This window comes from Balearica regulorum, chromosome 1 (genome assembly GCF_011004875.1).
Source record: "Balearica regulorum gibbericeps isolate bBalReg1 chromosome 1, bBalReg1.pri, whole genome shotgun sequence".
Classification (NCBI taxonomy): Eukaryota; Metazoa; Chordata; class Aves; order Gruiformes; family Gruidae; genus Balearica; species Balearica regulorum.
In genome coordinates this window covers 196,729,303-197,306,018 of record NC_046184.1, presented here as the reverse complement: position 1 = coordinate 197,306,018, position 576,716 = coordinate 196,729,303, and the positions used below count along the sequence as shown (strand labels likewise).

General features: G+C 41.0%; 6 protein-coding genes across 21 annotated transcripts; 3 read left to right on the top strand and 3 right to left on the bottom strand.

The window, feature by feature from the left end:
• Positions 1-20,130: 20,130 nt before the first annotated feature.
• MTMR6 (myotubularin related protein 6) lies at positions 20,131-45,374 on the bottom strand. Its single transcript, XM_075742151.1, has 14 exons — positions 45,263-45,374; positions 40,407-40,523; positions 38,591-38,753; positions 37,440-37,597; positions 36,598-36,726; positions 35,391-35,525; positions 34,013-34,145; positions 29,508-29,617; positions 27,777-27,902; positions 26,495-26,544; positions 25,506-25,706; positions 24,669-24,803; positions 24,469-24,595; positions 20,131-21,487 (listed from the first exon to the last, which is right to left on the bottom strand). The coding sequence occupies exons 1-14, from the start codon at positions 45,284-45,286 to the stop codon at positions 21,230-21,232; spliced, it is 1,866 nt and encodes a 621-aa protein (XP_075598266.1). The 5' UTR covers positions 45,287-45,374; the 3' UTR covers positions 20,131-21,229.
• Positions 45,375-47,854: 2,480 nt separating this feature from the next.
• Positions 47,855-85,920, top strand: NUP58 (nucleoporin 58). 2 transcript variants are annotated; one of them, XM_075742148.1, is made up of 16 exons: positions 47,855-48,217; positions 52,099-52,238; positions 53,554-53,592; positions 55,035-55,187; positions 56,242-56,376; positions 57,108-57,218; positions 60,031-60,055; positions 60,471-60,536; positions 61,307-61,481; positions 62,783-62,862; positions 63,529-63,647; positions 66,543-66,625; positions 69,394-69,595; positions 75,447-75,545; positions 78,396-78,491; positions 83,844-85,920. In XM_075742148.1, exons 1-16 carry the CDS (start codon positions 48,102-48,104, stop codon positions 84,011-84,013), a joined length of 1,809 nt encoding a protein of 602 aa, XP_075598263.1. In that variant the 5' UTR covers positions 47,855-48,101; the 3' UTR covers positions 84,014-85,920. The 2 variants fall into 2 exon arrangements, with proteins under 2 accessions (XP_075598263.1, XP_075598264.1); XM_075742149.1 differs by having other exon boundaries at positions 47,953-48,217; positions 53,557-53,592.
• Positions 85,921-97,653: 11,733 nt separating this feature from the next.
• SHISA2 (shisa family member 2) lies at positions 97,654-103,316 on the top strand. Its single transcript, XM_075742147.1, has 2 exons — positions 97,654-98,365; positions 100,429-103,316. Exons 1-2 carry the CDS (start codon positions 98,062-98,064, stop codon positions 100,980-100,982), a joined length of 858 nt encoding a protein of 285 aa, XP_075598262.1. The 5' UTR covers positions 97,654-98,061; the 3' UTR covers positions 100,983-103,316.
• A 13,661-nt stretch (positions 103,317-116,977) lies between these two features.
• On the bottom strand, positions 116,978-457,334 carry ATP8A2 (ATPase phospholipid transporting 8A2). Of its 5 annotated transcripts, none has more exons than XM_075742143.1 (37): positions 457,197-457,334; positions 417,282-417,426; positions 402,560-402,659; positions 401,854-401,952; positions 400,978-401,023; positions 396,668-396,708; positions 394,553-394,626; positions 391,663-391,732; positions 390,106-390,233; positions 388,976-389,087; positions 388,223-388,388; positions 386,096-386,223; positions 384,832-384,909; positions 382,708-382,796; positions 381,904-381,948; positions 381,266-381,341; positions 373,295-373,400; positions 371,896-371,978; positions 370,181-370,230; positions 367,949-368,018; positions 366,157-366,241; positions 364,648-364,787; positions 361,217-361,355; positions 354,796-354,860; positions 317,805-317,977; positions 266,332-266,515; positions 262,242-262,352; positions 223,568-223,642; positions 220,727-220,849; positions 219,582-219,660; positions 216,161-216,222; positions 215,822-215,878; positions 211,488-211,595; positions 147,622-147,710; positions 141,814-141,918; positions 126,489-126,580; positions 116,978-118,309 (listed from the first exon to the last, which is right to left on the bottom strand). In XM_075742143.1, the coding sequence occupies exons 2-37, from the start codon at positions 417,380-417,382 to the stop codon at positions 118,212-118,214; spliced, it is 3,447 nt and encodes a 1,148-aa protein (XP_075598258.1). In that variant the 5' UTR covers positions 417,383-417,426; positions 457,197-457,334; the 3' UTR covers positions 116,978-118,211. The 5 variants fall into 5 exon arrangements, with proteins under 5 accessions (XP_075598258.1, XP_075598256.1, XP_075598259.1 ...); XM_075742141.1 differs by lacking the exon at positions 457,197-457,334 and adding an exon at positions 456,721-456,968; XM_075742144.1 differs by lacking the exon at positions 457,197-457,334 and adding an exon at positions 417,572-417,671.
• A 16,991-nt stretch (positions 457,335-474,325) lies between these two features.
• On the bottom strand, positions 474,326-483,182 carry RNF6 (ring finger protein 6). 4 transcript variants are annotated; one of them, XM_075742140.1, is made up of 4 exons: positions 483,075-483,182; positions 479,085-479,292; positions 478,412-478,519; positions 474,326-477,194 (listed from the first exon to the last, which is right to left on the bottom strand). In XM_075742140.1, exons 2-4 carry the CDS (start codon positions 479,275-479,277, stop codon positions 475,459-475,461), a joined length of 2,037 nt encoding a protein of 678 aa, XP_075598255.1. In that variant the 5' UTR covers positions 479,278-479,292; positions 483,075-483,182; the 3' UTR covers positions 474,326-475,458. The 4 variants fall into 4 exon arrangements, with proteins under 4 accessions (XP_075598255.1, XP_075598253.1, XP_075598254.1 ...); XM_075742138.1 differs by having other exon boundaries at positions 479,085-479,297; positions 483,075-483,179; XM_075742139.1 differs by lacking the exon at positions 483,075-483,182 and adding an exon at positions 482,798-482,924 and having other exon boundaries at positions 479,085-479,297.
• A 7,347-nt stretch (positions 483,183-490,529) lies between these two features.
• Positions 490,530-575,901, top strand: CDK8 (cyclin dependent kinase 8). Of its 8 annotated transcripts, none has more exons than XM_075742130.1 (13): positions 490,530-490,887; positions 518,873-518,948; positions 530,225-530,335; positions 533,530-533,670; positions 552,933-552,990; positions 555,787-555,918; positions 557,794-557,937; positions 560,008-560,077; positions 561,515-561,587; positions 568,515-568,612; positions 570,027-570,105; positions 570,228-570,383; positions 574,618-575,901. In XM_075742130.1, exons 1-13 carry the CDS (start codon positions 490,760-490,762, stop codon positions 574,741-574,743), a joined length of 1,392 nt encoding a protein of 463 aa, XP_075598245.1. In that variant the 5' UTR covers positions 490,530-490,759; the 3' UTR covers positions 574,744-575,901. The 8 variants fall into 8 exon arrangements, with proteins under 8 accessions (XP_075598245.1, XP_075598244.1, XP_075598246.1 ...); XM_075742129.1 differs by having other exon boundaries at positions 490,533-490,887; positions 570,225-570,383; XM_075742131.1 differs by having other exon boundaries at positions 490,592-490,837; positions 570,225-570,383.
• Positions 575,902-576,716: the final 815 nt, after the last annotated feature.

The following is a 576,716-nucleotide window of genomic DNA, read 5'->3' as shown; positions in this document are numbered from 1 at the left end:
TTATCTCATAGTTTCCTCTTGCTGTTAAAAGGCAACACCATCAAGAGAGGAATCTGGCAGCGTGGGAAGTGGCTGAGCTTCACAAGAAGTCCCAGGTAAAACCCCTTCATCTGGTTTCTGTTTCTGATCACTTCCTTAGTTATGGCCATTTCTTGGCTGTATCCTTTAAAAATTCCTTGAGGGAAAAATATCCCTTGTAAAATAGAGTTACCCTTGGTACTCTTCAAAGGTTGAGTGTAACACAGTTGATTTGTTCACTTCTTTTCTTCCCACGCATCCAGATGAGAGACATTGTGTTCAGTATTACTTTCAAACACAGATGCTTCATATGCTTGTCCTCAAAAGCAGCACACATCTTTATTTCTTTGAGGCAGAAAAGAAAAAACAGGAAAGGACAAGGTTTTTTGAGGACCACCTCCAGGAGCAGAAGATAAAACGTGGTGCCCAAAATGGACCAGTTACAAAAAAGGAACAGGAGCAAGAGAAAAACCAGGAGTAACAAGCAAAGGGCAGGGAACAACAACCCAGCGTGCAACACAAGTCTGAGTAATGGCTGGACCCGACAAAAGGCACAGACATGCATCAGATGGGCTGGAAAGCCAAGCGAAGGGCCACAACGGCCGCGCTGCAGTGCTGCATCCCGAGACGGTCCCCCCCGTACCTCGGGCGACGCAAAGGAGAGGAGCAGGGACATCTGTAACCAAAGCCAGCAGCTTCTCCAGCACACACGCTGATGGAAAAGTCATCACCACCATGCCCATACTGCAAAGGTAGCCACACCATTTCTCTTTGGAGCTGAAAAGGGCATCGGAAACACTTTGAAATTAAACAGCTACTGTGTAATGCACACACACGCATGTATGTGTGTGTCTCTTGCTTGAGGATATGATTGATTCAATGGCCATGTGTCTGTGACCGGCAATTTCATTAAAATATTAAAAAATACTTAATTGCCAGTTTTTCTAAGTGACAAAGACTTGGAGAGTCAACGAGGAATTCACAAGAGCTCAGTGAAAACACAACCTCAAACCCCAGAGCTGCCAGCTGACAAGAGCAGCCTGGAATTATTTGTCTCAATTAGTTAGATTTGTGATTTCCCTTTCCCCAGGGTGGTTTTTTGTATGTTTACAAAGTAACTTCCTTAAATCCTTACATCTTGACAGAACAGCTGAATGTCAAGACTCTCAATTTATATTACTTTTTCTTTCACCAATTTTGTGGAAGAACACCGGCACATCATTTCAGTACTCAGGTTTCTGTTTGTCCAGCTATTCAACAGATTCGTAATAAGGTGAATTAATGTTTTTATGGTAATTTAGGTTCCCCAAATTGATGATGCTGTGCAAGTGGAAAAATAATTTGTATGAGACCTCCTGATAGACAAAAAACTCACTGCAATTGTGGCTGTAGAAGGTCATTAGTTTTACTTTACCAGAGAATTTATAAGTTAATGTATTGAAACCTTTTTTTCTCGCTGTTATTGGCTTCATCTATGTGAGAGCTGTAAAAGGCTGTGGCTGTTTCTTGCTTTCCAAGTACAGAAAAACAATCTGTTCCAGCACAACAGTTTTTATGTTTCTGTTAGTCGGTGTAAGGCTGTGCCTATTTGCCCTTGATTATGTGTTTAATTAGGTCTACAATATTCCATAATTAATCTCTTAAACAAGATCTGAAATGGAGATTAGTTCTTGTTAGGATTCTCAGCTTACTCATCTCTTTTTACTACATGAAAGAGCCAATACATTTATCTCAGATACTCTGTTAACTCTTTGTGCTGTTGCCCTAGTCCAAATACTCCTTCCAACACTTCCAATCAATATTTACTCAAAGTCTGGCAATCACAATAAAAAAGCAGCTAACGGCATTCTAAGATGGACTGGATTTTCTCTCTGGCCAGGCTCACACCTATAAAATTTCTTCCACCAGCAGGTCTCCTACACACCCTTCCCTCCCATTGAAGCAAAATAAAAACCACCCTGCATGATCGCTCTGCTGCAAATTTTCCCTCTTTCCACCCCAGCTCCCAGCCTGAATGTGCTTTGTCTGGGCTGCTGCTTTGATGTTGCATCAAGCAGCTTTGAAACAATAACTTGAAGACAGCATTAAAACCAGCCAAGGGTAAAACGTCCAGCCGCTACTGTGCAATTGTGCTGATACACGCCATGGCTTTGCAGGGAAGCTGAAGATGGCCACATAAGCCCCCAAATTTGAGACCCCGGGCTGCCTGGCTGCCTCTTGCAAGGAGCTCTGTGAAAGCTGGGCAGGAGCAAGGCTCCGTCCTCCCATTTTGAACCGTTTACTACTTTGAGTGCAAACAGGATGCATGCAGCCTTGCCAGGGCTGTCGTCATACGTTGGTTTGGAACAATGGAGGATTGAGAGAGAGGGAAAAAAAAAAGTTGTTTGTGTGTGTGCATCTGTCAGTAAGGGAGCTTAAGTTGGGGAAGAGAGATGAGTGCTGGAGAGGTACTCAGGGAGATTAAGTGCAGCAGATTTATAGGTGAAATCTGGTTAGTGTTGATGCAAAAGGTTGTGGGGGAGATTTTCAAAAGCACATGTGGGAGGAGACTGCTTGCATACTATTGATTTTCTATTTTGGGGCCCAGCTCACATCACTGTATTGCAGTCTTGTGAAGCATTGGAGCTCCTGGAGATAGTGGAAGATGCCCAAGAAGCAAGCAGGTTGATGGGTCAACACACACCACTGCAGAAAGGGAGGACAAGGGAACCATGGGAAAGACCCCCCCCTTCCCCCCCATATTGCAAAGTGAACTGGTAGCTGAGATGTTCAAGAGCTGTGGGCATCTTTCCAGCTTTGGGAGCAGGAGTCATCACTGTGTCAGGGAGCACTAACAGGGGATTGCAGCCCCCGAGTCCACTTTCCCTGTAATGAACCCACCCTCATCTGTAGGCAATCCCTTCTTCTCCTCCGTTTTGTCCACACCTGGGTGATGGCACCTGAGCACTAGAGACAGGGCTGCAGCAAGTGCCCACGCACACAGAGTGGGGAGACAGGGATGCCAAAGCAGGAATCTGTTTAGCAAAGCTCTGAACCAGGGGCACTACAGCTCCGTGCTTGCTGTCAGGAAACAGCAGCTGCTGCTCCACCACGTGCACTGTGTTGTTTGGTTTGGTTGTTGTTTTTTTTCTGAAGGCAGAAAAATAAAGTAGGTCACTATTTTATTTGCCAGAAGCAGAGATTAAGGATATTAGGGAATGCTGCAGTATCATGTAAGCTGCTGCTGAAAACACCAGAGATCCAACCTCTGTGGGTTTATACATGAGATGAATGAGAAACTCAGTTGCTGACATCTGAAAAACAGAGATCATGTTTAGATACTACATGAAGTGATGTCAGGTGTACTTGGTAATACAGAAGATATGCATTAATTAGAGGCTATTAAAGCAAAGATCTACGGTTTCTGTCTCTTGAAAAAACAGGAGACAGTAGAAAAAGATTAGCTGAAGAGTGGTACTCAAGTCTTTTATTTTCCTTAAGAGGTCTCAGTTTCTAAAACACTGCACACCTACAAAGCCTCTTCAGGTTGGTGAGAGCTGTGGGTAACCAACAGCATTTAAGATGACTAACCTAGTGCAGGGAGCAGCAGAACATCACCACTGCTATAAATCCATAGTGATTAGGCACAAGAAGCATTGTCGCATGCAAAGGACTCGGGTGTTTTGCAGTTAAATCTTCACACACACAGAGATATTTGTTCATGCTCCCTGTTTAGGCATGTCCCATCGAGCAAGAAACAGGGAACATTATATCTAAGACAAGTCCAATTATAAACAATTAGCAAAGTCTAGGAAAATGAGAGAACAGAAAAACTTTATTTTTTAATAAGAAAAAATGAAGACATTAACTGCGGAACTACAGGAGATCATATGCACAAATTATACAATGCAACAAGAATTTGTACACAATTCTCCTAAGTATGAGTTATACATTTCAGTGAAGTGTATAACTTGAAACTTTGAAGTTCTCTCTCCCTTAGACTCCTCTCTTGCAACTATGTCCACACCGACTTGTCCTTACGCAGGCAAGAAGGCAGCAGCTCTAGTTAAAAGCAGTGAAGGTGTTCAGAAAACACCCCACCAGCATTTCAGTATTGGGACCTCTCCCAAGCAAGTGTGTCAGAGAGGAACCGAAGCTTTGGCAAGTGGTCAGAAGGCTTTAAGACCATCACGCTCATTTCCATTTGTGAAAAAGTAAGGATTTTAAGATTAGGCATTATTAAAATGTGTAATGCCTTGGAAACAGACAACAGCCCAAAGGAGGTGAGGACAGAGACTGAGTAGATTTATCCGTAAGTCATTATTTCAGTGGTGAGTTTTAATTTTTTTTTTTTCCCCATTTCTAAATCCCCTTTCTTTCATGATTTGAGGAGGGGCTCCTGGGAAACAGCTTGCGCTGCAGTCTCAGCCTGCATCCCTGTGCACGTTTCTGCCTAAACCCCTCCCGCTGCAGATACAAGCTTATTTGCCATGTAAACCCGAACCAGGGCTTTCACGTTGTTCAGGGCTCACCTACACAGCAGCAAGGATCCAAGCCCAGTTCCCCAAAGCTCAGAGCCCCCCTCACCCTTCCCACAAAGACACAGGGAGTCCCAGGACATGGGGCAGGATTGAGGGGTGACCCTACGTTCATACAGACAGCCGCAGGAAGAGCAAAGCAGAGTAACACACACCTGGCTGTACCGAGGGAGCCAGGAAAGGCAGGCACCAACGCAGGACACATCCCGGATATGGGCTTCGTGCTGCCCCTGTGTGTCACAGCAGAAGAGCCTCGAGCTGGTTTAGCCCATGGGGGACCAATAGATTCACACTTATCCTACAGAAGGGAAGAAAAATTATTTCAAACATGATTCATCCTTCTTAGTCAGTCAGTCATAGAATGGTTTGGGTTGGGTCCTTAAAGACAACCTAGTTCCAACCCCCCTGCCATGGGCAGGGACACCCTCCACTAGACCACGGTGCCCAAAGCCCCATCCAACCTGGCCTTGAACACTTCCAGGGAGGGGACATCCACAACCTCTCTGGGCAACCTGTTCCAGTGCCTCACCACCCTCACAGGGAAGAATTTCTTCCTAACATTTAATCTAAATCGACCCTCTTCCAGCTTAAGGCCATTATTACCCCTTGTCCTGTCACTCCATGCCCTTGTAAACAGTCCCTCTCCAGCTTTCCTGTAGGCCCCTTCAGGTACTGGAAGGCTGCTCTAAGGTCTCCCTGGAGCCTTCTCTTCTCCAGGCTGAACAACCCCAACTCTCTCAGCCTGCCCTCATATGAGAAGTGCTCCAGCCCTCTGATCAGCTTCGTGGCCCTCCTCTGGACTCGCTCCAACAGCTCCATGTCTCTCCTGTACTGGGGCCCCCAGAGCTGGATGCAGTACTCCAGGTGGGGTCTCAAGGGAGCGGAGTAGAGGGGCAGAATACCTCCCTCGACCTGCTGGTCATGCTTTTTTTTGATGCAGCCCAGGATACGGTTGGCTTTTTGGGCTGCAAGCACACTTTACTGGGTCATGTTGAGCTTCTCATCCACCAACACTCCCAAGACCTTCTCCTCAGGGCTGCTCTCAATCCATTCTGAACCCAGCCTGCAGCTGTGCTTGGGATTGCCCAGAGCCACGTGCAGGATCTTGCAAGTCAAGAGAAATATGAAGTGAGGAAGAGGTCTAAAATATGTTACATGGATGGCTACCTAGAAACATCTCTCTCTCCATTGTCTACAAGGGAATCCAGAGGACTTTCAAACACTGTCACCTAACATCTGGACATAAGCACTTAGATATCTACCCCATGCCCTTGTCCTGGCTGCCCTGTGCCCAGAGAGAGATGACCAAGACCATGCTAACAGGTGGGTTCGACAAGCTGGGGAAGGCGCTGTGGCTGGCAGCTGGGCCTGAGGACTTCCAGCCCACCAGGAGGAGCTGGCAGCTCCCATTAGCAGAACTTAGACTTTTGGTACCTACTTCACTGAAGGCAAAGAAGTCTGGCTCCTTGATGTTATTTTTTTCTGATTCTGAACAGCTTTATGAATTTCTTTTTATTTTTCTCATCTTCATTAACTACTACTAAATTTTGTACTTCTCAGTTTCTCCAAGGTCTCTGGATACGATTTTGATTCTTCTGTTTACAAAGGAAAGCTAATACATTAAAACTATGTATTGACCTTCCATTCACCTCAGAATTTTGTTTTCTGTGAAGTTCTTATTCTTCCTCAGTTTTGCCTCACAAGCAATGGAAGAGAAAAGATTTAATATCTTTCTTTTCACTTGTACTTATCTTTAGTATTATTTCTTACCTGATAGATCTGCTAGAACTGGTAATAAAGGATGATGCTTCTGTCTAGCTTCTGCAGAACTTACTTTTTTCTCCTTTAAAAGCTTTGTAAGATACAATGTTAAGATATAATAAATCCCAGCCATCTTAAAGTAAAATCAGCACTTTAGCATAAAATCTTCAGACTGTGCCAACATTGGGGACCTTCATCTGCCAGCTGTATGCTGCTGTTCTAATCATCTAGATATATTGCCATTCTGCACTTTGATAGAAATTTTAAACAGTTTGGGAGGAATTGTTATTCATTGTGATTTTAGTATCTCTTCATGAATTAATTGTAGATAGTTTCCAGATAATACTATTAGGAAATAGAATTATCTATAGATCGAGCTTCAGGGCCCTCAGTGAAATTGGTCCATATAAAATAGGACTAAATCTCTGACCTGAATAGATTGTAATCTAGGCAAACCAAAGGAAGAACTTGATGAAAAGAGGATATTATCTCAGTTTTCCACAGGCAAACAGGAGTAACACGGAGATTAAAAGACTTATCTGAGGTCAGAGAGAGCCTGCAGCAGACCCTGCCATCCACTCGCATCTCCCAAAGTTCCACATTTAACTATGAAGCTATCTTCCTACTCCCATGCAATAATAAGAGATAATTAAAAAAAAAAAGAGAGAATTAACCCTCAGTTTATTACAGCCTGGAAATTATTACAATATCTCTAAGAGAAACCAAGTATCTTTCTCCGAATCAAGTATCTGCTAATAATTTAACAGTTTTTCCAAAGAGCTGGGGTATGATCACATTTTTTTGCTTGCTCCACCTAAAGAATCTGGCATATAGGAATATTTACAAACTACTTTAGATGCTTTGGTGAAAGCAAATCACATAATTCACATAATCTATTTTGTTAAACTTGCCACATAAAAAGGAAATATTGCTTTCAGTACCAATTGCTACATTATTCCACACTTACCTTGAAGTGAATCTGCTTCACAGTGACCAAAACTAATAGGTAACAAATTCACACCTTTAGTGTATGGCCAGCAATTACTGACTATCACACAATATTTATCTGGGCAATTTATATCTGTTTCAGACTCTGCTTTTTGAGAGACAAGGGAGAGCAGGATTTCCTATGTGCCCAAGGGAATAAAAGCCTCACCTCTACACAACACGTGGGACTTCGTCACCAGTGAGGAACACCTCAGTGTAGCCAGCACTACAGACCCTGCTCCTCCACTTCCCAGTTCAATGCGTTCAACTACTGGCATCACTTCTGTCCTTCAGACCTCTGTATACCTACAGTATCATGGCACATCTGGAACATGGCTTGGAAAACCAGTATCACTGAGCCCTTTGGGAAACACAGGTGTATGGGGGAAGCAATATTCTTTGGCTGATGAGAAGCTCAGCATGACCCGGCAGTTCTAGCCTGGCTTTCCCAGCAACACACAGCACAGACCACTTCAGAAAACACTCCCCTTTTTAAGCCAACGTACCTATTTAGAATAGCCTCCTCTGGCCCATTAGGTTTGAATCTCTCTGCCTGGGTAGGACAGTGGTTGAAAGCCTTCCGCTTATCCAAGCTGGTCTCACTGCATCCCCTGAACCCCAAGGAGTCTCAGAGCACTTGGCCAGGAAGATGAAGACCAGGGTTTTACAGTGACCTTAGCTAAAGTACCCTCAGAGTTGTGCTCCCTCTTATGCCACCTTTTTAGTTCATATATCTTGACTAGTTATCTGGAGGACAGCTTTGCTCCCCTGGGGGGATGGAAAGTACCATGAGGCTCCATGGCAAGTTCTAGTCACCACAGAGAGGCCCAAGGAGAGACTGAAGATGAGAGGGCTGCTCCCTCATGCTTTCTGCTGTGCTGCAACTCTGCTCAGCCCAGCACACAGCCTGAGCGCCAGGACAGCCCTGCCAGAGGGGTGTCTGCCTGAACCCGCCCAGGTCCGTGAGGAAAATGAACTGGGGCCTCCCCTTTCACGTGCAACTCTTAACCAGTACATTAATGGCTAAAAGGCAGAGAAGAGGCAGGATTTCACACCCGACCTCCTTGCATCTTTCACCAAGCACCAGCATATCTTGCTGGCAGTCTCTAACCAGCTCCCTGCTCAGCACACCAGTTCTTTGAATCCTGTTCTTCAGTTTCACTTGCCAGCCAGGCAAAGCCATCTCTGGGCTGCAGCCCAAGCTTTGCTACCAGGAGGATGAGACATCAGTCTCTGGGGTCTACTAATAGTGTCCTGTGAGTCTCCCAACTCTCCATGAGCAGCACGAGGTGTCCAGGTACCTTGCAATGCTCCCCAGTGCTGCTCCGGAGGCCACTGCCATGAAGTGCTCCATCAAATAACCACTGCAAGGTTGAACATCTAGGCACCTTGCTCCTTCATCAGCACTTACTTTCCCAGGCATATTTTTTAGCTACTCCAAATTCTAGACATTCAACCTGTAAAAGCAGCAGGGACATGACTCACAGTGCCTGACTTCACACACAACTGAGTGGGTCACCCGAGGATCCCTGCACAATCAGATGACAGAAACAGGCATTTTCACCATGTGGCTCCTATGACCTATTTCAGATGTGCACCTTCGCCCGAGGGCAGCGGTGCACCAGAAGCAGCTGTTCATCTGTCCAAGGAGCCTAGGGTGACCAGCTCGGAGGTGGATGTCTGCACAGAAGTGGGCACAAAGCTGGAGATGAATCCCACCAGGTGCCACTGGAACCTGGGTACTAGCAGCTTGTGATTCCTCCTTCAGGTTTGCTGGAAAGAGTGCTTAAGAGTTTTAGTAATTTACATGGGTACTTGCTCATGTGAGCAGAATAATTTCATCTCTTTCCATTGCTTTTCTATGATTTACAGCTTTGGCACATTTCTGCACTACCTCTGTTTTATTAAATTAGTGCTACAATCTCTTGAGGCAACTTTAAAACACTTTGCATAACTAACCTAACATTACTTGCTTGCTCAAGTTCTCATATGAAATTCACTTGTATTCCACACACCTCTTCTAGCCAGTACAAATCTATTATTCTGCAAATGATGGAGAATTTCAGGATCGATGAACTTCTCAGTAACCTCATCATTATTCCACAGGTTTTCAGTCCTATTTGTAGTCTTACAGGACTTGATAAAAAAAAAAATAATCAGTGAGCATCTTCCCTAGGAAGTTATATAGATGGCTTTCCCTGCCATATTTCTGGCTTTCAGTTTTAATTAAAATCTGTTTTTCAGAAATCAACTTATACAACTAAATAAAGTCTGATAAAACATAAGGAACTACACATTAAAGTCTTCAAAAATGGCAGAAAGAGGTAAGAGGGCAGTTGCTATTATATTTGTACTAGAGAAAGGAAAAAAGTAATTTGATTTATTGGTACTTTAAGCATTACAGCTGAAAATGATAATGTAACAGCAGCATAACTGCATTACGTAAGTAGCCTCAGGCTCTTTCCATAGTTCTGACTCAGTCTAGACAGCACATAAAAGCTCATCAAACAAGGACAACAGTGGGTGTGTGCCTCCAATTACGCTGTCATTTGAATGGCAATAAAAACAAGGACCTAAACACAGTGTTGAGAGCTGCCTCTCAAACTCAGACACACAGTAGCTAATATTTCAATTTTCAAGTCACCGTAAAGACCATTTCCAAGTATTTTATGTTCTAGTAACAAGGTATACTTAGCTTTGATAGAGTTTTTTTGTAGAAGCTGTCTTCTCCCTCACCTGCCCCTGTTCTACTTAGCTTTATGTCGAGAGCGCCAGGGTCTCTAAAGAAGAGTAATCATAAGGATGAGTTTGTCATTACTGCATTTCTGTGCTGAGCCCTTCACCCTCAATGAAGGTTTAAAAGTGAAATGAGGCTTTGTTTAGTTTGTTAATATGAACCAGAGTATAGAGGCTTGACAGCTCCCTCTCCTAAACTTCAGTATACTTGAAGACTTACGCTCCAGAACAGGCAATTAAAGCATTGCAGCGTACATGTCACTATCATAGATTACATTATTTGATAGATATTAATAAAAATATTTCACAACAAAGTAAAAAATAATTGGAAAAAAGCAAGAGATTGTGAATACATCACTTCACCTAAAACGAGTCACTGCCTCTGCAGAGCATCGGGGTAGGAACATCTTCAAGACAATGGATCATTCTGAAACAATCCTTGAATGCAGGAAACCATCCCGTTCCTAACAAAGTGGCAAATGTTGAGGTCACAGTGTTCATTACATTGTCTTCAGAGAAGCATTACTTACCCACTTCAGGGAGCGTGACTCCACTACAAAGAAAAGTATTTAAAAAAATTACCCCAAATACCCAGTATTGTTTTCAGAATTAAGCCAAAAGATGTCTTTATTGTGATTTTTTTAAAAAAATTCTTAAAAATGCATGGATTAAAAAGATGTTTTACACAAAGTGCTACCAGTTTTAAATTGCTACATTTAATTCAAAAAATATTCAGACACAAGAATATACTGGACTTTTTTTTTTTTTTCCTCCTAGAAAGCATACTGTAGTTTGGGGCCAAATACAGAATATTTTTTATCCAAAGTGGAAAACTCAGTTTAGCCCAACCTCTACCAGAGAGCTGGAAGAGGAGTTTTTCCTTAATTTGGAAACTGGAATTAACATGAAGAGTCATGGAAAAGGTAAACATGATTTAATAATGAACCCCAAAGTCTCTCTGGAGCTGGTAGAGACTCACTCAGTGGCGTAGCTGTAGTTCTGTTTAACGGCCCAAATGCTGATAGAAAAGCAAGTTCCCTTGACCTTGTGAGACCTGAGATGCCTTAGCTCTTTCTAGGCTGTGATTACTGATTTCTAAAAACCTCCCCAGGGAAAGAGCATGTCCTCAATACACACGCTGCCCGTTTAACTAACACTAAAGGCACCCCATTATCTGTCACGCTCATAAGCCTACAAAGCAACAGACCGAGTATGAGCAGCACAATTTCGGAATGCCTTTTAATTGCAGTAAATCAGAGCAGTTCTCCCTAATCCTCACAATGACAGAGCACCACACTCTTCACATCCTCAAGTGCTGCTCAGAAGTGGTGCTCTTCCAGCACTTACCTAATGGTCCTTTTCAGAACGGGGTCAGGTCCTTAGCTCTTCTGCAGACCTCCCGTAATACCAGTTTCCAAATTACTGCGCTGTTCCGTGGCTCAGACCAAGCATGGTGTACTGTTGCTAGAAATCCCAAATGCTAGTTTTCTACCTTGCTGCACTTGGATAGCTATTACCAAGACGAGCAGCTCAGTAGTAAACCACTGTCCCTTGGCTGAACTCTGCAGCTACATATGAGCAGCTCTTCTCAGCCTCAGTTGCCTTGAAGTCTGACTGACTATAGGCAGATAAGAGAGAAAAAGCAAGAAAACAACAGAAATCACCAGAAACTGAATAGCCACAAGAGCGCTAACCACAACAGAGCATATAGTACTCAACGCAAATCTGCAGATAAGAGAGCAGTCTCTGCCAAGTTGTGCTCAAATAAACTTTTGGCAAGACTTTAGGATAGCAAAGCAGAATTTTACATATGGATTCTCATCTTGAAATAGAACAAGCCAAATTGAGACCCAAGAATTTGAATTTTTAGGGCTATATATAAACTCAGTTATAGGGTTATACAAATAGCTAAATTCCTCCATACATTACAATACCTCAAACACTAATAAGTTGAAGTAGTTCTTACTGCTAACCCTAATCCTTTCCCCACTGCTGAACTCCAGCTGGCCAGCCTTTCTCCTGCAACAGCCTAAGTAGAAATTAATTCTCTTACAACCTCGTGACCCACTCGTGGTATGCAATCTCTTCTACATGACCTCTGCTTGGGAAGCAGCTCTCCTTTCCTTTTCTTGGTTCATATCAGCAACCAGCCAGATACGAGTTATCTCTCTTCTCCCAGGCTGTCCTTTGGCACTGTGGATGGACCTATGTGCTATGGGATATAAGCAGCAGCAGAATTAGAGCACAGTTCAGTCTCTTTTTTTTTTTTTTTTAACAGCCACCATATTTCACGAAATCCATAGTGATGGTTACATCCAGTTGTGCTCCATATTCCCTCTTTACATTTTCCTGCCCCAAAACACGTTCACCATCCAAAGTCAACTCACTGAAAATGGTTTAAAAGAACCACTAGAATAGTATTTACAAATCTTTGTCTTGATACTGGCACTGAGTGCTTATGCTTCTTGAGACACTACTAACCACACACCTCTGTCATTCTAGCTGCATTCACACTGGGATTTCAATCATATATGAAGTAGAGTTAGAAAACAAAACCCTCCTTAGATGTAGATTTAACATGCATAAACATTCATCCTTTTTCTTCCACTAATCGTTCCTTTTCAGTATGCTTCATAAGAGCTGCCAGTAGTCTCCTTTGATGTTTCCTGCACCCACAATGAGCATTTAAGAGTCATTCAAATAAATGATATAATAGCAATTAGAACATTTTTCCTGCTTATGTGCTGTCCTTATCACATTCGAGAGAAGAAAGTAATCAAAGTTATTATGCTATCATAGTAGTCACACTTTAACCTCTCCAATATATTGTGGACCAATGGAACACTTGCACATCACCAGATAACCTAGACAGATAGTGCACATACAAAATCCAGTAACCAAGCAGAAAAGTAAACATTTGGTTTATTAAGAATCATTTCTTCCACCAGCATCCTACTGAAAACAAGTTTACTAAAAGGGGACTAGAAATTACAGAAGGATGCAATCACTGAGAGCATTTCCCCCACTAAAGCGTTCTCACATGAGTCTCAGAGCACTGAGCTGCAGCAGTCTCACACTTTCATAGAGGGACACAGCCAGAGCAGCTAGCATCACAGTTGAGGAACTCGTCTGAACGACATCCACACTCCTGAACAGTCAGGGAACACCCCTGTCCTCTGCTGAGCCATATTCTTGCAAGAACACAGCCATCTTTAGTGTTTTACCCAGGGCAGCTTCAGGGAATGGAAAAATAAACACAAAGCAGACAACAACATTTTTAGGATCACTCAATCTTGCAACAAATTCTGGAACTAGCTCAGGCAGCATCGAAGCCCTCAAGCCACTGCAACATCAGCCCTTCATCCCACAGCCCAGTGTGGCCACCACAAAGGTCAGGAACAACATATTCATCTCCAGTTTTGCCTTTATGTAGTTTTTATGTCCCACTTGCTTCTCTTTAACCATTTTGTGCAGTGGCCAGCTAATTCTCACACATGCACACTCCAAGTAATGCCTGAACTTAGGCTGTCATTAGACACTAGCAAGGCAATAAATGCTCCCTAGACTAAGTCAATAAATAATCGGCCTCCAGGCTATACTAAGAGCTGAAGTTAAACTTAGCATTTCTCTCCACTTACATATGCACACATGAAACTGCACTTTTACTACATCCCGTAGCATCCACACACTAGACGTGCAGGTGGATGAACACATAGCACTGCTGCTGGATACAGAGCCCAACTGACAGATGTTATGATTGTTGTGGCACACGGTTAAAACATACTGCTATGACTTCTGAGTTCTGACATTTTCCCCTGATGGTACTGTAGCCAAGAAGAAAGGCCTGTAATGAAGGCCTACTTGTATTATATGTGGTAAGAAACTATTCGTTATTACTTTAGGTAGAAGGCTAACAATTCTTAGAATGAGCACCTGCTACACATCGTGAGAAAAAGGAGGAGCTACAAGACACTTCAAGGTCCTTATTACATACCTTGCAGAAAGGGAGGACATTAATTGCCTCCAGCAACATCCTTATCTTTCTGAGGCGTATAGCAAACAATTGCCAACACCAAAATACTGAGAAACTAGGGGAAAGGTAATTTGGGCCAGGGTCCCCACGACCACCGACCCGTAAGCCCCCTACCCAAATTATACCACCTACTCAAAAGATAGAGGCAGAGAACAGAACTGAGCATGCGTTCTAGTTTGCATACTAGGCGAAGAAATATGAACCAATTATTGTAATGGGGAGTGTACCACTTTGTAATCTTTGTAACATTTGTGTATAAATATGACAAGAGAACCAGCATTATGTGTGCCTGAGTAGAGGAACTATCCTCCTGACACCCAGCACTGCAATAAAGGAAACGCCTGCTTCTTAATGCTAAATTGGTGTTAAGGAGTTTTCTTTCATTCCTGAATTTCGGTGACAGTACTAACCAGATTCTCCAACAGCACAGTTCCAGCATACAGCCTGCCTACCTAAAAGGAAGCCACTCAAAAACCTCCAACAGATTGAAGAGAGCCCTTTAAAGTTGCACCTGCCTACGGCAAGAAGGTCCCATTCTGCAAGAAAGATCACAACATTGACTCTACATTACCTAGTCCAGTGCCCCAGGACATTAGTTTCCCTCTGTGCTATGAGCAGAAACCATATTCTCAGTGCAGCTCAAGATGGAGCTGGATGTAGGTGAAGTAAGTAAATAGGAGCAAAATGCTGCTGGAAGAAGCTTGAGCATTGTGTAGCAGGTACTAGTTAGGAAGAGCTTTACTACCATGACAAAAAATGATTGCTATCTTTACTAAATGAAGGATACAGCCTCAGAACTAAGAATTAAAGAAAACCATTCTTAATAGTTAATGGCAGAGTCATTGAGAAGAAAAGCTGATGTTTTCAGAAAATTATTCCAATTTCATAGAATGGTTTGGGTTAAAAGGGACCTTAAAGATCATCCAGTTCCAACCCCCCTGCCATGGGCAGGGACATTCCACTAGACCATGTTGCCCAAAGCCCCATCCAACCTGGCCTTGAACACTTCCAGGGATGGGGCATCCACAGCTTCTCTGGGCAACCTGTTCCAGTGCCTCACCACCCTCACAGGGAAGAATTTTGTTCTAACATCTAACCTAAATTGACCCTCTTCCAGCTTAAAGCCATTACCCCTTGTCCTGTCACTCCATGCCCTTGTAAACAGTCCCTCTCCAGCTTTCCTGTAGGCCCCTTCAGGTACTGGAAGGCTGCTCTAAGGTCTCCCTGGAGCCTTCTCTTCTCCAGGCTGAACAACCCCAACTCTCTCAGCCTGTCCTCATAGGAGAGGTGCTCCAGCCCTCTGATCATCTTTGTGGCCTCCTCTGGACTCGCTCCAACAGCTCTATGTCTCTCTTGTACTGGGGACCCCAGAGCTGGATGCAGTACTCCAGGTGCGGTCTCAGAAGAGTGGCATAGGGGGGCAATCCTAACCAGACTTGTTGGAGCTATTGAAAACACTAACCTGGATTACCAAGTCTGGAATAATGGCGATGCTAAGTAAACACAGAGGTGTCTTCTCCTGACACTTAATTCCTGTGTTTGTAATTAATAGACCAGCGGTCTAAAGTCAATAACACAAAGCTGAGCCAGTCTCCCATATCTAAAAGTTACAGAACCATTCAAGAAACTAATAGGCCAACTAATTTCTGTACTCTGTAGCCTGTATCAGATATGATTCATCCATAAAATGAAAGTTTTATTCAATGTGTTTAATGTTCATATACTATTATAAATGGACTATTTAATGCCCAGTTAGATTGGCAATATTAAGATCATTTTATTTGAAGCTTTATGGATTTTCAAAACACATACAAATAAAATACTTATTACAAAATTCCATTTGCTAGAGTTTCTTCAGGAATATACATCAAGCATGATCCCAGCACACAGATAAATGACTTTTTACAGCGAGCGTTACATAGAGCAATAAATGCTAGTGAAACAGCCAGTCTTTCCTGATACATTACAATGAAAATAGTTTTCTTTCTCTTTGCCACATCCAACATTTGAATAATTTTTTTTTTTTTATATAGCCAGGTCTGAAGTTAACATGTGTAAGTAAACTGACTGTGGAAGTCAACAGGCACTCAGAAGCCCCAAAAGGGAGAATAAGCACTATTTTTCAAGTTCACTAGTTCAGGGGTAAAAATCCCTGAGAGACAGAACAACAACAAACCCGTTTTCTTTGATGGAAAGATGTTTGTCAAGAGACATCGCTGACAGACAGCCATAGAGATAAACCATAAGACTGAAGAGCAACAGTAAGACAGAGCAAGCAAACCAATCTGTAACGCTAGGTAATGAGGAAAGCCTTTGTGGGGCAGCACAGGACTTCACCAAGACTGCCTACCTGCAAGAACATTCAGCAGAGATACAAAGCATATGTGCGTGCTAACCTTGTCATTAAAGTGGGAAAGACTTTCATAGCATGTGTCAAAAACTGTAATACCACTTAATTATAAACAGTATGCAACTGACTTCAAGAGTTAAACTACAAACAAGAACAAAATATTGCACCCAAATTCCAAAGTCACCACCAGGAGTTTATTACTTGAAGCCAGTTGATTAAGAAACACAGAAGCATCTGTCTTTTCTGTTGCTTGATGCCAGTGCAGAATTGTTCAGCTACAAGTTTTAATAGACCAGGTCACTGAATTCTCTGGGACCTGGAAAGTGATCTCAGAAGCAGCATGCCTCTGACCTTCCACCTCAAGCCCCTGAGCTGCTACTGGACATCAAAACTGCCCTGCTGCTTCTTTTTAGGAGTCATGCCCCAGCAGGGTCCTGTTCCTTGCTACATGCTGGGACAAGGATCCCTGACTACATCCTTTTCCTTAAGCCTATTATGCATACAGAAGTTGCACCACTGAATTATGATGCTGTGCTGATTTTCAATGCTATTTAACACGTAGGCAGGTCAAGCTAACTAGATGAAACATAAGCCCACCCATACTAAGGCTGATCTGAGCCTTCAGAATAATGGCAGATAGTTGCACTACTTCCAGGTTTTTGAAACATCCAAAGCATTAAGAAGCCTGTTACATCTGACAGATATCAAGCACCACAATAAGCAACACTTGGAAGAAAGTGTGGCATAAACGGTGAAAGCAAGTCAAAGCAGGCTTCAGTCTAAGGATCCAAGACTAAAGGTTAATAGAGATTTCACAACCAGTATACTTAGCCTATGATCAGCTACAGGTTTGAAACTACTAGCAATTAAACAAGAGTTAAGAGCAACCTTTAGGTTCTGACCTAGAGATCTGTAAGTTACCACTGTGGAGGAATGATCTAGTTTGAAATCAGATTATATTTAAACTAACCAGAAAGCAGTCATCATGCTTATGCGAGGCCCTCATGCTAGCTATGTTTGCTCAAGAGCAGGGCAGGACTCTAGAGAACAGATGTTGATAGCATGTGCCCTGTGCCATTAACATCAAATTTCCTTGTGTTATTTATGTCACTTCCTTAAGAGAACAGTAGTTAAGCCAAGCTACTCCAACCCCACTTCAGCCCAACAGTGCACCCAGTTATGTGCTTAGTTTACCAGAATGGGAGCAGCAAGTTCTCAGAGATTTGCTGATGTGTGACTTTATCAAAAAGCCTTAGGAAGACAGCAGCTACAGAGGAAGAACACATCACCTTTCCCAACAAGGCATTCTCCGCTGTGCTTATCCTGAGGAAGAGACATCAAACTGTCACAGCTTGATTTGTGATAGCTTTCCCTCTAAAAAGCATTATATTAGGGCATTTGTTCCACACAGGGATGTGCGGTTTTATGGAAGGACTGCTGTTCCAGTTCTCTAAATGGACTCTCCAGACTTCAGGCTTTTGCCCTAGATTTAGGTCACTAGTAATTGGACATATGTGGAAAATGCACAGGCTCAGTTCAGTGTTGCTTAATTAATTTCTTAGTCTGTTGATTTGGCAGTCATCCTACAAAACAGAACAGTTGGATATTTAAACTTGTTTTGAGGAATACATTATGACAATAGCAAGCCTCCCAAAAATAAGCCCAACTCTTTCAGTACTAGTGAAATAAATATTTTCAATTGCCTGAAGTACAAAGTGAAAATTGGTTTTAGTTGCCCAGGGGAGACTATAAGCTTGGTTAATTAAAAAGAATATTAGAAACTCAAAGACTTTACCAGACCTTCTCAAGATGAAGCACAGAATTGACAGATGCCAAAGTCTTGCAATCAATGAAGCAGAATCAACTATAGCAACTTTCTATCTGGGACGTTGTATTCCCAAGCAACTGGCAAGTGCACCAACTACACATTAATGCCACAGCTTGAAAGTTCTGCGCATTATTTTGAGCTGTACCAGGCATCTTTCAGTATTGAAACTGCTCTTGATGCACTATGTTCACTATGAAGAGCTCATCCTCTGAAATAAGAATTCTGCTCCCAAAAGGCTTCTGCCGCAGGTTTTTAGTCAACTTCCTTGACTTTTTTCTTTAAGCCCTTCTTGAAGGGCACAGAATAGCCCCACTGTGCCAAGTCCTGGCCATTCTGCCAAGCTTTCTGTTGGAGCTCACTTTGCTACCATCTATTTACTTCACCACAGGTCCCATGTGCTTTAGGTAGTTTTGGCTTAAGCCTAAACAGCAAATGAGAACAGACAGCTGCCTCTCTGCAGGAACTTTGCTCACTGGTGACCCTGGGGGCTGAGTTGGCAGAGCTATCTGGACTTTATAAGAAGGCTGTTCTACTAAACAGCCTTATAAAACTCTATTCACATATTAAGTGGATAAAATATTTACTTCAGATCAGGAAGTATTGTATTCTTTGATGAAGAAACAGGTTCTGTGCCTGAGCAGTTAGTTTTATAGCATTTTAAAGCTGACCTAACATGCCTACCTTTAGTCAAAATAAAAAGGCATCCCAATTGCTTTTGCTAAGAAGCGAACTCTGCCAATAAAAGGGGCCTGAAGACTGAAATAAACTCACTTTAACAGTACTGAAGGGGAACAGATCTTCTCTTCAAAAGCCTTGTATACAGGGGTACTCAGATGGTCGGTAAAGTAAAAACAACATACAACAATATTTGCAAAAAAGCTTAATATAATCTTTTACATCTATAAACTCTAAACAATAAATACGAAGTGTACATAGCACACCAGAGCAGCTAAATATTAAAACAAGTACAGATTGATAACACTTACCTATATTGTCAGTGATAAATTTGTCACTACTGTGATACAACACAAGCTTAATATACAAGATGCTTCTCCAAAGGAAAACCACAGGACCAAGTTGATAGAGAAGGTGAGACAAATAACAAGGCACAAAAACCTCTCTTGCTGCAACCCTGTAAGGCACCACTGTGCAAACATGAAACCATCAAAACCTGTAGTGGAAAATTTTGAAACATGTTTAAATGACTGGATAATGTATTTTAAAGATGACACTATGCTCATATCTTTGGGAATAGAAATACTTATGAACCTTTATTTACACTTATAGGCTTTTAAAAAACAAATTAGTGAAACAGTTGAATTGATACTCAAATACAGGAGTCAGTTAATTTCTCCCAGACAGCTTCACAAGTGCAACTTGATCATGACCTATACCAGCCTTGTTAAGAGAGTCCTGGATCCAATATGGTGCAGAGGGAAATGCTGCCATTTGTGTCAAATTGTGTGTGGCACACCACTAATTTTAACAAACCAGACTTCAAGGATTAGGATGAGAATAGACTAATTTTCACTTGTAGCCAAAAGTGATCTAAATCCAGAAATAAAAGGTCAGTAGTATTAATCTAACATCATACCTACAGATCTTAATACCCACAATTCTAATTTATACCTCTATTTCAGAACTGGGCACCGGCATTTTTCTTCCCTATTCTGTCATCTCCTCAAAATCCACCATGAGACAAACTTCAGCAAAAACCTTTTCCCCTACTAGAAGGTTACAAGTTAAGCTTACACACTCCAAGTTTCACCCCTCCCTTTTTTTTTTAATCTCCCATGATCTTCACTGCATCCTGCTAGAAGAAGTTTTTGTCCTCTCTCCAACTACATAAAAATCTCCAGACTATACTGAAATTACTTAAAATATGCACAGATTGGACAAGTTTTTACAAGATGAGAAGGGGATTTCACGAAAAACTGAAGTTTTCTTCTAATGAAAGATTTAGGAGGCACTCAGTTTCTCATGAGATTCAGACATCTGAATGACTTCTGTACTTGAGGACAATGTCAGTAGACTATGCTTCCAAAACTTCTGCTTCCATTCTTGGAACTTGAACGACTGTACAGCACATAGTAAACAATCTGTATAGATGTGACAAGTTAGTTACTGGCTAAGTTTTGTTTTCCTACACGACATATTTTACTCCTCTTACTCTACACTTAAATACCTTGCCACAAATCAAAACATTGAAGGTCAGACACAACCTGTAGCTTCAATGATGCTCAGTCTACTGAGCTGCCAGAGAAGAAAAATCAGCCAATCTATTACATTTTAAACCATAGAGGAACTGGAAGAAACAGTCTTCAGTGATAAGTTAACATTCATATAGCTATTTGCTGAAAGGCTGTGCCAGCTTAGGCATGCTTCATTATATTCAGTCCTGTTTTAAAGTAGTAACAATTTGAGCAAATGCAATGTAAACAGAGTCAGGTAGACTCCAATAAAGGACAGTATCATTGACAGTATCTGACAGGTTTAAGGCCAACTATTTATGATTTGAAATATATCATACTTTTTCATGGCACTTAATACACTGAAAGTTAGTACTGGGTGACATTAAACAGTATACATATTCATATCATATGCGATGTATACATGTAGCTTCAGTTCCTAAAATAGAAAGTTCAAGTTTTCTTGCCCAAATAAAATCCATCTGTCAAAGACCACCTGTGTTTTCCTATACTGAATAAAGTAGTATTACTGTTTTAATCAATTTAGTGCAAACTGACTTAAGTCCAAAGACATACCATTCCTTGATTTTTAGTCACTACTTACCAAATACCCCCATTTCTTTTAAAACACAGCTATGCTTTTTTTCCTTAAAAGAACAGCAAACACTTGACAACTAGCATGCTGTTCTAGTCTACGTTAACAAAACTTGCCAATATACAAATCGTGTTTTGGTCATGCAGCACAAATCCATCCTCAAAATAATCCATCTCTTAATCAGTCTAGAAGAGGAGCACAGTGCCGGATTTTAATTAGCAGGTCATCCTGGCCACTCCGTACTCCAAGCTGACAACAGCAGGCTCAGCTTTCGAGAACTCGGCCACCAATTCACTGTAGCGATTGTCTGCTGTGTTGCTGCCCTCTATAGTTCTTACAGCATCGTTCATGGGGATCAGTGGCTGCTCCTTGAAGCACGGAGGGGCCTTCAGTGCCACGGGTGCAGGATGAGCAGACTGCTGATGTTCCTTCACAAGGACTGCATCTGACTGCCCATTTCTCCGCTTTATTTTCTGAAATATAGAGAATAGTTACTAACAGTGAGCACGGCTGCTTTGCTGATAATATTCTGCTTTGAAAGGAAGTGAATCCACTTTAGCTGGCTATCTCAGTGTCTGCAGAACCCTGTATTGCATACCCTCCATTAGGTATGCAACAGTGTTATTAAATGTTAGGCTATTAGGTAAGACATTTTCCCCCACAGTCTACAGCAGATGCTACAAGCACTATATGCTTAAGATTCACAGCTGAGCAGAAGGCAGAAAGGTTGCCTGTCCATGTCGATAGAGAAGGAGAGGTTCTTCCAGGCTTGCCCCTTGTTTGGTGGCTATCAGGATGAGAATACTTTCTGGAGTACAGTCAGAGGAAGACAGGCACTATTAGCAAGTAGGGAGCTTGCAGTAGATCATGAGTATCTTAAAGACAAAGAGTAGTTTCATGCCTAAGCCCTTATGCCCTTCCTACAAGCCTTTTAAAAGACTTTTCCTTTAGATCTGAAGGACATCAATACAGATCGTTCGAATGCAGGAATACACTAGAAGGTGTCAACTAGGAAGCAGGTCTGGAGGAAGGGACCTATCCTGCAAGCACTGAGCAAGAGAAGAGAGATTTGGATTAAGGGTTGGGTTGTTTTTAAACTCAAATAATCTCACCCACTAACTGGGAGCTTGAACTGAATTAATTTTTTTTTTGTTGTTGATGTGTTTGTGCTCTACTAGAGCTGAGACTGAGCCTAGAAGACTTTGGTGTCTCTTGACACCAACTTTTTGAAGATAGAAACAGCAGTACGAAAGTCTACTATCAAGATTTCAAACAACTACATCTCTTTATCACTCAAGTGAGAAACATGGGCTCAGGTGAAGTTAACACCTTGAAACAAGGTTCTAGAAAATTCAAAACTGAGATGTGGCTTTCTATCTTGCTTATTCTTCAGCTTGCTTCATCCTGAGTTTTCATCTTGCTGCTTCAGTTGTATAAAAACTTGTAAATATACAATTAAGAAACAGTTTAAAGTGACCTGCATTCATTACATTAGGATCAGTTTAATAAAATCTTTCCTCCTAGAAAAGTTGTACTTCCCACTTCCTCCCCAACATAACTGTGTTGGTTTTGCGTGGCAAGGTTTTGGTAGCGGGGGGGGCTACAGGGGTGGCTTCTGTGAGAAGCTGCTAGAAGCTTCCCCTGTGTCTGACAGAGCCAATGCCAGCCGGCTCCAAGACGGACCCGCCGCTGGCCAAGGCCAAGCCAATCAGCGCCTCTGTGATAACATATTTAAGAAAGAGAAAAACAGCTAGAGAGAGCTTTTGCAGCCAGAGAGAAGAGTGAGAGGATGTAAGAAACTCTGCAGACACCAAGGTCAGTGCAGAAGGAGGGGCAGGAGGTGCTCCAGGCGCCGGAGCAAGATCCCCCTGCAGCCCGTGGTGAAGACCATGGTGAGGCAGGCTGTCCCCCTGCAGCCCATGGAGGAAGGATGGGGGGGTGTAGAGATTCCACCTGCAGCCCGTGGAGGACCCCATGCCGGAGCAGGTGGAGACACCTGAAGGAGGCTGTGACCCCGTGGGAAGCCCAGGCTGGAGCAGGCTCCTGGCAGGACCTGTGGCCCCGTGGAGAAAGGAGCCCACACTGGAGCAGATTTGCTGACAGGACTTGTGACCCCGTGGGGGACCCACGCTGAAGCAGTTTGCTCCTGAAGGTCTGCACCCCATGGGAGAGACCCACGCTGGAGCAGTTCATGAAGGACTGTAGCCCGTGGGAAGGGCTCACGGAGAAGGTCATGAAGGACTTTCTCCTGTGAGAGGGACTCCAGGCTGGAGCAGGGGAACAATGAGAGGAGTCCTCCCCCTGAGGATGAAGCAGCAGCAGAAACAAAGTGTGATGAACTGACTGTAACCCCTATTCCCCGTCCCCCTGTGCCGCTGGGGGGGGGGGGGGCAGAGGTTTGAAGCCGGGAGTGAAGTTGAGCCTGGGAAGATGGGAGGGGTGGGGGGAGGTGTTTTAAGATTTGGTTTTATTTCTCCTTCCTCTACTCTGTTTTGCTTAGTAATAAATAAGATGAATTCCCTCTCTAAGTTCGGTCTGTTTTTCTTGTGATGATAATTAGAGAATGATCTCTCCCTGTCCTTATCTTGACCTGTAAGTTTTTTTTTTTCATTGTACTTTTTCTCCCCTGTCTAATGAAAGAGGGGAGTGACAGAGTGCCTCTGGTGGGCACCTGGCCCTCAGCCCGGGTCAACCCACCACAGTAACATACAGGAGTTGTGTTACTATTTCTAGCCACACAAAGAAGCAAAACTGATAATTCAAAAACTTTTTCATTTCTTAAAAGGTTTTATTCTGAAGTTTCAGCCCCTTAACTGACTAAAATGAAGTATCAATTAAAAGCCACTGATTAAGTCATAGTAGAATAAAGTGAGATACACTGTTCAGCCTTTCCTGGCTGCTTACTGTAGTACCGAGTAGAAATCATTTATAGAAATCCGATCTCTGGATTTAGCCCTGTTTTCAAATAAGCATTACAACGTATATACCCCATAATTATGGTGACTTACAACAGCATGCACCTCCATATGAAATTAAAAGAAGCACTATACTTACTGCTTCCATTTTAGTAGCTATAATGGAAATAAAACATTTTCAGTCTCCTCAGTTTAGGAACACAGCTGTAGCTATGATGGTTACCTTGTTATCTAAAGGTAAGTTTCACATAAATTTAACCTGCATTAAGCCACCTTCCATAATGCTTTGATAGTAGGAGCACTTTTACATAATAGAGTTCATCAGTAAAGCAAAATAAATTGCGCCTAAGAGCAAAACATTGGCAACATAGTCTGGCATTCAGCATAGAAGCATATAGTGAAAGTCAAAGTCGACATTACATAGATTTGCTATGCCATACAGCAGCGACACTCATGTGAATGCTAGTAGTATTGTTACAGACTATAAATGTGAATTTGAAGAACAAGTCACAAGTACACCCACATTTTGTAATACTTACAGCTTCCAGTTCTTTAATGTCTTCCTCCAGTTGTTTATTTTGTTCACTCATGTTCATAATAAGATTGGACACAGATTGCCTGGGATGCATACTTCGATCAAACTGATGGTACATATTTCTCCAAAACCTGTATAAAGCAGACAGCTTTAACTACACGAAGACAAAACTGAAGAAGAGATACTGTACATAATTTAACTTACTTAAAATTGAATGATACTGTGTTAGGCTCCAAAAGAGTTAGTTCTGGAGAAAAGTCTGGATTATACAGAGGATTCTGATATTTCTTTCGTTCACCCAGAAGAAATGGCCACAAGGAATAGGTCTTCTCTTTTAATCTTAAAGCAAGAAAAGATCAAGGTCAAGACATTGACTGCAAGCAAAAACCAGAAGCTGTTCAACTCAGCATAATAAAAATCTTAACTTTTTTAAAAAGTTACCAGAATTATTTACAAATCTTGAATTAAAGCTCTTAGTAAAATCAACTTCTTCCTGTTATATGCTAATGTGGGAGAGAACTGTCAGTTTTAGAAGTACTAGTGCTTATGCCGTGCAAGATTTGCCTGGTTGCAATAAATGCTTTTAAAATACTGTTTGAGCACAGATGAATTGACAAAAACTTCACAGAAGTTTTCCAACTGAAAACATTAGGAGACATCCTATTAATACTTCTAACTGACAGTAATTAGCATTGAGCAGGCAGGAATTTTAAGGTTACCTAAAAATAGATTGGAAGTATCACTTCATTCTGTGCCCCAAACTTAAGCTTACCTATTTTTAGGAAAGAAAAAAAATTAAGGATAAAAGAAGCTTTAACTTTCACTGTGAAAAGTGAGCACGGCATTTTCTCCTAGAATTAGAAAGACTTCCTTCAGTGTGCAAAAGCACGAGAAGCGCTGTTGACCCCTGATGCAGCTCGACATCATTTTCAGTACTACCAATCCTGTGTCTATTTCTATTCAGAGCCTAAAATGAAGATGACTCACAGGAGTCCTTAGTCTGCCAGAATACACAAAAGACACATTACAATATCTACTTACTTTAGTTCTTCTCGCTCTTTTTGGCAGTTTCCAAGGAAGTTACCAAACTGGCACGAATGGACATGTTCATGGATTTGAAGGAGGAAAGCTTCATTGTACTCAAAGGCTTGTGGAAACTGCTCGGTCAGATTCCACACGCTTTCTAAAAACTGGGTGAACACTGGTGAGATCTCTTTTGGATCACCATCCAACTGACAACACCTGGAAAAGATTCCATAAATAGACTGAAACAGTTTAAATTAGAAGTCAAGAAGAGTCTTAGTAGCACTTGTTTTTAAGTAACAGCACATTAATTTGAACTAGCTTTGCTTTGGAGATTAAATACCTAATTTTGAGAAGTAGGGCATTTTTTTAGTAGAAATAAGTCTATATTTAACCTATTTTTCTGACTTGTAAGTAATCACACATCTGTGTTCAGTACAGAAGAGCAACATAAGACAGTTAAGTTCCTTTGTATCAATTACTTCCATAGTCAACATTAGGCATATACCAGCTAAAAGCACATTTAAGCAGTAAATAGCAGCAAGACTATTGTCATAGCTGATGATAGGCAAATCAAGGGAAAAACAGAACTCTGAGCATACAGGACTTCTAAAAGGTAGGTATGACTTAAATGTAAACCCATTTTTAATGTTTATTTTTAATGATAAAGATATCAAAACTAAGTGGTTTATGTAGCCTAAATAGCTGAGATAGTGCAAAACCAAAAGCTATCTGTGCATACGTGCAGACCTAGCTGTAGTCATTGACATCTGAGAATGAGGCACCAGTAGCACTAGAAATTTACATCCATAATATAAATCAATTATCCAATAGGTATTTGAATAAATAACAATACACAAAATGCACTGTCTACTGAAAATAGCTTATTCACTGCAAAATTTGTAGGAACACTGCAGTAGTTTAACATCTACAAGTTGTCTTTTGTTTTTAAGAATACTTAGTTCAGTTCACTGCATGCGTTTTACTGTACTGGAAGAGGTAACTACCTGTCAGAGAACTTGTGCCCAAAAGAGATCCAGTCTTTCTCTATCAAGACCTAGAGGGTAAAAAACCAACAAGATCTCAAATAAAGCGTTACTCAATCTTACATCTACAGTATTAACCCCACAGGTAATCAATATATTGTATTTTAAATTTGAGTCAAACTACAGTAGGAGCAACTATTTGTCACTTTGTAGTTCCTTTATTTCCTTGGAACTCTTCCACAAGAGATTCTCAAAGCACATTTTTCAAACTAGTAAAAAAGTTTAGCAAGTTGACAATCACATAACTGCTGTTAAACCAGGCTCACTTTAAGCATACTAATGTTGCTTGACTTCACAAGCAGGTTATAAACCAACTAGCAAAAAAATGTGAAGTATAGTAAAACTTTTTCTATTGCATTCCTGCTGTCATAGTTTATGTAAAGCTACACAATATAGTTTTTGTAACATTTTATTGCTATAAGTTTATTACCAACACTAGCTTTTTTTTTATCACTTCAGTCACAGTATCAGGAACCAAAAGGAACACAGAACTGCCTGCCCATTGCAGAAGTTTTCCCGGAAGCCTAACTGACAGTGATGACTAAAAACCAAGAGATTAAATTACTTCCCTAAAGATTCCACATATTCTCACTATTTACAAGAAACAAATCCTCTTCTAATTCCTCCTCAACTTCACTTTTGTTGCTTGTAATATTTGTGGTAGTTCTAATCAATACATGGAACTAGTTTTATGTACTATCTTTTAGGAGTTCCCATAACACCTTGTATTGCCACCACAGAACACTGATTTTCCAACTCTAAAATCTGGAATAATCATATTGAAATTCCTCTTAGAAAGAGGAAGAAATTTAGACTGCTAAAATATCTTCAAGTCTCTATCACTAGGGGAGTTGTCATTTTTAGATTTTAATATTGTTGATTTTGAGACAATTGATAAAAGCACAGAGCTGCTATAATTTAGTACATCTCTCTCACATAAGCACTTTGGAATCCTTTTATGTCATAGATAAGGGGCTTTTTTTGGATTCAAAAGGCAATCATTGCAACATTTCTGCGGGGTGGCCAAAGCAATCTGCTATTTCTAGTTCAGTTTTTTGGATTTTAAATAAATGGTTCTTCCCAGTAGCAAAGTATTTCTAAAAGAAAGATTTGTTTGTATACTGCAAATCTTATTTTGTGTTTGTAACTACAAAAGGAGCATCTATGTTTATACTGCTCCTTTTCACACTCAAACATTTCACATCCTTTATTTATCAAGGAATAACTCAATACAACAGCTTACCATGAATCCTTTGATTGTTCTATAATAGGAATCTAGTAAGAGAGCTCCAAGAGAACAAACTTGGGAAGTTCTATCCCAGCCATCTGAGCAGTGCACTAACACACTCGCGCTCTCAACCGCTATTGCCTGCAAAACACAGTTGTTTCTTAGAGAATGTTCTATTCTAGACAGAAGTCAAAATTTAGCAAATACAAAAGCTACATTCATCCCAAACTCACAGCACAGACCATTTTACTTAAAGCTAGAAAAATGTTTAGTATCAAATCCTTTCCTTATAGTATTAGAAAGCTAGAAATTCCTCTCCATGGAAGTATAGAAAATTCCTTATAAAGAGAAGAAATTCCACGACTTTGCACAAGATAAGAACATCTACAGTGGTTTCTAGTTCTCTTTCTACTCCTTATAAAACTAAACTTACAAAAACTCCTTGCAATGCATACCAAGAAAGAAGTAGACTACACATTACAGACCAAACAGGTTAAAAAAGCCAAAGCAACACAATCATTAAAGATACCCACTTCATAGACTGGTTTGGGCTAAAAAGGGACCTTAAAGATCATCTAGTTCCAACCCCCCTGCCATGGGCAGGGACACCCTCCACTAGACCACGTTGCCCAAAGCCCCATCCAACCTGGCCTTGAACACTTCCAGGGAGGGGGCATCCACAACCTCTCTGGGCAACCTGTTCCAGTGCCTCACCACCCTCACAGGGAAGAATTTCTTTCTAACATCTAATCTAAATCAACCCTCCTTCAGCTTAAACCCATTACCCCTTGTTCTGTCACTACACTCCCTCATAAACAGTCCCTCACCATCTTTCCTGTAGGACCCTTCAGGTACTGGTAAGCCGCAATTAGATCTCCCCAAAGCCTTCTCTTCTCCAGGCTGAACAACCCCAACTCTCTCAGCCTGTCCTCAGAGGAGAGGTGCTCCAGCCCTCTGATCATCTTTGTGGCCATCCTCTGGACTCACTCCAACAGCTCCATGTCCTTCTTATGTTGAAGGCCCCAGAGCTGGATGCAGTACTCCGGGTGGGGTCTCAGGAGAGCAGAATCACCTTCCTCAACCTGCTGGTCACTTGTTTGTCATTATACTACACAAGAGTTAAAAGGACTAGGAAATGCTTATTAGCTTCAGATAAGAATTCAAATCTCATTAGCCCAGATATTTGAGGGTCATCTTTAGGAGAATCATCCACTTTAAACTTCTTATTTCACCTAGCAAAACAAAAATCTATTTTCCTTCACCTAGTCCCCCAGAGGTGAAGCCCTTGGCCTCAGGTGTGTCTGGCAAAGGCAACTGTTCCTCTGAATTCTTCAGAGAGTCCCATTTCCTTGCCAAATGAAGTCAGCATAGCTGGTTTGGCTTCTCTGCCATTAGTGTCCCAGGAATTCTGTTTTTCAGGGTACCTTAAGTAATAGTTTGTTCCATCCACCTCCAAACTAGTTACACCTTTCATAAATACTTAAAAGAACCAGGGAGCATAAGAATCCTTCATCTCCCAATAAGGTGACCAAACAGCACCAAAAAATATCTCAAAACATTAGCTTGCATATTTAACATCTCCAATCATAAAGAAACATGCAATACTTAAAACAGTATATCAGATGTATCAGTGTATACTAAGTATCTACCTCAAAAAGGTCAATTGCAGAATTTTACACATTACAATATTAAGATTAATTTTGCCTGTAGCAAGTCAGCTTCCCATCAAATAAAGAAGCAAGTTACCTTGACAAGGAAGACAGCAGCATCCAACACAGCTTTGATGTGACGCAGCCAGCCAGAATTCTCCAAACCAGACAAAAAGTCATTGACAGACAAACCCTTTGTGCCACTGACTGAAAGAAACCAAGAGTTAGAAAGCCTTAAGCAGTTGCAGCTACCTACATCCTGCAATGGAGAAAGAAGAATAATTGTATATTGTTTCCACTATCCTATGTTGTAAGTTAATTAGAAAACTTCCAGGAAACCACCACTCAAATGGTTGAGAGGAGTACTACAAAACATTCTCCATCCAAAATTCAACTCTGTAGAACTACAGTAACCATGAATGATAGGAGTAAGATCTTTGTGCCTTTTTGACAAAGTAACATTCAGAGTAAATACACTGGTTATCCCCAATAGGCAGCCTTACCAAGAAAGGCAAAGCAAATGTCAAAATCTTACCAGAAATAATTAAAAATTTCAACTACGTAGGAAGTAGCTGCATCCAGACAACATACACAGACTGCCAGTTATATCACCTTCTCCGCTCTGCTTAGGAGAATAAAATTAGTGCAGTACAAGGACATGATGATGAACTGAAAACTATCAGGATTTTGCCTACCTCCAGACTTGACATACTCCAACTCTGACTGATTGCTACCATTCTTCCCTAGTATACTTTGATCCTGTAACAATAATGCTGATTGAGAGGGCAGGGAAGAACTCAAGTTAAAGGAAAGATGCCTTGCAGCGTAGCAGCGAGAGGTGTAGAGGTAGGTTGAAAGCTTCTCACTCACACTCGTTCACAAGTGAGACAGGTAACCTGGCTCTTGTATGATTTTGAGTAGCAACTCACACAGTTACTTTACTGTCCAAACATCACAAGCTTCTGGCAACAAGAAACAAAATATTTGCTGCCTAATACAGCTTCAGCTATGGGTGATTTTAAAAGATACCCAGGGTTGTCATTTACAAAAATACCTACCCCACCACAGCAGAAGCCTACTTTCTTAATGGTTGGACTTGATGATCTTAAAGGTATTTTCCAACCAAAACAATTCTATAATTCTAAGCTAGTGGGCCCCAAATTAAAATAAAAAGGCTCTGCAGCTGAAAACTGTCAGTGGGGATATTAATACAGCAGCTGCAAAATAATCTTTATCTCTGACTATGGGAGGAAGTGAGTCAGTAGGAAAAGTAGAGAACAAAATTCTCCAAGTCATTCTGTGACACAGTTTCACATTCAGTCAAGTCCCCTGATGTAACGAAGGCTATAAGCTCTTAAACCAGTGCCTTACAGAGCTTTTCTGTGTCTGCACTACATGTTTCTCAGCTTTCAGCCATACAAGTTTTGGTATACTCCCCACTGCTCAGAAAGAGTCATAGTGCCAGTTGCAGCTGAATGCTGTAACAAAGGCTTCCAAATAAGCATCAGAGAACCTTTTCTAAAGCCCATAGATCTGTCATCTACAAAAATACCTAGCAAACCATAGCACAATGAGGTAACAAAAAAAAAATAAAAAATCAAGAAACCACTGGATACAAGACCTAATTTTAAAGGTTAGTCTGTAAATATCAGCAAAGGCTACACTAGTTTTCCCCGCTCTTTGAAAGAGATAGCATTGTTAGTCAAGAGTTCCACTTCCAAAAGCTCTAGCACATGGAAGAAGTCAGCTGAGAACTACTTGATCCCTTCAGCTAGCTCACACTCTCTTTACACCACTGGTTCCATACACCTGTTCAATCACAATAGTGCACAAACAGGTCCACCACTCTGTGGTAAAGGAAAAAAACTAAATACTCTAATAACTGGAAAGTCAGACATCTGCAGGGAAGGGATTGGACAGATGAGAATGTCTAGAAGCACTATTCATGGCTGCTCACCCCTATATTCTGTAGCTTACAGTTTAAATCACAAACTTTCAGCTAGAAAATAAAGAGGCTTCCAGCGCTTCATTTGTTTTCAGTCAGCTGCTGCTGTCAAAATCTGCTTTTGATCAGAATTTTCAGTTTGGTAGAAATATTTCACCATTGGTATTTCCCCCTTCTAGTTAGATTTCTGTATTTTTTACAAACCAAGGCAGAAATAAGAACAGATATGTTGAGCCCAAAGAATTACTTTCCATTTCTGTGAATTAAGACAGACATTTTTATACTACTTAATGATGAAATAAAGAAACTGCATTGACACTGTTTTGACACTTTATGCTAAAAAAATAATTTCTAGTCCCTTATGGTTCCTAAAGGGTCAAAGATGATTTATGGTACCACTAAGATGTTTAGCTACTTCACAAAAAACTATCATTCAAGATAGTTTTGGCTATCACTTCATAAAAATATATGTGCTGCATGCATGTGAGCCCCAAAACCTCAGTGGTCCATTGCTTGATTGTCCTTATCCACACTACTAGCAATGCCTCAGGCAGCAGTTCAAGAGGTGACTAGAACCTGCAGGCTGAAGCACAGTAAGTTGGGGGCAGAGGTGGTTTAACAAAGAAAAATAAAGAATCCCATTGCCCATATACATTCCACATAACCCACAAAAAAATCCTTAGTTAACACACTTCTGTCATCAAAATATGCACAGCAGACCACAGTGACTATTATTGAGCCTCTTCCTCAAATATTTTCTGCAGAAATACTGTTACTTGACATACACACAATCTTTTTGCTTATCAGAGTTCAATCTTTTCTGATATGTAATACTATGTTTTTGAATATATAAAAACTGGAGTTTATGTTTAATACCATAGCCACAAGTTTAGTCTATGCGAAGATTCTTCCATTAGTGTTGTATAGATGGGCAGTCTGCTCATCAGGGGAGCACAGTCATCACATCCACACTGAAGAAAATTTTAGAAGAGTTTTGTTTCACTGCATACAAGATATTTAAAGCAGCTGAATCAGATGAAGAATAGACTGTAAATCCCCCCAGCACGGTCCATGGTGTAATCCTTCCCAACATCCTTTTGCAATAGGACAATGTCTTACATTCTGCTTGCAAACGGAATCATTAGATTCTGAAGGAAATCAGGCAGATAGACACAGAACTTAGGAGCAGGACACATGCTGAAGAACGAACAGCAGTTGTTTGTTACAAATAAAACTGAGGACAGTCCCAGCTACAATGACTCTTGAAAGAATAGGGTCATTGGTATCACATTTCTGATTTGAGAACATTCAGTTCAGCACATCCAGGGGAAGCTGGTACACAGAAGTTAAATAGCATTTTCTTCATTTTAAGCTATAAACCATTTTTATAGCATTTTTTCCCTGATCAACCACTGATGGCACGTTTCTACAGGAGTCTGAAGTGTTATTGCATACTTCCCTAAATTTTAGGGATCTTTCCTACCCTCAAATATGTTTATTTCATGTTTTTCTGGAAAAATGTAATTCCCTTCTGAAGGGAAAGTCTGAAGTTTAACTGTGTGACACACACACTTCTGCATCAGACATTATTCCATAGGAGCAGGCCTCTAAAAAAGAAATCAAGATTTATTAGCTAGTTTTCTTTTGCTAGTATCTTCAATTCCAGAAATCAGGATTATCTCACATTTAAAATTGAAGTTCAGGTTCCAGCTGCTCATTTTTCCCTTCAATAACAACCACAAAAATACATATTATCAAAGCTTAGTAGCATTCCATACAGAGTGCCTGAAGAATAGGTTAGCAGCAGATACAGGCTTAATGAGAATGAAATCAGACTATACCACTAGCCTGTAAGATTTCTTGACGAGTATAGCCAGAATGTCTTCATCAAAACAGGCTTCCATACAAGTGTAAGGCTTCTCCATGACTGGAAGTATTTGCATAATTCCAGAAGGCAAGCACTTGTATATGTATGGTTTGTCAGGTGCGGAAGCCTGGCTTCTGCCACTGTACTCTAATCTCAGTATTAATACTCCACAAAGTGTCCTTTTTTTCAGCTGTTGACCTAAATAAAATATTAACAGAACTAATTAGTAGACTTCTGCCTGTCCATTTTCATCACCAGGTGGCAGGCAGTGGTATGGTGAAGTGGTTCACTTTTACCCCACCCACTTCCCTACAAACACTCTAAGATGTACCTACAAGCACAGAAGCGACTCACCGGGCCCAAGAGCTCAAGTTTTGTACAATTTTGTGAATTCTGTGGAACTAAGTGCTCCTTGAAAAATCAGTACTCTATATATGAAATGTACAGACACACCCATTTTGTGTATTTATATTACACATGTGTATATACATGCGTGTATACTTGGGACACACAGAAGTCTTCTCAACAAGCCACTAACACTCATCAAGTCCACCCAAGATTTATGTCCCACTCAATTTTCTTCAAAAATCATTGTATTCATTGGGTTTACAGTTTAAAGGTAAAATTTTAAGGTAATTCGTTACCACAGAGCACAGCAAGTTGCTACTAAACATAGAGCTGGGATAAAACATACAAATATCAATACAGTTTGTATAAGCTATTATTAAAGACTTCAGAAAAATATTTACCCTATTTTCATATACACTATTATAGCACAGTTAGAACATACCTTCCAGAAGTTTTTGTAAGCTGGATCTCATTACATGAATATTTTCAATGCCAACAAACTGGAACCTAATGTTAGAGTAGTTGTCTTCATTTTCATAGCCCTTCCCAGCAGCTCTGTTTGCCATTGCATTAAGCTTAAGAGAACAAAAAACACCACAACTGAAAAACAGTGCTTGACATAAAAAAAAATCTCAAAATAAAAAGTGAAAGACATGCAATTTCAATGGAATACACTGGAAAAAACCCAAACACACAAGAGTACATACTATAAACAGATTCTAAAATTAACAGTTTGTGGCAAATCAACTTGAAAGCATTCAAGTGTCAGAAAGGCACGGTGCATAAAGAACAGGCAGTTTATATTTAGAACTGACATCTGAATAATGCTTTTAATTTCCTATTCTCTCCTCCATATTCCTACAAACAAATCTTTACTTATTTCCAAACATTTCTGAGCAAAGATGCTACAGAGCCATTAACCTAAAAGGGAAAAAGCAAGACCCAGACTTAACCATACATTTAAGGGTTCTTAACATATATGCACTTTCCAGGCATCCTAAAAGTGTCAGTTTTGGGGGTAAGCAGCTAATAAATTGCTGCAGCTATAAAAATTAGAACTACAAAAACCCATAGTTGGCTCAGTTTCAGTCTGTCAGACCGACCTACTGCTGAACCCTGCCCAAAGTAAGTACAGATCCTACAGCATAGGATTTTCACTTTACTCCTTGTTTTCATAAAACCATAGAATTGTTTGGGTTGGAAGGAACCTTAAACTAGGTCGAAGTTTTCCAGCTCCTGTGTTCAGAGATTTGAGTGAAATGAATAGCAATTTAAATGCAGATGGTCTAAAGAGTGAAAGTTACCCCACACATTCCAACACAGGTCAAAACACCAACATAATTCAATTTAATTAGACAGTGATGAAGTATGAACTCAGAATGCTACAACTGAATTTTACCCACTTCTTCCTAGCTAAGACAGCAATAGCAGTTTTCACACACACAGCATACAGTTCTCCCTCCCATTCTAAAAGAAACCCCCAACACAGCTCGCTATTAATTTAATTTCAAACATTACAATGACTTAGATCCCACTCAATATTCACTTCTTAACTATGTTTTAAGTATATTTTTTAAATGCACCTCCCCAAAAGTTCACTAACGTATTCAGTCAATTCTAGCTGAGTCCTGAGAGGGGTTCAACTTCTTTAAAAAAGCAAGAAATTAGAAGACTGAACAAAGAGGCCTAGCCTCACATTTAAAGAACTTTTTTGCCCAAAATGGAGTCCTATTTAACTCCAAATCTTTCAGAATTACACTGTATCCCTGTACTCTAATGTTCAGGAAGATAGACTAGTCCGTAGAAGCTGAAGTACATACCTTTGGCCTGGTGTCCATGACATACATATAGCGATTTGAAGGATTTGCTTTACTGATGGCCTGCAACATGTGTTCATCTTCCAGGCATCTGGCACTGAAACCTGAGAGAGGTTGACTGCATCTGCAAATCGCAGCCTACCACAGAAAACAAAGAACAAGTCAGCATTGGTTTAATACCTGTAGTTGAAATGCTTTGCACAATACTAAAGAGACACTGAAACTAATTGTTTCATTCAGCAGACAACAGCACTGAACTGCAAATAAGTTTAGGTGTTCCAACTTTCCAAGCATGTCACACTTGCAAACCTTCAAACACAGTATCTACCACTTAAATCTAAAGGTTTATCAAAACATTTTTTCAGGCTCATCTACATGGGCAAGGTACCAGTTTACACGTGGACTTTCCCCAAGTATAAAAATTCAAAAGTATGGGCTGGAAAAAATATATTTTAGGAAATCATGAAATTGGCATGAAATTCATTGGTATGAAATGAATTATAGTTGAGTTTACTACTGCAAGTATGATTTTATTATTGCAAGTACAATATGTTACCATCTGATGTAATTTTCATCATGTCATTTTCAATGATCTACTGTATTTCAGAAGGTATCAGTTGTATCTTCCAACTAGTAATTATGTTCAAATGCATACAGTAGCTTAGTACTCATCCTTCATAAATTCAACTCAGTAAGGTGACACTCCTTCTCTCCCTTCACAGACACCTCCTAGCCAAGACAGGCAGATGCTGCTTCACACCACTCTCTACCAAACTCTGGAAAATCTTATTTATCATCCTCTATTTTTTTTACCTTATGAATTCCTCCTTAAAGAACCAGTTCTAATCTTTTAGTGATTTGTTGAGGTTTTGGTTGTTTGTTTTTTGCATTTTTTTTAACCCCCATTTTGACCTAACAGATTTTATTCTTGATATACCAAGGAAGACAGATCACTTGACAAAGGCTATCTTCAGGTCAGTTTCCGAAAGCTTTAAGAGATTCAACTGATTACTGAAGGATTTCTTTTAAACTGGCTTAGCTTAATTCAGCATCCTGTTAGACATCACTACTGTCAGCTGTATTTAAGGTTATCATGAGTTATACCATTCTCCTACAAGTCACCAATTACTTCCTTACTTGCCCTAAACTACTGCCAAGTGTTGAGAAATAATTCTCAGCACATTTGCATTAAGAGGAAGACATGCTATACCTCTTTATTTTTATGATAATATGACAACACTGGGAATCTTCCTTTGCTTCTGAACTTGGAGCTACCAACAATTATGGGCTTGCTTGCAGTTCTGGGAACATAAAGTTCTCTAGGATAGGTTTCACAAATCTGAAAGACACACATACACAAAAAGAATTTTATGTACAATGTACAAAGCCTATATTAGTTATTACATCTGAGAGATGTTAGGTGAAATAAGAGACAAAGAATAAATGCCAATATGTGTGTGTATATATACATACACACAAATAGCTCAGGAGACAAACCATGGATAAATAAGTATATATTGGTATCTAAGCTGTACAACCAAGCACTGCTATACTAGTGTTCACCTCAAGAATATGACTCTTCAGTAAAAGTACTAACAATATGTTTCAAATAAAATATTGAAATTATTTCCCTCACTTTTGTGTTTGCAGACTACAAAGTAAGATGAAATCTAATTTGGCAATCACCACAGCCAGCACTGTAAATACTAATGTAGAATCCTTCTCAGTGAAGAGAGATAAGAAAGCTGCAGAGCACCAGAATTGCTGGGGCTGGGCTTCAAACAGGTAAGTATACTCTAGAAACAATCCCAAAGAACACGTGCATCCATACACACATACTCTCTCAATGAGGCCTTAGAAAAAAAAATTCAATTAGAAAGTTGTGAAATAGCATACTGGTTAAGGAGTTAACTCTCTCCACCTACAAGTTTTTGCTTATGCTGCAAGCTAAGTGACTTCATAGTATTAGACTGTTTTCTATAGGGCTATAGAGTCAGAGGATAAAGTAGAAAACAGATGCAGAGCAAAACATGTCTCCATTACAATCCTTACCTTATAATCACGATTTGCATCGGACAACTGCCAGTTAGCATTTGGCACTCCCATTCTTTTATACTCTTCTGCTAGATCAATAAGCTGCCAACCTTTGACTTGCTCAGATTCATTTTGTTTTGGATTATAGGAGAAGGCATACAGTTCTTCATATTTTGCTAAAAGGGCAAAGAGTAAGACTGTGAGCTGTCCCCCAAAACATCTGAGTGGAGAAAGGTAGCATAGTTGGCAAGTCTTGAAATTGCCCAAATTGCAGAGAAAGTTTTAGGCTTCAAGATTCTCAGAAGCAAGACTAAATAGACACTTGACACTCTTGAAATATTTATTCTCCTACTATATACAGTTAACTGACACAATTATAGATATTTAGTTAAAGGTAGGTTACAAGAGCTTCCCTGAGTGTTTGACCTAGTTCAGCAGGGACAATTCTAAAGCTGTAAGGGCAAAGCAGAGGTCACAAAATTAAACAAGACAAGAGGCAGAATTATTAGAAGACTTCACAAAACCTAAAAGAACAAAGTTTTGAGAGGTAAGAACAGAAATTTACATCTACTGAGCTTTAGAAGCAGTAAGTTTTAAAGCTTCCTTTAAAGCAAAAGAGCTTTCAAAATATTCTGTGTTTTTTCCTAATACACTATTCACATATCACAGATAACAACAGTTTACATTGTTCTAAATACAAAGCAGAAAATGCAAAAGACCACATTAGGTGACAGAAGTCTTTTGTAAAGCTGAATTGGTAGTGCTATTTTAGCATCAAAACTTCAGTTTTATTTTTGAAACTGTGTTAAATCAGTAATAAGTTAGTGTTTGTTTAGCAGCATTTTGTCTATGAACACACCAATTAAGAGAGACTATACACACTTAGTGTCACAATTTCAGGGGTAACAGTAGAAATGCAAAAAAAGAGATACAGGAATCTCACATTCTGTTAGTGAACATCAGTGACCTACAAAAGCCAGACAACATACCTTCTGAATTTGTATGCAAATTAATACTTAATCATTAAAGTTCTTTTACGTACCAAATCCATTTAAGAGACTTCTACATAATGCACATTATTTTTAAAAATAAGAGCCATGGATTTTTCCCCAGCACCACCTTGTTATTCAGGCATATGCTGCAAAGTCTTTTACAGTTAAAAGTATTACCTGTTCTTGACAGCTGAAGCAAAGAGTTATAGATGTCATGACAATCTCTCTCTCTGGGAACGACAAAGTGAACTATCCTGAAGTTCTTGCACTGGATAACAAGGGGGCAGCCAGAAGTAGTCAAGGGAAGTTTTTCCACTGCAGCAATGTGATGATGTAATATCTATGGCATACAAGAACTCACAGCATAAGCACGCTGATAAAAATGAGAACAGCATACTGTTTACAAGAGCAGATATAAGATACATTAAGTGATGCTGAATATGGATTTTGACTAATTTTGTCAATCAGTTAAAAAAAAGAAATTTAGAAGAAAAAACCCCAAGACTAGTATTTTGGTCAGGATACCATAATATGACAAAATTTAATTATTCGCTTCCCTCATATTCTGAGGTGTTACCTAGTGTTTGTAAGGAACAGCAAATATCCTTCTAAATGCAACAGTGAGAAGTAAAACTACACTGCAGTTGTTCGGTCCTCTTCTATAACATTGCTAACTGACAAGCATACATCTAATTATACAGGGTCCAAACGGTATTTTTTTTTTTAAATGATCTACAGGAACATACTTCAGAATTTTCATGCAAAATAAAGCAAGTCAGGGAAAACAACTCAAAGTATAAGAGATACAGAAGATGCTGAAGATTTTAGAATTCCATCTACAGAACGAACAGGAGATAAGAAAAGCATCTCCTGTATTGCCCATTGTGCTATGTAGACATGACAGTCTATCAGCCAAATGCCTTTCAATCACTTTAATTGAAGACTTGTATATCCATACAGAGTCCTCCATAGATTTAGCTGTGCAGCAAATCTACACAAAATTTAGGAAAAATACAGCTGTTTAACCATGGGAGGAAAGCCACAGATATATTACCTCAACTGAACAAGATGTTCTTGACAGCATTTCAATTACCTCACTGAAACAATCATCTCCTCTTAAATATTGATCAGAATTAGACAGGCATCTGAAAACTATGCTGTCAAATATGCATTACAAAGAGACTATATCTTAGAGACATTATCACAATTATACTTGGTACTTGCATTATCATAGAAATGCAATACTCTGAGTATAGGTTCAATTCCCTCAAAATAAAACCTTTTAACATAGTGCACAGGGAGATGCAAGTAATGCTTCCCAATCATGTTCTCCCCAGTAACCCATTTTGTATGAAAGGTACAGGCCTGACACCACGACAGTGAGCAGAAAAACTAATGGAAGTTACTATACTTGCCAATTTTGACTGTATAACATTGGTAGCGGTCATCAAGAAGCTGCAGCCCCTTCTGAATTCTTTTATTCTGGAGATGAACACTTGGGAAGAAACAGTTGCTTACCACTCTAAAAAGGGGCGTGGGATCTTCAATATTTCACCAAAGCCTAGGTATTTGGATTTCGCTGTCTCAATTAACCTAGGCAGGATCTAAATACGAGGCAAGCTAATGCAGAAACTTAAAACCTGATGCTTAAACTAGCTAGCAGTCTCCCACTCCTGCCTCTGAATTGCAGTGCAAGTCAGTTGTTTAAAGAAAGCCACCACGCATTCACTCAGGAATACAAATGAAAGCTATAGAAGAAATTACAGTAGCTTGAAGAGAACCAATATTTTCAACATTACCTGTTTTCTGCTGCAGTAGTGTCATGGGAGAGTACAATCTGCAAATCATTAACTTATTATGATACCATGAACAAGGAGAGCATGGGGAATAACTTAGATGAACATTTTAGCAAACAAATTCAATCTTAGATCAGGAAGAAAACACAGATCTGAAGAACCTCTGCTTTCGAGCCACAAGCATTTGTTATCCTTACCCATGTTTCTCTCTGGCTTGAATCTATGAACAACAGATGAGTTGCCGTAAGGTATAGAGTTCCTGTCAGCGACTTATTGCTTGCACTGAACCTATCTAGTAATTTCACTTGTTCTACCTGTAAGAAAAAAAGGGAAGGGGGAAAAAAGTTTTTGTTTTTTCTTCAGAACACATAATCCTAACTTCACAAAAAGCTTTGTCAGTTTGTGCAATAATTTTGAAAGTGGTAGAAAACATAACACAGCACACAAGACCATTCAGGCCAAACTATTAAGAACACACTAGTGGTCACATAAGCTTTGAAAAGGCTCACTACTTAAAATATCCCCTTTCAATACAAAAGCACATAATGAAGGCATAAGGCTAGGCTCATCAGAATACTTACGCCATTTACATAACTACTATGGTTATTTGCTAGTAAAAGAGACTGGGGTATCAAGTTTTTAAAAAAATAATTAAGAGCAATGAATTACTAAGCTTTTAGACTGCTCCCCAAAGTAACGCAAACACACACTAACAATTTCCTGTTACTGAGATGCCAGCACTGAATTAACAGCTGATCTCAGCAACATGCTTCATTGGCCATTTGCAGACTCAAAGCTATAAAGATTATGTCCTCCTGACTCCACTTGTAGTCATCTACCATCTTTTATATCACCCCCAACTTTAAAAGTCTAGATCATCATAACCTTGCCTCAGTCAAAATAAATTCTAATGAAATGCAAGTATTATACTAATAATTATAACAATCTCCTAGAAATTCAAGGACTCTGCTGGCATTAGAAACAGCTATTTAAAGCTTAAGGCTTGCAAGGGCAGATTTCTCCTCCTGGATAAAATTAACACCATTATCTCAATACTATGGAAAAAGATTTCAAAGAAAGCAATTTTGAGATAGCTTGCATTTTTATCTGCTGCTCATACAGCAAACTGTGGAGCCCATGAAGGTATCTGAAGCAAACATTACATGATTCTTTGTGTGCAACAACAGGAAAGGAGTGTGGTGAATAGCTTATCTGCATGCATTCCTCTATTTCTTGGCAGCATGTCTTATCAGTGCCAAGTTAAAGCTCTTATGCTTGAGGCTTGCTGCTACTGCCATTAAATGCCTGGCAGAACTCCAAGAACTTCCACATCAGCAAGACCAGCACCCAGATGAGGTAACTAGGAAAGCCCACATCTACTGTGCTGATGTTAAGCTGGTTTTAATTCACATGTACAAACTTAATTATTTACTAAAAGCACATATAAACCACTAAAAATTTGTCTTTTCACTTCAGGTATTTCTTACCATGAACCACGACCTAGTTTTTTGTTTGAGAGTTAAAAAAGTAATTTATGCATGCAAAACAGAATGGAGGTACTAAAAACAAGTGCTACTATGATATTCCAGATTTCAGTTTAGAAAACAAAAAAAAATTGGAAGTTACCTGCACCAGTACATTATGCTGTAACCAGCAAGATACCAGTGCTCAGAGTAGCACAAATCAATATAGCACAGCCAAAACGCAGAATCCATTCTGGGCAGTTCTACAGCGGCAGCTGCTCAGGTACCTGGCACTGCACCTCCCCAGCAAATCGAGAAGCGCCCAGAAACTGCTGCAGTTTTGTTCCAGTAACACAACCCACAAAATCCTGGCATGAGATGTTCCATTCTCCTCCATGTAACAAGACAGAAATACAGCTTTGAGAGTAGCTATGTTAGATGAGGACACACATTAGTGCTCCAGCTTCCTCCTACATCAGTGAACTTGAAGTTCTACATACAGTTTTCTTAAAGACAACTGAAATGTAATTTAGATTCAGCCTCCATAGATTGATTTAAACTTGACCCAGGCTTGCTTTAATGGGTACTCAGCTAGATAAATACTTTTTTTTTTTGCTTTTTAATTGTAAAGTTTGGCAAATCCTTACTTATGAAGAACAAGTCAGTCATCCATTTTGAAGAGAACAGGTTCACAAGATTAAGAGATTGAAGACTGCTATTGAGTTTTAGCACATCTGTAAATAAAGACCACGTAAGTAGTCAGAAGCAATATTCTGACAGTAGCTAGCACTAACAAATCAGTGAGTTTTTACACCAGTAAGAATTTGATCAGTTACCTCAAGAATATAGATTTACGGTGAAAGAGTCACCAAACAGTTTATCGGGACTAGGAGTTACAGATTAAAGGTAGAAAAAAAAAGCAAAGAAATGTTTCAGTATAGGAGACAAGTTGGAACAGAAGAGAAAGCTATACCTCTGAAATCTTGCATTAAAAAAGCTTAAGGATTAAGTTAGAACAATTACACCAAGACAAAAACAATACAAGAATACAATTTTGTATGACATTCACTGAAGTTAAAAGGAGTTTTCCCTTCCCCATTTAAGTCTCAGGCTTGCAAGCATAAGCTTAGGATTTAGCAGTTAAGCTAACCAAAACTCTCCATCTCTAGTAGAACACTCACCAGTATTTTCACTAAAACTGATTTGACTTTAAATATACAAACAGATTTGACTGAAGAAATTCCAGTCTTTTCTACTGTTTTGCTTTAAAGTATTTTTAAGGACAGTTTAGTTCTAATGTTTCATTGCAAAATCACAATATTTTTATTTGTAATTTCCCCATCACAACCACTTATGACATTGTGAACTGGGTTTCATCATTTGTTGCTATGTGAGTATATATTCTCAGATAGAAGTGATTTTTAAGTTAACCTCACTTCTTTCTTAATCATAAATCTATTGGATAGTTTAATTTCACAAAAAGCTACACTTTATTTCAGGAAACTGTGCTGACAGTTCTAAGACAATTTTAGCTTCAACATTTCCAGCAAACAAGTTTGAGGAGGAATAAAACCTATTTCATCACTTCTCCTAGAGATGACAGCTTCCCTACACAGCAGTTAATTTGTGCAAGACTGCACTGTTATTTCAAGCTTATTTCTCTATTCCTTTAATAGAACAAATCTAAAAAACCTGAAGTGCTGTCAGATTAGAAACAGTAGATGTCTTAGAACAGCTGGAGTAAGATCCAACTTGAACCTCCACATGCAGTGAACTTAAGGCCCACAGTGCAGGCTGTACTTTAGTTTTCTTGCTTCCTATAACTGTAGTACTCGTAATTATTACCATCTAGCATATATGCTTTTTAATCCACCTGAATATTCAATAAACCGACAGCTTACAAAAAGCTAATCGAGCATCACAGTTATGACCAAAAACTTACCAATTTCATGGCTAGAAATAGCATATTTTTAGAATGGATTTTTTTGGTATGAATTATAAAAATAATTGTTTCAAGTAGTAAATCTGGTATTTCAGAGCGTCTCTCTTCAGTTATATTGCTACATGAAGTATTTGTTCCCCAGCAGGGGCCCAAAAAACATGCAGAAACACAATCACTTGCAGATGCAAAGAAGTCAATGCCCTATATGTAGCCTTTCTAGTCTCAATTTCAGGTTTGAAACTTAAACAGCTACTGGATCATCAAAAGACTTTGGGTTTAGTATAGTTTTTATTTTGAAATTACCTATTGACTGTAACAATACAATATTAAATTCCCAAACAAGAGTTTCAGGTTTATAAGTACATAGGCTGATAAAGAAACCTTATCTGCAATCTGTCAGCTTGGTGCAAGATTATTCCATCCAGTAAACTAAAGCGTCACTAACAGTAGCTTGACCAGAAACCTTCCTCCTGTTTCACACATATACTTACAAATATACATGAAAAATACTAGCTATACATATTATATAAAATTTATATAAGCTATTACTCAAAAAAATTAAAAGCCTGTTTCTTTATATAATTATTGGCTATAAACCTACTATTTGGAGCTGAAATATGACCACTCCTTTTCTCCACATATCTATAAATCTAATTTAAAGTCAGACTACCAGGTTAGGGAACTAATTGCTTGACAGTTTCCAGGACCCAACAAGGGGTCTGTCTTTTCAGCAGCCCTAACGGTCAGGGCTGATGGGCAAGATGGGAAAAATACTGTTAGAAATGTAATTCTGTAAAAGCTGACTTACAAACTTATTTTAAAACTATTTACAGAAAGACTTTTTTTTTAATCTTCGTTATAGAGAAAAGACTAACAAAATAAAAATAGAAAACCAAAATCAGAACTCTACAGTGTCAACTGCAGCTTAGCTAATTTTTTTTAATAGCCTAACACATTGCACATATACCGACAGCTTGTATTCCTAACAACACACACCAGAGCATTTAAAAGGAGTAATAATTAAAAAAAGTATTGTTTTCACAACAGATTCGGTCCAAAGCTAGAAAAAAGCTGCATGGAACCGCTCCCCAAGTACAAAACCCAACGCCGCCCTCTCCCAGCTGACCGCTTCTGCCCCCCACCCCACCACCCCTGTCACACCAGGAGAATTTTTAGCGCCTTCGCCTTATCAAACAGACGGTTCATTCCAGCGGGGCCCCACCGAGGCAGCACACACCGAGCTCCCCACGGGAGCTTTTACCCCTTCCAGGCCCTCGGCCCGGGGGGACCCAGCCGAGAAGGGCAGTGCCCGCTGCTCCGCGGCGGCCGGGCCGGGGGCAGCACCTGAGCCAGGCACCCCGCTGCCTCCACCGGGGCCCGAGGACACCCCGAGCGGCACGGACCTCCCCAGAGCCCCTCAGAGCAAGGCGCCAACGCCAGAATGGGAGGAGGAGAAGGACAACAACGCCCTCGCCCACAGCTGACAGCTGCGGGGCAGGGACTCGCCGAGCCGAACAGGCCCTCCCCGCCCCACAGTTACCGGCGCAGCACCGGCAACGCCGCCCCTCCTTTGTCGGCTGCCGCTTCCCTCCGCGAAGCGCCACACCGCGCCACCCGGCCTGGCAGAGGGAGGCCGAGGCGGGGGTACCTTGGTAGTGCGGATATGCTCCATAGCAGCGCCCGCTCAGCCGCAGCAGCCGCCGCCCGCCGTGATACTGCCGGGCCGGGCCGGCCGTCACCTAGAAACGCTTCCGGGACGGGGCGGGACCGCCGCTGGGGCGGGGCAAAGCCGGAGCTGACTCTCTGCAGCGCCCCCTCGCGGCAGGAGGAGGACATTACGTCTCGCAGCACTGCAGGCAGCGCGCATGCGTTGTACCCACGGCGTGAGGCGGCGCCATGGCCGGGGCGGGAATGGCTGAGGGGCTGCGGCGGTGGGGAGCGGCAGGCGGGGCAGGCACCGGGCCACCCTCTGTCCCGCAGTGCCCCAGGGGTTCTCTGAGAGATTCGGGGGCTGAGGGGGCGGGGAGGAAGGGCCTGGGATGCTGTGCTGGAGGCCACAGAACTCAGCACTGGCCATGAAACTTTACCTGGCAGCCGGCCCTGAGGAGAGAGCAGTTCTGGGCCCCGCCGTGGGGTGACAGTAGGTGCGTGGAAAACAAGAGCCATTCCCTGGTTACCCAGGCCTCTCTTTGTGGCATGGGAAGCTTCAGTCTTTTAGAGTCTCACAAATGAGGAAATTACTAGAAGATGGTCCTTTTTATTGTAGCGTCATGAAGGGGTTGAGGTGTGAAGGAACCCCCAGGAGGTACCTAGTCCAACCTCCCTGGTGAAGCAGGCCCCCCCAGAGCCGGTTGCCCAGTACCACGTCCAGGCAGCTGCTGAATATTGCCAGGGATGGAGAATCCACCTGTTAAGTGCTTGGTCACTCTCATAGCAAGCGTTTCCTGATGTTCAGGCAGAGCGTCCTGTGTTTCATTCAATTTGTACCCATTGCGCTTTGTCCTGTCACTGGGCACCACTGGGAAGAGTCTGGGTCCATCCTCTTCACACCTTCCCTTCAGGTATTTATATACATTGATAAGATCCCCCTGAGCCTTCTCTTCTCCCCGGGTCCTTTTCTGCAAAGCTGCTTTCTTGCTGGGTGTCCTCCAGCATATACTGGTTCCTGGGGTTCTTCCCTGGGGGCAGGACTTTGCATTTCTCATTGAACTTCATGAGGTCCCTGTCAGCCTGCGTCTCCAACCTGTCCAGGTCCCTCTGGACAGCAGCACGACCCCCCAGTGTGTCCCCCACTCCTCCCAGAGTGGTGTCTTCAGCAAATGTGCTGAGAGTATGCTTTGCCTCATCATCCAGGTCATTAATGAAGATGTTAAATGGGACTAGACACAGTATTGACCCATGCACAGTGCAGTGGCTCGTCCGTGTTGTAGTTGTGCGGGTGCTGGTGCACAAAAATCTTGTGTATACTGTATGGTAGTTGAGATTTGATGAAACTTAAAAGTTGTAGAGTAGGCCATGTAAGTCTTACTGTTTGCAAGATTATTATCTAAATTAGAAACAATTCAGTAGGATGGTTTTTATACAAAATTAACCTCTTTTACTAACATACAGGCTTTGTGATCTTGAACTTAAAGTTTTTGAGTGATGACATTCATAGAGTGTCACAAGTTATTAAAACCATACTACAAAGGCATCACTCTTCCCTCGACAGGCCCTCTTTTCCTGGTATGCCAACATATCTTGTCACTTTGTGGCCTGTCAGATCAGAAGAATTTGTTGACAAATGACTACATGGAAATCACTCTATAGATGCCATTTACCATCTCAGAGTTTTGGGACTCTTTTTTTTTTTTAAGATGTTCAGCGATAGGCATGTGCATGCAATATGTAAGTAAACAGGGACTAAACATCACAAATTACATTTAAGTATGTGCCTGAAGCTCTGCCTTGTGTAAAGGATAGCAATCCAGTCACCCATAAATAACCTCAAAGAGTTTTTCAGTCAATAATATGTTGGCCATCCATAGTCTTCAGCAGCCACAGCACTGAGCAGCAGAACATAGAGGTTTTTGTGGTGTTTTGGATGCTTTGGGAAACTCGAGGTAATCACATAAAACCTTTCATAGCACTACGATTCACCTAGACTACCAGGTAGATTTAAAAGAAAAGCCTAGTAATGCCTTTTCCTGAGCAAATGTGGCATGTAGGGTACTCGGAGGAACTCCCCTGCGTTTCAGCAGTGGCTTCTTAACAGTTCCCCAGCTTTACGTGTCGGGATCCAGTGACTGGACGGGGCGGGGATGGACCCATGTCACAGGTTCACGCAGTGGCGTACGCGTGTGACCTACAGCCTGGTAGGGAAACGGGAGCGGGCAGTAATTAGTAATTGAGTTGGTGATGTTCAGGTGCTGTAGTTTGTACTTCAGTGTTACCAAGTGATGGGTCCTTGGAGAGGCACACCAGAGCCACGTGCCGCTGTGCTGGCCGGGAGCCCGGGTTCAGCCTGAAATTAAGTGAGTTTTGGGATTTTCACAGAATTTGAGTTGGCCTTTTGAGCTGGTCTCCTGCTTCCTGGCCGGTCACCTGGAGGTAACCTCGGAGGTATCACAGCCTGTCCTGTCCGCCCGCCAAGAGCCGTGGGCCCGCCACAGCGGGACACCCTCGGCGTTTGCCTCGGCCTCGGCCAAGAGCGCTGTACCCGCCGAGGGGCCGCCGCCGCTCCGCGCGTTACTGTTCCTTTAAGGGCCGGCGGGCGGCGCGGTCCCGTGGTGCATTGCGGCGGGCGCGCGTAGGGAGCGTGGCTGGCGTCCGCGCGTTCGCTGCCGCCGCTCGGTTCGAAGTTGGCGCCGGGCGCGATGCGGCGCTGAGGAGGCCTCCGACGACGGCTCTGAGGAGGTCGTCGCTGCCGCCGCTCTCCCCGGCCCCCACCATCGGGGCTCGCTGCCGTCTCCCAGCCCTGCTCTCCGGCCGTTTCCGCCGCTGCCGCCATGTCTGCGGGCTTCTCCTTCGGCGCGGGGACCCTGGGCTCCGCGGCGGCCGCCGCCGCCGGGTCGGGAGGAGGAGGCGGGGGCGGGGGCTTTTCCTTCGGAGCCGCCACGCCGAGGTAACGCGGCGTCCCCCACCCCAGCTCTGCTCGGCCATGCTCGCAGGCCCTCGCCCCCAGGCTCTTACGGCCTGGGGGAGCCGAGCCCCGCGGCCCGGCCCGTACCGAGGCCGCCGTCGCTCCGCGGGCCTGGCCCGGGGCGGCCGCGGCTGGGCAGGCCCGGGCGACACGCGTGTGTGTGTGTGTGTGAGTGGGGGCTGGGCGCGGGGAGGAAGCGCAGCCCCCGGGCCGCGTGTCTCGGCGGCTCTCCTGCTGCTCTGGAGGGGCCCGGAGCTCCGGCACCTTTGGCCGAAAGGGCCCTTGGTGCGCGGGTGAACCGGCTTCGCCGTGTCTGCCCCGGTGCGCAGGGGGTGGGGGTGCCTTTCCTGCCTCATCTGCTTCAGCGCCGGCTTCGGGAATATAGACGTAGGGATCGATCTTTTCGGCAGCTAGTAACAAAGCGAGGTGCTCTTATAGTTTTGCTTTATTTTGGTTTTGTCAGAACAAGGCGTCTTCTTTCACGATTATCTCCAAGGTTCTGAACACAGAACATGAATCGTATACGTGTCGAGGTTTCAGCAGTCAGCCTGAGCTTGTGTGTGCGGCATGGAGCTCGTTGATGTCAAAGCCCAAATGTTTAATGTTCAGATGTGATCCCCCACCCCGAAGTTGGGTGCAACCTTATCCTTTCTGGCACAGATAACCTTGCACTTAGCATATAGTGTTTTGGAGTAAAAGGAGAACTTTGTGCATGTGACATAAAGCAGGCTCTGTACTAAAGGCATTGTTAGTATATAGGTTTCTCAGAATAATAGGTAAGTCTCTGTTGTTGCTGGGGCTTTTCCCCCCCCCCCCCCCCCTTTTTTTTTCTTTCTTTGCACACAGCAGTACCAGCAGAGATTGTTTTTTCTGACCTCCTTGCTATTACGCTTCTGTTGAAAAATAAGGCTATTGTAGTGGAGCTTTGTATCAGGGTTTTTCCCAAATCTGATCAGGCAAAATCGATCACTGTAATGTAAACAAAATGGGAACGGGAGCTACTCAAGGGAACGTTACCTGAAGCAGATATATTTGAAAATACTTGCTTGTCAGAATTGTCAGGAATTGGCAGCATGAAGGGAAGAGAGCAGAACATCTGGATCTGAACAAGTATCTCTGGATTAAATGGCAGTATTGCTATTTGGAAGCCCATCTGAGAGGGAACAAGTTTTCTGAGTGTCTTCTAATAATCTTAGTTTTATGGTTGTGACAGATTGATGGCATTCTTGTGTTACCTGTGCTTGTGGGTTTGTTTGTTTAACTCCACAGTGAAGCTTATATGGAATTGGTAAAGAACGTAAGTTTCTTTTGCTTCATGCCTGTTTAATGCAGATTTCCTGTGATTAAAATGATCAAGTTAAAATAATATTTGTTTATTCAAAAACACTCTTCTAAATGTACCCTGAAACACGGGAAACTCTCTTTTTCTATCTTGTTGATCTGCACTTGTTAAAAACTGCCTATTGAAATTAAATATTTTTATGGTTTTTTTTCTGTTCTAGCTGGCTTTTTAATCTCTTAAAAGTAATAAGTAAAAGTTTAACAGGTGCTAACTAATAGTAGTATGATACCCTGCATTTTTAGTCATGTATTTATTCTTACAAGCAAGACACATCTTTAGGGCTATTGGTCAAGGAGTATCACAGAGGAAGAGGCCTTTTTACTGCTGGATGAGTGAAAGAATCTTGATCATCCTTATGGGATAGTTTACTGGAGAACATGTTTGAGCCTATAGGAAGAAGCTGTTCTTCTTCTGACCTGGGTCGAAGACAATATTGCCAGATGTTGGGAGAAAAGGGGCTTTATTGTGTAGTTCAAGTGTAAGTATTATTGATGAGAGTGACCAGTATTCTAGTGGCCCAAAGCCTATGTGATATGCTAGTCTGCCTAATTCCTGCATAGCACCCATAGCCATTCAGGTACTTAAGCTCTTTCTTTTTGTTGATGTTCTCTATACAGTTACATGGTATGTTTTACCCAGGTGCAATGCTTTGTTCTAGTTCTAAAATTAGAGTTAGGACTTGACTTCAGTCACCTGAGCTCCTCTTCATCTGTGGGGAGTAGATAGTCCTTTTGGTACATGCTTTCTGCTGATGATGAGAAGCTGCCATTGCTTTGTTTCTACATTTTGGTTTTTCTATCTTAAAAAAATAAACAAAATGCCACTTCATTTTATTTGAGTTTTTGGGGTGTTTTTTTTTGTCCTACAGTGCTGAATTGCATCTTTTGTACCTTAGCTTTCTTCTACTGGAATGCTGAAACAAGAACTTTCACAGAAGAATCATCTTTGTATTGGAAAAAGATGAAAAACATAAATTCTTGACTAGTGAGAGAAGCACCATGTTGTGTATTTAAGTTTACAAGCAGTTAGGTCATGGTGCTGTAGTGTGGTATGTTGAAATTTTGAGAGTAAAGAAAGCTGAAATGATTTTGGTTCCTGTGGAGTTGGACAGTTAGTGGGTCTGTGTCCTTCTAAACTTTTTGGCTACTCTGCTTCCTAAATTACTTCTTCGAGAATAACTCACACCTAGATTTTTTTCAACTTGCAACCAACTTTTGCTGGGCTTGCCACAATCAGTTTTGGAGATATTTTGAAAACTTTTAATGTAAAAGCTGATTATAGTCTTTTTTTTTAAGGATTTATTTCTGTGTTTAATTTGTTATGCCTAATTAGAGCTGCCCTCATACAAAAAGGAGAGAGGAGATGAGGGAACAATGAGAGACTACTGAACACCTGAAACATAAAATATTTCTTGACAGTCGTCACTCTGAAGTCTAAATTGCATTTTGTTTTGGTGCTACTGTTGTACTATGCAAAATGTCATTTAAGTTAGAAAATTTACCTAGTTTCTAAAAAGGCTCACAAATGGGAGGAGGAAGTTACTACAAATAAATTTTTATAGTAACTCACCTGATCTTTCATCAGTTTAAGAGCAAAATTTTTGAAATCTTAGACTCACCTGGCTGTTAGTACCTGCAATTTCATTGGTTAGAGATAATCATGATTATTGTGTTCCCCCTGTGTTATTGTACCAAAGATAATGTGTTCTCCACTAAATGTAAAGCTTGTTCTCTATTTGTCATGAAACTTCTCAAATATGTAGTTAACCAGGAAAATTAAGCTTTTTTATTTATTTTGGGTGTTACTGATCTCTGACTCCTTCCTCTCTTTCCCTTCATCTGTGAAAATAGCTAAGTTTATTTCTGTAACTTTCTGACAAGTATACAGTCAGAAAAGAAAGTATGGTAGGCATGAGTACCTCTATAGTTTGCACCTGTGGGGAAGGGCAGCACTTTGATTAGAAAATTAATTCATACATCAGTGTGTTTTGGTGGTACTGTAGGGGAAAGTTGTGCTATTGATGTGAATGGCTGTGTGTCTGCTTATCACTTCAGAATGAAATAAAGTAACATTGGTTGAGGTTTCTGGTCAGAGGTATCTAACTGGACTTGCAGCCTGCTTTGAAAAGATGTTCTTACAGGTTTGTTGTCATCTTTGTGCTGCCTCTAGCATTTGTTCTCCCATTTCAGTAGTTCTGCCTAATTATTGTCCTTGAACTAATGAGATGATTTAACGGAGAAAAGTTCAAATTTCATACTGGTCTAGCAAGATGTATCAGCTCAACAAGGAGTTGAACAAATGCTGGAGTTGGTGTCAGGGAAGCAGTGGGAATTATGGAGTTGTAGAAGGAAAGAGGGAGATAGTCTATGGTCACTGCCACCAAGTCTATCTTGTCCAGCTGCACTATGTACGGTTCAGGAAAATGAATGATGGGGTGGGAAAGAAATTGAAATAAGGGAGGTGTTGGATTTTTTATTTATTTTGTAAAATAATTATTGCTAATAGTCTTATTTTGTAATAGCTCAACAGGAGGACTTAATTTTGGAACTCTGGGCTCTTCCACTGCAACAGCAACTACATCAGCTCCTTCAGTGGGTTTTGGGAGTGGACTTTTTGGATCAAAGTCAACCACTGGCTTTACACTAGGAGGCACCAGTACAGGTAGAAAAAATTCTTGTACAGCAGAAATATAAGTACACAAAAACTGGGTCATCAGGTGTTTGTTTTTTTACAGTAGTTCTGTAGCTCAGTGTATTGCTTAGGTAGCTTTGTAAGAAGGCTTCATTGAACAGTTTAAAAGGTCATTCGTTGAGAATTATGTAGTACTGATGCTGCAGAAACACAAATGCAGTTAACAGAAAACTGTGCCTATGTGTAAATTGTTCCATAACTTGAATCCTAATGTTTTCTAGAAATCTAACTCTTCATCCAGGATGCTCAAAATTATAATTTAAGATTGAGTTATATTTTGATCTGAAAAATATTTTAAAATATTGTGAGTTTGTCATGTTACAAATACTAATGTTTGTAATCCTGCAGTAGTAATCATTTCTGGTTTTGTTGTTTAGGTTTTTTAATACAAATGAAGAAATTTATTAATATTTTCATAGATCTCTAATTCAGTCTGTGAACATACAGATTCTTACAAGAGTATTGGAGCGCAAAAGAATAAAACTTTGACTGGAGGTGATTTGGTTTTTTTCAGCCATCAGGCAGATATAACTTAATGAATTTTACTTTGGCTTCAATATTGTTAACAAAATGATCTTTTTTTTTTCTCGTACACTTGTATGAGTAGATAGGGGAAGTTCTAAGAACCAATTTACTAGAAATAAATTTAACAGTAAACTGAAAGCCTGTACTACTGTGTTTGACTAAATTGGGGTAATTTTCTTTTAACTCTGAATGATTCTTTTGATCTTCTAATCTGATGGTTTTAAAAATATGAAATGGCATAGCACTGTATTCAAAAGAATGTTTTTAAATTACCAGTAGGGCAGAAACCCTAAACCATGACACAGGATATTACAAAGACTTTGGACTCTATAATCCTCTTCATTATACTGTAAATCTGCTGATTTACATGCTAATGTTATGTACTGCCATATGGCTGAAAAAAATATTTGATAGAATTACTAGTTTCCATATTTTTATTTACCTTCATTTATTTGAAATTTCAAACAATTTGCTATACTGCTGTGTTAACATCAGCTTCACTGTTAGCAGATTCTTAGAAAGAAAAATGACATTTTTTGAAGTCAGTTATGCTTTGATTTGTGCTGCTAGCACTTACAAATACTGTTTTCTATTAATGTTGTTTTGCTTTCAACATACTACATAAAAACCTTGTATAATAGTCTGCATACTGACTCATAATGTTGTATTATTTTAGTCTTTTGTTTCATGTTTTTTACTATCATAGCTGTTCTGTGGTCTTCAATTACTATTCTTATTCTGTTTGGTTTTATTCTTAAAGCAGGAACAGCAACAACAATTGCTACAGGACTGACATTAGGTAAGGACCTAATTTAGATTTTAACGTTAAACAGGCCGAAAAGAACAGATAGATCTTTCTTGTAATACAGAAAGTTAGTGGTCATATGTGAGCTTTTTCCCCATTACTAATAGCAGTCTGCTTTGCAGCCCAAATGGTGAGGCTGCAAACTAGAGGGGAGCCCTGCAGTTCTGGGCACTGTTACTCATTGGTAAAGGATTATTCCATTCCTGTGCAACAGTGACAGTGATCCTAGTGAAAAGTTAGACTTTGTATTTATTTTTCCCTGAGGAGTTTCATCCTTCAGCGGAGGGGAGAGAATACATTATCAAAGAATTCTTCATACAGAATTTCTTGCTGTTATGAACTTTGTGTGAACAGGTCTGCTAGGTAATTACCACTTCTAGAAGAATAAAGAGGGTTGAACTGGGAAGGGACCTTGGAAATATTTTACTTCTGTTTGATGCATCTTTAGTGACTATTTTTCAGCTGTCATTGGAAATACAGGAATGTGTGGCTACTTGTGGGTTTTGTTTTCTTTGTAAACACCAGCAACTGAGATCTGAGAAGAAACTGAGCTTGAGTATCACAAATGTTGGGTGTGGGGGTGGTGCTGCAATACATACTGCAGTCCAAGAACTTAGGAAGCCTTGCTGTGAATAAATAGGAAAAAATGGTGTTGGATAAAGAAGCAAATGAAATGAGCAGAAGGGGGGAGCAGCAGCTAACACAGAACAGGCTGTGTGGATGTGTAATGATACGGGGCAGTCAGTAATATGCAGATGAACATTAATTATTTTTTCAATAGCTGAATGAAACTATGTCATCCAAAACAGACACACAGCAGTTACTGAGAATACCAAGTATGCGCTTCTTATGCTTGCTGTTGTGGTTTGTGTATGTATCTGCACACTCCTCCTTACTTTGGAATATGGATTCTAGAGTGTAAAATGTATTCTTGCCATGAAAACAGCAGAAAGTGGAAGTGATCAAAAGCAAAGTTTGAGGGAATAACATTTCAATTTGTAAACAAGAAAACTATGTTGAAAGGATATGCATATTTCATTTTGGTATGCACATCCAGTTGAGAATTTTTAGTCTGTATTTTAGGCAGTATTGCTTATAGCTCCATCTACCAATACTTTGCTGCTTCTATTACATGCTCTTGGTGGAATCTCTTACTTTTACTTTTTTTTAGATTACTACTAGATATAATTGCCAGTCCATGATTAAAGCCCTTTGAATCACTAGGAATTCTGGAGCAAAAATGCCTGTGCAATTAATATAAACCTTTGCAATTTATCTGAAGGTGCTACAGGGATATTTTATTTGATGTGAGTGATCTTGCATGCCATGGTGCTCATGATGGTTAAATGGGAATAGTTCAGAAGAGAAGGTGAATTGAGGATTCATTCTCAGACAGAATGTTCTAAGAGTGACATTTGGTTTTTACTTTCTTTTAGGCACGCCTGCCACCACATCAGCAGCTACCACAGGCTTTAGTTTAGGTTTCAACAAACCTGCAGGTTCGGCCACACCATTTGCTTTACCTGTTACTTCTACCTCAGCGGGTGGCCTCTCATTATCATCTGCTCTTACATCGACTCCTGCAGCAGGTAGGAAGATGTTTAGGTGTTTTGTGGGGTTTTTTTTGTTGTTGTTTTTAACAATAAAAGTCTATGGTAAAACAGTTCTACACTCTATATTTTTCTAGTATTTACGTAATTTTGTGGTACTTCAATAAGAACATTCATTGGACTTCGCTGGTTCTAAATTTGGGTATCCTAATGCAGGTAGATTTATGTTGATATAGAGGGAGGCATACCATGTGATATAGGCAGCATATAAGTCATTAGAAATGTAGCAAGAGCTGATTTGTCATGTGAAGTGATTATTTTGTTATTGTTAACCCCGTGGAAGGTTGAAAGCTTCTTATGTGCGCAGCTGAAAAGTTTGAAAAATGTCAACCTTTTGTAGATGGCCTGAAATGGCTAACTAGTAGTGGAAACATGATTTTTTTGCATTGTAGTTCTCATACTGGCACACACCTGCCATCATATTTAACTCAGCTAAACTGCACCATGCACGATGATAATTAAGACTGGACTTCATTTTTCTTAACTTTAAGAGTCTGCATTTGAGCTCAGCTATCTGTGCCTTCTTTGTCCCCTTATGCCTGTGGTCTTTGTCTACTCAGTTCTTCCCTATCCTACCAAAAGCTGGGATGCTTAATTCTAGAAGGTGGCTCAAACTACTAATGAAATGTTCTTGTATCATCTGTCTTGTGTAATATATTTTAATGTTTCACATAAACCATTAACATTTCAGCATTTTAATATAACAAGTCAATAGCACTTGTTAGACCTGTTTTGCCATAAAATAAATTCTGTGCCAGGTTCTAGATTCTCCAGTGTTCTGGGGGACTCTCAAAAATTTTATATAGTTGCAGGTAAATATGGACTAATCAAGATTATAGTATTGTAGAACAAAATCATGTATAATTGAAGTCTCTATGGCTTTGTGTGGAAAATGTGCAGGAAATAAAAATGATGATTGAGTTTATTATCCATTAATGATACAGGTGCTCTTCAGACCCTTCAGTTATTTCAGGCTGTCTATGGATGTATTTGAGTGCAGTGTCTGCATGAAGCTGGTTTGCTTTCTCTGCAGGAACTACTGGCTTTACGTTAAATTTGGGTGGTACAACTGCTCCAACTACAACTGCCTCCACAGGCCTTTCCTTGGGAGGAGCTTTAGCAGGTTTAGGAGGTTCACTTTTCCAGAATACAAGCACAGCAGCGACAGGTGAAAGTTATTTTAGTTTTTTCTTCCTTCTGTCTCAAAAGATTGAAATTTAATGTGTGAATGTATTAAACTCATAATCTAAGATTTAGTTTATATAAAATCTTAACACTGTGAAAGTGTAATTAAGTGTTACAGTTAACATGGCTATGGAGTTGCTATCCATGGACAGTAGAAATGAAATCTGAAATCATCGGCGGCTTTCTCATTCTTAAATTCACTTGTACTTAATGCTTCTTTAAAAAATGAAAACACATGGAAGTCTTTGTCATTGCCATAATTGACTCAAGGAAGTTGATCATAAATGGGAGAGGGCAGTGATATACAAGTATCTCCTCCATTTGTGGAGAAGTTGAAAGCTACTTATCCCGATGGCTTTTGGTCTGAATAAAATCTTCAACTGTTAGTATTGTCATTTCACAGCTTCCTGTTTTTCAGCTCTGTTGTAGTGTGTTGGTAACACTGCTCTTTAAGTGAAACAGAAAGATTCTTAAGATGCTGATGACAAGTTAGCTATCTGATTAGCTACCTAGTAATGTGAAGAAATAACACAAAACACTTGTGTACAGTTACATGAAACTTCATGCAATCTGCTTCCTGTTCACTTTGCATTTAATCCAAATGTAGTAAATGGACACTGAAATTGCATGCAAGATTATATGTGCTTTTAGTTTAAAACCAGTTTTAATTATCAACATTTTTAAGTGCAGAAATTTTGTTTGGGTTCCTTGTAGGGCTTGGGCAGAATGCTTTGAGTTTGACTCTGGGGACAACTGCAGCTCCTTCAACTACTGCCAATGAAGGTCTTGGTGGCATTGATTTTAGTAGTTCTTCAGACAAAAAGAGTAAGTTTGTTTTAAAACATTCATAACTTCTTTTTAATCGAGAAAATTGAGAGCACTACAGCAAAGATATTTGTCAGCTTTAATTCCACACTGCTAACACAATGAAATAGTAACTCTTCCCCTTACAATGCATTTCACTTAATTTCATTCTTAGCTATTGTGCTTGTAGAGAACAACAAGATTTTGGGGTGCAAATGTTATGTAAATGTATTTAAAATGTGTGTAAGCCACTGTAATACTTGAGAACCAGGATTTAAACCCTTTAGCCTTTCGGGAGTGAATAGTCAGGGGCTGTTGCTGAAAAACCATGGCAGATTTCTGCAGCTATATGTCAAATAGCCACTAGAGGGAGGAGCAGGGTTGTGTTTGTCATGCATTGGAAATGCAAAAAGTACTCGTTTGAAACCAGCTTTCTCCAACTGTAACAGATTGTAAACTTTCTTTTTTTGAAAGCCTACACAATAAAATATCCTATTTTTAGCTGTTATTCTTCAAAGCCGTATTTCTGGTGGTGCATAGTTCTATCTGATACATTCTATCAGGTTATTAAAACCAGCTATAAAAACTTTACCTCTGTGGTAGCTTTGAAGTACTTAAGGGAATATTGAGTATTGACACATGGACACTTATTAATTTGTTTTGCTTTTATACTTTCAGACTAAGCTTAACTAAAGCTGATTCTAAAATATGCATTATCTCTGGGGAATCAATACTATTAATTTAATATCTTGATTCCATTCAGGAGCCAGATTTTAAAGTAGGTATACCAGTAGCTAGAAAAGAAGGAAGTACAGAAACTCCATGAAACCATCTTTACAGACTAACATATGTTGTGGAGACAGTTTTTCATACTTGTAGAAGAGATGGCATATTATTGACTGTCCAAACTGGAGCGCTGTGCATGGTCTTGATTGGTTTTGGAGATTATTACTGAAACTGGGAGTGATGAAAAAGCTCCAATTCCTAGGTTCTTATGGGATTTCCATTACTATAATATTAGGATGTTACACTTCCATAATATCAAGTATCTTACAATGAGGCCCAGAGAATCATAGACTAAAAATCTACTTCAGTCTGACATCTCCCAGCATTGTCTTGCCCAGCTTTTAGGGTGGAAACTTGATTAGTACCTGAACTCCCCATATGTTGCATAGTGCCACTGGATGTGTGGGACTATCGCTGTCAAAATGCTAAGCAGTAGGTCCCTTAGCTAAGCAGTGAGAAATATCAGAGGAGACTGTGTTTTGAGTTTTCTTTTTCTTCTTTTTTTCTTTTTTTTTTTTTTTTTAATTTGGGTTTTAATTTAGGAGTGATTCCCATAATGGATAGTGCTGGCTTAAGCAGCTCTGACAAATATCCCTACTTGTGTCCTCTGTCAATACAATTGTTTGTACCTCAGGGTTTGAGAGTGGTGCTTTTACGGTTTTGAAAAAATGCCCTAGGAATCCCGGAACAGATAGGTACTAGCACCTTTGTTCTCTCTTCTGGAATTGGTTATAAAAGCTTTTCCTTCTGGAGACTGAAGACTTAACTGTCTACTATTTCTTTAAAATACAACTGCAGGAAAAGAAGCTGATCTTATACATATTTTCTGATGTATTACTAAAAAGAATGCAAAACAACCCCCCAAAACTGGAGCATTCAACTTGCCCAGAAAGTAGCAAAATCTGATTTCAAATCTTTATCTTTTACATTGTAAATATTGTTCTGATGTACAGGGGGGAAAAAAAAACCCAGACAAAACAAAAACCCACCAAAAAAGTGGCTGGAGAGAGAAAACAAAGTATACTTAGTTTTCTGCCTCATTTTTATGTTATCAGCAGAGAAAGGAGTCCTAACTTCTGGGGTTTATGCCTTTTTTCTTTTTCCTCCCAATTTTGTGTAGATTTCCCCCCCCCCCCCCCTTAGCAAAAGGCATAGGGAATGGTTTGAGACTCCAGGTTTTCTAAATGTCCTGGTACTGCATGATAGAGTCTGCAGACAATTTAAGTAGGTGTTGCTTCTAGAAGAGGTAGCTTTTCCTGGCAGGAGCACTGACTTGTGCAGCTTAAAATGCTTGTGGCGCTAGTGTTAGCTACATACATAGCTGCTTTCTGTCTTGGTGGCACTGAGGGGGAAGTGAGGATGTTTTAACTGCATCTAGCTGAAAATGAAACTTACTTCTTGGACTTTGAGTGAGTAGTCTTCCTAGCAGATTGCTATGGCATGGGGTGTGATTGCTACCCTGTTGTGCACAATATCGTTTTCAGCTCCATTCTGTTACTCAGAAACATTTGGCATCTTGATCCACAGATGTGTAGTTTGGGGTGGTAGGTAAGCAGTAACATCTTCAGTTCTGTAAAGCTGCATTCATTACTGAACTTGAAGCAGTAGCAGAATTCTTAGGGAAGTCCGATGGGCATGCCTTTGTTACCTTTGTATTTGAGAGGAGACTGCTATTGCTGAATTTAAACACTTGAGTGTTTTGTGGGTGTGAGTCTAAGTGTGTTGTGGTTGCATAAGAAGAAACAAATGTCTTATGCAACTGCAGTTGTTTCTGCATTTGTAGTGACTCATAGTGACACGAGATGTCTTGTATTACTCTGTCCCAAGAAATTAGCACCTCAGCTGTGGAACCATTGTTCTTGAAAAGATATTTATCTGTGAAGGGGGGTTAAATTAAAACCTTCTTTCTTTTATGGCTAGCCTAGTCTGTGTCTTATCAAGAGAAATCAAGCCTATTGTAGTCATTAGTTCTTCCCTAAAATCTCATTAATGTTATTTTGCTTGTTCTTCAAAGTTTTATTTCTGACCTATAGTTTTTATTTTCTAGGTGACAAAACAGGAACAAGACCAGAGTAAGTGTTCAGATTTTCTTTGCATTCCATGTCTTATTAGAAAACAGCTAAACTAAATATGTTGGCTTTTGTAAATAACCAACTTTTGCAACAATTTAGTAATGGTGGTTCATCATTTTAAACACCGCAATTTTCCAGTCAAATACAATACACACAGCTTATCTGGCATCTGCTGTAGACTGATCATGTGGCCTGAAAAACGATTTCTGCAAATGTGTACGATGCTTACACCACAGACTTGGACCCTGGAATAGCATCTGTGTGCATTAATCCAAATAATTCCTAGTTGTGACATACATGCAATGGGTGCAAAACTGTTTAATCAATCACTTGAATGTTTTAATGATGTTTGGTAGTCATGCAAAAGTGTTTGGCAGTATTAAAGCACCATCTAAACACGCGTTGTCTCTTGTAGAGATAGCAAAGCACTAAAGGATGAAAATCTACCTCCAGTAATCTGTCAAGATGTAGAAAATCTACAGTAAGTAGTGGTTTTTATTTATGATAGTTTAATAGCTGAAGTATTGTATGCTGTTGATGCTCTGTGACAAAAACACCCTACTGAAGGCTGTGCGCAGGATAATTTACTAGCCCAATGCCTTTCGGCAGGTTAACCTCGGGAACAGAGTAGGCGCGTAGTTCTAGTAGCTGAAGTCTTAGGCTGGTTTTTTTTAGCCTCACTTTTTCATGCATTTATGCAATATAGGCATGCCCAATGAATATGCTCTTAAAATCTGATCCATCTCTCCCTGGGACTACTAACCGTATTGCACATGCATAGTAAGTACTGAACCTTATGGCCATGTTGCTTGTGCATTGTGGATCTTGTATGGAATAGAGAGAACTGCAAAAGAGCTTTCCCTCAGGCACGAAGGAGGCGGATTGTAGACTAGTCAAAGAGACTGTACGTCACTATATTTGTGAGGTCAAAGTAGTGATCACTTTTACATAGATATTTCAATATTTTAAATATAATATATATTGTGGCTTATCAGGGTTCAACATAACATGTTTAAACACTTGCTATTGAGGTTTAGGGCTTTTTTTGGTGTGTGGATGGGGTTTTTTTCAGTATTAGCATGCTAGGAGTTAAGATAATACTACGCTATACAGTAATTTTACTGTTCAGTACTTGATTTTTGGAAAAATTAATAGCTATTTAAATATGACTGAAAGGTAGACACTTGGTTACTTCAGGCTCAATACTTCATGTTTCTTTCCTCCCCACCCTCTTCTTTTTCCTTTCCCCAGGAAATTTGTGAAAGAACAAAAACAAGTTCAGGAAGAAATTAGTAGAATGTCCTCTAAAGCAATGCTTAAAGTACAAGAAGACATTAAAGCTTTGAAACAACTTCTGTCTGTAGTTGCCAGTGGATTACAAAGAAACACTCTAAATATTGACAAGCTGAAAGTGGAAACTGCACAGGTATAATTGAATATAAATTTTTGTTATGTAGAGTTTGTATGTTGGTTATTTCATATAGGATGACTAGTCGTCTTTATCAGTCAAGTTAACAAATTAAAAATTTGTAAACTAAGGGAAAAATTCTAATGAAGTTTCTGGGGGAGACTGAAATCTGTGGTGTCAGTATTTTCAGATAAGTGCAACAGCAATAAAATGGCTTTTATTCAGGAAAGCACTCCTCCATAGCAAAGGTGACAGAAGAGAATGCGTGCCTGCTTTAGTTCAGTTTCAGTTTTATATTCAGCTGCTAGTGAAGATGTATTTGTAACAATATGCTGGGCTGTGGAGCAGCAGAAATAAAAGTTATCAGAAGAAAGCATACTTGCAGAAAACCCAAACAAAAACCACACCGTAACATTTCAAGGATCAAAATACCTTAACTAGCACTACTATTCATTTAGTGAACTTGAGTCACAACTCTGTCCACCAGTCTGCATCTTAACTGTGCAACCAGTTTGAGCTCAAGTTTTGATGCAAGTGCTTTTCAGGTTAAGTTCTGTACTGCTTTTCTTTCGTCTGGTGTGTCAAGGCTGCTTGCTATATAAATAAATAAGTGTATTTTATTCTGAAGTAATAATGTTGATGTTTTTTTCTATATCTTGCGATACCAAAAGGAAATACTCTGTAGCTGTGCCTTGCCAATGTTTTTTTTCTGTGAAAACAAAAACTTGTTATTGATATTCTCATATTTCTGTAAGTGATCCAGTTGAGAATAATTGCAGAACCAGGGACTGAGAAATTCTTAATGGTAGAGTTATTAGAAAGTATTAAACAGAAGTGTATGCTGTAATTATCTTGCATAAAAAGATAATTTCCATAAAGAGGCATTTTTTGACCTAGTTAATTTTTTTTTTAAAGCCGAAATAATCCTTTTTGTTCTATTTCTTGTCTTTTAGGTGTGTTACTTCCTTGCACTTGACTGTTGCTTTTTTCCCCTAGTCCTTGATAATTGTAGCAAGATTTCTGAAGTACAACAGAAATTAGATCTTCTCTGACAGTTTAGTGCAATATTTCTCAGCTTCTGAGAGCTCGATGTGCTTTCACTATGTGCTGTTTGTTCCTTCCCCAAATTTCTGTTGGTATTTGCAGTTCTCCAACTTTCTGGCACTCTATTCTTTGAAGAATTTCTGGTCAGATTCTATCATGATGTTAACTTAAATATATGAAGAAAATATTTTATGTGAAGGAACAGTGGAGTTGTAGCTGGTTTTGAATGCTTCATACAGAACCTTATCTCTTATTAATTCTCCCTACTTATTTAGGAGCTAAAGAATGCAGAAATAGCATTACGAACACAGAAAACTCCTCCTGGTCTCCAGCATGAAAATACAGCCCCAGCAGAGTGAGTTACTGTTATTCATAAAAAATAGTCAATAATACAACTTGGAGAAGGGAAGTCTCTGGGGAGACCTTGCAGCCTTTTGATGCTGAAAGGGGGCTTATAAGAAAGATGGGAACAAGCTTTTTAGTAGAGCCTGTAGTGATAGGACAAAGGATACTGGTTTTAAACTGAAAGAGGGGAGATTTAGACTAGATATAAGGAAGAAATTTTTTGTGATGAAGGTGGTGAAACACTGGAGCAAGTTGCCCAGAGAGCTTGTGGATGCCACATCCCTGGAAGCATTCAAGATCTTGGATGGGGCTCTAAGCAACTTGATCTAGTTGAAGATGTCCCTGCTCAGTGTGGGATGGGTTGGACTAGATGACCTTTAAAGGTCCCTTCCAACCCAAACAATTTTATAATTCTATGGACTTCATAATATGATTTTTTTTCTGGTTCCTGTAACACTTGTAGTGAATGCTTCATAGAATCAGTATTTTATCTTTCTCTCATAGGCATGAGAAATAAGGTCTTTACTCTCTTTCCACTAGTAAAGCAATGTCAAGAATGTCATAGAACATAACTGTTGCAATTAATTAAATGAAAATTGACAGCTAACTTAGATTAAAAAAATAGCGGCAAACCAGTGAAGTTTAATCATACAATTTCATTGTTTTACTCATCTAGCTACTTCAGAATCTTAGTTGAGCAGTTTGAAGTACAGCTGCAGCAATACAGGCAACAAATAGAAGAACTGGAAAATCATCTTGCTACTCAAGCAAATAACTCACACATAACTCCACAAGGTAAATGTTTCCTACGTAAAAACTAAGATATCTTACAAGAAAAACTTACCAATTAATATCCTCTCTCGTTATTGTTGGCTTTTCTTATTTAACATAAGTGTTCACATAGATTCTGCAGTTGTTCAATGTAAAGATTTGGAATTAAAGGTTAAATTCATAAAGATTCTTGAGCTTTTTAAGATGGATGCAGTTCCTGAGGTGCAATTTGTCAGTCTGGTTTGTTATGCATAGACATTTTGATATGTAGATACATAGGACTAGACATCACAACTTTTGAAAAATAAGAAACAAAGCAGCATGGTATGTTTTACACTCTTGTTCTGTCTGACTTGGTCATCATTCTTGTAAAAGAACTTGAGTCTTCTCTAGCTGTAGGTAGGGCACTTGCAGAAGTAGTTTGGGGCTTAGTGGGGCCTGGACACATCTGAGACATTACTTTGCAAACACTTGGACTCCAATTTTGTGCTGCCTTTTCTGACAGTGTCTATTCAATCCATCTGCATTTTGCTTCTTTACAGTTCCTAATGAGGTCATAAATGTCAGAGAAAGCTCCCTACTCTTCAGTTTTTCGTTGATTTGGCTTAATATTGCTTGGTCTATTCTGTTTCCAAACCATTTTTATTTCGTTTGCCTTTGTACTGTTCTTGTGGTTAATGTAACAGTGAGAAAACCTATTTTCCTTTCACCTTGGTTTCTGTCTTCCTTCTTCTATCCCATTCCACTAATACGACTTTTCTGTCCACGTCCTATTTTAAGATGAGTTATTCGTACAGCAGAGGTGCTTATCTATGGAAGATGCTGAAATGTCTTCACCATTGTAGATGAGGGATGATGATTCTATGATACGTCAAAAAAAAAAAGAACTGTCTAGACCTAGCTTCCAGAATGGAAGATCTGCTGAATCCTGAGGGTCCCCCATCTTTCTGTGTGATCTTCTTGTATGTCCAGAGTATGAGAGGGATGCCTTCACAGATTTTCCTCAGATTTTTCAGCAGCTTCTGCTGTCATCTAAAGGTTCCTTGCTTGTGTGAGCAAGGCTGTTGTGCCAGCGTGCTCAGACTGTCAGCAAATGATCTTCTGATCTAGTCAACACTGTGTTGCATATGTGGCCGTTGCCATACTGGAAAAACTTCCTTTACCATACAGGAAACCATGACCCAGAATGTCTTGGAAAATTTTGAAATGTCTAGTATTCAGTATCAGTAAATTGCCTCCAGACTCTTTGGGAACTTGTGGCCCGTCTTCCTAGATACCACTGCCTCCACAACCTTGCAGGTTGGTGTGAGATTTATTCCCCAGCTCTTCTTTTTCAGAAAGAAATGTTGTGGTTACCCCAGCCGGCAGCCAAGCACCACGCACCCGCTCACTCACTTCCCCCCCCCCCCCCCCCCCTCGGGGTGGGGCAGAGAATCAGAAGAGTGAGAGCGAGAACTCATGGGTTGAGATAAAGACAGTTTAATAGGTAAAGTAAAAGCCACGTGCACAAGCAAAGCAAGGAATTCATTCACCACTTCCCATGGGCAGGCAGATGTTCAGCCATCTTCAGGAAAGCAGGGCTCTGTCACGCGTAATGGCTACTTGGGATGACAAATGCCATCACTCCGAATGCCATTGCCTCCCCCCCACCCCCTGTTCCTCTTCCCCCAAGCTCCTTATAAACTGAGCATGACGTCATATGGTATGGAATATCCCTTTGGTCAGTTTGGGTCACCTGTCCTATCTGTGTCTCCTCCCAACTCCCTGTGCACCCCCAGCCATCCCGCTGGCAGGGCAGTGTGAGAAGCAGAAAAGGCCTTGGCTCTGTGTAAGCGCTGCTCAACAATAGGTCCATAGAACAAAAAATATCTATATTATCAACACTGTTTCCAGCACAAATCCAAAACATAGCCCCATAGTAGCTACTATGAAGAAAGTTAACCCTCTCAGCGCAAACCAGGGCAAATGTGAATTGTAATGGAGAAATTCACCTATGGAGAGGCAGCCCTTCTTAGTTCAAGAATCATTGCTAGACCTACACATATTCAAGAAGTTGATAGCTACTACTTGCATTACAGTAGGGTATATGCATCCTTCAGAGGAAATGCAGAAGCTGATCTTTTCACAGTGAAAGACCCCTTCAGCACTTTTCTTCTTCCATTCTGGTACATTGTTTCAGTGCTTCTTTCAGAAAAGCATTTTTTTGTCAGCAGATACCTCATTTTGCTAAAAGTTTTGAGATTCCCCTTTAATCCTAAAATTTTGCATTAGCTGGATCAGTGCACCGAAAGCACTTTCATATTGGTGTCCTCTAAGAGTTTATGTAGGCAAGAAGGTCCCTGTTGTGTTTCTTTTGTTATGATATGCTTGTGGGTAGAGCTATAGTAGGAGTTCCTGTGATGCTTGTTAATAATGCCTTTAAAATGTAAGTAAAGCTTCCATTCTACTGCTGTTTCTGGCAAAATCAACTGAACGCTTAACTGTGCTTTAAGTCAGAAGGAGTGGAAAATACGTACAAATGCAAGAAAATCTGATTTAACTATATTTATGTAAAAAACAATGAAGTAAAATGTTCCTGTGTAATTAGACAAAGTTAGGTTAAATAATATCTTTTAGCTTTGCTAAATGATAGAATCATAGGAAAGAAATTACCATGTATATAAAAATAAATCTGAGAAAAGAGTACTTTTCAAAATAAAGTTTGAAGCCTTTCCAAAAAAGTAGCTCTTGGGTGACTTGTGTCACCCAATTGCTTTCAAATTCTGTATTTCTTACAGACATTAACTTATGCTCATGCAATTGTTCTTGTGTTTTGTGCTGTATAGATTTTGGGTAGGCTTCTTGCTGCAGTATAAACACTAAATCTTTTCTCCTGGTAGTAAGATTGTCACTTACCAATATTTTATATGCCTCTTACAGATTTGTCTATGGCTATGCAGAAAATCTATCAAACATTTGTAGCTTTAGCTGCACAACTTCAATCAATACATGAAAATGTAAAGGTATGTTGTTTTGATGTGTTCCTGTGTGTTTGATGAAAGAACTACAGAGTCACTTTTTGAAAATATAATGTGTCTTCAGGTATTCTTTTTTTCTCCTGTTAAATTAACTGATTTTAAAAATTTTCAAACTGTCTTGGAGAAGTGTTTTGATTTAAAAAGTCACTTCTGTTCAGCTGAATTCTAATTTGAATTATTTACTTACAGTGATGATACCAACTGACCACAATCATTTAGGTTACAAATGTTTTTCATTTAACTTTTTAATTGTTGATCAATTTTTGAAATGTCTGTCTTGAGCTCATGCTTGTATGTTTTGCTTTTTGCACAATGACCCCTTGATCTCAAGCAAAGATGATCTAAATCTGCTCTTACTCAAATAGGTAACAGGAAGAAAGTAGGTATTCATATGTAAGATTTTTCAACATAGAACAGAATTTTGGTGAAAATCGTGTTGTGGCTTATTTTTTTTTAACCTGTTTTTAATGGAAAGTCATATGTATAGGAAAAACAGACTACTGTGGGGAAAAAATGCTAATGTATCAAAGGTTCTAGTTAGGCTTTTTTTTTTTTCATTGTGGACTCTGGCTTGGATTTCCTATTTACAGTTCTGGACATACTGACAAAATGTTGATATTCTACAATCCATAATTTTTCTTGATCATCAGAACCCTTCTTGGTTACAAAAAAAAAAAAAACTTGGAGAAGAGTATACTGTTTGGGATTGTTTCTAAGTTACTTCCTTAATGGGAATAGCTCTGGTAAATCTGCTTGCTTCCTTTCCAAAGCTGCTTCTGCAGTATTGCTAGTTTTCTAAACATCTGAAACACTTTTCCTGAATAAAATTTAGCAGTACTGAGGGTTATTTGTTATTTGCTCTTAGTTAACTCGATTTTGGTACCAGATATAGATTATATCAGCTCCTCCATAATTTCGACAGAATTACACAAGAAGGATCCCAGGTGTGTTCTAGGCTCATCACTTCTGAGATCCGAGTGTAGCCTGAACTCATACGTTGGTCTTTGATACATTTTTGTTGCTCTTTGATACGGAGAGGTGGATTAGTATGCAAGTATAAGCAATAGTATCTTCAGTACCTTGTCAGCATGACTGAATAGGAAATGCTTCAGCTTAAGTATTCTATTGCCTGAAGTTGGTTTGAGGATTTTTCTTTTGGGGAATATTTTTGAGATTTAATCTAGTGAGTGGACATGAAGGCTGATATTTTGTAAGACAATTATAACTAAAGCTTCAAAAATCAGAAAAATGAATGTACTGCTTAAGTGGGTCTGTCATTCTGGCCATCTGGTTTAGTGTATCAGCTAGGAGATGCTAGCAGAGGAGAGCAGTTTTGAAACTGCTGTGTCTTCCTTACCTGATGGTTGTGATACAGTTTGTGAAGGCAGACCTGCAACCACAATTCATTCCTTTGTGTGAAATAGGCTTTCTGGTTTGCACATATACTTTGATTCAGAGGTTTGAAGTAGAAAAATACGGCCTGAAACATCTTTTGCACAGGGCTAGCTGTTAAAAATATTTATGTCAGAGAAGAGTAAAATGTGTTTGGGCACAATTCAGGTAGAGAATGTAATTAAATCATTCTGCATAGATTAGCCTTAAGAACTGCTCTACAATGTCTAATGGCATTTCTGTTGATTCCTATGGCAGTTGGTATGGCATTGTATTAAATCTCAGCAGAGTTCTATGAATGTCTCTTCTGTCCAAAGATAGCACTCCTGATGTGATAATGACGTAATTCTTTTTGTGTTTCCTGGTGTTGCTGATACTTAGGATTATAGCTGTTCAAATCCTGAGTCAGAATTTTTGGACTGTAAACTCCTTTTTGAAACAAGCATATCCTTAGCCAGGAACACAGGACATAGTATGTCTTCCATAAAATTCAATTGAACCTACTGTTCATTGGTTTTAATAAATCTATCACACTTAAAGATTCGCTGTTAGAAGATGGAAATCATTCTATTGGTTCTTTAGTTGAAGCCATTTATTCTTTTTATGTTACCTGAGCTATCCATAGCTCCCTCATCTGTGACAGATAGAAATGGCTCATGATGAAAAGGCCAAGCGAGATGTTGCCACAGAAGGTGGGATTTTGAGGGGGGAAGGGGCATAGGCAAGGGGAGGGGGCACACAAGACAAAAGATTTGGACAACTTGTTAGTTTAAAGCAGAATGATCGATTGCATTTGCACTGCGTTACATTGCCGATGAAATATATCAGAAACGAGTGAATTCTAAAGTTCTGGTAGCTTCTCTAGCTTTGTGCTAAGAAAGAAATGTAAGAGTCAAAGGAACGAAATAAATGCTAGTGAAGGTGATAGGGGAGCAAAAGCAGAATCCATGCAGAAATGGTAAAACTGAAGAAGAGTGTGTTATGTTAGAAGCAAGTGATGTTGCATTTTGCCTCAAGTCAGCTAGTACGATGATACAAATGGAATTGTGCTGATTTATACCAACTTGAAAAGATTTTGATACCATTCAGTATGGTAGTCTGTTACATTTGACTGCTTTGCAGAATTTAAGGAAGGAACCTGTTCTGGCTGTAGCTCCTGCAAAACAGTTAAAACAGCTTATAGCCTGACTAGATCTTTTCAGGTTGTGGGGGGCTTTTTTGTTGTGGATGGTTTTTTTGCTGGTTGGTTGGGGTTTTTTTTTTCCGAAGTGTTATTTATAACTTGGTGTCTCTTTCCTTATTAAGTTACGGTTTTATGTCAAATACATGAACTAAAATGGCTTCCCCCCCACCCCCTTCAGATGCTCAAAGACCAATACCTTGGCTACAGGAAAACCTTTCTGGGAGATGCCATGGATGTGTTTGAGGCAAGACGAACAGAAGCTAAGAAGTGGCAGAGTGCGCCACGTGTTACCACTGGACCGACCCCTTTCAGCAACATACCAAATGCAGCAGCCGTTGCGATGGCTGCAACACTTACTCAGCAGCAACAGCCTGCTACAGGTCTGAGTGCATTCAAGTTATAGATTATTAGTGTTACGACAATAGTAAATTTGTGTAAAATTTTCTATGAAGTCTTCCTTTGTGTTAGACAAAATCTAAACATTGTGATGAGCGAAGTTACTGATACATAGCCAATAGAAAAATGCAGGGTAGACTTAGCAATAACTATACAACAGATACTTAATCTTGTGAATTTACTTGTATTAGTGATATTTACTGTATTGTTCTAACTTACCCCTTGGAATGTGAGTCTTCACTCTTAAATAACATCTCCGAATACACATAGCATAGCCTCTTTCCAGAATTGTATGGTTATAGTAAATTATTTCAAATCAGTGAGGAGAGAATATCTAAATACATATTTCCTTTTTCTTACGTACAATTAATAATGCATTCTTATTACACTTTGGAACTGTAAAATGAAAAATGCTGTAGAACAGGAAAGATAATGGAGCAAACATCTGTAGACTAAGACGACAGATGCCTGGCCAACTCCATTGTCAGAATGATGCTGGAGCAGTTTTTGCTGGCCATTCTGCTGTCGCAAATAAATATTAGATAAAGTAGAGCGGATCAGTGGTTCTGCATGTGTGTAAGAGGAAGACGAAAACGGGAAATGCATGACCCACTGCTAGTGAAGAATGGATACATATGGCAAAGGAAATAATTTAAGGCACCTTAGTTGACGTTGTTATGCTAACCAGTGCTTCTTGGAGAGGGGTTCCTGAATGTAGAGAAATAAATTAATATTTAATCATTTAACAGGAATAAGGTAAAATCCTTTTAATTTTACTTGAACACGGATATGTATCTATGTCAGGAAATCATGAAAAGCATAGTTAACTTCATTCTAACATTTATTTTCTAAAATGTTTATTGTAGGTGTACTGAAAGTCATACTAGCACCTTTTCCTTCTCTTGTCTTACAACAGCAGTCATATTTTGAATGGTTTTAATTAGAGACCTATACAGTAACCACCCTAAGTTTGACAAATTATTAGGCTGTCCTTGCCTTCTCCATAAAAGGAAAATATAATTTACTTTGAGCCCTGGCCCTTATAAACAGCAAGGAGATGGGTTTAAAAGATAAATATGCCAAAATACTTTGAACATAACAAAAAATGAAGTCCTTATGAAATAGTTCTCTTCTAAATTTCAATCATAGGCCACAGTTTTCCTGTTGCCACTATGTTAATCCATGGAAATTCTGTTGAAGTGACATCTGCAAAATAGTCTGGTTTTAAACAGAAAACATGAGATAATGTCATATTTCAGGGTTTTTAGTACAAATGGAAGTGTGGCTTGTGCAGCCTAATGATGCCAAAGTAGCTCCCTCTCCCCTCATCTTTCTCCTTGTCTCGCGTTTGTTTTAAATACTCTCCACAGTCAGTACAGGATTAGTTACGATGAAAGTCATATACTTGTGATGTCACATTTAAAGTTATATCTGCATTTTCATGAACTGGGGTGAGGGATTTGAACTTCCTCTTCCTAGTCCAAATTGAATAAAACTGCTAATAACTTGATGCCACTTATGGCATGACTTCATGAATATTCTCTTAGGAGTAACAACACACCTGAGGTAAGGTGACTTTACATCTTGAGGTATTTTGTAGTGAAAGGAGCAAATGGGTGTGTGCGTAGGTTGTTTTGGCGGGGGGGTGGGAGGTTTGGTTGGTTGTTTTGGCGGAGTATTTCAAAAGCCAAAAATGTGCCAGCTACAAGAGTGATGCAGATAGAGCAAAGCCATTAATTTGTCAAACATGCCAACAAAAGTAGACAACAATTTGTTTACTGCTTATCCAGTTGGAATATTGTTACCCTCCATGCAACTCACTTGAGGACCTGGAGCAATAGAGGCAGATTGATGTTTTGAGTGGTACTTTAAGAATACTTAAAACTCTTAGAAAATAAGGTCAGATGGAACATGAAGTCATGTTTTCTGTTCCTCTAGTTCAAAAGCAGGGTTAGTCAAGCCTGAACTCTTCCAGAGAGATCATAAAGTCTTAAAAGCTTGCTAGAAAGGAAAATTTCACAGCTTCCCTAAATTACTGATTTCAGTGCTTGACTTTTTCCCAACAACTTCCCTGAAATTTCTTAGCTTCAGACTAAGGCTGCCACTTTTTGTCTTACTCTTAGTGGAAAAGGAAAAGAACCTATTCTTTCAGTTTTGCAGGAATCTTTAAAGTCTATCTCCTCTTAATTTCCATTTACTTGTTTGAGTTTTCAGATGGCCGTTTGCTGCAGTAAAACTGCAAATGTTTGCATGTTTTAACTTTGTGTTATGTTATTATGAATTTGATAAACTATCTGCTAGAAGTTAAATTCATGCATATTTCTCTGCAAGGTCTAGATCCTGAAGAGTGGGATAGATGAGGGATGGTAGAAGGTTACGAGAGAGAAGACTATGAAATGAGTTGTATATAAAGGGGGGCAGGGGGTGTCTGTGTAATACCTGACCTGCTGTTGCTGTTCTTGAAGATAAGAATAAAAGAAGAAAATTAATCTGGGCTTCAAAGTTATTTGACTAAAATCTAATATATGGTATGCTAGTATTGAGGGATCATGATGGTTAGTCTCTTTTTTAAAAAAATTTGATGTTTACGTGGTTAAGTCTATTTCATAAGATTAGAGTTAGTTGCTGTTCTTTCTCTGAAAAAGATAAATTATTTATTTTAAATTTGTGTTGAGAAGTCAAAGGTTTAGTAGCTACATCTAAGCTGTGGGATCAGGGAATGCTTACCCATTTCCTGGTGTACATACGCAGCCTATCTATGTTCGCTCTGTATGCCAAGACATGTCTGGCTTCTGTTGAAATAGAGCAAGCCAGTGAATCCTGGCCAAATGGAGGAAAGGGAGCAAAGATGCACTCCACTAGTCTCCTGGGATGGACCATCAGGGCACCAGGACTGTGGTGTGCACGTTAAAGCACAATTTTTGTGCAGTTTTGAAGCTAGAGTTACTAAAATTATGCTGAAGTCTTGTCTGCACACAACCTTTCTCCGTGGTTTAGCACTCTTGCTCTGAGCACAGCTTTAATGGTAGCAGTGAGGCTGGTCATGCATTTGTGCAGTAGCAGCTAGAGTTTTAACCACTGCCTCACCTGCACCTTCCCTGAGCAATCTTGAACTGTGTGGAAGTTAAAATGATGGTGGCTAGTCTACCTATTATTATTGATGGGACTAAAGTAAAAGATCTTAAAGAAAATTAAAGCCTAGTGAACTAAGAGCTGTAAATGCATGAGGCTGAAACTGATGTTTTTCTGGTAAGACTAAGTTGTCTTAAAGAAATGCTTTTCTTCAAGCTCACTTTTCCTCCTGTAAAAAAATAAAGTACCCCCCCAAATTAGTTACTCTCTCCTTAACTGGTGAAGTGCAGAGTTAGTCAAAGCATTATGAAGCTATTAGCATGCTCTGTTATGTTTTGACTTGACTGAGTATGAGGTTGAAGTGCTAATGAGAAAGGATGCTGAAATCTTTACAGCACTTAAAATTTTTATTGTGTAATTTAATATTAACCTTGGTTAAAATTAGTCAGTGTATTGCTTTGTCAGAATCAGATCTAAGTTGTGACACTAAATTTGTTCACTGTTAGGACCAACTGTGATTTAAAAAATTACAGAATGTCACTTGAAGTCTGGCTGACCTGTCTGCACTCTCTGTAGTGGGTCCTATTTATTAAACTGCAATGCTCTACAGGGCAAATATATCAAGTTTTCAAATGTTAATACTTATTATAAAGAATTTGTCTCATACCTATAATAGCCAGAAGTGCCAATTTTTTGCTAGTACTTTTGGCATCGAAGAATCTTTATTACAAATTTTTTGCTATTGAAAATTATGCTTACTTATAAGAACTATAAATAGTGATGATGCCTTTAGAACATTATGGTACAAAAACAACAAATATCATATGCTGTTGCTCAATGAAAAGCTTGTTAGCCTAAGGCATAAGATCCTGTTTTATATAATCTGAGGCATTTTAGAATAACGTTTTTTTACTGGCTCTAAAAAGCATGTTGCATTTGGTGAAAAGCTTGGCCTGGAGGACTGTAGTGTTTTGGTTTAAGGTCTTCCACTAACAGTGCCTCCTACTGAGATGGAAACCTGTGCACTTGAGAGAGAACTGGATATGTGTTTTTGGGTTGTTCTTTTAGTTTATTAGATGATTAACTGACTTGTGTAGGGTTTTTTGTTTCTTTTTATTGATAACAATTTTACTCTTATTTTTAAAGAGTTGCTAGGTAGATGTATCAGTATTTAAACTGGATGTAAACAAGTTTAGTTTGGAATTTATGTGACAATTTGTAATTACAACATCTGATATACTTTTTTTAGTGGAAAAAATAGCTTGGGTTTCCCAACTATTCCCTGCTAAGCAGAGACTAAAAGCTAACAACTTAGTTGTCCTTAAAATTTAGTTTAACACTACTTTGAGTATACAGATGTCATTCAGCTTGGATCACCTAAGAATTTTGTGTTCCTAGCAAAAATGCTACTTTTCAATATACAGTGCCTTTCACTTGATTCAAAATGATTTTCCATTTAAATCTTCAAATACTGAAATGACTCTAAAAGCTTGAAATATTTACATTTTAAAACTCTAGATAAACATTAGTAACAGGAAACTTTGTAGTACAAAGGAAGAAATTTTGAATGAAAATAAGGCCAAATGTGATAATGGATTAGGAAAAGACTGAAATCATCTGAGCTTTATAGTAATTCTTGAATAAATGGTCACTTTCACAGATACAGTATGTAAAGTATGTTCAGATATGGAGAAGGCTGTCTTGAGGAAAGGCGTGAATATCTGTGGATTAAGAGTTTGGCACTGTATTTTTATCTTCAATGGTTAAACTTTTTAACTAGTGCACTGAAAACTGTTTGAAAGACAGGAATATAAGATTGTACTGTGAAAACTGTCAAAATATATTAATTATTTATCAGAATTAATTATTTTAAAATGTGTTAGTAATGGGCTAGCAAGTTGATTCTTTATTCCCCAAGGTTAAAAAAAAAAAAAGGAACTGAGGCTGTAAATTTCATCTTGTCAGACTGAAAATGTTTTTTGACAGTCCTGCATCTTAGTGTGAATATGCAGGGAAAGTACTGTCAACTTTTTTAATTATGGGAGAAACTCTGACTCTGAAATTTTGAATGTATCTAGTTCATTAAGGTACACAGAACTGTGCCTTTGTAAATGTTTATTTAAACAGGTGGTTTGACTAGTTTACCTTATTGAATGGTGTTATGTAGCAGAGCTTAACAGAACTCAGTTATTACTTGTGTGGAAAAGAATTGAATTGTCATGTTACTGTGTAATTGACTTGCTTAAAAATGAACAATAAATTTAATAAAATAAAGTCATTGTCTTGTTTTTTATCTTAGTGTTCTGTTTAAATTTGGATGGAATGCTTGAGTAGCTTTGAAGGTTCCTATTTATTAAAGAAATTAACTTTTGGTAATATAGTTTCAGTTACGTTAGTGTCAGTTCTTATGTTTTTAATTTGAAGGTTTTCCCTTATTCTGATTCCATGAATACAGGTGGCAAAATGTTACCTATGAGTTCTCTCAAGGTTTTGAATAATGTGTTAAAGCTTAAGGTGAGACTGGTTAACTTTTAAAAATACTAAATGATATTGTTATGTTAAGTTTGACTAGTTTCACCTTATTACAATTAGTGGTTTTACCAGGTGGACATAGAGGCAGACACTTTGAGGTAAAGCTTGGGATCTTTATGGGATTTATTGAAAGCAATGATGTTCACGTTATCAAATACTTGAATATATAAATAAAGGACCTCTTTACTATGAAAGAGTAAGGCAAGTTTGTTCTCATTTTTTTTATACCAGGGCCACAGCCATCTCTGGGAGTTAGTTTTGGAACGCCATTCGGCTCAGGTATTGGCACTGGCTTGCAATCAAGTGGCTTAGGTTCTTCAAGCCTTGGAGGTACACTTTAACTTTTCTAACCTTTCATTGAATTATTATACCGCACATCTGAATCTCTTGCAAACCTTTAACTCCACTAAGAGAATGATCTGTTTCAGGGAAAGACCTTACAATTTGGCAGTCTGTGCTTTCCGAGCTTCTTCATGCCTTGCAGAAGGCGTTGCTAATACTAAGGCTAATAAGCCATTGTAGTGAAAACCCTAGATGAAGTAATCACATGGAAGTTCTGTTCTTAAAGCTAGGGAAGTACATCCTTTTATAACTACAACTTGACTTAATTTTACATATGTGAAAGTTAGGTATCCAAGATGTTGGATCATGCTGTAGCTAATCCATGGAGGTTTTTCATCTGTATGTACAACTGTTAACTATAGGTACCCCTTTCTGCTTGGATTAAGATAAGAATAAATGCTAAAACATTACTACAGTTCTGGGATCCTGCTTGGTGAAACATACTTGCTTTAGCTGTCGCTCTGTCCCTCAGTTCTGAGGTGGAAGAAAAAAAATCCCTCCTCAAGCTGAAAAAGCAACATTTGAAAGTGAGGGGAAAAATCCTTATCGAAATGTTAATAGTGCTGGTGGGGAATATATTCCAAGAGGACACGTGACTGAAAGAGTAGGTGGCAATAAAATTGTAAAATTCATGTAGACCTTTTCATTTAAATACAATGAATTCTCAGTAGTAGAAGTAGTAGAATCTAATGTGCATGTAAACTTCCTATCTGTATAGGTCAGGGGTTTCTGCAGTGCAAGTCAAAAGACAGTAGTGTCCTCTGAAGCTTTTGTATGACATCTGCAAAGAAAATTGTTACATCTGCTGAGCACAAAAATAACGTCTTGTGGTTTTTCTTGTTACATCCTCTCTCCAGCATCAGTCCACATCCTTACATTTTGCCTCTTTGAGTCTAACATGTGAATCAATGTTGTAATGTATTTAAAATAATTAAACATCACTTGGTATTGGAAAGATGTACTTGAATGTTATATCACTTTCACCTTTAATGATCATCTTGAAACTAGCTTTAAATCTACCAATGTCCTAAGTTTTTTCAGATAAAAGAAAGTCTGTACACCTAAACAGGAAAAATAACCGAGAATAGTGGGCTACAAGGAAAGTACTTCTGAATTGCCAGATCATTCCCTCAATGTTTTAAATGCCTTACAAAACAAACCCCATGGAATTCTTCCTTTTCAACCAAAGAGGTTGTAGACTAAAGATTTATACATGTTCACCAATCTTACCAATGTAGATTAAAGAACACTTTCTTTTAAGTTTATGGAGAACTGCCAGTTTTGTCGTAGAGGCCTAACTTGTATTCTCTTTTTTTTGCTACTTCTCTGCTAGGAAGGCATTTGCTTGCATTTTATCTGTTCTGTATTGATTTGCAAAATTTTCATCTTTTGACAAATTGAGCAGCCTATCTGATAGAAGCAAGTGTAGAAGAATAAAGGAATAGATGCACACCTGCAGGATATTTTGCTCTTGGAAACAAACTAACAGAATGAATACTTAAGGGTTTGGGGTTTTTTTTAGCAGGACAATTTTTAATGTATACTCTTGAAACATCATTTTAATTGGGGAAATTTGCTCTCTTTCCATGATAAATATGCTGTGAATTTTGTCAGTGATAAACATGGAGGCTTTTGCATTTAAGTATATGAGATGTAGCGTATAGATCCTATGCTTCATTAAATATTTTCAGACATCTTGCGTGACCATTGGTAATTCATTTCAAACCAGATAGTTCATTTACATGATATACTTTTGCCCTATCTTACATTCAAATGATAATTGCCATTATATACCCTTAAAACTCTTCTTTGATTTAAAAATTGCAGGAGACTAGAGAACAGTGCTTCAGATAGTGTTCAATCATCAGTTTTAAAACGTAAAAATTATTTCTCTAAAGGAATGATAAAGGTTCAATTTGCAGTAAAATACAAGTATTTTCCCTGACACTTGAAACTTAAGATGGGGGCAGAATTTCCTCAAATACAAATACTGTTCTGTTTTTTTGAAAACCTCTTGAGACAGCCAAAATCAGAGAGTTAACTCTGAGTTATTTCTCTTGGTGTTTCTTTTGTCTGGCCTCTGTCTCACACTGCAAATATCAACTTACTTTTTCCTTTGAAGTGATCTCATATTAATAACACAATTTGAAATTTTGAAATATTTATATTATGAAATTATAAATGTCAATTACAAAACTAATAGAATGAGTTTTATTGCAGCTATATGTTTATAGCTGCCCTTTATATGATTTTTTCCTCATTAAATATTGTGAAATTCTGTTTCTATTTTGTATTTAACCTATTTTGTGGTTTCCTAGATAAAGCTGATCCCCAATAACTTGGGGGGATGATGACTTTAAAATAAGCCAAATGTAACCTGAAGAAAATGTTTACTCTGTCTTAAGTATAGAGATTTTTTTTTTTAGAGTTGTAGATGAAGATTGTGGCTTTCTGGAATAGAAGTCATATAATTTGTGTCTGAATTTTCTTGGTTTTGGCCTATTTGGTTGCCATTTCCTTACCAATTTAACAGCAATTCAATAGCCATTTTGTAAACTCTGATAGTTTACTTCACCTGTTTTTATAGCTTTTTCCTTTACTCAGTTTTGTATTTTGAAGGAAATATTTTTCTCCAATGCTTTTCTGTTTGCACTGTTTTCTTAACACAATGCAGTGTTGAGAATAAAATACTCTTAAGGCAATAATTTTAGGAATATTTGTTTATCAAGTAATGTTTAGAATTATGTTTGGGTTTAGAATACTTGCCCAAAACCTATGTGTCTTTAATTGCTCTGTCTGTAATTTTTTTGTTGTATGTCTTTACTATTATTCTACTAGGATTTGGAAGTAGCTCTGCCTTTGGAAGTAGTGCCACAGGAGCATCATCATTTGGGTTTGGAACTACAAGTAAACCATCAGGAAGTCTAAGTGCAGGTTGGTTTGTTTCTCTTGAATTCATGTTTATCTTAAAGCAAAAGTTTTATAACCAAACTGCTGCACTCAAAGAAAGCTACTGAAACAAATGTACTTAGAAGTTGCATGGGTATGTAACCATTAAAGTAACTATTTACTTCTAAATACCCATTTTCAGAGAAGTTTTTAGGTTCTGTTAAAGGTCTCCTAGGTAGACAGTGTTGAGTGAGCATTGATGTTTTCTGTTTGATGGTGTCTGTCTAATTAGGAGTGGAAGCAGGAGGTAAGGTGCATCCAGAGTGCATCAGATGCAGTCTGAGGCACAGAAATGCGTTTACTACTGAATGCATAGGCTATACGGTTCCTGAGCTGTTGAAATTAGTGTATACGTTTGTGACAAATATACCAGTAATTTGACTTCCTGTATTTACAAGTAAAGTTAAAATTATTTTTAGAAACCCAGAAGGTTTCATTAAAACTTTATCTGCTTATCCTTTCTATTTGAAGGTATTGTGTCTTGGTATATGTCCATAATTCATTGTGTCACTACTTTGAAAACATTTCTGTGGCAATTGAACTACTCAGTATTCATTTCACTTTTTTGTTTAATTTTGCTGGTGGTGAGAAAATGAAGGTATGGATGCAATTGGTTCTTAACTCAGATGTCGGAAATCTTAGTCACTTCTATAGCTTGTATCCCTATTTACTTTTTAAATAGGAGTTTGGTTTTGAGGCAAGTAATTTACTATAGTCTGTCTTACAGTCTTTCTTCAATGACAGATTGAAGGAGTATCATGTCTCCTGGGATTGGTTTTTGGTAGCGTGTTTCTTTTCTTAAAAGCTAAATGGTTTTTTAACTGCTGTTAATACAAACATACCAAGTGGCTGGTAGTAAGTGCCCAGTACATTAGCTTGGACCAACATCTTGTTAGTTGCCATCCTTCTCATTTTGTTTTTGTTTTTTCCTTGATTAGTGATGGGTTATGCTGCCTGTAAAGTACCTTAAACTTTGTATTATAAGGTGGGAATAGGTCACTAAACTGGCTGTGTAACATTCATGAATGTGTAACACCCCGGTAAATTCTTCACAGAGCATCTCTGACTTTACAATATGCAGTGTCTAAGCATCAACCTTCTTTTGCTTAGTTTTTAATATCAGAAAGTACAAAACTGACACTGCTTACATTTTTATGTTTTAGCTTATTTTTCCTGAGCCTATATTAAACTACCTATATCAACATTTATATAAGTAGTATTGCAGCATTTCAAGCTGCTGTTACAAAATACATAATTTAGTTTTATAATTAGAAAAGTAGTTGTATGGATCACTTGTCCACTACTAATGAGGTATCAAACCAAAGTAAGTAGCAAATCTGTCTTGTCTCTGCACACAACCAACATAGCTAATTTAGATGTCATTTTGCTGTATGCCTCAAACAAGGCTTTGTCGTGGTGGCAGTGCCCCCAGTCTCTCTTTAGCAGTGAGGGAGTTGGACCCAGTCAAATGAAGATTGTTTTCATTTATCTCAAGAGTCTCAGCTATAGAAAGTGGTAACCAGGAATATAAAAGATTAAATGCAATTCCTGTCATTTTGTGCTTATAAAATAAAGTGGTCATGAAATCCTGATCTAGACTGGGATTATGGAATAGAAATCTCCGTAAAAATTTGGTAGCCTAGAAGCACATTAATTTTTACCTTTTATATCCAAAATCCTATGCTGTACAGCTTCTGGGTTGCATATGATCTTTAGTGTAATTTTATTGATGGGTTTGAATGATGCCTGAGGTAGCCAGGTTATGGGGGGGTGGGGGCAGTATTTTAATGTGTCCTGTTGCTTAGATAACACACACAGAATCCTGAAACAATATTCTGGTTTATATTATTGTATGATAGTTGTATCTTGTTTCTGAATCTTTTTCTTTTGAAGAAGCTAGGAAAATGGGGGTGAATATGGGATATACTGTTGTTACTGCTTGTGTTTAGATGGGAGTGCTTAAGTATTTTCCCAAACTAACGTCCAGTGAGTGTTCTGTCACCCTGTCCTTCTAGGCTACTTAGATAATGCCCTGGGTCGTCTCCACATATTTTCCATCAGTTTGTTCTTACTTTAGAATGAAAATTATAGATCCCCCAAATTGCTTCTGTCAAATGTTTCTAAGTTATGAGTTAATTTAATTGTTTTAAAAGATTTGAAAATGCAGTAGTATTACTGCTCTTCTCAATTTGAGTTTGTTTGAAAATTGAGTCCTCTAGAAGTACTTGAGTGTCTTCAAATAGTAAATTGGGCTTAATCCAGGAGCAGTTGTTGTGTCTACTGTGTTAGCAGATGAAAAGCAGAGCAACTGCTGTCTTCTCTCAATTCCTTTAGCATACACAATTATGAGATGGAACAAGTGTCTCAGATGCTGTGGAAAGCTGACTCCAAATCAGGTCGCAGATAATTCCTACTGTTACTCATTTGATGGCAATTGAAAAGGCTGATGTGAGTGGGATGGTGTAAAGAGCATTGAGACTCACCATTGAGTTTATAGATACAAAGTTAAGGGAAGGGGGCTGTGTACACACACACTATTTTTGTGAAAACTGAGGTGCTACATAGGCTTTGAAGAGCTGAGTTGAGAATTTGTGTTAGAGACTTCTTTTTATTGAAGAATAGGAGCCTCAGTACACAGGATAAGAGACAATCAAGTGGGACCATGGCTGGACATACTGCTGAAAAATGGACCTGACTATAATACTGGTCTAACTTTGAGCAGCTTTTAGATACAGAGACTATAGTAAATCAAAGTTGTGCTGGAAATCCTCTTTGATATTGTGGTATGTGGATTGAGGGAGGGAATAGATTGCCTTTGAGATCTACTAAACCAGTGTTTATCCCTGTAGTCTTCAATACGGTTATGGTGTGTATCTCACAGTTGGCTTACCTATCTGAAGGGCTGACTGAAGCAGAGATGCAAAAGCCTAATGAATAAAGTGTACTCTGAGGTTCTTCAGGGACATGCTAAGTCTATGCCTTCGAAGGGCAGCTTGTCATTTACTTCCTGAAAATGATTATTTACCTGTAAATAATACTAATTTCAACAAAGAAATTGTTGATCACATTGTAGCTGTGATTCAAGACTTTGACTCTTACCTCTAGAACTGAGCTGTGCTGTGACTGATTCCTTGCAACAGGAATAAGACTGAATGTATACCTTACGGTTTTTTTACCTGAAGATTTTTCATTTGAGTATTCTGTTTTAGAGTATGGTTTACTTTTAAGGGAAGAACTTCATACCATGGCCTTGGTATGCTGCCATGATGGGACAAAGCCATTTAGATGAATTTCCCTTCTGCCTTTCTACACTTTTGTGCCTGTCCTAAATGGTACTTCTAACATAATAGCTATTACTTTCCAGGCAATAGCTAAACAAGCAAGCATGTTCTAAGTCTTCTATCACACAGTTTATGCATCTCTTTCTTATTCTAGCATTATATAAATAAAGCTCAGTCTGCCTTCCCTGCACACTACAAAATAATCCCTGCATCTAGAAACAGCTAGGTGGAGGTAATTAATGAATGCTTTACCCTTGCCTACAGAACTCCTGACACTATAGATCACATATGGCTTTATTATGAATGGCATTCATGATCTTTTCTATAAGAGGCAATGCTTACCTGTTATCTCAGATACATACTGAAAGTAAAAGGGTAACTTACCAAGAACAGTTTGAGTTACTAAAGGTGTTTTGGTTATGGTTTTTTTTCGTTCATGAGATTCCCTGATGAAGAACGAGTTTATTCTTCTAAAAATCTTATTTTGGATTCAGAGTTAGCAGGGAGAAGGTGGAATAGTTTCATCTGCTCCACCCCTTAGATCCTCAGATGATACTCAAATTAGTCCACAAAACTTAGACAAGACCCAAATGAGCAATGTCATTAGTCACACTCTAGGTCTACACACTCGTTACATTGACAGTGAGTTGTGCACATGCAACTGCACATGGAATGAAGGACTACAGCTACTGGAAGGTAGATAATGGGGGATTTTCTTGATAAGGTGTTGCAGGGTATAACCCAGGTCCAGACATTTCAGGAGGAGGAGTTTCACGTTATGTTTTGGAGTAGGTCTTGATCCAAAGTGTCAGTAACAAGTGAGAGAACAGAAGACATCAGGCTTGTGAGAGCGACTTTGGGATTCTGATGAGACAACCAGTTGGGGTTTTATTTTTGTGCTTTAAAGAGATTTAGGCATTGAGTTGAAGATACTGATGTGACCAAAGGATTGCTTTAACTCTCTACTTGAGAACTGACAAAACTATGCTAAGTAATGCGTATTGAGATTATACCCCTTTCTGCTTGTTAACCAGTCCCATTTTTTCTTAATATTTTAATTGTTTACAGGCTTCCATGTGCAATTTCTATGAAACGATCTGTTAAAATCTTAACTTGCTCATGTCATGCTTGTTATTTTGTATGACTGGTTTCCTAAGAGAACAAAAGGCAGAGTTATGAAGTTCTGCTTCTTATTAACTAACAATTGAGAAACTTCTAATATTCTCTAATAGTTTCAATTATTATCCAAGTAGGTTGTGCATAACTGATACACATTCACAAAGAAAGTATAACAAGTTGGTGTTACTGTTGCTGAAAACCACAGGCAGATTTTCTTCAGCTGATCTTATTTTATAGCTGAACCAAATGTTCAATTTGTTTATGTTTATAGAAGAGGGTGGAGGAGTTAAAATAGCAAAATTCACTCACCTAGTCATTCAGTTTTCCCCAAGCTTTGTTTTCAGTGCTGCTTTTTGGTTTAAGTCATAAAGGGTGGCTTTAAATACCACAAATTTGACAAAGATTTTGTGTCTTTTCCACGTCTCATTTAAGACATGGTCTGTGCCCCATACGTTCCAAAGACAGGCAAAGGTAGCCGGGGCACAGGGCGCAAGGCTGGGAGCTCCGACCCCAGCTTTGCCACTTACCTGCTGCGAGTGAAGTGAGCGGGCCGTGGTCTGCATTGTACTTCTGCCTTCTCCCCGCCCTACGTATGCGTTACGTATTTAGACCGAGAACTTGAGGAGTTATGGTGGTTCTATTGTACAATTTCAGTGGGGCTTTTGGGTGCTAGTGTTGTATGGCTAAGGGTATAATAGACTTGTGATTTAGGATAGAATTGTTTAGAATCACTGAGGTAGACTGTTAGTGCTGTAATACCCGAGTTGTCATAGCAAGTCCAAGTGTGTTAGCAATGTGCCATACTGTTGTAAATCTGTGTTAGTATAAAGTATCACAGATATTGGTAACAAAGTGGCTGGTGTTCATAACTCCAAGGAGAACAAACTTGTGATCTGATGTAACTTATGTTTTAAAATATTTTTCCCTCCCTCATAAGGCTTTGGCAGCTCGACTACATCTGGGTTTAACTTCAGCAATCCCGGCATCACAGCATCAGCTGGCCTGACATTCGGGGTGTCTAATCCTGCATCTGCAGGCTTTGGGACAGGAGGGCAACTTCTTCAGCTAAAGAAACCTCCAGCTGGAAACAAGCGAGGGAAAAGATAGGTGTCCCTTTTAGGGAAGGGGAAGTGAATCAACTTTGTTCATCTGAAAAGTCTATTTTTCTAGATTGATGCATTAATTAAATTGCATCCCAGGAGATTTATAAAAATTTTGCTACTTTTCCCTAATCTGAAATACAAAATAAAATCCTATTGAACAGCTATTTTCTTGTGAATAGAAACTCGTTTATGTATTTTTATTTTTGGCCCTAGTTTTAGAAATGTTCTATACTGCATTATTATAAAGAATCTTGTAAAACCATCTATTTAACCTAATGTTAGCAGAATATTTTTTGTTAATAAGCTTTATACCATATGAATATATGCATATTTGTTTTTTGTACAGATAAAATATATTCTAGTACAAATACTAGAGTTCATATCTTCTGTTCCTGGATATGGCCTTTAAATCTTCAGGGTGGTTTTGTGTATATGGATGTAAATATATACAGTACAGTGCGCACATCTGTGTGTATGTGTGTATAAAATACAGATGTGCAAACCTTGCCCCATAGACAGGTCTCCTTTTCTTTGTGTGTGCTGTTCCTCCATGTTGCCCTGTGGTCCCATATCTTGATGTTCCCAGGAGTTTCAAATGCTGGGTCCCGGGCTATGTCATCATTGCTTCTTGTATTTTGTTGTTTAAGACCAGCTGAAATACAATGTTTACTATTTCATAAAGTTTGGTAAATAGTGGTTAGTAGCTGGGTTTTTTTTTTTTAAACCTTTTTTCTTGAACCATTTAGCAGCCAACTCTAAAGAAGAATCTGAGATTGACACAGACATTTCGTAGGTAATGTTCCCAAACTGTTTGGTTTTGTTTGGTTTTTTTTTTCTCTTGAGCTGAACAGTAGGGTGTTGCAGGATTTCAGCTAAAAGGTCAGGATGCCACAAGATCTGTGTGCAAGCAGAGAACTGTTGGACTGGATGAGCTTTTCACTGCAACTGGAGGAGACAGGATGTGCTACTCTAATGAAAACTCAAGTTAGCTGTTACAAAATGGGGTTGATTCACTAGGTTCTCATCAGTGCTACTAGCATTGACTTAAAAGAGTTGCGTATCTGCTTTCAATACGGGATATAGTACAAGAAGTTGCTGCTAAAGAATGGAGGAGGAAAATGATGTAATTTGAAGGTTAAAGCTATTGCAACAGCAGTTTATGAATCTTGCGTATTACAACATTATAGCTTGTTGTGCTGCAGCTCTGGTCTGGTGTGCACTAGAAATAGCTGAGAAAACATCTTAAGGAGGAAATAACAGGTCAATTAATCTCTGCAGATAAAGATACAGGTTGAAGTGTGAACATGTAACTTTGGAGCCGAGTTGCTTTTTATGTAGATGTTTTGTATATAACATGCATCAAATGAATATTCACAATCACTTTCACAAAAGCACCTTTTTTTCTAAGACAGTTGCAGTGCATAAGATTTTTCTAGTACCAGGTCATTTGCTTTCTATTGTTAAAGTGTTCTTACCATTTTGTATGTTTTGGAAATGTCTGCATTCAGCAGTGATTGCTCTTCGACAAATGTTCAGTTTGTCACTTGATCTGATAAAATTAAGGGAAACTGAGCACAGAGTTCTTCACTTTTGTACTTGTATGTTATTGCATCTTTGTGAACAGTCTCTTAGGAAGGGATATGATGTGGTTTTTTATGTCTCTGAAAAATAAAGCTTACAATTTATTTTGATTTCAACCTTTTTTTAAACTTTTATTGGGCTGCAGTCGAAATTGTAATGTTTGTATTCCTTTGTTATTGCTTTTTTTAATAGTTAATATGTTAAACCACTGGACTCTTGTGTAATGTATTAATTTGTGAAACTAATTCTAAATGTGTACCGTTTTGTCCATATGTGCAACTGACCATTGTGTAAACAATAAAACAATAATGCTGTGATCCTTGTAATACATACTTGCCTATTTGAAAGATCATTTCCTGTTGTTCTCCTGTGTTATAAGAGAAACCAAAATGTCATCGACTCATATGTAGAATGGTTTTTCCTAGAATTTATATAGTGCAAAATTGTTCTTGCTGACGTTAGGGCCTTGATCTCTGGATTGAAAGTAGGGGGGTGAAGGGAGGTGTCGTATTGTGGGTTTGTCTAGAATCTCTTCACAGTGCGCTATATAAATCTGGATTGTGCTGTCATGTAGCACAGCACTAGGTATGGCTTTGTAAATTCGAAAGCAGTCTGAGCCTCCTGGGCACCCCTGTTCTGTTTCTTTTCACATTAAGACAACATTTATGTCTTTAATTTAGCCTAAGTGAAAAAGTGATTATGTAATAGAATAATCACATGTTGGAGTACAAACTAAAGTAAAATGGGATTTGAAAGAATGATATTCCCAGAATATCACTTGGGTGGTTGAATTTAGCCATGATTTTCAAGGATCAGCATTGTATAAGCTGTTTCAAATTATTTTTTTTCCAATTTAAAAACATGTAATATAATTAGAGTGCAAAATACAAGCGCATTCAAGGTGTGGCAGATTAAGAAGGTGACCTGTACTTAAACACCATTAAATGAAATCAAGTCTGTGCTATTTGTTTTGTAAAGAAAGAAAAATACGTGCCAGAGGAAGGTTGAAGTCACATATGTAGGATGTGCTTCTCTCTTGGCTTGTACGTGGTTGTACAGCTGTGGTGTAAACTTATTTGTGACCTCTCTCTTTTACTAGAAATAACTTTTCTTTCCCCACTGTTTTCCCTGCAATGAATGTAGCAGGAGGTAGGACCGCGTTACGCCTCGGGTTGCTTGTTCCCTGAACCTCTTCCTGTTCCAGCATCTCAAAACTGTATGCCGACATTTGTGTCTGTTCCTGACGAGCTGGCTAGTTAGATCCTGCCACACTGACTGCTTTCTTGCAGATTGGAAGGGCGGAGGTTGAAATAAGGTGGAGTTGGATTGAATGTATGCGTTTTCCTCACCACAGGCGTGAAATCCAAATCTAGTTATACCCCCCTCCATCTACATATTGATAATGTAACTCCATTTTGAACCTTGACTGCTTTTATAGCATAATTTAAAAAATGAAAATAAAGTTTAGAGATAACAGATTTAGTGGCCTTTTTTCCCCTCTTAGAGATCAGTGATATTTCTGAGTTTTGTTTTTTGTATTTATTTTTTTCCCCAGTCCTGATGTTAATGGTAGAAATAATCCAGAGTCAGTCATGTCAGCTCTTACCTGTTACTGGTTCTAATACCTGGCATGTTTCAGCAGCAGATCTGGAAGGAAGAAACTTGTACGTTGTTAGTGAGAAATTAAGAGTAACTGTACAGAAGAATCCATCTGTACTGTAGAGCTTTATGCTCTATAAAAGTTTGTTTCCCTAAAACTCCTGAATTCAAGTTTATATGAACAAAAAACTGGCTGTGCGCAAAAAATTCCAGCAATAAATTATACAAGTTTTGGACTAATTACGGGGATTGTGCTGCCAGGCTAGTTCCCTCTCATTAAGTACCTTTTGGCCATGTGGCTGTTATCTCCGGACACTGATGGACGGTTGAAGTATCACAGTAGTAGATTTGTACAAGTTCTCATGAAAATCAGCAGCTGGGTTTGGGGAGGGGAGCGACACCGAGTTGGTGCCCGCAGCCGCTCTGGGAGGCAGCGGTTACCTGCTGCGGCAGCAACCATGGAGCTTCAACCCAGGTACAACTCGTGGTGTCCCACCCAGCTGGCCAGGTAGGTTGCTTAAAAGGAGGATGGAGGTGGTGAGGGGGAGGAGTGTGGGGAGAGGTGACGGGATGTAGAGCATAACGCTTCCTACTGTGAACGGGACCTGTTTGGGATTGTTTCTTCTGAATTCAATGTTGAATATTTATATGCTGGTGGTTTTTTAGTCCCAAAAAACTGAATTTGTTTTGTATTGGTTGAATGTTGGGTTTAGTAGGTAGAATTAGATAATTGTAGCAGTTTAATTTTCTAGGTGGGTGACGTTTTTACTTATGGAGGAAGAAATTAAAAAGTAACTCCATAACCAAAGGAATAAAAAATAAAAAATGAAGGGATCCCCATCAGAATTCCAGTATCTCTGTTGGAGAATGCTGCTTTCACCGCCTGGCAGGGGGCTGCTAGTTACTTACTGCTGCTACAAGCCCTTCCAGGCATAGTTGTCAAACTTTCTTTAAGGTAGTAGGATTTTGCTAAACTTCCTCAATATTTGAATGACCCTTCTGACTCATTTGAGTCCTGTTATGAGGTTTATTACCTAATGCTTTTTTACTCAGCCTCTGGAATTTAATCTTTATAGCCCATCGCTGCAGTTGAAGCACCACATGAAGAGGTGAGTATGCTGTGTGTTAACTTTACCTCTAATGACTTTTCCAAAGAATGTTTTTGTTTTTTCACCTGTTAGAAGGCAGTTCTAGTTGATTTTGAACAGGTTATGATTAAGTTTAGAAACTTCTGCAAACTTCTAGAAAAGCTTTTGGATTGATTTTATTTGTATTGGGCTGTAGATCTACCCCTACCAGGATATCAAGTTAATTCTGCTGAACATTGCATGGAAAACTTGGAATACATACTCTTGTCCTAAACTGGCCAATAGCCAAGCAGGTGAAAGATATTTTAATTGTTTGTTCAACTAATATGTCACAAACTGATGGACTTCTCTCTTTTTTTCCCCCTCTTTGACGCAGGTGTCACTCTACGGCGTGTGCTTGGGCAGCAGCAGAACAGGAGCTTTCTAGAACGTCATGTAATTGCTACCAAAATCCGATTCTGATTAGAGGCTGGTATATACCTCCCAGGCAAGAAGTTCCTTGCTGGCCCTGTGTATTTAATGTGGCACGTTGTGGTATATTTAATGTGGCACGTTGTGGTAACAGGATATGCGTCAGAGGCGATGATCCCAGTCACAAAAGCAAGCTAGAATGATGAGGTTTTGATCAGACATTACGGTGTAGTAAAAAGGGAAAGAAACACAGACTTGACAAATATTCAAAATCAAACTATTTATTATATGAAACTTGAAATTCTGAAAAATACCATATACTCTTAATAAGAGAAGTGGATAAGTTCTCCTGGGGGAAAAAATTGTGATGGGCAGCTTCAGTAAACTTTCAGGTGGGTGAAACCGTGGGGGAAAAAATACACACAAACGATGTACGGTTGGGTAGCTAAAGCTGATCTATTAAATCTGTGGTTAGGTACCAAAGTAGAAGCTACTCTAAACTGAAAAATCCCACCAAAACTCCCTAATCCTGTTAACCATGTTAGCATTTCTTGGCTGTTTGGACCACCTTTATTTCTTTATCAACGCATACATAAAGGAATCGAACCTGGGGGCATAAACACTTTTGCTGTTGTTCTATCCAGGATGAGGTAAAGTACAGGAGTCCTTACTAAAAAAGAAGTCCATCTTTCAAAATGGATGAGCTGAAATGGCAGTGAGCAGTCAGGCCAGCACTGCCCCAGTCCTTAGCAGCTTGGGGACACATCTCCATCTCTGCTGGAGATGGGTAGAGCAGTGATGGTGAGCATATCTGTATCTCACCAGCATGTCATCTTCGTTTTGTGCAGCTGTGCTTGGCACAGCTCTCCAGCATGTTGCCTCCTTTATCCTTCACAGCAAGGCTGAAGGCAGCGATGGTGGTTCTGATCTGGCATCAAGCTGGGCAAAGCGAACCAACAGAAGTGATAGCAAAAGGAACATGCTAGCTTTTGTGCCATGGAAATGAGTCCTAGCAATGCACGTTACATCCATTTCAAATAGAAATGGTTGTCTTTTTCCTTCTGCCTTTTATTTTGGCTGCTGAGGAAACTGGTGGCTACCTGAAGGAGCTTCCTGCAGCTAACATAGCTGTTGCTTACCCCCATGGTAGCAAGAACAGCTTTCAACGAGCAGGCAGGTGTTTGCATACCTCTGGCAGCCAAACCAGAAGCAAGCTTTATCCCCAGGGAGGGCGAGACCTGCTTTGGCCATTAGCTGAGCTTACGCAGTACAGCCCACTAGGGCAAAGCTCCTACTTGATCCCACAGTAGCGAAGTGAAGTTGATGCTGAGCTCTGCTCTGAGAGTAAACAGGGAAGGCTTTTAACATTGTTTATGTTGGCTTTGGGCATGGTAATGCTCTGTCAGCGGCAACAGCAACCTCCAATAGTAACACTTCTGCACATCTCTGATGTGCAGAAGGGGCTGGAACTGCAGAGAGGCTGTGTCAGCTTGTCCAGGTTGCCCTGTGCAGAGCAAAATTCACTGCTGAAGGTGTAGGTCTAATGCCAATGCCTATTAGCTTGAATTTATACTTTATAAGTAACAATCATGGAATGGTTTGAGTTTGAAGGGACCTAAAACATCATCTACTTCCAACCCCCCTGCCATGGGCGGGGACACCCTCCACTAGACCACGGTGCCCAAAGCCCCATCCAACCTGGCCTTGAACACTTCCAGGGATGGGGCATCCACAACTTCTCTGGGCAACCTGTTCCAGTGCCTCACCACCCTCACAGAGAAGAATTTCCTCCTAATAGCTAATCTAAATTGACCCTCTTTCAGCTTAAGGCCATTATTACCCCTTGTCCTGTCACTCCATGCCCTTGTAAACAGTCCCTCTCCAGCTTTCCTGTAGGCCCCTTCAGGTACTGGAAGGCTGCTCTAAGGTCTCCCTGGAGCCTTCTCTTCTCCAGGCTGAACAACCCCAACTCTCTCAGCCTGTCCTCATAGGAGAGGTGCTCCAGCCCTCTCATCATCTTCGTGACCCTCCTCTGGACTTGCTCCAACAGCTCCATGTCTCTCCTGTACTGGGGCCCCCAGAGCTGGATGCAGTACTCCAGGTGGGGTCTCACAAGAGCAGAGTAGAGGGGCAGGATCCCCTCCCTCGACCTGCTGGTCACACTTCTTTTGATGCAGCCCAGGATAAGATTGGCTTTCTGGGCTGCAAGCGTACACTGCCAGCTCATGTTGAGCTTCTCATCTGCCAACACCCCCAAGTCCTTCTCTTCAGGGCTGCTCTCAATCTATTCCCTGCCCAGCCTGTAGTTGTGCTTGGGATTGCCCTGACCCATGTGCAGGACCTTGCATTTGGCCTTGTTGAACTTCATGAGGTTCGCACGGGCCCACCTCTCCAGCCTGTCATGGTCCCTCTGGATGGCATCCTTTCCCTCCAGCGTGTCGACCACACCACACAGCTTGGTGTCATGGGCAAACTTGCTGAGGGTGCACTCAATCCCACTGTCCATGTCACTGACAAAGATGCTGAACAGTGCCGGTCCCAGTACCGACCCCTGAGGGACGCCACTTGTCACTGGTCCACTTGGACATTGACCTTCCTCATCACCTCTCCCCGTGCTTTATCTCTAGCGCTGCAGCAGCCGGTACAGCTGCTGTTTGTTGCTCTGCCATGGTGATACCCGCACTGTGGTGGTAACAGGGTTTGCCAGGCTGCCGAGCTGCTGAGAAATACAGGGCAAAGATCGTAGGCTCAGGCAGATGGCTGGTGATAGCATTCCAGCAGCGACAGAAATAGTAACATTAAACACCAGACACTGTCACAGAGTGGGGGCTGTAGCATTTAAAGTTGGCCCTGAGAGTGAAGGGGTAGGGGGGGAATTCCAAAGCCTCATAGCTCGGTTATATCATCTTCAAGGTGCTACAGATATGCTGTAGCTATCAAGTGAAATAGCAACGATGCAGATACAGTCTTTTTTACTTCTTTTGTAAGCGGTATACAAAAATGTCCTGCTCTAGAAAATATTCTCATAAATATTGTTAATTTTCTGCACCAGGTTGCTGCTTCTTGCTCATCTGCACCAATAATCCCTATGTAAAATCAAAACCTGCAAATTAAGTTGTAGGTTAAGTTCCGTTGAACCGTGCCAAGAGGAGAAGCACCTTTTTCTTGTCTGGAGCTCATTAATCCTACTGTACAGGCAGCAATCTGGGCTAAAGCTGCATAAGGATGCTGCTTTTACTATATCGTGCCTAAATCTTTGTCTTGTGCTCTGGCATCAGGAGGTGAGCAACAGTAAAATTCTGTTTCTCTTCCTGCATTTGATAAAACATTCACGCTTTATGCTCTGCGCAGCATAGACTGGAGCGTGAATGTGGAAAATTCCTGTACTTTGGGGTTTTTCTTTTTTCAATTGAAATAACTTTATAATAACGATGCCTTGTCAAACTGGCTGGTCTCACCGGGAGGGCAGGCTGTGGGAAGATGGATTTAGTCCATAATATGTAATTCTTCCTCTCTTCTTGTCTAAGGAGGGGGAAAAAAAGCTAAAATTATTTCCTTTTTGTTAGTGGCTTGAGTGGTTGGTTACAGCAGAAATAATAATTTGATTAGAAAACAGCACCCTTTTCAATCTGAAGATCTGCGCATCAGCTTTGTGTCTTTTATACTGTAACGGCAATCTGTTGTGTCTGCAGTAAGGGAGAGCTCCAAAAATCAATGTACTGGGACTCCCGGGAGAAGAGCGCGACAGTTGTATTGATCACAGCCGAGTAGTTGGTAATGCTAACAAACTCCCTGAAGGCCCGGACGCATGGGGCTCAGTGTTGAAACTGGGGGACGTTTTCTGAGAAACAGCCTCCTGCTTAACTTACACCCCCGCGAATTTGGAGGAGGATGTCCTCCAGCACTTATGGATACTGTTACCCGGTCACCTCGCACCCCTCCGCCTGCATCCCTTAACCCCGTTATCGAGGCAGCGATGCATTTGGGAGCCAGCCGTGCGATACGGGAGGTGTCTGCGTTGGCCGTGATAATGTGGTGCCAGGGCCGATGTCCGCTGTCACCGCTGCGTACGCCAAGACAGCGTGCACTGATAGCAGAAGCCGAGCCTTTGTCTACCGATGTGCTTGGTGCTGGCGCAGCCGCTGCAGATTCCCGGCCCTTGAGGAGTGCGCTAACTCCATATCATTTAATTCAAAGTTATTTTTACAGTCCTTCAACTCTTTCTGTGAGTTTTTTCTTGGGTCATCTTGTTCTAATTATTTTCCAGGAAATGAGAGCCAATAAAAGAAAGCCTTTCTGTTATGAATACACGTGTATTTTAAAATGTAGATATTAAATATGTTCCCTAAGCAGAAATAAAAACCAGTCCAGCTTATGCAAGTAATATCACAATCGGAGTAGCAGTTTGGGCCTTTAAATATACTGACAGCATTTAAATAATACCACAGGTGTAGCTACACTAGCGTAAAAGATAGCTAATAGTCAGGGCAGGAAGACCAGGAAACCCTACTAAGTTAAGCTCATATACTCTGGAAACTATCCTCAGCTGGGAAATTAGATTAGCGTAACCTGTGGGTAAGGACTGCGCTCCTGATTGCAAGGGTTGTCTGTACAAAACCCACAGCGATGGTGTTTTACTAACGCTACCCTTCCCGCTAACCTCACACGGGGGCAGCAAGGCATCGCTCTGTCAGTGGGGAAGACGGTTTTACCTGAGACGCGATTTCATCAGGATAAATGTACAAGACGCAGGGCTTTCTGACTCCAAGGTGATTTGTTTATAAGTTTAAAAAAAACAAAACCCCAAAGGACAAAACAGTTTTTTAAACAACTAAACCCCTACATGCTCAGCTTGGCTTTTAGGTGGCAATCGATTCTGTTGTTCTATATTACCAGGAAAAGGAATCTCTGCTGATGAAGTGTTAAGCTGCAATATGTAAGTGTACAAACTGCAATAAAATCCAGCGCTTGCGGTAAGGATGGCCTGGCTTTTACATGTCGAGCGATCTAAACGATAGTACCACGATGACGAATTCTAGCTTTTCTCTGGGAGAGGGAGGGAGAAGACTTCAGGTTATGAGTTTTAACTTGCAATCCTGATTTGCAACGCTGTGGACACAACTGCAGGGCCAAAGTAATTCCTGAATCCGGATTTTCAAGGTTTCTGATCAGGGTGCAAAATGGTTTGAAAGTAATGATGTAACGGTAGATACGCTAGCTAAATATAATGAGAAAGGCACTTCAATGCCTGTTTGGTGTCCAGGGCTGGGCAGCGAAAAGCAGGTAATCTCACTTGTACCCAAGTGAATAAAATCCATTTACTGTTGACTAGGCTACCAAGAATGAAACCAAGGGGGAAGAGAAGAAAGCATCCACTCTCCATCTAAAGTTTATCTCCAGTGATTGAAAGGAAAAGGGGATAGGAGATGCTGCCAGTTTTGTGTCTCTTTTACCATCAAGGGAAGGTGGCAATTTGCAGAGCATGCGTTAGAAATACGATAGGGAAAGCAGAACTTCCCTAACAGCAAGAGCCACTTACACACCCCCAGAAGCTCGCGGCAGCGCAGAGTGTCCCATCGCAGGGTTTTCCTTTCTGTAGCTCTAAAGAGGTTCCAACCAAAATAGAGATACAGAGTAAGGCGACAGGTCTGCGTTCCCGCGTCAGCTTGGGGAATTTGTAAGATGGACACCAACGGGTGAGGGAGAGGGACTGTTGTTACAGCTTCCTCTCATTTGTCCTTTCTCCTCTTTCCTTCCTGTCCAACGCGTGCTGGCTCAGCCAGCTCTGACAAATGTTTGTGGTACCTCACTGTGACCGGTTCAGCAGCTCAGGCTCAAGGTGGGATGTCCTTGGTTTTCCTCCTGTTGAACTGGGAGCTGTTGAGGACAAAAGACATGCTTTTGTAATATCCCTCTTTTCATGCCTTTCTTATTTCTGATGTCTTTTTTTTCTTTTTGAAGTAGAAGCAGTTGTATTTGCAAGGACCTTTAGCAAATGAGGCCTGAAAACCTAAGGAAAGCAAAGCACCATGCTCTGAAGGCACATAAATACGTATGAAAAATTCTCATCTCTAGAGGGACCGTAGTAGTAAAACAGCAAAAATACTTTTGTTACAATAAGGAGAATATCTGTCAATGCAGCGACTGAATGAATTTACAAGATACCAATCTTACACGGTCATGGTGGCAATTCTCCCGCAGCAGCTTTGCCTGCAAGGATCGGCATCCCGGGCAGCGGCGGTGCCGGTTGCTGCGTGACAGCTCTGTGCCCAGGCACGTGGCTGTGCGGGTATCGCTCTCGCACGGCCAGCGCAACGGCTGGACGCTGGGTCCTGTGAAAGCTGTATCGTGCTGTAAATGTACTTATCCCCTACGCTGCTGCACAGGCAGTTTGCAGTTCAGAGCGTTAAAAATGATACAGAAAATGCATTTTATCGGTTTCAGACAACTAACAAAAGTAATTTTAACTCTTCTTTTCCCTGCTTTAAGTGAGAATATTTTTCAGGAATCACAGAAAGCATGCGAGTTCTTCAAATGACCAAAATAAAACGTTGTATTTGCTTTCCTGCAATCGTGCCTTTGGCTTGAGAAGGGCAAAGACCATTTCCAGTGGGCCAAAGGCCTCAGAAACCTACGCCTGGTACTAGCAGTAAAAAATTCGGAGGCTTTTAGAAGAAAATAAACGAAAGTTGAAGCAGATAGTAGAGATTTATAGACAATGTGGTCATTATTGAATATCTCTAGGCTTTAAAAATCTTTGCTACTCTAATATGTATGTGATGTTTCATTTGTATCTAAAAGCTGCAAGCTGCTGTTTGATGGGAGCCAGTGAGCTCGGCGTCCTCCAGGATCCGGAGCCTTAGCGAGGGGTTTAGTTTACGTTGGAATAGATTGAGCTAATGTTATGAGATTGCTAGACACAGGAAAGCGAGTGAAAAAGTTGCAGAGTAGGAAAGATTGTCACTATACTCCTGTATTTTTGCATGTTTTGGGGGTTTTGTGTGCTTTAAACTTTAAATCATAGAGATATTACCTGATCTGCTTGTAAAGACAGCTAGAAAAAAAAAATTGTTGCTAATTAGTCTGTTGCCAAATACGTTCTAAAGCACTTTGCAAAGTGCCAAAGTTTTCACGTTTTACAAAAGCATAATGAGGTGCGCTATTACCTCTGGTTTTACTCAGACAAGTTGAGACAAATTCTGAGCCTGAATAGATGAAGTACCTGTTACAGATAATCTCTGCGAGGGATCTGGTGCTGGTATTTTGTTGTGATCAGGGCTCTTAGCTGGGAATACTTATGTAGGTAGATAAAACGTAGGCTATCTTCTAATAGTCTGTTACTGCTGTTGAAAGAGATCCACCTTGTTGAGTATCAGTGGAACCATCGACTCGAAGGATGGGGCTGGGAAAGCATTTTGCCTGCCACGTATAAAAGTATCAAGAAGCTGCTTTTCTTATTATGAAAACGTCAGTCCAACCCAGATTTAAAGAAAATGTAGGAAGACCTCTGTGAATGAAGGCGTTCAACAGCTGCCGTGCCGTCACTCGGGGGGTGCCAGACGCCCTGACAGGTCACTGACGGGAGCTCGTGGTTTTAACTCCTTCCCCGGACGATGCCCTTCCCTCGCCGTGCCTGGAGGCTGACTCGCAGCATGGGGGTGTCTCGGGCGAAGGGTGCTCTGGGCGATGCGATGTATGAAATCTGTCAGGGCTGTCCGTGGTGTGCTCCTCACCCCAAACCAAACATGTTAGAGCTAACAGCTCTGGGTAACTGCTCATCAGGTGTTGAGATGGAGCATCTCAAACTCCATCGTTCAAATCCCTACACTTTTCTTCTCATTCGTCCAGCTGGTTTGATACGGGCGACGCAGAACCTGTCCTGCTGCAATCCCACTTTACATCTTGATAACCACAAGCTTTTCCAAAGGCTGGCTGCTCCGGGTTACTCATCCTGTCTGGGGTAAGGCGCGAGATGTGTGGGAACCACCTCTGCACCCTGCCCTTGCCCTGCCCCAGCGCTGGCTGTGGGTGAGCTGGGAGCGGGACACGGCTGGGAAATAACTTGCTGGGAAATAACTCACTGGGAAATAACTCCCTGGGAGCAGCAGCAAAGCCGAGGGGGCAAAACGCAATTACCTGGGCTGTAATTTGACCAGAATCTGCTGGTCCAGACTAATACCTCTGTGAAAGCCTGCAGCTGTCCAGGAGCGACCAAAGAGAGAACAAAAGAGGGAGATGAAAATGGAGGGGGAAGGATGGGTACGTTACTAGTGACAGTAATTTAATTCAAGCAGAAAAGCTCGACCGAATGAGAGAAATCAACATAACTGCAGTCACCTTCCTCACAGTGAAGTGATTTAGCAGCAGGATTTCAAAACGGCGATCGTTACCAGAGCTACGCTTTTCCTGCCTTTTTATTACAAGATGTATTTTTTTACTTGATCTGATGTCTTGTAAGCAAAAGCTCCGGTTGCTAATAGGCGAGATGTTTTTAATCTCTCCATAAAAGTCAAACTTTCTTGATGCTTCAGCAGCTCGGACGCGTTTGGAAGAGCATCCTTGCGTCCCTGACTGTTAAGAAGTGCGGAAGCAAAATCACCGCCTGTACTCGGGGCGGCAGCGTGTGACCCCGCACAGCGGGACCTGCCTGCCGCTCCTCCGGGGGTCGCATCGCTGCTTTTTTTTTTTTTGGGGGGGGGGGTGAGAGGGGCGGAGGGGGGGTGGTGTCGGTCGTAGCGCCCGGCGGAGCTGCAGGGAGGACGGCTGCCTGCAGCGGCACCGCGGCCTCAGGGCAGCGGCGCGTCCCCCCCCGCGGGGCCCGGTGACCCCCCCCCATCCCCCGGGCAGGGGGCGCGGGGCCGCCCCGTCGGGCGGGGGCGGGGCAGGCGCATGCGCGCTCGGTCGCCACCGCTGCCTATAAGGGCGGGGCGCGGCGCCCCCCCACACACCTCAGCGGCTGTTGCCGGGCGCGGCGCCGGACGGGGCGCACCGCGGCGGCGGCTCCGGCTCGGCGCCCCCCGGGCGGGCGGAGGATTACAACCGCACCCGCCTACCTTCGCCCATGGGCGCGGCGCAGGGCGCGGGCCGGGCCGTCGCGGCGCGGCGGCGGGGAGGGAGTAGCGAGTAGCGGCGCCGCCCGCCTGCCTTCCCACCCCCCACCCCCCCCCCCCCATCCCCGCGCCGCCCGGTGGGTTCTTAACGGCGGCGGCTCCGAACCCCGCGGGCCAGCCCCGGGCATGCGGCGGCAGCGGGACCCGCGGCGAGACTCCCCGCAGCGCGGTGGCTGCATGTCCCGGGGGGCCGGGCGGCGCTGCCCCGGCGCGGGGGGGCTCTGACCGACCGGCCGCCCGCCCGCCGCCCCCTCGGCGGCGCCATGCGGGGCGGGCGGTGCTGGCTGCTGCTGGCGGCGCTGGGCTGGCTGCTGCCGGCGGGGGCCGCGGCCAGCGGGGAGTACTGCCACGGCTGGCTGGACGGGCAGGGCGGCTGGCGGGACGGCTTCCAGTGCCCGGAGCGCTTCGACGGCGGCGACGCCACCATCTGCTGCGGCAGCTGCGCCCTCCGCTACTGCTGCTCCAGCGCCGAGGCGCGCCTCGACCAGGGCGCCTGCGACAACGACCGGCGGCAGGGCGGCGGCGAGACGGGCCGCCCCGGCAAGGACGGCCCCGACGGCGCGGCAGGTGAGGCGGCCCCGGCCCCGGGGGGTCCCCCGAGGTTCGGTGGCTCCCGGGGAGCCGCCGTGGGTTTGCGGCGAACTTCTGTCCCGCTCCTTCCCCTTGTCGCCAGTCCCCTCCGCCGGGGAGCCGTGGGGCGGAGTGAATGGAGGTGAGGCCAGCCAGGCCCGTCCGCAGTGTTAAACGGGGAAAAGTACCCACGGTCAGATACTGCTGCTTTTTTTTTTTCCTCCCTGTTATGTGAAAGTCCAGCCCTGTCTTCTTTAGAAAGAGGGGACACGGCTGCCGACAGCCTGGCACAAGCTGTCCGTGTCTTGTGCGGCTCTGCCCCGCGCTGAATTGGCTCCTCAGCCCCGTCTGTGCTCCCAGTTTAAAAAGGGAAGAAAAAAAAATGAAACAACTCATACGAGCTAAACAAAAAAAAGTAACATGACATTCCAAAATTACTTTTGGCTGCTCCCCGTTCTAATTGTATATGTTCTTCCAGCTCAGATGCCCCCACTTAGTACTGGTTTTTGCAAGATTGAATTTCAAGGATAAACTCAAGTCTTTCTAGTGCTGTTTAAAAAAGACACCCTTGGTGGCTTCCCAGCACCCGTGCTGCCATCCCCACATGCTGAACGCACCAGAAGTAGCCTGAAGTGATGTTATAATTAGGGCAGATTTACTCTTGGAAAACTTGCATGTTACAGTCTGTAGCAAGTGCGTGCACCTGCTAAGGAGCTACTGTAGCGCCAAGCGCAGAAGTGGAGACAATTTTTTGCAAGCCTTTTGTTTCAAAAGTGCTAAAATTATGGAAGAAATGGGAGAAATGTGGCCTTTTGGTTATAACTTGCTCCATGTAGTCACCTGTGCGAGGAGGTGTTCTGACCTGAGCAGACAGGTAACCCCCTTTGCAGTTCTGAGAACAAGGCATTTTTCTTAACAGTTCATTTTCTTAATGTTTACTGCTCAGCAGGTTTGGAGCCGTCACCCTGTGCTGGCACCAGCTAGCTTGCAGGAGAGGCAGCCGCTGTGCCAGGGGACGTGGTTAGCAGCGGTCAGGCAGGGGTCCGCAGCCCTGCCTGAATCTCAGGGCTGCCAGATTTCAGTGGAAATGATGAAGCCCAGGCATGTTGTCTGGAGCGTTCGCAAGTGCTGAAAGGGAGGCACTGTCCCCTCGTTATTCCCGGATATATCCATGCAGATTTCTTAATGAGGCAGAGAAAACAGCTTTTTCCCTGGGAGTGCAGAGCAACTGGAGCCCAGGTTGTTCCAAGGATGGTGTTTGCCATCCACCTTGTCAGGCTCCTGACCCCACCACTGAAGCATCACCCATACTTTCTGCTCCCACCCTTCACCCACCCTCACTCCTCCTGTCCTGATGTCCCTTCTTTAAGCCTCACAAGGAGCGATGCTGCCCCTCTGTTGGTAGTGAAGCTTTGCAGCATGGTGCTGTCGCCCCGCTGCCCACCCCATGGTTTCTCCCAAAACCCAGGGCTGAAGCGCAGAGCAGCCAAACGCTTTCCCAGGGCTGTGGGGTGGCAGAGCTCCTGTGACTGCTGTCTGGTCACTGCCTGGCTGTCTCCCTGCCTGGAGGGGTGACAGCAGCCGGAGAGGGCTGGCAATGAGGAGGGATGTGATGCAGCGCTGGGGTTTGATCACCCCACGCTCCCGAGCTGTGAGCAGAGCTCCTGCTCCCAAAGTATGTCCCTACGGCACTGTTCAAACTCAGCGTTCTCTTGCCTGATGTTTCTAGTAGGGCATGTTGGAGACAAGATCTGGAGTGGTGGTTGATGTGGACTAGACCACCATCAACAGGAGCAAGCTGTCCTTCCTCAAGGCATGAATTGTGGGCTTTCCTCCCTGCTAATAACTTTGAACATGCTTTTGGAAACTCCAGCCATTGGTTTGCAGCCCTTTTCATCTTCCCTGTGTAAAACGCTCGGCTGCACACACAGCTTGTAGTGCTCACCCTGCATTGACCTGTGTTGGGGGGAGATGGGCTCAGCTGGGGTGAGGGAGGACCTTCTGGTGGAGCTGCAGTTTGTCCTTGTACCCCAGTGACCGTGTGTTTCTTGCTGTTGCAGTGCCCATCTACGTGCCGTTTCTTATCGTTGGATCTGTATTTGTCGCCTTCATCATCTTGGGGTCGCTGGTGGCGGCTTGCTGCTGCAGATGCCTGCGACCCAAGCAGGAGCCCCAGCAGAGCCGAGCCCCCGGGGGCACCCGCCTGATGGAGACGATCCCCATGATCCCAAGTGCCAGCACCTCCCGGGGCTCCTCCTCCCGCCAGTCGAGCACCGCTGCCAGCTCCAGCTCCAGCGCCAATTCAGGGGCCAGAGCCCCCCCAACCAGGTCCCAGACCAACTGCTGTTTGCCAGAAGGGACCATGAATAATGTCTACGTCAACATGCCGACGAACTTCTCGGTGCTGAACTGCCAGCAGGCTACCCAGATCGTGCCACACCAGGGGCAGTACCTGCACCCCCAGTACGTGGGCTACGCTGTGCAGCACGACTCGATGCCGCTGACCCCGGTGCCCCCCTTCCTCGACGGTTTGCAGAGCGGCTACAGGCAGATCCAGTCTCCCTACCCGCACACGAGCAGTGAACAGAAGATGTACCCAGCTGTGACTGTGTAGCACTGACGCCTTCCTCCCCCTCCCCACCCGACAGATTTTAATATCTAAACTGAATGGAGGAGAAATACTTCCTTGGAATGAAGCTCCCAGAACATCACTTGTAAATAATTTTGAAAGGCTCATGCATGTCAGACAGTGTTTATAAACCATTTATTTTCATCGGGGTGCGTTGCCAGAAACCGTAGGACGATATCTCTGAATTAACGTTGCCAGATACGCTCTCATTCCAGTGCATGATTTACAGCGGCGAAGGATTATGCTGAAAATGCATATGCATTTCAGATCACTGTACTTGCGAGATAAATGCCGGAGCCATTAAGTGCCCTTCAGGTATGACATGGTCAGAAGTATTTGCCTAACTAATTCGCAGAAAGAGTTTTGTTACGCTGTACCAGATCGCAGTACTTAAGACACCTCTTTTCTCCTCTCCCAGCTCCTTAATGACATTTCCCGTTGCTTTACAGACAATCACAACTGAGAGCCGAACAGTGCAATCCCTGCGTGCTGGGTGCTGGTACCAGCCCCTGTGATTTCTTACGCACCCCCAGGTTCGGGGTGAAACGCCACGAAAGGCTTAGTCTTGCAAAGACCAATTTTTTTTGTCCCTGGTATTTATGTAGGAATTAGAAGAGTGTGGATTATTTGCCTCTTCCTTCCAGTGCACTTGAAACCCTTCTTGATTTGGTTTTGCCTCAAGATCAGGACCCAGTAGTGGTTTGCACAGACTGTCTTTATCTTTGTGAACTTTTTACTAAAAAAACAGGGTACGAGGTGCTTGCTCTTCCTGACGCTCAGCAAAGCTTTTGGTACAGCTAGCAGCGTCTGAGCTCAAACTGCCTTTGCAGAAAAAGGTTGTGCTGTGACTCCAAACATGCCTGATTTCACCTCACTTCCCATGAAACAGTAAACCCGTGTGAAGGCGCATGACGTCATCAGACCCAAGCCCTGCTTGCGCTCGAGTCTGAGCACAGGAAAATGGGCTCGTTCCCCGCCACCCCCCACCCCCCCCCAGCCCACTCCGGGTCCCCAGCTCTGCTCTGTGGGGGTCACGCAAAGCCCCCCCCCCAACCTGGGCATGGAGGGGCTGGTGGAGGTTTGAAACCTATCCCCTTTTCTTCTTTACCCATGGGGCGGAGGAGTAGGAAGGTACAGCTGTATTTAAAAACAAGGTAGAAAGCCCAAGCAAAGGGTGAAGGTGCACGCGACTGCCCGTGATGCCACGGGGGTCGGGGGGGGGGGGGGGGCACTTTGCATGGGAGCTGCTGGCTCTGTCTTGCCTTGCTTTGGGGAAAAAATACTTCTCCAGGTGGAAGAGGCAGCAGCGCACTGGGAATAATGAGAGTTGTAATGTATATCATCCCAGATGCAACAAACTGACCTGTTTAAGGCTGGGTTTGTCTCTTAAAAAAAAACCCAACCAAACAACTTACTCATCTCTGCATTTCCATCCATTTCTTCTTCAGCTGAAATACCGCAACAGAGGACTGAGGGCATATACCAAAACCGGGCAATTAGTGTAACCAGACCAGGTTTCTTATTGTCTGATACTGTATCAGTATGTAGCAATAACTGTGATACTACTATTTTTTTTGTATGTCTGTTTTTAAATTACGCATACATGCGGAAACGTTGCCAAATGCAATGGTTTGCTCGTAAACATGCCACACACAAGCAGTCTGCAGTGGGCAGAAATGGTTTGACCACTGACATACGAAAATGAATAGGTAATTTATCCCAGCTCTGCTGTTCCTGGCTGCCTTCAGCCCATTCTGCACGTAGGACCTGGGCAGAAGGATTGACTTAGGGGACCGGGCTTCCCCTCGGGCCGGGCTGGGCGGCTTTGGCAAGGCAGGACGGGCTGCTGCAGGCTGGGGTGGCCGCTCTGCGCTGCCCGCACAGCTCGGGGCGGGCCTTAAAGGCAGCGGGTGCACCAGAGTTGGGTGATCCCAGGCTTTTGGAGAACCCAAAGTACACTTGATCTCGTGGAGAATTAAGTTCCTGCCTTGCCAAATTTTGTTTGGCAACTTGGTCACTCTGTCCTTGCAAAGCTGGGTTTGCGTTAGGCACGGGGGGGGGCCGGATGCCTTCAGCTGCTGGTGGCTCTGGCAGGAGCTGGAGGTGCTCGGCCCCAGGTGAGACCCCAGCCCATCACCGCGTGGCCAGAAGATGAGCCCATCCTTTGGTAGCCTTCCCAACTGTGAACCTGGGCAGCTCTCGCCTCCCCCTGCCAGTGTGTGCTGCCCTGAACGCGCCCTGGCAAGGACACCTCCTCTGACCTATGACATTCAGGTGAATCTCTTTGTATATTGTTTACTTGGTTTAAAAAAAAAATAAGTTAAATTTAAGTCTGTAGAGATTAATTTACAACTGAAGGCAGAGAAACCTGAGTTGTAATAAAAGGAAGTTTGTGAGATGTGGTGGGGTTTTTTTTGTTTTTTGTTTTTTTTGTCATGTACAATAATGTAAAACCAATGTTACCATTTGATATAGCTTTCAAATCTCTGAAAGGGCACTTGCTTTAAAGTGTTTCTTACAAATGAAGAAAAAAAGACCTCTTTGTTTCTTAATAAATACTTTATGGTGTGATTTTGTTTTTGTTAATAGTTTGGTTTTTTTTTTTTTTTCCTTTTTTTCTCTTCAGTTAATGCTTTACTTTCCTCTGTCCACAAGAGCCCGTCTGACCAGCCCAGTTCTCCAGACCCTGGCAGAAAGCAAAGTTTGGGGTTTTTTTGCTGTGTTTTTAAAGAATAACAGTAAAAACAACCTACATGGCTGAATACTGTGTCTGAGGGGGCTTGTTGGGGGAGCAGGGGAGCAGAGAGCGGGTGTTTGAGAATCAGGTGAGCTTGGGGCCCCTCGTGCCCCAGTGGCTGCAGCGATGGTTGGGGAGCAGGATGGGCAGAGCCCATGGTCCCATCAGGCTCCCCCTTTCCAAATAATATCAAATACTCTGCAGCAAATGGCATTTTCAGAGCATTTTGGTTTCAGCTGGGTTCCCAGTTACCAGCTAAGCATTTTGATCCTGCAGCTCTCAGTAAGCAGCCGTGCTGTTCCCACCTCCTGCTGCACAGTGAACCTTCTCACTTGAGCAAATTCCATCTTAGGGAGACAAAACCCCCCCCTCATTGTGCCGGGGGCATAACTCCATCTGGGCCAAGGCCATTTCACTTTCCCGGTGTTTGCTCCCTCCTGCTGCTGGTGATGCCGACACCGGCGCTGCCGATGCTGTCCTGCGAGGCCAAGCAGGTGGATCGCAGGGGCAGAAAGGGCACGGAATGGAAATTGGGCCTCCTTGGATCTGCACGTTTGTAGCTCAAATAAGTCTGGAGAAAAAAACCCCATAGCCTTGGTCAGTCTGTATACAGCATGTCCCAAAGTGCCACGGCTTCCTGGCATCCAGGGGAGGCAAAGGAGCAGGGCTGGAAGCAGAAAGCTGGTGGGGGCAAGGGGCCAGCCACAGCCTAGAGCAGATGTGCTGAAGTGACGAGCACTTTGCAGCAGAAGTCAATAGTTTGTGTCAAAACTCCTTTTTTTTTTTTCTTTAGCAGGTTTGTGGGGGTTTTTTTTTTGTTTTTTTTTCCTTGGTGAAGAGGGGTAGAGTTTTTTTTGTCCTCCTGCACATAGTGTCTATGGGTGGCATGGGGAAACTGTTGCTGACAAATTCTGAGCAAGCACAAGTGGTGGTTAGGAAAGATGCGGTTATTTACTTGCTATAGATTACCGTGCTAGGTGAGGCGCAGGCTGTATTCGCTTGCAACTCAGAAGGAACAGTCCCGCGCGTAACACCGTAACTGGAGAACCCCGGCGCAGTGCTGCTGTGTAGTGCTGCGCCCCGGCAGCCCAGGGATGCAGGATGGGCACGGTGGCTCCCAGCCCATCACTGAACGTGCCTCTGTTCCCCAGGAGAGCCGGTCTTCCCCTTTTCTTTATAATGCAAGACTCTGAAAATCTGAGGATTTAAAAAAAAAAAAAAAACCAAAAAAAAACCCAACACAGTCATGCTTCTAAACCTGCTGTGTAGCCCGTAAATACATTTTTAGCCTTATATGGCTGTAAGAAGCGATAGACCCACTCCCGCAGTCACTTCACCCACCCTGCAGCCCTGGCCGCGTGCTCCCCGTGGGGCTCTCCGCAGCGGGTCCTGCAGCTCCGTGCGGGATGACTCATGGCTCAGGAAACCCGCCCTGTGAGGCTGTCCGCCTTTTTGCTTGCTCAATTCCATCCCGTTACTCAGTCCCATCTTCCCAGACTGCCCTAAACAGTTCCTCTTTTTTTCCTGCTGTTTACACCCCTTAAATTTCTGGTCTCGCTCACTCACAGTTTGAAGCGTGCAGCGTACTTTTGCAGTGCCTGCTTCTGAATACATTGCTACCTACTCACGGCACTGACGCGGCCAGTACTGCTGTGCATGGTGAGCAGAAATGATGGTGGGGAGAAGCCAACAAAACGCATAGAGGCTGGGCTGGTGCTGGTTTGCCCACACCAATGTGCTGCTGGTGGCCTCACACAGAGAAGTGTGGGCATGGTGGTGCCCCCAAGGCAGCTGTGGGCAATCCCGCCATGCTCAGGCAGCGCTGACCAAAAGCCATGCCTGCACCCGCTGGTACCCACGCAGAGCAAGATGGGGGCCTGGCTGACCCACCATGTCCAAACCACTGACCGAGCCATGGATGGGAGCAGTGGGAACCATCACCAGTGACATGACCAGTGACATGAAGGCCAGGTTGGATGGGGCTTTGGGCAAGCTGGTCTAGTGGAGGGTGTCCCTGCCCATTGCGGGGCAGGGGGGGTTGGAGCTAGGTGGTCTCTGAGGTCCTTTCCAACCCAAACCAGTCTGTGATTCTGTGACTCCCTCACAACATGCACATGGAGAAGCCGGTTGCTCACCATTAGCAGGTCTGCGTGCCCCCATACAGCTGTTACCGGCCATCGCCACGTTTATTAGAGGAAAGTGGAGCTTGGTGCAATTAGAGACTGTTGCTTAAATGTGGCCCGTACTGCCCACAGGGGAGCGAGCCAGGGTTTGGGTCCCAGCTCGGCACATTAACAACATCAGCACCTTCCTTGCAAAATACCTAATTTGCTGTTCACTCCAAGCCAGGCCAGAGCTCTTCTTTCCCCTCCAGATTTTCTACTTTCCCATTCTTTTCCTCCCACTGAAGTTGTTACTAAATATTATTCCCCACATGTATTCCCTTGTATTTTTCCAAGCTGAATCTCATTTTATTGTTTCCTGCTCATATTTCTTGCTTCTCTGTAGGTCCCTTTGTATTATTTCTCTGTCCTCAGTGGGGTTTGCAACATTTTCTGCCCAGGATCACTTGCAAATGGCCTGAACAAGTCACTTACTTACTTACTTACTTACTTAAGCCTGTGCCATCCTTTCTCCCCTTCCCCACCTGTAATGAATGGAACCAGTTCAGTGGAACCTTGCCCTCCCGGGGGGGGGATCACCGTGTCCCCCCGTCCCGTAGGAGAGCTGTCCCCTTGACAGCGTTTCTGTGCAATATGAACGGCCAGATAACACTGGTCACTGGTGCTGGAAGAGCCTCCCACGCCTCAGCTGTGGGGAGATGCCCACCACACTGGCCCACGTGGCACGAAATATCGGGGGGGGTGCTCTGTGTGTGTGTGCGCGCGTGCGCGCGGGAAGCCCTCACGTGAACCAGCACCACAGCGTGGCTGCTTTGCACCAGTCGAATGCCAGCAGCATCGGCCCATCTGCGGTAAGCCCTGGAGGTGAGGGGCCTGGTTTGTCTTTATATCTGGAAAATCTCAGCACAGTGGCCCTGGGGTTGTACCCCTGGCTCTCCACCCTGCACCTCTCACCTTCTCCAGCTCCTCCATGCTGGCTTCTTCACAAATTTTTCTCTGGGCCTTGTGTCTTCTCCATCTCTTGCTTGCCCCCACACCAGCTCTGCCTCCCACAAGGGCATCGTGCCGTAGCGGCGGCCGAGCCGGACTTCTCACGGGGGGCAACTGCACTGGATGGGGGCACCTGGGGCAGCCGGTTAACATGTGGAGGGACAGCTTCGTTAAGTGTGATGCCTTCCTGGTTTTCCAGACACTGAGAGCAAGGTGGCAAACATTTCACTAGATATGGCTGAAAAGTCACTCGGTGTGCCAGAGGCCAGGTACCTGCGTACTCCCCGATGTTCATTGGAAGAGGGGAGAGGAACCTCGCTGGAGGTGATGTGAATCACAGCTCCCCGATTGCAAGTGCCTCCAGCATTGTACTGGCTGCTGGCTTTGGCAAAAAAAAAAAAAAAAAAAAAAAGTTAATTTAATTTATATTTTCTTAATGTTTATCAGTTTTGGTGGTTATTACTGATGAAACCACTCAGGTAACAACTCAGACACCTTCAGCACTGGGCACCACCAGGTGGGTACATGCAGCTCGCTAGGGAGAGACGTCGTTTCCTTCTTGTTCGCTTTGCAGACATCACAGCAGGAAAGCTGAAAGAAAATTTACCCTAAACTTTGAAAACAGAATCTTGCCTGCCATCGCAGGCTCTTTTCACCCACTCAGAAGGCTTACAATAGCAAAAAGTAGAATTCAAGTATTCAAGAAAGAGTAGAAATAACATCCTTCCTCCTAAACATGATAATCCTTCATTTTCAGGTAAGCAATATTTGCTATTACCAGCCCGTCAGAAAACCTCCAGCAAAATCAAGGCAAAATCAAAAAACCTCCAGCAAAATCAGATGAAACTGAAAAATGTTGTTTAATTCGAAAGATGAGTCCTTTCCATCAAGCATTCCTCATGTTTAATGCTGAAGCAGCTCAGGGCAGAACCCAAACTGGTTTATCTTCACAAGTTAACCTGAAACCAAAAAGTAGTAAGACTCCCCTTCGGATCCTATCAATCAACCCTCTGAAGCCGGGGCAAGTGAACATCATGTCAGGCAGCAATAAAATAAAATTACTTATTTATCTCCCTTACAAGTTATTGAGCAACTCCCTTCAATCGGGATGGAAATTACTTTGAAAGCCGACAGGGACAGGCCAGCAGAGCGGTTGATGCTGCTGGGCAGAGCGCCCAGCCCCGCTGGGCCACACGCTTCCCAGAGCCCGATGATGCTGCAGCCGCTCACACCAGGGCAAGCCCGTACAGGACCTCGCTCCTCCGAGGCGAGGATGCCAGCGCGTTGGGCAGTCTCTGCTGTGATTTATTACCCGAATGGTAAATATTGGCTTACACAGCTGCTAATTCCCTCAGTATTTGCTTTTGAGAGAAAGAATCCTATTGACTTCACACACCAGACAGCCTGCGCGTGATTGTAAAGGTCTTGTTATGGGGGAAAAAGTGATTCTGTTTCCATCGGTGCAAACTAAAAGCAACCGCTGTAGATCTAGCATGCAGTCACAATCAGGCGCTCAGTTTAAAAACCAAAACGCCACCTTCAGTATGGACAGGTAAATACTTATAGCCATTATACGGGATTTAATTAACACGTGGGATACAGGTAAGCAGTTCAAGCTCTGATACCAGGCCCATCCAAATGAACTGACGCTTAGGACCACATCCTATTTTCGCCCAGACAAAATCTTATGTTAGTGTGCTTGGAGGCAGCTCCTTCCACAACCAGCAACATGGAGAAAGGAAGGAGGGAGATGGACCAGCAGAGTTACAAATCCAGTGCATTACAGAAACCCGACCAACAGTCCCTTTCTTCCAGTCGTCTTTCTCCTGAGGGACTGAGAGCTGCTCCTGCTGCCTGCACTGGTTACCAGCAAGAACCACCAGCTCCACCACATCCGTCAAGACCAAGAAACCGTTCCCCACCTCGGACCCAGCCCACTCACTGTCTGCCCAAGAGCTCCCTCCTCAGCATGGACGGCTGAGAAATGGCAGTGGCTTTCAGGGATGTTTCCAAGCCTCCTTCCTCCGTAGTCCCAGGAGAAAACCCGCTGCTCCATCCAAGTTTCTGAGGACTTGCTGTGCCCCAAATGCTGGGGGAGCTCGAAGAGGCATGGGGGTGTGCTGGAGGGACCGCTGGTACAAGGCGGCTGGGCACTGCCGCGGCAGCGCTCACAGAACAGGATGATGTTTCTGAAATCTTCTCCCTTAACATTCCTCAACCGGACCTTTCTCAGCTACACTTTTATTTTTTAATGCTCCCATTTCAGACTTGAGCATTAAGCTACGGGTTTAGGGACTTTGATTCTCCTTTGGTCTGGTATGAGGCACCAGAGACTGCCGGCAACGGACTTAACAGCTGCTCCAGCAAATATTTGGCTCTGGGACGTGAACACTGGGCGCTCTCACAGCCTTGCCTGTCAAACTGTTAGAGGGAAAGTCTCTGAGGTGATTAGTCAACTAATATATCTAATAAGGGGTTTAAGCAGCAATCCATTGTATTTAAGAATGCTGAGACTCATTTCCCTTTCGGTGCGCTGTACAAGAGACGACAGCGCAGGGAGCAGTCGGCTACGCATCAAGTTCTCCCACCACCAACCGAATAAAGCTCATTCAAGTTTTATCATCAATGTTACATTGGCATAATTGATTGCCCAGATGCATGAGCAGCTTTTACGTACAGCGAAGTTCCTGCTGCTACACGCTCGCGGGCTGGACCGCTGCTACGGAGGCCCAGGGAAGGAGCAGGCGTTTACCGCAGCACAACAGGGATACACAAGGAGTTCATCGATGGCTTTTTATTTCTCTGCAAAGGAAAAGCAGGTACTAGGTCTGGCTTCTGGGATCAAAGTGTTTTGCAATGTGCTCAGGCAATGACTCGTAAAGGGAAGAGGGGAAATTTGGCTTACACCTCCTTTTTGTTTCCTAATTTAAAAAAATCCAGAAGTAATTTGTTGTTTTATAAAAGTCTCTCTATGCTCTTAAAAATGGTTCTGTCGGCAATCTATAAGGAAAAAAAACATTCATCAAGTTATAGCACCCCAAGGAGGAAAAATTTTAGCCAGACTATATAAAAATATGCATTTTGTTCCTGATAAAATCTGTTTAATTCCAGTATCTAAAAATATTTGGACAAAAAGCTCTCTTTGTTAAAGCTCATACCCTTTTACTTTCTATAGGGATCTTATAATGTGCGTTCCCCGTGGTCACCAAAAATCGAATTAGGCCAACCTTTTCTGCAAATTGAACTTCAGCCGTGACTCGAGCATCACTCCTGACTCGGTGCACACGTGATGGTTTTGCTCAGGAAGGATCCTGCCCTTGCCCTGAGGTCTTACAGCCCAAGCTCGCCCGGCCGAGTGAGCCCACATAGTTCATGTTAACTCCACACACATTTGAGATACATTAGCAGCTTAGTTTGACTCAAATACTTTTATTGGTTATTTGCCACGCCGTCCCAGCAGGCCCAGCACGAGGGACAAGGTGGTTCACAGCTCACCACGAAAAAATCTTTGTTGCATGGAAAGAACATGGCATCTCTCAGGTCTTGCATCACTTCACATCTCAACGCATCATCAGACCGCTCTCCCCCCGCACACATAAGAGCGTGCAGGCCCAGTGTTAAAAAAGCCTCTTGCAAATTTAGCTGCAAGAAGGGAGCAAAAGAGATTTCAGGGCCCTGCTGTGTCTACTTGACTTAGCTGGGACAAAAGATTTCCAAGGTTTATTTTGGTGAAGCCTCGGTGAGATCAAATGTATCATTTGTAGGAGAGTATCTGTCCATCTAGTTTATAGAAAAAGATGGTCTTCCCCCTGGAGACACTAAATATCAGGTACCTGCTGTTGGCTCACCAGCACCATTCTTATTTTGCCGTATAATCTTGTGTTTGGGCCTGATTCGAGACCCACTAAAGGCAGCCAAGCCTTGTCCTTGGCACCAACAGAAGCAGGCCCTTAAAACACACCCAAAAGGCATGAAAAAAATAAAAATAATCCCCTCACCAGCTTTGCAGGGTAAATCTCCAATGCATTTAACATTGAACTCTTGCTGCAGAACTTGCAGGAGGGATAAAACAAACAAGCCTCGGTCCGTTGGATTGCTTTAATAAAAGGTTTATTGGAAATATTTTTGTGCAGACATACAACAGTCAACAATGCTGTTCAAAGCTACAAATTTTCTAAGTTTTCCGAACCTTCTAAAAATACAAGTAAATGACCTTCATTTGTATTCAGTCTGGGAGGGAAACAAACTCCACTGTAATGCGATGCTGTATTTAAACTACCAGAGGACATTAATAGGACGTGAAAATGGTAACGCTTCTAGAGGAAAAAACCCACACACCACCGCTGCTCTGCTGGGAGCCAATTAAACATCCCCCCACAGCATTACTCCTCTCTGCATATCCAGATTAAAACCTCCCCATCTGAAACAATATTTAAGCAATTCGAGTACAGATATGACAGACAAGCGGGCACACGACTTGGCTCGCTGATGAAAAAGGTGCTGTTAAAGATCCTGTCACTCAAGCCGCTGAATATTTGACCTCCCAGCGCAACGGGCTGCACTTTGGGGGCAGGAGGAGGGACAGGGGGAGGTTTTAAAGTCGGACGACTCTTCCAACACACACATGCACACACGGTCCCAGAGGGCTTGGCTGCCTCATTGCTTTATATTATCTGGAGGCCTTTTTTTTTTTAAAAAAAAAAGGAGTTGAGAAACAACTCTGAGCAACTTTACAGCCTAAGAGCTCTTGATGGTAAGAGCAGCAAGTGCCTGCATTCCCTGCCCGAATCAAAATATCAACTAGAAGGGCAAAGGGGAGCATATGCACTCTGTTAAATTCCATGTTTTCTAAGAAACCTGCAGATGTTTTGAAATTGATTAATTTATGCCAAGACGACATCTGGAACATCTTCACAAGGAAGCCACCCAGTAAGGTGGTCAGAATTTAAAACAATCACGTCTTTCTGTTAATGTTGGCTTTTTCCCTTGGCTTCATCACTCCATAATTACGAGGGGGCTGACCTCCCGGGTACGCACAGTGACAGTTTGGCAATATATTAGTCTTTTCTTCATCGTTAGACTTCTGCGTAACTGCCCAGAGCTGGGCTTGCCCACACAGAATTTGTTATTTACCCGCTTCTATTTCTCTTTAGTAGCTACAGAGATGCTGAGGAAGAACGATCCCCTTGTGGCAGACTTCAGGAGAACTTGTCTCACCTTCTTCATACATAAAGGAAAGCTTTAGAGCTAAACACCAGCACTCAGCTATTTTACCTTCCGTCCACACCACAAATGAGCGAGCCACGAATCCAAACGAAACAACCCCTCAGCTTCAGACTCTATCAGAAGAAGACCCAGGTCCCCGGATTAACAAGCCCCTTCCACCAGCCTGAGGGAGAGGAACCTGCCCAGGAGCAACACCCAAGGAGAAGCCCCGTTAACTCTCCATGAAAGACATTCCCTGTCAGGACTGAAATCATTTCAGTGCTCAATTCCTGTGGGTCCATGAGGCAAACAGCAGCCAGTAAACAATTTAGCCATCGGTCATAATCCAGAAAACAACCTGCTAGAACCCAGGGACGCCAAGAAGGGGGGCTTCTGGCAGGGACATGTTCCCTTTCTCCAAGCCCAGGACTCAGCCTGGGGTCAGAGAAAGCTCAGCTTCAGGAGATAACGGAGCTTTGCAAACTCACAACACAGTGCTCTCCCTCCCTTCCCACAGCCGCACAAAGGAACCAGAGAAGTAAGCTTTATCACAGCTCTTCAGGGAAGACCGAGGAATCCCTCCCCTCCCTTGCCACTAACAGCAGCAGTGGTCTCGGCCAAGCTCTTTCGTTTCCCAGTCCCTTCACCCCTCCAAGAGCACGTTCCCGGCCAGATAAACCCGGCCAGGCTGCAGCTCGCTGAGAAGCTATCGCCTTCGGGATTCGCTTGTATGACTTAGCAGCACAGGGCACTTTCTGGTTTTCACTGGCGAGCAAGGCTCAAAGCCTCCATTACTCTTGCTGCTAGGTGTGGAAAGGTACAGAAAGAGTACATCCGCATGGATTTCTTTTGTTGTCATCTATTGTACTGACCTGTTCTGTGGTCTTCTCCAGACACACAGCTCTGGTCACAAGCACTGAAGGGTGGTGGAGGCTCTCTTGGGCATCTGGAGAATGATGAAGCTTTCGGGTAAAAGAATCTGAGCTCTCTCCCTCCTGGAGCTATTTGGTTCTGAGAAGTCAGTGTAAGCGAAATCATGAGACTAGTGAAAATAAAGTGGGAACAGGGTTGTGTTAACTGTGTAATCAAACCAAGGAGACTTGCCCCAATGCCTCACAGGAAGAGAAAGCTCTAAGAAAATAATCAACATGTATGGTTTCACCAAACAAAGCACCGAGCCTTTCATGCATGGTACAGAAAATGGATAAAAGCACGTTTCATTCTATTCTAACAGGAATTGTTTGCAGTCAACCCAGAAGGCTCAGCATCAGAAGAACAAACTCTAGAAACATCCATCGGAAAGCTCAGGTCATGTCAAAGGCCTGACCTCATCAGCACTAACAGGTCATTTCCAAAGAAGCAGGGGCTGTGCTCCTGGAGCAGCTTGTCTCACCCCTCTCGCTGCTGCTGCTGGGAGAGCCCCACTGGCCACCGTCTCTGATACGAAGACAACTATGCCATCATGTTACGGAACAGGCAGCTCCTCTGGGCTGCCCCTTTCAGCCTGGTTGGAGAGTCACCCTTCAGAGCAGGAGCTGGGACAGAGCTCTGGCACAGAGGGCTTCTCAGGAACAGTGACACGGCTGCAAACAAGCAACATGCTAAAGAGAAGAGTCATTGCCTGTTCACTCACTCACCAAGCAACACAGTTGCTCACACAAGGCCTGACCAGTGGGATGGGACAGGGCTGTGTACAAGTCCAGTCATCAGATTCATAGCCTGCTGAGTCGTCATCTCTTGTACATCTCTTTACACTGTCTGCAGTGACATAAATTATGAGTTATGGCTAGGAACAACACATGGACTTGAATTTCAAACTCTTCCCATCTGACAGGCATTTTGTGCCTTCAACAACTACTTGTGCAACAGCCCCAGGGCTGTGCCCAGGGGACCTGCAAGTACAAGGTAGGGAGGATCTGGATCCGCTTGGTGCTCAGCACCCTCAAGGAGGCACGGAGCTGCAGCACAGACAGATTCTGGAAGACCTAAGTACAAGGGTTGTTCCTGATAGGACGGAAGAAGCCCAGCTGTCTGGAGACTGAGGAACATGCATGGTCAGTGCCACATTTCCGAAGCAAACTCCTACCCAGATGTATCAGGCATCAGCCAACTTCTCCTCCAAGCCATCAGGTATATCATATCATCACTGTTTATTGTGAGACTCAACAAGACACAAAGAGCTCTCCCTGCAAACCAACTGAAGTTTAAGGCATTGATACTGCATGATGATCCAAAACTAGGGTAAAATATCTTCGGTGCCTTAAAACTAGGGAGAAATCTGACAAATCCAAAGTGCTTCTTGGGAGTGAACACCCACTCAAGGGCTGCTTTGCTTCACACTTGAGCTGTAAGGCATAACAGCAAAAGTACGGTCCTCAGAGTATTTAAAAATGAAATTAAGTCATTATTTATAAAACTGGAAAATGTAAATAGGGCATCACTAGTCTGCACTGATGACTGGAGGCAATGCAAAACAGTACATTTGGTGACTTAGCCCCAAAGGGCAAAATAAGCTTGCAGGACAGGGACAGCGACAGCATAGGGACCCTGCACCTCTCAAGTTCTTGGGGTTGTCCGTAGAGGGCCAAGTCGCACCCAACGTGGCCGCTGACCCTTGTGTTTCACTTATTCTGGTCCACCGGAACTTTCTCTTCTTTATTTATGAGCATTGACTGTCTCGCAGCAAACACACTCCAGTACATGCTGTAAAAATAATGTAATCTTGGTAACAGGAGACTTCCCTGCAGCATCTGCTATTAGCTGCTGGCTGCGGCAGGGGAAGAGACTGCGCATTTTTGGCGTGCACTAAGAGGCGTGTGGTCTAGTGAAGTGCAGATTAGTGAGGCTTGACTGTTATCTTAATTTACAGCCCATATAGTTCATGTTAACTCCACACACATTTGAGATACATTAGCAGCTTAGTTTGACTCAAATACTTTTATTGGTTATTCGCCATTTCTCCTTGACAAGTTATTACTGACTTCCCATGCTAGCTCCCTACAGCAAGACCTGAAGCCCTGTCAAGGAAAAGAAAATGTCAACAGACTGCTCAGCAGTGCTCAGCTCAGGCTCCCACTCACCAGCTCTAATTTGCTACTAGGCAATCGTTAAAGGAACAGCAGCTTCTATGCAAGCAGCGATTATGGCGTTACAAAAAGGAGCACCCAGGTTTAATTCCGGAAAATCACCACTTCCTTCTGAATGCTCAGCCCCCCCCACTGTGGTCAGTGCGGAGCGCTGCCCAGGAAACCCTTTTCTGATCAGCCCTAGGTAGTTAAATCTGGACAGTCAAGCAGAAAGCTCCCATTCCTTCTGCTCCGATAGCCTGTCTAGTTGATAACGCTTTCACATAGCGCTTTCAAAGGTTGCTGTTACTGCTACATGCGTTTGCATTAATGGACAAGGAATTCTGTTGATGCGGAGCAGCTGCCCTTCTCCTTTTGCTAACGCACCACCGGAATACACCTCATCATTGTTCACCGAGACAAGCAACTCCAACGGCCAGGCTACAGCATATTACAATACATTAATTCCTGTAATGACTCCGAAGAACAAAAAGAATGCCAGGTCTTGACCTGGGTGGGCTCTACAGGATTAACTCAGCTAGAGATTAAGGCCTTACAGTGATGATAAAGTCTGACCCGCTAGCCCCGGTGTCACATACTGTATAGCGCTGTGACAAACCCCATGTGTAATTCCCATTGAGCTGACATCCAACACACGCACCTCAATCTAAGCCGCTATTCACTCTAGGGAGGGTTTGTGTTTGTGACACTCACTGACCTCAATTTACAAAGAGGTCAAAATGATACAGCCCATAGTCTGCACTAATAAAATAAATCACATTAGATGACAGCTGCTCCTCCCCAGCATCTCTCATTATGTTCTGTAAAACTTTCTTGCACTAAGTTAAGAACAGAAAAGACTCCAGGATCCCTTCCATTCTCTGCTCAAAACACTTACTTGCCCTTCTTCATTATTCAGAGGTTTTTACAAGGTTTTTTTCGGTATCCTCATGAAAAGCCTCCAAATTGTTTACATACCAATGTTTAGTGTGTGGCTTAGAGTACAAAGACTAAGCTGATCTCTTTTTGTCTCGGTGGGAAGTTAATTTTCCTTGTGTCCTTACAAAAGGAAGAAACAGTTAGCAGTTTCGAGGACAGGCTTACACCACACATTTCCTAAATAGATTTTGTTTCTAAATAAAAGAAAGTGTTTAACAGATTAGATCAGCACTAAGATTTAAAAGTGCCTGGGATGAGGTTGAGCCTCCCCTTATTTATCCTCTTTACAAGTATTCGTGCCTTTAAACAAAATTCATCTCCCAGAAAATATGTACACCCACACTTGGCCCCTTGACATTCATGCCTATGGCAAAATTATTTGCACGTTCCCCTTATTGCATAATTGTCTCATTAGCACTGCAGAAAGGTGGTGATGACTTTTCCTTCTGTGCCATCAGCCTAATCCAAGAGCAATCCTGCCTGGCGCTGCAGGAGCAAAAGTTGCTTTTTAACGCGGAAGGGGACTCTGAGCCTCTGAGGTGGCACTGGGAATTGAACTGCGACACTCGAGTGCTGGCATTTACTCACAACCCTTAAGGAAGATTAAGCCAGTGGGCCAGGCTGGCGTTTTCCTTTTCCTTGGCTATACATAAATATTCATATTCAAATTGCTTTCGGATATATTTAAATCAATAAAAAGTTCTGGAAGACGGTCAATAGGGCAAAAAACAGCGCCAACTTTTTAAATGTACAGATGTAGTATACACATTAACCACGAAACCTGGCTAAAACACAGCAGTTATTTACTTCATACTATTCAGAAACATGGCTTGGCGACTAAAATTAATAGAACTTGTCTGGAGGACAGCATAAGCTTTCTAAGAGCTCTTTCAGCTTTAACTTATGCCCCAGTTTTTGCCCTTTTTTTTTTCCCCCCCAAAAATTCCAATCTATGCAGCAGCACGCCTGTCCCGCTGGCACAGTGAGGCCGTGGAGCCAGCATTCCTTCCAGGGCTCACGGGTCCGAGTGCGTCGGGAAGCCTGTTGATGGATGGCATCTAGAAGAGGGGCTGGTTTGGCTGAACAAACAAGCAGCAGGTCTCCTCTTCACAATGACCAGCTCTGTGTGTGTACACGTGTGTGCGCGCACATGTGTAAACCCTTCCTAACTTTCCTTCACCAGCCTATCCTACCTGGTCAGGGGAATGCTTCTTTAGGGTTACAGCATCAGCCTCCTGTGCGGATGCTCATCATCCTTCTCAACATCTGACAGGCTTGCACCTTTTAAGTTCTCACTGTTTTGTTCTACTGTTAAGAGTGGAAATGGGATCACGGAGGGAATCCCCTGGCTACATTTGAAGTGCAGGTCCGAACACAATCTGCGGAGTTACCAGGAGGCACCTACTTGAGTTCAATCTTTGTGCACAACGCCATGTGCTCAAGTCAGCTGCCCTGCCAAGCTCTCTGTCTTCCACATCCTAGCTTTGCAAGTAAGCTATTAATTGGGTTTCAGAAAGCTAAGATAGAGCCCTAATAAATCCTGTAAGAGGGCAAGAAATATTCTAAGTAATTCATTGCTATCTTGTGTTATTCTGTCCTAAGAAGGCAAATAAGCATTTTTAGCTACAGAATGTGTTGCAGTGAAAAATTTTATGCCAAATTGTCTGTTAAAAATTTCAGCCACATTAGTAAACAGTGAATATTAGAGGGAGTAAGGTCTGCATGCAGCCGTGTGCACTTGGTCTGTGTGTAACAAAACAGGAAATCTCAGCACCCCGTTCCAATTAAGCAAAGGCTAATTTCTCATGGAACATAAATTTCCTACTTTTCTCCCAGAACAACCTTATGCTGATGTTTTAAATAGCGGTAAAACATTGCTTTTAATTTCACACCTCACATAACACAGTCAAATGCTTCATAACAACATGAACGAAACTTTAGGCAGAGCTTCGCAACTGAATTCAAACAATGATTCCCCCCCCACAATATGAACTCAAGGTCTGCAGGGAGAACACAAAAACTTGTTGGCTAAGGCCACAGAAATGAGTTCTCTGGTGTTTTGGCTGCTGCTGCCAACCCCAGTCAAGAATGTGTTAACAGTGGCTGCATTGATCCAAATCCCATTGTTCCCACCACCCATCAAGTACAGAACTATTTATTCTATTTCTGTTTTCCTTTTGGTCGTATCGTAGGATCGAACAACTTGTGACTGGGAAACAACACCGTGTTCTTCTTGAGAAAACGCATACCCATCTGAAAAAGGAAAGAAAGAAAAAAAATAAATCACTGGAGTTCAGCTCAAGGGCACAGCCCATTTTTAGGAACAGTTTTAGGCATCGCTAGAGTTACATGACTGAGACTGCAACAATCTTAATTTCTATGCTGCGCTTGCGTCACAGCTGTGCCCTACATCGCCCACGTGGCACAGAAAGGATGTGACGCCTGCTGCCGGCTCTGTCTTACTGCTCCCTTCCCCAGGCCAGGGTAGTGTACACGGTCACCACTGTCCTCTGAGTTAACCTGACTAATAAACTACAGATGGATTTGGACACTATGGTTACTCCCACAGTGGCAGAGCTTCTTTAAAGACTTAACCTTCAGGTAGAGATTTGCATTTTGGCTCGACTCCTCTACAGTCTGCTTGCTATCAGCAGTTTCCCTGGAGGAACATGGAAATGTCTAGACCACAACTGGATCTGAGTCACATCTTCCTCTTAACTCCATTCGGGAACTTTTTTGTACAAGTTTCCAGGTGGCTTCTGACAAATCACACTGAGAAAGTCACGATTCTCTTGGCCTGTCATTCACATCTTGACTAGAGCAAAGGTACATCTTCTGGAGGTCTCTATTTTGCACAAGTTAATCTTATCAGCTAGCACAATCCTCTGGTCTCCCTAGAAATTACTCAGATGAAAATAACCATGCATCTGATTTCTTTTAAAGTATTGTGGACAAGGCAACTGACATTTCTGACATCATCTGCAAAACACCACATGACTGGTAAAACAGTCACAGCAGCTTGTGGGCCAACATGGGGAAACATCAAACAATATTTAGAGCAGGTATGACCCTACAGAAAATTCTGAATGGAAAACTGTAACACAGGACAGCAGACTATGACACCAAGGAAAGGGGATTTTCAGGTGAAAATGGGTAACCAGAAAGGAAAAGGGCAGATGAGCATAGTTACAGAAACAAAGAAAGGGGGAAGTCACAGGCTATACGGAAGCAGGCAATGCTCTCTAGCAGGAAAGTAGGCAGGAGTCAGGAGGTGTGAACTCTGCCTGGGAGAACCCAGAACCAGCCAGTACCATGGCTAAGTCTCCATGGGCAACTCTCCGTCTCCCCCAAACACCTCTGGAAGCCGGAGCTTGTGAATTCTGAATCCTGTCCCAGATCTACCCCAGGCTCAAAGACACAGTATCAGATAAGGACAGATGTCCTGTGTACTACCCAGAGACCTAGCGAATGTCTTTCAGGAGTCCTCCCTTAACACGCTCAAGGCGTATTTGCCCCAGATCAGGTACCAAGGTGAGATAAGGTTGGAGCATGACACAGAGGGACCCTGTGACAGAATGGCACACAGGGCTGAGCACCCTTGTGAGGCAGGAGGGGTGCGAGGCCCCTAAGTAGCTTGGTGCTGCAGACTGAACTTCCCACGAGCCTGAACACAGCCTGCTTTGAAGCAGGTGACTGATGTCGGTAGCCAGGAGAAGCCCAGGTGGCCATAAATGAGTTGTCCCCCAAGTAAGGCTTCTTAAAGCTTCACCTTGACAAGTGAGTTAAGACCAGATGAGCTGACCACAGATGCTCTAAGGACTCCTGGATCTTTTCCTCTGGCTGATGCCTGCACACAGGGATGGTGTCAGCAAGTCCTATACAGATGTAAACTACTGGGAGAAGAGTCCCACAACATCAGGGATGACCACCGTTCAGTTAATGGAGAGGATTGTCTCCGCTCCCACAGAAAGCGGGTAAGTGTCACTGCTGAAGGCACAGGGACTTTGCTGTAGATCCGAGCTCTGAAGGCAGAACGCACACTCCCTTAGCAGGAGAGCACGCTATCAGCGGGTTAGCTGACCTGAACCACAAGCACGGTAGGAAATCTTCGCCAGTAAATGGAAGGGATTCAAACAGAAATACATAATCAGAACTAACTCCAGTCACATCTCTCTCTCGGAGTGATTGCAGGAGTGGATGAACTTTGATTTGATTACATGACCGATCATCCTAGCACCCCATTTTATTTTCCCTGAGCAATTCAATGGCAATATACATACAGCTACGGAGATACAGGTTAGGTTTTTCTGCCTCTAGCTTAATGTTTACAAAATACCCACACAAACCACAAACTCTCTTTTGGAAAAAGTACACGTATGCTGGATAATTGCAAAGGAAATACGATTTACAAAACAGGCCTTCATTTAAAAAAGGATGCGTTCACACTTAAATACCTTTAGCGGGTTTGTTCCACGCTAAGGGCCAGCATACTGCTAGCTTTTTTGGCTAAATTCTCAATGGAAAGTCAAGTTGGTCAAAGACTAGCTAAAGCCCTAAAAGACTAAAGTCCATGCCCTGGTCTGCAGCAAGGTGGCTTGGCTATATTTACTTACTCGGTAAGGTAATTCACACCTTACCAGGACAAAAAATTTCAGGCTAAGATGACCAATGGTTAAGAATACCAGTGGTATCCTTATGTCCTCATATTCTTGATCCATCCTGAAATATCAGCAATGAGGGGTTTGTGCGACATCATGGGAAAGGCTGTGATCCCCATACTTGCACGCTGCCCTACATAGCTGAAGCTCAATATTTGGCAGTTTATTTAAAACTTTTCCTGTTGATCTCTACACAGGAAGATGAGTTCATGTTACATTTTTTTAATTCACATTACAATTAAAATCGAGCTTCAAGCTGTTCAGGCAGCTGACTGTGCCCTGCTCGAGTCCCATCCACACTCCCCAAGCAGCTCTACATTTCCACTATTTTCAGACCTCATCCAAAAACAATGAAAGTTTCCATCTGCCTGTTACCAGGGAACTTTTAGGAAGTTTGAACTTTTCCCCCAACGCCGGTTTTAAAACCACACCTATGAGCCTGCCCTGGGAACAAGGCCCTCATTGTTTGGCTGTCCTGGAGCAGCCCAAGGAAGGAGCACATTTCTTTGGGGCTTTCTGGGCAAAACCCACTCACGGCTGTCGCAGAAGGAAGGACCTTTGTACTCAGAGACTTTCTATTAATGGAGGAAAGGAACACTTCTGAATATGTGTCAGTGGGGCTCATTTGTTAAGAGGAGATTCACGTTCTCATCAAATCTAAGGTTTCACTCGTACCAGATATTATCAGACAACCTACTGAATTTTAAAAGCATCCTGTTGGGTTTTTTTTTCAAACTTTGATATTCTATTAGTAGATCAGAATCTAGTCTCCCATTAGGTTTCTAATTTAACACACTCTTTTTCTGTTCACTGCAATGACTGTTCTGGTCTGTGCAAAGCTGGATTAGAGAAACGGTCTCCACGTGTGTCTTGAACACAGACAGTAACGCTGCACAAGCTCAACAGCCTGCTCACATAAACAGCTTCCAAGACCAGGACCAGAAAGGGTGCAGAGCACTCTTTTTATTCCAGAAAATCTGCTCATGGAAGGACTGCGTACAGTTATAGTCACTTCAGGGATTTATTTCAGTGGCCTCCTACTCCTTGCACTCTCCTCTGATAGACTTGAACTGTTCCTGGGTTTGTTTAGTCCAACCAGCAAGAGGGCAGCTCTCACTGGAACCTTGTCTTCTGCAGCGTTCCACTGTTTCATACACGCAGTGGTATTATGGTTTAGTATATTTAGTCCTTCAGAGAAAAATGCCCAGATTCAAACCCACTAAAATTAAGTTTTAGAGTTTGGGGGGATGGGAGGGGCTTTTTTTTGGGGGGGGGGGGGGGAATCTCTTTTAGGAAATGTTGCTGCTTAGATACCAAAAATCTCTCTGACATAATAAAAATCAACGTTAGGGTATCACTTGGCCAGCCAAATTCTCTCTCAGGCCAAACATCTAGTACTGCACTGTTTTTAAGATTTGCTATGATGTCGCAGTTCACATTCACCAATTAAGCAGGAAATGCTAACTCAGCTTTGACTTCTCCGGCAATCCTCTTCCACTTATCCTGGGAAAGTGAGAGCTGCTTCAAATCTTGAACATTTTGACTAAAGCTTACAGACAAAAATCATTCACTTCTCTGCTGATAAATTATGCCTGTGTTTTCTAAAGGACCCAAAAGGAATTCCTTACAAACGGTTCCATCTCTATCGTCCCAGACACTAACCTACCGGCATGTGCATGTAGAAAACAGCCAGATGCCACAGCATCAATTCTAAACTAATTATTCATATTTCTTTTTCTTAAGTTGATTTTAAAAGATTATAACTCACTTGGCAGTCAACAAATATACAGCTTGGAAAAAATACAGAATAATATATATATTTCAAACACATGCATGATAAGAGGAAATGGAGTTTAAAAAGCATCTCAAGTAGTTACCCTGTTGTTTTTCAAATCAAAATGCACCAGCAGAAAAGTGAGAGGAAGAAGGTGTCTGGAGGAGAAGGAAAATAAATGGTGGGATTAGAGTCCTCAGCATGAACACATTATTATTATTTATTATTCGCCAGCCCCCATACTGTGAAATGAACCTCGGATGACAGGTGCTTTTTCTCCATTGATTAATAAGGTGCAAACCATACGCTCTGCATTCAGATTTACTCTGTGCAATCACCATATTCTGTCAAAGGAAGAAGGATTTTCTTTGCTAGCATAAGAAATCTGGGCCAAGTGCAGTAATCCTCATTCAGGCACGGCGCTCTGCATTTCAGGGGGAGCTCTGCCGGAGCAGTGCTTAGCGAAGAGCAGGATTCAGCTGTTTTTAAGAGCATGCTGAGACAATTGACAACTAAACATTGGCAGGGGGTATTCTGAATTACAGGAGGGAACTGCATTACAGGGATGGCATGGGACTTTCCTTAAAGACGGGCAGGTCTGAGGGTACCTGAGCAAGTGGGGAGCATCACCCTTCCCATCTTGCTGGTGAGGCTCTGGGGGCACAGGTGATACAGGTCAGTGATGCAGGAAGAAAGGGCAGGTCAAGAACCATCTTTTGTGTCCACAGTGCTTGTCTAAAGGAGATGCTGTTTTCACAAAGTCACAGCAAAAAGAGAGACATGAACTTGGATGGAGACTTGGAGAAAGCTCACCTGGAGAAAACCTCATTGCCAGCAAACCCTCTGAGAAGGAGGGCTTTTGGGAATCATTATTGCTCCTTCCCTAGAGTATGAGCCCCAGAGAAATGTCCGAGGAGCCTGGTGGCATTTCCTGCTCACTCTTAGGAGGCTTTAGAAAGCAGATGGCAACGGGCAATCTCCGATTTCACCAGGCACCTTCATCAGGAGCTACACCAAGCCCAGAGGCCAGCACCATCACTGCTGCCTACAAGATTCCACTGAGATGGTTTTATGCTAGCACATGGGCTGGACAACTGTATAAAACTTCCACTGAAGTCTTGTGACAATGCCATCCAACAGGAACTCCATCATATTTATTTATTTAAAGTTTTCATAAACCTTCCCAGAAATTATACTGGTAGGAAGGAACCACATGATCTTAGACAGTGAAGTTAGTAGACAGATTCTTTTCATGCTTCTGGCAGCTCTACATGATTCAGGAACGCAAAACCAAAGCCAGAGCAAGGAAAACAGCCATGAAGGTCTTACATACTTTAAGGGCATACCCTTCCAGATGGACAGGGGCTACTCTCCAAGGCAGCTACTCTGAGCCAGTTTTTTGACTTGGAAGAGGCATTTAAGAGATTAATCCTGGCTGGCATGCCTGTATGGCACTGACGCTGCGCTGGCTGTGTGGCTCTGCCCCACACTTTGGGGGCTGGATCTGCCAGAGCCTGGTGCTGTACGGGAGCACCCCAGCTACGCATCCTGCCCAAAGGTCTTACGTTGTGCTAACGCTTTTGGAGAGGGGCTGCCTCACCAACAGCGAGTTAAGGAAACACACCGAGGGAGCTTCTGCCTTTTGATACAGGACTCTGCACACTCACCTCAGTCATCTTTTTCCTCTCACCATGGACCACTAGTAGTAGCCCTGAAACTCCCCATGAGATTTTTCTCCTTTCCATGTGATTGGAAACAAAACTATTTAAGCATTGTTTCCTCTCCAAAAATTTGGAAACAGTTGTTGTCAAAAATAAAGCGACTCTCAAACTCTACATTCCGTGCTAAGAAATTCAATCCCATTTTCCTTCCTTGTTTGGACCAAGGCAATTGATTAGCTTAAGCCTTTGTCAGCTCTAACTAAACAAACCATTTTCCTGCTTTATAAGCAAGTGTCAGATTCTGAGTTGAAGTTGCACAAGCAATTTTTGGAAGAAGTGGCCTTTGCAGGCTGGGAACTTGGAGCCTGGTGGAAACATATGAACAGTTCAAGACTTCAAACAGAGTGCTTGTACTGTGATTTAAGATATTGGCCCAGCATGTCAAGGCTACTGCCCTATTCATCAACTCTTTGCTTTGAAGATTTCTAGCATTTAGTAAACAGTTGTACAATTTAGGGTTGTGAAAACAGCACATATGTTCCCTGGATTTCACATGGCCTTGTACACATAGCAGCTATGCGACATTGGAAAATAACATTTGACAAGAGATGACAGAAGTTTTTAAGAGTCATGAGTATTCCATAAAAAGCGTTTTTCAATCCTAACAGCTTCACAATCAAAATTTACGTTCATGTGAAAAACAGACGGCTGATTGTAACTTGTCCTGACCGGCCTGACTCATTTAGCATGTAATCATTTGCATTTATAGGGAAGCTGGTTATACAAAATAAGGTTTATTTCAATATCTCATTTTTCTTTCCCAATAGCTATTCGCCTACTGAGAACCTGCTGATGTGTTCTACCAGACTAAAAGCATATATATCAAGTCTGACTAGTCACCACTGGTGTATCTCCTTTCTGCACTGTGCTAAGTCTCTACAGCAGACTACTCTGACAGCAATTTATTTATGCATTTTATGGATTTCCTCTGCCAATCATCACCTTTGGAAATCTCCTCTAAGACCGTGTTTGCATGTCCAAAGCTGTGCTGCTGTCAGCATCCCTGGCTCCTTGACGCACAGGATTAAATCCTGGCAGGAGCACACGGGTCCACAGGGCTGCTCTGTGCACCGGCCTCTTTTCCCAGGAGCAATGGGATTGATCGTTAAAGACCCTACATCCCTTGACAGTGATGGCCTTGCAACAGCTCTATGAAGGACAAAGACTAGCAGATCTGTCCCTGTCCCACCCCTTTTACTCAAATTCCCCATGGAAAATAGGAATACCTCAGGCATTTGGGTTCTCAAATCCCAGCCCTGCCTCCACGGCCTGAACCACAACATTTCTGCTACAGAAGATGACACAGCCAAGAGCAAGATTTGTCTTCCCTGGGATTCTTAAACTCAGAGGTGTCACTTCTCGCTGCAACAGCAATACGAAACCCAAATCCCGAGTGCCTGCCCCTTGCCCTGCGCGCAGCAGTACGGCACGCTGGGGGGCTATTTTCTTTGGTAAGATGAGCATATTTTGACCACCAGTTTAATCACAAGAGAGACTGCATTTTACCACTAGAAGGGGTTGACTGGTCCTCGAGACAGTGTGGTCCTTCAGTGGACCTACAGGCCCCCCTTCTGTGGGCCTACAGAGCTGTTAGATTGTTTTTAATGCTGTGGAAGTCTTTCTAACACTGAAAAAACTGTCAGGTCCAGCAGATCAAGGCCTGTCACATGTTCCTCTAAGAAGATGAATACATGGATGACCTCTACAGCAACAAGAAATGCAATCTATTCCAAATAGCAGCAGTAGTGAGGTGTGAACGTTGCTTCTCTTCTCCCAGCAGAGGACAAAGAGGGAGAGGAGAGAGGCAGCTCTGCATGCCACTGCTTTCTTCATCAAAACCACACAGAAACCCTAAACGGCATCCCTGAAATACATCCTAAGCTGTATTCTTAGCTAACCACAGCTAATACGACTCCTCATAAAGAAACCATCTCTATTTAAGCTAGCCTCTATCACAACATTTATTTTATCCTGCAGAGTTTTTGATTTTACAGTATTCTCGAGACTATCAGGATTTTACATTTAGAGAACCTGCGTACTGGGATTTTGTCATTTGGGCCTGTTGATTGGATCCTACGGAAATATCCACATTTGAGCTCCACTTGCCTAGGGCCAAATACACTAATTCCACTTCCAAACGAGCGTGTCTTGCTTGGCAGCTCAGCCTCTGCGCTAGATTATCTCTACCTACAATTTAATTAAAAAATAATCACCCTTCGCTTCACTCATCTGGGACTGACTGCTGTGAAACACACATGCGTACACGATCCACTACTTACGTGATACACTTTGCTGGACAGAATGAGCACGGAAAAGGCTCGGAGGAGTTTTCCTGCCGAGCCTTTTTAACAAATGATCACGTTCGTTCACGCTGAGGGAGAGAAAAAAAAAAATACCAGTGAGTAACCAGATAATTTCAAGGTAAAAGGCAACTGTATTTACAGTACTTAGAAGCTTTGACTTTGTCAGTATTTAAGATGGTTGTAGCATGAAAAAGAATTTTCTCTTTAAACTGCCCATTATCAAGAGAACTCTCTAATAATGGAAACTCCTCCTTTCTAAGGCCACTTTGTATAAGTTTACATTTAATTAATCCATCCCTAATAGAACCATCATTGTGATTTCTCAATGCCCGATACCTACAAATTATTACAAACCATATCAGAAGTCTGACATCAAATGATACGGAACATTAAAAAGGAGATTTCTCTTTAGTATTATGTACATGAATCATGGCACCCCCAAAATGCCTTAGAGAGAAGAAGCAGAGCATTGTGGCTTAGCACATGGTAAAAGGCTTCTATCACACCTGCAAAATGGCCTGAAGCAACCAAAGGTGGGACCCAGAATTAATTCTGTCTTCTAAAGAACACTCATTTTCACGTCCCATACTGGAAAGAAAATTTTCTAATCAGTTTTTGATTAAAATCCCCTTTGGTTTGCACAGTTCCTGTCAAAGGCCTGAAAAATTATTACTGAATTTACAGAAAGTGAAAATACAAACTTAAGGTGAAAAATACAGTATGCTTACAATAGGTTTAACAGATGTACACAAATCATTAGAGACACTCTCCACCTCTGATTTTTATTAAAAACACAACTTCTTTAATCAAGAACTTTATGCCCAGAATAAACAAATGATGGCTAAGATCCTGACCTTTCAAAGCACTTAATTACATATACAAGTCTCACTAAGTTCAATGGGGTTTTAAAATAATGTAGGTGTCCAAATCTCATTGCACTGGAGCCTCAAGTAACTCTTCTGTATCAGATGATTTTGAAAAAAAGATATTACAGTCTATTTTAGTTCAAAGTTCCTGTGCGACTGGGTTGGTTTTTTCCCATCTCACCCTTGTTCCTAACAGGGAGATGGAGCCAGTGCACAGGAGGGACCTGTCTCTAGTGCAGCTCCCTGCGGTGCCTTTATCCCATTTGCACCACATTTACCCTGTGTTTCCATTTTCACAGTCTGCTTGTTCGCTCACGTCTTTACTCACACGCCGTAATTCCACCGGTTATGCTGCAAACACGGATACACATCTGAATGCCAACATCGATCTCTTTCTTGGGGTAGATTACAAATTCACATACATTCAGTATAAGAAATGGAAAGCACAGCTGCTGCTGTCAACAAGCTTACACCAGCTTTAAACAAACAACTCCCTTTCATTGAAGCAGTTTGCTAACTTCAAACAAGAAAGTAACCAAAGAATCTCTGAGATGCCTATAACATGTAATCCAGCCAGGCAGGCTTATATTCCACTTAATAGTCCATTAGGGTAGTACCCAGGCTCACAGCCTCTGTTCAGTGCATAATGAAATGTCCACGAAAGAAAGGGAGGAATCCATCTCTCTCTTCCTGTGGTCTCTAAGCTCAGACACCTGAACTAGAAACTTGCGCAGCCTATGGACCCCTCCTTAAGATCTTTACAAACTGTCAGCATTTTCAGACACTTGGTCTCTTCCCCTCCTTCCCTTGGCCCCACAGACTCACACTTGCAACAGGTGTGATATGACAGGTTGCTTTCCCTGCCTGCAGTCAGTAGTATTCCCTCAATATAAAATAGAAGTTGGTAACAGATTGGGAAGCAAAACTATAGACACCAAGTGAGTGTGTCAAATAATCTTTAAGAGCTCTTGAATCATGAGATACACATGTGTTCAAAGAAGAAAGGATCACCACAGGTTTCCACTAAAACCAGGGTTACAGCACGGAAACGTCTAAAAATCTTGGAAGATCCAACTGGTTAAAAAAAACCAAAGGCCACCTGGCTGTAAGAAAACTAAGTACATACACAAAGAAATCGCCAACTGCTCAAAGCAAGACATGAGATTTCTCTAACCTTTAACAGGCCTATGAAGCTGACAGCCTCCAGAATCAATCAGCAATAGCGCAAGCTAGCGATGCTGTGCTCCGCAACCTCCTGCTGTATGCGGAGGACTGCTGGGTAACTTGTAAGGCCATTGACTGCTAAGTGTAGCGGAACACTGAATCTACTGCTGTCCTGCGAACGACAGAAGTGGAATACTTGTTCATCTTCTGCAGGCAAAGGACATCATATAGGCAGGGTCTTTCCCATCACAGCAGGAGAACCAGAGGGTGGTTTTGGATAGGTGGCTTAAAAAAGTAATCTTAAACTGATCAAAAATATTTGTTCTAAGGGACAAATAAGCAACATCTGACACAAAATTCTTACACTGAGAATGGAACTAACCACTGCAGCAAAAGGCACAGGGAACAAATTCTTGATCTGGCTGTCTACCACACAGCAACAGACAAAGTGCAGGACGGTATCTCCTACAGCCCAGAAATGGTTAGCTCCTCAGGCTTCTACATGCAACGTGTGGAGGAAAGTGTGCTGTCGAGGGACTTCTGAACATGACTGACACACTGCAGCTCTAAGGAAGCCAAAGCCAGACTACCTTTGATACTGGTAATTATAATCAACAATTTCAAAACTGAAGTCACATATGATTTTCCCATTTGGGAAATAATATTCGATCCTGGCTATGCAGAGAAAGAAAATCTCACGGAAAAATTAGAGCATTTGTGGGTTAAGTACAAGGGATGATTAAATAGACTGTAAGTCAAGACCAGTCAAGTACTATAAAATGAGCTCTTGATGCATAGAAGTAAATGCAACGCAGCTCTTCTGAAACAGATGAGTATTTGATTTATTAACAGATATTAGATCTCCCAATACAAGCCCTGAAAGGAAAGAAAAGAGAAGTTAAGTGCGTTTCTTAACTAAAGTGTTTGCACTGATACCCTGTCCCTGCTTTCAGAAAAGGTTTTGGTCTGCTACCAACAGATTAAAAAAAAATGAAGACTTTGCAGTCTCCTTCGCACTTTGATGCAAAACTAATGATGAAGTCAGACTCACAGGCACCAGGTTAGGCCTCGCTCACAGAAATATTGCTTGTAAATCAATCCCGAGCGTTAGTCATGATTTTAAGTGTCAATTCTGCTTTCCTGTGACTCAGAGCCAGTGCCTAAAACCTCCCACAGGGTCTAAGGATGGCATCTTAAGATGCATTGAGGAAAAAGGATAAGAGGTCATGAGATCATACTCTGAATATTGGATATAGCTGTGTTCATACTCAGGACCTCAGAAATGGTGTCAGAAAGGAAGCAATCACAAATCCAGACATCCTTATGGGAGTCAGTGACCTGGAAAGTGACAGTGAAATATGCCTAAGTTGGTCAGTGAGTGACCCCAGAAGGGGTAAGGGAGAGACACTATCTCTCTGTAATTATATGAAGGACAAAGGACATAGACAAAATGCTTTGAACTAAACAAAACAAATAGCAGCTTAGAACAAAAACTATAAAAAAACCTCCCAATTTGGAAAGTTACTATGAAAAATGGATTAAAAAAGTCATTACTCAAGTCAGCTGAAACCAGGTTCAGTTTCTAGCAATAATAAAGAATACCTTGTGCCAGGAATACCTCTGCAATGGCTTGCTAAGAGGTTCAAGATGATTTCTGTCTGCTTGGAAGTCTACGCTAACAACATTACATGAATTCATTAAGGGAATGACAAATCAAAAGCTAAACTAAAGGCAACATGTTATCTCATAACAGTATTTTCCATTCCATGAATAAAATGACTCTTCTATTTTCTTATCTGAATTGCTCGAAGGTGTCAACAGAGACCTTCATTTTCTTTTTCTGTGTTCCCTTCTTCTCATCCCTCGCAAACGCAAACAGCCCTTAAATCTAGGCAACAAACATCTGGCTTTACACATTCAAATGAGGTGCATCAAAACAAACAGAATAATTCAAAGCTGACCACAAGGTCCCACTGGCTCATTTGCTCAAGTAATTAAAAAAAGATGAGCTTCACCACCAATTAACCTACTGAGCACTAATTAGCGTTAATGAGGATTTGCAGTACTTGGTATAGCTTGACCCAGAATGTCCTCCCGAGTCCACTAATTGGCTGGTGGTAAAAGCAGGGCTCACAAAGGAGGGGAGGTTAAAGTGGATGCAGGTGTCTCTTAAAATTGGATCTTCCCTGAGAAAACACAGTCATAGCCCACTTAAAAAAAATAATTCAGGACCCCCCATCTCTTACAAGAACTGAACTCTTAAGAAATGAGTTTGTGTTTTGCTATGATTTGCTAGAGGAGATAGAGAGCGCAGGCACACCAAACGGGCAGAGACACTTCGTTGCCATTGGTTTTAACTTGCTGCCCTTCTGGATGATTCAGAATTCAGTCAGAAACACACACAGTAAATTATTTGGTTTTGTTTCTGCTTTTCCACTTTCTAGAAGGAAGAACTGAGCTACTAGTGAAGCCTATCCAGGGCTGCTAAAAGATGACACAAATAAAACACATATCCCAGCTGCTATCCCTGTGCCTTGAAAACACGCAAGGAACCTTGCTCTTCAGTGCAAGATACCCATCCATGGGTAAGCCCCGAGGGCAAGCAAGATACTATGTACATCAGTGGGTAAGCCCAGAGGGCATGCAAGCATGCAGCTGTTCTTCCCGTCATCTGAACAGCTATGAACCCCCTCGCCCTACTGCCTGTGGGTGCAGCATCACTGTTTTCTTCTGTCCTACAGTGCTGCCGCAGCATTTAAAAACAGGTAAATCACTGTACAGCTTGGTTCAAAACAGAAACCCCTCCACAGCTTAGGCTGAAATTCCGCCCTTAACTCCACAGCCTCTCACCCATATGCATTTTCAAACGGAGCTGCAGATGAACCCTCGTTCATCTTCCCTCGTGCTCTTCCCTTCCACTGTCACGTGCTCTGTTAAATGCGTTGCTGCCTGAGAAGCCCTGGCTGGCCTGCATTCCTCTCCTGTTGGAAGAAACATCTTGCAACGCATTGTCCTCGCACTGCGACAGCAGGGAGGGAGGCAGGGCAGAAGAAGAACTTTTTGCAATCCAGTGTGGCTAAACATTTTAATGTGGTACAAGATCAGGAAGTTTCTGTCCCTGTCATCTTTAGAATTAAAAGATAATAATTGATTTTTTCCATACATTCCAAACAGTAACTTTTGTGTAAGTTTGCTGTTTCTTTGTTGACATGTTTCTGTCACTGAAAGTTACATCAACATAAAATATTAAGAGCAAGGAAAAAAAGGTCTGAAACAGACTTCTCCAGCTTTGATCAATCCTAATCACCAAACCATTTACAAGCAGATTATTGATTTTCATTTCAGTCTCTTGGTTCTCAAACTTCACTAAGTTTCTTCTAAAGAAGAACCAGAGGTTCAAGCACTATGACTTCTCCCCAAGTATGACCTGGCAGAGGGGACCCACGGATCCCTCTCCGGCTGCTAGGACACACCAAGTATTCTTGAGGATTCATTCACAAGTTCCATCTCTCACCTTTCACGCCACCTAATGCTGCTTGAAGGCTCACGCCATCGGTCATGCTCCTGATGGACAAAGAGTGAGTACTGTAACCCAGGCAGAGTCTGTGGCTGCACCTTTGCAAGCGGCCAGAGCAGACTTATTTTCCTTTCTCAGATACTCCCCGCCTGCTGCGTGCACTCCCCCAGCTCAGCCGCAGGCCCTGGTTTAACTTGTTTTCTTTTAGTTTAGACTCCAGTGAGTTACTTGAATGCACATAAGGGAGTTGTCAGAGTTATGCAGCGGGCAGAGAGATGACGACTAACACAGGCTTGGTGTAAGGAGAAAGTAAAAACAGCATTCTTACAGACCAGGAGTTCAAAATTTAAGCATGCAAATCATCTCAAATGCAAGTTCCACTAATACTGAGGGTTCAGCAAAACTCTGTATGCTCAAATGCCCCCAAGAACCCAGGGCTGCGGAAGAAAGGCCTGACTGGGCTGAGTGAGCAAATACACCTCCATCCTCTGGGCTTCGGAGACATCGCAGAGAGGAATCGCTCTCCTACAGAACAGCAAAAGTAGCGACTCCAGGCTTCTGCAGGTTTCTGTCTTTCAGTCCACAAAGAGGAGATGTTATTTTTGGTTATCTAGCATTGGATTACAGGAATGTTTTACTATGAGGTCAATCGGAGTAGGAGGTCTTTTTAATTTAAAAGGCAAACAGGCATTACTGATAATGAAGCTGCAGCGTAATCAAAGGAAATCTCCGGAGCATTTCACAAGGAAGTGTCTGAGGCATATAAACAGTAAAACAAAAATCAGCATTTTCTTTGCAGAGTCAGCGTCTACACGCACTGCTCCTTAATCATTCAGGATCCAGCTGAAATAAAAAGACATTCAAATCCACGCTCCTTCTGCATTTTTCTGTAAATAGTCAGCAAGCCATCAACAAAATCCCAGAACATGGCTAGAAGACCAAAGGGTCACCAGGCACAAACCACCGGGAAATGAAGGCAGAAGCGTGGTGTATGCTACTTGCAGGCTGGGAGGTGTAAGAAGTTACCTATGACTCCTGCACCACGACAACCAGGTTTTAGGGAGTCCCAGGTCCTTGCTGAGGGTTCAGCAACAGCCAGCTTTCCAGGGAAGCTGGAGGCCTTATGCCCCGCCATGGTATAACGTCTCCACGTCTTGTTAACACAGCAGCTCCCTTCCAGCTGCTTCCCAAGCATGCCACAGCAGAGAAACTCCCTTTCCCTAGATAGGAGGCAACTATTTAAGGAACTTTCCCTCTTTATGAGTTGTATTTGACATTGTCCAGCCAAATATTTGTCTGTTAAGCACTAAATGTGCCTGGATGTGTGGCTCTGCAAGACCGACTTGGAGCATACTTAGAGCAGCCGTGCAGTAGCAAGCTCTCCAGCCTGCAACACGCAGTACTGAGCTCAGCTCACAGATGGCTGCAAGTTGTTTATCCTGCCTGGAAGTGAAAAGGTTAAGAGTGTCACACGACTTCAGCGGCAGCTACACGGACGTCCTTTGCAGTGACTGATGGCTAAAGCGGTTCCTGCCCTTACCAGTCGGTCAGAGAACCTGACAGTGCTCCCCACACCATCCCACTCCCTTCAGGTCATTTATCACACGGACCCACAAGCTGATCCAACTGAGGAGACAGGGCAAAGATGGGCCCATATGACCATGGCTGGTAAGGAACGGCCTGGGAAACTCTTAAGCCAGACCTACAGCCACATCAACAAAACCCCATGGATCCACAACCCTCGCCAATGCCCTGGAGAAACACTGTTGTTACAGCTTGTGATTTGGCCGAGTAGCATGCTGCTTCACCAGAAGAGCAGCCCATTTCCTTTCCCATTACATCTGAGAGGTTTGAATGCAGGACCCCAGCAGCAGGCCTCACGTCAGGGGCGTGCAAGTCTACCCACGGTGCCACATCGCCTCGTGTCAGTGGCAGAACCACCCTGCAACAGCAGACGGAGGCCAAGGCATGTCACGAGCTTCAGCCAGCCCTCACGGGCAGCACCCAGACAGTATGTAGAGTTCTGGGACCAAATTCTCCACTCTAAGCCCACAAAATTCTCCCCAAGTTGGTCCTTAAAGTTGTACGGCTAAAAGCAGGGTAAAGCTTTTCCTTTTGGTGACAAGCAAGGATGATTTACATTTTCTTTTGTCATTTACAATGTCCTAAGGCAGAAGAGCCAAACGGGTCCCTCCTTTGACTCCTAAAATCACTTGGACAATCCATTCTAGCCTTCATTTTTGAGGCTGTTATTCTAAACTTCTTTCCAAGAGTACTACTTTGAACAGAAGACAGTATTACCAAGCACCTTTTAAAAATACCATCTAAAAAAAAAAAGCAGACACTAAACATCACATGCCTCTCTGAAAAGCAACAAGCCCAAGAAAATAATAAATGAGATCTCTCCCCGCTTAGAGTGCCGTCCATTTCTAGGCACTGCAAGCATTAAGCATGTGTTTATGCATTTCATTAGGGGACGGGGGAGGCATCGCTGTCAGCTGTCCCAAAGCCAAACTAACTCAACACAAAGTTGAAGCTGCCCAGTTTTGCCTTCAACCTTTCCCAAATGTAGGAATTGACTCAATTGAAATGTTTGAGAAGCAGAAAAGGCTGAGCGTGGCTTGCCGCTTTTCAGCTATCCTCCTTTTGGTATCAGTGCTGTTTACTTCTTGTCTGTAAGTGCCTCACTTTGCACTTTCTTTAGTGGGTGCTTGGTCGCATCCTCTACAGATAAGGTGGCAATACAGTTGCAATTATAACATTCTTTTCCTACTCAACTCATTTTTTCAGAAGTAGTTACCTTGGAGGCTGAAGTTTTCCATGCTTGGTCTCTATGTACAGGTGGTGGGATTTTTTTATTTTTTGGTTTTGTTTTTTAAATCCTAACTTTCTGATTTAAAAAAAAATCCAGTTATATGCTTTGACTACAGCTAAAACAACTTCTGTGTTCAAAAACTCTAAACTCCTCCTATCAGGTTTTTTCTTTCTTTTCTTTGGAGGAAAAAAAAAAGCTAAAGAACAGCTCAGGGCAACAACAAAATGATGAACTTTGAAAGTGTCTGGATACAACTGAGAGCAAAGCCCAAGACATTTGGTTGATCTGCAAAAAACTAAACTGCTTTTCTTCAAGCTTTTAAGTATTTGGTAATTGTCCACTAAATAGTTAAGACATAGTGCAACTTCTGTTTCTTGTCCTTGCTACATGTAACTTAGTACTTCGTTCTTTGCCACGAATCAGAAGCGTGAATGCAGGCTGTCCTGCCTCCCTTCCGAGATGGGGTTAGCCAGCAGAGGAGCCGAGGCCGACTGCTGAAGCCATTAGGCTGGAATAGTTGTTATGGAGCAGTTCTCCTGCTGTGCAGCCTGGAGGGAAGATTTCTTCTTCTCTCCCCTGCGGAGATCCCCGGTGCCCAACCCAGTAACGCAGGATTAGGCAGAGAGATTGGCCCCTTAATCAGTTCTAACTCTCATCTTGTTATGTTCTCTTTTTTCTAATCTTTCCTTTCAATTTACAGCTTAATTTTGGCCTTTGTGCTGATACTGTACCTCCGTCAACTTTGACTTTGCTAGCAGATTTGATCACAGCTCTAAATCCTTCTCCAGGTCACCAGGTTTTAACCTTATTTGTGCACTGGATCTCCCTCAAGGTTACGTGATAAGCACAATCAGGATGTGAAATAATTAATTGCACTGGAGAAGGGGCATGTCAGCTCCAACTAGTTTGCGCTAGTAGCTGGGCACTTGAGTCCCCAGTGCCAGTGGGAGCATGATAAAACTCCCGCTTCATCACTCTGGCCAGCTTCTGATTCCCTCTCTGCCCTCTGCCCCTTACCACCTCTGCTCCACGGCCTCCTCGCTGCTCAACTCGGAGCAGAATCAAACCCAGTAATTTCAAGTGCCTCACACATAGGGGTTAGAACTGCCAGAAATTAACAGTACTTATTAAAATGAGGAAATAATGTGATGATTCTTTACTGATATGGGACAGGAGGGAGAGAGAGAGGGACAAGTGTAAAGCAAAACAAAATTATGCATTTTCCACCCACCATACACCAATGTTTACCATATGGAATCAAAGAATTACAAAAACCCCACTGATATCATTTTATGTGCTTTTTGCTAGTAAAAGGAGTCTAATATCTTTTTACTAGAAAAGCTGCAAGGAAAAATCGTAAATATGCCAGTCACTTTGTTGTGTATGCTGGTGGAGAAATTTTGCCTTTGCTTCCCAGAAATGGTGTGAAGAACATCTGGAAAAATTGATAAAAAGACTCTGAAACCTCACAACCCAAAATACACCTCTCCCCTCTTCAACCTCATTTTACGCTCAGCTGCACTGGATGGGCCGGATTCAGATCACAGTCATGCGTATCCTGAGTAAATATGCTGAAGTCAACACATTCATGAAACAAGAATTTGGCTCCAAACGTCCAGTGCCGTTTAACCAGTTGAAAACACAAGACTGAGTTTGTTTCAAATAAGATTCATTGTACTTGCTGATGTGAAGGGACCTTACTGGCACGGTCTCCCTATTCAAGTAGCGGTAATTTGAAATGCATCGATAAAGAGACAAAGTGCTTTGAAATATAATGAGCCCAAGCCTCGTTCCTCTTGATCTTAATGAAAAAGCTTGCCTCTTCCTCAGGAAGCATGAGATCAGGTCCTCAGCTCATTCATGGGGTTGTTAAGAGAAAAGTTAAGTCTGTTTTACCATTTCTGCTTCTGTCGGTGCGAGGCTGACGGCTCCGCTGCTGACGGCTCCGCTGCTCTCGGCTCCGTGCACAGCCACGAGCCCGAGTCAAGTTTCCCACGTTCTCCTCTTGCTCCTCCCCAGGGACCTGTGGAGTGGGCAAGTCTCCACGGGTACCTGTGTCAGCAGACTGATTACCCATCGGGTCACGCAGCTATTGAAACAACACGGGCATCTGCCCTCACCCACCAAATAAAAATGATGCTAAGATAAATAAGACGGCTCACTCTCGGGGGGGGAGAGCTGGTCATGCACGTTTCCCTAAAGCAACAGAGTTAGATTTGGTGAGAAGCACTTAAATGAAAGAGAATCTCCACCAGCGTGCCTCCTCGTTGAAGGCAGACAGTGGAGAGACTGGGGAGCTGCTGGTTTAGGTACACTGGAAAACAGTATTTGTTTTACAAAACGGAGATTAAAAAGAGGCGGCCCACTATCATTAGTGGGCGTCTGAAAGCAGCAAGAACAAAAAGGCACACTGAAAATGTGGCGCAAAAGCACACCGCAGTGCTTCCTTGTTGCTCCCAGCTATACCTCGCTAGTTCTGTAGTCGCTTCCCTTCACCCTCGTTAAAGACAAGACACTGCCTTCCAGATTTCTGAATAATTTGAATTTCCCAACACTTCAGTGATGCAGGCACTTTTCTGCCACATCCCCGCCAGGCCCTTCAGGTCCTTGTAAAGGATGTAAATTGTGAAAGCTACATTGTTCTTCAGTATCAAATAATCTAATTCTGGCCACCAACCAACTAAAAACAGAACAGAAAAACAACCAAAGAAGTACTTTCAAAGGGAATTCTGGCAATTCCAAGACAGAGAAACCCTCTGAAACGGGAAATCTACTGTCACAAAGAGGGTGCTGCACAGCTTTGCTTGCTCTCCACTAGCTGGCCAGTGGAGCAATAAAGTGACACGGGGTTCCAAAGTAAAGTTTGCTTTGGTCCCTAATCAGGCTTTACTCCACCTGAACTCCTGCTGACTTCAATGCGAGGTTAGATGGAGTGAAAAGTGAATGAGGACTTGAAGATTTGGCCCTTTATGAGCCAAGATTTAGTTGTAAACTTATTTAAAGACACAAAAATCTCTGCAGCTGAACTCAATGCCACTTTTGAACACAAACCTGTAGAAGAACTGTTTGTTTTCTTTGTGTAAATCTTGCATGTTAACATGATTAGGTCTGCTGGGCAGGTGTCTCCACATGTCCGTGTTTGCTTTGGCACACGAGCTGCCCCTCTCACCTCTCCAAATTCATGTAAATTTAGTGTTAAATCCTGCCTTTTGTTACATGAGAGTGCCAGGGAGCCCCTCTCTCCCTTCCCGCACTAAGGCTTGTTCACGTCGCGGCTGGGCTGGAGTCCAGCCCGGCACTGCCGGGTGCCAGACTGGGGAGGGCGAGCGCAGGGACTCATCTTCCACAAGCCAGCAGGCGAGCGTGGCATGGGATCCATCACCAGCCCCTTACCGCGCGCTCCCTCCTCTGCTCCTCAAGCTATTTCTGGAGTTGCCAGTTTTCCAGATACTTGTTTCCCCTGATGAAATCCCCTACTCCTGGAATCATCCGATTTTGAGATCATCCCAGCTTCCATGAAAAGATTTTAGCTGTCCAGATGAGATATCCAGAGAAATGAGAACATGACCCTTTACAGCTCAAAACAATACACTTGAGACTCTCCAAGCATCACTCTAATGTTTTTTGCAAGAGTTTTGGGACCCAGTTGTAGTGCTCAGGGTGCTGACACTCTTCCCTGCGCAGAACAGATGCTCCCTGATCTACCACTTGCTGTTTGCTCCCTGCCATTGGTAAGGCGAAAATTTGCACCTGCTTTTTTTTGATCGATACAAGCAAATTCATTTTTAGAAACTGCTCAAAGGGGCCAAGATTCAGAAGGATGTAACAAGCGCTAGCGAAGACATTTTTTATTAACCTGGAAAAATGTGTCTAGCAAGAACAGTTGACAGGGTGAAGACCCTCTAAGACAGGATCTGCGTATTTCGGTACCAAGTGGCATGTGCAGATCCCCCAGCGCTCCTTCCCCCACTGCAGGGAGGACCCAGGTGCTATCCTGCTCGCATTTTACAGAAATTCAGCTGAGCCACAGCAAGCTGTTGGCATCTTGTGCAAGCCTAGACGCACTCACTGCTTTCTGGGCTTTGTGAATTGCTTTTTGTTTAGCAGATTAATCCTAAACATTCAGATCTTGCACTTCATTTTTTGTCTAAGGTCTAGGCAATGATAAAAGCAATTAGCTCCCTAAATCCTTCTCTTATCTGTAAACAGGGTGTGATTTTTTTTGTCGTCGTTTGTGAAAAACACTGAACAAAAATAGTGTCTGCTACGTGGGCCAGGAAAATAGACCCTGATGACAGTCAGCTTATCTTTTACAGCTGCCTGAACAAACCAACGCCTAATGGGTATGTTTTCAGGAATACTTCCAGCCAAGAGCTAACGCTGTTACTTGGAGGTGATGGATCCGTGCAGTTTTAATTTCCATTAGAAATGAGGAGACTCTGGTTACTTTCCCTTCCTGCATAATGTCACATCACAGAAATATCCCAAGAGCGACGGGGCTGCGGGCAGGATGGGAGAGCAGCACACACGGCTCAGTGCTTGTTTCCACCGGCTTCAAGGAAATTTTTAAAAAATGAAGAACATGAACCAGAGAAGCTGTAACTGCAGAAAGTTCCCCCTCTGCGTCTTTCCCACCCTCACTCTTCCCTTTGGACAAGCACAGGATTTCTAGCAGGTGTGAAAGAGCCAGGAGACAAACAAAAGAGATAAAAGACAGAACAACTCTGAAGAGCACTCAGGAGGCCACATCACAAGCACAGCACACCAGCTCCGAGCAGGCAGAGGCACTCTACCATTATCTAGTTCACAGATGGACCACCCAGAAAATCTGGGAGCAATTAGGAAGGAGAACAAACAAATGCATGGAAAGAAGGGGGGAGGGAGAATGGGAAGGAGAGCCAGAAGGGATTCCTTACATCATCTCCATGCAAGCGTTTCGAGAATGAAGTGAAGCTATACGGAGGAGGAATGCAGATGAAAGAGTTTGCAGTGAGAACGCAATAAAACAAAAGGCTATGAAAACATGTAGTGTATGAATGCATTACAACACGGCCATTAAATTTATAGAAAGTCAGGACAGTGCATAAACAAAGAAGAAACCCATCGAGTTCTCGGAGGCACATATAAACAGATAGAATGCTTAACTGTGTCTCTCACTATTGTATGTCAACCCGCCTCGCAACCCAGGGATCCATCAGGCAAAAAGCTGACCCGCTCCCCTCTCCAGCTGTCAATAGCTGGCACTAAATACTGGCAGGAAACCACTAATGGTACAAACCAACACCAGTGCAGCTTTACATCCTGCGCATGGACAAGAACCACAGCAACAGCCAAGGGCTCATATCAGAGCCGCGCGCCTGGGAACCGCCAGGTTTCTGCTGGCCTAGATTCCACTTGCTTGGCATCACAACACCAAGTTACACCTTTCTTGCCTGTGAGGCTGACCGGATTTTGGTACCAAGCACTTTGGCTCCAATTGACTTCAAGGTGACTCCTCAGCCCTCTAAAAACAAGGCACATTTTTAATTAAATGCCTGATTTTAGGCATCTTTGTTGGTTTTAACTGTGGCATGGAAGGTTGCCGTTGCTGACCAGCGCTGCAAAGTTTGCTTTTTCTTTTTCAATGATTTGATGTGCAGTTTGCAACTTTTGCAAGTGAACACAATTTATAAACTGGGTTTTGTAGGATCCAGAAGTCACAGCAGAAAAATTACTCAAAATAAAAACTGACCATACCAAGTGTTTTGAAGTGATTTTAATCAATAGCACTGTGTTTACTTTGTCTCGGCCTCTGAGAAGTGAGCTCTGGTCACTAAGGACATCTTATAAACACATTAAAGTTCACACAAGCATGGTTTAAAGCTTTTCAGTTTACTATAATCTTGGTAAACTCACTCCCTGATAATTTTCCCTAAAAATAGTGCTTATTAACTCGCAAGTTCAGCTGAAAAAACTACTATCCGCTCGTCTTAGCAGCAGCTACAATATGGCAATTAGTTTACCTTAGAATAGACATCAAAGGCTCAAAGGATGACCCTGCCCCAGAAGAACAAAATCTTTTTAAAAGGCCCATTCCACTCAGTTTGCTAGTTTATAAGGTTTGCTAAAATCCAGTTTAATGATCGTGTAGTTTCTTAGCAAGTCATGTGGTGCCATATTGTGTAAGGAACAGAAGAGTTAGTTCTAAAACCTTTTTGAACTTGGGGAGCTTTTCCGACCAGCTGATGCAGAACCACATTCTGAGATGGCAGATGAAACTGTTGGATGCAAAAGCCTCACTATGATTTTCTTTAGCTTCTTTCACACGAGACAAAAGTTCCCACACAACACATACTCTCCCCTTACAATGAAAGATTCAATAATAGCAATATGTTCAAGTCCATATGGTGTGGATAGAAGGGAGAGGCACAACAAGAAACTGAGAACCCTGAAAGCAGGGGCCTGTAAGTTGCAGTGAAAAAAAAGCAAAAGCATAAAAAAACCCCTTAAGGTGAGACTGAATGCAGCTGTAGGGCACACTGGATTAGCCAGTTCCCCTTTTAGCTACAATCTTCATATCCTGAGTTGCAGACAGTTCCCTCCCTGACATGGTTATCAGATTGAAATTTGTTGTTGTTGTTGTTTTGATGACATACATAAAAGTCCTTTCAAAACCAGTTTGGCCCAGTGGCCACGTAATAAATAGCACTACATGTTACCAGGCAGGAGACTGAGCAGCAGTTTCCAATACAGCCTCACAGCAATACTGCAGGACAAATGAAAGTGGAAGTGCTGATTTCAGTGGCAGCAACATACATGAAAAGGAACAACAAGAAATGAGTAATACAGGAGAGAAGCCTTCTTATCCTGTCTGGAATCAGATTTGAATAGTGACTGAGAAATAAATAAGAGAGAGGACAAGAAGGGTCTGTTTTAAACATCAGCACAGACTTGCCCCACCTCTTTCCATTGCTATCACGAAGCATGGCTTTTCCCAGCTCTCTCGTCTTCGTCTCCAACTCCTGAACTTGCTCCAGCAAAGTTTTATGGTAGGTATGCTTGGCCCTGTACCACAAGGAAAAGACAAAAAGAGAAACAACATAAAAAAGCCACGTGAACATTTGTTTTGCTAGAAAACCCTAATTTTACCTCTTGGATGAGAAGCACAAGGCCTTCCCTTGGAGGGTTTGGGAAATAAGGCACAGCATATGCATGTCAGTTCAGGTTAAAAATACCTGGGAAATACTACATAAGAAATGAGAAGGACTTCAAATTCAGCAGAGCTCAGCTGCTTCGACACTCAAAATCTAACCAAGCAGCAAAGCTACGGGACTATGGAGACCTGACACGGCTGCCGTGGGACTGCTCAGGACCCGGGCATTCAGACAAAAGAGCTGGGATTCATTGAATATTCATGGCTGTAAAACATGATTCGACTCTGTCTTTTGAGCTATGCGTGGCACTGCTCTGAAAACCTGAGAAGAGTCTCAGATAATAATTGCCATTCAAGCCCCTTTATTTTCATTTATCAGTCTCACATGACTTGGAAAGGCAATTCTCTCCCCACTGAGCTTTCAAAGTGACAGTAACAAGACTAGCTGTGTCCTATTTTCCCAGCTTGGGGATTCAAAGAGCAATCCATGTACCACACATGCCATCAAAATTTGGAGAGCAATGTCCCCCATGAAGAGACTTTGGCCTTTGTTTCCCAGTTTTACCTACTGCTCCAGTGTTATGATGCCTAAATTACATTGATATAAGGAGAGAATCTAGTCCCCTCTGTCGTGACATGTACAAAGCAATAATACAAGAGGCAGGGATCTTTCTCCAATGCACAGTTTTTGATAGGCTTCCTCTTTCGTGTCACTTAAAGGAGGACAAATGTCCCATGAGATAATATCGATTTGCATGTAACTGCACAATAAGCCTGAAAACAAGATGGAGCCAAGTCGGCCGAGACACCACTTGCTTCATGGCATTAAGACAATATTCTCAACTCTTGAGATGGCAAAAATTTCTTTACAAGTTTTATAAAAATCTTACATGCAGATACTATAATCTTTAAGCAATGATGTAAGCCAATGTCAATCTCCCTCCAGCAGAAAAATAATAACTGGAGTATATGTAATTAAAATATAATGAAGATGCATTTATTTTTAAAAAGCATGATTCTTATTACTCCTTCCACGGGGAATAAGAAACAAAGACCACAAATTCTTTGCTGATACTCTTTTAGATGTCAGTGCCTGGGTATTAACACTAGGTTATCCAAGTCCTCTGGTCTCTGTGTTGCTGAATTAGGTCCCAAATGTCTCAAAATGAGAAGCTAAAATGAAAACTACTTTTCAAAACACATCTGTATTTAAGAGAGGAAAAAAGAGAACAACAAAAGATGAAGCATAGCAAAATCTGGAGATAAAGAGTATCAGGATGTACTTAGAAGAGCAACCCTATTAAAACAAACCACTAAAGGTGTATGGTTTGCAAGGGGACACTAACATACTGTGACAGAAGAAATCAGTAGCAAGAATATTTTTAAAATGCATAATGTTTCAAGAATCTGAGATTACCAATAGCTACACAGAAATTAATTAGATTCAAGTTCCTGTAACTAGTTAGGCTAATGATTAGACTGGTGTCCTCTTTGAGGAAGGGAACCTACAGCGATTAAAATGAGAAAGCTTTGAGCTATTAATTCTTATAATCTTTACAGCAGATTTCACTATCACACTCTTTGAGTAAATACATTGAAATTTTGACCTTGAACGCATCGCTTACCTTTTAAAGAGGCTGTACCTACTACTGCAAACTTGATGACTGAGTGTATTTAGAACTTTTAAAAACCTTTATAACCACTTTTCCCACGACAAGAACCCAGAAATCTACAAGTTATTCAATCTCCCCAAGGTTCCATGTTTATCTTGCCATACATCATAAGAGATGAGAGATGTTTTTCTTTTCCCTTAGCGTGAATATTGAATTCAAAATTTAACAGAATGGAGCCTGAGCAACAAAGCCCGATTAGTGCAGCACAGCACAAGGAGGCATTGCACTGATATTTCACAATATGGAAAAAATACTGTTGTCCTGAAGTTGGGGGTACTGAAATATTTTGTAAGTAGTGTGAAATGATGAAATATATGGGCTCTGCTGTGGCTGGGTATCCATAAAACAACAATAAACCTGCAGGTAATAGTTATGCATTGAGTCACTCCTCCACTTGGAAGCAACAGCATCCATGGAAGAGTCAGTAATCAAGCAGTTATAAAAAGGGCCCAAGCTAGCTTATCCACGCGTTTCTCCAAAGCCAAATACTAAAATAGGTATTACAATTGCCTCAGAGTCTGGGCTTGCTCCCATCAAAGTCAACTGCAAATATTCCACGGACTGCTGGCGGCAGGACTGGATACTTCATGGCTTTCACAACAGCACATTATTAACTTTTGATACACAGAAGTACAGGTAGAGGTCCTAGCTTTTACCTTGTACGTTACAAGTGGCCCTAGATGCGCAATCAGTCCTCAATAAATTATGAGACCTTGTGTTCAATGTTACTGTTCAGCTGAAATTTGAGGCGTTACACAAAAATAAACTCACCTTTCCCTCACACACACACTGGGGTATTAAGATCACGGATCATAAGAACAGGCAAAGGGTTATCTTTGCATTTTGGGTGGCCCTTTCCCTTCCAAGCCAGGGGAGTGCACAGCTTCGCTTCCCTGCCCTAGGAGGCTATTTAGGAGGTTTGGGAGGCCAGAATCTGCCAGGGAGAAGCGTGGTTACATTCATAACCTTTTCTCAAACGTGGTGACACCTCTACCCTGGCTCATTGTCCTCAACACCATTTTAGGAATCTTGTGCTCCTGCAAGCATATGCAAGGATGGGAAGAGGTCCTCATACCTTCTCTCTTATTTACACTGCGGAGCTGGCAAGTGCAACATGCTTCTTCCCCCACGTTAAAAAGAGTACATTTAGATTTTGGTAATGATTGGAAAGCTCTGGAAGTTTCTCACTGTAACATTAAGTATTGAGACACCAATTATTAATAAATTCTTGCCCTCTTGCCTAATTTTGCTGGAATACACTCTGTGTTTTTATGATTCCCACACAGCTTTGTGGCACAGTTATTTCAAGACTTCCTAGCACCAGTGACACTTATTCAAGTGACATGTGCCAACTGTGAGGAAGCATTCCCCTTATAAAGCTCTGTTCATTTCAATGGTAGCACGACTGGGGCTTTTATAAGGCAAAAACCAAATCCAAACCAAGCCACCTACTTCAGGGTAGTGGAGCAAAGTTAACAACGTGATACTGAAGCCAAGAATTAATAATAAGCTTCCTCCTCTTTTTAAAGAAAGTTTTCCACATTTTCTTGATTCACTTAGGGAAAGAAAGCAAAAAAAAAAAGCCTGAAGCTGCAGAGAACATGGAGATAAGAGGTGTGTTGACAACTGTAGCCTGTGTAACAAAGGGAACATGTAAAACTAGCTCTTGCTCCAGCATTACAAGTTTTGATAGTGGATGCAGCACAGCAGTTTAGAAACAAAGATTTGTATGGGTTTGAAACGCACATTCCTGTCCCTTTTAACCTTCTTCCAGGCAAAAAACTCTGCACCATATTTATGATTTTCTGGCAGTATTTTGTACTGAAATTAGGCATGTACCTGCTTGGTCACATTGATGCTCTTTCTGCAGACATATGCTTCATGTCCAAAAGAAACTGAAAGGGATAAATTCCATGACCATGAGAAGTCAGAGATGGTGGAATTTTATGGCCAAAACCAGATTCTGCTGAATTACAGACAGCAACGTGGTGTAACCACTGCTGTGGAAATGTGCCGGCTGATTTCCAGAGGGCTTGGGCTCAAGTTTTAAATGGCAGGCCTCTTGGAAAGGAAACAGACCTTTACTCCTTCCATATGGCAGCCCTGATAGCTGTGTCATTTCATTTATCCTAGTTAAAATGTTAATGGTGTTAATTTTTCAGTGATAGGTTAAAAAAGAAAGAAAGAAAAAATGAAGTCCTACTCAGAGAACAGATTTTTTGCTTAATGTTGATAGGAGCCTCCTGTTTAAAATCTGTTGGGAAAATATCTAGTCTATCAATCATACGCGTTTGTCTTGAGAGCTTCACAATCTCTGCACATTCTTGGTCTGAACCACTGAAAGGATTATGTTGCTGAGATTTCTCTAAAAAATATTAAAGAACAGGCTGAGTCAGTAACAGAGCTTCAAATGAGTAATAGCTGAGGATGAGCCTGCCTTGGTCTGGCGTATTTTACAATTCTTGAGTTATTTTTGCCAAGAACTGATAAGAAAAGAGGACTACTTCAGGACATTCAACTATCATGAAAACAATTCAAAAACTAAAGTGTAATCTTGGATGCCTAAATATGTATTTGATCCCTAATGCTGCAAACAGTTCAGCTCCTATTTAGCTTTCATCACAAAAATAGTCCCACTGACTTCTAAGCAGGTAATTTTATTTAAAGTCTGATACAGGAGCAGGGCCTGTTATGCTAAATGAATTCTAAGATTTTTTTTCCAGAACTTTAAAAAGCAGGTCATAGACACAGAATCTAAATTTAAACATTTTGGCCTCAGCTTTAGAATTTTTAAATAATTTTCAATTGGAGAAGTTTAATGGGTGTAACAAAAAACCCTCTAGTGTGCTAGACTATTAAATCATAGTTTGGCCTGAACAGAAATTTTACATTATGATACCTAGCTTTAATTTTAGCAGTGTAGCTCATGAAAATTAAGCTGAGGAAGAAAACAGGAAAACATTTAAGAAGTACTTACTGATTGGTAAATTTGCCTACTGCCAGTTTAATTTAGCTGTGCTATGAACACCACACGAAGAAAAAAAGGATTTTCAGATACGCATATGACCTGATTTATCTTTTTCTGCTGGTATTTGAAACGTGTGTCTGTGTGTGTAACTTTCTGTTTTTTCCAGTATTTTCTGCATTTCTCTGTAAAGAAGATTGGTGGACTTGGTAGTGGTATGTTTACGGTTGGACTCGACGATCTTAAAGGTCTTTTTCAACCTAAATGATGCTATATGATTCTAAGAATCTTCGTTGGCTGAGCGACACCTCATTCCTGGAGAAGAGTGGTATGCGTTACGATGCTTTCACTTTGAGCCTCTGTGACAAGTGACAAACTAACCTATATTCCCTCTTCACTCCAGCTAGGATCTGCTTTTTTGCCCCAGAGTTGGAATGCCCCAAATCCTCCTTGCACACGGTTATGAAGTATCCATGTAATAAAAGCTTCTTGGTTGAAACATAGCTTTTCAAAGGAAAGAATGAAAGCTTTGGTGCTTAAGAGACTTAAAAGCAAGCTGAACAGAATACCAAAAATTCTAAATGAAAACAATACTTCTGCATTTCAAATTGCAATGGTAGAGCAGGTAAGTTTCTTCTCTTTAAACCAAAGTTCTTGAAACTGCTTGCCTTCCGCAATGCTTTGAAACCCCAGAGTTTTGAGACAAAGGGATTACACAGGCTTGTATTTCACAAGGGTTGCTCTTCCTCTCTGGGCAGGGAAGGAAACATTAAGATTTTACTTAAACCACAGAGTGCAGAGTATTGCTCTTCTCTCAGTTAAGTCTTGGAAGACCCACTGTTGAAGGAGAACCTAAAGAGCAGCTGACAATTTGCATTCACTGAAAGGCTTCAAAGGTTTTTACACAACAATACTGGACTGGACATGTGCATACAGAATAATTCCTGTAATACCAAGAGGACTGCTTTGGGACTTACGCTGTCCATGCCACGTCTTTAACAAGGCACGCAGTGGGCACGAGAAACAAGCCAAACCAGAAGTATCCACATCTTAACACCATTCCAGCCTGCGAAGAAAAACAAACAAACAAAGCATTAGTATTTTCAAGCCATTGCACGTTAAGTGGTTGTTTACAAGGAAAAGGTAGAGTGATGGCATCAAACAGGTACTGCATCCACGATCTGGGTGATGTTGAAATTTGATTGTGGTGGCAATTCTCATCAACTCCTAACAGAAGTTAGGCCAATAACTAACAAACAGCAATGGCATTTCTCATTGCTATCATTCCTTATGATCTCAAATTTCTTAGAAGTTTTCAAAAAAATCAAGTGTTTTGACCAAATCCTTCACTGATACTAATTTGTGGATCCAGACAGACACATTTTCATCCACGGAAAAAGAGCAACGTAAGCATATTTAGCTAGCACTTTTGACTATCTTTTACGCCCTTTGCTGACTATCTTTCTACCAACTGTTCTAAAACTCTGAGCAGCATCAAACTGACATGAGAAAAAATACATTTCTCACTAAAATGTTTCAGTGATATTCCACTTAAATTTAACACTTCCTGTTCAAACTACTGCTGCCTGAAACCCTGGGTGGGAAAGATTCACTCCTGTCCCACAAATCGCTTTGTTTGTGTTAAAAAAAAAAAAAAAGAGCTCAAAGTTTATATTTGCATTTTCTTCATTGTTGTAATGCTTGAAGAAAAAGCTCGGTAGGATTTGAGAAGGAAGATATCTAGAAGCCCTGCAAACCCCAGCGTACACACACAGTGCCTCATTATTGTAGCACACAAGACAGCAGCAGACTGCAGTGCTGAAGTGTCAGGGCATTTTACAGACAAAGCTGAGCTACAAGAACATGGAACCAAACAAAACATCTACTAGGCTTTGAAACACATTGTGAGAAGACAAAATTTGTAATTATACCCTTTGTAAGACAAACGTGGTTGATCACAACAGAAGAAACTTCTACCGCTCACTACAGCGAAGCTTTAAAACTGAGAAAAGCCGTCACACTGCGTTGCCGGGACATCCACCAGTAGCACCCAGTATCTCCTCCTGGTGTTGATCTCCGTTTAAAGTGTCCACCTCACAACTCGGTCATACTTAGCAGCAACTTGCCCTTGGATTACCAAGGAATGAGTTCTTCCAAAAGTGTTTTTCACTTGTGAATGTTAAATCCTCTGTGCCGTTGCTGGACGGACAGATCAGTGGTAAATCTTGTACTGAAACTAAGAGCGAGCTAGACTGTGCTAAAACATTTATGGACACTTTGCCACCCACACAGACAGTAAGCAAACACATTCCAGTCTCAGAATCAGCTCTCAGTTATTTGTGAGCCCTCATGCCTCCTTTTGCATGAGAATGCTAGAAGCATATGGGCAGTTTTGATCTATGCTTATTTAAGGAAAAGGATGTGCAGGAATAAGAGGGCAATCATAACTTCATTGTTAGCCAAAGAACTGAACTGTAATAACACAGTGGCAAAACATAATGAGATTTATCCTCATGCTTTGCTTTTCTTCAGTTGTGACCCTGCAAGTGCTAGCAGTCTAATCACGTCAGCATTTCCACTGACCATCCTTCCATTGCCTATGCTAACAAAGGCTAAAAAAGGGCCAGAGTATCCTATATACATTTTCTGCTATTTTTGCTTCAAATATTTTACGTTCCGCTTTTTGCTTTTCTAGCTGAAAGCAACTCGACACACTTTCAAAGCATAGAACAATCTGAGTGTTCAGTAGGAGTTTAAATGCTGCTATTGTTATTATAAATGTTGACATCTCAATCAATGGCTATAAATTTGGACAGCTCGCGTGTTAAGCTCAACACCAAAAAAACCCCTCCAGCCAAATAATTTTTGCCTGCAATTATGCATTTTACTCAAGTATTATTCTGTCCAAAAACTGCACCATAACAGTAAAAGTATTCATTTCATCTGAACCCTGTCAGACACTTATTTTACTACTGCCAAGTCTTTTTCCACACAACCCTCTCTAAGATTTTCCTCCATTCCTGAGCTCATCTGGAAGGTTTCTTCCCTGCTCCTCTCTAGTCTCCTCTAGGAGTTATATGGCTGCTACGCTGCATGACGGTGACCGGGTCCGTTTTGTGTGCCCGGCTCTACCTCTGAACTCTGCCTCTGCTCGGGCAGGTCACACCATCTGCTCACAGGATGGGAGCTCCTCAGCCGAGGATTCACTGGAAACCACCTAACATGTTCTGGGGACATCCACAGACAACATTTTTAGGGTATTCTTCAACTTGTGGGATAGAAGGCTAGGTTATGAACAGAAGCTATAGTAAGAGCACCTATACATCACAACAAAGCCTTCCCCAGGCTACACAGCTGTTGCTGTGCTCCATTCCAGTTGTTCAGCTATTCATGACAGCAGCGAAGACAGTACTGCGACACATCTTCAGTGAAACACAGCATTTCCGTACCCGGTCCCAATGAGTAACACCCTTCAGCTGTCGGTTATCTCCCCCAGATAAGGAAAATAGACTATTAAACAGGAATCACCATCATTATGGTTTTCTTTTTAAATGATCATGGAGGAGGAGAAATAGTTTGCTTTTTAAACAAATTCAAAATTTGACCAGCTCTGTCATCACACAGGCCTCACGATATGCAACCAAGTCATTTTTATTCTGTCTACTGATGTAAACATTAGTGACTAGCACATCCAAAGCCAACTACCAGAAGCCATTAATCACACGGCACCCCAAAACCACTTGAGACTAATGCAAGTCCTCCCGCCGAAGACATTGCAGCTCAGACAACTGCCTTCCAAGCGCTGACCAGGCTGTTGCAGTAAAATGGCTCATTTTAGAGGAGTGGTAACATTTGTCAAAATGAAAGACTGAAAACAAGAGAAGAAAGGAAAAACTTAGCTCCAGTTATTTCACAACTGAGGAGCAAACAATTGAGGTCCCAATATCTTTAACCTGTTGTAAACTGGTTTCGTAAGGGTGGGTACATACTTTCTTTTAAACACAGTAAAAAAAAGTAATAGTACTGGCTACTCAGAATGACTAGGAAGATCTGCTCTGTACTATTATTTTAGAAAGCCTAGGTTAAGGGGGTTTCTTGTTTTGTTTGGTGGGGGGCAGGGTCTGTTGTTTTAAATCAAGGAGGACATGCTCTACACAATGTATCAAATATGGAATAGATTGTTTTTTAAAAAAAATCTTAAATTGCAATACGGAACGCATTTCAAATTCTTTTCTCCGTTTTACTGTTCCTAGTATGCAAATAAGCATCATTCATAGTTTGAGTGTTCCACCAACAGGTGGTGCCACTATTTTCAACAGCACCCTCCAAGGAGGACAACAAGGTCAGAATTCCCCGGGGCTGGGAAGCCACATATCCAGACGGTTTTGGTATTCTTGTCACAGCACGGTTAGATAACAACTGGGAACCAGTAAATGATTCATACAAACCAAACAATGGTCTCAATCATCTTATATTATTCAAGAAAAGTGAGACAAAATGTAAATTCATATTTTGAATAACAAAAGCTTTTTATTACTTCTTTTCCTCATATATCCATGCATTCTAACTGATAAAAAATGAACAGCAAAAGCGTAAGATCACAATGGAAACAGATGGCTTTATATTTACAGTGCAACAAAAATTATTACTGGAAGCGTGCCTGGATCCTGACCATAGCGCTCTCCACGAAGCATGGATAAGGACCCAATAAGCTGCTCAATTATAGTTTCATATTCATTCGACTCCAGCTTTATACACTAGGGATCCAAGTCCCCTGCAGCCAGGTGATCACAGTCAGATCACTTTGGTCGCCACTAGTCAAAGGTGAACGATAGCGTGGCACTGCCTTTGGCAGCCCTTGGGAAAGGAGAGAGGGAGCAGATGGCCACAGGATCATGAGGGATTCACCTATGGTAACAGCACAAGAAGCGTTCACTGCCATCACTGAGATACTATTGATCTAGACATCTATGACACACGAGGATCCAGCTGACAAGAGGCACGCGGCTGGAGCTGCAAGTGCAACTCTAGGAGCCTTGGCCCTGCTGCTCCATCCGCATTGCCTCCCTAACCAAAGCAGAACGCAGCGCATTGCCAGCCAGCAGTTAGCCCCACCTTAAGGTAGTCAACTGAGGTGCACTAGATAGACATCTCTGCCAGTACCTTTCCTCCGTCACTTCTAGACCAGTGGCTTGGTCTGAGCACACCACCTGAGAAGGGCTCAAGCTGGGGCAGGGGAATCCTGGTTGGTCACTCTGCTCCCATCCCATGTTAGGCAAGTCACTTGGAAGCGTGTCTTATCCAGTCAATGAGGACAGTTTTCTTCAAAGCCTCCCTCAGCCCATTGCTCTGAGGTGCTACTCCCCGGGTCTCAGTCTCAGCCATTTTCCCACCGATGACAGGGTGCTGCTAGCTTGGGCAAACAATCCCGCTCCATTTAGCTTGAAGTCCCAGTGCCTCACCAGATGGCACGGGCTATGAACAAATTATTCTTCTCCATAAGAAGCTCAGGCACTAATACTGGGACACGTCACAGCAATGCTCCTACTTTAGTCTGGAAACTCCCAGATTCCTGGGAAGGACTGCCTTTCATTTGCTCTGTAGATTCAGTAGGGCTGATTCAGAAACTGCTTTAAAGGTTTAAGAAATATTTTCAGTGGAAAGTAAAACACACTCTACCCCATCTTGTAACTGCTGTACTTTCGGTGATGCTACAACTTAGACACCTTTGCTGCAGGTTTGTTTTTTTTTTTTTTTAATACTTTTCACAAGTAAATTTGAAACCTATCTTCAGTAGGAAGAGGAACAAATTCCGTGCATGAAAAAACTATCACAGATGATGAATATCACTGTGCAAACTCTCCTGCAAATATCCGATGCATCTATACAGTTTGCAGACCATTACCCAGCCCTGTTTTCCTTTAGAGCACTGCACCAAGCACCCTCTGCATGTTCTGGATCCTCTTAAGACTGAACATTTCAGTGCCAGCACTGGGTAGTTTTCTGCTTTCAAAAGACATGGAAGTTTAATCTTGAAAGGGCAAAAATATTAAATCCTTATAAACCGAGTGGCTGAGTAGATCTTAAGGAGACATAGGACTTGTCACATACTAACACTGTAAGCACGTCATGCAACAACTGGAAGATATTGTGTCATAAAGCAATCCATTTTCCATAAATTATTCTAAAAGCATCAACTAGCAATGGCTTTCTCTCACTTTAAATGATAAACCAGCACTTGTTTGATTCAAACCCTCCTCCTATTTCTATTAGCTTATGTGGAATAATCAGTATCTCCACCCCATGCTGTTATACTGTACAGAATAGACAAATTCTATTATAATTACTGTGTTATACAAGATCCTTAAAGTACTACAAATACCAGACCCACCTTAAAGATCACATACATTAAAACCCAAGTGCAGAGAGATGACAGGGCTTGCTCATGGTCACACAAATCAATTGCAGAGCTGGGCAGATTGCCCAAGTCCCTCAATTAAATCGTACTACACAGAGACCGAGCCTACTGGAGCCCGAGTATGAAATATAAACAATATCCAAGAATACAGTCTGAAGGTCTCCCTGTGCACGTTGGAACCTAATCTAGCCTTAACATGAGCTGGTGCTTAAGAACTTTTTCCTCCGATGCAACTGTAGCCAGCTCCAGGCTGGACAGATATACTAGATTCAGGGCTGACAAGTGTCATCAACAGCTTTACCGGCTCCCTCTTCAACAAGCATCTTGGCTGGGAATGTGCCTGAAGAATAAACCCTTCGGGTTAGTGGCAAAGCGTTCAAAAATGAGGCAGAAGAATTTGATTTCCCCTCCTGCTTACACCACTGGGAGTCAGGAGTACCTCAAATGAAATCAGCGGAGCTCTACCACTGAAAGGTTGGCTGGTTATTTCCATGTCTGAAATAAAGATGTGCAATGTTTTCCATAATGTAAGAGTTTTCATTCTAAAATGACTCAGATGAAAACAATGACCTCACTGGCTGGCTGGATTTAACACAATGACACATTGGTCCAGTCTCAAACCTATTTCCTCCTTCTCCCAGTCTCCACTCATACAGCCATATCCCTTTGGGAGCAGTAAAAGGAGGAAAGAAAAAACTCAGATACCTCACTCAGCTATTTCACCCCTTTTCCTCAATTTTGCCAGTCATTCTTAAAACCATATGGAAGTCTAGAGTAAGAAATCCATCCACTGTCCAGATTCCAAGACAGGGTTATCAAGCTTACTGGTAATTTTAATGTAATACCTGGATATAAATGTAGGGAGGGATGACAGGAGCAATACTTTGAGCAAAAAGAAAATGCCAACACGATATCACAGAGGCATATATTCAGCATTCCTAGTAAAGCTCAAGGTATTTTGAGATACAGGCCCCAGTTGCTAGTTATGATGGTTAAAAGAAAGCATGAAAATACAAACTAAAGTACAGAAAACTCAGAAAAATATAATAGCAATTGAAAAAAGACAAAATCCTTGCTTGAAATTCTTTTGGGATGAGAAAATTCCAGGAATTGGCAATACAAAGCTACAAACCAAAAATTAGTACCTTTAAGGGGGAAAAAAACCCCAAAACTCCAACAAACCACAAACCCCAACCTTAGCATCTTCAAGGGGAAAAAAAACCCTCCAAACAACTCCACAAACTGCCATGATTTTGGAGAAACTCATTAGAGCTGTAACACCATAGGAGCACAGTGAAATCCTCAGATCCTCTACTCCCTTTTATTTTCTTGTTAGGAACTAATTTTCCATAATGGCGGAATACAGCAAGGCAGCAACCTATTTTTATTTTATTCCTTAATGCAATTTACAGAAATATTTAATACATAAATGAATATATCATTGGCCACATGTGTCCCAAATGGCATTAAAAGCTCTGTTTTGTGTTAACTAAAACCACATTCTACATATGCAGCCTTGCCTAAGAAAAAATTGCTATATCTCATTACTTAATTAGTATACAGCACTACCAATTGAACAAGGAGCCTGCCCATGTTACTCTCCATGATTAGTCTGATAGCAGAGAATTAAGAAAATTAATCAGATGGTGTTTTAATTTGATTTTATGGTTCAGTGGCAATGTAAACTCTGATGCAATTTCATACAGTCTATCATTTCTTTTTCATTATTGGTTACATTAAGCTCAACAAGAAATGTAAATGAATATTTCTTCAAAGTCATTTGGAGAAGACTATTGGTTAAAAATTAGTAGTAAAATCATGCTCAATGTAAATGGATATAAGTGGATTCCTGAAATTTTATTAGACAGCACGGATCTCATTAACCAAAGAACCTTCTCCTCAAAGTGGATGAAATACCTCAGTAAATCTTTAGCTAAAAGGCACCTGGTGCTAATTATTCATCCTGGTTAAAACAATCTAAAAATATAATTTTATATTAGTCTGAGCTCCTCATCACAAATTAACATTACTGAATAGAAGTTATTCCTTCCTTTACACACGTTCTTGTGGACCATGAACACCTCAAAAAAAAACCCCAAAACCTGATGCAGAGGACACTGTTGACGGCATCCCAGATTTATTTTTCCTTACCCGAGTCAGGTGTGATACTACTCTGAATCGTAAGGTAGTTTGAATTTTCTGAGATATCTCCAATTAGATGGTTGTGCAACACAATATATTCCTCTTTGATTGCAGTTTAAGATGTATTCATACTACAGGATGTGGGAGAGAAGATCCATCAGTCGCTACCTGCTGATGGGTGGTGACCTGCCATGGTGCTGTAACTTCACTGAGTCCAAGTAACATCGGTATGAAAGTGCTTCCCAGTCTGAAAGCAAAGTCACTCCTATAGACTGTTTTTGGGGTTGGGTTTTTTGTTTGTTTTGTTTTTTAAGAGTCTTTGCAGTTTTTCTTTCCTTCCCCCTCAAATTAAACCAACACAGGCATGAATAGAAAGAAAAAAATAGATCTGAAACTGTAACTTTGATAGACCTGACAATGGAGCAGTTTGTCTTGTTCACCAGTTCATGCACTTCAGTATAAACTTCCACTCTGCATATAAAAAGAAATTTATACTTTACATTACGTTTCTCCTGTTGAAGTCATGTTCAGCATGTAGCCACTCTTGTTTGGTGCCTGTAACTTTTTCTGTGCGAGTTTTAATAGTAACCGCTCTTGTATAGTAGCTGCCATTATTTCATAACTGTGCCTTTATCATGAAAGCTGCAGGGGAAAAAAAAGTTAAATTTTACAGAACCCACCTTTGAATTTAAAACTCCAAGGGAGTAATTATGTTTAGCACAAGCCATTCCTTGCCAGTGAAGATATAAGGTATTTGTACAACCTGCCAAATTACACCTACAAAAAGAGTCAGAACCTTCAAATTTCCTGGCTTTGCGTGTTGAAATTTTCCAACTGTGGTGCCACAACAGCACTGGCTTCCTCACACAAACCACATTTGCTTTCAGATACCCCCCTCCTCCCCACTATTAGTGAAGTAGCATCCCTGGGTTACAAGGTGCTCCATCAAGAGCAGAAAACTCACTTTCAGGAACCCCGATCTTATTCCACCTCTACCACAGTTTCATGGTATGAATATCGGCATGTGTCCTAACTTCAGAGAAAACACAGAAAATATAGTCAACTTCATTGGAATGGTTTGAAAATAATTTTTTAAAGATCTGTTTTGGTAGTACATTGAAAAATAGCTTTTTTTAATATTACTATCAAATAACATTTCCCCCATCTCATATGACTTTTATTCACTTAAAAAAATATCTTTGAAGTATATATTTTTTCCTTTTCTATTTGTTTTGCCACTTAGCGTATCTTTCTGCCAAAAATTTTTGTGCTTTTGTAGACCATCTCAAGAAGAAGGATTATAAAAAGAAAACGTAAACCACATTAACTAAGCTCCACTATTAAATATTTCAGGTAAGTATAATTAGTTGTCTATCCATTCACTCAAACCATCTAAATAATTTTGTCTTCTGAGTGAAGCTGCTGACCAAAAGTCAAGTTCTACAGCACATACAAAGACCTGGAATGACCACTGGCAAAACTTTCATGGATATTAACTCAAATTAGATTCCGCACCTTGTCCCCACATTTGGCAAATAAGTTGACTTTAGCAAGGCTGCTGCTCTCCAGAGCCCTGGATCCACCAATTTAGATGGGTCATGCAGGCATCCACGCGTGCGGACAAGTCGTCAGCACGTACTGCAACTCTGCATGTGTTTGCTGCTTGCAGTGAGCTACGGCATTGGGACCCACAAACGGAAAGCACTGTGGCTTTTGCTATTTTGCTTATAAACGTATTTCCTGATATGGTTTGACATTAAGTTTACTGGGATAACATTATTCCCTGCATCTTTCATTTTGGAGATTCCTTAATAGCTCAATAATTCCAGATAATGGCTGATAACCACATAGAATGAATTAGATCTAATAACTCAAGGCTCAGAGGAGTAGATCCTTTACAGATTTTCAAACTGGGGTCTAGGCTTATGAATCAGTGAGCAGGTTGAATTCTTACCGACGTCAATAGCAGCTGAAAGTACATCGCTTCCATAGAGCGGGCTCTGCATTCTGCAAAACTACATCCTCAATTGTACAGATCTTCGTCTGTTTTCAATCTGTTATAGCAATGGTTGACTTGAATCAGATAACAGTCATTACTTATCCATGTTATATCTCTCCAGAAAGAGTAGCTTACTAGCTCAGTCACTACATATTCACTTGGGATTTTATCTTCACTCAGCTACTATACTCACAGGTCATGTTCTGAAAGCATATTCTGAATGCAGCCAGCTCAAAGTTGTTTTGGTTTTTTTTACCATCATATTGTCTTCTTGAAGGCCTTAAAGACTAAGACTTTGAGTTATTTCAGCATGACTGCAGTTTAACTGAGATCAATGGAATCTTACCACAAATGGGTACTTTTTCCCCCATAAAACCTTGGTTCTTCCCAGACCAATTTATTTCATTGCTTCAGCACATACGACCTCTTGATACAACCACCACACCTTTGTGCTTTGTATTATCATGTATGAGGTACACCTGCAATCATTCCTACCACACCCTCTTCCCAAAACCTGGCAATGCATCCTGTCTCTCCCTTCCTCCTTTTACCAAAATCTTCATAACAGCACAACAGATGATAGTAATGATTTAGACAAATTCTCTTTTCCACATGGCAAATTACAGCTACAGATGTCTGCTCTGAACCTATAACTAACTGAATTGAAGCCACAAGTTAGCTTCCCAGCCTACAGAGATGCCTGACACGCCTCACGGCTGTGGTACATTATTTGATGCCCACAGGGGACCCTCATGCTATAGCAGATCATCTCCACCGCTCAGTCTTGTTTGCCTTGTGCCACCCCTGTCTTTCCCCAGACGGCCGATTTCTGAGCATACGACATTCAAGAGCCAGAGACAAACCTAACAGCCGAAGACAGACAGCCCCACAGGAACCATTCTCTTAATCATAAAACATCGACAACGTGACGAGACGAGCACAAGCGCTAGCTCCAGGTGGAGAGGCTCTCCCGGACGGCCAGTCCCAGGGCAGCAGCACAGCCGCCTCCTGCCTCTGTGCCTGTCCCAGCGAGGCAGAGCACGCAGCCATTCCGCCTCTGGCGTGTGAGGCAGCACTATTTTTTAAGAGATCCATATTGCCAGCTTCTCTCTTCGGAAGAACACTGTAGGAGTACAATACCATTTGGCGCACTAATGTTATTTTATTCTATTGATTTACGCTTTCCCTTTAATTAACAGGTACCAGGAAAACATTTGGTTTTGATTCGGATACTCAAACCCGCCGAGACCCATTTCAGCCGACTCCTCAGCACAGGTCCAGCGGGCCCTGTCTGCGTCTCCACAATGAATCGCTTCCGCAAACGCGCTGGCCGAAAGCCTCCCCGGATCCTTCCCCCTAATCCCCGCCATCTGTTCTGCGTCCGGGCCGGCCGCGGCGGGGACCCGCCAGCGCCTGCTGTCAGCACAGCCGCAGATGAGTAAACACACCAGCGCCCGTGTCAGGCCGCCGTGTGATTTCAGCTGAGAAACTCCGGACGTGGAGCACGGTTCTCATTTAAAGCATTCGTAACGTCGAGGAAACACCTGTTAAGAAACTATCCAAAATAAATTTACCACAAGTCTTTTAAGAAAGAGAAAAACCGTGATTGACAGCAGCAGTACAAGACCCAACAGCAGCAGAATTCAAAGCCCCATTACAAACCCTGACCAATTAAATACACAAACAGCACCATTTTTCATTTCAGGGTAACAGTTACTATTTCATTTCTCATCTTCCACTTAAAATAGATGCTCTTCACACTGGAAGAATGAAGTTTGACCTATTTTGACCCGGTTTATTTTCTTCTGTGTGCAAAAATCCTACAATGCCACGTTGTCTGTAGTTTTAAAAGAAACACTCCTATATGGTTACTCTTTAAAATTGTGTCAGCAGCACAGCATCATGAACAGTTTTAAAATGGTTTCTGCCTGGCTAGTGAAAAAAGGTGGATGGTGATATTCTGCTTAAAGCCCACATGGTACAATAAATGAAAACCAGTCATTTTTGAATTAATGTTAAAAAAGTAAAAGTATTGAGAATTTCCAAAGCCGTATCAGTGATATCAGAAGCAAACCCCAAGTCTTTGACTATCAGACACAACTGGCATTTTTAAAAAGCTTGCCAATAATTTTTTCATTTAAACCACTGTTTTCCCCTTTAGGGACTCTGGAGGTTTACCTATGCCGATGGTGGGGACCCCCCCACACACCTCTGTGTACACATCTGGCTGGTGATCACACTGCAGACCACTTACTAATGATTGTGGTATTTTTCAAGAACACTTAAGCGACTTTGGAGCATGGGTCACACTGATGTTCAAGTAGAACTAGATCAAATATTTGCAATATTTTGCATTTCTCAGCTTCTTTCTATCCAGGGCTCTCCAGCACGAACTATGCTGCTTACTAATCTGAGCACTACACCATACATGTGAGGTAGGAAGTTTTATTTCTCATACTGTAGGGATAGAAAACCAACATTCGTAGGAATTAAGGCAGCTTTCCCTACATCACACAGGGCTTTTGGGCCAAGGGCAGGTAAAGCCAGCTTCACCAGCGATGTCCTTGGGAGGCAGAATGCCAGGGGCACAAAATGCCTGCAAGGAAGGGGGCACCCATGACCCTGTTGCTGTGCCTACACCAGAGGAGTACAACAACAACTCTGGGCACGGCACAGTGGGCTGCATAATCGCTTTGCCCGAGTCAAACAGACTTCCTCACTGGATAACCTCTGTTTATTCAGTTTTCCAAATTCTGCTTGATCCAGCTTGATCGAGCCCTTTATCAGAGCTTCAGAAAATAAGGTACCACAGGATAAGTGGGAAAGGTCCTTGCACAGGAGAGTAGCCAGTTAGATAATACAAAACCAACAGCAGGACTACAAATACGGTGTTCTTAATGGAGAGAGATCAAGGGAGTCCTATAGACATCTGTGCTACGATTTGTGCCAACCAAGATATTCATAGGTAGTCTAGAAAAGGTGTGAACAGCGAGGCAATGGTTTCAGAGGATACCATCTCCCCCAGAGAGCATATGAAATAATAAAAATTAACCAGAAAGAATAGCAAAAGGACTTTTTGTGCAATAAAATAAAATTTAATGTCTTTAAGCGAAAAGTGATAGACATGGGGAAAGTGATAGTAGTAATAGTCAGCTGAAGGTCTAAGGATGCAATCCTGTTACCCAGCAGTCTGAAAAAGCAAAGTGAGTGTTAGGACTTATTAGGAATGGGATAGAAGAAACCTGAACATTTTGCCGCTATAAACCACTCCCCATGCTTCATCTACGTGCTCCCTTCATTCTAAAAAGGGCCTGGAGAATTAGAAAGGTTGAGAGGAAGGCAACAGAAATAATCAGAGTACGATATGGCTTCAATCTGAGCAATGACTAACGCAATGACTTTCCTTTTTAGGAACATGGAGAAGAGATACTATATAAAGGCCTGTAATGACAAGAATAGCAGAAAGCTGATAAACAAAATAATTGCTTCTATCTTTTGCCAGTAAAAGGACTGGGGACACCAGATCAGTCAGTCAGTGGCAGGTTCAAAACCAGCTAGACGTAATATGCTTTCACATATACAGCACAAGATTCCTGCAGGTTGTTGTGGACTGGAGAGTAATCACATTACTCGAAAATCTTAAATTGAACTTAAAATTACACCCCTTCCTGGAAGGAAAACCCATTGAGGTTTAATAAATACAAAGGTATTGTTTCTGGGTGTTGAAATCCTTGAGCTGCTTAGAGCTGGGAGATCATACCAGAGAAGTACCATTATATCCTTTTCTACTCTCATACTGTCATTGCCACATGACAGGCATGGCATTGCCACAGCCAGGACAGTAGGTTAGATACCTATATTAGGACCAAATATGCATTATTTAGACTGCATCAGCTGGAGGCTGCGGATAAAGGAAATGCTGAGAGCGCCAGGGAGAAACATTTTTTTCTCTCTCGTGAAATGAAATCAATGGGGCAAGGCTGAGAGGATACATAACAGTGAGGGGCCTCATCCCCTTGACAGTGCACTGACCCCTACCCATCATCTTCCTCTTACATATCCCAGATTCCCCCTGCTTCCTCTACCTTCCAGAATCCACTCCTCCATTGCTCTCACATTAAATCTTGTAGTCTCATAATTTTGCGTTCATCCTTCAGGTGGTGACGCTCAGTGAGACCCAGCCTGCTGGAAAACCTGACTTGAGAAGAACAGAGTTGATAGTTCTCTGGGACAGTCAGCAGTCCTTATCAGAGATGCTGGTTTCCACAGACAGATGCTGATAAAAAGCATCTGATCTGTTTGTTCTAACCTACCGAGCATGCATAAGGTCATCTGCATGGGTACCTAACATTCTAGTGAGTAACACTGTTGTCTCAAAATGGTGAGCACGTGGCACAATTACACACTACTCCTTTCTCCCTCACTCTCAGATGGGGGAAACTAAGGACCTGCGCACACGAGAGCTGAGATTTGACTAAGTCCTCTCACAGCAAGGTGAGGTAGCCGCCGGTCTCAGTGATACTTAAATCCATTACAGGAGTTCTGCAAAACTTTTAGTTTTGCTTAACAGACAGGTAAACTAAACTACACTGATGATACAGCAATGTGCATTTCAATCAAGACGTGAAAGGAAGAAAGGTAACAATGCAGACGTGAGTTATGTAGAGCTCCTTAAAGAACATTTTAGCAGACAAAAAGCAGAGTGCCAGGCTCTAGGGTTCAGCTCCTTCCAAACCAACAAGCTTTCAGCCCACAAAACCACACGTCATGGCCAGCTTGTACCTTCCTATTGAACTTGTACTGCAAGTGAGGCTTCGCAATCCCTCCCGGGGACCTATTTCTTCTTCTAAGGCACACAAGTGAGCACAGCTGCAGAGATACAGTCTGGAGTAAATATTCAAGAGAGTATCATTGTGTCACCCCCTCCTTACAAACACACTTTCCAGCATGTCTGGGGCCAGCCTGATAGGAAAAGGGATGACTTGGAGCACATTCTGAGCTCCCAAATGAAAACCTGAAGTCCCTTCCTCTCCTCCTTTGGAGACAGCCACATACACACAGAGGAAGAGAAGGATGCTGAGAATCTGGGCTGAGCAGGAAAATGTTCACAACAAATCCCACAACCATACATAATTGAGCAATCCAGATTTTGGCTTACTCAGGTTTATGAGAACCAAAATAACATTTTAAATGCTTATTTTTGCTCTCCTTTAATTAAGCTTGCCCTAGGCTCACAAGCTTATCCAATTTGAGATTTATTTTTAAGATAACTGACCTGGAGAGTTTTCCTACCTGTTCTGCCCTAAAAGTATGTCCTAAGTTCATTCACTCTCTTTTCCTGTTTTCCTACAGGCTTGACAGCAACATGGAAATCATATACACCAAATACTTTCAACCTCACTTGTAGACTCAAGGGGTCCTTCCGCAAGACTCAAGATTAGGTGAGATAGTAGTCTTTACTTATATGTTGTGCTCTCCTGTTTCTCTCTCAGCTCGGAAATCGGGGCTTTCTGAAAGGGCTCCTGGCTCCCTCAATAAGCCCATTTGCTACAGGCAGAAGCATTATCAAAGACCTCATTACGGTTGTCAAAAGCTGGAGCTATTCTGCAACTGACAGGAAAAATGTAGGTTTGCAACACCAACAAATGCATCCAATAGTTTCTCAAGTCCCCAAGCAGGCCAAGAATTTGCCAGGAAAAAATAATCCAGAATATTTGTGTTAAACCCTCTCCCCACCCCCTTACAAAAAACCCCCTCAAGTCAGCAGGGAAGTACTGTTGAAGCAGAAAAGATTCCTAAACTCAGTATAGCAACCAGGTAGCACCATGCCAATGAAGTCATTCTGCTTTTGCACAGGCAAAAAAAAAGCATTATAAACCTGTGCAGCAGGGGAAAAAAAAAAAAAAAAAAAAAGATTCAAATACAGCTCTTTAGTCAAATATTTCAAAGAGGGAAGATCTGAAAACTATTTTTTGGTGTGATGTTATTACATTCTAGATCATTAATGAAACAATCCAAGAGAAAAAAAATAAATAGACAAGCAGTGCAGTGTGGAAAGGAGGATACAGCTAGAGGAAGATTCAGAGCACCAGTTCCCTGTTAATGGTTCAGATGCGATACGGTCCTAAAGCTCTAGGGATTCACACATCCTTGCCTCAATTCAAGGCACTAATAACCAATCAGTAGTTTAGATAAGACTCTATAAATATTTAAAATTTTTAATCTTTGGAGTGCCAAGAATAACATTTCCCATCATGTCCTTGCCTTTCCCACAGCAGCAATGATGAGATTTCTCATCTGGCATTGCTGGCACCAGCACGACGTCAGGTGGTTTTAGTAGTGGCAGTCAATTAACTTGAAAAGTTACATCTAATTGATCCATTTCCTGCTCTGATAAACAATTGTAAACAAATACTGTTCTTCAAAGGAGGAGCTTTGTTCACAAATTAAAAAAGGAAAGGGGCCATCTGAATCATGCTAGCCATGGCTGTGTCAGGGGTTTTATTATAAACACTATTTTTAGGGCTCTAAATGAGTGATGTGACATTAAATATAACGAGCCAAATTCTTTCCCAGTTTAACGTGACAGTGGTGGTTCCTCACACAACAATCTTTTCTTTTTCTTTTCTTAACCTCTTCTGTGTTACTGACAGCACTGCGTGTGTACATTTACACTGTTTTGATTTTCCTAACCCGTATTTAGCCTTTCTACTTGATGCTCATTTTTTGCACAGGAAGCTCGCCACCCCCCTTCACCGATGCTTTAGTCAGGTTCAGCGTGCGATTCCCGCGTCTCAGCAGAACAACAGCCCCAGCAGAAAAACAAAAGCCAAATCCCTTCTGTTTCTGTTTGCAATTCCCATTACAGACACCCCCACCATTCTGATAAGCACACATTTTTGTGGTCCTTTTCCAAACCTTGCAAAACGTAGCCAGGGAAAAAAAGTCAGTGTAAACTTTGGGCTTTTTGGTGATTTGAAAAAGGCCACACCACACACAGTTACTCACAGTATGTCATCTCCTCCCCAACCGTTACTGAAAAGCCATAGCTATACTTCACTCGCCCATTCTCCCCCCATCTGTAATTTTGTTTCCTTATCCACAGAATGGAAATTTTGATACAATGATAATCAAGATGTTCACTCACTTCTAAATGATTTCAGATCCAATGATAAAGCATGCTACAGAAATGCTTAATTATTTTTGCCACTACTATATTCTCCTCTGGCACACAACCAAAAATTCTTAAAGTCAGAGGATTAAAATTGCCACTGTCATTTCACTAGCAAAAGCATCTGTTAAAGTAATTAGGAAAGTGCAGTCTGTTGTATTTTTAATTTTGATATGGTCACATATCTTAGTTCAGGACTTCAAGCCTACTTTTATTAAAATGTACAATTTTTACAATTAAATTTAATTAAAATGTACATCACTTGAGCAAAGAGATCAAGCGATTGATTTCTATACACTGTCAGCTGCTATGTCTGTTTTGACAGATTCGGGGTGTTTCCACATCCAGTTGCCCTGACTAACATCGTTACAGTCTATGACAGCTATTATCACGCCAATAAAATTTCTAAAAATGATCCTAGCACCATACATTGATTATGCATTTTCAGGAGTGAGATGCCCTTCTGTTCATTTTCCAGTACAGACATCCTATGTTTTACCTGACACAGTTTTAAAGACAGGAAATCAAGCCCAAACACAAACCAGCAAACTAAACAATATAACCTGTCCCCGCGTGCCAGCTGGCAGTCAAGTCCCAGGGCATGCTCTTAGGAACGAGGTGTTTTCTATAAGCCTGAAAAGACCATATCCAAGCTATTTTACCAAGCAGCAAAAATTTACTAATTGCATCTTATTTACTAACCCAAGAGCTTAAGTATGATTGTCCAGGACTAACGCTGTCTGAAACTGCAAGTTCTAGACATTCAATACTCATAAGCGGAGAACCAAAACAAAATAGCTGCTTACAAAAGAAGTGATTCTTTGCAAAGCGAATTCAAAACAGCAGAATAAAGATAAAGGTGTACCTATATATATACACACACAGAGAAAATCAATTATGAAGAATAACTGCTCATTAGAAGAGACAGAACTGAAAATAAGCAAAAAAAAAAGAAATGAAACGTTAAAATAATTAGCAAACAATCGATCAGGTTCAGGAAAATAATCTAGTAACACAACTCAGTGCATTTCACTTGACTGTTAGTCAAGTGCAAACGAGAGGACTCGCCATTAAGTCACAAGAAGGTGGGATAGTATCGTCACGTCGTTACTATTACAATAGTAACATTCCTTAGAGAACAAACAGTAAAGCGTAATGTAGGGGAGCTCACGTACTGAAAGGAACTGGCAGATGAAAGGGAAGCGAACCTGGAGCTCTCCAAGGCTAAAACAAATATGAAATGTCCCAAGACAGCTGCTTTTACCTCCTTCAGAAACATCACTGCTCTCAATCCCTGGCAAAGCTTCTGCTGTTGAAAAAATACCAGTCTTGAGTACAGTCCCCCTGACAGAACCCAGGTTTTCTTAACCTTTCCGTGCTTGGGGCAGACTCCAGCACTTGCTCAGATGTCAGCCTGACCCTGGTAGGCGTCCTGGTTAGAACACAGTTGTGTCTAGAACACAATTATTAGTGTTGCATGGAAAGGCCTGAACAAGATCTAAATTCGCACATTCCAGCAGTAGAAGCTGATCAACTAAGTGTTCATGTGTTCAGGAACTTTGATGTACCTGAAAATAGGAGAAATCCCAAGATGCCATTGCCAAGGGAAGCCAGCCTGCCTGGGCTCTTTTCTGCCAAATTCACAGCTCAGCAATCTAGAAGCAAGTTCGCCCTCTGGCAGAGCGCCTCTCCAACTGATGGCATGTACGTCCTTATTACCTCAAAATCACCTTAGTTCTTACAGCATTCAGAGAACAACAACTTCACATATGTGTGGCAATTAAAAGATAAACATGTTTCCACCTTGTTTTTTTTAAGTTATAAATGGAAAAACAAATACCAAACAGACAAGCCATGTTTTCAGCTAAGAGCATTACCCCCTTCTGACTTGAGACACCAGAAGAACTTGTAGATCTTTTTCACCAGATTGAATAACAAGTAATAGACCTCTACAAATAAAAACCCGAGGGGGAACCAGTGCCTGTATCTGAATGCTGATGGAGGGGTACCATTACGTTTGAGGGTGTGTCTGGGCCGTGTTCCAAGCCCAGACAGTGACAAGGCACGAGCTTGCAGGTGACAATTCCTACATTCTAGTTTTCATGGAAAAGAATTGCTGGTGCGTGGGCTGGAATGGAGCCATAGCTTATTTCAACATGTTCCTGACCTGGGCAGTCAGGGTTCCCTGCAGAGCGCTCCCGAGAGTCCGTTTAGACACAGCCAGTGAAATCGAAGAATAGTGGGAAGTCACGCGGCTACGTTCTGTTCAAACTGGGGTACCTCTTGCTGTTCTCATTCTTGAATTGCCACTTTGGATTTTACATAACAGACACAGTGAGACCGAAAAATTTCCTAATGCAGGATTAAAGTTAACTTGGATGCCGTTAAGGCAGAAAACACATTCTATTTTGATGTCATGATAAAGACTGAAATTTAAAAACACTGCCTAGGACACACAGAATTACAGTATGGAAAAGTAAATAATCTTAGTAAGCCGGGGGGGGGGGGGGGGGGGGGGGGGAGGAAACAATAAAAGAAATTAACACAGGCAATCAAATAACTGGAAGTGCTACGTAAAAGAACTGGTCTAGAAGGATATTTATAAATCACTCCCCTTTCTCAGAGGGCAACTAAATACCATGCTTCTGAAAGAAATGAAAAAGCAGTCAGATGCTGAAACAGATGTATTATGGAGAGAGCTAAAACTAATGAACTCCTCAACTACAGCTTAACGGACCAGAAGGAAGTGAATTACAGGTATTAAAAATGCAAAACCAGAAGTTGAGTATAAAAGCCAGAGAAACTGCTGGATCTAACTGGACAGCAGGGCTGGGGGAGTTCCAGGCAAGCCTGGATGCTTCCTGGTACAAAGATCCTGCGGACAGATACCAGTGAGGCTGAGAGCCCACAGAGCTGGAAAGGCCAACAGAGGAAGAGGGGTCAGAGAGGCAATTAAACTAATGCAAACACAAAAAGCCCCAAGACCACACAAGTTTTCAGTAGAGCTTTATAATAGAAGACCCAGCGTACAAGGTACACAATCTATACCCACTCTGACACATCTAGAAAGTGCAGCAGTTCCCAAAACCAGAAATGAGGCCAGCCCAGCAGCACAAAAATAAACAGACTGTTAAGAGTCCTGCACAGGCCAATCTTGTCCCTGAGGGAAATAAACACCCTCTAAAAAAAAAAAAAGTCATCCCCAGAAGAACAATAACCATCCTTCCTCAGTCTGTATGGTTTAAGTAATGAAGCTTCCTATGGAACAAACCACTGAGGCTCAGGGACCGGCAAGCTAGAAGCTATGTAAGCACAGACACGATCTGGTAGCAAGGCATGTGTAGTAAGGAACTAAATGCACTAAACACATCCAGTCTACTTCCAGATTGGTGCTGGCTTCTAACCCTACGCTTAGCCGTTAAACCCACAGCTGCTCTACCCAACTGTACGTACACACGGTGAGAACATTGCACAAACCACAGTAAGGACAACACACGGTTGCTATCTAGCAAAGGTTTCTTGATGCTTACAGAGCAACCTTTTCGAAAACCTCAGTTCTTGAAGATGGAGTTTAGAAACAGCACAAAGATTTGTGTAACCATGCTAGACACCCAGCACCTACACCTCCCAAAATTAGCAGAGTGAACTCCACAATAGCTCAACTACAAAGAGGAGGAATACTGATCAGGTATCCCTGATTTCCTCTTTTGTTATTCACCTTAAATGAATTCCCATTCAAAAAAAACCCAACCCAAAACAAGAATCCGCCCCCCAAACCCTCCCAGTTCCAATGTAACAGAATGTATAACTAATGAAATAGAACATAAGCTTGTGCTCTATCCACATAATCTGACACTCATGTTAAGAACCTTCTCTGACTGGTATTATGAAAAATGTGGATGAATTTTACTAACACATTAAGTTGTAAGGTTTCCAGTTCTACTATAACTTTAAGTACAAGGCTGAAAGAATCTGTAATTAAACAGCTCCAAGACAGACTAGACTTTGTGTGGTCTGAACTAATCAAGTATGTACTGCTCCTAACCTCAGTCAGCTATATGAAATTAGTTTTCCTCTTCTTATTTTGAAAAGATTTGTAGGATAAAAAAAGCCTACATTTTTCTTGGCTATGCACTACAGTAGTGGTTAAAGTGAAAGGATTGCTAAAAATTGCTCTTCTGATTTGGTATGTATCAACAGTTACCAAAAAACATTCTAGACACCACTCAAAACGGCATAATCAGATTCCGCTCTAAGAGCAAATAAACTCCTAAGAAGAATTATGGCTCCCAATAGTTTCCTTTGGAAAGACAGGATAACACTACCTACCCAAAGGTGACTGGCTGGCGCAACTTTGATTACCACCTCCTGGAAATCTTACTGACCATGAGTTTTGAAGCAGAGGTTGAACAACAGGATATAACATACATACGTATTTCACTGTTTATTCCATCCCCAAGTATCTGCGTTGATGCAAAAAGGGAACTACCAAGGAAATACACATCCTTCACAGATGGGATTTGTTATAGAGAAGTGTCTTGGGTCTACTGAATCCAGGAGACCTCACTCTTGTCATCACACTACACAGGCATATAGTGCACAGGAGAGTGTAGAACCTGAAGGCAACTCTTCTGAAGTGATAAAACATTAAAAATGAATACCAAAGATATCATAATATTAAAATGTCAAATTGGCTTATCTGTAACTGAAGATTTATGACAGACTAATGGGAATTTCCAACTGGAAGCTATCTTGCCGGTCACTGAACTCACATTGGCAGCAAAGTGTCATTCCAAGTACACATTTAGAAAGCTTTCTCTAAGAGCTGTAAAGTGCTCTGCTCCTGGTGCGCCACTTCAAGGGCAGACATTTCCTGGTTTTTTCAATATGAAGTTACTGTCAGTTTGTCACCTCATGAAAATATTAATCTCCTCCTTCCAAAACAATTTTTTTTTTTTTCTCTATTGCTCTGCTACTATTACTGGAAAGCTGTCCTGAAATTTCCTCACCCTAGAAAGCAGCTCTTCACAAGTACTCTTCAGTTGAAGTTTATACTTGTTTACAGCCCTTTGCATCAACATCATCCTTTAGCACTAATAACACCTTCCCTTATTTGGTACTCCTTCTCCAGATATATATATTTTATGTAGAACTAATAATAGCAGAACTATATTTGAAGTAGTATTTCCACCCCATGTTTGCTCTCTTGCAACGTACAAAGCAAATTAGTCTCTTCTGCCTTCCCTAAGCATTTGAGTAGTAACTCTTTGCAGCCTTTGAATCAACTTTTCTTTCATGAGACTACCCAGAACCATGAACAGTATGATAAACTGAAAAAGTTGGTACTCTTCTTGAAAACTTTTTGCTCTGATTTTTCAAACAAAGTGAACTGGGTGACGACAGCGTTGGATGTGAAATGTTCATTCAAAGGCGAGAGGCTTATTGGACAGTTTCTTTTATCACAAAGGAATAAATCTGTAGCAAAAATGATCATGACCTTTGGTAGGAATCTACAGTTCCAAAAGCAGCTTTACTCCCTGTATTTCCCCTGTTGTCCTGATTGAAAACCACCAAGAGCACCGCTTCCACAGAAAGGTTAAGGAGAAAGCCAGTGGTGATATTCAGAAGATGGGCACATCAGGGATATTAGCACTAGGTTAAAATCTCACAGTGAAGGAGTAGGGAGGAAACATTTAGGGGCTCAGTAAACATCAACGTGGCAGGCTGGCAGAAAACCAAGACCTTCCTCTATGTCATCTGCAATGCAGACAGAGCCACTAGCTGCACTCTTTGCTTAACTGAGAAAAAGAATCTCCAACTACAGTGAAAGGTATTAAATAAAAGGCAGTGTGAAAGTCCAGCCCATTCAGTTGCATAAACGTACCTAGCAGAGCCCTTTCAGCTCACTAATTGGAATATTCTTGATTGACAAAAACCCTGGAACTTTCCATCTTGACAGCCATATAGCCATCAACTGTATCACAAAGTAAACGGAGATGAAGCTCAAGTAATGGGCCTGGACGCAAATTCATCATCATGAGAGGATCTGAGAACACAAGCAGGACCCTTGTGCTTTGCAAGCACTTCCAGGGTGTCCAAAACCAGAACAAGCTCATCACCAGCCAGCAAGATCACCAGCCTACCTCATGTTTCCCATTGCTAATCACCATTGGCAGGAGGAAAGAAAGGACAAGGGGATATTCCAAGACAAGGAGGGAGCATGTTTAAAAGTGGAAATCCTTGCTGCAGAGCCTGAAGAACGCATTGCCACAAGATCTCTTTGAAGCCAACAACCTACTGAACTGTGGAGGAACCCTCCTCCCCCGCTGGCTCTTCTGGTATGACACCACGCAGCAAGAGCGAACCCTCAGATTTCCTACCGGAATGCACTGTGTAATTAGAGGAACTGCTTGAAGAGGGCAGCTCCTCCCATTTGCAGCTCCATGATGACTTTCTACAACTACCCAGTTGCTTTCATGGCAGCGTAGTATTAGGAAAATATTTGATATATTTTTAGCTTTCTTTTATTGTAGCTTAGCAGCTGGATTCAAAGAGAGCCAACACTGTGTGATCAAGCTGACCTGCGTGTGGGTAACACATGCTCTACCAACCAGCCACGAGCCCTCTACAACATGACAAAAAAGACCAAGTCAGGGATTACAGTTTTTAGGGTATAAATCCTCATGGATCAGGGCATAAGGTACTCCCCACTGCCAGCCAGATTTCTATGGTTAATCAGCAGCTTTTCATGTTTCAGTCAACCCTTGATGATCCCATTCCTGTTTTTTGAAAAATACTACTACTACACGTAACCTGAGAGAAGACAGAGGACTAACTGGATTAGTGACCTGATACAGCAACAATCTGTGTGGCTTGGCGTGCCATAAATCCTGCTTAAACACTATCCTCTTGCTTAAAGGTGGACAGTCAGTGACCCTCAGCCTGCTTGGCCTGTTATGGAAGAGAGCAGAGCAAACCACTTCTGAGCAAACCAAATCCCTGCCTGCTGAAGAGACATGCCTTCGCTTGGCAAGGTTGAGAAGGGCATTGAAGAACATGGCTGTGCTTTAGGTGGAAACTTAATCTGTGCTGGGGATATTACCAACTGTGGAAACATTTGACTTAAAGAGTTATGCGTTTCCATATATTAACATACTTCCCACACTTGCTCACATCTGCCCAAATAAGCTATGAAATAAATATTTTCCACGCTGTAAATATAGCACATAGTTCTAAAGCTCAGTGATACATCACTTAATCAATCCAGAACGGTGTAAGCCAGTTTTTGCAACTAAGCCTTTCATGGTACAGCTCAGCAGGCAAGTAAACAAGTTCAAAAAAATTTTGCAGACAGTTTACTTACCTTTCAGTTTGCATTCCTCTTGTACATAGAATTTGTTTCATTAAAAAAAAAAACAACACAAAAAACCTAGTATCAACAGCTTAAGAGAGCAACAAGTAGTGCACTCCTAAAGGAATACCTATGACAAGAGCAGCAATTTCCTTATGCTCATCTGCTTTCTCAGTATCGGCCAAACGTTTGATGCACAGAATTAGTGAGATAGCATATTAGTATAAAAGGTGACTCACAGAGCAACTGGCCTCTTCATTTCATTATGTTCTATTTTAAAGATCTTGATTTATCCCATCAAATAATGCCTTTCTGCCATCCTAAGAATCCAATCATTGCTACATGCAGCCTGCTTTATTTCTGATAAATTATAGAGTATCTCAGAGAGACTTTGTTTAGTGAATTTTTAACAAAGATGTCCTTTCTCCAAAGTGTTTAGTTAAATTTTCATCAAACCCATCAATTTGTGGGTTTTCTTTTTTGAATTTTACCTTTTTTAACTTGAGAAATACTAGGTGTATCACAGGCATGTTCCCCTAGTTTTAGAAATTAATTGGATATCTCCAGAAGATTAAAGACTCAGTGAATGAAACAAAGAAATCCCTTCTCCAAAAGGTTTAGACAGGCAACATAATAAAATAGGTGTTAATAAACGCTGATTAAAAAAGTAAGAACCAGTATGACTAAAAAACCCTATCCATTCCTACTTTCAGAGCTCTCCTGTATTGCCAAGACTTCACAAGCCAACATACCTACCAAGGTAGCCAAATAATGAAATTAGCATTTGGGGGGGCGGGAAGAAAACTTTCAAACCTTTTTACACGACAGAAAACTTGAATGGTACATTGTAAAAACACAGTATGAAAAAAACCCCAAAATCAAAGAATGTCAACCAAATGATATCTACATTAAGAGAGCTATAAGAAGGAACAACTGATTCTGAAATTTTCTGGCATTTTCAGCTTTATACAATACTAAGTTTGAAGTAAAAAAAAAGAAAGTATTTGCTAGAAAATGAACTACTCATACAAAGCTGAAGCAACATCTTCCACACTTTGCAAAGTTGTGACTGAATGAGAACTACTTGCCCCGTGTTTAAAAAAAAATTCTAATCATACCTTTCTGAAGACAGCTACCACAAAAAGTGCTGAAGTTTGAAGTCCGTTCAGGATATTGTCTAAAGTAAGTACTGGACTATTTGTGCAGCTTGTATGGAAGGAAAAGGAAAGACTGAGGTAACTGCTGCCTGGAAATTGGTCAAAGACTATGAAAGGACTCATGGCTGGAGAATTCCTCTGCTTGCTTAGGCTAGTAGAACTGAAGGCCAGCAGTGGTCCAGGATTTCTGTAAACTTCACCATAATATGCATTACCATACTTGCCATAGAGCTACAGCTTAGCTTCATTTACAAAGGAAACAACAGAAAAAACAGTTAGCTCCTTCGCTAGATTATGAAATACATTCTTGAAAGTCTCTTTTTACAGACAAATACTCATCCTCACAAGAATTTACAGACTGACCATGCTTTCTCAGCCTGGGTTAGTAAATCCACCATTTTACTAAGTGAACACCAATTCGCTAGAAATTTCATTGCAGTAGGATTAAATGCTAATGAACCAGCCTCCAAAAAAACCAACAAAAATTATGTTTCCTCAGCAGCTAAGTGGTGACAACTGCAGAGCTATGGCCTAGCATTAATGCTAGATGCACTATTATTGAAGGCTGGTTTATTTTATTTATTTGTAACATCTCTTGGTGCAGCTCATGATTTGGGGTAGTTTGATTATTTCATGGGAAAGAGGTCTTTTATCAGCATTTGAATCTCACCAAACACCCCCATGTCTTTGCAGGGTAAGATAGGCAGAAGACTGGTCAGTTTTTCTCATGCTACACAATGTGGTATTTATTTGCCAAATGCTCTTAAAAGCTTTCTTCCAGGTCAAATCACCTTAATCCTCCAAGCAACTTCCAATTCCTTGATTTGGATACTATTTTATGCTTCAATATTCAAGCTAAATCAACCTGGAACCTGCCTACTTCTTCTAACCACAGAGCACTCTTCTAGTCTGACAGTTCCTCCTGAGCAGCCCTTGACAAATCGCTGCTCGCTCTTCTCTCCCATTCCTCACTTACTCTGTCATAGGGGCTCATAAGGTCTGTGAAACCCTTTTTTCCCCCTCCCCTACATAAAAGTCAACTCCTCAGTAAATTCTTCTTCCCCTGCACCAGTCTCAAGAACAGGTGATATCTATTCTAGGGTCTCCTTCATCAGCCTCCCCTCTGGATAAACTTGACAGAAGCTTCCTCCCCTCTTTCTACATCCTTCATCATCTTTGCCTTAAAGCACCGCTGTGTTTAGGTCACTTCACTGACCTTGTCGCAATCCTTCCTACGTACACACCTGCCTGAGCAGTTTTTAATCCACACTACCACCTTGCCCTGGATTACATGGCTATTTATTTTCCTCAACAGAATCTTAGGAGGGGCGTTTTGGAAAGCTTTCAGGAAACCCAAGTAATTTGTCTCATCAGGTTGCCTTTTTCTTCCATCAACTTCTTCAATAATGCTGATAATTTAAAGAGCTACAACTTCCTCACCAAAGCCATGTCATTTTGACTTAAGTTACATTAACCTAATTTTCCCCTTATGCTCTTCACGTATGAAATCTCTGTGGGCTGAACTCCACATTCACTTACATAAAACCATATCAGGAAAAATTTAAAAGATAATTGATGGAGTTATCCATGGCTATTGCTGTCCTAATAGGAAAATTCATTCCTCAATTTCATTTCCAAGAGCTGAAGTAAAATTAAGTTATATCTAATTCTTAGGCTCTCCCTTGAAGACAGACTTCATTTGCATGCCTTTAAGGTTTTCAGGAGCACTTGTTAAAAAAGAACAGAAAGGGATTTTGAAAGTGCTTACTATGTTCCATTCGTACAATAACTGTTTTATCAGGGAATTTACCGGATACGGATTTATTGTTCTATCTTGTCATTATCTCTACTATAGTATTTGAGTGATTTACTGCACTTGAATTTTCAAGAGATCTAACTTTCTCCTGAAACATTAAGATTTGCTAAGGTCACACACTGATTTCCATAAAAAAATGCCCTTGGAATAATAATTTCCCCTGCATCTTCTATAATGAAAATAGATGTAAAATAATTCATAACTTCCCTGCCACCTCATCATCTACTTTAGCTATCACTCAAGTACTGGTGCTTTAGAGTGACTAGCCCTACAGTCACAGATAAAAGGACAACGATCAGCTGATATTTCTGCCTGCAGAGCACATAGGAAGGAAGATAAAGCTTTATAATACTGATCTCCTTAACTCATCACGAGTGCCCCTTCACTCAAACATCAGAGTGGGCACATCCCAATCTCCCTCACTGCTTCAAGTCCCAGTGAAAGGAGAGAGAAAAAAAGAGCTTGAGAGATGGGGGAAAGACACAAATCATGGTAGAAAAGGGTGAAAATTAAGGCTTATCTTCAAACAAAGATTTCAACAGTATCGGAAGCTGTTGCCCATCATAGACTTACCACTTTCAGCCAAACATCTTCAAAGCTATTTCACTCTCTTGCCTCAGAACTCTCCTTTCCTGCCAGATCTACATACTTACCTCAGTAATGTATAGATGCCTCTCATGCTGTGTAATATTGCAGCCGTTCGCTTTGATTCTCCCATTTTCTCTGGTGCTGAAGATACACAGCACACTGTAGGGATAGAGATTTTTCCATAAAAAGCCTAACAGCTGGACCATGAAGGCTCTCAGGAGTTTCAGCAGTACGAGTTAGCGCACAGTTCAGAGACAAAAAGAAAGGGTGAAAGGGCCAGGATGCTCTCAAGATTTCTCAGGTGTACTGTATCAGCTCAAACTCTCTACTGAGAGAACACACAGCCTCAGTAGGAGTTTGATACATCCTAAAAGCACAGCTTAAATTTGGCTCAGAGTTCAGAAAATATTTATATCTGGTGATCACGTAATGGGAAGTACATCTAGCTCCCAATACCACTGCTGCTGTGTTGCCAGCCCATCTTGATGTGAATGCCTCTTCAGAAGACACCAAGCTGTTAGGAAGGATACGGTTGGGTTTACTCAACAAAGTTTATCCTCAGGCTTGCTCCTCTCCTGCTCTGGCAATCTGAAAACATTGAGTCTGAGTGACACGTAAGGACAGATTAGAAGGAACAGAGAAGAGCGCATTTAAATGGAAAGAGCTTAAGATGACTTATGTGCAATTAATCTACAACATTCATTTTCCATTCATACTTAGCTTATCAGCCTTTGACCAAAATATTTCTTCTGTTATGCTAAACCTCCGCTGGATGTCCATGCTGTTAGTTAAGGAGCACGGAAAGCAAGAAGTGTCTTCTTAAAAGCAGCATCACATTGGAAACATCTTTGAAGTAGAATATATTTTTTTCAGAACGCTGATGTACCACGCATCACAAAAAAATATCCCCAAAAGACAGAACGGTGGATAAACTGAAATGAAATTCAGCACGAGGAGGCAATTCCATCAGCTCTTTCTGGTTACCTTATAAACACAACAAAAAGTGCTATTCATATATCACCTAGCCAAGTCAATATTTATTTTCTTGCTTTATGCATGCTTCGCAGGAGTGACCTTAATCATAAAAGCAAGGCACCAAAAAGCATGGTTTGGTCCAAAACTTGTTTTGGCAGGCACTACACAGATTTCCCCAAGTAGCTCTGCCAACATATCTGAAGCCAAACTTGCAATAGTCTGACCTAAAAGGACAAGAGCCCTGTCATAAATGAGACTACAAACATTTCCCCCAGGAGCATGCTGTGTGCACAGCCTCTTTCCATGTTTGCGAGGGGGAGGGGAAGGGATTTTCCATGTCTGTATGTGTTTTCCATGTATATTTGCCAACAGTTGCGAGATTATCCCCAGAGCCTACTTTGAGCACCGGGATAACTGCTCTACTGTAGACTGTATTTTCTTTATGAACATGGAGACTACAGAATAGAAGGCTGGATCTTGATTTCTGAGTTATTCTGGGCACACCAACAAAATAAATGAACCCTGGTTTTACTTCAGTGTTGTTGAGAACAGATCTAACCCCTCCAGTCTGCAGCATCTCCTGGGATTTAGGAGTTGAAATGGCAGGCGAGAATAAGAACAGGAGAGCTGGCAAAACCACGTTGGATTTGTTTCTTCACATAAAAACCATTAGATATTTTACATGTATCAATTGCTTGTTTCTAATAATGTCACATTTTATCCCTGTGCAAGCACAGTGAATATATGTAACGCTGAGACACAGAGATATAAATTAAGGACAGTAAAACCCCTCTCATTATCCCCGACGAACACCGCAAAGACTAGAAGGAGCTGCACGATGCTTGACTGTCTGCCTCATCAATGAGAGATTCCCTCGATATAAGCTGCCAAACTACCAACCCAATCCTTTTTATTTCTTCCTTTGTCATCACAAGGATAAGTCTAAAAGCTTTCAGCGCATTTCCTCTCAGTTAAACTCAAATTAGTCCCCTCCGCTGGACTCCTACTGGGATGCCTTGGTCTATCCCAGAGCCCTTGCTGAGAAAAGCTCTTTTCAGTCCAGCAAATCACCTCGGTACCTGCTACTCTGACAAGGCCGACGTCATTATTTATTACATAATAAGCTCTCACTGTTGAGGGTCAATTATTCCATTGACTGGGCATTACAATAATTCTTGGTAATTAAAAGAGGTACTTATGTGAATCTGGATGCATATTGAAAGAAACATTAGTCCTTTTGTTATCATGGCAAGGCCTTGTTCCTAGCCCGGCCCAAGCAATTAGCATCTTTTGGCAATCCCTGTCAGCTGGGGTTTGGAAAGCCTGAAGAGAGGGTCACTCAGATGCTAATTTAGATACAATTGTGACAGCAGAGTTTAGAAGGAGCTGCTCCAAAGGCGCCGTCAGGGTTTAATAAAGCAAACAGCTTGGGTCCCAGTGACCCTGCAGGGGTAATTAAAAGACTGCTCTATGTTGTTGTGCCAAATGGGAGAGTGGCATCATGAAGCCCGGCCACAAAAACCATTTTTAAAAGACATATAATCACCCATTTAATCTCCTCATTAAACAAGTCTCTCATGCGGACTTAACAAGAATTAGCACTTTCTAAAAGGCAAAAATTGACAGAAAGCAGACGGTTCAAATGATTCTAAAGGTCGTGATTCCTAAAGGTTTTCCCATTATTTTTATAAGCTCATTTAATGCTAATGTATAATATTTGGGGATACTGGTGTTTAAGACTATCCTTTTAACGCTGCCTTTACAGGAGAAATGTGAACATCCACTTCTCAAAGGTAACATGGGGTACTGACATCAGCTTTAACAACAGGAGGAACCCCACTCCTATACACTTGGTGTAAATAACCCCAACACTCAACCCACGCCAAATTCTGCAGGACTACCGCTGGCACTTTGTTTCCCAGGATGCATCCAGTAAGAGAGCTCCTGTACACAACTGCACGCTCAGCCTCTCGTACACAAGTAACATCATGTACCTTATTATATCCAACTCTTGTGTTCCCCAAGGCTGTTAAGAGTTAGAACCGTCGCTATTGATAGAGAAGCAAATCACCTCCCACTGCTTCAGGGAAAAAAAAAAAAAAGAAAAAAAGAAAAAAGCTCCTCTTTCAGTCTGGAAATCAAAATTAAAAGTTACAGAGGTTGTAGGGCACAGGGTAAAGAGTAAGGAAAACATGTACTTTGGCTTGACAATAACCTAATGTAAATCATGGGCAAACTATTCATCTGCATGTAGAATGCAAGACACTCATTTTTGGAAAGCTATCCTGCTTTGGGTTGGGGTAATCCTACAAAAGCAGAGGAGGAAAACAATAGGGGAAAAGACAGAAGGTAATGCCAGCTGATTTTTTTCAGTTTTAATTCAGTATTGAAAAAACTGATCTCTGTACAAGGTCTGGGAGAGGATGCAGCTGGTAAGTCATCACAGAGGTTAAGCAATTATATTGTTCCCTGGATACTTCACATTTCACTATACTGCATTCAAATACAGCCTCCCAAACACCAGTCTTCTTCAACCTCCTACTAATGAGAGAATAAAACATCAGGGAGGCCAACTTGGCCCCAGAGGTGGGGGGGGGAATCATCATTAGGCATTGTAGCATGCTCAGCCCAGCTATTAAACTTTTTCTCAGACTCACGAGGCTCAATACTAAATCTGAGCTCACCAACAAGCTGATTTTCCACTGAAAGCTGTTAATTAAAGACTGTAGATACAGTACCAGCATACTTTATACCTCTAGATGTAAATGATGCACATTTTTCACAAGGCAGAGTGCTGAGCTGGAATGACAACCTCAATTCCACACAAGCTAGAACCAGCAGGATCCACTTGGCATGCCCACCTTATTTGGCAACAAAAGGCCAAAGTCAGTTTGAAGTCCTATGTGCAGGTTATTTGCTAGATCAGTGTCTCTCATTTTGCAGTCTGTGGACTGGTAAACCATGAGACAAGTGCCTAATTCCTTTTACCTCTTGCTTAGCATATCACAAACAAGATCCTCGTTAAAAGCTAATTTATGAGTTCCTCCATGGTGACTACAGAACAGAGACCAACAAACAAGGCAAGGACTCAGCCACCACTGTTCATTATGAGTTCTGACTCAGCTGAACTGCACAACAGCAAACACGAATTGCTCCCAGTTCTCAAGATCACCAACACGCTGCAGTCACGCACCTGGCCACTATCATTGACCTGTCAACATCTAAGTGTGCTTTTTACTTTGCCATTCCTCAGCCCTAAATCATCACAAAGCAGTAAAGGGGGAAAAAAAAAAAAGTAATACATTCAGAAATATCCTCCTCAGCATCATTGTCAGAGAATCACTGTATCATAGATCAATAGGGCTATGGCCCAAAAACATCTCCAGTTCTGCCTAAGACAGGTGACAGGGGAAGCAACATCCCACCTTGGGAACATTATCTCTGTACAGAAATACTAATGGCACAAGGGGATGTATTTTCCTGCCTCCAAGAGGCAGCACACAATATGGAACAAGACAAGTCAGAAATTCTGAAGACCGACCAGACACCACCTACAGTTTGCAGGACTTACCGTAGTACAGTGGGAAAGACCATATAACCGCACAAGTCAACTACCTCCCAGGGAATAACCCAAGGGAACACCAGCACACGTTCTATAGGAGTACACCCAAGTTAGGTCAAGGAACAACGATACAGGTGATGATTTTTATGCACGTTCCACCTAGATCTATTGATGTCCAATGATCAGAGCATGCTACTTACTTGCCTTAGGTTGTTCCTAAAACATACCACAAGAAAAACAAAGCTCTTACAAGTGAAAAGAACTTTTGCACCGCAAAAAGCTTAAATGAGTAGGGGAAGAAACACTCTCCCACCATGAAACAAAAACTGACATGAGCATGGGATGGGGTGCTTGGAAATAAATCAAGAAGTATTAGTTTTCAGAACAAAATGAACATTGCTTTAGACTCAAGTTATTTTTTTGTAACTCAGTATGGAGAAGAAGAGGGTGAGGAAAATGATGACGATGCGAGAAGGATGAGAGAACATTAAGAACACCAGGAGAATAAAGAGGGAGAAGGAAATAAATCATCAAAACATTTATAACCCTAGACTGCCTCACAGGGGAGCAGAGGAAAAAAATTAGACCATTCATCTACAGCATGTTTGCTTATTATCTCTTGGGAGAGCTTCAGATATAATAGTTGACACCATTATACATATGTGCAGTTAACCTTAACATGTACTATTTCTTTGTACCTTTGTGGTCTTACGCATGCACGCAAGTATCATCTCATACTGATAAACCATGTCCAGTTTCCCTTAGTACTGTATGGAGAGTAATTCCTATACAAAATTATTACAACTCTTTGCATTAAAGCACACTTTGGTACTGACATTTGGAAATAGTTCTGTCTAGCCTGAGTAACTGGACTACACACTCTTTCTGTATTCCCTACCATCAAGTATATTTCCTAACACACTTGAGAAAGTAATTCAATAGCCGAGCTAACTACAACTACACTTTCAGGTCTATTTAAAACTGCAAAAACAATGTGTTCTTTCTCTTGGGAGAGCCACACTACCATTTGGTCAGACAGCAACACATTTTGGACTCACTTCTAAAGTAGCTGCATGCATCGTGAAGATTTATGGTCGGAGAGGGATTAAGACAGGGGTGCAACTCCCGGGAAAACACTGAAATCCATCCACAGATGAACCATCATGGACAAAGTCACACATGCAGTTTTCTGATCAATTCTGCTGTGCAGGGAGATGGTGAAATTCATGCAACTACTACATTTTTTCTTAAAAATTAATCTTCATGCTACAAATGAATGTGTTGCTTTCTTGCAATATATAATGCCACTGGTAGTGTTTACCTCTGCCTCTCCACACCAGCATGTGTGACAGTCATTCCAGACATTCCTTCTGCAGCTTTTTGTTTTCTTGGGTAATGTTTAGAAGGTTTTTGTGTTAGTCATAAAAAAATTTTCCTGTTTTAAAAAAGCCCCCCATAACTGTGGGGGAATCATCTATACAAGAACTTCTGAAAGAATAAATACAGCTGGATAACAAAGAGTAAGAAGTTACAGGAAAAAGCAGACAAATCTTCTGATAAATCTTAAGGCTGCGGCTGTGCTTTGAATCTTTGGAGTTTTATTATTTTATCTAAACTGTACAGGTTTTTTTTCCTCCAAAAAAAGTTACTTTAAATAATGATGAAAAGCCAACATTCCACTTGTTATTTGTAGTAAAAAACATATAAACTACCAATACAAGCAAAAGCTGACTTATTAAAAGCATACTTCAGAAAAGCAGCATTAGTTACGCTTAGAGCTCTCAAATGGAATTGAGAGATTGAAGACAATTTAGGAAGAAAAGCATACAGGTCAATTTATCCTCAACAATGAATATTCATTTATTTCTGGTCACTGGGTAAATCTGCTTTTTAATTCCTTTATTTAACTGTCAGAGGTTATAAGGATATTAAACCAAGATCTTCATATTATTAGGGACACAGTTAAAACATAAACCAAATGCAACAGGGACGTGACTAGTTTAAAAACTTAGGTTGTCGGAGTTTATTTCACTCTGGTTAAACAACAGTGTCAACTGGAATTTGAAATGTTTTCTTTATTTAGATCTTGCAGGCTGAACAATAAGCCCCGACAGCTCCGTCGCAGCCCTCTCGAGGCCCGTACCAAATGAAGCCTAAACTCACCATTCAGCAACTGCACCGGCCGTGGGATGTCTGGAATTTGTTGTGTGCACTCATCCTTAAAATGGAACAGCTGTCGTGAAAGGCTGTTACAAGACACCTAAAGGGGGCAAAAGGCTCCAGTGACACCCTTATCTACAACCTGATATGAACAGCATTTGCTGCTACCCTGCTCCCATCTCTAGGTGTAAAGTTACACGCTATAAGGGTCCAGAATACTTTGCTCACTAAGGTGGAAATCTGTACGGCCTCTGCTCCTTTTCATGCCATTAATTGCGCATAGGATTAAATAATCTATAAGATGTACTTACTTAGTGTAACACATATGCGTGCCCATTTTAAAACCATGCATTTTAGAAATCTCTCTCTCCTCTCACGCTTTGGCAACAGCAATAAGACAGTCTTGTCTTTGGGCCATGCGGTGCTTCCCTTGTTCTGATTGACTGTATAGGCTATAAGCCTGTAGACTAGTTTCACGAGGGGCTCAACCAGGATTCAGCCGTTAAGGATCAGAAAGCAATAGCAATATAGCAAAAACAGCTCTCAGGGGAAATATATCTTATTACTGCCAGAAAGAATATTTTTGTAGGAGAAGCATTTGTGTAATTCTTATTAGCTAAATAAAAGAGTGGAAATAACCAGAAGCATAAAGACCCAAGGGTCTGAGCTCCCATCACAGTCAATGGCAGATTTCCCACTGATTTCACTGGATCTGCAATCAAGACCAACTGTGGAATACAAAGAGGAACCGATCAGAGGAAAGACTCTCACTCACAAATGCATTCTGCATCTGCAAAGTTTGTACCTGCAATTGAATTGTGTTCATAAATCAGACTAGTGTCTACCCACCATATAACTGTGATGAGTTCCAGTTCTGGCGGGAAAAGCAGAAGAACTACTTCTATTAAAAAAAGAGAGGGGAAAAAAAAAGAGACACCTTCATTTTTACAGATGCAAAGCACAGTGTCATCAGAAGTTGCACTTTTCCATGGATATCCTCCCCCAGCCTCTGCTCGCCTGGTGACCCAGAGACCTGCCAGGCTCTGCAACCAACCCCTTCCTTCCACCAAAGGAAGTCACCATTTCTTGCTAACGTTTCTTTGATACATCAAATTCCCTCCTCTAAACTCTATATTGCAGAGATTAAACAAGTCCATAGACAGGAAATGCTTTCCTCTAAACACTTTCATGCCTACATAAGCATTACTATAATTGCAACACACCATCAGCCCCACTTCAGCCAAAACTCGATACTGGCTTGTAGATGCTTCTCTTAACCAAATCACAACTTGTTATTTGGCTGTATGGAAGAAATCCCATTCCCTACCTCTCACACCTACCTTTGGTATTTTGGGTGGCCAAATTTCCTTCCACTGTTCTATGAGCTATGATTCTCAGCAGCACACAATCCCACCCTCTACTGATGTTCTGGCCTGGGCTTTACACCCTGAGACATGCTCTCCAGTGGGACACTATGGGTTAGCAGCCCTATTTTCCCAAGGTCACAAATTGCAGCTGGGGCAAGAAACTGGAGTCCCAGAACAATAAGAATATCTAAGGGAGTGAGGAAGAAAGAAGCAGCAGGAGAAGATGAGAGTAATGGACTAATACAGGGTAAAACAGGGCCAAGCAGACACAATAGTAGTATTCGCTGCAACAGGGCTGAAGATAAAGTGATCTTAATTTGGATGCATCAAGACAGATATGTGCAAGCCATAGACAATACCAAGTTCTGCTCCAGAGCTTGACTTGACTCTCCACCTCAAGATGATTTACTGTAGCAAAAGACAATCCCAACACAAAAATCCCTCTCCCTCTTGGAGAGTCCTCTCAGGAAGCATTACACTTGCTTTGGTTCTGTGGCAGGTAGGTCATCTCAGAGCGGAGGAGGAATGAATCAAACCCCCTTTTTCATCAACTACTACAGTATATATTGGTCATCTACCATCCAAACAGATACTGCCTGCTTTGGGCACATCTGGAAACAGATGGCTCTGTTTCTAAGATGGCTGAGCCAACTGTGTCCTCCTTTCGCTGTCACAACCACTGTAGTAATATATTAAATACTCATTCAGTATTAAGAAACACATTTTAGATGCCCAAAATACAGTCTTCCTTCTTGGTTCACCATACGAAAACTATCTTGGACTAGGTTCCTTCTTACAGATTTGTCCAATTGTGTATTGGCTTCACACTTTCAGCTCTTCACCTTGATGGCCATGATGTTATCTGAACTTCCAGTTCTTTAGGGCAAAGTGTTGGAGTTGGGAACCATGCTAAAAACATCACAGTGAAAAGCAGCTCTCTGAACCTTCCTGTCTGTCCCACAACACACTTCAGTGTGAATCACCTCTTTTAGTCCCTACTATTGAGTTTTGACTGCCTTGGGGATTTCTGCTGCTTCCATTGCTGCTCTACGCGTTCTTCTAGATTCACTGTATTTCAGTTACCCTATTCCCTTGAGGAAACATTCATTGGTATCCAGACACTTCAGCCTCTTATTGCTAGAGGTCTCCTGGAGCTATCTTCATGGTTCAGAATTGCTAAGTCAAAGGTTCAAAACGGCAGAGAAAAAAACCCCAACAACCCACCACCACAAAAAACCCCAAAACCAACTGCCAAGAGCTCTGCCCCTCTCGTTAACAAAAATGGATGGCTTTGTCTCCAAGTTTTTCCTTCAGCCCTACCACATTGAAATCCCTACTGAAACAAAGCCCTGGAGACAAAACCTGTGAGATGACCACTCTCTAACTGGAGGGGTTTTTTAGTTTCATTGGCGTCATCTGACTGAACTCTGTCCTGTGGAACCTCACAGCCAGTCTCATCCTTTTCTGTGATCCAGTAATGCATTGCACAATCATGATACTCCTCTCTGGATTTGTACTGCATTTTTCTCTCTCTCGTTCTTAGTATTAATCACCCTCTTACTTTCTCCTGCACAGCTATATTGGGCTTATATTTCCAGCTACACAGTTGTATGGTAAACCTCAATTTCATGTCTGGTCAGTGAACTTCATGACTGTTCTGTTTAATATACACTCTGTTTTTTGTGGTTGCCACTAGACTCATTGTTTTACATCTGTTTGCATTAAAGTGAGTTTTCCACTGAATGACTCAGGCACTTAAAAGATCCCAAATCCCTCTGAATAGGGTTGTATAAATTCTGAAGTGTTTGCTATTCCCTTCCTCTAGCTTCAGTATCATCAGCTAACATTTAATATGATCTTACATCTGATATTCTCATTCAAATTATTTATATATGTATTATTAAAAAGATCAGTCCCCTGGAGTATGCCACTAGTAACCTATTTCCAGCTAGAGCAATTATCATCTGCAGAAGCCAACAGGCTATTTGTGCTATTCAGATCATGACTCCATGATTTAACCAGTAAGCTCCTTTATAAACCTTATCATTTGTTAAAGTGTCATTAATTCATGGAGTTTCAATTTTCACAGTATTTTCTTCATAACATTGAAAAATAGAACATTATCATGATGCATCTGGAAAGTCAGAATTCAGAGCACAGAATATGTGCTTATTTCTCAAGAAATCTGTTTTTCTGTTTATAACATTTTATCTTCTGACAAACAATAGCAAAAATATAAATAAGCTATTCAAGGGAATTTGAAACGCACAAACATTACAGTGTTAAATGTAGTTCTCCAGCTGTTTTTGCTCCATTTGCCCTGAGTTAGGGTCTTATTCATTTTTCCTTTAAAATCATCAGCATTTCTGTATGTAACAGTTGGCAAGTAGGAAGGGAAATGGTTTTAAAGATCAAATTAAGCAAACCTGATTGAATAATTCAGATTTGTCATGGGACTCAATTATTTCTATTAGAAACCCTTATTTTTCACAGGAATAAGAAGTTATTTTCTTTGGCATCCCAATAATTATTTCTTTTACTTCTGGAAATGTTGAAGTAGTTGTTTCCTGAGGTTTTACCTGTTAACTCTTTCCTGTTTTTCCTGAGGTTTTACCTGTTAACCCTAGCCAGAAACAATGACAGATGCTCCAAGAATAAGTATAAAGTAAAATAGAGATGTTTTCCTCTTTCCTATGAAAAGCACAATATAAATAGATTCACAAGCTAAAAAATACTACAGCGTCTGTCAAAAATTTGGACGTCAAAACCTTCCAAAAATTTGGATGGGTTACCTTACAATAGAGATATTTCTCCCACTCAGTGTAACTGCATTTATGGATACAGTCAGCCCTGCTGCAGAAGGCCTATGCAACCATATGCAACACCAATGTGTCAACTAGCTGGACGTCACCACTGTCCCCATGTCTCTCTGGAGCAGAAGATCAAGGTTAACAGCAACAACGTCAATAAGCCGAGGTGAGGCAGCATCACACCTAACCACACCTAATCCCAGGGCCGCGGTAGCACAGAGCCACCCCCAGATGATGGGTGCACTCATCCACCACTGAGCAACTCCTCAGCCGGTCGCAAAGGGCTGAAATTCCTCAATCCTAGGCAGCCTGCAGGATCAGGTCCATCAGGAACTGGGACTGTGCTGCCTTTTTCAGCTCCAATTCTAAATACAGTAGCCCAGGAAAAGAAAGAGAAAAGCTCTATCATTGATGTCCAGGGCTTATACTGATGAGAGACATGCAATTAGAGGGGACATCAATTGAAGGGTCTTGTGAATAACTGAAGGATTGTTACAAACCACAATTGACACTACATAATATGCACACTATTTGGAAGATGATTCCCTGTATCAAAGTTCACTGTAAACCAACTGTATTAGACTTGATAGTGAATTTTCCAGGTTAAAAAAAAAACCAACCAAAAAACCCCACAAAACAAATAAACACCACCCCCCCCCAAAAAAAAAACCAAAAAACAACCCAAAACCAAAACCCAACCTCCAAACAACTTTTATTTAAAGCCACCCCTGAGGGAAGGTTCAGGAAACTTTCTGTGCAGAAGCCTGCTTGCGATGGCAGAGACACTTGGCTATCACCTGCTTTCCGCACCCCACCTCTGACCTTGTTCTGTTCCCCTCCTCTTCCAGGCAAGATGTCAATCACATGATGCGGAGTCTCTGGGAAGTTACATAAAGCACAGAGCTGAAAGGGTTACTGACTTTGCACTCAATAGGTCTGTGTCCTTTCACAATAAGCCAGTTAAATCCTTTCATTCTCAGTTCTTTGTATTTATACAGAGGATTCTTTTTTTTTTTAAACAAGAATCTTCAGATGACTTTAATTATAGCTTGCCTGCAGAAGCACCAGGCAGAAATAAGGCCCCGAGAGCTCTAATTTTTGAAGCAGAAATGTTATCGCTTAAGTACATTTGAAAGGATTCCCAGATTTTACAAAGAATGAAAAAATTAAGTGTAAGATCCTTTTTCCAAAAAAGAGCTTCACAATTAGACTATCTTAAATATAGCTCAAAAAAGCTGCAGCTAGAGCAAAGCCTCTTGAAGCAACAGTGCCATTAAATCACTACATCTAACAATTGTCAGTGAAAACCTTACATGAAAAAAAAAATCAAATGGCAAGACAGGATTCAAGATCAAGATAAATACTAGTAATTAACAAAAAGACATACTGCTCTGTACAGAGCGGTGCAGAAGGAATTTTCCTCAAGCAAACTGATTGTGTTGCTACTGGACTAAGATCCTACTTAGTGTGACTGGAGAAGTGCTCCAGGGATCTGTTTGCTAGTATAACATGCTCCTCCTGTACCACACTGCTGTTACAAACGTAAAGAAAGAAGAGCTTCCCCAACTTGAAGCACTATTAGCAGATTCAGTAACCAAATTCTGTTACAACACACTCCGCAATATAGAGGAATGAACACCTCGAGGATCAACTGAACTAAGTGAAATATATGGACAGGAACAGGTAGAATTACTCCATCAAACTGTGAAAATACACCCTGTTACTTTCAAGAGCAGCCCCTATTTAGGGATAATGGCTATGTCAAAGCTCTACAGGAAGAAAAGGCTCCGTGATTTGTGTAGGTTTGTTAAATTTGATGACCTACTTGTTCTTCTGCACCACAGGCTACTGACCTGTCTTTAAACTTCTCTGGATCATGCTGGAACTCACAGATTTCATTCACCTCCCAGGAGTGTGGGCTGCAATACATTCAGCCCGATCCAGGGCCCACACGATAGTGAGAGCTCATGCTCGCGCAGTGGACTGTCCTCTCTTTGGAGCGCTGTTACCTGAGCTTAACTTCTCACCAACGTACTTAACTGTAAACAACAGGAAGATTGACAGAAGGGCACAAGAGACCAAGGACCCCTCAAGACACATACACTCAATGCAACTGTGCTTCTAAGCCCATCAAAAGTATTAACAAAAGGATCTGGGATGTGCAAAACTTGGGTATTTATCTCCTTTGCAAACCCTGGTCTAGAAAGATGATGAAAAGAGTCACAACAAGGCATGCTGAGGTCAGCAGCGTATCCTAGCAGAGGACAAAAGATGATTCATTTTCAGGGATGCAGTACTGTTATTCTGGCAGACTTTTCACCATACATCATACTGTCCTAGTACAACAAAGTGACTCTTAAACTACACTACCATCATAGCTCCAAACTGTAAGAGCAGAAATTTGTACTAAACAAGTTACAGATGTGTCTTTTTAGCCTCTGTGTAAAGAATAAGGACTAGGTTATCATGCCTTGTTCTGTCTTTGGAATATATTGGCTAAATTCAAAGAAGTTTGGCAGAAGGTACTGTCTCAGTAGTAGTTTAAGTTCACTCAAACGTCACTGAACTAAAAAGGTGGATAGAGGTGTTCCAAGTGCCCCTTGAAGTGCGCTGTGAAGGGAAAAGCTGCAGGGTAGGTTCAGGTATTGGACAGACAACCTACAGGAGAGCGACCCAGGTACAAACCAGGGGTTTGACCACAGTGGAAGTTATATTACAGGGGATGGCTGATTCTCACTTGGTGTCCACTAAAGCTCCTGTTCAACTGAAGTAATAGCTCCAGTAACCTTTGCATGTGAACAGCCTACTGCCTTTCTACCTTTGGTCAACAGCTGGCCTGCGCTGGGCGTTTTCTCCTCCTGCTCTGACTTGGTGCCTTTACAAAACCAGCTGGAAGCTTCTGCTGGTCTTTGCAAAATGATGATTTGGGCTTAGAGAAAGGCTTCTGGCATACTCTTAGCTCTATTGTCTGCTCACTCAAGATGAGGGATAACGTTCTCCATGGTAAATTCAAGAAATATGTTTAAAAATCTAATTTAAAGAATAGGAAGAAGAGTCCCATTCCATAAATAAATTGCTTCATGACTATTTCAAAACACCTGACACACATTGCGTACAATAGCACATACATTGGCTACCAAGAGTTTCCTCTGACTCCCAAAATACCTGTTGGAAAATAAAATCTTTGTAATACAGATTATTTGTCTTAAAATTAAGAATTGGCAACATGGTGAGAACATGCACTAGCCTTTTATTCCTGCAAGTAAAAGGTCAGATCTCACTTTGGTTTGACTTCACAGGAGCTGACTCCTGATTATTGACACTCAAAGGTGCTTCTGAATTAAAACTGTCCCTGATTTAACATCATTTCAGTCACGGCCATACTTTCAATTGCCTTGTGAAAATTTACACTAAGCATCTGATCATGAAAAAAAGACAAAAAAACCCAGCAACTAACTAGTGAGAAGAGATCAAAGATTGAACAATATTATTTGGGGTCAAGACAGAAACTGAGCAAGAGAGGAGCTTAACTGATGTCTGCACACACTCAAATTACAACACGCTTTAGGAGCACAGACAAAAGTAGAAATCCACATTTGTGGCTATATTTTATTAAAACGTGTTTCAACTGGAAAGTTGGAATATCTAGGGCGATATTCAAGAAAGAAATCAGTAGTGTAATTAGATATTTCTGGACTACTCACAAAGTCTCATTTCCCCTGAACGCAGCAGGAATGGAGCATCACAAATTTGCTCTGATGCTTCCCTTTCCAACAAATGTTCAGTGCAGCATTTGGCAAAGACAAGCTCCCATAGAACAATGCAGGAAGTTGTCTTATATAGAGGGGCACGCGCAACCACCACAATTTCTTTAGCCAGGCAGGGGCCACCAAATGTTCAACCGTTTATTATAACCATCTTGAAAGAAAGGAATAGTAGTTTCTGTCTGTGACATGCATTCTGCACAATATATTCTTTTCCTTCTTACAAAATTATTCTTAATACAAAATTAAGCCCCAGAAAGGTTAAGGAGGACTAGGATGGACTGACTATTCAGCTTCAGAAGCTATAAAACTAAATATAAAATACTTGATGACCTTGGTGGTGAGTGGCAAGAAATAAGATGGTAGCAATACTGAAAGATCGGTTATAAAATCATGAGTCAGCTCAAAGACAAATAAAATTTAAGTCAAGTCTGTGTTCTCATTTCGGACTCTCTCCTGGAGAAGTACAAACAACAACAAGATTTATCACATACAGCAACCTGCTGTGCCCTGCTGCAGAACTGCTTAGGAGAAGACCTAACCAAAGCCAGGACAACACCAAACATCCTATGCTTTGAAGAACTGTCAGCCTTCTGCAACACAAAAGGAAGCTTAAGAAACTGGAAAGAACACCTAGCATGCTAAAGGGCCTGCCATAGAAGGTGGGAGCAGATGGAAAAGTTTCACCTACATTGCTAAATGAAGATGCCAGTGAGCTTGAAGTACCTTCCTCCACCGTTTCAGTTGGTTAATCTGACATCTCAGGTATACTGGCCCCCATTAACTCAGGGGGCACCAGCAGGATATTCTGCACCAGCATTACCAGGGAGTGAAATGAAACACAAGAGCACTTGATATGAAGTATTACACAGAAGAAAGTGGGCTTCCATACTAGCGCAGAGACACTAGTGCTGATTTTAAACCATCTTATGTGTCAGGTGAACGCAAAGCATTATGACACCGGTGCAGGTTGGCTAAGCTGTTATACTACACTATAGGCTGTTTCTTCATTAGGCAGTATGGCAAAGAACATTTTTTTTCTCTATCTCTATTTATACAAACAGGTTTTATTCCTAGCATGGCTTGAAGTCACCCTTAAAAGCTTAATTGTCTTATGTTTCAAATGCGTTACCTGCCCAAAGTAACACCAAATAACAGAAAAGGTTGAGAGAGGTACAAATATTCAATGTCTACCACTAATAACTGTGAAGCTATGGGATCCTTGCCCAAAGAACAGAGCAATTTCCTTCATGCTATAGTATCAGGTGGAAATTTACTTGATTTCCAAAGCATATGAAACAGAAGGGGTATACTGCAATTTTTTTCCTATTCCTATGGCCTCCTGAGCAAAGGTCAGGCTCACGTTGCTCATAATAAATTGGCAAGAGCTGGCAACACTAGAAACAGCGCATGAGGAGCTGGAGGAGGAATTTGAAATGATGGAGGGTCTGATTAATGGGCTAGAAAGATAATTTTAGCTGCTGAAGCTTGGAAAGATTGAAAGTATGATTTGGGAATTAGGGATATCAAAACAGAAGAGTTTGGAGTAATCAAGGAAGATAATTAGCATAGAAAGAGCACAGATTTTAGCAACAGACACAAGGGCATACAAAAACGCTTGTTAACTCTAAGATGCATTTGCAAGTCTGAGTTAAACCCCTACTTTTGCTCAGGGAATAATGCCCTGAATCCCCCTTTTAAAATTAATCCCTTCCATTTTACTACTTTCAAAAGAGTATGTGTGGGAAGTTACTCAGAGCGGACAAGGCAGCCGGGTGCTAGACTACATCCTTGCTCTTGACTGACTGTGAGTTGAAATGAGAGAAATTTTGGCACAGGGGATGCTGGCAGAGTTCAGCCCATGCATGTGGAGACCCAGGATGGCTCCAGTCAGACCAGAAAGTTGCTTTTGTACCTGTACTGGGAAGGCAAGGGGACTCTCTGTCAGGGCAAGAAACACTTCAGGAGAATGTTGGCACCTCAGATAGAGACAGGGATTATGGTTTTACAGGAGAGGAGGACGGTGGGAGTGCCAGATCCCCTTTCACAGGTCTGTTGAAGGCCCCTCAACTTGCTAGCAGTTCCTGACACAGACCCTTAGTGCCACACTGGAATTAAAGGATTCAGCATCAAAACAATTTGTTACTGACTCTCCTTGGAAAAGTGATACTGATCTAGTCAGTGTTATGGTCTGATCTGTAACATACATTGGGACAGTTTCAGTGAAACTATTAGGGCCTGCCTAAAAGTACAAACTTGTTCTTAAACTCTTTACTGTGCACTAGTGCTTCCCACATTACGCTTTGCTGCACTAAGAGGTGGACCATGATCCCCACGGAAGTTCAAGCGGGGCTTGCAAGCTTTAATAATGAGCTGGCCCCTGTCCTACACTTCTTAAACCAGCTACTGGGATTCACGTGTGATGGGAAATGGCAACCTGTTTCCCGATCTTTTCTGAGCAAAGGAATACGGGCACCAAAAGATGCAGACAGTCACTGGGATGGACAGAAGGAAGATGAGGGGTGGAGGAGGAAAAAAAAAATCAAGCTGGGGAGAAGTAATTTGCAAAAAAGTGTAAATTCTTCGATGTTCACACTTTTCTTCTGTCACTACCTACATCTCTCAGCTTAAGCCCAGTATAACTGTGAGAAGACCAACAACTGTACAAACATCATATTCTGCATCTGCCACTATTGTGCTGAGTTCACGTGGCATCCGTAAGAGGCCTAAGTCCAGATGTCTGCTCGGTACAAGCCATGCAAAGGGAGATCCAGTGACACAGTATTAAAGAGATTAGCTCCATCCCCCCCCCCCCCCCCGCAAAAAAAAAAAAAAGCAAAGTGCTTAGTCAGAGCAGAAGTCTCTCCTCCAAAGTTACTTACTCTCTGCTGGACTGGAAGCTTATTCATTACAAAATCCAGTGTTCACCCTCCCCTGTCCTTTCTCTATGCTTGTTCATCCTGTGGTTTGTAACAGTTTGGAAAACTTTAGGGGCATTCCTAAGCGGTTACAGATGTGTAAGGATGCACACTACAGGCCACTTCATCAAGAAGATGACATAACCCTGCATGCCAGCTTCAAAAGTAGCTCATTTAACACTGAACTCGGAGACACGATTGTCCCAGACTCGCTGTGTGCCTGTTGAGAGTGATGGGATTATAACAGCAGCTGGCAGTGCTCTGTTCCAAGAAAGCTCACAGCATTATTCAGTCTTGAGTTCCCTCTTCCTCCGTGGAGCCATTTGATCCTTAATCTCTTCTATGGATTCTTAACCCTTTTGATGTACTTCTCCCCTCGACAAAGTTTTACGCACACATCTTTATACCAAAATATGGGTGAGGACTATTAGTAAGGTATCACAGTTGCACACCTATTTTGAACGCTACTTGTAAGTGCTTGTCAACCATGGATTTGCATGAAGAACTGCCTAGCATGTATTTTACAAAGTTGAGTACAGAGAAATAATATTTTAAAATCCATTGTGCTGCTTTTCCTGAATCAGACTGTGCAACTGGAAAATGTTAGCACAATGCTGCAGGGTACCTGAGATGACAGACTACTAATACAATTAGTTCCCTGTATCGCAGCAGTGTCTGCCATGTGCTTTCCACACAGAACAAACCACCACTACTGCTTAAAAAGACTCAAAGTCAACATTGTCAGGAGACTTCTGCTCTGCCCATTACTCTGTCATTATTCTGCTGGGACACTCTGGTCAGGACCTACTGCGCTTTCTCTCACCAGTGTCTTGCATAATTAAAAGATAATTACAACTTGCTATGTATGATCAGGTTTCTTTCCCATAGAGACTGAGATGGTAAGACACTAACATGACAGCTTGGGACAAGAAGTGGCTTCTACAAAGAAGATGATACCAGCATTGTCCAAACACAGAGACAAAAAAAGCCAGCGGCTTGAGAATTAGTTAAGAAGGTGCCAGTCTGCGATAAGGAGATGGAGGAACTGGACTGAAGACAGTCCTGGTTGAAGAGAAGTGGCAATGCCACAAAGGGTTACCAACATGACAGTGATTAAAGAAACAACAGGGAAAAAGGATGTGGGAGAGTATTTTGTGAGGCAGGTAGGAAAAACAGTGTTATTCACTATGTGTCAGAGGAAACCTGTAGCTCATTGAATAAAAGAACGTGAACGGATGCAAAGGAGTTTGAGACACAACAAAGTGTTTTCTTGGGAGCAGGACTACTGGAAGGACCAGAAAAGAACAATCCTGAACACTACTGGTGGCAGAAGATAGAGCAGCTACATCAGATTTTGATTTCTCCTTCCCTTAAAGATCTGCATAAAGTGGCAGGGAATACATGGAAATCAACACTGCCAAATGGGTAGACAACGGATGGAAAAATAACTGGGACTTGAAGCAGTAGTTGAAGTAGTTCCAGGCTGGGAAATGGCACAGCCAGGGAAAAAAATGACCTTGAACTAGCACTGGTGAAGTGCCTCTACAGGAAGAGTATTATATAGCTGAAGTACAGTATTTCAATACTGTTATTAAAACACTAGATATGTATTTCTTAAATAGAAACGTTATTCATCACAAAGGTTTCTTTTTAACCACCTGATCATTGGTATATAGCCCCCTTGTAATTCCTCTGCTCCCTGTTTTTGTCTATTTACTCTGTTCCCACTATCAGAAAATCCAATAAATCTTTATTGGGTTAGACTTATATATGAACATATCTCTTCTCCAAGGAACACATTTTAATAATTTAGATGGCAGCTCTGTACTGCATCATTTCTTTGATTTCAGGGGACGGTGCAGTGGGCTAGAAAGCTAATTTAGTTGGGCTTAAAAATACCACATTTCCACAATTATCCTATGTTCTAATATTCAGTTTGGCATATTTGGTGTGTATGAATTGTTACTGCATTTTTCTTTCCCCTCTATAAAAGATTTAAAGGAGTACATCATGTTGCACACAGCACAGTCAGCAGCACTATCAAACATGACATATGTAGCCAAGTCATGAAAGAAATTACACAGCACTGCAAGCTATTGTTTGAAGGCAAATATGCAATTATAGTAGTGGTCATGTTGTAAAGCACACGCACGACAGCAGAATTAAAGTCACATTAAAACCCACCCAAGCCTTACAGGGATCCTGCTCAAGCCCACAGCAAGATTCTGTGACAGCCATTTGGGATCTTTTCACAATAAGGATTTGACAATAGGAGATTTAGATTACCACAGAGGGGGAAATCCCTTCTTTCCAGTGAGAGGCAGAGAAAGGTCACAACCTATTAGTCTATAAAATCACAGCAATAATTACTTTAACATACTAACATTCCCATCCTCTCAGCCTTCCAGCCTCAGGCTCCAACAACAAAAGCATCCACCTTCCCTGGCAGATATGAAAGCTATTCTTAATGGAATTGATTTGATTAAAAACACCCCTATCAAGCATTTTAAACAGCGTATCTGGTAACACTACAAAAAAGCACATATTGGCCCACACATAAGATAAGAATCTCTTCCTTCTCTATCGCTATAAATTTCAGCTTCTTGCTTTATGACCTTAAGACAGATTTCAAACCTATCACTGGCTCAAGGCTAAGAAAATCACTTAATTTGAGATGCTGGCCAGTATAGATTGGAAGGAGGAAGTTCCACAATTGGAAAAAAACTGTGCAGAGGAAAGGTCTTTGGATGTCTGATTGAATAATAAAAATCCCCCAAAATAGGCAGACCACAGGAGGCTGACTGGGCTTCGGAATGCTAAATCCTAACAGCAGAGCGCAGGTGTGGCAAAGGGGGCTCTGCAAGTCACTGTGGTGACCACAGCACAGCGACACAGCCACATTTTAGACTATCAAATTCATTTTTCAGCTTAAGACGGCACAAGCTGCTTTTTATGCTTCATAGCTGAGTTCTGGCACAGATGTTTAAAACTTTCCAAACTGTTTAACAGATTACACAAACGGCCAGCAGTAGCTAAGCAGGGAGAAAGGACTCTACCTCAGTAATATATTCTACTGTGATAAATTCCCTTTCAGTGAGGCCGTGACTCCTGTCCTAGTTGAGTCCCTTCGGAAGAAAAAGGAAAATGGAAGGAATCAAATATAAAGCAAAGAACTTGCTGAAATGAGTCTTCGGGGCCTTCCCTGCGGTGTTGGCACTCAAAGCTGTACCTGGGCTCCAGTAAGTCTTTAGCCACAGCAACACTAATTAATTGAGGGCACTTTGGAAAATGCCCTTCAATCCCCTGCTGTGACTGCTGGACTGCCCACAAAATTTCTCCCTCAAGTCCTTTCTGCTCTTTTGAAGCTCTACTGGAACGTGCCCTGCAGAGTCTGGGGCGAGGGAGTAGCTTTCACCGGATGGGACCTGGCTGGAGGTGGTTCCTCGAACAGGTGCAGGGGCCCAGGGAACCAGCGGGAAGCAGGACGGTGGCTGCCGGCCCCTGCAATGAGCCAGCTGAAGACAAAAAAAGAGTCAAACTCCAAGCTGCAAAAGCTGCTCCTCAGCTGTCTCTGAGCAGCCAGAGAGGAAACAGTGTAAATCCAAGATATATGAGAAATAAACGGAACATCTTATCTACAAAAAGATGCAGGTTCATTAGTAGAAATTCAGTTTTGAAGCACTGTATGCCTCCGAGCGTGCAGAAAAAGCAGGCAGCAACCATCGTGAACAGGATCGAATAGGGCTGCACCCAAGTGCACCTCTGTGGGGACATATGCCAGGGCGCTGGCTGTACGTGTGTGGGCAGCAATGGGTAGAGAAGCTGGAGGGAAGCAACCACACCAGTGCAGATCTTAAACACTGGATGCCCCTCTGTATCACTAGGGAAGCCCACAAGAGGCAGAATACAAATCACAAGTCATTTTATTCTAGTCAAAGCTAGCAGCAAGCAGAGACTTCCAGGAGACTTGCACACATGTGTTCAGGCTCACTATACTGAGACCAAGGAAAGAGCGTTCCTCATGCTGCTCTTGACAGCAGCAAATGATTAAAATTCAAGTTTCCCAAGAACGGCAAAGCCAGCCAGAGGCTACTGACCCAGAGGCTGCTATTGAAAAGACAGCAGGTGTGAGTAGATCTTGCTGCTCTTCTATTGCTAAATCTCACATTAGATGATGTTTGAAGCTAGTAGTGTCGAGGTTGAGCTGGGCTGAAAGGAGCAAAAATAACACTGTATGTAAACAATAGCTTAAGAAGAGGGTTAGCATAAAATCACATACTAGAAGTCTCAGCAGTTTGCCCTGAGTTTTGACCACCACTGCTCAGGCAGATACTTTCCATACTAAGAGAAACAGATTTACGACAAGCTTGTAATTAAACCGTCTGAAGGACCAGTAAACTTCTGCGTGTTGTTTTATGCCACTTCCAACAAAATTAATGCAAGTGTTATGTGTGACTGGGTCTATCCTTGTTTGACTGCTGGGCTGCCTTTTCCCAGTTCCCAGTTTTTATGACCTACATTTCCAAACATCTGTCAGTGCTCCAAAGTCAATGCCATAAAACTCTCTGGTCTGTTCACATGTTCTTCTCTCACAGAGCAGTAAGAAAAACCTACGACATGGTGGTCAATGTATTTAATGCAGCTCTGCTTCCGCTACTGAGAGACAGCTATTTAACAAAATAGCAGCCAGTTCACAATTTGAACAATTAATCTGCTTGTTCATGAAACTCCCTGAGTGCCTCCTGGTTTATCAGCAGCCATACGTAGGTGCCTGTACTGCATCCAACAGAAAAAGAAAAACTGGTAAAGTCAGGAAGTTGGAGTACACACATATTTCAAAGTGCTATTTAAGAAACTTAATTTAAAATTCAGAATTTCCATTGACAAACTTAAAAAAATTACAATTAAATGCGTACGCACCTTTGTAAGCACTAATTTATCTAACACGTAAAGCAAAGAAGCTACTCCAAAACCCAATGAACATCCAAATACTAAGCATTATTATCACTGCTAACGTCAAGTTCTTCCATTTGTAACTTTTGCTCTATGGTTTTGACCTTACTAGATCTCATTTTCACACAGGCTCCCTTGCCAGCACACTTTTAAGAAATTTTCAGATATGCAAATATTTGAAGACAATAGAATTGAGATAAAAACCAAAATATGTAGAATAAGGGACCCAGGCTGAAGTTGACTTTCATTTGAGGGGAAAAAAAATACCTTGCTTTTTCATATATCAGTAAAGTAGCCATTAGATTTCAAGTGTTTGGTAAAATAGAATCAATTAATAGTTACCTCCAATACCGTTATGAAAATGTTCATCTGGCTGCCTTTAAAATTCAGACTGCTTTAGCTCTAGGTGACATTCTCATTTAAAATTCTAGATTAAAGCCAGCAAAACCAAGGACTCTTCTTTGGTCAGTGACTGTTCACTTTTTTTTTTAAAATGTATTTTTATATAACATTGATTTGAGTCTGAGCTTGATATCAGTTTCAGACAAATAGCAACTGCTACTACTCACACACACAACTGAAAAATCCACTGATCTGAGAATCACTGGTTAACTGTTGCAGAACTGCCCCTCTCCCATCCTCAGCTCGGCAGCACCCACTGAGGTATCTGTCCTCGGAATATTTGGGAAGGGGCAGAGGGGGGTGTGCAAATTCTAGGACCATGGCTCTTACAGGCACTCGGGGGATCCAATATCAGGAGAGGACCAATGACTAAACTCAGGACACAAGCCAGTTTACTTCAAGTGACCAGTCTGACTTTCTGTACACAGCACAGTTACACTACCTAGAGACAATTGCTCGTGAAAACCCAGGCTCAGATTACTCTGAAGACACTGAATGGTACAGCTACAATTCTCATGCTCCATTTTGAGGCTGGACATTTGGAACGTGAATAATGCCATTAACCCAGGAGAATTAGGTAAGCCCCATGGTTTTTCAATGACTTAAGTTTTTGTCTGCACTAATTTTACCTCCAAATCTGCATGTCTGAAACTCCACACTCTTCCAGTCTGCTTAAAGTGATTACGTCTTTTCAGTAAATCTTGGATTGTTCTTTCTCCCGGCTGCAGAGTTGTCTGCCTGCAATTTCTCAAAAGAGCACCAGGATTTCATGTCCATTGGCCCCTGCATTCCTGCCAAAGCCCTGCAGAAATGAGAGCTGCTGCAGCTGCCAGGGTTTATTTACACACATTCCTGCCTCAAATTGAATTAATGAGCATAATTTAACTCAGGCAATGTCCTCCACAGCTCTTGTTTCTCTTTGCCCCTCTTGACATTTCTTTCTCTCACACAACCTCTCTTGTAGTCTGTCTTAAAGCAGTATCTAAAGTGATTCTGGTGTAAAAAGTAATTGCAGACGCATTGTATCTCCCCTTTGAGCCGATAAACTTGTACATATCTGCTTACAGCCTACTTTATGGAAAGCCCAGGATCCCCTTAATGAGTATCCAGAAGGTTAACTTGAACTTATTTGCTCTGTTCATTTTTCAGTTTAGCAACGAGCTTCCAGTTTAATCACTTACAAAAGACCCAGTCTTGGAAAGAGCTCCGATGCAACAGATGAGAGCAGCTGATGCTACAACGTATCTACAGTTGTTAATGTTCACATGCCATATTTAGTAAATATTTTCTACATAGGTCTCCAGTCCATTTCTGCTCTCAGAAATCTGAAATTTGGCATCCACAGCATAAGGGGTCTCAACAGGAACAAGCCCTGCAGGTGCCATACAGACATGTCACATACAGGAAGCCCCCTTTATGCCACTAACCAGACTGATGCTGCGTTTCCCACACCTGATGTCAGATAAAGCACAAAAATATTTCTCCAGATATTCACCCCCATGTGACTAACAAAGCCCATTCTCCCCTCTATTACACACACTGTACAGGGTGTTATCTCACACACTGTGTATATTACACCTGGCTTAGAACAAAAGCCATATACTTCTACTAGAAGAGTGTGGGAGAGAAGGAACTAAACCTTTAATGATACATACATTTGCTACATCAGCACTTCACAAGCATCATGGACAAGAAGATTTCAGCAACACTTTAAACCCCTAGATCTAAAGGGAAAAAAACACTGCTTGGCACACAGCAGTTTGGCTTTCTGGGAAAAGTATTCTCGTAGGAAGTTCCACAAGACCGTATCTATCCAGTTGGGCTGATTCATGGAAAGGATGTTCCTTCCCCTAAACAAGACTAACAAGATCCTTAAGAGTATCTCAATGAGATATCTATGTGTTCCGGGACTTGTGATTGAAACCCCAACAAATTCTGTGGACCCGAGTTTGCAACCCCCACAAACAAACTATTCAAGTAGTATGGGGAATAAACAAGAGGAGTCAGAGATGTGTGCATGTCTGCAGGACTGTGATCTCATTGGCTTCACAGAGACATGTGGGATGACTCCTATGACTGGAGTGTTGGGATGGAAGGGTACAGGCTCTTCAGGAAGGACAGCCAGGGGAGGTGAGGAGGGGGTGTCACCCTCTATGCCAGTGACCAGCTGGAGTGCATGGAGCTCCACCTGGGGATGGACAAGGAGCTGACCAAGAGTTTATGGGTCAGGATTAAAGTTAGGGCAGGGACAGGTGACTTTATAGATGTCACTTCACCCGATCAGGAAGACTAAGTGGATGAGGCCCTCTACAGACAGATAGGGGCAGCCTCACGTTCACAAGCCCTGGTCCTCATGGGGGACTTCAATCACCCCGATATCTGTTGGAGGGACAACACAGCAGGGCATAAGCAATCCAGGAGGTACCTGGAATGTGTCGATGATAACTTCCTTTTCCAAGTGACAGAGAAGCCAACAAGGAGAGGTGCCATGCTGGACCTTGTTCTCACCAACAAGGAAAGGCTGGTGGGGAATGTGAAGCTCAAGGGCAACCTTGGCTGCATTGACCATGAAATGGTGGAGTTCAAGATCCTGAGGGCAGCGAGGAGTGTGCACAGCAAGCTCGCTACCCTCGGATTCAGAAGAGCAGACTTTGGCCTCTTCAGGGACCTGCTTGGTAGAATACCATGGGACAAAGCCCTGGAGGGAAGAGGGGCCCAAGAAAGCTGGTTAGTATTCAAGGATCACCTCCTCCAAGCAATGCATCCCAACAAAGAGGAAGTCAGGCAAGAACACCACGTGGCCTGCATGGATGAACAAGGAACTCCAACACAAAAAGAAAGCCTACAGAGGGTGGAAGCAAGGGCAGGTAGCCTGGGAGGAATACAGAGAAATTGTCCGAGCAGTCAGGGATCAGGTTAAGTAAGCCAAAGGCCTGACAGAATTAAATCTGGCCAGGGATGTCAAGGGCACAAGAAAAGCTTCTACAGGTATGTCAGTGATAAAAGGAACATCAGGGAAAATATGGACCCTCTCTGGAATGAAACAGGAGGCCTGCTTACCCAGGACATGGACAAGGCTGAGGTACTCAATGACTTCTTTGCCTCAGTCTTTACTGGCAAGTGCTCTAGCCACACCACCCAAGTCACAGAAGGCAAAGGCAGGGACTGAGAGAATGAAGAACCACCCTCTGTAGGAGAAGATCAGGTCTGAGACCATTTAAGGAACCTGAAGGTGCACAAGTCCATGGGACCTGATGAGATGCATCCATGGGTCCTGATGGAACTGGCAGATGAAGTTGCTAAGCCACTCTCCATCATACTTGAGAAGTCCTGGCAGTCCGGTGAAGTTCCCACTGACTGGAAAAGGGGAAACATAACCCCCATTTTTAAAAGGGGAAAAAAGGAAGACCCAGGGAACTACAGGCTGGTCAGCCTCACCTCTGTGCCCAGCAAGATCACAGAGCAGATCCTCCTGGAAACTATGCTCAGACACATGGAAGATAAGGAGGTGACTGGTGACAGCCAGCATGGCTTCACTAAGGGCATATTGTACCTGAAAAATTTGTGGCCTTCTATGATGGGGTTACAGCGTCAGTGGATAAGGGAAGAGCAACTGATATCATCTATCTGGACTTGTGCAAAGCATCTGACACATTTTTTTAAAAAAATTTCTTTTGATATTGGCATCCAATTTAAAAAAGAACAACTAAAGTCAACTTGATCAAAGAAATTCACCATCACTTCCTCTGACTTCTGTATCATTAGAGTGGAGAAATTTCACTTGAATTTGGAAAAGCCTTCCCTGAATGCAGCTTCTGTTGAAGCAAAGCTTGAAGTGGTTACTTTTCAAGCTCCTCTGAAATAGAAATAGCCAAAAAAATATCCCTTTTTGGTACAACTCTCACAAATTCTCTCAGAACCCTGTAACAGGAATATTTCTTTCGCACGTGAAAATGAAATGCCAAACACTGGCTGTTGTACTGTATGTACATACCGTACTAGATAAAAACGCTACAAGCAACAGCTTACATAGATACAGAAACCATAGGACTAATAAAAGAAATAACAAAAAAAATCCTTTAGATATTTACTAAAACAGATGGCTACTCCAACATATTGCACAAAAGAAATCCTTGCAAAGGTGATAGTAATTTTCTTTTGCAGAGTCTAAAATTACACTCTGCTAACCACATTAACTTCTCTTCTAGTCACTCAACATTTTGCACACCCATGTAGTGGCAAAGCAATGAATTGAGCATGGCGTGGAAACTTTGAAAGCCAATGTTTCTTCATTCTACCTTTTATATTCCTTGCCTTCTCCCCAAACAAGAATTCCACTCCCTCAGCACCTCCTTTGCCGAGTACTGGGTGCAGCTCTCAGACTAGTAGAGGTGGAACTGATGGCTAGTAGGTGTTCATCCTCTTCCTTCCCAGAAACCTTCTGAAAATGAAAAATGCTCCAAACACACAATTTCAATGTAAATGAGTCCATCACTTTAGAGAATGAGATGAAAAAAACAAGTTTGCATATCATATTGTTCTGGTTCATTTCTTTGAAATGTATTGGCATCTCCCAGTTTCTGAACAGGGTAAGAAGTGGTAAGAAGTACCTTCAGAGACTTCTCTGAAATGCTGTTCCATAAATTTGGGCTGATTTATTAAAAATTAAAAAGCCATTTTGGGTCAATTCTAACAGCACAGTTCAGCCACTGTACTGAAGCCTTCCTTCTCCTCCCCCAGCATCCTCCAAAAAGCTCTCTGTGCTATAGAGAAAGGATGTGTATATTTACTCGTCTATTTTGGCTGTGACAACACTACTGTCCAGGCTTTCTCTGCATCAGCCTGCTGACTCTACAGTAAGGACCAAATTGCCTTCAGTCATAGACCGGGAAAGGGAGGTGTGTCTGGAGCTGCAAGATGGAACCATGCAAGATGCTTGGCAAGAAACTGCAGCTCTTAGTGGCGGAAGACACTCACTTCCCAACATCAAGCTACGAAGAGGTGCCGTTGTTGGGTTTTACGCTACAGAGACCAACGGTGGCACATCTAATCATGAGTGGCTCCTTCACGCTTTAGGCATTATGTTACGGACGACACCTGTATTATCCTCTGTCCTTGTTTCCCATCAATCCTATTGAATCACGTACTACTCTAAAGAAAACACAGCTCTCTGGAAGTGTAAGTGTGTATCTGCTTAGCACCACCGTTGTAATGCTGTTAACTCTTTTCCACAGTCTCCTTCCTATGCCTTCTGAGGAGGCTACCAGTACAGAAATACCACCTCAAGTGATACCCGAACCCAAATGAGAAATTACACTCTACAAGCCAAATAAGTGCAGTTTGACTTCCCGCACAGACACCAAAAGGCATTCCCAAAACGTACAGCACTCAGATGAGAGCTGATTTTTGTCAGCCACGTCCGTCAATAGAGAAGCAGCACGAGGCACCACCGCTGCCGCGTTAACAGGAAAGCCGCAGGGGACAGACTGTGCCGGCTGAGCCACGGCAGCGGGCAGGGTGCTCGGGAGGGCTGCGCTCCTTCCAGCTACTCCTGAAGCTTGCGTACCCACGTTTGCCTTAGAACAATATAAGAGAGATCATTTCCACTCCTCAGGGCTTTTTGGATCAACTTTTGACATAATACAATTGGGAAGAAATGATCTCATGAAATGTATACTGTAGGGAGGAAAGGGAATAAAGATATGTTTCTAATTGATCTGGAAATATTTTCCCATATGAAATAGTTATGCTGGTCTCTTACAAAAATGCAATTCAACCAGCACAGGAAAGAAACAGTGGCATGGAGCACAAATTCAGCTAAACAAACAATTCTCCCCCAAACAAGACCCCTTTATAATAAGTAAATTCAAATAAAAACATAACATGACCCTCCTGTCCCCAAAGAACCAAGCAGAAAACAACACCCCAACCAAACCCCAAATATCTGCTCTCTGGGCTTTCCCGCATCCCTCAGAAAACAAAGCAACTTAAGTGTGACCAAAGCAAGCTATAAACCCACTAATTCCAACTCACAGACAGTCACCTCCTGCCCTCTGGAACAGATCCCATCTGCTGCTCCTCTTATTTTCTAAAGAAGCTACAGCTTCATTGCTATGAGCTTAACTGCTCTTTTAAAAAATCACTTTACATACACAATTACGCTGCCATCTTCCTTTCTTTGCATCCTAGAGATTATAGGAACACCACCACATTGATCTCTCTACTTTCATGTCCTTTCCCTCCTGCCCATCTTCATCACGCCAGACCATTTAGGCAATAAACTCCACGTAGGAACAAGATATTGCTCGGTGCCTCCGCGCTGTCTGGAAACGTGGCTGGTTCCTACATCTGACAGCCACAAACAGGAGCGCTGAGGCAGACCCAAATCTGTTGGCTACGAAGCCTCTCACATTGCTCTCCAGCCCACCCTACCATCCCCGTGTAGCACGCTTAGCCTACGCAGCTGATCTGCAAAAGATGCCACAGAGGCATCATAAAAAGGCACAAAAACTGTTACTACTCTCCACTTATGCCATCTAACAGGAAAAAAAAGTTGTGGGTTTTTTTTACCGAGATGCACACAAAGCCTTGTTACAGATGACACCCCCCCACTACAGAGCTGTTTGCTTTTTCTCCTCACGTTTCTAATGCAGAACACAGCCTACATCCAAAATGCTCTGATCCACTATGGCAAGTTTGGCCTTGCTCATCAGTGTGGCTCAAAACACGGGCTTTTTTGTATACATGAGTATTAGTACATGCTGCCTCTGGTACAATACAGTAGCTGCTTTTCTAAATTTAAAAGCCAGCTGTTTCTAATTAAGAAAATACCGAATAGGATATCTTCCAAACATCTTTCCACGAGCATGCAACAAGGCTTTGCTACTTTTAAATATATGAAAAAGTGATTTAGGGAAATTTTAAGAGACATTGAGCAACCCTGGACTCCAAATTGAAAAAAGATGCAATTTTTGAAGCGCAATCCATTACCACGGAACGATAATTCTATCCTGAGTGAAGGAGCTTGTTCCTGGACACTGCTATACCCCACCGCTAAACCAATAAATCTGGATAATCTGCCAATTACACAGAAGCGTAAATGTTCTGTGTGCACACTGTATTTCTACTTAAGCTATTGAGCAGCGTTTAAACTTAAGACTACCTGATCTCCAAACAGACATTGGCCAGACGGCATGGCTAGCATCCAGGTTACACTGCCAACACTCAAGGAAAACCAGCTGACACCCTACGCACCATCGGTACAACCTGCAGGTAACCATTTATCTCCACTCACTTTCCTATCTCTCTCCCATCTAACACACCAGCCGGCTAGCCGCAGTTCTTCTGCACGGCAGGAATAAAGACCAAAGTCACAGAATCACAGAATGGTTTGGGTTGGAAGGGACCTCAAAGATCATCCAGTTCCAACCCCCCTGTCATGGGCAGGGACACCCTCCACTAGACCAGGTTGCCCAAAGCCCCATCCAACCTGGCCTTGAAGTCAAGGTGGGCACGTGAAGACTTCAGAGAAGCCTGGTGGCCAGCTGACTGCCTCGCTCTGCAGTGCCAGCCCCCAAACCAGAAACAGTTTTTATGCTCATGGCTTAACCCTATTTTCACATGGCTCTGCACGGGAAATGCCAGCACAGTGCTTGGCACAGCTGCAAATACAGTCCTGCTTTAAAGCCTTTACGAAAATACTTCCAAAGGGAAATAAATTTGGGATATCTTTAAGAAATATTTAGGACAAATTCGCTGCAGAGTTGCCAAACAGGTAAAGTGGCACGTTTTGGAGGTTAGCCTCCAGAAAAGCAGCATGTTTAATCTACTAGTTTAAATGTTCAGAAGTTATTAAAATATTTATTTTCATTTATCTCAATTTTTTTCATCTTTTTGGTGTATCATATAGAACAACACAACGTCAGGGATCTAAAAGTGAGAGATTCATTTCTGAAAGCCATGTGTGGCTCATAAAAACCCAACCCACTCCTTCAACAGATGCGTAAAAATATACACATGCTTCATTAGTCTAACTTGTCTGCTCAGAGCCTAGTCCAACACTGCAGAAAAACTTCCAAAACCACATCAAGTACCATGGAGACTGCTGTGCATAATAATAAAAACAAACATGATCAGCAGGCATTAAGGACTCAATCTGCAGGCAAAGTCTTATTTCTGCCTAACAGCTGGATGAAGCATTTCCACCAACCAAAACATTGACACCACAATGTAATGTGCAACCGACTGCAGACAAACAAACCACAACCAGAACAGCCAATTTTCTAACTAGCACCAAACTGCAGAAATACGAGAAGCCAGAAAGAACAACAACTGAGACCTCTGGAAAAAAAAAATTAAATGTAGAAAGGCAAAAATATTCTGGAAAACACGAAAACGTACATTAAGCTGTCAGTATTTCAGTGTGGATTTGCAAGAGTAGTAACGTGAAACCTCTTTATTATGTTACAATAATGATTATTATCTTGCCTCCAGGATTTTCTGGTTTTGTTTTTTGTGTTGTTTCCAAGTCTTCCAAACCATGCAGGTTTCTCACACGTTTTAGCAATAACTGAATCAGCAAGATTTAAGAGAGCTTTAGACCAAAGGCCAGCTACTAAACTGGCCATGCAACCAGAGTCCATCAGACCCTCAAGATCACCTCCTGCCCTCAAAAGCCAACGACCTAGTGCAATAGCTAAGGTGAACCTGTCTTGCAACACAGAGAAGAATGGGAAGCTTTGCTAGAAGAGGGACAGATGTTTTCTTGACAAACCATTAATATGAGTAAGTCCTGCTGCTGCCACATTACAAGGGATCAACCAGAGATCTCGATTACTGGGATCTGTTAAAAAGCAGCCTTAATCCAGGTAAAGCTGCTGCACAGCTTCCTTAAAGTCTTTACGTAAGTAGACAAATAACCTAGCAAGAAGTTGACACTTTAGCCAGAAAAAAAGAAATATCTTCTGTCAGCAGCACTAGGAAACAAAAAATGACTCTGCCATTAGAGCTGTGAAAGCATGAGAGTAGCTGTTTCCACTATGCAGAAGCAGAGCTGGTGGTAAAACAATTATTTGGATTGTGATTTTGATAAATCTCCTCTCAACCGCAGTTGTACAAAAGTAACTGGGATGTGCAGCAGCTCCAACTTCAGTACCTCCAGCCATGAAGGAGCAAGCTGGAGGCCTCAGATGAGAAAGGGCTTCCTAACGCCTTCCTGAGATGAAAATAATGAGTTCCAAACTGAAAATGATTCTTAAACCCCGGTTCTGAGATATGACCACATACAGCGCGAAGCAAAAGGGTAAAACCCTAGAAATTACTAACCTGCACTTTGGATTAACCACAATGTATGACCTCCCAAAACCAAATCATCCCCCCCCCACACACCTCTTTTATACCATCTCCAAGCTGAAAAAATGGGACTGATACTAATCTTCCTAAAGACATTTCCTTAATGGTAACAACAATTAACGAGGCAGAAACAAAACAACACTTCAGGAAAATAGATTGCAAAAAAAAGAAGAAAAAAAAAGAAGTCACAGCTCAATAGTAGTCCTTCCTAACAGATGCTTCAGGGGAGTGATGGGAACACCCCCCCCCCATGTACACACACGCTGTCTCATAAAACACTAAAAATACAGTATTTTAGCTTGGGGTAGAGAAGGAAGATCTCTGTTGTTCTTCATCTTAGATAACGTCTGGATCAAGACTCAAAGCGTTATCGCTTTCATACATATATATAACCATCTACTTGTATACATACACGTGCTTTCAGGCACAGGTATCTAGGTATGTGCATGGGTGGAAATACCTGCACACAGACTTTGACCCCATACAGTGTAATCTTATTCCCATATGCTACAACTCCTATGAAGAAATCCATACAGGAAAAGAACATGAGCAGCATTTCCCTCGCACCACCTCTATGATACACAAAAGAAGCGAGCACAAGCGTTATTGCTGAGTGTTTCCCTTCGGGGCACCAAATCCCATCCCCCAGACAAAAAGAATACCCAAGATTGCACGAGGGCAGGACTATGGCTAATGTGCCGGTCAACAAAATACCAATCGGTTATGAGCCGCGAGCCACAAAAGTTCAGGAAAAGGATAATTAGAAAAGCACTCACATCCTTAGAGCAGCACGTTTCTGTACCACCTCTTAATGAGTATCAAAGTGGACAGCAATTTTTTAAAGACGTAGGCATGTACTTGTTTGCACTGATCTGTGGTGGCTAGTCATAACTACTGGAAGGTGGGAAAGGATTTACATATTGTACCAAATGCTGTCATCTGGAAGTGCTTATTCAAAACCAGTCAGCTCCCATACAAATACACTGGCTCCAAACGCAAGACAAAAAAATAGGCATCAACTTTTCTCAGTGTCACTGTTCTCTGCAAATATAAAAAGAACTTCTCTTAAAAAGACACAAATACTCAGGAAAGCCAAGAGAGCTATCAGAGGGCTTCCTTGGTCTTACGTTATTGCTTCTGATACTATTAAAGGAAAATATTATTTGTCCGTCTGAAAAGGTTGCCCCAAAACAGCCAGAGACTTTATTTCCAAAGTACCAAATGTCATACTATTGGAAAACTTCCACTAAGGACTACTGAGATTTTTATCACAGCTTTGTCTTATTATGTTACATGTATTGTATTGTGAATACTGTAGTGGAAACAGAAGAAATACGTTAACTCTCTGACAGCAGAGAATAACTAAGTTGCTTCCCTTTGCCCCCAAGGAGGCAAAAAATGGTATTATTTTCCCTATGAGACTGTTCAAGATATAATGGGCAAGAGAAAGAAATACTTAGTGAAAATGGCTTAATAAATCCCAGCAGAAACAAAACATTTTTTCACATACTTAACTGTCTGCACGGCTCCATGCTGACATTTGATGAATGGACAGCATAAAATGTTTTGCACCTCCTGTGCCTTCTATGGATGGCACAAAACCCTGGCTGGCACAGATGCTAGATGAGTATTACACTTAAAACATGCTCCCTTCAAGTGCTATTGGATTTGCATAGCAAATCACGATCTAAAATATTACGGAGTTCAGTTTATTTGAAGATAAACACACTAGCAAGATTTAAAATCAAAACAAAGTAAGCTTTTCACTGTCTTATTTTGTTTTTAAGACACCTTGATTACTTGTAAATGCAGAAAAGATAGCAGGAGTAAAGGACTAGCTGAAGTCTGGGAAGCAGCAAGGCAATTCATTTTACTGACCAGAGTCTAGCACGATCCCAGCTCACTTCACCATGAGCTGGTTTTATGACAGCAACTCATTACTCAAGAGACTTTGTATAAGTTAATGCAAGTAGTAAGCAAGTTCCTGGTACCTTGGGAGCTTTCCTTGGTTTTACAAAAGGATAAAGGAAACAAAAAATCCACTCTCTTCCACTGCTAATCCTTCTTTCAAAAATACAAGAAAACTGATAGAATGGTATTGTTCCACACCTCCCACACTGAAAGCCATACAACAGATTATCTCTGACTGTATTCAAAATGTGTCTTTCTAAAATGATGAATAATCCTTAAAGTCTTAGATTGATGATTACTGACCCAGGGGCACAGCTCTACAAGTACTGGACTAGACACTCAAATTAAATGTGTTCTCTATTAACAAAAAGGTACATTAGATTAAAATAATCTCAGCAAGATATTAGTAACACTTCTCAAGTCATAATGTCAGAAAAAACCAGCATAAAATCAAAGTTTGAATAGAAACATTTTCTAAAAACATATTCAAGCAAAACCAAAACCTTATTAACATGAAGCTTTTGTTCTGAGACCTGTGGTTTATGTCGGAGCAAATGTATATGACCAACACAATTTTGTTGCAGTTGGAATTCAAAAAAATGGGAGCTACTTTTGAAAAGAAAATGCAACATCAGGCTAAAGCTGATAGTCTGACCCTGGGAAGGAACAGCTCAGCTTATCGTTTGTGTTTTAGAAGGCTGACACGTCAATGGCAGCACTACGATGCTGCTGTGGAGGACAAGCAGTTTGTGGCTCTGCGTGATACTCAAGTCAAATTTTTGCTTGATATATGAAAACGTGAATTAGAGCTGCCGATGCTGTACGTGCTGTGAAACACACCAAGATCACCACGAAATACTATCAGAGGACTGAAGCTTTGCCTGTCAGTCACTTAACTTGCTGATCCCAACCTGTCAGCTGTCACACTCTGCTGTAAGAAGCTGTCCATGAAAATCTACCATAGCTTCCATTATCCCCAGTGTTTTAGCACAAGATAATAAAATATGTATTAGGGCAGAACAGTAACAAAATCACGCCCAACTGCTCTTCTGCTCTCATACAAACATGAGAGTAACACTGGAAATCTCTAATTGCCTTGCAACACTCAGCTTTTTTTATTATTATTTTCTAGTACACCAGGGTGACATGAGTTAAATATACTTAGATTTGTCGTTAAAATTATTAGTTTGTTTTATTTCTTTCTTTATCATAAACGGTATCTTTGCATTAAAGAAAACTCTAAACTTATTACCTTTTTCTGGTCATTTTGACAGCAGTTCCACTACTACAGAATAACTTTTCACCATACATTTATTAAGTACTTCATTGTTCATGGTAACCCCCTATTTTAAATACACACAAGGCTCTTGAGTGATTTTGACAGGCTCGTGACTCAATCTTCTCACCACGGGTTGAAATAATGACACCAAAGGGAAAATTTCACCACCTGGAACTCAGCTGACACTGAAGGAACAAATCCAAAATTCCTCTGGTATTATAAAGGGACCAGTAACATATCAGCTTCCCTTCTGCTTCTGACCATCTCATCCTATTCTCAAGTAAATGCTGGTTTATTTTAAACAAATGTAGGAAAGAAGGGAACAATATGAAAGCAAAATATACAGAAGAGAAAGAACCCATGATAAAAACCCAAAACCCCAAAACAAATAAACTAAATTTCTACCTGGCATTTTGTCAAACACACCAAGTTTTACTAGGGAAGCACTAATGAAAAAGCCAGTCTTGCTGCTATCCAAGTGAACTGAGGATTGTCATACAGTATCCACAGCGCATATAATCATGTATGATGTCACTTTTAGGGAGAAAAAGAGCTCTTCTAATGAGGAGATTAAGCTAAATGAATGCAGGGATTAAAAAAAGAAAAGGTTAAAATGAAGTACAAGCGCTCTTACTAGAGCACAATTCCATTCCAAGCATTGTGCGTTGAGGAAGCAGCAAGCAGCAGCACCGGCGACAGCGGGGCGCCGCGCCGAGCAGCTCACCATGCAGCCAAGCGTTCGTACTGACCTGCCCCAGCATGTCTGGCGCGATGGGAAACGTGGGCCAGATGGCCGAGTAGACACCGAAGAACACCAGCCAGAGCAGCATGCTTCCCCAGACGGCCAGGTGACTGAACTGTCAAGGAGCAGGTAAAGAAGGAGAGTCAACACAGGGCACTGCTTCCCCCCACCTAACCTATAGCTAGTTCTCTCTTCAGGTCTGTGTCAGTCTCACTCAGGCACTTGGTTTCAGGCCAGTAGCACAGGTTGTTTAAACAGCATAAACCAGTTCTCCTCTTTAATCTTTGCCTCACGACAGGGCAGACAGATAGTCTTCTCAGCCAATCTGTCTTACTTGGAGCTCCAAAAACTCATCAGATTTTCCTTGGAACTCTGATTTCTCTCATCTAGCTCCTGCTTCCCGTTGTGCGGGTGCCAGATTCAACACGTACATCAAGGTGGACATTTTCAAAGGCTCAGGTTAAAGTTCACCTGGACAAATCCCTTATGGCAGAGCGTACGCATACGAGCCACGTGCACCACCCGCACACCTTTCACAGAGGAAGATTCAGTGCTGTGTAATACACTACCACAATCAACATCTACCGATCAGCTTTTTTCTTCTTTGTTTTAAAGGTTTCTTAAGTGATTTACAGATATGCATGCAATTCACATCTTTACAGGTTCTTTAGTCTGTAGACTCACTAAGAGTAAATAAAAGTAGTATTGAAGTGATTAAGCACATGTCCAGCACAAACTTCGTTTCAGTTTCATTAAAGAAAGTCATTTTTCCTTACACACCCAAACTATTTTGCTTTTCAGGATTATTTAAGCTGTTTTACTTTTACACTGCAGTGGATGGAATCAGTAATTTCAGTTGTAACAAGCAATTGAGCTCATTATTGGCTCCAGCTTTTTTGGATGCCAACAACTCCTGCAGCTGATGACTTTGGCTCCAATTCAGAGAAGTACCTGCATAAATCTTAATTACTAATTACATATGGGTTTAGGAACATGGGAATGAATTCATATACCGGTTCCTGTGGTGGACACAGTGTGTTCGTTTAGTTCTCAGCTTTATACCTTCTATTTGATGACTTTTTGAACAGTATGTCTGAGAACCAAAGAAGGGTCTGAGTATCGCATTCTGTGAGATAGACACAAACCTCTGGAAGGAGAAGATTGCTCCTCCTCTGGAGGCACTGAGCATCCTCGGAAAGGAGAGCTTTCTCCAGCACAGGCAGTGAAAACAGACAAGCAAGGAGTCTGCAGCACCAGTGCACAGTGGCAGATAGCTGGGAGCAACTGGAGGCTGCCTTACAGTAGAGGCATTCACAGGGCAAAACGTCAGAGGCAATAGAAAGAACACTCTTCTAGGCACTCTCAGAAAGCTGGATTTTTGTTCGACCCTAAAAGTCGCTGGGCTAATGAGCAGGACGGGATAGGCCCCTTCCTGGAGAGACACAGTAAGCAGGAAGATTTGTTTATAAATTTCACTATTTACTCTGTTTCACTCAGGAGAACCACAACACATTTTTTGATTCAGTTTTAATGTGAATAAAACTAAGAGACTGGAAAGAATATTTTTTTTTTAAACACTTGGAGGAAGGTGGGAATTTTATCCTTTCAGTCTAATTGCTTTTCTGAAAACTAGGGACAACTGTCATCAAGAATCTGACTGAAATAAAGCCCTGCCACAGTGAGCAACTGTAGTGCTTAGCTCCCCAAAGAACAAGTACTGCAAGGCTGCTGCAAGAACTCAACTTAAAGAAAAGCCAGCCCCATCCAATGGCAGAACACCATCAGCACTGCTTTCCCAAAAGGACATGACGCTTTCTCCTGGGCCACAGCCCTCCTGCCAAACAAGTGGACAGAAGGCTCAGAATAGCTTGGACTGATGCTTCCCAGCTGCAAACTCCTACAGACTTTCCGACTAAAAACAGTGAAGATAAAGGCAAGCAGGGAAACAAATCTAAGACCTACTCCTATTTTCTAGGAGGTGTATTTATGCTAATGAAATGACATCATCATCTTGGTTTTGTCTCTCCTGTTTTTCTTTCCAGTCTGCTGGTAGAACAGTTTTTGACTTGTGCAGCTCTTTATCTTGCCCTTTCCAGCTCAACAAAGACTTTGCTCATTTTATGTTGACTCTCTTCTTCTCGTGGTTATCCCAATCATCTCAGGCTTGTAACTACCTGAATTGCTTCTCTACCTTTAAAAGAGCTTCTGCTTTCAGGAAGAGCCCTCCTTGCCCTGCTTGGAAATGTTCCTTATGCACTCACCCCACCAGCCTTTGCACTGTTGATTCTCCACTGATCTCTGTCATTTACCCTTGGAGGATTCATGTGCAAAGCAGAAGCGAGTCCGTCAGATGTGTTAAATGAATGACAGTCAGAAAAAAGAAATCAAGGCACTCTCACATAAAAACTAGACACACTGTATGGCTATCCTATGTGTCCTATTTATCTGAAATAGTTCATACAGTGTGGTAAAACAGTGAAGAAAGCTGTAAGTGTTTGGGAAAAAGCCTACTGCAGCGCTCCAGATAGATAACACGTAACATGAAGCTGCTCAACACAGCTTCAATGTGAGGACTCTGTCATGCGTCATGTTACCACTTTTACCAAAGCCTTTCTTTCCACACTACCTACTGGATATACCCGGCTTCCAACCACTTTGAATCTGCATTATTTATTTAAAGCTTTCAGCTGAATCCATCATGTTGTCCCAAGTGGCAGTGCCCCTCTCACTCTCAAGAACAAATTGCATGTAACCAATCCACTTGATGATGGAGAAGAGGTTTAACTCAATGTTGTACATTTAATACTTTTCAAGTAAGCTAACGATTCTCTGTGTGTTGATTCACTCACAGCTGAAACAATAATGGTAACCAACATCAGATTCCAAAATGACGAGAGTCATCATTGTCCAAGCAATGGGACAGGAATTAGAAGTACATATAGAAATAAGTTGGTTCTAAACACAACTTTTCTGTGCGTAACAATCATTTCTCTGCCAGCGTTAAAGAATACTGAGATCTGCTAAACACTATGCTATCTTCTAAAATAAAATTTTGAAAAGAGGGGATCATGATTATCCCCAAATGACTGAAAAGATACCAACTACCCAGGGAAGGGGAGAGAGAAGGAAGCATCAAACAATTCATAACATAACAGGATCTAAATAGGCTCACATACCTCCCATGCAGACTTGCACGTATCCTCTTCTAGTGCATGAGGGATTAATTTAACTATTTTTGCATTTTAAAGTGTTGGTACACAACACAGAACTTTTATGCACAAGCAACAGCAAAAAAGAACAGATTTTGTTTTCAGATGAGAGAATGAGGCAGAGAATATTAGCATCTCCCTAATAATTAACCCATATAGATAGCATTTCATCTTTAAAATTCAGAACAGACATCAGCTCATTAATCTTAACAATTCCTCTGTCAGGAATGAAAGAAAGCATTTTACAACTAACAGAAGCAATGAGGTTACAAGCTTTAAGCCAAGCCCCTCCAAGAAACTGGTCAAATAAGAATAGGAGAGTCCTCAAAGCAGCTTGGTCTTGAGGGCAGAGTGTCTTAGTATGTCACGAGAAGTAGATTCCCCATAGGGTATCTCATAGGTGTGGAGAAACAGGGGCTCCATCAAAATCAAAAGATTAGTGTTTCAGAAGGGCTGGGGGAAAGAAGGGGAGAAAGGTGTTGAAGGTTCATCAACACAGGAACCCTCCTACCCGCCATGTTCTTTGCGGGTCACTGCCCTGCCAGATTCTGACACCAACCAGTAACAGAGTACTCATCGCAAATAAATGACTCAAATCTAGGAATCAACATAACCGTTTGACTAGCATCCTTATTACTCTAAGTTTCCAAACAAAAAAACTCTCATCCAATGTGAAGTCACTAGTGCTTTTTACTAGCTTCAAAGACATTTTGAAAACCCAGTTGTTTATCTGTGGGCAGACATCTTTCCTTCCCTATTGCATTAATTTTTAAAGGAGCTACAGAGTACAAAGATGATGTTCTTGATCGATTTCCTTAAGCGATTACCGTAGTATGTTGATTTCATGCAAAATTTTTCTCAATTTTAAATATTTAGAGATGTTGACAATATACTTTTAGTGTTCTCTTCCCACTTCTGACAGGTTGCCCTTTTTCATCACACATATCGCGTGATCTACGAGTTCATTCTCCTCTCGCATCTTGTATTTATGGAGCTTAGCAGTTTATCCTTACATGAAAGATCCAATTAAAACACTGAAGCCTCAAATGATTTTTAGTACTTCTTTTCTCTATTAATACTCATTAGGGAAAAAGATGTGCTAATAAAATAAAAGTTACCAAAGAGTACTTACTCTAGTCCACGCAGTTGTTTCCAAGCCTGCTTTCAGACAAACAGTGACTACTACATACTGCAAAGAAAAAAAAAAAAAGAAGACAACTTCAGTATTAACACTCTCAAAAAGTTACTACCATTTAGGTACCACCCCAGGGCTTTGGCAGTGTGGGATGGGGGAAGGACAAAGCAGAAGATATTGTTGGTGCATGTTGGGGGCGGGGGAATCATACACACAGCATAAGTTGGATTTTATTTTACTTGTACACTTTCTTCTGGTTTACACCATTTTCTGATAGTATAAAAGAACTGTAAAGAAATTCTACTATTCAAAACCTGCTAGGATACACAAACTTACAGTGTAAACTATGTTTCCAACAAATAAATAGTCAATTCCCTGGCCATTTGTGAATACTGCATCTGAAAAAGAAAAATTATCACATTAGTTAATCAGTTTATCAACAGAATGGATGAAATAACAAGGAGATTTTCAGGAGAAAATAACTGGTCCCAACCTTGCCTTTTAGAATGCCTAAAAGCACTTTTAGACGCTGTGAGATAACGGTAATGCAGAAGTTGTGCTAAACCAGGCCTCAGCCACGATGCTCAGATAGAGTGCACATCCATAGTCCTGGTTGCCAGAAGCCGTCCTAGCAAAAGCGGAAGTGTTTGCCAGACCCTAACGTGTAATTCATCTGTAAGAGCTGAGGTATGTCACTGTCACTTTTCCTCTCGCCTATCTGTTCTGTACTACGTATTGACACCTCTAACAGATCCCATTATTTGCTGTGCCTGTGAAGAAAAAGCCTCTAAAACACCAGCTGCTTTGTGGTGAAATAGAACTGAATTAAGAAAAGCCACAAAAGATTCATCCAGAAAGGACACATGTAACATCTAAAATATTTTACTGGAGGTTAATTCGGTAACTGAGCAGCATTCAATCTCCACGCACCCTTTCTCTAGTCAAGTGTGCACCAGGGTAAGTACATGTTAATCTATCATTTGAAAGTGCCAACCTTGGCAATACTTCAAATGTCTGTTTAGTCTTTCTTAGCCCTTGTTGAACAAAACCGGAACACCATGAAAGCGCATTCGACAGCCACGCTAATGCCAAATGAACTCGTACTCACAGGAGCTTTGAAGCATTACTCAAGCATGATAACTATTGCTGTTTTCACAGGTTTTAAGACAACTGCTAGAGAAATACACAAACAGCAGGGATGAAAAAGGCTTAAGATAAAACCTTGGACCTGTTCCTAAACACATACTGCCTAGCACAGTGCTTCTACTATGAGGGCACCACTTTGCTAGAGTTATTTGCAAATAACTAGATCTGACATTCTTCAACTAGGGTCATCTACTTAGTTAACTACGCTCCTGTAACATAAGTCTCAAGGATCAGTAAATTTTTGAAGTACATTTTTAAGTCTATAGAGAAGAGTCCCTGATGCCTTGACCTCTGTGGTGAATACGCTGCTCAGCTTACAAATAAAAAGACGATGTATTTAGTCTGTGCAGTTACCCCAAGCTACTTTTATCGTTTTCTTCTACAACTGCTGCATGTGGTTGTCTCCGAAGAACTGACAGGTTGCAAATATTTTCCAGAAGTTGCTGGTTCTATATCCCTGCTTTCTTTTCTCTTTTGAACGCCAACTGCTAAGAAACAGCAGCGGATAGACTAGTCACTGACATTGCAACAGGAGCTAAAGCCTGGGACGGCTTGGTTAGGAACTGGTTTGGTTTCTAGCCGCTGGCATCTCTACGGCCCAGCTCCTCCTCTGGTACTGTGTGGCTTTGGGGATTTACCACATCATTCACAAATACACATCAAGTTTTAACAGTCACTTTGCTCTTTCCTCTAGAGTCAATCAAAAAGGTGAAGAGCACTAGAGAATTGAGCCTTCCATGTCCAATGAACCCTGCTGATGCCAGAAGTCTCAGTTTATTAAGAAAAAGGCATGCCTAAATACACATCGGTTTTGACAGATCTAGAATAAACTGTCCTAATGACTCTGCCAGTATATTGCTCTAGTGCAACATCACAGCGCACATTTAAGTAATTAATAATTTTTGGTGTAAAGACTCAACTTTTTTAAAGTTACATTTTAATGCGGTAAGTTAATGCCTTTTTTTTCCCAGTGATTTCTATGACCTTCCACTTTAGGAGGGTAAGCGGTACTGAAAGGAATGATATTTCTGTTAATGAGAACAGCAGGACACTCAGTGAACATTCATTTCTAAAGCTACACAAATGCCCATTCATGGACTACACGCACTTCACATTCTAAGGAACTTGAGAGGTTAAAAAACATCCCAGTGTGAATTGCACATTTTTGTCTCCGGCACTGAAATCCCTTTTTCACTTGGAAATACAAAGAAACTTGAAAATTCAATATTCATTCCTCTTTGGAGAGAAAACTAAGCAACCTATTTAAAGGAACTCAGAAAGTTACCATGTGAGCGGGTGAGTATTCCAGTCTTATTTCAGTTGTTGAAATTAAAAGTACATTATTTATTTAGGAATTAGTTAGAAAAAACATTTATGGAAGAGTAAAAGAAAAACTGTATTTTTCTTTAACCGTAACCACTACAGACATCAGCCTAAAATTTCTGAAGTTGGGTTTAAAGAAGAGCTATTAAAGATGAACATTTCTTATAAAAATAGTGAAACAGAACAACAAAACCCCCCAAATCAAACCAAAATCCAATCAACCATAAAAACCCCTTTCCCCCCAAAACTGAACCAAGCTCCCAGCCCACATACGGAGGAAAGGGAAGTCACTTTCTTGTATGGTCCATCAGGCAGCATGTGAAGTTGCCACTAAGGATACGATACTGACATTTTACTCAGCCAGATAAACATGAACCTGCCTCCCACAAGTATCTCTTCCATCACGTCTCTGATGTGAGCATTCACTTTTCCTCCCTTTCCATTTTCTTTCAACTCCTCCCCAATTAACCCATCCAGGAGCTGAGAAGGTTTTCTTGAAGTTAGTGTCCTCCAGGAAAGAGTTTCAGTTTTGAAAAATTTATGGTTTTACATAAATACTATTCCTCCCTGCTGCTCCCCCCAAATTCCTCACCTGATCTCGTCCTATTTCTTAGGTCAGTAAAAGAACATATTTCCCAAGGCTATTCCTGCCCACATGACCGTATCGTAACGTTAGGTAGGAACCACATGGGATTTACTGTCCCCTGAAAGACCATGCAGGTGCATTACCTTTCACGGAAAGCAAGGCTTAATAAGCCTAATTTGTACAACAAAAAGTCTAATTTCCCCAATATCTCTGACTCGATCTGGCCTACTTCCATTCCAGTCAATTCATTTTTTCCAGACTTTAACAGTAGTGAAATCTGTTTTATCCCACATTTTCCAGTCCTGTGTTACGGAATGGGAAAGGTCCAACAAGATATAAAGCAAATAGCTGTAGTACAGCTGCTGCAAGAACATTATGCAGGAAAAAGTTGAGATCTCAACCCACTACCAAAAGAAATAAGGCATTGTATAGAACATTATTCAGTATTCAAGTAAGACTTTTTGGCAAAGCAGCAGTTTAATTTTTCACATGTTAAAGTCACTATATGAACAATAATTATGTTTAATTAGAGTAAGTTCTGAAAGCCACCAGATAACTAGCCAAGTCGAGCAGCTATAGCCTATTGAACTGTCTGTCAGCATTATTTTCTTGGGATTTGTCACGACCTCCCATTCTGCAAACACACTGGGCTCTGTACGACTGAACATCAGTTCCTGACGTAAGAAATAACGAAGGCCTTACCGTGCTCCAGCACTTTCAGTGGAAACCAGAAGAGAATGATGGAATGGATCAGGGCATTGATGCAGTGACCCCAGAAAACCTGAGGGAAAACAAACCAAGTCATCAGTAAAGTCCAAAACTCTTGACCTCTCTCTAACTCCTAACAAACACTTCATTGTGTAGTTCAGAGTCAGACAATGTTTGTCCTGAACTGAAATACCTAAACTTCTGCAGGATCTATTTCCTCCTACAATTTCTGCTCTTTCATAAGAAAACACTGGTCCAGTTGGATGGTTTTATTCTAACAACTTAAAATATAATAGGCAAGCATGCTTGCAATTTAAGATCTTTATCAAAATACAGCAAACAGATGGAGTCACCCTTCTTTAATTACCTCAAAGAATGATTTTAAAAGATTGACTCAGTACTATGAAATGTTCTATACTTTTAGCAAGCAAATACTTTATGCCCCACAATTTTTAACTTACAGATAATGCTGTTTTGCACAAACTAGAGCTTTAAGTACTCTACAATTTCCTCTCTAAACAAAGCAATTGTACAGCTTCCTTGGTTCAAAAGTATATTTAGATGTGCCCGTTATGGAATAAAGACAGAATTCCAAATTGTGGCATTTTCCAGCATTTAAACGTCAAAATTAAGTAAAATGTAAAATTCAAAACTCAAAGTCCAAATAAACCAATTCAAATTTTATTTTCCAAAAGAACTGCAGGAATAGAGCTATACTAGTTGCGAAAAATCCCCCTAGTAGAGAGCATGACAACAACCTGTATATTAAATAAAATCCAGGTGATGTTATCCAATTCCTATAAAAGTCGTAATCTTACCATTTATCCGTAGTTGTGAATTGGAAAAAAAATATTAAAAAAAATCACTCAGGTACCAATCTTTGAATCAAAGATTACCGATATTTCAGGACCAGTTTCAGTGGAAGCCATACCAGAAAATCCTTATTTAAAAACTAGTACTTTTTTTTTTTTAATAAAAAATATAATCCCTTGAAAAAAAATTGGGAGGCAGAACAATCTTCATCTCAATGGCTAGCATAAAGCAGAAGTAGCAGTGTGGAATAAGTTATTTTCTGATGAGAAAGACCTGGACAATAAGAATGCTCGTGGTTATTCTTAAAGAAACAGACTTTCCCTTACCCTTGTGTTGAACCCATCTGCATTTTGAGTAATTTTGTATAGTTGTGGAAATCTAAGCATGCTATCTTGAGTACACGATCGTTCAAAAATTCCCAGAGTAAAGGGTGGCAGTGCTGTGAAAATCTGCAAGGAAAGCAAATACTAATTAAAAGCAGCTATTAGTTTTAAGTGGATCTCAGATAATATTTTGATATCTAGATAATAGCAAAATTCCCACAGACTTTAACGAACACTTATTACCAACTAGTGTGTTATTTGACATCATTTTCAGACATCCACACAAGTTCAAACATGAATTTCAGCAATTCATAATTCTCAAACACTGACTTACAAACAAAAGCAGCATGAAAGAAAATTCTTACTATTAACCAATTAACTTAAACACAAGAAGTTAAGCATCAGTAGTTTCTGGTGTACCAGCTAATCTAGTGAGAGTAAAACACAACAGACTGCAAAGGAAAGACAACATGTACTTTTTCAAGAAAGCCTTGTAGGAATGGGTTCAAATATAGCTGCAATTGTAGCCATAATTAAATATGTAATATGCTTAACCAAAGCTAAGTTTACAGACAAAGCAAACGTGGAAATCACATTAAAAAAAAAATTCTACTGAAAAACAAAGGCCATTCTGTATTATGGTACTGTGGGGATTCTCCAGGCAGGCAAGAACTGATAGGAACAAATTAACTGCAGTACATGTCTGTGCTACGGGCAGACGCTTAGATGACCAAGCCTCGGAAGCTTTCCAGGAGAGACAGCAGGACGCTTTGCCAGAAGCAGAGTAAATTAGCCTCTGCTGAGTCCCACGTTGCTACTCTGAAAGTGTTTCCAGGATCTGAGGCAGCTCATTTAAAGCCAGCTTGGGTATCCATGTTTCTTGCAGTCTGCAGTGCAGGAACTGAGTGAAAATAATACCAGTGTGCATGTCTGACCACTAAACTTCATTCACTTCCTTTTACATTAACAGTTTATATCAGAAAAGTAATTTCTAATCCTATACATACATATATTTTTAACAGTTTGAGAAGTGTTCCTGAAGTTAAGAAGCAGCTTGAAGTTATGAACTGTTTCCAGCGTGTACGCACGTTTGCAAAAGTTGGGCTGTGGTTCCCACCCGCAGCGAGCCGGCAGCCAGGGAGCGGACGGAGAGCAGCACAGCGGACTAGAGACTAGTGAGAATCAATAACAACATCCCTAGATCCAACCGGGAACGTGCCAGTTTTGCTCATAAAGTGATAAGCCAGATGGTTACAATGGCAGCAGGCTGGGGGTGGGAAACTGAAACTAAGACCACTGGTCCAATATATCCCCCCAAAAGGGCATGTTCTCACAGAGCTTTAAGGTATTTCCTCCCATTTCCCATCTTTACTGGGGCATTTACATCCTCACATGAAGTAAATCTTCTAGTGTTTTTACTTATGAAGGTAAGCCTCCAGTGTGAACCAGTGCAAAGGCAGGAGTTAAAATGCTACCATGATTTCCTATGCTTAACATTTTAATGAGACTACTAATGAAATAAAGGGTTAAACTGCACAGAAGAGAATGTCAGAGCTAAAACCACTTTAAAATCTAACCCCTACAAATTGTGGAAGTCCCAAATATCCTAACAGCACTTGATTTTTCATGAGTCCACACGTCTAGTTCAAATTTTAGAAAGTATCAACCTTACAAAGCAAGGGTTAATTTCTGCTTCACTGGTTCTAGAAGATGAGTTTCATCCATGAGCTTTACGTAGGGTAGGGAGATCCATCAAATCAGGTTTAAAGATAATAGATGCAAATATCTAAACATGAATGACAGAGACTGAGTAAGAGTCAGGAAATTAGGGTGAAGAGAATTGAGTGGAAAATCCGTGAATAAATATCTTCAATGAAGAATATGAAATCTTACAGAATATGAGGGTTTGTGCCATCATTTTTAAGATTAATGTGACAGAAGTTAAGTGTTGCCATTAATATTACTCAGTGATAGAGATAATTTGCTGGGTTTTGCTGTATTACCATATATTTGGAATGAGTCTTCTTAAAGAAAAAAATTAAATTTCCTCCCTCCAAAGAGAAATGCAAAGGATTTTTCGACACTGACAAAGTATCCTAATAGCTTATAAATCTGGTCACCAGGCCGCTCATAAACATGACAAAGGTAACACTGCTGAAGATACCAGCACAGGTCTATGGTACGGTACGGAACTTGGTCCCAGAGATCCTCCAGATTTTAATCAATGTTATTGATTAAATAAGATTATTGATTAAAGTGATAAAGTAATGCGGCACAGTGCGGCATTTTGCAGAGCACAGTGAAAATCAGAAATCACTCCTGGACTGACACATCCTGCTCTTGGTTCAAGTGAAAAGTGCTGGTGACACAGCAGTGCTGCTTCCCGTTCTGTACCTAATGTAGCACAGGTCATGTCAAAGCACCTGCATGACACTTCTCTGAGCATCTTACTGTTGTGGGGTCTGAGAAAAAAAAATCAAAACTCAAAGATTAAGACTCCGTATCTATTTTGAACATGAACAGTCAGCAAAATATTTAATACAAAAGACTGAAGATGCTTTCGAAGATGAAATTAAATTCCATCTAAAAGCTGCAGAGTGTTGTGGAAGTTATATTAGGCTAAAAACATGTATTTTCAAGGTGTGTTTTCCCAAATTTATTTTTGTGATTAAAAATTCATTTTGGATTGTGTTTTTATCTACCTCAGAATGGATTCAAAATGGCTTTTACAAATGAACTCACCTTTCCTGACACACATCCAAGACAGTAACCAGTGAGAAAAGGGACACAACAAAATAATATACAAGTCTCAAGCACTATCAAGTCAAAACACGTAGCACTTACCACATTATACAGACCAATGCACCATCGCTCAAATAAGATCTGCCCAGAAAATCCATTAACGAAAGCAAACCAAAGCTGAAACAAAGACAAGTTACAAGACGCTTTAGATTACTACTGCAGTACATGTTTCCATTTACAGTAGAGGAGAAGGATGTGGAATACAGATCACCATCTGGAGACAGCTGCTTGTCATGCATTAAAAATAATTATCAGCAGTGCAAGGTAGTTATTCTCTTCTAAAGTCTTACTTTTCATATTCTGCCAGAGTACTGCTTATTTAAAATAAAAAACTGATGTGAGGATCAATTTTCTGTATTTGCATCATTACTCTAAAAGAATAAATGGCTTCAAACTATTCCAAAATCCTTATTGCTGGCAAATTAACATGCTTGAAGCCAGAAGCCAACCTCATTTCCATAATGGGTGGCAAAGATAAGAATTTTCAAGGTAAGTGTGTTTTGATGGATGCTCTGCTTGACTTCTGTATCCTATTTTTACAGTTCTAGAATTACAGTGACACCAACTTATCACAATCATATTACAATTTGTCTATCTGATGTAAACATTATCATTTAATAAACTATCAATTTAATAATTAAACACTGGAAGAGATTGTCCAAAGGGGCCATGGAGTCTCCATCCTCTTAGAAGTTTACAAAACCCAACTGGGCAAGCCCTGAGGAACCTGGTTTGAATTTAGGGTTCACCCCTAAGAGTGAGGTTGGACTAGATGACCTCCACGTTGCCTTCCAACCAAGGGGATCTGTAATGCTGCGGTCCCAGGAAACCACTGTACGCTGCAGTGCATAGGTAAACTCTTTTCAGCGTTTCCTTGGATCTAGCTTCCTTGAGCATACTTCTTATCTTGTTTAAGAAGCTTTTTGAAGCAAGAACTGCTTTATTGGGTTGGAAGAAAGTTTCGTAGTCATTGGGCATTGAAAGAAGCTTAGGAAAGAATATAAGAAAGAAGGGAAAGAATTATTTTTTCCCAAGTAAATTGGAAACTGGAAGAATAATCAGCAGTTTAAGGGCATCCTGAAACAGTTTGCATGTGAATCACTGCACTTAATAGATAACAAAGGATTTCTGTGAATTTGTGACTGTCGTCCCTTTTAAAAACCACACTGCACCATGGCGCTTCGTTCAACATTAATTCAACATTATGTGTGGGAACACCTCCCTCCCCACCCTTTTTCAACATGTTTTGTCTTGCATTTACTTTACAAGTTCAAGTGATGCCCATGCCTGTTCCCTTCTCACCACCTGAGAACACATGGCACTCACTGCCAGGCATCTTTTCTGTGACTATTCTGTCACTCACACAGAGCAGCACTCTCTCACCAGCACCATTCATTCTCCAGCTTGCTTGCGCAAAACACCTCAGATATCAGATGACAAAGAGTTAACTAAATGTTCTCTTCTCTGCTCCCACCCAAAATAGATACAGAATAATTAGGAAAGACGACAAGAGAAGATAACAAGACTGCATCAAGACCTACAGCTGTTTTCACAGATGTAATAGCTAAACGGACCAGGACTCTTCAGCATGGGACAGAAGCAACTTGAGGGAAGATGAAAATATTTACAAGATTGTCCAGAAAAACAAATAGCTGTTCAAATAGGTACTGCTGCAAGGCATCAGATTAGCAGGCTACAGAAAAAGAAAAAAAATGACATGTTTTCACACAATACATGGTTAATCTATGGAACTGCCCTGCCAGATGAAGCTGTGGATGCAAAAAGCAATTAGAAAAAAAAAATCATGGAAGGAAAGCTGGAGACCAGATGAGTCTGCCAGAGAACTACCACTGTTCAGAGGATCAGGGACCAGGTTAGTTGAACTCTTATTCTGACCCTCTACAGCTATTCTTACACTATTATATCACCATTCTAATGCATTCTCACTGTTCAAGTGAGAAGCAATGACACTGATCTCAACTTATTTGCTTACAGATATGCCTTGCACAGTAGGCCAGCTATTTAAAATTATTTGCCACAGTTTTTTAAACCTCAGCTGCTCTTTATAGTAGAGAGTTTCTATTGATTTCACCCTACTTTCTGAAGTTCCCACTTCTCTATACCTGCTACCCTTCTTGTGGGGTAGAAGTACCCTTGTAAGCTTTCTTTAGGGCCAGCAGTTTCATTCCATTTAGTTGAAATGCATCAACCTAGTATAAACTGCAAAATATTTCTCCAGTTTCCTAAAAAATAAAATCCTGTCTTTCACATTGTCAATCATGGATTAAGTTAAATTAAATAAGCATTTAAGTGTTCATGTCTCCAGCTCTGTCCAGAAAAAAGACAGAAGGAACACACATTCTACATCCCAACTTTTTTCATTGCTCCTACTGTACCGATACCTTGAATGATCACTGCTCTCTAAATCTCATTCCAAGGACTCAACTAATGGCCCAAAGTAGCATAGTGACCAGTCTCACGCTCACACTTGAAGTGTTTCAACCAGTTGTATACCTCAGCTCTTCAAGTGAAAGATATGAAAAATCTTGGGTACAAAGCCTGAAGTCCCAAAAAGAAACCACAATTAATTTGGGGCTCTCAGGTAAGGAACTTGAGGGTGTCTTCTCCTAGGAGGAAACAGAGCTTTCAACAAGCACACTCCCAGACATTTAGCAATGATGATCTAGGCATTTACCATCTCTAGGCTTCTTGCAATTAATTGCAACTATGAATGAGGGCAGCAATCCTAGAAAACATAAATGGTTCACAAATCAGAAGCCTGTCTGTCTAGCTGGCAACCTCAGCCTGTACTCTGCTCCATTTTCTAGATCCCACTAGGCAAAGCAAACTTCAAAGTTTTGGTAGTAAATGTTGAGGCCTTTTATGACACTGGCTCACGTTACTTGCTTTCTGAAACCATAGCCTCCCACAACTAGTCCTCCAGCAACAGACATTTCTGATTTTCTACCAAGAGGGTAAAACAAAGCAGCCAGATTTTCTGTAGCTGGCCCACATCTAGAAGGAAGTGCCCCAAACCAGGCAAAGCTAACATCTTAGACTCACGTTTCCCAGCAAAAATATTAGTAGTAACGAACTGAAGAAACAATCATATAAAACTTGGAAAAAGCAAAGTTGTTAAGATGCATTACAAAGCAGCAGATAGACTGTCAAAGTACAAGAGAAAAATACCTTCTCAACAACCCAATTTCTACTCAAAGTTCCTGCCTTACCTCAATTGAGTGATGCAGAATTCATTAAAGACCTTGCTAAAACCACCTTGAGATTAGTCAATTGTGTCTGACTCTGGTAAACAGTTATCTAGGTGTTCACTATCTTTAGTCTTCTGCAGCATCTTTCAGTACTGAAAAAAAAAAAATTGCTACAGGACAGTTTTCTCCTTATTTCAAGGCTGCTATGATTTAGGTGGGCAAGAACTAACCTTCAGGAAGTTCAATGTTCCGCTATCTCAAAAGCCAAATTTGAACTGTCTCTCTTTTGGCAGGATCCATACAGGTGAAAATTAGGAGTGAGAACATTCCCAGCGCTTATGCAAGTCCGCGTGCACCACACACTCCAAACAGAGGGCAAAAGCTGTTATGGTTCTGACAGACTGACAAATAACAGCTATGCTTATCTTTTCCAGAGATTCACATTATCAAATGTCAATCCACAGAAAGAATATTGCATACTTCCTTGATATCTTAATGTCCAGAGTAAATTAGATATTCTGCATAAAATATACATTTATTTCGAATTTAACACAAGCCATAAATTGCCATGTGTGGTTTAAGAACCACCTGTTTGTAGTCAGAGAACAGTATTCTTTATGGTCAAAAGAAAAAAAAAACTCAACACACAAACAAACAAACAACCTGTACCTCAACATTCCTGTTAACAAAATGTACTAAATATATTTGAAGTTGCAACAATCCATGCTTAACTCAGACTCAGTAAGCTGGCAGGAAAACTTGCCAAGTCTGCCTGGCTTGCCAAGCTCCAGGGGTTTGCAGGGCTCAACTCCAGTACTGCTATGAACAAATGGACTCAAAGTTATTCAACTTCTTTTCTAGCTGGGGAAAAAAAAAAAAAAAAAGAACAGAAACCTTTTCACTTTAACTATTACCTGGCTGCGAAAAAGCTGGAAAAGCTTATTTGTAACTCAGCTACACAATATATATTTTTCTCCCAAGGAACAAGAGGTCCAATTTAAATGTAAAGAAATTCAGACCCAAGGCTGAAATCTGGGTTGATACATTGCTGCGCTTTATTACAGCAGATACTGCAAAGATCTGAAACCAGTTGGTATTGTGCACAAGGAAAGTGGAACATGTTGCAAACTGAAAACCAGCCCATGTTTCCTGCCTTGAAGTGTGGCCGCATTCTTTAAATAAGAAACCCTGCTGCTGAAGCACTCCATGCCAGCTGTGATGTGGGCACTTGGCCACGAGAGAAGCAGGGGGGAAACAAAAAACCATCAGACTGCTGCCTCCTTCCAGAGGTCAACGAAAGCCAACAGATGGTAATACTTGGTTAATATTGACTTGAGCTGCAGGCAAACTGAGCATCTCGAGGTAAAACAGCCCTGCACTGCCATGTTGAGCCATGCAGCCCATCCACCTGCTCTAGAGTATATTTTGAGAAAAGATCAAGTATTATTTTCAAAAAAATATTCCCACTTGAGCAAATTGGAAGGCGATTTTAATTGCGTTATTGCTTCATGCATAATTACCTCAATATTAATGCCTGAAATAGTAGGAACTAATTTATTTAAGTGCTCTAAGGCACTAGGATAGCAAATCATCTATTCTAAACATGTATATTTATGATGTCTTGATAATAGACAGCTTAACGAGTAGTAGAAATGTTTTCCCAACTCTGCTAAAGGGCACAGAAAGCTAATGTAGTCAGGGTATCAACAATTGCCACAGGCACCAATTATAGCCAGACTGGATGCCTTTACTATTCAGAAATGAGTTAAATTCTCAAAATATCCTCTCTCAGCACACACACATTTTGCATGTTCTTACCAAATAGGTTCATTTACAGTTTGCCTAATCAAGCAGGTTTGTGTGTCTCCTGTGCAGTTCATTAATAATGTATCCTGATTAAAAATCTCTCATTACAGCTGCCTGTCTCAAAGCTGGGCTCTTATTCCTGCCCAAATGCACACAGCCTTAAAATAATCCCTTCATTACAGAATGTACAGCACCGATTTCGTAACATAGGTAAAGAGTCTTATTAATAAGATTTGACAGGGTAGGCATGACTGCCTGAGACTCACTTGATTTGCTGAGGTGTATTTCCCTTGCTCCTTTTATTCCCTGCACTGTTTATTAACTCTTTGCTGAAAACAGATCGATAGTTTTCAATTGAAAAGCATTTGCTCTAGGCCTGTGCACCCCAAACAAGTCCCTATTTAAGCTTAAAAATCATCTCAAATCTTCTCTGCCAGTGTTAACAACTATTTTTAAAGTTTCGTGCTGCTTTTGTCTCATTAAAACCCCCTATGCATTTACTGCAAAGCTTGGTCGGATAGATATATATCAAAGCAACCAACACAACAGAGATTTCCTGGCTTTAAAAGCTAATTTATTAAATAAGCCTGAACAGCTGTTACTTCTTCTACCGCTGACAACAGATACACAGTTTATATTTCAGCATACTAAAAAGCACAATTTTAGCACCTTCATCTTTCTCTGCTTATAGAAGAGGCACATGCAGAAAATTTGATTTCTTCCTTGTACATGTTGTTTCCGTGCTCCTCTTCTGTAACCGGCCGACTGCTGACATCCTTCCTCCAAAGCACAGGGAACATTCAACAGGAGAGGCAAGCACAGAGCAGAAGAGAAGGGAGAGGCAGGAGAGGCAAGAGGAGGACCACCCCATAGTTACACAGACTAGCAATTCTTACAGTTTAAATCCTCAGAATAATTCTGAAGACTTTAAAATTAAATAAGAATTAGCAAACTTCTGTTTTTTTCCCCTCAGCAGAGATAACAATCCTGTTTCTTGCCCTGGGAGTTTTGAGCACTGTGGAAAGACACCACATCTGCCGATGACTACTCAGTCTACATCAAAGGACCTAGCCATGAAGACATGAGAAGACTGCCTCTTCCAGCAACAGTTGGCCCTGATATAGTGATTAATGTGTTTAAAAACTCCAACAAAACATAGCAGGCCATGCAAACTCCTTTTCTTCACAGTGGGGTGGTGTCTGTCTTTTTTTTTGTGTTCCTTGAGTTACATGAACATCTAATCAGTATGCCAAATTATGCATTTAATATTTACGTCACTGGTAAAATGAACATGCAACCTATTAGAACAAATATAACAGAGCTGTAATATGGCTTTTTTTTTTTTTTTTTTTAAACTTTATGAAACTGAGTAGAGAAAGGGTAGGATATTTTTCCAGCTCTTTTGGTGTGAAGTGTTCCAGGGACTTAATATTTCTCCAGTAGACTAATTGCTGCAGAAGCAAGCCTACGATAACACGATTAGAAATGGCCTGTGTCGCCAAAGGGCAGATGTACTTGCCAAAAGACGTAGTTAAACTTAGCAGTTCCTCAGAACATCCCCCTTTTACAAATAGAGCCAGCTCTATTTTGAATTTCTTTTTCATCCTTCCTTACGTTTTCTGGAGCATCAAGAAAGCTGACACCGCTACACTAGGATTGTCTCATCATGTATATACACTAGAGGTGTAACACCCTAGAGGTGACAGACACATCATGTAACACCCTAGAGGTGACAGACTCACATATCGACTTTTCAAAAAACAGGTAAGGAAACAACCCAGCTTAGTACAATTCAGTCAAGCCCCATCAGGATGCAGAGTTTCAGCACGCCTGCATGGTGAAGGGGGTCCAAAACCACAGCCAGCACAAGACTATTGGGACTGGTGGCGCTGGGAAGTTGCCCATCGTTATCCTGATAACGCCAGGATAGCCTGCTGACAAGCAGTGGGAACTCATGCTATGAACTCCCACTACCATCACCCTCCTCCCACAAAATAAACACCACTCCTAACACTCCTTTCTTGAGCAAAATGAGAGTAGCTATAAAGAAGGTTTTTCATGAACGTGGAATACATGCTTACACACACAGCAGCAGTGTTGGAGCCAATTCACTCGTGAAATTTTTTTTTTTTGCTGCCCAGATTTGCCTAATCAACAACTTTACCCTTGAGTACTAGCACATCACTGTGGAACTCAAGTACAATATGACTATTAATAGCCTGGCACATATTAATGAGAATTTACGGTATCTTCTCAGCATGTAATCATTCCAGACCAGTCTCGATACAACTTTCACAACTGTGTAATTGACCCACATCTCGCATACAAAGATAAGGACATGCTATTACATGGTTTTAAATGACCTGCTGGCTTTTCTGAAGCTAAGTGGTATCTTTAACCAATGATAAAGTAACAGAAGTGCTTTGGGTTTGTTATTCTGAATTTGTTCTCTAGTGCTGAAATAAATGGGTAAAAAAAGACATAAGTTTATTTATATTAATAGGTGAGGAAGCACAGTTTCAGGTAACTTATCCACCTGAAATTTTGGTAAGCACTGGGAATCCAGTAACAAAAATCAAGTCAGAAAGCAAGAAGTGCAGTATCTGAAACAGAAGATTAGGGAACTGTGGAAAAAAGGGTGCTGCTACTATTACCCAAGTGAGGACAATGAAAAGGAAGGAAGCACAGAAATGACTACAGAAAAGATCAACGGGCCAGCAAGTCTGGTATTGAATGTATGAAGAGAAGTAAAGCCAACAAAACACAGCACTCTGTGAGTGAAGCCTGATAACGCCATGACTCAAAAGCAAGGCTAAACCCACCAAGGCTCCTCACACCTGGGGTGTGCAGCAGGGCTCACTGCAGCTGGAATAAAGCACATCACTGCTGACCTCCAACAGCAAGTATTTCAACCCCTCTCATCACAAAACAAGAACACAAAGAGACCAGAAGACTTAATGCAAACCTGGCCCCAGAAATTAGCACACAATGCAAAAGAAACCCCCAACGTTGTATGCGTTTGGGAAGGGGAGAGTGGGAATGTCAAAAACCAGTATCTAAATAGCCACATTTGGACCCTGTACCCTTGTGGAGCTGTAGCTCTGTGGGACACTGGTGGAATACACCTGGTCCCACTCAGGCTGGGTCTGGCCTTACGGGAACACACATTTTCTGTCACATACACGTGTGTACATGCCCTGAAGTGGCTAACAAGCAATCTGTTTCTCTAAAGTCATAGTATCCTGTTTCCACATCTAGTTAGCTGAAAGAAAACAGAACCCAAACCCAGACCTCATTCACATAGTATCCCGTGATGGCATCACAGGCACACAGAGACACGTAGTAAAGATTTCTTTGAATCTAGAACACTAACCCTTTAGGGGTAGAGGTTGTCAGGCTGGAGGAAGATAGAACTGAATTAGGAAAAGAACTGTACAGAATGCTATAATTCATTACAAAAGCAGTACTACTTTTGCTCTTAGTTTGCTTCTTCCCATGGCATTGTGTAGTTCGTGGTTTCCATTTAGCCTATATGTAGCTTAACGAAGCAGAGAGTTCCCAATCCACATATGAATACATTCACTTATATCGTCATACATATGTTTCCATACGGTACAAAGGGAACTAGGATAAAATGTGATAAGGAGATCAATATTCATCTAACATAGCTAAAATACAGTTCTGCATTCTTATACTTTGGATATGAACCTAGGCAATGTCTTATAGTAACCTAAACTATTTTAAGATTTCCAAGGACCAAATTAATTCCCAGTACTGACTGAATAAAGCTGATGGTGACCAAGACCCTGACTGTCACTACTCAGCTCCTACTTTACAGCACACTTCAATCCTTTCCCTTCTTACTTTTATTTGCAGAAGTCCCTTATGTTACACTTATAAACACAGGTTCACAGATTTTGCTTTTCTTGTCACCACATAAAGGAATCCTTCTGCAGAGCTGCTGAATTAAGTGCAATAGGAACAGTTCTGTAGCAAGGTCGTTTTAGGTCTGGAACCGCAGCCCCCTTAGGATTCCCTATTACAGCTACATGAACTGCCAGGTTCCCCTTGCAAGTCTGTTTTTCCCCCCTTCCTCCTTACGAAATAAAATTCAGTCTCTGTAAGCCCTTGCATTAAACTACTTTAATCCAGGAAGTTTATATAAAGTTTTCTGACAGCTTGGAACTCAAAGAAAATAGCAAAATTAGCAATAGAAAAGCCAGACCGCTACAGAAACTGCAGCTCATCTTCTGTCATATTGACAAGAGTAAACCCTTACAGCAGTAATCCCAGGAGCAGCCCGTGTTTCTCATTACCCACAGCTCTATTAGCATCACAGCACAGAGACAACATTCTAGCCCCAAACTACCAGGACACAAGATGCAATCTAAAAAGCTCCCTAGTATTTATCTTACATTTGTTCCATTTTTATTAATACAATCATTTTCTTGGTCAGTGGGGCAATCTAAAAATACAGGATTTACCATTTTCTTTTTATACAGATGCTTTTTAAACATGGTATCCCATCCTTAAAGGCTCCAAGATCCGTTCACAAAAGGTCTCTCCCCTGCTCATTTGCCACTCTTCTTGCGGAAAATACATGCAATATTGGTAATTTAAGTCTAAATTTATTTCTTTACATGCTGGCAAAAGCTAAAAGACTTAGATCCTAAACATCTTCTGCCAAAATACGCAGCACACTGTAAGCATATGCCATCGTTTCACTGGTAAATTACTTATTGATGTACTTCTCAAAGAAATAATGTTTGAACCGCTTTCGGAAAGCAATTAGCTTGCTTTCACTGCAATACATACAAAGAAATTCTTGGTGTGCCTTTAAAGCATTCACTGTATCTTCTGACAGAGCTGTGTACAAATAAAAATCTAGCTAGGAAAAATACCTTAGATGAGAAAAACCTAGAAGTTCACACACAGGAGCAATGCATTCAGGTGATTCCTGAATTCAGTCCAAGATTTCATTACGTTGCTCTGGGAGGGTATTGTACACTCACTCACTCCACCAGGCAAGCACCAGGGACTGCTGCTTTTTATGAATGACTCTCCTAAAATGGCTGGGTAGTAAAGGAGAGACTACGCAGACTGACCACGTTTGCTACAAACCAGCTCTTAGTTTCACAGCACTTGGCAAATGAGTTTTTAACCAGAGCAAACTAACTCGCACCATCATCTGCCTGCTGAGAAAACCATGCATCACAAATGGCCAGCAAATCGCCTCCCAACACAAGCCAGGGATACACCTCTGGATCCTGTTCCACAAAATCACAGTAAGACTGAGAGGTTACACATAATGAAAACCTGAGATGGCACCTGAGGCGACACTCACAGGAATAAGGTCTACAAATGAGGTTTGAGGTTAGGCAATGCTTTAAGTAGCAACTCTGAGAATGCAGATGTGCTTGTCATCTTTTTTGTCATCAACAAAAAATTATGAAGAAAAACGAACCACAAGCTTACTTGAAAATTAGACAAATACATAAGAACTGTGAAAACACTGTTGGTACAAGACCTCAAAGCTATTTCAGAAACAAAGTGAATTTATAACCTGAGTAGAATTTCCACAAACTACTACAGTAAAGGGTGCGAGCGTTGCTAGCTTTTGCTACAGCCAACAGTGGGAGGCAGGGAAATACGCACAGAAAGCATCCACACCATGATTCGCTTGATCTACACGAACCAGCATGACTCCAGCTGCTGTACAAGTCCCTTCTAGTCCTCTAACAGTAGTTGTGCTTCAGGTGCGGAAAAAGCACCTAAAAAGTGCAAGAGGGGATGAATAGATGTTTGCCATTTGCAAACCAAATTAATTAAATGCAGAGGAGATGCAAATTTATTTCCTCTTAATGAATTCTTGGGACAGTGAACTCTTCAGAACACAGCAGAGGCTCCAAAAGACATTCCTCTCTACAGAAACCACGTATTATATGAAAATTTGTCCAAATAAATCATAGTTATGGTTTTACACCTATTGCATTTTCCCCTCATTTTTGATAGGAACAGTGTTCATCTTTAGAAAAGTAGTTCTGGGTGCAGAATGTAGCAATTTCACATCTGAATGGAGACACACTAAGACATTTAAAAAAACAAAACAAAAGCCAACAAAAAACCAACCAGCACAGCACCTTATGTAAATGGCGGACAACCAGGAAATAAGAAGAGTCATCAGCTGTATGGGGAGACTTCTGTGCAAGTCCTGGCATTACTGTTTCCTTTCTCCTCGGAAGCATGTAGCAGCCCTCATAAGATCGTAGTTACTGGAGAAAGCGCTCAGCTCTCTGAAGGAGCATCCCAATTCCAGAAAGAACTGCAGATGCTAATTTTGCATAAGAGTATCAGGACAGCCGTACCCATTCAGGCCAACAGCTCATCTCACCTAGCTGCCTATCTTTAACAGTGCATGCATGCCAAGCCCTAGCAAAGCGTACGATCCATGCAATGTCCAGGTACTCACCCAGTACCTGCAAATAGCCAGCTTTGTGGATTTTCCACATCTCCCGTGCCTTGCCTATGTAGTAACCTGCAACAGCTCTATTCCTTGGTGCTTCTCCTGTTTCCTTGTAAGCCCCTATAAACATCTTGCAACACAACACCCTTTGACAAGGAGTTTTAGGTAGGGTTCCAAACACTGAGCTCAAGCCCAAGCCTCTACATGAGGCAGAAAGCTAGTGCAGCAGATGACAGGTTTATTTTTCAGGCCCTACCTGACTAGCAAGGGGAAGGAACATTATGAACAGCACATCAGTGAATCAAGTAAGGTTGAGGGAATGGCTCTCCTCAAATTTCAAGAACTCGACCAGCTGGTTAATAAGCAATATTGAACACTTTGGTAACAACAGATTTTTACCAACTCTACCTAGAGAACAGGGCTGGTGACCAGTATATATGAAACAGAGTAGCACCCCAGATCATCTACAGATGTTTTCGGGCTATGATGAGGGAAAAAATACTTGTTCTAAACAATGCTGCTAAGAGGCAAGAGAAGTAGTCTTTAATCTAGACATCAAAAATCAGTGGCAAAAGCATTTAAGCTCTGAAATGTCTTTCACTGCATATGGCCCACAGCTAGTCTGAAATCTGGCACCCTCACCCCACGCAGTCCTTTAAGCTATCTTGGCAGGCTTAGTACCCTCAAATATCCTCTTATCTTGCCCTATATCCACAACATGAGACCTCACTAATGCTATAAACACAGACCTCATTCTTCCCAGCACTTCAAAGTTTTTTTAAAAACAAAACAAAACCCCACACAGTTTGTCTACTCAAACCAAGTACAAAGGGCCACAAGACACTCAAGCCACTACTCCTCCAGGTGGTAACATTGAGCGATATGGACACAAGCCAGTCCACATCCATAAGCCTGGTAGTCAGCTCTCTGGAAAAACTGAAAAACACAGCATAGCTATTGCTCCCTCAAAAGACACCAGAGACCCATCTGGAATTAAACAAAGCAAATGACCCTTGTATTGCATGGGGCTCTCCCCGCCTCCAGTCACTCAGAAGCACTTTCTCAGAAAGAGTCATTTCAGCTCCAAACAGTATCACAACAGACAGTGACTTCATGTTTCATTTAAGACACTGTCTTCCATACTGCAGCACAACAATCAACTCAATTAATTTAAAATGCAAGTTTTAAGTCTGTGGAACAAACAATCCAGACCATCATTTCAGTTTAAATCAGGCTTAGAGTGCTCACAGAACATTTGGAACCAATTTAAGTGGATTTACAATCACATCACAGTTAAACCACTGTAACTTCCTTGTGTAGGCAAGCCCGTATGGCAGGCAAGGGAACATTTGTTTATAGTTTGGATGACTATAAGAGGAGAAAGAGGATGTCAGAAATAGCCTTTGCTTCGCTGCTTGGGGATTTCAGCACTGAAGGTTGAAAGGTGGGGGAACTACTCAAATATTAGAAGAAACCTTAAACCACTTTACACTGGGATCTGTCGCAGTCGCTCAATTCTAACAACAGAGAATGTTCTATCACATACAGCCACATCCAACCACTTCTGGGGAAACACGTCCAGAATTTACACGTTGGATCTTCTACCCTTAGTAGCCCAGGCATTTTTCAGGTAAATTATTACATATAATTAATGCTTTTAACCCCAAACTTTTCTTTTAATCTTACTTAATCCTCAGAAACACTACACAATCCATTTTCACTGCCATAATGTTAGCTCTTCAGATGTTTTAAGATGGCAAGTGGTTACTTGCACCAGTCATCTTGACATTCAAAAGTTGCCATTCAAAGGTTTTTTTCTTCCCTATCAGTGCTGAAAATAACACACAGAAAAGCCCCAGCCTCAAACAGCCATATGTATGACATAGCTAATACCCAGGCTGCACGAGGCTGGAAGTCCCTTGTGAGGGGCTGACGTGCAAAGGTTTGGTCCTTGGGACCTCCGGTCCTTCCCAGGGAGCTATTGTCTACCTTGTTTGTCTTATTAGTATCAGGTTCTAGCATGAACAGATGTTCCTTTTGCTCAGATACTACAATGTCCTAACTGAGGACTATTGAATATTTTCTTCTTGAAGGGAAGAGGATTTGACAAGTTAGGAAGTATTTTCTCAAGTAAAAGCTACAGCAGCTGGATTTTAATAATCTCAATTACCCCACAATCAACATGCCCTCTTTGGGGTCAAAATATTTTTCATGCTGGTAAAACAGAGGACAAGCTATTTCAACCTTCAGGTGAAATCACCACCCTGCCCCCGGAACCATTTTACACGTTTCCAGACTTCAAGCCCAGATACTGAGAAACAGACTGCATGTGTCAAATTGGGTTATTATATTCTATAAAAGCTTTTTCCTTCTGCCCAGTGTCAGAGATGCAACCATGAGAGTTACCAGGGCTATTATTGGGAAATTTTTCATGTAACAGAGTGCTTCTCTGCAGATATCAGTTTATATCAATATTTTTGAGCGTTGGGAACTCCAAGTTTCCTATGATTAAAAAAATGAAGAACAAAGCACCTGCACAGCAAATAAAGAACATTAATTTTATATAGCAAGTTCACAGTATGACATAGGTATGCATACTATTGAACTATAAAAATCAACTCACATTCATTCTTGTGGATAAATCTGCAGGTTAAATCGTATTTAAAACAAGATACTCTACTCAAAACTGCTGTGTTTGTTTTCCCCAAAAAATTAACAAAAGAGGAGAACGAATATTGGTAGTTACAGTTTTTAATTGCACTCAATGTCAAGCCCTTTCAAATAAGGTGTAACATGCAGCCTGAGGAAAAGTTGTTTTGCTTCGTATGGAAATTTAAAAACCTTTCAAGGTTGCTTCTAATACAGCACAATGCTGCTTCTCAACACAGCATTAGATTCAGGGTCATAACCAACAACTCCAATATCTTAGAAAGATGAACCATATATCTTGAAGCAAATCCCGTGCTGCAAAATAATTTGTACCTTGGCTAGTTAAAAAAAACCAAATACAACGCAACACAAAAAATCCCAACAAACCAAAAAACCCCAACACGTAAGTCGTAAAAGCATATTGCAAGTTATTTCTCATGACTGAGAGTGTTCCTACTTGCCCATAGCCATTACAGAGGGATTTCTCTTAGTTTGCTCTACATGCATCACCATCAGCCTGCCAAAATTACAGATATTACAGGTAAGTTATTAGATTCCAGTGGTGCAAAAAGCCACAGAAGACAGTTGTGTAAAAGCAGAGTGAGCAGCTCATCTTTTCACTATTACATTTTTATTAATTCCTCCCACACTTACACCAGATTAAGGCAAAACATAACTCCTGTCAAACTGATAACACTTAGGAAACGGTAACATACTTAAGACTACAGTATAGTAATGACTAAGTTACATTTATGGAATTCTAAAAATAACTTGTTAACTACACACAGCTTAGCTGTTGGTATTTGAAGGCAAAACCAAACCTCACTCATGAAGACCTTCACCTGTAGAAGTAGTTAATCAGATCATCTTCCTCACTATTGAGAATTTTTTTAATACTAAGCTTCTAAAGAGTTACTAACATCACTACCTTCCTGTCAGCATCAAAATACAGGGAATCAGCAAAGTGAAAAGGTGTGTTTTTCCCATGCTGGCACCTGTATTGTATAGAACTTCACCTGAGATAAAGGAACCAGCAAGGAAAAAGCACTTTATCAGGAAAAATTAGGAAGCAGAACATGGACTTCAGATGTGTACCTTGTGAGAACTTTGGGGAAAAAGTCAAAAAGACAAAAAGTATGAGGGGAAAAAAAGGTTAACGCACTGCAAAAGGAAAAGGGCCTTGTGGTTAGCAATGGTTGCTGAAGAGTGTACAGAAGTTTTTGGCTTTTTTCTTTGCTTCGCTTTTTAAATAAAACTGACTTATAAGCCTTCTGCGAAGAGTTCTATAGTTTAATAATTTAGCCCATGGATGATGCTTTATTAACAGCATGCATCAGACGTTATCACTGGAACACTGGATAGAAGCCCAGATGTCTGGTTTAAGACCATTTTTATTTCCTACATTTTCAAAACATTGCATGGGGCTCTAGCTGCACGACTCAGATGAACTTAATGAGAGTCATGCAGCTCTGCCTGCATATGCTGCTTTGAAAAGAGAGAAGCACTATTTTGGGTTTTGTTTTTCTGAAGCTCTCCCTGGAGTGATTTAAAGCTGTTTTTTCCTCTCAGTCTTTTCTCTAAAGGCGTTCTACACTTCACCTCACCATGTCTGACAGATAAATAGCTGAAAACTTTGGACACCTCATTTTTCAAAGACTCCAGTACTCAGAACTTGTGTGGTACCATGAAATCAAACAGTAAACAGCCAGGCAATTAAATTCAGCCAATTGTGTATATGTGCTCAATTTAACTGCAGTAGGTTCCTTCAAATCAGAACACTGCTGTGGGCACTGAGCCTCTACAGTTACAACTTGGTATCAACATATGTCATTCATTATGATTGATTCCTACTTACTGTAAACCATTTTAATACCCACACATGATCAAACTTAATATAGGTTATTCAGGTTCAAATCAAAACTTCAGTATATACATTGTATTACACACCACAAATTTCTATTGGAAAGCCATGCTGTAAATCTTAGATTAAGGAAGAAGAGAACCATATATTATATGTATCATTTACAACCTATTTAAAAAAAAATCATTTTGCTATATTTCTGTTGATAAGCTGTAAGAATAATTTTACTGTATTCTCATCTTTTCAAAAAGTTTAAAATACAGATTTCCTTATTTTCTTTCATTTTCTTTAAGCAGGAGTGCTAATCTTTCTCTTTCTGAGCTTATGAATTGACTGTTTGAAGAGGACACCCCCCCTCGAGTCAGACGGCAGTTTACAGATCTGCCTTCAGGTCCAAACAGACCAAGCCTGAGAAGGAACCGGGACTTCACTCTAACCTTTCAATTCCACAGTGACATCGCAGCAGAAGACTACAGGAGAATACAAAGATTGTTACTTTTCCATTTTTAGTGCTCATATTTTATAGAAAGAAATGGTAAAAGACACCACATAAATCCTTAACTTTATAACAACTTCTGAGAGAAAGAGCGAGCAACGGAAGCAGGATGACTTCAAGGAAGCCTATACACACCAGAAACCACAAATAATGTGAAGAAAAAAGAATCACCTGTGTGAGGCCAGTAAGAACAATTTTAGAGAAGAATCAACTGCAGCACAAGGATCTCTTTCCTTCATATAGGAAGGATAGGCATGTGTACGCCAACACTACCGATGCATAAGCTACACTTCTGAACTGTGCCCATAATCATTACACAAACCATGACCCCCTGGAAAAGACCCTTCTGAAGTTTAGAGATCCCTCTGATCCTGACCAGGAGGGACACAATGGAGACTATCACAAATGAGACAACTTGCCTTCCCGTAGGGTTTAGCCAGGATGACAGTTTCTTCTCAAGTTTACTGCATTTGTGAAGACCCCTGGGCTCCAGGGAGACACATTCTAACTAAAAATTACACCCACAGCACATCCTGCATCACCCTGGTGACAATCTGTCATCCGCCAGGCATTCCCCAGCTGTCAGTTTTGAACAGTAGTGGTTAAATCCTTTAGTGCACTGAAACACATTATGGAATAAGATCTTCTTATAAAAAAATAATGCATCTGAATATATTCTTCACTGAAGAGATTGTTTTAAGGTAAACATTTAAAAATAGGGCAGAAAGACACGTTGGGAGCTCTGAGACATAACATGTCACCAGTGCACAGTAATTTGGAAGAAGTAGGGAACTGCCCCGATCCTCCCCCAAACAATAAATCTGGTATATTCCTCCCAGACTCAGCTTGCTCTCCTTCCCAACGTGGCTATTGCACTTCTGGTCACGGCATGAGCAATACTGCAAGCAGCATCCTGCAACTGTTTCTTGTAGCCACAGTAATTTTTCATTCTGTCTAGAATGCAGATGGGTCTGACTGTCATATAAAGGAGTATTCTTCTAAATTTGGAACTCAAATTTATGGCTTTAGGGCCAGATCAGAGCTGGAAAAGAAGTTTCCACACATTAGTGGTGGTCCCCAGTATCTCATTCCAAGCTATTAACCTGAGAAAGTGCGAGAGTGATATCAGAAGTTAAGCAGCTTAGTAATTTCTGATAATTCCTGTCAAAACAACCAGAACCCCCAAAGCTGTATATCATTGCCAGCTGTACCCCAGTAAGAAAAAAGACTGACACCTAGCTCGCATTCCAGAGGCAACCATCCACCCGAAATGAATCCCTGTAAGACCTTCCAAGAATATACTATTACCCCTGTGTGGACGCCTGGTCACATACACAACAGCTCATCTCCAGGACATCAGGGCAAATACATTTTGTTAACGCACAGGGACAGGACTAGTGAGCCAAGTACATTCTGGAGCAAAGCAGATGCCATTCAGGATTCCTTCAGGGAGCCAGAGCACACATTGGGAGGCCACCACACAGTCTAATCACCATGAACAGAGTATCACCACTGTTGTATGTGGTGAACTTGCCTGGGTAGACGTGCAAAGACTAAGTCCAAATCGTCAAAGTCTCAGCTCCCTACTCCAAACTTGGTTCTCAGTCCCCAGTCATCCACACTGCACGAGGTAGCTCAACAGCTTTTCTTTTGGAAAGAAATATTTGCTCCCTTTACAGCAAGAGGCAGGTATCACTTCTGTGGACTTGCTTCAGGTATTGCTCTTTATAGCTAATGCAGAAAAAATACAAGTTCATGCCAAATTCAGTTCCCTCCAACACCGACCCAGCAATAGCAGCAGCATACACCTCATCTCATCCCTCTGCATGCAGCACATACCTACCATCAGGCTAAAATCACTACGCTGACAGCAGTGACACGGCGAGCAAATTATTCCAGCTATTTTTACGTTAAAAATACCCTGGAAATAATTTGTCAGACTTTCCAGATGCCTAAGAGATGTGAGCACAGAACTACAAATAGTGGATATAGCTGGTCTCTCCTATAGAGCAGGTATGAGTAACGGGATAAAACATGCTGCATACTTTGCCTGGGAGCCAGGCATTGCTCTTCATGGCAAAAACCTTTAAGAACACAGATACAAAGTCTCGGAGTAAATCATAGCTATGTCTTCAGTACATTCAGCAGGAAGGGCCAAAGTGTGCTTAATGGCGCCTAACAAATAGCATCAGCAATATGGTTAGAACCGCTGCCCATGTAGGTAAAGCTTCAGGATTTTTTTTTTTTTTTTTTAAGTTTTGTTACTGCTTCCATTTTGCTTTCAGGCAGTGGATAAATAACTTCACTCTTACTCCAACGAAACATGAATTATTTTGAAGAAACACTAATAGTAGAGCTGAAAGCTGTTCCATACACTAAGTATATGACAGTTACACAGGATGAAGATACTTCAGAAGAGCCACAGGAGTTAGTTTTCTGTTTGCTGTTTATGCAGCTGCTTCTTAAATTAGGAAGGGCAAGACAGAACTACGATCACTCCAACCATACTGCCAGCTTTTCTGCTCGGGCTTGTGAGGGGTAAGAAATAATTGTCATTATAAAGCTGAAATTTTCCTACTATGTCTGGAACTGGACTGAAGCATAAAGCCGCAGCTGACTGCTGTTGCCAGTGGGAAGGGCAGGGAAGGGAAATACAGGGGGTTGAGCCCCCAAGCTGGCACCTAACTCTGCAACGAAGAGCGCCAACCTGCACAGGAGCCAGAAATGCCACAGTGAACCTCTAGATTGCAAGATCTGGACCGAGTGGAGACCTGGGCAACCATCAACTGCATGAGGTTCAACAAGGGCAAGTGCCAGATTCTGTACCTGGGAAGGGGCAACCCTGGCTATACATACAGAGTGGGTGATGAGACCCTGGAGACCAGCCATGCTGAAAGGGACTTGGGGGTCTTGGTAAACAGCAAGTTGAACGTGAGTCAACAGTGCACCCAGGCTGCCAGGAAGGCCAACCGTATCCTGGGGTGCATCTAGCACGGCATTGCTAGCCGGTCTAGGGAAGCGATGGTCCCACCCTACACTGCACTGGTGCGGCGTGACCTCAAGTACTGCGTGCAGTTTTGGGCGCCACAGTACAAAAATGACATAAAACTATTGGAGAGTGTCCAAAGGAGGGCAACAAAGATGGTGAAGGGTCTAGAGGGGCAGATGTATGAGGAGAGGCTGAAGTCGCTTGGTTTGTTCAGCCTAGAGAAGAGGAGACTGAGGGGAGACCTCATCGCGGCCTACAACTTCCTCACAAGGGGGAGCAAAGGGGCAGGCATTGATTTCCTCCCTGTGGTCACCAGTGATAGAACCCAAGGGAACAGAATGAAGCTGCGACAAGGGAGGTTTAGGTCGGATATCAGGAAAAGGTTCTTCACTGAGAGGGTGGTTGGGCACTGGACCAGGCTCCCCAGGGAAGTGGTTACAGCACCGAGCTTGACTGAGTTTAAGAAGTGTCTGGATAATACTCTCAGTCATATGCTCTGATTCGGCTGGTCCTGTGTGGAGCCAGGAGTTGGACTCATGATCGTTTATGGATCCTTTCCAACTCAGGATATTCTATGATTCTGTAAGAGCTAAAAAGTTGTCAGCTCACTAAGCAGTATCTTTTCAAGCTAGTTTTGTTCTCAAGTATATCTTACTCATTACCTGTAAAAGAATGCACTCAGCAGAAAGTGACAGACAGACCTGCTTATAGCGAAACTGGATTGTATTTAGTTAACAGTTACACCTTAGTCTGTCCCATTTTGTCTAGACAAAAGTCTTGCTCCAGTGTAGACCCTGGACTGTTAACAGCTGCCAATGACGCTTCTGAACACTTTCTACAATTGGTACTGAAGCTCAATCCACTTGGCTTACTCTGGGCAGCAAGAAAGCACCTACACTGATGCTGAAGACAAAGACTTAAGCTATTTTATTTAAATATGAGTCAAGGCAAGACCAACCTTTTCTTTTAAAATGATAGAGAAATTCCACACTTCATACAGAAGCAGGCCATGGGGAACAAGATGATCTGAGTCCAGTTCAGATTTGCTATTTCATAGCAGCAGATCCACTGCTACTCCCACCCTTACTGACCCATAGGAGATTTGTGTTCTCAATCATGCTCAAAGATGAATGAGCCAAGGAGACCTGAATGGTAGAGGTAGAAATTGGGGCAGAAAAGAATGATGTAAACAACCTTGCTGTAAATTCTGCCTTCTAAGCATAAGTTGCATACACTGTAGATTTTCTTAGGGGCAGCTCCAAGTAAAGTTTAAGAGTGATTACAAAAAAAACCGGCACCTTCAACAGATCACCCTTCAACAAAACTTTCCCTTCCAACATTAAAACAATGTCATCTCACACACGTATTCCCTAGAAAAAACAAAATGCAGTATCATCAAGCTGTTGTTGACCTTTTAAAAGCAATAGCAGCTTACATTAAACTTTATATTACTATATAAAGCAGATATCAATACACTGGAGAAGTGACCACAAATTACTTGTTGCTGCAAGCGAAGTTATCATTCTAGGGAAAAAGGAAACAGTGAGACAGTTTAATTTTTTTACCCTTTCTTTTCAGCAGCACCAAGAGAGAACATTGTACACTCATATCACAAAGGCAATTGATATAGCTCTATCGGATTCATTTTCCTACGGCTAAGATATTCTTTCAGAAGATTTTATTCATATCATTAAGGTGCACAAGTCCATGGGACCTGATGAGATGCATCTGTGGATCTTGAGGGAACTGGCAGATGAAGTGGCCAGGCCCCTCTCCATCGTATTTGAGAAGTCCTGGCAGTCTGGCGAAGTTCCCGCCGACTGGAAAAGGGGTAGCATAACCCCCATTTTTAAGAAGGGAAAAAAGGAAGACCCAGGGAACTACAGGCCAGTCAGTCTCACCTCCGTGCCTGGCAAGATTATGGAACAGACCCTCCTGGAGACTATGCTCAGGCACATGGAAAATAAGGAGGTGACTGGTGACAGCCAACACGGCTTCACTAAGGGTAAATCGCGCCTGACAAACTTGGTGGCCTTCTATTGATGGGGTTACAGCATTGGTGGATAAGGGAAGGGCAACTGACATCATCTACCTGGACTTGTGCAAGGCATTTGACACTGTCCCGCATGACATCCTTGTCTTTAAATTGGAGAGACATGGATTCGATGGATGGACCACTCGGTGGATAAGGAATTGGCTGGATGGTCGCACTCCAAGAGTTGTGGTCGATGACTCCAAGTGAAAAACAGTGACAAGTGGCATTCCTCAGGGGTCAGCACTGGGACCGGCACTGTTCAACATTTTTGTCGGCGACATGGACAATGGGATCGAGTGCACCCTCAGCAAGTTTGCCAACGACACCAAGCTGTGTGGTGTGGTCGACACGCTGGAGGGAAGGGATGCCATCCAGAGGGACCTTGACAGGCTGGAGAGGTGGGACTGTGCGAACTGCATGAAGTTCAGCAAGGCCAAGTGCCAGGTCCTGCATGTGGGTCGGCTCAATCCCAAGCACGACTATCGGCTGGGCAGAGAAGGGATTGAAAGCAGCCCTGAGGAGAAGGACTTGGGGGTATTGATTGATGAGAAGCTCAACATGAGCCAGCAGTGTGCGCTTGCAGCCCAGAAAGCCAATCTTATCCTGGGCTGCATCAAAAGAAGTGTGACCAGCAGGTCGAGGGAGGTGATCCTGCCCCTCTACTCCACTCTTGTGAGACCCCACCTGGAGTACTGCGTCCAGCCCTGGGGGCCCCAGTACGAGAGAGACATGGAGCTGTTGGAGCAAGTCCAGAGGAGGGCCATGAAGATGATTGGAGGGCTGGAGCACCTCTCCTCTGAGGACAGGCTGAGAGAGTTGGGGTTGTTCAGCCTGGAGAAGAGAAGGCTCCAGGGAGACCTTAGAGCAGCCTTCCGGTACCTGAAGGGGCCTACAGGAAAGCTGGAGAGGGACTGTTTACAAGGGCATGGAGTGACAGGACAAGGGGGAATGTGTTTAATCTGAAAGAGGGTAGTTTTAGATTAGCTATTAGGAGGAAATTCTTCTCTGTGAGGGTGGTGAGGCACTGGAACAGGTTGCCCAGAGAAGCTGTGGATGCCCCCTCCCTGGAAGTGTTCAAGGCCAGGTTGGATGAGGCTTTGGGCAACGTGGTCTAGTGGAGGGTGTCCCTGCCCATGGCAGGGGGGTTGGAACTGGATGATCTTTGAGGTCCTTTCCAACCCAAACCATTCTATGATTCTATGAAAGTTCAGTAAAGAATTAAATTATTGTTTCAGACTTTGGGAAACAACCACCACAAATTCATATACTGTAAATATTAATTGCAATACCCTTGTTCTACTCTATTCTTTTAAATTTTCATTAGCAACTGATTTCTTTTAAAGATGAGGGTTAGTGGGAATTACCAAGTCTGACACACTGCAACTATATAGCCTCCTGCTGTACATACAACGGGGATTTCAAAATAGTATGGGAAATAGGTTTAGGCAAGAGTAATGCAAACATAGAAATATCTCCTCTTTGAGGAGTACATCAAGGATACAAAGGGACTTGTACATCCAAGTGAGTCAGTTCAAAATGTTTGTCAGGAAATAGCTGAAACTCACTGATCATTAATAGAATATATTAAGCTATTAATTCTCCACTGAAGCTGTGCTGGACTTCCAGGCTGTTTGAAATACTAAAGAGAAACCTGGAAGTCTATTTTCATTTTGGTACTACTACAATTTTTATCTTTTTTTTTTTTTTTTTTTTGCCCTACTCCTCTTCCCCAACACAGTGAAACAGCTGTGACTGACAACTTTTATCAAGGTACCCTTTCTGCTTTACAGCAGACAGTAAACATTTTTATGAATGGTAAAGCAAGACTCCTTCAGGTGGTGCATACACAAACATGCACATTCAATTTAGAAGGAAGCCTTTCATGGACTGGAAGGAAAAAACCTATGAGTGTTACAGAACAGCATGCGCATTTCTAGGGAAATGCCTTAAAGCCTCTAATTCTTCCCTGATTTATTTGCAGTTAGCCTCAGATGATGCAGCAGAGAGCACTTGAACATTGATATTACCTGATATTACCCTAAATGATTTTTCAGAGATGGAACTTCCTAGAACAGTTTGGAAAAAATAGATATTAATGATTTGGGGGAACACATTCAAACAAAAATTGGAACATAAAAACATGCTTTTACTTTCCATACTAAATTTTCTTCTGCTGATATAATAATCAGTTAGAATATTTTTTTGTCAATTGCTACAAACAAACCCAATGAATCAAAGATGAAACCCTGTAAGAAGATGATTACCACTCCCCCTTACTAATATCAAAACAAGTGCAACTAAACCAGCTTTTCTGAAACAAACAGCATGTAAAAACCTACTTTTTCTTCTGCTTCTATTTTTCAAAGCTGAAAGACTCAGTGGTGATGCAGAGCCGTGGAATAAAAAGGCATTTGTATTTTACTGTCTAAGCAGTGATTTGAGGAAAAATATGTAAGGAGGACTATCCCCACCCAGTATGGTGTTGCAGCTCCCAGCACAGGAGCCAGACACATAACAGTGCTGTGTCTTCCACAAGATGACACTGCTGCAGGACCCAGGCACCCAGTGGAGGAACTGGCCAACACTCAAAATTTACACCAGCTCCAGAAGTGCTGACAAGAGTCGATAGTATTTTTTAGATTTTATTTTTACAATGACACCTCAAAAGATTGTTCTCAGTACCAAACTCCACAAGACAAGGCCAGGAGAACTTCGCACTTGCAATGGAAGCAGGAGCTATGTACGTGCAATACAAAAGCCATTTTTTTAGGGTATCGTTCTTCATATACCATTAAGCAGGCAGTCATCTGCCAAAATTGCTTTTTGGAACAGGATACCTACTTACTCCAGGAGTTTATGGTGACTGATGCCAGTAGGGTGGGGGAAAATAACTGAAGCCTGGCAGGTGAAGGTCTGTTTCTCCCCATTTATGAGAATTATACAGTAATTACCTCTGTTCGAACAGAAGAGAGCAGACACTCCCTGCCCACCAGAGTGGTTTCCAGCTATACCTCCAAATGGAAAAATATGAGAATTAAAGTTTCATCGATCTTCATTATTTTTAATGTGACAGTAGATGTGGGAGTATTGCTAGATTTTATATTGTAGAAGCGTATGCAGCAGAAACTTTCCTTGCAAATGAGGAAATGAGGAAGTGCCTGGCCACAACCCTGACTGGAGTTTATTGTACCCAGTGTTTTTGTATCATTTACTGCTGCTTTGGGGCTGCAATAAAAACCTATAGATTTGCTTCTTCGTAAGAAAGGAATGACAAATTTAGTGATGAATCTCAAGTGAATACCATTGTGGTTAAAGAGCGCATTGGAAGCTTAAGAGCATTGTTCCTCACCAATGGACCAGTAAAATAAATAGGAAGACAGACTCAGTCAACACAATCAAAAAAAACCCCAGTCAGTCACCAACACTCAGATTACAACGCAGTCAGCTATGTGAAGAGTGACAGGCAATGACCAAAGAAACTGTTGAGTTTCTCAAGAGCAGAGCTCTCAGGATACTGTCATTTATTGATCCAACAACTTGCTCTATAGGGAACAAAGTCAGACTGGAAGAAAATACAACAAATAATAAAATAATCAAGCTGCTGGGCAGATACACCTTCATGCTTGTGAGTAGCTCTCACTGAGTGTAGCTATCCTGACAGTAAGCAGAAGCAAGCTATACAAGTGAGTGTCATTCATTAGAAACCCCGTAAGTACCAGCAATATATCTGAGTATCAAAATCAGCATGCTATGACTTGCATTATTTTGTGTGCAACCTTCTTTAAAATGCAAACAAGGTAATGACTTCATTGCTGAAGAGACAACAGACCTTCTCCTCCGGGATACCTTAAAAGCTGAGAACTTTGTGCCTATCCAAAGGCCACCTCCCCCCCCCCCCCCCCCGCAAAGTGGGCTTTACAAACCCCACAGAGACTCTTCAGACCACCAGCATACATTCCCCTTTCTTCACCAAGCCCAAGAACGGAGGGCTTGCCAGACTTACTTGGAACTTTTTATGTAACCAAAAGCCAAACACATTGATTTCCAATCCTAATCCATATTTTAAAATGTTCTAGCTTTTGTCTCATGCCTTCCCTAGAATGCTCTCTCAGCAGTATCAGGCAACTTGAAGAGAATGGTAATTCTCACATCTCTCATCCCTTGAAGCACTATCCTGGTTTTAGGTAACTTATTCCTGCTTCTTCCACTAGATTTACTGCTCCCACCTTCTTATTTCAACTCAGCGTAAATTAGGAATTGCTTGACAAATAGTAGTAACTGTTTCCAGAGAAGCCAAGTCCTGGCAGACTGCTATCATTTTATCACTCCTCCCGTGCAGGAATACCTCATATTTTAGCACAAGCCAGCTCCTCCTTGCTGCCCAGATGGCCTAATGTGCATTCTTAAAGATTCCCCCCCCCCCATATACCACAAATCACACACCATAAACTCCAGTAACTGCGCATACATTCTGTTAAAATTATGGCCTCCAATGTATTCTCATTTTTTTGAGATATTACAGCTTTCTTTGTGCAACTGAACAACACAAGACTGACATAGCGAAAAGGTTTTTTTGATCAGATGTGCCTTTGGGATCAACTACCACTTCTCAACTTCCCTCCCTCTTCCCCAGCTCTATGTTTGGGATGTCTTTAGGTAAGAGATACCCAGACAGCCCAAAAGGGAAAAAACGGTTGATTAGAAGTCTGTCCCCAAGCAGTTATGCCATGACTAGGCTAGTCCCTAGCCATTAGCACGGATATCATGAACACCAATTCATGTCCCTCACCTGCTCCGTCACCAAAATTTTGTGTCTTTTCCACAGACGCACAAGCAAAAGCCCCCACCTTGGCTTACTGAAACAGCACGTACACTGAAGTCTGACAAAAGCCTACGCTGCTATCAGAAGAGCTGGTCCTACCTCTCACCCAAGAACTGATGTGTACATCAGGAACGTGATCTGGCTGAACTGAAACCTTAAAGAGCTCATCCTGCAGCTGTACAAACACTAGTGCCTTGGCAAGGAAGGGGAAAAGAACATGCACCCAGGGAGAAACAAAGATCAGACTGCCCTTTCTAATGGCAGTGTGCACTTATTTTGGATTAAAGCACAGCCCAGTTGTGGATTTAGGTGAGGGTGGGGATTCACAGCCCAGTGATGGGTACAGCAATGTGCATGACGCAGTTGGAGGGACTTGGATGTTCTCAGGGAACTGGCACCTCGAAGGCGAGCGCTGCATAAAGCTCCCAGTACAGAAAGCTGCTGACCCACCGCCATGGCATGGCGTGGTGCCACCGCAGCAGACTGCAGCAGGGAAACAAGGACTAATGACGCCACTGTGGAAGTCACATCTCCAAGCTTCCTAGATTTCCTGCATTTACATATTCAATCATAACACTAAATAAACAAAAAATGGGAAAGCAAAGCAACTCAATAGCCTATCCCCATCTTGTCCATGAAGCGGGATGTATTAATAGGCATAAACACATTTCCGAGTAGTACAAAACCACACGTCATTTTTAACGCTAATGAATGCCAGCTGACACAAAGCACCAGCTGACTGTCACATTGCTTAGCTGCTCCAGACACCTGTCACTCCTTGGCAACAAAAGGGAGAAAAGGTCAAGACACTGTTAGTAAACCCGAAAGGGAGACCCACTTTTCTACCGAAATTGAACTTGACAGGAACCATCATCACAAATAATGCCGAGAGGTTCAGGTGTTACTGGTTGCTGATGGCTTACACTTCTGCTTCTACCGAGCTGTCTACGTATTTGAGTCAGTTAATAAAATCAATCTGCACTGCCACTTATTAATAAAGATAGCATTATTTGGTCTTTGATGAGAATATACAGTATTTCTTTTCTTACACAGTATTTGCAGAATTTATACAAAAATATATATGCACACCTTCACCAAATCCCTGCAGAACTTCGATACAGCAAGCCTAACATATTCCTTCTTCTCACTTTCCAAATCCTTAACTGCTTTTATGTGAATGCAAAGAAATCCAGCAAGAAGAAAGCAAGCAAAATAACTTTGTCACATTTAAAAGCTGGCAGACCAAATTTTGACCTCCTTCACTCATCTGACAGCATGAAGTCATCAGCAGTTTTCCATGAGTTCATCTTGATGGGGCAGAAGCGGATTGTAACACTCTCAAACATACATCAAGACCACTTAGCTCTTGCTTTTCCACGGAATGGACCCCTGTGCCTCTTGGGGTATAGTTCTAGGGTTTTAGCTTAAGCCCATGATTACCCACTATACTGATATTTATATTCAGCATTCACACAAACGTGTGCTAAGATTATGGTGGTCTCAGCCTTGAAGTACTGGTCCTGATTCTCCTCTCCTTTGTCTGACACCATCCCAGTTACAGTGAACTGGCAATCCTAGTTCAGAAACACTAAAAAAATACATTGGTCCAGGATGCCCTTACTTCAGAACAGTTACATTCAAGTTGCAACGGTTCAGGAAAAGAATTGGGTTCAAAGTAACAACGAAGAGGAGAACTAATGGAAAACATTATGGAATGGCAATAGAATATCGAGGGGGAAAAAGCTTCAACTGACTCATTTTTGACATCTTTTCAGAAAAAATAGACTGTATAAATCAGAAGTGATACTATCACTAGATAGCATGATTTGCTATTTCCAGTACATTTTAATATGTTCTAAGTGATTTTGTTGAAAAGATCAAGGAGATCTAAAAAGCAATGACATGCTCTCCAGAGCATATAAATAACCAAAAGCTTATAAATAATCATAGCTATCTGCATTGTGCTCAGCATCGCAATACAGAGTGAAAAAATAACCTGTTTTGGACAGGTTACTCAAAGCTGTTACCCTTGCTGTGCGCTGTCACACAGTGCAACGCATCCTAATGCTGACTTAATTAAGCGATGCAGGATTCCCACACAGGAAGGGAGCCTCTCAGGGGCACCGAGTGATAACAACTCCTTTTCTTCTGTCCCCAGCCACACAGCTCGAGCTCCTTTCAGGGCAGATATCCCTTGGGTCAAATACAGCCAAACGACTAAGTGGTTTTACAGCAGAAGAGGCTGCAAAAGCATACTTGAACACAACACCTATGCTGCTCCAGATTTGCACTGGGGACTGGACTGATCATGGAGAATATGGTGGGTTTTTTTTTTTTAACCTCTGTCCCTGATGTGCTAAAAAAATTTGGTTTGAGACCTTAAACTTGGGCAAACAACTCCAAACCTATATTCTAGATTCCTTCCTTCACAAAGATACATTTTATTTTAAATCCTTAGTGCACTTAAACTAGGTTACAGATGCCTTTTATGAATCCCAAAATAAAACAATCTCTAGTGGTTAATTAGTGAAACTGGATGGAGGTATTTTTATCATTAGTGCTCATCCAAGTGAAATGGCAAAATTATTTTCTAGTCGCATTTAAAAATGGAGTCTGTGTTCAGTTAAATTTGTTCTCTGCTGTAGCTTGTTTGGGTCATCACCCTAAAAAACCTAAGAAACTTCAAAGTAATCAGGACCAGCTCAATTCATGAGGCAGATACTGGAAAAAGAGAGATTTTATATTCTAAAGAATCTGGTGACACTACATTTGAGCTAGTGTTCAGAAGGTTTTTGTAGTTGTCTGTGAAGCAGTATTAAGACAGTAAGAGTTATGAACTCATCAATTGCATGCATCTGTACTACAGGACACACTAGACAATGTGGACATATACGCTGTCTACTCCAGCGGTGCCTCCAAACACACCAGAGAAATGCCCTTAACTACAAAGGAGAAGGTGACAACGAGACTGCTGTTGGACAGGCACTCAGGTAAGGATATCCTTTTTGCTCGACTTCCCAAGAATGAAGACACAAAGTACTAGTAAAATGCTTTAAGATGATAAAACTGAATACCGAAACAAGACGTTTTGGTGTTACGATCAAATTACTCATGCTCAAGAAATAGCAAGCCTTACGGCCTGACCTTACTGCTGGGCAAGCAGCTGGCAGCTTCTATTCGGATCAGACAACGAAACGTGGCCCGCACAGACCAGCGCACTCTTTCTTCACAAGCACAAAACAACAAACAATATCGTAGCACGTGGCTTGGAACAAATAAAGTCATTTTATTCCAAAGAACTGTCAGGAAAGTAGAAAATCCAATTACCATTCAGCAACTTCAGTGGGACTGCTCACAGGCAAGCCACCGCACATTGCCAAAAGTGGGCTCCGAGTTAAATCTCAGAGCACCTCGGGCTTAAACAAAAAGTTAAAGGATTTTGTGAAACTGGACAAAAGCATAACTTGTGAATTGATACTACACCTTGTCTGTGACATTTCCAAATTCCCTGGCCCTAACTAAAAATGCTTTATAAAAAGCTGTGCAAAGAGAACTGCAAACTCCTCCTCACACCTAGGCTAAGTAGTATTTTTAAATACCAGGATAACATCTGAGTTTAACTGCAGCAGATACAGCCAATTGAGTAAAAGTAATTCTGCTTTTCTCTGCCCTGGAAGACTAAAGTCTTCCAAGTTGCATGAAGTTACAGAACGTGCACACTTCTAGGGCCATTTTAACATGAGTGCCTCAAAGCTCCTAAACCAGCGAATTAAACTCGCTGTTCCAATTTGCCAGCAGTCACTAGGGCCAGGGCCTATCACCAGGTCCCCTCTGGAAAAACTTAGCCTCATTTCTAAGTGTTTGTATTACCATTCTCAAAAGTATATCGCTGTAAAAACGCATTTTGAACATAGCTATTTAGAGCAGTGAGGTAGAGGTGCAAAAGAAACAACCCTGACACCCTCAACATGCCAGCCCTGTGGTTTGTCTCGTAAAAAGCAAACCAGAGAGAACCCCCTTCATACATCCAATACGCATAGGACCGTACTCTGCTATCAGTTATTCCCATGTAAATCACGAACGTCTCTACTAAAGGAAGTCTATTTATAAAGGCATAGGCCAGATATAAAGAAAACCAGTACAGGCCCAAAGGACGTATTTGTGAAGAGCATCAGTGGTGCTGGACTTTAAAAACGCTTTCTCAAAACAAGCCCTTTCAGTACAGTACAGCATACATTGCTAAGCACAAGTTATTCCCTGATAAGGTTTATTTGCACTTGAACATTGATATCAATTTGATATTTGGCCTTCTCAGTACCCACAAGTAATGCCATATGCACCGAATTGGCCTAGGTGGATGGGAAAGCAAGACCTGCTCCCCCTTATTTTCATTAAAACAATGCGTTATCCAATATTACTGAGTCAGAGCAGTTAATGTTTTTCAAGTCAATATTCAAAGCCATAAGAAGAGTTATATTTGATATGAAAGCTTCTAGCTTTTGCAAAGTGGGGTTGAAATCAAGAACGATAAACTCAAATTTCAAAGCTGGTTCTGTTTGATGGAAAAAATCGCTAGGTTTGGGTTTTCTTAACTTTCATAACATAGGTTTAGCTTCCCTCTTAAAAGCTTCCTCACATTAGGTTATCTCCCTTCTAAATATCAACTTACATTTTCATTGATGACATAATTAAACTGAAAAAACATTTACTGATTCTGGCTTCGATGAACACATTGCTCAGGAGATGGCTAATGCTTCACATTTAACAACCTCAAATTTACAGAACAGCGTTACTATCGCTTTGTTGTAAGCCCTCCAAATATTAAACTAAGATTTTTCACACCAAATTAAGCTCATATTTTACAGAGGAAAAAGTCATTGTGCCTGTCATACACCTCATGTTCAGAGTCCCTGGATCCATTTTTTGCGTATATTTATATACATATCTCCCCAATAAAATATGACAGTAGTCTATGGCAGCACGTATTGAACCTGGTAGGTGTTTCACATAGAGATTTTGAGACCATGTAAGGAACCTAACTTATCATTCGTAATATTTGGAATGTTGAAAAATTACAAGCTATGTTGGTTGTAGGGTGTAATCAAGGCAGCGTTCATAAAAAGTCAGAACAATGCTGGTACTCATCCCACTGCTTTTGAAAATGGTTGGAAAAAATTCAAACCCAGGCATTTAATAGTTGAGTTAATTTGGTTTTCAGGGAAGATGGGCTGCTCTCTAATGATTCACTATGCAACGCATAGCACAAAAAAGAAAGGAAAATTAGCATGGATTTATCTTTGTGACTGATTCCTTGGAAACTCTTGGGATTAACACACTCAATTACAAATCCAAAGAACAAGAAGTCAATCATGGATTAAAGTTGGTGAGACCAGCCTATACGCAATTCTGAATTTCTTCAGACAACAGAGGGTTTGAAATATGGAATAAATTGCCAGTGGTAGCAATATAAACTAGGCACTGTAAATCAGATGAGAAAGAATTAGGATATATTTTTAAGAACACAAAGCAAAGTACCATCTGGACAATTTTGGATTAGGTTGGCCAATTGTATTTTATGATATTCCAAGAAGTTTGGCAGGCTATTTGCAGGATCTGTTTTTTGTAACTATTCCTACTAAAGAATGTTTTCTTGAATTGGAGCCTACGATTAGTTTTTTTGGTGGGCGGGAAGGGGACAACATTCTGCGCTGCCCTAGGTTGTCTACTTCTGCATGTTAAACCTGTGTACGAGGCTGATAAGAAACAGTGCAAGAGAAAAATTAGCACACATGTAAGACCTGTTTTGCCAAAAATTATCAAGAGACAGCGCTGAGTCTCACATGCTTTGCTCCTCACACTGTGTCCATTACTGTGCTTTTCAGGTCTGCAAGTTCTGCACTATAACTTCCATAAACATTCTGCACTTTTTGAACTGATTAACATTATCCAAGCTGAGGGGTTTGGATTCCTTTCTTTTTACATATTTTAAAACCAAATAAACAAGAACAAAAAAGATTCCTTCACTTTCTGGATAGGATTCAGTTACCTCAACATAGACCTCTTCGTTCTAATATTAATGCTGCTGCTTCAGACAGGTGAAGGTCTTTGGCAGCATCCATAAAGGCCATCTACGTGGATGCTACACAGGTTTCTCTCAGACACCTAAATTGACAGCTGATACCAATCTGGAGGACACTGAATCCTACCTTTTGCCTATCTGAAAGCACCCATCTACAGAGACTAAGTTACTTATTCAGGATATGCATGCATTTGTGAGAATTCAAAAGCCAGAATTCCAAATTATATAAAATGCAAATCACATCCATTCCTACTTTGCTTCATCATGATACAGCATTGTTACAAGCTTACCACACCGAGTATATGCACACAAAAGTAATGACTATTAAATGCCTATTGACATTTCAAGTATTTGAACAGGCAACTGAATAATCTGAATACATAAGCATGACAAGACAGCTAGCTGCCCATATTGTTATCCCTGTTAGAGAATTTTACAGCCAGATGTTCTTATTCTTAATTTAACACTGGAGGGAAATATGGCTCTTATCTTTTAACGAAGTTGCTTTTTATGACAACAGTTATTGCACTTCAGTCTTTAACTCACTGCAAAAATCCCCACGCTTTATATTTTCTATTGCCTGGTTGTACCCTCAGAGTTGCAAGGTCAATTGGAAACAGAAAGCACAGGGATGTAGGTAGAAGTCAGAATACATAAATCAGGGATAAGCACACAGAAGCGCTGGAGCTGTATATTTTTTAGTATCATGATACACTCAATTCTCCATGCCATTTGGATAGGAGGACTAAAATTCCCATGTCTGCTTTCCGTATTTTTAAAAATACCTGTTGTGTTTGACAGGGAAGCATGAAAACAAGAAAAAACAAATCAAATAAAGGTCTCGTGCAGCAACATTTCATGCGTGCTTTCACAGCTTGTGCTATCGGCTCGTCTGAAGTGGTGACCACTAAGAGCATGTGGAGCACTTCACAGCTCTCACTGCCAGACCTTGCTGGGCTCACGAAACCACCACTTATTTCAAAGCACGTTTGTCTAGGCATTGTGTTTATTCAGAGCTTTTAAGACTTGAAAATTCAGCTCTAAAAGACAAACTGTGATCCTGGTGTTTTGTTCTTTAGTACATTTATCTTGTTTGTTTAACACTGCCCACATAGAAGACTTCCCTCTCAGCCTCCACAAAGAAACAGCTTTCCAGTCCGGGCTTACAACTTCGCTCTGGATTCTTAAGGCAGAAAAGAAAATAACGCAGCATCAGGGTATGTACACTACACTCTCCTCTTCCCACTCGCCATTCATTTCTCTGTCATGGCTCTACACCTTGACACAGGGACCATTTATTCCCCAACCCCCCATACTGCAATATATAATATAAGAGCTCTTTGTATTAAGTACATCTCGGACAAACAACATGCTCCAGTGAAGTACTGAGCACATTTTTCCCCGCACACTGTGTTGGCCTGAGAGCCATCTTCCATGCTACTGTTTCCACAGAACCAGTCCCAAATGCCTTGAACTCTTACCTGATATTTCTGATATCGCCTTTGATCTCACTGTGTTTCTATTTCTCCAAGCATGACATGAAAGCAACATTCCTGTATTCTTTTACATTTGAAATCAGCTATATTTCAAAGCTCTGATGTCATCAGGACAACTTTATATCATCTCCAATGAAATATATCTGCTCAACACATGTGAAACAGATCTTTTGTTTCACTACTCGGTTTAAAGCCAGCTACATAAATAATTGAACAAGATTGTGTTTTGTAATGACGCCTAGGTATTTGTCTGTCAAATCTTTAAATGCCAAAAGCCTGTCACTGACCTTCTGCTTCAGGACGCTGCTGAATGATTGCCTCTCCTCAGCAAACAGCTTTAGTGCACACTGCTGCTGCTGCCAGGCATGAGAAATACAGGAACGCACACCAAAGAGGAGGCTTTATATTCACACTCATCTTGCTTTCTGTGTAGATTCCCTTGCCACTCAGAGTGGGGAAGCGGCAGAAATTCATCTATCAACCAGCTCTGTGGACGGAAAGGCTGCTGGTAAGGGAGACCACAAAAGCAAGGGAACCCCAGCTTTACACCCTGCAGCACCCTGGCAGCAGTGATATGCAAGGGCTCAAGAATCAGGCGAAGAATCACACTGAAAGGACTGGAATTTCCAGGACCTGCTTCTCTTTTTGCTTTTGATTTATATTTCACTGAGTTTTGTATTTTCAAAATTCAATGGAGGAAATTAAGAGGACAATGATGAAGAAATGCAAAAGGAAAGAAATCAGGTCAGAGAAAGGAGAGCAACATCCAGTTTCTGGCTGTTAAGCCAACCCAAAATCTCTTCAGACTTCACTGAGCTTCATCACTGATTAAAATTAATCTCTTAAAGATATTAGGAAGACCTAATCAAGGGAGAGGGAAAATACACTCATTTCCTTTTCCCCTGCAATCACTACACTACAAGGCCTGCCTTCTGTTCTATTAGCTCTCTAGCTGCATGAAATTGTCCCAATATGGGCGCACATTTTAGTCATCATCAAAGCAGCTGAAAACACTGTTCCTGGGGTCCCTGTCTCTCCACAAATTATCAGTCATTGCAGGAAGGTAAGCACCAGCCTTAACCCAGCAGCATCTCTTAGGAGTAAAGCCCATGATGCCAGTCACCTGAGTACACTTCCCGCCAAACTCCAAATTACATATTTTAGTTACCACTTTTCCCAGAAGCTGAAGGAAAGCTGATGAAATTCAATGTTTCAGAGATGCCACAGTTTGGATCCTCCTGGTGTAAGAGTGATTAGTATCAAGATGAACTAAGTGTATTAGGGGGTTTAATATACCAATGTTGGGACGCTAGGAAAGGAGACAGCAATATGTTCTCCTCAAGCATTTATCATTGTTTAATTAACTTACATTTAATCTTAATGTATGCCTCTGCAAGTTGTGTCCAGATGTTCTGTGTGCTAAGCCTGAGTACCATCTCTAATTTCTCTCTAATATTTTGAAATATCTCTCTCTGATACTTGGGACTGGAGCATCTCTCATGTGAGGAAAGGCTGAGAGAGCTGGGTCTGTTTAGCCTGGAGAAGAGAAGACTGAGAGGGGATCTCATCAAGGCTTAGAAATATCTAAAGGGTGGGTGTCAAGAGGATGGGGCCAGACTCTTTTCAGTGGTGCCCAGTGACAGGACAAGGGGCAACGGGCACAAACTGGAACACAGGGAGTTCCATCTCAACATGAGGAAAAATGTCTTCACTCGAAGCACTGGGACAGGCTGCCCAGAGAGGTTGTGGAGTCTCCTTCTCTGGAGATATTCAAACCCCACCTGGACGCGATCCTGCACAACCTGCTCGGGGTGATCCTGCTCTAGCGGGGGGGGTTGGACTAGATGAGCTCCAGAGGTCCCTTCCAACCCCTACCAATCTGTGAAAGTATCAGGGAAGAAAAGTTGTGATGAGCCCCAGGGCTTCACTGCTGCGAAACTCATTTACATAAGGCTTACTATAGTTATTCCTCAAGTGTTACAACTGCACTGAAATAAAACAGATGCAGTAACAAAGGTATAACTGACAGTCATATTGACCGATATGCTTTTTGATTCAACTCTATAAATATTTACTCAGTACAATCCTTTAGAAGATTAACTTGGAAAGTAGTTCAAGTTCAAATCCCTGTTTCATTACAATGCCAAAGGAATATTCCCCAAACACCACACATCCAAGCAGGAAGTACAGGTAAATACTAAACTTGCCCGGAGCATTGGGAAACAATCAGGAACATACCACATGCACAAGCAACAGTGCAGGAGTGCTGGGCACTCAGCTACCATTCTCTTAAGTTGAAGGATTTATTCCCTCGTGGAGTTTCTCTTTCATGAGCATCACTCCGTACCACAAACTGATCAGCACTCCCGAGCCTCACAGCAGAAATAGAAAACAACTCAGCTTTCTTTGTGTAAAGCTAAGAAGGGAATTAGAGACCTCTTCTCTCTCTCCTCTCCATCCCTCCTAGGATACCAAAAGTGGTGTGTGTCTGGTTTCCAGGCAATTTGACTAGTTTTATACAGTTTTGGAGTGGAAGCTCCGTAAGGTCACTAGTAAAGCAAACTCACCTGGAGAACTAAAACCACACTGAGCTTTTCCCATTGCTGCAGGTCTACAAGATTCCTTTGGTCACTTAACCTTCCTTAAGCCTTAAACTTCCTCCCACCTTCCATGCAGCATGAGCAGAGGGGTAACCAAGGCATGGGGCTGAAGCTCATTACACATTTTTCAGTGCTCATGTGTTAGATGGAACTGACTCCCACCCTTAGTCACAGACTAACATAGTGAAGAGAACATCCGACCTCTTATTCTCGGAGCAGGCTTGCATTTTATGTATCATATAGTGATATCTCTGGCTAATAAAATTCCTCCCAGTGGTAAGATGATTAAAGTTACCTCAGGCTGAAGGTCCCAGAGGCCTTCACCTGTCTTCAAGCCCTTCCAGAGCTGCTCAGGAAGTGGGAAGGTATAATTTAGCCACACAACATTTGATGCAGAACTTAATTTACTTGTCAGACTATAGTAAATGAAGTAAAGACACACACTGCTACAACAGGTGAGAAGCAGAACTTTCAAAACTAATTTTCAAATGGAGAAAAGAATCCTAGAAGGCACTCATGAAGCTACTCAGCATTTTCTGAACAATTCAGGGAAAACCCCAGCAATTCCCATGCTCGGTAAGAAACCTACTAGAAGAATTCTTTTTAAAATTATTTATATTTCTTTTGCACAAAAATGATTATTATTGTCATCTCCAACAACACATAAAAATCCGTACTAAAAATATGAGTTATGATCAGTCCAAGTCAAATTAACAACTATTTCAGAAAGTAAAACGTGAACCAAATCTTAATTACCTAAATGTGTCAAATTAATTCAGATCTGTGAAGGTGGCTTCTTGGCTAGGACAAGAACACACAGATGAAATCTCAGGAACACGGATTTAAATTTAGCAGAGAATCTGGCTAAAGAGTTGGAACACAGTCAAGATTTGGATGCTTAAAATTTAGAAAAAATCAACTCCTCATATTATTTCACAAATTTAACATACACACTGTACATCACTCAGCCATCCTGCTGTCACCCACTACAGCAAAATACTGCCATTATTTTGATGGCATAGTGTAACTCTCTTGCAGTAAACAGACTAATCTGTGTTAAAATTATAACAGCAAAGAACTAATTCAGAAACAGTTAGCACAGGAAAAATGAAGCAAGTTAGTGGAGAATATTTGTTCTCTAAGAGCCTAACATCATGCATAAAAGATGGTCAGACCCCGAGGGAGTCGGGTGTACACACACTGACCATGATATGATGCACTGAATAGTAAAACATTACTTACCCACTGTTCTCCTGTAATCAAACTAGCTGCCTAATCATAAATGTTCTGATTTTTCTATCTGTCAAACTCATGTCTGCTTAATTGTAGAAAGAAATAGAAAACCTAATATAAACACATAGACATACAGAAATAAAACTGATCAAGAATGTGGAAATTGCTGTACCAAGTGACCACTTGATACTCAATCCATTGAGTTCAAGTTTCTCGTGTGTTTCTAACTAGGCAACAACACCCAATAAATATCCCTTCCTGATCCTTCAAGACTATATCCTGAAGCATAAGAACTACACTCCTATCTAAGCTGGCTGAAATGCAATGTATTAATGTTCATAACAGTATTCAGTCATCTTTAAAATCTTGTTTCACTGCTTGACATCTTCAGGCAATTAATGTTTTGAAACATAGTTAGTTACATTTTAAATATTAAATCAAATAATCTGATTAATTTTATAATTTCACTGGCATTGCAGGGCAAAATTATGTCCTCTCTTTCCAAAAAACCAAAGCAAACTAATATCAGTTCCAGCTAAGCTATGGTCTTTATAATTTGGAAGAAACAGCTGTAGGTTTTGCCTAGTTTATTATTTGCCTATAGAGTTCTTTCCGATTCTATTAAATGAACTTTTGATTTAATTTCAGCCCCAAATTCAAGTTCTATAAATATAAGCTCTAACTGAAATGTTTCCATGAATACAAAGAAGCTTTCAATAACAACATTTGCACAGAAGGAATGAAGTCCCCTGACACATCACGTCCAAGGTTTCACTGTACCAAACCTTCAGTTTTCCTTTTGCAAACATTAAAATATTCAAGTGGACTAACATAACCTGAGAAAGGAAACAGAATTTTAAGGTAAACATGGAAAGAAAATGTCAGTCCTTTTAGCTCAATCCATTTGGACAAGTTTCTTTTTATGAAATTATTTGAGGAGTAAGCACCAGTAAGGCCCATCCATTTAATTACTCTTACCTCAATAATATACAAAACCACATTCTTGTAAAAGCAATAGAGTATGCACTTGGTAACTCGATTGTAACTCCAAGCTCCATGGACCAACAGCAGCTTCTCCAAGTAGGAAAACTGAAAGACAGAAAACAAGTTTTTACATATATGAAGAACTGTTTAAAAAAATTTGGTTAAACCCCTGCCCCTCACAAAAAACCCCACAAAACTCAGATTAGCTATGAAAGCTGTTCTTCAAACACAATATTTAAATAGCTTAGCAGAATATTCATGCAAAAAACACCACTTCAAAATTTTACAGGAAAAGCCTTTTTTTGTAGCAAAACCTCTGACTGTTTTTAAATTGTCTTCACCAGCTTTAAACAGCAAGAAGTCTTCAATTATATTACTATCCTGATAGCAAAATCAAGCAAGGTTAACATAATTTAGCCTTGTTGATTGAATATAAATGTGAACTCTTTATTTCATGGTCAAAGAAGATTCCCGTGTTTGAGGGCTTACAAGGTTCAGAATCTCCTTTCCCTGTGTTAAACAAACAGTCTGGTAATTAGAACTGTCTTGAGCAGAAATAAAATGCACAAGGGGGAACACAAGTGGAAAACTAGATGCACAGAGTCTTTTATAGAGAATGAATGTTTACATTAACATTTTCAGCCCACAAAACGTATGCAATCATGTGTTATACAAAGCACCTAAAATATCGTATAAAGAAAGGACCATTTGCCAAAAAGGGCAAGTAAATGAATCTTGTAAAAATGAATACATTTTAATGCTAGTTTGAACCATGGATACAGGTCAAATTCAGCTTCTCAATTCAGCAGTTTTGAAAATGGACTTTTACAGCAGCAGTCTCACAATGCAGCCTAGGAAATGCATCATTTTCTAGTCTTGGCTTTGTCAGGGAATTTTTTATGGCCTGCAGCTTTCCTCTTTTTTCCAGTTGCATACAACTCAAACTGGTGACTAGATTTACCATTCAGCACGTGTGTACCTGAAGGGTTCTTGGACACTAAGGTGGGACCATTATTTGCTTTGCTTCCTGGGCCACAAAGTGACTTGATAGGAAAAACTTCCTAAATTTAGATTCTAGATAATTTATTTTAACCAAAACTTATTTGAAATTGAAAGCTACAGTAATGAGTTTGGACTGTCATGAGATAGCTCTGCTCCCATGATTGCCAGCACTGAAATCACTGAACCACAAATCCTGTAAGAACTGCCTCTCCTTCATGCATCAGCGACTCACATTCGTTAGGATATGCCAGCAAGAAAGCAGAGAAAATAAAAGTGAACCAAGCTTCACGGTTCAGTCTGTGCCCAACTGGAGTCAGGACTGAAAGTGGGACACTCACAAGGGAGCAGCTGACCTACTAGACACCTAATGCCACATGCAGCACAACTACAACTTTCCTCATCAAAATTCACTACAACTTATCAACAGTGATGGGAAGCTTGCCCCTACATCCTGACAAGTCAGCCCAAACACCTCTTGCAGAGAATAGTTAAGCACACCCTAAAAACTTTTATGCTGGCATACTTAAGCAACTGTAGGGACAGGGCTCTACTAAGACACTGCCCTTGTTTGGGCACTACTGTATTTATGGAGTTTTAAATCAGAAAGGAACACTACAACCATCTGGCCAGCCTACTTGCAAAACAGTTTCTGTAAGTTTTCGGTTGTCTCTGCATCAACCCTAGCAGAACTTCTTTTTTTATACAGAGATTATCTTTCTAAAAGATAATCTCCATCTTGACTAAAGGATGAGGTGATGCCACATGTGTGGGGGGTGGGGGTGTTAGGACAAGGAAAATGCATCCAAAATGCAAGCCAAAATTTCCAAAGAAACTTTAAGAAAGAAATTTCCCTAGTTAAGAAAACAAAAAAACAGTCCCTGGATATCAGATGCTCTCTGGATTAAGATGATAAAGCCTTTTACTGAGGAAAAAAGTTATTAAATTCTACCTACTACTGTCTGTCTAAACAGTTAGGTCATTTGATTTGGGAATTCTCTAAATATTGATCACTGGTGCAATATCATTTCAAGGGAAAAGGATAATTCAAACAGATGCTCCTTGCACCTGTGGAAGCTATTTGGAGTAGAGTCAGACACAAGTTGCCTTTTTGTTTTTGTTTGGTTTATGCTTTGATTCCCCCTGGAATCTTGAACAAGTTTATATAGAAACTTTCTCTTCCATAAGTGCCTACTTCTGGCACCACTGCATTTGAAATACCATTTGAACATGAGATGCTACATTATAGCAGTCGTCTTAAATTACTCAATGGGAACATACTCTGCCTTCAAGGCATGCACATACAGTAACGCTTTAGTGGGAGTTATACATCTGCGCTGAAAGAAATATACCCCACAGAGATCAAGTTTTTCTTTTGAACACTTTTTTGAAACACACATTACCATTGACTATTAGTCCCCTTTACAGGAGAGATTGCTTTAGGTTTTCTAATCAGCACAAAGCTCTTCTATACAACCATGAAAAGTACAGTTCCACAGTGCTTTACTAATTTTTGAAAGTTAAAATTCTGTGCTGATGTGACTAGCTTTTATTTCATATTGAGCTAAGAAGATTCATTGCTATTGTCAGTAACTCCCTGACTGGAATTTAACCCAAGAGCAACTTACTTCCACATTCTAACACTAAATCCAAAGACGGGGGTTTGGTTAATGCAGAAGCAATACACGAACATGGAATTACTTCTTCAGGTTTAACGTTACTGCAACACAAAAGGAATTAAGTGTGTAGGGCCCTCTATGGACAAAACTCTCACTGCTTATGCTTACTTATTAAAATTGAAGTAATAAATGATCTGAGGAAGTCTAAGTAAAGAGCATTCAATTACGTTATGCAGTAGAAGCAATATATAGCTTACAGGAGTAAGAAAGTCATTACAAGATACCACAGACTTTATGATTGTGGCAGTTCCTATAATGCTATGTATTTGGAATGTACTACTGTTTATGACAGAATAAGCCCTCGATAAAACAGCCTAAAATTTTCAAGATAAATTTAGTGAAAGGTCTCAGCTACTCAAGCCTGATACCCAGCATGCTTCATCAGACCACAGAACGGAGTGGCAAATAAGACCACCACTTTCCTTCACAGCAGCGTTAACACAAGAGTTAACGTAACAGCTAGCTGTGCAAACAGCAACATTATCCACGCCTTTTCAAAACCTCACCTTCTACCAAAACTATCAAGAGATGATAATATTTCATAGCACTTGGGAGAGCAAATCTGCCTACACCCTACCAGAAGAGAAGATCAGCTGATGTTCACAGATAACTGAGGAGACAGTGGATCATCTCGGGTTCCTGTCAGCTCCATCTCTTCTTGCCCTGTGATCAGTCTCAAACACATACACAGAGCACCTCAGCCGTAAATAGCATTCCAAAGATGTCCAGCAACTGAAGCATCTCCTTTCTTTCTTAGGTTTCTTTAAGTCTTTATGCTAAATCTTGTTTTCTTCAGTAAAATAAAAAAAGGTTTTTTGCTGTCCTCTTTAGCTGAAGTAATCAGTGCTGAATTTGATGGGATAGTGTAGGAGCACTCACCCCAAAATATCACTCAAAACATACCTGAAATGAAAATGTTGGCCAGCTCTCTAAAACTGTGACCAATTCTTGGATACATCATGGGGGTAGGCGGAATAAAAAAAAAGAGGAGATACCTCAATATAAGAATTTCCAAACAGCCAAACTCTTACACACCTGGTTATAATGCCTACTTATAGCAAGAGAAAAGAGCTTGCACCAAGAGAAAGAAGTTACACTTAAAAGCACGTTAACATAGGCATCACAAAGTGCTTCTCCCTGGTTACTGAAGAACCAAGACATTGTGCAGCTGTCAGGAGGAAACTGAAATTTTGAGAGGAGATGGAGCTTTGCCCTGAAGAATACAAAATTGTAATAATGAATCCCAAAAATACATCCAAGATATCCATTTTTAGATAGCTGTCCTGAAAAGGAAACAAGCAGAGATGCTCCTAGCTTGAAGGGTAGGAGAAGCCATCAAGCACTACACGGCCGCACAGCGCATTTCTGACAACAGGATACAGCAGTTGCTCTTTTTTGCCTCTGACCTGTGCAATCGCGTAATCCGAGCAATTGGTTGCTTGCATTCCCTCGTTGCCACTGATCCCCACTCCAACGTGAGCTGTCTGGATCATTCCTACGTCATTGGCACCATCCCCAATGGCAAGTGTTATGGCATTGACGTGTTTCTTGACCATGTCTACTATTTCAGACTTCTGTAGAGGAGATACTCTGAAAAGGAGAGAAAAAGGTGTCAGTCTCTCACATGCTGAGCTATGTCCCTTTCCCAAAAGGACAGCTGTAATCTACATTTAGAAGTAATCAAAGGGCAGTTGCTGGGAAGTTTCTTTATTCAACAACTAAGCTTCAGAACCTGTGCCAAACTATTTCGGAAGGAGAAAGTAGCTTTAAAAACAGTTTTGCATTTATCTACTTGCTCATATTTTATGCAAAACAGACCAAATACACGTTTTCCTCCCCCAGCCCCATCGGATACGCTTCAGCATTACACCAGTGATGTTATATTGGGAACACCAGAGACGGGAGTTTCCTCTTCAACTACGACCATTTACAGATGAACAGTGCTGGCTTCCCTGTCTCCTGTCAGCACAGTGTCTCCATCCAGGAGGAGGAAGACCACTAATATGTTCAGAGAGTAAATTAAACGGAGACTTTTTCAGTGGTTTGGCAGAAGGTACTGCAGGCTTACATATTGCCTCCTCCAGCTCACATCCCCCCTTGCCAGGCCATCTTTCCAATCTCAGACTATGCAGCCAGGATCAGAAAGACTAAGGCCTCTCCCTGATCTCATGTACACCTTGTGTGCTGATGTAACTCTGACTTCAGTGATGATGCTACTCAATTCCAATTCAAAAACCAAAGGCTGACTCCATGACATCTGAATATTCTTATCAGCTTCATTGGTAGTTACTTTAACCTCATTTCACACCAGTTCTAGTTCAATAAAAATTCATGGAATTCAACAAACTAGTCTAAACCAGGGAGAAGTGGAAAAATACTCAGGACTAGGTTACTAAATTGGATAAGACACCCAGAATTTTTTCATGGCAAACGTGGATCAGGTTACCAAATCATATGAGGTATTCTGGAAATACCTACATGTAGATTAAATATTTCCATTCTAACCCCATCTGTACAAACAACCCTAATTCCTTTCCCCATCAGTTTTAGTTAAAGTTCCAAATTATTTTATATTCCCTTGAATAAAGCTTTAGACAAAACTTTTCCACATCTCAAGTAAGCCACGTAACACTCAACAAAAAGAATGTAACTGATATCTAAAAGTTTTACTATTAAAATAGGGGGAGAATGGGGAGCTTGGGGAATAGGGGAGACAGATTTTTTTTACATAACATTTTTTCCAGAGCCTACATCCTCTGGGAGCAACTTACACAGCATTTTAATACACCCGGCTGGATTATTGCTGATCAAAAAAAGTAGAATTATCTTGTTCAGCATTTGCTTTATGGCCTTGATTTTGTTTAGTGCTGATGACCTCTTAAAATAACTTGATGAGTAATTGGGGGAGAAAGAGTTCCTACAAAAAGTTTGCTGGGCTCAACATTCACATGTGAACTAAACCACCTAAAAAGTCTAGCAGCTGTCCCCTTCCTAAAAGCTGAAAACAGGAAAAAGTTGACTGGGCCATAAAGTTTACTTAATTCCATCAGATAGATTTATTAAGCAGTCAACTACCTGGCAATGAAAACACCACTTGGCACTGTAGGGGCCCAGTTAAATTATCAACACAAAACCCCAACACACTAACTAACCTACTGTGCATGACAAATGTCGACTTTAATTATAAACCAGCTTTGAATATAGACTGCATCAAATTTTAACTTCTCTCATACACACATACATTCATATACCCGCACACCCCCCTCTTGCCCCCCCGCCCCATCCCCACCCCCCGATAGCCACGTAATAAAATACTAAAGCACGGAGCAAAGAGTCAACAGGGACTTCAAGCAATAAATTGGGAACTCCAGAGGGAGTTCTGCCAGCTCTGGAGGGATGGGATGGACAAGTGCACGGACCCCCATTACCAGCCCCAGTGCACAGGACCATATACTTTTAGCAGTCCCCTTGTGCAATTATTTCACTGCAGGTGAGCACTCTGCGTATCTGCTAACGTCTTCCTCAGCCATACATATATCTCAGAAGTCCAGTTTGTGTTCATTTAGTTTTCAGTTACATGGCCATAGTAAGAGCCAAGAAGTTCCCTGGTTTTAAATATGCTTAAAGTAACAGGGGAATGAAGAGACAGACTGTGAACATCATCTCTGATTCTGTACTTTAAACTAGCAGCTTGTCTGCAGACATTTCAGACATGACCAGAATGCAGCAGAGATGCTCGAGCTTGTTCTAGTGCAGTTTAGTTGTGAGACATCAGGCAAGCTAATATATCCTGTGTTCCCTTCTGTGCCTGCAGTGTAGATGTGGCTTCAGATTTTAAGTCGACTTTGCCATTAATAATTCCATTATTTGTCAAATCAATGGAATGCCTCAATATGAACACTTTTATCAACTATTACACAATGTACACAGTATGCTTTTACTGTCTTGACCAAATAAAGTTAATTATACCTATAGTTCTATAACACCCAGTTAAAGACTACCATCTTTACATGCCTAGTAAGACTAAACAAGCTACAGGAAACACCATATATATATATTTTAAACATAAAAAACGTTTCTGCACTTGGTTTAAGACGACAAAATCTAAGACAAAATTTCAGCACAAAGTGTTACTTGTAGTTGCTTATTCTAAACAGCAGCTTTATAGCAAAGCATCATCTTTGACACCTCCCCAACAAGTACAGCCCCAAACTCCACATTTTGCTGCACACAGTATACAAACTACAAAAGTTGCAAATTGAGATGGCTACTGATTCCCTGAGGCTTTTTACTCCCCTCCCCTCCCAACTAAGCCTCCAAATCTCCTCTTCTGCTCTTTGTAATCTATTCAGAACCACCACACTGCATTAGGTGACATTAATCCCCCGAGTCAGATGATCAGAGCAGCGGTCCATTTTGACGCATGGGATAGGCTGTCTACGTGAGTAATTGGGAGATTATAGCACAGGACACTATTAAGCTGCAGCTTCCCCCAGGTGGTATCTTAGAAGGGGAAGAGGAACAGTCAAGTTCACAAAGATTCCTGGATAAATGAATAAGTTCAAAGTAAAAAGCAGAAGGAAAGAACTAACTACTTTGGAGAAAAAATTTTGCAGCGACAGGCAACTCTTGGTAATTGTCATTTGGTGGAACATCCCTGGCTTTCACTGCAGAGCTCACTGCAACAACATCAGGATGTAAGCCTTGCTTTGATATACACCCAAATAAGAATTAAGATGTGAGCAAAACATTAGTTGCATCAAAATCTTCTGCTTACTCATGTATTCATTCACTGATCAGACAGCAATGCTTCTTATAAAGGTACTTAGAGTGCAATTCAAAAGAGTTCACTGGAATTGTTTATATGTAAGTTATTTTTATTGTCTTTGCTCAAAAGCATCTTTGGCAACAGATACAATCAACTTAGCCTTTTATGCATACTCCTGGAAAAAAAGGCAGGTTTCCAATACCACAATTACAGCTACAGGACCAATTTTCAGTTTCTTTCTCAAACTGCTTTCCTGAGAATCTGAATTTAACCTACTCAGGCTGCAGAGCGCCTGGGGTCAAGACTGCACCTTTATAAAGCGTTTAGCATTCAACATTTGGCTGGGCAATACAAAGTGATAATGGAAGGGATGCATAAAGTTAGTGTCAGCCATACAGCAGGCCTGCTACTTGCCCACCTCTGGGGCTTCCTTCCAGTAGCCTCGCTCTTGAGAGGGTAAAAGCTGATATGGAAAAAAGTAAAGTTCTCCTCAGTCTCAAACCTGCTTAGTCTTTATCAGCACCTTTAACAGATAATTACAGAAAGCAGTTTCCATCCTGAAAGAGGTGACTGACACCTCGATATCACATTGCTTCCTCCGTAATGGGTGGAAACAAGAGAGGGCACAAAGCACTATACCTTGTGAAGAAGCTCGGAGAAAAATGCAGCCCAGAGCCAGGGACCCTCAGAAAGATATGGACCTAATTATCCCCAGGTCACTTAAATCTATAAGGAAACTGTGGAAGGAGGCAGGGGTAATGCAGTACTATATCATTACTATCAGTAAATAGTTTAAGGTCCCTCTTGTACTTAGAGAAAACTCACAAAAAAAGAACCCAGCACAGCACAGCAGGGAGCAGTAACTCAGCTGGCTTCCACAGAGGATGTTGTTAAGTGTCTTCCCACTGACTTCTCCAGATCAGTTCCCAATGGCTTTAAATCTTCTGTCTGCATTTACTTCTTCAGCCTGGGTACACACGTTTATGAGCACACTTCTTACCTGATACATTTTGCCTCTTCAGAAAAGTTCTACTTCTATGGTTTAGTCTTAGGCAGTCCTGCAAGGAGCAGGGAGCTGGACTTGGTGATCTTTATGGGTCCCTTTCAACTTGAGATATTTTACAATTCTATGATTCTACTCAGCATTTTGCTGGAAGATTTGCTCAGGTTTACTTTATTTCTTTAAGAAGAAAACTCAAGCACAGATAGAGGATCTTCCAGTTCAATTTTTTTTCCCCATCAGGAATACTTATGGGACAACCAGAGCAATTCACAAATTCAAATCAGCTCTGTCATCTTTCAGTGAACGATTTCACAAAAAAAACCCAACCAGTGAAGTGGTGATATTTTCAAAAATAAATATAAAATGTTTTATTTATAAACCAATTTTGGTAGCAAAATTAAAGCCTCAAAAGTAAGTAGAAGCAAAAGATTAAGATATCCATTTTAAGCAAGCAAAGCAATAGACCTATAACTTCAATTTTTAATGTACTGCAACTGATTTAATTCAATCAATTCCTTTACTGCACTTTTTGCAATCTGGCAAGGCAGCTGTCCCTCTTATTCCCAGACTCCACCTAACATATTAAGATGGATGCAGTCACAAATGAGATGGGAAGGACACAATCAGCACAACCAGTCCTGTGTCACGTACATCTGCTACGCTCCACAAGATACTATCAGCGGGAAGCGAGAAACAGTTTCTTTCTTCCGCCCCATGCATATCTGTATTTGTCCCAGTTACAGATGCATGAGAACTGACAGCAACGATAAATAATACTTCTTACACAGGTCCTTGAATTACAGCTGTATCATTGCAGATGCTTCAAAGTATACAGACATAAACCACAGATGGGAAATAAAAATGCAGTATTTTCAGAAAAAGATTAGTTTTATTTATTGCATTCAAGTCTAAAGGACCCAATGAAGACAGGGTTCTGCTAGAAAACTAGCAAATGAGACTACCAACTGTATATAAAAAGAGACATGATTAATAAAGAACAAGAAAAGTAAACTTTATTGGAGTCCTTTTATCTATAAGACATAGACAGAAAAAGATCCAGTAGTTTATAAGAGATCAGTTTATATTCAGACCATCTTACAGGGCCATGAAGAGAAGGCAGCGCCAGAAGCTCTTCCGCACCTGAGCAAGGCACAGCTTGATAGTGAGTCTCAGCACCCTCCTCTGATCCCTCTACCGGTGTTGGGTTTTGCAGTGATATTTTGTTTGTGGGTCCCCTCCCCAAAAACAAGGAGATGAGCATTTCTGTTGAAGACCTCATACTTCCCCCACCCCCACTGTGATACAAGATACTCTTAAGACATTCTTACCCACACTTTTAAATGCTTAACGTTCATTTAATTTTTAATGTCACAAACAGGATCCCCCAGGGATCAATACTGGGCCCAACACTGTTTAATGTCTTCGTAAGTGATCTGGATGATGAGATAAAGCGTACCCTGATGAAGTTTGCGGATGATACCAAACTGAGCAGGGAAGGGGACACTTTGGAAGGGAGAGTCACCCTGCAGGAAGACCTGGATAGGCTGGAAGAGTGGGCTAACAGGAACCTTACAAAGTTCAACAAGGACAAATGTGAGGTCTCGCACCTGGGAAAACATAATCCAGGAGTGCAGCACAGGCTGGGATCTACCTGGCTGGGGAGCGGTTCTGTGGAAAGGGACCTGGGGGTCCTGGGGGACAATGATGAGTGAACAGTGTGCTGCTGGCAAAGAAAGCCAACAGGGCGCAGGGCTGCACATGAAGGACATCACCAGCAGAGGTAAAGTAGTCATTATCGACTCAGCACTTGTCAGGCCACACCTGGAATACTGTGTTTAATTCTGGTCCTCGCTATACAAAAACAGAGATGTGGACAGGCTGGACAGGGTCACAAGGGGCACAAAGATGATCAAAGGACTGGGAAGCCTGCCATATGAGGAAAGGCAGAGAGAACTGGGTTCTCTCAACAAGGGGGAGCCTTGAGAAAAGAAGGCTTAGGGGAGACCTCATCACCATGTTCCAGTACTTAAAGGGTGGCTACAAAGAAGATGGAGACTCCCTTTATACAAGCAATCGCATGGAAAAGACAAGGGGTAGTGGGTGCAAGTTACTCCTGGAGAAATTCCAATTGGACTTCAGAGGAAAACTTTTCACAATGAGATCAGCTATTGGAATAATCTCCCCAGGGAAGTGGTGGATTCCCCAACACTGGACACTTAAGATTCAACTGGACGGGGTGCTGGGCCATCTTGTCTAGACCATGCTTTGGTCTAGACAGAGCTTTTGCCAAGAACGGCTGGACCAGATGATCCTTGAGGTCCCTTCCAACCTGGTATTCTATGATTTGTGAAAAGAAGGCAGCAAGGAAGGAAGCTGTTTCAAGTATTACCTCCTCCTGCTTCCACGCTGTAACAGGGATTAAACACAAAGACATTAATGTCTTTAACACAAAACATTAATTTGATAGTCTACTTCCTTGAAATGCCTTGTTAATGCAACACAAGAGGCCCTTAAGAGCCTACCTTTATTGCAGTGAACATGATTTTACCCCGTTCTATCGTAAAATACACTAGTACTTCAAAAAGCTCAGTGACCTCATCTTCAGAAAAGGCAGAGATGGGAAACAGCCCAGAAAGAGCTGAGAGCTATCAATAATACTGACATTTAAGTGTATGCACTGGTCCCCAGAAAAAGCAGCAAGATAGGTTAACACTAGAAGTAATGCTCAGAAAGCAAAGAATGTTACCATGGCATCATATTTAGCATTTTTTAATTACATATTGACTTCTCCTGACACATGCCAGGGTGTAGATTTCAACCACGTGTCATCCAAACAAGGGCTAGTCTTGAATTACAGTCAAGATGCTCCAAGATATCTTGGATAGACTCACAATGATGCAGTAACCCACACAGGCAAAGAGTGAACAACAGCACACGAGCTTTGTATTGACTCAAAACGCGCATTACATTGAATGCTTTTCATTTACCAAGTGCTCTGAATCTCCTTCAACCTGCTGACAGCCACAATTTCACAGGGACTGGCTCTGGTGCAGTACTTACAACTTTGGAGACAGCGCTGAGTGAACTGATGGATAGTTTAATGTTCATAGAAAGCACCAACGGAATTCATCCAACTAAATATAAGTGCCTCCAATGGAGACAGCTCTATCTGCACTAATCGCGCCACGCTCCTTTTATAGTCAATGGAGAGAAACAGGCACTTCCAGAGTGCAATTCATCTGGCTTATTTTAGACATGTGCTTTAAGGGTATAGTTCATTTCCTCTTACACATGCCCTTTTCTCCCCACCAAGGTAAAGGGGGCTGAAGATAACTAGTTCACATGAAAAAGCCTACTACTGACACGTAAAATTACACAGGATGAAACCCATCCTACATTATTGCAGTGCTAAATGCCTTCAAATCAATCAGTTGCGCAAGTTTCTCCTCTCTTGCCTTCTGGAAGGTGGAATGCCTCCTTCCTCCCCACACAGGCACCTGATGCTGAACTGACTGATACACCACGTCCTCCTTGCCATCTCTTAAAATTCTCACTTCTTGACTATGCTTCCAGCTCTTACTAATTCTTTTCTACAGTAATTTCCCAGTCCCATCTCTTCTGAACACAGACAACTATAAGTCCTACAAAACCTCTACTGGCTTCTGTAAAAACCACCACAGCTTCAGCACCCGTTGTCATTTCAGCTGCAATCTGACTTCTCCTTACTTCATTTTTTCCCCTGAGCAGACCTCCAAACTGCTTTAGTTGTCCAAACTTAGACTGGTTTCTAGTCTATTTTTTAGTTTTAAAAAAAGTTTTTATATCCAATTTCACTTATCAGGAGTCTTATTTCATCTTGTTAGAACTACAGAAAAAAAATCTTCCTTCAGTTTTTCAGCCTCAGTGACATGCTAGTCACACACCTGACTTGGAGCAACATATATTGCTCATGTATTATACAGGGTATTTTTGATGCCTAGCATGGCTTTAAATCAAAACACATGCACACACCTCTACATACATGCTCATAGAACATGCAGCTGTTCTTTTTAATTTAATAGTTTCCAAAATAGTTCCTTCTGCATCACTTTAGGTATAACAGAAATGCCTTCTTAATAGAAAGTTCTCTTTGCAGTTATAAAGCCATTGAATTATACAGAGTCTTCTGAAGAGGAAGAACCCAAATTCACATGGCACCTTTTTATCACAGAAACAAAGATTATTTTTATTCTAAATATGAGTTTTTTATTTTAAAATACATTTATCAGTAGAGAATTTCTCCCTTCCATTCCATATTTCAAGAACTCATTTGCCATTCACAGTTGCCACTGAAATGATCTCCAGAGAATGAGGACTGTGAAATAATCTCTTTATAAGCTGGGTTCAATGTATTAAGCACTGTGATATAATACACAGCTCCCCACTGAACACAGGGTTAAGTTTCAAGTCAGCATCTTCTTCCTCTTTGATACGCCCCCCCCCGCATGTTTCTGTCCTGATTGCCCTTCCCCCAACCTGCTTTATGGAGCAAAGATTAAATAGGGAAAATCTAGTTTGGAAAACAAATTATTTGGAAAGTGATGAGTTGGCATAAACACGGTGTTGAACAGGAGACTATTTTGCATTTTTAACTAAAATAGTCGCTAGTGGCAACAGCTATAATACATTTTTAAAGTGAAACTAATGTATCAAATTAATTTTGAGCTTCCCTCACCCCAAGCTGATTAAGGCACATTCATTTCCATGTTAATCAGCTTGAGCAGTTCTCATGCAACACAGAAATCTGCCTTTTTCTAATGACGGGGCAAAAAAAAAAAAAGGTCAGCCTGTAAGATGTATAGCTTAGTGCCTCTATAACCTTGAGCGCACGCACAGACAGCGAGCACCCATGTGTTTCACACAGCAAAGCTGTTTATAGACTTTTGCAGCACATGGTGTAATCAAGCGACAACTGAGACTGTGGCCATTCATAAGCACGCCAGCCCATTTAGCGATGCTCTGCCCTGCGGTGGAGCTGACAGATCAACCGGGAGAGCCGGGATGAGCCCCAGCCTCTGGGAGCAGAAGAGCAGGACTGCGGCAGCATCAGCCACACGGGCAGCGTGGTCGCCTGACAGCCCCTCTGCTCCTCCACAGTAACTACAGCTCAAATGCAAAATACAGCAGCTACAGATGGCATTACTATTGTAAACTACTGCTTCTTTCAGGTCGTATATCTCAGACATGGACCACAAACACTGACATGGGAGGAAGATAAAGGGAGACGTAGCTAATAGATTAGAGATAGCTTGCCATTTCAGCAGTGCTACAAGCACCGACAGTTTTATTTTCTTTATTCTGAGTTCTAATAACTCTGCATAATTTATTTTTCTCCCTCTGTCTGAAAAGTCTCCTGAAATTTAAAATGAGAACTTGTATAAGTGATAAACTTGCAACTACACATTATTGCTCAAAAGCCTAGGATCACTGAATTACATGCTCCTGGAACAGACACAGTCCCAAGCAGGGTATCTCTCCCAGTAATGATCGTCAGAGGGCTGCAATCTACCAGTATATCATGTTAAGGACTCACTACCCAAAATGAGACCACTACCTACTTATAAAAAGTGAGATTTTTCAATTTCAGAACTATCAGCATACCTCAAAAGTCAGTGTCATGTTGTATCAGGGAGGAAAGGTGAGCTCCCAATTTTTTTTCATCACAACACCAAAGAAATGTTATTTTCCACCCTTCCCTGAAATCCCGTCTCTATTTAACAAGAACAAAATGCTTGTGGTGAAGTCCCTAAATCCTTTGACATTTAGAAAAACAGAACCAAACTTCTGGTTTTCACAATCTCTCCACAGCTAGGGAAGTTGAACACCAGGGTATTCCCACCAAGATTAAAAAAATTCAGATGACTTTTAGATAGAAAAGACATCAACAACTGGAAGTTTGACTGGGACCAGCTCGGTCTTGGTCAACCTTTAAATCCGCATTCTGTTCAAAGCCAGGCTAAGTATTAACTTACAGAAAAACATTCACAGCATACTCGCTACTCCCAAACACAAGCTACAAGAAGAAAGGATCTTTACATCAACCTTTAAACCTCAGACTCAATACAAGCAACACTGCTAAGAAGAGTAGCGAAGGAAAGGACGAAAAAGGAAGGAGTAATATTCTACAGCAAAATCAGTTATACATTAAGTTCATGATTAAATTGAAGCATTAAAATACGGCATCTAGGGTAAGGGGGTGCTTTTATCATGTTCAGCCATTGCCTGTACTATTAAGTTAATACGACCAAATTTACATCAAGAAGGTTTAGTAATAGCATCTCTACCCATGGCCAGTCACTACCATGGCCATGTTGTTAGGGCACCTGTAACCCTTGAACACACTGTTCCAACATATCTGTATCTCAGTGCATGTTTCCATATTCAGATTGAAGACAGAGAAATGCCCTGTGTTTTGTGAAAGTGGTGATTAATAGCAGCTGCTCCTCTAACAACAAAAGAGAAAAACAGCAGAGTGAACACAACATATATTGGTCCCCTGCACCCTTGATTTTCCAGCACCTTTCGAGTGCGAGGACCCTGCTGCAGAGGAGAGTACGTGAAGCTGACGCCACACGTCACCAGCTGTGACGCAGGGCACGAGCACACCACGTGCTGTCATTGCACTGGCAACTGTCAGGCAAGAGGTCAACCTGGTCCAGTCTCACCCCTGCCAAACCTGGGGAGCAACTGCTTGAGCTGACTGTCCCCAGAAGCTTGTCCAGGCATTTTGGAGCAGTCCAGGAAGAATCAGGGAGTACTTTAACAGTGCAGGAGGGACGATCACAGTCCACTGTCCACCCTTGCTCCTTTGAACTCTTATTAAGAGTGTATCCACAGCCTGAAGTGCTTAATACATGAGGAGAAGCCTCACAAAACACCTTTTTTTTTTTTTTTCCTCCTCTCCAAACTTGCATTGACTTCAGAATTACGCTTCTTAAAAGCTCTAAGCTGGCCACCTTGCTATTATTGAAACGAATCTTCAGGGCTTCTGAAAAAAAAGAAATGCATCAAAGAAATTGCAGTTTTTATTTCCTGCATGTGTCTCAACTCTCAGAGCTGATTTTCTTTTGCACGTATGATTTTTAGTTTTAGTCTCATCCATATTTCTGAGCACAGGATCAGTCATACCAGAATAGACAGAGCTTTGCCCAGGACAGAGCTCCACAGAGTATAGACAGTAAAAAAACCAAACAAATATTTTCCTTAATAGCTCAAACTAGACCAACAATTTTGCTTCCTGAATTACACTAAAAACGCAGAACTAGGAGCCAAGTCTTCACAACGTCAAACCTTTGCATGTTTATAGAAAGGACACAAAATGCTGCAGTTCCAGTTTGGTAACGTACATGCCTACATTTCACGGGACATGCTGGCTTAGTGCTAAGGGACAGATGCCAGGCTAGATCGTCCCTTCTACCACCCCTTTTACTTAAGAAGAATTAAAAGGGACACCCAAATAATTAGAAGAGCAGAGAAAAGGTAGCTGCATTTAAATTAATCTTTTCCTGAAAGCAAGCAGAAGGTTATTGCCTGAAGGACCTTCTTTCCTGGAGAGAAAACCAGCTCTGAAACACTTCAACAGGCATTACAATGAGCCCTTTTCTATTAACTTGTGGTCTTTTAAGATGAACTGTTGGGCAACTGAGAGGCAGCATAAAGTACCAGCCCATTACTAGGGGCAAAGGTGAGCACAATTCTTCCACATCCACTTTTATACCCAATTGCTGTTAGACCAGGAAATGCATCCTCTCACCGCCACCGTAATTTTAAGTACTGGGCTGCTTCAGACCATTAGTGCCACAGTAAAATTGAATTTGAGCATGTCCAAGTCATTAGTGCCAATGGAATCTGAAGTATCAGAGCTACCTTATTATTGCTAAGGTAACTTAAATAATGTAGCCTAGGCTACAACTGGAAGAGCTAAATGAGCCAGGCCACATGAAACATCTCCTTAAAAAGATACCATGGAAATTGAGGGGAAAAAAAAGAATTGCTAGAATTTGAACTATATTCACTGACACTCTTCAGGACTCAAGCATGATTAGAAGCAAAAAAAATCTGGGAAGAACAATGGTGACTTGCCCAATACTGAATAATTCATGGGCTCTATAGGAAGCAGGAAAGAGCAAAGGGGCTTTTGTGAGTTAGATAGGATACTCTCCACATATACCAGAGTATAACAGTATGGCTAAGTTGATGCTGTCTTTTTTAAATTCAGTCATGAAAAGCAAGTCAGCTTACAGCACTTTCTGTCTAGAGAAAGGCTTAGAGCCTATGCATGCACACTTGACTTAATAATGGCTTTTGTAGCAGCACATTGTCTACTCTCAGTTTACACAGTAACTTTTATTTTATTTTTTTAGTTACAAGCTAAGACTTGAAAGCCTAAGTTCACATAAACCTGTTTACTATATATCAGAAGTTTAAGAGTTTAAACACATCGGCAAGATTCAAATAACAGCAGTTCATTTTCAAAATCCAATGCACTGAAAAATGCCATAGCCAAACAGGCTACTGAGGTAAAAAGTGAGCCCCACTTTCAAACATGACCTGGCAACTGGAAAGCTCTTAAAACACGTTGCAGAAACTGAACATAGATGGCAATATGAAAAACTGTAATGTTGAAGGACTCAGAAGACATACAGTGCCTCCTACAAGCTCCTACTACCTCTATAAGCTGATATAGTTTTGAAAAGCCACTTCACTTTGTATACTTCTATATATTTCTCTACACACTATTGCTCCAAACAGGGTCAGAGTAGCCTAGCTAGAAGCTTGCTGGCAGTGATGTGCAAGGCATAGTCAAAGGTTACTCCTGCAAAATTCCAGAAGGACTCGGCAACTCTGATCTAACATCAAAGTGGTCAAAACAGTCAGTTCATGAAGATGGAGATTTATTATATGAAGAGTCCTCCCATGTGTACAACGGAAAAACATCAAAATCAGACTACTAATAGCCTTACACTTGATCGTGACATAAGAAATCAAAGCTAACACTTTGGATTAAAAAAACTCCACAAAAACAGATTGAATGCCAAAAAAAGTAAATTACTAAATCTTCTGCATGTAAAAAAACCCAAACAATTTACATGGAACAGAAAACCTACTTATTCTCTAAATGCACTTGGCTATAATAGTACTGTAGATGTCCTGCTGTTTAATTTTTAGGAATAGAGGTTTTATTCTCATTCACATTCTTCATATCCAGTTCAAGTAACACCTTAAATGCAAGCCAACATATTGCAGCAGGGCAGAGTGATTAGCCCCAGGGAGGATCCAGCTGTTTTAAAGTATTTGAGGCATAACTTTTACATTATTCTTGGTATAAAATACAGTTCACAGAAATAAGGTTGAACATTCAGCTGGCAATGGTCAGAGTACCACGAGGGTCCATCCCGCTCAACATCAGCAGTAACCCAGAGGCTGACAAAAAGGATACCCTCAGCAAATCTGCAGATGATACTGAACTAGGGGGACTGAGCCAGCAAACCTCATAGAATTCAGATAGAGAAAGACAAAGCTCCACACCTGGGACAGAATAACCCCATGTCCTAGTGCAGGCAGGGAAATGACTGAGTAGCAGCCCTGCTGAAGAGGTTGGATATCATGGATGTTTTCACAAAGGTCTTGAGTAATAGAGAAGATTTGCCAGATATGTTGTGGAATCTCTGCCCAAAAGTGTTTTCCATGGCTCAATTAAAAAGAGTCATGGCTGACATGATCTGCTGTGGACGACGACCCTGCCTTAAGCAAGAGGTTGGACTAAGCCTCCAGAGGTTCCCATCAATCTCAACTGTTCTACATCTGAAGTCTCAGTTCAGTGACAATGGAGGCACTTCCCTTCTAAAGGAGTGGTCCCTGAAGAGGGTTCCCATGTGGCTGTCACAGCAAGGCCTGGATTTCAAACAAATATGCTGAAGCACACGTGCTGCCTTGTGTGCTAAAGGTCTCCAGTGAGATACCGTATAACTAGGCACTGCAGCAGAAAGTGACCTCATCTCCTTCCTCTGCAGGTAGTCATCATCTCATGTTATTGGAGCGCCTTCCCCACGTAAACAGTCTTCTCCTTCCAGCCTTGCCTCTTCCTCATCCATCAGCACTTCAGACTCTTCTCACCATCACATCATCTCCTTTCTTTTGCCTGAATAACCCACTGGTGTTGAAGTTATTTATATAACTCTGTGCATCATTTCCTTAACTTGAGATTTTTGTATTTTAGCAGTGGATACATTAGACTTGGCAACTTGAAGCTGACAACACTTTGTGCAGACACTATAAAATTTCTTGGTTATTTTTATGCCACTCTTCAGGAAAAAAAACCCAAAACAAAAACATCTGGCATAAAAGCCAATCCATCAAAAGAAATAAACAGATCTCTTGAGAAAGCTAGACAGCCAGTGTAGACTCAACAGAAACTGCTCTGATCCAGCAAGAAAGTTCCACATTGGAAAGATTCCTTCCAAAAGGGTCAACTCTCAAAGACTTACATTTTTTAGAAGTACTCTCCACATTACTGTTTCCAAATCTAGAAAAATTAACATTTTAATCTCATTAGTGCATAATGTCTGATTATAACCCAGTTTTCAGAGAAAGTCGGGCCTTGTAGTAACAGGTATTTCTAGTTTCTTTCCCTTGCCTATGCTAGATAAAAGGAAACAGAACTAGACCTAATTCTCCTAATTTAAAAACTGACCAGGAATAAGTAGGAGAGCTGAGAACTAACCATTAACCTCAATTTCTGTATAACAGTTGCTATGAAACCTTAGCATAGGCATTAAGAGTTGGAATCCTCCTAAATGCCATATATTTGTGTTTTACTGTGGAAAAAAAGGTTTGACTGAAGACACAGAGGTTCTACAAAAACAAAACCCTTTTCAGTTGCATTCTGCCATGATTATCACGGTAAATACTAACTTCTACATTAAGATTTCCCAGTCTTTTATATCTAAGCCATACCTTTATGCCTCCCTATCCCTTCCTATGATTGCCTACATATCTGTGACATCTATAAACCAGCATAAATAAGACTATTAGGAAAGTCACAGATGCATTTTAAGTGGCTCTTTATTTGATCTAATAGCTGACAGTAATCACTATGAGCCCACTCTAGAGCTAACCATTCCATGGATTTTAATGAGGATCAAATAAGGTCCAGATATCAGTCAGTCCTCCATAGATTTGAGTTCTCCCAAGGAGTTCACCTTAAACTTGCCAAGGGAAGTCACACCCACGTCACGCATAAATTCTGAATATTTAGCATCAGCAATTGTCATTGCATTACTATTCCCAGTACATCATGCAGCAGTACATAAAGAAATCATTGTGTATGCTAATCAACGAATGAAGCAAATCTTCGGAGCCACTGAGAGTCCTCTCCCCATCTGTATCATTTGCCTAGTTGCTAGAGAGACTAAAGGAAATGAAATCTAAAGAGGAGGGGGAGAAGGGAACCTTTCACAACCATGTAACTCCAACTGCAAAAATTGCTAGTACAGACAGGCTCATTTTCAAATATACATGGGTCAGAAATAACAGCACAGCTCAAAGCAGCTGCGGTCATACTGTTTACTCTCCTTTTTGACATAAAAGCGTTTTCCTCTGTGAACAGTTCTTAATGTAGAAACATCTAAATGTATGCTAATGCCCAAAGCAATAACTTCCTTTGATTGATTCAACAGTACTGAAAGTACCAGGAAAAAAGATCAAACCAAGTATTATACAAACAACCAATGTCTTCAATATGGTACGTGTCAGCATGAAAGCTGAAAGGAGTTGAACAAGCCAGCTACTAATGTCTTACATGGTTCTGAAAGTGGCAGTGTTCTTAAGTGCTTGCAGATAAAAGTGTTTTTCTTAAGTTGTGACATCAATTTATAGAGTTCTGTAATATAATGAAAGTGCTTTGATTTAACATGATTTATGAAGCAAAAGCACTTCTGGTGTCTTCAGAAGAAGCATAGGAGTTTACAATAAACACAAGATAATTAAGTAATTTTGCAGCCAGTTACTCTCCTGAAATCATAATTAGGAAAAACAAACATGACCTCCCTCTTTCCTTTTTGTGCCACTTAAAATTCCTTCTTCTGTCTTCCATTTCACTGACTCACCTTTCTTTCAACATCTTTTCACTGGAGAGCTTCCAGTGACAAACTTCTCTGGCGTTACTTTAGTGAAGGCATTTTCAACTTTCAACTAGTCCCAATAGCCTGTTTTTCTACAAAGTTGCTATAGTGTTTCCAGAAGAACAGAAAGACACACAAAAACCAAATCTGAACAAATGGTCTATGACTTTTTCAAGTGTGTCACAAATAGTACAAACTCTGGCTGCACTGTGTTATGTTTTACTCCTCCAGAGTTCAGCATCAAATCTTTTTTTTTTTTTCTAATGTGTAATGTATAATTGGAAGTTATTTAACTGCTAGGAAAACAAATTTCTGGTTAGATTTAACTGACCCTGTGCTAGATGCACAAAACACGTAAGGATAAACAAATTGTTCCCTTAGGTACAGAGAGATGACCAAGTCCACTTCAGGGGACGGGGATAGAGCTCAAGGAGAGGGAGGCATTTTGCCCTTTGGATAACTGCTGGAAGGAACAGGAGCAGGATTTAGAAATCAGGGTCCACTGTCCTGTCCTCTTCAAGTAGCCCAGCATGACACAGGTAGCACACCTTATCTAAATCTGATTTCACAAAAAAAGGTAGCTGTGTTTTTAAACTCCCACAGTCTAAAGAGGACACTTAGCTTAAGCCTACTTAAGCCATCATTTCTAACATTCAAGAACGTGATAGCATGGGGAACCTTCAGTATATCCATGAAATAAGCCTCCAAATGCGTATATGCACTTAAGGGCCGGCTCTAGTCTGTGTATATCAAATTCAGGCATGATAGATACCTGTCAGCCCTTTGTCTCAGTCCTTCTGGCCTTGTCTGGGACATAACTAGCTCAAATCCAGATGTTTACAGACCTTCAGCACATCAGTTGTTATGCAAAGTTTTGGAGTAAACTGTATTTCTGGACCTAGGAATCTCAGCGCCATGGAAGGAAATTGCTCTGCTATATCCAAAAAGGAAAAATTTGTATAAATCTGCAAAATATAAATGACAAAACCCCTCACTGTATTAGTGTATAAATCCATGGTGTATCCACACTCATGTTAGGCAGACCTTCTAGTTCTTTTTATCAGTTTAAGTGCAAAGAGGTCTAAAAAAAGGGAGGCAGTAAAAAGGATCAAGTATGTGGAAATGCTTTTGAACAAGCATCCTTTATCTGAAAAAAGCAACTAAAAGTCAATATATCAGAGGTTCATTTGATGAGGTGAGGGGAAGAAAAGCAGCCAGGGAATGATTATTCATCATTTCTAAAGTTCAAGAACTTTATGCCATCCAATGAAATTACCAGGCAGATTTAAAAGCAAAAGGAAATACTTTCTCTGCACAGTACGTAACACCTTCTGTCCAAAGTGAGATTACAGACTAAACTCTAATCTCTCTCGATTAGAAATTAAACACATTCAGGTAAAAAGACTTAATCATGAAAGAAAAAAAAAATAATCAAGGATTATGAAAACAAGATGCAGATACAACTGCTGGCAAAACAGGTGTCTCATTCTTTAATTTTATACACATTGCCAAGGCAGCTACTACCTGTCACTGTTTGAAACAGAAAATTGGGGTAGATTGGGTCTGGTCCAACACAGACATTCACATATGAAACCAGGCTTAAGATCTTTAGCTGACAACTACAGCGAACGTGAGGTTCTCTACAGATTTAGCACTAGTCAAAGAACAGCTATACTGTGGTATTATCCAGTAAATTTGTCACATATCCTACTGAAAACCTCTTGGAAGAGAGAAGCTAGAATCGAGCTCACATCCTCATTCTAGAGCTGCAATGAACTGCATGGCAATTTGTGCAGGAAAACACAATGCTCTATCAAGTCAGACAATTGATCTCTTCCTGATTCAAACTCAAATCCTGACAGTAGTACACCTGATTTTCAACAAGTTTTTCTTCTAGGCAAAAAAGAAATCAGTTATCACTGATTAATAGTGTATCACAACAGCTTGAAAAATTTGTGAAACAGCTTAAATGTACAAGAGATCTTGAAAAATTACAGTATTTATGAACACTGAGAATTCAAGTTTACTTTTCTACTTACATCGCCTATTTTTTTCCTGGGGAAGGAAGGGTTCACAGAAGAGGAAAAAGTGAACCTTTTCATGAGTATTATGGATTAATCTGCTTGGTCTATCACCTCCTTGCCTCAGATTTGGCCTTTTCCATATCTTGCAGGGCGTAGGCCAGTTCTTACGCTCCTGTGTTACAGAGTCCCTTTCACTCTTGTTCTGTTCTAGGCTTAAGTAATTCTTCAAGTTTTGTAAAATCATGTATCTGAAGGTCACAATAACTTTCAAGAATCAAATTTTATGACAGGACAATCTGGATCTTCACAAAAATATCCCAAGCTAATGATTTTTTAATAGAAAACTATCTGCAAAGAAAGGAAATTAAAGCATCTAACAATTTCATGGCCTGTGTACCAGAGCTTCTCCTCTACTTCAGCGCTAACAGTCAAAAAAATAAAGAGAACATGCAACAGTCATGAAAAGTTAAAAAAAAATATTTAGGCTTTGACAGACTTTAACCACTGGTACTAAGGAAATCCTCTCAAGAATGAGAAATACAGGAAAAATAACAAAGCATAGCTACTACTATTCTTAAAGTGTCAGACAGCTAACAAAAAGAATTAAATTTGCCATCCACGTAATAATGAGTATTTTGCCAAAATACATTTAACTCAGGTAATGCCTTTATTTACAAGTGAACATGAAAAGCAAGTGTGCTGTATAACTTGAATACAGGTGCTCACCTAATCAGACGGAGGAAGAGTCACCACTTAGAGGACAGGAGAATGGGAGGGCAGCGGTTTTCTTATGTGGCAGAGGATACCCAGAACACATGGCCTGCAAGTGTCTCAATATAAACTGTATTACCCATTCTGTGAGAAAGTGTTGGGCACCACTACATAACTGAAAGACTTCTAGAGCTCAAACTAGGTACCTTGGTTTGGATAATCACATCCACTCATTACTCCGTTTGAGTAAGTGTCAAAGGGCTCTTCAATTCACACACAGTACAAAGTTTGCATCAGCAGACTATTTTCCTGCTATTTGTCTCCTTTGCTAGTGTTTAGCTTGACAGAAGTTCCTCAGCTTTACTACCAACATACCTTCTAAACAGAGAATACTTGGTGGAAACAACCAATAAATCCACTGAAGGATATTCTTCCTCCTGCTGTACAGATTTACTAAAAAGGAAAAGAACCTGCGTGAAGTTTTACTTTCAACACCGCACTGTGGAAAGCGGACAAAAAGCCTACTGCTTCCTGAACACAGAAAATAAATACTCCTCCTAGTGCTCCAGAATCCCAAGGAAGCTTCCAGCTGTGAAATAAGGCAACTTGGTGACTTCTGCAAGAAATGCACCAACTAACACTGTATTTTAGGAAGTACACAGTGAGACCTTGAGGATCAGCTTTGTCCAAGCAATTTTTCTCCCGTACCTGAAAGAACTCTGAAGTTTCCTCAATCCAAATATTGTCACAAATGAAGACTTTATAAAAGGACAATAAATCTAATGCCACAGTGAGCCTGGAAACACTACTGGCACACCCATGTAGTAGTCCTGTTTGCTGCATCTGCTGAAATATCATTTCACTCCCAGTAAAAGTCTTTGCTTTTGAAAACAAAGAAATTGACAGAAATCAAAGTTTCTCTGAATAGTTTAAGTAAAGAAAACCACACCAGTCCCAAAGAGATTAAAATTTGGAGAGACCAGTTTGATCCAGAGAATTGAATGATCACAAAAGAAAGTGATTATTCCCATTGTAATATGTTTACACCAGATTTTGGCCAGGTTCCCGCTCATATTTCTTTAATTATGCCTGTATAAACAGAACTATTACACATCCTATTCGGTATCTTCTACAGTTAGGGAGACATGTCTGTAAAAAAATATTTCTCATTAACAAAACAGTATTTTACAAAGGGTCACTGAAAGAATGCGAAGTCATCTCCACCAAGCAGCTGAACCCTCACAGAGCTGCAGGGTTCGGTGAGAATGACCTAAGCTGCGAGCACGTTAATACACAGTCAGCTTCCTTCTCAGCATCCTGTCAGTATCACCAGGGGCTGGTCTTATTTCATTTACATATGCCATAAAAATATTTCCTGGAGAAGAATATTGCATTACCGTATGCAGATTTTCAACCAGAAAACTGAACTTGAGGACAGCACTCATGAGATTTCGCTTTTTAAAAAAAGAAAATCTTTTAGGCAAGGAAAAAGTAATAAAGCAGCCAGTAAGCTTGCATACATTTTTTCCTGCACTTTTTTTTTCCCACTTTTCTGTTCAAAAGACACTAAATATCTGCACCAAAAGGAAAGAAAATATGTAGAAGTCTTATGGTGCCATCTGTTTATTCTGGTACATGAATGGATAAGTTAACAGCAGCATTCCTCACCACACCAGTGTCCTGTCAGACAGCTGCCCTGCCAGGAGCCTTCACTCTCAACGTCTGCAAAAGTTAAGCATGATATCCCGGCCAGTTTAGTCCTGGGGCCCCCTCCTAGAAGATCCTGTTAATTATGCCAAGGTCTGTTAAAATTATGTACAGGGTTCTTTCAATACGTGTCTACTCAGCTAAGACTAATAGCCCTCCAATACTTTTGGTTTGTCAGGTCTCCAAATGAAACAAATGAAAACCAATGGAGAGATACTAAGTGTCCCTATACCCCTTCAGGAACGGATTTAACACTATTGAATTACCGAACAGAATGCCACAGAGAAATACAGGCTTTCCATTTCCTAACACGCAGTACCGTTGGAGGCCCATACAGCCTGGCCGAATTAACCTCCCATATGGTCCCACCTACTTGACACTACCAGCTACAACAGTGATTTATACAGCTGGTGTCAAGAAGTTCATTATCTCTGCAAATGGAGCAGAGGATTTTCAGACTACCAGCAGCCTACGCTGCGGGGCTGAAGTGGGTGCAAAAAGCTAAACAGTTGGGAAAAATGCAGCATGATATGAAAGGGAAAGGAAAGCAAAGGGAAAGGCCAAAGAAGGTGAGAAAGTCAGTGCTGGAAGCCTGTAAGATGCATGCACCCAGAGCAGGAACCGAAATATCAACAGGTCCAAATGTTCAGGAAAAACCCGAAGACAGGCTGAGGGGCTGGTGTGAGAAAGAGGAGAAGGGAAAGCAGGGGAAGGGGGCAGAAAAGGAACAAACTACTGAAAGGTCACGACAAGAGACATTGCAGACTGAACACAGACTGAAGCTATTTCCTGTTTTAAAAGTGAGAGAAAGTATTGATTAATATCAAGGAGATTGATTTAGGGTAACGTAAATCAAACTTTTCAAGAGTTGAAATGCCAAGAATGTTCTAGCTTTTAGACAAGGGTAAGGTTTTTGGGTGTCCCATCCCCCCCAGTAATAGCTTTATGTAAACACATTTAGCCTAACACAGAAGTAGAAAACAGCGTGAGGTTTTTTTTTCCTGAGGGGGAAGAAGGGATCTTGGTAGCAAAGACAAAATTAAGAGAGACTTTTGGATCACGCTGAGCCCAAAGACAGTTTCCAATAAAATGAAAAAAAAAACCCCAAACCCAAAACACACACCTTTTCCAGGCAAGCAGTGTTCTATTTTCTATGTTCAGTTTTGTTTTACTTTTTTCTTTAATTTAGGTCCACACGTATAGAAAGTTAAACACAAATACCTTTGCACTGAAAGTTTTCTTAACACTTATTTTCAACACCAAATTCATAGTCGTTTGCTTTACATCCCCTAAGAGTTTAAGAGAATGTACTGTCTATTGTCCACCTTTCACGTCATGCCTCCATAAAACAATGCTAGTGCTCATTTATTCCACCATAAGTGATTTCTTCAGAGTTAAGTGCACTGTAGTACTTACAAAGGCTTTCCTTAGTCACTACAAGTCACCACTACACATTCAACAGCAGCATCCTTTTAGCCCCACGCATCTGCCACATTACCCCCCCCCCACTCACTGAAAGAGATGGGGTTTGTCTACTGACTATGACTACTCCTCTCCAGTTTAAGAAGGTGATCACATTAACTCTCAAATTTTGATATATTATCACAACTCCAGAAGGAGCTCAGAGTCTTGCTACATGACCTGCTAATATAAAGTTAAAGAAACACACAATCGAAATGTCCCAAAGTAATCTCAAGTTTGAGCAATAGTTAGTGCTACAAGAGAATAAAAGAAAACTGTGCTTTCATATTCTAGCTTGGTGTCCAGCCTGATGTGTCACAACAGTTAACTCTCCTCTGAGGAGCCCTTCCCCTGCTATTTGCACAGTGTAAAACTCTGGCCTTGGAGCAAGTGACCTCCCCGCATTCACAGGCCTCCTTGCAACCGATTGAAGCATCTTCTACTGTTCGCTGCAGCTCATGGCCTGACACACAACACTTTCATCAATGCATCTGTGACCACCTCAGGTTTTTTACCTTTCAATGCTTTAACGTCACACACCTTAAGCTGTTACTTGCTACCAGCCAACACAGACTATCAGATTGTATTCCGGCTAATGGGGCTTTACTTCGGCCTGCACGAACTCTCCAGGTCTCACAAATGGAAGTAACTTCCTAAAGGTGTTCTGCTTTCCCTTGACACTACCTCATTCTGATATGCAAAGTGACATTTATGGACATACTTGACAAAAATTCTCCTCACACACACACAGAGCGCGCTCCACGGCTCTTTCCTTTAATCCATACCACGCATCCAACCCGCTCACGTTGCCTTCTGATCTGCTGCACCTGTGAACACATTTTGGCTTAGCTTTGTAGCACAAGTGAGGTGCACTGGGGAGATTTAGTTGTAGAAGCACGTTCTGTGTTGTGCTGCACACTTACTCCTACACCACAAACCCCACAGCTAGGAAACACGGATGCCTGACCTGCACATCACCTCTTCAGTCCTGTGCTCTGCTTTCCCTCTTGTTTGCCTCTAAGACTACTTGGCATAAAAACTTGAGCTCAGCAAGTGTCTCAGACCCCAATCAAGCCGCAGGCAAACACTCATAACTTAGGGGCACCATGGACCCACGCATCTGAAACTGCATGGAGAGATATCTGTTCTTCAGCAATTTGCAGATTTGGGGAAGCTGGGGGAAGGGCAGCAATTCTGTCCAACTTAAATCTCGCTTGGCTAATGTAGGTTCTCTTAGAACAGAAGCATTACACATACTGGAGCCCTAAAAAAGCCAAGTTTCCAATTCTTCAACTACTTTGGTTTCAGAAGCCTTCATACCTTCACCTTCTATTCCAGAAACCAACAAGTTCTGGTAAAGCGACTCTTCTTCCTTGTGAGACTAAATACCTGCTCCTTAAAAAAAGGTCAACTAAAAGCCCAAGCATTTACGATCCCCTTTTCCCCTACTGAACTATTCTTCCTACATTTTTATAAAAATTGATTACAATCCTTAGAACACATGCTCTTTGTTGTTCAGTTATCAGGCAGATATTTTTCACGCTCATCTGAATGTATTTGGATTTCTTCATGTTTCAGCCAGGCTTTCTGTTCTCTTGATGATAGCAGTTTTGTTTGCAAAACAAATTGAAACCTCTATTAGAAATCTTTAGAGTTACACACAGATTTCAAGGTCATGCAAATGTCTTTAAGCAAGTTATCTTCCAGCTTGATGTCCAACTTTAATTTTTACAGAAGTAGAATGGGGAATCCAAAGCAACTGCTCCATTGAAACACTGCCTGGTTCGAAGCCTGATGTTTCATCCAGCCCATCACCCAGGCTCAACACCTTTAGACTACAGCACACCAAATACACTTTTTTCCCCTGCCTTGCCAAGATTCTTCTGTTTTAATTTCTTTTATTGTCTAGGCTGCTTCACAACTTTTCCTCTGCATCTTTGGGAAAGGCTTTGAAGCACCAGTTACAAGGGACACTGCCCCAGTGGTCTGAAATTTATCTCTTCATTTGCAGTATTTCTGCACAGTTGCATGAATTCTTATCAACAGCATTTAACCCTTCAGTACAGCTCAAGAGAGCCATCTCACTGCATCTGCCTGCAGCTCCAAGGCCTGTCATGAAGCAGTCCCTCAAGCAGCATGCTGCATGGGTAGCCAGCAGCCTTACACTATCCCAAAACCTTGACCAAGGCTAGGTTCATGGGCTCCCTGCTATGCACTTGCTTCCTTTCTCCACGGAGTTTCTCACACAGTCCCTCCTGGGTGGTAGACCAGGCTTGGCTCTTTGGTTATAAAGAATGTGACATGAAAATTCATAGGACCAACACTTCTCAGTGCACAGAGACGCACCAGATTTCTCCTTCACGTTGCCCCCTAGTTTAACATCCTCCAGCATTTTATGTAATCGCATCAATACAACTTAAATCTTCACTTTTAACAAGAACAAAGTCACTCCATTCTTTGCAACAGCTTTTTACATCCCTGAACTCTTTTCCAGACTGAACCATCTACACAAGCTGTTCTTCATTCACGTTTCTAGAATGAAAGTTGTCCTTACTAACTCTTCTTTTTTTCTGTTGGTCCAAACCATCTGCATGCACTAATTCCATGAGCATATCCCTGTTTCTGCAAAAGCAAAATCAGTGACTTATGCAAAACTGATTACTTTTTTAGAACAGAAAAGTATTAAAAGTGTCTTTTTAATATTCCACACTATTCAAAGCTGCTATTCACACTCAAGGAAGACAACTGGTTAGAATACAGCACACAATTTTTTTCAACATAACAGGTAGAGAATTGGTAGAATGTTTCAGCACAAAGCAAGAATAAGCTAAAACATTTAATGACAACCAGATATTTAGACTAATCTCCAACACCTTCCCAGCTCAGAAGCATATTATCTTTTAACTGGTTACATCCCTGTCTTGATCTTCATTAACTCAATCTAATAATCACAGCATAAAGCAAAAGAGGAACTTTTTCTTTTTTAAACCTAGAAGAAAAAAAACCAAACACAAAGTTATTGCAAAAGCTGGTGAATATTTGGGCTGGAAGAGGAAATAGTGGGGGTTAGGACAGATACTTGTAACAAACCAAGATTAAAAACTGCCAAACAGTTTGACAGTATAAATACCAGAAGAATCAATGGAGTAACCAAAGAACTTTTGTAATAAACTGTGTGGGTAAAAGTAAAGGAAGGGAACAATAGCTAGCTTAACAAATGTATATCGAATATATTCTTTCCCTTCCCTGTTTTGACCTAGGCATGGACTTCCTTTTGTTTGTGTTTTCAGGCCTGCTATCCGTATTTGTAGCCAGCTGTTACTATACCATAACACATTCCCCCTGCTAAATCCCACAGAGAACTGCTGTGTGTGTCGCAGTGTTTGAGAAGAATTGTCTCGGACAGATGTCAGTTCTCACATTTCTCAGTATCTGAAGCTGGCGCTGAGCATCCCTCCCCTTGCCCGGCTGCCTTCTCTCCCCTCGCTGGTGGGGACCTTTGTGTCTGAGAATGCCAAGCGTCACAGCAAGGACAAATAATACGCATTAAATTGCTTTGTGTAAATTGGTCAAATTAAGAAGCAAAACATTTCTGTGGAGGGTTAATTTCCCTCAAGGTAACAGAACAACATTAACTCTCTGGTAATTATTTAATTCCACCTTGGCCATCTCTCAAGCACAGATGCTGTTTTGTTTTTACTATGTAACTCAGACTGCAATGTTTGGGGGCTGCTTTTGGGTTTTGTTGGGGGTTGGATTTTTTGGGGGCTGAGGGCAACGGAAGAAAGAAACAGAGACTGGGGAATTCTAGCTTGTGCATCAAATTCACTGCTTTACACTGTGAATTAACTGCAACTTCAGGTGAAACAAAACAAAACTCCCGCTATTCCTTCTCACTGCTGCAATAAAATTCAAGCAAGTGCTCTGCATTTCATCCTGTAGCATACAGCTGCCTCTACCGCATATAAACAGGATTCAGCATCTTCCTTCCCAAAAAGCCCAGGCAGACCTTATGAGTGTTTTTCTCCTCGTGGGTACAAGAGCAGCCATAAGCTTTTTCATCATACTGTAAGCAAAGATTTTTTTCACCATCCTGAAGGAACAGGCAAAAGCATGATGGCTTATGCTAAACTGTGAATAACTGAATAGCAAAATTTTCTATTACACTCCTGTAACTCAATACACTATGACAGCCAATTTCAACTAGTAGTAAGAAGGCAGGAATTTCATGTCACTTTCTACCTTATTAGTTTACACACATTTTCATAACAACATTATTTATTGGCTATGAATAGAGCTGCAGCAACAAAATGATTCCATTATTGGAACCCACAAAGTAAAATCATCTTTGATAGCTGTCAAACCACTTTTGCACAAAGAATTTCAGAAACTCTGCCAATCCTACAACAGAAGATGCTTAATTTATCATCATGCATTGGAAGAGAAAAATATGAAGTCCTGAAGGTCCACTTATACTGAAAAAAAACCCCATAGATCTACTTATTTTAATTCCCAGACATAATGGAATAGTAGTACAGTTAAATCCAGAACACACACAGTGCAAGCAGTTTTGCAAGTAAGTATCATCTAAACAGCAAGCACTCTCAAACAAGACAATTTCTTGGAATTTATACAATACTGCCTACAACAGGATGCTGAAGAGACCTCACCATAAAAGCAACACAAATATTTGATACTTGTGTAACAGCAAAGTTTTTGTTTTGGAAAGCAGATACAAGATACCACTAAAACCCACCTTTATATTACCCTTCAATAATGAAAAGTTTTCCATATTATTAAAAAATTTGGTAACAAGATATATAGAAGGAATCTTCAGTAAGAAACTGTGCCTATCAGAATTTCCTGGTAATGTCTTCATTAACATGATAGAAGCTTGGGGTGGGTTTTTTTTTTTTTTTCTGTTAAAGTTATGTCCTAATCTGAAGTACAAAATAAAGGATTTATGTTGAAATAATTTAAACATGAGGAAAAATTGTTAAGCAGTACCTAAAGGCAGCTCTTGTTGAGTGGTTAGTGTCTCTGCATTAGTTGTACATTATAGGGACCTTGCTACTATTATCAAGAAAGCACTATCAAATAGTTATATTAAAAGCTATTACACAAACTGTCTGCTTTCAAATAGATAAGCATTAAAGTCTTTACGACTATTCAAGACGGGTAAAGTAGCCAGTTGCCCATTACAAAGACTGCAGTTATGTCCAATCTAACAGAAAGAGGTTCAAGCCTGCAAATAACAAGCGTCCTAAAAGGCAGATCCCGTGCTTTTAGTGGAGTAGTCAGTTTTATTTGGAAGGCATTAAGTACCATGCTGAATCTGACCTCAGAGATAAAATTTTGTCACCATCTGAAGCTATTACTGCTCTGTATGCTGATGTTTAAATTGGTGCCTTAAATTTTGTTCAGTAAAACATCGTTTCGTTGCTCTTAAACATTTATTCAGAGATCCATTGTTTCATTGCTTTGGCACTTCAGTCCGATGTGCCGCATTATCTTAAACTTTAGTGCACAACATGTTTGCAAACCATGCCGAAAATGAGAATCAAGCCTTCCACTGCACGTGCTTCTGCCTTTAGGGAGAAAGGCAAGAACGAATACGCAGGTTATAGTGCTCGATACATTGTGCAAAAAAACCTCCCGCACTATGAGAAGTTACACAAATCTCTCAGCCAGTTTAACACTTACCCTCATTCTGACTTTTTTTTAAATCAAGTAACACTTCAGATGGTGCATAACCTTTTACAATACCTTCACACACTTGAAGTCAGAGTTAAAACTCATTTTCACCATTGTAAATGTCTCTGAAATGACACCCAAATTTCAGTAGTCTGTCCCTTAAATACCATCTTTTTGCCACTTCATACATTCTACAGAGCCTTCGACCATTATTTGTTATTAATGAAAGCATCACTGCACAAACTTGATTTAAAATCCTAATCCCACATTGTGTCAAGCACTTAGCATCTAATAGGAGGCATTTAGCACCTCAGAGAATCAAGTTGTAAAGAGAATTTTATTAGAGAGTCTTTAAACCACATCTACAGCCAAACTTAAACCCCCCAAAGACACAATTTGGCACCTGGAGGAAAAAAAAAAAAAAAAGAGAATGAAGTGGAAAATACTGAAAACTACTGGGGAGAACAAGGAAAGGCAAAGGCACCACACATACCCACCAGGCAATTTCTGCATTTTCCTTCCTTGCTTCTTCTGTTGACTTGGTTTAAAACAGGAAGGTGTTTTACTGCTCTATAATAGCCTGGGTCCCTTGCTAGACCACCACTCATGCAGCCTTTTCCCCAACATACTACCACCCAAACAGAGCACTACCCCCACATCATCCAGCAGAACCAAGTGAGGGGCAGAGCCTCAGATATTTCTAACTGCTTTATCATTCCAAAGATCAAGGAAATGTGAAACATTCCCAGAGAGGACACAACCATCTGTGGTGGGTTGACCCTGGCTGAGGGCCAGGTGCCCACCAGAGCCGCTCTATCACTCCCCTCCTTCTCTAGACAGGGGAGAAAAGGTGCAATGAAAAGCTTGTGGGTTGACATAAGGACAGGGAGAGATCACTCACTAATTATCATCATGAGCAAAACAGACTGAACTTAGAGAGGGAAATCATCTAATTTATTACTAAGCAAAACAGAGTAGAGGAAGGAGAAATAAAACCAAATCTTAAAAACACCTCCCCCCACACCTCCCATCTTCCCCGGCTCAACTTCACTCCCGGCTTCAAACCTCCGCCCCCCCCAGCGGCACAGGGGGACGGGGAGTGGGGGTTATGGTCAGTTCATCACACGGTGTCTCTGCCGCTTCTTCAACCTCAGGGGGAGGACTCCTCTCATCGTTCCTCTGCTCCAGCGTGGGCTGGAGACAGTCCTTCACGACCTTCTCCAACATGAGTCCTTCCCACAGGCTACAGTCTTTCATGAACTGCTCCAGCGTGGGTCTCTCCCATGGGGTGCAGACCTTCAGGAGCAAACTGCTTCAGCGTGGGTCCCCCACGGGGTCACAAGTCCTGTCAGCAAATCTGCTCTGGTGTGGGCTCCTCTCTCCACGGGGCCACAGGTCCTGCCAGGAGCTTGCTCCAGCACAGGCTTCCCACAGGGTCACAGCCTCCTTCAGGTGTCTCCACCTGCTCCGGTGTGGGGTCCTCCACAGGCTGTAGGTGGAATCTCTACACCCCCTCATCCTCCCTCCATGGGCTGCAGGGGGACAGCCTGCTTCACCATGGTCTTCACCATGGGCTGCAGGGGGATCTCTGCTCTGGCACCTGGAGCACCTCCTGCCCCTCCTTCTGCACTGACCTTGGTGTCTGCAGATGTTCTTACATTTTCTCACTCTTCTCTCTGGCTGCAAAAGCGCTCTCTCTCTAACTGGTTTTTTTCCTTCTTAAATATGTTATCACAGAGGCGCTGATTGGCTTGGCCTTGGCCAGCGGCGGGTCCGTCTAGGAGCCGGCTGGCATTGGCTCTGTCAGACACAGGGGAAGCTTCTAGCAGCTTCTCACAGAAGCCACCCCTGTAGCCCCCCCGCTACCAAAACCTTGCCACACAAACCCAACACACCATCCTTCCCTGTGCAGACATTTCACTCTGCTTTGCAGCACAGGAGCAGAAGAGGAAAAAACAAATGTTCACCTGCTCCTCATATTTGTGTGTATATCTGTTACCTTTAGGGAAGCACCTTGCTCAATGTCCTCTGGACCCTGGCAGCTGTAGGTAGTGTCTGCAAATCCACAGCTGAGGTTACGTATCAGTGGCTACATTCACACTGGGGTACAGGCTAGTTCTCTTGAATTTATGAAAAACTGCTCCATCTCCACAGTATCTTAAAGCTACACATTGCAAAGACTAACCTTAATAAAGCAACAATTTTTTTATAGCCTTTCAAATCACTTTGGTAAATTACAGCATTCTGATATCAAACCTCTTGGGAAACAGCTTTGTGAAACTTCCGAAACTGAGTAGTTGCTCTTGTTCAAATATGTTTGGAAAATAGAGCTAGATTGTTAGGGTTAAACAACAAGAATATGGATAAGCAATTTGATGTTTTAAGTGATTATTAATCAGGATCGATTTCAAGACACATTTGCATTTGTTTCTTCTACAAAGATATTTAGTACACAAATATTCTGAAAGACATACTACTTGGGAAAAACTGACGGGTTTAGCTCAGAGATCCTATGAAAACAAAGTAATAAAAGCCAAGACAGGGCCAGAGGGAGGGGAGAGATTAATTCTCACCTGTAAAACCACTTTCAGATAAATACTGTGCCTGGCAATTCAGTATACATGACAAGGCTGCCATCCTCAGGGGATTGGGAAGCTATTGCAGCTGACTGCCAGAGAGGGTTTATGCCTTGACCTCCACAGAATAACTCATGCAAATTAATTCCTCAATAATTGGCTAAGTAGCCAAATATTACAACATCTTAAGTGGTCTTCAACATTATCTTCCTTAACCATAGCCATTTTCAAATGTTAGACTAAAATTAGACTGCACGGTCATTCAAGCCTTCTAGTCAGTGTTATACAGAAAGTTCTCCAGCACATTTCAGAACAGAAGGTTTCTTCAACATGTTGTCTGACAACTACACACATAACTCAGCTAGCAGTAACATCAAGAGGAATAAACAGAAGCTTCTTAACCTTTAAAGGCACACTTCATTATTTCTCTTTCAACAGGGTTTAACTGTTACGTATAAATTGGAAGACAGACCATAGGAAATAAGACCGTTCTAAAAATTTTTGATACCTTGTCATGATTTGGGATCAGCCTTCTGGGAAAAACCAACCCTTCTCTTTGTTTCCAAACATTCATCCAGCATCTTGCATGACAGAGCTCCTTTCCCCAAAGGCATTGTGGTGCCAGCTACGAGCAGCACTTCTGAACTTCTAGGAGCAATTTCATGCCCACACAAGCCATTAGGTTTTTTTCTAAATTGACTACTCCTCATCTAGTATGTCCTTTATCCTAAAGATTCTTTGGATCAGCTCTTTTAAAATGAACTTTTACAGTTTTTCTATTTCTGTATACAGAGACAGCCTCTATGCCACTTTAACCATTCTCTTTTTTGTGCAGGAGGGGGAAACCAGAGACCCCGTGAACTTGATTTAAAAGCTCTGTTATGTTACTTTTCCCTCATGCTACTTCTGTAGCATCGAAGTCCATGAAAAACACAGAAAGAAAGCAAAAACCCTTAAATAAGCTGATTACAAGAGAAAAAGATGTGCTCACGGACACAGCAGTAGACCGGCTGTTCAGGAGTATTCAACTTCCTGAATTCCAGACAATGATACCATTTGTTAGAGAGAAATGGCCAGTGAAATCAAGTTAAAAAAAGACATTTCACCACTGGATTGCTGCCAAACACCCATCAAAAGCTAATCAGTTTAATCAAAGATAGGCTTGAGTTAAGTGAATCTGGTAACTTAGTTCAAATTGCAAGTCTAAGAAGTGTTACTATAAATTAACGTTTTTCCCCACCATCTCCTGTGGTAAGTACTGAAGCTATTGATTTTCACAATTATCTACTGACACACCAAAACCCCAACCATCATCAAAATAAACAGACCTCAATTTACAACTTCTGATTTACCAGCCGGCAAAACCCAGCCAACAGATCTGAACGTAATCACAAAACTGATAATCTACTTACTGATGACAAAGTCTTTACCATCAAGCCTCCCAAAGGGATCTGTTGTGGAGCTAAAAGAAATTAACAATATGGGAGAAGAGTCACAGCAGAGGTGACGGTCTGCAGCGAACCTTCCTTACAGTGAGATACTTGAGGAGCTCAGCAATTTTAACGCACCAAAGTTCATTCAGTTTCAGTCTTTATATGATGGGACAAGTTCTCTGTACTATTGTAAAAGGTGAACCCTCTTATCTAGGCAGGCAAAGGTCACAGGAGAGTCACTGTCTAGTTGAAGTTGGGGAAGATTTCTTCTTTCTAGGAACAGTTAGCATACAAAGCCCCTAGAAAGACTTGTTTAAGGTTGTGGTAGATCCACTATTTCAAACTACATTTTCTCCAAGAGGCTTTTCAACTCAGGTACGCGATTCCATAGGTACTCATCACCTGAATATTCTTGCATGAAGAGAATTGACAATATTTTGACAATAAATCCATGTTTAAACCTCAACTTTTTTTTTTTTCCTTACAACTTAACAGGAAGACTTTTATTGGGCCAAAAATCTCATTGAACAGGTCAAGAAAATAGAAGTTTTTGTTCTCCATGTCTTGTCAGAGAAAAGCTGTGTCTACTATACAACTCACACTTCATGTTCCCTGTGTTGCTCTCTGTGACTGATGGCCAAGTACATCTACGACAGGCCCCAGACCATACAAACTGGACCTCCCGTACAAATCCCAGGCACCAGAAATACTCCATGCCACTGTGTGAGATTTTCTTTTTTTTTTTTTTTTTTAGACCCCTGCCCACTGTTGTAAGAGTGTACAAGCTACATACAGAACTGTGGAAGCTTATTCAGGAAGTGTGTGTCTGTTCATCATGAAGAGCCTATTAAGCAGTAGCAAGGGATTCTTCAGTTCAAACCTACTCTGCATTCTCAAGTAGGAGCCATACATAACACTTGCATGTCTGAAAACAAAGCAGGAACCCCTCCTCCAATCCTCATCATCGTCCATCAGCAACCACAATCCTTTTTACTTCTACAAACCCTGCTTTCCCACACAATATAAAACGCTGCTTCTAAGACATCACCACTCATGATCAAACTCTGATCTCAATTAAGTCTGATTTCATTTTCAATATCCTTCCTGGCTTGCCTGTTGTATCTTACCTACAAACCAAGTGGCCTACCCTTTACTTCAGCTGTTCATCACTAATCTCTGAAGTTCCCCAAAAGCCACTTTTCCTGAGCTTATTTCCTTCTTGCGCTCTCTACTTCCCACAAGCACCTCTGTAGACACTCCAGCCGCCAGATTTTTCCTTTCAGTGCGGCAACCGCTCTGTGGCAATACACACAGAAAATTTTAGCGATTAAGCATCCAGTAACTAGAGTTCACAATGACATTCAGAGTCATCCTGTAACAGCTGCCAGCAGCACAAAACCCATCACAGACACTGGCTGTCTCTTCTCAAGGACTGGCTTCTTGGCAGAAGTTTACGAACTGCCTGATGCAAAGTTTCCTGCTGGAGCCCACCCAGGTCCCATCTTTTGTTAGCTGAAGGATTTTTCCCTTCTTCAGTACTGGCAAAACTCAGAGTATCTCAGCACTGTTATGAAAGTTATTGGACACTTTTTCAAATGCAAGACATTAAGAAAAATTCTGAAAATGTTCTGAACCAACGGTAAGGCAAACTGATGATATTAGGACCTTAACTCAAACCAGGAATTTGAATGGTTTAATAAGTCCTCAAAATACTTGAATTATTTTATAGAAATAGTTGAAGGCTTTGAAAAAGTGATATAAAGTAATTTTTCAAAATAATAATGACAAGTGTTAAGTATTTTGTTTCAGGTTTGTCTGTCTCTTATCTACATTAAATCAAGCCGAATATATCAGTGGACTTTTTGGAGAAAATTGTTCAATGCTTTCCATTAGGGAGCTTAAACTTTTTTATAATGAACATGACCAATTTAAAAATTGCTAACATTGGTTTTCCTCAGTATTACATGTTTCATTAATGTCATTTATAAAACAATGTGTTCCCCAAGTTGCAATAATATCAAGCATCAGTTACAACAGCATCTAATAAAATGTTTTTGGCAAGACTGACAAGTATAGCACTATTAGATCCAGAATCGCTCTGTTCCCTGAAAGCTAATGAAGTTCTGAATAGGAGATCTATTGAAAGTGTATCAGTGCTCTTGACTCTACACCGTATAGCACAGAAAAGGACATCGATGTCACTGACTTCTTGCCTACACAGCTCAAGTGCATTGTAATGTAAAAATACACTGGAGATCATTCACTTGCTTCTCTGAAATATCCCACAGACACCGTATACGCGCCGCCCCCCTCCTAGAGACCTGGGGGGATGGGACAGATGGACAATTGGCCTCTCCCTCCTCCAGTGAGGGTCCCACAGACAGAATAGGAGAAAACTTGTTTCCTTAAGCCACTTGCTATTAAATATTTTGAAAGAGAGCAGTTTGCATAAACATCAAGTAACAACAGGCTGAACTGCAGCTTAGCTCAGGACATGAACTGTGACAACTACTTTGTGAGAGAAACTTTTAAAAACAAGTTTGATTTACAAAGTATTAAATGTCCTCATTTGTTATAAGTCCTAAGGGACTACAGCCCCTCAGCATCTCTGCAGAATCAGACTGCTGTTTAGAGAAGCACGGTCTTAGGAACAACAGCCTCTGATTTGTTACAGTATTTATGACCCAATTTTAATTCTTACCCATAGTCTTCAGTATGAATAAGAACTCAACACTAATTACAGTTGCCAAAGCACATCCCTGAACTAGTACAGCAGCATACATACAGCCAGGTAAAACATGCTGAACAAACTTCTCCCATATAAAAATATGCCAGTTCTCTCTCTTCACTAACACACACACATCTTTTTCAGCTTGTTTTTATACTGTCTCCTAAGGTCTAACCACTCCATACTTTGTACACCACGGTTTCTTTCCATCTGAGGTTGCAAAAAACCCCCATTTAGTACTAAGTTGTGAATTTAACTGATGAGCTGCTTAGCCTCCTCCTTTAAATCATTAATAAAGACATTCAATCTAAGTGAGCCTGATACTTATCCTACAAGCACTGCTCCCTGCACTGCAGCTCAAATTACTGCCACATCTACTATTTTTGCTTAAGGTTCTTCAGCAAGTTTCCAGTCCATGCAATATTTAGGCATATAAAGTTGGGGGTTTTTTTCCTCTCTCCCAAGTTTTATGTGGAATTTCTTCCAAATGGCTTGCTGAAGTGTTCGCTGCATTAAGTATTCCTCTTTCTGCAAAATAAAACCCAATTTTTTTAGAAGGAAAGAGTATGCTTTCTGATTTACACATACCAATAGTTTATTGGTCACAGGTCTGTTAGTCTTGTAAATATTAGAGATGTACCTTCAGTGCTGGTGTTAGTATTTTATGTAAGGATAGATGCAGAATTAACGTTGCAGACTCTTATGGTTAACATACAGATACAGAGCCAATTTCTCCACAGCAGACACTCTGATGAGCAGATACACACAGCCTGTCTACAGAACCCTAGACTTCACACTATGCAGTTTATCCCATCGAGGAAGCTGGTGGCAGCTGCAGCTAAACTACTTTCAACACCTAAGCCAGTTAGATATTTAATTAATTCCACAGCCAAACAGTAGTTTGTTGTTTTACTTTAAGGTATTGGTGCTGCATTTCTTTTTCCAATCTGTTGCTATCACCAGCCTTTCAAAACCCACTTGCTAATTTTGTAAATTCGGCAGCTAATCCCTAATCCCTTTACGTTTAAAAATAAAGCTACTCTTCATTTACAGATGCCCTTTCGCTATTGTTGTGAAACAGATCCCACCCACGTATCTGCAGAACCACTCCATTTTCTGAAGCCACCCTGGAACAAACAAGATGTTAGTACAGCCCCCGCAGTGCAAAACCTGCAGGAATCAGCATCATCACATACATAACCCCGATTTTACAGAGCAAACTACAGGAAGGTCAGGTGTCTCAAGTCTCTATGGCAAACTGGGAGCACAGATCAGGTAGTCAGACTTCCAAAACAAGCACCACAGATGCAAAGTCACCCAGTTACTGCTACCGCTCTTTGAAAAGTCTTCAGAATCTGAAAGGCAAGAACCTAAAAACGGATTCACAGCCCATCTCCTTTCAGAGAAAGCATCGCTGTGTCAGTACCTGTGCTCCTGCAGACTGCCAATTTCAGCATTACAATTTGACTTTCACATCACTGTTGGAATTCAATTGTTTAATTAAGGTGTGGCTAAGCCACGTGCAGACGCAATCTTTGCAAGTTTGCATTAAACTGGAAAAGACATGCCAACTTGAATTGACTTGAGTCAAATATACATGATTCACAGGCCTATATAATGCATTACACTCAAACACAGCCTTCATGCTGCTAGCACTGATTGTTCAACACTCCAACAGGATCTTTTCATAATGCCAGGAGATATGGTCCCAGATCTGATTTCATTGTGAGAGCGAGGCAGAATATTCGTTCACATCACTGGCTCACAGTATAGGATTTCCTAACAGACCATCTTTGAACATTACTTTGCCCCATACCTCTTCCCCGCCTTCTTAATTCTCACCTGCTTAAAGAAATATTAACTGTTTGTAGGCAAACCCTGGGTTCACACGTGGATATCAGAACGGATCAAGGCATCCAAGAGCTTAACTAAACAAGTTAACTAAAAACCTGATCTCTGTACAATGCTATCCAAGTTAGAATGCTAAGAAACTAATGGTCAGAAAAGCTCATTTCTTTAAAACCACTAGAATGTGCAGGAACAGAAGTCCTCTTTTGTTCAGCAGCTTTCCATTCAATAAAATTCCCCATTTGTCTTTGCTTCCCTGGACTTCTTTCCTCTTGCTAATCAGTGCCAGCCGCCAATTAGGACTGACAATAGAAGAAAGTCTTTTTATGATCTTCAGTCATCACTACATAAACCACCATACTGCACTCCATTCTGTACTCAGTTCCTTCTTTTTCTCAAAAAGAAAACTCAAAGTATGTTTACTGGTGTTTTAATCCTTTTCTTGTTCTCAGGCCAAAAACAAAATTCTTTCCAATCCTCCCATTCTGGACTTGGACTGCGAATACTGAGCAGGCACACCGGGCTTGTTGGCTGCAACTGCAGCTAAATTGCTGCTGCCGCCACTGTTCCTGCTCTTACCATCTCGTAAAATATTGATTTCTGCAGCACATACCCAGTAAAGAAAAAAATAAATCAATTTTCCCCTAGACACAGCAAATTGGCAACAACATAACAGATCAGCCTGTCAGGTTGGTATGCAAGACCAGCATCCAAAAATGAACTGAAGACACAATGTGAAGAAGGTGGGAGGGTGTACGGGGAAAAGGGGAATGCAAACAGTTGTACCAGAGGAGAGTCAGAGAAGAAGAGGAGGCTATGACTGCGAAAAATGTGTTTGTTACATCTTTAAAATTATTACTACAGCACTGTTATAAGAAAGCAGTATCATGTATCAGGTTTTCTACAGGATAGCCAGTGATGGTCTGTATGACTCCATCACAATCCTCTACCCTGAGAAATTTTGGCATACACATTGAAGGTGTAACAGTTACAAATACAACCAAAGTAACAAGCAATCAATAAAAAAAATGGGATGAGAATAGTCAAGTGTTTGTATAAGAGGGCTGCACACCTTAAAGCATCAGTGTAAATTTGGAGAACCCATGACAGAATCCCACAATAAAGGTGCTCTTGTTTCTTAAACACACAGCCACAGGCAAAGCGGAATAAGGTGTTGTACATTAATTGAATCTACTTGAAAAAGTATAAAACATGAGCAAAACAAATCTCCCAGGTAGGCTGAAGGAATCTCTTTCTCCCTTGCATTCTCCACTCTCAAAGCTCCCCGCTGTGACCCCAGCAACTTATATTTTTCAGCAAAGTTCTCCACACTCTCTGAAACTCCCTCTACAAGAGCGCCCAGGAAAACCCGCACTGCTGTAGAGCACATGCTGAAATGACAGACCTGCCTCCTTCACACCACAGGACACCTAGGACCAAGAGGAAAGGCTCAGCCTCTTCCTGACCTTCACACATCAACTTCATCTGATCCCTGCATGTCAAGGTACAGAAAACATTGCTGTGCTTCACATACTTTAAAAACAGGCCTCTTCTAAGCTGCCAACCACTGAAAGAGCAACAAGCCAGACCCTTGTACCAGCTGTGGTACTTCACATGACTCTTCCTTTAAGCAAGGGACTGCAGAGACCAAGCACTGGCTTCACCCCAAGAGACGCCTGTGAAACCCAGAGCTCCTGGAATGCTTCTTCCCCTTTCAGCACAGCCATGAGCCGCACACCAGGAGCCAACCGTTGATAATAGGCACAAATACACATTAAAACAGAGCGCCAAATCACTGGAGCTTTTTATATACTGTAATAGATCCCAACTGTATCAAAACATTAATATCGAGCTCTCAGGACTAAGGATATGGCATCGGGTCCAGGATACATGCTTTTAAAAGATCCCTAAATGCTTATTCATATAATAAGCCACAAAAGCTCTAAAGAAGCTGTTGCCATCTGTTTTCCGGACTCCAACATTTCTATACGATCCTCTCCCTACCCCCACCAACTGCTATTTTCTAGAACACACAGAATAGTAGGGGTTCAAAGGGACCTCTGGAGATCATACCATAAACAGGAGACAAAAGAAACTAAAACCAGAAAAAATAAAACTACAACTGCATCCCTTAGTCACAACTCTCTTCCTGAGTATTGCAAGGATCTCCAAAGCTTTGTAGCATGTGGTACGATGGTGTGTTGTGAATAGAGTTTAAACTTTAATTCTACATTTCCTTACTTTGATAATGTAAATCAGACTCAATTTCTTTTGCATCTGGTTACTTTCCAGTTTAATGCGAATTCATTTAGTACTTGCAATTTGAAGTAGACATATTTGTTTCAAACTAACAATTTGGAGGTGGTGGTTGAAGAGGAGAGAATGGTCAAGTGCTAGGTTTCCTTTGATCCTCAGGTCTTCACTTCAGACCGTTGAGACAGGCAGGGACCCCACTAACCACACCACAGATTTGGTACTGAACACATTTTGTCCTCATCATATAAAACATTAGTCATTTGGATGAGCAAAACAAATAATTCAAAGATACTAGCAATAATTACACAGAACAGGTTTATAAAAACTGAGTAACTGCTTAAGCAGCTTTTTACTTTTCCATTTTAAATTGAAACCAGGTGCAGTGCTTGCTTCGGGAATGCTACAACTACTGTGTTATGCTTAAGGAGACCTCAACAACTGGCTGTTGTTTACAAAAGTGTCCTCCACCTCCCCCACCCACCCTTTAAATTAGATTATCAGCTCTGACAGAGGTAGTTTACACTCTCCAATCCCATCAGGACATCACGTTAAGTGCTTTAAAAGCCCAGGCAAAGACCTTATAAGTGACAGTAGGCACTGACGCCCAAGGAGCACACAGAGCACTTGAAGCCAGTTCTTCCCCCAGCCAAGGGATGAATTAAGCAGTCTCTTCTCTGCAGGGAATATCATGAGGGCTGACCAGAATCCGTAACACTAAAGATTTATATGCTTCCTCAAAACGACTGGTTAAACATTAGAAACTGTGCAGAGAAACGCAGAGATAGGATTCAACTTCTTAATGCATACAGTTTCTCACAGCCCAGGACCTCCAAGACCACAGCACACCCACCGTCACAGCAGTGCACTGGAGAGCAGTCACTGGGTCCACCAGCTTCACTGGGACATGCCCTGCTTTTCAGAAGCGTGCCAGCCCAAACAAGATGCCTATGTCCTGTCTGTATTGATCTCCAGGCTAGCCACAGCATTTCAAAACAACATTAAGTGGTCACAGAAAGAAAGAAAAAGATCAGCAGCTTCTTGTCCATACGACCTGCATGAACCTTGCACATACTTACATATACGTGCCAGGTTCTTAACCAGAGAACTGTGCATAGTCATCTGTTTTAAAAATAGCCATGCAATATTTACTCTCTAAATGTGAAGGTACTTGATATTTTAAAACTCTAAAAACTAAAGTTCAAAACACGAATAATAGTCACCTTGTCACAGGGAAAAGGAAAACTCTAAGTTTCGAAGCACTGCCACACAATGAGGTACTGAACCTTTCACGAAAGCAGTGCACAGTTTTCAGAACAGCTATTCAGTAGTTTGAAGTCACTTCACTGTATCTTTGACTTACCAAAATGCAAAAATGTTAGTGGCAGTAACAGACAATTAAAGGACAGCAAGTTCACTAGGTATCACCCCAAGTCCATCATTAGACATAGACATGGCCAGAACAGTTGAACAGTGTTCTAGCTGACCAGGTACAGCAGCACAGTCTCCCAGAACAGCTCTGTTGTTGTAAACAAGCATGAAGTGGGCTATGGAGCCACTTTTTCTTAAATCTTCACTACTTCACCTATTCAATTAGCCAGACAAAATCAACAAATCCCATGAACATGCTAAGAACTCCTGAGCTCAGCAATTAAAGTAAAAACATTCATTAGATTCTTACACTTGGGCAGGATAAAACTTAGTTCTATATTGCCTTTAAAAGCCTACCCTAACAAAATATCCCTGAACAGCTTAGATTTCCAGCCCACACAAGTTGGTTATCAAAAGAAACAGACATCAGAAACAATGAGGGAGAAAGCTTGCACACATTGCTTCCTTAGACTCCCAAACCCAGTTGTATTGAAAAAATAAAGCAAAGTTTGCCACCCAGCACCAGCGCACAGACACTCCCAAGCACCAGGCGTTAACAGCAATGGGGTCAGATACCTTGAAGGGAACTGCTTACAAGTGTCATCTGATATTTTTTTTTTTCCTTTTTCCTTCTGAGTTGCAATTGGAACTTCTTAACCAACAGTAATGCAGCTACAAACAACATCTTGCAAAGGAGCAAAATGATCAAGCAGCTGCTTGTTGCTCTGGAGGTTGTCCCCAACTCTTAGTCACGTTCTGGCTCCTGCTATACCAACCAGTATTCAACAGTCTATAAAGACCTGATCCGAATAACAGAAAATCCAATAGTACAGATGCTTTCTATTTATAAAAAATTAGCCAAATCTTGTAACTAAACATGTCCACACCAACTCTGATGATTTTATGACCTAGTTGCTACTTTTGTCAGTTTTAAGGATACCTGTTGGGAGATAGGAGAACACCACACAAAGGTTACACAAACATCCCTCAGAGCCAAGACACGCACTCATCTAGTGTTTGGTCAGTGACCTCAATGTCATAGAATCTTTAAGGTTGGAAAAGACCTCTAGGATCACCACAGTTCAGCCTTGGACACACTCATACCCCTTAAGGCAATGTTCAGAGTCATTTCATCTGCTGGACAAAATGACTGACGCACAGTTCCAAGAGACCCATCACACAACTCAAACTGGATTTGGATGATCTGTTCATACAGCCCAGTACCAAGGCACAGAGAAGTACCTCATTTGCAGGATGAGGAAGGTAGAGGTAGAAAGCTTTTAGAGGTAGGAAGTTTTGGAGATGCTCAGCACTGACTTTGACACTGAATATACCACATGCAAAATGACCCTCCACCTTCCCAGTACAGACGGTTCTGGGCTTAACACTTCATGGGATGACACACTAAAGCTAAGAGAGAAATACAGAGAAGCAAACTACAGCAAATGGTTCTGAATACACACCAGAACAGCCTTTCTTGAACCGCAGAGAAGTTCTTCTGCCCTTCCAGCCCCCACAGAGGCTGCCAAATCCTGCCTCTCCGCCCAGGATGATCAGTTCTTCAGCCAGCAACCTGTTACCACGTGCTTCTGAAGAACAAGGTGCTGTTCTGCAGGAAGATGATAAGCATTTGAGTTCTCAAACAGATGTCTTCATCCCACCTTCATCCAGTTAGTAGACTGTCTTCATTTTGAGACCCTAACACACGTCTCAAGTTCTTTTTTGTTTGTTTTTAAGACTTTTTGGTTCTTCCTTACTAGGGCCCACAAGTAATAGCTCTTTCAAGATCGCATGTAGGCAAATAACCACAGGTAACCTCCTACACAGGTTTAGCAGCTCTGATCTAAGAGCTCCCTATGGGAACTTGAGATTCTGTGTGTTGTACACAAAAGGGCATAAATAAAACAATACCAGAAATGCACAAAGACAACATATTTTATAAAGTGAGATATGTGACAGAAGAACTGTGAGATGGAGCAATTTAAAGTCTAAGTGTGTGCCATGACATTGAAAACAGCAAGAGAAGGAGGATATGAAGGAGCAAGATTAAAACAAGATTATAATTTTCAATGCCTATCACTGTATCTATGACACTATGGGAGAAGCAAGTTTAAAAGAGTACAAGAAAACTTAAGGCAACATAGATGCCAAAAAGAAATATCAAAGCAGCCTTCCCAGAATAGGGTGGAGATATCTACACTTGATTTTTCAGAGAAAGCACAAGAAAAGCCTGAAAGTGAATGCAGAATTTGAGTTTTTACCATTTTAACCCTGCTGGTGTTGTTCAGAACATTGACTTCTTGTAAGCTGAGTGGTAGTTCAACTACAGCAGAAAATGTGGTTTTCCTAAAGTTTTAGTGTATCTTTCTAAGTCCAGGTATTCCTCACACATTTGTTAGCTTACCTTTTCTTAGAAGTAATAAGGAAAATTACTGGCACAGAGCAGAAGATTTTTCTTTTTTGAAGGATGAGTTTAGTATTGCTCTGCATAAGCAGGTGAGCACCACATACTCAGGACTGTTAGCATATAGCAGACTGCAATACATAGGAGATCTTGCAAAGAATTATTTCTGCTCTCTGTGGGCAACTGTGCAATGGAAAGTCTAAATCCTCCAAAAGCTATCACACCATCACCTAGGGATGGCTATTTTGCTAAATCACTTCCAGTTGGGCAGCCTTGATTGCCCTGCAGAATATGGTGGGATTTACTCTGTTAAAGAAAAGGCAAATCTATACATCTTGCCACATTTCAGGCACGTAAGCGTGCCCAAAAAAAAAAACAAAAACGCATAGCCCACTGGAGCCAGTGCCTCTTCACCTCACTGCACACATGAGTTTGCTTCTTATTGTAGCCGAAGAGTTTGTTTCCCATTCTGGCCTGTTGAATCAAATCAGGTTTACCACATTTCCCTCAAGCATAGTTTTGTTTTTAATTACCATGACTTCAGAGATACAAACAGCAGAGAAATAACTTTAAGCATAGCCATTCTGTTCAGTGCGAGGTCAGATTTTCCCAAGTATCTAGCATGGATTCAGCTATGCTCCTACTGAACTTGGTCACACACTAGTCAGCTTCCACCAACACTAAGCACTTTTGGAAACTTCAACCAGAGCCATTTTACCAGTTCAGTGTCCTGGATATTAGTATGGTGCACTAAAGCCCAGAGTTCCCATTAAGTTAATTCCCTGCAGTACTAAGCAGCTTGCAGAACAGACTGTTCCTGCCTCTGTAATTTTATATCCAGTACTTTTAACAATGGAAAATACAATATTTAAGCTGGTCCTGTGGGACAGAACACAAGACTTTGCTGGATCTTATGAAAGGAGTGCTATCACAGTTGTTTTGAGTGTCTTGCTTCTGAATGTAGTGCAGCACCACATATTCTTTACAGGCCCTCGTCTTCTGTACATTCATGCATCTCACTATTAGTGAAACTCCAATATCACATTTGGAAGACAAAAATAAGTATTTCAATAAAAGCAACGAGTATCCTCAAATCCTCTCCTCCTAGGAAAAGTTCCGAGATCTTTTATAACTACTCAGTATTCAGACAAGGAAATTCAGAATCGTAAGCAACGATCAAGATGAGGAGAGTTACCTTTTCCCTCTTAACATTCTCCAAACTACTAGAAGAACACAGAAAAGGAAAAACATTTCCTTGTAGTTGCAACTTGGTGAGCAAGGAATTAAAGATCTTTTCTATGCAGTCGGAAGCCTTTACAAACCAGTTGCAAGACTGCAGAAAGGCACCAGACCCTTGGCCTCCATCCAGCCTGATGGACCAGCAGGGAATTCCTTCAGAGGAAACATTCAGTCACTACCTGGCAGGCAACATACTGTTCCAGGAACTCAGGAAAGGGGTATTTGGTGCAACAAGCAAGAAGCACTAAGAAATAAGAGGGCTATGTCAAGAGTCTAATTGTACCAGAATGCCTGAACAGCAAAAATTCTGCATTACTGAGGTCTAATGGAGAACCAGAGTGTTGACACAAACTTGGTTTGGGGGAAGCTTCGGGTGAGACAGGACAGTTAGCTGCAGTTACGCTTCATCATACCAAGAAATTGTTCTTACCAGATATAGAAGTATATACACCAATTAAGAGTTTTGTACACCCTGTCAGAGACCACACGTTACATATGCAACACAAGCCGTCTTGAAAGAGCTCAAACATCGTGCTGATGGTTAAGTTAGAAAGTTAATTTACAACTGCGCTGGCAAACTGGGGGGACTTGGGTAAGACCAGGGTCAATACGCATCATCTCCCAACTGTAAAAATAAATAAATAAAAAAACCCCACCACCAAATAACCCCCCAAAAACCCTACACATTTTGTTTAAAGACAGTGGTGATAACATTTATGCTTCCAAAGTTATTTTTACAAACCAGAAGGCTAGAACCAAGGCTCACCGATAGTTAGAGCCAGGTTTCAGAAGCAGGACCTTGCCGTAGTACCTCTGGGTTATAACCTGGCAACCTTTAGCATTCACAGACACCCTCGCAGGAGCTTTGTGTAGGAAGTGAAGAATATTATATTCAATAGAGAAGGCAGGGGGAATTTCAGTGAGAAGAAAGTAATTGTTCAAGTTGGAACTTGGCCAGAATATAGGGGTTAACACACTAACACTTGCGGAAAGAAAAATACACCAGTACTATGAATTTCTCGTGGAACAGAAGGTATTCCAAACCACAGTTTTATCTTTCTTCTAAAATAGCGTACGTTCCAGCAGCATAGTGTTTTCTCATGTGCAGTATCTATGGAATGTTTATTTTCCAATTTGGGAAGTGCAGCACTAAACATAGCATCGCTGGCTGCTCCCGCGCAGAAACCGAAAAGTCTGGGAGCAATTTGGAGAAGGTACTGTGGTACAGTGAAGAAACTGATACCGATACCATTTCCAACTGTTTGCAAGAGTTATCACACCATTGCTCAAGACAGAAATTTCACTTGCATTTTATGAAATGCATCAAGTGAAATACTAAGATTTTGGTCACCTAAATACTAGACTTATAATGCAAAAAGGTAAGAAATTAACAGCTAGGGTAAACAGTACTTGAAGGATAAACTTGTAAAGTTTTTAATCGGGACATACAGTATTTTTCCTACAAAATTGTTTCCAAAGGAAAATAAAAATGTCAGTTGCTTTTAGCTGTATTTATGCCTTTCCTCCAACTTTTTCCAAATACATGCTGGTAAGTGAATTTGCTAGTAGTAGGAAGTTCAGGTGAATATAGTAGAGTATTTCAGAAACAAATTTTTCATTCATAATCACAGTTACAGGCATGAGAAATCACTCAATTGGTCAATCCAGTATAAAAACAAACCCAACACTAAAACAGGTACCTGATCTGAACCAAAGCATACAAGTTCCAAAAGCATAATACAAATTTACTTAAATATTTTTCATTAGTAACACCAAAAAAGCAAACATTTTGCCAAATAACAATGGAAATTGGAACAGTGGTTCAACTTATTACTTTAAATTGTTTCCTTATCAAATACACAACAAGAATGGGAAATTAATTCTAAGTATAGTCATGGTCACAATAATGGGATGAAATTCACCAAAAGAAATGTTTGATCATCTAGCAGGAGTCATTTAAATTCAGGCTGGCAGGCAATTGAATAGTTACCCAAGGGAAAGAGTGAAACACACTTCACCTGTGTCATTTAAAAACCGAACACCACCAGTCAAAACAGTATCTTTAAGTACTGTTTTTTAGTATAAACAAAAATAATCCTAGGAAAGTGAGTGATTCACAGATGTTTCTGACTTGATAAACATGTATCTCCTTATGAGAGGACTACCCTGAGTCCGGGATGGTTTATGCATCTAATTGATACAGCAACATTTTGGAGAAACGTTAATGCATTTAGGATTAGAGTCAAGTCTTTGCTTTTTTGGGTTCTCAGTTGGTAAGTGACTGGAACAAACAGTATTTTTTCCCTTTTAAACACTAGCTATGTCTTTGAATGATTTAAACTATGACAGTGAGGCTCAGAAACTGTCACAGCTCAGGACACTGATTAATGAGAACAGAAGCCACAACATTCAGCAGAAACTCACTCTGTCACTCAAAGGGCAAGATAATTATTATAAGACGAACCTTCTCTTCAAGTTTGCCTTTCCAACACAGAATTGGCAGTATTTTGCAAGTTTACTTAACTCTTGCAAAGTAGCCAATAAGCTTTTAAGAAAAATAATCACAAGAAAAAGTCCCAAGATTGCTTTACACATACCTACATACACACTGGACAGTTTAGGCAATCATTTCTAGGCATCTGTGAGTATTCGTTATTCAGGAGTGCAGGGAGCACTACATCATGCTGCAACCCCAAACCTTCCTCTCACTTCAATTATCTACAAACATTAAAGCTGCCAGAATGGTTCTTCCCTCATGGTTTTCAAAGTCCTGAGATGAATACTGCTGTCATGAGTCATCAGAAATAGAACAAGAGAATAAGCATTGATAATTTAGTAAGTGACAGATGAGAGAAAACATAAGATGTACATGCAGGAAGCTGTAACACATCCATAATTTTCTTTGGGACCAATTAATGTTAGAATTGGTTTGCATACTCTTAATCAGAATTGTGCTGCAATTTTCTGTCACGAGAATGGGGATCTTTTCTAATGAAAACCAACAAGACGCTTTTTTGATTTAAAAAATACATTCTGAACTACAGCACAGAATGATCACTTTGTCAAATACTAACACCAGCAACAATACGAGACTTAGGGGCATAAATAGTTAAGAGGTATTCCAGATGTTCATTTTGTGAGCTATATTATTAACATCTCCAAATGATGATGGAAGACCAGCGGCATCCAAGCTACAGCCTTACAGCTCAGAGTGCCAAGACAACTTTTCTCTTGTCTCCTCATCTCTCTTCTCATTACCTAGCTGACAAAGTGACACTAAATTAGCAACAGGTATTCTTCACAGGCTGCTTTTTTCCTTCCCCTCTCTCACCTTCTACTTTCAGATCATTAAATCCCTTCCCTTTCAATACCCAAACAGACACTGTCTAGTCAAAGTGGTAGGTTCATTTCAGAACATTTAGTGTCTGTTCTCAGAGCAATGTTTGTGGGCTCATGTCCTCACCCCACACCAGCTCAGACACCCAGCACCATCACCCCAAGCAGTATTGCAGAAGCAGCCAGTAATATAAGCAGAAGAGCAAAAAGACACACTGAGGCAGTCTAATGAGGGATGTGGTCCCTGCCTCATGGCACACATCTCTCTGGAGATGCTTGCTTCATTCCGCTTACATCTGACAGAGAAATTAAAGGAAGAACTACTTCTGTTCCAACAATTATTTCTAAGTAGTGAAGTACTTATGAACTGCTTAGAATGATTTAATCTATAAAATGCCGATGAATTGCTTCTTCCTGATGCAGATCTTGTTATTATGGGATTAAATGCATACAAAGGCAGAGTCACTGTCACCTGCAGAAAAGTTCTATTCAACAACAAAAAAACTGTGCCCAAAGCAGAGTCTTAAAAAAGTATTTCAATTACAAATATTTCAATTCAATGCAGGCTCTTCAGTAGAGAATTAAATATGCTGCTGTAACACGCAAGTTATGTATTTCTCTGCTACTTTTATATTCAAAGCCAAATACAGTGATCTGCTGTACAAACTAGCTTTTTAAGAAGTATAAACATTAGATGAATGATAAAAGTCCCTTTTGTTATGAAATAAAATAATCTCATTTCTACCTAAGCCTTAACATTTTGCTGCTCGCACAAAACATCAATAAAAACAGATCCTTTAAAGGAACATTTGAAAACCAGAGACAGGCAATCGACAGCTCAGATCTCATAAATGAAGTCATGAGTTCAACTGCCTTCCAAACAACATTTACTTCCACTGAAAAGTAAGTTTTGCTTGCTCCTGACATACTGACATCCCAGTCAGTGTGAGGAAAGATAATAAGATCTGTCAGTCTCTGGAAAAACTTTTTAACTAACAAGGCTTTTTCTTAAAGATTTTTATTTCATTTTGCAAGCTTCACCAAATCTCCCAAGGGATATATTTTCCTCCACTGTGCCAGTGGCCTGTAACACTGGAAGACTTAACCCCATCAGAAGATACCATCTCTCCCTCTTAATGCAAAATGGGGCCAGGTTTACTACAGTTTCATTTTAAGAGATTACCCCTGAGAATCAAGTTCAACTACAGTTGATGCCTGAAGCCCAGCAAATTAATATACAGTGTATCTTAAGTATATTTAAAAGAAAATAATCTTTGAATGGCAAATGCAGCTGAAACTCCCCAGAGAAGATGAAAATGTTGTAGTAAATTTATGAAATATTAAGTCCCATGAATTTATGCTATGTTGAGAATGAAACAACTCCTCCTAGAGTGGTTAAACATCATACCACTAAGTTTAAAGACCCAGATCCCCCTCCCAATTAACATTTTTGTTTGAAGACTAACTCTATTTAATTTGAGATTTCCTCTTGCTATACCAATTACATTTTAAAACTTTTTCCTGTGAAGTTTAAGTAGAAAAAAAAAAGGTTTTCTTTCTTCAGTATCAAGCACCTGGCAAGTAAATGGAAGGTTCCTGCAAAGCCTTTAAGGCTATAAAAGGCATTCCTCTTTTTCCCTGGGGATTTAAAACTCAGTTATTTTTATTCCTCTTTTTAAGCCTATGAAATGACATCATCTTTTCCCCTTTGATTTATACTTTACAGTATTTTTTCCGCATTGTTCCTCAATTTGCTAATTCCCTAATAATTAAAACTGCTCTTGGCTTGGTCATGAAACAACAAGAGAGGAAGTGTCCAGTATTACACATCTCTGCAAATCAGGATCATTCATTATCTTCAGTTAATTACCTATATTAATGTAGCATAATTTTAGTAATTTGCAATTTATCATTTGTTTCAGCTATATAGGTATTTGACCTAGCTTGTCAAAACTTTAAGAAATAAACTAACAAACTGCCTTGGAAGGTTCTCTACCAAAGCATCGTGAGAGAGTATGAAAGCAAGCGCTTCCTATTTGCTCAATGTTTGTTAACTTCCCCACAAATACAACAGCATAAGTCTACAACATAGGCTCAGTTTTCCCTTCCTGGGCACTTGGTACTCTCCAAACCCAAGGTAACTTTGGACAAAGAAGAAAAGGCTGACCTTCTTCCTAACACCTCCATCTGGGCCTGTCGCATCCAAGAGAAAATTGCTGCAATTGTGTGAGCTCCCTCTTGTAAAACACTCTTGTTCACTCCCATCAAAACACCTGCAGAAGTGAGACCCCTCCTCTAACACCTCATGCTCTCTCCCCTCTACTCCCTCCAAATAAAAATAAAAAGCAGCAGCAGCAAAAAAAATTGCTATTAAAGAACTGATTTAAGAAGGTCATTGCCATTGACAATCATTTAGAACAGGATTTGAGAGAAGGACAAAGAGCGCTGGCTGGAAAAACAGTCACAGAGTCCTAGAATCACCAAGGTTGGAAGAGACTGCTGGAAATGAACTAGTCCAACCCCCCTGGCTAAAGCAGGGTCAGCTAAAGCAGGTTGTCCAGCACCATGTCCTCCAGCTGGGTTTTCCATGTCTCTTCAGAACAGAGACCCCACTACCTCTCTGGGAAACCCACCATCCTCACAGTGAAAATAGTGGGGGCTTTTGTGGTCAGACGGACATTCACATGTTTTAATTTATCTGTTGCATCTTGTCCTGTCACTGTGCACTACAGAGAAGAGCCCAGCTTCCTGAATTTCATTCACTCCTATTACATATTTATACAAATTGATAAGAACCCCTCTGAGCCTTCTCTTCTCCAGGCTGAAGAGTCCCAGCTCTCTTAGCCTCTCCTCATATGAAAGATGCTCTAGTCCCTTAATCACCTGCGTGGCCCTGCACTGGACTCTCTCCATTAAACCTGTTTGTATCTTATATTGAGGATCCCAGAACTGGACACAGCACTCCAGATGTGACCTCACCAGTACAGAAGTACACAGTGCAGAAGAAGGATCACCTTCCTTGACCTACTGGCAATGCTCTTCATATAGCCACCCAGGATGCTGTCGGCTATTTTTTTTTTTTTTGCTGGTAGAGTGCATTGCTGGCTCATGGCCAGCTTGTCCACCAGGACCTCAAGGTCCTTCTGGACAAAGCTGCTTTCTAGCCTGGCAACCCCCAGCGTTTACTGGTACACAGGGCTATAACTCCCCAGCTACAGGACTTTGCATTTCCCCTTCTTAAGATTCATGAGATTTCTCTGTGCTCCATTCTTCAGCCCGTCAAGGTCCCTCAGAATGGCAGCACAACCATCTGGTGTATCAGCCACTCCTCCCAGTTTTGTATTGTCTGTGAACTTGCTGAGGGTATACTTCATCTGATCGTCAGGTCATTAATGAAGACACTGAACAGCACTAGTGCTAGCCCCAGTACTGCACCCTGCAGTACACCAGTGCAAGAATCCCAGCACTTGGAAAGAAACTAGTCAGAGATGGAAAAAGCCAATGGGTTCATCTGCCTCAGGTGCATGGACTGCAATTGCTTTTGACAGGCAATAGTTGTATGCTAGCGCGCACTTTATATAATAAGACTGCAAAACAGTAGTACAAGATCTTCATATAGTTGTTCCCCACAGAGCAGGTCTTGCTTCTATAATGCAGAAAAAACTTCCTGTCTACCTAAACCAACAATCCCTTCTAGGTCACAGTTCTCCCCGAATAGCAATAAGCACAAACACACATCCATACGCACACAGTCCTACCACCAGGAGGGAACATGCTGCTGATCGAATGCTCACCTTGAAGTTGTACAAGCTCTACTGCACCCTGTAGAGCAGGAAGAACTGAAATCTTAAGCTTTGTTGGCTTGTCCATCAGCCTTATGAACACTTTCACAGACTTGTCTGTGGCATAAGAGGAATACCTCTCTACAGTCCTCCTTTACTCCTCCCAACACAGCCTTGCTTTGTAATAGTTCCACAGAAATCAATTATATTATCAAGTGGTTCACCACTGCAGCTTACCTCCTTTTGAATATCACACTATTTCCCCTACTTCTGTATTTCCTGTAAGCACTGTAATCATTACAGGAAAGTTAACATACTAAGTAAAATTTCACAGGTGTCACACCCATTTTATTACCAGAAGAAGTCCCAGAATTTCTTACCTGCAACAAATGACCGCTTTACAGGAGAGTGCCAAGTCCAGAAAGCTCTGCCTGACTTCAAATGAAAGGGCATACTTGAGTGTGTGGCCATCGATAATCAGAGCAATATCATTTTCCTTGCCCAGCGACTCCCCCAAACTGGTACAATGTTGAGTCAGAGAGGCTCTTGTTGCCTGAAGAATAAAAAGAAAGAAATCATGTTTCTTCCTAACATCAGAAAAGCGCATCCAGACTACAGCAAGGCATCTCTGGACTGTGCAACAGAGCACAGTATACATGCACCCGAACTAGTACTGGCACGAGTTAGTGTTTCAACAGGACCTCATGCAGACATTAATTCGGGTCACAAATCAGCAAAAGCTGCATCACCTTGCCTAGGAACACATGCCTTGTTTCCACCTGGCATCTCCACTATACACCCCCACGTGACGCACGTGACCATAGTAGTTGTGATAGATTCTCTCCAACTGTAGGGCAGGTATAACCTAATGCCTTTCATGACTTTTGACACCAAAGTATTACTGTTTATTCAAACAGTATTTCCTACCCTAAAAATATTTTCACTGACAGCTGCTGCTGGGAAAAAATAAAAATCAAGTGTTCATGTTTCACTGTCACCCCAAATATTTCAGCCTTCCTACCGCAGTGAAATTCATGCTTAAAGCAGTCTGTTCCATTCCCATGCAGGTTAGTTTAACCATCAGTTCCAGCTGAGTTAACCACTGCTAAATGGTTCACGAAATTGCTCATGATTTCAAGCATACACACACTTTGACAGAGAAGGTCTTGACATCGGATGGCAGAACATGAAAAGCAAAGACTTCAAAATCAAACACTGCGTTTAGGTGACAAATGATCACTAACTGCTGGATTATATAATTGTTCAGTTTTTCCCCTTTGTTAGAAAGAAACAGTATCAGTGGCATACACAAAAATAACTGGTTTCTGTTTTAGCAAATCCTCACCCAGTTCCCTGTCTAGCATTCTCTCCACTCAAACCAGCCAAAAAAAAAAAAAAAGAGAAAATGCACTCCTCATCTTAACTGCAACTTTGAGTAACTGTGCTAAATCAGGTGTTACGCATGCTTCTGCTTATTGATATTTCTGATCTGCATGTGCTGGTCTAAGCAAACTATGTTGGTTTTTTTTCTTCGTATAACAAGAAAAAACCTCTAGAACAGAATTATAACTCTCTGTCAGAAATGAAAAAGTGTGATATTTATGCCTCATTGCAACTCATTCATCATTTTACAGATCCAGACTTCTCCAGAGGATGGCAAAGCCACAAACTGTTGACAAGTGCTGCATTTCCTATTTGCACCTCTAATTTAACAGACAAACGTTAAAAAACCCTTGAGGTAGCTAAAGTAGTTATTTTGGACTATACGCCTACTGGTCGTGAGGAACAGATGACCTCAAAGGCCAGCAGTGATGTGGAGTCTGGATTTCTCTCTCTACATTCAACCAAGAACAGGAGGTGGGGTTTTCGCATATGCTTGAGCAAACTATCAAAGACACATAGAGAAACCTGCATACATGAACCCCCTTAGGAAGATGGCAAGAGAAGGATTTAAAGTTGCATCTCTTTCACATCTAAGACATCTGAGCCAAAAAGCTCCAGTTCCATACTGCATTATGAAAATAGCAGGAAACAAGTTCACATTCCTACAATACTTCCTTCAGTGATCACTCCAGCATCTGTCCATGAAGGGAAGAGATGGGAAAAAACAATGCAAAGAGCTTCTCAATACTACAGTTTAATCTCTTAGCTAAGCTTTCTGAAGCTGTTTCTGTGCATCCTAAAGAACAGAAATGTCATACCAAGGTGGGTTTTTTTCTGTGAATAAAATGATGGGAAACTCCTCTGACAAGGGTTCTTGCAGGGCTGTTTCTCACTTTTTTCTCTTCACCCCTCACCATCTGTGCAGCACTTTATCCTTTCTTAACCATGCTTTCACAGAAGTGCCACAATCTTGGCTGAGGGGCTCAGCTGTGCCCTGTGGAGGTGGCTGAGTATGGCATAGGGGAACCCTGGCCTCTCCTCACCGAGGCCCCTGCAGCCCCCAACACCTTGCCACGGACACCCAGAACAGCCAATGGGGTGGGCACTACTACAGTGCTCAGGGAAGCCGAGGTAAGTCAATTCAGAATGTCAAATCACCAGAGCCCAAGAACTGCTCTGCACTCTCCAGGACGAAGACCCACAGGCAGTGCTTCTGGCTCAGGGCACAAGACCTCTCCTACCCCCATCCCCTCTTTTTTTTTTTTTTTTTGCCTCTGATTACTACTCTTCAGTAAGATCTCACTAAGCCAAGTTCTCATGCTACCTAGAGGCCAAGTGCCCGTGACATTATGTCTGCTCAGGTGTTGTACAGCCTCTCGGTGTTTCCCAGCCTCCCAAAGCCTCCATGCCATCAGCTCCTACTGCAGCCCGCAGGAGGGACGGATTCTGCCCAACACAGCGCTGTCCTCTGGTCCTCTCACTTCCCCCTGCTCCCATTTTGCTGGCAAAGTTTTAACGAGGTAGTAATAGTAATACTCACCCTAGCTAGAGGTATCTTCACTGTAGCCATCAGCAACCACAACCAGTCCAAACTTCACCTCCATCACAGTAACAACAGAATCATCCCAAATACTTCAGACTTTGACCATTCCAATAATATTTTACTGAAATAACCAGCAACAAATGTGTTCCCTTTCTGTCTATTTAAGTTTTTTTTACAAAGATTTCTATACAAGATTACATCAATGATCTTTAAATGCCCATGTTCATAAGGTCATGGTAAAGGATTTTTTGCCTTCATCTTTTTATTTCCAGCTCAAATAAGAATCACCTTGTTTCAGAAAAATACACGGGCTTCCCAAACTAAATAACTTATTTTAAAAATGTTTTCCATACATAATACTGAGTGAACTTGATCTGATTTCTGTCTAGACAGACAGCCACCACAGTACACTGAGCAGCAAGACTGAGTGTACCATGATGCTTAGAGGCTTCAGATTTTTGCTTGCCTTGAATCATGTTTCTCATACAAAACTCGGTAAGAATGCTGAGGTCTGAAATGCATTGCAAAGCTGCTAAACGTGGCAGCACTTCCAGCCATCTGCTGCGTAAAGTTCTGAAGTTTGATTAGATCAGTTTTATACCAATAAAGCCAGTAAAATGAAATACAAAAATAGCCACACTCAATCAAACCAGACCATGTCTGAGGCCAAAAGCAACCAGCTGGGAATGAGTGCAAGAGTACAACGAGCATATACCAGCACCCCCAGAAGAGCCTCTGGGTCCCCCCAGTTGGAAGTTCAGGGACCTCCTGAGCCAGGTGCAGGATCTGTTATGGGACAGCCTTCGATCCGCAGTTACCATCAAGAACTGTGGGAAGTAGATCCAAAAGTTAGCAAGGGAAGAGGGGTCATCTCTCCTCTAGAGTAAAGCAGGATGCAGAGCAGCATGCAGGTAAGGAGGAAACCCCAAGAAACATTGGCGATTAAATGAATTTTGGGTGGTGAAGAAATTGAGGACATGATGGAAGTCAAGACAGCATTGCTGAGTGGGGAAGGAGGATCAGGTAGTCAGAATGACCGAGCTTTCCTGGGCCAAACAGGTGGGAGGAGAATCAGGCCACTTTCACACAAAGGGGAGGGGGAGAAGTTGCTTTGCAATTTATTCTCTCTCCCCACCCACTGATGGGGTAGTCAAAACAAACTCTGACTCACTAAGAAACTAGCCCCAAACTGGAGGCAAATTTACAGATTACATTTAAGTACAGAGTGCACAATTCAGCCACTTCAGAGACGGATTACATTTTGCACCTTCTTCATTACAAGAATGACTGTGTCATTCCCTGCTTCCCCGTTAAGCAGTGAGGGATTAGATTTATGACTTCATAGCATGCTTTATTTACACTGTACCTGAAATTTTAACACAAAGTAGATGACTGTGCTTAAACCATTACAGACTGGTGCAAGGAAAACAAGGCTATGACTTGGGGGAAGAAACCTGTTTTCTCTACTTCAGCACTGCTATGTAGTGACAACATTCGCAGCAATCCCAAGGATAGTGTAAGGGAATCAGTTCAGGTAATGTCACCAGTAACAGAATTCTAACCCAAGAACCCTTGCCCCTGAGATACTGGAGTAAGCGTCATTTCTTCTTCTTTACTGCTTCCTCTCTGTCTTCCTCAAACCTTTTTCTTGCTCTCAAATGCAGAATTACCCCTCTTCCTTCTCCCGAATCCACCCGCAGGATTAAAAACTTCTGACTACTTGAAATCAAGTGAGACAGTCCCTGCCCTCATTCCTTTGTCTAAACCTTCCGGCACTTCAGAGGAAACGCGCTCCGTTTCCTGTTGCTTCTTACCTGACCCAAAGGAAGGCGAAGGGCCTTCCCCCACCACCCCCTCCTCCAGAGGCACACGAGAACCTGAGGGCACATTCAGGAGGGTTATTCAACATCCATCATCTGTTGCCCAAAAGAAAAAGTCACACGGCAACAGGAAGACTTAAAGAGGATGGTTCTTACCAGATAAGATTACTAGTCTTCTGCATGGCTTATTATCATGGCTACGCATAAATAAGCCTCATCCAATTCATGCCCTGGTCACTGAACTTACTCATCTTACATACAAGATGTCACAGAATTAGTAACAGGGTTAATAATACCCTAAAAAAAGCTATAAATCAAGGATTACAAATCAGACACCTCATTTAAAAAGCAATTTGTAAAGCTCTCAATATACTCTTCCATATGCATGACTAACAACCTAATAGCTCATACTGCAAAAAAAGCCCGAATTATTTCTGTTTCTTCCAACTACTTACAAATTCTATGTTTGAAAAAAGAAAACAAACTACTGCTCCTGTATGCCAGTGCAATTAAGCAAAAGAAACTAATTCCAAATCTCACTGGGTATATAGTAAAGACTTCCTAAGTAAGCAGATGAACAAACATTTGGAAACCATGGGGAGCTATATCCTTCCGTGGGCAACTCATTACTGATAACTAGTGTAGAAATCTCTACTTTGATACCTAGCTTTTGCTCTGTGTTTGACATCAAGGGATAAGTTTCTTCTTTGAGTCTCATCAAGCAAGAATAAATCAATCCTTTGCTACAACAAGCACGATGGAGCAGAAATCAATAGTAATCCTGAGAAAGCATCCGGATAAACTCAGACCTGTGGAATATCCTTGTCATTTTTACGGAGTATTCATCAAGAATAAACGGAAAGTTTGTCACAGTTTCTAAAAAAAATAGAGGAGAATACTACAAGCACTTCATTTATCCATAATAAACTTGTTTTTTCCTCCCTCAAGATTTCCTTTATACACACAGAACGTCCAGCTGCTCTGGGGAAACCTGGAGGGGTGCCTGCCAATCAGACCTTTTGTACCAGCGTATCAGATAAATTTCCACCAAATATTAAAATGCAGATACAGTTTTATTTAAAAGGTCAAAAGGTGCATCAACTGAAAAGGTTTGTCAGTTTAGTAGCCCTGATTCAGTGGGCTATTCAAATAAACACAGACAACGCTTCCTTAGCCAGCAGAGGACATGTGCACATGCTTAAGCTCTCTGTTGAATCAGAGCAGCATTAACAGTTTAATTAGAGCTTCACAAAGGCTTAAGAATCCATTCAGACAAGACCACCGAGTAAATCAAAGTTGCAGAGCACAAACATTAAAAAAGGATCAGTTAGATTGCAAAAAGTCATCCGCAAAGCTCCAACTGAGGAAGCTAAAGAAAGTACTTTTTGGGGGTTTTTTTGCGTTTTTTTTTTTTAAATTCTGCTTCTACACATTTGACACAGTTGGGGGAGCTGATTCTAAAAATATCAACAATTGACTCGCACAAATGCATTTAAGGGTTAATGTTATGGTACAAACCTTGAACAGAGCATTTACTTGCATTACTGTCTTAAAATAAACTTTCAGATTTTATGGTTCTGTGTGTGTATAGTTTCCATCCAGACCATGGAGTAACAATATTAGTACACTATTATAAATCTCCATAGCAAAGTATAATTTGTTGAGAGGCAGAAAATGAAAACATCCTGAAACAAAGTTTGTGTGGTCTTTTCTCTGGACTGCACTTAGGATCTTTAACAAACCTTTCAATAGCATGTTTGTATATTCTCACTTTCTAAAGCCTCAGAAAAACACTCTGCTATGCTGTCATGGTTTCAACAGGGATAGAGTTAATTTTCTTCCTAGCAGCTGGTGTAGTGCTGCCTTTTGGACTTAGGATGAGAATAATGTTGGTAACACACTGATGTTTTAGTTGTTGCCAAGCAGTCAAGGACTTCCCAGCTTCTCATACTGCCCTGCCAACGAGAATGCTGGGGGTGCCCAAGAAGCTGGGAGGGGACACAAGCCAGGACAGCTGATATTCCACACCATCTGATGTCATGCTCTGTATGTAACTGGGGGAGTTGGCTGCAAGACATGCGGCTCAGGAACTACCTGAGCACGGTTCCAGGCGGTGAGAAATTGTACTCTGCATCACTTGTTTTGTACAGTCTTTTATCATTATTATTTTCTTTCTTTTCTGTCTTATTAAACTGTCTTTATCCAACCCATGAGTTTTACCTTTTTCTTTTCAATTGTGTCCCCCATCCCACTGCAGGAGGGGGAGTGAGCAAATGGCTGTGCAGTTGTTTTAGCTGCCGGCCAGGTTAAACCACTACATATACCCAACTTTGTATCTAAATAACAAAACTGAGAAACAAATTCTGAGATTTCCCAGGCTATCATTTTGTAGTTTAACCAAACAAATAATAATTTTCACATGATGCTTAAGAGTCAATTTCGAAGTCAATGAGCTCTGCTGACTTCACTGAAAACAAGAGCTGACTCCTCTTACTGTAATAAAAACATTAGAAATATTACTACACAGGCTATACAAGATGACCTTAAGGGGTTTTTTTTTGTTTGGTTGGGTTTTTGTGTGTGTTTTTTTGCTTTTAACAGCAGCACAGTGCAGCCCATTCCCTCCCACAAAAGCTTGGGAAATTTGCATCCTGCAGCACAAAATGTTAGTGTGTGAGGCAATCTGGTACCCAACACAGAACGACACTATCAGGTACTTGCCAAGAAAAAAAATACATCAGTAGGACTTGCAAAAACTTTAGCAAGACAACAGCCATTCCCCAAATTTATCTTACAAACTGATACCCACAGAAGAACTGCACAATTACTGTAAGATGATTAGCTCCAAATCTCCTCTTCCCCTTCCTCCCCTGCTTTCCCCGGAAAGGCTCAAAGTTGCTGAGATGACAGCAGGAGAAAGAAATGAAGCCTCGTTTGACAGCAACTACACTCATGTTTCATTCTAAGCATAGAGCAATATGTGGCCCACAAGGCAAAAGGTCTTGGGAAGAAAACTAAACAGCAAGTGGCATCGTGTACCCCAGAAGGCCTCTTTAGCTGAAGAACTACTCACCCCTGGATCTGTCACCTCTGAGACACACACGCTCGTTAAGCCTAAATCAGCCTTACGTTCTGGCCTTCTTGGGCACCTACATTTCATGCACACTTCTTGCATGGCCTTTCCTCCATCTCAGAGGAGCTAAAGCGATTCTCACAGAACAAGCTCCTGCAATAAGAAATGTTAAACTAACACATTAGTTAACTGTAAGTTAAGTCAACTGCATATACTACTTGTTGCTATATTTATCATAAATCTAGAAAGTACTGCTAGTTACAGCAGTTTAAAGCTTTTTCCAGGTTAACTTCTTCCATCATCCTATAATTCATTTCCAAACCACTAAGTCTGTGAGATGATATAAATCACGCAATCTGCTAACTTGTTGTTCTGGAGTACACTGAAGTGCCAGCTCAACCTATTTTACCAATCCAAGAATTTACTTTTTGTGACTTCTGCTGTCTCTTTCCTATACATGCAGTGTTAATAATCACATGTAACAATTCTTTTACTATGCTGAAAAAAGGGGTTTAAGTAAAATACCAGCCATGTACCCCAACCTCCCCCCTACGTTAAATGAAAAATCTTTGAGGGTGGACTTCAGCAAGGACTTCACTGCGTAACCCATGCAAGACAACACTTGCCAGCCCAACTTCATAGGAAATTTTGCCCTGCATCTTAATTGCAACATAGAAGCTTTACCACGTTTGGTGAAGTCTTTCACTTCAAACTGTCTAGTTGCTGTACCTGAGGGATCTATAAGGACATCTGGCAGAACCAAGTTTACAGGAGAAGAGGGATAATGAACATAAAGGCAAGACAAACTAATGTTTAAACCAAAGCCGCCGAAACACGATACAAATATTTAGAGCAACACTTGTTGGGCAGAAGAGTCACTGGAAGCGCTTTCCACAGTAAACGGCACATGTGGAAGTGCTAACCTTGAAATCAAGGAAGAAACATCACTTCATTTCCAGAACGATACTCACTTTTGCCAACCTTTCCGGTTTTGCACAAAACTTGACTAGGACAGCTAACAACTTCAATTTCTGAAAGCAGACAGACAACTTCTAAAGACCTAGTTATCAGCAAGGGTGCAAAGCACACTGCCACAAAGCCTAGCAAAGATGACTTCCTGTGCACAGAAAGAGACCAGCTGCAGGACTTGTTGGTCAGGTTCCTTTGCTGCCCCTCTTTTGTGACTTACTACAACTGACCTGCCTTGGAACAGCTGATTCTTTAACTGCTTCTGTGTACTCTTAGATTGTGGAAGCAAATACAAATTCAAACATAGCAGTGTTTGCTAGGTGCACTGTGTCACCTGCTCACATAAAACTGATCCAAAAGCCATGCTTTATGGCCAATTATATAGAAACTCAAAACTTCAGTAGAAATAGAAATATTTAGTTGTTAATATGAGGATATGCGTGGCCTAATACAATCATCTCAACAGTAACATGGACCTCCACGTTCCACTCACAAAAGTTTTAGGACGAGCATTTGCATTTCCCAAGAATGAGGATGTTCTTAAGAGCATCTCCAGAACTACTTTGGATTTCTTCTACACTTAAAGCTGTGTCACAATGCCAAAAGAAAAAAAAAATGAAACTTGACAACAGTATGGACATTAGTCTGACCACCTGGCTACACAGTGCCATGGATGAGGCAGTATGAGTTGAACAGAGTAGGCTGTATGGCTGTGCAATACTTACTCCCACCTTTTTCCTTTTTCACCCTAGTGTAACACTTAACTCACATCGAGTTTGTGACCCACCTACTCCTTTTCTGCCTCCCATCTTGCATTCACATGGTTGAGCGCTCCTGTGCAATAATACGATCTCATGTCTTTCCTTTTCAACTGCATCTCATTTCTTTTGGGCCATTCTCTGAAGAAATCATTTGAAAACCTAATCCAAACTTGCAATAGACACGAGGAGCCTCACAGTTGGTAGCATCTGCAAACTCATTGGGCTGCTAAGCAATATTCAGCCAAGGATTGTCCCTTCTCAGCTAAAGAGTTTCCCATTTACAGTCAATTTCCAAATCAGTTTAATATACTCCACTTTGAAGCATCCTGCACATAGTGGCCAATAGATTACAAACCACCACAGTAAGATGAGAATTCAAGAGAAAGTGCTTATGTATATTAACATCCTTCATGCAGAAACCTGAAATACTGTGCTTTATGTAAGAACTACTTCACTAGCAATGGTGAAATACAACAAAGCTACCTCTAAAATACAATACATCAATTCTGTAACACCAATACACATTCCCAAAGAACCTTAAGCTTGCTCAGCACTGAAAACATTTAAGACAGTCCTATTGAAAGATTTATTTATTAAACAGATAGTTGATGATATGTGATCCCAGATCTTCTCCATCATCTCTTCATGAATCAAACATGATTCAAAAAAAATTACCTATTTCTGTTGTATATTACATTAAGATTTGTTGCTAATTCTATTCTAGCTGTCTGGGGGTTTTGCACAAGAGGTGGCAATACAATGGGGATAGATAGATACCTGGAATTTCACTTCAAAATATTGCAGCAACATTCAGATCAGGAGATATAAGAACATGCAACAGTTAACCTACAGTTTCATTCACATGGTCCAACTCTTGTTCACATCCAGAGGATTCAATTCAGGATGTGACAATATGAGAAGGGTACCCAGGAGACTGAAATAAAAAAAAAATCATGATGCATAAAGTTGTTCTGCCACTGAATTCAGTGTTTGGCTCTACATACTTTTTTTGTTCCTTTTCCTGGAGCTATAATGCTGTAAGGAGTTCTTGCCTCCACATCTTTCAGACCATGTGTACTATCTATCTGACCCTCTTGCGTAACCACAGGGTAAATCAGGTGGAGCACATTGCTTAAGTCAGCTTTCCCGTAGAAAAACTGCCAAGCATATACAGCATTAGGTAAGCTGAGGGCTGCTGCATGCCTAGATCAAGTAATGCAGACCTAGTCCTTTTTTACCTATTTGAACATGAATGACAACAGGTTGGCTGAAGTGAGAACCACCATTTTTCTATAGCTTCTTTTAGAAGAGGCCAGGATAAAGGACTAGAAAAACAGGAACATGTGATCAGGTGCTCATACAAATTCTGAGAGTCATGAGGGACTTCAAAGTGTCTCAAGATGAATGTACCTAAAGGAACAGCAGTAATATTGGGATCTATGAGTTATGGGATTATGGCAGAAGAGCCAAGATGAGAAATTAGACTCTTAGAAAAGAAACTTAGAGACAAACAATGCAGGTCCATATGAAAAACTCTCACCTGTGAGGTTCTTGTAAAGCCAAAAGTAGAAATATTAGCAGTGAGGTTGTTTTGGTTTTTAGCTCACTGAAAACAGCACTATGCAGACATGCCTCTGACAATTACCTATTTTTAAAACCCAGTTTTAAGAGTCCGTCCATTCCTTTGCTTTATAGGAAGAACATAATATGAGGACACTCCCCAGTTCTACAGCCAAGAGAACCTTTGAAAGCTGAAGACTCCAACTGTGACTACTTTGCTACTTTGCATTTCAAAAATACTACCAGCATCTCCTAGTTTAGGAAGCCTTGAATACTTCAAAGTACATGATTCACTTCAAATTCAACCTATACACAAAAAACCACACAGCAAATGGATCACGGGAGAAGATCAGATGCTAGCTGACTACCTTCAATTTACTCTTTTCAGTAAGATCAAGTTTTATCAAGGAAAAAAAAAAATCAGGCTCATCAATAGCTGTTGGTCAGTATTACTGCAGAGCTCAGCCTGTGTCACATGCTGATTTGAAGAGATACATAAGAGCACACACTGCGGGAGCACTCCAACGACACTTCACACTGATAAACACTAACTTCATCTTCTAAGTCCTAATCAATTACTCGACCTCATCACTTTGAAGCAATCCTCCAAAGAAAGATTGAAAGGTAGTGTCCCATATTCCTTCTCAAATATAAAACAAGTATAATTTTGACAAAAGTTCGGTCTGAACTACTTGTAAGACATTTGATCCCAGATTCCTCTGACAGAAGTGCGAAAATAATTTAATATTCTCAGAGCCTGGTGAGAACAGGAGCATGCATGTGTAATAGCTAGGAAATAGACTATTCTAAACCATTTCTGCAGATATCATATAGAAAACCTGCAGTTTTAAAATCATTCCTGACAAGATTTCTCACAAAGCCCCTGGAAGCTTCAATTTAACTTTGAGTGGTACAAGTGGATAATTTTACCAAAAGATGTTATGGGCACTATCTGCTTTCCCACAAGAGTCTGTAGAAGTTGATCAAGCAACATCTGCATTTCTCTTACAAAAGTATTTCATAAGCTCAGATACCACAATTACGCACAAACAACTCCAGCAATGTCATCTGCTCATTTAAACCCATTTCTGAGAGTAAGCTCACTATGATGTTTAAAAAACCAGAACATATAAAATATTAGGCAAGTACTGTTATACAGCAAGTCCAAATATCACTAAAAATGTAAGGCAAGACAACAAGAACCCACTCCTAAAACATGTCAAATGACTGTCACTGCTTCTACACAGCAGTATTTGGTTATTTAATAGCACCATGATTCTGCTTGATGAACATGGTATCCTACCATGCCAAGAAAAACATCATATGGAGGACCCAGAGATAGATGGCCTCACACAGATCATTTTCATAGCTTTGAATCTAACTTCAACCTGAAATTCCTTCACAGTAAGACAAGTAATCTAAAACATCTATATACAAAGAGTCCTTAATCTGCATAGCAAGTCTCAGGTTATCACATACAGACCAAATCTTGCCTTCAAAAATTAGATAAACAGATCATATCAGTACTTGTATGTCTCCAGTGGCAGCTGAAAGTCCAGATGAATCGGACCATCAAGAGCTATAGCAAGAGCTGTAGATAATTATTCAAGGATACTTTCAGTTCTGTAACAAACTGATTATGCAGAAACCAGGGAACTTGGTAAATAGGCACAAAAATATACCCTGAAGGCACCTCTGCCCTGTCAGCAGTACATTTATCTCCAAGCATGTTCCACATAGCTGAAAAAGAAAAATGAGAAGGATCTTTTACAAGCTTTGTTTGATCACAGAAAAATCATCTCCAAATATGTCAGTCAGATATACCATCTCAGATATATATCCTGTATAAAGCATTGCAGGTAGTTCAAGATTACCGTAAAGAACAGCACCAAACAGCTGACCACTTGAGAGGTACACGGTTAAATGTTCAAGTCAAACCTAAAGCAGAATGCCAGATGGCTACATGCTAAACTTAAGACTTTCAATGAAGAAAAGCGGTGTCTTTAAGGCATATGCATTATGTCCTCCTGCAACCCATGAGCTGAGGGCTCAGGGGGGACTGGGAGAGGAGAAGTAGGAGGGAAGAGAGGCCTTTTCCAAATTAAGAGGTAAAACTGATTTGGTTCAAGATTTCACTAACCAGTCATCTCCAGTCTTTCAGACTAAATATCATGGCAGCGTCTGCTGCCAGAAGTGGTGGTCCTAGCATTTTAGCCTTTTGAAATAAAACCTCCAATTTCCTGCAACAGTACTTTTTCCTCAGATTAGAGGCACACGCTGATTATGGGAGTGGCATCTTCAAAACACCAGTTTTCACTGTCAACCCTGGGTAAGCTACTAAATTTATTTCTTAAACACCAGGAAAAGTGACAAAAGTCCCAACGCTTCAGGTCGAAGAACTGACATCCTAAGTGGTTATCCAGTGCAACATGACTGCCAAAAGCACCATCTTGAAAGTCATGAGCCTTTTGCAACCCTTCTTTGAGTCCTCAGAGGGCAAAGCTTGCAGCCTAAGAAACAATTGTAGAAACAACTGCAGTCAAAGGGACAATTCATCATCATCAAAGGTTCTTCAAATGCTATGAAAGACAACACCACATTTGTTCAGCTTGACATTTTTTAATATTTTTAACTTTAGCAAGAAACACATGTGTACCCTGGGAAGACTAGGAATTTCAGATAATATAGCTAAAACTGTTCTCGTCACATTAAGAACAGGATTAGGCTTAGTACACAATTTTCATTTACCCTAGAAATGCTCTACATAGGGCGATCTCTCTGTTGCTTTCAATACATTAGATGTTTGACCACAGAACAGTTTATGGTACACATAAGACAGTTCATATCTTGAATTACAGAAAGGGCAAGAAAGAAATGCTTGTTCTGGACACTAGCAAACACATCTGTGGAATTATTAAAAGCAACTGTACTCTGCCAAGAGGAAGCAGTCTGTTAGTTTTGCTAACAAGCTAGAACGCCTCCGTGTCTTTCTATTTTGATAGTTTAGATTTATTAAATTCATTCAACAGAATAGGCTTTTTGTTTTATTTCCTTCTACTTTTGTCAAACAAGTCCCAATTGCTTTTTCTCTTTCTAGTATAACGGTCCAAGTTTTCCGGAGCAGGAACAAGCTCTCGTTGAGACCTCCAAGGAAATTATGTTTCTGCTAAGTAATTTCTCAAAGATAAAAGCCAACCTTTCAGTTCACTGGGTAAATCTTCAGATCAAGAGGATACCACAACCTTCTGCTTTAGATCATGAAGATACAGGATTCTGTGTTACAGCATCTTAACCACATGCTTTTGTGTTTTAAGTTGGTAATACGCTCAGATGCGTACAAACTGCTAAGGAGAATTCAGCCAAGAAAATGACACTGGTGTGTGGACATATAAGTCAGCCTGTAATTCGCTCCCAGAAAAAAGTGTTATTTTCTTATTATATGCATGTAGGGTGCTTTAAAGACCCAGATCTCAGCTAGAGATCCCAACTTTCATATGTGTGTATGTATATAAAAACAACATATAAACTAATATGTATGTATATTATCACCATTATAATACCCTGGGTTGATATATATAAAATATAAGCATTCTGATTCTATGATATTAGAACAACTTTTCCTGAAAGGAAGACAGAGCAGCCAACAATGTAGCCAAGACTGTACCAAAGGAGTTTTATCATTGCTAGCAAGTAAGGAATCCATGTTTATTAGTATATAAAAGACTGAACACTAGCCACAATGAAATATAGACTGGATAACAGAACCCATCTTTCCTCCAAAATACTACTATACACAGGAAACATAGCACTGAGTAGATTGATTTGTACAAGACAGGATTGCCTCAACATGATTTTCTCATGCTGCAGTATCTTGCCAGTACAGACACGTTCCAAAAACAGTCTTCACTATCAAAAAAATCATTTATTATTTTCAAGTCATATTACATCTGTAATGTGGAAAAGAAAAAAATTTGGGTTTACCTTTTCATATAAGGTAATGTAAATCTGTAAGACATCAAAATAAAGTTGGAAAGACAGAATTTTCCTCTCTACAGACTAATATAATTTGAAAAGGGCTAGGGAAAGCCAGAGCTTCAATTATTTTTAGTCTTCCACTCTCAGTTCCCTCCCCAAAATCCCCCTTGAAAAAAAAACTACCTCACTATTAGCATCTGTGTAGTTAATAGCTCAGTTGCATGCTAGTGTAAGTAACAGAGGCCATACCACTGTCAGAGTTCACAGCCAAAGTTATTCTAGTACTTAAAAGGAAACTGCTTTGAGCATTAAGCCAAACAGCAAACTATAAACCTAAAGCTACTCAAGACAGTCCCACACATGCAACAAGCCAACCCGTCATATTAGTCTTCCTTTCAAGCACTTGTGTACTATCAAATCTGTTTTCCGAGTGAAGCCGAGGAAGTTCCAGATCGGATGATTAGCACAGGCCAGCTCTGTAATAAAACTGGCTTTTAAGAAGCAGATTGCTTTCAACCCAATTTGTTTTCTTAAAGACCTGGTTTTGATTTAGACACAATACAGGTATTGAACAGAAACATGAGAGAACTTACAGTTCTTGAAATACCCTTTGAGACTTTACTTCTACCGTTAAAACATGACAAGCATCAGAAGTTACTCACGCTCCTTGGACTATATATTTTTCCTTTTTACCCATGGCTGACTAGGCAATAAAGCAACACACAAAGGTGTTTTCAGAAGGCTCTGATACAAGCTGCACTCCCATGACCTTACTGCTTTCCCGAAAGCCTCTTGGAAATGGGGAACATGCCTGTTTGTTGACTGTTCCCATCCAGATGGGATTGCTGTAAGGACTCCTGAGCTCATTTACAGTCCCAGAGCATCACTTTGACTCATTAAAGAATTAGTTCAGGCTTCCTGCCCTTCAGCAGGCAGCGGCCCAAGGGAGTAGGCAGGGTGCAACAGGCTATTCTGGCCACTTAGTTCCTGGCCTCGGTCCCATCTGTGCCCTCCTAGGACTTCTAATAAAACAGAGCCCAGCAAGCAGAGCATAAGGCAGCATTCTCCTGCCTGAGCTAGCCCCTGCAGCAACCAACTGGAAAGATGACCCTCAAGCCCAACAACATTTGTGTTTAAAACAGAATAGTGCCTAAATTACTTAGGAGCTGCCACAACGGCAAGTGAAGGCTGAGGAAAACCCTGGTCAAAGAAAACACTAAGCATGCCCTGAAAGACAACAGTACGGACACTCTTGCACCTGGAAAACACAGGGAGAAGGCTACCGGAGGAAGAAGTGGAGATGGGAAAGCTAGAACAGCAAAGATGTGAGAAACTGGATTTTTCCCCTCATGCGCCACACTAAGAGCTCTGTGGCTTAGCTTTCAAGGGGAGGACAGCAGCAGGATTAAAACTGTTTACCTTGGATTACAGTTTTTGAAACTCATCAATTAACAGTGCTAAAGTAGAGGCATGAACTAGGGAAGAGAAACAATTTGGTTAAACAAGCAAGATGCTAGGAATCTTTCCTGCTACGTTAGCAGAGATCTTTACTATCTGAACACTTGCTATCCAAAACACTGGCACTGGCAAAACACGTAAAAAAATTACAAACACAGAAGAAGTTAGCGTTACACACAAATACCAGAAATCCAGATAGCTACATACTGGTTCAGCTGATACAGGACCCATAGCTGAACTATCTGCAAAGTATTTGATCATGAAATCAAAAAAACATGGCAGAATTTTCTAACTTTTTATGCGAGCCAGTCTGTTGAATCAACTTACTAGTTTTGCTCAAATAAGATTTGGTCAAGATGCCAACTCTTCTGCCACAATTTGGTTACAAAATTAGAACTGCACAGCAATAACATCAGGTAAATACGGTAAGATTGTCCAGCTTTAATACTTTTTGTCAGAGGAAGTCTGAAGAGTGGATTTTCTAATAGACTTCTACCAAGATCAATTCATGCTCAATGCTATTGTTTATCTTCAAAGTACCAAAACAAATGCAAATCTTTTGTCTTGCAATTTGAGTACAACAGATTAATAAGCAAGAAAGGAACAAAAATAAAAAGCCCCCAAAAAAGCCAATAGAAGCAAGCTTTCTTGGAGAGATTGATTTTACTTCAACTTGCAGCACATGTGTGAGCAAACAGGATGTAACAGACATCCAAATCCCCTCTTCTGCCCCCAGTTCCAGTCTTGGAACTGGGCACAAGGCAGCCGGTTCCTCCAGCCCATCCCTCACCATGTGGCATGTGAAGAACCAGCAGCAGGGTACGGCCGCTGCTCACTTCCTGAAGTTCCCAAGTGGGGCCTGGGCGTACAGACCAGCTCACCACAGCTAGTCCAGAAATTGCAATAAAATTGTTGGGATTTCTGCTGATTTTTACTTCAGTTCTAAGTCAAATTCAATTAATTTTTGTGCATATTTTTTACAAAAAGGCTTGCTACTACACCATAGCTTTGACTGGTCAGAAGAGACTAGGTTTAACGGTAGAAATGCATGGCTGGAGGCTCCTAAAGGGCCTGAAGCTTGTCCAGAGGGTTTTGAAACACGAAAAAAAATTTAGGGTTTATAAAAGATGATGATACAGGGCACCAAGATTTTCCTGAGTATCAGGCAGTAGCCTGAGATTATGTTACTTGACTTCCGTAAGTAGCATTACCAACTTGGCACAGGGTATATCCTTGGGGAAGGGTGACGTGCATGAACAAGCGCAGGTCTCCTGACAGAGGCTTCAGAGAGGTACTGCCTGGGGATAGTCTGGCATTGCAACATCCTTACGTAGCTGTGGAAAAGGATACAAGCAGGAACAGGGACAGCTTGGCCACTGCCCCCTTGCAGATCAAAAGGGAGTGAGTGCCTCCAGTCAGCTATTCCCTAGGCAGCATTCCTAGTTATTTTTTTAACTAAGATTGTTTTAAAAAAAAAAGTCTTCAGCATTCTAAGCACCTCCAAGCTGCACTGGAATAGAAAAACGGTCTTTGCTAAACACAGTCCTATTTAATACTACGTAAATTGACATTAGGAAGGCATTAAAATGATATTTGCACTTGCCATCACATCCTGCAATGGTTAGGCAGGTTCTTCACCAGCCATGGCACAGTCAGCAATGTTATTTCTGCAAATTTGAAAGATTGCTTGTGTTCACTTGACAATTTAGTTTCTTCATGTTTTCATAGCTACACTAGAGGCAACAATCCCAGGTAGTGTGTTTGAGGGGGACGGAGGTGAGAAACATTTCCTGTTTCAGTGACTGAACAGTTCATCCAGCAACTATTTTGTAAGCGCTGTCCTGATGTCGGACCCTAATATGTTAAGTTTCAAATCATTTCACACAGCTATTTTAATAATCTTGAAGTTCCAGTACTGATAAGAATCTACAGAGAGCTCCCAAACAGATAATTACTCACTGGAACAGTGCTGAAATTATATAAATTTTAATATGTCACAGCCAGTTTCAGTAATTTAATACTTTAGATATAGAACAAAATCCACAAAAAGCCTTCTCCCAGCTTAAGTCAATAAATGCTTTACCTGACAAGAATTAGAAATACCCAAAATAACGAAGTCTATCACAGCAGTTTTCAGACTGTATGGAAGACTCCTGCAACTCAGGGATGCTGAGACCTCATTTATCTCAGCCTCCCAAGATACTGCGTGCCTCCCAAAGCTTATTGCACTGACAAGATGATTACATTTACCTTCTAAAAAATTCTGTACAAATCACAATTTTAAAAAGCAGCACCATAAAGATTTTTCAGAGCTCTAATTCCAGTGTAGGGTAACACACAGTTAAGGTAACAATATTCATAACTAAGAACAAAATATTCATTCGTACATCATACAGGCTATTTTTCTGACTACATAAACTGAAATCCTATCATGTGGGAATTAGGGATTTAGCCACAATAACTTTGGACATTGAAATTATTTAGGGCTGAACATCACATTTTGGAAGCAGACAGTCTACCTGTAAATAATAGGTAGCAGTAATAATTCTGAGGTTGGCCAGCAGTCCTCATTGCTACAAATTCATCTGTACTTCCCTGCTCCGAGCTTCCTTCAGGCCCTAGTTAACCTTTGCTCATAAAACATCATATGTTCCAACAATGCTTAATGGAAAAAGAATATTGTAACCAGCCATTTGTACATGTGAACCCAAACTCAGGACTATTTAAATTGCATTTATGAGGCAGCAGACATGATCTTAAAACCACACTAGCAATTTTTCCAGCAGAAAGTATTTCTATTGGATGTCTTATTGGAATACAAAAAAGGGGGGTTTTTTCCTCTTTTAATCCATGTTATTTAGCCTATTTAGTCCTTAAAATATGCAGTCTACTTTAGTCCATATTAACACCAGGCTTCTATTAAGCACACATAGGTAACAAGCTTCCCATTATTTTTTTATAAAAAATAATGCTAGAATACTGATGACAGCACTCATGACAGTAAGTATATTAATAGCCAAAATCCCAGTAAGGAACCAGGCCGGTTTTTGGTAGATGCTGCTACGACTGAGAAGTAGAGGTACTCCAGGACTATGTTCACAGAGCAAGCAATACACAGCAGTGACCCTGCCTGTGCAGTAATCTAAGTCCCCAGTACAGAGATTAAAGCAACATGAGTAGAACTGCTTCATCTCTTATAAGGGTAAGATACACTAGAAGCATGCTTGGTCCTACATGACTATCACTCACTTTAAGATGCATTTTGAATAATGTTTAGTTTGAGAACTTCCTGTAGGTGACCACCACAAAGAGTTATACTGAAGATCTATATTGCTCTTGGGAGATTAGTAATTCTACTGCACTTCTGTACAACAGCTACAGCAACAACTTTATTTCCTTAAGCACAACATGCTCCTATTTGTTAGTATACTAGGAATGACTCATTCTTGGCAAACATACTTTCTAACACTTTTTGCCAGAATAATCCCTCTGATTTGCAGATTTCCTTACTGAAGGTCCACGTGGCTCCTGGGTACTGGACAAACCATCAGTCAAAAAAAAAAATCTGTCACAAGGTCTATTTTATTTGCAACCTCAAGTAGCTAAACTATTTCCATTTCTTAGCTTCACATACTTCCATCATACAAATGCCCACCACTACCAAACTAAACTATCTGCTGCCTTTTCTCCCTCCAAAACAAACACACTGGTTTTTCACTGTCCTTATTTGACTTGTCCAAAATACTGTCCACCTACAACACAAATTCCAATAAAATGGTTATTGGCAGGTAATGAACCACGGAGCAAAGAACATCTTCTTCCAGATAGTCTACACCCTGCCAGACTCTGGCAAATAACCCATTCTGTCCCCCTTCCTCTATTGCAGATTTGTTTATTCCTTGCAGATTCAAAAGCAACTAAAAAAATATTAAAATTGACATGTATTTGTTGGCAATTGCCACTGCTAGGAATGACTACATTGCATAATGCCTATAGAGGTCAGAGGGCACCCTTTATGTAGATACTGTTCTTGTTTGACTTTAACTCTTCTATAATGAATTATAAAACTAATGATTTACAACAGCATTTCAGATAAGCATGGAAGCATCTCTGCATCCAAAACCAGCGAAGTTTTAACACTGCTGATCCTAGTCCTAACAACTTATATGTTCTATTCCCATATCCAGTTGGTGCCAATTGGCATTTCCCTGACATCTCCAGGTAGCTCAGGAAGCAAAAGTGGCTCTGCGGCTGCACTGCTCACATCTGACTGCTTTTGTCTAAGTCTAGCAAGAACTAGGGGAAAAAAAATATCTTATTAACACCGCATAACTGTTGCCCAGCAGAGACGCTGGTACCAACTCAACTGAGAAGCTGGACACAACACCTGATTTGCTTCCATCCTGAGAGTTTCCTGTATTTTTACTTATTTTTTTGTTTTAAGCCAAGAATATAAAGGTGCTATGTAAGAAAGCCCCAGGCAAACTTCTCTTTTCTAGTCAAATAAACACCAATCCCTGAAGCGAACACTAAGTTTCAAAGACCTTTTTTTCCAGAGTTTTAAAAACACATCACTTAGTTCACTATCAGTTTACCCCATGTGTACATCAGAAGTTTTTATTAAAGTTTATCTAATAAATATGATACCCACCTCAATTACTAAAAATAATTTTCATAAGAAAACTCCACAAAATCATCAAGATCATGTTTCTCTTTTTAAAATTAAACCACCAAAGTTATTTCCCTAAAGATTTAGTTGTACAATAGATTTATTTTATTAATATTTACTAAACCTATTAACTCTGTCTACTGAATTGTAGAGTTTGTCTGTCAAGCTCTGGATAAAACTATAAATCCCTTGAGAACTTGATAATATTAAACCTAATGTAGACAGAACAATTAAGTTTCAATAACTTGAAAAGAAAGTAGAAGTTTTCCAAAAAGTCAGCTAGTTAATTTTTGAACCCATTCCTCCTTTTAAGTTCAGAAATATTAATTCTATAATGAAGACATAAATATTACCATACCAACCTAGATCTTACAAAGCCTCGTAACTATTAATTGGTTTTTTCATCCACATTCTCCCAGACTTCTACTCACTACTAAGCTCCACACCCAAAAGCACACGCTCTGCTGACCTTTTTCCCCACTGAGAACACAGAATACTTGAAGCCGGACAACTTTGGTCACCATTAGCCACATAAATGGTCCCCAGTTGTACTGCAGAATTTGATACTTTGTCTTTCTACAAATAGCTGTATCTTATTATTTCAGTGAATTCTATACTGTAGCTACAAGAACTTGAATTAATAACAGACACCAAATTCCTCCATCTTTCCACAGGAAAGCTTTCTTGTGATGTGTCAGTTTTACTGGACACAGAAAATAGACAAAGATTTTATGTCGAGCTTTCCACTAAGCACTCGCCATCATTTTTCAGTCTTTTGCTGCAATTTAGATATTGTCAATCCCTTGCAGATATGATCCTGGCTAAAAAGCATTTCAATCTTTAGTTGTCTCAGGGGTCACCTTCTCTTTTCTGGAGTTCCACAGCAGAGCAGAGTTGAATAATGAATACAGGCTGTACATATTAGCCTAAAGAGGCAGTGAGTGCTTAAATCGAGAAGGTCTGTATAAGCATTAATTTCCACCCTACAGTTACTGTTACCTAATATTCACAAATTAGAATATTCCACAGCTGAACAGTTCTTGCCCCAAAGATAAGATTTGCTCCCAAGGATTTATCTAAGGGATATCAATGCCCTGTGGCCATACTTCAAAGAAGAGGGATGCGCAGGTAGACTGAACTATCAATCCAGGGTACCCTTCTAGGATGAAGAAGTTACTTATCTGAAACATTAAAGTAAGAAAATGTAAAACCACCTTGTATTGAACAATTCTCTTTACCTGACCAGAAAGGAGCACCAAAGGATCCAAAGACACATGCCTTGAACAAACATATTAGCAAATTGATGGACTAGATAACCAGGCTTTCACCTTTGATATCTGTTACGTGTAACTGTTACGTGCATTGCCATACTGGATCACTTAAAAAGTATTTTTGCATAAAGCCTTTCATCAAAGTAGTGTCAGATGATGTACTCCCTTCATACCACATCAGCAACTAGTTCCACATGGAAGAGCATATGAAACACTGAAGTTACAGCATAATGGATTATTTTATTAGAGCTAGTTAATTAAATCAAAGCCATAGCTTACAAACTTCAATTTAAGGTGAGATAAACCGGCATAGGTGCTTGTTATGAAGCACTGCATCACAAGAAAGGCAGTTTCCTTGATAAAGGCTTGAAGTCCACAGCACCTAGAAAATAATTCTGGTTTAGTTATTTCAGAAGATCTGTGGATACTACTAGGCAGACACCCAGCTACCCATTCCATGTGCTTGCCCCCTTGTCAACTGTAATATTACATTAATATAATAATTAATATAACTTGAATATAAGACTCAGCCTTTAAATGCACACAGTGATACCACATACTAGTCTACTCACTAGCGAGTAAACCCAGTTTATTAGATATGGAACTGTAAGTCCGTAATTACAAAACAAAGTTTGAATCTCAGAGACACTGCCATAAATTTGGAACATATCAGGAGATGAAGAGTTAAGTCAGGCTTACAGGAAAGGCAAAACCAAGCCATTTTGACAGAACTGCTTCCCAAAACAGGTTTTCCAGACAGAGACCTGCATCAAATTAACCCCCAACAAAATGGCAATGCATAGGGTGAAACAACTGCCCATGGCAGAAGCACCTTGTATTCTTCATCTCAGCCAGAAGCTATCAATGGTTAACAATTAGAGCGACCAAAAAATCTGAGTCCTTTAAGAGGCTGTCACACATTCGTGGCATACACATTACTATTTAAACAAAATTTGCACCAGTATCTCATATCAGCACTGTTGTGGAAAGTGAGATCAAGGTTTGAACTTTTTTTTTTTTTTAATTATTGAAATAATGTAGAACTGTGTCTGAAGAACTCCCCATCATTTCAACAGCGTCATCCTGGAGTAAGTAACAAGAGGATGTGATCCAGTTTCTCTCAAGTCCCAACACAAAGAATTGCCGCCCATAATGAGCAAGGGCTATTAGAACAGAGCTTACAATTCCCAATTTTAATCTCAACTACTAGGATGCAGTAACAAACTGTCATGAGACACTGTGCAGCACAGGTTGTCTGTGGGTCACTGTATGTAGAAGATACATGTCACTATAAAGACAACAGACATTATACATCACATTTTTTTTCTTCAGACTTGTCAGTGGCTTGAGGTCACAGCGCATACCCAACCATTCCACAAGCACTGGTGCAGCCACAGCTGACAGCAGGCCTATTTGCAAAGAACTCACTTGTTATCTCATTTATGGACCCCACTGTGGTTGTACTTAGGTCAACAGCAAAACATTTACCCACAGAACTAAGTAACTCTGCAAGCTGTTACACTTGTTCTTTCAATTTGCTAATTAAAGTTATTTATGCAATATGTTGCATTTAAAAACAAACTGGAGGAGTCTTTTGGTTTAAGGAGAGCATATTCAAAATTAACAATAGGCTTCTCCCAATGACACAGCTTGTTCATGACAAGCTAGTAATACATTCCTCGACAAAGAATAATACAAGTGGTCTACTCTGCCACGGACAGACACTGTCACAACATGACTATAGCATAGGCTTTTTTCTTTAGAGTTTGACTGGGTTTAAAATGCTAAGATTTAACCTTACTCCCGTAAGACTAACAGGGTGAAATAAACAGGATTATCTTACATTGCTTATTTGAGCAAATGGCAAAGGTGCATGAGAGTTGCCTTGACATACGGAAACACTCTACTTTTGCAAGAATACACTTTTCTATCAAATCCAAGGCAAACTGTAAAGTCTAAACTCTGACAGCTTCCATATATGCCCAAGTTAGAGATTTATGGACAGGGTGGGAAGGGAAGTGAAAAGGTTGGAAAACTACCAATTCAGAAAACAAATTATGTTCTCCACAGCTAGTTTTGCCACACAAATAATCTCTCACAGGATGTTTATAATGCTGCACTTAGAAGGAAGAAAATTGAAGCTCTCCCAGGATATGCACATCTCACAGCAGAACAAGAGACTCATAGCTGACCAGGAGGCTTGGCCACAGCTTGAGAAGCACGCTTCACTAAGCCAAATTTATTTTGTGACATACATTTTACTCAAGAGGCATTCCATGAAATAGAGACAACCTACCAAGAAACATGCTCATAGAACTTGTCACCATTACTCAACTCAAATTCACTATTTACTTTTATCTTAGTGGGGTAGGAAGGAGAACATACTATTCTGTGGATTTTGATTCTCTTCCTTAATTAGCCTATTTCTGGGTAGAAGGAAAAAAAGAACTACCCAAGAGGAGCACAAGATTCAAGTTAGCAAGAACTAAAGAGATTACACCAATTCTAAGCTTATGAAGAAATTTGTCTCTACAAGTCTTACCACCACAGCTCTGGTGTCCATCAGGGCTGTCAAGAGCTTCACAAGTGTACTCTTACATTGCCTGGCTAGCTTGAAAAAAAAAACAACAATGACCAGTGTACACATGACCACGACCGAGCACGATGGAAGCTTCAAGAGGACATCTGAATCACCTCAGCTCTGATTAACACTCATTCCCAATGCTCTCCAAAAAAGCATTAAGTTCTGACATTTCAGAACTGTGATTTTAAGCCTACATAGAACACCAGTTATAGTAATTGTAGAATTTAGGAATTATTTGAAAACACAAGATATCCAAATCAGTTTTGTCTTGAAACTATGGACAAGAGACTGCACTCACAACCTAGCTTCAATCAGCTGGTCTTCCCTAACAAATCATTTTCTAAATACGAAATAGAGCAAAACTGACCCTCTAGCATCACTACCTCAGTTAAGTGACTGGAGTTACATATGTGAAGACACACCTCTGCACATTTCTCAGTAAAAAAAATAAGCATACATCATTGTGGCAAAGGCACATAAAAACCCTAGAAATTTCTAAAAGATTTGTCTGATCAGTTCTACTCTATGCAGAAGGAACACATAACTTAAGCAGCTATTAACTTCATACAGCTGGACAATTGCTTAATTCTAGTTTCTGACAGACTGCCCAGAAAAATTCAGTGGGACTTTTTCTAACTTCAACTAAACATAAAGAAATAAATTTCCTTCACATGAGAATTAAGGAAAAAGACATTTTATGTGATGGACAAGTAGACTTGAAGTAATCAAGCTTCAGCTACAAGAATAATGCTCAAATTGTTAAGAAAAATAAACTAATTTTCACAAAAAGGTTTAACAAAGTAAGTCAGTACTATGGGAACCAAAAGAGTAAGACCACTGATACCTATAGCTCTATCTTAATTTTCTGAGGACGTGATCAGACATACCCTAATTCTTAAGCTGAAGCAATAGTTCTCCACTATCTTCATTAAGTTAACAGTGCAGGTGAATCAATCCTATGGCATTAGGCTGGCCCTGCACCAAGAAAGGAAGACTGCTTATGCTTAAAAAACCCACACAAACTTGCATGAGCAAGGACTCCTCCTCCCCTTCAATGACAGCAGAAGATCAGATATGAAAATAAGTACCTTGAGAGAAGAAAAAAATTTCTTACCCTTCAATACAAATCTGAATTGTTTCTACAGATGTGTACTATTAACCATGTCAATCAAGAGGGGTCAGTATCCATAACATTTACCTACAGATCAGATACCTTAGTCTTATTCCCCTGAAACCCAGACCATCATGCTTTAACATAAGCCAAAACTACATTTTGTGGGTAGCTTCTCATTTAACAAAATCCTGCTTTCACTTCATTACGCATCCCTATATTCCCATGGTCTCTTGCACTTATTAGAAAGTGTATCAGTATGCTGCAGAGAATCCCATCTTCGAAGCAAACAGATACTTCCATCACCATCCAGCCAAAGCCACTACTACATTGTTACTTACACAACAGAAAACAGATTTGGATAACACTCAGGGATCATCTATTGAGAGATAAGTCTTCACATATGTGAAGATCATTAGTAGTTTTAAAAGTGTTTGTTCCCAGTCATTTTCCTCTAACATATGAGAACTCTTACAAATGAGACAGCAAATTTAAGATGGAATTCAAGGAACACACTCTTCCTTTCCACTTCTATGTAATAGGATCTAGTCTGTCCTATAGCATGGACAAGGCATTAGCAGGATGAGCCCCCAGCTGCTAAAATACCTGCAGCCTAAAGCTGAAAAATCTTTTCTAGGTCTTGTCAAACGTGATCACTATTAGAATTGAAGGCACAAAGGGAAAAGTAACTTAGAAAAGCAAGTATTTGGGTTAGTTTGGGGGGTGGGGGGGTTGTGGTTTGTTTTTTTTTTAAATAGCCCTCCCCAGCCCTCCTCAATTTTCAGTTATGGAAAGAAGAGTTATTTAGAAAACTGGTCTTCAACCTCCTAAAGGTCCTTGCATTCCTTCAGGTCCAAGTGCCCCCATTTCATCCCAACCAACTATCACTGTGCCAGAAAACACTAACAGAAAAAACACCACCACAGATAAGGGAAAATAGTCATTAGTGAATGCTGAAAAGGGAAAGCAGGATGAAAAAAATACCAGCTCAACTCATTCACCACTCACAGCTCAAGCCTCTTAGTATTACTTCCTGAAAAATTGGTAATTTAATACTTAAGTTACACAGTCTTGTGTATACTTAAACCTACAGGTCCAGGTAACACCTATATTCTTTCGTTTGTAATTCTACATAGTACGCTCAAATCGAAGCAGCTTTTCTACACAAAGAGCTGTGTATTTTCCACACACACACATAACCAGCTTTCTATGCAGATTAGCAAATACCTGGAGCTATGAAAGATTCTATTTGTTCCTCAAAAACAAACAAGAAAAAACACTAAATCTCTTCTACCTAATATTTTTGAAGATTTATCTGATTACTAGACTCTGTTCTTTGTGCAACTACTTATTAGCTTGATGTCTGTTTCTAGATTAAAAGAGAAATTTGAGCAATAAAAAGAATTTGGTACAATAAAATTTATTCTTTCCATAGTTTTCCTAATTAGCTTCCTTTGCAAATTCCCAGTACTACACAGAAGAGCTGATTACAATTCCAGGCTGACTGGTAATTAGAGTAACTTATTAGCCACAAGACACCAGAGGAGCATCCCAGATGCCTCTCTGAAAGGGCTGATTGTTAGCTAAAACTGAGCTTTGCCCACACTGATCAGTTTTCCAGAATACTAACTTCATCTCAAAGCATTTGGGCAGATGATAATGGGAGGAAAAAAAATCCTCTTATGCAACGCACAAGATATAATCTTCAAATCACCTACAAAGCATTAGCAGTACAGGACTTGTTTTTGTCTTCCCAGCAGTTATCTATACACCTTAGTGTCTCTTAGTAGGACTGAAGTACACATGAGACCAAAGCTTTGGAGTTCCCAGTAGCAGGTAAATTTGGTTTTAGTCTGAAAAGCTGACAAAAACTTTACCCCCATTCTTTGGGAGTAATCAGCATGACACCACTGACAAGGCTCAGACGTCTTTCCTCCCGCACCCCCCAACAGGAATGTCAGGATCCAAAAAGCAACACCTTCAAAGTTTCTCAGAGCTTCAACAGGCACTGCCTCTTATAGTTGAGCTCTAGAATTTGAAACATAGATTCACATAAAGCAACTCACATATTATGTATGTTAAAGATATTCCTGCAGTGAAGTTAATACCTTTCCTACAGAAGCCGTAATGCTACACAAATCTTTGTCCTGATAGGTATAGTACAGAAAACACTACTGGAACCATATTCTTTCCTTGAAAACAGACATGCTGATAGACAATTTATTTTTAATGGTCTACTCCTCAGGTTCTCCTCCTTTCCACCGGCAGTCTGAGTTCTCCCAATGGTTATTAGAAAAAGTTTTAGGCAGCAACTCAGACCTGCTTATTTTAGCATACGGGTAAATCCAGTGACCAAATCAGAGCTCCACTTCTTAAGAAATCCAGAGCAGTTTAGATGCACAATTGCCAGATAATCCCAGATCTACAGAGCTATCAGTATTTAAAAACAATGAATAATGATGCCTGTTAAAGATTATGGTGCTTAGTTACCGGCTGGGGTTAAACCACAACATCTCCTTAATAGATTTTTTTGTAAACCCTGTTTAGAAGTGTGAGAATGAAATGTGCCCAATTAAGAACAATGGTCATGAAAGTCATTGGATAAATCCAGTAATATTCTCATGCTCAAGAGATTTTCCATATAGGTTATAGAACCTTCACACTAATGCTACCCTACAGAATAGCAAAAATAAGATAAAAACTAACCAAGTTTTCCAGGTCCTCACTCTTCACCAGTAGAATACAAAATGTAACTGCATGTAAAGCTTCCCTGCAGGTATTAAGACCCAGTCTGGGAAGTCAAGACATCAACAGCAAACAAGTTACACTGAATATTTTCAGGCGTTTTGGGGTTGGTTTTTTTTTTTCCTTCTCAGAGTACTACACAACATCATGGTAGCACAAACTGGCTTATCCATGCTCATGTTCAATAGCTCATCCAAATGGTGAAGCATGCAAAAGATACAGCTGGCCAAGCTGAGAAGTGAGGGCAGCCAGCTTCCACATCTATACTTATACTTTTAGTCAGATTACCATCACTAGACGCTGGCATTGATGGTTCTTAGAGTGGTGTATCAGTCTGTTGCTACTTACACATGTGTCTAACACAGGAGGATGACTGTCAGTCCAGGCACACAAGTTCTGCAGGACACATTCACTTTACAGCAAAATATTATCCACAGGTTCAAAACTGGGTCCCTGCAATTTTGCCCTTCCACTACTGTTAATACAACCCAATGTGCCAACCAGCTGACCCCAGCTCTCCTTCTTACAACACCGAGGACACGAGGGGAAACACCCCTGTCATGGTTTAGGCCCAGCCAGCAGCTGAGTGCCACGCAGCCGCTCGCTCACCCCTCCCCCAGCATGATGGGGAGAAGTATAACAAAAGGCTTGGGTCAAGATAAGGACAGGGAGAGATCACTCACTAATTATCATCACGAGCAAAACAGACTGAACTTAGAGAGGGAATTCATCTAATTTATTACTAAGCAAAACAGAGTAGAGGAATGAGAAATAAAATCAACTCTTAAAACACCTCCCCCCACCCCTCCCATCTTCCTGGGCTCAACTTCACTCCCGGCTTCAACCTCCTCCCCCCTCAGCGGCACAGGGGACAGGGAATGGGGGTTACGGTCAGTTCATCACACGTTGTTTCTGCCACTTCTTCATCCTCAGGGGGAGGACTCCTCTCATCGTTCCTCTGCTCCAACACGGAGTCCCTCTCACAGGAGACTTCACAAACTTCTCCATCATGAGTCTCTCCCACAGGCTACAGTCCTTCACTAACTGCTCCAGCATGGTCACTCCCACGGGTGCAGACCTCCAGGAGCAAACTGTTCCAGTGTGGGTCCCCCACGGGGTCACAAGTCCTGTCAGCAAACCTGCTCTGGTGTGGGCTCCTCTCTCCACAGATCCACAGGTCCTGCCAGGAACTTGCTCCAGCCTGGGCTTCCCACAGGGCCACAGCCTCCTTCAGGTGTCTCCACCTGCTCCAGTGTGGGGTCCTCCACAGGCTGCAGGTGGAATCTCTACACCCCCTCATCCTCCCTCCATGGGCTGCAGGGGGACAGCCTGCCTCACCATGGTCTTCACCATGGGCTACAGGGGGATCTCTGCTTCAGCACCTGGAGCACCTCCTGCCCCTCCTTCTGCACTGACCTTGGTGTCTGCAGAGTTTCTTACATCTTCTCACTCCTCTCCCCGGCTGCAAAAGCCCTCCCCAACTGTTTTGTTTTCCTTCTTAAATATGTTATCACAAAGGCACTGATTGGCTTGGCCTTGGCCAGCGGTGGGTCCATCTTGGAGCCAGCTGGCATTGGCTCTATCAGACACAGGGGAAGCTTCTAGCAGCTTCTCACAGAAGCCACCCCTGTAGCGCCCCCCCCCCGGTACCAAAACCTTGCCACGCAAACCCAACACAACCCCCAACATTCCTCAGCTGTAGTATCCACTACTCTCATCTCAGGCTTTCTAGGGCCTCTCTGGGTCATCCCATTTCCCTTCTTCTGCTTTCCCTCTAACTGCTCTGATGCCAGTGAAAGAAATTTATCCAGGTTAGGAGCTGCACAGTAAGACTTTATGGTGTTTCCAATTTAATTAAACAGAAAACTGAATCCAAGAATTACACTCAAAGTAAATCTTGTGCTCAAAATACTTTCAATTGAGAAAAGCTTTATTAGGAAAAGGAAAGAAAAACCAAGTGAGCATATGTATGCATGTAGTTAAGTCTACGAGGGATAAACATTTGCAGATTATTATGCTAAATTCTGAGAACTCAGCTGAATCAAGCCAGGGATTAGTCTTTTCTATTCCCAGTAGCTCTCTGAAGAGAACAGGAATGATTGATTTTTTTCCCCTCAAGTGCATGATTTAGAAAAAAAAAAATCTCTCAAAAACAAGCCAAGACAGTTGTTCGATCACATCTCACCTGCTGCTGCATGCCAAGGAGCAGAAGTGGGGGGAAAAAAGTCACTCAGGGACTGCACAAAGGGGAAAGTCTATCAATATTTAAAGGCTCTAAGCTCAACTTGGATCTTGTAAAAATTCATTTTTAGCATTAATGGATTTCAGAGGTGGAATATATTAAATATAATGCTACAGAATTTCAGTGTGAGAATCTTCTATTGATAGATTTTAGGCTAAGTTGAACAGAAGTTGTATTTCTGTTACAGGTGCAACATACAAAGTAAGTATTACTATGGAGATCCAACACTGAAATATTGGCAATAAGTAGCTAAAGACACTTACCCTAGAATTAAAACTCAGTGGCAACTATTAACAAAACACGTAAGAGTTTTAGATTGAGGCTTATGCAAAATTCAGTTCTACATTAAAAATGGTGATAAGAGTACTTGAGAAAAAACAGAATTACTTCTGTTTGAAAACAAGATTGATATACTACAAAGCATTTTTGATGTACAAGTTCAGAAACTCCACAAGTTTGTGCTCCTATTCTGGAAAAACACGTTATCAGAGCCAAAGCATCACAGTCACCTTCACTATTAGATACGTCTTCATGATGTACCATGTAATCACCCATTTTCTTCACTTAGAAGACCAGCAACTATATATCAACAAGGGGTTTTTGGTCATCTGACATGCCATGGTTCTCCATTTCTTTGTCTGTTTTTTCCCCATTAGTTTTTATGTTTATTGAAAAAAACTTGTAATACTGTTGTCTTTAGTTTATAGCTAGATTCTATAACCAAAGCCTTCCACACATGGAATTATTGAAACATCTAGTAGATGAGGGGACAGCAGAGGAAAACTAGAACATGCAACACATTTTCCACAAAGCTTTTTTTTTTTAAATGTACATGGGTTTAACTAGAAATTGAATAAACTAAGAATAGATACTATTTTACCTGCTGCTTATGCCAAAACCTATCCACTTATTAGTGGCTTGTTAAGGACTCTGCATTACTCAACGTGAACCAACCATGGTTGTTTTACAGACTATTTCAAGTAGAAAATCTGCACTTCACACTGAAATGCTCCAGGAGCACTGATGCACAGTACGTCTACAGTAAATTCTCAACTTTGCACAGGGGATGTTGTTTAACAACTAGCACTTTTCAAACTCAGATCATTCCAACAGCAGCCACAACCCCTTCCCTAGAAGCTCTGCCAGAGACATTACAGCTGACATTAAGTTTGTCATCTCCAACTCTGACTTATCTAAAGTTACAGGACCAGAACAGAGATGTTCTCAGCTTTTTATAATTGCAAAATTTAGGTGATGTTATTTCAAAGAAGCAAAGCTACACAAATGAAAAGCATGAAAAAATCAAGACACCAATCTTTTATGTTTAAGAACTGTTACTGTATTAGGTCACATTTTTGGCTCATGAAAGGGAAACCAGAAGGAATCAGCTAAAATCAGAAGGTGTGGAAGATACATTGCTATGCACAGGTGGAACCCCTCTACTGTTTCTTCCCACTCCCCATTCTTCCACCACAACCTTAAGTGCACCAAGCACTACATAATATTAATTCACTGAGGTAAGTGTTGAGCATTGAGTTCTGCAAATTATCTTTGGATATGCAAGAGTGAATCCTTAACTGCATGGTGGTACTACTGATCAACACAGCTGAGGTCAAAATCTAGGTGTAAGGCTTTAGATTCAAGATGAGCCATCAGCAACACTACAATTCCAACTTAAAAAATTAGGAGCAGCTGCTGTGCTCTCTGTATTCCTTAGAGCTCCTCATTCAGCTACATAACTGGAGGTAGCAGGTGGGGAAAAGATGATGGAGTTTCCTTTTTTATCTAGGGATTTTACAGTACACCTGATAGAAAGTTGATTGCACATCTTCCCTATGTTGGCAGAGGTCAGGCAAAAAGAGAGGAGAGAAGGGTTTCATTCTACGTCAACCCATGTTTGATCAGGGCTTCTCATTCTAGCATGTTCTTAGACTGAGCCATGTGCAAGATACATATGAAATGACTCATATTACTAATGGTGTCACCCTTGACCTCTCATGCTTTTTGAGTATGACTAACATGTTCTTATTTGAGGAACAGATTCATCTTAACAGCCAGTATTCTGTAGAGTCAGAAAGTCTCCTATCCCCACACACTCTTTAAAACACACAGAGTCCTCAAGGGTCTTAAAACAGGCTCCACACCCCCATCTATCCAACCAAAGTGCTTGCTGGCATTGAGACAGTAGGAGACTCCAGTATTATTTTTGTGTGTTTTACACATGACCAGTGACCCCCTCTACTATCACGGGGTTGATCTGTCAATATACCTTTGACTGGCACTCACAGTGGAGACTGTTGATTAATCTGCCAACACTTCAACATAGTAAGAGGACAGACTGTCAGTAAAAAATTCTAGCAGTTTTTATAATTTCTCCTTATCTTAAGCCATATCACGAATACTAATACAACCTCAAATCTTCCTAGACTGTTCAATCCATTCAGCTTCTCAGTTTATTTCTTTTTTTTTAATCCATACCATACATTTTAATCCGTACCGTACATTTTCTCATTTGTAGTACAGCTGCTTAAGAAGTGTAGTTTGTCTAGAAGTTAAGTTAACTCTGAGTTAAGACCCAGAAATTAACTTTTATTTTTTGGGTATCACTGCAAAAATATATATTTCTGTATTCAGTTTTCCAGACTTGCAGTTTCTGCTTCACAAGTAGTTAACAAAATACCTCAGAACAGGAGCACCATGTTTACTTATGAAAAAGCTTAGAAATTATGAAACTAATGGCTTGCCCTACTATTCCTCACTTGATTTTGATCACCACCTCCTAAACAGCAGAGATGGCTGTTCATTCCTGTCCTCCCCCCACCGCCTCAGAAGACTTCAATCTGAAACTGGGCAATGGATTCAAGATTCAGCACGCAGGTGAGTAGATCTGTCACCTTTTCCCTTTCCTACCCCCCCTTTGATGGGGAAAGGAGTATTTAGCCTCTTCTTATTCAATGAATTTCTTTCCACTGGGGTCCTGTCTATCACTCCAAGTGAAGTTTTGGCACTCTACAGTATTTGCAAAGCTGGCTTGTGGGAAAGTGAGAAGAGATGTTTTGGTCAATGACATTTTCTCCCAGTTCAGCTCCCACATTAGCCAAGAGGTATGAAGGAAAGGTAAAGTTTGGGAAAGAGTTGAATATAAAAACCTCAAAGTGCATATGCTAAGTACAGAAAAAAATAAAATAAGACTTCAGGAATTTTAAAATAGGAGATTCCCACTATACTTTCTTGGAGTACACTAGTTCCTATCTTTCAGCATTTTCTGTACCGTGTATTCTTTAGCTCTTACTGCTTTCTTCACTTTTGTTTTCCCTCTGGTAGCCATTTTTGCTTCTGTAGATCTGTGCTAAGATAAGGGCAGGTTTCACTTTGTTACAATTAGTTTGGCATTTAGTGTATATACAGAGGCAGGGGTTGTCAACTGAAGCTGTCAAATAGGCAGCTGACCCTCTGAAAGGGACTCAAAAGCAGGGGGAGGGTAAGGAGACTGTCAGCACACTTTCCCTGAAACCCACATACCCAGCCCATCAACTGCAAGCAGATCAAGCTGGAGAGATACGGTCTCACAATGAGTTCTTGCTAAAGCAGCACTTTTAACATCACACAGGATCTACTGAATCAAAACCAGCTGTCATAAGCCTCCATTTTCTCATGTTTCAAGAGAATAATCAAAGATTTGTCTAAAAAGCAGAAGGATCTAATAGGACTTCAAGAATGTCAAGTGCATAGATAAAATTAGCTAAAACCCCTACTTTCCTAAAGCAATGAAAAACATACCAAGTTTTAAAAATAAAATACAGAAGCCTTTTTGGCGTCTAAAAATCCTACAGTAATGTATGTAAGCATGTTCCTTTGTACAGTTACATGATATGCATTTCAGTAAGTCTACATCAGTTTTGTAAACAAGACGGTGCTGCAATCACACCAATTACCTAGAGCTCATTCTACACATAGGCGAGGGCCAAGCTGTTCCTCCTGCTGAAGACGGGAAGGGAGGAAAAACAATTGAGATCTAGGGACGTTATTCCTCACTTCTTACTGCTTAAGTCCAACCTTTCATCCCAGAAAAGGCAGGTTCATTTTTGCCTCTTATTGAAAGTCCTTGAATCATTTTACTTCCACTGCTGTTTGACATTTAAAGGAAAAGCCCACGGTTGAAGCGCTCACCATTAGGACATACGTAGTAAGCCATGGCATTATTCATCCTGCCGTCTCATGATCCTTTCAGCCACTTAACTGAAGTCACAATTTAAAAGCAGGTGCTGAAGCTGTTAGGCACTACCAAGCACCTTCTGTATTGTATTCATTACAGAGGTACCCAAAAATCTCACTATATCACTGTATTCAAAATTAGAAGTAGTAAAAAAAGTCAAGTTAACATAGCTTGAGGAATATCTTGTCCAACTTCCAGATGTTTTTAAATACCAAGCAATGTTAGCTCCATTTTCTTCCTCTGATCTAGCAAGAACTTATTCTATCCCATCTTCAGTTTGTACCCTTTAGCCCTAGAGAATCTTTTTCTAAGTCTTTTATTATTTTTGAACAGGCATCACAAAAGGCACATTGTTTGTTTCTGGAAATTTAGAGGAACTACTTTTAATTCAGATTGAAATAAGAGCCTTACTTCCAGGGTCAAAAAACTTCAGAGTTTCAAAACACGTGAGATTTTTTAAAGTGAAAAACAAAGCACAACCATTTTCCTTCTTCTGGGTTGAGTTCACAATACATTCAGAAAAACAAAAACCACCAAGTTTTCTTATAATTCTAACCAACTAATCTTCCTACCTCAGGAAACAAAGACCACCAGCTGCTCATTTTCTGCTGAGGTTCTGAACCTTTCTTCAGGTTAAGAGGTCCAGTCAGCCAAGTATGGCAGAAAGCTCATCAGCACCACAGTATTTTGATCCCACAAAAAGGAAACATTTCCCTTAAAGGGGGACCACGAAGTAGAAAAATGGGAGAAAATGGTCTGAGCAGTTGGGAGTCTTGAGCAAGGCATTTAGATATTTGCTCAAAACAATTTATATGTTCTAGTCCATACACAATGCAGTTAATTTGAAAAAAATTAAAAAGGAAGTCTTATCCTACTAGAATTATCTGAAAAAGTCTCTAACTATACAGCAACACAGAAAACTTAACTTCTGCAAGAGAACTAACACAGTCTTTGTTGCTAGAATTCAGTGAGACTGCTCCCATCAGGGTGCATTATGCTGCATGGAAACTAGCAATCCAGCCTCTGGAGGCAAATCGTCTCCCCTTGGATTCACTGGGATCTCCTGACTTCTGGTGAGCTAGAACGCTACGCCTTGAGATGCCACAGTTTCATAAAGAGAACTTGAGTCTGAACTGAAAACACTGTCAAGGCTGCTGTTAAGTCACAGACACAACTGGAAAATAACGCTTATCAGCAATTACTTTGCCACAACAGTACTTTCCTCTTTCACCAGATTTCCAGATAACCGGTAACTCCTTTGATAGTCAAAGATATAGGCTTTGCATCTCCCATCCAGTCAAGCAGGATGAATTAGCAACTCCAAACACAAGTATCAGATGCTGTCTATTATAATCTTTTCATCTATCCTACAAATATCTCTAACAGCAATCAGATATTAATGTCCTATCAAATACTGATATTGATGCTGAAACAGGCAACTGGAAAAAAGATCTTCTGGGAAGATTAATGTACAAGGGTATGATTTTTCTAGTTAGTTTTTGCTCATATCTGAGGAGCACAGCAACTACTTGCAGGCAATTTTTAGGTCTCCTAAGCTATAGATAGGCAAGCTCACAATGCAGTTTGCTCAGGCATAGATTAGTTACAGTTGTTCCATGCAATGCTGAAGATAGCTTATTAAGTTGAAATGAGTCTTCTAGCTTGTTGTTGGTTTTTTTTTTTCTTTCTTTAAAGATGTTACTCATGTATCTATACCTTAAAGCCTAACTATATTCCTGATGACATACTGCAGCTTTCACGAGTTTGCAGTAGGATCAAACCCATGGACCTGATTAGTTGCTTGTTCTGAGACTTTAGTTTGATCTGTACAGCTTCTGATTGGAGACCTCAGGAGTACATTTTGCACAACCCACCCCTGTTTTAACATGAAATGTTTATCTTGCTACCCCTAAAGGCAAGTGAGAGAAATAAAATGAGAAAGCTCAACAATTTTCCCTTCTGTCAAGAATTATACCAGTTTGCTTACTTACATCTAGTGAATCCTCATTGACCAGGATGAGAGACATACTCTGTGAAATGAGTCTGCAAGAATACCCTGCAAGAGAAAAAAAAACAAAACAGAAGGACTTAACTTTTTGGAAGAATATTTAAGCTTCAGCTAAACCTTCAAAAGGAACATCTATAGCTCAGATTACAGTTACTTTTTGAGCAGTTACTCCTATCAGGCAGGCTACTGGAAGCATTGTTGTATAGAGGACACTCCAATTTAACAACTTTACTAGCAAAGGCTACATTTTATCCACATTTCCAAATTACATCACTTGAGATGTTTTAACCAAATATTGTATTAACTAGATGCAGCAAATACAGGCTACATCACTACAAAATTAAATATTTCTATACCTAAACTTTTTTTTGAAGTGTACACGAAGGCAGAACTGCCTTCAACACCTTACAAGAACAGATCTGAGCGCACAGTTGCGGCTACGCCACGTGACTGAAAGCATGCACATTGAGTCAGTTGGTGCTACCCAGTCCCCTTAGCCCACACTTGGGTTATACAAGGTTTGGGTTTTTGGGGGTTTTTTTGGTTGGGGTTGGGTTTTTTTTTTTTTGTTTTGTTTTGTTTTTTTTTACTCCTGAGAGTTTAGCATGGAAGGTCCCGAGCTTCATCAAAAACTACACATCAGTGACACACACAGAGCTCCTACCAACTCCTGTAGCATCAAGTAATTTTACTGGATTGTTCCTGGTGTACGACCAGGGCATGAAAGAACAAGTTGCCATAGTCTAGAGCAGCACTCAGAAGGTAGGTCTTGTACATTTGCGAAGATACCAAAATTAAAAGCAAAAACTCAAGACAGTAAAAAGCCTCTTGTTGTAACAGTAAAAGTCAGTGACTACAGTACCACTCAGTGGCACAGAAATGGCAGCTCCTCTGCCACACGATTGTCACTGACATGAGACAGTCATATCCAGGATATATATCTGGTGTTTACAGTATAAAGTTTAATTCCATCTCATATTAATGGCAAGAGAGAAATGCAAACTCACAGACTGACCCTATTGCATTATCCTAAAAGCTCATGCAAGTTCTCTTGAGATTGGCACACGTAGCTTCATAAAACAGCAGAGAATTCATTTATTTGAAGCACATGCCTTTTATTGCTGATTACACAGGAAAAGAAAACACAATAGAATTATTTTCTATTTCTACTGGGCTTTTGTACAGAAATGAATCTCAGCAAGTTTAGGAAATTGCTGTCATAAAATGAGGTCTCGGGAAGTATTTTACGTTTCTTAAATGGAAACTGGAGGCTACTGCAGTCTAAGATTAACATCCCAGTGATGAACCACTGCAAGGCCGACAGGTTCTAAAGCAGAACAGCACAGTCAATGTAAAAAGATTAAGTGCCTGTCTCCACGTCTCAACAGCAAGAGAACAACTGAGGCATGAATTTATTTTCTGTGGGATTCCTGGTTCCAGAGGAAGGCCGTACTGGCTCATCAATTGCAATGTAAATCATTTCCTCAGGGTACAGAATTTTTATAATTGGGCTAGCTTTGTAGGTATAATCCAGGGTTAACATGCCTGCATGAACAGTTTCTGTCAAATCGCATCCCTTCCACAAAGGAAGATGAGGTTGTATCCCATAGCCAGGCACTTTCAGGCAGCAGGTTCGAGTACCTGCAGAAGTTTTGATTTTCTTCCATTTTCACAGCTGTGTGGAATATGAACATAAGGTGCAACCTTGTAGATAGATTTTCATCTTGTTTGTGTTAACAAGCTAAGGTTTACTTTCTGCTTTAGAGAGCAGCACAGAATGACATTGAACTCACACACCTGTTAAGAAAAAGATGAAATACATTCTAACAAAGTGCAGCCTACAACATGGAAGTTTTGCAGATAGCCTCTGATTCTGCCTGTGAACAAGTCTTCGGTGGTAGTACAGAACTGAATAATGAAGCTTCAACAGGTAGAGACAAAACACTGACTTGGGAAAAAAGTCAGTTTGCCATTTTTTCAAAGACTGAAGAACCACTTCCTTATTTTTACTGAGGAGAAAACGAGTATTACAAACTTAAGCACTTCCCTCCACATCAGAGTTATTCTTTCCCCAGGGAATGGCAACAGCCTTGTGCAGTAGGCTGTTACAAATTCAGTATAACTAATTCAAAAGGATTTTCTAGTAGCACTTGATTGGAACAGCAGCTGCAATAGCAAGCTGTAATTTCTAAACTGCTGCTCACTGTTTCATTTTACCTCTTTCAAAAGGAGCCAAGACACCACTTGACAAGTGGAACTGGAAAAAAAAGCCTGTGGAGAAGACAGAGTTGCTCTACTGCGCATTATGAAGTCATGGAGTCAGAAGAACTAATCCTGCAATTACGGTCATTTTTTCTTGTCGTCATATTAAACAGGAAAGAGATCAAGATTGGAATAGGAGGATGTAAGTCAGGCCTAACAACATTTTATAGGAGATCTATACATTATGTACAATTTCAGGACTATGAAGATGTTAAAATCCAGCAGTAGTATAAAGCAAAGTAACGGGCAACTGTAGGATTACAAGTGACATTTGTAGTCATATTTTCAAATTTAATAATAGTTTTATAATATTTATTACTGGTAGTACTAAAACAGCAAGCTAAAATACACTAAGATCAAGGAACATTTTTGTCAATGCTTCAGAGATCAACTGCTGGTTCAAAGCAGGTATAAAATGTCAATCCACACCTGGAAGTTGATCCTTAGATCTTTACTTTAAAAGTCTGACCGAAGTCCATGAAGCAGATGAATCGGGTACTTCTGGGACTTATTTCCCTTCAAGTGTCCTGGGAGAAAGATTGCTTGAATCAGAGTTCAAGATCATACCCCACAGGCACATTCGTACTGCAAGGCAGGTAGAATCCAGCATCTGAGGCAAGAATGATTATCCTCTGTGCTCAGAGAGGGCACATAGGCCCTGCTGAAACTTCACACAGGGATACGTGCAAGCGTGCTGGTATTGCTTCCATTCCCTCAACTGAAAAATCATGGCTTGCCATAACAGAAGCATTCTTAACTCTAAATTTGAGAGATATGGGTTTGATGGACAGACTGTTAGACTGATAAGGAATTGGCTGGTTGGCCACATCCAAAGAGTTACAGTCAATGGCTTGATGTACAAGTGGAAACCGGTAATGAGTAGTGTCCCTCAAGGGTCAGTCCTGGAACTGATACCATTTAGTATCTTCAATGACAGATTGAGTCTACTCTCAGCAAGCCTGCAGACAATACCAACCTGAATGGTGCAGTTGATATGCTAGAGGGAATGGATGCCATTCAGAAGGACCTTGACAGGCTTGAAGAGCTAGTCCATACAAATCTCATGAAGTTCAACACGGCCAAGTGCAAAGTCCTGCACCTGGGTTGCAGAAATCCAAAGGATCAATCAGTACCAACTGGGACAATGAATGGATTGAGAGTAGCCCTACTGAGAAGTACTTGGGAATACTGGTGGATGAAAAACTGGACATGAGACCCCACCTTGAATACTGTATCCAGCTCTGGGGGCCCCAGCACAAGACAGACATGGACCTGTTAGAGTGAGTTCAGAGGAGGGCCACAAAAGCAATCAGAGGGCTGGAGCACCTCTCCTGTGAGGACAGGCTGAGACAGGCGGGGTGCTGTTCAGCCTGGATAAGAGAAGGCTCCAGGAAGACCTTTCAATAAATAAAAAGGGCTTATAAGAAAGACTGAGACTTTTTACCAAGGCCTGTAGTGACAGGACAAGGGGCAATGGTTTTAAACTCAAAGAGGTAGGTTTAGACTGGACATAAGGAAGAACATTTTTACAATGGGAGTGGTGAGGCACTGGAACAGATTGCCCAGAAGTTGTGGATACCTCATCATGGGAAGTGTTCAAGGTCAGGCTGGAGGGCCTTTGAGCAACATGACCCAGTGAAAGACATCCCTGCCCATGGCAGAAGGATTAGGCTAGATCTTCAAAGGTCTCTTCCAACCCAAACCATTGTACCTTGTGAGGCAGTGCTCGCAGCTATGAATGCACGCTCTAGGTAAGAGCACTTAGCTCAACTGTAGCGATTGATTCCTTGTTCAAGGGAGGGAAGCAGTTCAGAAAACACTTCATTCTCACTCCCAGAAAATAAATCTATTACTAAGGAAGTTATTGGCTGGAAATACATCAGTTCTGATTTTCTGGGAGCCTGCTGAGCACCAGGATGGTGGTAAATAAAAGTCTGCCAAGGGGTTTTTTGCCTTACTGAAAGGCAAAGATCCAGAGTCTGCAGATTGTTTTAAGAGAAGAAGGAAGCTACAAGAACACTATTAAGCCTTCTAGAGTTGTTTGCAGACACTGGCTAAGGACAGTTTTAGCTGATAAAGTGTGTGTCTGCCTCTTGATTTCATTCTTGACTTCTCTGTGTTCCACTCAGCCATGTGCCAGTTAATAGTCCTGCAGGTGGGGAGTATGTTGCTGATGAGCTGTAATACTGATCAACCATTTGAACTGTCTACTTGCAGAAAACAGGAGTTCCAAGTTCAGAAACATCTTTGAGCATGACATGTGGTCTTCAGTTTTTATCAGCTAAAACTGTCCTTAGCCAGAGGCTGCCAGTGAGGTATGTGTGAAAGGCTGTGGCACAATGGCAGCATAGGGGTAGCTCACGTATCAGCATTTCAAGCACAGCAGCATTCTGTCACAGCACAAGGTATTGCTACCCAGGTTGCACACGGTCCTGGTTTTGGCTGGGATAGAGTTAATTTTCTTCCTAGTAGCTGGTATAGTGCTGTGTTTTGGATTTAGGATGAGAATAATATTGATAACACACTATTTTGGTTGTTGCCAAGCAGTGCTTACACCAAGTCAAGAACTTTCCTGCTTTTCACACCGCCCTGCCAGTGAGGAGGCTGGGGGTATACAAGCAGCTGGGAGGACACACAGCCAGGACAGCTGACCCAAAACAGCCAAAGGGATATTCCATACCATATGACATCGTGCTCTGTTTATAACTGGGGGGGGAAAGCTGGCCAGGGGTCTAGACCACAGCTTGGGAACTAGCTGGACATCAGTGGTCTGTGGGTGGTGAGCAATTGTGCTGTGCATCACTTCTGTATGTTCTGTTATTACTATTATTCTCTTTCTTTTTTGTCATGTTAAATTGGCTTTATCTCACCCCACAAGTTTTACTTTTTCCTTTTTGATTCTCTCCTCCATTCCAACAGCAGGGGAGCAGGGAGTGAGCAAATAGCTGTGCGGTTGTTTTAGCTGCCAGCCAGGTTAAACCACAACACCCACCTTGCAGCCATCCACAGCGACAAAAAGGCTGAAGAATTTGAGTTTTCAGTACTTACTAGACCTACTCATGTGGTCTATGCAATGCAAGACTAGCACAATGGCAGAAGTGCTACAGAGCACATCTAGTTGCTACAGGATGGAAGTTACAGTGTGCACCTCCAGTTCAGCCCAGTCTTACAGGAAAATCCTTTTTTTTTTTTGGCAAATTACAAGTAGTATAGACAAAGGGTATATAGACTGATTTTATCAGATACATTTATGACCTAAATGAAAACCTAATGTTTAAGACCTGCTTCTAGTAATGAGCCTAAACTTATCTCTCCAGTTTTATGCTGCAAAAACAGGTGGTAAGATAAACACCTATGTTTTAAGTAGGTTACCATTCTATTACATGAGTACTCAAGCACACCCGTCTGAAATGCTTAATCTGTACTGTTTGTTCACATCATTGCAAGGTGAGGGGTTTTTTTGCATTACACAGAGCATAGTTTGCAAGTTAAGATGCATCAACAAATTTGAGACAGATATCCATATTGTGCCTTGATAGAACAACCCACATTAAACTCTATCCATATATTCAATAGCAGCAACACACTTCCACTAACAATCATGACATACTTGACTAGAAGATGTGTCATAAGGTGACAGCAGGAACAGTTATTCAAGCATCCACCTACTTTCACAGACAAGGTTTGCAAGAAGTTGTAAGCTATACACTTTTATTACCAGATTTCCTATCATATCCCAACTCCAATAGAGTCTAGAAAATGCAGTCAGGAAGATAAGAAAAAAGCTGTACGCCAGTGAGATATAGTGCACAGTATAACTGAAACATTACAGTCTGGTTCAGCTCTCCAGTTTCCATCAGAACACAGAATTATCTATGCAGTCCATACAGGAATTGCACTTAAGCAAGAGCAGAAGCATCCCTTTTGCCTTAAAAAAAGCTGAACATAGCCTGACACTCAGAGCAAAGACTTCACTTTAAATGCTCCCCTCCTCCAAAGAGAAGGCTACCACATGCCTGTCTGCTACCAAGGAGCCATTCTATAAAAAGCAGGCCTGGTTTTGTTTAAAACCCCACACAGCAGATCCAGTATGTAACGTGTTACATATCAGACAAATTTAGAGTAACCAGAAAGATGGATACCTATATTGAGAGCTGTTTCCTGTTTGTCCCCCGTCAGAATCCATATCTTAATTTCTGCCTTCATTAGTGTGGCTATTGTTTCTGGAACACCTGCTTGCAGGCGGTCTTCAATGGCTGTAGCTCCAAGAAGCAGTAAATCCTGGAAAACAGAATTTGAGGGATTGTTTTCTTAAGATAAACCGCTGTTTGGAACACACTCAAAAAGGAATTCAAGACAGCATGTTGCGCCTCATTGCTAATACAGCATTTTGACATGCAATATACACTACAGTAAGTTTCTGGTGTGGCTATTCTACTTCCTCTGCATACAATTCACATTTCAAGAGGTACAGAATGGAATAGAGTGTTTCTGATCAGAAAGATGGCAATGTTTCAAGAGCAATTAATTGAAGTTATAAAAATCTAAAGCTAGCCTATGGATAAACATATATACTACAGCATTCACTAAACACCATAGCCACATGATCATGGTCACAGTTTATATATTTCTTAAGCTCACGAAACAAAAGTCATCTGGCATCACATCATTTAAACTAATTTCCCTCCCATAAAATGTACATACAGACTGGATACAATCACTCAAAGCAAAAATTATTGCAACTATTTATGGAAATAATCACTACATTTATGTAATACAAGTGGTATGAACATTAATCAATCCAAGTATCTTTAGTCTGCATACGTCTGCCAGAAAAACATGTCTCATACAATAAATTTAATACTAGAGTTCACAATATTCTTATGCAATCCTAAAGCAATTGCTCGAAGAGATTTGGCCATGTTACAGGAGGAAAAAAAAAGTCAGGCAGACAAAAATACCTAAGCAGTAGACCTTGTCAAAAGGCACAATCTACTCAGCAGATTTTAACTTTAAAAGCATTTTAATGATTCCTTAGACATGTAAAGATGTTCAATTTAAAATAAATTGATACAAATTATGTTTAGTTATATTGTATCATTCCAGGAATTGCACAGAAAAAAGTAACAGATTCTATTCTTGGTAGGGACTATAGTTATTCAAAACAAGTGAAAACTGATGAAGTGAACAAAAGTAGTTAGAAGAGATGGTGTTCTTCAGCCTGGAGAACACAAGGCTCCAGGGGGACTTTACTGTGGCCTTTCTATATATGAATACAGGCAGAGAGAATTGGGGTGGTTCAGCCTGGAGAAGAGAAGGCTCCGAGGAGACCTTATAACAGCCTTCCAGTACCTGAAGAGGCCTACAGGAAAGCTGGAGAGGGACTGTTGACAAGGCCATGTAGCAATAGGACAAGGGGTAATAATGGCCTTAAGCTGAAAAAGGGTCGATTTAGATTAGCTATTAGGAAGAAATTCTTCCCTGTGAGAGTGGTGAGGCACTGGAACAGGTTGCCCAGAGAAGCTGTGGATGCCCCCTCCCTGGAAGTGTTCAAGGCCAGGTTGGATGGGGCTTTGGGCAACCTGGTCTAGTGGAGGGTGTCCCTGCCCATGGCAGGGGGGTTGGAACTGGATGATCTTTGAGGTCCCTTCCAACCCAAACCATTCTATGATTTTATGAAGATGGCATTAGAGCAGCCCGTGCTTGTATGTATCTATGGATGCATACAGAACAGGAAGGGAAAAAGTTATTCATACAGGTGTGTAGGCTGACATTAGTTACAGGTCTTGACAAAGCTTAAATTTTGTTATGAGATAGTCAACTGATAAAGGTAGTAGAATCAACTACCATGTCATTTGCTTTAGTAACCCATAGCCTCCTAATGAAACGTTAGCCCTATCAATGCTAACACTTGAAGGTTACAAATGCAATCTAAGTGTGCAACTGTAAGTTATCTTTTATTACCAAAATCACTTGTTAGGCAGTTAAACATAACAGCAGATTGACATGGCTGAGCTACCTGACCAGAGGAGTTACTAATGTGCCTGCGAAAGCCCTCTCAGCCAGTGTACAGGTGGGGATGGAAGCCAGTGCAAGTTTGCCTCCATGCGTGCACCTGTACTACAATCCAGTGACCTCAGACTGACAAAAGTAGCTCTCCCACTCTAATTTGAGCTCTTAGATTAAAAAAAAATCAGCTTGTTAAAACACATTTTATGTTATGGCCACAGGCCAGTTTCTTATCTGGAAAGAAGTACCTACAGATCAGAGAATTTAACTTGGGAAGTACCAGCTCAAAGGAAAAATAAAATTTACAAGTGCAATTCCCTGCTCCTAGGTATGACCAGCAAGCAAACACTAACAGGAAAAAAAATACAGTGGATGTTTGCTACAAGTCCCAGAACTCCAATTCTACAACCCATTCATGGGTCCCCTTTTTTCAAGGTATTAATTCGTGAAAAGAGGCAGAAGGTAGATGGCCAAAAATGATCTCAGGTTCGAGAACACATTTTAAACAGAATCAATCCAAGTTCATTTTTCACCTCAGTGAAAACAGAGAGGTATGAAAGCACAGTGCAAGAAGCAGAAAGCTGAAAGAAGCTGTGCAAACCTACAGAATCAAGGATTAGATAACCACACCATTACTGACCAACCAACACAAAAAGACAACTTCAGGTGTTAGTTTGAGAAGTAAGACCGAACCTTCAGCTATTACTTAGAGTTCTTGGAGTTGTTCTGTTACCCTATGAAAGTTAGTTCCCAAGCTAATCTTAGCCTCCTTCCCTCTTCTGCTCTGACTAACAAGTTCTGGAGCACTACTGGTCATTTAAGTCGCATTGTTAATTTTAATTAAAGAGAAATTGAAGGTCAAAGAGTTTTTTGAAGAAACTACTAAATAAAATGAGTGTGAAATAACTGGAGCAAGGGGAAAGAGCATGAACAGGTGTAGGTGAGAAGTGTGACTACCAGTATTTCAGACACCAGCACGACCAACAAGTATCAAAGAAACACTGGCCCCTAGTGTTGACATTTTAACATTTCATTCAGTATAGGGTTTCAAGGTTTCAAACTGTTTCTCCAATACCTACTTCCCCCCTCCAGAACCGAGTTCTGCAATTTGCACGGAGAGCAGTTTTTCCACCTTTTTTTCAGTCTATGTGACTACAGGCCTTGGTGAGCACTTTCTTTTGTCTATAGTGCCTACAACAGCCTTCAGAAAGTCTGAACTGTGACTGCTGCATGAAAAGGAAAAAATTCTTCATACACTAGTACATGGGAACATGGTACAACACAACAATTTTATAAATTATCTTTACTAATTTACATCAACCTTACACAAGATAGCAAGATAAAGTGTAAGAAAAGAGTTTTAAGTAGCAATAACCTGTTATACATAAGTTTGTCTCAGATTTACAAGCTAAAACTTGAGACATATGACTGAAAAGGTTGCCAACTAAGAATACCTTTCCAGTTTCTCATGAAAGAAATGAACAGTTTTACTGTATAAAGCCCAAATTCCAGGGGAAAAAAACACATGTAAGGAAATCTGTATCATCAAAAAAGTATGTCTTACCTTTTCAATAATCTCATAGCATTCCTCCAGCTTCTGAGTTCTGTCTTTCAGAACTGTACTGGTTTCATTGTAGACATTCAACCACTCTCTGTAAGAGTTTTCTGACAGATCTGCATAAGCAATGCACAAAGTCCTCAGACCTACAAAACAAAAAGGCAGCCATTACGCACAGTAATATTACACTGAGTATCAGCAAATCATTAATGCCCTAACAAATGCTAAATTCTAACTCTCTCACTAGAGCATCAGGAGGTTTTAATGCACGCTTGTTAAACCCTGGATTCCAGAAAATCTCCCTGTACATTTTAAAAGCATCTAGGTTTTCACAAGTGTAAAACAAAGGTCTGACTCATTTAGATTACTAATGTTGGTGCAAATGAAGAGAGCACATAACGGGCACAAATTTCTCCCTGATTTTCAGTATTGCAAACTGGCCGTACTGGAACAACAGAAGTATCATCTTTAAATCTTTTAAGTATGAGAGGAAGCTTGGCTTTCAATTTTTAAGAAGATCAAGTTAAAGAACTGGCTCCATATTGTGACTTGAGATATTACTTACTCAAACATACTGCACAACCCATATTTTGTAGAATCACAGAATGGTTTGGGTTGGAAGGGACCTCAAAGATCATCTAGTTCCAACCCCCCTGCCGTGGACAGGGGTACCCTCCACTAGACCAGGTTGCCCAAAGCTTCCTCCTTCAGTATGTGCACGTGACTCACACTAATAATGGGAGTTACACATGCACAAAGGGTAGAGAATAGGGCCCATGAAGTACGAAAACCATTTTATTAGACCATTGACAAAAATTAACATACAGAAGTAATGATTTTTTTTTTTTTTCCTGACATGAGTCAAGCAGAAAGGAATGTGTGACAAAATACAAAAAAAGAGTTCACTACTGGGAATGTAGGAGTCTGCAAAAAAATTTTTTGTAAAAAAGCTGAATAACGTTTTCGGATTTAGGGAGAAAACCGCCAATTCATGGTTTTATTATGATGCAAACATCTTATGCTACTGCAGAAGATAGAGCAAAACCAAGTACCTCCCTGTGAACAGAGGTGTTATATCAGTCATAAAGGCCTTAGAGATCACTTCAGATCATCACTGATGTCTTGGTCTTCCAGGGTCCTCAGTATGTTCGAGTTATTGCTCTGCTTCATAAAGCCAGGGACTTTGTCATCTGACTTTTACACCAGTAAAAGCACCTCTAACTCCAATGTAATTGGGGTATTCTGGGCAATACAACTCATGCCCTTTCCTTTCATCAAGGGCACACAGAACCCCAGCTTTTCCTTCCAAATTCCACTCCTCTACTAAAATCACACCAAAACCAGACACAAACTTCCTTAAGCTGGAAGTTATCCTAGAGTTGTTAATTTGCTGATTACACCCCACTTAAGTTATCTTTATAACTATCTTATTTGGCACTGCAAAGCTTAGATAATGCAGAACATGATGCAAGTAATTTGATAGATTGAATTCTCACAACATGCTGTTTCTCCTACCTTCTGTTGCGAAGTATTCAAGATGGCACAGTGTTTGCTCCATGTACTGGGAATCTTTTGAAAGCCTCTCAAAAATTACATTATCCTGTTAAAACCAAATGAATTACAGTGGAGTAAGTCTACATATGAAGTCTCCATTTGTGTATTTATGAGCTCAAGTGAAGTAACCCAAGTTGACTTGCTAATATCAGAACCCAAAACTATATTTACAAGCAATACATTTGGGTTTTAGAGACTCCAGTTTGAGTAAGTAATCAGTGGTAGAGATACTGCATCCACTTTAAATATTAGTGACAGAAGTACACTCTGCCCTCTCCTCTTTCCATAAAAGGGTCCTCATGACTGGGGAAGTACAGAATGCTTTCTGAATTAAGCAGATATATTGATTTTCAGAGAATATAAGTTTCCAGTCTTATTCAGAACACATTGTAGTCCCATACAGAAGAGCTTCTTGCAATCTTATCTAGAAGAGATTCCCAGTGATGTTAAAGAAATAGAAGGCAGAAACACTGAACAGGTTCTACCACAAAATTCTCTCAGAAATAATCTCCTGCAGCAACTTTCTTCATCACTAAATCAAAGGGCAATTGAAGAGGCCCAGGTAACAGCTGCAATCAAAATAGAGCACCATCACCTATACATCTACAGTCTCTGGATTTTATTCTGCAACTACCAGAAGTTGCTACACACATGTAAAATATGGAAACGCTACTTTTGCTCAAACTCTTAAGCTAAGTAAACAGATCTACATCTATCATTGATTAGAGATAAGCAATACAAAGCAAGTAATTTATGATGGAAATGACAGGACAGGAGATGAGTATCAGAAATTAGAAGAGTTCATGTAGAATAGGCAGTTAACTTACAGAGCATATGAAACACCAAATCACACTAATTACTATGAGCCGTTTGCTCTGTTACACATCTGATCCTGCTCATATTAAGGACAGCATGAAATTTTTTTACTACAAACTCTCCTGTTTTCCATCCCTTCCAGCGCCACGCTCCAAGAAACAGTGTGAACTCAGGCATGGTATAAGCAACAAGCAGTTGCAGGTCTGTGTGGTCCTACTAGGCATACAACTTTGAAATACTACACAGTGACAGTGGGCTTCATTCACTCCCACCGCATCAGCATGAAGCCAGTACATCTTTATCAAATCAGGGGAGTTAAACTGAAACAACAGAGCAGTGCACACAGACCTATACATCAGGACAAATTCAAGTAAACCAGATCCTTACAGAAGTCAGAACTAATTTTCCCTGTTGCAAAAAGCCACCTCCATAGTTTTCCATTGAAATTAGAACCACTCTCTGGCTGTGGCCAGTACTAAGTTTTGCAGCCTTTGTACTTTGGTAAGTTATTGCTCTTGTCAGTGAAGACAGAAGCACAACATGGTGCAAGTCGTGATGACAAGTAACAGCAGGTGCAGAGATGCAAGAGCCAGATCAAGAGCCAACCACTTGAGAACAGATTTTTGTGGTACAGATTTAGATAACAGCACTTAGTCTAGCTCCTGAACTGCTGCTGCACAGCTGGGTGAAATCCTGCCTTCGCTTAAGTAAAAGGTACTGCTCCCATTAGTTTCAGGATTTTAACTGGGTAGCAGAAAGTCTAGCAGTCTTCCTGCCTGCAAAAAGAGCCAGAGCAAGAATGACAGATCTCTTAAATCACTTGGTCCTAAACAGAAAGTCAACAGGTATTATGTATGAGAAATGGAATGCCAGCATTGGCCACAGCTGTTGAAACAGTAACTGGCAGTGTTAGCTCTCCATTAGGTAGCATACTTACAGCCCCTTTGCAGTAGAGACGTAGCTTTCCTGCTGGAGTTCGAACAATCACCGACATTCTCTTCCTGTTGCTATTGAAAGAAAAATATTTGCTTTCCTTAGTCATAGTGATGAAGAGCAAGTCCTGTTTCAGCCAGTGAATTTTCTCTGATGTGTTTAGTGTATCTGAGATCAGGTGAGATGTAACAGTAGTAACTTAAGATCCCACAATCCATGACAGCAAGAAGAAATACTAAATTGCCCATTTCCAGCTTCAGGCCTCCCTATGGCTCCCCCACTGGCACCACTCAACCAGAACAAATTTGCACCCAAATGTGAGCAAGAATTTGGAAAAGAGCAAGATGGCATCGAAATCCTCTTGAAAGAAGGGGAGTCACATTTATTCTCAGCTTTTCCTTATTCCTCAAGCAAAATTGTACTGGGGACTTGGGCTAGAAACAGAATTATTAAGACTGAATGTGTATTTATTATAGGCGTACATAACAGACATTGAAATAACCATCCACCGACAAGGGCAGTTATTTAACTTCCTAACTCAAAAGAAAGCAGAAATGTCAGGGAAAGGAATCATGGTATAGACCAGCCCTTGACCTCCCCCTACAGGTTCTTTATATTGGTCTAATCAGACCTACATAATTGGAATTATGTAGAACGAAGTCAGACCCTCTGAGCAGGGCTGCATATCAAGACAGTCAATTTTATTTTAAAAATGTTTACCAGAGGTAAACCGTAGCATATGGTACACAGACATTTAACAAAACAAGGTAGGCAAGGATATATGTATTTAAGAGATCAATTTTGGCATTTCACTTATCAATCTCTCCCTTAAAAGAGCCACAGGAAAAGATGTAGCTTGTAAGAGGTAGAGGCAAACAAACTCTCATTAAGAGAATCCTAAAAATACATGGTTTCGTAGTCAAAAAATACAGATAACTATAATTCTTTTCCTTAGTGAAAGGATAACTGAGAAGCATCTTCATTCCCTTCTTGCCAGCATGTACCAACAGATGAGAGTTTAAAGCAACCTTCCTCCTCCTCCTCTGAAGTTGCTCTGGAAGATCTTGTCCCTTTTCAGGGCTCAAGAGCCATGTGTAACAAAGCTCTTCACATGTATGATCAGACAAAACAATCCTTCCTGAGACTTTCTACAGAAAGTCTGGGAGGACAGCAATTAGCTGTGCCCAGAATTTCTGCAATAAGCTAATGACACTGGGAAACTTCCATCTGCTTTTTTAAATCTAACTATAGGAACTCCCTCACTGGTCAAGTGGGAAGTTGCTACGCACAGGGTAAAGTTAAGACCAGAGCTAAGCAGCTTTTTTTCTGCTGCATGCAGACTACAGCTACTCCTGTCTACAGACACCAAGGGTACTGATCAACTTGTCAGAAACCCTAAAATACTCTTCTAGTGCCTTTTCCGATATTCCCACAAGTAGCCACGTTCTGAATGAAAAGCAGGAAGTAGTAAAGAGTAATCTTCAAAGCAAGCCAGGACACAAGAAAAGCTGCCTACCAAGATCTTCCCTGACTTTTACATATTCCTTTAGAGCAGAACCAGCCAAATCAAAGAGGGCAGAGAGCAAGACTTACTGTGGCTTAAAGCCTTGAAGAGTAGAAAAAGCAGCAGAAAAGCCTGCTGACTGCACCATCCAAACTGACAAAACTATCAACTGACAAAGAGAAAGTACCTGTTATCATCTCCAGTGATTTAGGGGCCTGATTCATCACACAAAGCTTCTTGCGACCCAAGCAGTGCCCCACCATAACTAGCCTGACAAGTTAGGAGTGCTTGCAAGGTTTAGCTTTTCATAGTTGGAGTGGTTCTTAGGAACAGGCACCAAAAAGCCCTCAAGATGTAGATTCCACCTACTCAAAACCAAGTACTTTACAGAAGCAGTATAAAAGTGCAATCTCAAAGCATGCTCTTGAAGTAGACAAGTGACACATCAGGAAATCAATGAGGCACAGAATGACACTTTCAGGGCAACAACTCTACAATAAGCCAACAGAGCTGGAGTGGCACAGGAGAGCTTCATGCTCACGTGCCAATAGCCACCAGTTTGTAAGAAGCTCTCTATTAGTCTTATATTGGAAATGGATGAGAGAGGGGCAGGACAGAATTAAAGAAGTTCAGCTTTTCTACTGCATCAGCTGAATCTTTTTATTCTCAATAATGAAGTTACAAAACAGCTTTCTTGTTACCCTGCATTTACTATATTAGAGAAAAACTTACCTGGAAAACTCCAGCACATTAAGAATTTCAAAGGTTTTTTCTTTTCCCAGCTACAAGAGAAAGCATATACTGTTATAAGTATAATTCGCAGTATATTCTTTCATGTGTAAACATGCAAGTTGGTTAAACACCTTTGTTTAAGCATCTCAGTCTAAATAAAATGTGGTGATAGCTCCCTCTCCTGGTAAAAGTTATGTAGAGCCCTATTTAATGAAGGCATTCTACTCTTTCTTGAACATCTAACATTGTGCATCCTCCATTTACTACTTCTACATCATTTCAGGGAACTAGTATCTTACTCCAGAAGGATAAGCATGCTCTGAAATGCATACTTACTTCTTTACAGCTATCAACTACGAGACAGGCTGTGATCATTATTCCAAGTTAAAATAAACACGCCACCCAGATTTGGTATTGCAATGACCTTTGCCTGAACTGCCTTAATATTTCTTTTACTTGAACTTACAAGCATATTATATTATTTGTGACAATAATGGTTAACTGAGGAGTAATTCCTGTTATCACCAACACCTGTCTGCTGGAGTTGAGCATTAACAACCTGAGGAAGGAAAAGCATTTAGAAACACCTTGTCTTTCCCATTCCTGTTGGACAACAGATAGTAGAAGCAGTAGGAGTTACTGGAGCCTCAGAACTCCAGTACTATTTGTAGCACATGGTTAAAGAAAGGGCTGTAGCAAAACCTAATTGCAGTACAGAGTTATGTCCTACAAGGCACACATCAATTCAGCAGTATCCCCAAGACCAAAATCCATCTCCAGCCCATGTTACATGTACTGCCACTGATGTAGGCAATGAGGAGAGACAGGGACCTCTGGGAGTGACAGCTTTTATTGACTGACCATGCTCCCATCTTGAAACATATGGCCATGCTCCCATCTTGGAACATATGAGGAGTATAAAACTAGGTCAGGTGGGCCTGGATCTTCCTGCAGAGGAGAGAAGAGGCTAGATAGGATGAGTAGTGTCATCTAGAGCTAAGCTCTTCCCCTTAAACTAAGCAGCAGTTTTCTGAGTAGTTGTAGAAAGTCTGTGACAAATCCTAGAAAGACAGACATTTTAAGTGCTTAGCAGTGTACCAAGAAGCTTGAAAGTGAATATACTTGAACAGAAGGACAAAAATACAGCCATTATTCTTAATAAGCACCCTAGTAGTTGCACCTGTGTAAGTCTGGAGCCACTCTAACTTAGACTGCAACTTCAGTCAGAATGTGGCCCCATGAGTTTGAGACTGCAGGTGTCAACTCTAATCCATTAACTATGCACCCCTCCGTAGAGAGCTTCTTAAGCCAATCAACATCTTCTGTAAAAGATTTAATTGAAGAAAAAAAAAATTGAGATTTTAATATAAGAAAACAAACGTTTAGAAGTACAGTAGCCATGAAACGTAGTAGTCAGAAAGTCTCCCAGATACATAAGAAGGAAATTCATGTGAGTGTTCTCATCTGTGCTTCCCAGACAAGGGAAACATTCTTCAGGCACAACTGCTGTCATTTCCCATATAAGCTTGCAACTTCCTATTTCCCATGCTGCACATGGGCGGCATCTAAAAATAGAGGAAGACAACTTCTCCCAGTCTGCAAAAGCCTTTTGCATGTAGCAACCTAAAGGCCCTGTAAGGAACTCACAAGGACCACACAGGAGACACTTATGCTCCACATGAGCTTGGCAGCCTGTGCCACGCACATCTACTTACCGCATCGATGATAACTGAATGGGGAGTCCGTCCTGTGAACACATAACCAAGTTTTTTCGCTCCTTTCACTAATGCCCCTTCATCTGCCAATACAAGAAAAGCTTAAGTTTTATCTGGTACATAGAAGAGGCCTGCAAAGCCCATACTTAAATACGCCACACTACCGAAACACAGAAGCCCCCTTTCCCCATGTACTCCCACATCTGTAGGGCTGCTAGAGTAGCTCTGCACACAATTCCACAATACTCACATTTTAATCCTACAAGGCCATATGATATCAACTACACAAACTTCATAACCAATGTGTAATTACTGAAGCATTAAACTGTATTGTTGTGGAGGAATGCTACTTTTCTACATGAACAGGGGAAATACCTGTTCTGAAAGGAAGATCAAAGCTGCGTTACTCTTAATTCCTGCAAAACGCATTTAATCTATTTCCTGCTGTAAAGGCACTAAGTTCAGGTGTTATAGAAATAAATACAGCATCATCTTCTGGAGACTGAACTAAGCAGTGTGGTTAATAGCTCAAATAACCAAGCTGAAACCAGAGCCAACACCTCTACCAGTTATACGGCCTTGTTAAGGAGCAACTGGCATTAAAGCACAACCACCATACAAGCAATTTAGTGCCCAGCTCAAGCAGCCCTAATGTCTCTACAGCTCCCTTGGTCTCCTCATGGTTCATCAGCACTGTCACTAGAGTTACCTTACATGGGCTGTTCACCCAACTCTTCAAACACTGTTAAGACACAAATACTGCTGCTTTATCAACAATTCTAGAAGTGTCCTTAGAAATGGAGATAATTTGACGGAGAATAGAGCCCTACTGTTCAGCATTTTGGCCCTGCCTACCTCTCAGTACCACTGTGTTGACTGAAATAAGAAATGGGTGAAAAGAAGGCCCCAATACAGCCAAGGCTCTGCTCTTTGGTGTATCATGTTAAGTATCAGCATCTTGTATCTGCATAAAGCAACACAGGAAGCTACTAGATCAAGACCAGTTTGCACGCATGCCAAATAGAGCAATTAACTTTTCATGCAGAAACAAATCAGTACTTCCATAGGTCTGCTCTATGCATGGGAGAAGTCACTGGAAGCTTTACTTTTGCTTTTCACCCCCACAGAAAGAGGCCAGAGTAGGTGTCATGAGAGCAGTAGGGATTATAAGCGTAGCCTAGCTCTACAGAAACATCATGGACTTGGCAGTTTTGGACGAGGCGTTCAGAAGCAGTGTGCACTGGTGCCAGAAGATGCCAGATCTACTGCTAGCATCATAGAGGACATCTTGCTTTTAAAATGTATGACCTCCTCAAATTTCTGGACTTTCCTTTCATCCCCATTCACCCACTTCTACGCCCTCATTCCTTCCCTCCCCAAAAAGACAGCAACAACCAACCTGGAGAGGAGGCCTGGTAGATTATTGTATTTCCCTGTCTCTCAGGAACAACAGTATGACACACGGCCAGCAGAGTGAGGAACTCCTGTATGTGCACAGCTGTGGGCTAGATCAGGAAAGTCAGGTTTAGTATTACACACAGACTGAGAGGCACACAGACCATTCACTAACCTGAGAAGACCTCTTAGGTACCACAAACAAATAAATATCCTGTTCTCTATTTATAGTAGTCATCTTGGTCCCAGAACATCAATACAGCAGAGTTAAGAGCCAGCATTAATGAATTGGAGCACTAATGATAAATACCTCACTACCCTGCAGAGAGCTGGGAAGGCAGAAGATTCCCTGACCCTCCCAAATATAAAAGCAATAGTTTTGTAGCACCCAAGCTTCATATAGGCAAAGATGTCTACCACAAGATGTTGATGATAATCAAGCAACAGGAAATACTACTTTGGTAGCTTCCACAACAGCTTTCAATAGATTGACAGTAGCCACACCAGCATTAAACTCATTGCAATTGCACCTTTAGTGATGAACATCCAGAGCTAACAGCAGCTGATTAGCCAGTAGAAGGCAACATCACGCGCTCTTCCCCAGGAATACATCATCCAGCCAAGCAGAAATTTGATCAATGGTCCCTACACATTCAGCATCACGAGAACACACAATATAAAACATTGTTCACAGACTGCATAGTCACCAGCCATCCCAGAGTGCTTAAAGAGATGCCAGGTCTACAACTCAGTGAAGATGTTATGGCACTTAAGTCACAGGTCTCCGATCAGCAAATTCTGGCAGCTGTAGCTATAGTGACTTGAAACGGAGCCCCCCATCCCATTCTTCCCTCCTTTCCACCCCTGCACTTCCAGTCTCATAGCAGTCAGGAAACAGTACTCAGCTGCCCAGCTCACAACCTGCCAAACTAACTTCAGCCACAGTTCACACAGATCTTCAAGACGCTTGGCTGAAACAGTCAAAGTTAACACGTTCCCCTTCACCAACCCTGCTATGTCCATAACATCCACAGTTAGTAGCATCAAAATCTTACATCACAGCAGCCACTTGCTCAGTGACTGAGTCAGACATGAACTTATCAGTTCTATCTTTGCAGAAAGCCTCAGTTGACTTCACGAACTCACAGAATTTTTGCATGTGAAAATATCATCTAGTTTTCATTAGCATAGCATATTTTATATATGCTCTGTCTTAACAGAACCACTACAAATTCAAGAGCATTTTCAAGAGCTGTTGGCACAAAGTTGGGCCAAAACCAAAACTGTAATATTGAAACCAAGATCAGATGGAGAAGAATCCTAGAAGACTCTAGTAACACAGGATCCAAGGGTTTTTTAAACAGTTAAGAGATGCTTCTACACATTTTATTCTGTTACACAAAGTATTCTGTACATCAGAACATTTCACAACAGAAAAAAGGCTACGAGTTCAAATAAAACTTTAAGTGAGAGCTACATGCCACCAAAAGTCCTCTGATGTAAGAGACTTATTACATGTATTTTTCTAAGAATATATGCAGAAATACTACTACCTGAAGTAAACCACACAGTTAATTTATAAAACACTTTAATCATGCAGAACTACTGAGACATTAAAGACACTTCTCACAATTATGCCAGCAGCATTCACAACTGGCTCTCAGACACGTTAATGCTTCTCTCCAAGTTAGGCTATATGACAAATAAACCTCAAAGTTTTGTTCTATGTCAGGTCCTATTTCAGGGACAAGACCAAGAACAGGGAAAAACTGTTGAGTTTTTGTTTTTTCAATATGGTGCACACAGCCTATTACCTGTACAACAGAAAGATGCCCTGGCAATAGCAAGATGTAATGAGTACGAATTAAATTACTATGAAAGCCACAAAACAGCTGGCAAATGTTGTGTTAACATGTATAAACAAAAAGTAAGCATATCAGAAAAGAGTGTAATAAAAAGACTGCAGATCTAATACTTATATTCTTGTTTTACTTCATGTACTTTGTCATGAGTATTTTGAAAATAACTGTTCCATACAGGGCCTCTAGCTTTGCATATTGAAATTTCTGAGTTGTATGGTCACATGCCATTAAAATAACAACAGTTGTAGCTTTTGACATGCTGGAGTACAGAAGCTATGTTCAAGAAAACGAACAGATGGAATGTCATCATGAAGTAGTGTGCGAAATGTTAAGTCCATGGCAAATTGTTGGTCAGGAGGTTACTGCTGCTCCATTATTTCCAGTGAAAGCAATGAGAGTTCTATCCCCATCTCAAAAAGCACAGCCTACCAGATTCTCTTTTCAGCATCCATTGCTATAGACCTTTGATGTCATCCTTACATGTATATCACCTAGCCCCTTACATGCTTTCATATTATGTGTTCTATCAGCTGGAAACAAACTGTCTCCGGCAATGTCATAGATTTTAATCCTTCCTATGTATATATTTCTGCTTTCAAGCCAGCAATGTAATTTGTTGCTGTCTTGGTATTTTCACAGCTCACAATGGATTACATGGCAATCTTCCAGTTCTATTGCAGAAGATCACGAGACAGAGGCCCAGCTTATCACATCAGCTCCTCCACACAGCTGTCATTTGTTTCCTTTCTATATTGTTCCAGCACTGACAATATTTATTGCACTGGCATGAATCAGGATAGAGAATTCAAATTCCTATTTCAGAGCTGTGAATAGAAAATTCATTACTGGCTTGTGGCGATACTTCCCTAACATCATGCCAAGCATAAGACAGAAGTCCCACAGGTTAACTTTCTGCTTTATCACTTATTTTCCTCTATTGAAGCAAGTCTCTGCCATTTCAGTACTCAAATTCTTACTGACTCTGAGACATTCCTCGCCTGCCCATTTGTTAAGTTTGGCTCTACCTCTTCCCACCCCATTTTTTCCTTCTCTATTCATCTGTAGCAGGAACAAAGTTTGCTTATTTTAGTCTCTTGTTCACCCCCCATTTTTTCCTCCTTGTGTGCCAACAGCTCTGGGTGAAAGCTATTGCTTGTCTTCCTCTGTGTCTTTTCCAAAGATCCATGGAACACTTGGTGTACAGCCACCTATGCCAGCGATACAACCCACTGGCAAAACTTACTTTGCACACTGCCCCTACAAGCTGAGAACTACAGGCACATTGAGACAGTCTCATTTCTGGAAGCAGTCTCTGGGGTTTGTTATCTACAAAGTATTATCTACATTGAAAGCAAAGTTTCCCTATCTAGAAGGCACAACATTATCCATTATCAAGCAGGGCACAGACCACTGGTCAGGAAGCTGTATCAGAAGTTTTCATCTTTAACGTGTTCTCCCTTATGCAGAGGGGACAAAAACAAAGTCAAAACTCATTCTTTTGGGGAACAAGCTGCACTCTGACAAATGTGTAGATAAGTAGTTCTGCATCGATGTCCTTATCTGGGTCTCCTCAGTCTGAAGAGAAACTGCATTATTCCAACCAACTGTTCACGGCCTGATAAATTACAAAGAAGTTGTATGTGAAGTTAAAGATATTTAATTCATCTTTCCTTTTACTTGTTGCAGTATCAGATCAGTGCCTCCATTCATGGTATTTCCAGATGAGGAGGGCTGACAGGTTTATGAGCAAATGGCCTAGAAAAGGCCAACAGGATATTAAGGGACAGTCTAACACTTGAGCTTACTACTTTGCATAAGTGTGGCACATTCGGCCAAGGACAGCTAGTAAAATACTTATCTACTTCATTAACAGGGAGAATTATGACTCAACATCTTAAAAAGATGGGAGCTTCCTACTGTTTTGTTCATTAAAATAGCTGGAGAACACTCTGAGGATCCAGCCATGTTGGGCACCTCCAGAACAGTGAAGCTGGCAAGGCTAGAGGGGATCAGGATATTTCAGACTCAAAGAAAACATTAACGACCATTTGAATATGAATAAATGCAAGTTTATCTTGTCCAAAACCACTGAAATATTACCTATAATGAAAGATGCTGCCTTTTACTTGAGTGAAAGTACCAGAGTCCCATGCACAATAAAGGCAAAAGGAAAAGAAATAAAAATATTTCTCACCAAGCTATATAACAACTTAATTGTCAGCTGCAAAAAAAAAAAGTCAGCTATAAAAAAACACCAGCAACAGTTGCTTTCTGAACTAAAGCCTCCCAGAGGTTCTCACCACCTGAATGCATTTCCCCTCTACTGTATTTTAAATTCCAGTTTTTTATTCCAGCAGTGATTTTCTTGTTCTGCTTTCCTAAGGAATTAAGAATCAGCTGGCGACAGCAGTAATTTCAACAAAGCCTGATGGGATAAAAGCCTCAGTTCCCACACACATCATGAAAATAAGCAGATGCATTAGAGATCTAAATTAACACTTTCACATAGGTAAAGGCTCAGCATGAGCACAACAGTTATCTCTTCTGCCTGACCAGCTGCTTAACTCTCACACATCGTCACTGAATCAATTAATGCATCTGCGGCTATACAACACGCTTGCTGCTTCTTGCCCAAGTGCTAATTCACAGGCCACAAAAGAGAGTTTATATGCGGATTGGAGTTCATGGGGGAGGTTTGGAGAGAATCCAGGGAGATAATAGAGAAGTCTAGGATGAGATCCAAGTTTTAGTTCTTTTACTTCTTGACCTCCTTCCCTGCACTTATATCATCAGGCTTGCATCTCCATGATGAGTTTATACCCAGCACATGTACAACTCAAGCACCAGGATAAAGAATAGCATATTCAAACTTTCTTTTACATTTTTTTGGAAATAACTGGTCTTTTCTTATTCTAATAAGAGTTTACACCATTTTCCCTATAGAAATAAGTCAGCATCATACTCTTGGCATTGCTGCACAGTTCATACAACAGAAGCTGTTACAAAGAAAAAGCATAGGCAGACAAACCTAGGTACTTTCTTCCACATTAAAATCCCAGAGAAGCCTCCACATGTTTTCAAGACAAGTTATTTTTCCTTGGAACACTTCCTGCAGGGCAATAATTTTTTGACTCTTACTCAAGAGTGAACTTGGCCATCAGTCAGTCCATACACACCAGTGGCCCAGAAGAGCTATGAAATTTAGAGGCAATGCAGGATGCTAAAAACCTTCCTAGCAGATGGAAGACAGTCTCGTGAGGACAAGTACTTATCTTTTATTTTCAACTTGGAAAGAAAATTATTTGGCATTGAGACAGCTCTAAACTAACATGACTGGATTGAAAAAAATAAAATCTTCAAGATCACAGCAATGAGCACTTATTGAGTGTTTGTGAGAGAGAGCACACTGACAGCTTCAGCTGCAAAAGGACAAATGTTTAAAGGGAATTCATTGCCCACCTGAGTCCAACACCACCTGACCCCACAAGGCAGCTTGTGCTAGAACATTTCAGTTTTATCACCTCAGTTCACTAAATGAGCGGAGACTGCTAGACATCAGTAAATGGCATTTGCAGCTATCTACCAGCTATGAAAACTAAGACACTAAGGGTTTTTTTGGTAGAAGGAAGCAGTTTATGCACCTTAACAGCTGACCTAATGCAGAAAGCTAATGGGCTAGAAACACATGACTCTTCCCTCTCCCATCCGGTAATCCAGCCCTCATCTCACTGATGCAGTTTAACAAATGGATCTGAACTTCCTAAGCAAACTGTCACGTGTAGTCCTTGCACTCGTGTCCTGTACTAAATCATCACTTGTCAGTGGGTGGCATCCATCCACCCCTCCAGTACAGTCAGGCTCCAGAAGGTATCTTTCGCCTACATGCCGTACACCTTAAGTCTTCTCAGCCAGAAGTTTCTCCACTGACTGAGGGCTGAGTTCAGTGTGCTCAGCCCATAGCCAGCTGTGCAATGACAACAGTATTTATCTGTTCAAGTTGCCAGCCTGTCCTGGTTTCAGCTGAGAGGATTGATTTTCTTCATCGTAGCTAGTGTGGGGATACGTTTTGGATTTGTGCTGGAGACAGCGTTGGTAATATAGAGATGTTTTTGTTCTATGGACCTATTGTTGAGCAGTGTTTAGACGGGGCCAAGGCCTTTTCTGCTTCTTGCACTGCCCTGCCAGCGGGATGGCTGGGGGTGGACAAGAAGTTGGGAGAAGACACAGAGAGGACAGGTGACCCAAACTGACCAAAGGGATATTCCATACCGCATGACATCATGCTCAGTTTATAAGGAGCTTGGGGGAAGGGCGGGGGGGGGGGCGGTGGCATTCGGAGCAATGGTGTTTGTCTTCCCAAGTAACCATTACGCATGACAGAGCCCTGCTTTCCTGGAGATGGCTGAACACCTGCCTGCCCATGGGAAGTGGGGAATGAATTCCTTGTCTTGCTTTGCTTGTGCACACGGCTTTTGCTTTACCTATTAAACTGTCTTTATCTCAACCCACGAGTTTTCTCACTTTTACTCTTCTGATTCTCTTCCCAGTCCCGCAGGGGGGGAGTGAACAAGCAGCTGTGTGGTGCTCAGCTGCTGGCTGGGGTAAAACCACGACACAGCCAAAAGGAAACTTGATGCATAAGGATTCAGCATGTAAAGAACAAAGACTTCCGAGCTGTCTAGACTAAGTGACACTTAAGGAAGCTGCTAAAATCCTTTATTTGCCTGCTACAACAGCAAATATTCCTTCTATCTCCCAAAGTAGAAGCTCTGCCCAGAGAAGATGAAAGAATTAGATATCCCAAAGTTAAGGAGCCACTGCCAGGCTAGATGAGAAACTCCATCTTGCAGCCCTTTTGATATATGTCCCTTCCACTGAGCCTATTAAAGTGTACCAAAGTACTTTTCTGTATAGATGCCTAAACAACAGCCAGCGAGGAAGAGCTCAAACACACTTTATCTGTAGCCTGCACCTAAACTAGTAGCCTTGCATGCAGAATGAGTACCTGGAATACACAGTGTACACAAACAGAACACAAACGAACAGGAGGCAAACCAAATCTTGGCTGCAAGTGATGTGCAGCAGGAAGTCCTTCCAGTGCAGATGATTAGAAAAGCCACACAGAAAACCAGTACATTGCCCTGGCAGGGCCACCATCCTGAAGGTTAGATCACAGAAGCCATCTTCAGGCTTTATCACACCGAGGAATACATAGTGACATAGAAAGTCCTTAAGTATTCCTTCAGGCATTTACACCATGCTGCACTTCAACTTCTTAAGTATTGTAAAGCAAAACAGAAAGCAAAGCTTTGCTGCACACAAACAGTATGTTGTAACTATATTTTGGATGCTCATACTAAACTTAACTAGTCCAGTTACAGAAGTTATACTAAGTAAAGCAATCACCTAATTGAGTTTGTCATTTGAGTTTGTGCTTGCCAGTGCCCAGATCCCCTACTGTGAGGGACCTTCTGCAGAGTAGAAGGGTAATGTTTTTCACAAGTGACTTCAATTGTCTGGTGTCCAGTCAGACACTTCATAGCTGCATGGTTTCTGAATATGCAGTGAACTGACACCCTCCTAAGGGCTACGTCCCTTCAGTTAGGCTAAGATTACTAATCACTAAATCTCATGCTAAGATTAGGCTTGCAATTAAGTCCCATCTCTAACATCCTTTACATGACTGGAATTCCCAACATCTGCAGTACTTAAAGCAGGTCTCACAACAGAACCACCTTGCAATGCTCTGGATTACTGTTAAAAATGGTATTTTAACATTATGGATGTTTGAACACTGCAAGTAGTTTCTTTTAAGAATTACAACTTGTACCTTCATTTGCTACAAGACACTATCTTTCATATACACTGGCATATATGAAGCTGTTTTACAGCTAGATGGTATCCATATCCATGTCATTTCTTTAATTCTGTAGTAAGGCAAGTGAGCAGAAAGGAGTTGGGGAACCTATTTTGTTTCCTTTTTCCTCACTCCGTGCTTGCATGACACAACTGCAGAGCAGACTTGATCACACAAATAGATTTGTTTAGCATTCAATTCCAGAGAGGCCTAGAAAAGGTGTTTAAGAGACATGAGATTCAAAGAGTAGACTTACATGGTCATTTTCAATGTTTTGCAGCAGTCTTGGGTCATCAAATTCACACGATTCACTGGTGGAAGGAGGTAGCTGGCTGCAGAGCAAGACAAGCATATTCAAACATAACAGTGGCAGTATTTCCAATCTTGCTACTTAATCTATTTTGTTGGGAAGCAAAGGAAAAACAAGATACAATTCTCAACATGAGACACCTCCATAACAAGCTCTTTCCCAGTTTAATTATTAAAACATACCATTTTAATAAAGAAGTTAATTTTCTTCTCCTTGTCAGGTTTGAACTTAGTGATTGCAAAGAATAATATTCAGTCTCTAGCTAGAGGTAAGGTTACTGTAAAGACAGTTACTCTTATCTTGTAACTTGATTGTCTACAATTATAAATAAGCACTGCATTACCATGCATCCAATCCACCCCAGCCACTGCCTATCCCTCACTCCCCTTCACCCACCATCTCTCTATGCAGAAAAGAAGATCCATCACCACCCACCAGCTCTGCATTAGGCTCCTGCTGGAAGAGCATTTTACTCAAACACACTGCTCCCTTGGGCTTCTTCCAGTCCCAAAATGGAAAGTGGTCTTTATATAGATTGTCCCCACTCTGCTATAGAGAACACAAACATCTTAGAATATATTTACCTGAAGTCTTCTGATGAACGTTCTCTTTCCAGTTCGGGAAAGTGACTAGGGGGCAGAAAAAGGAAAAAAGAACATTTATTCCACTTTGCAAACCAAAAAAATAGGTAGAAGGTGAAGATCAATGAGTCATCACACATACAAACATATGCTGGAACCATGGGTTCAGCTGTTCACACATTTGAACCAAGTCTTCTGCTTTTTGAGGTATCTAATGTAGCTACCATGAAACTCAAAGGTTAACTTGCAGAGATCTTAAGACTACCCATTTAAAACTAAGCAGAGAGAAAGATTTACTATTCAAGACTCAAAAGGCCAACTGCTATGAAATGCTGGCATGACTTAAAGGGATCCTTTTGACAGAAACAGAACAAAGCCAGTAAATAGGTATCCCTCCCATGCAGGGAATATTTAACTCCACAACTACGATTGCAGCTACATGGTTGTAATGAAATCCTGGTTCTTCTGAAGTCACAGAAATATGTCTGACAATTGATACCCTTGGACTGCATCTTCTTCCCTCTAGAAAAGTCAGAGGTTATTTGGCACTTCTGGTTTAGTTTAAATCATGATAAAGATAAGTTACGAAACAAGTAATTCTTTCTCTTCATGTAAAGTACTCCCAGGTTTGCATTTCATAATTTGTGTTGTAGGACATGAAAATCAAAGCTATTAACTGAGACCACAAAATACCCTAAAATACAAACCAAAGAACAGAATGTTCTAATCCTGTTCTGATTTATAGAACTATGTACCATTAATGAGCACATATTAAACTACAGAGTTTCTAAAAAAAGTCATACCTACCCATATGTCACTCCAGCAATACTACATTTCTTAAAGTTCATGATATTGCATGTTAGAGTACCTGTTTTATCAGAAAACAGGTATTTCACCTGGAAGAAAAAAAAGTCTAGTTTTCAGCCTGCACAGTAACAAAACTCAAAGTAGAAAACAGATTAAGTATCAGGAAAATTCTGGGAGACTTATGGCTCAGCTGTCACCATATTGGCCAATGCAGGCTTATTGCAGCTTGGTTTGTCTTACCAAAGCTGCAGGAAAATAATCAGGAAAGTTTTTTAATGGCATTATTTCTCCTTTATCTCTAAATGTAGCAAGGCCCAAATAGTAGGTATCAATTGCCAAGGCTCCAGTGTATATAATACAGATGTACTTGCTTGTGCTAGTTGAACATTCACCAAATCTTTCAACTGTACTAACATCAACCAGCAAGGCTGGAAATTAAAACAAAGATTCTAAGATCGCTGAAGAACCATTAGTATTTAGTATACTGAAGAAAGTCTGTGTTCCAAACATCACCAAGAATTTGCTTGGGGGGTTCCCCATAAACAGTACTGTGCAAGGAATATTTTGGAGAAAGTCCAAGTGGTATTCTGCAGACAAACATAAGCTGCCTTTCCTGGTATTCAGTCACGAGCAGTCCTGAAGTGCAAGGCATAGCCACAGTCAGCTCTACCCAAGCTAATAATCCCTTACAGGAAACCAATGACTTCCAGATAGAATTTGGAGACAACACCAACACAACTTCTTAGAGCATTAGCAGACTCAAGATTCCCACCTTCAGTCGGCCGCAAGAGACCAAAAGTAATTGCAAGCTAACTTCCACACTGTTCTACCTCTGCAGTAGGTAAGCTTTTAAACCAGCAACAGGTAGGAAGTGATGGTGTTGACATAGTCTGGTCTTTAAATTGGCTAACTCCTACTTTGCCTAGAGTTACAAAAAACATTTCCTCAATATTTGCAGCTCAGTTACAAGACAGTGCACTACACTACTAGATAAGTGATCCTTTAGCAGTGCACTACCCTGCTTCCAAATACAGCACTGACTAACTTGTGCAAGCTTCATTTCCAAAGTAGGTACCCAGACCTCTGAGGAACTTCAAGTCATTAAATTTTGTTATATGCTAAAATTATTAAAATACACCTGTGAACAATTCAATTAATGAATCCAAGAATTCAGTATAGTTACATGGAATCAATAGTAAGCCATTTCTGAAAACAACGTATGGGCCAACAATACACATTATGCCTCATATAGTTTACTTTAGACAAAAACACTACTGTAATTTGGAGGCTGATAACTTCCAAGTAATCTAAATACAAATCAAATTTTAACAATCCTAAGGAAAAGGCCAATCAGATTAAGCAAGAAGAATATTGACTACCACCCCACTGAGCAGCACACGATTATTTTATTATATAAGCATTGTCTCCAACACTAAATTCGCATGAATTATGAAGTTTATGTGGTTCAGTTACACGCCTATGACTTTAGTGGTCAAGGAAAAGCTAGGATTTCTCAATGGTACTACAAAATTTCAATGGCAAAGTTGTGTTTTCCAGTAACTTTGAGAAGTCCTTCCATTTTGAAAAGACTGATTTCCAGAATTTATAACAAATTTCTTACAAGTACAAGTTAATATACAGTTATCTTTATCTGAAAGGAAAATAGAAGCACTTGAAGGAATACAATCTGAATTAGGAATAGAACTACATTTTTTTTTACTAGCACTTCCTGTGAAGTGGCCACAAACATGAAGAACTAAGAACACACGCTGAGGTTGTTGGCCTGCTCTTCAGCCATGCTTAGTCCTGTACTTTCTGTTCTGGTATAGACAGTCACAACCACAGAGCATCTCTTCAACACCCTTGAGGGAAAAGTCAGTTTACAGCAAACACAGAAAATAAAAAGTGCAATTCCCAGGCTTAAAATTGCCTATATGACCTCAAATTTAATCCTATGATTTCTCATTATTTTACTTGTAAGATTTGGACTAATGAAAGTCAAGATATCCCATTAATCTGAGCCACAGAGCAACAGAATAAAGCAGATTTGTACAGCATGCTCTCATAGCTTCTGGGAAGATAGAAGGGTATCACAAACACACACTTCAGAAAATGCTGTCTTACCTGCCCAAGTTCCTCATTAAGGTTTGAGGTTCTGGCCATTGCAGGTGTATCTGTTTCAGGATAATACATATCTATGTCCTGAAATGAGAGCAAAATTAGACCTATGCTACGCAAACTAAACTCTGAAGTCTCCAGCCTTCTTTTAGTCAGCTCCAACTTGGCTTAACTCCATTGGTGGAGGTTCTGAAAGCTTGAGACAAACAGCATCCCAGGCTGAACAGGGCTGCCTCCTTTCCAAAGTATACTGTCATACTACATGTACATGAGAAAAGCCAGATTTGATTACACATAATTATAATTTTCTTCATGGCACCTCTAGTTTAAGAATTTAGTACAGTAGGAAGTTCTAACAGGCATTAGCCATGCTAATCACAGGTCTTCAGTTACAAAAATGCAATTTACTCTAGCCACCTCTGTGACTGAAGAGACAATTTAAGTGACTCTGAAATCAACTCCTATTACTACATTTAATTGGGAGGGTAAACAAAATAGCTGCTACATGAACCAAAGCAATTTCTCAGATAAGCTAGTCAAGCATGTCCAATACATTATAAGCAGCTCAGACACATTAGACCTTATTTACTTGAATTTTAGAGGAACCACCACAGCTTTACTGACAGTCCAAGGATTAATGGGTACCAAGACAAGGGATTCCTCTTGTTCAGCTTGAGATATCACTACAGTATTTTTGGTCCACAACTGAACAGAAACACACTTTGAAGTCAAAGCTCGCCTGAACAGACAGATCGCTGTTTTGTTGCGTAAGGCACCACCAACTCATCTCCTTACAGAAATACTATGATTCATACCAGACATGACCTTAAGGCCAGCCTCAGGATTTAAAAAAACAACCAAACAAAAAAGCCAGCCCCCCAAAAAGGCCACACATCCCTAAACAAGTCTAGTCTTTCCCTCTGCTGTGGCTGAGAGAAGCTATAAGGTACTGAAGAGTTTAAGAGATATTTACTGAACATAAGTCAGCTGAAAGATTTCTTTCAACCGAAAGATCTGAGCCTTCCTTCTCATCTTGGAAGTCTAAAATGTACAAGAGTGATCATTGTACGGGGGATCTTCCTGCAACTAAATCTTTTAATTTCCTGTGGAACACAAAACTAATACAGAATAAATCCTCTGAACTTCTCCCTGCCTTTCCCAGGACCTGCATTAGGAAAGCAATCAGAAAAGTTTAGTAAAGATTTCGGGGTGGTTTTTTCTAATGTCACTTTCCAAAAGTGATGTTAATACATTTATTCTTGTTACTCACCCAATTTATAAAAAGAGCCTGAGTAAACTTGACAACTTCCAGTGTCACCAGAAGACTGATTGGAATAAGGTTGTTGTACAAGATTATAAATGTCAGCAGATTGTATCCAAAGTTGACAGACAGCATTTCTGTGGACCAAAAGATGTAAGACATCAGACAGAAGGCAGAAGTCTGAGTGATACAGTATAGGAGCACTCATCTTTCTGCAGTTGACCTGATCAGATTTTATAGTGCTAAAAATAATCAGCAAGTGTGTTGAGGCCTAGTGTGAGAGCCTTACTATTGATTTCAATAATACATACAAGACACCCACAGAACACATGCCTGGATACACAGCATATTATGCCAGGTGAAGGGCAAGACTGGTGCGGCTATTCAAGAACAGAACAATTTCTGAACAATTTTTGCTAAACAGATGGTGAGAAGTATGATATTCCACACTATAACCCAAATTTAGATACTTATCTGATGTGACAACCGCCCCAATTAAGAGCCACCAGTATCACTAATAACATAACTTTACCTTTCAGAAAGTGCCTCTTGTCTCAGTGGAGTTAGAAAACAAAAAAATAAAGACTAAAATTTGTTCTAAAACATGCAAGCATTGGCAGAATTAAGAAGTTACCTCACAGGGTTTTCAATGTTACAAATAAATTGGTAAGAAGGCAGGGGAGCAAACTATGAGGAGAGAAGCCAGAGAAAGTTGCTGAAACCTAACGAAGATCAGAACAAGACTTGAAGTTTGGACCAAGGCACCTCCAAGCATAAGCACATGTGAATCCCATGTCTTTGATCCAATTACGAAGAGTTGAAGCACAATTGATACTGGAAAAAGCCTTTCCCAACACAATATAGACACTATACATTTAACAAAAACTTAACACCTACCTGCCTAGCTTGAAAAAGTGCCTTTCCCATGTGTGGCAGTTACAGAAGTGATAGAAATCATGCATTCAATTTACAAAAAAGCATCTGTACAGGCTACTATGTCATCCTAGTTTATTACAGGTTGCATGTGGTTTATATTAGCACAAGTTCAAGAGTTTGTTCCATACATCTTTTCCAATACTACATCTGCAATCAAAAGGCACAAATTTCAACTGCCTCATTAAAAAGCAGCAGGGAGGGTGGGGAACAAACTTTGCAAGTTGCTGATACTGCTACTAGGAGACATTACAACTACCAGAGTCGAGTATGAGGCACTTTCATGCCCTTCCTATATGATTTTTTTTCATTACTATCACAATTGCAGTTCTTAAACTGCAAAAGACCCTCTGCCATCTGTTTTGCAATCACCAGCAGAAAGACCATTAGCAGTTTGTGAGAATTGTTTTCAGATCTGCATCTCAAGATGTTTGTAACAGATTTTATAGCTACCTAATGTAACCCCCTCAAGCCAGAACTACTGGAGAGCAATTTATTTAATCTTTAAGTGTTTGCATAAGGCCCATGTTTGATATCTGAACTAATACATTCAAGGAGTATGAATGAAATCAAGTAAGACCCTTTAATAAGCATGCCAAAAGATCGGTTCTCATTAGAAAATAACAGAAGTCAGAAGCCAGAGCAACTGAAACATTATTCATTAAACACAAAATCCTAATATTTACCATTTAATCATTTTCTTTACAATGGCAGCAAATCAGCATTTCTGACTGAAAAACAGCTAGAGAAATCCTTTTATTCTGCATATAAGCATAAAGTTGAAGTCAGTACCATCAGACTTATACCTGCTATCCTGCACTCAGGTAGTCAGACATGATACATAAGGCAGCAGTACATGATCTGCTCTGAAAACAAATTCGTGCATGGCATTTCTACAGAGCTTGAACACCAAATATCCAAGAATAACTCTTGCCCCTCTTTCTTCCCTGCTCCCTAGGTGGTAGCCCAGTGATGTTCACCTAACCTTTAGAAGGTTTTATTAACAGAAGCCTCACTGGCAAGTCAACTTATGCCAGCCCATTCTTAAAAAAATAATATTGGGTCATCAAAAGAGTTAGCTACAAGCTTTGTTTGTTGTGTCTCTTACGTTTCTTTCTTATTTTATGCATTCACTTAGTAAAGCTAAGAGCCTGGCCAGCCCTACAGCCTGATACATCCCTAGCACACTACTTGCATACTCACTGTTGGAGCCAAGATACCAGACGACTTCACCATGTGTTCTGTTCCATAATAAGGCACCTACAGAACTCACAAGGGCCATCACCAGAAGAATACAGAACAAAACCAGGATCTGCACGTTCGTCACTTTCTCCACATTTGATCTTTTCAGAGGTGCTTTGGTAGAGTTCTGAACAGCAGCAGAAAAAAGAAAAAAAAAGTCTGGCTTATTCAAGAGGAAATTGTAGACGGAAACTCAGCCTTCATCTTTAGAGTCCATTACAGAATTTGCTACTTCAACTCTGTTTAGCTCAATATTGCATGCAGAGCTCAACAAGATAACTACAGGAGTCCATACTCCTAATGACTCCAAAACTGGCAGGAGATTGGAGTAAGAGAACCGTTCAGTTCTGAAGACCTAGTATGCTCATCTCCTCTCTGTCCATCTCACTGATGGTCAGAGGTGAGCAACACATACATGGTGCTGGTCTCTCCAGGCACTGCCTGCCATTAAGGCAGAGACTGTAGTCTCAACCTAATTATGTCCCAAGTGCTAAAATCATAGGTGGCCATTACCAAAACCTCAATAAGTGTTTACACATGTGCACAGGCAACCTCAAGTACAACAGCATCCTTGTATTCCTCAAAGCCTCCAGGCTTTAAACAGCTACAATGAATCAAACCATTTCATAAACTCAAGTCCAAAAGACAAGCAGAATACAGGAAAGATGACCATCTTCTATCAGAACACACTCTAGATCTCCTTAAAAACTTTACCTGCATGAGTTTTGTATCATGTCCTGTATACACAACAATACCCAAGACCCACTGGGTGTTTCTCAGTTGTGCACCTCTTAGCAAGATCTGGTCTGGACCAACAGGAACTGGGCTGCAAAGCAAGAAGTACGTATATCTTTCCATTCTTGATAACACTTTAGGAAAGTAATTCTCCTTTCAGCCTTACTCCCCCCCCTCAAAAAACCACCAAAAACCAAACCAACCACGAAAGAAGAAAAAATAATGAGCTTACGTTGTCCATACAACTCAAGAGAGCACTGAAACTCGTGTAAGTCTAAGCTCTACTAAAGCATGGTAGGGCAAAGGTGATACAAGGCAGCTGTTGCCCAAAACTTGAGAACTTACATGGCAGCCCTAAGTCTACTCTGCCCTTTACCCTGGCTAGTATGTTTTCTCACATGAAGGACAGAAGTATCACACTTGCAAACAGACCATCCATTCCAAGCGCACTATAACCTCACATATGCAATTAAATAAACATTTTGGGAAAACTGTATTACCTATGTGATTTTCAAGTGGGATGGAGGTGATCACCTATTCTTGCATCCATCAGTTGAGCTGCCCAAGGAATATGGGGTTTGTGCAGCAAAACAGGTACAGCAAGATGAAGCCTGTATGTTCCTACTGACCTTTCACATTCCATGAATTCAAGTACTAAAACTGAGTTCTTTTCTTCCAAGAGTTACAAAAGATCAAAGTCACACTGATAAAGACTCCAGATTCTGAAATAATTTTTCTTTCTAGATCTGAACTAGGTGCAGCCTTTGGCTCCAGTTGGAAAGGACAGACTTCCCATTTCTCCTGTAACAAGGTAGCCCTAGAAACCTCAACCATTACCCTCACTTTTCCTTCTCTTTAGATGTTCATTTTGACAAAGAAAAAAATCACTATGATTTCAAAGAAACATACTCTCCCATAACAAGATGGCAACTCCACAGGAAGACAGAATTATGTTACCTTATACTGGCAGATGCTCTGATGGTCAGCTGTTAATTACCCTCCTCCTTCCCCAGCAAAAACATGTATATGCTCAGTGTTGCAGACTGAAAGCACACAGGAAGCATTTTTCCTAACCAAATGAATTTATGGCTTCATTGCCAAGTCAATACCTTTGACCATCTAAGCGCAAGTTTCCAGTAAAGTCATAAAGATGACGGTTGGGTCCTTCACATTCTATCCTTCCAGACACTTTCATCAATTCTTCTCTTGACTGGAGACTAGCAGTTTGAGACAATCCCTGCAGAGACCAAGCCAAATGAAATTGTCAAAGATTGTTATTAGAAGGCAACCTAGGAAAACAGTGCTTTCTTCCAACATCCAAGATATCAAATGTAATTAAACATGTGGAAGTTTTCTGTCGGGTTTGTTGGTGGGGTTTTTGTTTGTTTTTGCTTTGTTGTTGGGTTTTTTTAAATGGGTATTCAATAAATTTCCTGCAAGGAAGATTCATTATGGACCCATATAATCCTGCTTATATAAAATTGGTTTAAATCTCTACACAGGAGAGTTGTATTACCTACACAATCTCTTTGTAACCAAGAGGAAAGTCCCATCCACAAAGCACGAAGTTGCACATATGCAGGAGGAAGTAGGAGACAAGCAATATAAACAGGCTGGGCTTTTCTCAGAGTATAGCTTCACTGATGTATTACTGCTACTAAATATAGTCACTCCTAAGTGTAGTCTCTCTTGGGTCACTGCAGCCATTATGCTCTTATCCTACTCCAGGTTAATTATCAACCTATCATGCAACTGTAACTTAATGTATTGCTACTCCATCTGAGAGTGCACATACAACATTGACTGCTTTTCATCTCTCTGTGAACACCTCCACTTAATTCGGAGTGATCCATTTAGTGTTTCTTTTGCCGGATTTTGATTGCAGCACTGCAAGCCAGAATAAGGCTTTGGAAAACCCCACAACCTTATTTTTGTATTTTTAGGTGTGTGTTGTGAAGCAAATAAAATCTGACAGGAACTCAAAATCTGATCTATTGGGCTGACCCGGAACAGTAAATCACATTTTTGCAAAGGTAGTAAACAAGCAGCAAATGTAAAGCTTTTTAAAAAACAAAATCACCTGCATTTCAAAATCTTAATCCAGATTCATTTTATGTAATGAAAGAGGGCAAAGATTCTGACTATTTCTAAACACCATAATCAACAGTATTTCTTCAACAAAACTAGAAATATCCAAATACATTCTACTACTTACCACAAAGAAAGAACAAATTAACTTAAACATATAAAAGGTCCTTTTGAGCACTGCACAGAGGCAGAAGCAACAGACTAGCAGTTGTGAGAGCAGAAACTGCAGCTCTCACCACAAGCACAGCTACCCCCTTTTTTTTTTTTTTTTTTTTTTTAAATACAGCACCTCAGTTCCACTTACTGGACCTTCAGCAAAACACAGCCAAGACCTACTTGATTTGCTTTTGTGGGCTTCTAATACTTCCTCCAGATTAGTTCCTTACACTTGCACATGAAGCATTATTGCTTGGGCTTCTATCTGTTGAGAAGAGAACTACAGCCACCTGGAAGGAGATAATGCTTCTTTTTTTTTTAAGAAAGAGTACTTGTACTGTTGTCATGCAAACTAGACTGTGCTTTGTAGCTAATATTAGACACCTAAATGGAAAAAAAAGGTGAAATTCAGTTTGTTTTACCTGTCGTATTTTAAGATTCGTCTCCCCATCGAGATTAGCTGTTTCAATATAGCACATGGCTTGTGGTTCACTGTAAGAAGCATATGACATTCAATATTAAAACTCGGTACTACTTCTATACTACTTTTGCACTAAAATGGTCCACAATACACTTCAATACACTGCAGAAGACAGAAATCCATATTGGTGGTATATGATCAGGAAAAAGCCAGCTGAAAGATTTTACAGAGATGTCTTTGAATATGAACACTATGAAACAACAAATTATAGAGAAAGAAAAGTCTAAACCAGAAGGTTAATAAGAATTTAATGTCATGATAAACTTCGATGCCTAAAGTGGACTACTTTACATTGCAACCCATAAAACTGCTTCAGAACGCAGGAGCTATAGATAAAATATTAAGTATTGAGCAGTGTAAAAAGGGGATGTTCTTGGATGAAGAGGGTAGGGCTCTCCTCTATTGAGTTCCATCTGTGAAGTGGACACACAAAAGGTCATGGCCACAAGGCCACCTTGAAGTTGAGGGACTTGTGGAGGTACATCTGAAGTCACTGCTAACCAGGGGTTTTTCTGAGAATCAGAAAGAGGTACAATAAGATTGAAACCAAGGGCTGTGACCTGCATCTTCCAGGGATGTTTCTGCCCTTACCAATAGGGACAAAAAAAATCTTCCTTAAAGAACTGTGAATTAACTGAATTTTTCATTAGTCAAGCTCTTACTTACATCTAACATGGAGCAGCCCTGCATAGGTAGCACCTGTGATAAGGAAGGGTACTTCTATCATGGATCTTTTCCTGACATGCCCCTTAAGACCTGAAACCTCTGGATGGCACCACCAAAACTGTTTTTCCCAACTGTCTTTTCAGACTGCTAAGGAATATCAGTTTCTCATCTGGACCCAAATGTGATTTTTTAGCATATCACTTTTCATACTTTTGAGATGTTGCAGTTTCTTTTCCAAAGTAACCAACTGCTTTAACAGCAAGTGTACTTAATCAGAAGAAGAATCAGTAATAAAGGCTCCTTAGGACAAAAACTGTTATGAAACAGACAGGTACATTTCTAACACAGTAAAAAGCTAGATTTTTCTCTCCAGGGAATTTTTCTGAAAAAAAGGTTCAGAGTCTGTTCTTTCTCCTCCCATACAGGCAACCTGAATCTGAACCCAAGAAAGCCACAGATTAAGTCCAGCTTGATTACAATTTTACTTCTCACAAACACTTTATCTACTGCAACTGAAGTGGTTAACTCAGGAGGGTGACCTCTTGCAAAACAATTCTCTTATTTCCACAGAAATGTGAAAGTATTTCCATACAAGGTTGTGTTTGGATTCAAATCTTTTTTTTTTTTTCTTCATGTAAATTTATTCCCTGTGTAAAATTCACTTGATGTCACCTTTCTTCTATGGGGGAAAAAAGAATCAAGATAAAAACAACTGTTTATTTCACCTCTGACAGTCAGCTCAGACACAGAAAATTAACACATATAAGCCAAAGACCCCACTCCTTCAGAGCATGCAAAGCCGTCTGGTGAACTGAGGACACTTAGTATTGACATTTAAAAGAATCACAGGAATAATACCAATTGTAAAGCAGAACTGCCATAGAAATTGCTATATACTTCAAGCAAAGCTTCTCCCAAATCAACATACTTTGGGTTAAATTCTCCAGTTATGTGATTATCAATGACAGCAGGTTAGTAGAACAGTGTAGAACAAAAACCTGACCCATGCAAGTTAAGAAATAAATCAGAAGGTTTTTTAGTATAATACATTAGAGGAGAAGTTCAAGTAGAACAAATATTCCTCAATGCTGAAACAGCAAGTTATTGATGTCAAGGTGTAGCCTAACTGCATAATAAGATTGATAACTCCTTATCTGAAATTTGAGGTTTCTTTAAAAAAAAACCACAATATTGTATACCATGGAATGAAGATACCTCTATCCTTGATCATGTGACAGTTCAAAGAGACTGAGCTTCCCCATACCGCTTTCAAACAAAAAAGTGAGACCTCCCAGGAATGACACAGACAAGAAGGATTGAGCAGAAAGTACAGTAGCTTAGAAAACAGGTGTGCTAAGGAACTTTAGAGAACTGTAACCTGGAGATCAGAGCAACCTGCAGCCTCTGTTGAAAAGCATGCAGACAGAAGGAAATTAGGGGGAACACCAAGATGTCATAAGGTTTGGCTATTAGAAAAAAAATCTGTTCAGGAATAGGGACTGCACTATTGTTTCTTGTTTTAATCTCATTTAAGTGAACAGCGGTCTGGGTTTGGCCTCAAGTTGGTCAACACAACGTAGGATCTAGATCAGCAGCCAAGTACCACTCAAATACTTTTAGGAACTAGCAACCAAGCTGTGTTTGCCAGTACGTTGGTATAAAGACATTGTCCCACATCCCGCAAAAAAAAAAAAAAAAAAAGAGAAGGACTCAGTTTACTGTTGCTACAGTGAGAAGAGAAATTTCTTTTGAAAGAGAAATCTTTCCTGAGGGGCAGGAAAATATGCTGGAAACTCAGTAAAATTAATTGGAAAACAACTTAAGCTTCCTTCATTAAATGGAGGGATCTTCAGAAGGCCATAGAGCAACTGATCACATGAAGCTTGTGTAACAGACCTTTAGTCTTCCAAACTCAGTGATACACTTCATGAATTACACGTACATAATACTATGAAGTCTTAAAGAAGCCTTATTTCTTAAGAACCCACCTACAATGATACATGAATCATTGCCTAGTAAAGCACTGTTTTGACATTGTCAAAATTTAGATGTGGAGAAGAATTAGTGCCATCTGATGTCTGTTTTTATTAATAGCAAATACAGAGTTTAGAGTCCTCTGCACCTCAGTTCATCAGACACATCACTTCCACACCCATTCAGGATACCTGGAAGATATAATGATCATGTCTGCTGGAAGATGTTGCCCATTGGTGACCTTCACAATATCTCCTACTGCTACCTGTTGAGTCAGGGGCAGGAGTACAGAAGCATGGAAAAGAAAAACAAACAATTTGCTTGTCTGGAATGTTAGTTTGTTATTTTCTTTCACCCAGCCAAAAGAACAGCATCATGCACAGAACAGCTAGAGATAGTGCTTCTGAAAGTCAGAGTACTTTTCACTGCAAGTTTGCAAGTATCAAAGCCTTCCCTTTTCTGAACAAAGTAAACAATTTTCTATAGAAAAAATAGATACATTCAATTGGAAAGTGTGAACTTCTGTGGCTCATATTTAATAAAAATTATTTTTTCTATAATCCTGCCATTAATCAGATTTGAGCTATTTTTTCTTCCTTTAGTTTTATGTAGCTTACAGAAAGATGTTTTCTAGTTTCCAGCACCTTTAATGACAGTCACACATGCATGGGACTTTGATTCTAAGAAGGACCAAGGAGCACTCAAAACAGTAAGCCAGGCTTGCCTGATGAGTATCAAATTGCTTAGCACCAATGCAGTCCTGAGAGTCTGTCCTGGTTTCAGCTGATAGAGTTAATTTTCTTCCTAGCAGCTGGTACAGTACTTGTTTTGGATCTAGGACAACAACAATGTTGGTAACACGCTGATGTTTTTTGTTCTTGCTAGGTAGTTGTAGTGTCTACGCTAAGTCAAGGACTTTTCAGCTTCTCACGCTCTGCCAGGTGCACAAGCTAGGAGAGCACAGCCAGGACTGGCCAAAGGAATATTCCCTACCATAGAATGTCATCCTTCATATATGACTAGGGAAGCGAGCTGGGATCACTGCTCAGAAACAGACTGGGCATCAGGTTTGGTTTTTTGACTTCCGCATGTGATGAGCAATTGCATTACTAGTGAACTGTCTTTATCTCAACTCATGGGGGGGGGGGGGGGGGGTTTCCCTCATTCTCCTCTCCATCCCCTTGGGTGAGGAAGAGGAAGCAAGCAGCTGTGTGGTGCCCCAGCTGGGGCTAAACCTCAATGGTCCAAAATGGGCTTAGAATATTTAACACATTAACTTATAAAAATTGAAACAGACTGCATGTTCGAACAGGTAGATTCATTAGTCTTACTATAATCTCACTGAAAACAAATTCCCTACCAATTTCAGCACCAAAAAAAAAAAATCAGAAGCCTGCCTTAAAGTAAACAAGGTGGCTAGTACAGAACTGTTATCCCCCAACAAGAACTGCAAGCCTGGACAATATGCTGATGCAGACACAGGCCAATTGAAGAAGTGCTTAAGGGTATAAGAAAACCAGATTACAGGCTCAGCTCTAAATATCTTTCAATTCAGTGTCCCCACTACAAATAGGACATGGAACAGCATAAACAGGCATTAGCATCAACCATCGGAATCCCTGGCAATCTTTAGTTTCTACTATAGCCTAACACTTCAGCAGGATTGCTTTTAGATCTCGAGGCAGGTCTCGTTTCCCAGAGGTTTTAGAAGGATGTACTTTTTCCTCATTTATTAGTTAACAGGGCTAATTTTGTCCTTAAAAAGGCATTAAGAGTCATGATTAGAGCAATACATCCTGAGGGATTTCAGCAAGTTCTAGAAATAAAGCTCTCCAGGTCTTGTCACAGTGCTTCACAGAACATGGGTCCTGAGTGCCTAAGGTAGCAGCAGAGCTTGTGTTCCTTACTTGAGCAAACAGCTTACTAATTAGCCTCAAAACCTAAGAACCTTTTAGCAGCAAAATAAGTCTCTGTTCCACTTTCAGGAGAGGTACAACATTGCAGTGAAAGTTACTCTTCTAGATGCGGACTGAAAAAACCCACACTGTTTATACCCTGGAGCATATTAACTGTCCAAGCAAGAACACTTATAACAGTTCGTTAGCATTTGACAGAAACATAGTACTAGGATTTAAAGACAGGTACTCAGATGCAATTTTCACTATTGCAACAGGAAGGATCCCTCCCAACCAAGTCACAGGGAATGCTCACATAGTGTGCATTAACTCTAGGCCTCCAAATTTATTCCAGCAAAAGTAATTCTTGAACATCATCTTCCATTCCCTCCCATCCCCAATTTTATTTACCTCTTTCCATATAATGTTCTGCCACATCCCATTTCTTAGAACTGGAAAGAAAGTTTAGAGTTAGATTAACTACCCAAGATTTGGACAAATTTCAAAACAAAACAATTACAATTAGCAGTAATGAACATTGACCAAAATGGGAACTAACACACATCAGAAAAGTACTTTGCAGAAGCTGGAACCACATTTTTGTCCACAGCTGTAGGCACGTGCATCCAAGAAAGAGGAAAGATCTGCCCTTAGTATTTACATTGTATTGTTTTAATCACCTGCTAGACAACAGTTGGTGGCCTGATTTCTTCTTGGCATCATTTCATACCAACATGTAGGTGGGCAGTGTTGGTACTTGTTTGGGAAGTGACCTTCCTTGAAACAAAGGGCATTATTACCCACTGCCAACCAATAACAGGAAGCATCTTTACTCTAAGTATGACAACCACAGAATTTTTACTTCTCACCTTTTTCGTTGCATTTTATTCATTATGTTTTGATTCTGACATATTCAACCTCGCTACAATATAAACTACCCTAATAAGGGCTGAGGCTTAATTGTCAAGCAGGCTCAAAGTCCAACTGAAAAGCAAAGATCAGCTTTGGCAGAAGAAGAATCCTAAATGCTGAAGCTCACATTGAAACAAAAAAGGAAACAAGGTACTGAAACAGGCCTTGACTTCTGTAGCACCCAAGTCCTATACTGCTGTCTTAGCACACTCTGTCATCTATTCTGGAACATGCTTTTCCACCCAAGTAGTTCCTCTAGATGCTTCTATACATACTTAATACTACTCTAGCCTACCAGCAAGGTCAAAAATTTATGTCAAATCATTGCTGAGCAACCAAATCTAGTCCAGGTCTGAGCGTACCAAGTACACCTAAACAAACCTAAAGCCTTCACTGAAAGCAGTCGCAGTCAGTTTTTAAAGATGTTCAAAAGTGTAGTGCACAATAGATGAAAGTCAAAGAGGCCAGTCCTCTACTTCAAATAAATTTTCTCCTCAATTCTATGTAATTCACATGCATAGCTCATTTGAAAACAGTATCAAATTCCCAGAAAATACAACTCTGCTGAATACAGCCTCAGCCACCCTACTCAGGTTAGGGCACTCCCCAAACAGAAACACAGGATTTGTCAGACCAGATCAAGCACAAGAAACCCACCTCTTGATTCCTGTCCCTAGGCCACACAGTTTTGAGCACTAAATCCTGAGATTTAATACTACAGCGGATGGATCACAGTGAAGTAAACTATTCAACAAAAAAATGGGTGGGCAGCAACAACAGCACTGCTAGTAATGCATCCAAACTGCTGAGCATCCACTAAAACAAGTATATGCAGTTCAGGGGAAGAACAGTTTTGTTGCACCCCTTCCTTCTTCTAAGCTGTGCTTGAATTGAGCTCTGCTTAGTTCAGAACTCAGGAGAAGGACTGAGCCCAGAATCTCGAGTGAAAAATCCCCGTACCTGCAGCCTTGACTCAAACCCCAAAACCTCAGAGAGGAATTGCAACACTTAGCCTCTCCTGGGCCTTCCTTTAAACAGCTCCCTGTTCCACCAGAAAATTTTGGAGATGTTTCAGCAAACAGTTGACATGCAATGAAGATATTTTGTAGCTTTGAGTACCATGAACTTGGTCTCAGACAATTTATTTAAGAAAACAATTTAGCTTTCATGCTTACTGCAATCAATTTAGCTATTAAAATTAATTAGTCAAGCAAATTACTGAAGCAACTATTTTTTTTAAACTCATAACACCACAATCTAAAGAGAAAGCTTCCATTAGACATAAAACAATTGAGACATTTTGGGGCTGCAATTTTGCACCTTTTACTCTGGTTAATCCAGTTTTACAGAAGTACTCCAAAAGACAGAAAGGACTATCTTTTAGAGAATATTTATAGGAGGATAAAATTGATGAATTGTTCATTGTCAAAAGGTATTTGGTTAAAGTAACAAAGAACAAGTACCTAAAAAGACTGCTCCTACTCAAAAACAGAGTTTCAATATAAACCTTCTCTAAGTCTTTTTAAGACTAAAAAACAGTGTATTGATGTTCTAGATCTAGGACATAATGCTGTCACTCACACTTATATGTGTAGGGCCATTTGAAGTGCTGCTTCTGAAGGGCAAGCATTTCTCACCAGTTCGAGATGATTTGCTAGCCCTGTGCCTGTCTACTATTTGAGGGCATCCCATTCAGTATTAAATGCTCATGGCTTATTCTCTAGTTTGGCAATGAGAGGATGAACACATCAGAAAAGTTATTCCTGAGCTCTCTACATCTATGCAATACGCTGCTTAAGGGCTTTGCCTGGGATTACCCTTAGTCTGGTCTCTACATTCAATGTCACCTCCCTACACACCATGTGAAGCTGTCCAAGACATGAGACACTGGCTCAGAGCCTAACACACTCCAGCTCCTAACGGAGATGTGCAGTGCTCCCCCGGAGCAGAAATTTCAATTTCATTTCCTCCAAAGGGAATTTAATTCCTACATACCAAAGCAACTCCGCAAAGCAAAACAACGTTTTTAATGGTAAACAAACAGGAAATGTGCTTTGAAGCTACTCTACCACTCAATAAAACGAAACATGAAGACAAATGCAAAGCCTACATGCATATTACTGAAGCAAGCATCTAGTCATCGCAATCAGTGTAGTTCAGAACCTAACTAAGCAGCCAGCATGTTTACTTTTGAGTGGAACTGCCCTCTGTACTGCTTGCACTGACTAGATCTCACTCAGCTCTAAGAGGAACCTAAAGGTGTATACAGAACCTAAATTGAATTAATCTAATTCCACCCTGAACATAAATTACCTTTTCATTCTCATAATACAAGTCTCAAGAATGAACATCTTTAGCCTTCCTTTTAAGAAATACAAGGATAGAGCTTTAAGTACCATTTTGATAATTGTATTTAGAGTACTCACTCAAATGTAAAATATAAAGCCTGAACTAAAATAATTTTTCAAGTGCTAAGTTCCACTTAGCTGCATAAGAATACCTTCTGTTCTTTAAGTTTGTCTCTCCACCATTACTGTGATAAATTTCCCTTGTTAGCACGTTCTCTAACTACAAATTAATTAGAACTGCTTATGTGACCTTCAAAAGAGCAGTCTTTCATATTACCTTTAACAAGGCCTGTTGTGCTACATAGCTGATTTCTCATGACTAATACAGTGTACTCCCACTTGAAAGATCTTCCCAGACTCTTGTAGAGAAATTACCTTGAAGAACTAGTAAAGCAACACTTTTTGATATTCATTAATATACAATATCAAGAATCAACTTAGCTTCTCAAGCATAAAGGAAAAATATCTCACTGCAAATAATCCTGCAAACATTATGCCTGTTAACTGAAGTGTGGAGCTAGCAGGTTGTTCAGTTCCCCATGTTCCCTTACGTGTTTTTCTTGCTTCTTGACACTGAAGCTAAATGTGTTTGAGAGGAAGGGGATCTACTCAAAGGTCACATCCCTTTGTTTTCTGTTTCATCTGCAGATCCCCACAGAGGAGCAGTGAAGGAGTTGCCCAACATGGGAACACAGAGATCCCAAGACTGCAGCACAGACTGACCATAGGATAACCATCAATAAACTCTTCCTATTTTCTGCACAATTTTTCAGTTAAGGAAGATGAAAAGGAAAGTGATGTCTTCAGGTATTCAGTGCCAAGTAGCGTCAATACATTAGGGATACATGTAGGCATTCAGAGGATATCAATGTTAAATTCTCTCAGTGGCACTTCAGGAAAGCAAATCCACAAAATATCCAGAGCTCTTTCTATATTTTAAGGGAAGCAGCATTTACAAAAATAAAATTCCTTTGACATCAACTTTTAGCATTTCAAGGGATTGTTGGGGGTTTTTGTTAGTTGGGTTTTTTTTTTTTTTTTTGGAGGGAGGAGTGTTTGTTTTATGGGGTTTTTCTTATTTTGGGGGGTTTTTTGTGTTTGCTAGGGGGTGTGTGTGGTTGTGTTTTTTTTTGAATAGTCACAGTAGTTTGACAGGGGAGAAAACTGCTTGGTTTTCTAGGAAAAGCTGAGAACTGTATCACTTTGGACAACCTTAAAATTATACAAACTTATTAATTCTAATAATTCCCCCCATGCCTCACCTTCAAGTGTCACACTATCAGCATCAGCCTAAAACATTTGGTAAAGTAAAATCCTAACATACAGTAACTACCCAGTCCAAAAAGACACACATTCCCCACTGTCATGACTGTTTAAGCAATAGAATTGTTCAAAAGTAACTGTTTTCACATTCACTATTTGCACTTTAAATATTTCAACTTAAAGACTCTTTAGTCTTACCTATTGTTTTCTTTTTATTCACTGCACTGTCTGCCTTATGCCTTTTCTGCAAGGAAACAACATTTTATTACACCTCATTACACTTCATTACAGATTGCAAAACCATTAGAGCTAGAGACATGACAAACTGCACGATGACATATTGGGTCATTTTTGCCTCTATTACAATTTTTTTTAAAAAGCCACACAGATCATCTAAATCCAAATGGCTTGTAAAAGAATATAATTTAATTTTACAGTAAGAGTCCCCATATTGAAAGTCAGGCTCAAGCCTGGCTCAACAGCAAAAAACCTGTCTCCAAACTGGGTTTTAGAAGAGAAACAAGAGGAACAACGAGGAACAGTGTATTTAGATGACAGCTGCGCTATACATTCTATGTGCTGTTTATAGAGACTCATTTCTAAGTTAATTTATTCATCAGAATTTTGCAAAGCAGAAAGACCTCTATTATAAACAGTGTCCAAGTAAGTTAGTGCAGATTTTCCCCAAAACAGTTTGCTCTATGCTAAAGTTGCTTTCCACCCCCTCCTCCCATTTTCAGGACCAACTTAAAAAAAAGCCACATATGACAGGACTCTACAGTGTCTTTCTAGCCAGGCCTTCTTAGTAAAAGAATGAATAAACAAGTTTGAAAAGGTAGAAACAAGTGTCCTGACTGCTACTGTTTCCTTGTTGACTATCTATAATGAAAACAGTCAATTTATCTCAGTATGCTACAGAAATCCTAGTCCATTTCAGAGCTTTGAAAGTCTAAAGAATATTTTGCTGCTGTTCAGCAATGACTCAATAGACTTTAGAGACGCACACCTCTGTGGCATTTTGTGGCTTTTCTGAAACACTGTCTTTAGCATAGCCTTACCCATAATCATACTCACATAGTCTTCTATGATTTCTTTGATGCCAGCAACTGTTAAAATAAATAGCAATGGCACCAAGGTGGTATATCTTCCTGTTGGAGAGACATCTGGAATTTGCTGTGAACAGAGGGAGAAGAGATACACATTTTATATTTGTTTTTAAAATTCATTTTTAGCAGATTTACAGCTTTATGCAAAGCTCTCAAAAGAGAACACACAGCTTTCTGATTTGTGCCTGACTGACACCCAATTTCAGCGGGCAAACTAGCCTAAGCTCTCAGCAGATTTGAAGAAACTACTACCATAAAGTTTGAAGATGAAGTTGTTGTACCTGCCTTTTACTCTGTTTCTCCTCTCTTCACAAGAAAAAACATTCAAGTGATGTAATTCAACTAGAAGCAGTGATAATCTGGACTATCTAAACAGTCAGCAGTTCCACAAGAACTCGCTCAGGCTTTTCTCAGTATGGCCAATAAATAGCTCCATATTCTATGACACTAACGCTTTTATTCTTAGTAAGTAAATACAAGCAGCTTGATTTTACAAATTAGATTGGAAAAAGTCTCTAAATTGCCATCTAATTTCAATTATAAAATACATACCTCTTTAATATTACTATTAAAATGTGTCTAAGAATTTCTTCGCAGTTAAGCATAACAACCAAAACAGCTTTTACTGCATTAAAATCTCATTTTATCATCAAGGCAAACCAATAAAACAATACCTGCAGTAAGGCAATGAAGAGGAAGAATGCATTTGCAGCTTTTCTTATCTGCTCATACAGGAATCGAGGTAGAAATGTCACCACGCTGTACTTGGCTGTGCTGCAAGTTAAAAGATTTTTATTTTAGTATTTCATTAGAAAATCACATAGGGATTATGACCAAAAAAGTTTCAAATAGGCTTCTAAAAGTCACCATTAGAAAGATCGCATAGTACAGACAAATATAGAATACGGAAGAAGTTGCCTGCAGCATGAGGAAGAGCTGCACAGAGCAGAGGTATCACACAAACCCAGAAGGCTGACAGTCCCGCTTTAATCACTGCTACCTTTATTACTGGATAAACCACCAGATAATTTATTATCTGTCCAAACTTCAGCACCATGAACACGCAACCTTTTACCTCAGTTCCAAACACTTACCCCTTATCAAAACACAGATTCAAGTGTTGGGGGAGGCAGAACTTAACATAAGAGAAATTAGAAATTCTGCATTTTTAAAATGCCTCATTTCCCAGTTCAGAACCACTGTATCCAGTTATTCATAATCCTCCAGAACAATATACACTTTTTCAGATTAATCTTTCCTGGCTATTTTCCCTGAGAAGTTATATTACTAGTTGTTCTACCTTAAAACAAAAATACGCTGCACAGACTAGTCTCAACAACCCGCATGATTTGTCTTCCTCACATCAAACCCATGATGGGCATGCGTACAACTTCAGGAAAAAAACAGAGATGACAAGACCTAACTGTACAATTTTTAAATGAGTTCTATATGCCACACCCATGTTGTTGAGATAGCAAAAAGATAAGAGATTAAGACTCTTCCGTGCAAGTCCTTGTTTTCCGAACACGTTAGTTACAACTCAAGACATTTACATGCCTTCTTGAGAAAAGTTCTACAGCATGATGAGTTTCCTTGCACAGTCTGAGCTGTATGAGAGAGAGTCTATCTAGTAGTACATAGTGTTCCATTATACCAGGAAAAAAAGTATTTTTAGAGTAAGAAGAGCAACTACACCTTACTTTCCCCTGCCAAATTAGCACAGCACCTTCCCTCACTGTTAACTACCAGGCATCAGCATGAGTTGGAGCTTCAAGAACCAAGTGCTTGCAGCTGTAGTTCAGGTGTCTTCCCCCAGACACCAAATTTTAAGCTCTGCAAGAGCCAAACAACCTGTGACAGGAGTTTTTGTTTGTGTTTTGGGGTATCGTTTTTTTCTTGGTTTTTTGGGGGGGGGGGTTTAGTTGTTTGGTTTTTTTTTTTAAGGCAGCTGATATTTTTAAGGAACAGAGAGCCCTAAGATACTCCTTTCAATAAAGAAGAACAATTGTTTGCTGAAGCGCTAACACGATTCCTCAAACACAGGCAAGATACTGTTTTATTGAAGTCTCCTAGAACTCTCTTCCATGAAGGCTGGTCCTCTATGAAAAATGCTTTTTTTTGTTCTCTCCTACCAATAAGAATTTCAGATCAACTGAAATCCATGGCATTATTATTCACAAATCATGAAGGACTAGTATAATCATGGCAACGTGGACAGTGAGATTGAGTGCACCCTCAGCAAGTTTGCTGACAACACCAAGCTGTGTAGTCAACACACTGGAAAGAAGGGATGCCATCTAGAGGGATCTAGACAAGCATGAGAGGGGGATCTCATGCAAACCACATGAAGTTCAGTAAGGCCAAGTACAAGGTTCGGCACATGGGTCAAAGCAATCCCAAGCACAACTACAGGCTGAGCAGCCCTGAGGAGAAGGGCTTGGGGGTGCTGGTTGATGAAAAGCTCAACATGAGCCAGCAATGCGCACTTGCAGCCCAAAAAGCCAACCACGTCCTGGGCCGCATCAAAAGAAGCATGACCAGCAGGTCGAGGGAGGGGATTCTGCCCCTCTGCTCACATGAGATGCCACCAGAAGTACTGCATCCAGCTCTGGGGGCCCCAGTACAAGAAGGACATGGAGCTGTTGGAGCGAGTCCAGAGGGCCATGAAGATGATCAGAGGGCTGGAGCACCTCTCCTGTGAAGACAGGCTGAGAGAGTTGGGGTTGTTCAGCCTGGAGAAGAGAAGGCTCCAGGGACACCTTAGAGCAGCCTTCCAGTACCTGAAGGGGGCCTACAGGAAAGATGGTGAGGGACTGTTTATCAGGGAGTGTAGTGACAGGACAAGGGGTAATGGGTTCAAGCTGAAGGAGGCTCAATTTAGATTAGATGTTAGGAAGAAATTCTTCCCTGTGAGGGTGGTGAGGGACTGGAGCAGGTTGCCCAGAGAAGCTGTGAATGCCCCCTCCCTGGAAGTGTTTAAGACCAGGTTGGATGAGGCTTTGGGCAATGTGGTCTATTGGAGGGTGTCCCTGCCCGCAGATGATCTTTAAGGTCCCTTCCAACCCAAACCATTCCATGATTCTCCATTTATGATATACTGCCACACCTTCCAGAATCAAACAGTAACAAGGGACACAACCGTGACACAGTGTTATATGAAGCTCCATTTTGGACATTAGAATAGAATCAGTGGGGCAAGTTAAACAAAATGATCAATTAAAAAACAGCTAAGATCCCATCTTATTAGACTGTGGTAGTTATATTTCAATTTTACCTAGTTTCCTATTCAAGCAATTATAAGCCCCTATTACTTTTGATGCAAATCAGTTATTACTTTAACTAGCTCTCTAAAAGAGGCAACATGACAGCATTTCTAGCGTACAGACTACAGATTTCCTATTGCTACTACTGCTCAGCAGAATCATGTAATAAAATACTCAGCATGATATTTTACAGAAGTTGCAGGTGGTCATACCTCAACATAAATTACACCAACTAAGCTGAGTGAAAACACGCATCTGGGTTTACACCATGTAATGTAGTATACTTATTGTATAAATGAAGATAAATTGTTTCCTTTAAGCACTATTGATTTCTTCCAACTGTATTTTTGTTTTAAGCCACATTCACTTGGTCCCACATGTAATATAGATATAATATAGAACATAATTACACATACATGTCTCAGAAGCACCTTGTGACTTTAAAAATAGGGGTTAATCAAGTTAATAGTTTAGACCTACCCAACAAGCAAATTCGCCATCAATACTAATTAGAAATCAAGAGTTGGCAGATTTTTGTATCAAAATAGTATTCCATTGGATAGCACATAGTCATCAGACAAATTCTTGCTCTAATGCAGCCATAGCAATCTGAAACATATATTAAACAACATTCTACCATTTACTGACTTTACAGCTAACCGGTGCAAACAATATTCTTACTGCATTGACATTAACACAATCATTAGAGTAAGGCTCTTTTGAATGAGCTTTATACATATTAAGTCACTGCATCCATTGCTTAAGTAACACGACAGATGCCTACAGAAAACAGGTACAGTTCTAATTACAAAGGGGCACACTCAGCTGTTACCACGCAGACCCAGAACAGTCATCATGTTTATGTATAAGAGTTGCATGTTATTCAAAAAGAACTTATGAAAACCTAACTAATACTCTAAGCGCTTATAGCCAAGAGTATTTGATTAATTTGGCTTTGAAGAACAGCTCTCTAAAGGACAAATACTATACTTACAAATAAAAAAAGCTTTGTGCTCCCTCCCAGATAGATGCATTGCAGATGACTTCAGGATAATCAAAGCTTAAAGAAGTTACAATCTACAGGTGAACAGGTAGAAAATTCAGGCAGCTCATTCATAGCACAACTTTAGTCAGCAAAGATAAACATCTGCAATGCCTAGCCCCAATCAGAGCCATCTTATCTTCAAAGAAGTGCCTGGTATCCAACTCCAGGAACACTAGGTCTGCAGCTCACAGACCAGGTTGTGGCAGGGGGAAGAGGGGAAAGCATATGTAGGAAACCAAAACAACAAACTGGTTTTTCCTAAAGCAACAGCTGTTAACTATGCAAACCTTGCTTAACTACACAAGTTGGCTGTTTGAACAGCTGTGCAAACATTACAAGAGATGTCTCTTCTATATCTGCAATTTAATTCATGTAAGTCATGTTTCATGTTACACTACTGTGCAAGTCAGGAGGAACACTACCAAACCCTGTTAAATGAGTTTGGATACACATCAGTACAGCTGAAAGTCTGGCACCACTGTTTTGAGAGCAGTGCAGAGATTTTTCTGAAAGCAATCACTGTATAATTTGAAAAAAGTTGGTGTTATTCATGTACCTTAAATCATTACCATGTTACTGAAGTACCAAGGATTAATTAGTTATTTTGATAACTCAAATAAAAAGTAGCAAACTGCACACTGAGAAACTCAGCAGTAGTTTTCCAGTATAGCTCCTCCATTTATTAACATGGAAATTTTACATGGCAACTCCCATAGCTGCCATTTTCCCTGTTTCCTAAAAACTTTTCATAAAGTCATGTTTTACTCTAGTGCATCATCCTTGAAGAGGCAAAAGGCTGCCAGTAACAGATGCAGAGAGGTTACTTCCATGAGCAGTGCGTGCTGGCAATGTGCAGCCAAATACAGCTGACTGGGAAAACGTAGAGCTATCTAAAGCACTTCCACCCCTTCCTTGAGAATTTACACTGACAACTCTGAGATGAACTTCACCTTCAGAATAATCACGACAAAGAAAACAAGACCTCCTTGAGGCACACGTGGCCTCATTTCCAGGGGTGATAAGTGCAACAAACTGTCCTTTCCAAGGCAGCATTTACCTACAGCTATCCATTCCACAGTTCACATACTTGAAATATTCTCAAATCTGAGAGCTGAAAAATTAGTATTGCTTGATGTTAGCGCTTTTACACACATCAGTTTGCAGGAACAATTAGTAAAAAAGCCAGGCATAGACATCTGAACCACAACAGAGGGGCTGGGTAATTAAAGTGTTAAGGACTTGAACTCTTCTCTCACCAAGGAGCCATTAACATACACAAAAGATCAGGTGCCCTGTAACAGAGAAGGAAGAAAAAATAAAACGCCAAGATGCTTGCATCAAGGGCTCAAATACTGTCTTCACTGAAACTGTGTGTATCTAAGGTCCTGCAGGCACATGATACTTCTTTTAATGGCAAGACTGACATCAGCTTCAGACATTCTGCTGTAGCTCTCTGATACAGAAGCAGTATAAAACAAGCTACCTCCAGACAGTCACCATTGCTGTCGGAGGCACAGCAGCAAGCTTTACATATTTCAAGTGATATTTAACTACATTAACACAAAAACCAGGCAGTTATTACACTGAGTACAGAGAAAACTCATTCATAGGAGCATCTCACCAAACACTGCTATGCAGAACACTGAGTTGTTACATATCCAGGTGTCACAAACAAGCTTTTTAGTGTTGTAACCATGCCACTGCCAAAAGACCATTACCTCCTTACAGCATATGGAAGATAGTGTATTTTAATCATGAAACTTGCTAAAGAGACAAAAATTTACAAATTCCATTCATAAATTTACATTTAAAAATTCCAAGGAATACATCATGAAGGTTTTTAAGGACCAATTACTTTACACCTATGCAATGATTACTGGTTGACTGGAAACTGGGTCCTAACCAAAGCTGGTTGATTCTAGGAGGCAGTAACTTCTGTCTGAACCTGTGCAGCCCCCAATCTAACTGAAGGATTCGTATCACAGGGCAAAGCTCCTCAGACTACAGTTCCTGCAGATGAAGGCTTTAGCCAGTAAGCATTTCACTGCTCTGTATGGCCTGTACACTTCCATCAGCTAAGAAAATGGCATGTGATGCTTAAATACTCCACAGTTTGAGACAGACTTAGCTCAGATGAGAATAGAGGAATGCAAAAGGAGCCAGACTTGCTCTTGCACTGTAAAAAGTGCATGACTTGAATCCTGCAAGATATTATTGCTTCAAGCCAAAATACCTGACCAGAACAAGACAAAGAACCAAGAGCCATCCCATCAGAGTATCTGTCAGCCAGCCCTGGAGCAACCACTGTCCATAGTCCAAGTGCCTGGTTTGTTTCCATCTCTTCCTGTACCACCCTACAGCTTCTCTATAGTTACCATGACATCTTGCACATACAAGTTCATCTATCATCAAAAGCTAAAACAGGTCATAACTTTGTTTAAAGGACATTCATCTGCCTAGCCACTGAAACATCAAATCCGAAAAAGATTTTTCCCAACAAAGTTATTGCAATGCTCTGAGAGGGATAAATCTGTTGTCCTAAATTATCCACACAGACAGTAAAACTGATTGTGAGTATTCAGCTATATTAATCCATCTGAACTTTGGCAGCAAACAGAAAACACCTTTAGCAGCTTAAAATTGCAGTGCCCAGTAACTAGTGAAACTCTTACCAGTGGGACAGTTTTCATCTAAAGGATCTCATCACTTCCCCTCATCTCCCTCAGTGCAACAATTCTTTCCTTTACAGTATGGCCTCCCATCAGAAGCCACTAAAAGCACCACTGCATGTTTGAAAGACTTGTTCTTCCCCTCCTTTGTAACAGGAGGAACTGATCATATCTTAGTATCTGAGCCTTCTTTTCTCAAATCATATGATTTGGGAAGAAAAAGATTGTTTCATACAGGTGTAAGACTCAGGACATATCAAGCCAGCCCACAAACTCCCCTGCAGGTCAAGTTCCACCAGAACTTGATTTTTGTGGGCCAGAATGGTTTGGATCTGCTGTAGTAAGACACTGAAGCTCTTCTGAAGAGTTTATTTCAAGTTAAATTCAAGACCTCATACATAACCAAATTAAAAAAAAAAAAAAAGAGAGAAGCAAACAAGCTGTCAACTAGACAACCAACCACTGAGGTTTAAGAGCATTTTACACAAGGGGACATAAATTAGCATAGACATCTCAAATGTGTTCTTATATTATTATTTTACAGTAATGCACATCATTAGTGTGTGTCCTACACCAAAGCCTAATAAAAAGGCAGGGTGATAACTGCAATATTCATTGATTACCATTGCTTCTGCTGGCAAGTAGTGTTATCTACCTAATGCACAAGTTCCATTTCAGGAGCAAGATGTTCAGACTGACAAACCCAGCTTGGCTGAGCTAGCTGCGCTTCCTCTGAAACTGCATTAGCAACAAGCTTATCTCAGAGTGCTTTATTTTGATTATCTTTGTATAGACCATTTTTAAGACAGAAGTACATTAAAATGCATTATGAACCACTGTCTACTGAGGCATGACAATCACTACTCTCCAGTTCAGCAAGATCAACTCCTGTGTTATGATTCTTCAGAATTCCTACCCTAAAGTATCTTGTGCCAAATTACTCCAGTATCAGCAAGACTTTTGCCATACATAGGCAGTGAAAGACTGCAAAAACTAATGTAATTGATGTTGCCAAAGCAAGTATTACTTCCACTAGAAAGGCCTCTTACAGTAGTGCTCATGGCAGCCTTAATACAGAGCAGGCATTAGCAAAACTGCTCACACTCAGTTTAACCTAAAAACAAGACCTCGTGGGTACATTTAATAGAAGTGATAGCATTTTTGTTTCCAAATCCTGTACCCTGGAGGTTTTTCCTAAAGCATGCAAACAGAAGAGGCCTTTCCATTTGTTCTCTATTCACACAAACCCTACAGAAAGGGGAAGAGCCTCCTGGCTATTTTTCAGTAACAAATACATTAGACAAAGACTGTTTAGAAACAGCACTAAAAGCTCTGTAGGCATGATACTGTTCCAGCATGCTCTGATATTGTCAGGTCGCCTCTATAGAAATAAGCCCTCGCTTTTCAGTAGCCCTCCTGGTGAGTACAACTCACTACACTACAACTGACTGGAACAGTTAACCTGGAAATACTACTGTCTAATAAAGGAAGTTTAGTAACACGTTCAGTTACTGTGCAAATCCAAAATAGGCTTTGCAGCATTGGTATGAAGACAACTAAAAAATAACAAAACAAGTCACATAAGTCACAAATCACATAAGTGGCTGTCTAAAAGCCAGAGTGCTAACTTCGGTTTTAAAGCCATTATTTAATTCCAAGTGTCACCACAATTTAAGCAGCTATTGTTCTAGTGACAAACAGGGGGGTGGTAGAAGAAATGAACACTTACATTTCTCTGAAAACTGAATAAATATCTTCTGAGTCCACAGAAACTATTTGTAAAGCAGTTATTACAGTTCTGAAGCTCCACTTAGGTCAATTCAAGGGAATTTCATACTCTTTTCTACAAGCCACCAGCAGTCAGACAGTGAGGTCTGTAGCACTGAGCAGAAGACTATGCACACTACTGTAAACAGCAAGAGACCTCAGAAAGTGGAATTTATTGTAGTCCAACTCCTGAAAGACACCTGCTTTGATTCTACCCTCAAACTACACACAGAATCACCAAAACCATTTAGTCTCTTCCTGTTCACATACTTCTCTGGACAGGTCACCAACAGTGGAGGAATAAGTAGAAATGCAGAGTCAAAAGGGAATACGCACTGCTGAACATGGGCCAATATTTATTCAACAAATACATGGGAAAGCAGCTTTGTTTGCATTGTCAAACTGCATTTAAGCTTTAGCTCCAGTGTCTTAACGTCGCTTAAATAGTGATTTAAACTGGGTCTTCTTCCTCTTTTTAGATAAATTCCCCTGCTGTGTTGCTACTACTGATGTATTAAATCAATCATGACATGAAAAAAAAAATTTCAGTATGCCAGAGAGCTCAGCATGCATCATCAGGTGGAAGGGCACTAGAACTCTCTCACATCTGCTTTATTTCTCATCCAGACATTTCATCTAGGCAAAATTCAACAGTTTAACTGCCCAGGGGCTCTGGCCCTAGGAGTAGTCCACTAAGATCAAAGATGCAGCAACTTCAAATACATTGGCACAATCTGGAAACACAACATCAACACTAGGCATATGATACCAATTTTAGTGAGTTTTAATAGCTGAAATAATCCTTTTATAGCTGTACCCAAGCCTTTTTCATTGTGATAGATTACAGTATCAGCAACAACTGCACTGCAGGAAAATTATTTGCTGATTTACAAGAAGTACATAACATTGAGTATTTCTTTTCAGTTAAGAACAGTATCTACCTAGAATTGAAGAGTTGGCACAGGATCAGTTAATATATGATACCACTCAAAATATAATAATACATCCCTTTGAAGAATTCCAAAATGCTTTTCTGCAGTCAGGCAAGAGATCTGTTCACATGACAACAGAAGAGATCTCCAAATGTAATACAAACACTAGCACAAGTGGTCACAGTGTCTGAACTCTACCGAGAATAAGTTGAGCACAAGTAGGGGCAGTTTTCCCTAAAAAGCAAAGGTACATTTTAGTGCAAGAGGAATGCTAGTGTTGTGGTGTAACCCAGCCGGCAGCCAGAACAACTACACAGCCGTCCACTTGCTCCCCACTCCACCCACAGTGGGATGGGGGAAGAGAATTGAGGGGAAAAAAAATGGTAAAAGTCATGGGTTGAGATAAAGACAGTTTAACAGGACAGAAAAGGAAGAAAATAATAATAAAAGTATATATAAAACAAGTGATGCACAGCACAATTGCTCACCAACCAAAGCCAATACTCAGCTAGTTTTTGAGCCAGACTGCCTCCCCAGCCCACCGCCCAGTAATATACTGAGCATGACATCATACGGTATGGGATATCCCTTTGGCCAGTTGGCGTCAGCTGTCCTGGCTGTGCACCCTCCCAGCTTCTGGGACACCCCCAGCCTTCTTGTTGGCAGGGCAGCATGAGAAGCTGAAAAGTCCTTGACTGCTTGGCAACAACTAAACATCAGCATGTTATCAACATTATTCTCATCCTAAATCCAAAACACAGCACTATACCAGCTGCTAAGAAGAAAATTTAACTCTACCCCAGCTGAAACGAGGACACTGGTCTGCAGCATTAAGTGCAGATAAATACACTTACACATAGCAGACTACCATTCACATTTTAAACTGCAGATCATAGTGAACGCTACTGGGATTTTCATGTTACAAGGGTCAATACTAATTGGCTAGTAATACCAGCAACTCCTATTTCAGCAGGAGGGACTCATTAAGCACCAGTGAGAATCTCCCCACGCATTCAAAAAGCATTAACACCTCTAAATTGCAAGTGGCTTGCACACTACCTATTTACAAGCCAAGACAGCAATGCACTGTACTTCATGTAATGCAACATACAGCTGAAACTAAAGAAGAATTCAGACTGTGCCTACAATTTTGTCACCAGCAAGCATTCTGCAGACACTGACAGGAGAGTCTGGGACTACAGAAAAACAACAGCCTGGTTAACACACGACTTGTGGTGCTACTAGAAGCCTTTTTACAGTCTTCAGTGCTAAATTCCTAGTGGCAGTGCTTCTGCATTATGAAACAAGAAATTTGTTCTCACCAGTTAGCTTGAGTTTTAAGATCCTGTATGGTTTAAAAGCAAACAATGAAAGCTTTTTGCTCTTCCTACTTTCTAGCAGAATTTAACTTTTGCCTGTATGGAAGACAAGACTCTGAACTGAGGATTTTCTGGATAACAGAATGCATCTTTTGGGACCTCCCTAATAGATGAAGCCATCAACTTCTGTTCTGATGAGAAGCTTTTCAACAAGATTTCTGGATTCAAGATCCATTAAAAGCATACAAGCAGAATTTCATCCTTCCTGACTGCTACTCTGCCCCTATCTTCCACTCAAGCCACTGAACTTGGGAGTCCTGATTCAGATGTCAGACTTGCACCAGGATGCACTACCAGGCCTTGAGTAAGTATATTACACAGACCAACAGTTACAACAGTAATTGCAATGCACTTAAATTTGGAGACAATTACACATATGCTTAAGTTTATTTCAGCATTTTTGTGCTTCCTGGATCAAGAAACCAGGAGTTCCAACTACTTTTGCATCAATGTTAACATATACAACAAGTGAGCGGCTCAAATCACTTAACTGGCCATTTTTACTGCATGCACTAGAAAAAAGTTTCAGTACAGTACTGTCATACGTTCAGTATAAGCCACTGATGTCAGTAGATTCCTGCATTCGTCAGAAACATCAAGGAATTGTATTTACATGAAAGCCAGATCTGTAGAACATTCTTGCTTTAAGCAAAATAAACCAATCCTCATTGAGTGTATATTTGGAGAAGTATTCATGTCAGTTTAGCAACCTCAGAAGTATAGACACAGCATTCAAACCCTTGTCATCACACCCCATCTGTATCCCTATGTTTTTACAAGTCAATAGGCAAGTTTGCTTTCAACCTATAAAATACTTTTGAGTCACCTCCCCCACCATTCAGGTAATCACATAAATCAAGCTGTATTAATAAAGAGCTATGGTTTAAGCAAGCAGGCAAACTCAGGTAGCCAAAAAAACACCAGCCAAGCCGGCACTTCTGCTAAACAGTTATTTTCACACTGTGCTGATCATCTATACAATGAGTGTAGAAACTACCATAATTACTCACATTGAATCAAGCCAAGAGCAGAAGAGTTAGAGGTTGGAAACATTAATGATCCACTACCATTTTGTGTTTCCACACCTGAATTAGAAGTAAAAAACAGTATTTTAAAGAATTACAAAGAAAGCCTTTTCCCACAGCACACTGGACAGAAGGGAAAGAAAATGCTGCCTGGGGTCTCTGTAGAAGCCTGACTACCACCTCACTATCTGTAGCCAGGGCTGTCTTCAGTTTATGACAGCTGTTAGTAGACTTCAATCCCCAAATGTAGAATGCCTGAGAAGATTATAGTTATTGCTTTTAAGTGGCATAGAACCATGTGCAGAATGGCTGGCAGTTTTCAGGACATAAATGTTTCATTTCTTACTGAACTTCAAGTACAGAGATGCTCCTATTAAACAGGCACATTTAAGTTACACCTATTGAGCAAGTCAAAATAGGCACTAGTCAGCTTTTATGAAAGCAAACATACTTACCACAAATACAGCTGTGTTGGACAGAGTAATCTTTTTTTTTAAACATATTTCAAAGCTTCTAAAATGCTTCAGCTGAAAATGAAGTATCATTTACCTTTTAAGAGGTCCAAAAAGTTACACATACATAAAGTTTTTCAAACTGGATGCAGCAGGGATGAAAACAGCTTCTAATGCAGGTAGAAGAGATATGTTCCTACAGAGGAATGCTGCAGTGTAACAAGAATCATGACAGCCATATATACATGCACACACTTAAAGAATGAAGCTAAATCCAGCCTACAGCACTAGGTTTTTGAATAGTTTGTGACAAAATTTGAAGAGCACAAAAAAATTTAGCCATTGCTCTACAAGTTCTCATAATCTCACTTATTTATACCAGAAAGCCTGGGGAAAAAAGAAACAGCTCTTCCTTCCGCATCCTCACACTTTAAGACTTTTGGAAGTGTTAATGCCATTTTGCCATCCACTCAGTATATAGTTCTATTGCAGAAGCTATTTAGAAGTAGTATTAGGGAATTATCAATTTTGCTTAACTTGTCCAGAATTAAAAAAACATTAGTACTTATTACTTTTGCTCCCACAAACATAGGAATTCACTTTCAACACTGCCTCTCCCCAAAACAATTAGGCTTAATATGCTTAGAACATCCTAAACGAAAAGCCATACTGTTGACCTATCTTCCCTCGCCCTCTGCAACTCCACTTCTTGCTGTATTTTGAGCAAGCTTCCCATGAACATTTCACAAATTCCCACTGTGGTTCAGAGACTTCTTGACGACTACCAAAAAGGTGACAGTCAGAAGTCACATGATTTACAAACTTACTATCTCCTTCAGCTTAACTTTCCATAAACCCTTACGTACAGGTGCTTATCTGCTTACACACTTACACTGTGGTACACCAATGCATCCTATGGAGATAATACATCTTCAAGTCCAATGACATCGAGAAACCCAGAAGCTGAAGACAGTAAGAAAGTCGAAGGGCAATATGGTACTGCAATTCCTCAAGAAAAACTCCAATATACATAAGCAAGCGAGTAACTAAGCCACTACCCATACTCAACACAAGGCATCCTTACTGAGATACTACCAGCTCTAACCACTTTTGACTTGGTTCCCACTGGGCTGAGGGAAGAAAGCTAATCCAGAGAATGGAGAGAGCACAGCCAAAGCCTGCCACCCTTTTAAAAGTCAGATGTCAAAGCTTTTTTACTAAGCAGGAACAAGTTTTTATAAAGTCAACTTAATTTCTCAATCACACTAAGGAGCTAAGATACCTAATCAGGTAATGCAAACACCTCTAGTTTCCCACTACACTACCTGTATTTTGTCCTATCCCTCACACACCAATATTCCTCATGACTCAGGTTGCCCTCATCAGGGGGCAAAGCTGCAAAAAACTACTGAAAAAACATTTACAGCTACCTGGAGATGGCTTCTGGACAACAAGTTGGACACAACAGTTTTTTCAGGTGTTGGTGATAGGGCTATCAGGAACAAGTTCACAACACTACTTTTTCATAAGATTAAGCCAGATCAGAACAGAATCCCTTCAGGAAAACCAAAACTGCAGATCTTGCCAGCCTTTCATCCTCTGCTTTTCTTTTTGTAAAGCAGGAAAAGCACAAGTAGTCTATCCACAGAAAACAGCTGAACTCGGCTCATATTTAGTCAAGGAAAAATAAAAACAAAGTGAGAAAACATCCAGTGTTGCTGCCCATGTAGAAAAAACAAGATGCTAAGAAAATATGTAATTTTAACTGCTCCTAAACCATAGGCTTTCCTAGACAGGTATATAAGAAGTCAAAGTTGAGGAGAAAATTCTGTATAGCTAAGTTGCTGCACTACCTGGAACACAAGCATCCTTCCAGAAGATATATTTAGAATTGCCCATGATAACACACGCAATAAAACAGCTAACGGAAATCACTGTTTTAGCAGGATATAAGAGATCCTCTCTTTTCATAAAAGCACTCATTGTGTAAACCATTCTTTGAACAATAACTCAAACATCTGCATTAACAAAGAGAAGCATGCTAAGTAACACTCCTCCTTAGCCATGACAGGAGACATCTGTTCACCTAGCTAGCACTGCCACAACTTGCTTATGTTATGTATCCTCATACTCCATGTTTCAGTGCTTCCAAACTGCAATAACATGACATCAATCATATCAACAGAAGCCTTAAACATACAGTGAAGGGCTTCAAATGCCACAGAAAATTCTCTCTGGTTTTCAATTAAAGAACACAAATGGACCATAGCCTTGTACGCATGGGGATGTGAGTCTGTAAAGTCTGTAGTCATTCTTGTCCTGTTAGACTTATTTTCTTCCTTCCTATTCTATACTTTTATGGTTAGTCTAGCTAGCCTTGCAACTGGATGCTACTTTTTAAGAGAAGGCTTCATAGAGTTTACATAGTGGCTTCTATCCAAATCTCACACTAAGTTTTCACGGGTTAACCCCTATTTCCAAGAGTACTAGGATAGGTCCTATTATTCCAAAATTCAGTGGCCTTACTGAAGAGGGTGGTGGTGTGGTACTTAAGTGTAGACTTTTTCACTCATCTTACCCATGCAGCTCTACAAGCTCCCTGCTCTCACTACTGTTGACACAAGCAGCTTACCCCTTGCTGCTGCTGGCTCTCTCCTTCCTGACTCCCCTGCACCGCCAGCCAGGCCCCGGTGCTCATTCCAGCCAACAAACCCGGCTGCCTCGGCAGAGGCACAACTTACTGCCTCGAAACCAGGTCTGGGCAGGGACGGGAGGCAGGGAGCGGGACCAGAGCCCTCCCTGCCCGCGGCTGCGGGGTGTGCGGGCTGCCGCCTGAAAGGGGAGAACCGGGGATTGCTCCGTACCTGACCCAGTTGTCGCGGAACTTGCTCTGCTGGGGCTGGTTCAAGTAAATGGTGCGGGCTGGTGCCTCGTCCAGATCCGCCGAGGACGTGGCTCCGGACATCTCATCATCCGCCTTCTTATAGCCCGAGGGGGAACAGACAGGCCCTGCAGGGAGAGCGCAAAGGGAAGGCGGTCAACGAGGGGCCGCACCTGCCGGAGCCGGGCCGGCGGCTCCCGGCGCCGCGCCGCGGGGAAGAATCGGGGGCGGACGACGAACGGCGGCTACGAACACGCCCTGCCCAGTGTTTACCACGGCGGAGATCGATAAATAATGGATGGCCAGGGAGGGGGCGGCGGAGCCCGCCCGGAGCCAGCTGGCAGCGAGGAGAGCGCCGGGGTCCGCGCCCCCCCGCCCCGCCCCAGAGCCACGGGGAGGGGCGCAGACCCCGCACCGCCCCCGGAGCGCCGCTCCCGCCTGTGCCAGCCCGGCCGGCACCGGCGCAGACGAGCTCCGGCCGAGAGCCGGCTGGCGGCAGCGAGGGACCGTCGATCCGCGCCTCCGAGTTTGGAGGCTCCGCTGCGGGACAGCCCACGAGGCGAAGGGGGCACTGCGGGCGGCCAGCGGCTCTAACACCCACCGCACCGCCGCGGGGCTCCAGGACCGTTCGGTTCCCGGGTGTTACCTACCCGCACGCACCGCGTCCCCTACAGCCGAGCCTAAATTCACACGCAGGAAGCAACGCGTCCCTGCCTGACCTCACCCAGGCCTCCAGGGGCACGGCCAGTTACGTACGTGTCCGCTCAGCGAGCTGCCTGCAGCCTGCGGCCACCGAGCTTCCCGTACAGCGTGGCCACGGCTGGGGCTGCCTAGAGGGAGCTTGTACTCAAAAGACAAGACCTTTGTACTCAAAAGGTTTAGACTGAAGAGAGCAAGAAACTTTGCTTTACCATCTAGAGCTTCAAAGCTGAAGTCTTGGAGATGAAAATTACTTTCAAGTCAAATTGGTCTGGAGTGACTTGAGTCCTGTGAAGCATTGTTAGCTTTGCATTAAGAGAAAGCCAGAATATAAGGAAAAGGAGCTAGCCATTTCCCTGTCAAGCCTCAGAATATTACCAGAGTTGTTGGAGACAGATTTACTGCTTTCCCTTTCCATTCTGAGCCATGGAGATGCTTTACATTACTTGAGCTGTAAATATATTAGATAAGAATATCAGTTTATGAAATAACCCATGGATTTACAAGCTAGCACAGGTGGTTCTAGACAAGAGTAAGCTTGTTTCATAAGAAGCTAGTAAAAGTGTTATTTTAGGGTTATTTGAAGTGTCCAAAGATAACATTGAGTAGCAACTACTGTAAAGCCAAATCCAGCAGCTATTTCAGATTTCTGTACAAAGGCAAGATAATACTGCAACAAACTGATGTGATCAGACAGTGACTATAAAGGACTCTTCCAAATGAATAGAGGGAACCCCCTCAAATTATGTCCTTTTAACTACAGCTTGAGGGAAAAGCTTCAATCCTAACACAATCTTAATATTGAACACTTAAGTTCTCACACATTACTGGTGCTTGTCTTTTTAAAATAGACTCTAGGGCTAAGCTAACATCCTAAATTTCAGACTTTCTGAATGATTGATTCACTATTGCTAGTGCAAACAGGCTCTGTGTCCTCTAGACGTTAGCCACTGGAGGGCAACATTACCCATTCATCTAACAGTATAGTCCAGTATCAAAAAACCCGACTTTGCAATGCTGGCCAATAAAGCTAATGTAATTAACAAAGTAAAATACTTTCAACAGCACCGTCTCTTCCCAAGGCACATGTTGAACATTGTGAACTCATACTTTGGAGATATTAAGCTGAACTTGTACGTGTGAGGCTAACTGATTTTCTTTCATTTCAGTTGACCCCAATTCAGACAGCAAAAATACACCAACTGGCTAGTATTTTCTTTGCTAAAAAGGACATAAATTTAGAAAGTAAAATACGCAAGACAATATCTTATGCAAGACTATGCTATTATAATACTATATTAGGTTACTCAGCCTGAAGAGACTTGCCACAACAAAGGACCACTCAACCTTGCTGAGTGGGTATTTTCCCCTTCAAAAAACCAGAGCTAAGAGCACTACTGGATACTTGCTGTTCTCTCTCATTGATTTCATGTTGTGTAGCTGCAAAGGAGATCAAACAACAGTACTCTTAAGAGCATTAAGTGCAAGGAAGCAGCTTTCATCTGTTTTCCTAGTCAAGCTCCAGAAGTGCAATTTTTCTAGAACAAACATGCTGCAAAAATTGTTTTTTCAAAAACCTTGTTTCACTTTTTCATGACTGACACTTGAAATCTTCCTGCTTACTGTTCTCTTCACTGCCAAGTATCATGAAGCTGTCCCACAGCTTTAGATTAACTGAGTCAATACAGCTGATAAAGTTCAGAGGCATTTAGGTTTACTTAATGCACTATGCTCTTGGCTGCTCTCTCCAAGATAGGTGCCCCAAGGACAATAGCATTTGCTATTTCTTTATATACATTGAAATATTTTCAAAGCAGACTTGTGAGTATGTAGAAACAGCTTTACTAAGAAGATTTTAATTTTTGAAAGTGGCTCAAGTCAGCTGCTTCAACTCTTAGTGGAATAAGCCTCATTTTGGAAGATTATCCAGTAATCCTGTCCATCAGGAATGCCTTCCACCTCCCTCCTCTGTTACTAAGCAGATCACACCCAGAAGCATGCACACACAGTGACCTATGCTACTGGCTGTAGATGCTCTCCTTCCCTGCATTTAGAAAAGTTAAGGAGCCCTGAGCTTCTGAGGGGCTCCTGCCGGGCAGCAGTCCCAGAGGCTACACTACCTGCAGAAGGTATCCCCCTCAAACAGACCTGACCACATGCAGACCATCGCTTCAGCCATGTGAAAGCAACTTCACCTCTGCTCCTTGGTTGAGAAAGGCTATAGATAATGGATAAAGACAGCACAGATTTGAACTTAAAACTGAAGTCTGAGCAGCTCTCATTCAGCAGCATCCAAAGGAATCGGACCCATTGACTTCACTTTAGGGCAGACCGACTTTTCACTCTGGGATAGTTTCTCTCCCGGAAGACCTGCATCTTCTGTTATTTGGCCAAGGACTTGCAACACTGCTAAGCAATTTATTTTGGATAAAACTATTCATGCTTCAAGGAGTATATTAGTAGACCATATAGTAGGAGTATATTGGTAGACCATTCTACCTCAACCTGTTCATTTAATATGTTTAGCTACACCAGATTTTGGATCTTTTAACTGCATTAATCTTAAGTCTATATCATCTCACACTTACATCCTGTATATAGATTAATGTAAATTCATTGTATGATGTTTAGAAGTCAAGACAATTTGATAAAAGGAAGCTGATTCTGCAAGAATAACCCAGCATAGCTTTGGTGTGCTAGTAGGGCAGCTGTCTTTACTTGAGGAGGTCCTTTGACTTGGCTTGTATCTCCTGAGCTCTACTGTTGGTCTTCCTAGACCTCTTTCCAGTATTCCCCCCCACCCAGAAATAATGAAAATCCATCACCAGTTTCACCACCTACTCTGCTCTCAGCTTGGTAACTTGTACTTCAGGGAGAAGGGAAAGCAGAATTTTTGTACAGGTCAAAAGTTGTCAGGAACAGAATCAAAACATGTCATTGAGTGATTATTCCCACTCATCTTCAGAAAAGAAGCCTTGAAAAGTCTCAATTGCCTTGAGTAGAGCAGAAAACATCAAAAAGTTAACAAGAGAGCCGGACAGAAAAACCTCAGGGAATACTTGCAAGCCAGCCTACTCATAGGTATTCTGTGAAAGTACTAAAGAGGTAGTAGAGCAGCATGATTATTAAACACTGTGATTACTACCTGTTTTTATGGAGCTTAGATCCTTATGGAATTTAAACAGTGTCCAATACATCTGGCTTCAACTCTGAGGCATGAGGCACTTGCTGCAGGAGTCTAACACTGTTTCCCACTGTGCTTTACAAGTTCCATGAGTCAGACTCGAGTTAAACTCCCTTTTACAAAGCCCATTCGTTTCTTCAAGACTTACTTCACACTATTTAACAAGTTTATTTTCTAAAAAAAGATGGGATTAAAGCTTGACAAAAATATCAAGAGATTTTATAGCTTTCTCTCATCGTTAAGAGAAACCAGGCTTGATGCCCTGACAAATTCACATTGCATTTGTTATCACTTGAAAAGCAACGAATTATAATTTAATACTCTTCCTTCAGTGGGCCTGCAAAGATGGCATTTTCCATGTATATGTCTCCTTAATGTCTGCTCAGTAATAATTATAGCTTCTCTGTGATTGAGTAAATAAAGTGTCGTGAATTCTGTCATGTTTTTAAAGATGAGTCACTTGTGACTTCTGACAGTTGGCAAGCATCCCAAGAGAACTCTTACTGAAATTGTATCACTTTTAAGTAGATTAGCCAGCTAGTTACTACTTCTGTCTTCTATCTTGGTGAGGTGCTCAATTGCTCCAGCCTGTGTTCTATTTAAGAATAAATGATAATGGAGCAATTAAGCACCTCACCAAGACAGCAGAACCACAAGCTATGAGAAACAGCAGGTTTGTAATGGAGAAGTTAAGACAGGCTTCATCATGCCAAGTTTAGAACCTAAAGCAATATAAGGGTCACAGCCAGGAATCATCCTACAGATTGTGTACGCTGGCCACAGCACTAGAATCTAGTAGAAGAAAGTACACTGAGCTAAAGAAGCTGACCCCATTTGAGTAGAGTTGGCTTACCATCTCCAGAGGTCCTTTCTAACCTCAACTATGCTGCTTCTAAGCCTAACAGTCACACATCAAAGTGTAAATAGCCATATAGAGTCTCTTGTGTCCTCCCAACTGGATTAAGTGGGGGGTTTTGATTCAGAGACATTTGAAAGACAGTGTTCCTCAGAATGAAAGGGAACTTCATCAAAAGCCTCCAAAAACTTTTTCCTTTACAGAACACATGGTGTTATTGTTACAGGCTTAGCCTCAAAGAAAGGAGTTAACTTCTCAGATGTTCAGTTTGCCAAGACCCATATTTAGAGACATGGCAGACAAGTTTGCACTTTTGCCTGCACTGAAATACAAAGTTTGCTCTTAACCAGTAAGCCACTCCAGTTACTCACCACCACTTTCTTGGTATAACATCCTTCTCACAGGATTATCTTCACAAACTGAGTACCAAAGATTACACCGAACAGAAGTTCTGCAGTTGAGAATTGTCAACAAGTTTATGTATAAACAGTGACTTTGAAGCTTGGCTAAGTGAGTGCAAGAAAGAATGTATTTCAGGTAAAACCAACTATTTCATTAGCTGCCTTCACTGTTCAACAGAAATGAACTTGAAAATGAATCTAAAAGTGCATAAAGGTAAGAGATCAAACAGGCAGAGCACAGCACGCTCTCACAGGAGATGCAGGGCATGAACTCAGCTACCAAGTCCTCCCAGAAAGTTTTGTTCCCACCAAGGCTGGGATACTTTAACCTTGAGTTATAACCAGTTCATGTGAAAACTTGAACAACATTAAAGTTTCATTTCCTAGAATTTAGAAAACTTCTACAGTGCTCAGTGTAAGACTGTAGGCAAATGTCCTGACATGCTCAAGTCTGAAGAAAGGAAGCTCTGGAATAATTCACAATGGAGCTTTTATTTTCTAGCTCTTATATTATCAAGAGTAATTTTAACAATGCTTCCTTCTTTGTAGATGTATGTCTTGCAAAGAAGGTGTTCTTAGATCATCCAGAGATCATAACAGCAACAGCCTTGAAGTTAATATTGCAGTTGCAAAACACCTCTCGCTTCTCTCAAGAATTATGCAAGAGCTGGTCTGCCTGAAGTTACTGGAGAAGTTATTGGAGATATAACAGCTCTTTCATTTGCTAAAGTAGAAGCAAACATGGCACAGTAATCCTGCCCAGATGACATTTATGTTGTATCTTAGGAGTAAAGCAAGTTGCATCAAGAAAAGAAGCTATTATCTTCTAAAAAAAATATTGCTAAGAAATATATATTTAGTAGGTAAGTTTTAGGTCTTTTATTTCAAGATGTTTTCCAGTTCTGTAAATATCACCATGGATGTTACTAATATGCACTACTAATATGCATCTTTCAAGAACATAAAGCTTTCAGCAGGTACAGTTAAGTCTGGTATTCAATTAACTTTGATCATGGAAACATGAACAATCTTGTCAATTTTTATAGGCAGTTATAAAGCAGAGGGGAAGAGGATACCTCTCCTCAGCTTGTCCAAGGGAGTTCCTTGGAGTTTGAGACCAACCAGACCTTCTGTAAAGGCCACTTACTAAAAAACAATCTTTTATGTGTGATAGTAATAAGTAAAAAAGATTTCCACAGGAATGCAAATGGTGAGTAGGAAAGAGGAGCAGAGTGAAGTACTGTGTATTTTAGACTAGGACTACACTAGCACTGAACTTCTGCTCTAGTAGTGTCTAATCAGGTTAGAGGGCAAAGAGTTACTGAAGAAGGGAATGGTGTCAGTTCTGCTAACACGAGGGCTAAGCATAAGCAGGTAAAGTCTTTTTCAACTGGAATACTAACAGTCAGTGCTGCAGTCCAGGATAACAAGGAAGCCATGACAGAAGATGTTTGCTAGCTACAATGTACACAATACATGACAGAACACATGTATTCAACCTTCAGAGTATCATCAGGAAACACTTGTGACACTAGAAGCAAGAGCTACCCCTCCATCTCCATCATTCCAGGCATTAGGAATCCTGCAATGGGCCTTTTACACTAATAAGATGAAATGCTTGCCACCATGCAACACTAACAAGGTTGGCAATAAATTAGTACAGTGAAACGTCGGCATTAGCATTTCAGTCACTGGATCACTACTCAGTCAGATCAAGCCCCTCCAGTTACCAGCTTGTGCAGTAAGATACATAAAAGGATTATATGCCCTCCCAGGGAAGGTACTGTTTTTCTTACAAGCTAGAGACGATGTAAGAACAGAAGAGTTGGCAGTGAACTCAGTTCTGACACTATAACCAGTAAGTACATTCTCCAAATGCACATAATTGTTGTTTTAGTTTGTTTGGTATTTTCATTTTTAAGTAGTTGCATGTTCCAGCAGAACTACCAGGATACTGAGTGAGCAAAGCAACATCCATCAGATTAGAGTTCTTCCACAAGATCTTATTCTTAAAAGTTAACCTGAATTTATGTCTGTCAGCAGCTAAACCTATAGTGGAAAAACCTTGTGTTCAGGTCAAGCAACTTGAGATTGCTAGGGAACAGTCCTACTACAAGTCAAACTTGGAACAGTAGGATTTAAAGCTCTCAGATGACCCCTCTGTTCATGTCAGAACACAAAGAGACATCCATACCTTTGTAGCAGATGTTTTAGAGATGCACAGCAAGGAAGAAAAGCTATTTTATGCACAGCAGAAAATCAGATGTGAAGATAGGATTTTTTCTGTGCTAGATGCAGGCCAATAAAGAAATTTGAGACTCAGATGAAGACAGCAGCCCCCCAAAGGATATTAAGAGTAAATAAAGCTTCAGAAGCATGACAAGAGAGGATTGACCAAAGGAAGCTTATTTTCTGAACTCCAAGATGCAAGGAGAACGCGGTCATCAATCAAGCTAACCCAGATATTGCAAAGGAAATTAAACAGACAGGTCTGTAACTTCTCTCCTTTTCTCTTCATAGCTATACAATGTGTAGATTATCAAAATTAACAAGACTAAAAAGGGTATTGTTGGGCAGGAAAGTTAGCCAATGTGATAATGCTCATGGATTTCAGAAATTGTTCAAAACTCAAGAGTAGTTGCCTGTAAGAGTAGACAGAGAATTGTTCTGCAAGAGAAGCTGCCATGCAGAAGGAGCTCCTATCAAGCTTCTCTGGGAAATAAGCTTTCATGCTGGAAAGTCGTCACTTGTCAAGCTCCTCTGAGACCTGTTTGGGGGATAATTTCATTTAATCAGTCAAAAACACAAGACAGGTGAGTGGCCACTAGTTTGGGCTTGCTTGAAGACTGGAGAGCTACATGCAGCTTACAAGTGTCAGTCTTAAAGAGATGCATTAATCCAGTCTTCAGGAACATCTAAGTGTTAAAAATCCTACAGCACAAACACCTAACAGCACACTTCAGGATCAGTGCAAAAAGTGCTGCTATAAATTGGGAGCTCAGCTAAGCCAAAAGAATAGCTTGGATATATTGGTCAATCCAAGGAAGACTGATTTGCCAGTGAGATGCATCTACAGAAGGACTGCAGTGTTATGATAGATGCAGAGATACGCAGCATAGGTGGATCAGTAGTTAACAGATGATTGATTGATCATGTTAATAGACACACAGCATCAACAGCTCTCACAGTAGGTAACTAGAACTGCACATGTTTGTGGAAAACTTCTTGTAGCCTTATAGCTGATACAAAAGCAACTGTTGAGATTACAGAAATGAGGAGAACAAGAGCTCCATTTGCTTGGTCCTGTTGATGTAAGCCTGAACAGGAATAGTATATGCTTTGTGAAGTTAATTCACTTCTTTGTGTTTATCCCCAATTTAAGCTAAATTTGACAACACTGAAAAAGGTCTTTCTGAATAATCTTAAATTACAAACTAGAAAGTTTTAACTCCAAGAAGTTCAAGGCACAAAACATAGCTTGTTTTGAAAAGCAGCCTCGATCAGATTGTGAATGGAATTGCATGCTGCAAGCAGAGACAGCTGGAGCCTGGATTTTGATGCACATGCCCAAATTTATTTGGATGAAGCAGCTAAATGTTGTCACTAATGAACAGAACAGATTCCTAGCAAAATGCTAGAGACACTTCAGAGAACTAAAAAGCAGCAACCAGGATTATGCTACTGCAGGAGCAGAATATACAGTTTAGCAGAAACTATATACAGAGAAGATGCAGGTACATGATCATGCACAAATGCTACATATTTCAAGAGACAGAACAGAACTCTTGTCAAGGCAAGGGATAAGAAGCAGGCCCACCCAATAAAATTCACTGTCATCTGTATGACCAGTGGACAGCTATATTATTCAAAGCAAACATGAGTTGGCAGAACACTCAAGTAGGGAGAGCAAAGGTGACTAAGGTTGCCTGTGGTCCGAGTTAAGGTCTCCTTAGTGTATTTCTTCTTGCTTCTTTGAATGACAAAATAAAGGCCTGCTGTTTCTATTCCCTCTAACAATCCTCATACGCAGCCTTGGTGAGACCACAAGAGGAATAGCACTTTGCCCAAAATAGCTTTTCTCCATCTCCCAAGTCATTTTGTACCTGCTCACTTAGTGTCAAAAACAAGCAGCTTCTGCTGATAATGCTGAGCTAATAAAACTGCATCAGACAAACATTATCTATTCTTATTCTGCCTCATGCTTCATAGCCACAACTGTCAGCTAAATTCCAAGGCTGACCCTGCATCACTGGTAGTTAAAAGAAGTTAGTCCCTTCTTCCCGATTAAGTTTACAAAAAACATTAGGGGCACTAGTAACTGACACCAGTTAAAACAAGTGGCTTGGTGTTTTTAAGTTCCCACACTGTACCGGAGAAAAATGGCCTTTCTAGAAACTTCATTTCTATTCCACTCTTAGTTGTTCTCCAAACTCACTTGTATATTTGCTAGCAGCTTGTCACCACAACCTGGAGTTCAGGCAGGTGGGTTTTTTTCCTAGTATATAATGTTGTGTCTGATTTATGAGAATCAATGATGTATCTGGGGCCTGAAAAAAATATCAAGTAGCAGATAAATTAGATCTAATAGCCTGACAGAGTTGAATACTCAGCTTCAGCAGCTACTGTTCAACAGCAGAATTTTAAATAGGCAAGAAGTACTGCAGCTCTAGTAAGCCAAGGGAGCATCCCAAGATGTCCCCAAAACCCTTAAGTCTAAATCCAAACACTTCATGTACAATAGGTTTTCTAAGAGCTGGATCAAACAACTGGTACTTCTCAAACTCAGATCCAACTCTGAAAACTACCTATGAGTTCCATATGCTCCAGGTTTCCAACAACTTCACAAATACTATAAAGGCACCAAGGTACCCTACAAGCAATTTGTCATCAGTTTTCTTCCAACAGCACATAACTTAGAGCGCCATAAGAAGCAGCAATAAGGCAGCTTTGAAGGAGTAATGGAGGAATTGGTTCTCTGAGAACTTGATATATCAAGCACTAGTGTTCCCTGTTTAGGGTTACACAGTTTTGAGACTACTGGTAACGTCACATATCAGCATTCCTCTGCTTTTTTCAATTTTTTCTTTTTTAAACTCCTGGATTAGCACAGCCTACCAGCTGTCAGTCAAGCTTAAAACACATTTGCACACATTAGAAAGCACTAAACAAGTCTTCAGTATTTGAGACAGTTTGGAGGACACTGAATTTAGAGCTCCTTATTTAACATAATTCCAAAGCATTTTATATACAAGGCACCAGTGCAAATGCAGATTCCCCTGTGCAATGAAAACATATACTATGTCCATTCTGCATGCACTTTCAGCCTCTGAAAGGAAGGTAACTTTACAAAGAAGTTTCTTCTTAATTTTCAGCTCAAGAAGTGTTCCTATACAAAGAAAAAAAAACAACTTAGTTTAACCCTGAAACCATAGCATTTTACAATGCACAATGGTAATTCTACTCCCTTCTTCCAGTATCATTATTTGCATTTCCTGGAATTTATCATGAAAATTGCTTTAACAATCAAATTTCTAGGCAAACATGAGATGGTAGAAGTTACAGCTAAACTGGATTCTTATACTTCAGACAAGAGTAAGCATCTCTCCTCTGAATAATCTCATTGCTCAAGGAAGATCCTGGAATTCTAGCAGTTCTCAGATACACCTTGGATAGCCATGACTAGTAATCCTATTTGTGGGCCATGCACATAACTGTCAAGCACAGTGGATCTGTTAGGTCATTAGTGGAATATTTTGAAAACAGCCATCAGAAATCTTGTTAGCACAACTGACAGTCACACCTAATCCATTGAACAGAGCACTTACAGCCTTCCCGCCTCCCACCTTTGAGGCTTGTTTCCCTGTATTAATATTGGTTGAAGCTAAAAATATCTTTGGCACATCACTATTCCATTTGTATTCTGGCACACAAGTGCTTTTTTTATTTCTTCATTTCTGTAATGCATCTGTTCCTATAATAATTTACTAACAGCTTTAAGCATATCAGCTGCAGGCACAGCTGATCTTGATTTCCAAAGAACAATTTAAACAAGAAAAAGAAATATTTTCCCATTTATATGCTCATGTTGTAAAGCTATCCGTATTCTTCTACTAAAAGCCTGGAGGCCTGTAGCATTGGCTTCTAGCCAACACTAGATTAGAAAGACTTACCAAATACATACTGACCTTTTGCTCTAAAGCATTCCCAAAGCTGTTTTTCTTAATTCTGTCCACCCCCAGTTCAGTATAGTGCACAGCAAAAGCAGCTGCCCATTGTTCAGTTACCTAGAGAGAAGCATCTCTTCCAGCGATGGCGCAGAGACATGATGTTCATTCCTTCTTGCACTGGCTGCATGAAGATGAACAGCAGTAGTCCTTCAAAGATCTCTACAGCATTAGCAGGTCTCAAAGCTGATTAAAGTGATCCTCATGGTAATCTGTGAAATATATGTTTTGCACTTTCAAACTGCTCCACATTGGATTCACAGAAAGTGTGCAGTAGGTGCCTGTATATACCCATGCACAAAGAGACAGCTGTAGCTTTTGCTGGAACATCCTAATACATTTCAGCAAAAGAAAGGAAATTCGGCATTATCCTTATTTCAGCACTTGAAACGACTATCTGCCCAGTTCCTGGACTCTGACCCCCCCCATACAAGGTTTCAAAGCACAATTTTTCAAGTGAAATCCTAATAGATACAGTAGAACTCAAGTTCTGTTCCTGCTGGAGGTGTTATGTGGTGTTACAGGTCATGAGATCCATTCATCTTTGCAGATAAAGGATTATGTTTTAAACTTACTTTTTCTTGCCTCTGAACAGGTTTAATGGCAAAGTATTTTGGGTCTCAAATGAAGAGGTTAAAAATCAATTCAGCTATCACTTCAGCTAATAAAAATACCTCTCAAAGGAAAGAGTAGTTTTCATTTTTTCACCTGTAGTCAGCCCATTAGTATGAGCCTCTTTTTAGAGTCACATCTACTTATATGGCCCTTATAGCAGCTTTTCAGGGCCCTTCCTCCTTGACAGTCTTGTCTCCCCTCCTTCCCATTGCCTCCCCTCCAGACTGTTCACTTGCTTTTTGGATAGGGAAAAGGAAACAGCAGCAGTGTGCTTAAAGCCTCAGAAATGGGCTATAGGAGGCAGCAAGGATTTGGCTTTTTGGCCTGTATCTGAAGTTACCATCCCAATGAAGTATTGGGCATGCAGAACATCTCCCTGTGGCCATCAGGCCCACTTCAGTAATACCTTGGCTATTTTTTGCAAGCGAGTACAGTTACGCTAGGACAGCTGTGACCTCTGAGAAAGCCAGACCACAGGGAAAGGAGGCAAGAACCATCACCAGCTGTTAATCACCAACCACATCTTGGTCAGTTCAGTCTTTCTGAAGCTATCAGCACATTAACATTACACCATCAACTTCAGGGTTTAGTCTGTTCAGGTCTGTGCAAAGTCAGGCTCCAGATGTGAGCGGTGTATCAAGCCCATCTCTTACCATGGACTGGACACTGGATGGAGCAGCAAGTCGGAACACCTGGCAACCGGCACAACTAAGGCTGGTAAGAGATAATCACGTAAAGGATATCAAATATTTATAAGCAAGACAATGACAGGAAGCTATGGAAGACACTGCTAGCTACAAGTAAGTGCTTTTTCCTCAGGAGAGGAAGGTAACTCAAAGCTTTAGTCGTTCTTATCCAGCTTTCATTAGGGAAGCATGTTGCATAATACATGAGGAAAACATCCGAGAACAATGTTTGAGAATATTATCTATTCCCTACACAGACAAATCCATGAGCAGACAGTATTGTATCCGTTTGTCCCCTGCATATAGCTGTACTCTGTAGTTCTTACTAAAAATGGCAAAAAGCTCACCAGTTGACTATTATAAGGCATAAGAATGATGGATCTTGAACCACAGCTGCTTATCTCACCTTCTCCAGGCCAGTGAGATCTGACAGCAGAGGCACCATTATCACACCCAGAGATGAGTAAGCCAGTAACACCAGACTGACCAGGCCCAGAATCCCCCTGGCAAAGTGTCACCTGCTTTCTGTCCTGGGCTCCACTTAGTCTCTACCACTTCATCACAGCCATCACGGCCACCCCTGAACCTACCTTATTTCAAAGGCTCAGCTGCTGAAGTATGTGGTCTTGGTAACATCTGCCTAACATTGTCCTAAATGAAAGCACAACACAAGTTAGCCACGGTACTTTTTATGTAAAGATTTGTACTGCACGCTCCCTAACAAAGATCCCCTCAGATCTTTCCAAACTTGGTAGCTTATACTCACACACATCAAACAAGAAGTCCACCTTTGGATCAGTAAGCCCAAGCTATGTATTTGGAAAAGAAATCTGATATAAGGAGTCCTTGATCAAAATAAGGGATTATACTAGTATACAATCAGCCCACTTAACTTTGTTATTTATTTTCAAAGACAAAGAGCCTCATCTAAACTCTTACACTGTGCTGCTATTATAACTTGAAATTTTTCAAGATAGCTTATTTGTTTCCTTGACAGATATAATAGACATGACAAGTATATCCAATGGAGGGGATAAAGTGACAGATTTAACCATGCTATCATGACATTTTCTATATTGACTAGTTATACTTTGTTGTCCTGAAGACAAGTATGAACTTGTTCCACATTATTTGTAAAAAAAAATCCAATAAGAGTATCTCTCAACTGATACTCAGCGTTAACCTCCAAGATTTTTGTGACTATTCCAAAATTGTACATAATAAAAACCATGTTCCTCCACCCAAATTGCACAGTACTTCTCATCAAGCAAAGAGATCAAGTTCACATTCTCTCCAAACCTGTCTGTCCCTGCAGCTTCATACATCCTTCAGTGGCTTGTGCTGACCCTTCTGAGCATTTCTCAGAGCAAGCAGACCATATATAAGCCACGTTCACAGTATACTCAAGAACTAGTAGGAGGCATTTAGACAAGTACTGTTGGCCTATTTACCATCAACAGTGTATTGCCTTCACAGAATCACAGATTGGTAGGGGTGGGAAGGGACCTCTGGAGATCATCTAGTCCAACCCGCCTGCTAGAGCAGGATCACCCAGAGCAGGTTGCACAGGATCACGTCCAGGTGGGGTTTGAATATCTGCAGAGAAGGAGATGCCACAGCCTCTCTGGGCAGCCTGTCCCAGCGCTCAGTCACCCTCAGAGTGAAGAAGTTTTTTCTCAGTACTGCTTTTTATTATTGGAAATCCATGCACACATAATTCTGAGTATCATCAACTCAGTACTGGCAGCTCCAGGCAATTTGACAAAAATGAGTCAAAACACTACAAAACTATCATGATGTTTAGAGTCCTGGGATTTGAGACTTGGTTTTGTTCTTTTAAAAAAATTATCTTCTCACCCCTGACCCTTTATAGTAGACATGTGTCACATTTTCAGGATTGCCTGCAATCCCAGCTTGATTTTTCTGCAATGGGGGTTCATCTCCCACATGCTGCCTTCATAGTGAGCTGGAGGTTCAACATAAGGCTGATCAAAAGTACCATGAACTCTAGAAGTACTTGGAATCTGCTTTAATGTTGAAGTTAAGAGTTCAACCCTGATGTAAGAGATGTTTTTGCATCAAGTTTAGTGAGAACATTCAAAGTACAAGCCATTTTGAGTCCAATGTTTATTCCAGTATAATAGCAGACTTGAAAATAAGTTTCAATATTTTTGTGTACACTTCCCTAACAGTTTAGTATCACCAAGCATCCACTTAGTGTGTATATGAAAGGACTAGGACTTAAAACACAAACTTACAAACAGAACAGGAAGACAGGTAATTCCTTACCCTATTCCTTCCTCAGGGAAACCATTCACATTTAGATAAACTTACTAACAATTGTAGAGTGACTAAATACCAGATCACTTGTAGTATTATATACACTTATATCTGCTCCTAAATTCAGCTTGTGATTTTTATCATCTTGTTTATCCTGATAATCAGAACTACATGCTAAGATATGCCAGGAATACACAGCTAAATGATTTGCTAAAGAAGTACCAGCTAACAGCAAATACTTCTGATAGTCACGAACATAAAACACATCACAAGGAAATCTCTAACCACCTAAAATTCAGAAGAGTTCTTTCAGTCTCAGTACACCTCGCCACCACCAGAGGTTTGGGGTTTTTTTTAATGCTAGGGGATTAGGCACAGATGGCTAAAGTAAGAGTCAGAACTGTGCAGCACTTTGGCAGCACAGGAGAACAACTTCACATAACAGCATTCCGGCCTCTGCAATCAGTACATCAGAGATGGGTACCAAGACATACCAATCAAAATTGAGCTATTCAAGTCACAGATTTGTTTCTGAACTCTTTAGGCTCCCAGGAAACCAGCCCCAAAAATTTATCTAAGTCTTAATCCTTTGCTGGCCTCTGTTCCCTACAAACCCTACTATATCCCTTAGCAATTATTATATACCCTTTTGCAGATACACTTTTTTAAATACATCTTTTACCATTAGATTATGGACCAGAAAAGACAAACTTTTAAAGGGAGATTCTTAATCACGCAGAACATAAGTCTCTTCCCTTCCCTATTCTCCATCTCCCAGATTTGCTCATTAAGGTAGCCTACACTCCTCAAGAGAGCCTGCATCAGCTCCTTTTTGGCTGTTGTGGGCCAAGCCTGCTAGAGAAGACATCGCTGCACCTAACAGCAGCACTGCTGCCACTAGCTCTGCATTCCAACTTCCACTCATCTACCTCTGCTGACAGCTGACGCCATCAAAAACATGAAACAGTAGGCATAGCTCTCATCCACCGACATCACTGCACAGTTACTTCTAACATAACCTCACATCACACAGAAGTGATCAGACTATCAGTGATCAGACTTTTCAACAGTGCTAAACAATGATTTGCAAAGCTTTGCAGCTGTCCTTATTATAAAATAATTTGAAGGTAAATATGGGATTTCTGTCAGACTTCCATACATTCTGGATTTTCAAGTCTACATCTACTTTGCTCCTACAGTTCCAAGTCTCCAAAGGAGATGAAATTTGTTAAAGAAATGCAAAGCAAAACTGCAGTCCAACTGCAAATGTGTGTTTAGTCAGAGTTAACACCAATTTTTTAACAACTTAAATTTGAGCAAGTAGGAAAATTTGAAAGTTTTTTTTTTTCCTTGAAGGGTATTACAGCGCACTGTCTTATTGTGCTGAAATGAATCTCCAAGGGCATTGCATGTTAGGAAGGTATCTAACCACACTGGCCCAACAGTGAAATAGGGGCCTGAATTACTACTACTGCTTGTCAAAAGCACACATGAGCAAAAATGAGGCTGTTTGTCAGGGACACCTGACTAAGAGCTCATCTAGACAGGGTACTCCTTGCCCTAGCAGTTAACCCGGGCCCTTCCCTAGCATATGCGCTGCTCAGGAATAAGAGTGGATAAATGATTTTGAGTGGAGCACTGTGGAAAATCTTTAGTTTAAAGGTAAGACTTCAGTCTTAATCTCTCAAGTTCTGACAGGTCCCTACATATCTAGCAATAGCACAGGCCACAGCTGAACAGAATTGTTTCAAGCGTCTTTCAGAGCATATCATTCAACCACTCAATATTCTCTTTAACAATTAATATAATACCATTTTGCTATGATTAAGTTGAAGTTTCTTTCTTAGCAACTAATCAAGCTAACAAAGTCCAGGAGTAGAAGTAGCGAGCATATCCTAGTGACTGATGGCTGAAGACTCAGACTGAGCATCAGGATGTCAACTTTTTCAAAAGTTTTCTACTGCATCTTCATGCTTTCATTTTTATTTGTGAAATACAAATACTTCTGGAGGCCAGAAATATATTTTTGACACAGGTCAACATCACATTCACTGTTGGGAATCCTAGTAAAAAGAGCTTTTCCTTCTATAAGCAGCAAGAGATTTGTGCTCCTCAACGAAGAAGACTCTGTAAGAGAAGTTTAAACTGCCTAACACTATTTGAGTTCAGATTCTAAGCCACTCCTGTGCCTATGCCCTCAAATACACAATCACTTCACTGTGTGCTGAGTATCTGTAGCACCTTCATTCCACACAAAGTGACTGCTTAAATGTTTACCTGCCAGTTGGTGACCAGCAAGGCACCTTCCCTTCACACGGGCAGGGAGACAGGCAAAGAGAATAACACGGCACCACACTGGAAGCCAGCACAGCACCTACAGCCACCACAAACATAACTCAGAACACTGCAAGTTGTTAACTTAGAGGTCCACCAAATGAATAATTAGCAATAAAGCAAATATCTCTTCATTCTTTGTATTTCAATGTGGAAAGTGAGTAAATATATAGGCCAGGTTTCTGGCAAGCCAATGAGAAGGACTACAAGCCAGAAACCAAATAACCACAACTGGCTTAAGTGCATTTGTTCCTGCTCTGGTAACATCAGGGGTACTGGCCACAAACCACACCAATTAGCAATTACTCCAGTCTTGTAGCAGCTAATAATTTCTAAACTCTTGGATGTAGTCCTTTGCAGCTATATTTAGACGTAAATTGTATTTGTTATATAATAATTTGGATCCTTAGTACCTTACAACAGAAATATGACATTTTGTTTAAACAGTAAGTTAGAAAGCCTGTGTTTGAGTAATTTCAAGATAAATTCAGTATCACTGAAGCTCATGAGAGTTTTGGTGTGATGAACTGACGGGTTTTCCACCCGTTACACCTCACTATCCCACCTAATATTAGCTTACCTGCTATTTCATTCTAAACTGTTAAAAAGCTTTAGCATGTTGACTCAAAACATATCAGATTGGTGGGGGTTGCATCCAATTAGAAGATTTAATCCCTCCTCCCTGAGGCTGCTGTTGAGAGAGATTGGTTGAACACTGAAAATGCAGCTCTTGTACTGTCGATTTGCCAAACAGTATATTCCAGTAACTTAAGATCATTTTACTAGCATCTCAAACCTCACTACTTCAAATTCAATCTTCCCCAATCATGAGATCAACTTTTCAAATGCAGGTAATGGGCAGGGTAGTAACTGCTACAGCCACTTGCGTTTGCAAGTATTTTCCAGCCAAAAGTTTAGGCGTAACTGATTTCTGTTCCTTTGTTCTTAGCTGGATGTTTTTCATGTTCAGAAACTTGCTTTTTGCCCTCCTCCAGGATTTATCCCTTCAAGATTTATATAAAAGCTTCTGTTCAAAAGACCCCTGAGAAAACTGGTGCTCAATGCAAGCATTATGTTTTCATGATAGTAAACATTGACAGATGTGTGTAGAACTGCCTGCAGGGTCAGGAAGACAATTCTTCTAATAGGCATTTGTTAATAATGAAACAGTAGCTGTAGGTTCTCTTTCAAATATATTTCCCTAGCTTGTATAATCAAAGATTCATGTTCTCTACCATAGACTGGGAAGGGAATTAATTCTCAGAGCCACTCAACAGCTAGGGAGACCATAGCGTAACCTCTAATAATTTAGTAAGAGAGTTTTCATTTTCCCGTTAATTTTTATCAGATCATCTCCAAACTGCTGATAGCATACCTCAGAGTCAGGAAACAGTAAGCATATGCAAACACATGCAGTACAAACAAGAAAAAAATCCATTTTCAGCCTCTTATTCTATGCTCTAATGTTATTTCAGTAAGATTAAGGTCTCCACTGATCAGTCAGTCAATTTGTGTTTATGGAACTTTAATGGGAAAGTATAACAATTTTGATTCCATAGTTGTGCACCAAAGCCCATATTGCCACAACATCTATAGAGGACTCTAATTTTAACATTATATATTTAAATAAAAATAATATGTATATATTAAAATCAGTAAGTGTGAGATTCATCACTATCTAGTAACCCTCTAAAGGAAGCCTTCTTATATTCCCCTTCTCCACAAAGTCTTTGACCTGCAAAAATTACTTCAAATATTGCTTTCAAGAGATATAGGGGATAAATTAAGTTGCAAGTCTTTTTTTTCCACTGCAAAATAGGAAGCCTTAAAAGACAGCCAGGTTGAGCCAACTCCTGTTTTGCAAGGCACCCCTCTACTACCATTAAGGTAGTTGGTCCCACCAGCCAACAACTTTTGTTTCAGGTCAGTCTTACAACAGACCTGGCTGGAACTCATCTTCTCTGCTCCCCTGCAACCATTTCAGCTGCATCCTACAGGAGAAAGGTGCTTGCAAACTAGTTTTTTTATTCAAGGTTGTCAGAAAACATAGTATCACAACTTTTGAAAATAAAGGTCTTTAAAGTAAAAAGGCACAACAGAAACCAGCTCCCATATCAGAGGTGTTTCTTTAGTAAAGGGCACAACAAGCTATACCTTTAGAGTGACATTTAAACCTCACTTTTTTTACATACCACTTTTGTCCCAATGAGAGCAAGGATTCTGATTGTACCCTAAACTGCAAGTTCCAGCTGGATTGTCTCATTTCTCACAGTTCATAACACCTTCTGTAGTTTTACACCATCCTCTTAGCTCATTTCAACTCCACTAATCTTTCCACATGAGGTTTCCCCTTCAGCCACTACCTCAGGCTCTTTGCTATCTAAACAAAGCAGTCAAATCTGAGAACCAAAAGCTACAGCTGTGATAGAGATGGTTTCCATAGTTTTATGTACTAGCTACAACTTTGCAGGGCAAAGTATCTTTTCCTTTGTCTCCTTTTGTTCCAGAGGCCAATGCTCAGTTCATTCACCCAGATACTCAGTGCAGATACAGCCCAGAAGCCTGATGCTGTTTTGAGTTCTGCGCATAAGAAAGCAGAGGTAGCCCAAAGGCATAAAATGCAGCCCCACTGACTTCACATATGGAAAGAACTGCAGTTGCTTCTCCAGTACACAAACTTCAGCCAGTAAATTTCAATTTAACAACCACAAAGAAAATTACTGCAGCTTGGAGAACTAAGCTCTTGAAACTAGAAAACTTCTCCAAGTTGCTGACATCTCTGACCAGAAATCCAGCAAGGTACTAAAACATTAATTCATCTCAAAGAAATTAACTTCAGGCCTTGAGCTTAAGGTTTATAGCAATGGAGCACACCAAGTTCCACCACAGAGAATACTTTGACCTGAAGCCCTCCACAACTTGTCTGAAAGAACAGCTTGCTGAAGTAAGATTTTTCACAATTATTCCCAGTTAAACAGAAGCACTCCATAAAATTAAGCAAACTCTGAAGATAAGAATAATCTTTTCCACCTACCTCCAAATTTGTGCTGCTTGTTTACCACTCATTGTGTAAGTATGCATCCCTACAGGAGCCTTATAGTACAGCTTTAAAAACTGTCCTATCTATGCATACTCACATGCAAATATCATCTTAAAGTTTTTTTCTAAGACATCTGGCAAGCAAAGGAAGAGAGAAAGAGCTTTCCATAAAGCTACATTTCTTCCTTAATTATGTTGGTACTACCTGCCCGTGATGTTTACCAAGTGCTTTCCTTTCCAGAAGGAATTATTCATCAAGCAACTACAGTTAAAATTCAAGTACAAACCATTAATTTTATCTTTAAGGAAAATGTGAAAGAGGGTAAGAGTCACTCTCATATTCCTGTACTAGTCGCTGGAAAAACTTGGAGTCAGACATTAACAGTTATTACAGAGTGAATCTCTGTTCAAGTAATCCAGAGCAATCTTCCAGCCTTGAAATGGAGGAGATGCAGGGTCACATCTATTCTCACTGTAAACATGTCCACATCTGCAGCGTTGTCAATGTATGATATTACAAGACACAGGAGCCAATTGTGCCTCTAAAGTTGCTTTTGCACTTGTGCAGCAAGACCACCCCTGCTATGTATACTAGAAATACAGCTTTGTCAGCTGAAGTCACCTATAACTACAACTTCCATAAAGACATCCAGGACTACCAGAAGACAGTTCTTCAAGTACTGATTTACAAACACTGCTGGAAAAAAAAAATGACATCTTGCAGCAGGACCAAGTTAGGTCTCGGATTTCACTAGCAGGACAACCACCTTCTCACTCACCTTCATCCCAACTGGAACTGCCCTCCAGTTAACATTAAACCAATGCACAGAAACTAAGCCTGTACACAAACAGAAGCAATACCTATATACATCTATTATCTGAAGATAACAGTGAATAATTATAGTGAATTATTTTCAGTTTTTGTCAACTACTATCCTGACACCTAGCTTGTGCTCTACTACTAACTTGGGCCACCAAAATGTGAGCTAAAGAAGCATGACTATTAATAGATAATCCTTGCAATCCAGTTATCAATCCTTTTGTCTCAATGTTATCAATGCAGTTGCTTCTATATTAAATAGGCTCTCTACTTTAGAAAGCTAAAATATTGATGTGGATAAAGAATAAGTACTTGCAAACAATGAAATACTACCAATAAAACATGCATTTTTCTTCCATCCTTTTACTCTTAATATCCTCTTGAGTAAACACCAGAAGTCAATTACTCACTATGTTAAGATAATTCTAGTTTGGTTTAGGTAGCCTGAAGCCACTACAGCCTCTTGCATTTATTTACACTTATATTAACCCAGCATTAACAACGCTACAGAGTTGATTTAGTTCATTTTTTATTTCTGGAGGCAAGAATGCTAGATTGCTGTAAAGGGAAAAAAATTCAACAAAATCTTCTTAGAGGATAAAGCAAAGAAATGCATTCCTCATACCCTGTGGCAATAGCACTTCGTACCACTTGGCCTATGCCCCAGACCACTGCCTTTTAACAGGCCAGAAGAGAACTCCTTTACCAGCTGAAACACTGTACAAAAAAATGCATTTTAAAACTAAAGGCCACACATGCACTAATCCAAAAGGGAACTGCATCACTTAGTAATTCTTGCCTAACAAAGCTCTATGGCTTAACTCACAGCCTTTGGCCAAAGTCTAACTGAGAAGTTAGGATTCAAAGATGATGTGCTATAGTTATAAGCACAGAGGCCGAGCACAGCTTTTTCCCCTACAGGTGCTCAAGACAGGTTTAATGCAGCCCTGAGACTCTTCTCACAGAAGTTCTAAAGATTAGTGGATCCATAGGAACTCCCTTATGAGCAATCATTACGTATCAAAAACAATTGTTTAAAAAAAAAAACAAAGGAATCCACAGCAGGCAGACAGGCTGTACGGTGAGGATAGCTCTGTTCTGGGAGCTGTGGATAATCCATCTCACCAAGTCTTGGGGAAAGCTGCCTTCAGCTACCACAGGGGAGATCTAGACTAGCTGTAACAAAATACAGATTTACATTAAACGAAAATCCAGTACTGTGTATCTTCTACCACCATTCAACCTCACTTTCCATCACCAAGCCTAACTAGACTTGTTTGAAATACATAAACCCTATTTATTTACACAGCACACTTACCCTAGACATGCAAGGCATTAGCAGGTACACTCATAACCTAAATACTGACCAAGAGGCAGCAGCAGGGGAAGATGACAGCACATAAGATATACCACTAGTAATACTAATAGCACAATAATCACTGTTCAGACTTGGTTAGTGAACTAGGCTGCAGATAATTCACTGGATTTCTCAAAACCAGCTTAGACCAGCTATTTGCTCACTGGGCAGCACTATGCAGCAGCTGTGAGATACACAAACACAATTGCTCCAGCGCTTAATGGGGTGACACGTGGGCTCTTGTAGCTAAAAGCAACAGGCACAATACCAGAGTTGCTGACCTTCCATCAGCCAACAGCAATCAGATTACAAAGACAAGCCCACTGCTTTATTAAATTTTAAGAGCACTGGGAAAACAGCAATTAGTTCAGGAGCTCAGGTTTGGTCTCTTCTCATGTGTGCCCACATGTGAGTATAGGTTTTGTGGAAGAGCTCAGCAGAAGGAGAACACACATTAGAAAGAGCACTATTTTTCAAAGCATCGAATCTCTTATGCAGACACAGGGATGCATATCTTGACCCGATCAGACATAGGTGATAGCTGTTAAAATTCATTCCAGTACAGTTAGGAACAAAACACACCAGACTGCAGCCCTAATGCCAACCAGACCAAGCCTAGGCAAGTCCCTCTGCATCTTGTGACGGATCCTATTGCAAAAGCACAAATCCAACATCTCACCACTGCCAACTGCTGTCACTGGAAAGGGCTCAACCAGCAGCAAGCCAGCAATGTCCCACTGAACCCCATTTCTGTACTAGTGGTACTAACAGCTGAGACAGAGCCACATCTTGAGTGCTGACCTGAGCTATGGCATGGTAAGGGGATGGACCTGCACAAAGTGGAACCAGCTTTGAGACACAGTGCGGCTCCCTCAACACTCTTGAGGGCAATTCCCAATGCCGCTTGCACAAGCCACCAAAATGCTTCTGTAAGGCACTGATCCTACCCAAGAGGGTACTCCAGCATCATACTACAAGTTCTGAGGATTACATGTTAAACTAAGAATAGCACATTATTAATCTACTATATCCTTACTACTCTGTTACCTCTGCCTTTCTGTATTAAGTTCTGTATTCTGTGTTAAGTATGCTTAACACAGAAGAAAGTAGATATGAGAGAAATAATGGGGAAAATATAAAGTTTAGTCTAACCTCCTCACTGAGGCAATGCTTTTAAAAATAAAATAAATTTTAAAATAAAAATCATACCAAGTTGGTGTAGAAGTACTTAGTAAATCAGATGAAAAAACCTGACTGCATGGTGCCATTACAGAACACACCATGTACCAAGCCACACAGGCTCATGGGGGTTATTTGGCTTATTATATTCATTAAAGGTTCACTACAACTGTTAGTGGGACTGTTAATGGAACCATTCAAGAGAGGAAATTGGCAACCAATTCATTCTCGCTAATTGCAATATACTTTCAGCTATCTTATGTAGTGGCTAAATGCCTCACCGAAAACTGCATCTTTGTAACTGCCTAGTGTAATGACTAATAAAATTTGCTATCATATTCTTATTTAACTTATACTAATTTTTTGTAATGTAATATCTGCTAACTGTTTTGAAGTTTGGCATAATCCGGGACTGCACTGAATCCCAGAGCTATGAGTATAACCCATGCAGACCCGCTCTGCTCCAGCGAGAAAAACAAGAAATGCCATCCTTGGTGCAGAGTGGACAACATAGAGTTGACTAATAACAGCAGGAAGAAGAAATAAACCTCAGGCTAACTATTTCAGAGCTCTAGGGGTAACGTACATTGCAGAATGACTGCTATCCTACATCACCATCACAACACGGATACAGCATGCAGAGAGATAGCACATTCCTTAGAAATTCATTTTCTGGTACTAACAGACATTTTCTTCCTTTTAAGGCACCTCAAAACAGGAGTCTGTATGCTGATATGAGAATTAACAGCCCTCCCCACCACCTAGCAGGTTCTAGAGGACTTGGAGGCCAGATTGAAACCACCACCTCCCCAAGAAAAGAGTTACAGCAAGCAGGTGGAGGAGTAGGGGGTCTGCATTTCAGTTTTCTTGTATTTGGACCTAAAAGTGTAGTTCCTGTACTCCCAGCCTTGAGCACCAGATGAAGAATCCAGTGCCAAACCTCTCACATTGCTCAGTATCACCAAGGACTAACAAAACCAGAACACAGATAATAATGTTAAAGGCAGCTTAAGGAAGACGTACATTTGCACAGAGCTCAGGACAGACTTGTGAACTTAATAAAATCTTCAGTGTAGGACAAGATTATTTTTAGTTTAATAGATGTATAAGACAGACTTCCAAAACAGAAAATTCAACAGCAGTTCTATGTTTAACCAAGGACAAGAGAAAAGCTGCCATCACACGCCTCTGCCTGTCCCCTGCAGGAAAAGAGTACTACTGACAGATAAGAGAGGCTTACAGGTTTTGCAGTATCAGCCAGTCTTATCTCTGCTCTACAGCCTCAGTCAGAAGATCAGATCAGGGATGAGAAGAAGGCTTAGTGAGCTAGAACCTCATGTGGATCTTTCCTTTTCAAGCACATTATATAAAAAATATAATTATCAGTTATTCTAATGCTGCAGTAATAAATAGTATTTATGCACCTGCTACTGTTATGCTGAAGTCCTATACTATAAGTATAGCTGGGGAAGTTCTCCCCAGTAAAGTATTTTTATTAGAAAAATGCCAATCTAATAAGTCTTCTTATGCTAATTATTCTTCCTGGAATAACTACCTTGCCTGCAGCATCTCTACTAGATGAATTTCCGAAGTATTCTTTCTTCTTTTTTCCCCCCTACCATTTTTTTCCCCTCCTAAAGAGGGATACTAGTCTCAGTGCCTTGATCTCTACAATATATCTTATGGTCCTTCTAGAGATTTTTCTGGGAAGCCTATAGATCAGACCCTGAACTGCTACAGACTGGTGACAATGAATTTGATTTAGGCAGAGTTACACTGACTGGTCCAGCTGGGGCTGTGACCATACAGGTCTCCTGCTAGGGTTCGTGCAAGGCTTGTCATTGCCAAAACATTAATGGTTGTTTTCTATCAGATCAGGATTCAGCTTGACCTATTCCATCATTGCTGAGGATTAAGTACATTTGTGCTGTATCCGTCACTTGAAACATTCCAGTACCTGTCTGCAATAGGCAGAGTTTTATTGGAACTGCTACCAGAATAAGCAAAGACAAGAATCACAGACCTTTTCAATATTTAATTATCTAGTATTGCACAGGCTGTTGTGGATTTAGAGGAAATTATGCTTATGACTCATATGCTAGTATTGGAGGAGTTTTTCCTAATGAAGTAGCCCTAGGGAAAAGAGGGAAAAAAGCCCAAACCAACCACCCACTGCTGGCAGCTGAACACCACCACCTAGCTGACTCCATTTCCAGTGACAGCGCATCCATCCAGCTACAGCAAGCACTGCTGTTTCATTCCTAAGAAAGTCCTATCAGCCAGACTTCAGTTACTCTTTCTTCTGCTCAGTGCAGGGAATGGTATAAGATACAGAGTCCAAAAGTGGTTCTAAACGCTTCAGGACAGAGTTTCAGACAGTGCTGAGCTGTATGCATTCCTACATTAGACACAGGGTGCTCAAATTTTTTATTCTTTCATGAAGGAGAAGGAGACACCTTTTGAAAAGGAAACAGTCATTTCCACCCCAAGCATAAGCTCCACCTATTTTTACCTTTTTTTTTTTAATAAAAGACAAAAGCAAGCAGGCAGTTCTCTCAAGTAACTACTAGGGACAAATTTCATAAAGCATTTTTTTCTGAAAGCCTAAAAGCCTTCTTCCCTCCACACACTATTACAGAAGCTATTTGCTCATGTATTAGCAGAAATCCCCAACTGGTAAGCATCCGTTTGCTATACCGTGTTTAGAGGTCTTCAAAAATACTGCTACCACATTATTTCCAGATAGCTGTTCTACTTTGCTGTGAATAATACAACTACTCAATGGAGAAAAATCCTTTCTATTCAGTTACTGTCTTAATATCGAACTCATTGTTAACACAGCAGTTCCTCATCACTAGTTAGCCTTACGCCCTAATAAATACGACGGAACCTCTCACATTAAGTATACCTTTCATCTTTAACATAACTCCACTAAGCAGCTATTGAGAACCACCACTGTAGTGCTCATCTCACACAGTTTAAGTGCATATGACAACAGCAACACGGAATTACCCACAGGAAAGAGTTGTTCTGATACAGATTTATAATTGTTTGTTCTCAAGGTTTAAAGTTTTAACTGTACTTTTACCAAGCAGTAAATCACAGATAAAAGAATAAAAACATTACAATAAAAGCAGGCATAGGCTTTGCTTACTACAAGACTCCTTCTATCCTTCTTAGTAAGCCTTCTTATCAGGAAAACAGGCTTTCAACTTTTCCACACAGGCAAGTGAAAAAATATAAAGGATAGTCAGTGTCCACCTCAGAGCACTAGAGATTAAGTCTATTAAACACATTAAAAACCCCTATCTTTTTTAAATAAGCACAACCTTGCACTCCCCTCAAACCCTAAAATAAACTTACCTGACCAAAGCCCAAATCTAACAAAAAGGACAAGCCTCCTATGTACTATGCCTTATCCTACCAAAACCTCTACAGACATGACCCTCTACTACCTTTCTCCTCTTTTAAAGTCTTCTTAGCTGTGTGTATTAGCTTCTCTCACCCACAAATGAGGGAGCTAGGGCTCGTTAGTGTGAACAGAGCTGTAGTAATTGGTATCAGGTAGAACTTGTATCTAGTTAAATCTACTTTCCAGTGAGTAAAGCACAACCTATTCAGCTTGAATAGTCACTATATTGCCCCACCTGAATGAGAGTTTTCAGACAAGTTACTTTTAATGTTCCTTTGATTTTGTGTTAGTATTATTACAGCTGTCTTTTACAGCTTATTTTTTAATTTGTAATAGTATACATGTTAAAACCTGCATAAACAATCAGAAAAAGTTATTGTAATTTTTTCTCAGATTTTAAAGCTTAGTTCTTGATCTCTTAGTTGACTTATTATTTGAGTCTTCTTTCACAGTTCTTAGTGTGAACTGATTTTCCTTTTTACAGGTGTATATAATGGGAAAATTCCTTAAATATCTCTTCCTATCTTTTGGTGTATGAGACAATTCTAAAGCATCTATTTCTGCTTTGACCTTAGTTTTAGCTACTTGCTTTTCTTCTGTTAATCCAATTCTATTTTTGGCTATAGTCTCAGTCACAGCATAGTCTTCTAGTTGAAGCACTGCCAATCTTCTTAATGTAGGACTTCCCTTCCCCCTTCTTCAGGTTGTTAATCACTCTTCTCAAATTTTAGTCTATAAAACCTGATATATCAATGTTCTTATTAGAATTGTTTATGTAGGAGTAGAATCATTGTTAATAAACTATTTAAACAATAAGAAATAATGCAACAAATCCTATAGAAATATAGCTTATAAAATGCCCTTATAAAAACAAACATTTGCAAGAAATAAAGGATTAAATAAAAGGTCATGCTGTGTTTGTCTTTTCCAGAATATACACGTGGACTTGCTTTCATCATGCCTCATGCAACCAAAGCCAGATGGCAACTATGAAAAAACTGTAACCCTAATGGCTGCAAACTTAACCTAAAAAAAACTTTTCATATACCATCTTTTATTTCCCAGCACCATACGTATACTGTAGAGTTGCTTGTAATCTTCGTATTGACCCTATAAAGTAGATAACTAAAATTACTCCCTTGCTCCAGACACCGATGACAAAATACTGGGAACTGAAGTTAAACAGCTTTAGTTCCCTGTGAAGACAGAAGCCACCACATCAGTGTTGTCCTTCCCCACCTCAGTAAATTTTGTGGCTTCTGCTTTGAGTACTAATATTTTATTACTGAGTGCTATTTCATGTACTAATTCTGATGAAAATAAAAAATATGGTTGTTTACAGTTGCTGAGTCCCAAATTAATGACATTGTACACTCCACTAGTACCATCTGCCCTGTCTAGACATGAACTGGACCATAGAAATATAAATCCTATATTCTCATCAGTGGGCAAAACTGATGTCCTGATCTGATTTGTAGCCTACACAGAATGAGGCAGAAATTCAGCAGGATGTCTGTGTGTAAAGTGCTGGATGTCTTACAAGGGACTTTAATTTTAAAAAAAAAAATGTTCCAGTAGGAAGAAGGTATGAAATTAACTCTTGTCTCTGGTTGTCAGGGATTTTTCTACATTGGAGATGGCAGTGATAGCCTGATAAAAGAGTTTAATGTCTCTTTAAACAACAGCCAGCAGCAGCAGGAAAGGCCAGTGCATGGAGCTTGGCAACCTGGCTGTCTAATGAACCAAAAAGTACCAAAAGGAGTAGTAAATTATTTAAATCCCATGCTATTTAGCACTATCGCAAAATTGTGCTGTCTCGACAATATCATATCAGACCTATTATTGCGGCTATTTTATTCTCATTTTTCTCTCTTTGGGGTTTTGGCAAAAAGCCCTCAAAGAAAATGGTTTAGGTAATCAGCAGGCAGGCCAAAACTTCAACAAAACCATCCAGTGTTGAGGACTGCAGAATCATCTTCTTCTTTGGAGCCCTGGATGAACAGTCTTTCTTGATGGTGAAAGTTTGAGGTCTCTCCTGCAGTTCAGGCTTGGAACACTTACTGCTCTCTCCCATGCCATGCCGCACGCCGTCCTTCACACCTAACTCGAACTCCTACCAGAACCAATGCAGGTAAGTACGCTTAAGGGAGATAGTGTGGAGTCAGTGATGGAAATAGATAGCAATTTAAATGGCAAGTGTGTCCTACTCTGAGACAAAATAGACTTCCTCGTCAGATGCTTTCAGTGGAGATCCTGCAACTAGGGACCTTTGATCTATTGTAGGATCTGGGATTTTGCCGATCTCCTATGAGATGCCCTGTCAGAAAAGAGGGAATGGTATTTGGGAGATGCAGTGTATAGAAGATGCTGCGTACATAGTCCCAGCTAACAGAGACCCGTGATAGAAGGGCTCCTGGCATGTATTTAGGGAAAGCATCATCTGTGTTACTGGGCAATTTTAGGTTGACAGCATACATTACAACTCACAGTAGGAAGCTCTTGATAAACTGACGTTAGGAAGGTTGGGAGACATGTGCTGTCCTACCACCTGAGTAAGTAATGCGTAAAACTCCCTTGTGGTTTGATCGCCAGCTGTATCCAAAGGCTGTCCATATTCCAGAGCCAAAAAAATACACTGACTGGAATTCAGGATGTCAGAAAATACAGTCCAAGCAGCAGAACAGTCTCAGAGTTTATATCTCTTTCTGCACAGAGTCATGCTAAAAAAATCAAAAGGCAGAGACACTCTACTTACGTATGGTTTGTAGGGATGTATACGTTTTATCAGTTCAGACTACTCCCCCGGACAGTCGTGGCTCTGCTGCTTGTAGACTTCACGTTGTCCTCTTTTGACTTCCAGAGAAGTCAATTTTTTGACTTTTTGATTTATTTTGTTCCTGTTAGCAGGACAGTTTGGGATAGTGACTCCCTCTTTCCCCTTCTGCCACCGTGCTCTTCCATTATTTTACAGTTCTCGTGTTACTGCCTTTATGCATTTTTTGCTATTTTCCAAAACAATTATTGGTTCTACTTGGTGTTCTAAAACACCGACCATAGAAGCAACAGCCTGTTTACAAATTCAGATCCACCTTTTCCATATGATTATAGTCCTCTACATATACTGATCAAATTCAGTCATGAGATCAAGCTAGATTTCTTTCCCACCACTCCTTCTGGAAAGCTATTCTGAACAGTTGTCTGATATTTAGAAATATGCTTATTACTTTCAGACTTAATGTCTGTGAAAGTCTGTTCTTGCACCAGCACTATCCTCTAGTTGAAATAATTTTTCTCTCTCCTGACTCTATGTACAGAAACGTAACTGTTTAGATGATAGCTAGGCTGATAGAAGCTTGCGTCTGGTAGCTGGTAAGTAAAATACCAAAATCTTGTGAAGCTCACAATAAAGGTGGAAGTGTTGGCTGAACTGAAATTACATATTCTGTCCTGCACAGCTTCATCACAATCAAAACATCAACTGTAGTGGCCTCTTCAGTAATATGGATCTATACGGTATGTTATGAGATTACATTGCCCCCACTCTCTCCAGAAAATATATCCTTAATTCTTCCTATTATAGGAGCTCAAAGCTCAGTATAAAGACCTGAAATGATGTCCAACTCCAATTTCTAAAGATGGAACATATCTAAAATAACTCTAAAATAATTAGTTCCTGTGCACATTTGCATCTTAATAAATTTACCAATAATTGCACTTTCCTGAAGTGTCTTAATTTGGGACCCCAACCCCCAAAATCTTTTTGCTTTTTCTGTAAGACATCCACTCTTTCTCCTCCTCTCTTTTAGTCAGTCCTTTCTCTTTCTGAAGACCAATCACCCCCTTTTGCTACCCTAATGAAGATTTGGAGGGTTTAAAATCTTTTGAAAGATCGGATAAGCAAATTTCAGATTTGTAAATAAAATTACTTTCATCAGAAATGGAGGGTAAGAACCTTTTTACTTAGTGAAGGCTGTGGGAAAACTTCAGCAAAGGGTCAGGATTTTAGTTAAGGAGTGAAGAGTGAATGGGCCCCACTATGCAGGCAGTGCAGGATTAGGATGAGTTTGATTGGGGGCAGGGAGGGAGAAGGATAGCACTCTCTCTGCCTGTCTGTCTGGTAAGCTCTTAGAAAAGCTCTTTTTTTCCCCTACGATGAAGGAGGCAAATGGCACAAGGATGGCTTCCAGGTGCAGACTTGTATTAGTGAAACTCTGGGAACGAGATTTAACCGTTAATCTGTAAAACAGGACTGGTCCTCCCCCGTGTACCTTAATTCCCCTGTCTTTCTGTCCCTCTTCAAAACAAGTCACCAGGATTGAGGTCAATGTATTTCAGTTCAGTAGCCATGGGATCACTGAAGCAGGAACTATGCTGAGCCTTCCCAGTGATGCAGAAATGTTGAGTAAATGACAACTGGCTTTCAGTTTAAAGCTTCTAGGTCAAATCCCGATTCCCATCTCTGTAACTGATATGACAAATGTAGCCTCTGTATGTGTTTCAGAGTTAGGATGGCTCCTGCTGACTTTGCACATATTCTTTCAGCGTCTTTTGTCTCCCATTTACAAATAAACTGCATCTATTAAGTTAAGGTGATGTTTGCTTAGTGTATTTAAAGGCACACAAAAGCCTGGGGTATTTGTTTCATGTATCTTTTTTATAAGCATTGGGTTGAATGTTTCTAGATGTCATGGGCAAAGGATGTTAGATTGCCTCCGCTGTGCTTCATGTGAATAGGCAGAACAGCGCTGGGTCAGCAGGAGATAACACCTGAGCCCTCCTTCTATTCAAAGTAACAAATGAGTCAGGGTGGTGTTATTGTAAGGAGATAAACACTTTTGCTTTCACTCTTTACCACTACCTGCCTTTTTAATGAAATCAAATAAATCAGCTTGGTCATCTGCATTTGAGAGATTAGCAATTAAAAATCAAGACGTTCCAGTCCGTTTTAAACAAGATGTAAGGCTGCCTTCTCTCCCTAGTAGGACCTATACACTCATTACAGTTGTATTAAACCAATTTACAATATTCTAAAAGAGGATAGGTTCATCAGACCAAAACCTGGGCTAAAACAAACTTGGTTGGTTCTGTTATGAATTAGAAGTCTGACTCAATCGTGCTCTTCCATTTTAGTCAAGTGGAAGACAAGTTCTTGTTCATTTGCACTTTGCACTGATGTCTCAGTGCAACAATTTCCAAGTTGTTACTTAGAACTAAAAATAACAAAAATATCCTATGATGTGAGGTTGAAAAGCAGTGGAAATGTATTAGAAAATCTACAGTGTCTTGTGATTCTTCATCACAACATGAATGTATTGAGACTAATTTACTGACACTTCACGTTCGTTCTGATTTAAACTGGTTTTAGTGCCTACTGCAAGGACAACTACATTGTTAAGAAACACCTCTAGCTGTCTGAAAAATCTCCACTGAATGTCATATACCTGTTTGTGACATTCTATCGGTACGGATTATGTCACTCTGAGTGCAAATAGGTGATTTGATAGGGTCACTCATTAAAATCTGTATCATGTCAGCTTTGCCTTATCATGCCTTGGCTCGAAATACTAAACTTAGCATCTTCTGTTTTCAGGCGTGCTTGCTCCATTCTGGCCTCTGGTATTCAAATTTAAAATGTCCAGAATCAAGAATTATTGCCATGGTAAGACATGGGTCTCAGCCAGTGGTCTGAGATCCAGGAGCTTCCAAACAGGCAGGCAGCTATCCATTCCTTAGGTTGGAAAGAAACTGCCCAGGAACTTTTCCAATAGACAGGATTCCTTATGAAAAGTTGGCAATAACGGTAATCAAATATCTGGAAGCTTTCCAACAAATACTGGAATAATTGATCAAATAAGAAGTTTTCAATACTGATACTACATTTTTTTTATTTTGCATTTAAAAAACAAACAAACAAACAAAAACCCAAACCCTTTATACAATTTTACTCTTCCTTCATCTTCCACCATGTCAACAATCTTTAATAAGTTATCCTTTGAGTATACCAGCTGAGAAGCATTTATCTAAAGCTCTCGGATGTCATGTCCCATATACCTACAACTGCTCCAAAAGGCTTAGCTAGAAAAGATAGGAGACTGAAAGGAAAACTTTCATGTTGATGAAAAGGCCAAGCCAAACTTAATTAATGGCTGTCCCAGAAGCAGAAAGTTGTTCCTGCAGAGACATTCAACTGCCTTTTCAAAGTCTAATATATTACTCTGCTTTACCAGCTATACATACAGGAGAGATTTTGTGATTAACTGTCCCTTAAAAGAACGTGTCGGCAATTAGGTTCTACAGATAGTGTCTGTAACAGATATTCTGGTATTTGTACTACTACAATCTAAGTAAAGTGTGCCACAATGCAACATGATGCAGGAAAACAAACATGAAACAGTAATCTATTATAGTAATAAAGCTAATATAGGCACTTAGAATATTACTTCACAAGTAGCAAATCAGCCCTCTCAGATTCAAAGATTATTTAGAGGGTATACCTGACAGCTCAGAGAAGAATGGTCAAAGGCAAATGAACCAGCTAAGCGTACCACCATGTAGCAAGTCTACAGAGTACCACTCCACAACCTTCTGGAAGAGCAGAAATGAACGACATCGATGTCTACAGAGCCCACAGCAAGTCTTCATTACAATAAAAATGCCTTGTGAATCGGTAACTAATTGGAGAGCAATCAGTTTGAGATGCTGCCATCAATTTTCAGATGATCATCCAAAATGCTATGTAGATTGAATGGGAGCTGTCAGCTTGGAACTTCTTGGCGAGGGAAGAAGAGTTAATTATCAAAACCAAAAAAGGAATGCTTTAAATCAGCGTCATTTCTGAAGCTGTAGATTTCCACGTAAAAACTTCCTACAGAGTTGGCAGAGATCAAGACTGTACTCAAACCTCGTGGCAATGAAAATGCAATACTGAACGACTATTCTTTCTGTACCCAGTAAGTGCAGTTTCATTGTCTTGGAGATACTCTAGGACCCTGAACAGACAAGCAGGTTTCCTTGCAATCTTTTTACTGTCAGATATTTTAATCCTGCATGGAATTACAACAGCATTACTGCCAAATCACAGTAGCAGGGCAGTACTTTTAGATCTACCCAGAAAATAAGAAGGATAGTGACTCACCGAGCACAGGGAAGTACACTAAAAGCAGATACTGCTAGGGAACTAAAATCTGAAACAAAAGTCCTGTGGAGAGAGAGAGTGGAGCAATGAAGGAATAAAATAGTTCCTATAAATAGACAGACAGTGTCTGTTTTCAATGGAGTTATGAATATAGTCAAATAACATAATTAAGTTCATATATTGGCTACACAGTGAGGTGGAATTTTTTGTTTTTATTAAATACATTTCATTTAATTTAATCTTTAAAACTGAAGATTAGCTAAATCTCTTCAACTAACTCCTAAATAACAGTGTTCCCCATCATCTGAGTGGTTTGATCTTTAATGGATTTACTCATGATCTAACCTCCCCCGTCACAGTAAAGCAAAAAAGTGTTTCTTCTGCGACACTACTTAGGACCTTGTTTATATATGAAATTATTCCACACTAACTGTGTGTACAACATCTTGTTCTAATTCAGTGTCGTAAGCAGATGTGTTTTAAACCCCTCCTATCCTAATGCAAAGTAACTCTCACAGTGAGATAAGCTTTAAGCGAGTTACCCAAGACAGCAGTTCGGGTTGGCCTCCAGCTAGCCCCGTCACTGTCACCACCTCACTTTACAGTTGAGCAAGATCTCACACTGCTTGAGAAGAGTCCGCTTTCTGCTACTATAAAAACATAGCAAGGTAAAACATAGGGTTTATTGTGATGAGGTCTTGCTGAAAAGGCATAATTGTCACTGGTGTTTATGGAAATGGGATCGGGACTTTGATGTGATTGAATGAGCGGCACATTATACAACACTATATGCCAGTTAAACATGGATGAAAAGAAACAGGAGCTCCGTAACACTTACATGTAATTACCACCACACGGTTTGAGTGTGTGCAGAAACACACACGTACTTTAGTCTTCACCTGGAAAAATTTCTCACTATAGGGTAGAATTTCTATGTGTCAACACTACGGTTGCAATTGTCTTGCTAAATGTTTCTGTAACTCTTGGTAATGTTAACGGGCATTAAATGCATTTGCTGAGGAAGCACACCCCTCTGCTTAGTGCCCAATGTCACTACACCTGCCAGACACATTTCTCACAGCAGAATAGAGCTTTTGCTCTTAGTTAAACATTGAAATGTTAATATTTCAGGAATCCGTCAGCTCAGCACTGTGCTGACCCCGTTCATAGGGTTTCTTTGCTTAAAAATGCATTCAGAACAACTGCTGATCTGCCTGCCGAGTATGATATAGAAGATATCCCCTGAGTACAGGTGACTTGAGTGAGCTTCGCAGTGAAAGCTTTAGCCATCACTGTACTCCTTACACTGTCTGAACCTGACCTCCGCAATACCAAAAGACACCTTCTTTGAAGCAGCAACAGCAATATGTAAACAGTACAAAGCTCACTATTTCACCTATAGCTACTGTGCATTTTACCTTTATCTATAGGAATTCTGTCTAACCTGTAAATGACTACAGATGAAAGCTTCGAGCAAAATACAAATGCCTGTGTGCAATTATAATTGCTCCATATGACACTTCCCAACAAGTTGCAATCACGGCAATGTACTCTCGCAGCACAAAACCAGGATCTAGCCCAAAGAGGTTCTTACATAGACGTCCCTCTGACAAATGACAAAGACAGGTCCTTGACAATCAGAAGGCAGTAAGACTCGTAAGACACAGTCACTGTTCTTAAGACCAAATACACAGCATAAAATACAAGCAAATATTTCAGGTGAAATGTAGATGGAAAAGATATAAAAGGAGTATGTTTCATACCATGAAATGATGCTTATATTTCAACTCCTCATGTCCTGGGAGAAGACTTTGTCACTTCCTTTACACTAAAAATACTTCTTCTTGCTGATGTGCACCACTGAGCAGTTGACCAAGACCTCAGTAAATGACATCAAGATCATTTGTACTTTTAATCCACTCTAAAGTTGGAATTTGAAATTTTTTGCCCTAAAAATAAAAATGCTATTGTGTAATCATCCAATGTGTTATTGACAGTTGCTTATTTTTAGTGACTTTAAGGAGACAGGAAGGAAAAGAACAGGTTAGTCTTTGATGTCTGTGGTTCCAAAAGTAAAGAGCTGGAGACTTCTCTGAGAATAATTTAAATCTAATCAATTTAGCTCAGCTGGTACAACATTACAGCAATAAAAAGATTTAGTTGTACAAAGCAAAAAAAAAATCAATTAATGAGCAAATGCATAAAAAAGAAGAGGACTGATCATTTGAGTGGCAGGAGGTGACTCGTCATCTCTAAATTCTCCTTTTCGCATCATCTGCTCTTCTGTGAAGTCCTTTGTACCAGTGCTAAGCGGGTTTAAAACTCCACCAAATATACCAATTACATTTTATACTGTACTAGCACATGTGGAAGCCACACTACGAAGTGCAAGAGGGTAGAAAATTACAATTGGATCTGATCTGAAAAGACATCATCAGACCATCACAGAGGTACTGTTCTTCTTGACTAAAGAAGAACATCTGTAAGCTACTGAAATACTTTACATAGTATGAAAAGAAATCTCTGTGACCCAAGCTAAAAGCTAATACTTGAAGATTACCAAAACACCTTCAAAAGTAAACAGGACTGGCAAACAAACTACAAGTATTTAAAGCAGAAAACCTCTTCTAAAAAGGAAAAAAAGGTAGAATATTCTGATACATATGTGCTAAGAAAACCACAGTGGAAGAAGACAGGGTTAGGTGACCCTAACTAAGGATGACAGAAGGGTGACCAATCCATACCACTCTGCTCAGGAAAGGTCTTCAGATTTTGCAATGCCACCACACAACCACATCTGAATGGATTTTCAGCTGACAGTGGCTCTCCAAAGATGTGCTTTTACAGTTGCGTTCGCACAGCCCAGAGCCCCATGTAAGAACCTGTTTGGTCCACAGAGACAGCAGGTCTGCACACCAAGCCACAGCACACTGTGAAAAACACAGCGTTCCTGCCTTTCTCTGTCTGTTCCCTGCTGACATCTGAGATCATACGGGCTGTTACTGAGCCACATCAGCACTGATCCAGGTGACCATGTAACCATCTGATGGCTAATGTTGACGCAAGCAAGGCAATGGGAATACGCAGGAAGGGGGAAGGCAGGACCTTCTCTCTGGGTGGCAGAGAGATTGGCTCTGGTTGTCTTAAGGCCTCAGAGCGGGCTCTGATGTCCTAAGCCAACTACAATCATATCCTTTAATAAGTCTATGTAATAAGTTACACAAACCTCTACGTAATTTTATAGGCATTATACACACCTATACTAGATATTAATTATTCTTGTTATCCTTCAGAAAAATATTCTAAATATTCTGGTGCCTCAGGCACCCAGAGCATGACCAAGGTGCAACTTAACCACCTAGATCCACAAGTATGATTTACAAAAGCTGAAGCTTAAATTCTTTATGTATCCCATGTTCAAGCTAAACGTTCTCCAAGTGCCAAGCGTTCAGCATGTGAAGGGCTGGTTATGGGTAAGGGCACCTAGGTTTGGATTCCAAACATTAGGTTGCAAACCAATCTGCTGAACAGCAGCTCCAGGAAAGGAGCCTCCCTGCCACAGGACAGGATTTCAGATCGGACTGTGGAAGTGGACGCAACCCCAAGCATTGGAGAGTGGAATCTGCTTAACTGCGTCTGTTTCATCTGAATGGCTTACACTGAAGAGAAGTAAAGCTGGTAATGTGCTAAATCCTACTCTGAAACCTTACCATTTCCTATGAGCTAGCACTACACACCTCTCTGCTTAGCATCCTGCTTACTTCAGCAGCTATGCAGAAGTCCAAGGTTCTGTCCTTATTAGCAAGCAGTGAGGCCAAACGGGAATATTACGAGAGTGACCAGGTTGTGCAGAGGAGCCACAGGGAAGGCGGCTTCTCCTTCAGGCTAGCTCTAGCCTGGTTCCTTGGGCTGAACAGCCATGAGTGGCTGGAGGACATCTTCCAGTTTAGCGTCATCCAAAAGCAATCCAGCAAATGCTCTCCAAGGTGTTCAGAGATTTAACCCAAAGTAGAGCTGATCAGGAAATGTGCTTCAAAAGCACATTCTTTATTCAAACAGAAAGTGCTGAAGGAGCATTATACTGCACCTCTACTCACCATAGAGACTGTAGTAGGCACCTAAATATTTTGCACAGGAACGGGTGTCAGCCTTTTACTGAACCTGTCTGTAAGTCACCGACAGTGTCACTGATGCTTCATCTATCCCTAAATAAAACAGGTATCACAATGAATTCTGAATGCACCTTGGTCCTATAGAAGTCAGTGGAAGTCCTTTGGGACCAGAATTACACCTTCAAAGTATTCCATTTTTGTCTATTTTCTCATGAACAACTGTGAAAACATTTTCTTATATGAACATTTTGAGAAACCTTCTAATTTACCTCTCGGCAAGCTCACTGCAGTGCCCGGTGCTCTCCCCACTCCTGACCACCGGGCAGAGGCCCCTGACCTGCCCGCTGGGGTGCTGGGCACCCTGCCTCCCTTACTGTCTGCCGGCAGTATTAAACCTGTGACCAGATGCACACCAGGGAATTTTCCTGTCAAAACCTATCAGAACAAGAGAAAGCAGGGGGACAACACCTTGCCCCCTCAGTGGTGCTATCAAGGGAAGGCAGCACCCGGGCTGTCCCCTGGAGGTTGTTCCCCACCTGCCCTGGCCCCGGCGGCTCAAGGAAAGGGTTAGCAATGCCCGGCTTGTGGTGTGCGGGGCCCTGTCGACCGGGGGCCCTGTGGGCTGTGTGGGTGCTGGGGGGGGGCAGAGGTCCCGTGGGGTGGGTGCCCAGTGGGATGCAAAGGCCCCGCGGGGTGCAGTCACGGGTGGCTGGGGGTTGGGAGGCCCCGCGGGGTCCAGTGCTGGCGCCGGGGTGAGGAGGAGGCGGGTGCAGGTACCCGGTGCCTCTGAAGCGCGGAGGCCGGGCGGGCAGCGCTGCCCTGCCCCGCCGCAGCCCGGCGAGCCCGGGGACCCGCGGCACCGCCTTCCGGCGCAGAGACCCCGAGGGCGGGGACGGCACCCCGGGCTTCCCGCCGCTGTGGCCGCTGCAACACTTCGGCGAGGGCGGTGGAAGAGGAGGAGGGGGTGCGGCGGAGGGGCCGGACGGCCGGGCCATGGAGGCGCCGTCTCCCTTCCCCTCGCGTCTTTCCTCCGCCGCGGCGCCTCCTCCCTCCGCCGCTCCCTCCCGCCTCGCCTCGCCCTTTCCTCACCAGCCGAGGAGTGGATCTTGGAGGATTTCCGCTGCAGGGACATCCTCAGCGCCGTGTCCAGGCCGGCCTTGTTCGGCATGCTGCGGCCGGGGCGGCAGGCGAAGCCCGCGGCCGGCTAGGGCGGCGGCGGGCTGGCCATGGGCCCCCCCCCTCCCGCAAACGCCGCGCTGCGGCGGCGGCCGCTGGCACCGCCGCGGCCTGGCTGCGGGGGCGGGCGACGCGCTAAGCTCTCGCCGGGCTCGGCTCCCCGCCGGGAGGCCGGGGAGGTGACCTCCCGAGGAGGGGGCTCGGCGCCGCGGCGGTTGCTGCGTCCCCCTCCACCCCTTCCCTCAGGGCCGGGGCCAAAGGCCCCGCCGCAGCCGCCGCCGACCCCACGCCCCGGGGGACACCGGCCTGAGGGGCCGCTGCGGCCCGAGGGCTCCGGGCGCCTCCGCTAACGCCACCGGGCACGGCGCGGTGCAGAGCCGAGTGCTCACCGCCGCTTACGGAAACACGGGCTTCCCGGGGGCAGAAGGAACGGCCCGGGCCCGGCCGGCGTTGCTGTGCTGTTAGAGTCGCTCTGCTTCCCCACTGCCTCACATCCTGCAGCCATCTGTGTCTCGGCAAAGCGCTACTCCTCTGGTAACACAGCCTCTCACAACTCCACGTACCCAGTGTGAATCATTACATAAGATACGATAAAGTCAAGGCCTGGGGGTGTTTTTTGAGATGTCTGTCTGAAACCAGTATTTCACTGACATTTTAGGCACGTAAAGCCCCCACTGGAATCAGGATCCCTAACCGAGCTTCTTTGTTTAAGTCACAAGGGCATCTTTCACCGCTGTGGCACACTGCCAGCCTCTTCACAAAAGATACCATTCCTTCTCAACTTGAAATACCTGGTAAATCAATGATAAAAAAAGGAATAGAGGAAAGATTAATCAATATACCGCTTAACTCTTACAGCACATCACCTTTCTGTGGAAAACATTTACAACCATGAGAATTTACCTACCAAGGACAGGCAAAGAAGGAATGAAATTGAAGAGCAAAAAATAAACTAAAAAGAAGCCTCTCGATCTTTACAGATGCTAGTCAGAATCAGGCATGGCTAGCAGTGGTTGCCACATCTTGAAGGGGCTGCCTTCTCTACTTGGTGAGCTTCAAGGTAGGATGGTTTAAATGAGGCAGAAGCTCCCCTGGGATGAGGATGTATTGAGCTTTGGGAAGACCTACTGCATAAGAAATAGTCCCCAGTACCTTGAAGGTCTGTGAAAAATGGCCCTAAATCTGTATCTAAAGCACTCTACCATACAGAGTTGGCTAGAATACAAGATGTGGAATTCAGGTGTTATTTCAAAGATCGTAAATAATGCTAAACTGCTGAATCTTGCTGTACTTCGGTGTCCTCACATATACTATGCAATCTGATACTTTCCAGCTACAACTTCACAAAAAGTTGCAAATATAAATTTTGTTGACAAATCACTTTGCGCTTCGTAAATGCAAAGTAGTATAGAACTGCAGCATTTTACACTGACTTCACTGAGTGCATCATAGTCCACCTGGAGACGTTCGCTTTGGGACAGGGCTGCTGCAGACACGTATTTCTTGGCCTCTGAGAAGCTTTTGCTCTTGTGGATTTTATTGCTCTGGGAGAAGGCTGGCCCAAGGGCTTTTGCAAATGAATCATCCAGTTGAGGCAATGCTGAATGCTGGCGTTACTGCATGCCTGTACCATTTTCAGCCCATGACATGAAACGGGTTATTTTCATGAACATGATTTTCTACATCAACTTACTCTCTTGCCTCTCCACAAATTATTTTCTGTTGTGCTCAGTGTTTTTGCACCAGTAGGAATTGCCCAGAGAACAGCAAATCAATTCACATTGTTGTTATCTAGTAGACAAATTAAAGTGAACTTCACTTTGGGTTCAAGCTGTCAGATCAAAGTCAAGAAAAGTGCTCCAAAACAGGACCAAGAATGGCAGGTCCTGGTGTCATGGTTACTTTTTCTTCAGAAATTAACCCTCAGGTGAACTGTGTTTACAGTACACTAGAAGTATTGTCGACTGGAAGCCATCAGCCCTGTCAGCCTGCAGCAAAATGCACTCCTTCCTCTCATGTCCTTCCTCCCATGCGCTGCCCTTGCTTTCACCTCTGCGCCCTCAGTGTTCTCCAAGAGTGCTCCAGCTAACATGCCATCTGGCTTGCATCTACGAAGGGCTACTCAGTCACGTAAACTTGACTGCTCGACCTCCTCAGAGATTTAATTACCCAACCCACACTTATCTCAACAAGCCTGAGATGTATCCCTGTGGAAGGCAGATCCCTGAGCATTAGCAACCAGGCATTTCAGTGGTGCTTAATGGCATGGAAGAAAGAAAAAACATCTTTGCCCCTGCACAGACTGTGAGCGCCACAGATGCCTGCAGTATCTGTCTCCAGTCACAACTTGATATAATCGTATACTGCAGTCTAACGGGAAGTCGAGGTGAGAAAGCAGACTGCAAAAGTGTCTGAGGAAACCAAGTGTACAGGATAATCTGAGTAACTGAGGAAGAACCTGAGTCCTGCCCAGCAGGATTAACAGTAGGACCTGCAGGAAAGCTAAGTGTGCAGTCTGGAAGTGAACCCGAGTTGGTTGGGTTTATGAAAGCTCACGTTCATTAGTAACCAGCTGACAAGTAGCAGGTTAGCCCTGAGTTTTGAGAAAAGAAACAGCTTTGTTTTCAACAGTTCAGCTGTGCAGGACTCACCTTTGTCATTTTGTTACAAAACGCCTGTCTTTGTCATAGCGCTGATGTGTGCTAAATTGTGTATTATCGGACCATGAGTCATGGCAGTATGATTCCCTGAGGTCTGTCATAATGGCTCCATGGTTTGAATGATGTACTGAAAAACAGGAGTTGGTATTTTTCAAATTATGATGTGCTCACTTTTCTAGTATTTATAGCAATGTACTTTCAAAGAGCTCAGTATGCATAATAATTATTTCAATGTAATAAATAAAGCAAAGGCAGGAAGAATGGGCCTGTGGTTAATGTGCCAGGCTGGGAGACAGGATATCTTTAGTCTACTTCTGACTGTGCCAGATACCGTCTGGGACCTTGGAGAGATAGTTAAGCCCAAATTTCCAAAAGATGCATCCTTTTGCTCTGATTGCTAATGTTATGCACAGAGTTTGGTTTGGGGGGGGGGGAGGGGGGAACAAACCAAAAACAACCCCACATCTTACCCACAATTTGTTATTAGTATAGTGGAAAACTTAACAGTCTAATAAAAAAACTATTAGGTGAGAGTTAATTGTTACAGAAAAAGAAAGGGAAAAAAAAGAAATTAAGGAATGCTAATAAAAAAAAAATCAGAAATACTAATGCAGTTCATTTTTTTGTAGACACAGTCTTCCTGTCTGTCCTGATTTTGGTGCTGTGCTCACCCTTCTGCTGCCTCTCTGGGACCTAGGGTTGACAGTGCCAGCCTTCCTCAAGCAGTGGGTGTCGGGGCTGCAGCTGGTCATCAGTGTCTTCCCAACAAGTTCTTTGCTGAGAAAAGCAAAGAACTTTTATGGGGCTATTTTTATATGTTTTTTAACATGCCTTTACACTTTGCTCTTTCTTCATTTGTCTACAGCTTCACATTACATCGAATTTTACTATCTGTAATGCCATTTGTGTATGTTACATACTTGTTCTTTGTTCTTTTTGTTATCCCCAAACCAGCTTTGCCCAGCTCCCAGGTCAGCACTGCTTTAGCTCACTACTGGAGAGCTCTTCAGAGCCCTGAGTTCTCCACTGCCAAGGCTGTGCCCCTTTTTTAATCATCCTATGCTTCCTGTACAGTGTCCTGTGTCTCCCCTTTCAGGGGACTCTGCTGTCATACCAGACCTGTATTCCTCTACGCTGCATCACTATGTTAATAATAAATATCTCATTCTACACAGTATAACATCGCTATCCATATAAAAGTTACTTTTGCACCATACAGAGTTAAGCAAAAGTAAAACAGTTAGACACAGCCACCTGCTCATTAGAAATGTTGTTGTTACAGGTAAAGACAGTAAAAAGAGCCACAGATGGGTCAAGAAAAGCTCAGACAAAACAAGTGTCAGTCCTGAGGCCTTGCAAAGTCACTACAAAGCCTGTGGCCTCCTACCAGCGATGTTGTTGGGCTACAGGACTAGAGTAATAGCATGCAACTTCTGCTTGTCTAACGTTGCTGTCTTAAAAAAAACCCCAAACCCTAACAGACTGTCTTAGTCTTAAAACAAATCTTTGTGCTGTGGTGCTTTGCCTTTGTTTACATGAATAGGATCAAAATCAGCACGATGCAAATTATTTGCTGAGATCCATGGGAGATATCTGTTGCTCATCGTGACATTTTAAAAAAGGTCAAAAAGCCAGCGCTTGCTATTTTGAGATTCATGGAGAAAGCTACTTCCAGATCCAGAAAGTGTGCTTAGCATCACTCAACTTAAGAAAATACATGAAAACATTTATGGATCTTCTTTGCAGAAACGTTATATCTCTATAAACAGATATGGGACATGGCCATTAATATGTGAACATGTATTAATGCAGGCATGGCCCACCTGTAACCTCTTCAAGGATCCGGTAGTCTCCTATACTTTCTAGTGCAGAAGGGGCTTCACTCAACAATACACTGCTGTTACAGTTAACCACAGCCCACAGATTTAACCTGAAGGTGGAAAAAAATTATGATGAATTGTATGAGCAACGGGTGTGTGGGAGAGGGGTGGCAGGGTGGAGGAAGGGAAAACGATTACCTGTGAGAGCCATGGTGGGAAAAAAGGTGAAAGATTTGGAAATCTTCATTTTTCAAGTCCCGTTCAAAGCTCGTTCAAGGCTATACAGTTCTTTCCTCTTATATCCAGTGGAAATTTTCTATCCAATGGAAAATAATAAGCACCAGGCATATCAAGGTTTTCCAGATGACTTTTGAATGACACATGTAAATAAAATTATAGTGAGTAGAATAATCACATTGATATGTTGGCAACTGCAATTGGTACTGATTTTGCAGCAGGAGGTGATCTGTGATTTTCCTGAAAAAACTGAAAAACACTAAACCCTTTCTATATTAACAATAACAAAACCAGTGAAACTAAATAAAGAAAAAGAATGTAATTTTTCTTTCTAGTATACTCAAGACTAAGTACTTATTGTAACAACTGTTGGGGCTTCCTCATATCTGCAAGTTAAATCAGGAAACAAACATCAATGTTATTACTTTACCAGAGTAACTCCAAGTTTGTATGCCTTTAAATATGCATTTACAATCCAGTAAGCTAAATCAGAACAAGTCATTTTTGTTCCATGATAACGATGTCCACAGAAGGAATTCATCAGGCTGGCAACTGATGGAAAACTGGGTGTAGAACAATGCTTACAAATGCTTTGCACAGAGAGGACATATGGTACAGTAGGCCGTAGTTTAGACATTCCCTTAGCTTATACTGAGCCAAGTTAATAATTAGCTACTAATGAAGAAAAAAAATGTATTCTTAAGCAAAGAAGGATAATACTGAAGAAATTAAAAGCTTAATGAAGAAATGTTTAAGATGAGATTCATTTCCAGAATGTAAATAGTTCTCAAAATGCATGAGGTGTATTTTCATTATTTTCATCCACGTCCTTGTCCCCCAGCCAGGTTGCTAGTTAATGGGAGTCAAATATTCTCTGGCTTTGTAATCAGTGAGATTGGTACAAAGGGAACCCAAGGCATGCATATAATACCGCTGTACTGATTTGATGGTACTTGCTTTGTACTGTTAAAAAAAAAAAGAAGAAAAGCAAAAGTTGGTCCCAGTCAGATGGGCTCAGAAAGACTGAAAAGAAGCTTGAGAGAACTGACACACTTGTTAAGATGAAACCATACTCTGCAGAAATATATAAATGTTCCAAAATATGTTTTGAACCAGCTATTATGGCTAGGCCATCATTTGATTGGAAATAGAGTTCAATATGTGGTATATCTGTGACTTGCACATCATTTAAAATATTTAGATACCAGAAAAAATTAAAATGTCATGTCCAACATAGAATAAGTAAAAAATAATTTTTAAAACACTGAAATGTAGTTTAATATACAGAGAGGTATTTTGCATACTCCAAGAACCAGAACCCACGGCACTCCTTGATTGCAGTGTTTTGGCTGACTAGGATAAAAGGCGCGTTGCTCTCTGCCGTTCTGCTCTTCAGGAACCACGTCCAACTCCTGCCCTGCAAACTGGGGTGTCTTCCGTCCCTAAGAGCTGTTTCTGCAGGCTGGAGACCTGCTTCTCAGACACCGGTCTCCAAGCACCTTACAGAGACACAATATCATCATCCCCGGTTCCCCAGGGCACAGGAGGCAGAGAGACGGTCTCTGGGAAAACAAAGCCCTAGCAGGGAACCCGGGTGTCCTGAGCACTGGGCCACGCTGCCTCTGCCGTGGGGGCCACGCTGCCTCTGCCGTGGGGGCCACGCTGCCTCTGCCGTGGGGAGCGCCCTGCTGGGATGGTAACCGCTGCCGAACCGCTGCCAAACCGCTGCCAAACCGCTGCCAAACCGCTGCCAAACCGCTGCCGAACCGCTGCCAAACGGCCGCTCCAGCACCTCGGAGAGCTCCCGCCGGCCGGGCCGGGCCGCGCCGCCTCCTCCCGCCGAGGGGCCGGGGGAGCCGCGCGAGCTGCGATTGGGGTTTTGTCCCCACTCACGCGTGTGGTTTGCGGGGGGAAACACTCCCGTGGGGCCGCCGGGGGCTCTGCCCGCTGGGCAGCGGGAGGCGCTCGGCAGCTGCCGGCGTTTGGCCGCTTTGGTTCGGGCGGTATCGCTGGTTGTCCGGTGTGCGAGGGTTTGAGGGCACTGCGTGCTGAAGGGCACAGGGAACCACGGAACAGCCTGAAAGCTGTGCCAGTAACATTTCTGTCAATTAATTTTACAGTTGGCTTTGCTTAGTCTTATTTAAAACGGAATTATTTCAGAATTAGCATTCATTTAAGGCGCTGTTGATCAGATCAGTGTCCCCACGGCCAAGGAAACAGAGGGTGCTGTGCAATGTGTAAGCAGCCCTCTGCCTTCCCTTCCTTCGCACGGCCGCGCTGGCCCTGCCCTGCAATGCGCGGGGATCAGCAGAGCAGCAAGGCAAACCTTTTTTCACCAAATCTTTTTTTTTTTTTTTTTTTTTTTTTTTTTTTTTTTTTTTTTTTTTTTTTCGCCTCCCTGTTAGAAGAAGTTGGGGCTGGGAGGAAGGAGCAGAGTGTATCCCCTCGCCGCCCGGGGCTCCCGGTGCACCCCCAGTGCCGCACTCCCGGGTCACCTTCCCCTTTGGAGAGGGCTGTGCCTCAGCGAGCACCGCCAAGCCAGGACTTGCTCCTTGTTGTCTGGCGCCCTCTTCTGCTGCGCGACACCTTTTCCTCTTGGAAGCTGAGGGGTTTGTCTTAATTAAGAAAGTCCAGGCAGTGCGAGAGGGATAAGTCCTGGGCTCCTGCCGGCCCCTGTGCTCTGGGGCTCCGGACAGGGCTTTGCTTTCCGCGTGTTTCTGTCCCAAAAAGCCCGTCTCACTCACAGTGTTCTGCCTCCCCCACGTCTACCACCATCACAGGTAGAATGAATCACATCACGGTATTTTCTGGGGCTTTGGGTGTCTCAAATTGCATCACCCTGGGCATTGCACAACCTGGTTCATATAGTGAGGCAGGAAAGGAGCTATAACTTGATTCATGTGATGGGCCAGAGCACTGTATGGAGTCAGGGGAATAATGCGAATTGAGCGACTGAAATCAGCTGGGAGGCCAGAATCATTGTTTGAGATCCAGGTAAAATAAAAATAAAAAAATAAATAAAAATAAAAATTGGAGTCTGTGAACTTGGAGACGCCTTAAAAAAAATAAAGGGCTAAATTTTTGAAACCTTTTGCTGAAATAACCCCAGACTTGGGTTTTTACTTCAATCCTGCATTGAGCAGAAAATTTCAAGAAAAAACAAAACTAAGCAAATGGAATTTAAACAGTCTAAATAGGAAAGAGGTCTCAGCTGCCACAATACTGGGGATAACCCCCCACTGCAGTGTCTACACGATGCTAAAGTTAACAGAAGGACCTGAATCCAGATATGCAATAATTCCAACTTAATCGTTACACTGATGCATGTATTTTTTCCACATGAATATGTGGGTTTTCCTGCAGAATTCAATTTACATATGTGCATCTATATATGTGTGTGTGTGTGTGTGTACACAGAGACATAACCTAGACTGCTAGGCAAGGAATAATATGATTGTTTACTCTCACTGTACGTATACTCAAGTTAACTGCTACACATACACACATTACCTACACACTAACTGTGCTCATATTGGCATTTCCTATTCTTTCAGTGTTTATACGTACACTGTTAACATTGAACAAATGGAATAAACTGTATGCAAAATGTGTTTAAGAATCAGTAAAAGGAACAGTACCAGCAACTGAAGTGCTCTAGTTGTGCACCACTCAGATAAGGGTGAGACCTCTGTACTAAAATAGCACCACGGTATGCTCTCCTGAGCACATGTGCTTGAAGGTAAAAAGGGATGAGCCATTATTAATGTAGCTCAAACCTGTGTGAACTGCAAAAATACCTTACAGGCTGTGTAAGGTACGTCAAAGGTTCAGCACAGTAGAACTAATGTTGCATAAGGAAATACATTATAATGGAACTGGCCTAGATGAAAGCTTATTGCTAAAGATGAGGCAGAAAAGTTCAGGATAAAAATTAAAGTGCTTTCTTTGAAATAGGAGTAAGCAATATACCATATCTGTCTTACTTTACTCAGGACAAGGACCCCAAATGTGCATTATAAATGCTTCAAGTTAGGCCTTTATAAAGGACTGCTTAAAATAATGGGACAAAGTGATCCCACGTATCCCACTACAGCTGTTCAAGTTGGGGAAGAAAATCAAAGCTGCGTTTGTTTTGGTTTATTGTGTCTATGTTTCATTCTTGCACTTCAGGCAATTTACATTACACTAAAGATAAATTTAGTGGTGGGATAAACACCTTCTGGAATAAGTGAGAATGCAAAGGAGCAACCTGCACCAAGCCGGTATTTGCTGAACCTGCTCCGGGACTCATTGAAATTAGTCAATGTCCAGTGTAAGCCTAGGGAAAGAAAGGAAACTGGGGAAAGTTTGCTTTGAAATACCTTGTGCCACCAAAAGGAGGGCTAACCCCATCCCCACCATAAATGAGAGCAGGCTGAGGGAAGGCTCCAGGCAGTACTTGCCTGCGGTTGATGGTTTCTGTGTACAGGCTGAATTCCGATTAACTGCACAGCATCTCAGGAGAGCTGAGGTGATACATTTCATTGTAAAGACTTATGTCTGAGGGCTGCACTTTTAGCGTGCCCATTTGTTTTGTTGGGTATGCTGCTCTCATCAAAGCTGGGTATGCACAGCTCCATCGTTATAATCACAGTGTATGACTAGATAATGACAATGCAGAGCTTTCTGCCATTTGCCTCCCTTAAAATCCTGCGGACTGCACCGATACATGGTCAGTGCACTCAAAAGGAGAGTCAGGTCTCGAAGCCTCTTCAGGAACTTCTAAATCCTACAGCCCCTCAATCAACTTAATGCCAGTGCCTCCTTTTAGTGGTGTATATTGAAAGAAATAGTCCTTAAATTTTGATGGGATGAGGAAACAGGCAAGAATACTTGCTATCATTTATGAAGTGATAATCCAGAAATCTCCTGGACTGTTTATGCCCTGTTGAATGCTTCTTGCAGCAGATATCAGGGTGGTTCAAGTCACCCATGAGGACCATGGCCTGTGAACATGAAGCTTCTTCCAGTTGCCTGAAGAAGGTCCCATCTACTTCTTTTTCCTGATCAGGTGGTCTATAGTAGACACCTCACCTACAACTACATCGACTGTGTTGGTCTGCCCGCTAGTCCTGACCCATTGGCTCTCAGCTGGCTCCTCATCTGTCACAAGACAGGGCTCATGCATTCCTGCTGGTCTCACACGTGAAGGGCAGCTTCTCCCCATCACCACCCTGGCCTGTCCTTCCTAAAGAGCCTGTATCCATCCATTGCAGCCCTCCAGCTGTGTGAGCTATCTCACCATGTCTCTGTGACCCTGATGAGATCATAGCCCTGTAACTGCACAGAGACCTTTAATTCCTCCTGCTTGTCCCCCACGCTGTGTGCACTGCTCTCCAGGCACTTGAGTTGCTGACTTTCCAGGGAAGGTATGACAGCTGTCCCCACCATGCTGCCCCATAGGCCCTTCCTTATTTATGTGTACACACTTGAGGTGACCCCACTCCTACCCTCTTCTGTCAATTAAGGGGTTTCTCCTGTCCACATTACCCCACACACTCTGCTTCTCAACCTGGCCCACCACTCCCTCACTTGGTTACGGGTTGTCATGTCCCTCCCTGCATCATTCCTTGTTGGGCTGGTGGTCGGGTTGGTTTCCTCATCAGGTTGGTTGGGTTCTGATCAGTCACTTGGTGGTTACTACATGACTGCACAGGCTTACTTCAGCAGGAGCTTGGGCATGGGGAAGCAGCATCTGCTTTTAAAAAATAGAATAATTATTTCCCATTGAGGCAAAAGCATGAAATGGCAGGACATAAGCTGCTATAACTTACCATCTCCTTTCCTACTTCCACATTTGCATGTTGCTAATTGTCATGTCAATACCTCCAGAAAACTGTCCTCTCACACATGCCTCTGATTCCTTTAAGTACTTACATATTTATTTTTCATACTAATTAACAGTCTACCTTATCTTGATAGAACTAGGCTGTGCCATTCTGCTTGGGAATACAAATTCAGGCCACATCTGAGCCAAACCTTATTGCCATATTAACAGAATTTAACCATGCCTGTGGCTTAGCAAGATGCTTGATGCCAAAACCAGCCTGATAATGTAGCCTGTATGGTCTAGTCAAACTATCATATTTCATGTTCCATTTGCCATTTAGCTATTGGTTTTAGATGAAAAGGCTACATTTATAATTCACTTGTATATCAGACAACAAAACACCTGATTAACTAATTCTCTCCTTGTATTTCTGAAGATCTAAAAACATGAAAGACATTGAGCTGCTGGAGCATGTCCAAAGACGAGCAATGAAGCTGGTGAAGGGTCTGGAGCACAAGTCTTATGAGGAGTGGCTGAGGGAACTGGGGTTGTTTAGCCTGGAGAAAAGGAGGCTGAGGGGAGACCTGATGGCTCTCTACAAATACCTGACAGGAGGATGTAGCCAGGTGGGTGTTGGTCTCTTCTCCCCAGTAACAAGTGATAGGACAAGAGGAAATAGCCTCAAGGTGCACCAGGGGAGGTTTAGATTGGATATTAGGAACAATTTCTTCCCCAAAAGGGTTGTCAAGCACTGGAACAGGCTGCCCAGGGAAGTGGTTGAGTCACCACCCCTGGAGGTATTTAAAAGACACATAGATGTGGTGCTTAAGGACATGGTTTAGTGGTGGACTTGGCAGTGCTAGATTAACGGTTGCACTTGATGATCTTAAAGGTCTTTTCCAACGTAAATGATTCTGTGAACAGAATGACCACTTGACACTGAGTGAAGCCAAGAGAGGTCGATGCCACTGCACAAGTCCTAAATTCCTGTATGATTTTGGTTAATTCAGGCTAGAGTGTCTGACAAACCTCTCAGGTCACAGCACTGTGAATATATGATGTTGTACATGTCGCTCCACAGTTCTCTGGTGTTGCTTTTCTGGTGCAGTATAAAGCAAATATTGCTGTTACAGTACAAATATGTCACCAAACCAATATGATGCCCTTGTATTAGTTTTGAAGCTATTCTGGAACACTTTGTGTTCAATAAACTTGAAAGTGGGACTACGAAAACCAGGGGTGATGCCCCTGTTATCCCAAATCTCTTCCCCTTTCTAGACATGCACATGACTCTCATGAAATTTTTCTAGTGTCAGAGGAAAGTACTTTGTGGAAATAGACTGTTCCCAAGGTGAAAGAGTGAAAAAGAGCTTAGGAATGGTTAGTTGTACAAAAAGATCTAATGAATACAGAAGGGAAGGAAAAGGAAGTTGGAAAGAGTTTGAGGAATGGGATGAAATTAAAACACTTCTGCCCAGTTTGCAGATATTTGGTAACACAGGAATCCATTTCTACATCATGTATTATTAATGAAGAGACTATTAGAGAGGCATACAGGGCCATAATATGAGCTAGAAAGACACTGAGAGCATCACACAAGTAAGAAATGGAAAAACCTATTAACTCCACATGATGGTTCTCTTTATCTTTCCAAAGGCTCTGTCCCACCCAGCTCTCTGGGTCATTTTCAGCATTAAAGGCTTTCTAGAGAGGCTTTGGGTTAGTGCTGCCAGCTGACCTGAATTTAATATTTCCATTGAAATAAATTGTTATTTTTAAATCTTCTACCCACATTTTTCTATTTATTACCATAGAAATAAATTACTTTTATTAATATTACCAATAAAGATCACTTAACATGTCAATTACTCCTTCCAGAGATAAAGCTAGCCTGATGCCAGTACCAATAGCTGTGTGCCCTGGAGCAGATGATGACCAACAGAAGATGTCTAATGGAGATCAACCAAAGATGGCTTAGAGGATATTTCCTCTAGTTTGATGATATAATGCTGTTCATCTTTAACATTTCTTTATTTTTAGCTCTTTTTCATGCCATACAATTATGTTTATGTAAGCTACATCCTATTAAATACCTGAATAGAAGACAGTCAGATGGAGAAATAGGTGCTCATTTAAAGAAAAAAAAAAAAAAAAGAAAGAAAAAAATAAGATAGATGAGATGTAAAATTCCTAAGTAATCCTTCTCTCACAAAAGCATTGAGAAAATTACCGTGAACAATAAGCATCATGAAATAACTCACGAAGAAGTAGATACCTCCCTTCAAGACAGGAATTTAAAAGCATGCAGTAAAAAGCCTCCAAGGCATGTAACAAAAGACAAGGAAAGATTTGCTAGCAGCTCAGCAAGTGAACCTGACCTACGTGGTGCTCAGAGACGCCACATTTCCAGGGAGAGAGAGATCATCAGCACAGAGAGGCACTAGAAAGCCAACCTTCAGTGCCACGGGCAACCTTCATTCTCATGTTTCCCAGCTTCGTCATACTCAACTTCCCAACTGCAGGAACATTTTGTTTCTGCACAGATGTGTGAGCGCTCAGCTGTCCTTTCCCTGACGCTATCACCAGTGTCACCAGTGGTGGTCTGCCTTTGTTTGATGAGGTTCATTAGCCCAACCCTTGACTGTAGTTAACTGTAACACCTCAAGTCTTTTATAACCAGTAAATATCAAGTAGTTTATTTTACGTAGTATAAGATCCTATATTTTAACCTTCACAATAAGATGAATCAACAGGCTGCAGAAAACTCCGGCCATCCAGAGCTTCATAGAATGGGCGCACCCTCCCTTTGACGGCTATGAAAGACACAAAAGCTCCAGCCTTGCTCTACGTGAGCCCACAACCCAACAAGTAAGCATTCACAGCGCGTGCTGCAGGAGATTATTGTCACTTTGACTAGGTAAGCACCTGTCTGTGCTGCTGATGAAAATCTTCTGGCACCCTCTGCACCGCTGGGAGCTGGCACCCCAGCTACCACAGCTCCCACCGCCGACAAATGCCGCTTCACTTTGAACTGGTAGGAGCTGGAGGTCTGATCCAGGCTGGGCCACCTTCTCAGCACACCTGGAAATAGCCAGAACACAGCACTGTGAAGCGCTTTCCGCTGCAGGCCAAGTAAACAAATATATAGTAACACAGACTTTCCAGTATCCATTTTTGTAGCAGTAAGAGCTAACTTCACATTAAGGGGCAAGTGGGAATTGCACAGATGACCAAATCATCAGGTACACTTTAAATCACAAGGCTGAGAAGCGCAGAATCAGCCAGGTGACCCTCTCATGCAACAGCTGATGCTGGTAATGGTGCAAGAAAAGTATGTGACCTGACGACACGTTTAGGTCACAGCTTCCACATTAGACACATCAAGACAATCACATGAGATTTATTCCTCAAATTTATTTTTGAAGTTTCTTGTACAGAGTACGACGTTAAGATTGCACAGCCTCTCTCGAGCAGTGTTCCTGTGACACAGAAACCTGGCTGGGAAGCACCTAGCTCCTGCTGCCTTCAGCACAAGCCATAGTTAGCCAGGAGCCGGTAAGAGACGTTGGTGAAGTCGAGCTCAGTGAGGGTGACAGATAGAGTTCCACAGTAGCTGCAATGTTACTTTGAAAAGGGAGAAAAATGCGCTTAGTGGGAGCTGTTAGAACAGGCTGAGAATTTCACTGGGGAAAAATTCTAACCAGGAGCTGAAAGTCAACTAAATTAAATGGAAACAGCCATGAGAAAATAAAAGTATGCTGAAATTTCAAGAGTAGAAAGGACACGGTGGATTATGGGATCGCTTGCATCTTAGTGGGAGAGGATTGTGGAGATTTACAGGGAGGGCTGGGGGGAGAACAGAACAAACCTGTGGCATTCTAGAATTTGAACACTTGGCTTTGTAATTCCTTTTTGTGGAAAAGGACTAAATGAAACTCAGCTACAAATACTGAAATCCCCATACTCCAATAACACATTAAGAACTGAAATTTTCAAAAACACATTTTGGCTATTACAGGAAATGTTGATGTTCATTCTAAGTAACAAATGGGATTTCAAATACTTTTGCATTCCATCAATTTTCCAGACATCTGCACCTTTAATCCATTTTTAACAAAAGCTGTTTACAAACAAACCTATCATGTGCCACTTTGAACTGTTAAGTGTTTAAACTTACTCAAAAGATGACCGATAGTGCGAAAATGAAGCTCCTACTAGCTAAGCGAATGATCTCAATGTTACTCCCTATGCACTTGCTTTAGCATCTGACCTCAGGTCATTCCAGCAATAGCAGACAGCCACACAAACTGCATCTTGCTCTTGAAAATGAGATGCACAAATATACTTTGATACCTGTCTAATTTTATAGACAAACTTGAGTAGACAAAGTGTCTTATCATTGTGCTAATTTACATATCAGAGATTTACTTTTAATGACATGTAGTAACATTATAAAGCTGTCCTGTGAAGGAGACAGGCAAAGGCTGTTGCACCTTCACATGAAATACATGAAGAGTAAGCAAGTATTACGCCTCTCCTCAGCCCTTTTCCAAGCAAAAAAAGGATAAAAAAATGTTATTAGCTCCCCTAATCAGATGGAATTCAGGGATAACTGAAGGAATTCAATCATTAGCAAACAAGCTTAATTCTGTCAGTGCGTTACTTGGATTTCAAGTTCTCCTCAACAACTATCAGCTTAAGGACAATTACCATATTTATTTTCTTAAAGTCTTCATATATTTATCTCTAGTCCTCTTTCATAAAAAAAAATTCTCACAAATTTACTGATTAAATAGCTAGAAAGAAATGGTTAAGCTTTGATTTAGAAGGCATTGCTAGTGAAATACCTGTGCTATGTGACATACTTATAAATGATCAGAAAAAGAAATAAATAACAAGTGATAAAATCTGCAAATGGTACAGAATTATTGGGCTGTTAGAAGCACAGACAAATCAGAGGAGACAGGGTGCGCAGGATGATAAAAGGGCAGAGAAAATTTGACTTGTACAACATAATCCAAGAGAAAAAAATGTAGACAATAGTATGCAAAAAAAAGCATGCAATAATCAGTTCTAAATTAGCAATTAACATTCAGGAAAGTGATCATGAATTCTTTTTGCAAAATTTAAGATTGCTGCTCAGCACTGAGCTGATATCAAAGCAAAATCAGAATATTAGGAATTATTTGGAAGATCACAGAGAGGAAGAAACCAGTTTATCACCAAATAATACCTAGTGCCTCCACATCTTGAATCACAAAAGAATAGCTTCTGTATAAAAAGGTATTAATTAGCACTCCTCAGTTATTAAAAAAAAACCAAACCCCAAACCCACATCAAAAACAACACAGGAGAACAGGGTAAGACAGTAGCAAAGTAACAGGGAGGTGTTACTTATGGTGATTTTGCTTCTTACAGTACATGAACTAGGAATCTTAAGATACTAAAAAGCAAGTAAAAACGAGTACTTCTCACAAAAGAAAACCTGTAACACTGCAATGGCCAGCTGCAGAGATCAAGAACACAGGTCGGTTTGAGAAATGATAGGAAATACACGGAGAATAAGGTAAGCAAGCTTTTAAACACAGATATGGTTGCTGGAACACGAAACCCTTGTGCCACGGACAAGGTAGAACAGTATTTGGGGTGTGTGTGGAACTGAAGGAATGTCACAGGAAGGCGGGTAACAGACACCAATACCAAACTGAACCACTGAGATTTAATTGGTCCCATCAACACAATTTGCTGGGCAAGTTGAGGAAAAAGTGACACACCCCTCCAACAGAGGGTAAATACTCGGCCATTCACATGCAGCCGCACAGGAACAGAGCACAGGAGACTTTGTGTTTCCTATCCAATAGCCTCTGATTTCTATGGAAAGCTCTCACTGGACTTCTGGACATTCTCAGTTACAAGTACCCTGTCATACATGACCAAATTTTGCTCTTACGGTTACACAGCAAAATCCCACCTGAATGAAAGAAGGCACAGGGAATCTCCCTTTACCTCTAGTGCACTAGTGTAGCAACCGAGCAGGATTCTAACTAGTTAGTTAAAAAATGCAGTACAAAGAAAAAAAGTCCCCTGTCATAAGGATTTAAGTTGAAACTGACCTTGAAAGAACCAACCAGCACGGCAATGGTGAGCCAAAGGCAGGTTTCTACAAGTGTGGCACTTGAGTCAGGTGGCTTTCAAATATAAAGGAAAACCCTAAGGAGAAAAGGACCTAGCAGAAGGCACCCGGGTATTTAGATACTGTCAACATCAAGAGCTATCAGAAGTAATGAGGAAAAAAAAAAAAAAAAGTAAAAAAATAAGCTAGTTCTGATCTCACTTTTTTGATATGGCTGAAGAAGCACTCAAGAAAGGTGTCAACAGTGTTTGCAATAATTAGCAGCCCATATCACATCAGAAGAGAACTTAATCCTTAAACTTATCTAAATCTTGTAAAAGAATTTCTTAGAACTACTTTTAGGAATAAAAAGCAGCACTTTTGTGGAACTTTTGACACAAGTTTTTCACTTGCAAAATTGAAGTAGACATCCAATAGCTTAACACAGGATTTTTTCCCTTCAAGGATACTATGCGCAGATGTTTTACCTGAAGCACCTGGCACAGGAGTGCATCTGTCAAGGCCGTCTGTCAGCAGAGAAAGTCAGCAGGACTTCTTCACTTGAAGTAATCTTCCTACTGCTAAGAATAGGCACATGGGAGAATATTGCACGATTCTGCCTTTCTCTAGGGATCAAGATGCACATTTCTCAGGAGATGAGCTTTGTAACGCTCAGCTTACTTCCAGAGGCCCCAAGAGTGCTTTGCCTTGCATTTTTGTCTACCGTAACAGCTACGCACATTGTCGAAACCCCAAGTACGTGGCTGAGGAAAACCAGGGAACGAATAAAGTGAAAACTGAGACTGATCATCAAGAATAGTAAAACTTCTCACCAATCTACAGGATATAGCTCAAAAGTAATTCACACAAAGCCTCCATCTGTGTGCACTTTGCAACTTTATTTCTTTATAAGTTATTGGTATAAAGTTTAATATCTAATTATACAGTAATCTGGGGACTTTAAGGGAAGCTTATTTTGTCCTTTTTAGTGTCTTTTGCCATTTGGTCCTCAGACGTGTTCTAAAAGGACTAATATAATATGTGTACCTTAAATTTCTGTACAAAAAACACTTCAAGACTGTTGTTTTTCTGAGTAGGATGCACAAATCATGCATATTGTAGACAATATAATGGTCAAGGAAACATATCCCTCTTTAAACTAAGGCAGTTAAAAACCCATGAGTATCAATTGAGTAATTTGGAAGAGTAAAAAGGCTTCCTCAGTGCTCATTTATTCTTTGAGCAAATATCATGTTCAGTAAGACACGCCCTCTTGGAATTATCATTTATTTGATTGCTGTCTGCATTGAAAAGACAGCGATTGTCAAAGACGGCATTTAATTATGTACATTTTATAATGTCACTAACCCATCCACTTTTGAATATGAACTCATCAGCGTTAAGCATTGTGTAAAATCACATGCAAAAATTGCCATAAATTTTTTTTAAATAGAACCAAATTGGCAAGTTTTTGGAAAGGATATTTCAATGTTAAAAAAAATATACTGTCTATTAAAATGAGCACTTCAAGTAACTTAAATATCTTTAGCAAACATGTCCAGCAAGAGACTCTCTGAAAAATAAATTGTTCTTAGAACAAAAAACTAACGAATGGCTATTTAGACACTAATTTTTCAACACAGTGGTGGGTCCGTGTGAAACAATTTGTAATCTAAATAAAGTGAGTCCATTACACTGTTAAAAAAACCATACATTAAGCAGGACTGATTAACTATTGCATTTCTGTATTTACAAAAGTGCTTAGCATAACAAAATTACCTAAAAAAATATAAACTTTACCGGTATCATTTGGTTCTATGTGTACTCCTAGATCTGCACTTGGAAAAAAATAGTATTTACATTGCTAGATTTAGACAAGTTTCCTATTATTTTTAAAGAAATTTAACAAAACTCCCCACACAAATGGACCGCTATGTAAGTCAATTCATTCCATCTGGCTCATCATAAATAGAGCAGAAGCAAATCCTTGAATACTGAGCAGTATAAATAATTCTAGCCATTGTCTGTGGCATTGGACCCCAATACAGGCTGCCGACAAATTGGGCAAGTGGAGTTTTCAGAAAGCCAGCGATCGATACAGTGAATATGAAACTCATGCATACAAGGTAACTGCCTTAGCTTATTCCCTGTTACATATTCATTAATGCAAACACTACACGTTTTACTTATTTCGTTTTCAGTGTGAATATCCCCATAGTTCCGTGTAGAAAGATTGTCTATCTGCTCTTTGGTTAAACCTCGTAGCCGATCGTCGTCGTCATCTTCATTCAGCAAGAAGAAGTGGGCAAGTCGAAGTATGGGCAGCGTTCCATTTTCCACTAGGTTGTTCGCATCTTGAGACTGCCTGTTATCCTGGGTTTCAGTATTGCGACCAAAGCGTTGAATATCATCACTCTGTCCATTTGTTTCCCTGCTGCCTTCTACTGCATGCCCATTTCTAGATGAAACCTCACTTGCATCACTGCTATGGTTTGCTGAACTGGAGTTATTCTGCTCTGACTGTACATCTGGCAAGCGATGACCACCTCTTTGCACTTCCGAATTAGATTCGGTTTCCATTAAAGAACTCAGTTCTCCAAAGCCTGTCATAATTTGTCTAAGGATCGATCGAAGAGCCACTGATGAAGGTTCACCGAGCCCAGTTTCTGAAATCCGACGAAGAGGTATCCGTATAGTGCTAACGTAGGTTCGAATACCTGCACGTTCTGATCGTGATATCGTACGCCGAAATCCCCCGCTGTCACTTTCAAAGGTAACTGTGTTTTCTGCCATTCCTACTCTAGAACGAGTTCTACTGGCAATACTGTCTCGATCTCTGTTTTCTCCAGGACGAATTCTTCTCACCTGAAGATCTAATGTAATTGTTGGATGCCTTCTAACAGCAGCTACTGGCCTACTAGATTCCTCCTCTTCCAAAGTTATTCCCAAGGATGGGGCTACACTGGAAAGCTGTGGAGTCTGAGTGTTACCTCTCGCTTGTTCTTCAGCAGGCTGTGGGGAAGGCTGAGCAGTTTGTCTTCTACTTCTGTTGACGTGCTGTGCATTTGTATCCTGCCTCTGCCCATGTTCCTCAGAATGAGCAGTGTCACCTTGCCTTTGCAGTGGAGAGCGGCTTCGACTACTTAAAGTAGACCTCAGCCGCAGAATTTCTAGTCTTTGGTTTGTACTCATCCGAACATTAGTTCTAGCTCTACCTCTTGTGACTCCTGTAGAAGTACCTCTTTCTGACATTTCTCTTTGCCCACCAGTAGCCACAGAATTATTACGTGTGGTATTTGTTTGGGAAAGGCCCGTCAACTCCCTCGTTCTACTCCTGAGCCTCCCTGAGACTGGCTGAGAGGCTACATCAGACCTTTGTGCCACGGAACTTCTTACGGACCTGGTCCTTGCAGTGCCTGAAGCCTCGCTGTTTGCCTCTCTTGCAGTTCTGCTCCTCGTTCGTGGGGTTACTGGACTAACAGCTCTTTGATGTCTTCTGTCTAAATACATTCTGCTACTATCTATACCCACGTACTCCTCACTAGCAGTCTCAAAACTGTTATGCTCATGATTTATGTTGATTTCAAGACTAAATCGAAACTCCCCACTGTTTGGATTTGTTCGACTCACAGCTCTCCAGGTTTGGTTCCCACTCTGTCCGCTGCGAGTGGCATTTCCTGTGCGACGAAATGTGTTCAGCCATTCAAGCAAAGAGTCACCATTTGAGTTTTCTCCAAGAACATCAGAATCTGAGAGAAACACAGAATTGCAAACGTTCATACAACTGCACGCTCAGCATACTACGATGCACTCCAAATCCCCTATGCTTGCTGCTCCCTGACTTCAGAAACATTACAGTAGCAGGACAGCTACCTTGCTATGCTAACATAATTTTGCTGAAAATATACTGTATGTAAAAACATCAGCAAAACTCATCAGCTCAACCTAGAATTTGTCTCACCAGCAGATAGACAGAGAAATGAATATACTTAGACGGCCTCTTCTGAGAAACTGTTCAGATTCAGGTAGTGCAAAGTTAGTTATATTTGTCCAGTATCTGTACCTCGCTTAAGCTGTCAATTTGAAGGTACTCTAGTCAACTAATTTTCATAAAGCAAAAAAAAGTATGACATCTTCTGGAAAACATTTTTTAAAAATTGTTTTCTATATGTAGTAGAAAAATGATGCATGGTTTCGACAAATTTGCTCCTTTTGTGCAATTGTATTCTTCTCCCTACTACAATATTTACAGCTCCATTCCCAAATCTCCTCCAACTACAAGCTCAAGAACAGATACAATTGCTGTGGTTAGTGCTAACTACGCGTATAAAGCAAGCTAACACTCATGATCACAGCAAAGGTTTTCCCTTGAAGGGATCAGATTAAGCTCTCCCTACTCCATCATCTCCCTACCTTCATGAAACCTGCAAGAACTTTGGTATTCTCCTTACAGAGTTGCCTGTTCCTCTCCTATATCTGACTAGAATTGGCCAAACAATTAAGCCAATATTGCTGGGGAAGTGACCACAGACAGCGCACATAATACAACCTCACTCCATTAAAACAAATGGAAGTGAAACAACAAAAGAGTGGAGAGGTTAACTGCTTCCCAATTAACTTATTTTCTGTTCCAACGTCTCTAATACATGATAAAACCTTTTAAGAATTAGAAGGATGAAAATTATTTTTGTGCTGTTAAGTTCACTAGCAAAGGGAAACCAGGAAAACAGGAAAAAGTAATTTGTCGCTGACATAAATCAGTTTTCATGAAATATTTCAAGTTTGTTTTCATATCATTACGAAGTCTCTCTTACTTTCAAAACATTCCACAGAGGCACAATTAAAAAACAAGACCTGAAATGGCTGGTACTGAAATCCATCAGCATTTCTCTTAAATATCTGTACAGAACAATATTTATGCATCACGTACTACGGTTATCTATACATATGAATGAGGAATGGTTACCTCCAACAGTTCTACCTTCACCTTCTCTGTTATCCAGATCATTCTGTGATGCCAGACGCTCCTTAGCCCCTGACAAACGTTGCTGCAGCTCTTCTGCTGTTATTTCCCCTGAAATAATTTACATTTTGATAATGCCGTTAGATGAGAAATTATTATTAGCTCAACACAGCCATGCAGAACTAACAATATTTTTTATCTTGAAGGAAAATCTTCAGAAATAAGGTAAAATCAATGAAAGAAAAAAGAAAACAGCACTAGTGTGAGACAATAACACAGGTACACAGACAACAAAGGAAGTAGGTACTGGGGTGGAGGAAAAAAAGATGCTGAATGTGTGTCAAGAGCATACCAACTTCCAGTAACAACTCAGAGGCCCCCAAAATTGTCACAGATACACTTTACTGTACCAGATGTTAATTATTTGAGTTTGGATATTACCTATATATGGAGGTGTTGCATTTCAAAGAGTTATATTTTTATTGTAACTTTAGTATCTACTTAAGTTGTTAATTTCTATTGAATGTCATAAATTTTGAAGGGAAACAGAAGGTTTTTTCCTTTCTACAAAACCACAGACGTCAGGCTACTTGAGTCATACAACCACAAATGATGCCTGACAGCACGAGCGTTACCTCACATTACATCTTTTCTACTGAAGGTATCCACGTCTTACCAGGAGTGCCAAGCAGGTTGCGGTCCCTCATTAACCTGTAGTCTTCTTCATTGAGTTCATTAATGAACTGGTAATAGGCCTCCTCCCTGCTGAGGCGCTCCAGCTGTCGTTGTCTCTCATCTTCACCACGACTACGCTCTCGTGAAGATGCCTGCTCATTGCCATTCCCTGCATGGTGCCGAGAGCGATCCATAATGATAATGCCAGGCTGTCCTGAACAAAACCAGGAGGTTAGACTGTGCAGTAATTACAGTAAGAATTTACCTAATTCACAATAAAAAGATCCCAGCATTTTCAATGAAATTAGTTTATTAATAGCTAAAGATGATTAAGAGGAACCAAGCTCCATGTTATTTGCAAAGTCAACAGCGTAGTTTATTATGCAACTACTTTGCTTCTAGCTTGCTCAAAAATAGCTAAAAGTCCCCTTTGCTCACTGAGAGGGCATACCAGGTGGTACAGCAACTTTAAAATAAAAAAAAGAAGTGACCATTTCTTTCTATTTTTTAGTTAAATAAAGATATTCCAGAAAGTTAGAGGAATAACATAAAAACTATTTCCCTTCTCCCAAGTAAAATACAACACCAACATGGACTATTTCAAAACTAAAGTGTCACTAAAGCCACCGTTCCCTAATTATTGGGCTGTATTACCCAGTGCAGATTTCTGACAACCACAGCTACTGCTTTACAGAAGACTATCTTCCACTCGAAACATTTACTAATAAGCAGGTAAGACTACATTAGTATCTCAGTCGGTACTGCCCCTCACATAGCACAAAACCTACAGATACATTTTTGCGCAACTGACTCTTCTGACATTCTGACATTACTGGTATGCTTTGCGACCTCTAATCCAAGGATTAGCTAAGAGAAGGATATCATCTCCAGGAAACTGGTGTATAAGAGGAAGGGCTATACTATACCCACAGTTCTTCAATACTTTCCAAATATTTAACCAATGGGATCACACTATTAGAGGACATGAATAACCTTCCAGTATCAGAAAGAGGTGTCATCTCTGTTTATTTCTGTGCCATTACTTGCTCTCTCTGGCCTAGGATTGAGTCCTAATGAATCTGCTCTCAGACCACACCCCAACTTTTCTATTTCCTAAAGAAAACCTGTTCTTCAACATTCGATTTGCAAGAAGCGAAAGCAAAGCGTCATCCTTTCAATGGGGCTTCCTGCTTAGCAAAAGTAATCTGTAATACCTGCTAAGGCAGGCACCTGACAGAAGAGATCGCGTCTCTAAAGAGACCACCAGGCCACAAAACCCAACCATATAGCACCACTCTGCTTACACGTGAGAAGAAAGTTATTGGGTAAATACTTTTTTTGTGTGTGTCAATTCACCAACATGCCAAAGTCATTTCAAGTATTAATTATGGGGAAAACACAGAACAGCTTTCTCAGCACACCCCTAATGAGTAATTAGTCTTCACAGGAAAGGCGATGAGACAACAAACAGACCAAACCAACTAACTATTAGACATACATTCAATAAAGAGTAAATCAATGCTGCCAACAGACACGAAGAATCAGAAAATGTATTTGCCAACAGCAGAAGCTGGCATACATTTAATATACCTTTCTTACGTTGTTTGTGGGATCCATTCAGATGCATCCTTGGTCTCCTCATTTTCCACCCCATATGCTACTTCCTCCTCCCCCATAAGTAACTGCACTTCTAAACAGCCCTTCCCAATCTTTGCACTCATCTGCCTCCTGTGTCCAGTTTAACACTTCCCTCACAGCTCTTTAACTCATTTAACTGAGAAGAATCAACTCTGAATATCTCCCCTTCAAGACACTTACTATTCCCGTAATACTTGCGGGGGTTTAAGTTTACTACTGCCCTCTTGGCTCAGCCTCACAAGCTGTAGGTAATCACTGACTTCCATTTCCCACAAGGGCTACGTTCAAATCAGGTCACTTCTCGTATCACTTCTCTAAACACAAATTTCTCAGCCAGCTCTTTCTCTTAGTACCCTGGTTTCCTCAAAACAGTTTCTTCCCCCCTCAACACACAGTTAGCACTATTATTACCCTGATGACACCCAGCCCTTGACTATTATCATGAAAATGCCCAATTCATACTGCACTGAATATTAAAGTGCCTCTGTCCCAGATGATTTACAACCTGACACAAGTGAACCAGGGAGGGGAAAGAGGACAGATAAAATTAATTTTGTTTCACCTAAGGTTGCTATTCAGGCAAAAGCCTTAAAACAACTAATGTGTTACTTTCTGCCCAACAATGGCCATAGTAAGTTAACCAACTCTCTGGATATATTACTGTATTGCTGCACAGAAAAAAAGACATATAAATTCTTAAGATGAAGAGTCCATCACATGTAGTCCCCCTCAATCTAAATTTAAGCTGTTGTTCAAAAGAGAAGTTCTTTACTTTTCATTTCTAATCCACGGAAAATCTGGAAATCTCTTCTTCAGATTTTGTGGGTGGTAGAAAAAAATTACTGTTTTGTTGACAACTGTATGGTAGGATGATTAGTCACACTCTTTAAATGACTCACTTAGAAACAGTAAGAAGTGTGAAGTGTTCGGTTGTCCCATCTGTTTAACATAACTGCACGGATGACAACTACAATCCATATTTATCAAACGCCATCAAAACTGAGTACTTTGGCACTTAAGATGTTTCAGAGTAGTGAAAGTTGAAGGGTATTAACTGTATCAAAATTAAGTACTTTGGCACATAAAATATTTCAGGGTATTGAAAAGTTGAAGGGTATTAACTACCAAGATGTAAAAAATCTGAAGTCAAAATCCAGTTATGACTCAGGATTACACTTCCTTTGCAAAGAAACAGGTGCCACATGCCAACAGTTTCTCTACCTTTCCTAGAATCTTCAACCTGAGGCTAACTCCTTTAGTTCTTAATTCATAGTTACTGCAGCTCATTCTTGAAGATTTACATTCATCTTTAATTAAGCGATATATACTTTATGCTTTTAGGTTTTGGCCTCTACCCATGAATTACTACCTCCAGTTCAATTAGGTATTCATTTTCTGAAAGACTGGCACCTGATTGCAAGACGACTATGGAGTTTAGATGAGGAAACCTCCCCAAGCGACGGGGCTACTTAGCATTTCTGTCACACTGCAGCCTCCAGGCAAGATGATCTCACCGAATTTGGGGGAAAAAAAGAAAAAAAAAAAAGAAAGAAGAATAAAAAAAAAGAAACCCCCCTAAACCCAGAAAACCCCACAGAGCCTGGGGAAGGAGGGGAGGGGGAAGACAGACAAAGGAAGAATTAGAAAGTAATTAAGAAACAGGCCGCAGGACACCCAAAGCGATCTAAGCCCAGGGCCTGGGGCCGCCCGCTTCCCCCCCTCCAGCCCCCAGGCCGGCAGCAGGGCCTGCAGATCCCAGCCCCGCGCCAGGCTCACGCTCTCCGGCCCTTCCCCAGGGAAGGCCACAGGCCGGGCCCTGCGCCCACGGGGAGGGAAGCCGCAGGGTACCCCGGCGGGAGCAGGGAGCCCCCGGCCCGGCCCGGCCACCCCCGCCGCCTCAGACAGCGCCTGTTGCCAGACGCCTGGGGGAGGGGAAGATGAGGGGAGTGACTGACGCGGCTCCCGCCCAATCACCTGGCCAGCTCGCGGCCACCGACCAATCACAACTGGGCAGGGCAGCCCATGTCCTCCCGCTTCTCTCCTCCCCAGACTCCCCGCTCGGGCCCCGCCACTAACCGCCACCGCTCGGATCGACTCCCTCCAGCGCTGCCCGCACCCCCGTCTCCCCTGCCCGCCGGGGAGCGGCATCACCCGCTGCGACAAACCGAGGAGGCGTCCATGCCGCCGCCTGCCCCGGAGGAGTCTGCCGAGAGCGCAGACGGGGAGACCCGAGAGCCCGTCCCTGCCCGCTGTCCGCAGCGCTGACCGGGGAGGCACGGCTCAGCCCCACTCCGCGTTCCCCTTCCCTCCCGACGGCAGAAACGACGGCCGCCTACACCGGAACGAAACCGACCCCTAAATGTGCGAGCGGCGCGCTCCAGCCCCGATTGCAGTCCGGGCGGCTGCCGGCAGCCGCCAGCGCAGGTTCCGAGAGCGCGAGGGCGGCCCCCGCGGCAAGCCCCGCCTCTACCGCACATGCGCGCAGCTGCGGCGCGGGCGGCCGTTGGGCGGTGCGCTTGCCGCGGGGTCAACGGCCGCGGCGCGCGCAGGCCGGCGCGTGTGCGGAGGTTGGGGGGGACCCCCGCCGAACCGAACCGAACCGAACCGAACCGAACCGTGCCGAGGTCGGCCGCCTGCTCCTCCCGTCCCTGTCACCGGCGCCCTGGCCTCAGCCCCCTCACGGCAGGTGCTGCCCTCCTGCGTAACGTCCCCTCGAGCAGGCCGGAGTTACTCGCGGCCTTGCGGCCCGGGTCTCTGTAGCGGCTGTGGGTGAACAAACACCTTGAGGGAAACGGAAAGCGCCAGCGTCCCCGCGGCCCCGCCCGTCTGCAGCCGCTCCTCGGGCTGATCCTGCCCAGCGGAGCTCGCCGGCCTCGACTGGTCCTGCCGCGGTCCCCGGGTAGCCCGCGGGGTCCCCGTCGGTGCTGCCCAGGCTCTGCCTTCGTACGTTCTCACCGAATCTTTGGATTGTGTTTTTGTTTTGTCTAACTTGCCATTGTCCACAGCCCTTCTTGCCTTTAAACACGTGAAGGAAGTCGTTTCAGGTACGGCATGTCAGTAGCAAACCCGTTGTTAGTCAAAACTCGCATGGTTGTGCCTGCCCTGGTAGGTGTGAGCCTTGATTGTTAAGGTAGATAAACTTGCACAAAGAGAATTTCACAATGCAGTGCTTCTCAACTGTAAACAGCCTCAACATCTTTAACCTCATAACATCAATCACCATTATTGTATTTCACCAAATCAGCAGGAGGCTGTAGCTTCAGTTACTCTTTTGGTACTTTATAATAAATTACATAAGGAATGAGACTATAATAACATTTTTCCCTGCTCTCTCCTTCTCAGGCCTGCATTTTCAGATGGGGTGCTTCTCCCATTTTCCATGACACTCTGCCTCTCCTTCCTTCCTATTTACCTTTCCTTTTGCAGTAACCTACCTTCACCTTCCGTGTTTTCTAAAATAAACGACCAGTTGCTCAGTGCCATCACAGAAACTGTTGTGTTTCAAGCTCTGATTTTAGTCATTTCAATTTGCAGAGCCTTAGACGTCTTTCACACAAGATATGAACCCTTTCACAAATTTCCCCTATGCTAATTGCTGACAGCATCCACAGACTTTCTTTTCTGAGTTGCTTCTGCAGATTGTTTTAACACATGGTGGAAGCCGGCAGGCTGTGACAGAGGAGCATGTTTCACATCTTACGCAAACTATTTGAATCAGCAAAATGAGAGGATTTCATGACAAGGATGCTTTAACTACATGAAAGGACCTCATCCCTAGAATATCCAAACTGCCCATACTTCTGTTCAAACTTGCTTGCAGAAATAAAGTTAGCTTGGGTATTTTTGGAGCAACTCGTCTTGATGCAAAGGCAAACCCTCGCTAAGGACACAGGCCGGTGTCCGCGCAGATACCTCCACTCCCTACTTCAACTACACACCCTGGGATTTGTTTATTCTGGCTGAGAAAGAGAGTTTACACAAGCGTTACATTAGGTTTCTTGTTTATGCTTCTTTTGTGCCAGTATGTGGTTTCCATGAGAAAAACTGGCTGTGGGGACACTCAGCACTGAGGCCAAGCTGGGAGCTACTCCTTCCTGCTCTCTGTATTCAAAAACTCAAACCCTCATTGTTACTCATGTTCCTTACCACACTATGAATAATTAGTATTATATTATGATTTCCTTTGCCTGGAGCAATTAAAATACATGCTTCGTAGGATCAGTTTCACTTTCAGAGTATATAAAGTAGTGCCTGGATCCCTTGAAAAGTCAGTTTCTTCACACAATTATTTCTGTTCTATTTTTGAAATCTTTTCCCCTCATAGTCTGTTTTTTAGTAATCATTATTCCATAGTCAAACACATCATCTTCTCTGGTATCAAGCCCACGTATGGGCTGCTCACCCAGAAGAAGGTTATGTTTTAGATACATAATTAAACCCACATTTCCGTCCTGAAACCTTATACTGAGTTAGTTTATTTTCCACTGACCTGTCCTCTGATGCAGGATTTTGTGTTCACTTCCACCAGTACACCATAACTAAGTACAGTCTTTGTTTGTTTTAATACTGTGTTGTTAATACAAAAGGACAATAGTAGATCTTTCCTGGAATATTGTTATTGCACTGTAGCAATGCCTTCCACAATAACAGAACTATCATAAAAATAGCCTATGGAGGGCAGCAAACCTCAGGCAATTACAAAGTTTTGTACTAACAGAAAATCTCTAACCCTGGTTTTAAGTTGAGCGTTCAGTCATTTAAGTTCTTTAGAAAGTAATTTTATTCTATTATATTTTATAACTTGATATTATATAAGTAAGGCAGAACCTTAGATCAGTGTTTTTTAAACCGGATCTTAGTAAGTGCAGATGACACCAAAGCCATGACTTCGAGTTGATATGCTTGAGGGGAACCTGGACAGGCTGGAGGAATGGGCCATCAGGAACTTGAAGTTCAGGGAGGACAAATGCAAAGTCCTCCACCTAGGAGTGATCAGCCCCCTGGGACAATACCGAGTGGGGGCTTCCCGACTGTCTCTGCTGAAGAGGACAGGGGCTCCTGGTGGGCCGTGGCTGAACGGGAGCCAAGAGCCCTTGCTGCCATGGTGGCCAGTGGAATCCTGGGCTGTATGAAGAGGAACACAGACAATAGGTTATTAGGAAGTGATTATCTCCCTTCACGTGGCTCTTGTTTGCCTGCATGTGGAATATGATGCCTAGTTTGGGGGTCTCCAGTGGTACAATACTGATATGAAAAATTATTGATGAACTGTAGCAAATTCAGCAGAGAGCACCAAGACGGCCATGGCTGGAGCACATGCTGTGTGGGCACTGGGGCTTCTTCAGGCAGGAGAAGGGGCAGCCTGCCATACCGACAAGGAGGTTACTGAGAAGTGCACAGCTGGAGGAGAGACAGCGACCATAAATTTGAAAGAAGGGAGGGTCAGAGTAGATAGAAGGACAACAGATTTGACCCTGAGGACAGTCAGGTCTAGAGACGCTGTGGAATCTCCCCCCATAGAGGTTTTCAAGACCCAAATGGACAATGCCTCAAGCAACCTGAATTGAATAGTGCCCCTGCTTTGAGCGGGGTATTAAACTAGATAACTGCCAGAGGCCTCATTCAACCTGAATATTTCTATGATTCTTCTTATTGAAATCATATAAAATGATAAAATAATATTCAGTATTAGGGTTTATTTCCCCTCAGGTAGGGCCCTTTTCAGTAACAAAAGTAACCAGGAGTTTATAGGCTGAATTTTCAAGGTCTGTCAAGACTCTTTAAAACTGATTCTCTAGCTTCTTTGGGAGCACAAAGCAGTCAGGCTGACAGTTATTGCAGGCGATCCCGAGTCTGGCAAACAGATGTTTCACTGAGTGCAACCACGACTCTCTTATACAGGACCTGGATCCAAAGAACTCATTTATTTTTGTTTAGGACTTAACACTCCTCCCAGAATCTAGTATGCCTTGTTAGATGAAGCACATCACTAGTCTGATCAACTTTATAGAATCATAGAATGGTTTAAGTTGGAAAAGACCTTTATGATCATCAAGTCCAACCATAAACCTAACGCTGCCAAGTCCACCACTAAGCCACATATACAGTAGTTGATCAACTTTATTGTAAAGTCCAGTTAAGCGCAAAATTAAAAAAAAAAAAAGTTGCTTTACATACAAAACTATTTGTAGAACCTACACTCTACTTACCTGCTTTAAGTAACCGGTATTCTTAAATGCTGCCAATATTCAGCTAATTAACTCATCTGCACATTCACAACTACGAGTTTCTGGAAAATACTGAAACTGTGCAAGTATGATTGTTTTTTCTTTACACACAGAAAACACCACACATTATTCATTTGCCTTCAGCTTTCCCTGGTCTACACAGAAGTGGAAGATGTATAGTGCTTAGCAGGACTGGCCCTTTTCACTCAATACCAAGCTGGGAGCACCTTGGTCACACTGTTAAGAATGTCCCTTTGGGGATATGGAAAACTTTCAGCAGGTAGCTACTTTTACCTGAAGAATTCCCTGAAAAGCAAAAGTATTTTCAAATTTGGCAAATTAGGAAATGGAGGAAGTGGACATTCTGATGGCATGGGCGTGTGATTGAGTGTTGTAGGTTATCCAGTTACAAAGACGAGAAAGCAAAAAACATTAACGATACACTTTTCTGTATTTTTTCCCCTCTATTTACAAAGATCACAAAACACAGAGCAAATAGTTTGTTGTACATTCCCCAGCTGTAAGCTTTGCTTCACAATCTCTGGTTCTAGCATCTACACTGTGACTGTTAGTACGCAAATGTGCACAAAACTAAAATGACTTTGCTTTTGGTACAGCTGCTCCGGCTCGGGTACAGAACCCGCTTTATCTGGTGCCGTACCTCAACAAGCAGCATCTGCTTATTACCACAACGCAGGGCTTTCACCTGAAATACAATCTCCTACATTCAGAGATGTTTAATGATGTGAACCTTCCTTGACTAATTTCCTCTCGGGACAGTGTTCACTGTCTCCAACCCTCTGCACATTTATCAGTGCTAATGCCATAACAGTCACTTTCCTATGTAGAACTTGGATTTTCTTTACAGGTGTGGTGATTTCAAAAATGTGCGTACAGGAAACATTAGAAATGACACAGACTTGGAACAGAAGGGTATGATAGAGTGAGCCATGAATGTTAAGAGGAAAAAAACAGAGGAAAGCTGCAAAGAACCAAATTCAGCAGGACATGTTAAGCATATATTTTTCAATTCATTTCTGAGACAGCATGAAAGGAGGGAATACAAAACAAGCAGTAAGAGATAAAAAATCTTACCAATTACAAAGGCCACTGTGGGGACCTGAGAGTTAAGAACAGCAGATCATGGCCTGGTTGTGTCCTTCTTTTTAAGAACGGACCCCAAAATTAAACTTTTTCTTGAAATTATATTATACTGTGACAGATTTTAAAAATAAAGCACAAAAAGTATGCAACTTTCCATGAAACAGAATTAAAAGTTGACCTTGAAATGTCAATATGGACTTATCATTAAGAGAATCGAGGTGTGCTTTCTGTTTCAAATCTGTTAGGACTTAGGAACCACTCATCTGAACTGGTAAAATCGAACGTGGCCCGCAATACAAGTCCCTGAAGTGAAAACAGAGTGAAGAAGCAGCAAATTTACAGCTACGCTCAATCTGGAAGGTCTATAATCCAAATGTTACGAAAAACTAATGAAAACCATTTGCAGAAAAGCAGTCTTGTAAACATTCTTACAAAGGGACCAAAATCTGAAAGAGAAGAAAAGTTATTTCTATTGTGGTTTTGACTTCTCAGAGTTTACTTGTTGAAATATGGAATTCTTTCTAAGCGGTTTATGTAAACATGTAAAACATAGCACAGGTCCTCAGAGAACTAGTCTGGATTCCGTGTTCTGGTTTTCCTTCGTGCCCTCTTTTCTCTCTAAGCAGACATTCCTCCATACCCTGCAGTGTTTTAGGTTGGGACAGACTAAACTCACCCATTAATTACCATGCAATAATTGGATATGTGTGAAGGACTTTGGGTATTTATTGCCTCCATGAAAGAGTGATTAATAACACAAAGAAGAGTACAAAGTTACAGAAGAGTGGTTATTTCTGCTTCCCCCCTCCTTGCTGAGAGGACTGAGGGCTGTCGGCAGGCAGGAGGTACTGAATGCGGTGGGTTTGGCCATGCAACCTTGGTCCCCGCTGTCCCTGGGAGTCCCCAGAGCCAGGCATCCCCAAAGGCAAAGCGGCGCTGCTCTGCTCTGGGCTGAGGTGGGTGAATTTTGTGAGGTGGATGGTATCTTCCAGATTGTTTCATCTTTACAGGCTGCGGGGGCTGCCCCAAGCTGTTTCTGGCTGCTTGGCGTGGTGAGTCGCCAGGCAGTATTCTTGTATAATTTAGTTGGGTTGCTGGGCAAATAAAATCTAGTTTTGCTGCTTCTACCAAGTGCATGTATTTTTCCAAACACCTGCCTAATTGCTTTATCTAATATCTCTAACAATTACATGGCAACATGCCATAGCAAGGTCAAACTGCGGGCATCCGACATCAGGCTGACGGAGTGGTGCTAGCTCAGGGGGCTGGCACACCCCTGTCCCCAATTCTCAGGAATCAACGTGTAAACGAAACTGGAGATTTGTAAATTAAAAAGGAGGCGATTTCAGAATGTTCCAGAAAATGTTGTTTTTTCTTTCAGAAGCCCCCACATCGTGTGATATTTTGTCTCTACATTAGGGATTTGAGTGCCCATTTACTTACCTATATTGTGTTCTTGAGCTGAAATGTGAAGCGTACGTGCAAACTAAAAATGCCAAAAGCTGGGCTGTAATTAGAAAGATTGCTGTAACTTTAGTTACAATCTCTCTATTCTATAACATGGCTGGCTGGCTTTGTGTTGGGTTGGTAACTACGGCTCCGTCAGCCCAGGAGAGGAATTGGAGAGTGCCCGGTTACCGGTCACGTGCAAGGGCCTCACTAAACATAATGGTTTTGCATTAAACACCAGGTGCGGTGATCCCGCTTTGTCTCTGCAGCCACGCAGAGAGGGCTGGTCAGCGCCGCAGTATCTGTGTCTGCGCCCAAAGTCGTGGAATCATCTTAATTCCGATGACGTTAACAGGTGGTCTGGCAGGTAGAGCAGTCAAGGACCAACTGTGCCTGCCCTTGCCAGTCTGGAGTAATCTGGGGACCCTCATACGCACCGTAACCAGTCCCCATAATGAGGACAACCGCAGCCTGTGGTGACTGCGATCGCAGGTCCTGAGCCCCAGCTGCTCAGCCCCGGGGGCTAATCCAGGGCAGCCTGCGGGTGGGGGCCCTGCTGCACCCGGTGCCGGTAGCCCAGTGAAGGAAGCCTGGTCCTGGCCACATACCACACGTACAGCCTCTACCGGTCCCTCTACCCCAGGCCGGGCCTGCTGCTCTCCCCAGCCCTGCCCAGGGACTACAGCTCCCGGCAGGCAGCGCGCCGCGCCGCCGGCTGGAGACCACACTTCCCAGCGTGCCTCGCGCGGGAAAGACTACAACTCCCGGCATGCGTCGTGCCGCGCCCTTCCGCCTGCTTCCCGCCTGTACCACATCTCCCAGCGTGCTGCAGCATCCGCAAGGCATGCCGGGAGGGGCGGGGCTCTGGCGGAGGTCGCCGCCCGCCGCCTTCCACGTGGTGCGCTGCCCGCCGCGCCCGGGGCCGGGGAGGTGCCCGCGGTTTGCGACGTTTCTTTGCGGCAGTGCGGCCAGGCGCGGTGGCCGTATTCCGCCCGGGAGACCGGCTGTTGTGCCGCTAGCTGGCGGGGCGGGGAGGGAGCAGCCGGAGGACGGGGCTCGGGAGGGAAGGGAGCAGCCCCGCCGCCGCCCGCCCGCCCCTGGATGGTCCGCGGGGCGGCTCGGGGGCTTCCTCCTCCTCCTCCTCCTCCTGCTGCTGCTGCTGCCGCCCGGTCGCGGCGGGGCGGGGCGCGGCGGGGTGCACGGCTGTCGGGGGCGGCTCGGCGCGGCGCGGCTCGGGGCGGCGCGGCGGGCGCTGAAGATGGACTATGACTTCAAGGTGAAGCTGACCGGGGAACGCGAGCGGGTGGAAGACCTCTTCGAGTACGAGGGCTGCAAGGTGGGCAGGGGCACCTACGGGCACGTCTACAAAGCCAAGCGGAAGGACGGGTGAGTGAGGAGCGGGGCTCCCCCGCCGCGGGATCTCCGCGCCCGCCCCCCGGTCCCCATCCCGTCCGCTCCCTCCTCCCCCCGGCCCCTCCTGGCCCGGCCGCCCTGCCCGGTGCCCGCCGCCTCCTGCCCCGCGGGCCCGCGTCCCCCCCCGTGCTCCCGCCCTGCCTGAGCTTCTCCCTCCGTGCCGCGGCTTCTGCTGCCGCCCGGTTAAACCCCGCGTTTTGCCGTCCGGACTGCGGCTGGGGCCCCGCGGGTCGCTGAGCGTCCCGTCCCCTCGGCGCTGTGCCGGCGTCCTGTGTCGGTACCGGCGCGTTTCCGAGACAAAATTCCGTAGTTGAGGAAAACGCGTAACTTAACGGATCCGCGCTGGCAGTCAGTGAGTAGCCACTGACGGTGCTCCGCCTCACCATCGGCTCTGGAAAACAGGGCTTGATTTTTTTTTTTATAGTGCTTTTTTTGTCTGATTTATTACTTGTAGTCACCATTTTGGGCATTCTTGGTGGCCGCTTCAGCAGCCGGAGTCAGCTGGTCCTTTCGGGGCTCTAGAATGCCTTAAAAGAGCTTTCCGTGGGACCCCTTCTCACTACAGACCTGAGTAAACGAGTTTCTTGGCGTAAATGTTTTAAAGAAAGATCTAGCAAACTGTCATTTAGGTTTCCCTGGTCCATGACATGGCATCACTTGCTGAACGGCAGAACAATGGGAAGTGGAGAGCAGGAGAAGCAGGAGAGGCACGGCTTGTTCTCGTAACAGGTCCTAAATTGAAAATTACATCCGTTCTTTCTGGTACAGGCTCATCACGGTGAGGCTCTGCTTGCTGTCATTCAAATAAGGGGGATTTTAAAAGTCTGGGGATTATTTTTACATATGATAAATAAACCCCCCAACTTTTAAAGCAGGCTGTGGTCAGTTATGGCTGAAACATGACCCGGTTCAGTTTACACAAGCTTTAATTCTAGAAATGCTTCAGCCATCACTTACAGAACGGTTGTAATGGGACTGGGTCGCACCTTATCTTGTCTGTGTCTTAAACATGCTGATATTAACTGCAGCACAGTTACTTCAGTATGAATTTCATTTGCTGATAAGAGTCAGTTAACTACTTTTCTTCTCAAATCTTAACGTTTGGATCCTTAAAATTATTCATAGGAGAAATTTTTATCTTGCCTGAATTCTTTCTTTTTTTTAGGGAGAGGAAGGGGAATAAACTGTTGTCAATGTGATAAGCTGTTGCCTCAAGTCTCGTTATGTGCAGGTACTAACTTTGCTAGTACAGCCCCTGGTTTCAGCACCGATAAGGAGACCTGTGATATGAAAAATAGATTGAGGTACTGAAAGATACGACCACGTTACTAACGTTCGTGTCAGGCTCTTCTTTGCAGCTGTTCAGCATGTTGGACTGCGGCAGTGTGTAGGGAATTCGGCATGTGATACTGCTGAAGCATATATTCAAATGTATTTTTGGTGAAATCATCAGTCCACTTGATGTCGTTTGGGAGAATGTGTTTAGAATTGCTGGTGGTTGTGTCATTTTGAGAAATTTCGGAAAAACTGGAATCGTGTGCTTTAAAAATGGGTAGTTACTCAAAGGTGGCTTTACAGTAGAATTTTTTCTCTGTTCTTGAGCATATATAATTTTAAATCCTCTCTTTTCTTAGGGGGGGAAATAAGGTATGGTATTTGATTAGAGTTTAAAAAAAAAAAGTGAGCAATGTATATTGTCTCCTTTTTCTTTGCCTTATTGCTCGTTTAGTGCCTCCTTTCCCTTTGCTTTCCCTAGTACATTCAATTTCCCTTCCAGATTTCTGAAAACTCTCTCTTTTAATGCTGTGTAATTGTTCTTGGACAAACACAAAAATATGTAAAATAGAAACATCCATAAATGCTTTTGTAGCTTATAGTATACTTGTACATATGTGGTCTTAAATTATATGGATGGAATTAGGATTGAAGTTAAAGGTTCCATTTACATCCCTTTATCCAAAAGAATCAATTAAATTGCAAAAGCAAATGTGTAACAACATTTTGTTTTCCTGAAGCTGTGGTAATGTATGGATGGACATTACATCTTGCAGTGGGGAGTGTATGAAACAGAGTTCAGTGTTTGTGTATTGTTATATGCAAATATTGAAAAAAAATTCTTACATTGTTTCAATATTCCCCAAATGGTACATACCAATGGATGAATAATCTGCTTTTTGAGTTGCTTGTAGTATTTCTACAGCTCAAACTTTCTTTGCATATGAAGTTGTTTGCTATCTTTTAGTTAATTTTCATAATTTTTTTCCCTTGAACTTCTCAGTTTAAAGCAAACTTTGTTACATGATTCTAATTCTTACTTTAAATAGCACAAATCTTCTAGGTCTATTAATATACATCATTATATTTAGAGTACTCTGAAGAATAGACTGCAGGACTGCAAATATTTTGTTAAGAATATTGGGCCAGCTTTTTTTAAATGACATCTTGTACATATGGATGTCTAATGAATAGAAGAAACACAGAAAAGAACTAAACTTTAATAATTCAGTTTGTGCAAATGTATGTTCAGAAGCCCTCAGTGATAAAAATCCAGTTTAAGAGCAGTAGGAGCTTGTGTCTTTAGTATGACTGCAGTCTTCACCTCTTTGTTTTTTTGATTGCTCTTCCAGCTGCCTCTGAGGTGCAGTATGGCAATTCAAAACCAGATAGCAGCTGCGTGTCCTAATTGTAGGAAGTTAATTATAAGCCATTAAAACTACATGGGAACATTTTGGAGGACAGTCTTATAGGAATCTTGATGCAGTAAGAATCCTCCTAGTGAGTGACCGAGATGTTCTGTAGTACATGCTTTGGTGACCCGCGGAGGGTGTGACCTGGCCTTACTGCCCTGCTCCAACAAAAGAGCCGGTCCAGCCCTGCCGTGCCCTTTGCCGCAAGGTGAGGCTTGGGCTCACAACTGGTCTGTCTTAGAGGATCACCGGGTACGGCTCCATGGAGGTTTCCTTACATATTCACTGCTAAACTTGACCCAGCTGAACATAAAATCAGCTGAGTAACGATGTCAGGCATTGCAGCTGAGCTCTACCTGCTGCATTGCCTGCAGCAAAACTGCATTCTGTTCTCAAGTTTTTGTTTTAGTCCCTCTTATTTTTAACCTTGTGGTCTCTGTGGTTGGAAAAAAAAATCTTTCTGGCTTTTTATTGAATGGTGCTGTCTTTTTTTATTTTTTTCATCAGTGCAGTACCTGTAGTGGGGTCTAAAGCTTGCTTAGAACAAACTCTGCGTGACCTGATGGGGTTTATTTTTAGGCAGAAAGGTGTACAAGAAGGCAGCTGACTAACGGCAGACATCAGGAAGGGAATGCAGGCATGGCATGTTGAACATCAGTCTTCAGATAAAGAAACTTGCTTGTCTCTAGTGGTAGTAGGATAGTTTACTCTTTTTTTTGTCCAGAAAATGTAAGTTATTTCCTGCATAAAAGCTGCTTTGTGTGCTCTTTGGGTGCTCCCCCAGGAAGATTGCTCAACCAAGATATTAAACATACCTATTTGACTTATGCCAGACTTGGAAAATATGCCAGCAGCTTTTAGTTTGTTGGACTAACATACATATTTGATTTTTTAAAAAAATTACTTTAATTGACTGGGTCAGACTCCCTCAAAGCTGATGAGGACCTGAGTGCCAGGTATGGGCAGACTGAGGTGGCGGGACACCAGGGGCTGCTTGGGCAAGCCTAGCCGCTGGACCTGCCCGGCTGGGCTTTCTGTGCCGGCAGCATGTGCTCGTCGTGTGCTAATGCCAAAGTGGTACCCAGTTTCAGTGGGATTGATCTTGCACTGCTTTCTTTTGTTCACTCTTCTCCCCCTTCTCTTTTTAGGATGCAGCTATGGTCAGAAGTCTGAGAGAGAAGCCTATTCTGTGGAGCAAGGCTGCCTTGCCACTGAAACAGTGGCAATTTGGAGCATTTCCAAATATTCATTTTTCCTGTTTATCAGATGTGCTTTGGATGAGAATAAGAAACTATTGAATGTCACCATTAGACAGTATCTAACTTTTTAATTACGACATATAATCAAAATCTGGAACTATAGTAACATCCCCCAGTGCTTTACTGGAAGCTTTTCTTAATCTCTTGGAAAGAGACTTATGTGGTGAGATTCTGTTGGTGGGGAACCAACAGTAAGCAAGCTAGCGTTCTCCTAGTCACCCTCAAGAACTATGAGAAGTGATGCCGGTCCCAAACACAAGTGCAGTTGGAGATTTTAAAGATCTTTTTTATTTCAGCTATTACAGTTCTGTGTTGGAAGTATTGTTGTAGATGAAGGGACAGATTCTTTCACTTGGACTTACTGACATGCTGTAATTGAAACGATGAAAATACATTTATGTGCTGGACTTTTCCTGGCACCATTCAAACAATCAAATCTTTATCCACTTTTTTCCTTGTGGCTCTGTATGATTTGTATAAGAAACAGAATGGCGGAAAACCAGTGGATGTCCAGTAAACTACTGGTATTGCTTAATCTCTAGTATGGTATGTCATAGTTTCTACTTACTGGTAAAAGGATATTGCAAGAATGATGATGATTCTCTCTGAAAAACTTTTGTGTAAAGAGAAACTGAAGAGATTGAGAGTATTTCCCTTTAAAGGAAAGAAGAAAGCAGAATGTGTTCAAGTTAGATAAAATAATGAATAGTTTGGCTAGTGTAAAAGATGTCAGTGCTGTTCATGTTTCGTAGTATTTGAAGAGGGTGACATGGAATTCTTTTTAATAATATTTTCATGGAACATAGATAAACTGCGCAACCTGTTGTCAAAGGCAAACGCTAAGTAGAGCTTAATGTCTGTTCTGTAATGTTATCGAGAACAGTCACTTCTGACTAACCTCTGTAACAAGTTGAATGCTCTTACGCTCCAGAAGTTAGGTGGCTCAGAGATCAAACCAAGCTCTGTAGCACATGCAGAAGAGCCTGTCTTCATTTACTTTAGGAATTTAGGTTTCTTTTTATTTAACCGCTTGGCCTTTCATAAGGTCGATATCAGATTAGTTCTAGTTTTTCTGCGTTTATGGGTATGTATTGAGTTACTTCAGGTCATAGATCACTTATTTTGTCAATGTTTATATCAAACTGATTTTCAGTGAGAGGTACATTGAGTTTGGGAGTGCCACTAATAGGGGTAATGAGTCCAGTGAGAAATTTTACTTGGCAAGGAGTGAAACAACAGACCTGGACTTAAAATTTCTTGATTCATTCTGTACCGAGCTTTTGCAGGAGTTGTATCATGAAGTTCATGCTGTTACTTTTCGCTATAAACTTCTGAACAGCTCTTGTCATCTCTCAGTTTAATAGACAGGTTTTTTTCGGTTGAATGTTCATCTGTGGTGATTTTAACAATTTTGAACCGAAGCAGTTGGTGCAGATTACAGGCAGGCGGTGAGAGCTGCAGAGTCGGCACGCAAGCCTTTGGCTTCCAGCTCCCGTGAACAATAGCTTGGAATTCCTAAATGCCACAGGCTTTGTTTATGTATGTAATATGTGGTATTATCTTGTTAAAATATATGCCCTGAGTCTCTTTTGGATCTATTACCACAGTAGTTAGAAAGTTCCTAATTAAACTATATCTACATAATGAGGTATGCATGAGGTATTGCATGAAGTCTTGTGCTCTTTAATTTTTCTGGTAAACCGCTCATATAATTGTTCTTCCCATCTGCTTCCCTCCCTTCTCACCCGGTTAGGTGGTTCCAAGCTTTATAGGTTTTTAAGGTCATGCCATTGAGAGTCCTTCTGTGGCCCTTGGACTTTATTTGGTGTGATCTTATCTTGTCACAGGTGTGTTGATTTATTTTCATAGCCAACAGCGAAGGTGGAGCTGGCATAGCTGGGAGTTAGTGTTTCGTTGCTACCTGAAGCCTTTGACAAGTGCGAAGAGGAGGGTGTGAGAATGGTGTTGCAACACATCAAAGATCTGTATCTGCTTTTATACTGGATTTATAAATTAGAATAATACGTGTAAATAATGGGGGCATATACTGCTGTGATTGATTTCTCATGATGGAATAGGGGACAGATTTTGGGGCAGATGATTATAGAGAAGGTGCATGTCATCAGAGAATGCTGCTTTTGGCCAAATGATGGTGAGGTAGTTCACTCTAACTCTTGGCTATTCTTTGATTCTTCTGTTTTAAAGTCTTTTAGAACTTGTTTTGTTTTTTTTTAAAAACCAAACCAGCAACCCCTAAACAAACCACAAAAACAAAGAGATGTCCTTTATGACCATTGGAATCTGAAGAGCTGTGATTTGCAGACTGCTGTAGCAGAAACTGTGAAAAATCTGATTTCTTAAGAACAGATCTTTTAGTTATGCTGAAATTTGGAAACTACAGTGGAAACATAATGAAGGTACAGTGGCTCAGAAGAGTGTTTGAGATTGTACTCCACAGTGTGCAACAACAGCCTGAAATAGCGATAGAAGCAGATCATTTCTGAATAGCCGGTTAATACTGAGGTGCTTCTGTCTTCCACCAAAATAATTTTCCATAGACAAGTAGTGGACAATGAAGCTGGTGAAGGGTTTAGAGCACAAGTCTTATGAGGAGCAGCTGAGGGAACTGGGGTTGTTTAGCCTGGAGAAAAGGAGGCTGAGGGGAGACCTGATGGCTCTCTACAACTACCTGACAGGAGGTTGTAGCCAGGTGGGTGTTGGTCTCTTCTCCCCAGTAACAAGCGATAGGACAAGAGGAAATAGCCTCAAGTTGTGCCAGGGGAGGTTTAGATTGGATATTATGAAAAATTTCTTCCCCAAAAGGGTTGTCAAGCACTGGAACAAGCTGCCCAGGGAAGTGGTTGAGTCACCACCCCTGGAGGTATTTAAAACACACATAGATGTGGTGCTTAGGGACATGGTTTAGTGGTGGACTTGGCAGTGCTAGATTAATGGTTGGACTTGATGATCTTAAAGGTCTTTTCCAACCAAAATGATTCTATGAGAAGCAGGACATCAGTTGCAAATGTCTGGGTAGCAGCATCTTCTAAACAAAATACTTCTCTCTTCCCTCCCCCGCCAATGGCTTTCTTGGGAAGAGGATTCTTTCTTTCTACTATGGGCCCTTGTCATTAGGGAGTTGTGATTGTATGGGGTGGAGACTGGGCTGCTGTAGTTAGATGAACCGAGCTGTGAGGCAGTGCACAGGCTGCTGGTGTGGACTGTGTCTTCTCGCCTCTGCTGTGGCTAATACCATTAGGTGCAGCTCCAATCCCAAAAAGGTGCAGTCTCCTTTCATCATCTTTTATTTGGATTTAAGCATAAAATTAGTTTAGTGAGAACTGGAAAGCAGGATCATGAATATTGGTCCTAACAATTGGCAACCAGTATCTTATTTTTTTAGCAGCAATAGTGGAGTGCTGGGCTAGAGCCCCAAAAGGAAACATCTCATGCCCTTCACAGGATCTCCTTTGTTCTGTGCTGACAAAATGAGTGCTGTCTTCAGTCTTTACCATTTGCCTGGTACGCTGTTTTTTCATCTTAGAATAAAATGTCTGCTGTGTCTATATTTTTGCCATACAGCCTGTCTTTCAAGCTTGGCTCAGGTTCTTAATTCCAGAGGATAATCCTTTCATCTTGAAGTATGATGTTAATCTGAATTTTCCTGAAGAGTCTGTAGGATGAGTGATAGGATGACTTCTTGAGCTTCCTGTTACGGCTGCCTTGGAAGCAGCAGAGGTGTCGTAGTTATTTGTCGCAGTGGTGCTCGTATAGAGGATGCTCACTTGGGGTGGGTGGAAGGAGGGATGTAAATAGCTGAACGATCTGGTGGTGTGTTCAGTTTAGAGAGTGTAAAAATCGGTTAAAAATTTTAAAACAAAAGTGACATTGGTAACAGACAGATAATTGAAGTTTTCCAAATAGTCCTTTTCCTTCTAGACTATGTATATAAGACCACTCCCTATTTCCAGTGTCAAGCCTAATGCCTTCCTAGTTTTTGCACACATTAAGCTAGTATGTAGCTGAATATGAAAAGAATAAAATGGAAATGGCTGGTAAACATGAATGACTGTGGAATGTCAAGACTGAAAGCAACCTGTAGGAGACAGTTGATACTTGTGTTTGTTTTAATTGTCCCCTCTTGTATGTGCTAAAAATGGGTTCTCACGCATGTACTTTTCAGTAAGCAAGAGATTTTTGATGGATTACTGCAATAAAAATTCTGAGGGAACTTCAGGGCAGAAGAGACTGCTCCATTTCCTTGCCCACCCACATGAAGGCTGCATACAGTCATCAAAAGTGCCCACAAGAGTGGACCTGGGCGTGACACTATGCACTAGAAGTGGTGGAGCTGAAAGACAAACATAAGCTATTCATAGATGCCAAGATGTCTAGCAGCATGCTAGAAACAACGGACTGTGCTGTCTGCTTCTGGGATGGCAGTGCAGAATGTACAGTTGAGTGCACTGAAAAAAGTGGTGGATGCTGTGGGTTGTGCCTTGTCAAGGAAGGGGAGATGAACCTGGAGCTAAACTGTTATTCAGGGGAAGGTGAGAGAAGAGACGGAGGTGGCTGGGAGGCTCTGCAGGGTTCAGGAGCTCGGATCTTGGGCATAGTATCTGCATGGGAAAGCACGTTTGTACAGTGAGACCGGGCGCAGACTATGACAGTGGGTGGTTCTTTGTGTTACTAAACAGTCTGGAGACAAGGAGAAAACCTATGAAGTTGTAAAATTTCTTGGGGCTGAAATCAGTGATCTGGGTAGAGTAGCGTTGGGTTTCTCTCTCGAGGAACAAGTAGGGAGGGAGAGGTGAGTCAGGAAACTGGGTCCTGGAGGTCTCCTGTACCAGGAGGACAGATCTTGCAGCTCTTGTTTCCAGCACTGAGTTTTGAGAATCCTGACAGAAATTATGGAAAAAGCCTAGACCTGGCCTGGAAGGAGTTCCTGACATCTGAGAGCAGGAATAAAATAATAACATTAAAGGATGAATCCACTTTTGTAATTTTGTGCATTTGAAGAAAAGTACTTAGAGAACAAAAGTTTAGGTAGATAAGCCAAGAAGTAGTAGGTGTAGGAAATTTGCAGTGCAGGCGCAGTTCTTCGGTGAACAGGTTGAAAGCAAATTTTGGGAAAGCATTTCCGCACATCTGTTAAAGATTTTGTGTGGGTTTTTATTTCATGAGTGGTGGTGGTGTTGTCTCCCTTTTAAGGGTGAGTGTGATGAGGCTCTAACACCTTTTATGCTTCTGCTGGCCTTTGCAGATTCTAAAAGAATAACCTGTAGTGGATGAATATCCAGTTGGATTCCTTAACCTTTTTGCTGGTTTTAAACAATATTGTGGGTTGTCTCTGCATGTGATAACTGTTCTGTAGAAAATACAGCTTTCAAATATCTGCAAAAACATCAGAAATTTCTTAACCATAAGGAGGGAAAACAAAAACTAAGTGTTAATTTTATAGCTACACATACTGATAACCTCTGTGCTTCTGAAACTGTAAAAACACAAAAGAATTCTGTGGCTGTACACAGTCCTTGTATAAAGAGATCTGAGGTACTAGCAGCTTTTGAGATACTGGAAAATTGAAGATGGACTTGCAGCATTGCTGTCTTAAGTCACACAGGCTGCACTAGTTCTGGTTGCAACTTTTTGTAGCTTGCACAGTAGTTGTGTGAGTAATGGCATTTATGAAACCTGATTTTTTTTTTCCTCCTTCCCAAGGCTCTTTGCTTTATTATGGAATTATCCACTGTCTAAATGCAAATTCAGATTGGAAGTATACTTGCAGCTAAGGCTGTCTCCTAGAATGAGGTAAATAACATGTTGTGCAAAGGAAGTAGCCTGCATGTCTTCTGCCAGTCTGCTGTCATGATGAATCTTAGAGTTGATCAGCTCAAATGATTTGAGGTAAAAATGTTGTGCTTTCTGGGCATGTGTTGAGGGAAGAGGAACTGCCAGATCTTCAACTTTTGAAGTATGACAAAAGGGCCCATGCTAAAAAGATGTCAAATCTCATTCAAAATTCTCATTTTGAAACTGAGTAAGCCTATGAAGATTATGTTTGATCAATATATAATTGGCTGTCTCCTTTATGCTTGTTTAAAGCATTAACTAAGTAAGCCAGCAGCTTGTTTTGTAATATAAAATACTCAGAATTGTGGATTCTGACTTTATGTAGATGATGGTAATCAGTTCACTCTCCTCTGTTAAGTCTTGGAAATGCTCTTTAAGGTTCAGTACGGACAAAATTTATCGAAGTTTGTTCAAGTAAGGTAAGGAAGCTGAGGCAGGAGCATCAAGATATTTAACTTGCTGCTAGTAAAAGACTTCTGTTCTTTCTCGTATCCTTCTACTGTAAAGCAGTCTTGAGTTTAGAGCAGAGAAGCCCATCTTGCATGAATGTATGGGAATGAAGTTTCAGTTTCCGGCTTCGTCCCACCAATGCTGTAACTCTCCGGCTCCTCTCCCCCCTGCAGCCCCCCATCTTTTCTTTGCGAGCGTGGTAAGTAATGCTGTGTGTTACTGCTACGTGCAGGCTGATAACCATTCAGGAGGGGTTTGTGTTCTGGCTGGCTAGCCTGCTGTTCTCTCTTGTCTCCTCTGAGGCTAAACAAATGGTTTCTGAGACCTTGTCAAGCCCTCATAATAGCACATTTGGGATTACAGCAGAGCTTTATTCGTAGCTGCAATTTTTTGTTAGGTACAAGGCCACTTGTGAACTAGTTGCTAACTTTTGTGTACCATAGGCTTTCCATCTGAGAAATAGCTATTTGAGTAAATGTACTGAGTTTTTTGCTGAAGCATATGAAGTCTTCAGTATCTCATTCAGGAAAGGTATGGTATAGACATTTTAATATTCTGGGGTTTTTTTACAGAGAATTCTACTGATGTTGCCCTATTGCATATGTTTTGTGTATGCTACTGAAAGACTGACATAAGCATGTGAAGATGGGGATGCCAGATAGTCCTTATAAAATTTTATGCAATACTTGAGCAAAAAGATACTGCTGTTGAGGCAAAAGTTGCTATTCACTACCTTGAGTGTTAAGTGGTGGAACAGCAAAACATATTGTGCAGTCAGTTCAGAATTTGCAGGAAAATAAATATAAGCCAGGAATAATGCTGCAGATATTTCCTTTAAAGGACAAAATGTTCAAGGGAACATAGTGATTTTTCTCAACTACAGATGATAGCCTAAACATTCAAAATTAAAATTAGTCTTGAAAAAATGCACACGTTTTGTGAACAGGGAAGAACACAACTAAAGGTCACTGAAACAATCTGCCTGTTTTTCTGGGAAAGCTCCATGCTGTGCGCTTGTAACACCTTGCATACAAGATGTTGACATTTGAATAAAGGACACTTGAGATTTGCACTAAAAACGAAGACTCAATTCATTACTGTCTGTGTGAATAATACGTGCGGCTGTGAACGTGGAATACAAAAGGGTCTGAATTGCAGCAACCTCCTGATTCTACCTTGTGTGTCTGGCCAAGGTGTGTTTTCTGGGAGAGGCATAGCCTTACCCTGTGAGGGGGAGCCCAAGCTGCAGGTGTACTTTCAATTACAGTTTGCTTTCAGACACTGGGTAATTGCACAACGGAGCCTTGGAAAGTCAGGTTTCATCAACTCCATTGTTCTCACTGAACTACTGTGCAAGGAATGGAGCATAACAAAAGGAACTGGAGCAAGCTCTACCTGGGTGGACTTCAAGACAGCAAGGCAGTAAATTTGTTCCCGAGTGTAATTTGAATCTTATCTAGCTTTTTGTACTTTAACTGCTTGGTGTTCAAACTCTCTCTTTTCTTTCTGGGTGAATGTCAATCCTGTTTAAGCAGGGTTGAACAAAACAACCTCTCACAAGTAAATGTGCTAACAGTGCCATTCACTGTTAATGTTAGTTCGATTTTTTAAAAGCTTAACTGGAAGGAAGGAAGCTTATATGACTGCCAGATGAGTGTCAGATACCGAAAGACTCAAAAAAGGAGTAGCTGTTGCAACACTGAAAGCTCTGTGGGTAGAATTTCAGGGGGAAAAATAGTGTTAGGGCTGTATTTCCATCTGCCTGACTAGTTTGCCTGTGCTGCGTGAGATCAGAGAGTCTACAAAGCAGAAAATATAGCAATGAATGGCTCGTTAGCATCATTTCATTTAGGTGGGTGCTCTGTCAGGGAGGGATGCCAAGACAGAACATCGGGACAGTGAGTAGCTATGTACTGAAAGAGCTGGTCAGAGTACCCAGGACAGGGGAGTCGACTTGGGACTTGGCCTACAGTAGGGTGAAAGAGCAGATTCAAAAACTGTTACTACTGAGGGCTGTCTGTGACTCATGTGGCTTGTTCTTTGCTCCTGGAGGTATGCTGAATCTATACAAGGTTAAGAAATCTGCTTGAAGTACCACTTAACTTCAGTTAAAAAAGAAAAAAAGAGGGGTGGTGATGGGAGGAGTTGGCTTCTTAAAGCTGAAAGGGAGCCAAGAAGGTGAAATGTTGCAGTCTGCTTGGGAATAATTTCTGAAGCTTTGCTGGGCTCTCAGTGAGTGTGTATCCCTCATCGAGACACAGTGTAAAACCATGAATTAAAAAAATTTGGCATGATGAAATAGTTAAATAAAGGAAGCCCTTGGGAGTGGGCATATGTTCTTTGAAAAATTAAGTCTTTGATGAATGGTGAATATAGAAATAGAAGGTAAGTGGTGGTAGCCCAAGTGTAAAGCTGTACTGTGAGAGCCTCCCTGGCAACCTGTCCCCCATGTGAGGGCTCTAAAATGCACACACAAGCTCCCCACACCTTGAGAAACTACTCGAGAAAGGCATGAAATTAATCTTCTCTTTTCTCCCTCTTTTCCGATGCATCAGTAGCACGATGCTATCTGTAGGACCAGAGCACCACTGACCTATAAAAGTAGCATTTAGAGAAGATGAAATGGCGCAAGAGAAAAGCTTTGGCTTTGTGCGTTACAAAGGAACTTGAAGAATTGGAGGCGAAGGAATGCATTGGGGGGGTCTGTCTCAAATTACAGTGTTTGGGGAAGGGGCTGTTTGAATAAACTGAAGTGAAGGGCAGTCAGTTGTCAAGACTCCTTTGCACATCTGAAGGAGTTAAGAATGAAATAAGCAAATTACCAGAAAGTATAACCCAATGCTTTATACTGTGCCAGTCATAGAAGACTGGGAAGGAGCAGTAGTGAGATCAGCTTTTAAAAGGACTTTTTGGAAGAGTGGAAACTACTAACTGATAAGCCTAACCAAGAGCAGAGAGAGTGGACACATGAAAGGTGCTGAGGTGAAGAGACGACAAGCCTTTTAAACATATTCAGCATCTCCTAAGTCTATTAATATCCTTTAACAGACTTAACATACAGGTTAAGGCAACATAGTTGATGTAATCTGTCTAGATTTCCAAAAGGCATTCTGTGAAGTCCCCTACCAAAGACTTAAGCTGAACTGAGAGATGGTCTTTCTCTGGATAGAGAAGCTATTTGAAGACGTGAATTAATGGCAAGAGGTTATTAGTGGTATCTCTCGGGAATCTGTGCTGCTCAAATGTTTTGTTTGGAAATTGCTTGGGAAACTGCTTTGCTGGTAAGAGAGTTACTTGGGATAGTGAAGGCAAGGACTGATTGTGAAGGCTTGGCCTTCAGTATCAAAGTCCTTCTCCAATAATATATTGTACTCATTGATGTGGTGATGCGTACGGTAAAACGGTCCTTTCTTTACTCACACAACAGTAGCCTCCGAAGTTGTTATTATTTAAGGAAGAGATTTTGAGGTTTATAATGTTAGTTTTGTGAAAGCGCCAGCTCAGTGCAAGTAATTGTGAAAAAGCAGAGAGAATCATAGGACTCGCTAGCAATGGAGTGGAGCACAAAACACGATGTCATTGATGCTGTAAATCCTGTTTTCAGTATTGTAGGCGCTTCTAATCGCTTCATCCCAGGCAGGGTATAGTAGACCTAAGGAGGGACAACAAGGACACTGAGAAATGTGGAGCGGTGTCTGTATGAAAACTTCAGTCGTTCCCACAGACAAGGACTCTTCTGTCTGTGGGAGTGAAGGACAGGGAGAGAACCTCTAAAATTCTGAGTACTTGAGAAGGTAGGAAACAGTTTTTCAGTGACTGGATAAATTTATGAAAGATAAATCTGTTGAGGGCTGTTATATAAGAAAATAGAATCTGTGAACTTGTAGCTCCTATAGTGGTATGTTTGCGACTGTTATACAATTTGTGACTTAAAAGGTTTATCATAAAAGTTTTTTTAAAACAAATATGTTGTTTCCTCCATGTAAACCAAATAATTTCACAGATTTGACTACTGAAGAAAAAAAATACCAAAAAATACCCGATGAAATTATGGTTTTCTGAAGTTTAGACCAGTGCTCCAGTCCTGTTTGTTGTTTGCTTTTCAGAACAGGTCCTTTGAAGTGTTGTGCTGTCTCTTATGCAACTTCTCGTTTCTGAACTGGTATGAATAACAAGGTTCATTTAAGAGCAGTCTAAAAGAAACTTGCAATATTTTTTCCTTTATAGAGAATTTGCATAGGTACCTCATATATTGCTTTATATAAAGTTCCTACTGGTAGGACTGCCACATGCTTTAATAAAGCAGCACGGAGCTTTGAGTCCGGAGTGAAGTATTGCTGCTCATCAGTGTAGAATTTCTTAAACCACTCCTGTTGGTAGTCTTCTCATAGGAATGATCTTCTTAATTGTAAGGTTTTAAAATTTTGTTTTTAGGCTGTCAAATGATAATTTTGAGTGAAAAGAGAGGGGAAGATACTTAACCGAATCCCAGGGATTCTTGCTTCTGTGGAACTTTTATGCTGGAGTTAATTGCAGGGCTAAGTGGGTGGATGGAGGAGGTTGATGTGTTTTAACTTTTATTTTTGTTTAAGTTACGGCAAACCATACTCCCTATGGTTGGCCATGCGCCACCAGAAAGTAGGGAGTTAAGTGAAGGGCATCTTTTTCTCCTTCATCTCTGTCTCTCCGCTACTCATCCTCTCCTTGCTTTTGCCCTTACACGCACTTTGGTGCTGGTTTTGATACTCCTCGTACCCCACTGTAAACTAACAGAATTTGTTAACCCAGGAGAAAAAAGTGGATAACTTTTTGCTGGATGCAGGAGATGAACTGTGGAACAGATCAGAGCTGATGTGAGGGGAAGGATTTTCTGGCTGGGAGCAGGATGGCAGAGATGTCAAGAACAGGCTTTTCTTTTGATAGCAGCAAATTCTTAGATCAGAAGAACCACATGTACAATGTATCATTGAATTTACTTGCTTTGAATTTCTGGGCAAACTACATGTTGTGGTGAAAGGTGTTAATTTAAAAAAATCAAGGAACAAAAGGAATAAAGTGAATCAGTAATTGCCATTCACCACATAGTATCAGCTGTCTCAGAAGCCCTAATGTTTATTGGTTTGCTGTTGATGGTTTTTCCTCCAGCTGTGGGAAATGACCTTTTCTTTACCACTGAAAAGGTCTGATTACTGAAGGATTTGTTTTGAAGTGGAAAATATTCTCAGTGTAAGCCTTGCTATCTGCTAAGAATAATGATGCTGTTCTGGCACAGCAATCTTGCTATGTCCTCTAAGTATTTTGGTGATGGAAAAAGAATGAATGCCTGAGTTAGACCCTTAATAAATTCAGTTTTGTTAGAGCATCTTCCTCTGCAATGCTTTCTTTGTGTTAGCGTTTGGGTGAGTACTATGCCTTTTTATTTTCACATGATGTCTTGTAAATTTAGATCCGAGTCCATTAAAGGTGCTTCAGTCACAAACTGTGTTCCTTGTACTCTTCTATCCTCTTGCCATATCTAAAAATTGCATACTAAAGTGTTAGCAAGACAGTCACGCTGGAGCATTACTTTTCTTTTGGACAAAATGTACATTTCTGAGGAGGGGGGCTAATAGCAAAAAGAAAGAGCACAAACTGGCTCTTTTTTCCTGCTTCTGAATATGTTGTCTTTTACCTGTTTGCTTTTTTCTGCATCACAGATATAGATATAGACATATATATCTTTAAAAGGGTATCCTGGTTTCGGCAGGGATAGTGTTATTTTTCTTCCTAGCAGCTGGTGTAAGTGTTGTGTTTTGGATTTAGTATGAAAATAATGTTGATAACACACCGATGTTTTAGTTGTTGCCAAGCAGTCAAGGACTTCTCAGCTTCTCATACTGCCCTGCCAACAAGAAGGCTGGGGGTGCCCAAGAAGCTGGGAGGGGACACAGCCAGGACAGCTGACCCAAACTGGCCAAAGGGATGTTCCATACCATATGACGTCATGCTCCATATGACATCGTGCTCCATATGTAACTAGGGGGTGGGCTGGGAGGCAGTGAGGCTCAAACTAGCTGAGCATTGGTCCTGGATAGTGAGACATTATGCTGTGCATCACTTGTAGTATTATTACTGTTATTATTATATTTTCTTCCTTTTCTGTCCTACTAAACTGTCTTTATCTCAACCCATGAGTTTTACCTTTTTCTTTTCAGTTCTCTCCCCTATCCCACTGCAGGAGAGAGGAGTGAGCAAATGGCTGTGCAGTTGTTTTATCTGCCAGCTGGGTTAAACCATGACAAAGGGAAAAAACCCTAACTATGCAAATTTGTTAAAGTGTTACATCAGATATAAGTCTTTAAATTTTCTCTTCTGCTAGGTTGTTTAATATTTGCATTTAAATGTGATTTTTCTATTAGTCCTTCTCTAAGTTGAATTTTAATTCAGCTAGAAATTTTTGACAAACTTGAAGATAATCACTGCCTAGCATTAGTAATGTGTTTTTGTTAACTCTCTGGAAGAAGAGGAGGAATAGGAGAGAACAGCAGGGTAAATAAATATGAAGTTCCTGTCAACCTCTCTTAGTTTTGCAATTTATTTAAATTTAATGATATGACTATGCAAATACTTCCTAAGGCTTACCAAAACTTAGTGTGATCATACAGCACATTAATTGAAACTTGGATCAATGTAGCTGTAATCTACGGCATGCCTTTATAAAATTAAGGGCTGTATTGATAAAGAGAAGTGGTTGCTCTGGATCATATGAAAGTCTAGGTTTCTTGGACAGTTAAGTCTAGCAGATCTTTAGGAAGTAAAGAAAGATGGGCAAGCATGTAGCTGTGCTTTCCTACTAACGTTTCTGCTTCATCTGGTATCCAGAATTACTATTTTAAGGTGAAATTAAGATTTAGATCCTGGATTTCTGCTGTGTTGTTCACTTGTAGTTGTTCTTGCGCTCTTCAGAAGCAAAGGAAAAGGAACCTTAAGAGATAAAGGATTTGATGGGGTTTTTTTGCCTTACACCAGTTTTACTCTCTGTCATATTCTTGGTGAAACCAGGCAAGCTTTAGCCAGTCTTCCTGATAATGGTTACGTATCAATATCATTTGAGAGTCCCTGCACATCAACAACACCTGCAAAAATGAGAACATGCCCATGAAATTGTACCTGTTGGAGAAGGTGGTGGCTTCTCAGAGACTGCATTGCTACGGTGTGAGTCTAGACCAGCACTGACTCCCAAGGGGTTGGTGGTGTTGGCAGGGGAGATGTGCTGTCGTTCAGAAAGCCTTGGATCATTTGGAAAGCTGGGTGCTGGCGCAGCTCTGCTCCTGGCTGTGCACAGAGGTCTGGTACGGCAGTGGGGCGGATTCTGGGCAGCAGTTCGCTACACTTTTTAAAACATGCTTCCATGCATTTTTTGATCCAGTTTTTTCTTGCATATCTCATTTTTGAAGTTGGAAAGAAGTAGACAACACTTACGACTGTAGAAATGGGGGAACAGTCTGAAATGTCCCCTTTGGGAGTAAGCACTGTTACAAGTGTGTGAACCCATAAAGCACGTACTGATGCTGCCAGCCGCATTAGAACAGGCGCGAGGCACAGCTTGTGGTGGCCAGCACAAATGTATAAGAAGTCACACTGTACTTACTGCGAACTGTATTCATCCTTGTCTGCAGATTAACTAGTACCAGCTCTTCTTTATTCTCTTCACCTGTTCCTGGAAAGTCTTTGCAGGGAACTTTGTAGAGGAGAGAAGAGTAGTTGTGCACCACTCTCCTGAGCTGAAATCCTTGACAAAGTAGCTTGGACTCCCAGCTTTTCTGGCTGGGCTGCATTATTACGATCCTTTCTCATTTATTTGTATATAAGAGGCTTTCATGACAGAATCTGGGTTTTTATCTGATTTTTTGGCAGATTTCATCTGTGAAAGAAACAAGCTAGAATCTATGATGGGATAAACTTTAAGCTGGTTGTAAATACATTTAAATACTCTGGGGCTTGAATAAAACTGAACTTTTAAAAATAGTCATGCTTTGGTTGTGTAGCAGGCAGTTTATAATAGAGAAGATAATTTTAACCTATTTTCTGTAGGTTTAATGCATGTTGTAGGACTACCCCGTTTTTCAAAATGTTTTTAAATTCAGTCAAATGCAGCAGTAATTTGAGCTCGTGTTTATCTTCTGGTGTTGCTTCATCCAACTTCTTGTAGGTAATAGAACTGAAATGTGTTTTTTGTTTGCTCTCAAAACAAAAAAAAAAACCTTCCTACAACAAGTGGCCCTTGGAAAAGTATTTTTAGAATAATTTCATCATGGAAATGATTTACTCATGCTCTGTGCATTATATAAAAGTAAAATGACCCTCAAGCAGCTATATCTGAATGACATAATTTTAGTTTATATTATTTCCATATTTTTAAAAAGTCTGTTTTAGCAATGGTGAGCTTTTTTTTAGTGACTAGAATTATTTCTGCAGCGGGTGTAGCACTTAGCTGCAGCTTTCTGGCAAAGGTGGATGTACTTACCTCAAGCTGATGTGGAAAGAAGGTATTAGAAGATGAACATCATCCTGAACGTGGACAGAAACCACTGTGCCTCTGCTGTGTCTGCTCTCTGTCTTTAGAACTCCTGTGCTCATCTGAGCACTCAGCAGGCCACTTCAACTCATGAATGTGGCAGAAAGCGTATCAAACAAAAAATTGGAAATACTTTTCCATTCTCTGTATAAACTCACCTCCATCTGAAAATGAGTGCCTGGGCTCTGGGTGAAGGGACAGGAGTGTGTGTGGATGAAGGTAGGGTTCTTTCAGCAGGAAACCATTGACTTAAAGCAAGTTGTTGTGCAAAACTTCAGTGTTAGTTTTCAGTTCTTTTTATCAACTTAATTGTAAAACATTTAAATGTATGAAACCCAGCAGGTTTTGTAAAAATGGAATTATAAAAAGATGAAGTTGTCATTGCATCACTGCTAGCTCAGATTTTTTTTTTTAAGAGAATGACTTATAAGATTTTGCTCTTTATTTTAGGGTTACCTGAAGGTACAGGGTCAGTGATCAGACTTACTGTGTACTCATTAGTTTGACAAAAGTTTTGACTTAAGATGTGCTTTCTGGGAAGTCAGGTGTTTATAATGCAATTTCTCAGCCTTTGTACCAAGTTGTTACTACCAATTTTTTCCCTATACAATTTATTTTCTGCTGATGCACATCATCTTTGCTGTTTGGTGGTTACCCTTTATCCTCACAGAAGCGTTACATCTCATTCTGCGCAGGTGTACCTTTCCAGGTTCGTACATTTAAATGTATGCAATGACAACTGCTGAGTTTCATACATTTAAAGGTTTTACAGTGTGAAACTTTTTTCAGTCTCAGCCAGTAGGACTGTGACCGTAAACCTGAGTAAACTTACTTTGGTGCCTTCTCGAGGCTGTATATCTTGGATGTGCTTCTTGAGGTTTGACCTTGGTAGGCAGCTCAGTGCCGCACAGCCACTCGCTCCCTGCAGTGGGATGGGGGAGAGAATCAGAACGGTAAAAGTGCAAAAACTCATGGGTTGAGATAAAGACAGTTTAATAGTAAAGCAAAAGCCACATGCACAAGTGAAGCAGAATAAAGAGTTCATTCACTATTTCCCATTGGCAGGCAGATGTTCTTCTCCAGGAAATCAGGAGTTCATCATGTGTGATGGTTATTGGGAAGACAAATGGCGTAACTCTCAATGCCCCCTCTTCCTCCTTCTTCCCCCAGCTCTATAGTGCTGAACATGACATCATATGGTATGGAATATCCCTTTGGTCAGTTGGGGTCAGCTGTCCCAGCTGTGTCCCCTCCCACCTCCTTGTGCACCTCCAGCCTACTTGCTGATGGGGTGGTGTGAGGAGCAGAAAAGACTTTTGACACTGTGTAAGCACTAAAGTATGGGTGTGTTAGCAGTGTTGTTTTGGTCACAAATCCAAAACAGAGGCCCATAGGAGCTACTATGTAGAAAATTAACTCCATCCCAGTCAAAACCAGCACAGTGTTGTAGTAAATTCACTTCTAGTATACGCTGATCTTGTCAGGGTACAGTGGTCTTTGGGGACAAAGTCAACTTCCTTTATGGATGAAAGGGTTTTTTTACATCTCTGTGTGTAAGTTTGTGGAATCTGTGTGAAACCTGTTGAAATACAGCGGGTAGAAAGAATTTATTCTTGATTTGGGTGGCATCCATCCAAATCATCTGCAGACTATATTAAGATTTGGAGGTTCAGATACCACTATTTATGCTAATAAGTACAAATGTAATTCTAAAGGATTATTCTCGTTCACAAAAACCCCCCTTTGGGTTTCTTTTTTAGCATGTTTACAAGTAGCAATATCTGTGCATTGCTTAAGTTTTACACCAAGCTATACAGTGACTTCCTTTTTTTAGAGATAATTATCATTGCACACATCATAAGTACTAGAACAAACTCTATTCCAGTAAGAGATTAAATTCAAAGTTGTGTCCTCACACTAATCTAAGTTATATTGAAAAGGTGAAAAGTTTTAAATCTCTCTATAGTAAGTGGTCCTCAAAGTTATGTACATGTGTGTCCAGAATAGTTCTGTGTCTTTTTTTCTAGCTAGGTTTTAGAAATGTTGTCAGACTTGGAAAACAGTATTAGGAATTAGCTGTGTGTCTTGACAATGCATAATAAATGCACTGCACAGCTGTGAAACTACCTAGTCTCAGATGAATCCTCAACAAAGTAGTGCTCTACCTCACAATCCCACATAGAATACTTCAGGTTAGAAGGGATTTCTGGAAGGCATCTGGCTCAACCTTCACTCAAAGCAGGAACAACTTTGATATTAGCTTAGGCTGCTCAGATTATTATCCAGCTGTGTTTTAAATATCTCTGAGCATGGAGAATTCTAGCAAATCTGTTCCATTTTTTGACTACCCATGGTTTTTTTTTGTGATGATATCTAATTGGAATTTCTCTTTTTGCCACTTGCTTGTTGCTTCTCATCTGTTTGGCGGGCACCTCCAGGAAGAGCCTGACTCCTTCCCTGTATGCCATCCTGCCCCCATGAGCTAACCGAAGGCAACGATAGGATCCCTCCTTAGTCTCTGCTAAAGTCTGAACAAACCTGGCGCTCTTGGCCTCTCCTTACATGTCATGTACTTCAGATTCCATGTGGTGCGCTGCTGGACTTGTTCAGTACATCAGTGTCTGTCTTGTACTGGAAAGCCTAAAACTGAACATGGAGTTCCGGTTGTAGCTTCACAAGTATTGAATATAGAGGAACAATCACCTCCTTCCACCTGCTGGGTACACTCTTGCTAATACAGCCCAGGATTTGGTTGGCTGCCTTTGCCACAGGGACGCATTGCTGTGTCACATTCAACTTGTCCACCAGGACCCCCAGGTCTTCCTCTCTAAAGCTGCTTCTGACCCGCTTGGCAGTGTGTCCAATGCCGTGGGGTTATTCTGAACTAGAGACAGGTCTTTGTGCTTGTTTTTGAACTTTGAGGTTCTTGTCTGCCCATTTTTCCCATCTGTTGAGGTCCATCCAAATGGAATCTCAGTTCCTCAATGCATCAACCACTCCCCCCAATCTGTGGATTTGGTGAGGACATCTTCCATCCCATTGTCCATTTGTTAATGGAGATGTTACATCAGCCCCAGTATCTGCCCCTGAGGGACGCACTAGTAACTGGCAGCCTGTGGGAACTGTACCATTGATTACAGCCATTTAAATCTGGCAGTCCAATTGATTTTTTCATCTGTTTTGAAGTTCAGCTGTCCAAGCTCTCTACTATGAGATCATGTCACAAGCTTTGCTAAAGTCAAGTTAACACCCAGTGCTTTTCCATTGCCCACAGAGCTAGTCCTCTTGTTATATAGGACAATCAGATTGATATGGCACAACTCATCATTGGAAAATCCTTGCGAGCTGTTCCTGGTCATTTGTTTTCCTTTGTGGGCCTGAAAATAGCTTCCCATGGGGGTTTGCTGCATAACCTTTTCAAGGACTGAGGTTAAGCTGACTGGCCTATGATATCATTGAACCTTTTTGCCCTTCTCATAGAGGATCCTGATATTTGCCCTTTCCTAATCGTCAGGAACCCACAATGATCATCATGACCTTTCACAGATGATAGAGTGGCTTTGTGATGACATTCACCAGCTCCATTAAACACCTTTGAATACAGCCCACCTGGTCACATGGACTTCTCTGTGTGTTTAGTTTGTTGAATGTGGTTTCCCTCTATGTCCTTTCACCACGACTGTGCCACTAGCCTTGGGAACGTGGTAGTTGTGTGAGTGGACTGTGACGTGAAAACCAATGCTGAGAAGGCTTTGAGAACCTCAACCTCTTTTGGGTCCTTTGTCACTTGGTTCTCCACCACACCCATTTTCTGCGTTGGTGGTTAATAGGTACAAAATGCAAAAGTAAATAGAACTCCTGGTATAATACCTCATTCTGGTGCCATGAATGCGGTGAAAGAAGAAGAGGTAATTCTATTCTTCCAAGCAATCATTTGAATGGGTACCAGTCTGCCCTCATCTTGCTGCACTTTCTAGAAAATGATGTATTGTTTTGGTGTGTATTTAAGTGTTTGCTGTGCATATACCATTGGCATTTAGTATAAATGTAGAAAGTAGAAAACTAACTGGAATGTCATGGTTTAACTCCGTGTTATCTTTCTCTTCATTTGTAGTTTAAATCTGTGTTGAACACTATTCTGATACTTTTAAGTAAATTATAATAAAACCTCTGATTCATCTATTTCTTTGCTTGATGTTCTGGTAGGTAATAAAGATTGACTATTTTTTTGCCTTACCTGGCTCCCCGGCATGTATGAAAGCTCCTGGCTGCATTTTGCCGTTAATAATGAAGATGTGCTGCTGTACAGATTAGGGCTTGGAGTTACTCAGCATTCATCTATGCGAGTTGTTCAACGCTAAGATGCTCTACAGCACAAATTGATTTTCAGCTAGTAAAATCACAAAGACCGATTTAAAGCTTTCAGAGAATTTCGAGTTAGTACTGCTGAGGCTGAATCACTCCAGCAATAGTGTGACAGTTGTAGTGACTCAGGATGTGTTACTTTTACTACTATTGATGTTAATGGAATTCTCAAGGGTAGAATTAAAAGAAAAACCCATGTGTTTTATTGGTAGGCTTATCTTTTAATTATCAGGATTTTCATATTCTTTAAGGAATAAGAGCCATAAACAATTAATAGATTCCTTAGTTTTCTGTAGAAGAGATGCCGCATTTGCAGTTCCCTGTGGTAGTTGTAAGACGAGCCTGCTTCCCTCAGATGTTTAACTGCAGTCAAATTTTACATTTCTTTGTTTATAAAGACAAAACTATTCCTAAGTTCTGACCAGTCAATTTTGAATTTGAGATATTTTAACTGTAATGTAAATTTAGAATTAAGACTACTGATTTTAAGGCTTCCGTACTGTATATTTTTTACTCAATTGAATTTAAAACTGATCTAGTGATCTGAATAAAGAGTATATTATAATGTTGGCCAATACATTTCAACAAAACGTATGATATGTCAGATAACCAACAGTAGAACTGATTTCTTTTTAAACTGCCTTTTATGTAATAAGCCTCCTTTTTCTCCATGTGTAGGATATTTTTTCCCACTTGCTGAACATATTTATGCTTAAAGTATTCTTCTAAATAAAGGGTAGAAATACCAGGCATTTTAATACTAAAGCTTTGCAATGTGCTCACAATCAGCAGGCATCTGTTCCTACTCATTTTGATTTTTATTTTTTTCCCTCCCAGATAAACTAAATGCTTCTTATGGTGCTGTTGCATTTCCAAATTCAGTAGAACTTCTAAAAAACAATAAATAAATATTTGGAAGCAGCATTATTATAATAGCTCAATTCTCTTAAAGATGACATTTTCAGTTTTAGTTTATTCAAACTGTAAGAACAAAACCAAGTAGTTATGCTCTTTTATGGTGATATTGCAGGTATATTTGTTCTTGTTGTTAAAGTCCACTGGAAGGTATGTTGCAGCTACCCATTTTTTCAAGTTTATGCTTCTGATGTTAATGTTGTCCCTCTGAGGATATGACATTTTTACACGGGGTTATGCAGTTTGCACGTGACTGCAATAAACACAGCTATTTCCAGCAGCCGCGTACAAAGTGAGTTTTCTTATTTTCACCGCTCTCACAAACTGCCTGTTCCTAGTGCGGACTATTACTGCGTTGAAGATGCCAGCCTACCTAAGCGCAGGAAAGTATGAAGATGTTAGTATTAAAATATAAGTTTGCAGTTTTTCTAAGCCTGCTGGTAGGTGGAGAATTTGCTGAAGTTACTTAACATCCCGTTCCCAGGCGGCAGATAAAGTGGACATGTTTTCCCAACGGGACTTCTCTGTTAGAAGGGTAAATTTAGTTAAATTATGCTTTGAGTTTTACTGTACTCTTAAAATGCAAGCTGCCAAGAAGCCAATGCTGTTGCTTAGTTAGCTGTGGAAGATGTTAATAAACAGGTTTCTTTTTCATTTTTTTGTCTTATTTTTTACGTTTTCCTGTCTTATCATTGAATCTCCCTTGATCTTCAAAGAAGGAAATTGTCCATATCCAAAAGCATGCAGAGGCCCTTTGGCGTGTGTTACCGTGTAAACAGACTATGGGCAAAATATTTCTGGAAGTTGTGTAAAATAAGCTTGGTCACTCTGGCCTTTTGTTTGGCTTCATAACATTTTTGTTAACTTTTATTGCTCCCTTTAAAAACTCATCCCTCAGTTCCTCTGACTCCCATGGAATTACAGTTTTATAAAGAAAATCTCATTTCACTCAAAGGTAGAAGTAGAATTTTCCTACTTCCGTTAATGGAAAAGCTGGTACTAATGGTGTAATGGGTAAATATGGCATGTTACCAGCTCCAGCGTAGAACAGATATTAGAGAGGGTTAAGAATTGATTTATTACTTTGTATCTCAACTGTGCTTGCACAATTTGGAGAATTTAACTCTTGGAAGTCTTTGGTTATTTTTTCAGGTTCTGGAGGAGAGTATAATGTGGTGCTAAAAATGTGCTTAAATTGTAATTTCTTTTCCTTCTTTTTACCATGCTTATATTTCCTCTAGACTGCCTGGGTAGGTTGAGGATGGGGCAGAGGACATTGCTCTCGGTTCCTGCGTGTGGCACCTGGGCAGAGCAAATGAGCGAGTGGTTAATTCCCTGCAGCCCTGGGTTGCTGTAAGGGCAGAGCACGGTTGGGCATGGGATCTCGGGATCTCAGTTCTTTAACTGCCTTTTATTCTGAGAAGATTAATTTTCCAGAGACTCTTTATTTCATCCATTGTTTTGAGGAGACCAAATGGTACGTTCTTAAACCACGCTGTCAAATTTCAGCGTTAAAGCAATGGTTGTAAGAGAGTTAACATGCACAACTGAAAGCGTGTTCTTCCAGTTTTGTTCTAGGAAACAGCTGAAGTATTTTTTTTTTCCTAAAAAATTCCAGAGAAAGTCTGCCATCTGGTATGGAAAAATTTTAGTCCAGACTTAATTTGGCAAAAATTTGTACAACTGTTTTTTAATTGGACAATCTTAAGTGTAAGGCAGCCTTCATTGTAGACAGTGCTACCAGAAATGCTTGTAGTAATACCAGTTGTATGGTAGCACTCCTTGTTATGCTGAGTTCTCCTTCAAATACCTTGAAATCCAAGGAGATGAGCAACAGGGCGATGAGAATAACCTTTAGTCTGACCTGTTTTGCTCCATATTCTGTCGGTGGTAATGCTGTAGCGGTTGTGTGGTAGTGCTTCTCATGAAATAGGGATCTCCCCAAACACCTTAAAAAAAGTAGATGAGGACATAGGGCAATGAGAGTAACCTCTAGGCCAATCCGATTTGCTTCATGTTTATATCCAGTAACAGCCGCAAGCCGTTGCTGGATGAGGCAGAGGGTAAAAAGATTTTTAGCTGGGAAAATGTCTCTGTATCTTTTTCTACTGGCAGCATAGGAAATCTCTGTGCTGGAAAGCAGATTGGGGTTATATTCAGTTGTGGCTCATGCAGTGGTTCATAGCTCCCCTATCCACTATAAATTTGTGTAATTTGAGTTGAAATCCATTTATACTTTTGATCCCTGTAATAATCTGTCATCATGAGTTGCACAGTTTAATTATGCGCTTAATACCATAATGATTTCTTGTTTTCAAGCTTGATGCAATTTGTTTTCCTCTAAGGTGAGAAATAGGGAATTATTCCCTACTCACACCTTGTTTTGGCCATGTATGAGTTTGTGCTCAGCGCTGGCTCTTTCTCTTCCAGGCTGGGGAGTTTTTGGGTTTTATTCTGTGGAAGCTTTTTAGTGCCTTCTGTCATTGTCTTCCTTACTATTTTTTTTTCTGTTTGTGTCAGATCCTGTATCTTTCCTCTCTTTTATCTTGCTGAATCCATGTAATTGCCCTCTTACTGAAATCTGCTCTCGCCCACTCACTGTTTCATTCTTCCTCCTCATTAACTGTGTTCAGATTTTGTCCATTAATCTCCCACTTTTCCTCTCTTCCCTGTTTTGAAAGGTTATTACTAACAGTGGGTTGTCTTTGAACCCCATGAAAAATCTCTTGGACAGGACCTGATAATTTGAGGGATTAAATAGGTAGTGAAGAATAGAGGAAAGCGTGTGTTTCAGGTAGGAATACAGCAATTCAAAGCCTTGCAAATATTTAGTGAGAGCCAGAGAACACAAGTGTATACGTTTTAAATGCTTAACTACAGTCTTGTTTTATTTGCCTTTAGGAAGTTTGAATTGTGTTTATTTCATGGTGGGTCTTCACAGCTGTGAAAACCAGGTTCATTAAAAATTAATAAGGTTTCTTATGTAACCTGGAGATTTGAGGCTGTGCGAGTGCTCCAAATATCGAAGGCAATACTGTTAAGTGCCACATCCCCCAGGAGTGCTGTGGATCCTAGCCCACAAATGGGAAGGACCAGCACTCCATCTCTGAAAAGTTGGAGCTCTTTGAGGCTGAGGATGGGCAAGAGGTCAATGTCATCTTTTGCTGCAGTGTCTCTCTTCTTCATTTTGCTTTTGGTAGCTGGAGTTACTAATAGGCTTGCATTTTAAATAAATGACTGTAAGGTACATGCTGATTAAATGGAGTGGTTGTGGTGTTTTTCAGTGTTGTACTAAAGCTGAGCAAACATTTCTCTGGATTCTTCAGATTGGACAGATATCTCATGTTTGGGGTTTTTTTTAATTAATCTTGGTAGTTTTATAGGGATAAAATTTTAGGGCTCTTCTTGTGACCTAGAGGAAAGACAAGATGTTAATATGTTGCTTCTGGGCTACTCAAGAATTCATCAAAATATGGGGAAGACTTACTGTGTCCCAGAGTAATACATTCATGGGAGATGTAGCCCTGGCTAGACTTATTTCTTGTATGTACTAAATGTTTGCTTTGTTTTCCCCTTCATAAGAGAAAGAAGGAATAAAAGAAATGTCAATCATTGTATTTAAGAGTTTTGAGGTTTTTTTTTAAAATCCCTATTTATGTAGTGAGAGCAAATTTATATTTCAAGTTTATCAAGGTAGTGTGGTTAGCTCATGGTTTAGTTGGGTATACAGACATTAAACTAGTAAAGAATCAAAAGAAAATAAGATGCAGAATTTGTATTAATTAGAAACTGTCCTCTGAATGGTGGTGAAGAGCTCACATTGAATTCATGGTGCAATTTTTTTTAAAAAAACTTCTTTTCTTCTTTCACAGGAAAGATGATAAAGATTATGCTTTAAAGCAAATAGAAGGTACTGGAATTTCTATGTCTGCATGCAGAGAAATAGCAGTAAGTAACATTAGTTCTTTCTACTAGCAAACAGACTTATTAAAAGTATTGATTTGAGTGCATGCTGGGTTTTGGTTGCTGAATCATGTTATTCTTTTATTTATTCTATTTTTATCATAGAGGTATAAAATAAGTACCAATGTCGTGGAAGATTTTGTGCACCTGTTATGTTTGCTGTCTAAAAATGACAGTGTTTTTGAGTTACAATTTACTGCCTGCCTCAGGGCAGATTAACTTTAAATGCAGCGGTTTAAAAACATGATTAGAGTTAGTGGCTTAAATTACATATTTGATTTGACTTTTGCATTAGTACTTCTGTTGCTTTCCTGAAGAGGTTAGTTCTTATTGGCTCATAATGATTAAAACATGTTAGCTTCTATTGAAGTGAAGACTTCAAACTAAGCTGGTGGTGTTGCCCGGGAAGCTGTAATACATTCGTGAATATTATTCAAACATTTTCTTAAGTTTTTGAGGTTTATATTTGTATGTTCCATGTTCTTAGAAACTGGTGAATAATGTGGTCTAGTTATGGTTTGTCACAAGCTTCCAAAGAAATACTGGTAAAACCAGTTTTCTGAAGTTTAACTGTTCTATGTTCTATGTTACACTGCTGTGTGGGTTTATTTTTCTTGAAATGTTTCAACTGAAATTGCTTACTAAAAGGAAATGCATGTATATGTGTGGGGGGAAGCAAATAGTTTCTTTTCAGTCCATATCCCTCAAGAACGAGGACCCTAATTGCATTTTTGTTGATGGAGATGAGTACCAGGCTTTCCTACTTTGTCGACTTCTGGTTGGCTTTGTGATTTCAAACATGTTAGTCCTTGAACTGAGTGAGGTGAAAAAAAATATTAAGTGCAAAGAATATTCCTCAGAAGCTCTTCGTGTCCATTGATGAAAGCTGAGCCTCCCTGCTGTTGTAGACATCCACTGCAAACTAAAGGAGCTGAAAACAGGGTCTTAAATTTTTGCTAACTCAATTTCTGTCTATTAAAAGAGCATCACTAACCTGACTGACAGCCGGGAAGGATTTGGCGTTGTTGCATGGCTTGAGGAGTGTTGTGTAGTTGTTCCTCATGGGCAGCAATGTCCCCGGTGGTGACGGGAGAGGAGCAAGAAGCAGGGAGGCTTTCTCCTTGCTCTGAGCTGCTGCAGCCTGTGCCCTTTGAAGAGAACAGCAGTACAATGCAGGACTCATGTGGGAGGAGAGGACAGGGTTAGTGGGAGAAGGAGGGGAACGTACTGAAGACAGCAAAGATGCCAAGAAAGCAGGTATCGAGCAAAGAGGGGAGTAGAGCCCAAAAGCAGGTGTAGGGGTGGAAAGAGTAACCTGAAGCAGCATTTCTTGAGCTGTTGTTGACTTTGCTTCCAGTTATGCTTCCAGGCTTGCAACTGCTGGTACCGTGGTTGAATTTTCCTGCAGTTGAATTAATAATTCACCATCGGCTTCTAGGGTTTGAATCTCTTTCCCTTGCCATTCTTTTGATGTTGCTGTTTGGAGTTAACAGAATTTTCTCCCTGAAATGTGTTGTTCATTTTAATTCTGTTAACTAGAACTCCTCTCCCCGCTTCCCATCAATTAATATTGTAAAAGGAGTATGGAGGTGGATCAAATTGAGGATAATAGCCATACTGTTTATATTGATTACATGAGTATGTGTAATGTATATACAAAAATGCTACTGAGTTAATCAGCAGTGTTGTACCCTAAAACGTCATCGGTACATCTAATTAATAAATTTATCTGTTGTCATACATAAAAGTCAAGGCTGAATAACAGACTTTGTTACAATGTGTTCTGGACTACCCCAATTAATGCATTTTACGAGCATGGTGGTACCAAGAGAAACTAGGATGACTTGGTTTGCATTGAGTTATATCCATTTCAGTTTCTCTCAAGAGCTGAAGCTTCTATATTTTACACTGTGGCTATCTGGGAAGAGTGCAGTTTGATAGACATCCCAGTGAAACTCTCCCTTGTTTTTACAACTCTGCAGTGGCTTTTGTCTTGTTTATGATGACTCACTTCAGTTTTGCACTATTGAGTAACTTACATGTTTAAAAATGTCAGTAACATACTTTTCTAAGATGTCTATTTGATGCAGACACCTGAGCTGAAAAACAGTGTCAGATCTTCAGAAAAATAAAATAAGTATTGAAATACATCAGTTACAGGCGAAAGTTTGAACTAGATCAGAGACCTGAGTCGAAATGGTTGAGTGAGTTATGGGATGAGCTCAACCTATATATGTATATGAAAGACTTCCTACAGCATGAGAACTTAGACTTCATGTTCAAGAACCTAGCTGTTCTCTTACTCTTTTGAAATAGCTTTTTTCAGTGATTTTGTGTAAACCATGCTTTAACTGGTAGAATTAACAGTTATAGTGCTAATTTATGCTAATTGAATCTTTAATATCAAGATAGTTGTAGTGTTGTATTCTTCCTTATCTTCGCCCCCATTCATCTACCATGGTAAGCATTTGTGAATCCTCCCTCTTCCAGAACCTTAAATGAATGTTTGGCTGCTCATCTCTTGTTCTCTGCAGGCATGTGTACTCCCTGGGATTCCGGATATCTTTTTTGTGATCTGCACTTGCATTTCTGAGGATTTAAGCAGGCACTAAAAACTGCACATGCATCATACCAAGAGATGGATTTGTATTAGATGGGAGAGCAGAGGGATAGAATGGTGAGAAGGTTTGTATAAAAGTGTACAAAACACACAAGCCCGAACACTTGATTCCTCATCTTCTAATTTAATCACAAGGAAGAAAGTCATTAAAGCCTGTCCACCTGGAATAGCACAGCAAATGGTATTTCACAGTTCACAAAGCAGGAGACTTGTTCAAGGCTATGGGAAACTGGAGCAGTTAACCAGGCTTAAAACAGAGCTTCAGGATTTTGAGTTGGGCAGTTTCCTATGCAGGAGTCTTAGGTTTTAAAGTAATCAAGTGACTTTCTGACATTTTTCTTGTTGATTAGCATTTTTCATTCAGTTTTAGCAGGTTGGCAAGTATGTCACTTGCCTATGCTTCCTTTAGTCAGAAGTTGCTTGGGTTGTTTTGTTTTTTGCTTTTTGCAGGACTTTCATGTAGCTTTGTTTTTCTGGTGCCTGGTTTGGTTGACAGAAATATCCCTGAAAAGCTTGTTCGTATGTAAAAACACCACATAGTATTTTTTTATATGATAGCATTATTTTTTGACTTGGCTCTGAAGTCGAAGCGCTAGATATGTTGGCAGACACTCTGTGGTAGAAATACTGAATGGGACAAAGCATGGCTGGAGTGGGTGATGCTGTACTCTGCCTGTCTCCTGTCTGTGTGGTGTCCTTCAAGCAGCATAGCCGGCTTGTACAAGTTGGAACTGCCTTGAGGCTGCTGGGGCTGGGACAGAAAACTGCAGAACAATAAGTATGTGGCTTCTCTGATATTTTCCACTCTTTAGGACTGCCTTGGAGGAATTTGGGCATTCCTAGGATTTTGTGGTTTCCTATTATAACAAATGCAGGCTGTCATCACAAAAGGTGATGTCTTCTGTGTTGAATCTGGTGATAGTGTTGCTGAAGGATGAGGAAGTTCATCTTCACTGAAGGGAAAATGAACAGTTTTGTTTTCTGTTGTGTGAGGAAGGTGAGTTGAACCATCCTTTGGTCGCACCATTACTTAATGTAACTCACAGGAGGTGGTAGGAACCTGCATGAGTGGTTTGGGTATAATGCAGACTTGTACCCAGATGTTCACATGTCTGAGCATTAACAAAAGAAAGGGAAGTCTTGATTTTTGTCTCCCAGGCAGGAGGTTCAGGGCGAGTACGGATCTCCTTCTGTAACGCTGAGTTTGCAGGGAGCAGGCACGCTGTGCCTGAGCTAGCTGGTGGATGACTGCTGCTCTTACCTGAAAGGGAAAGCCTCTGCAGCAGTCCTGCTCACCTCTGCAGCTGCTCCATCACCCTGGCTTTCAGCTTCTGGATGGGAAGGTGGCAGAAAGGTAGAGGCAGAGCAAGAGCAGCAGGCCTGTGGCCCTGGGCAGCTGAGAAGGGAGCTGCCATTGACTAGTGGTCTTGGCCGAGTTAACCTCAGTGAAGGAGGCTGCTGTGGAGGTGAATTGGTCCTCCTCACACTCTGAGGCTTCCATGTCCTGGGTGACAAGAACATGTCATTACATGATTATCAGGCCTCTTTTCTGCCCTGCCAGTGGAGGGGATGGAAGAAGGGCGTGAAGGCTATTTCAGAGTTGGTCTGAGGTTGACTAAGGACCCTGAGGCAGCATGCAGCAGCTGGAGGGACCCCATGAGGCAGAAGCTGAAAACTGAGTGACTCCAGGATTCACCCTCTTTAACATCTTCCCCTGGTAAGGAACAAATGACGGTGCCGGTGGGCTTGCTGGAAGAGATCTCGTACCATCTATGCATTAAGGAACAGTATTTGGGTCTAGGTTCCTCAGGTTACGGGGGCTGTCATGTCCCTTCCACGCTAACAGTGAAAGCAGTTTCCCACAAGCCCAAACACAGAAATCATTCAGATGAGTACAATCCTCATGCCAGAAAAGAAGTAATGGTTTCTTAGCAATCTTTCCATGTGGTGAAAGGCAACAGGGTATTGAGGAGTACAAATGTGTGATTTGACCCTCTTTGGCAAGTCCAATGACTCTCAAATGCTTTAATGGTAGTACGGTAGATAAAATGTAAGTTGTGACTGATGAGTACTTTATTGAGCTATGTTACAGGGTTACAAACGGTATTCTTGAGAGATTTTGTATGAAGGAAGGGTGGTAGTATTTTTAGTTTTGTGAAAGTGGGACAAAGATACTGATTAAATGTTGGAAATTGGAATCCTCAGGAATCATAATGTTTTCTGTGAACAGCAGAATTTGACCAAGCTTGATATCCAGTGTCTCTCATCTAGATTCTTCATCCACCTCCTTACTTTCAGAGAAGCTTTAGTAGCACCACTGCTAATACTTTGAATGTGTTTGGATGTAAGAGGTGCTAATAAATACCGACTTGTATGTGTGATCATGTAAGACTCATTTGTTTTGGAAACCGCAAAAGTTAAAAGCAGAAATGTGCATTTTTTTCCTCTTGACATTTTGTGTTGTCAGCCTTCTTTTTTGTAACATTTAGAACTTTAAAAACAAAAGAATAAAATAAAGCAACAATTTCACACAGTTGTATGTTTGAAGAAGTGGAGCTTCAAAAGCATATTGTCAGCATCATAATAAATAGTGAGCAGTACTATAACTTTTTCTGTTACGTTGCCTTTGTATGCTTTTGTTTGAACACTTTTGAAAGGAAAACAGCATGTACTTTCAGCAGGTATTTTGTTCGTTTTTAGTACTATGGAATATCTGACTCATGAGAATATAAAACTGTAAAATTGTATTTACTTTGAAACAAACAGATCTTGAATCTACTGGATAGCAGCTAAGCCAACTTGGGATTTAAGAACTTGTGTAATAAAATGTATAAATGACAAAGTAGTTGAGTAGTGCTCCAGTGTTTGATAGGAAACTAAGAATAGTGATTTGAATTTTTTTTTAAAGAAACTTATTTTATTGATATAGAATTGGATGACACCTCTGGAGTCGTCATATTCTGCTCCTTCTCTTGCAGCCAAAAAAATAGCAAACTACAAGTTAAACTTGTAAGGACAAGAAAAATCTCTGAAGGCAGTTCCTGAGTCTTATTCTAGTAATGACTCTATAAACATTATTCACCCTTTAAGCCAAAAATAATCATGACTAGTTCGTACCCATTTGTACGTATGATAATATTTCAGTTAAGTAGCTCCTCTCCTGCTTTCATTTTAGAGAGACTGTTTCTTTCTCTGGCTTTGTTTTGGCAGGCTCTAAGGCTACTGGCTTGGCTTGCTGGTTTCCTGGTGGGCCACAGGCTCTCCCTTCCCCTGGGTGTAGGCTTGGGCTTTATTTGCCCTCTGGCAGCTGGAATTAATCTTCCCTGAATTGGCCAGAATTGCACATAGCATTTCAGGTAATGTCTCGCTACTGCCTGTGCTCATCTGTTGTAGTAGTAGGTCTACTGATATCTTTTCTGTTACAGGGTGACTAAATCTTTGTCAGTTGTCTTCTGGTCTGAAAATACCTTTTTTTTTTTTCCCTGCATCAACTTCAGTCTGCTTTCAGTTCCAAGTCCCTATTTGCTCATTTTCCACCTTAAGGCCATGGTGTGGCAATTAATGATTTGTTTGTTGCTGGATCACTTGGTGGAACTGATGTGAGCTTTTTTTGAAGCTCAAGATGACGAGATTTTGAATTTACACCATCAAACTAGCAAGATGACAATAGTGATGATTTTTGCTTGGTATTGCCAATGGGTTTGTGTCTAGCCATTTCTGACTGTCCTAAGCTTTGGGAGAAATGTGTTGTGTAGCACTCATAGGAAGGCAGTGAGAGTAAGGAGTTGCCTTTTCTAAAATAGCTAATGTCCTGAGACAGGACATTGGAGAAACTCTGGGCCAGGTCACCTGGCCAATTGCTCTAGCAAATGAGTCTGTGCTCGATTATAGAAGCAAGCGTGGTAGTATTGCAACACGTAGCAGGTTATGTTCCCTGTGGACCACATATAGCAGCAAGCAACAAGAGTGGGGGTGGAATGACATTTGCAGTAAAGCTAGAAACCCTCGCATACATGAAGAGCGCAGTGTCTTGGCTCATGAGAAGCATCTGTAGTGGTGGAAAGCTGTACGGGAAATGTGGGAATAGCACCGGAGGAGGAAGATCATGTTCATCAACACTTGTGCTGAGTTCAGCTCATACTTGATAGGAAAGGTAATTATTGTTAGTGTCCCTGTGCAAGACAAGATTTGTGACAGTTTGTTAAATTGCTTCATAAATAAGGGCGAAGTGGGGTAAGACAGGACGTTATTAAATAATCAACAGCAGCATTAAGGCAGCCTGACAATTTCATGCGTTATTAGGACTCTTTCATTTACTGTCCCTCAGCTGCCCTATGGCTGTGGAATGAGTATTTCTGCATTTGAAAAGGGAGATGGAGGGACCTTAGTGTGAGCCCAGGACTTGCACATGGGGATGCTGTTTCCCTTCCTGTGTCTTGAACAGTATTTATGAAAGCAAGGGCGAGACCAGCCAGGGACAACATGGGGTTGTAACACTCAAGGCAAACCAGATGTAGCGGCACCTTTACAGTTTGCTGATTTTGGTTTCTTTGAAGGTCAGTTGGGTCTTCCTTCTTTATAAGGGGCACCTAGACCAACTAATTTAAGGGAAACCTTTCTGGTTGTAGAAATGAATTTGAATCATCGTATGATATGAAAATGAAGGTAATTTACTGAGAGCTAAATGCCTAGGTTTTGTCTGCTTTTGCTTTGTGTTCTATAGAACTGAACTAGGATAGACAGAAGCAATTAGATATGAGAGTCACTAGGCCAAAAAATACCATTAGCAGGCATCATACTGATAGTCAAACCATGTTTCTTGCAGTCTGCTATTATCTTCAGTGAACTCTGTCAGCTGCTGGACACAAGGCAAGTCATCTGGTAGGAAATACACGTGGCATATGGGCTAGAGAGGCCTGTTCACAGAGAGTGAGGTTGCTGGAAATGTTGTTTGCAGCCCATGTGATGTGTTCCCATCTGCATGAGCTTTTTCTGTCCTTCAGACAGCGTTTGCATTTGTTGCTCTGCATTGCCACTGTCCTGGAGTGTTTCAGCCTTTCCAAGACAGTGATTCAGGGATCATCTGTCACCACTGCAGCAATCAGTTCCTTATTCTGATGGTTTTGCTGATGTATATTAGCCATCCTACTCACTGGGATGCTTGTGGCTGTCTAGCTTTGACCAAATGCATTGGTTTTTTTAAGCAGACTGAGAGAATATGTAGTTGATGGCTATTTAGCATAAAAGGCAAAGGCAAAAACCCAGCAAGAATGAGAAACTGAGCACAGAGCTGCACAAACCATAACGGTTGCTATCAGTGACATTAACAAAGGCCAGAACTCTTAAAACACTGATGAGGGGCCACAAAAGGAACTTCTTGGGTGTATCCTCAAAGAGATTCAGCCAGGGCTTTGTAACAGATGAGAAGGGAAAGCAGATTGCTGTGGATCTTACCCAATAAAACCTCTATCTTCTGTATTTGTAGGGGCTGCTGAGAATGTGTAAAACTTGGTGTAGGGTGTTCAGAGGAAGGGTAAAAGGTAGGAAAGGGAAGGAGATGAGCTGCCAGCAAGAGCTGTGTGAGTGGTTTTGGGTGTGACCTGCTAGTGACTTTCAATCATGTAGGATCAACAAGCAGGAGATTGAAATCTGGAGAGACTTAACATTGGAGCTGGAACTTGGATGAAAGGGCATGGTGTCTGGGTTTGGATTCTGAACAGATGTAAGGTTGCACCAGAGTCTGGGGGACCTGCGAGTACGTGTGCACGTATGTGAACTTTAAGCCTGATTAGCCAGAGTGGAGAAACGGCATCCAGGCCAGTTGTGGTGTTCAAGTTTTGTGTGGATGCCTGCAAAGAAGATGCTGTTCTGTTGATACTGTGTGGCTGGTTGCATCTGTATTGTGTGTGGGCAGAACTTTGTGTGTGCCTGCAGGAAATGCACACTCAATTACTTGTACCTTGCTTGCTACTGGCAGGATTTGGAAACAGGGAAGAACAGCAGCCTGTTGTCTAGCAGACTAGGAGGAAGGCTGTGAATCTCAAAGACCACAGGATTGACTACCCCTAGCACAAACAAAGGAGAACTACATCCACATTTCTTGCTATATGTACAGGGAACCCTTTTGCTGTTTGAAAAACATAAAGTTTCTCCTCTTTATGTCATGTTCTGGACCAGCTTTGGTGATGGGTTCTTTGTGTGTCCTCTGAGGTGGATCACACTTGATGTGAAGAGGTTGGCTTTTTAAAGTGAGTGATAGCTCCTACCTGGGGAATAAGGAGTAGGACAGACTTAAAATGCGACAGGAAGGAGTTAAAGGGGAAAATTACATTGTTCTCTAGAGCCCTGACTAGTATCTGCCTCTTTCATCCAGGAATAAATAGTCTGTTGTCTGGTACAGGTGTGTCATCTGGCCACAGATAATCTGATAAAATTTGGTATGGACACACAGTTGCTGAACTGTCAGGCAATCTCCTGGGTACAGTAGTTAATTCATCAGAATGTTTAGCATAAATTTAAGCTGTGAATTGATACTGGTTCAACAAAAAGTCCTTCACTATAAGGACTGGCGCAACGTATCCTTAAACCCTATAACCTCATTTGCTGTTAAGAGGCTGACTCCCACCAATGGTCTTTGATGCTGTACTGGGCCTGGCTGGGATGCAGTTAATCTGGTGATGTGTTTTGGATTTGCAACTAAAGCAGTGTTGATAACCCACCGGCATTTGGGCTGTTGCTGAGCAGTGCTTGTGCAGTGTCCAGGCTTTCTCTCTTTCCCGCTTTGCCCCTGCTCCCTTTGGGGAGGTAGCCTTTGCTCGGAGACCGGCTGGGCATCCGTGTGCTTGTGGGAAGTGATAAGTGATTGCCTTTGTGTTACATGTGTTGGCTTTTTTTTTAATTCCTCTTCACTTATTACAGTTTTATCCTCACCCACAAATATTCTTGTTTTTGTTGCTCTTCCTCTCCCTTCTGATGGAGGGGGGTGAGCAAGTGGCCGTGTGGGGCTTAGCTGCTGGCTGTGATCAACCTACCACAGATGATCCCCACCTGTAACTGATGAAAATTGCAAATAAGCATTTCTTGGTTTTCTCCATGCTGATTTTATGCTTTGTAGGAATTACAGGCATTTACAGAATTCCACACTTCTTGCAGATCCTGCCTTAAAATTCCTTGATGTAATGCTTTTAGTAATCTTAAGATGTTTAACATGCTGAAACTACTACCTCCTGTGTTGATTTGTAATGTTGTATTGTCTTCTCAACCATCTGTCTCCCTGTTTAATCTCATACTTGAGATGAAAGCTCTGTGGGCCAAGTCCTCTTGCTCAAGAAATGCCACACTGAAGACTCTGGTCTGTGAGTAGGGATGGGAGTCTGTCTCAAATGAAATAGAAAATAAGGAAGCAAACATATGCGGATATCCACTCCCTTTTTACTATCTCAGTAGCAGCTGAAATGTTACATGTGACAAATGTATCAGTAGAAAGGAAAGAATTTTCTTGTTTCCTTTATTATGTAGCAGGAAAATGATATTTTATTGAAAACAGATACAATCTCAGAAATAAAATGTTAATTTTCTATTTTATATTCAAACAGTAGTTCAAATTGGCCTTGGCTTTAAAAAAACCTGTACTCATTCCTTTCATTAAAAATGTCGTCATTTCTGGCAGACTGAGCTGGCAAGAATTCATCTAGCCTTGGGTAGCCATACGTGACAATCGTTTGCTTAGATAAAGTTTTTGTTTCTCTCTTAGCAATTGTGTGAGTACACTATAATTGTGACATGACCAGTAGAGCTCAGATAGACTGTTGCTGTCTGCACTCAGTTTTTGTGCTCTATCTCAGCTAGGTTTTCCTTGCGGTGGTGGTTAAAGCTATAGTTTCTAAAGCAGCTGAGCTGCTTTAATGGCTCACCGCTGCTGAAAGAAGTTCTTGCTCCTGGCTGTGTCCCTTCGCTAGCACTGGGTCTGCTGTTAGTGCTGTGAGTCATTTCAGCTCAGGAACTCAGCAGAAAATTACCGCCTTTGTGTGTCTGGCTTAGTTTTCTCCTGACCTGGGAGCTGTTTCGTGGATGGCTTCTGTGAGTGCCGTAACTGGTGTGATATATATTGTGGGAGGGAGTCAGACCTTCTTCTGTAGGTGGTGGTGACCTTGCAGATCAGCTGAATCCATCTTATAAACCACATCTTCGTTTAGCTGACTGCCTTGACAGGCTCTAAATGAGTCATCCCATTCAGCCTTGAATGGTTGCAACCAAAATGCAGGGTTTTCAGATAATTGAGAGTCAGAAAAAAATTGGATACCCCAAATGGCTTTAGCAAAGATTACAGCCTATCGGAAAGGGCAGATGCCACAGCTGGTTGTTTGCAGAGTCTTCTTGATCCTGGATAATAGTGAGGCTTCAGCTTCTAGGAGGTGAATGCCCTAAGGGGGTTATGACCTGCTTTCAGCTTTGGTTTCAAACTAATGACTGGTTCTTTCATTAAAAAAATATGTGCTGTTTTCTGTGACTTGCAGATTTCAACTTCTCTTGTTTGTATTGTAGAATATGTAGCAAAGACTATTAAAGTATTCATCTTTCCAGCCCTTTCACAACTTTGGATGTGTGGATATAACTGTTGTGGACTTTCTTTATTTTGCAGTTGCTGCGGGAGCTCAAGCATCCAAATGTCATTTCTCTGCAAAAGGTGTTTCTTTCTCATGCTGACAGGAAAGTGTGGCTTCTCTTTGACTACGCTGAGCATGACCTCTGGGTAAGGTGAATTGCTTGTAGGTACCAGGCTTAGAGTTTTAGTTGCAGAAGAGAGACAAGGTCAGGGAAGACAGTTTAAAAACAGTATAGCCTTTTGCCTCGTGTTTGTTGGAAACATTTTCAGTACTAAAGGAAAAGCAGTGGAAAATGTTGAGTAAGCTACACAGTTAATCTGTGACCCTTTAAGAAGATAAAAATCTGCATTCAGCTCTCAGTAGTTAGAAATCTAGTTAAATAAATGCAGATATAACCCTCCATTATAGCTAAAGCGTGGTGCAGGAAAATGTAATTGTTTATGCAGGTGGATTCCCTTTGACCAATGACAAACTTATTGGCTGAATAGGGCAGTTTGGCGTTTTAGTTACGTTGCACGTCATCCGTGAATACATGAAGTGAGAGTAATGCCACTGCCTATAATTGAAATGTAATTCATATGTTTCAGTGGGAAGAGCTTATTACTCAGCTCATCTGCTGAAATTTCATATGTTCAGGAGGAAGGCTGTTTATTCCTAATTACAACATACAGCTTTAAAATATAAACATGCTGAAGGCAAACTAAATTTGTTTTAAGCTATATACTCTTTTCTTCACTTAACTTAGTATTTGTAACCTTAACATCCATTTGGAATGCTTTAAAAAAAAAAAGATGAAAGTAGTGTTGCAAAGAATCCAAAATCCCATGCAACCTTGACTTCTCTGAAAAAAGGTACATGTTTGCCTTGAATTAAATCTGACGTACGTTTTGAGCATTGCTTTCAATGGAACAAGTATTGTAATACTAACCTTAAAAGATATTAAGAAGATTCATATCAAAGGGTACAACAGAGGCAATTTGAAATGAGATGGAAATTTTGATGTATGTGTTCATGTAAGACTTGTGTAGTATAAATCATGAGTTGTTTTTTCTTCTGCATGTAGTTTAGACGGACAGCTAAGAGGTACAAACCAAATTAAAACTTATTTCTTTTGAAAATGATGTTTCTTGCAGTTGGGAATAATTCAGTCTTGCCTAAGAACTAGTGTGTCAATTTTCCTTCAGCTACGCTGAATCACAGATATTTTCTCCTGGTTCAATGTCTTGGAAGTTCTGATAGTTGGTATTGAGATTTCATTGCCAAAATAAAATTAAGGCGAAAAGATTACCAAACAGCTGAAATGTTGAGACATTCTTCAGGCTGATGTACAAAACAAAACCAAAAAAATCTTGAGGAAATGGAGTAAAGGTTGTTCTAATCTGGAGAAAAAATAAGCACGTTCTTTTTTTCCACTGCTCCCACCGTATTTATGATAAGCTAAGCTGCAGAAATTTAGTAATGTGTGAGAGTTGTGGGGGTTTTTTTATTCAAAATGTGCTGCAAGGCTTTGTATTTGTTTGGAGGATTGTGATAATAGTGAGCTGTCCTTGTTTGTGTGTGTATGTTTCTGCATTGCTTCATACTTCACCAAAATCACTGCAGAAGCACCTCTATTAACACTGGTTTGAATATCAGTAACTTAGGAATGACCCTCAATTTTGACCTTTATGTGTACATGCGCACACCAGTATAAACCCCAGAACTCCCCCCGAGCTGTACCAGCTCCTGGTTGTTCACTGTACCTGGGTGCAAGAGACCTAGCTGCAGCCCCTGGGCTGGCTCCGTGCTTGGCTATGGACCGAGACCTCCAGTGCTGAGGGTGTCTAGCACAGCAGGTCTCCGACAAGGCTGGGAAAAGGGGCACAGAGTATGTTAGAGCAGGAACAAAGAGGTCCAGGAGAGCCATCTGTCTGTCTCTGAAGATTCACTTCTGTCTGACCACTGCATGAAGAATTACATTTGCTTTGGAGTCAGTGGAAGTGGAAGGCGAGAGGAGGCGAAACTTGTGGCTCAGGCGTAGGGATGCTCATGCACATGGTGCTTGGCTGACTGGGCAGGGACTGTCCCTGTTTCAGCAATGTTTCTCTCCTCCATGCAGCTCCATTTTTACCTTTGGCAGAGCAGGGATGTGCCTTTTCCTCCCAGGAGAGCCAAGCTCGATGCCTGAAGCAAAGGAGGGCAAGCTGTATGGAGCTGGGCTGCAGCCAGAGAGAAAAGGCAATTTCCCAAAGGGATTTGAGTAGTTGGGTACCTGATTGGCACCTGGAATATAAAAGTTCAGGAATGTAGGAAGAACACGTGATAGAAGTTTGGTGCCAGGTTTTGGATGGACAATATCAGGGCTGTTTTGGTGATCACACTTGTGTGGTGGTCATTACAGAAAAGAAGTGTGAGTGCATGAAAATGTTTGTTCTAGAAATCACCCCTCTCTCAAAAGGAAACAAACAGGGAAATGGTTACTGTGGCTGTGGCACGCCTCATCTATTGAAGTTAGTGGCACCTGGCGTTCAAGTGCTATGACAACATATCCTTTTAGTCTCCTCGTTGTTACTACACGTCATTGCCTCTGTCTACATTTATAATTGTTAAAGTTTTTTTTCCTGTGTCTGACTTGGTAGCTGACTTTCAGATTGATAGAACAAAGCTATAAATCTGTCCACAGCTTCTGTTTAGAGAGTACTGGGCTTTATAAGGGTATAGTAAATAAAGAATAATAAATCTGGGCTTCTAATTTAAATATTTAAAATCCCCAATACAGTTTGCAAGAATTTCTGTCTGGCATTAGGTGTTGAATATTAGTGTCATTATTACCCTAGGAGAAAACCTAAAAGTAAAATAATATAGGAATTAGGTGATGCACTTCTAATTTTATGCTGTGATATACAAGGTATCAACCTATATTAACAAAAAGAACCCCCAAACTAAAAAAAAAAACAAACCCAACCAAACAAAACCTAAAACCTCCACACTATTAAAGATCAGCAATCTGCAAGGGAATTTGCTTTGACAGTTGTATTGGGTTTGTATTCCTCATCCCACTGTGGGAGAGTGAGCGGGTGGTTGTGTGGGGCTTAGCTGCCTGCCAGGGTTAAACCACAGCAACAACGGATTTCAGTTTTGAGAGACTTCCTTGGGACAGTGATCACTTTACTTTGTATAGTATTAATTTTCTAGTACTTAAGGTACATGTTTCTAGTTTTGAAAATGGACGATGAAAGGTTGGAAAAAAAAACCCCCAACCTAAGAAGTCTGTGTAAGGAATTGCTGGCAAACTTTTTGTGTAATGCTGTAGATCAAAACATTACACTTTTTTATTTTTATTTCTTTTTCCCCTTTACAGCATATAATCAAGTTTCACAGGGCTTCTAAAGCAAACAAGAAACCAGTTCAGTTACCTCGGGGAATGGTGAAGTCACTGTTATATCAGATCCTAGATGGTATTCACTACCTGCATGCTAACTGGGTGTTACACAGGGATTTGGTAAGTGGATCCACAACGGGGTTTAGCACTGGGATGGTGATTGAGGGCAAGGATTGTTTTTTATACAAATTGCTGGGAAACAAAAATCTTTGTGCTAAGGGCATGTACTAATAAATATATATTTTTATACTGCAGTCAGGCAGCCTTGATTAGTAGAGTGAATTTTAAAAGCCAGCTATGATATGATATGCTGTCATATCAGATAGCTGTTTTCCTTTTTTGATTTTCTAAATAAACTATTTTTAAAAGTGTTCATTTAAATAACAGGCATGTTGAGGTACAGAAAATGCCTCTGGTAGTATCACTGCAGGCAAGATAAATAACTAAATATGGCATGTGTGTAGGTGGGGGAGAGGATGATTGACTGTAAGAACTGCTGGAAAAAAAAAACCCTCCCTAAAATTATTAGTTTTACTTATGAAGGTAACTTTTGAAGGCCATTATCTTCTCCTAATATTTATAATTATCAGAAATATAGCCATGCCAAATTTCGAAGGCTTCTGCAAATAAACTAATGTTTATCCAAACTACAGTATAAGTAAAACATTTTGAACCTGAGTTAGTGTTTCTTAACCAGCCAATTCTATTAAATGTTTTAAATTGGTGAATCTTATAAATTCTTTTACATTTGCCTTTGAAATATGCCCATAGCTGGCTCGGCTGGTTCTGTCTGTTGTCTTAAAATTAGGTAGTTTTCCTGACCCAATTGTCTGTAGCTCTTATTCTTAGAAGTAAATTAGAAAGAAAATGCTATCAAAGTATGATATTATCTATATATGATGCTTCTAATTACTGAAATTTCATTAGTACATGAGAGTATCATTAGTTTGACGTTTCATTCCCATGAGTCAGTATTACCGGTGCTATTCTATGCTTGGTGCAGTAAGTCTGGCTTCCTTATTACTCTTCCAGAGTAACTTTTTGTCTTTGAAATAACTTTAATAGTGTTCCTGGAAACGTAATCAATGACTAGTTATTTGTCTTCTATTTTCATGCCCAATAAATGCTTTTACAGAGTGCCAGTCTCTGTTTAAACTGATGGGAAAAGATTTCTTTGATAAATAACATTTTCAGAACTGAAATACAAAGCAGCTTTGCTTTATTAATATAATTGCATGGATATTGTTTCAAATTTGCTCCCAGTTTTAGAAATGGAACAAAAGCCGCAGCACTGAGGGGGAAAAAGTCAAAAAGATTGTGGTGGCTTTGTCTTGATTCATGAAATAGTGGAGCAAAACATACTGTAGAAATATATAGTGCATGTTACTACTTAGACACACTTTGAACCAAAATGTAATGTCTTACTCTGGTGTTCTGCCTGTGATGGTACTCTTGAGTATATTTTTAAGAGGCATACAGAAAACAAATGACCTGTCGTCAAGAATCTAAATTTTTCTGATGTTTTACTTTCTGCAGTTTTAGAAAACTTATGAACTTGCATAATTGAGTTTAAAAAGAAAACCATGCATGTTGTTAACTGGATGGCTCAGGAGATTGGTAATTTATTACAGAGCCTTTCACATCTAGGTCTGTAGCTCAAATACAGTTTAAGTTGGCAACTGCAAAAAACTATTATCATCTCATTTTCTGACCTATGTGAAATGAGTTGGTGGTCTCAGTCCAGCATGAAGTTTTCCTCCAGCAGAAAAACCACCATCACAATTGGCTATCTTTTGGTAATCTGAGGAAGAGACCAAAAGCTTGAGGCAGAGTCTGAGAGGTCTTCCCACTGGAACCTTGTCAAGCCATGTCGGTGAGAATCCTGTAAAAGCTGTGCAGGGGCTGCCTGTGCTGCCTCGTTTGTGGAAACCTTTGGGTTTGTTGTTTTGAAACCGTTCAGTTTGAGCTGAATTTAGAAGGCACGTGTTTCATGCGGGAGAAAAGACAGAATTGTATCCGTCAGGTGGTTTCTTCCTTTTATCAGGGTCCCTGGGAATAGCCTGAGCAACAGAAGGGATTCTACCCAGTGTTTTGTCTTAGCAAGACAGAGGCATATTGGTGCAAAGTTCAGCTTGCAAGTTGAGACTTCAGTAGCATGTATATTCTGATCCAAAGCAAAATAACTCGTGTTAATGCTTGTTCTTAGATGTGGGTTTCTGCTCCAGGATACCTGTAGTATTAGCCTTCAGGAATATCAGTATTAAATCATCAATTTTAACTCCTGATTGGATGGCTGGACAGATTTATTGTGTTTTTGCTACTGTGCCTTTAACGTGAAAGGTGTTGCTGTACTTTCTGAATGTTTTATGTTTCCCTAGATTTAGATGTGTACTGATACACATGCAGAGTTGCTTAAGCAACATGCTTTCATTTCATATACTAGCTGTTATAAGAGTGATGGTAGGAAGCTAAAGAATGTGGTACTTGGGCAGAAAAATCTGTTCTTTGATACATCTCTCTCTCATAGGACAAGGATTTTTTAAAAGGGTGAGAAAGGTCATCTCTTGGGAAAGTAATTATCCCCCATCTAACTGCAAATTTCTGGGTTTTGGTGCGGTTTGGAGTGTTTCTTTTGATGTTTTTTTTTTTTTAAGATGTCTTAATGTTAGGTTTTAGGTAGGTAATGGAGGTTTTTTTGAGATCTTGACTTTTGTAATCAGAAAGAAAATAAAGTAACTCATTTCTTGCTAGTATTCACAAACCAGGCAGTAAAACTTAATGGTGATTAAACCCACATAAACTTAGACTGAAATTTGTCTTCAGAATGGTGGCATCAAGGAATCTTAATTCATGTAAGATTTGTATAAAGTGAGTATATTCTGTATGAAACAGTAAAAACTGTAGGAAGACAATAGTTGTCTATTGTGTTCTTTCTTCTTCTGGTTCGTCTTTTACAAAGGAAATGCATAGAAATCTTAGCAATAACTCAAGTATTTAAATAGTTAGCTCTGCTGGTTTGTTTTGGTTTTTTTTTCTTTCAGTGGTTACAGGAAAGCCAGTTCACCACTTCCATCAGAGCAAGGGAGATGTTGATTGTATTTGTTGTCTTTGAATAGTGCTGTGCTTGAGTAGTTAGCTTTTCTGTAAGTCTTTGAAAAATACCAGTAAAATTTTTCAACAAATAAATGTCAGTCCTTTTAAAATTCTTATTTGACTTGCACATTCTTCAGCTTTTTTTAATTTCATGACTGAGAGCAATTGAAAGCAGATTGTTTATTCATGCTCTGACTGTAGCAGGAAGGAAATAAGAACACTTCATGTAATTACCACAAAGTGCATCAATTATAGTTTTAATAATATTTTGAATTTAGTTATCAAGCATGCTTGAAACATACTGCATTTTGCTGACTTCTTTTCCTGGTATTTTTTTTCCACTGTATGATATCCGGCTATTGGACTTCTTCCTGTACTCAAAGTGCTTATTCCACACTAAAAATAAGCAGAAGACTGGCTGTATATCTGTTTTCATCAATCTTCTTTCTCAATAGCATGAGGAAAGAGAAGATGGACTTAGTGTGCTTGGAAGATTTCTTCAAGTAATGGGCTCAAAATAGAGGTCCCTGTCATGGTATGGCAATTTATATACCATACCTGTTGACATCAAATAAAAATACATTTTTATTCAATATTAGTGTCTAGTAAGCCTGTCCACACAGTCAGGATCCAGTCTCAGCTAAGAGATGAGCTCCCCTCCACTGGTTTTGTGTGGTGACAGTAAGATTACTCTGCAATTTAAATTAATAATATATTAACACAATATTAAATGAATAATAGGGTTTGTACTGAAACTATTTAAAGCACTCACATGGTGCAGCAATGCTTAAAAACATACCATTAGCACCACCCCCCAAAAAACCCCTAAGAAACCAGAGCAAATCTCACAGATCTTATTTGTAGTGCTGCAGTTGAGACGCTATGATGAAACATTTTTTTGTTCCCGAATTTTCAGACTAAGTTTTCTGGGCTTGCTCATTGTGCCTGGTGTGAGTTGGTGATGAACAGATGATTTGCCACTTGGAAAGTGGAAGTAACACGGTGCCGGGCTACTGTGTGTCATTCCCCTCCTCCTGTCTCTTGCCAAAGGAATGAGATCTCTTGGCCTTTTTCCGTAACATCTATGTCCTAGTTAGTCTGGGTTTGTGTCGCTGTGGATGTGACCATTTGCAAACTAGCGCAGGATACTGCAGCCTATTTAATGTGTTCCTAGCGTGCAGCTCAGCTAACTGCTGCTGTTCAATGAGCACTCGTTTTTAATAAGCTTTCAGGCGGACGAGCTTTAATGTAGTTGGAACGTAGCTTCCTGGGACCTGGACTGTTCCCGAGGATACCTGCTGCCAGTTTGGGATTAGCGGGAACATTAAAGATGTTCTTTTAACAATAAATGAGGAGAACTCACTGCCAGCGTGTTGTTTTTTGGTTGTTTTGTTTTGTTTTTGGGGTTTTTAGGGGTTTTTTTGTAGACAACATCTTAGTCACTTTCCAGGCTTTTCTGGCTGTGAATCATTTAAGTATGTGCTTTAGGCAAAGTTAAATATATGGAACTTTTACCCTGCCAATTTACCATCTTCCACATTAGAGCTCTTGAATCCAAGGATGACTCCCTCATCAATATTCAAGGATTACTTCAGAAATACAGGAATGCCCTTCAGTCCTGCTCTAGTGCTTATAAAACTGTGGTCATTGGAAGGAATGAACCTAAATGCTTAATAACAAATAGTAGGAAAAGCTGTGCACATTACTTGAAAGAAGTTAGCAGCTTTTAAAAGCAGGCTGGTCTTCTACCATGTTTAAGTATATAAACAGGTAATAGGCATTTTTTTCCCAAAATGTGTTGTAATGACTTGGTGATTTGCTTTCACTGGAGAAAAAAACCCAAACCAACTCAAACCCAATCGCTGTTTTGGTTGTTGGCTGTTGCATTTCCCTAGATTTTTGTTTCCAAGGTGTTTTTCATTAAGTAAGTGTGTGCTTTCAGGAGATCACAAAAGAACAATGTGTCTGGCAGAACCTTGCTTTCTTGCATGGGCTGTAATAACATGCTTTCCTGTGAGTTGTTATTTACTATAATTCAAAATATTCTATAGTTAAAATTATCTAGTGTTTCTTAATGCTGCTATTTGCAGGGAACATGACTGCTCCCTCGCTTGCCTTTCTGAACATTTTCTTTATATTTTAGATTAGACTTTCAAACCAATAACTAATCCAAATGTAGACTGCAAAACTAAGTATTGAATGTTCATGTCAGTGACTTTAAAAAAAAAAACAACCAACCCTGAACAAAACCCTCAAATCCCCCCAAAACCACAAACTTACCTTTTTTCTTTTTCTTTTTTTTTTTTTTTTCCCAAAGAACTGCTGTGCTAATGAGAATCTAGTTGGCTTTTTTTCTTCTTGGACGTTGTTGGCAATGGCCTGTTAAGTCAAGCTCTTGATTGAGTAATGTCTGTCAGCTTTGTACAAATGCAGATTTGAAGCTAAAAATGCAGAGTATATTGCTGCAGGACTACCAGCCTTCCAATCAGAAAAGTACAAGTCATACTGCTTAGAGATCTTTGAATTCACCATAGAGAAACCTATAGAGATGTGTAAAATCATTGCTTCATATAAGGAAATCACTGTGAGGCCACTCTCTTTGAAAGGTCACAGCAATCAGGGGAGGTTCCTGAGGGGAAGAAAACCACATGTCACTCCAATCTTCAAGAAGGGCAGAAAGGAGGATCTGGGAAATTACATGTCAGTCACTCTCACCTTGATCACTGGGAAGGTGATGGATCAAACCTTCCTAGAAGCCATTTCCAAACATCTGAAAGACATGAAGGTGATTAGGAGTGGTAAGCATGGATTTATGAAGGGGGGAAATAATGCTTAGCCACCCTGAAAGCCTTCAATGACTAGCTCAATGGATGGGGGAGGAGCAGTGGATGTTACTTATCTTACCTTTAGTAAGGCTTTCAGCACGGCATCCCATTACATCTTTGTAGACAAACTAACGAAGTACAGACTAGGTAAGTGCACAATGAAGTGAGGTGGATTAAAAACTGACTGAGCTGATGGGCTTAGAGGATTGTGATCAGTGCCATGAAACTGAGCTGGACATCAGTCGCTAGTGGGGTGTCCCAAGGGCTGATACTGGGTTTAGTGCTGTTTAGCATCGTCATTGATGACCTGGACAGTGGGACAGAGCACACCCTTCACAAGTTGGCAGATGATTTCCAGAAGTGCCTTCCAACTTCAGGCTTTCTGTGGATGTGTTATATCTTCACCATTTGATCTGTCTTGACAAAAATCCATTATTGCTTTTTTAAAATCTAAAATCCAGCTCATGAGAAATCAATAGAAGAGAAACTGTGGGGGGGAAATAAAGTGGGAGCAGGTGTGAGTAAGAACATGAAAAATCAAATGGCACATATGGAATAAGGAACAATGTGGAAGAAAGCAGTGAAATACAAAACCTTTTCAGTGACAGAAGACATTTTTGTGATATATCTTCACTGCAGCATGATGAGAGGGAGAACATGGTGCCATTTTCCTGGGGAAAAAAGATGATGTATCCCTAGAAGTTTCTTTGGAAACTGTGCAGTCATAAAATGAAAGATACATTACTACTGGATCATCAAATTGTAACCAACTTTGGGTATGAAACACATCTGAAACCACAGTATCTCTAGAAAGGGATACCTGAGTCTTGAGACATTAAAGTATATGTCAATTCTATAGGATTAAAGTGTTAGAGATTCATATTTTTACATCTCTTGGATTAGCCCTATGTCTTTCTCTCTTAGCTGGAGTACTATTCCTACGGTGCTAAAGGTAGCACTGAAATCAAATAGAAAAGATCAATGAGAATCCACTATTCAGTCTACTTCTCCAGTTGTATTTGGGTCTTCGTTGCAAGACTTCCTGGTGATTGTGTGAATTGGCCATCTTTACAGATAACAGATTTTTTTAATTCATAGGCCACCTCCATTCAAGCAATTCTTCAATGTTAATGTAGTCTTGCATAGCTTTTTACAGGTTGATTGTCTTCAACTTCAGATCTAATAAGCAGTGCAAGGTCATTTAACAAGTTTTAATTAAGGATTGTGAAGGGATAGAGTAAAGCTCCGAAGACTTATGATAATGTGTGAGGTGAACAGATATACCTAAAAATAATTTTTATCCAAGCAACCAGTCTTTAGCAAAAAATGGGAAAACAATCCCAAAAGTTCTTGATAATCTTTTACCACACAATACTGTTAAATTCCCTTTTATAGTAAGATGAAGTGCTGAATAGAGTAACTTTTGGTAGATGTTTTTCTGATTGTAAGTAAAAAGCTTGTTTATAAACTTGATTCAAATGAAAATAAGGGTGCAAGGAGAGGTCAGAAATCTCAGAATTTCAAGAATGTTTTCCAAATCCACCTCTCTTAGACTACTGCTTTTATTCAAAGTCCCATTTGCCTGATGGTCAAGTCCAACCTTATCTGAGTATCATAAAAAGGAGTAATTTTTTTTTAGCCTTTCATTATCTTCTGCAGGTGTTTCCAAAGGATCTGTTTGATTGCTGTACTGACTTGTTTTGTTTGTTGGAACCTATATTTAGTTTATCAGTAACTTTGCTGCTGCTTAGCTCAGTATCTTTTCCATAAATAATTCTCAGAATAATTAAGCCTCTGCAGTAATAAAAGCTAAGTCCCACAACTTTGTCATTTACAACTGGCAGTGGTACTGGCAATGCTTTTTTATTCATGAATATACCTTGTTTTGAAACTACAATGAACACCATCTTTGTCCAAAGTTTAAATGGAAGGTCAGGGTAGAGTAATGTATATATTATTAGAAGAGCTTTGCTAATTCACCTAGCCAATAATGTGACCAAACCTAGGCAGACTAACTTTTAGACTGTTATTGGCTAGAGGAAATGCAAGTAAAGCTTCTGAATTTGAAGTTTCGTAGTCAGTGAAAATTTCCACACAAGTAGTACAAGGTGCAAAAAAGAAACAAACAAAAAAAAGAAGGCTGCTTATTTAACCACCAGTTGTCTTAGGGACAAATGAGAACAACGCAGATGAGTATTTGAAGACATGAAGTTAAATTATGTGATTATTGATATTTTAGTGAGGTATTTTTCACTTACCTGCTGCAGAACTGTCAGACGCAAGACGTAATGGAAGCAGAGTATTTTTTTCTGACGTTTCTATGTCGTCATAACTCAATTTTTAACCTGTAATCTCAGATCAGTTAACAGGTAGTGAAGAACTGTTGCAAAAGGACAACTACAAATTTGAGGTTGAAAGTAACTTGTAGGTTTTTCTTCATACAGCTGTAAATGCTGCTGTGAAGAGTACTGCTTCTGTTTTCTCTCTCCTCCTTCCCCTAGAGCCCTTCAGTGCTAGATGGAATGTTTCAAGACTGATCTTTAATAACCATTTACATCTTTACCTTACAGGGTATCAAATCAAGGCAGGCCTTTTCAGTGTCTTTCATCAAGAATTAATGTCACTGTAGCTTTTGAGAAGTTTGTCCTTGTTTGGTGGAACATACATTTAATAACAGTACCAGCAGCACATCTGTCCACATATTGCGTAGTGGTTTCTAAACTGAAAACAAGGTGGTGCTTTGGAGTTAGCTGAAAAAATGCAAATAGTGTCGCATGTTCCACAATAAAAACCCTTTGTGTTGGTCTGCTGATACTGTGTGGGCATAGCTTAAGGAAACAAAGCTTACCTGGGTGTGCTGGCGTTTTGCTCCTTCCCCCAGGTAAATTGTGTATCTGTTAGCAAATTTCAGATACATTTCATAAAAAGATACGGTATCAAAACAGTCAAATTCTTTCAAATCTCATGAAAAGCAGATGTCAAATAGAGGAGTACATGTGTTCTGGGAGAAATGCATTGAGAGTTGTGCCAGGGCCATCTTCAGTTTGCCTTGTCTGCACTCTAAAGATAGTGGTTCACTGGTCATTCATAGTGCACACCTCTCTCCGCTGGCCCTCCTTGCTTGGTCATCAAAACAGGTGGGAAAGGAGCTTGAGGATTCTGGATGTGGCAAAGAAAGGCGTAGGAGGGAGCTGGAATATGTGCAGTGAGAAATGCAGGAGGAAGATCTAAGACTTAGATGTTGAGGACGTGGGCTTCAAGAGCTGCGCCCATTGGCGAACGCTTCGTCATGTTAAGATGCTGCAGACTGAAAGATTTCATGATGAAAAATAGAACAGGTGAATTAACAACACATGATGTAAAAGATTAAAAAAAATCCCAACTTTTTTTCAGTGAAGACTTTTCACAAAGATTTCATATCTTTGTTCCTTATTGGAATTACTGAAACCTCACAAGTGTCCTTGAACTCTTTCCCCAAGAGAATAAGGGCTGACCAGACTGTAATGATGCCTATAAGATTAAATCAGCTAAACTTACTAATAACTCCTGTTAACTATGAAGACTGCTCAAAAAGTCACTGCCCATTTAAAATGATACATGATGTATCTCTTGCAGGATCTCTGAAAGTATGGAGAATCCTATAGCAGACTGATTTAACTGGGGGCAGGGGGAATATGTAGCTAAGCAGAAAATCAAATAATTACACAGGTAATATAAAAAGTATTTTGAAAAATGAATAAGTGTTTCCCAAGTAGTATCATGTTTAACCAGAAAATGTCAAGGATTTTTGTGATGAATGTTTTCATAAGAATGCATAAGATGAAGAAAAAATAGGGATTTTTAATATGGAAGAGTGTGGGGGGAATATTTTTGATCCCTATGTTGCTTACAAAAGCAATACCACTTACATTTCCTGTCAGTGTATGTGGTGCTGAGTTATTTCTGTGTGAGGAAAATTGGACTATTAAATTTCTGAAAGATTTACTCATGTATGTTATTGTAAAGTTGTAGAAGCTCTTTGTGAAAGTGGCATTCGTTGTTTAGCTGTCCGAAAGGCTTCAGGTTTCTATTAATGGTTCTTTATTAAGCAAATTTCACAAGAAAGTGTTTAAAAAAAAGTGGTGTTGTGAAACTCTTAGTCACTACCCAAAATTGTCTGACCATCACTTCATATGTGCTGAACTTGCCATTTTCAGTCAGTCATAAATTCATTTAGTAGTTGTTATTGCAGCAATCTGAGTCCATTTATACTGCCCTCGCAAAGGCTTCAGAAGAGAAAATAAGTTGTTTGCAAAAGGAATGTGCATTAAAACCTGTGCTGACTTCATTCCGTCACTCAGTACGTAAAATGAGAGAGGAGAAGCAGCAGCAGGATGTAGCTGTTTGGATGCACAGAAGGACGGTCAGATGACTGTACTCTTCTTTTGCCACCTCCAGTTCATTTTCCAGTACTTATTTCTGTGCTGTCATCATAACAAAAATGAAGATTTGGAAGTTTTCTATATTACACAACTATTTTTTAATTGAAATACTAGAAAATATTCTGCTTTCTTCTAGTTTCAGTAGCTGAGGATTTTTGAATATTGCAAAGGAGATCCCTTCCTAGCAAGTGTAGTTACTATATCATCCTGTCTTGAATTGCTGCACTTTTCAGAAAGCAGGAAGCCCACGTGCAGAACTAGCGTTCTTTCCATAAAGAGGACTTATTCCTTATGATGCTGTTTTGTCAAATTTGGATTTGGTAAAATACTTTTGCTATTACTTTTTTCAAGTTTAGAAATATTCTGACTTTTTTCATTCCAGGATGTTTTTGTAGCTTGATAACTGAAATAAAATGATGTCATCAGAATTATATGGTTGTGATATAGGTAATATATTGAGGAATGTCATTCATAGATGGATGTGATATATAGATAATTTTTATATCTATATATGTATGAGGATTTTTTAAATTAATTTGAATTTGGTTTTATATTTTTAATAGCAAAGGTCCTGCCGCCTGAATTAGATGAAATCTTGGGGATGCAAAGATATTAACTGATGGGCAGACCACACTACATTTCTTTCTTGTCTATAGCTTTAAAGTCGTTCTTTTGTGACTAGTCTGACTTTTAATGTGCTGGCTTTCCAAGATGGCCAGATATCTGATTATGGTGCTGGAAGGAGAATAATGTGAGTAAGTAATCCTTCTAGAAGGCTGGCTCAGTGATCTAGTGTGTTGTCACACAGTAGTGATAGGTAAACTGGCTGAAAAAACTCTCATATCCAGATATGTAAATACAGAGGTAAGACTTCTACAAAGCAAAGGCATTCTAGAAACTTCGTATCTAATTTCTAGCAGCTCTCCTGTCATAAAGGTAATGAGCCATACTAGCCAGACAGAAAAAGTATCAACATAACTTGTGGTTCTGACATGAGAGAGGTGTGGAGGACCAGAAGCTCTTTGATCACTAACGTACCTTTGAAGTAAACTGAGTCGATAGAAACCCTGCAGTAGGATTTAGTAAAAACCCTAGAGTATGATTTTAGAAACACTTAGATACAGTTTAGTTTTGTTTTTTTCAGTATTAAATACCTCATTAAGGAATTCCTTGATATAGGAATATAAATTGTTCCAAGTACAGGAAATAGCCATAACAATGTTTTATCTGCATCTTGCTGTAAGAAGAAAATGCCATGATCTAAATGAACTGTACTTATAATCCAGAGGAAAGGTTGACAAGGTGACAAGAAAACAATCCTTCGATTAACCTTAAATCTGAGCAATTTTGAAGTAGCCTATGAAAAATTTTCCTTATAAATAGCCACGCTTATCCCAGCTTGCTCTTAATGAACTCCCAACTTTATCTGACTTGCTCTCAACATGAGTGACACAAAAATCTTTGGAGCATCGTTTGAAATATTGTGTTGTGCACAAAGGTGCTTTAACAAGTAAGCAAGAACAAAGCCTAGACAACCACTGGAAAGTACATAGTGATAAATCACATAGACTTTTCACCTTTTTTATTTTTAATTCATCCAGAACAGGAGGAATTATGTATTAGTCAATACTAGTAGAGTGATATGGAAGTGGTGAGAGTACTAGTTAAATGAAAAACAAAAATAAAATAGGGCTGTTAAAGTAAATGGCATGGGTTACCATAGCTGCATGCAAACCAAAGAGTAAATAGGGCAGTTTTCTTCCTTTGCATGAAAATATCAGAAAGTATGAAATTGCTACTGAATGCCTGTCAACCTGCAGAAGCTGCCTCAACAAAATGAGTGATCAAAACCAGACTTGGTGTTTTTATTACCCATTCAAAATCCTCACTTTTGAAGCAGAACTCTAAATTAAAAAAGGATGTGGAATTATATCCAGAATAACATAATGCCTAAAAACCAGATTCAGTGCCCACTCTCCTCTTGCGTTTGATCCTGCTGTGATATGTCCATAGCATCCAGAGTCATCCCGACCTATGAACAGAGTAATCACTCACGTAGCAAAACACTCAGGAAATATATTTCTGCAAGACTATTTGTTTTATTATGTTTGTTATTACACTTTTGAATGATGTGTCAATGACACTTGACATGGTAGCAGATTTTCCTGCAAAGTTGCTATAATAATGTTTTTGCTTATGAGATCCACCTTTCCTTCCTTGGACTTGGTATGGAAAGTCCCTCCCTGCAGCTTGTCCTGATATACATTTTTAGGGAGTGGGATGGTTGGCCTGAAAAGTACTAGATTTTTTTTTTAACTCTAATTCAGTTCTAATGAAAGTAATAGAAATGCCTGTGTGTTAGGCTATGCACGGGCTTTAATAAGTTACATTGCCCCAAGTTGGCAGTAACTGAGTGACAGCAACTGAAAGAAATTCTTGGAGTGTGTTCAGAGCCTAAAAATGTAATAGTGAGGCCAACAGCTTTCATCAGGCTGAAACAGAGATAAAATATGGTGATGGTAACTAGCAGAAGGCTTTCCTGGCATAGATACGGCATCCCTCGATCTTTTATCCTATCCAAACACTTTCTGTACTTTGAAAATTTTTGAGCATGTGTGCTTTGATAATTTAGGGGTTTGTTTTTGTTTGGCTGTTACTGGGAAACTTAATGGCTCCTGATTTTAATGAGAATTTATTTAGATGCTTGATTTTTTTTTTAACAGGTCTCAGATGGTCTTTATAAGAAGAAAATTAACAGGAAGTATTAAATAATAACTTAAAATTCCAGTGCTTTTCACAATTCATGTCTTTTTTTTAATTAAGAAAAGACTTTAATGTTTAGATTTAATACATGTTGGGTTCTGTGGAGCCATTGTTTCCACCAGTGTTTGTAGTGGTCTTTTGATGATAATTTATTTTAAAGCCCAAAATCAGTTAATAGATGTGACTGAAATTAGTTGTTTTAATTGTGAATGCACATCTTTGAATTCAAGGAAATTAATTAACTCCAGAAAAATGCTGATATTATAATTTGAATATGGTTGTAATGACACTTTCATTGTACTAGAGTACTGTTTAGCATTGAAGTAGACAGTTTTGTTTAAAGTGGAAAGAGAATTGAATTATATTCTTTAACCATAAAATCTTAAATTAAAAAAAAAAAAGGTTCCAGTCCCTAAGAATGCAGTAGGGGAGCATCCCACCTTGATAATAAGTAATTGTTCTGGTGTATGTTAGGATTACCTGAAGATTAACAGGGTTGTTCAGACAAATCTGCCTTAAAGGCATGAATGTTTTGTGGGTCACAGACCCTGAGATGTGGTGTAGATTTTGCAAGGCTAACTGAAGGCTAGTAGGTTTTTGCTGCACAATTTTACTTGTCATAGGACCTAACTGGGAAGTGATAAACCACATCAATATTTTAGATTTCTACCCCTATGTCACAAAAGTGCTCTTTCAAGTAGGCTACAACTTAGTAAGGCCCTGCAGTTGCCTTTCAAAACCTTTTTGATTTTTTTCATGCCATTGAATTACAAACTTCACAGCAAGACACTTTTAACTTATTTGTGTTTCAAGCTTCTCAGGCACTTGCTCACATACAGCTGAAGTTGATTTTTTTTTTTGTATGATTGTGGAGTTGGTTGTGCATTTGAATCTGTTCCTGTATTGTTTAATATAATACTTTTGCAGTCTAAAATATTAAGAAGTCAGTCATTCTAAATCTTAATAGAATCATTGTTGAGGCCATGATTGCAAAAGCAAAATAATTTAGGGATAAAAGCACTTTGCTTAGTATTGTTCTTTTTAAGTTAAACTGCTTTTTTAAAAAATGAAAACCAATGTTATACTTTTTTCAGTTATTTTCTCTCATCGCAGGTAGAAATGGGTGGGACAATCAGTTCTGAAAATTGGTGGCACAGCCATTAACGATGCACAAATATCAGTAGTTAACAAAAGTCACTGGTGTGACTTGCCCCATCACTGTGAACTCTCTGCTGAGTAATGTTTTACTAGCCAAACTTTCAAATGTGGAATTGTCCAAATGAAAATGAGTTAGGATGATACTAAAATTTTATTAAAAGATGCATTAAAATGGAGGTATAAAGAGGGTGAGTCTGTTCTTAAATATACGTGGGACTACTGCAAACAGTTAAGTGTGAGGGGGGAAAAGGTAGCGTCTACATTCTAATACCATAAATAATTCAAATGGATTTTGGTTACTCGTTGCTAGATAGGTATGTTTAAAATGAATCTTTAAAAACTAACAAGTTCAGAAGCAGCCTAGTAGCAAAAAAATACATGGAGTAATAGATCCTACAGACCTGTTTCAATGCTAGAAGTAGTAACAATGGCTAAGCTGTCCAAAAGGAGGTTGTAGTGAGGTGGGTGTTGGTCTCTTCTCCCAAGTAACTAGTGATAGGATGAGAAGAAATGGCCTCAAGTTGTGTCATGGGAGGTTTAGGTTGGATATTAGGAGAAATTTCTTCACCGAAAGAGTGGTCAAGCATTGGAACAGGCTGCCCAGAGAGGTGGTGGAGTCACCATCCCTGGAGGTGTTCAAAAAGCGTGTATATGTGGCACTTTGGGACGTTGTTTAGTAGGCATGGTAGTGTTGGGTTGATGATTGGACTTGATGATCTTAGAGGTCTTTTCCAACCTTAATGATTTCTATGATTCTATGAAAAATGCCAGGGTTTTTCCTCACTGCTTTGATGAGTAGAACTTAGTGGAAGGAGGACCCAACAGCAGAGTACCTTTCCTGGAGCATGAGAAAATGTCCTGTGATTTCTAAACATCTAGTATGAGGACATAGAATAAGTAATCACCTCCTACTTCTATGAATAACTTGCTGTGATCAACAGGAATGCTGTCTGGTTTAGATATGATCACATCTCATCAAGACATAAATTTGTATAATTTTCATGTTTGCATTTTTATCTTCAAAATAGAAAACCAAATAAGTTCTAAAGTCTGGGTTTCCCCTCTGAATGAACACACAGTCAGTGTATGTTAAGAAGCAATATTTAAAAACAAAACCCAAATAAGTAGCAGTCCTGCAGAAAAAATGTGAAGAAAATGTATGACTTGTAACCTTAACATGAATCAATAGCTTTACACAGTGAGGCAAAGCCAGATACCATACCGGGGTTGTATAAAGTGGAAGATGCTGTGCAAGGCGTGTAAAACCATCCCTCCACTGTATTTGGCATTAGTGAAGCCTAGGCAGGAGCAGTGTGTAATGCGGAGCACTTGACTTCAAACAAATAGGTGGCCTAAGGCAGAACAGCTAGAGGGAAGCAACAGGAATGATCATACATCCAGAAGAAATAACCTACTAGGAAGCACTGAGCAGAAGAGAATTCTTTTAATCTAGGTGATAAGGCTGAAGAGAGATGTGTATCTTCAGAAGTGGAAGCAGTCCTTGCAGTGAAGGAGCGGTTGTCTGCTCTTTCTGCTGATGTGTAAGAGAAGAGGTAATGGGAGGAACTTAATTTGTTGTGTTAGAAGGAAAGGAAAAACACTGCAATAGGGTGGAGTGAGAGTAGATTGCCTTCATCATCAGAGGCTATATAGGACCAGGGTGAACAGAGTGCGGTATTGTGTCAGGTCAGGCAGATGGATGAAGGTGACTGCCTGAAGTTCTTTGTAATCTGTGAACCTGTTGGTATAGCCTCTGGTTTTTTTAGCTCCTTTATTTGAATTTAGTCTGCTTCTTTCTGTTTGCACTTTGCAAACAATGATTAAATTAGAAGCGCCTAAAAATATTTCAACGAGCATCTTTGTTCTCTCTTCAGTAGCAACAGTGATTAAATGCGCAAGGTTAGGATTTGTCTAGGAGTCACAAGGAGTCCTACAAAGTCAGATCTAGGACCAGATAAGATGTGGTGCTGTGCCATGGTCACAAGGCCACTCTGCATTTGTCTGGCATGAGCAAATTATTTTACTTGAAGGCAAAAGTAAATATGCCTCTATTAGAACAAAAATAAGTGACTTTTTAAAGTTGATCATTTGTGGTTATAAGCAAATGATAGCTGTTGTAAAGTAGTGTGTTTTCAGAACACAATATAAAAATTGCTGATAGATTTTTGTTCACGTGGTCAGCCCAAGTGATTTGAATAAACACTTTAAACTTTCATTTTCTCTGGATAATTAAACTGAAATTTAATGAATTAAACTGAAATTTGTCCAGATTTCTCCCTTCTGTTTCTAATAACTGCTTATTTTTCTTTGCAAATAAATTTCTAGTATGCAATGAGTTGCCCGAAGAGACAAATCTGCAGAGTTATTTTTTTCTCCAGATGGTGGACTTGACTCAAAGATATCTACAAGAATCCCTGGCCACGTTTTGACTTTTGCGAGTGGACTTGAATTTTTTTCAGAGAGTCCTCAAAATGTTTATGTTTTAGGAACACCAACATTGTCTCTGTGCTACTTTGATAGATATTCCACTATTGAATTTAAATACTGATTAATGATCGTTTGGAAAATTCTTTCAACTAACAATGTTGTTCCAGGCTACTGATGCAATGATTTTAGGAATGGGAACCTTCAGAATAAGATCTGATTTTAAATTTCATTTTTTTAGTCTTTAACTGTGATGTCTCTCTTTACTGTGATGTGACTATACAAATATTGTTGTCTGCAGTAAGACTCTTCTGTTTCAAACAGAGCTGTTTCAGTGAAGGGCCTTTGACTCTAGGAAGAGATGAACTACTGTGAATGGTTATTCCAGATCAACTGAGGGGTTTTTATTTAGTTTGCGGCTTTAGAAGACTCCTACACGGATTTCTAAATTGTCTGTATTTTTAAATGTTTTCTGTAAATCCTGAGAGGGGGAAAAAAAAATCTGAGTGTGAATCAGGCTGTTGCTATTTATTTTGCTAACCAGTGCTGTCTCATTTCTTTGTGCTTTCTCTTCTCACCTTGTACCTACCTTGAACTTAGGGTAGAAGGTCTGTGGGGCAGGAATTGTTACCCAATTCTGTGCTGATTAATCATCTGGCATAACAGAGTCTTTGCGTGCATATGGCTCCTTGTCCCTATCAAAATCCAAATAGTAAAACACTTTAAGGTAAAAATATCATGAGGATGTTACAAGCATTTTTTTGTAGAGCATTTCCAACCTGTGAAAATGCAGGGGGGGGAAATTATACTTTAGGTCAGTGTATTATTTATTTGAAGAATTTTAGTGCCTGTGTAATGTATCGTTAACTACTCAAAAAATATTAATTAGGCATGTAGCTTATTAACACCCCAGATATATTGAAGCAGCTTTTGTAAAACATATGCTTATTTTTGAGTCACAACGTAGCAATAAAATGGTTTGTGGTGAAATTATGTGTTTTCTTACCTAGCAGTTTGAATTGCTTTAAACTTCAACATTAACTCTGAATTTAAAGATTTATGCTGCTTGTTTATTTCTAGGACTTTTCTAAAAACAATTAAAATTGAATGCTTTGTGCCCACATACTGCATTTTTTTTTTATACTGAAGCAGTACTTACCTGGAGTGTATGCCTTTTTAAAAAAAAAAAAAAAAAAAAAAAGAGAGAAAAAGGGATGGTGGTGGTTCTGCGTATCGCTGAGCTATTGCAGCCCAAGTTGGATCTGTTATTATTGCTGTTGGAAAGATAATGGGATATATCTTACCTTTTTTTGATCACAGTCAAGCTACAACATCTTCTTCTGTCTTTAACCTGCTCTCAAGAGAAGAGGTGCAACGCCTCAAATTCCTTTTACGTATTTTGTACGTGGATTGTACAGTTTCAGAAATCCATGTTGGAGCCTTTCATAAGCAGTAGTAAATAAGTTTCTCAAGGGAATTTTTTACTGGATTATTAATTTTTTGCACCTTGTTTTACACAATATGAATTACTTCTAGATGGATATCAAATTGTGATCTTTTGTCTCTTTGAATGTGTTTACACCAGAGCCTGATAGATTCAGGAAGACTTGAGAATTGGTAAATCACACTAAGACGTAAGGATTTATTATATTAACTTTTAGGTAGCCTAAACTATCTTGCTGGGGTACTTTTTTCTTCAAATCAATTTAAACTGGGAAAGCAAAGCAAGAGTTGTAACTCACTCAGCTTTATAGTTCTTACAGTTCACAACTGAATAGGAGCCCCTGTTTTGTCCAGGATTTACAGTGTGAACAGGTATCTAAATCACTCCATTTCAAAACAAGTCTAGCGTACATTTTCAGCCTCAGTTGTGAGTTTCCTGACTTTTTTCCCCCTCAAAATAAGCACTGCAGGTTTGATTTATATAAACAGTGTTAGCATTTGAGGAATCTTCTGACTGCAGATGCTGAGACTGGATTATGAGAAACAGGACGGCAGAGAAATGTAGGACTAAGAAGCGAGTGGTTATGTTTCTAACCAGCTGAACTCTAGCTCAATTCTTTAACTTGCCTCCCTAGTAAAAGAAAGAAAGGGAAGACGGAGAGGAAAAATAACGTAAAGGCAATGCTTTCCAGTTTTGCAGCTGTCGGAATTGGTACACACTTGTAAACAGGAATAATTTAGATGATTTTTTTTTTCTCTCCAATATAAAGTGATATGGTAATGTTTAATCTGTATCTCACTCAGGTATTTTTTATGTAAAATGTGTCTGCAAATGTGCCTAATGACCCTGGGCAAAACATGTTGTAGAGCTGGCTGCCCATCCCAGTGCTGGGGGGGGCAGGTGGTGGGCAGCAACGGGACTGCTTCCCGCCAAAAGGATCTAGGGCAATTTTGGTAGGAATCTCGGCGGCTCGGCGACTGCCAGCTCATGCAAGTTGAGGACAGACACCAGGGTGTCAGTGAGGGAGCGTGGCGCTGGAGTGCAGAAACGCCGAAAAGAAACGTGAGGAAGATGCAGTCAGGGAGAGCCTGTGTCTGGGTCCTTGCACAGCTTTACTGTGACAGAGAAACTTCGTCGTTTTTATCAAAACAAAGTTGGTTTAAAACGGGCAAAACAAAGCTTAACTAATTTTTCAGAGACTAATGTTTAGGTTTATCGTGGTATATGTATTGTATATTTATTTTTTTTCCACAGAAACCTGCTAATATTTTAGTTATGGGTGAAGGTCCTGAGCGAGGAAGAGTAAAAATTGGTATGTTTATATCTTTGATAAGTCCCAGTGTAGCATTTAAGTTAGAATGTTCTGAAGGTGCAGTTGTACCACCTAAAGTAGTCACTGTATTGCTAGTATGTGCCTGGGCACATTGCCTAAATGCTGTTTTCTGAGTGACTGGCTTCTTGATATTAGCCCCATGCACCAGTTCTGATGATGAAATGCTGTAGCCTCATCAATAAAAGGTGGAAAATGTCGTTATATTTTGTTTAAGTGGGTGTTTGTGTGGGGTGGGGGATTTTGATATGGGGATAAAGATGACAGCTAGCTAGGAGGGAAAGGAGGAGAAAGAAACGGGATTTTAAAATTTCCTCCATTTACTCCTGTAGTGCCATGACATTATCTTGCTGCTGCTTATAAAAACCTAACTAGGGAACTACTCATTACTACAAACCTTAAATTTTATAATGTAATCAAAGGCGGCATTCAAAAACTGTTCTTGAAAGAGTAGACAGGTCCCTTGGAAATAAACACAAGGGATCCTAAAAGTCCAGAAAACACAATAATCCAGCCAAAATGCTTAGTGAAAACTACTGCTAAATGCTCAAACTGGGGTGTACCAGGGTAGGAAGGACCCAACGCTTTCCCCACCATTTTAACATTTTCTGGTGGGAGCTGCTGTTCACAGTGAGAGGATAATTTGTAGAACTTCAACTGTTTTAAATTAAAGTAAATAAATAAATAAAAATTAACTGTAGTCTAACAGTAATAAGCTATAGCAGGCTGTGCATTAGCATGGCAGTGCTTTGATAGCAGACTGCTAATGCACAGCCTACTTATATTTGTTATGGTAATGCAGCCCCATTTGGAAGGGTGTTTTTTTTAAAGCTAGTTCATCTTTTTCACTCCCCTCTGGCTTTCTTTTATGAGATTATTCTTCTGCATTGTTGCTCTGTACTCTTACTGTTTTGTTTATCTGAACTATATTGTTAATCACTAGTATAATGAATTTGGGGTAGGATTTTCTTGGAGCTTTCGGTACTGTTTTAGTCCTTCCCTCACCCTTTGAAATCCAGGGAGCAGATGGACCAGGGCTGAACGCTTCTGCAGATCCTACCCTGAAAGTTTTTAATGCCCTTCCGAGGTTTAAGGTTGACATTAGAGATTGAGGTCTTCTCCGTTCAAAACAGGTACAGCATGAACAGCGGAAGGGAAAATTTCTTCCTATTACCTTATTCTTCACGGAGCAGTTGCTTCCAAAATGGAGAACGTAGGTCATCCTCTAGGCACGTTCACTTTCAACTGTGGTGGTGATGTTTGCTGTACACAACTATTTGCTAGTAATTGCACATAGACCACCCATTTATTTCTTAATTCTTAGTTTTGAATTAATTTGGGAATAACTTGGAGTACAACTAAATTTAGCCAGACTCTGTTAACGGACAGGTGAAAGATTCTGTATCGGACCACCAGTCCTCTGAGCCATCCATTCCCAGCAGGGAAAGAGGGAGGGGGACCCTGGATTTCTAAGTGTGTTATCAAAACGTAGATTTTTTTTTTTCTTATTTTCTTAAGATATTATCGCAGCAGGAAAAGAATGCAGAAGTTATACCCATACCAAGGGCTTCCACTTTTCCAGTGTAACTAATTTTTCTAAAAAATACATAACTGGTATTTAACTTAAAATAATATTATAGGCTTTTTGTGTCATTTTGAGTCATAAATTCACTTTCCGCCAACAATTTTCCTTATTTTTCATAGTTACTAGTGACTTGATCATATCTTGAGTAATCGCTATTTTAATGTAGAAAACTGTAAAATGTTTCTCTTTTTAAATGTATTAAACCAGTCATAAATAGGAATGCATATGAAAAAAAAATGATTAAGGATTGCGTAGTCGAGTTAGAGAGCCATATTTACACGGCAGTTTTCCCTCAACCAGTGAGCTGTAGCGCGAAGGTCCTTTTCCCTCAGAATGGCTACTCATCTCATTTCATTCAGGTCTTTCTCAGCATGTGTATGTCCCTGCACCACAGAGTCCCTCTGTCTTGGGATTTGGGGGGTGGTGGGTCGGGAAAGCAGTTCGGTGGGAGAAAGTGCATATTTTAGTCTCTACCCATTTTTTTACTGTATCACTTATATTTGGTAGTTCAGACAGCTTTCTAGGCAGTTGGTTACTACCAGTTCTAAAAAGCAAGTTTTAATGATACAATGCCCCCAAATGGATTTTTAAAATCATAGCCTAAATGGTAGTTAGTACTGGTATTGATACTGGAAATACATCTTGACAGAAAATTAGCAGGGAGGCAGATGCTGTAGGCTTAGGCGCTGGTTTTGTGTGAAGGAAATCTTGCTACAGCTAACTTCATAATGAGGGAGCTTTTGTGATGTGCACGTATGTATTATAAATCATTCTAACCTTTGCAGAACCTGCATTTTGCTCACATTTAAAATGCTGCTTCTTGAAAGACCATCTTGTAATAACAGAATATTTTACCAGAGAATATCAGGTAAAATGAGTCAGGATTTACCAGTGTCCTGAGAGAAGTGAGTTGATGCACTTTTTCAGAACAATGGTTAATTCTTTGTTCTAAATTGCTCATGTTAGTAATGATTTATAATGATATACTTTATAGGTGATGACATCCAGTAACTTCTACAAAAGTTTTAAGGAAATCTGCTCACAGAATTCAGCTCTGCTACAGTCTGCATTTGTATTTTATTTAGCACAGTGATGGTAGCACTAAGAAGTAAACTCACTCAGTTCGTTTGAAAAAAATAAATAAATTGGTAGTTTTCCTGAAATTTTAAAGCATCTCTCTTTGAATTTTGCAGCTGACATGGGCTTTGCCCGATTATTTAATTCACCTCTGAAGCCTTTAGCAGACTTGGATCCAGTAGTTGTGACGTTCTGGTATCGAGCTCCAGAGTTGCTTCTTGGAGCAAGGCATTATACCAAAGCTATTGGTAAGTAAATTGGACGAAAACTTACTATTTTGGTTTTTATGTAAAGCGTACCCAAATATTAAAGCATTGATAAATAGTACAAAGGACAGTAGCTGAGTTAAAGGTATGTTACTGATTTCTTGAAGAAATATTAAACTTTGATAAATTGTTTAGTTTACTATGGTCTCTGGCTGTATATGGGAATGAAATATTTCTGGGTTTTGTCTCCAAATGCCCTGCGATGCAATATAAGTTTAATGGCTTTGACACGAGACTTTCAGAAATGCTATTAGAAGCAATACAAAATATGGGTGCGTCTTCAAACTATTAGTAGAATCCATATTGTGATGATGATGAAGCACAGTGCATTAATTTCATTGCAGAGGTTTTTACCTAGCGTAATAAATATGTGAAATATGGAATGCACAGAATGAAGAATATATTGGCTGCACTGAAACTAAACTGTAAAAATAAGCTGCATTTTAGCCTCTCTCTGTGTCTTTCAAAGCACAAGCATGAACAGGAATTGCTTGAAGTAGTGAGATGTGGTCAGAGTCACGCAACAGGCTAGTCTGTGACACTGCATCAGACATTTCTAGAAAAAAACAAACCTCATAAAACACAGACGCTGCGAGGATGCCATTAGTTACATCAGCTTAATACTGCATCCTCCTCACCCCTTAATTCATATAATCATAGAATGGTTTAGATTGGAAGGGACCTCAAAGATCATGGCAACCATTTTGGGGGAAATAACTTCCCCTGCAATGCTCTGCTTACTTTGCACAAACATGGAGGTTGTACATCAGCATACATGTTGTTTCTGTAACCTGAAATTTTTTCCTCAGACCTTAGCGGTTATTTTTTTTTAAAGATCGTGTCAGTGTTTTTGTCAAAAATTCTAATGTTTGACTTAAATGTATTGGCATTTACTTTTCTGTTAATACTATATTTCTTTTATAGATTAAATATATTTCCTTATGTTCCTTTAAACTGCTTTTTTCGGTTGTATTTGCATGTTCCTTCACTTTATTGGCATTTTCTTCTGCCTGCAGCATGTGAAATTGCATGGACGGTCATAGCCTTTAGTACATAATTTTTTTCAGTGTAGATAAAAACTGACTGTAAAAAAACACTGAGTAATGGGGTTATGCTCTCTGCATAATTTGCTTTTGTCCTTGTTCATGACCTTTTCTTGTTCACTCAAGGTTCAGTGTAGCATTAACTCTATGTAAGTTAAAAATTGTGTTTATATATACTAGAAAAAAAATGAGAAAACAACTGGGAAGATTCAGGCTATCTGATTTTGCAGACTGGGACACAATAGTTAAAACACAAAGGGTTTTGGGTTGGGTTTTGGGGTTTTTTTTGTGTTTTGTTTTTTTAATGAATGTTATGAAAAAAGGGGTGAGGTGTATATGCATGGAGCAATTTTCTTGTTACTCTTTTTCCACAGGGTTTTATAGGTGGCATTTGGCTTATTCCAATATCACTGCTCTTTAACTTGTATTTTTGGGGTCATTTAATACTTATTAAACCCAGTGGCTGATGAGCGAGGGAACGTTTCTTGGCAGGGACAGTATGGCAGTGAATGGGCAAGACGTTGGTTGGCTTTTCTTCATTTGTATTTTATGTGTGGACAGCAATAAATGGTAACTATGCTTTAAAAACCTGTATGATACTCTCTCAGCTCTTGTGTAGTTACTGAATTGCGTACCTCTATCTGTAGCTAAAAGGAAAAGTTGAGAAAGTGTTGCACTTCTACAATAGAAACTTGAAATTTTCAGTGCAGGGACCTTATCTCTGATAAGCCAAAACCTAACATTCTACCTCACAAAGATGCTTTTGGAAAGATTAATTTGATTTTTTTTTTATTTCTGTTCTCCTTTTTTAAAGATATTTGGGCCATAGGGTGTATATTTGCAGAGCTGCTAACATCAGAGCCAATATTCCATTGTCGACAAGAAGATATCAAAACTAGTAATCCTTATCACCATGACCAGCTGGACAGAATATTCAATGTAATGGGATTTCCTGCAGGTACATACTATATTTTTTTTATCACTGCTTTTCAAAGAAAGATAGTGGTATTGCTTTCTTTTCATATGAAGGTGGCAACTGATCAAAGCAACAAAGCTGTTCAAACACAATCTTTATTTCATGAGTTATAAATTTAGAATCTAATGACCACATTAGATATTTTTCCTATCATTAATGATAGGATAATCTCTGTGTATACATGTACCAATGTTTTATAATTTTAAAAGATCGTGTTTAATGGTAGATGATTAAAAATCAGGAGTAGTATTTCTGTGTTTCTTCAGTATTGATTATAGATTTGGAAAGTGATTGCATGAAACAAGAAAAAATCTTTACATTTAGTGAATATTTTGCAGATATTTAACTCATGCTAAATTAAACATAGTATTTAGAAGTAGAGGGGAGGGTATTTCTTCCCCCCACACACCCCCCCTCGGTAAAAAGCTTGTAGTATGGAGAAAATGTCTTTATTCCAAATTGGAACAAAGAACTGGTTGCATGAACCGAAACAAATTACAATGTGGATATCACTTGTTGCATTTTCCCGTCAGTGTTGGTCATACCTTGTTTTTCTGTAGGCTGTCTTGCAGCTTTTCAGTTAATGCTTTGTCTTCTAGTGTTCATGTAACTGCAGACGTCAGAATAACAGGGGCCTTATTTTTACTTTTTGGTCATGTTTCTCCTCACTGCTTGTGCTCTCTGCTCTTAATAATCTTTTTCTTTACTGCTCTGGTGGAGTTTCTTCTTCCGATCACATTAATTTTGTGGTCTTTATCTTTGTGTCGTTCTACAATTTTGTTACTAAATTTGCTCTTATTTTTCCCTTTGACCTTTTTTTAGTCCTGTATGTACTTCATTGCTTCTATACCGCTGTATGAGATTCCTGGAAGTGTTGCCTTTGCGTATTGAGTACTTTTATTTTCTTGAAAATCCCCCTTAATTTCGTTCCTTCAAGCAATACTGCCCTTTTCTGCTTTTAGCCTAGAATGTTACCCTTTTCTTATGCTTTTCTTACTTCATTTGGGTTTTATGTTCTCTTTGTGTAGCTTACATAAATAGATGATCCTCTTATTGATTTCTCATTGGTGTAAATCTTTCTAATGGTCTGCATTTGATATTTTTTTAAGGTCTTTGGTTCTTACCAATAAATATTTTTTTCATTTAATTGCAGCAATTATTTTTTTTTTCTTTTTAATTGACACTTGCCATATTTGAAACAGTTTCACATGTCTTTGGGATAGGGGATAGACAATGAGGAGAATATTTTCTTTAAATAAATAATAATTAAATAATCAATCTCTGATTTATTATTCACTTAATATTTTTAAGCTCCCAGTTCTGCAAGTGGGAATAAGACTTAGTAAAGATTTGATTTGAATGAAACTACCTGCCCACAGAGCCTTTTCAGGAGTTAGTGTAATACATCTGAGGCTAGGTGCTGGTAGTGAGGTTTTTGCTTTATTTTTAAGTCCATTTTAGGCTTTGTCTACACAGAGAAATTGAGATGAAATATTCTTTAATTTGAGTGTGCCAATACTACTTTTTCTTGACCTTTTGTTGGCTAACAGTATTTCTTTTAGGTTGAGACAGCAGAATTTTACACAGTACCTCTGGGCATTTTCCTGTAACTAAAGACAGTGCTGTCAGAACGGAAAATCCCTTCGAAGGAGACAGTATTCGTGGGAGTCTTATGTACTCCTGTCCCGAGATCATGACTGTGCCTAAACAAATTAAATAACAGTCCTGAAGGGTGCAAGCACAATGGCTGGTGTGGTTTTGTTTTTTCTGTGTTGTCTTTTGGGCATATGGTGATCTTCACTGTAGCTAGGAGCTGTTTTTTTTCTTTTTTTTGAAGTTCTTGAGTTAATTAGCACACAACTGGAACTGGTAATGTGAAGAGGTGATGAAGGAATATGAGCCAAGGAGTACAAAGAAATAAGTAAATGCAAGGTTAGAGAAGCAGACTTAAAAAAAAAAAAAATCAGGGCTATGGAGATACGTGGAAAGCTGTTGTTTTACCTGGGAAGGGGGGGGAAGAAAAAAAATTATTAATAAATATTGATTTTACAGATAAAGATTGGGAAGACATAAAAAAGATGCCTGAACATTCAACTTTAATGAAAGATTTCCGGAGAAACACGTAAGTCTGCTTTGAGTTGAACTTTAAGAAAGCATATTTTACTTTTTCCTCCTACCCTAAATTTCTTGTAGCGCAGGTTGTTTTCTATGTAGATTCCAAACAAGGACTATGAAATGGTTATGACTTAAATTGTGAAAAAAGAAAAATAAAGTTGTTTGATAATGGTGAGCTGGGCCTGTTGAGCTGGCGGGAATCAAAGAGTAGCCAGAGGCAGCCTGTAAGTGGTAAGGTGGCAGGTGTGAAGCGGGTGATGCCAGTAAGACCCCATGTGGCTCTGAAGATCACAGATTCACAGAATGGTAGGGGTTGGAAGGGACCTCTGGAGATCACCTAGTCCAACCCCCCTGCCAGAGCAGGATCACCCCGAGCAGGTTGCACAGGATCACGTCCAGGTGGGGTTTGAATATCTCCAGAGAAAGAGACTCCACAACCTCTCTGGGCAGCCTGTCCCAGTGCTCGGTCACCCTCAGAGTGAAGAAGTTTTTCCTCATGTTGAGATGGAACTCCCTGTGTTCCAGTTTGTGCTTGTTGCCCCTTGTCCTGTCACTGGGCACCACTGAAAAGGGTCTGGCCCCATCCGCTAGACACCCACCCTTTAGATATTTCTAAGCCTTGATGAGATCCCCTCTCAGTCTTCTCCAGGCTAAACAGACCCAGCTCTCTCAGCCTTTCCCTGCATGAGAGAAAAAGCCCAGTTTGTCACAGCTGCTTCCAAATCTGTGGTACTGGAAATGATTTTTCTGTGATAGCTGCATAAGAGGGATCTGGTAACCTTACACTGTTTCCAGCAAACAGTGGGTATAACTGCCAGGTTTGGTGTCTGCAGTAGCTTATGAAGGCTGAAGAAAGGAATAGCTTTCAATTTTGCTGTCACATTGCCAGAGTCTAATACCTGCACTGAAGCCCCTTCCCTGTTGCCTTGTTTCCATGCTGAGGGATTTGGGGCCGTACTGCTACATACATTTCTTGCATCTGCCATGCCGTTGTAACCATTTAGAAATCTTATTTCTGAGCTCCTCTTCAACAAAGTGAATTCATGGATGTTCTCGTAGCAACCTGTACGTTGCAGGAGAGTGCTACAATGGGCTTACTATTTATTTCCATGTTTACTGGCATTAGAAATACACAGAATGAAATTGTATAGTAATAAAATTGCTAAAAGGCAGTTTAAATCCAAGTGATAGGTTGCTGTCTGGTGTGCTTTTTGTGTGTGATGTGTTTTTTACAAGCATGTGAGGGAAAGAGATGCATTTTTGTAGTGTCTGCATGATTTGTAAACAATCTCTGGTGTTGGTAGTTGTGGGTTTTTTTCCCTGCTTAATGGATTAGCAATAGAGACTAAACTGTTCTTATTAATATATATTGTGACTACTAAGAAAGCTTTGTAGTATTGGTGATTTGCATATTAGAAATGTCACTTTTTTTTTCCTTTTCTAGGTATACCAACTGCAGCCTTATCAAATATATGGAAAAACATAAAGTTAAACCAGATAGTAAGGCGTTCCACTTGGTAAGTTCCTGCATGCATAAAAAAAATCAAACCCCTCATATAAGTTACAGTTGTTCAAAGTGAGAGTTGAGCTGATGTCAGGTATGCTGTGACTAACTTTATTTCGTAAATATTATACGTTATTTTATAAATCAAGTTAGGAATAACTGATACTCTGCAATCTGAGAATTGCAAAACTAGTTGATCATCTCACATTGATAAAATGATTCCATGAGTCATTCACTGGATTAGGTTCTGTTTTGAGTATATCAGAAGTTTTCAGTCTTTGTTATGTTTAGTATGTAATTATATTTTCCATGTTGCTGCAGCTCTTAGATAATTTGCTGCTTTGCATGCTTTTATTAGCCTATTTTTTATTTTTTTAAAAAATCCTAAATGCCTAATTTTTTTACATATTCATTATTAAGCTTACATCTTACAGACTTAGAGTTCTGAACTACCTGTTCAAGTGTCAAGTTAAAGCTTTAGTATGTCTTCTGGTGCACTAATCCTTTGCAGCTTTCTTAGGAAAATTCCTAGTACTCTTACAAGAGTGACTTTTCTCTAGAATGTATAACTTTTTTTTTATGAAGACTCCAGTTAAAATTATACACTTGCTCAGCCCTGGAAGTCCCTGCGTTACGTTGTTTCAGAAATTACTATATTGGGCTTTTTCTTTTGTGCTTTAAAGAACATTCAAGTCTCTAAAATTCACTTAAATTCTTTCTTCTCCAGATATATATATAAAGTTTATCTAGTCTCTCTGAATGGACATTCTCCTTATCTTGATGTTTCCAACTCAGAATAAATGTTTCAGGCTAGAATTGTAAGGTAAATATATAATTTGGGGGCAGGAGTGAGGGAAGAAAACAGGAAGCTTTTTGATCTTGGGGATGAGAGGAATAAATTGGAGACAAGGGAAAATAGTTGAGGCCTGGGTGTCTGAGGACATGCAGCTGTTCAAGTCATTGGAAGCTGTACCTTCTCTGATGATCAGACCCAAGGAGTTTTAAGGACCTCTTTCTGTTAAGTACTTTTTCTTCCATATAAATTTTGGAATTTATCCTTCAGTCAGAGCATCATTCTTGTGGTGTACTGGATGAGCATTTTGAATGGGAGTTTCCAAGCAGATGAAATACACTGCAACTGATCTGAAGTAGGATGTATATTCAAGGTTCAGATGAAAAGCAAAACTATAACCAGCTGAATCACGGAATCATTGCAAGAAGTTACCTGGCAGTTATAGAATCACAGAATGGTTTGGGTTGGAAGGGACCTCAAAGATCATCCAGTTCCAACCCCCCTGCCATGGGCAGGGACACCCTCCACTAGACCACGTTGCCCAAAGCCCCATCCAACCTGGCCTTGAACACTTCCAGGGAGGGGGCATCCACAGCTCCTCTGGGCAACCTGTTCCAGTGCCTCACCACTCTCACAGGGAAGAATTTTGTCCTATAAACAGTCCCTCTCCAGCTTTCCTGTAGATCCCCTTTAGGTGCTGGAAGGCTGCTCTAAGGTGTCCCCGGAGCCTTCTCTTGTCCAGGCTGAACAACCCCAACTCTCTCAGCCTGTCTTCACAGGAGAGGTGCTCCAGTCCCCTGGTCATCTTCATGGCCCTCCTCTGGACTCGCTCCAACAGCTCCATGTCTCTCTTACTGGGTCCCACAGGGCTGGATGCAGTACTCCAGGTGGGGTCTCATGCGAGCAGAGGGGCAGAATCACCTCCCTCGACCTGCTGGTCACGCTTCTTTTGATGCAGCCCAGGATAAGATTGGCTTTCTGGGCTGCAAGCGCACGCTGCCAGCTCATGTTGAGCTTTTCATCAACCAACACCCTCAAGTCCTTCTCCTCAGGGCTGCTCTCAGTCCATTAATGGTTATACCATTATGCATCATTTACTATGAAGTGTCTCTGCTCTCTAAAGTTATAAGTTGGTGAAATACTAGAGATGTTTCATAAGCAAGGAAACTAGTCCTCTCAGCAGAGAGATTTTGAATTTTTGATGGATTTTTGTATCCAAGCACCATTGGAAGCCACTGAGCAGTCTGTATGTATTTGTAATGCATAAAAGGTTTATGTTGATATATGAAGAACTGAAGTGCTCATTAATCCAGTTTTTACTATGTAACTATTTATAACAGAGGTTCAGAAATGCATTTTTAGTATTGACCAAGGTGTTCTTATGTTTTAGTATGACAATACATACTTTGAAAAAGATATTTGACATAGCAAGTAGATAATACCTCATATTCCTATCAAAGCCTAAATAATATTTCTAAAAATTATACTATTAAGGAATTCAACAAGCAAAAAACAATGAACATGAAGTATCTGTAGAATATGGTGTTTTGAGTAGGATGAGGTTTGGATATAAAACCTCATCCTTGGACACTTAAGCAAATTGAGTGAATTTGCAGATCTTTCTCATCAACCACTCTAGGCAGATGTTCCATAAAAATATGCAACTGTGTGCATCAGAACTTACCTAACTTCATCATCTTTGAGAACAAACATGCTGCTTGTCCTCTACAAATTTGACTCGTGACATATTTGGAGTCTAAAGCTCTAAAATTAAGCTTATGTTGCTGTAACAAAATCTGAAAGCGGCGAATTATTGCTAGTGGTGAATAGCTGAGAAAACTCAGTCAGTTCTGCCTATTAAAATCAGTCACTTTAGATGTTCATATCCTACCTAGGTGATCTGAGGTAAAAACCTTTTCTGTGCAGCAACCTGTACAACATGGCCAGTGACTTCACCTTCAAGTAATGTAGTGCTTTTGCCCTCCCTCGATTGCTCAAATATTTCTTTCTCACCGCTCTTCAGTCTGCTGGCTTAACACCAAGCTTGGGTAAAAGTGAGTAGGTCAGGCTTTGCTGTACATTTGGATGGTCCATTAAAAGACTTTCTCTGAATGAAGCAGCTTCTCTTACAAGCTGTGAGTGCTCTGGCCAAACCGACCTGAAATTTCTCATCTGCTCTCACAGTCTTGCAAGTTTCAACACTGTTTTCAATAGAACAAGAAACTAGACACAAAATAATCATGTTAAAATAGCTTAAAACACTTACTGCAACCTTTTCTGTTCTCCCTGTGGTATCACGACAGGGTGATCACTGTTTGAATGTGTTCAGCACATTTGTATTTATACCAAAAAGCAGTGGTTACATTAAAATTCAAAATCAAGGTACGGTCCTTTTCCAAGCCACTGCTACCCCTCTATCCTTGGCTGTATCTGTTAGTACTGAACAAGAGGACCAGGAGGCGAGTTTGAGCGTGGACCCTTAACTGAACACACTGCTCAACTGCTACCTCACCTGCTCACTCCAGTTTGGACCTCTGCCTTCCTTCCCCTCTACAAAAACTGGTAGCAAGTGCGAGTGTTTTGTGCAGTTTGGATGATGTCAGTGTCACACAAGCCAGAAAGCAGGGTGTTTAGTAGTGTAGACATAGCCGTGTTCTTTTGTAGAACATGACAATGTTCTAACATATGTTCAATAACACGTAGAATCTCATAGATTGTGAGCTAAGTACTGTCAAGTTTATTGTTAATTAGCTCTAATAGGATCCTCTCCATTTTCTGCTAACTGTTGTCTGTCAGAACAATTCAGATGCCATTTAAAACCCCGGTCTTTCCAAAGTAACATCTTAAAACTGTTCAGGGACTGTCAAAATCGGAAGGTGTCTTAGGTTTGCACTCTCGCTGTTTGAGACTAGACTGAACTCCAAATGAATGCCTTAGGCCCCTCCACCAGACCCTGAACAAGTTCAGCAAATCTCTTGGTACCAGTTCTTCCAGAGATACTCCAAGATCTTACTCTTCCACAAGCTGTCTCACAGCCCTTTTACTCTCTGCATCAGAACGGATAAAAAAACCTGTTTACATCTACTATTGTAAAAATATGCCAGAACTAATAATTCCAGGACTAGTAAATCCAGAGATTGTTGTCATTGCCAAAAATGAAATGTTTGGATTTCCCAACTTGAATTAACCAGATTTTTTTTCTCTTTACTGACAGTCAGTCATGCACATGGTCTCTTTTCACATGCAGAACTGATGTGTTACATGAGAGAACTTTGGCTCCTTCCTGCTTTTGCAACTTACGTTTTTTTCTGCTTTCGTGATTTTTTTTTTTCTCCCTACTTAATTGTTTATGCCCTAGAAAATGGGTATGTGGCTGCTGATCCTGGTTCACTGAGTCATGCTTCATCTTCCATTTGGTTCCTTTTGATTACTTTGGTCCCTGTCAACTGCAGTGATTGTCCCATTCATTCTTGATATATCAAAGTCTACTGCATTTTTATTATGTCATTCAGCCAGGTAATATTTTAATTGAACAGTTTTTAAAATAGAAAATATTTGTAATAATAGGTGGAAGATTCACTTCTGTGCTGGCATCTGAACAAGGGGGCAAAACAGGAGTTTTGATCCCCTGGGTGATAATGGTTGCACAATCATTAAACTTTGCTTACGGTTTCTGGTTTCTGTTGCTTATTATGATGTTTGTTCACATCATGTCAGCATGTGATGGACAGCCATATTACCTAATTGCCAGAAATGATGCCAGAATTTTGCAAAGTGTTTTGATTGTGATGTTTTTCAGCGTGTTGGCAATTCTCTCATTTTTTTGCCTTCCTCTTTTCTGGCTCCTGGGATTGCTTTTTGAGCTTTTGAGAGAACAAGAATTGTTCTGTTCAAACTGATATTTTAAAAGACTACATTCAGACTGGGAGAGCTGAAATAACTTATTGTGAGTCTGATGATGTGAAAAACAAAACTGGATTGATGGTGGTAATACATATTTATTATATTCTTAACCATGTCATTAAAACTGAAGGCTGAGGAGAGAAAATGTACTTTCTAACTTTAGCTGCCTGCAGCATGGAGGTCTGCGTTAATGGTTGTATATGCTCACTTAATAGCTAGCGAAAGGGATGACCAGTTCAGATGTACTTCACGACACTGGATCGTTATAAAAAGGTGAATTTAATCCCATAAGAAGTATGAACAGCAAATGTGAAACGAGTATTATTTGCATATGTAGTTTCTGCCTATCTTCTTAGAGCCATGATTTTAAAAAAAGCTATAGGTTGGAAGTGTAGCATTTCTGTTACAAATCCTTCTTTGACAATGTATCAGGGTGTAGTTTTGCCTTGGATGCTGTGTTCCATAGTGAAACACGAAAACTCACTATTTTCCTTGTTCTGTGTAGTAACTGAAGCTCCTTCTGCCTGTATGCGTTGCTTGTCCAGCACAGCTATATTCCACAAAATGAATGCTGGGTGGATGGGAAGAAATAATGCACATACACCAAACCTTCTGAATAAGAAACATTTACTTTTAGAATGCATCACTGCTGTTTCAGTGCTGGAGTTAAATAAAATCACTCTGGTCTGCTATTCCTAAACCAGAGAAAAATCTTCACACTCGTGGAGAGAGCATGATGTTTCTAATGTGTTTTTTATTGAAAATCACTGTTGAGATGCTGCAGTGACAAATGTATAGAGTCCAGACAGCTTCTGAAATGTTTGCATAGGCACAAAATGAGAGCAGAAGAGTAAACCCAGTACAAACAGTAAAACCAGCTTTTAGAGTTACCTTTCAATCTTTATTGTTGTGCTGAATTTAGACTTCATGTCTGTTATTGGTATTGGAAGTTACTCAAGAAGAGTTTCTGGCTATGTATCCTAAGCATTTCTTATAGCATGTACTTCTAAGTAGCAATGTTTATAACTCTTTTTTATACTAATTTTTCACTTTGGTTAGGTCAGTTTTATTAAATTTTCATTTGTGTATTACCTTAGGATTTTTACTCTGCTGCCTGTTACTGAAACATCTTGCATGCTGGTTTGGTTTTTTTAAAGTTAGGCATTGGGGAAATACCTAGTGTGCTTCTTAGCCCCTTGTTAACACTTCCCAGTGAGAGTACAACGTGCTTTCTCAAAGGGTAAGGTTTTGCTGGTTTTTTAGTTGAACTGAGTTCAACTATTTTGTAAACTATTATACTTTGCCTTGTCTTCTGTATATTCATACTTTATGGTCATCTTCATTGGCTTTAACCAACACAGGCATTTTGGAAAGATTGTTTTCACGTAGTTGATACCTGATTGAGCAGTTGTTACAAAAGATAAAGGCCAAGGTCTTACACTGAGAGTGAAACAGCACCAGCGCTTAGGCTCGATGTACCATGCAGGAGAAAGCTTATTCAGCTTCCCTGAGTATTTTGCATCAGGTCATGCAAAAAATCAACTAAAATTCAAGATTTTGCCCAACTGCTCTTTTGAGCAGCATGTGGCACACAGATGTGTCCAAGAGTCCATGTTTGTCAGAATAAACAAGCACATACTGGAATGGGTGATAAAAAGTTTTCTGGCCAGGTGGGTTTTTTGAACATGTTGATTACCACTTTCTTTTACAGCATAAAGATTTTCTAAGGAGTGACTTCATATAACATCTTCAAAATACTGTGGATGACGATGGAGATGTACTAATGTGACAATACTAAATAATGAGCAATAATGGACATGGAATTGCTTTTGCTTATTAGTTGCGAAGCTTTATTTGAATTTAAAAGGATATGATGATGCTTCCTCTTAAGTGCAGTGTAGTTGAAGAAACCAGGCTAAATGCGTGCACTTTACACCTTCTTGGGGGAAGTGAACAGACCATTAAAGGTGCTGGTACGTTTTGGAAACGCTTTGAAAGTTTTTGTTAGAACATTTGTGACTGGAACTAATGGAGTGTCCTGGGCTTTGCAAGTAAAAATAGGTATTCTTTGATGGGAAATGGAAATGCTATTTTAACAAGAGAGAAGAATGTGGTTATGCCATTTATGGTTAGGGTTTTGAGTTCAGAGACACTTGTATCAGCTTGTCTTTCAGAAATAATACGATGAAGTTTCTGTAAACAATTTCGGTAATGCAGAGCTTTTTTATCTTTTGTTTTGTGCAGCTTCAGAAATTGCTCACTATGGATCCAATAAAGAGAATTACCTCAGAACAGGCTATGCAGGATCCCTATTTCTTAGAAGATCCTCTTCCCACAGCTGAGTAAGTGGTCAGTTTGTTAACCTATCAGTACATCCAGAGATGCTTTGGAAATGCGTGCTTTCCGTCTGCTAGAAATATGTTTGTGAATATTGAGCTAAATACTGTCTTAACAACCAAGGAAAGCTATAACCACTAAAATGCCATTTGTGGTTTTTAAAATTAAGTAGCATTCTTATTAATCTCTTGCTTTATGGAACTTTGATCCTATTAGTCGCAGCACTAATCTTGTTATTCACTGACAGGTTGATTATGCATGCTACAGATCTTTGTAGACAACTGCTAAGTGCCCGCAGGTCCACTTCTCTGCTCCAGAATGCCAGATGACACTCTCTAATTAGTTTACATTTTTCTGTCTTAGCCTTTGTTGTAAATTCAGTGGGTGGGGGAAGTCAACTCTGTCTCTGTGCTCTCATCCTTAACAACTTAAATCCATTTTCTGTAGACACTCCTCTTTTTTTTTTTTTTCTTGCACTGGGAGATTTATAAAAGGAAGAAAACTTAGAGACAATTAATTCATTAAAAATGAACCCATCCCCTACCCCACCTCCTCCACCCCCCCAAGACTAGCCAGAGTGTGTGGTTGCACATCTTTTTAGGAAAACTATTAGCATATCAGGTGCATGATTCTCTACCATTATCTAGGCAAGAATTTATAAAAATATGGTATGTATATTAATAAGCAATTAATGAAAAATGACATTATTTCACTAAAACCTACTGGGTTATTTATAGCAGCTCCTGACCTGTCTCTGTGATTTCATGTTGTCACGTGAATGATTTGCTTTTGCAGAAACTGCTTTTAGGACAGTGTTTGGCTTTTTTTTCCTCATAAGTTGGCATTTTAATGTGAACATATAATCAGTAATGCTAGCAGGTGTACAGAGACTTTATTATAAATCCATTCTGCTGATTAAGGGCAGATAAATATTCACTTGCACTAGCAGTAGCAAATTCATGTGGACCATGACATACGAATTGACGGATGAAATTTCTAGTTATTTTTAAACTTTGTTCCAGGTGGTTTTATTAATAGTGGAGTTTCCAGGAGTATATTCAGTTACTCCTGAGACTGTGAATTACGTTATAGCTGCATTAAGATAGCTCTTTGTGCCCTTGCAGGTACCTAACAGGTGGTATACCTTTCCAGCCACCAGTTTGGTCACCAGTTACCAGAATCCATGAAAACTCTTAGGAGTTTAAATTAGTGTATAAGAGGCAACTGAAGATTAAAACATAAATGTGAATACGTTTACTAAGTTTACAATATGATGAAAGTAAGACAGGGAAAACTCCACTAGGTACAGGCATTAGACTGTGGCTCAGGCAAGTTGAAACTAGCTTGGGTGAAGTATGAATCTTACGGGTCTAACCCTTCTGTTCTCAACAGTGATAAATAGACTTTTTTGGGGGGCAGTGTTTTTGCAGGTTGTCAAATCCCTTACCCAAAACGAGAATTTTTAACAGAAGAAGAACCAGATGATAAAGGAGACAAAGTAAGTACTAGAAGAACAGTATCATGATGCTTCACTGGCTTTCACACTATTTCCTGTTTTCATGTTATTTCATGTACTGCTTTTGAGTTGAAATTTTTCTTTGTGTTTAAACAATTGAGAAGAACCAGCAGCAGCAGCAGGGCAATAACCATACTAATGGAACTGGTCATCCAGGGAACCAAGACAACAGTCACACACAGGGACCCCCACTGAAAAAAGTGAGAGTTGTTCCTCCTACCACTACCTCAGGTGGACTTATTATGACCTCAGACTATCAGGTATTATTATTTGTTTTATTCATATATTGTGTGCTTGGTTGTCATGCTTACAATAGTGTTTCTTTAAGCTGAAAAAGTAATTCTGTAAATGTCATTGTAGTAACAGTATTTTTTTGGCATCTCTCAGATGCACTTAGTTGACGGTTTGCCTGTAAATTGATATGCTGATGCTTTTTAAGTTAGCAGTTTCAATGAAATCAGGATCAGAGATTATTGCAATTACTAATTTATTACCTTCATATTAGGGAATGCTGATTGTGGATCAGGAGCCTGTTGTGCTGTGCTCTGTATCACCTAAAAATACCATTCTATATTTGAACAAGCCTGTAATGCTGGGGGGCAAGGGATATCACAGTAAACAAGATGTGAAATAAGAATCTGAACAAGTGTTTTAGTTGGGGAAATGGATGGGAAAGCGATATTTTGGAAGACAAACAGAAAGACTTGATGTGATGCTGTCATAATCTCTGTTTTTAAGACCAAGGGAGATCCAGGTTGAGTAAGCCCAGTATTACAGATCTGAAGAGACAAGTGAGGTGGTGGCAATCGAGTGAGGAAGAGTAGGAGGGGTGTAGGAAAAAAAGCTTGAGGAAAACTTGAAAGCTGTGTTCTAGCCTTCCTGCATTTGAGCTTATGGTCAAACATTCGGAAATCAGAAGAGTCTGGAGGAGGAGAATATCTGAGTCATCCCAGGGAATGATACCTGAATTTGTGTGTTTGGATGAGGTTACTCCCAGAGATGGGGGAGAAGAGAGGACAACAGAACCTTTAGTTAATACAAGCCAAGGAATTACAAAAGAGGAACAGGGAAGACTTTTTTCAAATGACACGCATAGGAATAACTAGAGAGGTGGCAGATTTTGGAAGCCTGGGGAGTAGATGATCTCAAGAGGAGGCATGCTGGTGAAAATGTTAGCCTGCAGGAACTGATAAATACTGGTTCACATGGAGTGCGTAGTGCAGAAGGCCAGTTGGAAGAGAGTCTTGGATGGAACCCCAGGACATTGACAGCAATCAGTTTTCAAGTTCTTCTCCTTGAACAATAAAGATTTTTAGAGCTGTTTCAGACAGTGGTCAACCTTAACTACAGTGCTGCAGTGTGGGGTGCCTCTGAGTATAAATATGGTCTGTCTTTTAGTTGGGTTGTGCATCACAGAGCACCCCTTTACAGGAGATTCATCCCATTCAATTTGGCAAGCTGCAAATTTGATTGCTGTTTGGGCCTTTTAGCTGGCTCCTACTACTACTTCTGTTAAGAAGGCAAATGCAACTCTTTCTTAATCTTCCTCTCGTGTTCAGCCACGTATCTGATGAGATTGATGCAGCGGTTGCATGTACTGTGTCAGGGAGCCCCATTTACATGCCCTATTTACACACCCTTCACCTCATTTTGCTACTGCAGCTTGGCAGTTTGAACACACTTTGGCTTCCACTTCTGTGAGCAAGAGCTGAGGTTTGCTAGTTGAGAAGTGAGAAGACTCAGATTGCTTTGGCAGGAGTTGATGTTGGTTTGTTTTCAGCTCATGCTCATCAAAACTTTCGTACTCTCAGATGTCCCTCCCAGAACTGTAGCTGGGGGCAGCCCTTGTCAACAAATGTAAGTTCAGAATACTTTTGGCTTCAGATGGTGATAACTGCTACTTTGCTATCTCAGGAGCTCTTACTGGTAACTTGACTGCTCCTCACTAATCTTTTTGCTGTCTCTTTAGGAGGTAAAACACCTGGTTTTCAAAAAAAAAAAACCCCAAACAAACCAACAAAACCTCTACAAAACCAAAACATCTCCCCTCCAGTCTTGCAAGAAGGCAGCAGGTGGATTTGTTCCAGTTAAGGTATCTGGAAAACATGGTAATCAAAGGGAGGAGATCTGAACTTGCTGGCACTGGAACAAAAGAAGTTTGAATTGCCTGTTGGTGGTTTCGGAGCTCCTTGAAAAAAATTCCTCACGTTTTTTGCTTCTGATCCTGCAACTTGAGGAGATGGCAAACAAATATTACAATACAGCCCTCTGTTTTAATCAAACACCTGTTCCTTTGTTCTTCGTTTAATTTGCTCAAATTCCCCATATAAAGCTTGTGAAGAAGGGTTGCCATCTCCTGGGCAAGACACACTAAGACAGTTTCTCCATCCACTCAGAAGTCAAATTAGTCTCTGCAGAGCAAGTTGACCTTGTATCCTTTTCTGCCATGCATAAAAATAGTAGACGCATGGCACACAGTCTTCCTTGCGTTCTCATTTAAATCCACAATGTGATATTTCCAAAGACAATGTGACTGAACAGGCTGGAGCAATTCCACGACTCTGAGCTTTTGCTTGTGATAAACCTCTGGGTGTTTAATAGTATTTGGAAAGGACTGGATATTCACATTTGTTCTTCAACAGAAGCCATTTGTGGCACTGGGTGTCGTGAGAGAATCTGATGATTTTCAGTTGCCTCCATCTTAAAATAAGATCTAGTTTAGAAGTCAGGATGCAGAAAGTGTTTACAACTGAGATGAACGGTCAGTTTTTAAATAGTTAAACTTGTGATAGTTTCCTACACACAGGAGCCACGCTTGGGCAAAAAGAATATTCAGGGATTTTTGCTCTGTGAAGTACATCCTATATTTGTTATATGGAGAAGGGTGATGCAGAGTTGTGGCACTTCTTTTGGCGAGTGACTTGGTCCATCTGTGAAGAGTGAAGGGAAATGCCACAAAAGTGCAGTCACTGCTTTAACGCTGCAGTTCAGCAGTGCTGGTTTGTTCCTGCCAGCACCAAGTGCGGGTCCAGACGTTTCTTCCCCTTCGCACTACACACCCCTAGAGAATTAACTCAGTCCCATGAGCATACATTACCAAGTGGAGTTTGCCTTTTGATTTCTGCCATCACCTCAGCATCCTGATTATAGCTTCTGTTCTAAATGCCAAACGGCAGGAAAAAATTAATGGTGGTGGTGTTTATTATTTTATAATTTATTTTATAAAATATGTAAAGTTAATTTCATATTTTATTTTTTCAGGATGTTGGGTCACCATACTTTTGCCTATTCAGGTCCTGGTAGCAACCTAATATTCCTAATCCTGGAATATTCACCTTCAGGATGTTTCCAGACCTTTACTAGAAGCAGCTTTAGCTAACAATCATAATACATCTTGCGGTATCAAGAGTTAGAAGTTAAATAGCAGTTTCTAAACACTACATTTTTCTGTGTGTGTGTAAACCTTAACATAAACGTAACACAATTTCATTACATTACTATCCTGTTTTAATTTAGTGACCTGTTAAATGCTACTAAGTGGTCATATACTCAGATGGAAAATCCCACATGCAGTCCATCTTTTCCTTTATGATGTGTGATGTGTAAATAACTTTTAGGCTAAAATTGAAGTAGGCAGTTGCTGGTTTGCTCAGTGTTTATTGCGGTGATGCATGCCCCACTCTATAAATAATTTTAGAAATGCTGGGTGAAAGGGGCCACTGGAGACCATCTTAGCCCAGTCTCCCACTCAAAGCAGGACTGTTGCTCATGTTAAATCAGGTCAGCTATGGCTTTGTTCAGCTGAGTCTTTAAAACCTCCATAGTAGAGACTTCACTGCCTCTCTGGGCAAGCTCTTCTAGTGCTGTACTAGCCTCTTAGAGTTTTTTTCCCTAATGTCCAACCTGAACCTCCCAAGCCACAGCCTATGGCCATTTCCCCTTGATGTATCTGGTTCCACTGAGAAGACTGTGGCCGTTGTCTTTTACAACTACTGGAAGGAGAGTTAGGCTGCTGCTAGATGACGCTTTAGCCTAAATGCAGTGCTCTCAGCCTTTACTCCTAGGTCATACAAAAGGGTGGCAAGCATATCCTTTGTGTAGGAAAATCTCCGAAATAAACGCAGAGTGCCTCATCAGCAGTAAGATGCACTGTCAGATCTCCACCCCAACCTCCTTCTCGGTAAAGGGAAGGGAGCAAGTGGAGAAAAACCACAGCTGTGAGCGTTGGTAGCCTTCTGTACCATGCAGGAGGATCACAGGAGGTAATTAGGATGGATACCGAAGGGTGGTAACTGTCACTTTCTAATCTGATATTCCTGATGGGCAAACCTGCCCCTGCTGTAATCAGAGTAAGTGAAAAGAAGCCTGGCAGTGCAGCCGCTTTGAGACTGTGTGTGCTCAGTACCTCTTGAAGAAATAAATTGGTAGGTGAAACTGTCTTGCGATGTACCTGTTACGAAGGATTGCGTTTCCTCTGCTTTTACCCCTCTGCAGCGTTCCAACCCCCATGCTGCCTACCCCAACCCCGGACCAAGCACATCACAGCCACAGAGCAGCATGGGATATTCAACTACCTCCCAGCAGCCGCCACAGTACTCGCATCAGACACATCGGTACTGAGCTGCGTCCCACTAATGTCAATGCACTGTTGCTAATGCTGCAGGACTGGCTGCTGCCTGCCTGGAACCCAGCTTGGGCCACGAGAATGTACTGTACAACCACACCTCCAACCTGTCCGATCGCCACGATCCACCCCCTTCCACAGAGGGGAGTAGTGGCTCCCGAATTGTACCTGTTTTTGGGGTTAGACTTGAAAAGAAAGTGCTAGCACAGTTTGTGTTGTGGATATGCTACTTCCATAGTTTACTTGACATGGTTCAGACTGACCGATGCATTTTTTTCAGTGACAGTCTGTAGCAGTTGAAGCTGTGAAATGTGCTAGGGGCAAGCATTTTTGTTGTCGTATGTGGTGAATTCTCTTGATGTAACAACTTTATCTGACCGATAGTACACAACATCTTTGAACTGGTACTTGAAGCATACAGTATATGTTACCATGGCAAAAAAAGCAAACTAACCGTGACTCTGAGACAATTTTGATAGACGTTTATTTTTAGTGACTTTTGTGGGTTGGTTCATTTTCCACCTAGATCAATGTTTTATGACCGACACGATTGCTACGATGAGATTTTTGTTTAAGAACATGAAAACGTTTGCGTTTTTTTCCCAGCAATTACAAATGTCCCAAAGATTGATTTCCAACATAAGTTTCTGTTTTTAAATCTATGACTTGACTGGTATTAAAGCTGCTATTTGATAGTAAAATAAGTATGTTGTCATTGATATAAACATGTTTGGTTCAGCAAACAAACTAAAATGATTGTCATAGACAGTGTTTTATTTTTTTTCCTGTTGGTGTTAATGATTTGTGAGCATGCTTTGGGATTAAAAAAGCATGAATGATATTTCCTAAAAAGGTGCGGCATCCATTCAGATATTTCATCATGATTTTTGAGAACCAGCTTGGTGTAGTGGATTTTAAATTTTGTTCAGTTAATTATTTTTTTTTAAATGTTCACATGTTGTTTAGGGGTGCCATTCCTACAGCAGAGGATCAAGGTGTTAGGAGAGCCTTAGAATTTATGAGGAAAAACTTACATACAATGTACTGTATCAAACTATTTTACATGAATGACACAAGTATTCTGAATTAAAAAAAAAAAATCAAACATTGTTAAAACAAGGTGTTATGTAATAAATTTATTTTTCATAAATCTGCATATGACCTTTGCCTGGTATTCCTTTTTATCAACAACAGCACCCCACTCCCCCATCGTACATCTATATCGGGTTGAGTCCTGAGAAACAGCATCTGACAGGAATTCTTCTTGCAAGTGAGCAGCCTGCCATTAACTGCTGAGAAGGATTTTTTTATTATTGTCTTTAAATAGGAGAAAAAATAGCGTGCCTTCATAAAACGTCGTTACCCTTGTTGCTACATGTAGCTGATCAGCTGGAGATACACTGAACGTGGGTTTATTACTACCTACATTTCATAGATCAGACAGCTCCTTTTCATCTACAAAATCGAGAGATGTTCCTGTCTGAATAGTTCTTCTAAGGTTTCTGTAACTCATCTTGGTGTCTTATACCACACCATGATTTTATGACATAAATGTATGCAGGATTTTTTTCCCGCAAGTGCTTCACGTAGTGTGAATATCAACTAGGATGAGCCATTCGAATGCATTGAGCTGCTGGTGGAGAGCAAAAGAAAAACCAAATAGGTAGCCAGCCGGCAATGCAAATGATGTTTGAGGTGAAGACAAAATTGAGCGGAGTAGAGGTTTAAGTACTCAGGAGACTTAAAACTAAATAAAAAAATCTGAGTGCGGTTTATGCTGCTTTAGTTATACTGTGATACCTTCTTCATTTTGACATGTGTTGTCCAAATCTGACTTTCCTCAGTTTCTGGAATAAAAATAAAGATATAGGTGGGAGTGCCTTAAACGTCTTTTTATTTTTCAAATGAAGCCTTTGTTGGTCCTTTCCTTGATTTATATGTAGGCTTTGACCTTGCCTGTCTAGTATCT

Coding starts and splice junctions, on each gene's coding strand:
- RNF6 (XM_075742137.1), bottom strand. CDS start 480,737: ATGGGGTGGAAAATGAGGAGACCAAGGATGCATCTGAATGGATCCCAC. Junction 479,298..480,673: donor CCACAAACAACGTAAGAAAG/GTATATTAAATG, acceptor GGTTTTGTTCAG/GACAGCCTGGCATTATCATT. Junction 477,195..478,411: donor TGAAGGTAGAACTGTTGGAG/GTAACCATTCCT, acceptor TGTTTCTCTCAG/ATTCTGATGTTCTTGGAGAA.
- ATP8A2 (XM_075742141.1), bottom strand. CDS start 456,799: ATGCCGAACAAGGCCGGCCTGGACACGGCGCTGAGGATGTCCCTGCAG. Junction 384,910..386,095: donor AGGCTCTTTTTATAAATTGG/GTGAGTAACAAG, acceptor CTCTCATTTCAG/GACATAGATATGTATTATCC. Junction 220,850..223,567: donor GCATTGGTCTGTATAATGTG/GTAAGTGCTACG, acceptor CTTTCCTTGCAG/ATTTTCACAGCACTGCCACC.
- SHISA2 (XM_075742147.1), top strand. CDS start 98,062: ATGCGGGGCGGGCGGTGCTGGCTGCTGCTGGCGGCGCTGGGCTGGCTG. Junction 98,366..100,428: donor CGGCCCCGACGGCGCGGCAG/GTGAGGCGGCCC, acceptor TTGCTGTTGCAG/TGCCCATCTACGTGCCGTTT.
- CDK8 (XM_075742129.1), top strand. CDS start 490,760: ATGGACTATGACTTCAAGGTGAAGCTGACCGGGGAACGCGAGCGGGTG. Junction 561,588..568,514: donor ATAGTAAGGCGTTCCACTTG/GTAAGTTCCTGC, acceptor TGTTTTGTGCAG/CTTCAGAAATTGCTCACTAT. Junction 568,613..570,026: donor GATCCTCTTCCCACAGCTGA/GTAAGTGGTCAG, acceptor TTTGGGGGGCAG/TGTTTTTGCAGGTTGTCAAA.
- NUP58 (XM_075742148.1), top strand. CDS start 48,102: ATGTCTGCGGGCTTCTCCTTCGGCGCGGGGACCCTGGGCTCCGCGGCG. Junction 53,593..55,034: donor TGCTACAGGACTGACATTAG/GTAAGGACCTAA, acceptor ACTTTCTTTTAG/GCACGCCTGCCACCACATCA. Junction 60,056..60,470: donor AAAACAGGAACAAGACCAGA/GTAAGTGTTCAG, acceptor TGTCTCTTGTAG/AGATAGCAAAGCACTAAAGG.
- MTMR6 (XM_075742151.1), bottom strand. CDS start 45,286: ATGGAGCATATCCGCACTACCAAG. Junction 38,754..40,406: donor CAAGCCAGAGAGAAACATGG/GTAAGGATAACA, acceptor TGTATGCCATAG/ATATTACATCATCACATTGC. Junction 24,596..24,668: donor ACAGTATCATTCAATTTTAA/GTAAGTTAAATT, acceptor TGCTTTATACAG/GTTTTGGAGAAATATGTACC.